At 43.3% G+C, this 528,535-nt stretch overlaps 1 protein-coding gene and 1 long non-coding RNA gene across 13 annotated transcripts; one reads left to right on the top strand and one right to left on the bottom strand.

Annotated features, from left to right (window-relative positions):
• Positions 1-260,523: 260,523 nt before the first annotated feature.
• Positions 260,524-517,490, bottom strand: LOC128350287 (E3 SUMO-protein ligase ZBED1-like). Of its 11 annotated transcripts, none has more exons than XM_053308327.1 (8): positions 516,857-517,475; positions 421,578-421,685; positions 410,753-410,821; positions 342,667-342,768; positions 318,185-318,392; positions 310,367-310,432; positions 305,348-305,555; positions 260,524-260,990 (listed from the first exon to the last, which is right to left on the bottom strand). In XM_053308327.1, exons 2-8 carry the CDS (start codon positions 421,591-421,593, stop codon positions 260,802-260,804), a joined length of 858 nt encoding a protein of 285 aa, XP_053164302.1. In that variant the 5' UTR covers positions 421,594-421,685; positions 516,857-517,475; the 3' UTR covers positions 260,524-260,801. The 11 variants fall into 11 exon arrangements, with proteins under 11 accessions (XP_053164302.1, XP_053164299.1, XP_053164297.1 ...); XM_053308324.1 differs by lacking the exon at positions 516,857-517,475 and adding an exon at positions 462,035-462,570; XM_053308322.1 differs by lacking the exon at positions 516,857-517,475 and adding an exon at positions 445,810-445,891.
• LOC128350288 (uncharacterized) lies at positions 313,891-319,367 on the top strand. Of its 2 annotated transcripts, XR_008319238.1 has the most exons (3): positions 313,894-314,040; positions 318,196-318,300; positions 318,375-319,367. It is a non-coding gene; the product is annotated as an uncharacterized LOC128350288 (long non-coding RNA). The 2 variants fall into 2 exon arrangements; XR_008319237.1 differs by having other exon boundaries at positions 313,891-314,040; positions 318,196-319,367.
• Positions 517,491-528,535: the final 11,045 nt, after the last annotated feature.

Below are 528,535 nucleotides of genomic sequence, written 5' to 3'. Positions count from 1 at the left end.
TGTAAACAGCAGGGGGAACAGTCTTGCAAAAACTAGCAACCTGAAAAAACAGCAACTTTTTAACACCGGATATGCAACGTCATAGCACCATATTGCAGAGATTAAATTTGAAACAAGGCACTGGAAATATGAACGGCACCCTGCTGTCAGTGTAGGGACTGCGGTGTCACAACACAGGAAGTGTGGAAGCACACTTCAGAGATTTGTCGTGACCCCCTTGCAGGGCGTAATCTGGAAGGTGGCCAGGAGAAACCGGGCTAAGAGAGCCTAGCCTGGTTTTTCTGTTGGAAGGAAAGGACTTTGCGCTGTCTCTTTGCCTCAGACAGTGGAGGACAGACTAGTAAGTCAGAGGGCTAGAAGGTCAAAGACATTTGGTCATCACTTCCTGCTGCTCTGATGCTATCCCTTTGAAATGTAGATTGCTAATCTTAGGGGATTCAACTTCCTTCCTCCTTCTCTCTCTTCCTACCTGGCTGTTGACCTTGCAACATGGCAAGTCTCTTGCCCTGCACCATATGTGCAGAGAAGATGGTGAATCCATCTGCATCCATTTCGATAGATAGATTAGAGATCCTAAATCCTCACTTTCCTATCTAGAATGGAGTTCCTTAATAAATACCTTTTATATTGATTTGAAACTAGCAATTGGCTCCAAGTTACTTTACTCTTAGCACACATGCATGCATAACTAAATCCGCTGTGTTTGTGCCTCTGTGCACTCTGCTATATTGAAAAAGGGATTCTCTCACCACAGAGAATTTCCAACATTTTCCTGGTCATGTGCTGCAATGGGAGCCACACAGCCCCCGAAAGCAAACCTCCCTAAGTGCCCCTCCCCTTAAATGAGGTTAGTGGAGTGCACATGCGCTCTGTTAATCCCATTTTTTCAATCGTGAGTTGCCATGGTGGTGCTCCACACCGTGGCGACGCACGGGGAGACCCCCAACCAGGAGGCTACAACAAGCCTCCATGCCAGTGTTCTCTCTAATTTTTTTCATCTGTGTGTGAAATGAATTTTGTTCTGGGCAGCAGTATCAAGGCAGTGTGTGCACATGTGCATTCAGAGTGGGGCTTTTCTGGTTCAACCTGAGCGGGATCTAAAATTAACTGAGTGGACATCAAAACACTTAGAGCAAACACTGCTCCCAGCACAGGGATCTCCCCAGCATGCCCCGTGCACACGCGTGGGGCATGCTGGGACTTCTGAGGGCTGGGCAGCCACTGATCTCGGCCACCAATACCCGCTCCATGATGGAGCTGGGTAATCATGTGGCTAGTCACCCGATTGTGGGAAGAGCGGGCCAAGCCTCTGCATATGATTATTTGTGCATTTTGTTGATGTGGATGGATATGTCTGAAGCTCAGACACTGAACATGGAGACACTCAGAGCACTGGGAGCAAAACACAGTTCCAGCAAGGGTGGATGGGGAACAGTAGGGTGTTTTTCACACAGGAGGCTTTATCACTAGTTTCCTGTGGTAAACAGTTTACTGTGAGTTTATTGTGAGGCTTTACTGCAAGTTCAAAATTGCCCCCAAACACAAACCCATTAAAAAAAAATCCTGCCTATAAATTGGGCTACATTTTAACGCACAATGAAAAACCTAGAACATGTGTGAAGTGCTCCCTGATAGCTCACAGAAACTGCGTGGTAAATCTGGCCAGGCACGGCCCGTGAATGCGCCTGGGGGGCGGCAGCAGGTAGCTTCTTGAAGTGTCCAGCTTCTTTAAGCTGGTGCTCCATGCCGCCCAGCAGCCCCCATGGGGGAGAATCGCATTCGCCACTCACTTGGCTCCCATGGAGGTGAGCCCCTGCCAGCGGCCAGGTGAGTGGTGGAGGCGATTCCCTACTATGGTGGCTGCTGGGAGGCACAGAGCACCAGCTCCATTTACACTTAAATAAGCCGCCCGCCCACCCACCCCAGAGGCGCATTCATGGGCTGCGCCTGAATTTGGCCGATAAGTGAACATACATCCTCCATTCCAGAGGATGTAAAGGTAAAGTGTGTCATCAAGTCAATTTGACTCCTGGTGCCCACAGAGCCCTATGATTTTCTTTGGAAGAATACAGGAGGGGTTTACCATTGCCTCCTCCCATACAGTATGAGATGATGCCTTTCAGCATCTTCCTATATCGCTACTGCCCGATATAGTACCAGTGGGGATTTAAACCGGCAAATTTCTGCTTGTTAGTCAAGCATTTCCCTGCTGCGCCATTTAAGGTGGTTCCAGAGGAGGAGATACAAGCTAAAAGCCCTGTGTGAAAAACGCCCAGGAAAAATCTGGCAACTTGAAGGAGGAAAGGAGAGCAGATGGGAAGGTAGTTGGGAATGGACAATCATGAACACTCTGGCAGAGGGATAACCTGGTGGCTTGGTAGATGTTGGCCCTAGTGAAGGAATTAGCAGCAATTGATCTGGGGATAGGGGCAGTGTTTAGATCAAGGGGTAAGAAGGGTGAGGAAGATAGCAGGAAGTGTTTTGGCATTCAGTTTTCTGCTGACTTGTAATACCATACGATGACTGCAGAGTCTATGCTGGGCAACTGAGGATTTACTAGAAAATGCCCCGTGGCATCAGGTTTGTGAAGAAAATATGGATTCCTCCTATCCTCTGAGATTTTCTCCACTGGCACAAAAATTCTGTGCGCTTGATGAAATGACAATTGTGAACTGCTTTGAGGTTTCCTAATGGCTCCTGGCAGGTAGGAGCAGCAGTAGCAAGAAACCATAAGTAAATCAGTCTTGCTCTGAGACACAGTTTATTTACTCCTGAGTTGACTTGTCAGTACACTGGAAATATTTTAACATCTAATGGAGCACATAAATCATGTCTTCACATGGCGTTTCTGGTGGTGTATCTTGATGATGGTTTAATTAGCAGGAAGAGATGAGCCTGTAATTTGTCTCTGTTACAATGTCTTAGGGTAGAAAATGTTGGGAGGGGAAACAGAAGTTGTTTATAATGGAATCTCTAGGGTGCATTATGAAGCCAGGTATTATGAGCGATACCAGAGTACTGCTGTCCTCTCTTTCCATTTAGGTTTCTTGTCCAGCTAGAATGAGTTAAAACCTCCAGAGCATTTGATGTATTGACTTCTCAAGTTGATATTTGTTGCGGGTAAATATTAATTGCTGACTTGTAAGTGGTAATACTGTGTGTTGCATTTAATTAGAAGGATAATAAGGAACAAGTCACAATCATGAGCATAAATTCATACTGTGTGGGAGATGGCAATGGTAAACCCCTCCTGTATTCTACCACGAAAACCACATGCCAGGAAGTTGCCAGGAGTCAACACAGGATGAAAGTCATATCTAGTTTGGTCCACAGTCTGGAACTCAGCTGAGTTCAGAATAACAGTTTGAATTAACAAGAGCTATGGTGATTTGTCTTTGTCAGAGGAGCTATTTGCATACCTTATTATTATAAAGGATTGTGCAAGTAGAGTGACTTGGAGGTCAGTTACTGAATTTTTTTTTCCTATTAAGAAGATGAAATTATATTTCTGCATATAATGAACATGATGTTAGCATTATTCATTGTTATAGAATTGTTGCATCACTTGTTAGAGCATTATGGAACAGGTATCATCATATACTATGGCCACCTAATGGTGCGGCAGGGAAGTAACCTGCCTAGAGAGCAGGAGGCTGTTGGTTCAAATCCCCACTGATGTGTTTTCCAGAATATGGAAAACTACTCCTATATTGGGCAGCAGCAATAAAGGAAGCTGTTTAAAGGCATAATTTCATACTGCGTGGGAGATGGCAATGGTAAACCCCTCCTGTATTCTACCACAAAAACCACATGTGTGCATGTAAATTACAGAAGGAAGAGAAAATTGATGAAAATTGCCCCTTCCCTTGAACAATTGGAAGTTCTCCCATTTGCAGAAGACAGAGTTTGGATTCAAGTCAATGGTATGGGGTGGGGTGGGGTGGGGGGGATGTTTTTCTTCCAATATGGCATACCAGAAAAAAAGGAGGAAGAGCAATTAACACTCCCCAGATATTAGTCTACTATGTTGTATCTCAAAGAGTTACTGTTGCCAGTTAGTTTGTAGAACAATCTAATTCACATCTGGTGCAAGCAGCACACCATGGACTTGCAACATTAGTACTATATTTTGTAAAATTGTGGATTTTTTTCATACTGAGATAATCCAATAGCAATTGTGTGCATTTGTGCAGATTAATATGAAACCTCCTGTGTTTCAATATTTCCAGGTTTGACAAAATCTGAGAAGCATGGGAAAGATCTAAATATAAAACAAATCTGGAAGGAGCTATCTGTAGCAGGGTAGTTTATTGATTTCAGAAGATCTGGTCTTAAACTAAAGGTTCAACATTTAAAAGGTAAATGGTGTTAATGGTTTAGAGAAGAAGTTTTTGAGATATTTGGATTAAAAATTGCACTGATTAAATTGCACTGATTAAATACATTGGGCAGGATCCAAACTAAGTTAATTATGACCAAGTCCCATTGGCATTAATGGGAATTAAGTTAGCCATGACTAAGTTGTCTTACTTATTTCCATGATGCTTAGTCATTACTAGCCTAGTCTGGATCCTGCCCCATATTAACTTGCTTGAGAGAAAGTCGTAATAAAACTAGCCAGAGCCCATCAAAACTGACAGGTGGACAATTTTTGGTTTTATGTGTCACCTTTCTCCCTCTCCACCTATATTTGCCTCCTTTCTCTCCCTCCTGCCCACCTCCTACTGCCCTTCCTCCATCCTTTCTTTCTCTTCCTATGTGCCCAGACAAGTCCTTTCCTCTTCCTCCTCTGGACTTGTTTTTCTTTTTTCTTTTTTCTACCCACTCTTTTCCAGCACTTCTTCCTTCTCTGCATTCCCTTTGGCTATTAATAACAGTTTTATGTGTTTTCACAGCTCCCTAGCCCAGGTAGAGCATGAGCCTGTCAGTCACATCAAGATAAACTTCATCTCTGATGGATGTGGTATCAGTTTGTGAACAGAAAACATATCCTTTATTCTGTAAATAATTTACTTTTTTTTTTTAAGAACAGGTTAGGAAACTTGATTGGTTAAGCTAAGAAGACTCTACTAAAAACCTGGTTTTGCAGCTTTAAAAAGTGGCTTCAAATATTAGATCTTTGCTAGGGAAGAGGGAACACAAATAAGTGCATTTTTGCACAAAGCTAAAAGCAATTATTGCTTCACTTGGTTTGCAGTCTGAATTAACCTACATTGGCCAGAATGCTCATTTGCATTACAGATGCCTCTCCACATTCTCTTCTGCCTTGACAAGGATCAGATGTTAATATAAGTAGCGGAAAGGAGGCTCAAATGCAATTAGATTGTAAGCTTGTGGGCAGAGACTGTTGTTATTATTTTTATTTATTCTAAAATGCTTAGAATTTATGAAGCACCATTGAAAAATTAGATGATAATGACAACACTTCACCATGGGGAGATACTACTTCACACCAGAGAGAAAGTGTGGGGGGAAAAGGTAAATTTATGCATGCTTTTTGTGTCCTGTTCTGACACAAGATAGTATTATTAACATCATGATGACCAGGAGGCTTTACACACAGGACTTCTACCCCAAATCTCCTTTGGGAGAGAATGTGTCCATTCACACACCAGCCAAACTTACCCTGAGGTCCCTTCGAGATCCTAGTACCCACTCCACACAGAAGTCGGGCTTTGTCTTGAGAATTTGAGCTTATCTCGAGGTATTTCCAGGTTTTTAAAATGCTGGGTTTAAGCTACTTTTTCTGAAAATGCTGGAGTAAATAGGGAGAGGCACTGATGTAGAATGATTAGCGTGATAATAAGGATGCTGTCTTTACAAATGCAGATGTAGCTCCTCAGAGCTCTCTCCCTCTCCACCTTAACCTGCCACCATTGGCTAGAAGGAAAACGCAAAGGAAAACATGTGATCAAAAGCAAACCTGAGAGCAGAGCGGGGAGGGGGCTGCTTCCCTCAATGCCATGAGTGGTCCTCGAAGTGGCTTCACTCAACATTTACCCCACAGCATGAAGCCATGTGTGAATAACTCCCAGGAGAAAATTTTATCATGAGCAAGATTTTATGACTGCAGTGATCTAAACTCTCTACCCATGACAGCTATATGTTCCAACAAAGTTTGCACATGGCATTTGCTATAGTCATGTATCCATGTGAATTCACCCAAAGCCAATCATTCTAGAAAACTGGGAAGCTATTCACAGGCACAGGCAAAACTGGATTAAGGAAGCCCAGCCCCATTTTGCTTGAGCATGTGTACCTCCTAGGGATGTGCACAAATCCGGTTCGCCTGGTTCGGTTTGGATCTGAACCAGGTCCGAACCGGCAGGGGGTGGTTCGGTTTTGGTTTTGTCCGAACCACACCCTGGTTCGGTTCGGATCTGAACCGGTTCGGATCTGAACCGAACCGGTTAGGACTGGTTTGGACCTCGAAAAGTACCTAGAATTAAAGCTGACCTTGTGTTCCACCTACCATCCAAACCTCAAATCGATTGGAACTTCCTCTGATTTTTTACAAATTTTTTAAATATTTTCAATTTTTGACCATAACTCCCTATGTGGAGCACTTAGGGGCAAAAAGTTGGGGTGGGTGGTAGACACCCATGGGTGTCCTCCACCCCATGAATCCCAAGGCAATTGGTTGCTCCCAGTATTATTGGTGAATTTTTGAAAAAAATATTCCCATTGGCTAGAATGGGGATTTTGGGTAGCCCCGGACCCGCCTCTGTGGGGCGGCAGCACCCCCAAAGTGGGTCTGGGGCCATGGCAAAAATGGCCTCAGTCCCTCCCAGCAATCCCCGGATAGATAGGAGTGATGGTTTTTTTAAAATTAGGATTTCCTAAGGCATTAAATCACTCACTCTCTCAGAGCTTGCTGGCTTTACCTTTCACCCACTGACACACATTCTATTCTTTCCAATTAGATAGTTATTTAATGCCTTAGGAAATCCTAATAAAAAAACCCATCACTCCTATCTATCCGGGGATTGCCGGGAGGGACTGAGGCCATTTTTGCCATGGCCCTAGACCCACTTTGAGGGTGCTGCCGCCCCACAGAGGCGGGTCTGGGGCTGCCCAAAATCCCCATTCTAGCCAATGGGATTTTTTTTTTCTTTTCAAGACATCCACGAACAATGCTAGAGGCACCCATCAATTGCCACCCCAGCTGTTTTGCCCCTCTCTCTGGGCACCCTAACACTTAACACTTTAATACCTACCTACCACCTACCCAAGCAACTAAGATGACACTCAGAGAGACAACACCAACTCTCTGACCTAACAAAAAGGCCACTGCTGCTGCTGCCTGCCAGCAGCAGCAGCAGTGGAGCAGCACAGCAGCACACACACAGAGAAGAAGCAGGAGGTGTAGCAGAGCAGCAGACCTGCTGCTCTGCATGATGGGTGATGCGATGCTCAAAGAAGCCACTGCCTCACTCAGTGCCTGCCACTGAGGCCAAACCGACAGAAGCCAGCCAACCTGCTCTGCTCTGCTGCTCCCCCCCCCGCATGGATGATGCACACACACCCTACATCTGCGTCCAGGCAGGCCAGAGGGACTGATCCAAACCAGACCAAGCGTGCAGAGTCAGCACAGGCCAGCCCAGCCAGCAACAACAACAACAACTACTACTACTACTACTACTACTACCCCCACAACCAGTGTTGCTACGCCAACATTGCCAGTCATACGCACCACAGCCTGAGCATAGCACACAGCCAACAGCTGCTGCCAGCCAGTGCCTAGCAAGCCAAGCCAACAAAAGGAGAGCTAAGTAGACGGCGCGCACACACCAACCCGTCATGACACAACTGCAAGGGGAGAGGGCACAATTACAGGCAGGAGGAGGCGAGGCAATCCTAGCACAGATTTGAAAGTTAAAATCCAGGACATCTTCTACCACCAGCTGTAGTGTCTAGTGTAGTGAGTGCAGTGAGTGCAGCTGAGCAGAGCTGCGTGTGAGGATGATAGTTAGTTTAGTTTCAGCAGACTGACTGAGCATCAAGCATGGGCAATGGCATTGGCAAGCAACACAACACAACACAACACAACACTCACCTGCTGCTGCTGGTTCTAGTAGTTGTCTCTTGTCTTCACCTCTTATTCGTGTGTGCGCAGTGAGTGCATGCCTTTTGCCTTAGTTGAAAGAAATGGTTCTCTGGTCCACCACATATTTGCTCAAGGACCACAGAGAGGCCCAAGGCAGGTGGTGGCACCAGTGTGAGTGCATGTGTGCTGGTGTTTGCCACCAGGTGTTGTGTGTGTGTGTGTGTGCTGCTAGCTGGGGGGGGGAGGGAGGGAGGGAGGGAAGGGGGGAGGGAAGGGGAGGGTGAGTTGGAGGGGGAGAGGGATGTAGCAGAGGGGATTGAAGGGAGAGGAGGGTCTGGCTCAGAGTTGGTAAGCCACATATTATGCACACACATGATCACATGTGTGCTTCGGTGGGAGAGACCAGATTCTCATCATCTTGCCAGACCGGAGTTTGGGGGCAGGTGAGGTGGGCGTGGAAGGGAGGATGGAGGGTGATGAAGAGGGAGGAGGGAGGATGGGGGGAGGGATGGAGGGAGGCATGGGGGGAGGGAGTCTTGGAGGGGGGGAAGGAAAAAAAACATGTAGACACACAGCACAGACAGACAGACAGCACACTACAGAAAGCATCCACACACAGAGACAGTGCTAGGCATCCATTCACATAGACAGACAGACACACAACAGAAAGAAACAGCCTGCACCGCACAGACACACACACACAGACCCAATTCCCTCCCCTGCATAGTTATCAATCAATATGTTGTGTTGGCAGCCAGTTCATTGCTATTCTGATGGCTTTTGTTTTTTCGCCATCAGCCAACATCAACAGTGACTACAATCAAGAAAACAAGATGATAATTCATTCGTTTCATTTTTAAAAAAAATTAAATTCTTTTTTTCATGTAAACCAAGCCCCCCACACATGATTTTTGGTAACATTTTCAATAAAATAAATTCATTCAGCATTCATTTTGTTATCCCTTTGTTACCATTTTTTTTCTTTTGCATAATTTTGAGGGTTGATTTTAACATTGGATTTTAAAGAAAAAAATATTTACATGTTTATTTACATACTAATATTTACACATTTACACTGCATTAGAATGTATACCCGCCGCTGCCGCTGAGTCTAGTACTATTAGAGCTGTGCTACTTTGGGTGTGTGTGTGCCGTGCCCACGCCAGGTTCCCAAATGCTGACAGGTGGAGATAAGGGCCTGTGCTGGTCAGCAAGCTTTGGGTTTCTTTTTAGGTGGGCGTGGGTGTTGAAAACATTTGGCCAGTCGCAGCACTACTACTACTCCTACCACTGCATCTGTGTGGGCACTGCACACGCTGCGACCGGCTGGCACGGCTCAGCATCCGTCATGTCAGCTCAGCTAGAGGTGGAAGGGGAGAGGGTAGGGATGAGCACAGAGGTTGAGCCAGGCAGGTGACCAACCATGGGGCAACCACGGTAATCACTCACCCGTCTCAAACTCCAGCTTGGGGTAGCCCAGCAGGGGGAGGTTGACCTTGAGGAAGCCCAACTGCTCCACCAGACCAGTGTCCGGGAGCGAGAGGGTGTCACCACGTCCCCAGCACGTGAAAAAACTCGCTCGCTCTGGACACTGGTTGGGGGGCAGGAGAGGAGGCGCACAGCCACCACCGCCAGGTCCGGCCACACTTGGCGGTGGGTTGCCCAGAACTGTGCGCAGTCCACACTGTCTTCCTCCACAGGCTCCTCCAAGTACTACACAATGCATTGCTCAGCACTGGAGGGGGACCTGGCAGGTCGAGCCTCCCGCATACCAGGCAAGGCGCCATAGCAGACCCACTGAAACCACTGGGCGGATTTCGCGGTGGGAGCAACTGGCTGTGCAATGGCGCTGCATGGGATGCCACACTGCTGGACTGGGAAGAGGGAGGGGAAGGGGAAGCTGACGCCGGCTGGCCGCCCACGCTGCTGCTGGGTGCGGGTTGGGCGGCGGGGGCTGTCCCCACACCACTACCAACATCCTGGTCTCTGCGAGCCCTAGCGGCCTCCTCCTCCCTGACCTTCTGTACCAGGATGTCGCTCCACCTGGGCAATTCGTCAGCGCTCACAGCATTGCCCTTGATGGCTGGGTTACAGAGACAAGCGAGGACATACTCCTCCCTGTCTCCAGGCGCACCAATGAGCCGCCTGTCAACCCCCGACACCGCCTCGGACATCTGCTTCCACTCTGCGTTCGAGAGGTTGCAGACATCCAAGGACTCGTTCCTCACCAGGGCGACAAGGGCTCTCTCCTGCTCCAACAGGCACTGGAACAGGAGGAAGGTGGAGTTCCACTGCGTATCAACATCCGTAGGGATGAGATGGCGAGGAAGCCCAAGGTCATCCTGCTTCTGGTGAAGCAGTCTCCTGGCCTTCTCGCTGCGGTGGAAGTGGGCGGCCAGCTTGTGAGCCTTCTCGACAAGCGTGGCCATGGCAGCAACAGCACCTAGGAGGCGGCGGCCCTTCTCCTGGGACGCCTTCAGCTCCTTAAGGCTGAGGGCGTCCCTGACGGTCAGATGGAGCATGTGTGCCATACACCGTATGTTCACACAGCCCATGACTGTCTCGACAGCGGTGTTAACGTTGGATCCATTGTCTGTGACAATGAATCCCCTGGAGAGGTGTGGACACCCGCCAATCCACTCCTCTATCTGGCAATCGAGTACGGCCACCACCTCCTCCCCGGTGTGCCTCGTGTCCATCGTCTCCACATGCAGAACGGCCCACCTGTGCCGTAGTGCAGCGGGAGCCGCGCTGGATCCGGAAGCATCGCCCGAGGAGGTCCCCTCACTCTCCGGTCCCCACCAGTGGGCAGTGAGGGCCAGGAAAGCAGCGTGCATCCCACTGACACTGGTCCAGAGGTCAGTCGTGAAATGCACGCTTGTCCCGGCCGGAGCCGCACGCAGCCCAGCTGACATGAGCTCCCTGCACTTGCGGTACAGAGAGGGGACCACGTTCTGGCTGAACGTGGTCCTTGAGGGGATGACGTAATCGGGAGCCAGGTACTGGAGTATCTGGCGGAAGCTGGAGTTCTCGACCACCTGAAACGGCTGGTTATCGGTGGAAATCATCTCCCCTATGAGGTGGGTGAGGTGATGATGGTCCACACGAACAGTTCGCTGGCTGCCCGACAACTGTGTCCACCGCTGGACTGGCAGTGCAGCCTGCCTGTTGGCTGGCGCAGGCACACTGCCGCTGTCCGCCCTAGTGGCAGATGCACAAGGTGCACTAGCGCTGCCAGCCTGTCCACAGAGACCTGGGTGGTGACGCTCCATGTGCTTCCACATGGGTGTCATACCAGGTGCCTGGGATCCTTGCCACGGCTGACCTTCATCCTGCAGTGGACACAGCGGGCATGGAGTGGGGCATTTTCAGGTACCTCAAAATGCGCCCATACACCACTGCTCTTGGCCTCCTGCGCAGTTCTGGGGGGCGGGGTGGCTGCAGTCCTGGGGCGGCCAGCCACTGCTGCCTGCCCACTGCTGCCACCCAATCCACCCCTTCCGCCCTCCACACGAGAGGAAGGGCCCGGCTCCATGGGCAGAGGAGAGGCAGGCCTCTCCTCCACCACCTGGGCACCACCTGACCGCTCCCCAGAGTGGCGGGCTTCACGAGGGGGGGCCCCACTGAGCGGCGAAAGAATAGGGGGAAGGGGCCCCAGAGGGAGGGAGAACTTGGCTGCACGATCCTCACCGCTCTCTACCTGCTCTTCCACATCCACAGTCTCCTCCACCACAACCACTGGCGGTACCCCAGCAGCACCTGGTGCTGCCGAGGAGGGACCCGCCACAGCCCTACTAGTGCCTCTGCCCCTGCCGCGATTGCCGGCAGCAGGCGGGGGGAAATCAAGCCTGCGGATGAAACCCGGAGCTGGGGCGAAGAATTCTCCAGTGGGGAAGACCGGGGTATCCTCAGGCTCCCCACGTAGTCTCCGACTACCTCTCCGCGCCGCAGCCACCGCAGGCACAGCCCGCACCCGGCCTCTCCCAACTATGCCTGTCAACCTTCTGCGAGGCCTGGACGGCACACAGCCCTCACGTTGCCCAGACATTGCTTAATTAAGGAGGGAGACTTTAAGAGGAAGGCTGGAAAGGGGCAAAAAAATAATGTGGTGGGGGTGGGAAGGGGCCAAAAAAAAGCCAACTGATTTGGAGGTGCCGGCGGGGGGGGGGGGATTTGGTTGGAAAAAGCCAATTGGGGGGAAAGGGAGACTTTTTGATATGGGGGGGGAAGCCAATTGAATTGAGGGGGAGGGTAACCTTTTGAAATTGGGGTGTTAAGCCAATTGGGGAGATGGGGCTGGGTTTTCTTTTTTTTAAATTGGGGAAAGGGTGGACCCCTGCGGTGGGTGGCACGGGCAGTTGGGTGGAGTAGTTGTGGGGTGGGGGGCAAGTCTTTTTATTATTATGGGGAGAATGGATGGGGGGAGGGCACAGCACCTCCCGGGGGGGGCGAGGGACGCAGTCAAAGCTTGGGAACCTGCAAATCAAAGGAAACCTTTCTTTAGTGAACTGAACACAGTGTGGCTCTGGGGGGGGGGGTTCAAGTAATGCTGTGGGGGGAGCATCAACCTTGCAATGCAGCCTATTTAGTGACTTTAAATTTCACAAAACCCAAACTGCACTTCCAGAACCCAGTCACACTTTCACAGAACCCACCCACTCTGACTCTGCCTGCCCATGGCAAGCAAGCAGCAAACACTTGATGGCACAGTTGGCAGTATGGAACATCATCATATACCTTCCAAACATAACTGAAATGAGCCCAGGAAACCCTTCTTTGGTGAACTGAACACAGTGTGTGTGGTTCTGGGGGGGTTCAAGTAATGCTGCTGCTGTGGGGTAAGCAAGCATCAACCTTCTTGCAACGCAGAGCCTATTTAGGAAATTTCAATTTCACAAAACCCAAATTGCACTTTCAGAACCCAATTGCACTTTCACTGAGAGAACCCACCCACTCTGCCCAAGGCAAGCAAGCAAGCAGCACTTGATGGCATGATGGCACATCATCATATATCTTCCAAACACAATGACCTAGGGTGTGGTGTGTTGGGGAACCTGTTGGAAAACCACCTGCATGCAATGCAACAACACACACAGCAGCAATTTCTTCATCAAGCAAGACTGGACACAAGTTACAACAGTAGTACATCTCCAAGGGCCCCTCCCTCCTCCCCACACACAAATGCATTTCAAAATAGGGGTGTCCCTATTTAAAACCAGCCGCCAACTAGCTAGGGAGGGAAAGGGGGCAACAAAAGGTGCAAAATTGCGCACAAACTAACCCCTCTTCTTCCGGTCCTTCTCCTGCCGCACACTGCTGGTCACGGATGTGCCACCGCCAGCCAGCCACCCTGGGCTGGGACACAGACAGGGCAGCCGCACGAGGCACAGGTAGCCGGGGTAGGTCAACGATGGAGGGGCAGAAGTGAGGAGACAACACTATTTGTGTTGCTCAACTCACCCCCAAGCAGAGACAAATGAAATGAAAAGCAACTTTCAGAAAAGAAAAAAAAAACCGATGGCAGGGACTTCCAGGTGAGGTCAGAGGTGGTAGGCTACTGTGTGGCTGCAGCTGTGGGAGGAAGAAGTGAAGGGATGGAGGAGAGAGAGAAGAGAGAGAGAGAGAGAGAAGAGAGGAGGAGCAGCACGGAGGGGGGGAGCTTTGAAGTAGCAGCAGGTAGGGGGGATTCAGGTGTGGGGGGAGGACAGCAGCAGCAGTGGCGGTCCCAAGAGGAGGGACCAGAGGGTGTGTTTCCAGGGGGTTAGTGTGGCAAGGGGTCTGGGGTGTGTAAAGGGAGTCAGGGGGGCAAGAAGAGGAGAGACCAGAGGGTGTGTGTTGTGGCAAGGGGTCTGGGGTATGTAAAGGGAGTCAGGGGGGCAAGAAGAGACCAGAGGGTGTGTTTCCGGGGGGTTAGTGTGGCAAGGGTTCTGGGGTATGTAAAGGGATAGGAGTCAGGGGGGCAAGAAGAGGAGAGAGCAGAGGGTGTGTTTCCGGGGGGTTAGTGTGGCAAGGGGGGAACAATCTGGGAACAATCAATGAATCAAATGAACCAATATGCAAAGTTAAACAAAGAAAACCTTAAACCAATTAAGAGAAGCAAAACTTGGTGGAAAGTCTCGAAGGCTGGGCAAGGGAACCAACAGCCAATAGGGAGGAAGGGATGCACACAACAAAACCAGAACCAAAGATGCTGATCAAACAACTAAAATCCTAAAGAAAGCGGAACTCGGGCAGGCAGCAGCGAGGATTAGGGAAACAATCTGGGTGGGAGGGGGCAGGGCAGGAGTGGTGGCAGCGGTGGGGGGTTTCTGGATGGGAGGGAGGGGGAAGCTAGGAGCAGAGCCACACAGAGGGGAACAAATTAACAATCAGAATCCAATGAATCAACAAAAGAAGAAACCCAATTTAAATCAATATAAGAACAACACAGCCAGCAACTGAGGGCAGGAAATCTTGGGGCGGGGGGGACCAACCAAAAACTATGAAAGACCACTCAGAGAAGCAAAAAGGATAATAAATCAATTGCAACAATAATATAAACTAAATCCTCAGTCTGAACAAAAAGAAACAGAACTCAGGCGGGCAGCAACAACACAGGCAATGGCACAAATTATTAATTAACAATCAAACCAACCTAAGCAGCAAATATATAAATTAACACAGAAGCAAGCAATAAATAATCAAATTGAATGAAAATCAAAAGGTGGAACGAAAACAAGCCAGGCAAGCCACAAACAGCAATAAATGAAAGCAATGCAGATGGGTGGGGGTGGGGGAGGGGAAGCCAAAAGGAGGAGGAATGAGAGAGAGAAAAAGGGTAAAGGGAGGGTGGGGAAAGGAGGAGAGAACAGAAGAAAAACAAGTACAACAGGAAAAGTTGGGGAAAGTTGAGAAGAAAATAAAGTAAGTAAAGAGAAGAGACAGACAGACACAGGGCAGATGGACAAAAGAAGGTGGCACAACAACAGAGAGAGAGAGAGAGAGAGAGAGAGAGAGAGAGAGAGAGAGAGAGATAGAGAGAGAAGGACAAAGACACACACTGTAAGGATACAGTCAGGGACTCACACAGACACCAGCAGCAAAAGCAAGGGTCTCAGATGATGATCCCACAACTGCAGCCAAAGAGAAGTTTCTAGGCAAGAGGCTTGGGTTTATATAGGTTTGAAATTCCCTCCTTTGGGAGCCCCCACCTTTGCACTCCCCCCCCCCCGGCCAACAGGGTGCCAGCTCTCAACAGTGCAACAGCCAAGCAGCCTACCAGAGGGCAAGACTCATTCTGGCCAATCAAAGGATCAATAGCACAGCCAATGCAATGCCTGAAAAATAGCCTCACAAAATGGATGCCAGGAGCAAAAGTTGCAGGAAGGAGCCACAAAATGGAGGACACACTTTAAAGTTGAAGGCAAGTCAATAGAAGCCTATGGGACATCCGAACCGGTTCGGATTTTCTGAACCGGTTGGGATCTGAACCGGCCCGAATTCGGTCCGGATCCAGACCGAAAGGGCCTGATTCGGTCTGGATTCGAACCTCCGAATCCGAACTGGTTCGGATCCTAACCAAACCGCACATCCCTAGTACCTCCGGGATCAGGCCTGATCCTGGTGGCACCTCGGTGGCAAACCTGCCTCCACAGCAACCCTGTAAAATGAGGTTAGGAGAGCAAGCGCTCTCCTAACCCCGTGTCTCTGATCATCTGCCAGCGCTGGCAGACTGGGGGTCCCAGCCAGCTCCAGGGAAAGGAGGATGGATCCCCATAATGCACCATGCACTCTCATAGTGCATTATGGGTGCTCCGGGGGATGGGGCAATGCAGGGCGACACGTTCAAGCAACCCAACTCTCTAAACTACTGGCAGCAGCCGGTAATTGTCTGGGCAGGCACTCCACCCACCAAAGATAGAGCCCTCAATCGTCTGCGGGGAGGTAAGCTTTTTAAAGCTTCCTCCCAGCTAACCCTCTTGACCTTTCTCACTGCTCATGAGAAAGGGCTCTGGATCATTCTTCAGGGATGCTATGATAAGACCTAAGCAATCCAATGCCAGCATCAATCTGCAGTGAAGTTTGTATTTTCAGTCACTTCAAAGCAATCTCCCAGCACAGGAATTGCAAATAGAAAGAACAAGATCCTCTGGAAGAGTACTGCACTGTTTTATCATTTATAATGATAAGATGATGATAATGTCTTAAAATTGATTTAGAGTGATTGAAAACAAAGGCTTCTCTACAGATTCTTGCTGGAAGTGACTTCTGTCATAAAGGACCTTCACAGTCCCTTCTAACTGGCTAGCTAGCTTTCACTGTAGGATAGTCTGAAGGCAAATGATGCTGAAAGCTAAGCAGGCCTGGCTGTGTAAGCTGCCTAGAGGCGAAAGGCATGGAGAACCATGGATAGCTGCACTGAGCTCTTCAAAGGCAGAGTGCAGTAGGAACATAATAAATAAAATACACAAATACAGCACAGGGGAAGAATATCAAAGTATGAATGGCTGTCCTTTATACTTAAATAAGGATGGCAAGTAGAAACCAATGCTCAGTGCTCTCCTATAGACATGAAAGGAAGCATAGGAAAGTGATGTGCTATTCATTTTTGGTATATTAAATGCATTTCTAGGAGAGGATGACATAAAAATGAGGATACCCAAGAATGGAAGCAAAAGACAATGTCTGACTAAACTGTGAGTAAACTGATGCAAAGTCAGGGGCGGCTCTAGAACAACTAGTGTGGGGGAGCAAAGGGGGAGCAGAGAACATTATTAGAGGAGTGAGCATTTTGCTGTGTTTATAGAGGACAGGTAATGGGAAACACCTATATCGGGGAGCAGCGATATAGGAAAGTGCTGAAAGGCATCATCTCAAGCTGTGCCGGAGATGGCAATGGTAAACCCCTCCTGTATTCTACCAAAGAAAACCACAGGGCTCTGTGGTCGCCAGGAGTCGACACCGACTCGACGGCACAACTTTACTTAAAGCAAATAAGGTAATTAATGAGTCTTCTACGTCCCTATACTGGCTTCTGCAGCTTGTTCTGGGGTAGAGGAATGAGTGAATGAGGCTTTTTAAAAGGCCTTTGGAAATAACTAATTTAAGCTCTAGGACTATAATATATAACTGTTTTGTCTCACGCTTTGCTTGTCAGCTACAGTCTGGTGGATGGGGGAAGTGAAAGTGGAGTGGGAAATATTTTGTGAGGAGCACCAACTACTCCTTGGAGTTGTCTCTGTGCAAAGTTAGAAAGAGACGCATACTTGAATCAAGGGATTATTATCTGGGGTGGGGAGAGAGAGAGAGAGTGGGTGGGGGGATGGGGGGGAAGCATGAAACTGTTCATATAGAGAAAGAGTAACATTTTAAGGCTGAGAGTGATGTGTAAATCTATTAATAGGTACAGTAGACCAACAGCTGGAGGAATACAATCCTTTAAGGGCTAAAGGACACATGACATTTATTGCATTAGCTGATTTAAGAGATTTTTTAAATGAAGGCAGCGGTGGGGCAGAATTCTGATCAGCACAGCAGTGCATGCGGAAAGGGGAGCTAGCCTTGTCCCCTGGTGCCATTTTCCTGCCCAAAATTGCCCCTAAAGCTGCTATTTGCTGCAAATGGCTGGTAGGCAGCAAAATCTGTTAGGCTAGCTTAATACTTGTCAGGAAGCTATCCTACTAGCAAATCACTGAACACCTGAGTAGATATGTTGCTGCATCTCAAATGCCAAAGTATGTCTTTGGTTTTTTCCAGACAGCAATTTACTCCAGCTTCACTATGATCAGGGTTGGAGAGGGAGTTCAGACAAGGGAGAGATTTACAGCCCTTCAGTGGGGTAACAGCTGTTGAGGAGTGTAAGCAGAAACAATAAAGTTCTCACATAGCAGAGAAAGTTCTGGTGGTAAAGAGGTTTAGCCTAAGAGATTATCTGGAGACAGTAGGTTGAATTTCTCTCTCTCTGTATGTGATTTTTTTGGTTTTTTAAGGAAACTAAAAAAATCACATACTGAGAGAAAGAAATTGAACAGCATACACAAACAGGCACTAGTCTTCAACAACTGAACAATTCTAACTTACTCTAACTGACCAAGAGGGACCTAGTAACATAACTCATCATGCCTCTAGCAGGCAAAAGAGGTTACTGCAATGCTAAGAGTTGATGCTGTTAAATTCTTACTTCTAATGCTCCCTCTTATTGCTCGAGCACCAAACAAAAACCTCATAGCATCTCTTGCAATGCTGGAAACAAACTTGTGGATTTATGATCTGTTCTCTCTTCTGCCCAATCTGCATCCACATAACCCACTAGTCTAGGATTACTACTTGCTGGCAATTACAGTTCTAGATGAGCTGTACCTGTAAGGTACCTATTCAGTCTTGTAACGTCCAATCATTTTTTGTGGGTATACTCACTTAAAATTGCATAAAATTCCCACAGCTCCAGTGATGTCTGGTCTTATTACTGTGGCAATATATAGAAGTTTCCTAACTGCTTTCCTATATTGCCCATTGTCTGGAAGAAACTTGCTGTTTGCATCTTGCTTCAATGAGTTAGTTTCCATTGGAGTGCTGACTTCCTTGGCATCTCTGAGATCCAGACGTTCTAAAAGGTCTTTTATCTTTTGTTTCTGTTTAAGAAGATAACCTCCATCTTGTTCTCTTTCTATTTGTATTCTAATAGGAAATGTTCCCCAGTTGCTTTACTTCTCATTCTTTGTTAAAATGCTTTACAATTTCATCCCTATCTTTTCTGTGGTGACAACAAACAATCAAATCATCACAATATATTAATATAAGTCAATCTATTGTTTCTAAGCCTTGAGGCAATTCTCATGATCATCAGGTGCAGGCTGGGAGGGCACAGGGGGAAGGCTGATCTTAACCTAACTTCCCCCCAGATGACCAAATTATCTGTCTTCAGCATGGCTCCTGCACACCCACATGGGAAGCCCTGCTCCATGCAGCTCTGTGAGGCATGGAGCAGGTTGGAGGGATCCAGTGCCAGAACTTGTTATTCCAGCCTCACTTGTTATTCCAGCCTCTGGGCATCCCACTATGCAATGCATGGCATGCACGTTGCATTGGGGTTTCCCCTGTCAGATGTGCCCATCTCTGTGTCTCCATGGGCTGAACTCAGCATGAGGAGACACACTATAACCGGGAACCACAATGGGCTAAACTCAGCACAAGGAGACACACTATCCCCGGAAACCGCGACACACTATCCCCGGGAACCGCGACACACTATCCCCGGGAACCGCAAACTACGGCTTTCTTTTAATCAGATACCATGGACATATATTGAAAATACCTTCTGTTAACCATGACAGTAATGAGGTCCTGTGGCATCAACCTAACAGACCTACAGCAATTACTCAGAGCCCCTTTCCCTCCAGCCTTCTTAAAATATGGGACTCCCACAAAAAATATGTCCAAGTCCCTTCCCCTTCCCCTTCCCCTTCCCCTGTAACCTTATTTCTCAGGTAGGATGGAAACTTAGAGAAGTTTCCTCACAAGAGGAAACTTCTCTAAAATGAGGAGTTTGGAAAACTGAATGGGAAAACCAGGAGAGTCACTTCGCTCCAGAATGCAAGGTTTGTTTGTTTGTTTGTTTATTCGATTTCTATACTGCCCTTGCAAAAATGGCTCAGGGCAGTTTACACAGAGAAATAATAAATAACTAAGATGGATCCCTGTCCCCAAAGGGCTCACAATCTAAAAAGAAACATCAGACAGACACCAGCAACAGTCAATGGAGGTACTGTGCTGGGGGTGGACAGGGCCAGTTACTATCCCTCTGCTAAATAAAGAGAATCACCATGTTAAAAGGTGCCTCTTTGCCAAGTAAGCAGGGGTTAAAACCACAATACTAGAATTCCAGTTAGAATGTATACCCAAAAGGAAGAAAGGTACCACCAGGAGGATGGTGGCTAACAGATAAAGTCAGGAAGCTATAAAGGGCAAGAAAACGTCCTTCAGAAATTGGAAGGCCTGCCCAAATGAAGAGAACAGAAAGGAACACAAACTCTGGCAAAATAAATGCAAGGAAACAACAAGGGAGGTGAAATGAGAGTTTGAGGAACATTTAGCTAAAAGCATCACAGGGAATAACAAAAACATCAGAAATGGGAAACCTGCCAGGGAGGTGGTTGGATTGTTAGATGATGAGGGAATGAAAGGGATTATTAAGGAGGATATGCAGAGAAGCTAAACTAATTCTTTGCATCTGTCTTCATGGCAGAGGACACTGAGCGTATGCCTGAATTGAGCTTCTTAGGGGCAGAGGCTAAATAACTAAGGAAGAAGGGGTGACAAGAGACGACATTCAAAAGTGTCTGGAAAAATAAAAAATTATCAAATCACGAGGGTCAGATAGCATCCACTCAAGAAAGAAATCAAATGTGAGATTGTCGACCTTCTTGCAAAAAATATATAACTTATCCCTACAATCAGGCTCTGTACCAGAGGACTGGAAAGTAGCCAATGTAACATCAATTTTTCAAAAAGGGATCCAGGGGGAATCTGGGAAATTACAGACTGGTTAGCTAACATCAGTTCCTGGCAAATTAACAGAAAACATTCTCAAGGATAAAATTGTTAAGCATATAGAAGAACAGGACCTGCTGAGGGAGAACCAGCATGGCTTCTACAAAGGTAAATCTTGCCTCGCTAACATTTTGGAGTTCTTTGAGAGTGTCAACAGGTGTGTGGTTAAAGGTGATCCAGTTGCCAGTATACCTGGACTTTCAAAAAGCTTTCGATAACTTCCTAATCAAAGAATCTTGAGTAAACTTAGCAGTCAAGAGACAAGGGGACAGGTTCATGTGAGGATTGGTAACTGGTTGAAGGACAGGAAACAGAGGGTAGGTGTAAATGGACAGTTCTCTAAATGGAGGGAAGTAAGAAGTGGGGTCCACCAGGGATTGGTACTGGGACCAGTTCTCTTTAACTTGTTCTTAAATGAACATAAAAATAAAAATAAAACTGCTAGAATTACAATGCAGTAATTACAATGCACAAAACTATGGTGCGGTCACATATGGAGTACTGCATGCAGTTCTGGTCACCATATCTTAAGAAGGACATTGTCAACCACATGTCAATTTAGAGTGTGAATAGCAAGGGAGATAATGGGCATCCTTGCTGTGTCCCTCTTTGGATGTTTATTATTTTGACTGTAGGCCACTGAATAACAGTTTCACCATAGGAGAGTCATAAAGTGATTTGCTAATCAAGTTGTACTTCGAAAGAGTGTTGAAAATGGTCATGTGGGATACTACAGCATTTTTATGGGGCCCGTGAGATGGAGGTGTGGCTATCTGTCTGGGAGTGACTTTGGGGAGTGGTCCTTCCTGCCCCCAAGTACCAGTTTTCCCATTGCCACCTAGCCCTGGTGCAGCTATTACAGTCTTGCCACACAATTCAAGCAAGGAAAGTGAGGGTAACTGGCATTCTCCCTTTCTCATAATATATTTCCTCCCATTCAGTACAGATGTTTACAGAAGTAGTAACCATTTTCCTCATTGTTTTAAGAAGATCCTTCAAAATATCCTTAAATCACAGCTGCATTTTTAAAAATTCCTTTAGGGACTGAAAACACCCACACACCACACACCAGTTATCAGTTGGTTGAAATTCCCCATGAAACTAGACTAGAGGAAAAGCTGGAGACAAGGCATAACAAACAAAGAAAAGTGAAAATAGGAGAATGTATTCAGAGATGAGTGATAGAACTTGAATGTTGAGAGCATGAAGAGAGGGAGGAACCTGCTATTAGGCTTCCAAAAATAGAGAGAGGGAATCAGGCTAGAATTAGAAAGCAGACGGTGTGAGACATGTCATGTACAGCTTTATTCTCATAATAAAACTCACAATTTCTTAACAAGGCTATTAATATGATACATACATTTCCAAAGTACCTGATACTGGTTCTAGATAATGACAGGCATTACACGGTGTTGCGACTATAATATTTTAAAATGACAACTTCATAATAATTGTTCTGCTTTGAAAGCCTGATAGTTTCTATAGAGACTGCATAGGTTTTTTGTTTTTTTTAAAGTAGGAAGCCCTTTAAGTGTGTTTGTTCACTGCCTCCAGTTAGTTCCCAGCTCAGCTTCTGATATATTAATCCAAACCTATTTTATTCTGGAACTATTTCCAGCTATTATTCTGGAAGCATTTATGATAGCTTCTTTTGTGTACTCAGACCAATGCATTTTTTTATTGCTTTTGGTCTTTTCTACAGCCATAACTTTCAGAAAATATCTTGGTTTCACTACCAGAGGTCATAGTGAAAAGACATAAATGCAGCTAATGCCAATGTGTGAGGTAATGCCAAGTGTGAGGTAATTCTGAAGCAGTGTGAGGGAGTCACTCTCTGCGTGACAGATAAGAGAGGATGGAGGAAGGGGAAGAAAAGGATGCTGCAATCATGGCCAGGCTTACTCAGAAGTAATCTTACACATTGCTTCTTTCCTACACTGCTAATTGCCCACCTGGCTTTACCAATTTGTCTCCTTCTTCCCTGAGAGTTCACATTTCATCTCTATCAGAAAAGGCATTGCACATGTAATAGAATCCAATGGCTGACTGGCCCTGCCAATCTCAGACTACTGGCAAAATGTGTCTGCATCATTAAAAAAACTGTCACACTCTGCCAGCACTTACTTCCTATAGGCTTTAATGGGGCAGGTGAACCACTGCTCGAAACTTCACCAGACCATTACAAGGGACTGCTTCTAAACAAGGCTGACAGTACATCAGTCATTGTCATCAAAATTTGAATGAATTAGATGATACACCTGGATAACGTTTGGACAAAAAGGGCACCAATTTGTCAATCTGCAGCACTTTTTAACTTGCTGTAGCTGCAAAAACTTTTTAACTCCTTAAAATTAGGTACATTTGTAGACCATATCAAGTAGATCACATATGACAAGTTTCAAGTTTTTAACACAACAGATGTCATATTTATTAGGCCTGTGCAAAGTTGGATTGGTAAAATTGGAGGTGTTCAGAGAGAATCCAAACCTAAACTTGCACAGCCAAGTTTGGAACAGACTTTTCTGACCCCCTTCTGAAAAAAATTGGAGCTTTCCAGAACTCCAAGCAGTGGTGAGAGTCTGTTGTTGTTGTTGTTGTTGTTTGTTTTTAGTGATCATGGTCAGTGGGGAAAAACCATCTCCTGCCCTCTATCTGCCTGCCTGCCTGTGCGAATCCCTCCCCAACTTTTAAACAGTTTTGTAAAGTTTTTTGCCCATTGGCACTCACAAGTGGCTGATTTGTGGGTTTCTCCTGCAATTCTCTGATGTCACAACACTTCCCCGATGTCACATCACTTCCCCTGTGACTCTCTGGTGTTATGTTACTTTTCTTGCCAATTTGCAGTGAATATACATGGTTACCTTAAAGAAAAAAATTCAGGTTTGTCCAATGCCAGCCCCAACTCCAACCCTGATCCTGATGTTGACCTTGCCATCTGGAAGGGTCCAATAGACCCTGAACCAAGATTTGCAGGGTCAGATCAAATTGGGTTGGACCTAATCCCAAGTCCCTGAGTTTTGCGTTCTTAACTTTATATTACATTTTGGGGATTGGCACAAATTTCTGCTAAGCTATAAATCCTCCAAACTTGCAGCATGAGAATGAGCCCTCTTTCTTGCTTCCATTGGTACTTAGAATCTTCTTTGTTAGAGAGGAGTCTTTAAGGAAGGCAAACAGGGAGCTGGTTGCACCCACTGCCTGGGTCCAGAGCTCAGTGGTAAAGCGCACAAATTGTACATAGAGGGTCTCTGGTTCAATTCCGCTGTCTCCAGTTAAAAAGGGATCTCAAGACTGGGCCTCTCCACAGAGATGCTGGAAAGCTAGTGCCATTTGGAGTACATAATACTGGGCTAAATCAAAGTATTCTAATCTCTAGCTCAGAATAAGTCAGCTCCATATTTATTTATTTATTGTTGTTGTTGTTGTTAAATTTATATACCGCCTTTCATTTAAAAAAATTATATACCACCTTTCATTAAACCCAAGGCAGTTTACACAGAATTTAAAAACAAGATTACAAAAATAACACAATTAAAATATTAAGCTAAAATATAAAACAAATCTGATTAAAAATTTAAAATACAAGCATAAAAACAGTACAAAATACAAAGAAACAGCAGCAGAGACAATCATATAAAAGCCTGAGTAAAAAGCCAAGATTTAACATGCTTTCTAAAAACTGTGATGGAGACCAAGGAGCGAATAGCCACCGGGAGAGCATTCCAGAATCTGGGAGCAGTAACAGAGAAGGCCCTGTCCCAAGTGCACGACAACCGAGCCTCCCTCATTGTTGGCACCCGGCGCAGAGCCCTCTCAGATGACCTCGTCAAGTGGGCAGCAACCCTTGGGAGCAGGTGGTCCCTCAGGTATCCTGGGCCCAAACTGTTAAGGGCTTTAAAGGTCAAAACCAGCACCTTGAATTGGACCCAGAAACAAACTGGTAGCCAGTGCAGTGCTTTCAAAATGGGTGTGATGTGCTCCCATCGGGCAGCTCCAGATAAAACCCTAGCTGCCACATTTTGCACTAGCTGCAGTTTCCAGATATTCTTCAAGGGTAGCCCCACGTAGAGCGTGTTACAGTAATCCAGGCATGACGTGACTAAGGCATGGGTAACTGTGGCCAGATCTTCCTTCTCGAGAAAGGGACACAGCTGGCGCACTAGCCGAAGTTGTGCAAAGGTACCCCTGGCCACTGCCTCCACCCGAGCTTCCAAAAGCAGAGCCGGGTCCAATAATATTTTATTTATTTATTTATTAGAAACATTTAATATACCACCCACTCCCAAGACTCTGGGCAGTGTACAAAAACATACAGAGCAAGAAAGCATTAAAATTACATTCTAAATTAAAAACTAAAGTAACTAACAACAAGAAAAAACCAAATAGGTAAACTACAGGGTTGTAAAAGCCTGGCAAAAAAGAAAAGTCTTCAATAGAGATTTAAAAATCAATAAGGAAGGAGCTAAATAATGATGATGATGATGATGATGATGATGATGATGATTCGATTTCTATACCGCCCTTCCAAAAATGGCTCAGGGCGGTTTACAAAGAGAAATAACAAACAAATAAGATGGCTCCCTGTCCCCAAGGGCTCACATTCTAAAAATAAACATAAGACACACACCAGCAACAGTCACTGGAAGTACTGTGCTGGGGGTGGATGGGGCCAGTTACTCTCCCCCTGCTAAATAAAGAGAATCACCACGGTAAAAGGTGCCTCTTTGCCCAGTTAGCAGGGGATAAATGAATTCCAAAGAAGTGGGGCAGCAACCAAAAAGGCCTGTTCATGGGTCCTAACACCTCGAACCTCTCGGAAATCAGGGAGTAATACCCCCAAGCTGCGTACTTGCTCCTTCAAGGGGAGTGCAACAGTTTACCTCCATCTTGTCTGGATTCAAGCTCAGTTTATTAGCCCACATCCAACCCATCACAGCCTCCAGCCCCTGATTCAGGACATCCACTGCCTCCCTAGGATCAGGTAACAAGGAGAGATAGAGCTGAGTGTCATCTGCATATTGCTGACAACTCAGTCTAAGTCCCTGGATGACCTCTCCCAGCAGTTTCATGTAGATGTTAAACAGCATGGGGGACAAAGCTGAACCCTGTGTGACCCCACGGGGCCGAGCAGTAGTTCCCCAGCACCACCTTCTGGACCCTCCCCCCAAGAAAGGACCGGAACCACTCCAACGCAGTACCTCCGATTCCCATACTTGAGAGGCGGTCCAGAAGGATACCATGCTTGATGGTATCGAATGCCACTGAGAGGTCCACCAGAACTAACAGGGATGCACTCCCCCTGTTTAGTTCCCAGTGTAGGTCATCCACTAGAGCGACCAAGGCAGTTTCAGTCCTCCTCCCCTCCCATTCCTCCCTGCACACAGAGCCTCACCGGGCAGCGGGCAGCCAAAAAGGGCCCCACCGCCCACCCACCGCTGTTTTTTTCTCGCTTCCGTCCACCTGCTGCCATGACTTTTCTCTCCCTCCCATCCGCCCACCTGCCACCACGGCTTTTTTCTCTCCCCCCCCCCCGCCACCGCTTTTCTTGCCTGCCTGCCGCTGCTTTTCTCTTCCCCCTCCTTTGCCCGCTGGTGGGCCTCCACCACCACTTTCTTCCCCCTCTCCGCTTCTCGCCTCACTCTGCTGCCGGGCCTCTCACCGGAACTCTCGCAGCGTGTTGCGAGAGTTCCGCTGCCAAATCCTGGACACTCATGCCAGCTAAGAGAATTAATTATATAGATAATCAGCACTTTGTATTTCACCCGGAAACATACCGGCAGCCAGTGCAGCTGTTTTAAGACAGTCATAATATACTCTCCTCAGGTTACCCCAGAGACCAATCTGGCCACCACATTTTGAACTAACTGAAGTTTCCGAACTACATACAAAGGCATATGGCATTGGTTTTGTCTTATAAAAAGGAGATAGCATAGCAATGAACCCAGGCATGTCCATGTTTGTCTGCATTATGAGTGCATATGGCTAGACTGAACAACTGCCATTTCCCTATTCTGTAAATTACTGTTATGCTTGCCTTTAGGGAGCAAGGTGATGGAGTGTGGGGTGGCTTCCTAAGTGCAAGTATTCCTTGAGAAAGCTGATTATCTAGCTCTTTATCTGTCTAGTTTCCAGCCTTGGTTTGGTATCAAAGCTGCCTTGGTCAGGAGGATCAAATCACTCCAGAAAGCAAGGAATTTATTTAAAACTGTTGGGAATTCTCTCTGGTAAGAGAATCCCTTTTTCATTATAGCAGAGTACACAGAGGCACAATACAGCGGAATTTGGTTAGGCATGCATGTATGCTGAGAGTAAGGTAACTTGGAGCCAGTTCATAGTTTCAAATCAATATATATGGCATTTATTAAAGAACTCCATTCTAGATAGGAAAGTGAGGAGTTAGGATCTCTAATCTAGCTAGCTAGCTGGATGCAGATGGATTCTGCATCTCTGCACACATTGTGCAGGGAGAGGAGCTTTCATGTTGCAAGGTAGAAGGAACAGGAAGAGAAGGGAGAGAGGAAGGAAGTGGCTGGAAGGAAGGAAGTCCCTAAGATTAGCAATCCACATATCAAAGGGATAGTGTCAGAGAAGTAGAGAAGGGGTGACCAGTGTCTTGACCCTCTAGCTAGCCCGCTGACTCACTAGTGTGCCCTCCACTGTCATTGAGACAAGAGACAGCGCATAGTCCTTCACTTCCAACTAAAACCACAGTACCAGAAGCGCAGTTGAGATGTATACTAAGAAGAAGGAAAGGAACTACCAAGTCCAGGAGGATGCCAGCGTGGTTAACAAGTAGAGTCAGAGAAGTTATAAAAGGGAAGAAGACTTTCTTCAGAAAATGGAAGTCCTGCCCAAATGAAGAGAACAGGAAGGAACATAAACTCTGGAAAAGAAATGCAAGGAGACAATAAGGGATGCAAAGAGAGAATTTGAGGAGCATATAGCTAGAATCGTCAATGGGAATAACAAAAACTTCTTTAAATATATCAGAAGTAGAAAACCTGCCAGGGAGGCAGTTCAACCCTTGGATGATGAGGGTGTGAAAGGGATTATTAAGAAAGATAAGGAGATTGCAGAGAAGCTGAATGAGTTCTTTGCATCTGTCTTCATGGCAGAGAATACTGATCATATACCCTCTCTAGAATTGAGCTTTTCAGGTTTAGTGGCTGAGAAACTGGGCCAATGTGAGGTGACAAGGGAAGATGTTCTAAACTGTCTTGAGAAACTAAAAATTAACAAATCTCCAGGGCCAGATGGCATCCACCCAAGAGTTCTGAAGGAACTCAAATGTGAAATTGCCGATCTCCTAGCAAAAATATATAACTTGCCCCTACTATCAGGCTCTGTACCAGAGGACTGGAAAGTAGCCAATGTGACACCAATTTTCAAGAAGGGATCCAGGGGGGATCCGGGAAATTACAGGCCGGTCAACTTAACTTTGGTGCTGGGTAAATTGATGGAAAGCATACTTAAGGACAAAATTGTTACACATATAGAAGAATAGGCCTTGTTCAAGTAGAACCAGGATGGCTTCTGCAAGGGAAAGTCTTGCCTCACTAACCTTTTGGAGTTCTTTGAGAGTGTCAACAGGCATGTGGATAAAGGTGATCTGGTTGACAAAGTATACTTGGACTTCCAAAAAGCTTTTGATAAAGTTTCCCACCAAAGGCCCTTGAACAAACTTAGCAATCATGGAATAAGGGCACAGGTTCATGTGTGGATTGGTAACTGGTTGAAGGAAAGGAAAGAGAGAGTAGGAATAAATTGACAGTTTTCACAATGGAGGGAGGAAGTGGGGTCCCCCAGGGATTGGTATTGGGACCAATGCTCTTTAACTTGTTCATAAACGATCTAGAAGTTGGGGTGACGAGCAAAGTGGCCAAATTTGCAGATGACACTAAACTATTTAGGGTAGTGAAATCCACAATGGATTGTGAGGAACTGCAAAAAGATCTCTCCATACTTGGTGAGTGGATGACAAAATGGCAAATGCGGTTCAAAGTAAGCAAGTGTAAAGTGATGCACATTGGGGCAAAGAACACCAACTTCACATATACGCTGATGGGATCTGAGCTGTCAGTGACTGGCCAGGAGAGAGATCTTGGGGTTGTGGTGGACAGCTCATCTAAGTGTGCAGCAGCTGTGAAAAAGGCTAATTCCATGCCAGGAATCTTTAAGAAGAGGGTTGAAAATAAAAACACTAATATTATAATGCCCTTATACAAATCTATGGTGTGGCCACATCTGGAGAACTGCGTACAGCTTTGGTCACCATGTCTTAAGAAGGATATTGTAGAACTGGAAAAGGTGCAGAAGAGGACAACCAAAATGATCAGGGGCCTGGAGCACCTTCCTTATGAGGCTAGGCTACAGCATCTGGGGCTCTTTACCTTAGAAAAGACCTGACTAAGGGGAGACATGATTGAGGTGCATACAATTATGCATGGAGTGGAGAGGGTGGACAGAGAGAAATTTTTCTCCCTCTGTCACAACACGAGAACCAGTGGTCACCCCATGAAACTGAATGTCAGGAAATTTAGGGCCAACATGAGGAAGTAATTTCACACAGCGCATAATTAATCTATGGAATTCCTTGCCATGGGATGTGGTGATGGCCACCAGCTTGGATGGCTTTAAAAGGGGCTTAGACAGATTCATGGAGGACAGCTCTATCAATGGTTTAACATAAGCCATTGGTGGTTGTGGGCCATCTCCAGCCTCAGAAGCACGATGCCTCTCGATATGAATTGTAGGGGAGCAACAGCAGGAGAGAGGGCAGGCACATACCTCTTGCCTGTGGGCCCCCCAGAGGCATCTGGTTGGTGGGCCACTGTGTGAAACAGGATGCTGGACTTGATGGGCCTTGTGCCTGATCCAGCAGGGCTGTTCTTATGTTCTTATGCTGTGACTATTTGAGTTTGAAAGTTTTATTATTTCATTTTGTTATTGCTATCTATTTAAAATTTTGTCTTTATAAGTCACCTTGAGTGTTTTCCCTTGGAAAGGAGTAGCATACATATGCTAATACATAATATACTTTTCTAACCCCTAATCCAGTAGTAGGCACAGATTTTAAGAGGTCTCACAAAAAAGAATAACTCACAACATGGATTTTTATGTTAGATTTGCAGTTGGTGCGTCTTTTGTAGTAGAAATTAACTAAACAAGTTTGGGAAATAACTTCATTTTTAAAAATTCCAGCTATCTGAGACACTTTACATATTTTAAAAGTGAATTTGAAAACAAAAGACTACTCTCTGCTGCCTTTGAAATTCATGACAAATATCCCCCTCCCGCCCCGAGACAAAAGCCCCTGGATCTGAAATATTAAGAAAACTGGGATCTCCTGTCCTCCACTGAATAAATAAATCATCATTCTTGTTATGTGGGTGGAATTATTTAATTTTTTTGAAAGAATTATAGGTCACAATATAGCAAACCAAAGCCATGATCTTCAGAATAATTATTGAATAATCCCATTGATTTATAAGGAACTACTACTGAGCAAGTGAATTGAGGATTACAGTTCTAGCAAAAGGACACTATGAAGCAGTTAGAACACTTCACTTCTGATTTTTAAAATAAGGCAGAGGCAACCAAATAGAATATTATATAAGTAGCATGAGACAGACATCAGATTAGAAGCCATTCTTGCTTTACTGGATCACAGCTTCCAAGATCCTGGGTATGCATATTATTTAGCTACAGATTAGTCCTGGTAGAGAATAACTTTGAGCCAGCAAAGTTCACAATATAAAACAAAGAGCCCTTTCTCATGATCGGTGAGAAAGGTTTGAAGAATTATTATTTTTTGCCTGCGTGTGAGAACCACCATTTTTGCCTGGAGGCTCTCACGCTCAGACAAAAACAGACTGGGCTTCCCTAGCCCGGTTTAGCCTGCACCTGAGAACAGCCTCAATGTATGACTAATAGTAATGCTAAGTTTGGCGATGTTGTGGGTTGGTGTGAAATGGTATTTCTGTCCAGATTTCATAAATAATCCTCTTGAAGTACCCTTTTTTTATTATACTTCTTAACCTGGCCTTTGTCTGCTTTCATGAAACAGTAATGGAGATTGAAAAACTGTAAATAAAAAGAACAAAGGTGTGGTGATACAAAGGCAATTTCTGCTAATATTTGGTTTACTAAGTTGTACTGTGAGCCAAGAAGGTGGAGCATGATTTATCAGGGCTGAATGTATTAGTCATTTATCAGTGCCAAGAAGTTGATTACTTCATTAATCACAGATTTTAAATTTGTGAATTTAATGTTCTCTGTAAAAGAGTGTTCAGTCCAATGAGCTATAAAGTACCTAATGCATTTTAGAAGTGATATGAAATAGTAATAATAACAAACTGCTATTTGGAATACAGTATTTATATATTGCTTTTCAACAAAAGTAGTTACAGTAACACAGCTGTGAGTCTTCACTATCTGTATGCTTAGCTGCATCCAACTACATATTCTGGCAGCACTGATGAAATATTTGGTTGGGCAGAGAAGTGGGAACTGGATACAGTTCCTTTGGCCCTCAAGCAAATAGTAAATAAGATGCTTGTCATACCTAGCATCTGTTTGTGTGAGAGGTTCTCAACTGGGATGTGTACATATATACTTCCTTCCATGATACATCTTCCCCAACAAAGACATTTGTGAGAAATCTGGTAGCCTTGCAGCTACTAGAAAAAGAAGCACAATAGATCTTGTTGGATTGTCTGTTGACTCAACCCACCATTAAGAAATCATTTACTAGCTGAACCAGGTGCAGACCATCAGTGCCTTCTAATCCCCCCTGGCTTTCTCCCCACCAAGCCCACCCGCCAGTTGCCACTTTCTCTCTCCCGCCCTCCCACTGCCACTTTCTTCACCTTCCCGCCCGCTGGCTGCTACTTTATTCCCCCTCACCCCCGCCAGCACCGCTTTCTTCCCCCTCCCCCCACTGCCCGCCTCTTTCTCCCACCCGCCCCCGTGGCTTTTTACTCCCCCCATCTGCCTGCCACCACTTTTTTCTCCCCCCCATCCACCCACTGCTGCCGCCTTTTCCTGCCCCTGCCCACTGCCGCCGCCGCTGCTTTCTTCCCTCTCTCATCCTCCCTCTTCTCTCGGCTGGGCTGGGCCAGGCCAGGCTGGACCGCCTCAATTATTAATGCCAGAACTCTTGCAGCATGTTGCGAGAGTTCCACTGCCAAATCCTGGGCATGCATGCCAGCTAGGAGAATTAAATATATAGATTAGTGCCCATGTACTGAAGTGTTTTTCCCAGTCTCGACAAGATGTGAAAGTTTAGAACCTTGCTATCTTTTCTGATTTAAGTTACAAACTAAGGCTTGGGTAGGTATACATTAAAATCAAAAACACATAATAAAACAATTAACAATGCAGCCCTGAACTCCCCAGCCCCGGGGAGTGACGGAGTGGTGGGTGGCGGAGCCGGCAGTCGTGTGGGTGGCCACTGCAGCCGCCCAGAGCAGACTACTGCTCGTCTCGGCTTAGCCCGTAAGCTTTTCTCCCCACAAACCCTGTAGCGGCTCTTCTCACTAATCATGAGAAGAGCCTCCTTGTCTGGAAGCTCCCCATGCTTTGTACCTTTTTATAGTAGGCAAAGGCCATAGGAATATAGAAAGCTGCTAGGAATATAGGAGAGATGGTCTTGTAGTAGCAAGCATGAATAGTCCCCTTTGCTAAGCAGGATCCACCATGGTTGCTTTTGAATGGGAGACTACAGGTACATGTGAGCACTGTAAGATATTCCCCTTAGGGGATGTGGCCGCTCTGGGAAGAGTAGAAGGTTTTAAGTTTCCTCACTGGCATCTCCAAGATAGGGCTGTGAGAGACTGCTGCCTGCAGCTTTGGAGAAGCCACTGCCAGTCTGTGTAGACAATACTGAGCTGGATGGACCAATGGTCTCCCTCAGTAGAAGGCAGCTTTCTATGTTCCTGTGTTTATACCAAGTCAGATGATTGCTCTATCTAGCCTACCTGGAGATGCAAGGGATTGAACCTGGGACCTTCTGCATGCAAGGAGATTTACTCTATCACTGAGCAATGGTACCACTACAGCAGTCGGTGCTCACATGTAGTGACCCATCCAAATGTAAACCAGGGAAGATCCTGCTTAGCAGAGAGGATAATTCATGCTCACTACCACAAGACCAGTTCTCCCCTCCCTGTATAGGTCCCGTACAGAGGCAGTACCTGCCAGAAGATAAAACAAGCATGTTCCTAATAGAAATCTCCATTGTTACTTTGTTTTTCTTCAAAGGAGGTAACAAAAAAACATAGAAAAGAACTATTGTATGGATAAGACAGATAGTTGAATGCACTGCCAAAGGAATATTTTTGACCCAGATCAAGAAAGCATATATATTCAGCTGGATGTCTAAACACACTTAAATATGTGTTTAAATATGTAGCCCTGAAGGTTAACATTCAGAATCAAGTTTCTTTGTCAATTGTAATCCTCCTCACTGCTTTATAACAGCTTGAGAAACAGAAAGCAGAAGATTCAGAATTGGCCAGGGTGGTAACAAAAACACCTAATCTAGTGGCAAGGTCCCACATCCCAAAGGTAACCATCTGGCGACATCTCTCAGTGGAGGCCCATGAAGGTAACTAAGTAGGACCTGAAAGAATGGAAACAAGAAATCATTTTTTAACTGGTCACAGCTGCAAAAAGTCAATTTTGATAGCTTTAACAGCTGGTCAATTATAACTTCCAGCCACATGGTAAATCCAGTATAAGCTTCACAATTACTTGGAAATCCAGGGAAAGGTTGGGGGTAATAATATATACTTTTCTACATGGTTAGAGGCAGAGGTGCTCTTACCCCTGGACTTCCAGGCCAAAGTCCAGTGCCTCCACATCCCCTGCCTCCCCCCAAACCAATTTTGTCTGTCCCGAGTGGTGTGGTTGCCACGCTGCCAGCCTGTACCTGGAAGCCAAGTATGACTATTACCTACACCGGGCACCAAGCGTCACCCTCTGCTTTAGAGACAGTGGGGAAGGAAATACGTGTGATGGAAAGTTCTTTGTTGAGATATTTCTGCTAATGCATATTTGTATAAATATACCTGTTTTATATTTTTACATTCTTGTGAGCTCATTTGCTGTTTGTGCCTCCAAGAACCCATGTATTTAAAATAGTGTGTGTGTGTGTGTGTGTGTGTGTGTAGGGGGATAATGCTTAACTTTCGGGGGGCAGGGCTCCAGAGGCCTTTAGGTCCAGTATCCAAAATTACCTAGGTGCACCTCTGGTTATTGCTAATTATTGCCTTTTCATGCAGTAGAGCCAAGTGATACTAGTGAAGTCCTATGCAACAAAGTCTTCTGGCATTCCATATATATTTTTTTAAAAAATAACCTCAGTATTTATTCACACACAGAGCTCACTGTTATGATGCCTGTCATCACTGAAGCAGCTGATAAATGTTTTAAAATATTTACAGTATAACACTCCGCCAGAAAACACAAACATCTGTTTTGTATTCATTATTTATTACCTGTTCTTTTTTTTAAAAAATCAGAAATCATAAATAATAAAAAATATCATAAAAATAAAGTACCAGTTTCTGTTTACAGTTTCTGGTAAAAAATAAAGTGCCAGGCATATTTAACAAATACTGGGAGTTCAAAAGATAGTGATAGTGAAAGGCAGACACATTCTACATTAACAGCCTAAGGCGTTTGTGCCCCCTCTGTTTTGCCCAGTTCTGTGCTTGTAGCAGGAATAGTTGCTTATGGGTTTTGTTTTGTTTTTTGTTTTGTTGGGACTGCTGAAGACTGTCGCCAACAGACCAGACCTTCAAACATTTTTTGTTATCCCACAATAATTTCTTATTCTTGGGCAGGGATGATCAATTTCTGCATTCAGTTCCAGGAAAAAACCCAAGTAGGTCTAAGTAGAATGAATGAGTCTATTTTCAGCTTCTTTTAAATGGTGACTCTTAGCTAAGATTCCCTCACATGTGCTATGAATTTGGTTTGATTCTGGCTGTCAGCACATGGGTTACAAAGGGCCGCTTATCTTCTAGGACCCTCAGAGGTTCTATTCAGAGTCCTAAAGGGAACATTTCAGTGGTGGCACCAGGAAAAAAAAATTGAGAGCAGATACAGAAGTGGCAAGATAGGTGGGCAAGATGTGTCCCACGTATTAAATTTCTGAAACAGAAATGGGGGGTAGAGGTGGGGGGGAAACTACTTGTTTTGTCCCCCCTCCCCCGAAGCTGCTCTTGGAAAAGTGTCCTACTATGTGCCTGTGGGCCCAGCTGCTTCTGGAATTCCCAGACAACTCAGGTATGTAGAAGGACAGCTAAAAGGATGGGGTGTTAGTTTTAAAATCAGACCTCAAACCACAAGCCAGCTTGTGCTTGTGGCAGCGATAGTTCTGCCCCTGGCCTTGTCCCACCCAGTTACGGGTAAAGGGGGGGAGAGGGCAGGGGAGTCAGACAGAATGTCAAAGTTGCACAATGATAGGACCCAACTCAATAGTTGGGAACAAGGGTGTAGCTATAATTGAACAAGGAGGGGACAAATGTCCTTGAGCCCCTGAGGGAGCCCCCCCCCACTGGTGGGATAACAGCTTGTTCTTTTTCCCCCCAGTGTTGATGGAAAAAATATGTGTTTCTGAGTGAATGAGCCCATGCCAGTGTGTGCGTGCGTGTGTCAGAGAGAGAGAGAGAGAGAGAGAGAGAATGAATGTGAAAGCCTATAAGCATGAAGAGCGTGTGATATTATTTGCATAGGAGTGGGGGAAATGGCATGCCAATAGCGTATATGTGGATACGCGGAGATCAGATCAGGTTCGGAACTGTGCCATGTGGATGGGCTGCTAGGGGGAGTGCTAGACCAGTAAGCCATCTACATTTAAAAGTAACCTCTAGCCACCTTGTGCAACTACCCTGTGCAACATCCTTGAGCTTAGGCGCAGTATTATATGAATCATCCTACACCATCCTATACTTTGAAGGAGTGCTTAGATTGCCACCAACCATGACATCAGCAGTGAATACCCTTCCACCCAGAAAAGCTGCAGTACAGATTCAATTACAAATCTGCATTCGGATCTGAGTTCCCTCTATGAGAACTTTTGGCCCCAGCTGCCCTTTAGAAGCCTTATTAAAGCTTGATTCGCCTTTCTTGTAAACCCTAACACTCATCAGATTCCCCCTTGCAAGCATAGCCCCTTGAACCGTCAAACTGGTTCAAACCAGCTCGAACCAGTTCAATCAAACAGAATGGAACGGCCAGTCAGTTCGACCGAACTGCTTTGCGGGCCAGCAGTTTGGTTCAAATTTGAACCAAACCAATAAAATCCATCCGTGCACACTCCTAAGTCCTATCCTACCTCAATAGGTCTGGTCTTGAGAACCTCACTGTCTACTTCTACCAAAAATTGTATACCCTAGCGGAACACTAGTCTGGAATGCAAGCTCCTAGCTTAGTGGAACAATTTTGAGCAACATCCTTGAGCTTAGGTGCAGTATTATATGAATCATCCTATACCATCCTATACTTGGAAGGAGCACTTGGATTTGCAGGAACCATGACATCACCACTGAATGCTTTTCCACCCAGAAAAGCTCCAGTCCAAATTCAGTTATGAATCTGCATTGGATGAGACAAATGAATTTAATTGACAAATCACATGAGCCCTGTGCCATGTCCCTCAGACCTTTCCTTCTTTTTACAGCCTACGTTCTAGGGCCTGAAACTCTCCAGTTTAAGCAACATATGGTTGGTTGCATATGAAATTAGACTTCCAATAAGTTTTTATGATGACTTCTTTTTGCACCCTGGTTTTTACTACTATGGTAGCAGGTAATTGAGTCTCTTGATACATATATTTGATACATATTTACGTATTATTTATTTTCCTATGTAAACTGCTTTGAGAACTTTGGTTGAAGTGCAGTATTTAAATATTCATAGTCCTAGTCATCCACATGTCAGACTCTTGTTCTCTGCTTGCAAATAAAAGGGATAAAAAGGGAATACTATGCTCTATCACATGCTGCTGTTTTACTCCTTCAGCTTGCAATTCTGCATACAGTTAAGCCCTGCTTAAATCCCACTGAGAGCTAAGCACCCTCATTTAAGAAATCCATTGATTCACTGAATCACTTTTTAATGATTAATTAAACCCATAATTTGCATATGAAGAAAACAATTGCTGTGAGGAAAAGGAGGCTACATTGTTTTTACATGTATTTGTTGCATCAGACATTATCTTAGAAGAAGAACCCCTCCTTTGTGTGAGAAAAGAATGCCTTTCCTAAGATGGCAACTTTCTATTAAAAACAGTTAACTTTTTTAAAAAAGAAAATGTATGCTGCCCAATAAGCCACCTAATGGCACAGCGGGGAAATGACTTGACTAGCAAGCCAGAGGCTGCCGGTTCAAATCCTTGCTGATGTTTCCCAGACTATGGGAAACACCTATATCGGGCAGCAGCGATATAGGAAGATGCTGAAAGGCATCATCTCATATTGTGCAGGAGTAGGCAATGGTAAACTCTTCCTGTATTCTACCAAAGACTACCACAGGGCTCTGTGGTCGCCAGGAGTTGACACTGACTCAACAGTGCACTTTACTTTACTTTAAAGTCTTTTAAAACACAGAATCTAATTGATCAATTGACTACGTACAGGCCTCGATTAGGAAGCCTAAATTGTGTGCAGGGTTCTGCCCTATACCTTTTGTTCCTAAGCAGTTATGCCAGGGGCGTAGCTAGGGGAGAGGAGGCCCGTGTTCAGCACTCTCTCTCTCTCTGGCGGCCCCCCAGTGTGAGGGTGATAATGCAGAAAATAGGGAGGGGTGGAGCTGGAGGGCCCTCAGGAGCTGGGGGCCCGTGTTCTTTGAACCCTTTCGTTCAATTATAGCTATGCCCCTGAGTTATGCTGTACTCTTTAATGCTGCTCTCTGAGCAACAACGCCTCCTACCTCAGTCAACTGATGTGCTCCCATCCATGTTCAAGAACAGCATCTCCAATATCTGCTCAGAGGCTCGGGTAACCCTATCAGATATGTTGAGTGAATTTCCCAGTGGGTTCTGTTGAAGCTTAGCTGCTAGAAGGATCTGTAGAGGTGTATTGCCTCTAGCCTTGCTAGTACCACCTTTTTGGCTGAGAATTGCCCATCATGTATGTATTACAGCTGATGTCAGCCAAAGGCAAAAGGAGGAATTAGTATATTCCAAAAAAGAGCCTAATATTCCCTGAAGCAACTGTCGCCTTGAATCTACTGAAACTTCCACTACTGAATATTTTTCCTCTGAGCTGAAAGCATCTGTTAGACTGAGTTGTTCACTGAGTGGAAAAGAATATGCCTTTCTATATGGAAAACTGTAGCAATGCTCGGAGATTTATTGCTAATGGTAATCTTGCCCAACAAGGAGAGGCTAGTCAGAGAGGTCATTCACACAATCGAAAACTGTGTTCTACCCAGGTTTGGGATCTGTGTGTACTCCCAATTCTTGATTGTGTGGAAGCAAGGTTAGAGGAAAACTTGGGTAGAAGTGATTGTGTGGAAGCAAGGTTAGAGGAAAACCTGGGTAGCTTTTTCTCCTACCTTGCTTCCACACAATCAAAAATTGGGAGTACACACAGATCCCAAACCTGGGTAGAACACAGTTTTCGATTGTGTGAATGACCTCAGAGACTACTGGTCATAATATTACAGCTTAGTGCTTTCCCCCATGAAGTCCTCTCGAAAAGGAAGGTCCTTTTCTTGCAAACAATTCATAATTCTACAGAATACAGTACTGATTTATTCTTGTATAAGCACTGTGAGCAAATTCCCAAAATTAACAATATTTGGGGAAAGGTTCTAATCTTGAGGTCAGTGGCTGATATGATAAAGTTAATCAAAGTTGTCCCACTGGCTTACATACTGTGCAGCATGCCACGGGCATTTGGGGCACTGTGGGAACTGCTGTGTGTTCCTAACACAGCGTGCATGCAGCTGCACAAGAATGTTCTTGCAGGAAATTGTGCAAATGCAGTTACATGATGGTATAGCCATTATTTCCAGTGGCCATACCATCGTGCAACTGCATTTGCACCATTTCCTGCATTTGCTTAAGAATGCTCTTGTGCAACTGTGCACATGCTGTGTTAGAAGCACACAGCAATTCCTACGGCCCCCCAAATGCTGGTAGGATGCTGCATAGAATATAAGCCACTGAAGTTGAAAAGAGAAGTTAGGCAATGCCTGACTTGCCCTTTTAATTTCAGTGGAACTACTCTGAGTAATTTTCCTCATGTCAGCCACTGTCAATTGGGGGGTGACAACTGGCTGATTGCAATTTGACACATTTGTTGTTGTTGTTTTTAATTTCTGAGTCTGTATTGCCTTCCCACTACAATAAGGATTTCAGAAGCTGAGCTTCTGGAATTTATTACCAGGATATTTGTGGTTTCCAATTACTCACCACTTATTTTTTGCTGATTGACTGACAATTACCTCAAGGAATACCTGCTAGGTTTTGCCAGCTGCCTGATTATAGGTTTCTCTCAATACAACCTAAAGGTTATCATCATCACTGTGCTGGTTTGTTGTCTGCACTGGTGCACACTTTGAATGTATTAGGCTTCTAAGAATGACAGCCCCTTGTTTTAAATCACTAAAAATAGGTTGATCATAGGCTAGTGATAAGTAGATTCCATTAAATAAAGTAAAAAGTAAATGGATAAACTGTCTACAGAGACTATATTGAATCAGAGCTGATCCATACAACCATATTTTTGTGTTAGTATCTACAACTGATTTTTTTTAGTTAAAATCTACAACATACTGAACTGGTCTTCTGAATACATCAGCACATATTGAGACTGCAACTTGGTATGTCCTGAAAGCCAAGGGGGTCAAACCAAGACACTTAAGTGAAATTCAGGCATGTGTGAAACCACTGAAAAGCCAAAATGAACAAAAAGAAATGCGAACCAGCCACCCAAATCTAATTTTGAATATGCACATATTTGAGGGTATATCATTGTGGCGTATTTACGAAAGGGATCATAGAGGTATATTAGGAAAGGGACTGAAAATTAAATGGCTATATAAATCCAATGTGCAGCCACATCAGAAATATGGTTTGCAATTCTTTTTGCCCCATCTCCAGAAAGACACTGTAAAACTGGGGATGTTTGATGTAGTTGCAGAAAATAGCAATTAAGCAAGAGGTTGGAGCACCTTCCATGGGCTAGTTAGCTTTGTGGGGAAAAACATGAAATATACGTTTACAAATTATGCATGATGTGGAGAAATTGAGTTTCCCCCTCCTTCATTAAAGTGGTATGACCCAATGAGATTGATTGTCAATAGATGCAGAATGAATAAAATAAATTATTGCTTCACACATAGAGCCTTTGGAGTCAGGTGGTATATTAAACAAACAAACAAACAAACAAACAAGAATAAACAAATAAAATACATCATGAATGGTGGTGGAGCAAATGCAGAGCAAGAGAGTCATACTACACTCTCTCCTCCAGTCATTCCTCCCACTGGGAATGGGAGATTGCTTTGGAGAGACTTCCTCTCCAAGCTGGCTGCCAACCCATTTTTTTATGCACTGCACCCCTGAAATGGCCAGTGGGTGCTTCCTGGGGGGGTTAGCTTGGCCCCCACCCCAATTTGGGGGGTACAGTCCCTTAGCTAGATGGCTGGAGCCAATTTGGAGAGACATTCTTTCCAAGGCGGCTTCCGATAAGGATTGTCAGTAAAATATTGGGTCAATGCCCACCTGAATACCAATAGCACTGAGGAAGCTGTATCAGCTGCCCCGATATTTTATTTTCTTATGGTTATCAGATCAGCATTGATCCAATATTTCTGGTGGAGCACAATATTTTCTGTAGGCTGCAGTTACACAATTCCTTCATTGTCTCCTGTAATAACCCAGTCCTTTTGTGTCGGCTTACTTGTCCATATGTTAAACTGCAAGGCATAAAAAGATGACTTTTGAAATATAGGTGCCATACATAAAAATTATGTTTGCAAGGACTGTCTGAACCCATCTGTGATAAAATTGTTTTGTTTTGGTTTGTTTGTGGATTTCATGTGGCTTCAGAAAAATTGCAGGGTAGCAGCATGCCAAAGCCTTTTCCTGGGTTGCTGGTTACTTTTATGCCTTCTTCTGCTTGTTAATGTCAACTTGTTAGAACATTTATTGGAAGACTGAATAGATTGCCTCTAGTAAAATTCACTGATTCATCACAAGAATAAATGATATGATAAAATCCCTGTAGAGTTATTCTGAAAGACAGCTAGACAAAAACAATCTAACTCAGATGACCGAGATTTGTTTAAGGCTTTGTAGCACACCAAATTAAAAATATTACTAGCTGACCCTGCACAGAGCATCTGTGCAGTTGTGCACTGAGCCTGTGGCATCCCCCTGCAGCTCTCTCACTCGCTCTTCCCCCAAGAAGCTCGGTCTCCCCCTGCAGATCGCTCGCTCACTCCCCCTCCCCCCGCAGCTTGCTCACTCGCTCTCTCCCCGCAGCTCGCTCACTCGCTTGCTCTCCCCCGGCAGCTCTCCCCATTGGGTGGGCCAGGGCCAGGCCATCCCTCCACTGCCTCATACCTCCTCCTCCCGGCTGGTAAGGCTTTGCCTGCCGTCTGCCCACCTCCTCGCCACCACCATTATTTCTCCTCGCCACCGCCTCCTCTTCCTGGCCAGCGGGGCTTCTCCACCTCTGCATCCTGACCACCACCGTTATTTCTCTCCGCTTCAATGCTGGAACTCTTACACGCTCTAGAGCATCTGCACGTTAGTACTTGATTGCTCCCCTCCCCTCAGAGATCTCTCCACCCTCACCTGAGTCACACTCCTGCTCCTCCTTGTCCATCCTGTTGCTTCCATCCCCCTCACCCTTCTTTGTCATGGCTGCAGCATTGCTGCCTCCTATTGGCCAAGCTGCAGCCCCCTATCCCCAGAGACCTCCCCACCCTCACCTGAGCCCCGCTCCTGCTCCTCCCTCCAGGAGCAGCAGCAGTGGTTGACCGGGCCTTTCCTTGCTGCTGCCACCACCATGGCCGCTCGTTCCCCTCAGGCCACTAATAGGCGCAGGCCCATCCCTTGCTTGCCTGCCTCCCTCTGACAATGACCTCAGTAGCCCCAAACAGCAGCAGTGGTTGAGTGGGTCCTTCCCTGCTGCTAGTGCTACCATGGCTGCTCATTCCCCTCAGGCTGCTGACAGGCTCAGGCCCGTCCCTTGCCCTTCCTTCTGTCTCTCTTCCCCCTCCCTTCTTTTTCTCTTTCTCTCTCCTCCACTTGCTCTTCCCCACTCTTTCTTCCCCCTCCTTTCATGTTTTTTCTCTCCCTCCCTCCCTCCCTCCCTCCCTGAGTTATTTAATTCACACAACGACATTCTCCTTCTCCTGAAGGGGCTCTTCCTCCCCCACAACCCGTTTTTTTGCACACCCCTGCCTGCTATCCTTTTATATAGAGAGATTCCTCTCCTCTACAATCAAGAACATCTTCCAACCAGTAACAGTTGCATTCCAACTGACCTTAACCATCACAGGCTCCTCCTCCTTATCTGCATATGGAATCCCCACTGCCCAATTACCATGGCGCTTCTGCTCTCACAGGCTCCTTCTCCATATCTGCATATGGAATCCCCACTGCCCAATCAGGTGCTTCGCTTGCAAACTCTGTCAGCCAATCGCCTCCTTTCTACCACGTCCCCACACATGGCCCGTCTTGGAGAATTAATAATATAGATTTTCAGATACACACCTTATCATATACATATTCTCATATTATACACCCTAAGATGTAACTGTGACAATTGGGGGTGACAACCCAAGGAAAATTAATGTCATACCAGCTCTCTGAGGTAAACCACCTGAAAACTAGTGGAGACTGAGAAACCAAAGAGACCCCTTGAAGTCCTGGCTACCACACACTGAGCAGCAGAATTTGCAGAACTAGGTGGAGAACTAGACCGGAATCACTTAAGTCTTTCACCAGCAACAGGCACAGATTGAAACAGGATTTTCCCATTTGTGAATGGTGAAAAAGCATCTCCATACTTCCTAGCTTCTGCAGGTCTGCTCTGCTACAGTGTGGAAATTCTGAATTGGAATATATGTGTTCAGTTACCCTTTTATCCAGGTGTGTGTGTGTGTACATATTTGCAAACTTAATCTGTTTTTCTACAAAATGATTAAAGCCACAATTTGAGGAATCGAGTTGGGTTGGGCTGGGCTAGACAGGACAATCTTCCTGACAAAAACTGCCCCTTTCCCCAAAGGTTCCTTGAAATCTAAGAATCCACAGATACAATATGCATGCTACTACTTCAGCTTAGCTGGGGAGGGTATGAACAGCATTCAGCAAATTATGCCTATCAGCTTTTGCACAGCACTAAATATCTGGGCCATACTTTCCCCCATAGTCCTTTCCACCACAATTACCCCAATCCCCATCTGATTGGGAGCAGTGTGAGTGTGCAGTCTGCCTGAAATTAGCTGTTCCCCCAAATGAAAAAAATGGGTCTTCATTTTTGATGGGTATTTTATGCATCCAAGAAGACTATTCCAGAAAGTTATTGCCAATGTTAAAATAAAGATAGTACCAGATCAGGCAAACCATTTAATTTGATCAATAAACAATCAGCTATATTATGTATGCAAAAGGCAGATGAATTCAGTTTTAAAAACTTTCTCCATACAGCTATGTCCTTGGATAAATGGATGCAAGCCTCTTTTTAAATATTTATTTATGATTTGATGGCAATGGCCTCTTGACAAAACTAATTCTGCTTTCTAGGTCTGGGGTCTGGCAGCTGAGTTGAGTACTAATACTAAGTTGTACAGGCAGAGATCATCAAATGATGGATTCAATTCCTTGTTGGAAGAGAATGAATTCATTCCTACTCATCAGAAATCCTAATTAGAAATGCATATTAAAGAAACTGAAATGTTTTCTAATTTCTTTTTTTCTAACCAGGCAGGTCTTATCCAGAATCCCCCTCCCCTTGGCCTCGTGCAGAGGGGAGGGAGTTTGTCCCAGACCGTCTCCGCACGAGGCCCAAGAAGTGGCCTGATTGGCCCTTTACAAATTGGGGGCGTGGTTTCGGCCGCAATCGGCCGATCCACGCCCCAGAGTTTTAGTCCGGCTTCGGCGAATGAATGTTACAAAGCACATACTGAAGACCTACATTCATTCATTCATTCATTCATTCGATTTCTATACTGCCCTTCCAAAAATGGCTCAGGGCAGTTTACACGGAGAAATAACAAACAAATAAGATGGATCCCTGTCCCCGAAGGGCTCACAATCTAAAAAGAAACATAAGATAGACACCAGCAACAGTCACTGGCGGTACTGTGCTGGGGGTGGATAGGGCCAATTACTCTCCCCCTGCTAAATAAAGAGAATCACCACATTAAAAGGTGCTTCTTTGTCAAGTTAGCAGGGGTTGCAAGAAGGGCAAGAAGGGGTTGCATATATAAAATATATACCTTTAAATGTTGGGTTTAGGATGTGTTAGAATGTCCCAAACAATGCTGTGAACAAGTGCTGCTGTGCTGCTACTGACACTGGGAATCATGGCAGTAGTAGTGCAACAGCAATTGCACCCAAACCCCCAAATAAGACAGGACACACATAAATGGAATAAACTTGCAACAGGGTTATTAACTAACCAGAGTTAGTTCATACATGGGCTAGTCCTCCCCATGTGAAATGACCTCCTAAAGAGGACTGTCCCCCACACAAGGGTGAACAGACAGGTGTTAAAGCTGTCAGGAGGCAAACTCCTGACATCTTCTTAAAGACACGTTGAGTTGGTGTCGACTCCTGGTGACCACAGAGCCATGTGGTTTTCTTTGGTAGAATACAGGAGGGGTTTTCCATTGCCATCTTAATGTAAACCACCGTTGAACCATTTTTGGAAGGCTGGTATAGAAATTAAATAAATATAGAAATTAAATAAATAAAAATCTCCCACGCAGTATGAGATGATGCTTTTCAGCATCTTCCTATATTGCTGCTACCCGATATAGGTGTTTCCCATAGTCTGGGAAACATACCAGCGGTGATTTGAACCAGCAACCTCTTTCTCCCTAAGCGAGTTACTTCCCTGCTGTGCCATTAGGTGGCCTGACATCTTCTTACTATGAGGTTTTCCCATGTAGAGGGGAGGGCTACTTGACCCACCATAACCAAGCTGCAAAACTCTGAATTGGTGAGCAAAGCAACCTCCCCAAAGGGGGCGATTCCCAGCCCTCAGGGCCGTAAATCCCTGAAGAGCTGTTCCAGGGTAACCACCCTCTCCTCAATAGCCCTCCAGCCAAACACTGATAGGTAATCCTACCTACACACACCCGCACTCTCCTGCCAGAAAAAGGGGGGCAAAGCCCCATTTAGCCCCCCCTTTTTGCACCCCACTAAATAATCTTGAGGACTCCATTGCAAGTACTGGAGGAACAAGTCATTTCCCACCTCAGAAAGATGCATGCTGTCAGCCCTATAAACGGGGCCACATGGAGGCAGTGTCAGGTTGTGAAATTACCCTGCTCCCCAAGCCAGCAATTTCCTTGCCAGTCTTATGGTTCACCTTCTTGCGTGCCGTATTAAAACAAGTCAGGCCACCTTGACCCCACCCCCCAACACACACAAGGAATCAGGTTGGACCATACCAACAGCAAACCTGGCCAACAGACCAGCAAAAAATGTAAATCAGCAATCACCTGCAAAATCAATGCATTGCCCTCCAGATGAACGACAAGGACATGCAGGGGCCCATGCGACACAGCATACTCATCCAGAAGTGGCAGGAAGCAGCACCACAGCACTAGGTGGCCAGATTTGGCTTTTTAAAAAGCCAAATTCTGGCTTACGGCCCGTTTGACCCACGAGTATACCCCTTAGGTTCTGGCAACTCTGCTTGACCCAGCATCCCTCAATGGCCAAGCCAGTCGATTTCTGTGACACCAGCATACAGTTGTGTACCCACACTGGTGTTGCACGCTCTTCAACTAGCCCCAAAGACATAACTACAGATTAGTATCTGAAGAGTTGCCGGAAACTGCAACAAATCTGAAAAAGAAAACAATATTACCCCCTGTGCATAGCACCTTACAGGACTAATGTAGTGGTGACAAGCAGACGAATGCCAGTGCCTAATAACACAAATGTGACTCTCCGGCATCCCAGCAGCCACTCCTGAAGACGCAGCCCCAATCCTGAAAGAGTGAGTGCCATGATCAGAAGATTTAGGGCCCTCCCACCCCAATGCTGCCTTCACAATGGACCCAAATTGGATGTGGGTAAGGGGGGAAGAGTCCCCATGCCTGAATAAAAGGGCCTTCCGCATCCACCTTGACCTCAGCATAAGCAAATAAAACCCACACTGGGCACAAAGCCGCTGATGGCCTCGGTGCAAGGCTAACCCTGGCACCCCTTCCCCGCTGATCTGTCTTGGCCAGCTGAATGAGCAGAATGACCCCCGCTCCCTTCACCGTAACATCCTGCCATTGCAGGGCCCTTTTCAAGGGATCAAACCTGGAAGCAACAATCAGCTCACAGATCCACAAGGCCCCAAAGAAAGATACCAGGACTGAACAGCAGAACCTCAAATTTGGAGAAACAGATGGAATTAAAAAGCACAAGCAACTTTTCTAACAATTGCAGTGGTGGTGGTGGGGGGGAGGAACCCTGGAATCAGGGTATGGGGAGTGCATCTGCACCCAGCCCTGTAGCATCCTGCAAATCCTAAACTCAGCCATGGAATCAGCATGGCTGTCAAACTCAGCCTGGAAGGCCAACAAACTCAACAAACTCAGCCTGGAAGGCCAACAAACTCAACAAACTCAGCCTGGAAGGCCAGTGGACCCAGGTGCTGAGCCTCCAATCATGTAGCTGAATGCAAAATTGTAACACGTGCTTCACTGGGAGAGGCCAGATGTCCTGAAGGCCCAATGACTTCCTAAACTGACTGAACTCACATAAAGCCATAGTGTACCGTGCCCTGGTGTTGGGGCCAAAAAGAAACGAATGGCCTTCTCTATTTCTAGCCTCCAAGATTCCACAAATCAGCAGAAAAGACCTTGAGAAACTCTCTGGCCAGGGGCAGAGCCAGCATTGAGCGGATGGGTTCAAAGAACCCAGGCTGCAACCCCACAGGGCCTGCATCTCGAGCCCCAGATATGCCCCCCCCATGTCTGATGTCAGATGCAGGGGCATGGTTTAGCTCCCAAACCGGGCCATGCAGCCCCGTTTTTGAGCTAAATCAACCAGTGCTGCATTCGCACTGTTAAATCTGCCAGTGCTGCATCCGCACTGGTCATGCTGCAAATGGCCATGCTGCAAATGTAGTGCTGGCCGATTTTGTTAGAGGTTGTTGATTTTTACCCACAATAGGTAAAACAGCAGAGCACTAAGGAATGAGCACACACTCCAGTTACAGAGTAGGTAGCAGAGGATGGTTTGGATATTGCAGCTGTTTAGAGAAAACACATGGAGATCCTTGTATGACTAAACACTAAATATTTATTGGTTAAATACACTTAGATAGGAAAGACCTATCTCTAATCTAAAGGACTACATAGTGGATAGGTAAGGAGAGAGAGATATGTTTCCATCTGCTCTCTAGGAGGAAAGGAAGGATTGTGACTCAGCACAGGAAGTGCTGCAGAGTCAGTTCAGGGGTCATAGAGTAGGGACAGATAGGGAGTCACTGTCTCTACTCCCAGTGCCCCTAGTGGTCATTAGGACAGTTAGTGCAAAAGGTCAATGCACTGGAAGTTCATCTCCAACAGATTTAACTCCCAGATGGGGCCACACAGCCCTGTTTGGAAGCTAAACCATGCCCCCATGTCCGATGTGAGATACGGGGTGTGTGGCTAAATGCTCCCTGAATCTGATGTCAGATGCAGGAGCCTGGGCTAGGGGCCATGGTGGTGGCAGAACCCAGGCTGCCGCTGACCTCCCTCCACTCCTGTCTCTGGCTATGGGGGCAAGCACCCAAAAATGCTCCTCCTGAATCAAGTCAGCACATCCACAATGCTATTATCCAATCTAGGAAGATGCCATGCAGCAAACAAAATGTTTTCCCACAAACTCTGCAGGGTAAAACTCTAAGCAAGGTATATCACATGGGGGCTCCTAGAAGACCTGGAATTGATCACCTGCCTGGTAGTCATATTATCACACCAAAACTGTACGGTGAAACTGGTAAATTCCCCGGACCAGATATGCACTGCAACCACTATTGAAAAGAATTCCAGAACTGTTAGATTGTGTGTGATGTCCCAAGATGCCCAATGCTCAGGCCATGGAGCCGCGTACCATCTCCCCCAAAAGTAAAGGCCAATGTCCCCCTGCTGCATCAGAATAAATTTGCAGCTCAGCTTCCAACAAAAACCTGGACTGCCATAATGAGACACCATTGACGTTGTTCAAAAATTCAACTTACATCCTGGTGCCCTCTGTAATATTACAAGTAACCCTGATATTGTGATGAGCTGTCTTAACTCCCTTTGTGACATCACATAACCTCCTAAGGAAGGCCCTGCCTGGCACGATCACCCTGAAGGTGAATTTCAGTTGTCCTATAATTCCTTGCAGCTCCTGCAAAGTCACCTTTCTGGCCACCAAAAGCCACATCCCCAAAGCTTGTACCTTGTCAGCAGGCAATTTGCAACAATGGGCTATGTTATCGATCTCAATACCTAAAAAAGCTTAAGTCGGATTGTGCCCTTTGGTCTTCTCAACACCAGCAGCACACCAATCTCGTGTGCCAGAATCTGAAACATGTTCATCAGAAATTCACACTGAGAAGAAGAGATAGGGCCAGCAAAGAGGTAGTTGTCTGTATTGCACTACAGAGTCCAAACCCATCCTGTCCCGGACTGCCCACCTCCAGGAAAGAGCTAAAATGCTCAAAAGCGGCACAAGAGATTAAATATCTCATAGGCAGTGCCCTATCCATATAGAAGGCCCCTTTAAAGGAGAATCCCAGGAGGTTGAAATCATCTGGATGCACAGACAAAAGGCAAAAAGTGGACTTGATATCACACTTACCCATCAGAGCCCCCTCCCCCTGTGCACAGACCATCTCCACAGCTGAATCAAAGGAAGTATAGTGAATGGAACACCAGTGGTGAGTTATAGCACCATTCTCAGATCGAAGATGATGGATAAGGTGATACTCTCCAATGGCCCTTTAGGGACCACACCCACTGGCGACATCCTAATACACAACACAGGTGGCTGAAGGAAGAGACTGAGCAACCAGCCTTTGTCCCTTAGGAGATGGTCTCTGATTGGCTGAGCATGGTGGGATGTGCTTGGCCCACTCAAGATGCTGGTCAAGTGTGCCCTGCCCATTGAGGTCGGGCACAACCTCACCCAACTATGTAGGTACGGCCCCGGAGAGTGGCATTGCACACAGCTTCATGAGCACTCAACAGTCCCCGCCTCCACTAGCAGCAGTGCCGGACTCATGGGCTCATTCAGCAGCCTCACACATGCACTCCTCTTCAAAGGGCAGTGTGCTACACAGTATGTGAGTCAATGTTCCTATCAATAAGTACTTTGGATTAATAAATTGTCATCCTCCTGTAAATAAATGTAATTGGAAGAAACCTTGAAGAACCCTTTCTGTAGCAATGTCAGTTCAGAGCTTCAGTACAGGGGAGAGTAGGTTAAGAAATTCTGATATATTTCTTAGAACATGGCAGGTATAATTCATCAAACTATGAATACATTAGAATGCTAGAAATGCAGTACTTCTTGCCCTTGCCAATGGAAACTGGCAGTATGTATGTATGGTAATTTGCATTCATCCCATATCCACTTCTTCCTTCATAGCTGCAGGGATTCTTTCTCTGTGATTATTTAGATGCCAAACATTAAAGAAGGACAAGGGAAAACTGCATCTTGGAACTGGCCATTACTTGACATTCATAAAAGTTTCATGGAGAATCACAATTAAAAATGCTACTTTTGCGAGGCATGTTTGAACTGAAAAAAGCATCAACAGTTTTTGTTAAGGTCATAGCTTAAACAGCTGTAAGGCCAAACTAACTGCCAGAAATAGTTTATGCAGTTTCTTAAGTGAAAAGATTGCCTGGAAAAAGAATACCAACTAGACAGCAGGAACTGAGTTTAACTGAGTTTAACAAGAAATGCAGGAAGCAGTTTTGTGCCACTTGATAGATGATGTCTATCAGATTACTCCTATCTTAATGTTTGCTGACACTCTGGAAGAACCCTAAAAGGTTAGTGATGCAAGACTTTCCTGTATAGAAGCCATACTGATTCTTCCTCAGCAAGCCTTGGAGGCGATTCTCACAATTAGTGGAAAGTGGGCTAAGGGAGCTTAGCCCACTTTCGACGGACTGTGGGAACCACCGGGCTCGCAGGCAAGCCCAGTTTCCCCAAAGCGGGTAACCCACTTAAAGAACCCTCCCCTTAGCCCAGGTTAGTAGAGTGAGCATTCCGCTAACCCAGGTTTTCCGATTGTGTATTGCTGCGGCACGGCTCTGCGCCACGGCAACACATGAGGAGACCCCTGTCGGGGGGCTGCTTGCAGCCTCCCAGCCTCGGGGGGTCTCTCCAGCATGCCCTGCACGCTTGCGCAAGGCATCCTGGAACTTCCAGGGGCCATGCAGCCCCCCGATCCCCGCGGCCCCTGCCAGCTCCATGACGGAGCTGGCAGTTGTGTGGCCGGCGGGCTGCAGCCTTTATCATCTGCAGAGAACCTAACCCAGGTTTTCCAATCATGTATTATTGTGGCACAGCTCCACGCAATGGCAACACACAAGGAGACCCTCATCAGGAGGCTGCAAGCAGCCTCCCGGGCTCAAGGGTCTCTCCAGCATGCTTCGTGTGCTCACGCGGGGCATCCTGGAACTTCCGGGGGCCATGTGGTCCCCTATCCCCGCAGCCCCTGCCGGCTCCATAACAGAGCTGGCAGTTGTGTGGGCAGTGGGCTGCAGTCTTGATCGCCCGCAGAGAGAGTGGGTTAAGCCTGCTCTCCTTGCAAACCCCCTTATGGCATGTCTCACCAATCATGAGACTTGCCTCTTGGTCTTCTATTTGATAAGTCTGTCTTAATGATTTCCATCAGTTTACCTGGCAAAGAAGTTAGCTCTATGGGCCTTGTAGAATCCAGAGGAAAGTGTTGTGGCATGCAAGGACAAGGCAGTGGAGTAGAATCAGGAATATTTATGGTTTAATGAGAAAGATATTATTTACAGAGAGGCAAGTACAGACTGTTTTCAATGCTCTTGCTGCTGGTTGTTTGTTAACCCCACCTCTATTTCAGGACTGAACTAAAAGTAACTAAAGCACCATCCAAAAGCTGCCAGGATCATGGAATGGATTAACCAAAAAACACCACAGGCCTGTAATTTATGTAAACATTGGTTTTAATGTTATCTATCTTCCAGTTCTCCAGTGAAGAGGCCAGTTTTTGTGACAAATTGCATATTTCTGCTAGCAGATAAATAATTTCAGATCCTTAAAGATCTTTTGGATGAGTGTTTTTTTAAAAAGTCAATTAAGTCTCATATATAATCTTTGTTCAATAATACTTACACTGGTACAAGTGTGGGTTTCTGTCCAACAATGTAAATAATTTGTTTACCTTTCCGGCAGTCTCCCTTTCTTCTTTCAGTAATCTTTTCACACCTTTGTCATCGAATGGTCCTACCATCTCTTTTGTCTTCTGCTTTTGGTGTATTTAATAAATTTTCTTTGTTTTGATGTATGTAGCAATACACTCCTCAGTTTTTTGGTTTTTTGGCTTTTCTTGCTATTAACTAACATTTCCTCCCCCCTAGAGTTTTAACTACTCCTTACTTTTCTCATGTGAACAAGACTTCCACTTCTGGAAAAAAGCTTCCTATGCTTATATACCCTCCACAATTCTGACAGACTCAGACTGGCATTCTCTTGTTTACCTTTCTTAATCTGTGATATAAAATTAACTGAACTTCTCTTGTAGTGGTTTTAAATAAACTCCAAGGTTCCTGAGGGAATCTGACCCTCCTGACCTCCCTCTCAGTTCATCCCTTCATTTTTGAGTCAGTCTCTAAATTAAATATGACTGTGCTGGAATTCTACTCACATACAGATGTATGTCGAATTTGATAGAACTGTGGACAAGATTATATCAAAGGTTGCTTGTCTTCTTGCCTGCTCCATAGAAAAATAAAATAAAATGTGGGTCTTAACGTAGAATTGTGGTGGTGTAGATATCATGCTTATCACAAACCATAGAGTTTTGTGTTGTAGATAAACCTAAAACTCCACCCTTGGGCTGGAGTGATTTAAGACGTGGGCAGGAAAAAGTAGAAATATAGGGCTGAACTGAAAAGGCCTTCTATTTTTTGCAGTCCCATTCACAGGCTGTGAAAATGAGGATCATTTCGGTGGTTGGCATTCTGGTTGAAAAAGCACCAGCTCTGTGAGAAGTGCTGGTGCTGGTGCAATTTAGAGTAAAGTAGTTCTGCTGTGTCATCACATGCAGTGTGTGTGTGTGTGTGTGTGTGTGTGTGATTTTCACTGATCTCTCCTGCAACCAGAATCGTTCTGTGTGACCCAGAAGTAGGTCCCAGAGGGCTGAGCAACCTTGCAGAGGGAAGAAAGGTTGGTGAAAATTGTCCTATTGTGACAGTTATCAAGTTAATTGTCCTGTTGTGACAGTTATGAAGGTAACCCCTGCTAACTTGGCAAAGAGGCACCTTTTAACATGGTGATTCCCTTTTATTTAGCAGGGGGAGAGTAACTGGCCCTATCCACCCCCAGCACAGTACCTCCAGTGACTGTTGCTGGTGTCTAATGTTTCTTTTTAGATTGTGACCCCTTTGGGGACAGGGACCCATCTTCTTATATTTATTTATTATTTCTCTGTGTAAACCGCCCTGAGCCATTTTTGGAAGGGCGGTATAGAAATCAAATAAATAAATAAAAATATGTTCACTTTATTATTTTGCAGCGCAGCATCAGTGCCCACACAGCACCAGCACTTTTCACAAAACTCTGATGTTCATTATGTCCGGCAGCAGCTCTACAAGATTTTGAGCCCTGGCTGGAGATGCTCATGTAGTCACCCTTCTAAATGCAAATGGAGGCAAAGCCTACCAGGGGCAGAAGCACCATTGCGCTCAGGGGGCGGGGTTCAAAGAACCCTGGCCATCACATCCATGCCTGTCCAGCCTGCCACCAGCGGCCCCCACTTCTCCAGCCACATCCCTTGCACCTGATGTCAGACACAGGGGGACATAAGCCACGTTTGCAAATGGGGCTGCACCCCACATTGACAAGTAAACTTTGGCCAGCACCACGTTTGCTGCACAGCCAGGAGTGCCTCTGGAGTTCTGTTTTTGAGAAGCGTCAACCTAGCTTGGCTGGGAATGCATCTCTCTGCCTTTGCAAGCCGGGAGAGGTGCTCCCGGCCATGCTGCAAACCTGGCACCAGCCAAAGTTTACTCGGAAACAGGACACATGGCCCAGTTTTCAAACATGCTTATACCCCCTGCATCTTATGCCAGATGCAGGGGGCGTGGCTGGGACAGTGGGGGCTTCCGCTGGCAGGCTGGACAGGGGGCGCTGGTGTTCTTCCTTGAGAACCTTTTGACTCAGCCTTAGCAGGAAAGAAGTTTTGGAGAAGCTATAGAAAGTTTGTGCTACTTAGGTCTCTTCCTCTATATTTACATCTCAGGGCCATGCTAGTAGGAATTCTTCCCCCACCCCAACTCCTCTATAATGAACCAATGGGAAGCCTGTACTGCAGTTAAAACCTTGAGACACTGGCATCCTGAGAGCTTCCATTACTGCTGGGTCTAGCAAAATGGTTGGTGGATTTCGCCATTCATTAGCGCTTAAACCGCCTGTGAACATCAATCTTAGCAAAATAAGATTATGCCTGATATAAATACCCAGTAAAAAGCGGCTAAATATAAGCAGGCCGTAGAGAGTGAATGTTTCATTTATATTTGTAGGGATGTCTAAAGTTTCCATCAGTGTGCTTAATGAGCTGTCAGTAGGTACTTATTGTGCCTGGTCAACGTTTTATGCAAGTTAAAAGGCCACATCAATTTCTATTACATTTTATCTCTGCTGTCACTGAAACTGTACAATACCTCAGAAATAATGAAACTCCCTCTCCCATGATTGGTAGCTGTAAAAGACGAGACTCCACTGCTCCAGCTAATCATACCTTTCCATGGCTGAAAGGGCCTAGATGGCAGAAGAGAGAGAACAGTAATTGCAAAATTAGGATGGCTAAATAAAGCTTGTTGAATGTGAAGACACCATCTAAGAAAATTCTTCAATGTTTCTCCTTAGAGGAACCCTGAAATTCTCTCTTGAATTTCACCGTGGGAAAATTTTGATTCCAAACTTACATAATGTAGTGCTGCTTGTTATGAAGTAGTTGAAAGTGTTTGGATATTTATGAGGGCTGGGGTCAGGGGTTGGCCAGTTCAGGAACTGACTGGGAGCCCAAGGCTATCAAAGAGCCCATAGCCACCCTTGATGGTGGAAAAAGATGGCAGCCACCAGCACAACCATCAAGAAGCACAGCAAGCTGCTGTTGCCCAGGTAGGCTTCCCCCAAACTAGGATATGCGAAACGTTTCGGGTACACAACATTTTCTACTTGAAACGGCCATTTCAGGTGTTTTGTAGACAAAACAAAATGCCCAATTTCCAAATCTGAAAGTTTTGTACACAAAACAAAATGTCCCTGTTTTGGCTACAAAATGTTTTGTTTTGGACCTGCATTTTGTGGCAGTGTCTGAGTCAGTCTCCATTTTGTGTTTGACATCTCTTTGAATTTCCCACCCTTCCAGCCTTCTGATCGGTGACCTAAAGCATGGGCTGACGTGCTGATGATTCCCTCCTTGTTCCCCATTGGCTCTTTTGCCTCTTCCCACTCTTTACTGACCCCACATTGGCCAGGGGAAGGGATGAAGAAAGGGCAAGGGTATGGGGGAGAGGTTTTCAATTCATTCAACAAGTTAGTTACTCATTCGCCATTCTGCCTTTCTGCCTCAGTGAAGAGAGAGAGAGAGAATTAGTTTGCATTGCATGGCATGCCTCAAGTTACCATGATGATGCCATGCCATTGCCTATGCCTGCCTGCCTTGTTGCCAGCCTCAGCCCAGCCTGCCAGCCTGCTATGGCTACTGCAAGCCAGCCTGGGAATGGGTTTATCTGCTGCACTGCTTTTTTGTTGCAGAAAAATATTTTCACCCCCTTGAGAGATGCCATGCCATTTCCTATGCCTGCCTTGTTGCCAGGCTGGTTGCCAGCCTGAGCCCAGCCTGCAGAATCGCTGGCAGCATATGAAATTTTCAACGACAAACTATGAATCCACTCTCATATGCTACCAGAGAATCTACACTCAAAGCATCTCAGAAACAACAGAACCCAGTAGTGATGTGCATGGTCCGGACTGGTCCGGACCGGCACCGAGGAGTGTGTGTGTCTCCCTTTAAGGGCGGGGGGGTAGAACTTACCCCTCCCGCCGCTCTTCTCCCTCCGGCGCTGTAGTGTTAAGTGAAGTTTTGGGGGCGGCAGTGTTCCTCGCTGCCGCCCCTGCCCCCGTCGTCGTTTGTAAAGCCGTCGTAAGAGCACTGTTAGAGCAACACGCATGCGCATGCGGCGGCGCGCGTGCCGCCTATGTCACACGCACGCTGCTTCACTTCACTTCACTTCAAACTTCACTTAACGCTACAGCGCTGGAGGGAGAAGAGCGGCGGGAAGGGTAAGTTCTACCCCCCCGCCCTTAAAGGGAGCCCCCCCTCGGTGCCGGACTGCCGAACGTGCGGTGGTGCGCATGCGCCTGTCGCCGCTGTGCACGCGCCGCCTACGTCACATGCATGCTGCTTCACTTCACTTCACTTCAAACTTCACTTAACACTACAGCGCCAGAGGGGGAAGAGCGGCGGGAGGGGTATGTTCTACCCCCCGCCCTTAAAGGGAGACCCCCCCTCTGTTCCGGACTGTTGGACCAGTCCGGCTCCGGACCGGTCCAGAGGCCTCTTACATGGCCTCCGGACTGGTTCATGCACACCCCTAGAATCCAGTACCCCATGGGTTAGCAACCCATGGGGGTGATTGGCACCCTATGTGCTCTACACCACCACTTGCTCTGAGACACCCCAGTGCCTCCATTATGCCCCCAGTTATGGGGCTTCTGAAACTTCCATCATTCCCTATGGGGAAGAATCTTAAAGACGCGTAAACTCCATTAAATCTTTAAAAAATCAGCCCTCTGCCCAATTCCTTTGAAATAATTCTGGCAGCTTCCTTGCCCCCACTCGGCACTACCACCCACCCTACCCTGCTCTGGGCCACCCCCTTTCCCCTGGCATGAAGCTATACATTTGCTGAAACCTCCATTATTCCCTATGGGAAAAAGCTTAAACTTCAAATATTCACCAAAAATCAGCCCTTTGCCCAATTCCTCTGAAATTTGGATGGTAGCTTCCACCCATTGGGCACCACCACCCATTAGTTTTGCCCTGGGGGAATTTTTTAAAATCCAAAATGTTTCGGATTTGGATTTTGGAATTTTGAACAAAGAACAAAATTGGGGTGTTTCGGATTTGGGCCAAAAATAAAACAGGGGAAAAACCCACACACACTACCCTACCCCAAACCTTTGTGAGGGCTTACTTTAGCAGACTGGAGCACTCTTCAGATCCCACTCTGGTGGCTGCCATCTTATTTTACCTATAATGCACCTCCCCCGCCAGCTTTGTGTCCAGTGATATAATGTAATGTAATGTCAAGGGCTGGGACATTGCATCATAGACATTGTACCTGCCCTAGTCCCTAAAGGGGAAGCACAAAGGCACTTGATTGAGGGCCTACACAAATCTAGCAATGACACTTATGTTTCCTTAGGAGCCATGCTACAATAGCTCTCTCCTGCTTCAACAAATCTTTTCTTTTTTTGTAATTGGACCTTTTTTTGCTACTAGTTCACTGAAAGCTTTTTTCCCTATTAGACTCCTGCTATGTATGACCTCATTAATACTAATTGGTTAGTAAAGGCCTGCTCCTATTGATTGAAAGGCATACATCCTTTGATTTTTTTTAAAAATAAGCTGTATTTCACAGGTTGGTGACAGGTGGGTCCCCTCCCCCATCTGAAGGGTCTGATAATAAGCAGAAATTGCATTTTGACTTTTCATTCCTCTTCTGTTTTATCTGCTAAAAGTTAGCCTCTGTTACAATGAGCACAGGTGGGTTCCAGATGGTCCTTTGAGCTAGAGTATCTTCTTTTCTTTCCCCTTCCCTTTTCAAACTTGTACTATTTTTGTAACATACAAAATGACACATGGCATTAGGCAGATATGGAATATGCAGTTTGCCCAATGAGACAAGTTGCTAAAATGAAACCATTTTCAACTCAAAACAGCCAACTGGCTCTGCATGTTGCAGCATTTTCAGGCTGGTATTCCTGAAACGCACATGGGTAACAGAAAGTATGTTTTAAGATTAATGCAGAGAAGAATAGTGGGATTGCTCTAACTTTGGGCTGGTTCAAATGATATGGCCTCAGCACACATGAAGTAGGAGAGGACATCAACAGATGTCCCGACGCACTCCCAGCATGCCCCTTAATCGTGTGTGAGGGTTGTTCATCCATAAGGTCTCTAAAAATGCAATCATAATACTTGTTTTGAGTACTGGAGTGTGTTTAGGGGCTATTCGGAAGAACAGCCTGCACACATGATCAAGGGATGCACTAGGATGGCACCACTGGCATATCCATGAAGGATGGCTTAGCATGTGCGCTCTCAGCGCATCCCTCCTTCTTCACATGTGTTGCTATTGGGTATCATTTGAACCAGTGAGGTTCAAATGATACCCAATAGGAACACATGTTATTGAGGAGAGGAGAGCTGGTCTTTTGGTAGCAAGCATGACTTGTCCCCCTAGCTAAGCAGAGTCTGCTCTGGTTGCATTTGAATGGGAGACCACATGTGAGCACAGCAAGATATTCCCCTCAGGGGATAGAGCTGCTCTGGGAAGAGCAGAAGGTTTCAAGTTCCATCTCTGGCTTCTCCAAGAGAGGGCTGAGAGAGATTCCTGCCTGCAACCTTGGAGAAGCCTCTGCCAGTCTGTGTAGACAATACTGAGCTAGATAAACCAATGGTCTGACTCAATATACGGCAGCTTCTTATGTTCCTATGTACCAGCCCACTTTCTAGAATTTGGGGGCATGAATTAAAAGGCCTATACCTAAGGAGAAGAGGCCTTTAACTAAGGAGAACTGAGAATATTGGTTCCCCCACCCCAAATTATATATCCTCCTTTTTCAGATGTTTCACTCTCAATATCTTAGGCAGTTTTAAGGAGAACTAGCTGACCTGGCACAGAACATCTGTGCCCCTAGTTCTCCCTTCCCACCCACCCACCTGCCAGCCGCCTTCAGCCAGCCTTCTGGCCGGCCTTCCACCACCTCGTCCTGCCGGCCACCTCCTCAGGCTGGCACGGCTTCGCCAGCCAGCCGCCTCCTCAGGCACAGCTTCACGGGCCAAACTTCCCCTTTCATGCGGCCAGGAGCCAAACTCCTTGCTGCTTCCTGAAGCGGCCAACCATCAACCACTCCCAGCCACCAAACCCCTTGCCACTTCCCGAAGCGGCCAAACTCCTCTTCGCCTGTTATTTGCCAGCCAGCCGCCAGCCACCTCCTGTCTCGCAAAGCCTGGAAATCTCGCTAGTGGTGCTGTCACTCTCGCGAGAGTTCCGCCACACATCCCCACACATCCAGGACTGCCACATCTTGGAGAATTAATTATATAGATTGTTCTCCTTGCATATATTAAGGAAAATTATTCTCCTTGCATAAGATAGATCCAGTAGGATTCTTGCTGATCTATCATTGTTTTGCTCACCACCACAAATACTACTCAGATACGTAGCATGCTTTCTGCACCCTTTAAAGATGCAGCTGCAATGGTACTCCCATCATCCCCAGTGAAAGTGCCATCACAGTTGCTTATCTGCAAGGCTTAGTCAGCATGCAGCTGCCCCACCCATGCAAGTGGTTGGGTTTGCTTTACAGGGTGGCTCACAAGGAGCACGGATTCACCTCTCACTTCCATTGGCAATAGGGTTGCACATTTTGTATTTTTTTTGTTTCAATTTTGTACCAAATCCAAATCAGCCCCATTTTGTATTCTGTCCAAAATTAAGCCTTCCGAATCACCCTAGTTTTGTTTGGTATCCGAATTAATTCAGATTAAAAAATGGGTCACATGGTCAAAAGAGTGGGTGGGGGTTATAGTGCCCAATGAGTGGAAGCTACCACAAAAATTTCAAAGGAATTGGGCTAACTGCTGATTTTTGGTGAATTCTTGAAGTTTGAGCATCTTTCAGATTTTCTCCATAGGGTATGATGGAGGTTTCAGGAAAATTATAGTTTCACGTGGGTGGGGGGAGGTGGCCCAGACTGGAGTGTGGTTGGTGATAGTGCCCAGTTGATATAAGGAAGCTACCACAATTTTTTCAGAGGAATTTGGCAAAGGGCCAATTTTTAAAGAATTAATGAAGTTACGCATCTTTCAGATTTTCCTCGGAGGGTATAATGGAGGTTTCTGCAGTCCCATAACTCCACTTGAGGAGCACTAGGGTGGCCCAGGGCAAGTAGCGGTGAAGTGCACATAGGGTGCCAACCACCCACATGGGTTGCCAACCCATGAAGTACAGGGTTTTGTTGTTCTAGAGGTGTTCTAAGAGTAGATTCTCTACTAGCATATGAAAGTGGATTCATGGTTTTTCATTAAAAATCTCATTTCCTACCAGAGAATCTAAACTCAACACCTAAGAAACAACAAAGCCCAGTACCCCAATGGGTTAGCAATCCAGGGGGGTGGTTGGCACCCTCTGTGCACTACGCCACCACTCGCTTCGGGTCATCCCAGTGCCCCCAAGGTGGAGTTATGGAGATGCTGAAATCTCCATTATTCCCTATGGGGGAAAATCTTAATGATGCGTAAACCTCAAAAATTCCTAAGAAATCAGCCCTTTGCCCTATTTAGAATCTGGGTGCACCACCCTTGGGGCACTGCCACCAACCCACTGTTTTGCCCCTGAAGCCCCACACAAACAAGTTGAAAGAGTGAAGAGAATGATGAAGGACAACACTTAATTTTTTGGCACAGTTGTTTGAGAATTTTGCAGCGGGCGGGAACCTGTCCCTGTGGCACTAGCACAGCAGCATAACCCATTTGTGGATTCAAGCAATCTTTCAATAAAAACTCTCCCTCCCCATGGAACAGTGACCACAGATAATTTGAGATAGCAAGATAGACCAATGAGCCAACGTGGTGTAGTGGTTAGAGTGCTGGACTAGGACCGGGGAGACCCGAGTTCAAATCCCCATTCAGCCATGATACTAGCTGGGTGACTCTGGGCCAGTCACATCTCTCAGCCTAACCTACTTCACAGGGTTGCTGTGAGGAGAAACCTAAGTATGTAGTACACCGCTCTGGGCTCCTTGGAGGAAGAGCGGGATATAAAATGTAAAAAAATAAAATAAAAATAAAATAAAAGTGCCTTGGTACTATGGAACAGCTTCAAATGTTCATTTAACTGAACTGGAGTGAGCTGTAGCCCAAACAAATCAGCCTACTGTTCAGAATTGTTGAGATTTATCATCACTGCATTTAAGAAAGTACAAAACCATCGATCATGGTTACAAGAAAGAGAGAAGCAACTAAGATTCCTGGGGATGTCAATAAATTGACAGGGATATTCCCCACCCCCCTCCTTTTGTCTCCTGTAGTCCCATGTGGATGACCTGTCCCTGCAATAGCAAAAGTTGTGAACCCCTGGCTTAGAAATCATGTCAGACCAAATTACATTGTGGCCTAAATTACATCAGACTGCTCGACTTGGGCAACAAAACTTAGACACCACTATAACTCAGAAAAATCCGAAGAAAAACAAAATCGCTCTTCAAAAGGCCCCTGAACAAGTCAAGGATTCTTTCTAAACCTTTGGAAAGAAAAACCCGTGTAATTTCAGAACTTTCCTAACCAGCTTCTCGAAAAGCTTCTCCACACAATTTATACCATGGCTTTTAGCAAGAGCTTTGGAATTGCATTGAGCTCCCAAAGATATTTGGGTATTTCTGTCTCAAAATGCTGTCTTCCAAATCCCTTTGCAAGGTCAGTTTGCATTCCAATCACACAGAATACAACACATACTTAACGAAACCATTCAAGCTCAAAAGTTATTTGCATATCTTATCTTTTGCTAATCACTCAGTGCCTCAGCTGGAGTGGAGAGAGTCAGAGAAGTCAATTTCAATTGCAATGCTTTTCCAAAGAACAAAGCATTCTGTCCGAAACACAGTCATTTCGATTTGGAAACAAAAATCTGTTTTTTAATTCTTGATTTTGTTTTGGTTACAAAACCTCCAAAATTGCCATTTTCGGGCACAAAACGTTTTGTACCCGAATCAAAATGCACAAGCCTAATTGGCAATTCCCTGCACAGTATGAGAGCCAATGTGTGAAGAACTGCACATGCATACAGATCTGTACATACGTACACTGTACACAGCTATGTACACAGGGAACATAACATATGAACCGGGTTTATGGAAGCATTGAAGTGTTGGTATTCTGGGGAAGAAGTTTTAAGCAGCACGTTATTTTCATTCTTTATCTTTGATGACACCCACAGTTCAGGCATATTCTGAAGGACCAATTTCATCTGCCTGCCCTCTTCCAATAAACGTGGGCGGCTTTGCTCAAGATTCAAAGGAAGCTCATTTATTGATACAAATGGTGACAGAGCCACTTCACAGCCTGCGTCATTTTCTTTACAACACAAAGGTATGCTGCAGAGAGGAGCAACGGAGCTCTTCTTCAAGTAATCTTCCTATCATCTCCAAGTGTTTCAGCAGTTGGTGCCAGCATGTTGCCTATGCTTTGTTCTTTGGTGCCAGAGTATATGAATACCACTGCAGGAGCCAGAGAGCTAAACAGGAAAAAACAGCAGTAGCTTATGAAACGAAGGCACAACTTTGAATATTGTCACTAGAAAAACAGAGAAAATGATGTATTGTGTGGCTCCAATGTACAAATATTACTTTATAACTATTCAGAGACTAATGTACAGTAGATGGAAGTGAAAAATACTGAGATCATTCACACAGTCAAAAACTGTGTTCTACCTGGACTTGGTTGCTGTGTGTGCTCCCAATTTTCAGTTGTGTGAAGGCAAGGTAGGAAGAAAATGGTAGAAAACTAGGTAGCTTTTCTTCCTACCATGCTTCCACACAACTGAAAATTGGGAGCGCACACAGCTCCCAATCCCAGGTAGAACACAGTTTTTGATTGGATGAGTGACCACTCTCTTGCAGGTAGACCTCACTTTCTGTGAATGCCAACATACTTATAACTGTTTTCCTTTGCATTTCATTTGGGAACTGAGGATTTGTTATTGGGGCTGAATCAGTTTTTGTACCAAGTAGGTCTCTTGGCCCTACAACAAGGAAGAACCTTTGGGAAAGAAATAGGCACATTATGCAACAATGCTATTTTTCCCCCTAGGCTGTTCATGGCCTTTTTCACTTTTGAGGTTGGCAAGCTGGCTTGTTTGTTTTGTTTTGTTTAATGAATCTGTTATGTCCTCGTATTAACCAGCCTCATGGTTAGAGATATTTTACTGCTAACACCAAGTGGAAATCTTTATTAACTCCTGTCAGCCTCTATTAAACAACCCACCAGACTGCTGTCTTGTACCCAGCTTAGATAAGGAGGTTCTTCTCACGATCAGTGAGAAGAGCCATAAGGGGGTTTGTGAGGAGAGCAGGCTTAGCCTGCTCTCTCCGCAGATGATTGGAAGGCAGCCCTGGGTGGCCAGATTGGCTGCCCACATGACTGCCGTCTCTGTCTGCCGTCTCTGTCACAGAGCCGGCAGGGGCTGTGGGGATCGGGGCTGTGTGCCCCCCAGAAGTTCCAGGATGCCCCGCGCGAGTGCACGGGGTATTTTGAGGAGGCCAGAATCAGGATCTACTGTCAGGGATCTGCTCGTGTGTCTCTGAGCACCGTGGTGACACACAAGGAAAAAGATGAGGTTAACGGAGCGCTTGCTCCATTGACCTCATTTTAGGAGAGAGGTATTTAGGAAGGTTAGCTGCCGGGAGCCGCGCAACTCCCGTTGCAGCACAGGATTACCCAAAAGTGAGCTAGGCTCCCTTAGCCTGCTTTTGGGCGATCGTGAGAATCGCCTCAAAGTGGTGTGACAAATAAGCATGGGCAGGGAAAACAACATGGAGACCACACGAGATCTGAATTAAAGATATGATTTAACTTGAAGAAAAGAAAAAGGCGTTAGGGGTGTGCAGAACAGGTTTTCTTCAAACTGTGTTTGACTTCAAACCCAAACCAGACCAGCCCCTGAAAAGAGGGGGGCATGCAGATTCAAACCGAGTCAAGCCCTGTTCAGACTGGTTCAAACCGGTTTGATGGTTCAAATTTGGCAGCTGCCATTACAGAGCTATGTTTACAATATTTCTGCCCTCTTAATTGGTTTCCGGCCACTGCCTTCTGATTGGCTAGCAATCTCCTTTGTTCTGGGAGGCTTGTTCTGGTTCAAATCAAAGTGTTGTCAGGACAACTCTGCCCCCATTGGGGGGGGGGGGTATGAAGGAATGGGGAGCAAACTAGGAGGGAGTTTGAAATGTATTTATCTTCTGCTTTACAGGGCATCTAGGGTCCAAGTTCCCTCCCTGGCAGCTCCAAGATAGGTCTGAGAGAGATTCCTGTCTGCAGCCTCGGAGAAGCCACTGCCAGTCTGTGTAGGCAATACTGAGCGAGATGGACCAATGATCTGACTCAGTATATGGCAGCTTCCTATGTTCTGCTTTTCGGGAACAGCTCTGGCTGTACTCCAGCTGCTTTTTGGAAGATTGCTTGCTTGGCTTGCTTGCTAGTCTTGGTCTGCTGCTATGGACCCCCCGCTTCTGTCCCTCCCTGATCTGCTGACCCTTGCCTGCCTCTGCCGCTGCCTTCGGATCCCACCTACCTCCTCTGCCACCTTCAGATCCCCTCCTGCTGCTGACAACTAACCCCCGCCTACCTTCACCACTGCTGACTGACCCTCACCTGCCTCTGCCGTTTGATCCTCACCTGCCTTGCTGCTGCCATCTGACCCGTGCCTTGTTTGGATTTCCTCTTTCTTTGGATTTATTAGATAACCTGCCTGTTTTTTGTTTTTTTTTTACTCCCAGGTTTCCGACCTGACCATGTGGATTGACTGACTGCCTCATTGTCATCAGGTTGGTGAGCTCCTCCCCACTTAAAATTCCTTTCTACTTCTTGGCTAGTTTTGTAGTTTGGTTCTTTTAGGTTTGGGAGGATGCTTTTGTGTTTTCCTGTGCTTAGGTTTAGTTCATTTCTGGTTTTGTAGTGCCCTTGTACTTCTGTTGTTTGATTGGTTAGGTTGTCGTGGTTTTCTTGTGGCTGATTTGGTTGGTTTGTGTGTGGGGGGGGGGTTGTGTAGTTAGGTTCAGTCTTTGGTTTTTTGTGCTTAGGTGTGTAGTTGGTTTAGGTTACTTGTTTTTCTTGTTAAATTGGGCCTGGGGGGAGGGATGTCAAGGAGGGTGCAAGGTTCTAGGAGCAAGGTTGGGGGCAGAGGGAGGGGTGGTGCTGGTTTGGGGTGAGGGTGATGGGAGGGGACTACTCCCAAGTCCCGCAAGTCCCCCTAAAGGCCATTGCACACAGGCTCACATTTCCAGTGATGCCTGCTCCCGCATGCACAGCTCCTGCAGCACTATGGTGGCTGAGGGGTAGTAGTAGGGGGGAGACCAGTCATGGAAGATGGATATCTTCTTCCCTTGGTGGGGGCGAAGGAGGTAGCTAGAGCAGGAGGATGTCATTCCTGTTGTCCAAGGACCTTTGCAGCCATGGACAACGGAGGGCGGCGGGGGTGCTGGTGGTGGCCAATAGAGATGTGCACAAAATCGGTTCACCCAGTTCGGTTCGGATCCGAACCGGCTCCGAACCAGGAGGGGGTGGTTCGGTTTTGGTTTTGTCCCTCCTCATAGCAAATGAGATTTTCAATGAGACACCATGAATCCACTCTAATATGCTATCATAGAATCCACACTCAATACCTCAGAAACAAGAGAACCCTGTACCCCATGGGTTAGAAACCCATGGGGGTGGTTGGCATCCTATGTGCACTACACCACCACTCGCTCTGGGCCACCCCAGCACCCCCCAAGTGCACTTATGGGGCTGCTGAAAGCTCCATTATAACTTATTATGAGGAAAAACCTTAAAGACGCGTAAACTTCAACAATTAACCAAAAATCACCCTTTCCCCCAATTCCTTTCAAATAATTCAGGTAGCTTCCCTGCCCCTAACCGGCACTACCACCAACCCCACACCGCTCTAGGCCACCCCTTTCCCCCCGACGTGAAGCGATACACCCTTCATTATATCTAATGGGGGAAAACCTTAAAGACACGTAAACTTCAACAATTAACCAAAAATCACCCTTTCCCCCAATTCCTTTCAAATAATTCAGGTAGCTTCCTTGCCCACCCTAGGAACTACCACCCACCACACTCCACTCTACGACACCCCTTTCCCCCCGATGTGAAGCTATACATTTGCTGCAATCCTCATTATTCTCTATGAGGAATTCAAAAATACTTTAACAATTCACCAATAATCAGAGGAGTGTCCAATTGCCTTGGGATTTTTGGGGTGGTAGGCACCCCTGTCTGTCTACCACCCACCCCGCTTTTGTGCCCCTAGGTTTGAGAGTTAGAGTCAATAATAAAAGAACAGCACACTGCTTGTGACAGGAAGGGGCAAATTACAATGATTTCTTAGTCTGGCAGGGGCTGGTTTTGGCCCTGGCAGAACTTGGCTGTCTTGCTCCTGTTTCAACTGCCTCTGTCTAGTGTGGCAAACTAATGTATCCTCCTACCTCTTGATGTCAAAATAAGCACTGGTGTGGTGAATGCACATATACCCCATCATGAGCCAACAGTCATCATAAGATAAAGGCTGGCAGGAATCATTTACCCACCACCACCACCACCTTCTTCTTCCCCTATTTTGCTAGTGGCTATTTGGGCAGGTGATCCTCTAGGACAAAGTCATGTTTTTTAAAGAATGAGATGAGACAGAGAAAATGACACTTGAAATCCTCGCATAACTCCTGACTGTTGTTCTAAGTCTTTTACAGAGATGGCTCATGTTTTCAGGTTTTGATCAACAACCATGTCTAGATGGTACAGTGTTCCTTTTAACAAGGATTTCCAAATATTGTTGACTACAAGTCCCATCATTCCTGTTTGGACAGGGGCGCAATTTCAGTGCTTGCCCTAGGCGCTATTTTCCCTAGTTACGCCTCTGGTGATGTACCTCTGGGTGCCCAGAGAGCTTGCCAATTGGACACACTTACTGCATGACTTGCTTGAGAGCAGGAGTAGGAGCAGAAACAGGAGCTCCTTGACACTCTTGACACCGCTAAACAAGGCTTCAGATGGGTGGCATGGCACCACCAGCAGGAGTGAGGAGACCTGGAAGTGCCTCCACATCGATGACATCCCAGATGCTGGGTGTTCTTTCTCCTGCTGACCTGTGTCATGCAGTGGATGCAGACAACATGTGTAGGCTCACTTTGGCAGTGCTCAGAATGGTCCCACACAGGGCTGCCAGCGGTCCTGGACTACTTGGGTGCTGGCGGCACTACTGGGCCTGCTGGTTGGCCACTAGGGATGTTCGGTTCAGATTCGAACCATTCGGATCCGAACCGGTTTTGTTTCGGCAGTTTGGATCCGAACTGAACCACCCCTGGTTCGGTACGGATCCGAACCGAACCGGGGGTGGTTCGTTCGAACCGGTTCGGACCAGTTCGGACCAGTTCAGATCTCAAAAAGTAGCTAGGATGGTAGCTGGTACCCAGGGGTACCTGTCACCCAAACCCCAAAGCAATCGGACACTCGTACAATTTTTTATGAATTTTTGAAAATTATTTTTATTTTTTTCTCATAGGATATAATGGGACTCGAACCAGGCCATTATTCCTTATTGTGGAGCACCCATGGGTGCCAACAACCATGCAAACCTTGAAGCAATCAGACACCCCTATGATTTTTTATGAATATTTGAAATATTTTTAATTATTTTTCTCATAGAGTATAATGGGACATTGAGTACTATATATTTGTGCTACTTTTAATGCCTAGAACACACTAGAAACACTAATTATTAAAATGGCCTCCTCACTGCAGATTAGCAAAGGAGACTTTCAACTATGCAGAGTGAGCCTATGTTTGTTTTCTCAGAATTCTGAACAAATTCAGTAAAGTTTGATTCCAGGAGGTTTTTCACAGGAGGCTTTTAAAGCCCTTTAACACACATCTCCTCTGGAATGGAGGTGCTGCATTCACATGTTGGCCAGATTTACTCTGAAGTCCCTGCAAGTTATTGGAGAGCAGTTCACACACAAGAAAAATAAAATAAAATAAAAGCACAACACATGCTTCACAGTTCTCACTCAGACCTTCTGAGTTGCAAAACAACTTGAACATAAGTGCATTTATGAATGAATGAATGAATGAATGAATATTTGTTCCAGAAGTTTTTGTAATTTTCTGACATGAAACAAGCCACTTATAGGCCTTTTTAGATAGTTTTTGTTTTTAAAGCCAGCACATTTTCCAGTCTGTTTTAAATTAAATATTCAGAGTCTTCTCAGTCTCGCCCCACCCCCCATATCAAAGCCCTATGGCAAGCAGATCCCTATATATGGGGGTAACCACAAAAAGGAATTCACAGCCTACCTGCAAAAGCTGTGCTGGATGGTCTAGTCTGCTGCAGGGAGGGTCTGCTGCAGGGAGCTCTGCCAGCCTCCTTCCTGGCTTGCTGGGGCCTGCTGAGTTCAGGCTTCAGGGAGGCCTACTCGGAGGCCTCTCTGGAAGCCCCGCCCACCCGCTGATCAGCTGAGAGGCGGGGAGAGAAGAGCTCTGCAGTTTGCAGGCTGCTCCAATCCTAGGCCTTGCTGCCGATCCTAGGCCGGAGCTGGAGGCAAGTGGCTGAGGGGCCCTTGGGCTGGGCAGGTGGGTAATGGGGTGGGGGTGGCAGGAACTGGCATGGCGCCCCCACTCAGTGGCACCTAGGGCACGTGCCCTGCCTGCCCTCCCCTAGTTCCGCCTATGCACGTCACATTGGAGAGATGATGGCTCTGGGCAACAACAACAAATACAGTATGTATACACTGCTTATAATGGTGACAGGGCGAAGCAAGTTTGGAGTGGGCCCAGAGACAAGATTTTAAAATGCTCCCCACTCACTGAAACTCAGCTCATGAAGTAAAGAAATCTTAAATGAGGCTGAATAGTGGTAATAAAAAGCATTATATGTTTGTGTGTGTGTGTGTGTGCGCGCGCGCGCACGCACCACAATATGTGCCCCTATGTGCCACAATAGAACATCATCCTAAATTATTTCTAAAAAGGTTTTGTAAATTGTAGACGATGCAAGTCATTTAATAGTACTAGAGAAAGACATGCTGTTCTGGTAGCTCCAGGTCTTAACACTCACATCAATTTTGGAGGATGAATACAACTGAACGAAGTCCGGGGGGGTGTGTGCAGCTAGGGGAGTCAGTCATGTGACATGCCTCGGGGGGGTCCCAAAGCAGTGGGCCCCCAGACAATTTTCTCCCCTTGCCCTATTATAGTTACGCCCCTGAATGGTGACCTGCCATTTCAGATGGTCGAGAACACCAGCTTACACCGGCTGCTCCAGCTGCTTGCCCTCAAGTACAGGATCCTCTCACTCACCACCTCCAGAGGAGGTGAGGGAGGTACCCTCCCTTTCTGGGCATGTGAGGAGATTGTGTTGGGACTGCTGGAGTCAGCAGGGCCTAACACCCGTCTGCACTTCACTACAGATGTGTGGACCACCTGTAGTGGAGTGCAGGCTGCTTTCACTGCACACTGGTGGACAGGTAAGAGAGGGGACGATGTCTGCTGCTGCTGGCATGGCCAGCACACACATCCTCCCAGGCAGCACAGCCAAGTTGTGCTCTTCAGCATGTGGAGGCACTGGACACCAGTCATGGAGCAGATGAGCTGTTGGCGGTCATCGGGCACCAGGTGGAGGATTGGCTGTCCAGGTGGCCAAACCTCCACAGGGGCTTCATGGTCACCAACAATGGTGCCAACATGCTGAGAGCAGCATGCCAGCTGACATCTGTGTCCATATGCGGTATGGCACACACTCTGCACCTGGTTGTGATGGATGCAAGGGCAAGGGAGTGCCACTGCCACGGCTGCTCTTGTGGACAAATGCCGAAAGATCACAGCCTATTTCCACCACAGCGAAAAGGGTAGGCAGATGCTCCGGGAGAGGCAGTGTGAGCTCAGCCTACCTGAACACATCATCCTTAGGAATGCTGAGATGCAGTGGAACTCCACTTTTCTCTTGCTCCAGTGCCTGCAGGAGCAAGAAGAGCCCCCCCCCCCGGGCTTTTACACACATGGCATTTAACTCCCGTCTTCTCCGGAATTGAGGCTGTGAGTCCACATAGCAGCTGGATTAACCCCAAAGTACCTGCAAGCTATCACGGACCAGTATACAACTGATCCTGCTTTCCCCCAAATTACTGTTAAAAATTACTGTGCATTCTAGCTTGACCAAGTTATGCCCAGAGTAAAAAAAATCCTCTATTTGAGGCAATTTGTTTGTTTGTTTGTTTGTTTGTTTGTTTGCTTGCTTGCTTGCTTGCTTGCTTGCTTGTTTGTTTGAAAAACCAAGCTTTCTGGAATGCTGTGGGACTTCTCCTTTGATGTGTACCAATTGGCCATTGGCAGTAATTTCACCGTATGATCTGCTCTGAGTGATTTGCAATTGCAGGTGGCGGTGTGTGTGTGTGTGTGTGTGTGTGTGTGTGTGTGTGTGTGTGGTGGCAGATTGGTGAAATTCTGTTCTTCTGTAACAGCTGTCAAGATCTCTCTCCTCCTCCTCTCTCTCTCTCTGATGGAATTGGAGTATCTGCTGATACTACTTACAGCCTCCCCCTGCCTCAGACAGTCAGCAAGTTGCCTGCCTGCATATCTGGTCTGCTGCGGAGATTGAATTCCTGTGCCCCGTGCTGAGCAAGAAGGGCAGGGATGCAGCCACAGCAGCAGCAGGGGGTGCCAAGCAGAGAAGCTTCTGGAGCTGTCCTCCCTTGCTGCTGTGGGTCCCGGGCATTCCCTCCCAGCCAGGAATCCCCCTCCCCAGCCCAGCCCAGCCTCACCTGCTTGGCCAGAGAGATGCCAGGAGCACTGCCAGCCTCTGATAGCAGGGTGGGGGACTTCAAGCTGAACTGCTCCTCCCGGTTTCTCCAAACATCACCCACCCACAGCCCAGCCCAGCTCAGCCCTCTGCCTTCTGCAAAGCAGCAGCTAAAATCACCAGCTTCCTAATCTAAGCCCTTTGAACTTCCCTGCCTCTTAAAAGGTCTTGCAGGGTGGGGGGAGGTGAGGTGCTGAAGGCAAACACTCACAAAGGCAAAGATTTGGTCAGATTCGGCAGGTGAAGGCATGGAGAAAAACTCCAGAGCAATCAGTGAAAAGGCACAAGGGAGAAAGATCTCAGGTAGAACAGGGGGGAGCCCATGGCTCTGTGTGAATCCCCATATGTCTATCTAATCCTCCAAATTAAACTGCCTTGAAGCAGCTGCAAAGTAGATTCACTCCTCAGACACCCCAAGGCATAAAGCCATGTGTGAATATCCTCCTGGTGGGGAACTGTGGCTTGGGTGTGTGACCTATTCCCTGCGGACTGCAAGCTCATTTCTGAGCTGGTCTGGGCTTTCCTCCTTGTGCTGAGCAGCTTGTATGCCAAGATGTCGGCTCTTAGCCAAATTTGCCTGCTACTCTTCTGGAGAAAATGATGGGTGAGCTCCAGGCCACTCTGACCACTGGGGAGACACATGCCCTGACAGGCCAGTTGAAGACTGGAATTGTGTAGTGGCTCAGCACCAGTTTAGATCAATCGGCAGAGTACAATTTGGTCTTCCTGTGTGACGCAACCATGAGGGGCAATGCGGTCACTCCTGTTGCACTGCCAAAGTGGAGGGCCCTCATTGTTAAAGAGGTGAGACAGGCAGAGGAGAGGAGGCTGGGTGAGAACCAGGAGGAGGGTGCTGGAGCACAAAGCAATCACACAATCGGGCTATTTTAACAACATAAGAATATAACAGCAGCCCTGCTGGATCAGGCCCAAGGCCCATCTAGTGCAACATCCTGTTTCACACAGTGGCCCACCAGATGCTGCTGGAAGCCACAGGCAGGAGTTGAGGGCGTGCCGTCTTTCCTGCTGATACTCCCTTGCAACTGGTACTCAGAGACATCCTGCCTTTGAGGCTGGAGTGCCCTATAGCCCTCCAACTAGTAGCTGTCGATAGACCTCTCCTCCATGAAGTTATCCAAACCCCTCTTAAATCCATCCAGGTTGTTGGCTGTCACCACATCTTGTGGCAGAGAATTCCACAAGTTGATTATGTGTTGTGTGAAAAAGTACTTCCCTTGGTTGGTCCTAGATTTCCTGGCAAACAATTTCATGGGATGACCCCTGGTTCTAGTGTTATGGGAGAGGGAGAAGAATTTCTCTTTCTCCACTTTCTCCACACCATGCATGATTTTATAGACCTCTATCATGTCTCCCAGCAGTCGTCTTTTTTCTAAACTAAATAGCCCCAGGTGTTGTAGCCTTGCCTCATAAGAAAGGTGGTCTAGACCCCTGATCATCTTGGTTGCTCTCTTCTTGATCATTTTGGTTGCTCTGAAAAGGTTTTCAGGTTCTACAATGTTCTTTTTTAGATGTGGTGACCAGAATTGTACACAGTTCTCCAAGTGTGGCTGTACCATAGTTTTGTCTAAGGCCATTATAATATTAGCAGTTTTATTTTCAGTCCCCTTCCTAATGATCCCTAGCATGGAATTGGCCTTTTTCACAGCTGCCGCACATTGAGTCGACACTTTCAACGAGCTGTCCACCACGACCCCAAGCTCCCTCTCCTGGTCAGTCACCGACAGCTCAGATCCCATCAGCATATACTTGAAGTTGAAGTTTTTTGCCCCAATGTGCCTCACTTTACACTTGCCAACATTCAACCTTATTTGCCATTTTGTTGCCCATTCACCTAGTTTGGAGAAATCCTTTTGGTACTCCTCACAACAATCCGTTTTGGATTTGACTACCTGAAAGAGTTTGGTATCATCTGCAAATCTGGCCACCTCGCTGCTTACCCCTACTTCTAGATCATTTATGAATAAATTTAAAAGCACTGGTCTGGGGCAACTGGGGGACCCCACTTCTTACTTCCCTCCATTGTAAAAGCTCTCCATTTACACCTACCTTCTGTTTCCTGTCCTTTAACCAGTTAGCAATCCACACATATACTTGTCCCCTTATCCTATGACTGCTAGGTTTCCTCAGGAGTTTTTGATGAAGAATTTTGTCGAAAACTTTTTGGAAGTCCAGGTATACTATGTCAACTGGATCACCTTGATCTACTCATTTGTTGACACTCTCAAATAACTCCAAAAGGTTTGTGAGGCAAGATTTACCTTTGCAGAAGCCATACTGGTTCTCTCCCAGCAGGGTCTGTTCTTCTATGTGCTTTACAATTTTATCCTTAAGGATGCTTTCCATCAATTTGCCTAGAACAGATGTTAAGCTAACCGGCCTGTAATTTCCCGGATCACCCCTGGAGCCCTTTTTGAAAATTGGTGTTACATTTGCTATTTTCCAGTCCTCGGGTACAGAACCCGATTGCAGGGATAAGTTATATATATTAGCAAGGAAGTCAGCAATTTCACATTTGAGTTATTTGAGGTCTCTTGGATGGATGCCATCCAGCCCTGGCGATTTGTTCGTTTTTAGTTTTTCTAGACACTTTAGAAAATTATCTCTTGTCACTTCTATCTGACTCAGTTCTTTAGCCTCCACCCCCAAACATTCATTTTAATATATATTTTTTAAAAATCCAGGGTCAAGGGCTGACTTACTGATGACCCTGAATTTTAAAAATAATAATAATTTAAAATAGCCCAAGTGCCCAATTGCTTTGTTGGTTGGGTGGCAAGTAGCACCCATCATGATATACCACCCAGCTTATTTTGCTGACCTTAGGCACTACCCATAGGGAATAATGAGCCTGCTTGAATTCCTATTATTCCCTGTGACAGAACCAGTTCGACCCCAGCTTGAACTCAAGCTGGACCAGTTGTTGGTTTGAGAGAACCAGTCCTTGAACTGGGGGTTCTTTTTCAAGTCAGGTTCAAACCCAAACCAAACTGCAAGATTCTGGTTTTGTGCACAACCCTAAAAAGAGTAATCCAATTTTAGGAATAGGTTTTGAAGTCTTTCTGTTACAAAAGGACAATAACCATAAGAGCAAAAGACAAGATAAGTGCATCCATCCAGCTATTCTACTCTGAACTGAACTATAACAGTTAATCTCACCAGCAGCTCCCTTAGCCATCTCTTTCTCTCCAGCATTTCTTTTCCTTCTTCCAGCATTGTCTCTGGCAATCTCCAACCATGTCTGCCTTGTAGGCCTGTGCAAAGTCAGATCAGTAAAATCAAATATGGTCTAATATTATTGTAATCTGAGCAGTTCGGAGAGAGTCCGAACCTGGACAGCACAGTTCTGGTTGGACTTCTCCAACCCCTTACACACACACACACACACACACACACACACACACACACACACACACACACAATGTAGATTCCAGAGCTCCAAGTGCTGTTGAGAACTTGTGGGGATTTTTGCAATTGCAGCTGGAGGGAAAAACCCCTATCCTCTACCCACCTGTCCGTACATAAATCCAGTTTTTGCAAGATTTTTTAAAAAGCTATTTTGTGATTTTTTAACTCACAACTTTGAGCAGCCACCAATTTCCATGTTTGTCCTGTGATTCTCTGATTTTAATCACTTCCACTTGGATTCTCCGTTGTTACATCATTTCCCATGCAAGACTCTGATGTTGTGCTACTTTCCTTTCAGGTTCACAGTGAGTACAGTGGTTGATTGCTTGATTGATTAAGTGATGTCAAGTCGGTGTTGACTGTTAGCGACCACATAGATAGATTCTCTCCAGGATGATCTTTAAAGTCTTGGATGGCCTTTAAGGTCTCTCAGTGGTGCATTCATTGCTGTCATAATTGTGTCCATCCACCTTGCTGCTAGTCGTCCTCTTCTTCTCTTTCTTTCAACGTCCCCAGCATTATGGACTTCTCAAGGGAGCTGGGTCTTCGCATAATATGTCCAAAGTATGATAGTTTGAGCCTGGTCATTTGTGCCTCGAATTAAAATTCTGGATTGATTTGTTCTATGATCCATTTGTTTGTTTTCCTGTCTGTCAATGGTATCCTCAAAAGTCTTCTCCAACACCAAAGTTCAAAAGCATCAATGCTTTTTCTATCTTCCTTCTTCAAAGTCCAGCTTTTGCATCCATAGAGTATCACAGGGAAAACTATTGTCCAAACGATTCTAATCTTTGTAGGTATAGACACGTCACGGCATCTAAATATCCTTTCCAAGGCCTTCATTGCAAGCCCACCAAGTGCTAGTCTGAGGAGTATTTCTGGCTGCTGGAACCTTAACTGTTGATGGTCAATCCTAAAAGGCAGAAGCTATCAACCAGTTCAATATCTTCATTGTCAATTCTGAGGATGGTTGCTGTTCCCATTGTCATTATTTTAGCATTGTTTACATTTAATTGTAGTCCCATTTTTTCACTGTGCTCCTTGACTTTCATTACTAGAGCTTACAGATCATCCGCATTCTCAGCTATCAGAGTGGTATAATCAGCGTAGCGCAGGTTATTGATGTTTCTTCCTCCAACTTTTAAACCACGCTCATCTTCTTCCAATCCAGCTTCTCTCAGTATATGTTAGGGATGTGCGAACCGGTTTGAATTCGAATCAGGGTGGTTCAAAGGTTCGAATTCAAACCAAACCAGCCATCAGGTTCGAGCTGCAGGTTTGAATTCGAACCGAACCAGGGGGTGGTTCGATTTGAACTGGTTCAAACATCCAAAAATTGGTAGGATGGTAGCTGACACCCAGGGGTACCTGCCACACAAACCCCAAAGCAATCAGACACTCGTACGATTTTTTATGAATTTTTGGAAATTATTTTTATTTTTTTCTCATAGAGTATAATGGGACTTGAACCAGCCCATTATACCTTATTGTGGAGCACCCATGGGTGCCAACAACCACTCAAACCCTGCAGCAATCGGACAGTCCTACGATTTTTTATGAATATTTGAATTTTTTCAATAATTTTCTCATAGAGTATAATGGGACCAGAACCAGCCCATATCCCCTATTATGGAGCACCTAGGGGCACAAAAGCAGGGTGGGTGGTAGACATACAGGGGTGTCTACCACCCACAAAACCCCAAGGCAATTGGACACTGATTATTGATTACTGGTGAATTTTTAAAGTATTTTTGAATTCCTCAAAGGGAATAATTAGCATTGCAGCAAATGTATAGCTTCACGTCGGGGGGAAAGGGGTGTTGTAGAGAGGCGTGTGGTGGGTAGTAGTTCCTAGGGTGGGCAAGGAAGCTATCAGAATTATTTGAAAGGAACTGGGCAAAGGGCTGATTTTTAAGTGATTTTTGAAGTCGATGTTTCTTTAAGGTTAGCAGATGAGAGTGGATTCAAGGTTTGTCATTGAAAATCTTATATGCTACCAAAGAATCTACATTCAGAATGCTTCAGAAACAACAAAACCCAGTACCCCATGGGTTAGCAATCCATGGGGGTGGTTGGCACCCTCTTTGCACTAGACCACCACTCACTCTGGGCCACCCCAGCACCCCACAAGTGGCTTTAAGGTTTTTCCCCATAGGGAAGAATGTAGGTTTCAGCAGCCCCATAACTGCATTTGGGGGGTGCTGGGGTAGCCCAGAGCGAGGGTGCCAACCACCTCCATGGGTTGCTCTTTGGTAGCTTATAAGATTTTCAATGACAAACCATGAATCCACTCTCATCTGCTAACCTTAAAGACACATAAACTTCAAAAATCACTTAAAAAACAGCCCTTTGCCCAATTCCTTTCAAATAATTCTGATAGCTACCTGGCCCCCCTTGGGCACTACCACCCACCACACTCCACTCTAGGACACCCTTTTCTCCCCGATGTGAAGCTATACATTTGCTGACACCTCCATGCTTCTTTATGGAGAAAAACCTTACAGTCACATAAACTTCAAAAATCATTTAAAAATCAGCCTTTTGCCCCATTCCTTTCAAATAATTCTGATAGCTTCCTTGCCCACCTTGGGAACTACCACCCACCACACTCCACTCTAGGACACCCTTTTCTCCCCGATGTGAAGCTATACATTTGCTGCAATCCTCATTATTCTCTATTAGGAATTCCAAAATAATTTAAAAATTCACCAATAATCAGAGGAGTGTCCGATTGCCTTGGAACTTTGTTGATAGTAGGCACCCCTGGTTGTCTACCACCCACCCCGCTTTTGTACCCATAGGTGCTCCATAATAGGGGATATGGGCTGTTTCTGGTCCCATTATACCCTATGAGGAAAAAAAATTAAAATATTTCAAAAATTCTTTAAAAATCATAGGGGTGTCCAATTGCTTCGGAGTGTGCATGGTTGTTGGAACCCATGGGTGCTCCACAATAAGGTATAATGGGCTGGTTCAAGTCCCATTATACCCTATGAGAAAAAAATAAAAATAATTTCCAAAAATTCATAAAAAATTGCACATGTCCGATTGCTTTGGGGTTTGGGTGGCAGGTACCCCTGGGTGTCAGCTACCATCCTACCAATTTTTGGATGTCCAAACCAGTTCAAATTTGAACCGAACCAGGGGGAGTTTCGAGCAAAACCAAAACCGAACCACCCCCTCCTGGTTCGAACCTGGTTTGAATTTGAACTGAACCGGGCAAACCGGTTTTGTGCACATCCCTAGTATATGTTCAGCATATAAATTGAATAAAAAGGGAGAAAGTATACAGCCTTGTCTTAGTACTTTGCTGATCTGGAACCAGTCTGTTTCACCATGTTCTTTCTGGACTGTGGCTTCCTGCCCTGTGTTTAGGTTTCTCATTAGAACAATGAGATGTTCTTGGATGCCCATTTTCCTAAGGATATTCCACAACTTGACATGGTTGACGCAATCAAAGGCTTTTCTGTAGTTAATAAAGCACATATGAACTTCTTTCTGGTATTCTTTGGCTTTCTCAATTATCCAGTGTGCGTCAGCAATGATGTCTCTTGTTCCTTGGCCTATTCTGAAACCAGCTTGAACATCCAGAATTTCCCTTTCCACATAGGGCTCTAATCTGCATTGGATGATCCTGAGCATTATTTTGCTAGCATGTGAAATTAAGGATATTGTGTGATGGTTTGTGTAATCTGTTAAGTTTCCTTTCTTTGGTATGGGTATGTAGACTGACCTCTTCCAATCAGTTGGCCACTGTGTTGTTCTCCAAATTTTCTGGCATAGAGCCTTGACTGATTTGTTAGAGCCTTGACTGATTCTTCTTCTGTTGCCTGCCATATTTCTGTAGCTATTCTATCCATTCCTGTAGCCTTCCGACTTGGTAATGACCACAGTGCTGATCTAATTTCACCATCCCGTTCTAGAGGTTCTTGCAAGTAGGGAAAAATCTTCTAGAGTATCTTGGATGTTGACGTCCCTGCTGTACAGATTTTCAGTATACTCTTTCCATCCTTCCTCATCCTGTTTGATCTTCTCTGAATCAGTTACTGTACTATCCGTCCTTTAGCATCCTTTAACATATCAATTTGAGGTTGGAACCGCCTTCTGTGTTCAGAGATCTTTTGGGAAACTTGCCTTTCCCCCCGTGTCTATTTCCATTCTCAAGGTCTTTACAGATGTCATTGTAGTATTGCTCCTTGTCTCTTCTAACAGCTTTCTTAAATTCCCTATTAAGTTCCTTCCTGAGCTCTTTATCTTTCTTGACTTGCCCATCTTCTGGGCAATTGTCAGCGTCTGTTCTGACATCCATTTTGCTTTCTTCCATTTCTTGGTCTTTGGCAGTCTCTCTTCACATTCATTCTTAACAACTTCTTTGATTTCAAGTACAGCGGTCACTTTAAAATATATATATCTGTAGGTTTTCCTCACTTATACCCTATCCCAACCCCTGTCGTTACTCTGACCCCAACTTTTAGGTCTGTGCACAGGGCTACTGCCTTGTTCTCTCTAAGCTCTGCTTTTTAATCTCCCATAACAATACAACAATCAACACACAAGAACTTCTTCAACACTTGAGTGTGTCACTGTACTGATCACAAAGCTCAGAGACAGGGGAACTTCATATCATGTGTCACTCTAGGATTCACCTAAGAATTGATCCTGAATCAGGATCAAACTAGATGATATATTAAACATGTAATTTTCTCTTCTGCCCGTGTGTGTGTGTGTGTGTGTGTGTGTGTGTGTGTGTAGGTTGACTTTTCCCCTTTGGGCCATTTCCCTGCCAAAAGTCATTTGCTTGTGAAGGTGCCATAGCACCTTTATGGAAAAACAAGCATTTGAAGTGGGTTTGCTAAAGTAAACCAATGTAGAAGGAAAGGTTCAAGCCTCCCTGAAAAGCCTTTCTTAAGGTTTCAGATGGGTGCAGGTACTGCAGGCAGAAGGGGTGTCACCATTAGGGATGTGCACAGAACTGGTTCAGAAGCCCTTTATGGGCCTCTGAACCGGTTCAATTGACTGGCAGTCCCACCGTTAGAACGAGGGGGGTGACTTTACGGGCGGGGGAGTGTGCACTTACCTGGCATGTATGTGCACATTGGGCACATGCACGTGCATGTGCCCAATGTGCGCATGCACAACGGCTACTTCCGTGGTGCTGACAAGGAGACGGGGTGGCAGGGAGGTATGGTGCTGCCCCACCAGACTGGTTTACAATGGAGCGCCGGCAGTGGGGAAGCAGTGAGAGGGGTAAGTGCACCCTCCCCCACCCTTAATATCATCCCCCCTGACTTCAAACTTCCTCACGTCAGTTCCATGCACATTCCTAGTCACCAGTATTTATTTATTTTACAGTCCCACCTCTCCTTGAGGCTCCCTGGATCCTATTCTGTTCTTCTGTAGCAGCCCTCAACTCCCAAGAGACACTTATCGTAAAATGCTGCATGAAGGAGAGGTCAGGGAGTTTCCTTGCAGGAATGCCCTTCTGTATTTTTCACATGCTTTGTCCCGAAGTCCATAGCACCTCTAGGAGTACTTGAACATTGATTTGCCTTTGCCCAGACTAATGACCCAGTGTTATCACTCACTTGCAATTAATTTAAGAGCTAATTTTCCCTAACTCAAGCAAAATCATAGACACAGACTGTGGTCACTGACAAACATCTGAGCAAGTATATTAACACATATACCAGAAATAGGTTAATTTAGTGTCCACACAGGTATAAATCAAGTTTATATCTTGCCCCATTTTCTGTTCACCGCAGACTTTGCCATCTGACAAATGAAAATAAGTATTACATAGATATATGGTGAACTTTGAGGCATCGAATTTTTAGACAACATCTGTCTCATAAATCAAGCTGTCATTTAAAGTCTAGGAATACTTGCTATATGTCTGTCAAGAACATTTGTCTTAAGTCAGAAGCAATGACACTGATGACTCTAAGAACACTAAACCAGAGGCCCTGGAAATGTTTTTAATGTGAGGAAATTCAAAGCAATCAGGATGTGATGCTGCTGCCTACTTTTCAGCTGCATTTATTTCTTTACATCTGCATAACTCATGGGCAAATAACAAAATGTTAAGCCAGCACATTCAATAGTGTTGAAATGAGCTTATCACAGTCATACCTACATTCAGTTTTTTAAAAAAATAAGAACTAGTGTCTGATGACAGTAAAAATTACAGAACATATGGAATTTAATTATGGATTACACTACATTTGATAAAGCTAACCTATATTATTTGTTTCAGAAGAGGAAGGGAAAGACACATAACAGTAAGTTCTTTTATAGAAAGCTAGAACCTTTTTGGTTGTTACTGAAACTTCAGATATAGTTCACAAATACAATTAGAGAGTTCACATGATTACTAGTTACCTTTTTGGAACATACGGAAAAGACAAAGCTATCTTTAGAAAAGCAGGCAGTGAGAAGGTGGAGAAGCAGACAAGGTCTTTGTTTGTTTTGTTCTCCTCTTCCCCTGCCACCATTAGAGTCAGATCCCATTTTGTTTCTGATAGTGGCATTTAAGTGTGTGTGTAGAACTCACCTTTACCCAAAACTGCCTGAGGCCAGTGCAGCCACATTTATCTAGCTGATAGCCTGTGCACAGTTACTTGGGAGTACTCCCCACTGAACACAATGGCCACATTAGCACATCACATGGAACTGTGGGTCCAATGGAACAATGTTCCACTCCCCCCATCCCCCACTCTCCCATCCACATTCAGTCAACAGGAAGAGTGACCTTTCTGCAGTCAGAAGACTGCAGAGAGGAGAGGGAACTAGGTATGCAGGCAACCTTCCTGCTTGAAGGACAGCCCACACAGCCAATCAGGGAGGGAGAGAGAGGAGCTTCTTCCCTTAATCAGTCCAGCTGAATGCAGCCTCCAGTGCTGCATTCGGACAGAATGGAGCCTTCATGAACCCTCGGTTTTGAGCAGCAACTTGAGCAACCTTGGATCACACAACAGTCATGACTGTTGCAACCGCCCCAAGCCATTTTTGGAGTGGCACTATATAAATCAAAATAAATAAATAATAACTGGAGTTGCAAACGTTCGGATATAACAGTAGGGAAACCGCAAATCCCTGCAACTCAGGTCCCCCATTACGTGTGAATGCTGCCAGAGGGACTGACTTCTGAGGAAAGATGTTTAGGACTGAGTAGATTATAAGCAAGATGTGATGGTAGACAGTCAGTGGGTCTACAATCGTAGAAAAAATAAATCCAAAAGATGTTCCACTTGTACTGAAAAGACAGTTGCTGACATGATGTGCAGTGTTACAATCCAATCATGCTGCATCCTGGGGCAGCTGCAGACTCCTAAGCAAGCCACTGCCCCAAAGCTGGTCTGAATGAGTTGTTGCACTAGCTAGTAGGACTTCCACAGTCTCCCCATTTGTGACAATGCAGAAGTACTGCTAGTGAAATCGCTCATTCTCAGCAGCACCAAGTTGCGGTGTTACAGAGCCATAATGCTGCACATCATGTGGACCACTGTCCATCAGTATTATAGAATGGTAGAAAAACTAGGTGATCACCGTTCAGGATTTGGTCTATCAGCCTCAGTGCTCTCTGTCTCTCTCCACACCTGAGCTCTTTTTAGTTCAGGTCAGCATGTCCCTTACAGCTAAGCAAGGCTCTGTTGCTGGGTCCAAAAGAACAGGCTGCACCTCTCTCTTTCCTTTATCAGTCAGCCTTGACAACAACAGCAGTCTTTTTTGCCTGATTATCTTGGGGCAGGCTCTCCACCCCACCCAGTCAACCTTAGGCAGGCCTAGCCCCCCCCCTCCAACCCCGTCTGGGGTGCATGCATTAAATTGTGATGAAGAGATGTAACGTCAATAATTAGAACCAGTAAACAACCAGATATTTAGAAGGGGTCTAATCAAAGGCATACTGCTATTTGTAAGAAACACACCAGTCATAGCATATACTTAAGATGGAACTTTAGGATAAGTTATGCATGTGGCATTAACATAGCAAGAATGATGATACCAGCTAGTTTAGCACAAGATTTACCAGTGTGTGAATGAGAGTTTATGCAACCAGATGGCAACATAACTGATCCAACTGTATAATTCTTCAACCCAGGAGATTTAACTTGTGTAGACAGTCAAGGGCACACAGCTGTACCATAAAATGTAGAAACAGCTGTAAAATTGGACAATAGGGAATGCTCATCTGATACTATCTATTTTCTCACAAGGGCAGAAATCACTTTGACTTATCACATGTGGCACTAAGAAGTAAGAATAGTTCAAGCTCTGTATCTTTGAAAGGATAAGTAAGAACTTACATTTCTTAAGAGCCACTAGACACTGTGAAACATACTTATTCCAAAAAAAGTTTTGAAACAGTGAGACAGAGGATTGGTTGTAAAACACATCAGTCTAAGTCAGGGCTGCATAGCTTTGGACCTCCTGTAGATGTTGGTCTACAACTTCCATCATTCCTCACCAGTGGCCATTGTGGCTGGGGATGGTGGGAAATAGCGGCAAGGCTGGAGAGATTGGGCAGTAGCACTAGAAGCATTACCGCACATTCCCCTATTTGCAACAATGGGTACCACTTCTAGCCCTACCACCCAATCTCTATAGCCTCTTTGCTGCTTCTATCTCTACAGCAGCAGCTCTGCAAGTCATTCTTTGTCTCTGAAAACTGCACAGCATGTCAGCCACCTTCTCCTCATTCATTGCCTATGTATTTGCCACCCTGGGATAAGCTATGGAAAAAATGGTTCTGCAAGTTTCCAACATGGATCAGTTGAAATTAGGGAAAACCACTTGTGGAGAGTGCCTACTGGCTAATCTCCATGTCATCATCAACATGTCTTCCAAATGTCAAGAGCAATTTTGCAACTGTTATGTGAAACTTTTTAGTAACAAATAGATGCTGCTTTAAAACCTTTTTTAAAAGCAGGCCAGCCTATTGAAAGCATGAAGGGCAGGGACAAGTCTGACAGATCAACCAGTATTCAAGCTGCTGGTGCGTAAGGAATGTGTATAAGGCAAAGAGTAAAGCCCAAACCCACTGTTACCACACTTTTAATGTCTGTCTTCACCGGACAATACTGAGAGGCTCTATTCAGCCTGAGGAGTGAGGTATTGGTACTAATGATGTTTAGGAGGCTGATGAAGCTACCTTCGCGAAACAGCTTATATCCAGAAGAGCCGTAGGACATGTGAAGTCTGTATTCATCTACAAGGGCATGAGGGGGCTTAGTCTGTGATTGATGATACCCACATTCTACTGAGACAACGCTCAGTTGGAAACTTGAAACTTTTACTCCTGCATGGATGGCATTGAGATCACACTACTGATACCTTCTGGCAGCCGTGTTTTTGACATCATCTTCCTTTTGTCCCTCCATACTGGCATTTATTGTTCCTTGTTATGCCATTTTTGCATTTCCTTGGTTACCCGGGTTTTTGCTTTTTTCACTGGTTTGAGCCATGTTTATGTTAGCCAGCTAGGGACAGCCAGCTGAGAGCCTTATTTTATCCAGCAGCCCCATTTTTGCCCTGTTCAAACATATCTCCTCAATATGTCTTTGATCATTATTGTGTATGTTATTATTTATGTTTCATCTCGAATTTTTATCTTTGGTTCAACTATTTATTTTCTCATTAGTGAAAGAAATTAGATACTACCCTACTATTGGCCTACTGTATAGTAACACATATATCTAACTGTTTGTTTGATACACATGGTTTTTAATATACTTTCATCTTAGTCACGGTTGGGTTTTTCTCCACCTCTGTTTTGCTTGGTTGTATTTCCGTGATTGCCCTTGCTTTTGTCTTGTCTTCACCATAAGGCAAAGAAAGATCAAATGATGAACATGCTTGGATATTACGGTAGGAGATCAAATGATGAACATGCTTGGATATTAGGAGCAAAGCAGTTGGCTCTATGCAGCCCCTCAGGAAATGAGGATCTCCTTTCTATGTAAATACCTATCAGAAACCAAACCTTTACAATTTCCATCAGTACTCATTTAGCACAAATTGAATTGTCAAAGGTGTGTAAATGAGACTCTTAAACTTCTGTCACCTTCTGGATGCTTTGAATTTATATAGCCGTGGATGAGCTGAACAGGCACATTGCTCTTAGATCAACCATTTCCAATATAACATGAGCCTGTGTTCTGTGTTTAATGTGCCAATCTTCATCCTAAGAAAGTATGAACACAACAGACCTGACCTTTGTATTTGTTCACAGGCTCATCTCTATTTTCTCTTATTTTATCAGAGCCCAACCTAGGAATTCAGCAGGAGTTAAATGACATTAGCAGAATGCTAACACGCTCGTACTTTGAGCTGACTGCAAATCATGTTCATGTGATTTACACAATAAATATTAATGCACTTTTTCAGTGTAACATTGGGACATGGCCAACAATTATTACTATGGCATGTATATAGAATAACTTTCTTGTTAATCCCTCAGCCATGCTGAGTACTAATGAGTAGTAATTCCTTTTAAGTTAGTTCATCCACTGATGAAGCTGCCCAGAAACAATCTTGCAATCTGAGACCAGGAAGCAACTTTCTGTAGGCTCATGCATTTTATTTGCAGTCACTTGCATGACTGTGGGCCAGTTCAAATAATAGTGGCCCCAGCACATGTGAAGAAAAAGGGGGCACGCTATGAGCATGTCCACTGGCATATCCTTCATGGATGTCCTGACATCCTCCTGGTGCAGCCCTTGATCATGATGGGGTGCTGTTCATACAAATGGTCCCTAAAAACACACTGCAAATATTTGTTTAATTAAGTATTTGTAGCATCTGTTTAGGGGCTATTCGAATGATCAATCCCCTTCCTCCACGATCAAGGGACATGGTGGGAGAACATCAGGATAATTGTGGAGGATGTCCTTATGGGTGCACTCTCAACATGTCCCCTCTTTCTTCACGTGTGCTGGGGCTGGTATGGTTTGAACTGACCATATAATAATTTGATGAACAAATCCAGGGCCATCATCAGGACACCAAATAGTTGAGCAGTTCCCAAGGGCACAGAGCCCTCCGGTCTGCTGCTGATCCCCAAATCCACCTCTGTTCCCAAAGCTTTCATGTGATGGTGGCAGAGTGACTCTCTCATGACACATCCAGGTAGGACGAGACTCATGGGCACTTTCCAGACTAGCTGCTCAACACCAGCAAAATGCTTCCATTCAGGCAAATCGTATTTGAAACGTAAACAGCAGGGGGAGCAGTCTCACAAAAACTAACAACCCCCAAAAACAGAAGCCTTTTAACACCAGATACACATCATAACACTATATCGCAGCGATTAAATTTGAAACAAGGCATTGGAAATGTGAATGGCACCCTGCTGTCATTGTAGGGACTGTGTTGTCACAACACAGGAAGTGTGGAAGCACACTTCAGAGATCCACCATCACCCCGTTGCAGGGTGAAATCTGGAAAGCGTCATGGTGGACTTTGCTGGAGTCAGCTCTGAACAAACATTTCTTGTGCATCAAAGTCTATATATCAGTACAATTCAGCAATCCTAGTTTAATATAGTTTAAGTTAACTATATTGCATTGTGCTTATGGTGGTGAAGCCTTTTGTATTACTTGACTGGGCAATTGTGATGGCACAGAATGTTCACAAACATTCCAAGTGCTCAAAGCTGTCAATATTTACCATCCAGTTTCAATTAAATGGAAATTTGTTGGCTAGGCTGAGTTTAGAAGTTCACATAGACCCTAGGTATAGTAACTATGTGGGGTGGTCTGGGGACTTCCTTGCCAGTCCAACTCTTACCTGACCAGAGTAATAGCCCTGCACAGCATAGCCATGCTACACAAGAGTAAGAAGGAAGTCCATCAAGGCCATCTCTACTAAATCCTTCAAGAGAAGAAACTTCTAGGCTGAGGTCACAAGGAGAGCCAAGGAGAAAAAACAATTTCTCTGATTATAAAACACATCTCATTCTAAATGTATGAATGTTGTAAACTGAGCACTGCTTCATATGGTTGTCATACAATCTGATATACGTGTATTCATATGCGGCAGCACAAACTGAAAGAATTTTCCTCAAGTCACCTGATATTTTGTTTTTATGGGAACCTGTCATGGACAATTTAAAAGAAAATAATTTGCAAACATTTGCCTAGTTTCAATATTACTTCCTATATTTCCCCCCCTGAGAATTTAGTCCTATTCAGACATTACACTGAACATGCATACAGGTGTCTATACACGTGTATATGTGTTTGTGTGAATGACTGTAGATGTGTTCATTTAAAAATGCACCTGGGCAAGGCCCCTTAAAGGTAAAGTACTGATATGAAGTGCCCTACTGTACTTCCATCGGATGCAATTGTACATGGATCTGTACGTGTGTACACTGGTCAGAATTGTACATGTGTACACTGGCTGCAGATTTCCCAATTTGGGACAATGGAGAAATATGTGCAAGTTCTGCTTGTGTGACCACCCCTCTTGTGAAGCCTTGACAGTACTTCTGAAGGGCACAGCAGCTCCGCAGCACAACGCTACAGAGAAATAACTCTGTACATTTAAGAGTGTACATTTGTTGAACATAACACACGAACAGGGCTTTTGTCAAATGATTTCCAATGGTCTGATTTTGCTGGCAGGCTCCTTTGGAGCTAGCTATGTTCATATTTTATTAATGCTTGGAATTAACTCACTTTTCAGTAGTTCTGACTTGCCTGATTACAAAACATTACACAGGAAATGAAAAATAAATTTATAGACACAATCACAGTACCACAATTTAATTTATATTACACTGCAATTCAAATGTCTAGCCAAATATTCTATTGTTCAGTGAGTTATTTTAGGACTAATTACAGGCCATAAGATAACATCATAGTCTGTATTTGTATTTTCAGCTGCAGAGCTTAGTTTAAAATGTAAAAAAATGGACACATATGACTTAATCCCTTTGCCATGTGTCAGCAGACTGTATTTGAAGTGTGTGTGTGTGTGTGTGCAATTTGTACTTCAGATGAACAAAGGGTACTATATATTTGGTACAGTTATATCAGGGTAGGCGCTTACAGGAGTTTCTTCTGGTCCCAGGTGGTTGATGATGGAGCTCAGATTCCAGTCTCCTCCTTGCAAAGAGAAGGGACAGTAGATGGACTGCATACATATATAATATAGGGCCAATTCAGATGATACTTTTAAAAGTGCAATATCTGTGAGTTTTTTTAAACCACTTGGAAAACAAATTCAGATGAACAGACCAATGTGGATAAAGTATATTCTTCCAGTCATGTGTTTAGAATCCTACTGTGCCTTCCTTTCACAGATACACACCCATCATGCCTCTCTCTGTGATTCCAAGGCTTCCTTTGTTTTTATTTCCTGCTACAAAATTTTCCTTCCAATTCTTTTGGAAGGCAGAACTAAGAGCTTTGGTTCCTTTGTCTTCTATGGAGACATGCTTACCTGACTGCTAGCTTGAAGTACTGTGCACAGATTAAATGGGCAAGTTTTGAGATCTCAGGGTGCACCCCAGGTATGTGCACCCTAAGATCCTTTCGAGAGGAGAAATGGTCTTGTGGTAGCAAGCATGACTTGCCCACTTAGCTAAGCAGGGTCTACCCTGGTTGCATATGAATGGGAGGCAAGACATGTGAGCTTTAAGATGTTCCCCTCAGGGGATGGAGCTGCTCTGGGAAGAGCAGAAGGTTCCAAGTTCCCTCCCTGACATCTCCAAGATAGGGCTGAGAGAGATTCCTGCCTGCAACCTTGGAGAAGCCGCTGCCAGTCTGCGTAGACAATACTGAGCTAGATGGACCTATGGTCTGACTCAGTATATGGCAGCTTCCTATGTTCCTATGTATATTAGTAAAGAGGCTTGCAGTTTGCAAGCATTCTTCCAAATACCAACTCCTTATCTCTCTTTGTTGCTATAGTCTTTCCTATCTCAATGAGGTTTCCTTCTCCATGCTTTTCAGTGGGATAACTTCCCTGCATTATCTGGCAAAGTAATGCATTTTTGCAGGGTTTGGGATTCTTTTGGTAGTCCGGATGAAGTCTGGAACCTCTCTGCAAAAACTAGATAGATGTTTCTATCTTTGTGTGTTGGTCTGGGAGTTTCAGGTCCATGAGTGAGTGAGGGCCAAGCAGCTTTAGAGGTAGATAAATAGTAAGCAATATAATGAGATCCAAACTAAAGAGAAATTCCTTTATAGGAAAGCATCCTCACAGTTTCCAAGCCCACAACCCCAGATTTCCACTGGAGAATGAAAAGACACAGTTCTGCAGCTATAAGTGGTGTGCTGGAAGAGAAGGCAAAGGACCAGGCATGACCCTATGCCTTAAGGGACCTACCTGGTGGTCTGGCTCCCCATACACAGACACACACAAACCTTGGGTTCTCTCTGCTTGCAACCTCTCTGTGTCAGTCCTTCAACCTCACACTGAGGCTGTTCTTACGATCAGCCACAACCGGGCTAAGGAAGCCAAGCCCAGTTTTGGCTGATCATAAGGACCACTGGGATCGTGCCCAATCCCAGTGGAGCTTCGGTGGCAAACCCACCTGCGGAGCCCACCACTTAAATAGGCCTAAGGGAATGAGTGCTCCCTTAGCCCGGTTTTTCTAATTGTCTGTCAGCACCGGCTGCTTTAAGCCAGCATGGGGAGACTGCGGAGCTCCCGGACGGTGCCAGGAGAATCCCCACAATGCATGGTGCACTCATGCGGTGCATTGTGAGATTTCCAGGAGCTGGGACAATATGTCCCGGCCCCTGGCCTCCGTGCTGCCAAGGGCAGCCAGCAATTTTCTGGATGGGTGATCCACCTGCCCAGCAAGGATTAGTTGGTCATCTTCAGGGAAGGTAAATTTCTGATGCCTTCTCCACCACCTGCCCTTAAGCCCTTCTCATGGATCGTAAGAAAGGGCTCTCTGTGTCAATCCCTCAACCTGACTGGGATCTTCCTAGGCAAAATGCTCTGTCAAATTCTAGCAGGGAAAAATGCGGGGGGAGTGACTGTCTATAAGTGGGACTCTAGAAGGTGGAGGACTGAAGACAAGGGACCAGGAGTGACCCTTAGGGCTTTCCCGTGGTGCATATGAGCGCCCATTCCCCCCCCATCAAAGTGTGTGTGTGTGTGTGTGTGTGTGTGTGTGTGTGTGTGTATTCATATTTGAAACTCGAAACAGGTGAACACACAGTTTTTCACATTAATTTTATACCAGAAAGTAGGTGAAATTTGCAAGACAGCATGTTTGTCTTGTAAGCAACACATTCCCCACTTGTGCCAATTAGTGTGGCAGAGATTAAAAGAGCTCTCTCACAACTCTCCACCTTAGGCAGGGAGAAAAAATTGTGCCAAAAGTAAGTCCTGCCTATATAACCGGATTATGCAATACTGGGCTCTGTCCTTCGAACTTTATGGTTATGGGGGAAAGCAACATATTGCAATACGGACGATCATCTAATCACATGATAGTGACTACCCACGTTCTAAATCCTACATTACATCCAGTATTTAAATTCAGGGTAGAGAATGTATGGTTTTCCATTCAGATGAACATTTGTATACAGGTAGACAAATCTAATCATGCATTGAAAGTATCATCTGGACTGGCCCATACTGTATACATAAATAAATATTTATGAACTGGGATATTTCAATACAGAGTTATTACATCTAATGTTATGGCTGCTTCAAGAAGGCCATTTTAAATTGTACTACATGCAGATTAATTTACATAAACTCCCCTCATAGACTGGGTGACTTCCCTCATAGATTGGGTAATTCTGCCATTTACCATAGACCTTTGATCATTTCTTATTATATAAAAATACAACCAATGAAGAACACTGCCTGATCCTTGTTGTAAGCTACCACACAAAAATTACTCAACATATGGTTCTAGTCACAATATTATTATTATTATTAGCACAGTCAGACAGGTGTTATTGACTGGTTTGTTTTATCCAGACATCGAGTCCTTCCCAAGGACCTGGGATGGCTGAATTTTATTATCAATGTTGTTGCTGTTATTATAGATAGTGTCGCAGAATATAGGCTGTTCCCAGTAAAGTTGCTTTTTGTAATTAGCTGGTGGTGATTTCTGTGGCTCCAATGGTGTTGAGGTGCTCTTCAAGTTGTTTTGGAATTGCACCCAGGGGCACCAATTACCACTGGGATTATTTGGGTCTTCTTCTGCCACAGCCTTTCAATTTCAGTTTGTAGATCTTTGTATTTGGTGAATTTTTCTATTTCTTTTTCTTCTATTCTGCTATCCCCTGGTATTGCTATGTCGATTATTTTAACTTGCTTTTCTTTCTTCTCAACTACAGTTATATCTGGTGTATTGTGTGGCAGATGTTTGTCTGTTTGTAGTTGGAAGTCCCATAATATTTTTGCATCTTCATTTTCTACAACTTTTTCAGTTTCATGGTCCCACCAATCTTTGGCTACAGGTAGCTTGTATTTTTTGCAGATGTTCCAGTGTATAATCCCTGCTACCTTGTCATGCCTTTGTTTGTAGTCAGTCTGTGCGATCTTTTTACAGCAGCTGATTAGGTGGTCACTGTTTCATCTGCTTCTTTACAAAGGCGGCACTTGCTGTTTGTTGTTGACTTTTCTACTTTTGCTCTTATTGCATTTGTTCTTAGTGCCTGTTCTAGTGCAGCCAGTATTAAACCCTCTGTTTCTTTCTTCAAGTTGCCATTCTTAAGCCATTGCCAGGTCTTGGTGATGTCTGATTTTCCACTTATATTGTGCAAATATTGACCATGCAGGGGCTTCTTTTTCCATTTTTCTGCTCTGTTCTTGACTTGTTCTTTCTTGTAGGCCTGCTTTGTTTCATTGGTGTTTAATAGTTTCTCATTATTGACCATTTGAAGTGCATCTTCTTCACTGTCCTTGATATACTCTTCAAGGCCTCTTTTCTCCTCCTCTACGGTTTGATGGACTTGCAGCATTCCTCTTCCACCTGAGCTGCGAGGGAGGTATAGCCTATCTACATCACTGCGGGGGTGCAGCGCATGATTGATGGTCATGATTTTCCTGGTCTTACGATATAGCGTTTCTAGCTCTGCCTGGGTCCAGTCGATTATTCCTGCAGTGTATCTGATAACAGGTATAGCCCAGGTGTTTATGGCTTGTATGGTGTTCCCGCCATTGAGTTTGGACTTGAGCATTTTTCTAACTGTCCTGATGTATTCACTTCCAAATTTTCTTTTAACTTCAGTGTGTGCATTGTTATCAGCCTGGAGAATGCCCAAATTTTTGTAATGTCCTTTCTCTTCCAGGTTCTTGATGTTGCTTCCATTGGGCAGTTCTATTCCTTCTGTTTTTCTTATTTTTCCTCTGTTCATTATTAAAGCAGCACACTTGTCTAGTCCAAACTCCATTGCTATATCGCTACTGAATATACAGAGAGTGTTTAGCAGTGATTTGATTTCTGACTGGGACTTTCCATACAACTTCAGACCGTCCATGTACAGCAGATGGTTGATTTTACTGGATGTTTTAGATGTTTGGTATCCGAGGCCTGTTTTGTTTAGTATTTGTGAAAGTGGAGTCATGGCGATTACAAACAACAGAGGGGATAGTGAGTCCCCTTGGAAAATACCTCTTCTAATGCTAACCTGTCCAAGTGCCTCACCACTGATTGTTAACTGTGTACTCCACATGCTCATTGCTTTTTAAATAAATATCTGAATGTTTTTGCTGACACCAGTTGTTTCTAAACATTTTAGTATCCATGTGTGAGGCAATGAGTCGAAGGCTTTCTTGTAGTCAGTCCATGCAACACTTAGATTTGTTTTTCTTCTCTTGCAGTTTTCTAAAATCATTTTGTCAATCAGCAGCTGGTCTTTTGTGCCTCTGGTGTTCGGGCAATTTCCTTTCTGTTCAACTGGAAGCTGTTTGTTAGTTAATAAGTGTTGCATCACTTCATCTGCTATTATTCCATTTAGTAATTTGAACATGGTTGGCAGGCAGGTTATCGGTCTATAATTACTTGGAACTGCACCTTTTGCTGGGTCTTTCATGATGAAATGAGTTTTCCCAGTTGTTAGCCATTGTTCAATATTACCTCCTTGCAAAATGTGATTCAACTGTTTTGATCGTTGTTTATGAAGGCTTGTTAGTTGTTTAAGCCAGAAGCCATGCAGTTCATCATCGCCTGGTGTAGTCCAATTTTTAATTTTATTTGCTCTTTCACTTATTAATTCTGGTGTTATTATTAGATCTTATATTTGTTGGTTACATTTTTTGACCTCTTTCACCCGGCCTGCTTTTATATTATAATCTATTGGATTGTCCCATAATTCCCCCCAGAATTGCACTGTTTCTTCTTTATTTGGTGTTTCTACATTTCTTGCAGTTTCTCCTTCTATGCTTTGGTAGAAATGTCTCTGATTCGATTGGAATTGGAGATTCTGCCTGTGTTGTTTAATTCTGGCTTCATATCTGCAAATCTTCTTTTACACTGCTGTTATTTGCTGCTTTATTATTTCCAGGACTTCTCTAATTTTCCTTGAATCTAGGTGGTATTTTTGGATCAGATACTGTTTGATGTTTTCATTCTTCAGCTTCTTGTCTTTCATATCTTTCAATTTACTAGCATCTGATCTCAGCCTGGAGATTTTATTTTCTAATCTAATCTTCCATTTAGGTGATGTACTACTTTCTTTTTTGACAGGTCCACTGATCTTATATCCGAGCTCTTGTGTTGTTATTGTTGCTGCACTGTACATTAGTTGGTTTGTTTCTTGCAAATTATTGGTTGCTATTTCTGCAAGTGCAGCATTGACATCTTTTAATGCCTGAGTGAGTTGTTTTTTGGCAACTGTTTTTAGAGCTGGAAGTCAAACCCTGGTGGTTGTTTGGTTCATGTGCTGAGTTATTTTTTGCTTTAGTTCTTGTTGCTTTTCTGTTAAACGGCATTTGGTTTTTTGACGTGAAGGCAAAGGGGGGGGGGTGTGTTACCTGGTTTTGATTGTGGAACAGTTCAGCAACAGTGGCATCCTCGATTTCCAACACCTCCTCCACCTGCGCCTGAGCAACTTCTTCAGTTGGTGGTAATTCTTCTTCCATATCTTGAGCCTGTGTTGCTCTTTGCAGTTCTTCCAGCTCAACTCCTGTGAATACTTTATTTCTTATTATGAATCTTCTCTGGTCTGCTAGCCTTTGTTCTGTTATTTCTGTATCTGGATGCTTCTCTTTCCAAATTTGGTACATTCTTTTAAAATATCCTCTTCTAGTTGGACTAGACTTGTAATAGTAGATCATTATTTCCTTGTTGGCATTTTTCGTTTTTTTTTTTTGGTTAAGCGACGTTTCTTCCAGTAACTTTGCAGTCTCCAGCCCTGGTTGCTCAACTGAAGATCCTGAGTCCTGTAGCCCACTTGCCACCAGATGTCCAGGGACTATAGCACCTGGCGCGGTGCTTGTTGACCCGGGTGACGACTGATCCGGTATAGATTTATTAAAGTTACGTCTCACCATATTGTTGATGGGAGAGGCATTCTTTGTCTGGCTCCTCTGGTGAGACCTGTCCAGTATGGTTGGACCTCTGGCATTGATCTCACCTTCCTCAGAGCACGCAAGCCCCACAACCATGCCAAGGTAGTGCCTCACTTATTTATTTATTCATTCATTCTTATGAAGTGAGTTCAAGGGGTGGCTATATTGTGTGCATTGCTACTATCCTAATCAGGACAGTTAAGACACAGAATATTATTGTTCTGTGGCTTTTTAAGGCATCTGTCTGGGAAGGGCTTGTTCTTTGCCCTCCACCCCACACCCTTCTGCATTACCCCTGATATTGGTGAGGAAGGAAAGCAATTCCACCCACCTCCCCTGTGTTAATAATGAATAGGAAAACCCTGATGGGTTGGATTAATGACTAGATCTAACTCTTTTGCCAAGGCCTATTATATTGTATAATATAAAATATATTGTATTAGTGTCTATGAATGGGTAGCATCAGAAATCTATTAATCTGAAAATAAAATCTGAAAAGAATCTGAAAAAAGATTTTTAAGTTCAAAAGCTTTTATTTACTTATAACGAACACTTTCCATTCTTAAGCTACTCATTGCTCAATTTAAGCACTCTGTATGTTCATAATAAAAGTGAGGCTTTCATAGATTATTGGTTTGTGGGAGCTGTGTTGTAGCTACATGTTTGTCCACATGAAGTCTGCACATTACATTGGAATGCTACTGAAAGCCAACAAGCATCCCCCCCTTTTGTTGGAGTTGCAGCTCCTGATGGCATAGATTCTTAGCATCAGCAACCTTACTGACCACTAGGGCCACTAAGGGTAGAGAGAGTTAGCATGTAAGAGAGTAAGTCCCCTTCTCTGACTACACTTATCTACTCTTCTTCTCTTAGACTGATAGTCTCAGGTTTCATTCTCTTACCTGGAGAGACTTCCTTCTTCTCCCTCTCCTCTTCCTGTATGTAGCTAGCAGCAAGACATGTAGGCCTTAAACTATCTCCTTGATGGATTTCCTAAATACTTTATTTAGAACTTTAACTCCATGAAGTCATTCACACAATCAAAAACTGTGTTCTACCTCAGTTTGGGAACTGTGTGTACTCCCAATTTTTGATTGTGTGGAAGCAAGGTTAGAGGAAAACCTGTGTAGAAGTGATTGTGTGGAAGCAAGGTAGAAGAAAAAGCTACCCAGGTTTTCCTCTAACCTTGCTTCCACACAATCAAAAATTGGGAGTACACACAGTTCCCAAACCCAGGTAGAACACAGTTTTCGATTGTGTGAATGACCCCCATGTCTCCATGTTTCCAGACAATAGTAATTAGCATTACTTTCTTTACCTGTGCACATCTGCTGCAACTGGGGTAGATCAACGTGCTGAACCTAACCGGGTTCGGTGGGAGAGTGGGCTTAGCTTGCTTTCCCTGCACATGAGTAGAGAGCCGTCCCTGAGCAGCCAGGTTGGCCAATCACAAGACTACTGGCTCCATCACAGAACCAGTAGGGGCGGCGGAGATCATGGATCGTCTGGCCCCCGGAAGTCCCAGGATGCCCTGCCTGAGTGTGTGGCGCATTCTGGGGAGACCCCTGAGGCTGGAAGGCTTGTAGCTTCCCGGTCGGGGGTCTACTCATGTGTTGGCACACAATCAGTAAAACAGGGTTAGCAGAGCAAGCGCTCCACTAACTTCATTTTAGGGGAGGGGTTCTTAGGCAAACTAGCCACTGTTGAACCTCCAGGCTCACCCACGAGCCCAGTGGTTCTCACGATGGAAGGAAACCAGGCTCGGCTCTCCATCATGAGAATAGCCTCAAGGAAGTACAGTAAGTAAGTGGAAAGCCTGCTTGATTGGAAAGAAGTTGCAGAGAAAAAGGCAGGGAGCCTCTTTTTGTTTTTTGGGTTTTTTGCCATGGAGACTGCAACACAGGGGCAGCAAGCAATTCTGAGATTGGATAGATTTAATTATGAAACATGGTCATTCAGGACGGAGGCCTTTCTCATGGCTCAGGGATTGAAAAGCATCTTGCAAGAGAACAGACCTGAAGCAGCTGGAGAACAAGCAGCATTGGATGCTAAAAATAGAAGTCTATGGATTCATCTGCTTGCATGTGAGTGACCCAAACATTGTGCATCTGAGAAAGACCAGGATAGGAACATAGAAACATAGGAATCTGCCATATACTGAGTCAGACCATTGGTCTCTCTAGCTCAGTATTGTCTTCACAGACTGGTAGTGGCTTCTCCAAGGTGGAGGCAGGAATCTCTCTTAGCCCTATCTGGGAGATGCCAGGGAGGGAACTTGGAACCTTCTGCTCTTCCCAGAGCAGCTCCATCCCCTAAGGGGAATATCTTGATAAGCTTACACTTCTAGTCTCCCATTCAAATGCAACCAGGGCAGACCCTGCTTAGCTAAGGGGAGAAGTTATGCTTGCTACCACAAGACCAGCTCTTTTAAAACACCTGTATGCTAGGAAGACAACTAATACTAGTGTTGATCTGATTGTCAGAATGCATAATATGAAAATTGGAGGACAGAATTTAACTGAGCATGTTAATCAAATCCTAGAAATTGCAAGGAGATGTGCAGAAGAAAATGTAAGACTTCCAGATGTAGCAATTGTTGGATTTATTTTGAATAGTCTGCCTGAGAGATTTCAAGTGATACATTTTATCTTGGAATCAAAAGAGGAGGTTGATTTGGAAGATTTCTAAACTTCAGGAATTTGATATGAGATCAGATGCAGCCTCTAGTGAAGTCTCTGTCCAAAAGAGTCAGGTTCAGCATTTCAAACCAAACAAAAGAGCAAGGTCTGCTAATTGTGAAGGAAGCAAGGTCATTTAGAAGTGAATTGTCCTCAGGCCCTGAGCACAGCGGAGCTGCTGAAAGAAATTCCAAGTAGGATGACTCAACATCCAGATTCTCTCCAGACCAGAAAAACAGGGCTAATAGGGATTCAAAGAAAAGGACAGAAAAAGGGCTTGAAGAGATTTTTAAAAATTTGAATCTGTTGAAGGAGATGTTGAAAGTAATTGCAAAAGTGACTGTGGCAATCTAGTTGTTGGTAGTGGCACAACTGCAAATATGATTAAAGACAAGGAAGTTTAGTGAGTTGGACTTTAATTACAAAACTCCAATATCTTTGGCTGATGAGAGCAATATCATTGCAGAGGACAGAGGGAAAGCAAAAATCAGATGCATACTTCAATAAGAACACTTCTCAGCATAGCAGCATCAAGAAGAATTCAAGTTGATCAGCTGGATGTGAAAACTGCATTTCTGCATGGAGAAATAAAGGAAGATGTTTACATGGAGCAGCCAGCAGGATTTTAAGAACCTGGAAAAGAGAGGCTTATATGCAAACTCCAGAAAATCATCTATGGCTTGAAGCAAGCTGCAGGGCTGCTCAACTTCGGCCCTCCTGAAGATGTTGGTCTACAACTCCCATAATCCCTGGCTATTTGCCACTGTGGCTGGGGATTATGGGAGTTGTAGTCCAAAAACAGCAGGGGGGGCTAAGTTGATCAGGCCTGTGCTAGAGCATGGAATGAGAAGTTAAACCAGATGTTACTCAAGGAGGGGTTCACACAAGGAAAGGCTGACCCCTACCTATATTCAAGATTCAAAAATGATAGATGGACTTACATTTTGACTTACGTTGATGACTTGATCATTTGCTATGAAACGAAACAAGATAGTAATGATATTGTGGAGCACCTGAACAAATAAGTAGAAGTGAAAGAACTAAGAAGCATTTCCTATTATCTTGGCATTAAAATAGAAAGAAAAGGATGGAAGTTATTGTCTCAACCAGAAACAGAAGATAAAGGCTCTTCTAGAATGCCTGAAACTGACAGAAGCCAATTAGGTCAGTACTCCAAATGAGACAAACGTCCTGAAGCAAGATCAGGACAGTGAGCTATTGCCAGACAACAGTCTATACAGAACTCCCCTCCAAGCACTCATTTTAACCATGATGTTAAAAAATTAATAAATGTCATCACAAGCTTCTTTATTGTACCAGCAAAGAAAGGCAACAGCTCCCAGTCCCCAGGAACCAATTGGACATAGGAAATTAGGCTTATGTCACAATTTATAGGCTGAATTGTTACCTTCTTGCTAACTGATAAGCTGCTCTTATTTTACCAAGATTTCCCCCATTTATTTATTTTTTAAGTCTGAGACTAACTTCCTGCTGATTTCAGAATAATGGGATTTTTCTAGCAATGATTGGCTCATAGGAAGAGAATTCTGTTCCATGCATTATAAAAAGATACAGAAGGCTATCCACATGACCAGGAGGTGGGAAGGGCAGGTGGGGGGAAGGCTGTGCATAACTTACCTTTCCCCCAGATGGTCCTGGAAGGCAGTGGGAAGTGTGGACTGCATTCCCACATGGTCCGCATTGCTAAATACAATGTGGTCACAATGTGTCCTGGCCTCCATGCACCCCACAATGCACCACATGATGAGTGCAATGTATTGGGAGATACCCCTGTTCAACAGGTGTTCTAGGCTCCTGTCTCTGTGTCCACTGCAAGCAGCCCAAGCACACACACTATCCCAGCACCGGGGTTAAGGGTAGGGATGTGCATTTCGTTTCGGGCACAGATCGTTCTGTGCCCGAAACAACGAATTTCGGGTGATTCGGTGCCGAGCCGAATGGGGCAGATCCACTTTCTGCCCCCCCATCTGCCCCAAAGACACAAAAAGTTCAGAAATTCACAAAAAATCAGCCCTCTGTCCCATCCCCCTGAAATTGGGGTGGCAGCCTATACCCATTAGGCACTACCACCCCACCCCACTCTTTTGGCTCCAGGGTCCTTTTTGCTGATCCGAATCGATTCGGATTCGGATTAAATCTGAATCCGAAATGAATCGGGGGTGATTCGGGTCAGCAAAATTTGGGCACAGAACAGAACAAGGGTGATTCGGCTTGGGTCCCGAGCTGAATCACCGAAAACCCAAAATGCGCACCCTTAACCTCAGCTACAGGCCAGGGTAAAAAGCTGGTTGAGGCAAGCAGGCAGCTCCAAGATTCATGCAGATTCCAGCACTTCACATGGACAGCCTAACGCAGACTGGGCTGCCCTAGCCTGTAATCGGCTGCATGTGTGAATACCCTTAAGATCTGAAAGAGTTGGTTTTTCCAATGAAAATAAGTGTACTGCAGATTTCTGAGGAGCAGATGAGGTTAAACATGCAGCTGAATTATAGTAAGGGCAAGAAATCAATATATTCTATGACAAGAGCTGCAGACCTGTCCGCTGATGTTGAGTTTGTGCTTTAAGGTTGATTCACCTGTAGACTGTAATCTGTCCCCAAAGCAGGGGCGTAACTATAATAGGGCAAGGGGAAATAGTTGTCTGGGAGCCCACTGCCTTGGGGGGCCCCCAGAGGCAAATCACATGACTGACTCCCCCAGCCACGCACCCACCCGGGCTTCCTTCAGTTGTATTCATCCTCCCAAATCGATGTGAGTGTTAAGACCTGGAGCTACCAGAACAGCATGTCTTTCTCTAGTACCATTAAATGACTTGCATCATCCACAATTTACAAAACCTTTAAAAAAATAATTTAGGATGATGTTCTATAGTGGCGCACGTGCATGCACGCGTGCACACACACACACACACAAATTTTACTATGCTTTTTGTTACCACTATTCAGCCTACTCTGGACCCACTCCAACTTTGCTACGCCCCTGCCCAAAAGACTTGAGGAGAACCATCCTTTCATGTCACGTAAGGCTAATTTCAGTATTACAAAGGTGGGGAGCAGAAAGCAAGAGTGACATCTGCTTCTACTATGTAGTGAGAAGAGGGATTCTTAGAATGCTCCCCTGCAATGAGAGCCGTGAGCTCCAGGGGTCATCTGAGACTTATGGATCTTAACATGGAGGACATCCATGAGTTTCACTTTGTGCATTACAGGAAAAAATGTGACTCATTCATCTCCTGCTTTGAACCGTTTATATATATATATATATATATATATATATATATATATATATATAACACATCAAGAGGGTTCTCAGACAATGTAGTCTGGCATAAACTGTGCTGGATCAATTCTGATTCAAACGGAAGAAGGCTGCTACTATGTTGGGAGATAGCTCAAATGTTATATAAAAGCTCGGAAAGCTGATACATAACATCCCTGGGAAGAAAGAGGGAGCAGAGAGTATAAGGCTCATCTCTGGTGGAAAAACCCCATGCCAGATGAAAGCCATTCAGTCAGTGTGAGCAAAGCTAAACAGTTCTATCATTTTAAGGCATAGGATGTCCTGTCTTCTTTTAATATGCCTGCATCTGTGCTCTCCTTTCCTAAATATTTCAAAGGGGATTTAAATAAATCTTTTTGTTTAAGCCACTTTAATTTATTTTTTCTCTATCATATTTATATACCACCTGATATGTACATCTCTTGGCAGTTTTACTACTCTAGGAGGTGCTACTACATTTATTGCAGCTACATTCATGTCATTCAGAAGCCTGTTGACAAAAAATCAGACTAATCTCTTTGCTAATGAAAAAAACAAACAAAACAAAACAAAAACAAAAATCATCCCTGAATGATTCAGACTGAGACAAAACATTGGGTCACCCAGAACTGTCACTAGAGCTGTGGCTGTTTGTCACCCAAAACATGAAGCAACCCAAGAGTATTAAGCTTGAGGTAGTTATCACACAACTTATGTGGCACTGCGGGGAAATGCTTGACTAACAAGCAGAAGGTTGCTGGTTCAAATCCCTGCTGGTATGTTTCCCAGACTATGGGAAAGACCTATACTGGGCAGCAGCAATATAGGAAGATGCTGAAAGGCATCATCTCATACTGCGCAGGAGGAGGCAATGATAAACCCCTCCTGTATTAGACCAAAGAAAACCACAAGGCTCTGTGGGCACCAGGAGTCGAAATCGATTTGACGGCACACTTTATCTTTACCTTAGTTATCACACATCAGCATGGTATATTTGCATATAATGCCTATTTCCCTATAGATTCCACAGATAAAATCTCATTTGAGTCAGGACATGGGTGACATTCTATGCATTCTCTTTGTCTTCATGTTAAAAGTAGCTGCCATGAAGATATATACCAGAAAATCTCATTATTTTTGAGCCGCATTTTCACAGATCCAGAACAAACAAGGAACAACACCTTGTATATTTCTTTCTCTGAAATGCCAAAATGAAACAGACTATTCACAAAAATTTGCTGCTGTTGCTGCTTCTTTGCAGAAGGTGAAAATTATTAATTTCACACAGTTCTGCTGAGGGACAGATAGGACAAATACTTCCCAGTGATGACATTTCCAATCTTATCTTGCATTGAGCAGGATCATAGAGAAGTTGTAACACTTTTTAAAATTGCTAGATCCAGAAAGAGCCATTTTCATTAAAGTTTCACTGGATGAGATGAGAAGACTCTCATTGCATTGTTGCAAATATAAGCTAATAAAATAAAGAACATTTTCAAAAATGTTTAGCTTCTGAAAGTTGAGATTTAAATTCTGTACTGGAATTCTTGCCAGGTTGGGGCACTTTATCTTCCAAGCATGGTTGCACATTGGTTACCATTATTAGTGTTGGACACGTTTTGTGGCAAGCATGTGAAACAATACTGAAAAAAACAGGACATTACCACTGATATTGGCACATTATCAGTGGGAAGATTATAAACTGTAGCCACAGTTAAGCTGTGTTAAGTCCAATTGATTTCAATGGGAATGAATTAAACAAGTGCTTAATTTTCCAGTTGACACCATGGACCTTAAAAGTGCTCTACGATGGTATCTTTAATAGTGGATTAAGATTACACTGTCTCATATTACTATATTATAGCATAAAGTTTGCTATAAAGTTTGCTTCCCTGGTGGCATTACGGTCAGAGGAATGTGTGCCTATACTGGAAGGCTCCCTTGAGTCTACAGCAGTTCACACAAGTAGGCACATCATATTCTGTGTTAAAATATGAAGCAGTATTTTTTATCGAGTGTTTTCATTAAAACATTGTCTCTGGAAATTTTCAGAATGGCTCTTGACAAGTCCAGTAATACTTGGCTTACAAAATAAAAACAAGCCAAAGCACGAAAGTAAAACCCCTAAAAACAATTTAAAATCACAATTAAATTATAAAGTTTGGGTGGAAAGTAAGTCTTTAATGACTTTTTAAAGGCTGTCAGAGATGGAGATACTCTCATCCCAGCAGGGAGTACATTCCAGAGTGTCAGGGCAGCAACAGAGAAGGCCCATCTCTGCATAGCCACCAAATGAGCTGGTGACAGCTGCAGAAGGAGGAGGTGTCCAGATGATCTCAGTGGGTGATGGGGCTCATGGAGAAGTAGACATTCTCTTAGATACCGAGGACCTAAGCTGTTTAGGGCTTTCTAGGTTATTACCAGCACATTGTACTTTGCCTGGAAAGTTATTGACAGCCAGGGTAACACTTTTAGTATAGGAGTAATAAGGTCTCTTCGAGATTAATTGATTGATTGATTGTTAAATTTATATACTGTCTTTCATTAAAATAATCACACAGCAGTTCACATAGAAAAAGTTAAAACAAGACTATAAAATTACACAATTAAAATATGCTAAAATATAAAAACAGATCTAATAAAAAAAATTTAAAATACATACATAAAAATACCATACAAAGAAGCAGCAATTGAGACAATCACATAAAAGCCTGAGTAAAAAGCTAAGTCTTCACATATTTTCTAAAAGCCATGATGGAGACCGGGGAGCGAATAGCCACCAGGAGAACATTCCAAAGTCTGGGAGCAGCAACAGAGAAGGCCCTGACCTGCGTACACGACAACCTAGCTTCCTTCATTGTCGGCACCCAGAGCAGAGCCCCCTCAGATGACCTCGCCAAGCAGGCAGCAACCCTTGGGTGCAAACAGTCCCTCAGGTATCCTGGGCCCAAACCGTTAAGGGCTTTAAAGGTCAAAACCAGCACCTTGAATTGGACCTGGAAACTAACTGGTAGCCAGTACAGCTCTTTCAAAAGGGCAGTGATATGCTCCCACCGCGCAGCTCCAGACAAAACCCTAGCTGCCACGTTTTGCACTAGCTGCAGTTTCCAGATATTCTTCAAGGGCAGCCCCACGTAGAGTGTGTTAATCCAGCCGTGACGTGACTAAGGCATGGGCAACTGTGGCCAGATCTGCCTTCTTGAGAAAGGGGCACAGATGGTGCACTAGCCGAAACCGTGCAAAGGCACCCCTGGCCACCGCCTGCACCTGAGCTTCCAAAAGCAGAGCCAGGTCCAGTAGTATCCCCCAAGCTGCGTACTTGCTCCTTCAAGGGGAGTGTAACCCCATCCAGAACCAGTAAAATCTCCTCATCCCAATTGGCTCTCCTACTGACCAACATTACCAGTGACCAGAGACCAACCCGACTGCTGCATTCTGTACCAATTGCAGTTTTCAGACTATGTACAAAGGCAACACTACATAGAGCGCACTGCAGTAATCAAATCTAGAGGTTACCAAAGTATGTACCACTGTTCTGAGGTAGTTCATCCCAAGAAATGGACACAGCTGATGTATCAGCCGAAGCTGATAAAAAGCACCTCTGGCCACTGCCTCAACCTGGGACTCCAGGGAGAGGTTTGAGTCCAGAAGCACTCCCAGACTGTACACTTGTTTCTTCTGGGGAAGTGTAACCACCTTTTCACTGAATCTGCTTGTTAAGCATTACACACACTTATTCTCTTCCATTCAAGAAAGCTTAGTACCTTTTCCATGTGCATTGAGTATCTGGAGTATCCTGTTATCGAAAAAAGGATTAAAAGATGCCCTTGCATCCCCTACCCACCCTGCCAAATAAAATAAAATGAAATAAAAGTTAAGAGATTGCTGGCTATGTCTGCAGATTAACATCACAATCACAGCTGGAATTTTTGCTATCAGCTCAAAGGTTGAGAAGAGAATCAGTCAAATTTGTTCTTCACAAGTGCTTCTGGCACCTACAGCATGACTCACTAAAATGTCCCTGCTAAAATCAGAACATTCAATATCTGAAGAGGAGAGGAAATATGTAGACGTATGATTCATGGACAAACCCTAGGGGAACAAGTTATTGCTTTTGACTATTTCATTTTGACTCACTGTTAAATCCATTAAGAAAAGACTCAGGTTCACCAATCAATTTACAATAGTGACAAAAATGTGTATGAATAGCAGTACTGCATGTACTGAACCTCATCATCAAGTTTATAACACAATACATTTGTTAAGCTTTAAGACACCATAAGCCTCTTTGCTGTGTTTGCTACAACAGGTTAATTATAGCATCATTTTGGAATGCATATTGGATGAAATAAAAGGAAGATAGCATGGTAGATAAAGGTTCTGTTTTATACTTGCTTCCCTTGTATACACAAAGCAAGCACACGTTTGTATAGCTGAGCTTAATTCAGAAATAACCCCATATTTCTCCTTCTCCTTTCTTGCCCTTTCCCCTTCTGACACCATCCCTCACTGGATCCCCACAGGGACAAACCTCCAATCAACAAAACATGAAAGGTTGCTAGGTAGAATACCAGAGTTTCCTTAGTATCACAGGCTATAACATATTCCATTATTCCCTGATAAACAGAAATGAGCATATAAGACCTTCTTTCTTCCTATATAATAGAATCAAGTAGAGCACCAAGCACTGTGGCCTTAAAGGTAAAGTGTGCCATCAAGTCGATTTCGACTCCTGGCACCCACAGAGCCCTGTGGTTTTCTTTTGGTGGAATAAAGGAGGGGGTTACCATTGCCATCTCCTGTGGAGTATGAGATGATGCCTTTCAACATCTTCCTATATTGCTGCTGCCTGATATAATACCAGCGGGGATTGAAACCGGAAACTTTCTGTTTGTTATTTCTCCGCTGCACCACTTAAGGTGACCTTACGAAGCACAAAACGGTGATCTGGTTCTACCATACAATTGCTATCTTAGCAAATGTTTAGTAAGTGTTAATGACATCAGCAATGGTGGAGGCTGCACTCATTGTGTGTGGGCCTCAGACTCCAAGAAGACTACAAGTGCTACTGTGCTTGCTCAATACCTCCCAGGTCCTTGAAACTATACCCCAAGACCATGGATCTACTTACTGTACATGCACAGTAGCATTCAAGGCCTTTGTGATGTGTGAGGACTCCATGATGTGGGAGGCCCTCTCTGCTGTCCAATAATCCACCATTAACCCACCAGGTTATCTGAAGTGGGGGGATACAGGAAGGATGGCCGAGTTTGTCATTTGAAGGTTGCAGTAGCTTCTTAGCCCTCTAGAAATGTGCTGATGATGTTCTGCAAGCAGGATCTAGAGGTCTCCAGCTAGACTTTATGTTACCCTGAGGTCCCCCCCCCACCATAGATCCATTACAGTATAGATCAGTCTGCAGTGCTCTTTATTAAGTCTAAGGATTGTAATGGATCCAAAAGGCCTGAACCCAAGAATCTTCTGCCAGAATGCAGGCTAACTAGATTTCGGCATCTCCTCTGGTGTAACTAATCACTCTATCCACTACATAATACAGCCTACACCAATTGTATGTATGTACTTATTAGATTGTTTGTTATAATTTTAACTCATAATTATTACTGATTATGATTACTATAACTTGTTATAATTATTACTGGTTATTATGTATGTAGTCTGGAAGGTGCAGAATCCTGCTGTCAGGCTGATCTCCGTGATGCTCCTAGAGACCATATTACTCTGATTCTAAAAGATCTACACTGGCTACCAATAGGTTTCCAGGCAAAATACAAAGTGCTGGTTATTACTTATAAAGCCCTTCAGGAGCGTAGTGAAGCTGGCGGTAGACTGTGTGCGGCCGCCGATGCAGCCCCCTGGCCCCGCCCCCGTGTCTGACATCATGCAGGGGCCTGGCTAGCCACGCCCCCACACCTGATGTCTGATGTGGGGGCATGGTCTCCCTCCCAAATGGGGCCGCACGACCCTCTTTGGAAGGGAGATCGGCCCGTGCTGCGTTGGGCAGCGTGGGCCTGAGCGACTCTCCCTGTCTTAAAGGGAGGGAGAAGCAGCCCATATACATAGACAAATATATATGCACCATGTATAATCTGTTCACACAGACACCATGTGAGATAATTCTGCATAAATGTTATGCCAAAAGTTTTTTACCAAAATTACAATACAATAAATCCGATAACATTTACAATTAACCAAATATATGAATGTTTTAAGATAAGTATCAGTTGAACCTCCTGTAATAAATTTGCATACAATGATGAAACACACACAATTTTAAAAGAATTGTGAGAGAGATAATTTCTAAATTCATAAGTCCCAAATGATGTTACTTGAAGGTCAAATATGTCAACAGTTCCTTTGTGCATATAGATTGCTATATAATGGAAGAGTAAATATGAAAACAATCCTTATGGTTCCCACAAAGTCCTTATAGGTCTATACTCTTGCAGATTCTTGTTCAGATTCTTACTCTACAGGTGTCCTAGGTAGCTTTTAACCTGTTTCTCCCCACTTAGGCAGGACTTAACCAGGAGAAATCTACAGTGAACCAAATCACAATAATACATATATCATTTTAGCATAAAAATACCTTCAACAAATTACTGTATTTACCCAAAGGGTTAACTTGTTTATTGCTACTCACATTTATCTCTTCATAAGTGTCTCTGCACCTACCAGTGGTTTCACCTTGGAACTCCTACTGAATACAGGGTTGTTCTAACTTCAGATGGTACTGATACTGCTTACTATACCATACGGCACCTGCCAGATGTTTTCACTCCCATTAATCACCAGGAATGTAATCCTTATCCAACCATGTGTCTAAATGGCCAATTAAACTGACAATCCCTACGTGTGTGGAGAACGCCAACACAGAACTTCAAAAGAAGTACAAGGCTTTTTCCCCTTAAAGTCTTAAATTGATATGGAATCAAAATACAAAATACAAAAGGCTGTGAAAGCTTACCAAGAATGTAAAACATTCCAATTCTCCAACGGAGGAGATAATACTTATGTCCCAAAAAGATATCTATTTATTCTCTGTCAATGTTAGACCTCACTCTGCTATACCCCAGTCCTCATCTGAATCTCTAAATAAAACAAATGAAACAAAGAGGGAGGGACAGTAATTCCAATCACATTGGGCCGATCACATTGGGCTGCGTGGCCCTGTTTGGGAGGGAGATCAATTGGCCCTGCTGCATTGGCAATGAGACCAGGAGCAGCTCTCCCTGTCTTTAAGGCAGGGAGAGTCACTCCGGCCGTGCTGCCAACATGGAGTGGGCCGGTTTTGGCTCCAAATGGGGCCACTTGGCCCCGTTTGGGATCAAAGTAACTCCCCTGCATCTGATGTCAGATGCGGGGGGGGGGTGTCTGGGGTTGCGCTCACGGCCTCTGATTGGTGGTAGCACAGGTTCTTTGAGCCCATTTGCCCAATGGTGGCTCCATCCCTGAAGCCCTTAATGGCTTGAGCCCATGGTATTTAAGAGAACTCCTTCTTCGTTATGAACCTTGTTGCCTATTAAGATCTTCAGGGGAGGTTCAACTGAGGTTGCCAGCAACTTGTCTGGTGGTGACTCAAAGGCATGCCTTCTCTGTAGTTGTCCCAGGACTGTGGGACACACTTCCTGTGTGGAATACACTTCCTGCTGAGAGTAGACTGTGGAATACATTTCCTGCTGCGAGTAGAGCTGCTCCATCCTTGTTGGATTTTAGGAAACAGCTTAAGACATATCTCTTCAGGCAAGCTTTTTAGTTGGTGTTTCTATGGATATTTTAATCTGGTTTTGATGTTTTAACTGTTAAATTCTGGGCTTGTTTCATGCTGTAAAACAGCTATAGACTTTGGTAGTGGGTGGTATACAAATTTACTAAATAAATAAATAAATAAATAAAATGCAACTCTGAACAATCAGTGCAAATTACAATAGCACTGTGCTCTTTAAATGTGACAAAATGAATTCATACCACCTAAAAATGTATCATATTGAGGAGTGCTGTAGATACCTACAACATTTTGCCGAGCAGCGGCACTGGTTTTTAATTTCCTCTTTGGTATTCAAATTTCCTGTTTAGATATTGATACATTCTAGATTTGATAGTTTTTGGAAGTCAAGCCAATTCTTGCAAAAGGAGAGCAAAGTGAGGGGCATGAAAAGGAACTTTGCCAAACAGTGGCAGGTATGCCACCTAAAGACACAGCGGGGAAGTAACTTGCCTAGGGAGCAAAAGGTTGTTGGTTCGAATCCCTGTTGGTATGTTTCATAGACTATGGGAAACACCTATATTGGGCAGCAACAGTATAGGAAGTATATTGCTATATATTTCATATATAGAAATATATGTCATACTGCACAGGAGGACGCAATGGTAAACCCCTCCTGTATTCTACCAAAGAAAACCACAGGGCTCTGTGGTCGCCAGGAGTCAACACCGACTTGACACCGACTCGACGGCACAACTTTACTTTATAGCAACCTACCTGCCTTTCAGGGGATTTTACCTGCTCAACCTGCAATACCGTCTTTTTGTTTGCACAATTGTTTTATATACTTTTTGCTTTTTATACTTCGTGCTTTTTGTTTGCATGATTGTTTTATATACCCTGGGAAACAATTTGGCTGTGTTTATTTATGAATTGGCTGTGGGGAGCCAGGATGCCCATTGCTGAAGATATTGGGAATGCTTTTGAAATACAGATATTTCAATAGATACCAGCAAGGTTGGCCAAGGAGTGTATCTTCATTCTCAGTTTGTGCTTACTGTTTTTCTGTTGAAACTTAACAACATGTGGCAAACGACAGTGGCCTTGTTTCTGTGAATGGAACTAGATATAACAGATGCAGGACTGTTGCCCAAAACTGCAGACCTGTGTCTCTATTTCCTCCCTCCCCTCTGACCTCTATGCATACTCAACAGGGGATGTGTGCTACTTGCTGGAAAATGGAAACTTGCAATGAATAACACCACATCATGTGTTCAGCATTCTGAATCATGATTGGATAGAGAGAGTGAGTCATAAGGGTTCTGTTTTCAGAAGCATTCGTGCATATGCAATCATGTCTATTTGCATTATGTTAGGCACAGGATACTGAGTTAGTTAATGCACTGTTCAGATCTACTTTGGTTCTCCAATGTTTGCAAAACAAGTCAGTGCCAATACTTTTAATATATCAACACTTTTTACCTACTTTCCAATAGGCTTATGAGACCACCCTGCATTCTCTGTGTGTGTCCATGTGTCCATCCCTGTGTTCATCCAGGAGTACTCCCAAGCTCTGTACCTGCTCCTTCCGGGGGAGTGTAAACCCATCCAGCACAGGAAGATCTAACTCATCCCTCAGATTCTGAACCCCTACAATGAGCACCTCCATCTTGCTTGGATTCAGTTTCAGTTTGTTATCCTTCATCCAGCCCATTACTGCCTGTAGGCAGGCATTTAGGGAATGAACATCATTTCCTGATGATGCAGATTAAAAGGAGAAGTAGATTTGGATTATTCCTTTTAAGCAAATTGAAGGGTAAATTTTACCCTCATTAGCTAGTGAAGCAGTGTGCATTTACCCTCATTGGCCAGTGGGGCAGTGTGCATTTCATTGTTGTTGTTTCACACTGTTGTGTGTAGATCAATTGCATTTTGGACAGGGGGGATGTGCATGACCTTTGGAAATCTGCCTGATTTTTTCCAAAGCTCTGCTGTTGTTGATGTGTGATGTTGATGTTATTTGGGGTGGATTCAGGGCAGAAAGGAGGCTTTGGGGGCAGAAGAGTGGTAGTGCCCCAATGGGTGGTAGTGCCCCAATGGGTGGTAGTGCCCCAATGGGTGCCTGCTGCCACCCAGATTCCAAAGGAATTGGGAAAAGGGCTGATTTTTAAAGAATTTCTGAAGTTGACATGTCTTTGGGGCAGATTCAGGGCAGAAAGGAGGCCTGAGGGGCAAAACAGTGGGTTGGGTGGCAGTGCCCCAAGGGGTGCCTTCCACAACCCAGATTCCAAAGGAATAGGGCAAAGGGCTGATTTCTTTGGAATGGTTGAAGTTTACGCTTCTTTAAGGTTTTCCCCCCACCTAGGGAATAATGGAGGTTTCAGCAGACCGATAACTCCACCTGGGGGGCACTGGGGTGGCCAGGAGTGAGTGGTGGTGTAGTGCACATAGGGTGCCAACCACCCCCATGGGTTGCTAACACATGGGGTGCTGGGTTCTGTTGTTTCTGAGGTGTTCTGAGTGTAGATTCTCTGGAAGCATATGAGATTTATTTATTTATTTATTTATTTATTTATTCAATTTTTAGACCGCCCTTACAAAATAGCTCAGGGTGGTTCACAAACATCATAAAACAGTTAAAATCAATCAATAACTGGGCATACATTTTTTTAAAAAATACAATAAAGGAGCTAAAAAATAAAACAATTCTATACCTTATAAAAACCCAATAGAGTAAAGACCCTTTAAACAATTTAAGAGCACTGGAAGGCCAGGCCGAACAGGTAGGTCTTTAGGGCTCTCCTAAATTCCAATAAAGAATTCAAATTACGGATGTCCACTCTCCTATGCTACCAGAGAATCTGAATCTACACTCAAAACATCTCAGAAACAACAGAACCCAGTACCCCGTGGGTTAGCAACCCATGGGGGTGGTTGGCACCCTATGTGCTCTACACCACCACTCACTCTGGGCCACCCTGGTGCCCCCCAAGTGCAGTCATGGGGCAGGAATTATGGAGGTCCATCATTCCCTATGGGGAAGAACTTTACAGATGCTCAAACTCTTTAAAAATCAGCCCTCTGTCCAATTCCTTTGAAATAATTCTGGCAGCTTCCTTGCCCCCACTGGGCACTACCACCCACCCTACTCTGCTCTGGGCCACGCCTTTCCCCCCAACATGAAGCTATACTTTTGCTGAAACCTCCATTCTTCCCTATGGGGAATATCCTATACTTCAAAAATTCACCAAAAATCAGCCCTTTGCTCAATTCCTCTGAAATTTGGGTGGTAGCTTCCACCCATTGGGCACTACCACCCTGACCCACTAGTTTTTCCCCTGGGGGCATTTTTAAAAAATTTTCTGATTCGGATTTTGCAATTTCGAACAAAGAACAAAATTTGGGTGTTTCGGACTGGCTGATTTCGAACAAAGAACAAAATGGGGGTGTTTCGGATTCAGGCCAAAACAAAACAGTAAAAAACCCCAAATGCACAACCCTACAAATGAGTCCTATACTGCATCCTGTCAAATTTGAGCCGAATTCTCCTCCATTTGTGTTCCAGTCACCTACCCAGCTGCTTCAGCCCTTGCAGCTCCTCGGTATACCAAGGGACCACTTTTGAAGCAGGTTGGAAGGGATGCTTAGGAGCAATCATGTCTACTGCCCTGGTGTGTTTCCTATTCCAGGTTCCCACCAGGGCATCAACAGAATCAACAGCTGCACCAGCTTCAAAACCCTCCAAGGCCTTTTGGAAACCTGCTGGGTCCAGCAGCCTTTTTGGGTGGACCATCCTAATAGGTCCATCAAGCTTGCAGGGGTGGGTTGTGGCAGTGAAACCAACCGTACCCAGGTAGTGGTCTGTCCATGAAACCACCAGATCCTCCACCAATGGAACACCCCCCTGATCTGAACAAAAGACCAAATTGAGTGTGTGGCCAGCAATATGAGTTGGTTCAGAAATTAATTGGGATAGGCCCATAGTTGTCATGGCCTCTATGAACTCCTGAGCCGCACCAGACATTCACATTCACAGTAATGTGAAGAAATGGTGATGATGATGCAATCATCATCATCATCAAACTTTTGCTTATTGCAGAAACAAATGCAGAAAGGTTTCTTTCATATTTCTGCTCCTCTCATCCTTCCTTTGTGGCTAGAGTAAAAGTCTTTACCAGTTTCTTAGATCAACTCTGACTAGAGAACAGGCTGAATATCCAAACATTCCATGAAGAAGAAGAGTTTCTTCTGTTCTGTGGAATCAAAGCATAAGCAGCAATGGTGTGCATACATTATGTACTACCCCTAATCATGATGGGCATGATCATTCAACCACCCTGTAGCCAGTTCACATCTCATTGGTTTTAATGTGCTTCACTTCTCCAAATGAAATCAATGGGACTTTAAAATGTTTGACTTTGGAAAGCTCCTGTACTATGTTTGATAATTATCAGAAGATCAGATTCCAAGTTGTTGTTTTTAAACAACATTTACCACAGTACTAAGGACCATTTCACACATCATATGTGCTAGGCCTTCCCTTCTTCCATATTATAAATTGGACTGATTAGTTGGTGTTTTAAGAAAATGTGTTGGTGAAAGTTTCCAAACAAGCATTAGAGGGTACTGTCCAGAACTGGTCTTGTGGTAACAAACATGAATTGTCCCCTTTGCTAGGAAGAGTCTGCCTTGGTTTGCCTTTGGATGAGAAATATGTGAGCACTTTAGGGGATGGAGCTGTAGCTCAGTGGAAGAGCATCTGTTTTGCATGCAGACAGCCCCAGGTTCACTCCCTGGCATCTCCAGGTAGGGCTGGGAAAGGTAGGTATGTAACCTTGGGAAGCTACTGCCAGTCAGTGTACACAATACTGAACTAGATGGACCAATGGTCCGATTCAATATAAGGCAGCTTCCCATGTGCCTATGTGACCTTATTTCCACTGCTAATATAAAAATTAATTAGATCAGAAGGGGTTAAGTTGGACAAACATGACAGGCACCAAATGCAAGGTGAAGGGGTGCCATGCTAGATGAGTGTGCTTAAAGCAGGAAGGCGGATGCTAAAAGAGGAAGGGGTGGAGCTAATTAATATACATTAACAGTATCTGCAAGTGACTGCTTTTTCTATTTTTTACCATTGCATCATAAGCAAAAAAAAAAAAGTGCTATGGTCACTTTACTAGTCTTGTGGCAAATGGTATGGTATTCACTCATTCAACTTGCCAAGGATTAAGAAATTACAAAACATTTAGTTCTATCTTTCAAAAAGATTCACCAAAATACTCAATCTGAAAATGAGATATCAGATAACTTACTCTTGTTTTTCCTGTCCCTTCAAGTGATATATAGTTTCAGTTCCGAAAACACTTAGAGCAGCGTAAGGACTGCAGTCAGTGGCTGATCTCTTGACTAACAAAGCACTGGTGCAACAGAAGCAGCACTGGTACTTGTGAAAACTAACCCAGCTCTGCCATTGGCTCAGCAGTGCAGGCAAATTTAGAAAACCTCCCCTTCTTTCGGATGAAGACTGTTCCACCTGAAAACAAGTCACTGAGAGTTGCTGAGAGTCGTGCACCCCTCATGAACACATTTTTGGGTGACAGGGGGCTTCTGGGGGAAGGGGAGGTCACTGAAGTCTCCCTACACACCAATTCCGACTGAAGAGTATGGAACCTGTCAGAAGCACTGGTGCAATACCACTGCTTCTCCCAGTGCATGGGTGCTTTCTTAGTTAGGATGTCAACTAATTTGTCTTATCCTGCTTTGGTTGCAATCCTGTACAGACTTACTGGGGAGTAAATCCCACTGAACTCAGTGAACCTCAAGTCTAAGTAAACATAAATGGGGTTAGGTTGCAGTTTTAAACATCTTTTAGAGACTTAAGAAAAAGACATCTTTATTAAACTTTTAAATTTAAGTTCAGAACCCCTCAAACACTGGCATTTTTGCATGTGCATTATTTTCCTTTCTCCAAACATCCCATCTAAATATGTATAGCTCAATGTTCTTAATCTTTTCCTGCTGCTAGAGATTGTTAGTGTTATTGAATTTAATGAGATTTCAGTTCATATATATTTTAATGCATTACATTATTTTCATTATGTCATCACATATGGTGTGTACCCAGTCCTTGAGGCCTGACCAGAGTGGTCTGAATTCTCTGCTATGTTCCCAGAATCAGACATGATTGATCTTTTAGTGTGAAACTAAGGGCAAGTTGCTATGTAGGTCACTAAAAAAGGGAAAAGGTGGGGGGAAGAATGGTGTATACAAGAGATATACATTCTTTACAGTTCAGATGATTAACTACCTAAGAGGGCAGGGCTCCTGATCTTTTAATAGTTGTGTGTTGAACTAGCAGTTCTGACAAGTACAAGAGGTTTTTCCCCATCCCTCCAGCCGTGTGACATTGCAAAACAGCACTTATCGCTTCTTTACACTGAAACATTACTTTCAGTGACTGTTGCTGGTGTCTATCTTATGGTTCAGTTTAAATGTGAGCCCTTTGGGGACAGGGAGCCATCTTATTTATTTATTTCTCTATGTAAACCACTTTGGAAACTTTTGTTGAAAAGCGGTATATAAATATTTGTTGTTTGTTTGTTTGTTTATTTGTGTGTTTTACACAGCTATTAAAGATACAGAAACACTGTCCTCCTTGATCATCCGAATTAGATCAGTTCACATAAGGCAGTTTTCTGAAATGCCACTATATATTTTCTTATTGTATGCTTGAAGAGTTGCTTGTAGAGGCTCACACTATGACTGATGGCACTATGGATGAGGAACATAGGGAGCTGCTTTCTGTCAAGCCAGACCATTGGTCCATCCAGCTCAGTATTGTCTACCCAGACTGGAAGCGGCTTCTCCAAGGTTGCAGGAAGGAGTCTCTCTCTTAGCCCCATCTGACATCCAACTCTATTTTTCCATGTCAGCATCATCAAGAGAAGGCACAACCTCCCTAAACACCTTCCTGGAAGCAGGAATGGGCTGGGTGAGGAATAACAAATGGATGCTGAATCCAGATAAGACAGAGATACTTCTTGAGATGATTTTGATCTGCCAGTTCTGGATGGGGTCACACTCTCCCAGAAAGAACAGGTACGCAGTCTGGGGGTGCTTCTGGATCTGAAACTCTCCCTGGTGTCCCAGGTTGAGGAGGTGGCCAGAGGTGCTCTTTTATCAGTTTCGGCTGATACACCAGCTGCATCCACTTCTTGAGATAAATGACCTCAAAACGGTGGTATATATCTGGTGAACTCTAGGCTGGATTACTGGATTAATGCGCTCTATGTGGGGCTGCCTTTGTATGCAGTATGGAAACTGCAGCCAGGTCCAGAATGTGGGAGCCAGGTTGGTCTCTGGCTCATCTAGGAGAGACCAAATACTCCTGTATTGAAAGAATTACAGTGGCTGCAAATACCTTTCCGGGAAAAATACAAGGTGCTGTTTATTACCTATAAAGCCCTAAATGACCTGGTCCCTGGGTATTTAAGAAAACATCTTCTTCACCATGAGCCCCACTGCCTGTTAAGATCATCTGGAGAGGTTCATCTGTGGTTGCTGGCAACTTGTTTGGCAGCGACTCATGAACAGGCCTTCTCTACTGCTGCCCCTGGAATTTGGAATGCCCTCCCTGTTGAAATAAGAGACTCCCCATCTCTGGTAACTTTTTAAAAGGCACTGAAGACACATTTATTCACCCAGGCTTTTAATTAGATTTATGGTTTTAATGTTGGTTTTAAGTGATTTTAATGTTAATGATTTTAATGTTTAAATGATTTTAATTGTAAACCATCCAGAGACGCATGTTTTGGGCAGTATAAAATATGTTTGAGGATGATGACGATGACGATGATAATAAATAATAACAACTTGATGTCTGGATAAAACAAACCAGTCAATAACACCTGTCTGACTGTGTAAACTGCTGCTTTTATTGATTTCAAACAACAACAACAACAACATCTCATCCAAAAAAGTAATGAAAGTAATAATAATAATAATAATAATAATAGCCCCCAGTGAGGCACTACCTTGGCGTGGTTGTGGGGCTTGTGTGCTCTAAGGAAGGTGAGAGCTATGCCAGAGGTCCAACCATACTGGACAGGTCTCACCAGAGGAGACAGACAAAGAGTGCCTCTCTCATCAACAATATGGTGAGACGTAACTTTAATAAATCTATACTGGATCGGTCGTCACCCGGGTCAACAAGGACCACGTCACGTGCTATAGTCCCTGGACATCTGGTGGCAATTGAAAGATATGAAAGACAAGAAGCTGAAGAATGAAAACACCGAACAGTATCTGATCCAAAAATACCACCTAGATTCAAGGAAAATTAGAGAAGTCCTGGAAATAATAAAGCAGCAAATAACAGCAGTGTCAAAAAAGATTAGAAGGTATGAAGCCAGAATTACAAAACACAGGCAGAATCTCCAATTCCAGTCAAATCAGAAACGTTACTACCAAAGCATAGAAGGAGAAACTGCAAGAAACTTAGAAACACCAAATAAAGAAGAAACAGTGCAATTCTGGGGGAAATTATGGGACAATCCAATAGATTATAATAAATAAGCAGGCTGGATGAAAGAGGTAAAAAAATGTAACCAACAAATGCAAGATCTAATAATAACACCAGAATTAATAAGTGAAAGAGCAAAGAAAATTAAAAATTGGACTGCGCCAGGCGACGATGAACTGCATGGCTTTTGGCTTAAACACCTAACAAGCCTTCATAAACAACATCAAAACAGTTCAAACACATTTTGCAAGGAGGTGATATTGAACAATGGCTAACAACTGGGAAAACTCATCTCATCATGAAAGACCCAGCAAAAAGTGCAGTTCCAAGTAATTATAGACTGATAGCCTGCCTGCCAACCATGTTCAAATTATTAACTGGAATAATAGCAGATGAAGTGATGCAACACTTATTAACTAACAAACAGCTTCCAGTTGAACAGAAAGGAAATTGCCCGAACACCAGAGGCACAAAAGACCAGCTGCTGATTGACAAAACGATTTTAGAAAATTGCAAGAGAAGAAAAACCAATCTAAGTGTTGCATGGATAGACTACAAGAAAGCCTTCGACTCATTGCCTCACACATGGATACTAAAATGTTTAGAAACAACTGGTGTCAGCAAAAACATTCAGATATTTATTAAAAAGCAATGAGCATGTGGAGTACACAGTTAACAATCAATGGCGAGACAATTGGACAAGTTAGCATTAGAAGAGGTATTTTCCAAGGGGACTCACTATCCCCTCTGTTGTTTGTAATCGCCATGACCCCACTTTCACAAATACTAAACAAAACAGGCCTTGGATACCAAACATCTAAAACATCAAGTCAAATCAACCATCTGCTGTACATGGACGATCTGAATTTGTATGGGAAGTCCCAGTCAGAAATCAAATCACTGCTAAACACTGTCCTTATATTCAGTAGCGATACAGCAATCGAATTTGGACTAGACAATTGTGCTGTATTAATAATGAAAAGAGGAAAAATAACAAAAACAGAAGCCTAGAACTGCCCAATGGAAGGAACATCAAGAACCTGGAAGAGAAAGAACATTACAAATACTTGGGCATTCTCCAGGCTGATAACATTGCACACACTGAAGTTAAAAGAAAATTTGGAAGTGAATACATCAGGAGAGTTAGAAAAATCCTCAAGTCCAAACTCAATGGTGGGAACACCATACAAGCCATAAACACCTGGGCTATACCTGTTATCAGATACACTGCAGGAAAAATATACTGGACCCAGGCAGAGCTAGAGACACTAGATCGTAAGACCAGGAAAATCATGACCATCAATCATGCTCTGCACCCCCGCAGTGATGTAGATAGGCTATACCTCCCTCACAGCTAAGGTGGAAGAAGAATGCTGCAAGTCCATCAAACAGTAGAGGAGGAGAAAAAAGGCCTTGCAGAATATATAGGGACAGTGAAGAAGATACACTTAAAATGGTCAATAATGAGAAACTATTAAACACCAATGAAACAAAACAGACCTACAAGAAAGAACAAGTCAAGAACCGAGCAGAAAAATGGAAAAAATAAGCCACTGCATGGTCCATATTTGCACAAATCAAACATCACCAAGACCTGGCAATGGCTTAAGAATGGCAACTTGAAGAAAGAAACAGAGGGTTTAATATTGGCTGCGCAATAACTGGCACTAAGAACAAATGCAATAGCAATTGCAATAGCAATAACACTTACATTTATATACCGCTCTATAGCTGGAAGCTCTCTAAGCGGTTTAGAATGATTTAGCATATTGCCCCCCAACATTGTGGATACTCATTTTACCGACCTTGGAAGGATGGAAGGCTGAGTCAACCTTCAGCCCCTGGTCAGGATCAAACTTGTAACCTTCTGGTTACAGGGCGGCAGTTTTACCACTGTGCCACCAGGGGCTCTGGTGCAAAGGGGCTCTGGTGCAATAAGAGCAAAGGTGGGAAAATCCACAACAAACAGCGAGTTCCGCCTTTGTAAAGAAGCAGATGAAACCGTGGACCACCTAATCAGCTGTTGTAAAAAGATCTCACAGACTGACTACAAACAAAGGCATGACAAAGTAGCAGGGATGATACACTGGAACATCTGCAAAAAATACAAGCTACCTGTAGCCAAAGATTGGTGGGACCATAAAATTGAAAACGCGATTGAAAATGAAGATGCAAAAATATTACGGGTCTTCCGACTACAAACAGACAAACATCTGCCACACAATATACCAGATATAACTGTAGTCAAGAAGAAATAAAAACAAGTTAAAATAATCAACATAACAATACCAGGGGATAGTAGAACAGAAGAAAAAGAAATAGAAAAAATCACCAAATACAAAGATCTACAAATGGAAATTGAAAGGCTGTGGCAGAAAAAGACCAAAATAATCCCAGTGGTAACTGGTGCCCTAGGTGCAATTCCAAAACAACTTGAAGAGCACCTCAACACCACAGGGGCTACAGAAATCACCACCAGCCAATTACAAAAAGCAACATTATTGGGAACAGCCTATATTCTGTGACAATCCTATATAATAAGAACCCAGGGTGTGCGCCCGTGTCTCCAGTGTCTGCGGCCGTGTCTCCTCCGGCCGTTCTGGGCATGCACTCCGCGCATGCCCAGAACGGCCGAAGGAGACACGGCTGTAGCCACCAGGCAGCCATGTTGGCCAGATGGCCGGCCCAGCCGCAGGAAGGCTGGAGGCGGAGGCTGCGGGACTGGACGGACTGCGGGGAGGGCAGAGGCAGCAGCGGCGGGACCAGCCCTGCTGCGGGGAAAGACAAGGCAGTGGCCGCGGAGAGAAACATCAGCGGCGGGTCCGGCCTGACCGCAGGAAAGGGAAAGGCGACGGCGGCGGGATCGGACAGGCCATGGGGAGGGAAGCGGCGGCCTCAGCCAGAGGAGGCGGAGGGCCCAGGCCGCGAGGGAGGGGAAAAACAGCGGCAGACACGCTGCGGCCGAGCCGGCGGCAGAGCCGCAGCCTAGTCCAGAGGCGGCGGAGGGCCCCCACCAGGAGGAGGTGGCGGGGGAGTCCAGGGAAGATGGCAGACCCGGGGGAAGCCGGAGCCCTGGGTAAGCGGGCCCTGCTGAGGGCCCCGGCCGGAGGAGGTGGCTGGAAAGGGGAGGCCGGCGGTGGCGGGGGCCCAGGCCCTGCCCGGCCGGTGAGGCGTTGGCGGCCCTGGATACTGGGGCGGAAGGTGCGGGGAAAAGGCTACCAGCGCCCATTATTTTAATGGGCTGAAAGATACTAGTATCTATAATAATAACAGCAACAACATTGATAATAAAATTCAGCCATCCCTTGCGTCCTTGCGAAGGACTCAATGTCTGGATAAAACAAACCAGTCAATAACACCTGTCTGACTGAGAAATCAACAACAACAACAACACTACTCCCAGATTGAACATGAAGCTCTGTGATGTCCATGGGCTGTAGAAAATTTTAATGTGTACTTGTGGGGTTGCCCATCTGTGTTACAGACTGATCACAAACTACTTATACACCACCTGAACCCACATAAAAGCAGTATTTTTGCACCTCTCATTCAGCGTTTCAGTTGAATGAGAGCGTTTCAGTTGGAGACTGCAATCTTATGATTTTAATGTTGACATCTCTGGAAAACTGAATACAGCTGTTTCATTGTCACATCTTCCTCTATCTGACAAAAGCTCAGGCTCATTGGTGGGATGATTTTGTTCATATGGTTATCGACACGTGTACCCTGGATTTTGAGGCACTGTCTCTTGAGGAACTTGACTTGCTTCATTCTTAGCAGGATGCTTCATTGACTGCATCTAATGTTCATATACTGTTGAAGCTGGCTCATGAAACACACCAAGGAATAGTAAGAACCAAGCAAATTCTGCATGCTAAGTTTTACTGGCCATGCATGGACTTAGACGGTGAATGATCAAGAACTGTGTACAAACTCAACCCTTGCACGAGGATCAACCCTTTAGCCCACTTCAGCTATCACCTCATCCTCGGACCAAACTGGGTATAGATTCTGTTGGACTGATCCAACAAAACCACATACTTACTGTCATTGGCTATTATTCCTCTTACCCGGAAGCAATCATATTGCCAAACATTTCTTCAGACACCGTTATCAACACACTGCAAGGAATTTTTGCTTGTTTTGGATATCTTTGAGAAATAGTTATGCTAGTCAGTTTGTGGGTTCCTTTTAATGGACAGTTTTTCAACTATTGTGATCTCAAACATATCTGTGCTTCCCCCTTACTATCCAAAAAGTGAAGGGATGAACTGGAAAACAGAATTGACAAAGATTCTAATGACATTGTTCAGTTCTGCACAGGGCTTTACAGGAGGCACTAGCCAGATTGCTTCTGTCACATGAGATCGGCACTAAACTTCCTGGCCTTGGCACTCAGAGAGTGGTGGATGATTCACATGTACCGACACCAGATGAAACTTTATGCCGATGCCACCCATTGGGTTAAGGGCCATAGATTTAAAGTTAGGGATCTGGTGTATATTGATAACAATACTGCAGGTGGCAACTTCATCCAACACACAGAAATGTACATTATTATATTCTTCAGAGCAAATAAGATTCTTCCTCTTGTTCCTGTCAACACTCAAGATGACAGTGTTTTGAATAGCAATGTCAAACATCTGAGAAAGTTTCATCTCAACCAAAATGTGATGATTTAGTAGTCTCTTGTAATGCAGATTTGCATACACTGGCAGGACACTGAGGAACACTCTGAGGACAGCAGAAGAGTTGATGAAGCTGATGCTCCTGGTGTAGAACCTTCTCCAGAGAAATAGGGGTGTGCAGAGGTGGTTCACATCAAACTGGGTTCAGCCAGGGGAGAGCAGCGAGAAGGCACCTTATCGGCTTCATTGTTGTCATTGGTGGTGGCTCCTCTAAGCCCACCCAGCACTCCCCCCCCCCAGCACCGTGGGCTGGTGGCAGCCCAGTTCCAGCCTCCCCAGATGTGAAGAGGCCATTTGTGTGGCCATGCAAAGTTGTGTGGTGTTGGTTGTAGTTTACAACTCAAAGCAAGTTGAACCCTCCCACCTACCTGTAAGCACGTTCCTCCCAGCCTACTTCTTGTACCAGAAGTGAATCAAGTTGGGGAGAAAAATGCCTGTAATGAGGGAACACAGTGAAATAAAGAGGGAGTTGATTCAGTTTCCCTTTCTTGGAGGCACCTTGAGTTGTTCACATGTGAACAGAGCAGGCATAGATAAACAACAGATCTGGCTAATCCCATCATGTTTAGTTTGGCCCTTAATATCAGGTTTTCCTTCATGTTATGAAACACATTCAACCAAGCTACCTTTAAGACTAACAGTTTTATTTTAGCACAAACTTTCATGGACCACAGCACACTTCATCAGATGCACGACATGCCATGTATTATTCCATGCATCTGATGAACTGGACTATAGTCCACAAAAGCTTGACTTAAAATGAATTTGGTAATCTTTTAAGGAACCATAAGGCTCTTTTTTTCTTTTTTCTTGTTCTTTTTTTACTGCTGCAACAGATGAACATGGCCACCCATCTGGAAGATGAAACATATTAAATATTAAATAAGTGAAGCATTTAGTAACTAAGAAAAAAGGCATCTTTGGGATGTAAGATAGGTGGTTTCACTCTGCATATAAGGCAGATAACACAGGCAAGACCACAGGGACATAAGATGCTCCCTGAGCCCTACACCAGATTGAGAAAATAGGATTAATGGTGTTTCAATATTTCCTTGTCATCTTTATTGCTTACTGTCAATCCTAAACAACTTACTGTCAATCCTAAACAACCTCATATTCTGGAAGAACATAGATCTTCACTTCATCTGTTGATCTGCTTTGCTTTCCAAAGCTCATAGAGAGGCTGTTCTCACACGCAGCCTGGATTAGGCTGTGTGTGAGGACCACCAGGATTGGTCCCAAACCCTGCAGGGCAGCACCATCTAGCCCTGGTTTCAAACCCGGCTCTTAGCCAGGGTTAAGGGCTTCAGAATTGTGTGTTCACTGGGGCTATGTTTATCATTCTCCTGAGCAGGGGCGTAGCCAGGGGAGAGGAGGCCTGTGTTCGCCCCTCTCTCCGGCAGCCCTTTGGAGCAAGGGAGATAATGAAGAAATTAGGGAGGGGTGGAGCTGAGAGGCCCTCAGGAGCTCTGGGGCCTGGGTTCTTTGAACCCATCCACTTAATTATAGCTACATTCCTGCTCCTGAGGGAATCTCCCAGTGCATTGTGTGTGATGCATTGTGGGATCTCTGGAGGCCAGGATGTGTCATCCAGCCATGCAGAGCTCCACAGGCATGCACCAAGGATCATGTGGAAGCACAGTCCGAGCAACATTGGAGCGGTCATCTGGGGGGAAGGTTAGCTTAACCTGCCTGCCCTCTCACTGCCCTGCCTGCCCGGTCATATGAACAACCTCGGAGAATTGTTTTCAGTTTGGGATGAAACATGGGGATCCACATTAAAATTTATTTCTGATAAATAAATGCACCATATGCCCTGATGTACTGACCCCATTGATGATAATACTGGTGTATTTTATTATACCTTGGAGCCTAAACACAGGATTTAAGCCATGTTGCACTTACGGTTTTGCTATATTTAATTATTGTTTCATCCAAGGAAGGATTCAGTACTGAGAACTGCAAAGTTTCTCTTGATCCTCTGGAGTTGCTGGGTGCCATTTTCATTACTAGTTTACAGACAGAGCCAGTCCTTGGCAGCATACAACGTTCTGGGTGCCAGACCATAAGAGACAGCAGATTGTTTGGGGGGGAAACTAAAGTTAAAATAGCAGTAACAAAATAAGCCATTTGGCAATGACTGATATTCATAAGTTACAAAGAGGACTAGATGATCAGCTTGAATGGGACTGTGACTCAAGGTAAATCTCATAATACATAGCTGCATGCAAATATTTATGTATGAAAAGAAACAGATAGTCCCATCAATGATTATTTATTTGGACATTTGAAAACATTCAGTTTAAAAAAATGCTGTGACAATTGTTCCAGGAGTATCTAGAGTCTATACCTACCTCCCCCTGCATATGAACGCTGTCCTCCTGATCATGATTATGTAGCAGTATAGCAGGCTGGTGGTAAATTATACCTAAACTTATACACCTAAACTTATTCTCTGGTCCACTTACATCTTACACACCAAATGTAAGTGAGATTTAATTAGGGGATAAAATACTTCTAGTATAATGAGAGGACAGATGGTAACCATCCTGGGATAAAACTAATCTACCATGGGATTTAAATAAATGTCATTAATTTGATGTATATATATATATATATATATATATATATATATATATATATATACACATTATATTCCTTTTTTACAGTTACATTTGGGGAAGCCTCAAGAGTATTTCATGAGTTTGGGAGGTTTTCATGATAGTATCTATCTAAACTGATCATCAGATCACATTGTCTTGGCTCATATAGTGCATATATGTAGATGCAGGAATAGTTCCTCCCTTATGAGGTTGAAATTAGTTCTCTACTCATTCACCTGGTATACATTATGGTTAGTGCACACAGCCTGCACTTCAGTGTAAATATAAGAGACTGACATTTCTACTGTGAGAACCTGAGGGAATTCAACTATAGGACTTAGTTTCTTCCAATGGTGGAGTTGAAGATCTAGAACCCAAAACAGTGCATTTCTAGATGCTCAAAGAGATGTTTGTTAATTTGGCAGATATAGGTGAAGAGTAGGGATGTGTGAATCAATTCGGGTACAAAATTATTTGTACCCAAATCTGCCTGTTCTGGGCGATTTGTGGACAAAACAAATCACCCCTTTGCTGGGCTGGCCAGATTCAGGTCTAAAACAAATTGCCCAGATATTGGACCTGAAAAATTTGTAGATTCAGACCTCCATTTTGTGGCAATCTCTCTTGCTGTCTCCATTTTGTGTCAGGATTTTTTTTTAAAGAATCCCGCCCTCCCAAGCTTCAGATTGGTGACTTACAGTGTGCAAGGACTGGCTGGCAATTCCCCCTTGGTTCCAGATTGGCTCATTTCCATTCAAATCTTGTGTTGCCAGGGGTGACTGACCCCACATTGGTTAGGGGAAGAGTCAAAGAAGGGACAAGGGTGATGGTGGGAGTTCAAAGGAGGGATTTTCAAATGTACTTAAGGAGGCAGCCAGCCACCATTCTGCCTTTCTGCCTCGTAGAAGAAGAGAGAGACAGAGGAGCTTTGCTTTGCCTTGCCTGCCTGCTGCCTGGAGTGGATTCTCTGCCTCCCTCCCCCACCCCCGGTTTCCTGATTGAGATTTTTTTTCACCCCCTTCCTGCTGCTGTGAGAATCCCTGCCTGAGCCTACTGTCTGTGTGAATTGATTTGGGTACAAAACTATTTGTACCCAAATTTATCTGTTTCTAGAGATTTGTGCTAGCTGGCTAGATTCAGACCCCAAACAAATCAGGGGGCGATTCAATTTGAATTTTAAAAAAATCAATCCATGCACATCCCTAGTGAACAGCACCTAGGTCTAACAAACAAACATCTCCTTTCGCATCTAGAAATGCACTGTTTTGATCTGGTCTCCATCCCCATTAAACTATTAAAGTACCATTTCCAAAATTGGTCCAGAGTTCAAGAAATATAAATCCCTCAGTGCATGTTCAGTGAATAAGAAAACTTGATCTGATTCACAGCACTGCCTCCAGGGGCAGAAGCCAGAAATCTCACCTAAAATTATACTGTTTTGATCCCTAGAAAGAGGGTGAAATGTCTTGGTTTTATAATACCCAATTATTATTAGGATCTTCAGAAAAGGAATTATAGAGCAAGAATGATTCAGCAGTCAGCACTGCTCCAGGCACCCTTCTGGTTATGCAACCTACAGCTGAAAGGATGACTAAGCACAATACAGTATTTTAACAATATTAATCTAGATACTGTACAATTCCAAGAGGCGTAGAAGTGCCATCCTTATACATGTCATTGTTTTATTGTACATTTTTATAATTCCTTTCATTAAAATAATCTCAAGGTGGTTTACCAAATATTTGAAAACAATATAAAACCATGAAAAAACTACACAATAAGAATTAAAATGGAATAAAACCATAAAAAATGACACAATAAGAATTCAAATTAAATATAAAAATACAAATCTAAAAGTTTAAAAACATGTACAATATAACTATAAGATACAAAGCAGCAGCAAACAGGATGCTGATTTTTTAAAAGTAATTTTTAGTATTATTTTATCTATAGTATAAACAAACATAAGAAAAACAGAAAAGGCAAGAAAAAAACAAAAACAAAAAAGTGATCGAACAATGCAATTACAATGATTCTCATTACAATCTGTATTCCAAATCCGAATTTATTCAACTGTTTTTATTATATTATATGGTTGATTGTATCAGTTGAGGTTAGGGAAAGGGGAAATATTACCTTTTCGTCAACTATTAATTAGATGGTGTAAGAGATACAAGTAAAAGAAACAATATAGCTGAGGGAAATACAAAACAGCTCTTATTCAGTTGCATAGAATTATATTTTCAGTTCTTGTTAATATTTGAATTATATTTTTGGTTCTTATTTAAATTGCTTGGGACTTTATTATTGGCTGTATTAGTTAATACCGCAAGGTGAAAAAAATATAAACATGTATTTGGTGTGAGAATGAATAAGGGAAGCAAGTAAGCAGGTAAAAGATAGTATAGAAGATGGAAACATAGAACAACTCTTACTCAACTGCATAACATTATTATTTTTGGTTCTTGCAAATATTTGGCTTTTGTTAGTTACCTGGGACTTCATTATTGACTGCATTAACTAATATTGTTGGATGAAAAATTATAAATGTGCTTTTTGGGGGAGAATGAGTAAGAAATCACAGATTTGAAAAGGAGCCAGAACATAGTAGAGATGGAGAGGAGGAGGACACGAGCAAAGCTGAACAAAAATATTCAGCAATGGGGGGTGGGAAATCTGACAGAGAAGATCGATTCACTCAAAACAGACATGAATAGCCGATTTTCGGATGAAAATAATACATAATTATGATCAAGAAATTAACAAACTATCAAAACAACAGAAAATGTTACTATCGGATCAAAATACGCAATATGATGAGATTGATAAATTGAGGGGGAAAGTGAAATCTTTGATTTTTAAGAGGGGGAATTTAAAATTTTGTGGAGTGGGGGAAAATAGTGGTCGAGACAACTTGAGAAAAGAAATGGCAAAACTATTGGCTGAATTTCTTGGAGGGGATGAAGGAGAGATTCCGGGAATCACAGAGATTTACAGAATTAATTCAGCATATGCCCAGGCCAAGAAAATAGCTCAAGACATATTCATTAGGTTTACTGATATGCAAATAAAAGAAGAGATCTTACAGGCTCAAAGACAGAGTCCGCTAAGGTTTGACAACAATGAAATACAGATTCTACTGGATGTTTTACCAGAGATTTTAGCCAAGTGTCAAGAAATGAAATTTTTAATGACCATTTTGCAAGAGAAGAAGATTAAATACAGATGGGCAGTACCATTCCATTTGGAAGTTTTTCTAGACAGGGGGAAGGCCTTTGTATATACAGTTGAAGACGAGGGGGCAATGGAGGAGTCTGTAAAGGTGACAAAATAAACAGCGGAGGGAGAGAAAGAAGATGAGGCCAAGATAGATGAAGCAGTGGCCTATTAATAATTAAATGGGAAGATGGAACAGCTGAAATTATTTTCAAAAAACATAAATGGGTTAACTAGTCAATTTAAAAGGAAACTGATTTTTTTTAAATTAAAAGAAAGGTGTGGATATTATATGTCTTCAAGAGACTCATATAAAAATGACAATATAAACTTGTTGGAATGCCACTGACGATTGATTGATTGATTGATTTGATTTGATTTTGATATATATACCGCCTTTCCAAAATGGCTCAGGTTGGCCAAATGTTTGCTGCATTGGGGGAAAAAAGAAATAAGGGTTTGCGATATATATTAAAAATTTGATGTAGACTTTAGAAAAACAGATTCAGGTCGTGGAAAGTAGAGTTCTCATCCTTGGATTTCAAACTCCGACCAATAAAATGACAATTGCTTCAATTTACGCCCCAAATGTTTTTCAAAGTTTTTCAGGGGAAAAAATTCAATCTTGATTCGAGTTTGCAGAAGGAGATATTCTGATTCTTGGAGATATGAATTCAGTCATGAGTACAACTTGACATAAATCTGGGAAATATAAGAGGAACTCTGGAACAGTGCCTAAAAATGTAGAAGAGTATCTATATATTTAATTCTCCTGGGTGTGCCAGGAAAAAATGCGTCCCGGAAGCCCAGCTGATTGGCTGGGCTGCGGGGCTCCTGATTGGCTGGTGCACCCAGGAGAACAGCGGCGGTGGCGGCCATGGCCGGGGAGCCAGGCGGGCCCGGCCATGGAGGCGAGGCAGCGGGCCTGGCCGGGCCCGGCCGTGGAGGCGAGGCGGCGGATCTGGCTGGGCACAGCTGCGGAGGCGAGGCGGCGGGCCCAGCAGCGGCGGGCTAGGCGGCGGTGGGCCAGCTAGAGGCACAGATGCTCTGTGCCCGGGCCCACTAGTATGTCATTATTATTGTTGGCTGATTCATGGAGATATAAATATCCATTAGAAAAAGATTATACTTTCCCCCCGACTCCCCATAAGATGTACTTGAGAAGCAATATGTGCTGGATTTCTAAGTCAGCTTTACTCTCACTTACAAATGTGGAAGTGACACCACTGACATATGCAGATCATAATCTGATAATTGTGAAGCTGAAAAAAGGAAATTCCTTACCAAGAAGATGGAGATTAAATAACAGTTTAATACTACAAGGAGAAATTAAACAGAAATGCCAATTTGAATTAGAAAACTTTTTCCAAATTAATATGATGGAAGATGTCTCATTATTTTCAGTTTGGGACACAAGTAAAGCCTTTATGAGAGGACTTTTGATCTCTCTGGCTTCAAACAGAAATAAAGCTTTGCAGAAGCAGAAAGAAGCTTTAATAAATGAATTACAGCAGCTGGAACTGAGACACAAACAAAACCCTAAAGAAGATATTTTCTAAAGTATGAGAGAACTGCAGAAACAAGTAGATTTAATGGATGCCAAAGAGACTTACATAAAAATGAATTTTACTAAACAGAAATACTTTGAGAAAGGTAATAAAGCAAACAAATTAGTGGCATATCAACTGAGAAAAGAGCAAGAGAAGAGGACTATTACTTCAATATGGAATGGCAAGGAATTTGTTTTGACAATGGATGAGATGACGGAACAATTTGTGGAGTGCTGCTCTTGAGTATACAAAACTAAATCCCCAGATAAGGACAAGATTAAGCAATATTTAGATAATTCACAAATTAAAGAGTTTACAGAGCAACAAAGAGAGATGTTAAATAAACCGATTACAGAGGAGGAAACTAGAGAGGCAATACAAAGACTAAATTTGAATAAGTCGCCAGGCCCGGGTGAGTTTTCGGCTTTGTATTATAAGTCTGTTCAAGACATACTGGTTAAACCATTAATCCAGACAATGAATAAAATACAACACTGTGACAGTATATTGGCCATGTGGCAAGAAGCTTATATTGATTTACTGATTTACACAGGACTGATTCACTGATTTACACAGGACCCAACACATCCTGAATCTTACAGACCTATTTCATTACTGAATGTGGATTACAAACTTTTTGCGGCTATTCTGGCAACAAGAATGAAGAGATTTTTACAGACATAATACATATTGACCAGACCATATTCGTCCCAAAGAGACACATGAAAGATAATTTAAGATATGCTTTGTATGCCATTGAGAATATTACTTCAAGGGGGAAGGAAACAGTGATGGTCTTTCTTGATGTTGAAAAGGCTTTTGATAATTTGGAATGGCAATTCATGTTTACGGTGCTGGAAAAGATGAACTGTGGGCCCAATTTTATTTCTTGGGTTCAAAGTATCTATCAGGAGCAGAAAGCAAAAGTAATAGTGGATGTGGCCATATCAAATAGGGATGTGTGCACCGGTTCGAATTTGAACCAGTTCAAATTCGAACCAGTGTGGTTCGAAGGTTCGAATTCAAACCGAACCAGCCATCAGGTTCGAGCTGCAGGTTCGAATTCGATTCAAACTGATTAGAACTGGTTTGAACTGGTTCAGACATCCAAAAATTGGTAGGATGGTAGCTGGCACCCAGGGGTACCTGCCACCCAAACCCCAAAGCAATCGGATACTCGTACGATTTTTTATGAATTTTTGAAGAAATTTTTTTCCTCATAGGGTATAATAGGATTCAAACCAGCCCATTATTCCCCATTGTGGAGAACCCATGGGTGCCAACAACCACGCAAACCCCAAAGCAATTGGGCACCCCTATGATTTTTTATGAATATTTGAAATATTTTTAATTATATTTCTCATAGGGTATAATGGGACCGGAACCAGCCCATATCCCTTATTGTGGAGGACCTAGGGGCACAAAAGTGGGGTGGGTGGTAGACAACCAGGGGTGCCTACTATCCACAAGGTTCCAAGGCAATCAGACACTCCTCTGATTATTGGTGAATTTTAAAATTATTTTGGAATTCTTCATAGAGAATAATGAGGATTGCAGCAAATGTATAGCTTCACGTCGAGGAGAAAGGGGTGTCCTAGAGTGGAGTGTGGTGGGTGGTAGTTCCCAAGGTGGGCAAGGAAGCTATCAGAATTATTTGAAAGGAATTGGGCAAAGGGCTGATTTTTAAGTGATTTTTGAAGTTTATGCGTCTTTAAGGTTTTTCTCCATAAAGAAACATGGAGGTGTCAGCAAATGTATAGCTTCACGTCGGGGGCAAAGGGGTGGCCTAGAGCAGAGTGTGGTGGGTGGTAGTGCCCAAGGGGGCCCAGGAAGCTATCAGAATTATTTGAAAGGAATTGGGCAAAGGGCTGATTTTTAAGTGATTTTTGAAGTTTATGTGTCTTTAAGGTTAGCAGATGAGAGTGGAATCATGGTTTGTCATTGAAAATCGTATATGCTACCAAAGAATCTACACTCAGAACACTTTAGAAACAACAAAACCCAGTACTCCATGGGTTAGCAACCCATGGTGGTGGTTGGCACCCTCTTTGCACTAGACCACCACTCACTCTGGGCCACCCCAGCACCCCACAAGTGGCTTTAAGGTTTTTTCCATCGGGAAGAATGCAGTTTTCAGCAGCCCCTTTCCCCCCGACGTGAAGCTATACATTTGCTGACACCTCCATGTTTCTTTATGGAGAAAAACCTTAAAGACGCATAAACTTCAAAAATCACTTAAAAATCAGCCCTTTGCCCAATTCCTTTCAAATAATTCTGATAGCTTCCTTGCCCACCTTGGGAACTACCACCCACCACACTCCACTCTAGGACACCCCTTTCTCCTCAACGTGAAGCTATACATTTGCTGCAATCCTCATTATTCTCTATGAGAAATTCCAAAATAATTTTAAAATTCACCAATAATCAGAGGAGTGTCTGATTGCCTTGGAACCTTGTGGATAGTAGGCGCCCCTGGTTGCCTACCACCCACCCCACTTTTGTGCCCCTAGGTGCTCCACAATAGGGGATATGGGCTGGTTCGGGTCCCATTATACCCTATGAGAAAAATAATTAAAATATTTCAAATATTCATAAAAAATCATAGAGGTGTCCAATTGCTTCGGGGTTTGCGTGGTTGTTGGCACCCATGGGTGCTCCACAATAGGGAATAATGGGCTGATTCGAGTCCCATTATACCCTATGAGAAAAAAAATTAATTTTCAAAAATTCATTTTAAAAAATCGTACGAGTATCCGATTGCTTTGGGGTTTGGGTGGCAGGTACCCCTGGGTGCCAGCTACCATCCTACCAATTTTTGGAAGTCTGCACCAGTAAAAACCAGTTCAAATTCGAACCTAACCAGGGGGAGGTTCGAGCAAAACCAAAACCGAACCACCCCCTCCTGGTTCTAACCTGGTTCGAATTTGAACCAAACCGGGCAAACCAGTTTTGTGCACATCCCTAATATCAAAGACATGTTCTGTTACAAAAGGTACAAGGCAGAGATGCCCACTTTCACTTTTGCTGTTTATTTTGGCTCTGGAACCATTGGCATGGGAGATATGGCAGGAAGAAAGAATACCAGGAATTAAAATGGCTAGGCAAGAACATAAGATAAAGCTATATGCAAATGATTTAGTATTGACAGTTACCCAACCAAGCATTTTGCTAGACTATATAATGGAGAAAATTCAACAATATAGGAAGGTTTCTGGATATAAGCTGAACAATAGTAAGACGCAGATGGTAACATGGAATATTAAAGATGAGGAATGGAAAGAATTGGAAGACCTGCTTCTATTGGCCCACACTGTTCTTTAAGGGTGATTAATCACCTGGTGTTCCAGTCTGCCATGCTGTGTGTAATAGTTAACAAAGTTGTGGCCCTTTTCCTCTATACTGAGTCTACGTTTTCTTGAGCTGGGGTCTGGGGATAATGTTTTATTTTTGTTTTAAAATGTTTTAAATTGTTAGCTGTTGTTTTATTGTTTTAATTTGTTTTAGCTTTTTACTGTTTTATAAGTTGTTTTAATTGTGAACCGCCCTGAGCCATTTTGGAAGGGCGGTATATAAATCAAATAAATAAATAAATAAATAAATAAGAATGAACAAGATTCCAGTCCAGTGTTAAACCAGTAAAATATTTGAGGATTAATGTAACAACAACAAAGACTTATTCAAAAATATTTATTTACTGGTATGGATGAACATACTGGCTGATCGGAACAGATGGAAAAAACTAAATCTATCATGGTTGGGGAAAATTTTAGCGATTAAGATGAATGTCTTGCCTAGGATTAACTTTTAATTTCAAATGTTAACAATAAGAATAGAAGAGAAGACATTAAACAAATGGCAAAGACAGGTGAACTCTTTTATTTGGGTGAATAAAAAGCCCAGAGTGAAATTTAAGATTATGCAAGATGCAAAAGAACTTGTTGGATTAGCCATTCCAAACTTGAAACTATATTATCTTTCCAGTTGTTTAACATGGATTGCAGAGTGGATTAAAGCCCCTTACGGATGGGTTACAAATATGGAAGGATCGGACATGACTAACAGTTTACATAGATATTTGTGGACAGAGGTAAAGAAAGTGGATGCAAAAATCAAAAATCATACCTTTAAGTACAGCCTATTAAAGGTACGGGACACGTATAAACAAAGGATAAGCCCAGCATTGTCACCTATAGCTTCAATATTGAATATGTATTTCCATGGAGAAGAACTTGCAAAACAATTTGATCAACGGAGAGCCTACAATTTGCAAAGTCTTATGGTAGGAAGTTCAAAAATGAAATCTATTCAATGTTTAAGTCAAGAGTGGGATGAACAGCCTTCTTGGCTATTGTTCTCACAGATCAACAGTATAATCCATCCAGGAAGAAATACAGAAGCAAGGTGGAAAATTGAGAGACTTGACAGAATTTGAAACTCTAATAACAAAGAATTCAGAGCATTTGTTGGGTCAGGATGCTGATTTTAAAAACTTGGGTAAAAAGCCAAGATTTTACTTGCTTTCTAAAAACTGTGATGGAGACTGGGGAGTGAAGGCCCACTGGGAGAATATTCCAAAGTCTGGGAGCAATGGCTGAGAAGGCCCTGTCCCGCATACACAACAGATGAGCCTCCCTCATTGTCGGCACATGGAGCAGGGCCCCCTCTGATGACCTCGTTGAGTGGGCAGAAACCCTTGGGAGCAGGCAGTCCCTCAGGTACCCAAACTGTTTAGGGCTTTAAAGGTCAAAACCAGCATTTTGAATTGGACCCAGAAACAGATTGGCAGCCGACGTAGCTCTTTCAAAATGGGGGTAATATGTTTCCAGCGGGCAGCTTCAGATAATATCATAACCGCTGCATTTTGCACTAGCTGCAGTTTCAAAATATCATTCAAGGGCAGCCCCACATAGAGTGCGTCACAATAATCCAACCATGACATGACTAAGGCATGAGTAACAGTAGCTAGATCTGCCTTCTAGAAAAAGGGACACACTGGCCAAAGCCATGCAAAGGCACCCCTGGCCACCGTCTCCACCTGAGCTTCCAAAAGCAGAGCCAGATCTAGTAGTACCCCCAAGCTGCAGGGGAGTGCAACCCCATCCAGAACCGGTAGAATCTCCTCATCTCAATTGCCTGTACAGTACCTCTGTACTTGCCTGGATTCAATCTCAGTTAGCCCACATCCAACCCATCACTGCCTCCAGCCCCCGATTCAAGATGTCCATTGCTTCCCTAGAATCAGGTGAAAAGGAGAAATAGAGCTGAGTATTATCTGCATATTGCTTTCAGCTCAGTCCAAGTTGCCAGATGACCTCTCCCAGTGGTTTCATGTAGTTGTTAAACAGCATGAGGGACAAAACCAAATCCTGTGGGATCCCACAGGCCAATGGCCATGGAGCCAAGCAGTAGTCCCCCAGCACCACCTTCTGGACCCTTCCTCTAAGAAAGGACTGAAGCCACTTCAAAGCAGTGCCTCCAGTCCCTATACTCAAGAGGCGGTCCAGAAGGATATCATGGTCAATGGCATCGAATGGTGCTGAGAGGTCCAGCAGAAACAACAGGGAAAAGCAGAAGGTTCCAAGTTTCCTCCCTGAAATCTCCAAGATAGGGTTGAGAGAGATTCCTGCCTGCAACCTTGGAGAAGCTGCTGCCAGTCTGTGTAAACAATGCTGAGCTAGATGGACCAATGGTTTGACTCAGTATAAGGCAGCTTCCTATGTGCCTATGTTCCTCTGACACACTCCCCCTGTCATGCTCCTGGTGTATGTCATCCACTAGAACAACCAAGACAGTTTTCAGTCCCATATCCAGGATATCTACCCTGGGGTATCTCCAATGCATTTCTACGACTGGAAGCAGGATGGATTTGGGTGGAGGCAAGTGTTTGGCTGGTAATATCTGAGTACTGGCTGAAGTTGATTTTTCAGCCAGTAGGACTAGCACCCTTAGTGTTGAATGATATATATATAGGTCTAGGTGGAAATACTATGTGGAGAAGGGGTTGAACTACTATGACTTCTCCAGCAATGCTTTGGTTGTCTTGGGCTATGGGAGAGCGAGATCATGTCTGTGCCAACACATTATGGATATGGAAAAACAGATGGACAGGAGCCAGATAGGGGTTGACACTTAACCTTAATAAAATATTTGTACCTAGTTTCTGGAGGGCTCTGATGCTGGCCTGGTGTAATGCCTTAGAAGCTGTCCAAGAGGGGAGATACTGTAAGATCCCCTATAAGGAGCGTGTCTGCCCTTGCGGTTCTGGGGAAGTGGAGTCAACGGCCCATGTTATCTTGAATTGTCAGTTTTATCAAACTTTGCGGGAGAGATATATAAGTCCTTTTTTAACAGCATACTCCAGTTGTTCTGAGCAGTTATATCTGGAATTACTTTTGACAGACCATTGGGATGTAGTATCTTATAACGTGGCAAAGTATTGTTTTCTGGCTAATAAGACTAGGATACGAAATGCTGAGAAGCGAGATATGGGGTTGATTATTATAATTTTTGATTATTATAATGCAAGGGGCCCTCAGTTCTATGTTATGGTTCTGTTTTATATTTATTACTTTTTATATTTATTACAGTTTATTACTTTATTTGACCAAGTTCGCTTTTATGTAAAGTTAGCTTTTATGTAAAGCTTTGGTATTTTGTGTTTTGCTGGTCGAATGACCATAACAATAAAGATTTGATAAAGATTTGACATATCCAGGATAGAAGCCAGATTGAAAAGGTTCTAGATAACCTGCATCATTCAAATCCCTCTGTAGCTGGGATGCCACCACATGCTCTATCACCTTGTCCAAGAAGGGAACATTAGAAACCAGTCTATAGTTGTCTAGGTTGGAGATATCAAGGGAGGGCTTTTTAAATAATGGTTTTACCATCACCTCCTTGAGGCATGGTGGTAGCTTGCTCTCCCTTAATGAGGCATTGATTATAGCCTCCAACCACTTGCCTGTACCGTCCCTGGCAGATTTTATTAGACACGAAGGGCAAGAGTCAAGAGCACAAGATGTTGTTCACATCCTCAGGCTGTGTTAACTGAAAAGAATTCAACACAATAGGACCAGATGGTATCCGAGGAATGTCTGCCGGAACTGTCAAAACCCTGGAGTCCAGATCAGCACAGATGCGAGTGACTTCATCTGCAAAGTGACATTCAAACCGATCACAACAGGCTGTAGATGGTTCCTCCCCCATTACCTGGGGGGATGTGTGGAGCAATGTATTTACTACTCAAAACAGCTCTGTTGGTCTGCCATGAGCAGATGCAATGGAGGCAGAGAAAAAACATTTCTTCGCCGCACCCACCGCCTTGGAGTAGTCCCTAAAATGGGTTATAGCCTGTGTTCAGTTGGATTCATCACGACTCTTTCTCCAGCATTGTTCTAGCCATCCTCCAAATTTTTTCATTGCCCTAAGCTCCAAGGAGTAGAACAGGCTCCACCAAGCCAGAGAGGGCATTTAGGAGCAACTGTGTCTATAGCCCTGGCTGTCTCTACATTCCAGAAATTCACCAGGGCCTCAACAGAATCGCCTGGTCTGGACACTGGAAACTCCCCGAGGGTGGTCTGGAAACCATGCAGATCCATAAGCCTCTGGGGGTGGACCATTTTAATTGGTCCACCACCCTGCAGAGGGTAGATGAAGCAGTCAAAATATCTATAGAAATGAAAATGAAATGTCTATGAAATAAAAATGAAAATGCATATCTATGGGAATGAAAATTTTCAGGTGAATGAAAATTTTATGTTCTGATGCTTTATACTTTTTTGAATGCTTAAATATTTCTTATGCTGACCAATCACACAGATGTTTATTCACAAATAACTGTTGAGAACATAAGAGCTGCATTACAGGATTAGAACAAGGGCACTGACTGTTTCATGGACCTTGTAAGATGCCTATAAAAAGCTGAAATGCAGGATAGGAATATGGTAGCCACCTCTTGTTTGATGTCAGCATCAGTTAACTGAAAGTATACCAGCAATGATGTTGAATTTTTTGGCTAACAGCCACTGATAGACCTATTTTCCCCAGACTAGGGCACATTTATGTGTATGATCAAGTGGGGGCTACTTTAAATCTCATCATATAGAGACCACTTCTACTTTGTCAGCCATTTCAGTGGGACAGCCTGTGTGGAAAATACCAGTGTTATGGTCCTTCACAGAATTATCTAATGCTGCAATCCAATGTATATTTTCAGTGGAACTTCATTCTGAGTAATCATGCATGAGGGTAGAGTGTAATTGTGGGTGGTATAGTAGAAATAATTTCCACCCCTCTTGCAATTTATTTCAGATAGAAGGCTCACCAAACAGAAGCAACATCCACAGGATACACTTTGAAGGAGTCACAAACAGAAGCTGTTCATATATTGCTCTCTGTGTGTGTGCGCATGCACGCGCGCATGCACATGCACACACATGCATGTACTCATATTCCCATAATACATTGTTTCCAGCTCCTGCTGTTTGAATGCTAAATATGTTCCTACTTTTCTAAGGGCAAAACAATCAAACTATATTTGCTAGTACTAGAATAGGACTACATGCCTTAATTTTTTTTTAAAAATTAATTTTCTCTTTTTGTAGAGAAAACTGCAAAACAGCATCCTCACAAGAACAGAGGGAGCACTTTGACAGACTAAAAGCGCATGCTTCTCTATCTATCACAGTGGCTTAATGTTCTTAGGAGCTAATAAAGAAAAGAGCTAGAGTGGGCCACCACAGGAGGAAGAATTGATTTTGAGCAGCAAGAAACATCAAACTAAGTAGCACTGCAAATTATTGTCCTGATAATTAATACATTTTGCCAGTGTAGAATGGAGAGAGGGGCAAAATCAAGCATATAGCTTTTTAAATTAGCATTTCTGGAACATTGGGTTGTTAATGCAGTTAGGGAAAAAGATGTCCTACACCAGCTCATAGAAAATACAAAACCTTAAGAAAAACATAACTTAAATGGAAGGAAAAAAAATTTTTTTTTCATTGCACACGTATATATTTTCTCTCAGAATTGTCATATATGTCATAAATAAAGCCCCCATTTGTATCATTATACTGTATATGATTTATATAACTGCTTTTTCTATACTGTTTTAGAATATGTCCGGTCAGATGTTCACATTTACTGTGTGGCTCACATAATGTGCCAGGCAATGTGGCAGTAGGAGCACTGCCGGTGCTGCTGCACCTGTGGAAACACTGCCAAAACAGTGTTGCACACCATAACAATCTAATACGAGGAAAGTAATTATCCCTTGGATCTCCCAGAATGTTATTAAAACCAGGAGTAAAAAGTAAGAATATGTGCGTGTGTGTAAACATAGTTAGATGCAGCATTAAGGCGTACAGAATAAGAAATGATTCTCAGGAAGAGTAAAGTGTATGGACAGGAACAAGCTGTTCAAATAACAAATACAAAAGATTATAACATTAGAGGAAACCTTTATGGTTGCAGCTCTGTAGGAATTTAAATGAGAACAAGAAGTCAGACAGAAGTCAAGCAATATTTTGTTTGTGCATGAAACATGCAGAAAGAATGACCTCCCAAGGAGCACAGTAGATGTCCAACTTGCACAGACCTACGACCCACCTTTAATCCAAATCTGCATGCTAGGGCCACTTTTTATTTCCCCTTCTACCCTTTATGCTGAATAGCTGTGTGGGCCCCACCCACCAGTCAGGGCTGGATTAAGCTAGTGTGGGGCCTGTAGCATATGTTATGAAGGGGCCCCAAATTTAAAAAATGCACATAAATATAGAAACATAAAATATTTACTTGCATAGTAAAGTAATTCAATTTTTTTCATTTGCTATACAGCCAGATAATACAACACATGTCTGACACTTCAGTAATACTATTACTTACATGTAGGTATCAATTTCAAATGTCAAAAGTAAGAAATCTACAATTTAAACATTAAATTTTCTAGATTTAGCATGAGTGAAGCAGTGGAGGGTAGACACGTTCTCTCAGAGAAGCACCCACACCACCATGGAGCAGATATTGGGCAACTTAAGTTTCTTTCCGTGTTTATAAGAATGATGAAAACGTTTGGGAGAGAGAGATGGGGAAAAGACTAATATATAAGTGGCAAGCGCTCTGCATTTCTGCCCTTGATCTTGCCTAGTGCCCCGGCCCCGCCACCAACCGCCCATGCCCCCACTCAGCCAACAAACTTTGCAAAACATGCATCCTCCCCCTTTTGTGTTCAACCTGCAGTACAGAGACAGTCATGGCAGGAGCTGGAGGGCTGAGAGCCTGAGCCCACTTCTCATTCAGCACACTCTTTCCCTGGCCCCACTCCACACACATAACTGACCCGCCTGACGCAGCCCCGGTTCTTTAGATTTGACAGTGGCGGCATGGTGGATAGTGGGTTCAGCAATAGCACATCCTGCGGGAATGGCGGTGGTGGGGTACACACACACGAGAGCATAAAGTGTGGTGCTGGTCACTGGTGGTCACAGGTGTTGCGCGTGAGAGAGCGAGAGAAGCTGAAGCACGCACAGCCACAGAGCAGCTATGAGTGTGATCACAAGTAAGTGTGCGGTGTGTGTGTCGCTGAATATAGGGGGAGGAGCAATTGTGCCAGTGCCGTGTGCAGGCAGTGTCTCAGGCATGAGGATGGAGGGAGTGCGCACGCCGGGGCTGCCTGCACCTATCAGCCCCAGGCTGCCACTAGAAGCACATGGGTGAAGAGGGAAGGCAAGGCAGGCAGCCAGCTAATAGAATCACCCGGCCATCTCGGGAGGGACTGGGACTGGACTGGAGACGAGACAGGAGATGAGAAAGGGGGCGGGGGCAGCGGTAGCACAGCAGCAACCAGGCAATGAGGAGAGTCAGCATGCCACCAGCACCAAACACAGAGGGGCAGACCGACGTTCAAGCCAGGCATGTGTGAGTGTGTGGCAGGCAAGCATGACTGAGGAGGGGAGGGAGCGCGTTCGCACGCCGGGAAAGCTGCCTGCACACAGCCCCAGCAGCCCTGAGAAGTGAGTGACGCGTGTGCAAACAAGGAGGCTCTGGCAGCCAATTAGAATTAGAGATCAGATGGTGGCGGACACTCGAAGCCAACTCAGGAGGGACTCTCCTCTCTACCTGCTGCTGTGCTGCTGCCGATTCTCATCTCCGGTCCTGACAGGAGATGAGAATGGGCGGCAGCAGCAGCAGGCAATGAGGAGAGGCAGCACGAACAGTCAAGCACTAATAAAGAACGGAAAGAAGGGGCAGGCAGACGATGAGAAGTACAAGCCAGGCGTGCGGGGCCCTTGAAAATGTGGGGCCCGTAGCAAATGCTACATTTGCTACTACGTTAATCCGGCCCTGCCACCAGTTGAAGGACCAGTTGTCTACACTCCTGATAAGAAGTGACATACATTGAGATTTAAAACGGGATATTGATTGAAAAGCAAGGGTGGCTAAGCCCAGTAATCATGACTTAAAACTGAAACAAATGTGGCTATTTATGATTGATCTCCTCCCTCACCAGAGTGGCCATGAAAGACGAACTACCCTCTGAGACTGTTCACATGTGTAGCCTAGATCAAGCTAGGGCCAGGATGGAGCCCGATCCTGGCACTGCCCCTGCGGCCAGCTCTGCTTTTTAACCTGGAGTTTAACCTGTGCTTCGCTCATTCTTGGCAGGCAATCATCTGGGCAATTGTCACTGGGTTAAGAGGCTTCCCCCAGGCCCACCAACATTTCTGGAAGTTAGCCGGGAAGAAGAGCAACTGCGCTCATAGTGGGACACCCTGGGATGAGGGAGGGGAATGTCCTGCCCCCTCAGCTCCTGCCATCACCACGGCATGGCAGAGTGGAGTGTGTCTGCTGCTCGTCTGCTGGGGAAGACAGGAGGTGAGCTCCTGCCTTTTCCGCAGAGCCCCCAGCAGCAGCAATGAGGTCATGTGAAAGACCTCTCTGTGAGGGAGCTAGGAGAGGGTGGACTCCTTCTCTCCTGAATTTGCTTAGATTTGCCCTTTCTGCAGCTTCTCTGCCCAATGTTCAGAAGAACTAAAGGGGCTGGCTCATATGATGCTGCCCAACCAGCCTTCCAGATCACATGAGGAGAAGTGTTTGCACACACATTTATGTCCCACCCAGTACTCAGTCTTGTTACCTCATCATCATGGTTATCTCAAACTCTGAACTCATCACATGATATGAATACTACTCAGTGATCATATAGTGAGAGGATGCTGCACCAGGTAGGGAGAAAATGTGTACATGCTCTAACCAGTTGAATGCATCATCCAAAATGACCCAAACTTGTGATATGCGGGTAGGATTTTTTTTTGTTTCATTTATTGTTCAGTATTTAAACTTACGTTTTAAAGACTACTTTCCACATGGAGAATATCCTTATGAGATTGTCTTGCTGTGTGTGTGTGTGTGTGTGTGTGTCCCTAAGAACTTCACAAAGACTGCACCAAATTTGGTATAAATGTTGTGCCATATAGGGACACCTGAACGGTGTGGTTTGTGCCTACATCGTGCACCCCAATCCAAAATGGTGGTCATACGGAAAGTAGGTGCATTAGTTCATAATTGATCAGCTTGTTCATTTATGTCTCCCTACACCCACTTCATCTCTCCCCACAGGTCTTTCTCCTTTATGGTTTTTCTTTTTGAATTGTACAGTTTATAATGGAATAGTTGTATGAATGGTCTGAGATAGTTGGGACTCTAATCAAAAAGTGGGGTACAAGTTAATTAATAAATGCACAAATAAAATAAAATATCTAGATTTAAGATGGTTGAGAGGTCAATAGCCCAGGAGATGGTGGTGGTGATACCCCAAATTTGGTGTCAACCTGTACAATGTGAAAGCCTATTTCTTTTCTGATATGGTAAAAGTCTGTCCTGTCTGGGTAAAGCGGGGCAGTGAAATCCTCCCCCATCTCTAGCAAGACACATATGAAGCCAATTCACACAATCATAAAAAAGAGGGTAGATGACAGTATACCCAGGGATTTATTGTCATGTGAACCCAGGGGAATCCCTCCAACCCCAATTTCTCAAATCTGGGTAATCCAGATCCTCTACTTGCTCTTAACCCAAGTAGGATGAAAAATGAGTGCTCCTGCCATGGTGTTTTGGTCATCTAGGTGTATTTGCCTTTGGTAGCTGCTCTCAGGAAGCAGCAGGCATGATTGTAAAAACCATACCACCACACTGTAGCTACAGGGGCTGTGTGAAGGTGCCATTCGGCAAAGCACACACTATGATCCTTTGCTTGCAATGCCTCTGGACCCACCTCCTGCTTCTTAATGATCAATCAGGGGACAGCTGGAGATGTAATGAGCGTTCCTGGTCTCCTGGTAGCACAATGCTCTTTTGATCCTCTTTTGAGGACCCAGCTCCTGAGTTTAAAAATGGGGACTGTGGCTGCCTGGATCCCTGTGTGTTGAGTTTGCAGAGCCAAAGAGAGCTTCTGTGAAGACCAGGGTAAGAGCTCTTTAGCCCCACCCCAAACCACTGCCCATATGATTGTATGAAAGGGCTCGTGGTATAGCAGCTGGGTGGCAGGGCAAGGTAACAAAGCCTTATGCCCCTCCTACAAAATAAGTTCTATAAATTATAGAACTAAATATGTATTAGCCATGATAGCTAAAAAAGAATTAGTATATACAGAGATAGTATATCTCCAGTTATAAAATGCTTTGTGGAAAAAACAAGGTATCTATCACCACTGTCAGCCATTCACCATTGCTGGAGCATCTGGCTGGTTGAAGACAAAGTGATGCACAGATCCACCTTTTCTTTAATTCAGTAGGGCAATTATCACAATGGTGTATGAAATGCATGCTAAAATTACCCAGAGACAATGGTAAGAATATTGTTGCTTTTCATGCCAACTTCCATTAAAATTTTGTGCTACATACTTTTGGGTAACAAAGTGGAACTTGCCTAACTTTTCAGATTGATCATTACATAAAGCACTCAAATGCACATTATGATTTTGCATTAAGAAGCAATAAATCCATTTAAGGGCTCATCAACCAGTGTAATTATGTTCTGTTTTCCAGAACTACACACTAAGAAGATATTAAAAGAGATCAATAATAAGATCTGTGCCTAATGTTCCAGGTGTTTTAATTAGAAACATCATGCTTCAAAGTGCTATTTGAATCCATACAGTCTTAAGTCTCCGTGCTTTGTTTCATAGTTCTGTTCTTAGCTTAAATGAGTAATAAAGACATTTCCATTTTTAAACTTAAAATAATCTGCACTTTTCTACTTTATCTTTTAAAAAGGGATTTTTTGGGGAGCGGGGACATGCTGAGTACTAAATCACAGCTTCAACTTGGTGCTCAATTTTGTTACAAAGGAAGGCAACAGTTGAACTTCTGTTCCAGGCAGGCAAGAGCCTTTCACTATGTTGCCAAGATTGTGAAATTATTTGAAAAAGAATCTGGCTTCTAATTGCCAGTCTCCTCCTGTAATCTGAGCATAGTCCCCTGAAATATAAGGAAAAGGCAAACTTTCTGAGGCTAAGTAACATTTTGGAATCTTAACAACCCTGTATTTGTAAATCACCAAGCGACGTGAGTTTTGAACAGTATACAAATATTTTAAATAAATAATAATACGGGGAACAATTTGATAAAACATTTCTTGCAATACATAGGGATACGTAACAAATAAATTCCAACTCAAGTAATAAATCACCAAGAACAATATCCTGAAAACAGGCCTGTACACACATTTGCAAATGAGACTGAAATTTCTATAGAAGAAGAAGACAAGGATGGAAGAATAGAACAATATCGGACCTCTGAAAAGTATAAGCATGCATATGTATTCAGTACTTGGTTTGGGCCCCTTTTGCAGCAATTACTGCCTCAATGCGGCGTGGCATGGATGCTATCAGCCTGTGGCACTGATGAGGTATTATGGAAGACCAGGATGCTTCATTAGCGGCCTTCAGCAATTCTGCATTGTTTGGTCTCATGTCTCTTATCCTTCTCTTGGCAATGCCCGATAGATTCTCTATGGGGTCAGGTCAGGCGAGTTTGCTGGCCAATCAAGCACAGTACACTGTATACTTTTCAGAGGTCCGATATTGTTCTATTCTTCAATCCTTGTCTTCTTGGTTCCATGTAATATTCTAATTTTCTGAGATTGTGGATTTGGGGTTTTCATGAGCTGTACGCCATGATCATCACAATTATAACAAATTAAGGCTTGACTTATCTCGCTTTGCATGTAATGCGTCTGTCTCATATATCAGTTTCACCTTTTAATTTGCATTACTGAAATTAATGGACTTTTGCACGATATTCTAATTTTCCGAGTTTCACCTGTATATCTAATACATTATTTCCCACTATAATATTTGGCACATCAGGCTGCCCCTTTGTAATGACCCTAACTTTAGTTTTATTCATATTAATGGTCAAACCACATTGTTCACTTGCTTGTGCTATTCTGTTTAACATTGCCTGCATATCATTCTTGTTATCAGCTTTTAATACTGTATGATCATCAGACCTAAGATTACTTATTCATTCATCCCTTTCTCTACCTCATCATTAAATATTGCTTTGGAATAGATATTAAACAAAAGAGGTGAAAGTATGCATCCTTGTTGAACACCCCACTTGATATTCATAAATTCTGTCAATTGATCCTCAACTCTAATCACTGCTTTTTGGTCCCAGTATAGGTAAAGTGTGCCATCGAGTTGATTTCAACTCCTGGCACACACAGAGCCCTGTGGTTTTCTTTTGGTAGAATACAGAAGGGGTTTACCATTGCCTCCTCCAGCTGAGTATGAGATGATGCCTTTCAGCATCTTCATATATCGCTGCTGCCCGATATAGTGGCAGCAGGGATTCGAACTGGCAACCTTCTGCTTGTTAGTCAAGCATTTCCCCGCTGTTGAGATTACCAATTATACGAATGTCTTCCTCATCTAATCCAACCCTTTTAAAGATTTCAATTAATTTAATATGCTGTACCATATCAAATGCTTTGTTATAATCAAGAAAACACAGAAACACATTTCTATTAACATCTCTACATCGTTGAATGAAAACTTGGATATTAAAAAGTGCCTCTCTCATTCCTAAGTTGTTACTAAATCCAAACTGAATTTCACTTAAAATATCTTCACACTTTTGATAAATCCTTGAATGTATTACTCTCAAAAACATTTTAAGTGTCTGGCTCATGAGATTGATAGTTCTATAGTCATTGCAGGTTTTGCATTGCTTTTCTTTGGAATTGTGACAAACGTAGAGCACCTAACTTATGAGGCAAGGCTACAACACCTGGGGCTATTTAGTTTAGAAAAAAGATGACTGTGGAGAGACATGACAGAGGTCTATAAAACCATGCATGGTGTGAAGAAAGTGGAGAAAGAGAAATTCTTCTTCCTCAAACATAACACTAGAACTAGGGGTCATCCCTGGAAATTGATTGCTGGGAAATCTAGGACCAGCAAATGGAAGTATTTTTTCACACAACACATTATCAGCTTGTGGAATTCTCTGCCACAAGATGTGGTGACAGCCAACAACCTGGAAGGCTTTAAGAGGGGTTTGGATAACTTCATGGAGGAGAGGTCTATCAATGGCTACAAGTCGGAGGGCTATAGGCCACCTCCAACCTCCAAGGCAGGATGCCTCTGAGTACCAGTTGCGGAGGAGTAACAGCAGAGAGAGGGCATGCCCTCAACTCCTGCCTGTAGGCATCCAGTGGCATCTGGTGGGCCACTGTGTAAAACAGGATGCTGATGGGCCTTGGGCCTGATCCAGCAAGGCTGTTCTTATGTAGACATTAACCAATAATCAGAGATAATTCCAAAGACATAAATTGAATTAAGTAAACCACGTAAAACATCTATATCATGTTCATGTAATAATATCAATATTTCAGCAGGTATCTTATCTGGACTAACTGCTTTACTTTTTTCCACTAAATTTATAGCCTGCTTTGTTTCATCTTTCTGAGTTTTAGGGCCAGAATCAGTTCTTCTAATATCAAGATTATCCAATCTTTCATCTTCAAATAGTTGTTAAACATATTTTTCCATGTGTTATGTTTTTGTTTTATGTCCATTATAACACACTTTTCATCATCTATTAAGATATTTGCACCCTTCTTTTCATATAAACCTAAAGTCTCCTTTATTTTCTTGTGTAGGTTGAAATCTCCAGATGCTTCCAGCTAGGAGATCTGCTATCAGCATTTCTTACTACGCCCTTCCCCTCCACTTTTTCATATTAAAATTGGTTTAAAATACAATGTTATAACATTTTATTACACTTTACATTATTTTTCTATGACCAGGAAGTGTTTAGGAAAGCACTATATACATATAATTATAGTGCTGATAATTCTTTTTATTGAATGTGCTCATCCTCAAAATCCTTTATTTACAAAATTAGTTTCATTCATGTGTTTTATGATGGAATAAAACAAACAAAATCCAGCACATGGGTGTCTGGCTATTAAATGACACGATTATGTTATGTTATTTCCCAGTTTGGCATTTTGTACACAAGCCTGTTCAGTGTTCTCTCTAATCTGTGTGCAGAATGAGTTTTATTCTGGGCAGCCGTATCAAGGCAATGTGTGTGCACGTGCACTCAGAATGAGGCCTTCCTGATTTCGCCTGAGCAGGATCTAAAATTCACTGAGCGGACACTGAAAAATGTGTGATTGCGCACACACGCGTATGCCTTAGAGGGAACATTGAGCCTGTTTATTAGAATCTTTTATCCTCTTAGGAGCAGAGGAATTGAATCTAAGTCATAAAAAGCCCACACTACCTGTTCCATTAAGTCTTCAGTAGAGTCTAACCTGATTAAAACAATGTGGTAAGTTTAATTTCAATGATGTGAGTAGAATATACACCATTAAAAATGTGTTTAATTCAAAGCGATTTTCAGTTCAAACAGTAACTTTAAGGTATCATCATATGGAAGATATTTCCTGTAGCCAGCCAGCTCTAAATAGCTTCAGTGGGAATTTACCTAACAGAGTCATCGGTGCAAGCTGAATGAGCACAACAGGAGCATGTGGCTATTAAGCTCTTACTTGAACTTTGGGTGAATCACTTATTTCCCAGAAGACTCTCCTGCATGGCCTTCACAGTGGATAGGCTTTGTAACAAGGATATCAGGTGTATGGAGTGTCCTTGTTCCCTACTTTAACAGAGATGATGCTCAAGAAGGAAGAGAAGTCCAAGTAAACTGAAGTCCAAGTCAGGCGCGTAACAATGATAGGGCAAGGGGAGACAGTTGTCTGGGGGCCCCACTGCCTGGAGGGGCCCCCCAGAGGCACCTCACGTGACTCCCCATTGCCCCCTGCCCAGCCTCATAGCCTCTCAGCCACTTGCCCTCTTCGCCGTCTCTCCTGCTTGTTCTGCTGGCCGCAATGGAAGCACCAGGCAAGCTGCAAACAGCTCCTTTTCTCCCGCCTCTCAGCTGATCGGCGGGTGGGCGGGGCTTCCACGGAGGCCTCCGTGTAGGCCGCAGTGAAGCCTGAACTCGAGCAGGGCCCAAGCAAGCCAGGAAGGAGGAGGCAGCCAGAGTGTTCTCTGCAGCAGAAGACCCCTTGCTGCCCTGCTTAACCCAGACCAGCATTTGCCAGGTAGAGTGTGAACTCCTTTTTGTGGTTACCTTTCCCGCCCCCCCCCCAATATATAGGGATCTGCTTGCCATAGGGCTTGGATAGGGGGGGGGGGAGGGACCGAGAAGTTTCTGAATATTTATTTTGAAACAGCTTGGAAAATTTGCTGACTTAAAAAAAACTATCTAAAAAGTCCTATAAGTGGCTTGTTTCATGGCAGAAAATTGCAAAAACTTCTGGAACAGTATTTTATTAATTTTATTTATTCATTCATTCATTTATAAATGCACTTATGTTCAAGTTGTTTTGCAACCCAGAAGGTCTGATTGAGAACTGTGAAGCATGTGTGGTGCTTTTATTTTATTTTTCTTGTGTGTGAACTGCTCCCCAATAACTTGCAGGGACTTCAGGGTAAATCTGGCCAACATGTGAATGCAGCACCTCCATTCCAGAGGAGATGTGTCTTAAAGGGCTTTAAAAGCCTCCTGTGAAAAACCTCCTGCAATCAAACTTGACTGAATTTGTTCAGAATTCTGGGAAAACAAACATAGGTTCACCCTGCATGGTTGATAGTCTCCTTTGCTAATCTGCAGCGAGGGGCCCATTTTAATAATTCATCTTTCTAGTGTGTTCTAGGCATTAAAAGTAATACAAATGTATAGTACTCAATGTATATCACTATATATTGTGACGTGTGTGTGTGTATTCAGTGAAATGTATTTGCAGGCAGCATACTTATTTTGAAATATCAGACTTAAATCCTTGGGGGCCTGGGGTGTGCGGAGGCCCTGGACTTTGTGGGGGGGGGGCCCATTTTAAAATCTTGTCTCTGGGCCCACTCCAACCTTGCTACGCCCCTGGTCCAAGTAAAAAGCTCTAGTGAACTCTGTGAGATCAGGAGCCTGTACAAGCTCTTGTAGTGCTAATTCAGCCCACAATAATGACTTCTGTTAGTAAATTCCCACTGACACCATTTAGAGCTAAGTGATGTACACTAGTTATCCTATAGTCTTAAGAATCCCCAGTCTTCTAGCAATGGCCAAGTGTAGAAACATAGCAGTTATGGTCTGTTTTATGTACAGATATATTGTTATGTGGTTGTATGAGTCAGATTATCACAATGTAGACAGCATGGTAGACTTAGCAAATGCAGCTGAGATAGGCTGCATGTCCTGCGGGGATGTTTCACATAACTACTAAGGGCTAAACTACATATTACATTAAGCCTGACATTAAAAGATGGGCAGACAACAGGAAGCGGAAAAAATTGCCTCCTATTTGACAAAAATGGTAGCCGCAGATCCTCTGACCTGGCTTGGGACCACATTGTGCAGAGGCTTAACATGTTCTCCCTGTGCCATTTTCCTGCCAAAAATTGTTCACCGAATTGGTTGTTTGCCCCCAGAGTGGCTAACCACTTTGGCAGTGCTTCAAGCAGTGCCACTGCTTCAAGAGGAATGTTCACTGGGAAACAGCACATGGGGAAAGTGCTGTCCTCTCATCCCCCACACACCACAGTCCTATGCCAGATCAGGTTCCCCATAGTTGCTTTTTGACCAAAAAAAAAAGGGGGGGTGCAATGTCTCTTTGAAGTTTGTCTCTTAATGATGTGTAGTTTGGCCCTGGGTAACTTTCCACTTATGCCATACAAGCTGAGAACTTTTTCTCCATTGACAAGTGTGGTACAAGAGAAGATGCTGCCTTTTCTGTCCAGGAGGGCACTTGCTATTCCTGTCCTCGACTTATTCATCCCAACCATTTATATGCCATCAATCCACATGCCTGAGGTGCACATCTCTGAATTCAAGCATCCCAAGCTGACAGGGGTTCTGAGCCCCACTAAGCATTTGAGGAGTTCTTCCCTTCATTTTACTGAAATGTCTCCCCTGCCAAAGCAACCCAAATCTTTAATCCCCAAAATATATTTTATCCCCCCGCAAAAGTGTCTCCCCCTCCAAAAAAAATTTTAAGTGAGGAGTTGCTCCTCAAGCATTCTGTCTGTCTGCACAACTGCAAGTTGATGTCTATACCATGCATATCAAAATGATTTCTCTGGGTGGTTTTATCTAAAGTTATTTTAGCTCATAAATGATAAATATCTTGCTTTCAAAATCAGTCTAGTTCAGAGTCATACAACAAACAATGCAAATTCTATCTGCAACAGACCATACCTAAGACCCAAGAATCAGACCAAGTTTGGTGTCAAGAAAACAAGACAGAAAATGATCTCCCATTTGTGGTGTCTAGCCATATTTGCTGATAATTTTGCTCTGCCTTTGAAACTTAGCTTCGGTAAATCTCTGTAGACTTGTTAACTCTCTGTTAACCTGGCAGATATTGATATGGAATAATAGCGTTTGTTCCTGGAATTCAGATGTGCATTTCTATTAAGTTTCTTATATTTCTACTGAAATCTAGGAAATAATATTTTAAATTCTAAAACTGTAATATTGTGATCCAGTTTTATTGTATGAGTATCAAATGCTTTGTTTTTATATAATAATGATTATATAATACTTTGAAATCCTTGGTCATTGTAGATATACATAGTAAAATTTATGGATCGCTCATTTATTTGGGGAATAAGCCCTGTCTTTCCATAGATCACATAAGAACATAGGAAGCTGCATTATACTGAGTCAGACCATTGATCCATCCAGCTCAGTAGTGTTTACACAGACTGCTGGCAACAGCTTCTCCAAGGTTGCAGGCAGGAATCTCTCTCAGCCCTATCTTGGAGATGCCAGGTAAGGAACTTGGAACCTTCTGCTCTTCCCAGAGTGGCTCCATCCCATAAGGGGAATATTTTACATTGCTTACACTTCTAGTCTCCCTTTCATATGCAACCAGGGCAGACCCTGCTTAGCTAAGGGGACAAGTCATGCTTGTTACCACAAGACCAGCCATAGGTGCCCCTTATGAAAAACCAATATTGTATGTTATTTTTAGTTTATGCCACCTAGTCTTAATAATGTTTTCTAGCTAAAATGACGATTTCAGTCTCTTTTTTCTCTCCTGCACTCAATACCCCACACATAAGAGCCAGTGTGGTGTGTGGGGAAACACCCTCACAGAAACACATCAGCATTTCTAGGCTGCATCTAATTTGTGTTGCGAATCCTTCCTCAGATTAAAGGTTCATGAGTACTTGATTCTGTATTTTTTTTGCATGATGGATATTTGATACAGGTCCAGGAATAGAAAAGCAACTGTAAAACAGCTTGTTAATTGTGCCATTTGAGAGTCAGCGACAACAAACATTGTGCATAAGCCTGAGCAACAGCCATACCAAGTGAGTTGTTCCTCATAATTGTTGCTCCTCCAAGCCAAAAAAATAATTTTAAATGGCATTCATGTTTTAATAGGAGCATGAGAGATGCATACAAAAGCCAGACATTCTGCATGCAATTATACCCTGCAGTTCCTTTGCAACCTGCGGCTGTGTCAATGGGAACTAACTGAAATGGCAGTTCTTTGTTTCTCTAGAAGTGGGAGTAGTTGATGTAAATATGCTGCATTTGAATCCTACAATACAGTATGAAATCAAAGCAATGAAAGCTGTTTGTGGACAAGAGCAGTCTAATGAAATTGCACTAACCAAACATTTTCCAATCCTTTTCAGCTGTCACAAATAAGAGCCAGAAGATGGAAGCAGCTGAATTCTAAAACACTGAGTGCATTAAAGACTCCATGGTCTTTTAGTCTTTAACAGGAAGAGTTGCCATTGACAAGATAGGTTTTTCCAGTGTTCAATTACATTCCTGAGCAATAGGACTAAAATAAATAAATCAGAAATTGGGAGAGGGGCAAAGAGATACAATTTATTGTCCTGCAACTTAGATGGTGCTATTAGGTAGTGGTTATATGAATGATTTTAAAACATAGGTTTATTATTGGCCAGCCCAAAGCTGATGCAAATTTAGCTGTCATGCTGGTATTTTTTAGTATGGAATATCTCTGCTTCCACATCTTTTGGTGGATAAAGGCTAACTGAAAGTAGTATGAGGGTGTTCAGGGCTGCTGTCATAATGCAGGAAACTGGACCTGATGGCTCTTTATTTAGGCCAGAGCTCCACTCCTTTGTCCTTATTCCAATGATCCCACAAATCAATATCATTTTATTAAGTATTATTTTATTCAGTTTTATTGTCTGGCCACAAAGAGGGAAGAGGGGACAGGCTAGGCAGAAGAGGCCTCCTCATGGCTATACAGTATATGTAGGAGAGAATAATTTTTTGATGGCATTACCACAGAATTTGAATATATTTAAGTTTTAACTAAACCTTGGCTGTCATATTGCATAATGTTCCATGTGCATTTTAACATGAGTGCAGTTGTGCAAGAGCGTTTGTGTGCAAATGCCAACATTGTGCAAATGCACTTGCATGATAGATAGCCATTATTCCAATGGCTGTCCATCATGCAACTCCATTTGTGCAATTTTGCACATTTGTAAAACTGCTCAACACTTCATTATAACACACATGGAACATTGTGCAGCATGTCAACCCTTGTACTTATGAGTAGTCTTCTACTTATAACTAACAGTTATGTTAGTTATAACAGTGGGTTGCATTCCCTACATGTCTGTCAAAACAAATACAAATATGAATAAGTGAGTACTGATATCACAAATACTAACCACTTCATTCCCCACCCTTGGCCTTACTCTGTCTGGCCAAAACCTCTAGTAACCTCCCTCTAACATGTTTTATTGACCAGACCACCAAAATGGAAATTATGTCACAAAAAATCTAATTACAAACAGTGATGCTTTAAAATCCTTCATGTGGAACATCCCTGTGGATGCAGCTGTATGAAGAAAATGACATCTAATTCAGCGTAAACACATCGGCAGGTGACATTTCCTGATGACAATTAACACCACAGACTCATGGGCTGCCTGCCATGCTCACATGAGAGTCTGCCAAGAAGCAGCATCTATCAACATGGTTACACTGGGTCAGATATTCTGGTGCAGCTGTATCCATGAAGATGTTCTCTCTGGAGGGTTTTAGAGCATCTCAGCTGAGCCATAGTTATCTCAAGATGTTCCATACTGGGGGTGGGGAAAGCTGATGGTACTCAAGCTATTTAATAACCTCCTAATTACAGTAAAATAATAACTAATAAGATGCAGGGATACTTGGAAACAATGAAGGATACTCCAGTATTTGTTCTCATCAGTACTATTCCTTTTTATTCATATCCTGTATTTCACACTTTGTGATTAAGAGGCTATTAATCTGTAAAAGATTTGCCTCCTTCCGACTTCTCGGCAGCCTAATTACATTTAGTAAAGTGCCTGAAAGGCTACATGAGAAAGAAATACCTCATACCTCACCAAACAAATATTTTAGAAAGGTTTTGATCCTCTCATGACTTTTCCAAGGATTTTTCAGCTGGCTTCATAAAAGGCTGTGGGGCAGCAAAATAATGAAATTATGGGGTGAGGGGAATGAGTCTGAAATTTAAAATATTTCTGTTTGGGTGGAAAAACTAACATGCTATGATCAGAAGACAAATATATATAGCACAGTGGGTCAAGTAGATAGCTTGCCATCCATTTGGCAAGCATCTCGCTGGTGCCACAAAAGCTGCCTTTCACTCAGGGAATCATAGATGCACAAACCACACACACTGTTTCCCCCTATTTGTGGCTCTAGGCTTGTCCTTATGGCCTCCCTCCAAACTGCTTAACTTCTGGTATGAGCTGAGCCCTGCTGCCAGGAATTCCATCCCTCAGGACCTCAGACATCTGTTTCGGCAGGTGCCTTCTGCACTTTTGCTGGATCTGACACAATGCACAGCTCTACTGGAATTACATTCTAGGGTGCTTCCACATTAGCCCCTTTCTCTGAGATAATCACTCTTTATTTACATTTTAAAGAGCATTCACTTGACATTGTTTCCAAATCACTGCCTTCCAGTATTTTCTGTATTCTTCTCTTGTGTTGTTTTAGACCTGGTATGTGGCAATTTTATTTTAAAGATGCAATTGCAGCTCTAGCTTTTCTAGTGTGGGCAAAGTGCCATTAAAGCTGTTTGGGGCTCCTACAGTACGTCTCTGCATTAAATGTTTTCTCCTTGCTGGTTCAGCCCATTGTATTGCTTCTGTTGCTTCTGTCTGTGGAGCTAGTGAGCAATTGCCCCTTCAATAGCTTCTCTGTGAATTGTCTCTCTGAAGTTTCTGTTCGGGGGGGGGGGCAGTGCAGTTTCTACATTCCTCCCATGACTTTAGTTGTTTAAATAGCAAAATAGTGTGGGGGGGGGATAGAAAACCTGAAAGAAAATCAGTAATTAAAGATTCCCCCATGCAAACAGGAAAAGGCACAAAGGGCAATTCACAGAATTAACTGAAGAAATAAAATTGAATCTGCAAGCAGTAAGCTTTTATTTGAAACTGTCAGGTACATGTGTAAATATTATATAAGGCTCTTGGCATGGGAAAGGGCATTACCTGTTAATGTAGTGCTATATTAAATGGAACCTCCATTTTAATTCTGTTTGCAGCTAATTGTAGAAAAGCCATGTCTCAGAAGCCTTAAGGCCTCTAGTGTGGAAGCACCCTCAACTAAAGAAAGTTGTTAGTGAGTTTTTAACAGCACTGCTAGTATTGTTCAAGGCTGTGCAGAATTTCCCTGCAAATGTTCACTTGTCTTAAAGGAACTTATTTGGTTTCCACTGAAAATTCTCTGCTGATTCTCCTCAGAAGGAACTCTGAAATTCATTTTCACTTTTCATTATTTCAGGATTGGTCCCATAAAATAAAATTATTATTGTGAATTCAAGAATGATTTTAACCACACCCCTAATCTTAATGCTTTTTGTAATCATCAGTTCCTTCAGTAATTGTAAATTACCTAGAATATTGGGAGAAAAATTTATTCATTAGCAAGAGTCAAATTTATCTTGACTTTGTACTATGGATTCTACTTCAGTCACATGCATGGTATGTAGCACATACTGTATATACCACGAAGAGAGCTCCACATTTTATTTAAGAGTTGCACAAAAAAGAGATTAAAATAATGCTTCTATACATAGAAAACTCCAAATGCTACAACAACAAATTACCCCGTGCTGATTTGAATATATAGCTAATGCAACTTTCACCATCACAGTGAGTGCCACCCAAAAAGTTACTTCCCACCTCATTGCAATGAAACACATTTATTGTGTTTTATGCTTTTTAATTTGTGATTTTTAGTATTAAAATTTGTTCACCACTTAGAGATGTATATATCAGGTGGTGTGATTTTTAGTATTAAAATTTGTATACCGCTTAGAGATGTACATATCAGGTGGTATAAACATATGTTAAATGAATTATTATTATTATTAATAATAATAATAATAATAATAAATTACTAGAGAATTCTGTTTCCCTAACAGTTCAAACACACAAGCCAGAGTCCCCCCCCTATACTTCTCTACTCTACCTTTGCCCCCTAATTGCTTTACCCTCACAATGTCATCTAGAGACACACACACAGATATAATTATTCAGAGACAAAATGGTTTAGGTCAAGCTAGCCTCAGCCTCATTCTGAGCGTGGTGATAAATTGCATCTATCCTGTTACTTATTATTTATTTTATTTATTTAACAAATTTTTATACTACCCAAAACTTACATCCCTGTGGGGTTTACAACAAACCAAAACAAACAGAAAAAGTTAAAACATTCATTACAACAAAATAAATGACAACAGAATAAATAACAAAAAAGTTAAAAGATTACCATTAAAAAAATTTTAAACAATATTTTAAAACAATGTTAAAACTATTTAAACAATATTTAATTAAAAGCCTGGGTGAACAAATGCATCTTTCAAGACTTTTAAGAAGTTGTCAGAGATGGGGAGGCTCTTATTTCAAAGCATTACAAAGCTTTGGGGCAGCAGTGGAGAAGGCCCACTGAGTAACCACTGAGAAGGTCCCCACTGAGAAGGTCCCTGAGAAGCCACCAATGTGCCGGTAGCAACCGCAGATGGACCTCTCTTGATTATTTCAACGGGTGGTGGGATTCATGATGAAGAAGACGTTCTCTTAAATACCTAGGACCCAAGCTGTTTAGGGCTTGGTTATAACCAGCACCTTGTATTTCCCCTGGAAATTTATTGGCAGCCAGTGTAGCTCTTTCAATATGGGAGTAACATGGTCTCTCCGTGATGACCCAGAGACCAACCTGGCTGCTGTATTCTGGACCAACTTCAGTTTCCAGACTACATACAAAGGCAGCCCCACATAGAGTGCATTGTAGTATCCAGTCTGGAGGTTAATAGCATATGTACTGCTGTTCTGAGGTCATTTATCTCAAGAAACTGATGCGGCTGGCATATCAGCTGAAGCTGATAGAAGACACTTCTGGACACTGCCTCAATCTGGGACACCAGGGAGAGGCTTGGATCCAGAAGCTCCGCCCCAGACTGCCTGTGTCTTCCTTCCGGGGAAGTGTGACCCCATCCAGAAGGCCATCATGACCACATCACGGGCAGATCAAACTCATCTCCCAAGTTTCAACCTTGCACAATGAGTACCTTCGTCTTATCTGGATTCAGTCTCTCATCCCTCATCCAGGCCATCACCATTTAGGGAGGTTATACCCTCTTCTGATGACATTGACATGGAAAAATAGATTTGAGTGTCATCAGCATACTGATAGCACCCTGCACCAAATCTCCTCTCTCAGCGGTTTCATGTAGATGTTAATCAACATTGGAGCCCTGAGGAATACCATACAAAAGTTCAGATTTTGAAGAACAGTCTCCAAGGGATACCATCAGGAATCAGCCCGTGAGGTAGGAGTAAAACCAGTGCAAAGCAGTGCCTCCCACCTGCAATTCCCTCAGGCATTCCAGTTGGATACCATGGTCAATAGTATCGAAAGCTGCCAAGAGGTCCAAAACACTTCCTCTGTCAATTCCCAGTTGGAGACTACATTACTGCTGCATTGAAAGAGTTACACTGGCTGCCAATAAGTTTCCGGGCAAAATACAAGGTGCTTCTATACATAGAAAACAACAAATGCTACAACAACAACAACAAATTACCCTGTGCTGTTTTGAATATATAGGTAATGCAGCTTTCACCACCACAGTGAATGCCACCTGAAATGTTACTTCCCACCTCATTACAATCCAAACATTGATTGTGTTCTATGTATCTGTACAATGCCTAGAGATGTTCATATCAGGTGGTATAAAAATATGATAAATAAATAAAATAAGAATCTTTATATATAGTTCTCCTAGGCATAGCCATCACTAATCCCATGCGTGGCAGCTCTCACAAAAGTCTGTGAGCAGCTAGTGATGGGGGCAGGCGGGAGGGAAGAAAATGATGGTGGCAGCCGGCCAGCCAGTGGGGAAACAAAATGGCAGTGAACAGTGGCAGTGAACAGCCAACCAGCTGGCCAGCGGGCGGGGGGGGGGGAGAAGAGGGAGGGCAGGAGTAAATGGCAGTGACCACAGCAAGCGAGCAGGCAGGGAAAGTAGCAGCCAGCTGGCGGGTCAAGCATGGGGGGAAGTGGCGGAGGCTGGCGGTTGGGTGAATGGGGGAGGCAGTGGCAGAGGCAGGCAGGGAAGCAGATAGTGAAGGCAGTTCGGCGGCTCCTTTGGGGAGCTTTATTGCCAGGCAAAGACCTATTTATTTTCTCAAGCTTTTTAATCTGTAGCTGAGCTCTTCAGTTTTAGCTCATTGCTAGACCGCTGTTTGGGGTTTTGACTTTTAAAAAACTTCTTCACTGCCTTAGAAGCAGCAATGCTGGAACCTCTAGAATGCCTATAAACCTCTAATAAAAAGTGTTGGAACAGACATATTTCAGCCTCAAAGTACACTTCTGGACACTGAAGAAGCACAAAGCTAGATAAGCTCCAGACTGCTCTTCCTTTTTAGTTTAAATCTGCTTGGTGGTCACAACATAGTGCCACTTAAAGTCACACACACTGATCTGTTCTCCCCTATTGTTTATAGAGCAGCACCATGCTTGGTAAATATGAGTAAGGCTAAGGAGATGTCATTTGAAACCAAATGACATTGTGAAGTCAAGCTACGAGACAGTCTTGCTGGTGAATGCTGCTCTTGCCAATTTTATTACTCAAAAGCTACCAAAGAGATCCTTTATTTGGGTGAAACAATATGAAAAATGTTATAAACATTCACGTATTGTAAGTAAACCCCAACATATTGTACACAAATGTGAAAATGGTTACAAGCTTTCTAATTTTTAGGGAGGGGGGACATTGTATCATGGCTTTGTCACGAATCAATTTCACTATGACATTAGAATGACATTAGGTGTAATTTTGCAAATGTCATTGTCTCCAATTAAGCTTGCTACCAAATACAGATACCACAACATTTCTAGGGCCCTCTGTTTCATATCCTTTACTATCAGGACATAGGGATGTGTGGAACCAGCTCAATTCTAACTGGACCAGCCTCCCAAAAAGGGATGTCTGAGTATGGACCAGACTGAACAGACCTCGGTTTGAATGGAACCTGTTCAATTCAGTTCAAGGGGCATGCCCACAAAGGGGAACCCAATGAGGACCCCACCCCAGCAAAGGGGGGAATCCTGCCCCACAAATACACCCAATGGTGACTGTGGGCAGTGACGATAGGGTTCCTTAGCAGCAGCTCCTCTCAACTCCGGATTAGGTCCACTGCTCCCATCAGCATGGCCCAGTTCTGGCCAACATTAATAGCACTCCAAAGGCAGGGCTCCTCCTTCCACAAAGGGGAATCCTCCCCCCACCACAAGCATATCTCAAGTATACATTGATGGGATCTGAGCTGTTGGGGACTGACCAGGAGAGGGAGCTTGGGGTCGTGGTGGACAGCTCGTTGAAAGTGTCCACTCAAGGTGCGGCAGCCATGAAAAAGGCCAATTCCTTGCTAGGGATCATTAGGAAGGCGGTTGAAAATGAAACTGCTAATATTATAATGCCCTTATACAAAACTATGGTGCGGCCACACCTGGAGTACTGCATACAATTCTGGTCACCACATCTAAAAAAGGACATTGTTGAACTGGAGAAGGTACAGAAGAGGGCAACCAAGATCATCAGGGGCCTAGAGCACCTTTCTTATGAGGCAAGACTACAACACCTGGGGCTTTTTAGTTTAGAAAAAAGATGACTGTGGGGAGACATGATAGAGGTCTATAAAATCATGCATGGTGTGGAGAAATTGGACAGAGAGAAATTCTTCTCCCTCTCACATAACACTAGAACCAAGGGTCATCCCTGGAAATTGTTTGCCAGGAAATCTAGGACCAAGAAACAGAGGTACTTGTTCACACAAGGCATAATCAACTTGTGGAATTCTCTGCCACAAGATGTGGTGACAGCCAACAACCTGGATGGCTTTAAGAGAGGATTAGATAACTTCATGGAGGAGAGGTCAATCAATGGTACTAGTCGGAAGGCTATAGGCCACCTCCAGCCTCCAAGGCAGGATGCCTCTGAGTTCCAGTTGCAGGGGAGTAATATCAGGAGAGAGGGCATGCCCTCAACTCCTTATTGTAGGCTTCCAGTGGCATCTGGTGGGCCACTGTGTGAAACAGGATGCTGATGGGCCTTGGGCCTGATCCAGCAAGGCTGTTCTTATGTTCTTAATACTGTCTGTGGAATACAATACTGTCACCAATTATCTCTAAGCTAAAGGCCAATCACTTCTTGTCCCAACCTTGCTACACCCCTCACCCAAGTCCTAACCCCTATTGTGTCTTCATCATGCTGGCCTTGTGTCCAGTTCTGCACCATTGTGCAACAACTTTACAAATCATTGCCAATGAATAGCACAGCAGGTTTCTGCCGGTATTTATTTAACTTTGTTTGTGGCAATGTTGCAACAACCTTTCTATCAGCCTCGGCTGATTCGACAGCTGCACTCATACCTTGAAGAGGATGACTCAAAACAGTGGTGCCCCAGCTGGTAACCTCCAGGCTTGACTACTGCAATGCGTTCTATGTGGGGCTGCCTTTGTACATAGTTCGGAAACTTCAGTTATTTCAAAATGCGGCAGCCAGACTGGTCTCAGGGGCAACCTGGAGAGACCATATTATGCCTGTTTTGAAACAGCTGCACTGGCTGCCAATATGTTTCCAGGCAAAATACAAAGTGCTGCTTATTACCTTTAAAGCCCTGAATGGCTTAGGTCCAGGTTATCTTAGAGAGCACCTTCTTCTGCATGATCCTCAATGCATGTTAAGGTCATCTAAGGAGGTCCATCTCCAGTTACCACCGGTTTGTCTGATGGCAACTCAGAGGCAGGCCTTCTCTGTAGCCACTCCTGGGCTGTGGAATGCACTCCCAGCAGAAATCCATAATTTGAGTTCTTTATTGGCCTTCACGAGAGTCCTGGCCTTCCAGGGTTTTAAAATTGTTGTAAATGGTTTTAATGTTGTAACCTGGTTTTTAAACTGTTTTGTATGTTTTAATTCTTATTGTTTTATGAGGTTTTATCATCTTTGTTTTTAACTGTTAATTGATTTTAATTGTTTTGTTTTAATGCAAACCACCCTGAGCCATTTTGGAAGGGCAATATAGAAAGTGAATGAATGAATGAATGAATAAGTAAAAATAAATAATGCCAGTCAGAGATATGCACGAACCAGTCCGAAGACCATGCAAGAGGCCTGCGAACCAGTTTGTGCTGGTGCCAGTTTGCACTTCGACGCCAGCAGGGGTTCTCGCTTTAAGGGCGGGGTATGTGTGTGTTGCACTTACCCCTCCTGCCACTTCCCCCCCGCCATTTAAAAGAAAGGTTTTGGGGGCAGCAGTTTCCCCCCTGCTGCCCCTGCCCCCATTGTTGCCTGGAAACACAGGCATGTGTGACATGTGCACACAACGTGTGATGTGTGCGGCATGCATGCAGCAGCAAGCACACACACAGCCTGTACTTCCAGGCAAAAACAGGGGCAGGGGCGGCAAGGAGGAACGTTACCGCATCAAAAACCTTTTTTTTAAAATGGAGCACCGGTGGGGGGGAAGTGGCAGAAGGGGTAAGTGCAACTGCGTGCCCTTAAAGAGAGATCCCAGCTGGCATTGAACCGTGCCTCCATGGTTACGTGCACATAACTAATACCAGTGACTCATATTTAGGAAATAATGGGTACATCAATCTACCAGGACCAGCCTGCAACTCACACTGTAATGTTCTGGCTTGGTTCTCAGCACCAACACAAAACCACTGCATTGTACCAATTGCATCATATTTGTGCCCCATACTCAACATTATTTACTGCTTCCGTGGTCTAAAGGAATATATTCTAAAACTGCTGGGACTGCACAGAAGTAAAGTTCACAAATAGAAATGAACACTGAAGTGAAATGTGGAGATTTTTTTGAGCCTTCTCATATGTGACAGATCCATTTCTGGCCAGCTCATCTTCAAGCTCTAAGAGTGCCCTTTGCCTCAAATCCGAAATATACTTTGCTGTAAGGTTCTTACTGCAGCTTGGATTAATCCGTAGAAGCTCAGGGAAAGATCAGTACTAGCATCTCTTATGGTAGTCGAATAAAATGTTTGATTCCAAAGCTACTTTCCAAAACATAGGATCCCAGACTTTGCAACCACTTGTGACATCTTTTGTTGATGATTTGAAAGATTATTATAAAAGGGCAACCCAGAAGCCTCCAATGGAGCAGAGCAAAATACAGGCAGCAGAAATCAGCTTCAAAACATGCCAAGAGAAATGTTCTTCTCACATTTTCTGTGTGGTATTAGATGCAATTGGTGCTAATGAGAGGGAAAACAATTCAGGATATAAAAGAACAAATAAAGTCTCCTCATCAAATATAATCTCTAATACACATTTCAAAAGTATTACACTGTATACATGTTCAAGGCTAAGATGGAATTTTTTTTTAAGAAGAATTAAATATTTAGTATGTATACGAATCACCTTCATGTCTGGAGGTGACAGACATGGGGACTGAGAAGATACTGAGGTCGTTCACACGACCAGGTGGGGCGGTCGGCGGTGGGGGGAGCCTTGTTTAACTCACTTTCCCCCTAGATGGGCATTTGACCTTGCTGGGAGTGTGGAACCTGCTCCCAGACAATCCATGCTGCATGGGCGTAGCTCAGAGCTCCAGAGGCTGTAACAATACATACTGGCCTCTGGAGATCCCACAATGTACTGCACGACACACACAATGCACTGGGGGATTCCCCCAAGAGACAGGCGCTCTAGGCGACCGTCTTTGTGTGCGGCCGGGCTGGAAGAAGCCCATCATCGCACACGAGTAGACAGCCCAGGTTAAAGGAGCGCTCACCCCCTTAACCTTGGCTAACAGCCGGGCTGAAAAGCTGGTCTAGGCAGCACTGCCCCACTGGAATTGGGCCGATCCAGCTTCCAGGCTTCCCTAGCCTGGGTTAGGCTGCGCGTGAGAATAGTCTCACCGTAAGGGAGTGTGAAGTATGTGTAACAAATTTGCCCATGTTCTTCTCTCCCTATACTTTGTCCTTCTGTGACTTATCATATTTATTTTTGGATTTATAAGCTACTTTGTTATTGCCCAAAAAGGGTGTATAAGATTCAAACAAAAAAATACAATAAGCTAGTTGTTTCCCCACTGCCTATTTAGATTGCAAGCTCTTTGGGAGCATGGATCTCTAGAGGCCTTCTTCATTGCCCCATTTAAATAAGAGTATCACCTAATACTCTACTAAAGCTGCACATCACAGGGGAAGATGGGAAAGTGGTGGTCAAGATGTGTTTAAGGGAAGCTTATCTGTCATTATCCAACTTCTCAGGTACTTTGGATAGGCTTTCAATGAACACCAAAGTTCCCTGGAACACAGCTAGAAATGCCAACACTGCAGCATATAACATATGCCTCTTGTCAGGTTCGGCCTGTCACCAACCTGGAAGAGAATAAGCAATATAGCTAGTAAGCCTGGTCCAATACCTAGTTTTGGCAGGGTGATGCCCACCAATGCTTTTCAGAAGTCTTCTGGGTGGATTGTTTTTCTTGTATTTTCATCCTGCTCTGGGACAGATTAAAATAGTACTCATAAAAACACACAACACATTAAATCATTGATTAATTGGTTAAGTGTCATCAAATCGGTGCATGTATGTATGTATGTATGTATGAAAAGTTCTTCATAGGGATTCATTGAGAGAACTCATATAATAACCAAGAATTACACTTGTGTTTGGACTTGCTGCTGTATGATTTCTGTCAATGAATCCCTATGAACTTTTCATACATACATATGAAGTGGGCTGCAATCTTGTGAGACTTCTCCACAAGTGCAGCCGTGGCAGCACCAGCACCTAGCATGGGACGGCCCTGTTCCCTGGACACCTTTGCCTCCTTGAGGCCAAGGGCGTCCCTGATAGCCAGGTAGAGTGCGTGTGGATGTTCACACACTCCAACACTGACTCTATTGCTGCTGTTATGTTGGAGCCATTGTCTGTCACAATGAAGCCCTGGGTGAGGTGTGGCAACCCGTCTATCCACTCCTCAATTTGGCGGCTGGGTATGGCTGCCACCTCCTCCTTGGTGTGCTTGACATCCAAGGTCTCCATGTGCAGGAAGGCCCAACTGTACTGAAATGCAGTGTGGGATGCGCTGGAGCCAGAAGCAGTAATGGAGGCCCCCTCTCTGTCCAGACCCCACCACTGAGCAGTCAGGGCCAGGAAAACAGAATGCATTTCACTCACACTGTCCCCTGTATCTCGCGTACAAAGAGGGTACCATGTTCCAGATGAACATGGTCCTTGAGGGGATGGTGTATTTGGGTGCTCTCGGCCAACTGAAACAGCTGGTCGTCTGTGGCCATCTCAGCTATGAGGCCGGTGAGGAGACATGGGTCCATGTGACTAGGACGCTTCTTGCCTGACAATTGGGCCCACCACTTGACTAGCAGCGTGTCCTGCTTCATGGAAGCCTTCGCACAGCCTGTATCAGTGCTAGTCGCAGGCACACTAGCACTGCCAGTGGAGTCAAGGAGATTTGGATGATACCATTGCATGTGTCACCACATGGAGGTCGTCCCAGATGCTTGCTTAGCATCCTTGTCCCAACTGACCTGTGCCCTGCAGTGGACACAGCGAGCAGGGGCTGGGGCATCTTGAGGGATTAGAAAATGCTGCCAAACATAGCTGCTCAGGGTGGCCTCCAACATCCTGGATTCTGTCTTGGGCCTTTTGAGTGACAGCAGACCAAGGGGGGCTGCTGGTTGCCCGCTGCCATCACCTCCCTCCCTTCCACCCAGCACGGAAGAAGAAGGGCCTGGCTTCATTGGAGGAGAGGGTGCCCCCTTCATTCTGCAGCAGTCCCTTCCCCTCAGAGCCAGACTGGGAATACCCAGAATGGGACTCCACCATGACCTGGGCACCATCAGGGGGGTCCCCACTGAGTGATGAAAGGAGCATTGGAGGGGCCACAAGAGGGAGGAAAAATCTGGCTGCACTGCCAGCCATGAAGCCCCTGCCCTCCACCCCTATCACAGAAGCAGCTTCCCTGGCAGGAGAGCCCATCATACCGCCAGGCTCCACATGGGGCAGCAGCCCCGGCAGTGCACCCAATGGTCCCGCCACTAGTCCTGGACCTGGCTCGGCAGCAGCAGGCTCCTCCAGATAGGAGAGCCTTCGTACCACCACCCCACCTGGGCCAAAGAACTCAGCTATGAGGATCTGTGGGACCCCATACTGTCTTCTCTGCCCCCACCCCAGCCTCCCGTACCAGCTTGGGGACCCATCCCACCTCTGCCTGCCACCCTGCTGAGAGGCTTGCTTGCCACACAGCACTCAGACATTCCCAAAATTACCCTGGGGCTACCAAAAACAACCTCAGGGCTCTGTGGTTGCTAGAAGTTGACTCCAACTCGACAACACACTTCACCTTTAAGGACAAAGGAGGCACCAAAAAGTGCTTACCCCCTCGTTGTCCTGAAGATCTTCTGCCCCACACACTGGTCGGGGGGGGGGGACTTTCCTGACCAGTGGCAGGCTGGCAGCAGGTGGGCACAGACAGCCGGGGCAGGAGGAGGGCAGAATTAGCAGCCTTCCAGCAGCCTGGCTTCCATGGAGCCGATTCCCCGCCTGTGGCCAGTTGAGTGGCAGAGGCGATCCCGTGCCACAGGGGGTGCTGGGTGGCACACTGCTTCTCCAAGCAGTGTTCAGGTGCAGCGAGACTGGAGGTAAGCACCAATTCTTTTACTCTTAATGGTGCCTCTTGCTACCCCTCTACCAGCGCCCTCACCGGCCGCTACTGTTCAAGGGTGGGGGAGGGAACCAGCAGCAGAAGAGCTGATACATCTGATAGCTTTGGGGTCAGTCTGCCCTCACTGGCTTCCCAATTGCCCCCAGCCTCAAATGATCTTAGAGTTCTGGTCCTTCACAGTTTCTAGCTTGGTGTAGGGAGAACCTAATAAAAGGAGGATCTTTGAGGTCAGGGATCATTCTCTATTCCCTGCTTAAGATCATGGTGGCAAATGTCTCTTCTTCAGCACACAACCACCTTCAGCACAGCCACCACACCAAACTCCCCAAACCAATGTAATCTAGTGGTTAGAGTTTGAACTAGGAGTGAGAAGATCTATGTTCAAATCCCCATTCGATCATCCAGCTCACTAGGTATCCTTAGGCCAGTTACTGTGACTCGCCCTAATGTACATCACAGGTAGTGAGGATAAATGGACAGGGGGGTAACCATGTTTAAGAACCAGAGCTCCTTGGAGGAAAGTAGAGATAAAAATGAGATTATTTTAAGAGATACCTCAGGCACCTTCTCCTATGCAAGCCAAGCTAAGCTGCACAGTGCCACAATAAAGTAGCTGCTTATGGCTGTGGCATGAAAATTTAACTGAAACCCCAAATAAATGTTGTACCAAAGTGTATGTAGCAGAGGAAGGTGGATACCTCTTTAAGTTAATTTAGAAAGTGTCTTACTACAGCGAAATGAGCTAACCCCTGAGATAATTCAGTGTAAACAGATGCCAGGAGTCAATTTTTGGCACCAGCAGCTCTGAGCAGGCTTGTTCTGTGAACTCCGTTTTCTTGCTGGGTAAATTAATTATGTGATTGTCTGCTTGAAATTAACATAGTGCTAACCGTTTCACATGAAGAGATCAAACACTCCCACATGACCAGCAAAATATGACTCTAAATGAGAGGCCTGGAAAAATAATTGGTTCACTTTGGTATTAGGGAATGGTAGCAGTATTTCAGCTCACTCATGGTAGAAGGTTGCCTTTCCAACAGCACCGAGCTTAATTAGAAGAATCACAGAGGATATATGAAGGCAATTTCTGACCCAGCTGCTTAAATGCAAATTAAAGTGCAGATTTTAGATGCCCAACATACTAAAAAGGAGAGGAGACAAACATGTGGATTAGGAAACAACCACAGTGTTGGGCACCACAACATATTCGATTCAGAGGTACCAACGCAGAATTATATGGAATTCAGGCCTGTGTCTAGTTTCATTTTATATTAAGAAATGAATTATTGCCTGAACTCAGGATGAATTGACACCCCAGATCTCAACTGGTCTGTGAGGGAAGAGGCGATCCAGCATTGTATTGTGAAATGGATACTCAAGGAAGCACAAAAGCCAGGCCAGAACAATCCAAATACTAAAATGTGACTCACTATCAGATAATGTCTGTGGAAGAGGCCAGAGGCTGATCTCCCCTTTCCTGTTGCAAGAAGTATATGTTAATCCTTGTCAATTATTGCTCTGCTATACTTAATTGCTCTCTATAGAAATTCAACATAGGTAGATGCATACAAAGAAAACACCTATAGACTTTAATTCTTACTTTACTAACACTTTAACACCTTTTTGGGAGGAGGCTAGCAAATCTGGGGCAAGAGAAGATGCCCATTTGCAGCTCAGCGAGGCAGATTTGCCTTGGGCAATGTCCCCTCCTCAAGATAGCAGCTAACAGAAGATGGGATTAAGATCTCCCTGGACTGGGCTAATATCCTGAATAATTAAAAGACATTATCCAGAAGGTAGCAGCAAGTTGTCACCTTTTGGGACCCAGGAAAGATGATGGGAGTTCAAAGGAAGATACAACTATAAAGAATAGCTTACTGGACAGAGAACTGGCAGTCTCTTGCCTACAAGCAGTCTTGTGCCTACACGCAATCTTCTGCCTACAAGCAAGACTTGCTCATGAGTCATCCCAGAGTTTGCCGCTAAGCCACGGGGCAACAAGCAGGAACTCGGTCCATGGACAGGAACTGTCTGTGACTTCCACTGCGCAGTGAGAAGTCAAGACATCCCCAGCCATGGTGCTCTGACTCTCAGCCGTGCTCTGAGCAAACTGCATGCTTGATCCAAAAGCTCCTGTCTCCAGCCAGAAGCCTCGCTCCTTCAGCTGAAAGCTCCACCGTTCTCAAGCCTCTGATCTGGGTAATATGCTGCCTCCACAAGCCTTGGATCCCTCCATCCTTTCCCCTCCTTCTCCTCCCCCCCTTTCCCTCTACTAATTCCTGATCTCCCCAAACCATGCCAGCCCTCAGCTTTCCTTACCTCCCCCCCCCCTTTTCCATCTATATCTGAATTCTTTTAGGCTCTAGGAAGATTTAATACACACACATACGTTAGTTAGGAACACTGGGTGAATATTGTTGCTGGCTAGGGTTGAAATACTGTTAGTAATACTGATAGGATTTTCTGCTCAGCTTGATTGATGTTGTTATTCTTTTATACTCAATAAAGCCCATTGAATCATTTGGGATTGGTTTGATCTCCTTTCTTCCTTGCGCCCAGATCCTACATGGTCACTATATAAAAGAACTTGGTCACTTGGTGACACTATGAGACAGGCCTAATTTTGTATGCTAGCTAATGAGCATATTTAGTATATAAATCAGGCCTGGACCACAACAACAGTCTGTTTATATCTCACATTTCCAGTGCCCACCATTGCTAATGCCTGCGGGATTGGATAGTGCTTGCATATTTACCCGCTACACTGCAAAGCAGTGACTAATTTGAGAAAAGAAGCCCTAGTTCACAAGTTGCAGGCACTCTTGTTACTGTGCCTGCACAGCTACAGATGCTTCTCTATATATCTATAACTAGCAGCTAGCAGTGGGGTGGATGATGTCATCAACCTTTGCAGGCTGCTATGGCCTTTGTAAAACTGCATTTGCACTGCTCAAGTTGAACTGGGCTTCCTGTTTCCTGTTTTGTTGCTCCGGACTGGTGAACAGAAAGCATAGCTTTCACCCTCATATTAGCTGCAGCTTACAAAAGGAGACTGAGTGTGGATCATTTTCACTGGAGAGCAGGCCCCTGAGTAATACACACAGGTGAACCCTACTGAAACAAACCAGCCGCCTAAGAGAGCCTAACATGAAAATGCTGAAATGTTCTTAATTTTAAAAGGAGGAGTTCTAAAGCGGTTACACTCATACACACCGTGAGGCTATTCTTACGAGCAGCTAAACACAGGTTTAGGAGGCTTGGCTGCCCCCGTGAGAACTGCCAGGATCTTCACGGATCCCAGGACTCCTGCCCAGCCTAACGCCGCTCCTACGCCTGGCTCTTAGCTGAGGTTAAGGGAGCAAGCACTCCCTTAACCTGAATGCCAGGCACATGTATCTTTTTCACACAGCACATAATTAATCTATGGAATTCTCTGCCACGGGATGTGGTGATGGCCACTAGCTTGGACAAATTCATGGAGGACAGGTCTATTAATGGCTACTAGTCTGAGGACTATAGGCTACCTCCAGCCTCAGAGGCAGGATGCCTCTAAAATACCAGTTCAGGGGAATAAAAGCAGGAGAGAGGAAATGCCTCATTTCTTGTTGTGAGCTTCTCAGAGGCATCTGGTGGGCCACAGTGTGAAACAGGATGCTGGACTAGATAGGCCCTGGGCCTGGTCCATCAGGGATGTTCTTATCTCATAATGGAATGTATTTTCCACACACAGGTATATTTTAACAACCTCCAAAAGGACCAGGCTTGAGAAAAGATAAACAGAATCTGAGCTGGCTGGTCATCTCAGCCACCTGGGAACCCCAGAGGCAGCCCCAAAGCCAACTACATGATTGCCTGTGGAACTGCCAACAGATCCAGATGGCTGCACTGAAAGAAGAGCTATGTGTTGACAAGCCTGAAAACAAAAGAGTCATCTTGGTCCTGTTCCTGTAGTGCCACTGCTGACAGCTATGCCTAGACAGAGTGTAAAAATGAAGAAGAACACAGCACAGCTTCTCCCTGAAGCCAGGCTCTTCATTTATGGAACTTGCGGTTATAGTGCAATTTGACTTGATTATCTAACAAGGCAAAGATGCTTCCGTTATCTGTGGCAAGTCAAGTGTACTACATAGACTTTGTAATTGATCCACTCTATTCTGCACTGGTCAGACTTCACTGAGAATACTGTGTCCTGTCCAACTCTGGGCTCTGTATTTTAAGTAGGACGTTAATAAACTGGAGCGGGTTCAGAGGAGGGCAAAAAAGATGGTAATGGGTCTGGAAACCAAATTCTGTGAGGAACAGTTGAAGGAAATGGGTGCATTTAGCTTGGAGAAGAGAAGACTAAGGGTATGATAGCTGTCATAGGAACATAGAAAGGTGACATATACTGAGTCAGACCATAGGTCCATCTAGCTCAGTATTGACTGCACAGACTGGCAGCAGCTTCTCCAAGGTTTCAGGCAGGACTCTCTCTCAGCCCTATCTTGGAGAAGTCAGGGAGGGAACTTGGAAGCTAGATGCGCTTCCCAGAGCGGCTCCATCCCTGAATGGGAATATCTTACAGTGCTCACACGTCAGGTCTCCCATTCATATGGAACCAGGGTGGACACTGCTTAGCTAAGGGGACAAATCATGCTTGCTACCACAAGACCTGTTTTCTAGCGATATAAACAAAGTGTTTCAGCACCTCTATTTTGAGACACCAAAATGCATCAAGCTTTCCCCCTGAATTGTTTTGGCAGGGGTGAGTGAGAGCTTTAAGAGGAGGAAAGCAGGTCTCACCTGCTCTTTCATGGAACACGGAAATGACATCTGCATGTGTGCGGGCACCATCTTAGGTGGTCAGCGTGGCCATTTCCATGCCAATCACACCTGTGGGCTGCTGGGAGCAGCCTGCAGGTGTTCGACTGGATATTTTAATCCTGACAGCAATACACTGGGGGGGGGGGCATGGAGGAACAGGTAAGACCTGCTATCCTCCTCTTAAAGTGCTTGCTCTCAGCCCCCACCCAGGATGTTCACCAAACACTTGGTGCACATCCCTACTGTATTCAAATATCTGTTACATAGAAGTAAAAGAAGTGGACTTGTTCTTTGTTGTTCCTGAAGGCAGGACTAGAACCAAGGGGTTGAAATGACAAAGAAGCAGATTTAGGCTAGACAGTGGAATGGAATCCTTAACTGCAAAAGCTGTTCTACAGTGGAACAGTGGTGGGCTCTCCTTCCGAGAGAAGATTTTCAAACAGCAGCTGCACAATCATTGTGCCAGGGATGCTGGAGCAGTTTCCTGCACGGATCGGGGTTTCAATATCCTTCCAACTCCAAAATGCAACAATTCTGTTACTATGGAGATCTATTACTGGGTTCAAATCCCTGCCCAGCTTTACAATCCACTGAATGGCTTTAGGCAAGTAGCTATCTCTAAGTCTAACTGACCTCGCGGAATTGTTACGAAGATAAAATGGAGCGATGCAATACGTGACACCTTTGAACTCCTTGAAGAAGGATTCCAGATAGGGTCTCTGTTGCAGAAAAAACAAAGAAGGATCCTTGAAGATTTAACGCATGTGATGTTAGTTTTCATATGCAACTTCGTCAGTTGCATTTGTGGAAGTAGTCTTTGACCCATGAAAGCTTATGCCATAATACATTTGGTAGTATTTGTTGTTTATGAAGAGATATGGGAGACAATAAATAGTAGGGGTGTGCCCGAATTGTTTCGGCACCTCATTTGAGAGGTGCCAAAATGATTCAGGCAGCTGCATCCAAAACGTTCCAGTGGGGGGTGAGTGACAGCTTTAAGAATGAGGCACGCAGGTCCTCACCTGCTCCTCTGCTGCCTCGCTGCTGTCCTGCTTGTGGAACGGCCCTTCCAAAAAGCCTGTGTGTGGCTGCCTCACAGTAGTGGCACGCACACATTGCTGCCATGCATATGTGGCAGCCATTTGCATGGTCAGCATGGTGTTGCTGACCACGGAAATGTGTGCTGCGATGCAGCCACGCACAGCCTTTTGGGAAGGACAGTGCCACAGCCAGAAGGACAGCACTGTGACTATTTATTCAATAGTATAAGGGGCAGCTGAAAGGCAGAGAATGTTTCAACTACCTAGCATAGCCTGACCTGATTTTTTGCAACGATGGGGAAACCTGAGGAAATGCTGCATCTGCACTTACTGCTTCTGAACAGCATCAAAAATTGCTTTGAAATCTGCAGCAGCCCTGGTGCAGACCGTTATGGCAACTGTATGCTGTGCATCATGTCAGCCATTGCAAATACTCACTTGGCACTGTACCTCCCTATTTCAATCTGCAGCTTAATGCTATATGCAAACAATACAGCATCACAGAGGAGTCTGTGCAGAATTTTTGTAGGAATTAGATGCACGCATCCATTGCAAAATAAAAAGAAAGAACCTAAAATATATCTGGCTTATGGAACTCATATATCATTAGTATTCATGATTTAATTATTTATCCTAGAAATACATGTATTCCAAAAAGTACTGGAGGAATATCAAAATTCTAACTTTTGCTTTGTGAAAATTCAGTGCCATAAAAACATACTGTATACTTGGCAGCATAAGATGCAAAGGTTACTTCCTTCAACAGAGCCATGTGTAAATTAGATAGAAAAGAATGATGGTGCCTTGCAAGACATTCAGATTAGTTTAGGATGCAAATTGCCATTTTCTGGGACATATGCTGAGAAAATTGAGAGTACACACCATTTTTATGAGAATAAAATGGTCACATCTGTTGTTATAATAACAAAAAGGAAAAGACTGCTTGCTAGATGAAGTTATTAGGAAGCTATTGAGTGTTAATGTAGATGCTTGGAAATTCTTCATGCTGACATTTTTATTAATATTACTGACATGGGCTTTCAATGATGCTATATATTATATGAAAAAACAGCTTTAATGCAGAAATTAATTCAACCCGTCCACAATACATGCACTGGGAAATAGGAGTGTAGAATACCACCCCCCACCCCCACCCCAGCATTTGAGGAGTCCCTTGACATTTCCCTGTGTTAAAAAAATGCTTGTATTTTCCCCAAAAACATATCCCCGCTACCAAAGTATATTTCCTCCCCCACATCCAATATGTAAGTGGGGAATTGCTCTTCAGACTTTCCCTCTAACTGCACCCCCCCTTCTCAGAAATATATTTCTACTCATTTGGATCACCTCTTGTCTGTTAACCAGCGGAATATTTGCAAAGAGCATCACCCTTTGGGAAGTTCTCCCGCTTTAAATGCAGAAAAATTTACATGCAGATAAACTTCCCAATGGATGTGCTCAAGATTCAAGGACGTTTTGCCCATTTGGTATCCAATGAATTCAAAGGAACAATTCTTATTAAGAAGACTCTCTGAAAACCCAGGCATCTGTCTCTCTCCTAAAAACTGGAAGCTTTCACAACTTGAGAAAGTATCTGGATTTGCCTTAAATGTACTTTTAATGCTTCTGTAAGCTATATTCTAATAAAAATGAAGTGCATCTAATACATCAACTATGAAGCACATATTCTAACATAATTAATTAGATCGTGTTTCAGGGTTTTATAAAGCTATTAGAGCTGAAGGTAATGATTAAATATTCATCACACATTCCTCTTCTAGATAACTCATATGAAAAAAAAATCAAGATTTTTTAAAAGAGCTATAAAATATTCAGAAATGAATAAATTATCTAAATACTTAAACACTCACAAACACATTTAAAGGTAAGTAAATATTTTTACATGTTGATTTTTTAAGCTACAGTACTTCATACTTGTTACAATGCAGTCTGTCTCTTAGAAGTGATAACAATGCAAAGCATGTACTCCTGCTAACTGGGCAAAAGAGGAACATAGGAAGCTGCCTTACACCAAGCCAGACCATTGGTCCATCTAGCTCAGTACTTCTACACAGACTGGCAGTGGCTTCTCTAAGGTTACAGGCAGGAGTCTCTCTCAGCCCTATCTTGGAAATGCCAGGGATGAAACTTGGAACCTTCTGCTCTTCCCAAAGCAGCCCCATCCCCTAAGGGGAATAACTTGCGGTACTCACACAAACATAGTCTCCCATTCAAATGCAAACCAGGATGGACCTTGCTTAGCAAAGGGGACAATTCATGCTTGCCACCACAAGACCATCTCTCATATATAGCAGAGGGAGAGCAACTGACCTGATTCAACCCAGCATAGCATCTCTCCAGTGCCTTTACTGGTGTCTCCTTTGTAGTTTGTTGTTTTAGACTGTGAGCCCTTTTGGAAGAGGGAACTATCTTCTGTTTTCTTTTGCTATGTAAATCACTTTGATAACATTTTTTTGAAAAGCAGTATATAAATACTTGTTTGTAAGAAGTCATCACTTAGCAATGAAGGATACAAGAAGAAGATTACTGTATATGAGAGAGAGAAAATGTTCTTGGAGTTGAAAGGCAGTTCACACATGCATGTTCATCATGAAGGACTGCTACATCAGATGATGACTTGCGTGTATGAAGCTGCCATCATCCAGATCAGGCCTCACACAGAGTGTTCAGACCACCTTATAAAGAAAACTTCAGTGGAAATACTAGTTCAGGGGCATAACTACTATTAGGCAAGGGGAGGTGGCTGCCTGGGGGGCCCCATGCCTCGAGGGGCCCCCCAGAAGCAAGTCACATGAGGCAAGTCACATGACTATATATTGTGAAGTGTGTGTGTGTATCAGCGAGGGGCCCATTTTAAAATTTTGTCTCTGGGCTCACTCCAGCCTTGTTACACCCCTGTACTGGTTCATAGTATTGGCCCAAGCTTGCCTGGAGCCTATAGCAAGCCAGGGTCTAAGACAACTCTCTGCAGCACACTCTCTGCGGCCAATTCTCTGCGGTCAAGTCACTGACGGACACTTCAACATGGCCGACTCACTGCAGAGACAACTCAATGTGAATCTCTGACAAACACTTCAAAGCAGCTCCCTGCTCTCTCTTTGTTCTCCAATGAACCGGATAGTGCCCTGCACTTCAAAGCAGTTCCCAGCTCTCTCTTCACAAACAAACAATCCCAATAGTGCCCCCGCACTTCAAAACAATTCCCTGCTCTCTCTATATGGGGCTTGGAAGTGGGCGAAGGAGGTGCAGAACAGCCCGCTCCTGCCAGCAACCAGCAGACACACACTTATTACTTTATTTGAATTTGAGTTGAAGAGGATGTCTTCTCCTACCTCTGGGGTACAGTACATCAGAAGGCAGCTCACAAAAAAGGTAAACAAACCCATAAACAGTGATATGAAAATATTTGGTCCAACATGCTAAAACACAAATGATAAAAATCAAGTTCAACTTAAAATAGGGGACTAAAAACAAAGAAAATTAAAAGCCTAATGAAAGGTCAACATTTGTACAGCCCGCTTGAATGAGGCCAGGGACTAGACTAGCATTCTGCTAGTAATCAGTAAGTAGCCACATTAAACAAACCACCACCACCACCACTTATAGGCCAATATAACTGCATGAATATAAGCCTTCCCCCCATTATCATAGAGTTTGCATGCAAATCATTTGCATAAAAGCAGTTATAACTTCAAGCAAACACTGTAAATTTAGACATAAGAGTTACAGACAGTTATGAAACTGTAAGTGTAAGTGTTCATAAACAGCCCCCCAAATTTGGAAAACCCACAACAATTATAAGGAGAGCAAAACACTAGCATGGAATTCCATAGTGCAATAAAATGCTATTGCTATTAGGGTTGTGTGTCCCCCCCCCCGTGTTGTTGTTTTTTTGGCCGAATCCGAAACACCCCCATTTTGTTCTTTGTTCGAAATCAGCCAATCCAAAACACCCCAATTTTGTTCTTTGTTCGAAATTGCAAAATCTAAATCCGAAATGTTTTGGATTTTAAAAATTGGCCCCGGGGAAAAACTAGTGGGTGGGGGTGGTAGTGCCCAATGGGTGGAAACTACCACCCAAATTTCAGAGGAATTGGGCAAAAGGCTGGGTTTTGGTGAACTTTTGAAATATAGGATTTTTCCCATAGGGAAGAATGGAGGTTTCAGCAAAAGTATAGCTTCATGTTGGGGGGAAAGGGGTGGCCCAGAGCAGAGTAGGGTGGGTGGTAGTGCCCAGTGGGGGCAAGGAAACAGCCAGAATTATTTCAAAGAAATTGGGCAGAAGGCTGATTTTTAAAGATATAATGGAGTTTGTGTGTCTGTAAAGTTCTTCCCCATAGGGAATGATGGACCTCCATAATTCCTGCCCCATAATTGCACTTGGGGGGCACCAAGGTGGCCCAAAGTGAGTGGTGGTGAAGAGCACATAGGGTGCCAACCACCCACATGGGTTGCTAACCCATGGGGTACTGGGTTCTGTTTCTGAGATGTGTTGAGTGTAGATTCAGATTCTCTGGTAGCATATGAGAGTGGATTCGTGGTTTGTCATTGAAAATCTCATATGCTACCAGAGAATCTACACTCAGAACACCTCAGAAACAACAGAACCAAGCACCCCATGGGTTAGCAACCCATGGGGGTGTTTGGCACCCTATGTGCACTACACCACCACTCACTCCCGGCAACCCCATTGCCCCCCAGGTGGCGTTATGGGTCTGCTGAAACCTCCATTATTCCCTGGGGGGGACGACCTTAAAGAAGCGTGAACCTCAACAATTCCTAAGAAATCAGCCCTTTGCCCTATTCCTTTTGAATTTGGGTTGTGGCAGGCACCCCTTGGGGCACTGCCACCCAACCCATTGTTTTGCCCCTCAGGCCCTCTTTCTGCCCCAAATCTGCCCCAAAGACATGTCAACTTCAGAAATTCTTTAAAAATCAGCCCTTTCCCTAATTCCTTTGGAATCTGGGTGGCAGCAGGCACCCATTGGAACACTACCACCTGAACCACTCTTCTGCCCCCAAAGTCCCCTTTCTGCCCCCAATCCACCCCAAATAACATCAATATCACATATCAACAATAGCAGAGCTTTGGGGGGAAATCAAGCAGATTTCCAAAGGTCATGCACATCCACATCCCCCCTGCCTGAAATGCAATTGATCTACACACAACAGTGTGAAACAACAACAATGAAATGCACACTGCCCCACTGGCCAATGAGGGTAAATGCACACTGCCCCAATAGCCAATGAGGGTAAAACTTACCCTTCAATTTGCTTAAAAGGAATAAGGAGGCAATTGCCAGCAGATCAGCCCATGCTTTCGCTGGCCAATCTGCAGGCTGGAAGGGCTGGAAATTCAAACAGATGTCAAAACTCAAAATGGAGACTGAAGGAGAAAGACATTTTGCAATTGCAAAATGGAGTTCCAAAACAGCCGAACAACAAAACGTTTTGTATCCGAAACAGGATACAAATGTTTTGGCTACAAAATTTTCTGTTTTGAGCATTGGGTGTTTTGTTTTGGCTACAAAACAGCCGAAATGGCCTGTTTTGTGCACAAAACGTTTTGTATCTGAAACGAAACGCACATCCCTAATTGCTATGCAAGCTCTGGAAACAACAATGTATGTATGAACAACAACGCGCCAAGCTGAACTGTCCTAGATGCATTTCTGCTTGCTAGACCCATTTCTGCTTGATGTCCAAAGCTGAACCTGGCTCATTTCTCCAAAGCCCTTTTTGTCTTAATGCAGAAATTCAAATCAAGAAGGCTTAGAGCCAAGCTCAGCTGCATGAGTACTGGCATATCCTGACAGGAGCATACTTCCCATCACTATAGAGAGAGCAGGGAACTGTTTTGAAGTGCAGGGCACTGTCGAGCTTGCTGGTTGCAACTCGAGCTGAAGCTTATGAGCTAAGATTGTATTCATTTGCTCTTACTTTGCTTCTTGTATTAAGCGAGTTACATGTGATGTGATATGGCTATTAATGGTGAGTTTGTCTTTGAATCAGTGTGAGATCCTTAGGATTAAGGCCCACTGGGAGTTTCTTGCTCTCTTTCTCTCATTTTAACTGTCTTTCTGAAATACTTGAATATATTCCAAGCAGTGACACAGTTTACTCTGCATATCTTTTAATTATTTTCAGAGTATCTGGGAAAAGTCAAATTCTCCATTTATTTTTAAAACTTATGTAATAGTGATGCTACAACGCATAGTAGAGAATTAGACAGGCACTTCTGTTTAGTTTTCCAAGTACACCTCCACATAGTATTTGGGTATTTCATGAGCCCCAGCATACTGAAATTTGTAGTTTTCCAGCATTTTTTGGTCTGGCTACATCCATTGCTAAATAGTTTTTGAAATTTTAAAAGATTAAGGAGCTTGACTTGTATTTTTCAGCTGATATTATGGTAAAGTTATCTGAAAGATGGGTGTCAGATGTTTGGACAGAGGGCACAATTTCAGTACTTGCCCTAGGTGCTATTTTCCCTAGATACGCCTCTGCACCTAGTCCCACAGGACTGGCATCTTTCACCACAAAAAGTAGGTGAATGCAGGTTGTAGTAAGCCAGATAAAGCTCCTTAATTAGTGGAGTTTTTCATTGCTTGAATACAGTCAGCAGTTGCAGACCAATTCCAAGTTATTTATTTTCTAGTCAGCAAATGAAGTGGTTCAGAAATATCTGCATAATTAGAAATAAATTTCCTCAGATAGCCAAAGTTGCCAAAAAGGCAAAAACAGGCAAAAAGGCAAAATAGACTCATCTACTATAATTTTGTGGGAGTATCCTGTTATCTGCCCAAGGCCTTTAAACAAGCAGCTAAACTGACCTAGTAGGTGAGACGAGGAATGAGCAGCTGTGTCTGCAAACTGATTCATAGTGACTCCTTTCTAGAGGATATGAAGAGCAAACTAAGGTAGAGGTCTATAAAATCATGCATGGTATGGAGAAAGCGGATAGAGAGACATTCTTCTCCCTCTCCCATAACACTAGAACCAGGGTCATCCCATGAAATTGATTGCTGGGAAATCTAGGACCAACAACGGAAGTACTTTTTCACACAACACATAATCCACTTGTCGAATTCTCTGCCACAAGATGTGGTGACAGCTAACAACCTGGATGGCTTTAAGAAGGGTTTGGATAACTTCATGGAGGAGAGGTCTATCAACGGCTACTAGTCGGAGGGCTGTGGGCCACCTCAAGCCTCAAAGGCAGGATGCCTCTGAGTACCGGTTGCAGGGGAGTAACAGCAGGAGAGAGGGCATGCCCTCAACTCCTACCTGTGGCTTCCAGTGGCATCTGGTGGGCCACTGTGCGAAACAGGATGCTGGACTAGATGGGCCTTGGGCCTGATCCAGCAGAGCTGTTCTTATGGCTGAGGAGGAACTCCACATCAGCCTCAATAACATACATAAAATCAGTTACAACACTATTCTTCCAAGCAAATTGTGCCTCAAAACAACCTAAACATGGGAATGTGTGGGATTGATCATAAACAAAAAAATTCTTTGTTGATATCAAGTTTGGTCGCATGCTTGTAAATACTGTAAAATAAAGTTTAGTGCAAATAAAGTTCCATTTACTCCCAGTAGCAATGACCATCTCCAGTTGTTTTCCATTAACTTCCATACTTTCCTTTCCTTCATCATCACTTTCAGTTGCCAAGACAGCAATAACTAATTTTCCCCTTTGCCTGTGGTTGCTTTGTGTCCTGGTTGTGGAATGCATTCTTAGCTTTTTTCCTGACAGACACGAGCAAAATGCCCAACATTTTTACAATATAGGCAAGTAGCATTCAGGGCACCACACTGTTCTCTAGTGTCGTCCAATAATCCACAGTAATAATATGGAGTGTTGTGAACCAAGCCTGATTCCTATCATGGAATGCTGCATCCTTGGAAGTTCTGACAAATCATTTGGTCTTTACTTGATGAGTGACACAGATGTGTCCGCAGAATCACTTCTTAGTGCAGACATTAAGCAGCTTTCTTAGTGAGCACTTTCATGCAGCTTGCCCATTTTAATTGTTTTATCTAATGTCAGATCATCCTGCTGCAAATATTTATCTCATAAATCCTTGTACATGCATTTTCCCCACTACTTGATCTCAAATCATATCAGCTTCTAACTCTTCATATTCACAGGATTTAGCTAATTCTAAGTGCATTAACATACGCATCTCCACATTCACCAGGTGCTTGTATTCTATGTCCAAACTTAAATTACATAATGCAGGTGAGCTGAAGCACCTTGAAGTTTTCAAGGGCTGCTGGGCCAGACGGGCAGGCCCAGCGGCCGCTCCACCCACCACCGCCACCACGGGGCGGGGTGAGGACTGTTCAGCTCACCCTCACCCCCACCGCCACACACCTTGGCAGCTAAAATTAAGGTAATTTTTGGCAGTTCAGCATAGTGAGCCAGTGGCATGGTGGGCAGGGGGTGGCAGCAGGACACACACACACACCCCCAATGCCAGTGGGGCCTCGCGGTGGGGGCACTCCAGGCACCAAAATTACCTAGGTGTGCCACTAGGTGTGGATCAATGAATGGATTAACCATAAACACCACATACTGCAGGAAACTCTGTAAGCAGCTATGCCACAGTGCTTTTATGATTTATGAAGATGTGCCAGGCCATTAATGTCAGTGAGGATAAAATCCACTTGTCTTTAAATTTAAATAAATCCCTTGCATTTGTCTGATTGCATGAGTCTGACAACCTTAACGCTGATGTACTTTTCCTAAGTACATACAATTCAAGGATGAAAAACATACAATATATAAATACAGGGCTCCCTATGAGTCCAGTGTGATTGGGGGTGGAAGTGGGGGTAGGAAGTCTCTAGTCATAGAAATAGGATTAAATAGCTATGGAGGTATAAGAGTTTAAGAGCTGTCAAACTGGGGAAATTTAGGAACAGAATTCAGAGCTAACTTAGAATGCTGCATTTATTGAGTATGTGATAGGTGCACGTTCAGGGAATGGGTGGGTTCACACTGAAAGCAGAACCTGAGGTTCACCTGATCTGCCTCAGTCCGGGGAGTGCGCTCCCCTCAGCCCCATATGCATGCCTACTACCTTTGTAGGTTAGGATATACCGAGATTGCAGACATATGAGCACAGATCCATCTCAACAGATTGCTTCTGGGAACCCAGATCTGAAACTCACTCAAACCAATCAGGCAAACCTTGGGTTCTGTGTTAACTGTGAGCCCTCCCTATGGAGAATATTATGTTGTGGAAGAGAAATGCATGCATTTCAACAGAGATTAGTAATGTTTAGTTATTAATATGGACCACCTAGCAGAGAGGACAAGGGGTCTTTGGGAAGTCATGCATAATGAGCAAATTATATGTTTGATGCAAATACACGTAATGAAGCCCTGGCTTTTTCTCTTTTTTTTAACATAAGCAAAGTTTTGCTGGATCTAGTCCACCAAATTGTTTCTGACAGCTTTTTCTAATTGCTTTTAAGAGCCACATGGGAGTTATCACCACATCTCATCACAGTGGATTTCATGAATTAAAATTGTGCAAGTAATAATACTTCAGTTTGTCCATTTCTGAACCCATTACCAAGCAAATGGAAAGGGTAACTGCTTTATTATTTAAAAGGAGTGTAAGAAGGTTGCAGTCCTGAGCAAAGGAACCATGGATGATCATTATCTACCTGCAGTCTGAAGTGGTACCGTCTCTTCTACCACCTCAGGATTCTACCACCTCATTCTGCTGCATGTGTAGATCAGGCTGTAGCTGTGTTGGTCTCCAGTGCTGACCCACTCCCCACAAAATCTGCTGCTGCACCAGGCTGTGCAATTGTTTTGTGCAAGACTGCTCTATACCTCTGGTGGTATAGAGGTATACCACCAGCAGTGGGCAGCTGTTTTTCTCAGTGTTACCACCTTCAGGGCAGCAAGCCAGGCTGGATCATGAGGCTAGTGCAAAACAGCAGCTTGGGGTCCTGTATTGACAAAGCACTGAAGTGGTTGTTGCTCATCCTACACTTAGGGTCACTTGAAACCAATTCCCTAATTCCCCTGAACAACTGTAGTTTGGGTCTGCCCTGGCTGCATCTGACTGGGAGACTACATGTGTGGGCACTGTAAGACATTCCCCTTAGGTGATGGAGCTGCTCTGGAAACTGCACCTATGTGCTTGCATGCAGAAGGTTCCAAGTTCCCTCCCTGGCATCTCCAAGATAGGACTGAGAGAGACTCCTGCTTACAACCTTGGAGAAGCCACTGCCAGTCTGTGTAGGCAATACTGAGCTAGGTGGACCAAGGGTCTGACATGGTATATGGCAGCTTCCTATGCTCCTAACTAGTATTGCACATGTAACCATCCCATGTGACAAATACATATGTGCCTATGTAGGGGTCAACCATAGGATAACTAGAGTCCTGGGCAAGGCATTCCTTTGGTGACCTCTGTCCAATTAGTGTACAAGTGATGCTACATTTTTTCCTCCCTAGGTCACTGCAGATAGTACATTCAACAGAGAGCAGCAAGCTCAGCTTGGCACTCCCTCCAGGTAGTGCCCCTAAGGCCAACCTTGTGCCTGTTTCACCATGTGCACATAGAGTCACCTATTCCTTTATGAACAAATGGATCGATTAAGCACATGTGCATTCAACACTCCTGACTGCAGACCTGAGAAACGTGCTATCAAGGGCATAGGTTTTTAAAAAAAATCCCCCCAGGTAAGGGAGAATTAGGCCAAACATGAAAAGGTTGTGGGTTTTCTAGACTATATTACTGTGTAATCTACACTCCTCCCACCTACCCACTATCCATAGTCCCATACTATATATCCTGCAGATTAAAGCTCAAGATTAAAAAATTTAGACACTCATTACATGAATTAAAACAAATTTTTTATAGTTAGGAACATAGGAAGCTGCCATATATTGAATCAGACCATTGGTCTATCTAGCTCAGTATTGCCTTCACAGACTCGCAGCATTCCCCTCTGAGGGGAATATCTTACAGTGCTCACACTTCTAGTCTCCCATTCATATGCAGTCAGATGGACCCTGCTTATGTAAGGGGACAAGTCATGCTTGCTGCCACAAGACTAGCTCTTCTTAGTTAACCAGTTAACCAGAGATAGCCTCAACAAGGAGAAATACATTTAGTGTAAATGTTGCTACAATTCTTTCACACTGAAATCCTATTTGGACATTATGCTGAACTTGCATGCAGGTGTCTGTATACGTGTACATGTCTGTATATGAATGATTGTACATGCATTCATTTTAAAAGTAAGCCTGGGTAGTGTACAGACAGAAAAACTACTGCATATGTACATATGCACATAGTGCGAATAACTATGTTTATACCCTGTATTGTACACAGTATGTACACTGTGTGTACATACGTACACACGTATGGATGTGCATTGAACATAATATGTGATTAGGGCTTCAATGTATTTCTTCTGACTTGTGTTTCTGCGGAATTCCTCAGGAGACTCAAACTGGTGAGGGTAAAGCCCAGCATCAAGGTGTTGTGGAAGCTTTCTGCACCTAGGGAGAGTGGGGCTTTCTAAAGCTTGGTCTTTTGCTGTCATGGTGATCTTTGATTAGACTGTTGGTCATTTGCTTTCTACTCTCCTTGACAGAAGCCAAAATAAGTTATGTAGGTTACTTTTTTGAAGGGCTATGTTTCAAGTATCCAAATGGCCAGATACATCAACAGCTGCAGCATGAAGGAAGCATCAAATCACTGAAGTAAGAATAAAATCTCAAATTCCATGCATAGCCATCTGAGTTTGCCCCAGTATCTCGTCTCTCCTCAGATGACACAGCCTCAAAGCATTCAATCAGCTTTCTGTCTGACTAAAGCAGTTGTTTCAATTTATGTTCTACTTGTTTCCTTTAAAGTATATAAACCAAACAAGACATTTGAGTGAAGTTCTGACAAGTGATAAGGTCAGCTACATCACCCTCAGAATTTCTACACTTACTAACTTTTCCTGACACATCTTACACCAGTAAGTTCATGTGCAACACAGTGGACATATAGTGTTCTCGGTTCCTCTTCCTTCACAAGAGCCTGCAATGCACCAAAATATCCATCTATATTTGAAACGTCACTGTAGCACAGACCACACAATGCACTGACCAGCTAGGGAGTAGTGACCATTGATTGGGGGCGGGGGGTCCGGGCTCCCACCCCCAGGGTCCCCCTTGCCCCCTCCTGCATCCAACCAGCAAGCAAAGCCCTCACCAGCTGCGAGCACAAGGCACACACCCTCCTCTCCTCTCCTCTCCTCTCCAGCCAGGGTTTCATGCATAGACTCTCCTCTCCCCTCTGGGCACTGGCCCCTCCCCTACATCTGACCTCAGATGCAAGGGGGTGGGGCCAGTGCAGAGAACAGGGCTGTCACAGCCCCAGCACAGTTTCATTTCCTGTCATCTCCTATTAGCAGTTGGTGGGATTGCTGAACTTTCCAGGGAAAGGACCTCCCTTTCAGCAATTCCATCAGCCGCTGACAAGGGAAGTGAAGCTATGCCGGGGCTGTGGCAGCCCCGTTCTCTGCACTGGTCTTGCATCCTTGCATCTGACATCAGATGCAGGGGGCGTGGCTTGGAAAAGACCCAGGGGGTGGGGGAGCTGCCAATCAGACTTTGTCCCCCACAAGCTCCCTACACCTCTGTGACCAGCCCTGTCAATCTGTCTTTCATCCCTTCCCAAAGGCTCCTCCTCCCACTCTGTTGTTTCTTCATAGGAACATAGGAACATAGGAAGCTGCCATATACTGAGTCAGACCATTGGTCTATCTAGCTCAGTATTGTCTTCACAGGCTGGCAGCGGCTTCTCCAAGGTTGCAGGCAGGAATCTCTCTCAGCCCTATCTTGGAGAAGCCAGGGAGGGAACTTGAAACCTTCTGCTCTTCCCAGAGCGGCTTTCATCCCCTGAGGGGAATATCTTCCAGTGCTCACACATCAAGTCTCCCATTCATATGCAACCAGGGCAGACCCTGCTTAGCTATGGGGACAAGTCATGCTTGCTACCACAAGACCAGCTCTCCTCTCATAGACAAGAATTGTCACATGAAGAGCTTCCTTCTCTTTTTCTCTTTAACAAAACAAAGACTGCAATGCACCTCTTAGGGACTTGCTGAGTCTCTATGAAGACCAGACAGCAACTAACTGCTAAAGTTCCCAGCTTGCTGAAGCTACCTGGTAGATGGGGGTGGGGGTGGGATGCCACCTGGGAAATCCCAGAGGGGACTAGAGTCCTGACTCCCCCTGACCCAAATTTACACCTCTGCATGCAATTTCTTAGACCAGAGTAAAGGGATATCTATTGAGGAAAACTCGCAGATTTCCATGCACTGTGGCTTATAAAGTGAGGCTGCAATTAGTTAATCGTAATGGTCCTCAGACAACAGAATGAATGCAGTATCAGCCACTTTACGTATGGCTGAAGTTGAACTTAGGGTCTCCGTTTTTCTGAACATGAATTTTTTCTTGCTCCAAGTAAAGCTGAGAACCCAGTAAAATAAAAGCATGGCTGAATACTCTCACCAATAATGTCAGAGAAAACTGGAGTACTTGTATGCTTCTATTATCTCTTCAAAGGGTGTGTGAACTTGTTTACTGGTGCAGAACTCACTGGCAGCTTCAGTGATCCACCAGCCTTAAAAAGAAGCTGCATCCATTTTGGAATGACAGAAAATAAGATTAGAGCACTGGACTCGTTTGACCACATTTTATAAAATGAATTTCACTGTGGGGTGAGCAATGATTTCTTTTTCCACAGCAATACCCCAAAAGATGACATACAAGAGGTGAGAAATCAAAACCCAAATGCATTCTTTACTGACCAGGTAGTGCTTAGTGCTAGTGGCATTTCCCTAATTGCTACATTTTCAGTAGAGTAGAAGAAAGCCAGCCCTGGGAGGATTCCAGCCGAGTAGAAAATATTCAGAGGGCAGAAGCTATTTGTGGACAACCCCTGTATGCAGAGCAATTGGATTATTCTTAGCACAAGGCAAGAATCTGCAGCTTTATGTAAACTATGATTCACTGTTCTTGAGAAATAGAAGAGCACTCCTACAAGTCAGCAAAAGATCTCCAGAGAGCAAACCCTGCATACCAAGATGCTTCTGCTCTCTAGCCAGTTTCTCTACTGCAGCCTTTCCAAAGATCAGCAAGGTCATTCACACAATCAAAAACTGTGTTCTACCTGGGTTTGGGAGCTGTGTGTGGTCCCAATTTTCAGTTGTGTGGAAGCAAGGTAGGAGGAAAAGCTACCCAGCATTTCCTGGGTAGGGCACAGTTTTTGATTGTGTGAATGACCTCACTGTGTGTGCCTCTATGAATAACTGTCTGTTGGAACTGCTGCTTTTGGTCCTTAAGAAAAGGAACAATAGGAAGTGGGGGGTGGGACTGAATCACCTTATGCCATTGTTACTAGCTCTGCTCACTAAGCCATTTTTGGTGTGCTTCATTGTACCTCTCACCTTTCAGCCATTTTCTTGCCTTAGCCTACTTGGGAGAGAAACATTGGCTTCATTCCAGGGAAAGATTGTTCTGGCATGGCATTTCCCTAGAAGTGCCTTTTAGGCCCATTTGCAAAGGACAGCAGCAGGCCAGAGGAAATGGCCCTCTGATTGCATCTGAGCATAGGCATTGAGAGAGAGAGATACAGGGTTGACCTAATTAAAGCTGAAAACAGACAAAAGGGAAACTTCCTCCCATGAAGTTTCAAGGAGAGGAGAGCTGGTCTTGTGGTAGCAAGCATGACTTGTCCCCATAGCTAAGCAGGGTCTGCCCTGGTTGCATATGAATGGGAGACTTGATGTGTGAGCACTGGAAGATATTCCCCTCAGGGGATGAAGCTGCTCTGGGAAGAGCAGAAGGTTTCAAGTTCCCTCTCTGGCTTTTCCAAGATAGGGCTGAGAGAGATTCCTGCCTGCAACCTTGGAGAAGCCGCTGCCAGTCTGTGAAGACAATACTGAGCTAGATAGACCAATGGTCTGACTCAGTATATGGCAGTTTCCTATGTTCCTAAAGCTAAACAAAATCTTCTCACCTCCCTATTGCTATCAGAAGTGATGAGGATGCCAGAATGCAGGATGTGTTACCTCTCATATCTATTCAGGTGATTGCCCAAGGCAGTCTCATTTGTGAAACTTGCTTTGTCCAAAGGAGTATACAGGGGAGCCAACCAGAGACAAACTAATCAATAACCAACATCCACACTTTATTTGGAGTGAGTCTCCTAACATCAGGAATTCCTCAAGGGGGGCCTGTAATCCCTCATTCATGTGTCAGGGTATGTTTTTGCCTATATCCCCCCCCCACACACACACACACATACCCCATACTCAAACATGGCATCTTGCTTCCTTGTGCTGTGTGCCACCACTTTTGCCACACTCTCCATCAGACACTGCACCCCATGCTGCCTGGGTGCACCTCATGAGCTCGCTTCACGCTCAAGCTCCCCAGAGAGAAAGCTTTACCCCAGCTAGATTCAGGTCGCTGTGACACACGCCTTTTCTCTTTCTTTCACCCTCAAGCCTCTTCTCCTTCCCAGTTCTGCAACTTGGTAAACGTGCTTCAAGATTAAGCACTCTTTTCCCTTTCTTGCACCCCTATTATGCCTCATTGAAACAATTCTTTTTTTCCCCTTCAAGATGATGTCTCCATTCTCTTTTGTCCTTTCCAGTGTGTCCATGCTGCTGCCACAATCCTGCAGGACTTTGAGTATTTTCTTGCTGTTGATTGGTCTGCAGCCATTTGATGCTAATTTCTCCATGGCTATGCAAAGCATAGCCATGGACTGTGCTAGCTGACATGTCCATGCAATCCTCTTAATGCCCTCACATTAATCCCTCCCCAGAGGCGTATCTAGGGAAAATAGCACCTAGGGCAAGCACTGAAATTGTGCCCCCGTCCAAATATCTGACAACCATCTTTCAGATAACTTCACCATAATATCAGCTGAAAAATACAAGTCAAGCTATTAATCTTTTAATATTTCAAAAACTATTTAGCATTGGACGTAGCCAGACCAAAAAATGCTGGAAAATTTCAGTATTCTGGGGCTCATGAAATACCCAAATACTATGTGGAGGTGTACTTGGAAAACTAAACAGAAGTGCCTGTCTAATTCTCTACTATGCATCACTATTACATAAATTTTAAAATTGGCTTTTCCCAGATACTCTGAAAATAATTAAAGGATATGCAGAGTAAACTGTGTCACTGCTTGGAATATATTCTAGTATTTCAGAAAGACAGTTAAAATGAGAGAAAGAGAGCAAGAAACTCCCAGTGGGCCTTAATACTAAGGATTTCACACTGATTCAAAGACAAACTCACCATTAATAGCCATATTATTAAAACATCACATTTAATTCACTTATCACAAGAAGCAAAATAAGAGCAAATGAATACAATCCTAGCTCATAAGCTTCAGCTCAGTATTCGCAAGCCCTCATTCTCTGTACATAGTGCCAAACTGAATATGTGTACAGTGACATATTAAATTTATCTGTAGCCCCTTTGGGGGGGCTTCCTAAAGGCTGTGGGGTTGACTGCAAAGGTTTCCCCTCCCCCGCTGGCCTCTAGGGCAGGGGTGGGGAACCTTGGCCCTCCAGCTGTTTTTGAACTACAACTCCCACCAGCCCCAGCCAATGGCTGGGGATGATATGAACTGTAGTTCAAAAACAGCTGGAGGGCCAAGGTCCCCCATCCCTGCTCTAGGGCCTCGCAGGGACCATTTGAGCATGTCTGGTGGCCATTTTTTAAAATAGTTTTTTTTTAAATGGCCGCTGAAAACAAAATGGCCACCACGCATGCTCAAATGGCCTATGAGAGGCCTGGCATGGCCTAGGGCCTCACAGAGGCCATTTGAGCATGCGTGGTGGCCATTTTGTTTTTAGCGGCCATTTTTTAAATTTAAAAAATGGCGCCCCCCTTCAAGTGGCGCCCGGGGCACGTGCCCTGTCTGCCCCACCCTATATACGCCCCTGTCCCTCCCATCAGATTTCCCCAAGCTTTAATAGTTTCCCCTACTCAAGATATTTCAGAGTCATTAACGTTTCATTCAGAGACATCCACTGGCCTCCTGGGCTGTCAGCCAGTGATTTGCCTAGGAAGAATTAATCACAAATTTATTTTCATTTAGAATATGTGCGATATAATATGACACACACACACCCCACAAAAGAAGTTCTCAAAGCAATTCTCACACACACACTTTCCCTGTCCCCAAAGGGCTCACAATATATAAACACAAAGTATGCACCAGTAACAGCTTCTGGGAAGGATGCTGTGCTGGGCTGAATATGGACAATTGTTTCTCCTTCTAAATATAAGAGTTAGCCACCACCTTAAAAGATGCCCTTTTGTCCAAGGATCCTGTTATTGTGCTCAGCTTCAGACTTCTGTTCAACTTCCAAACTAAGAGATGCAGTTAGCACTATACTTTTGTTTGTTAAATTAGAGAAGGTACATAAGGGACCCGCACACTGCATGGAATTTGGCTCCTCTATGTTTCAGGTCCCTTGATGCAGACTGTGCTCTAGGCTTGCCTATGCAGTGTCTACAGGCAGTATTTTTATGTCAGAAGCAATAGGCTTCAACCCTCCACATAATCTAAATAGATTTCCTGAGTACATTTCAATAAAACCCGACAGCTGGGTTCTCCATCATCCTTTCCTTCAAATATCCACCTGTTCTGAGCTGGCGTACAGCTGGAGATATTCAGCTATAAGTACAATTATATGTTATAATTCTAACTGATTCAAGATACAATATTAAATCACTTTGCCTTTGATAACAGTCAAAGTACCATATCTAAAACTGCAAATCATTCTGGATATAATCTAAGATGGCATGTTTGCTGCTGAAGAAAGTTAACTATGGTCATATATTTATACAAAAAATTCAAACTTTGTGGCTAGAAATATGTATTATACACATTTAGTTACATCCTCTACAGTATATTTTTATCCATAATTATTGTTTTGCACATATAATACTAGTATTTATATGATTAATGCTTTTTGTTGTTTCTCATTTCCTTATAATTGAGTGAACTTTCATAGCATAATTTGCTATGCTGGCTTCACCTTTCTCTCTCATAGTAATTCATTGCTTCCAGAAAACAGCACAATTTCATGGCAGCAAAGCAATTTCTTGAAGACTGTCTGCCATTCTACAGCAGGGAAATCTAGCCATTTCTGATCTGTAAAAACCAAGCACAACTCTCTAAGCACAGGAGGGAGATTGATATGTGGAAAAGGGTGGTGGCATGGGGAATTCCACACAAAGGTAGGGTTGCCAACTCTGATGGAAGCCATTCCTGGAATATTCCCCCCACAAAACACACACACACACACACACACACACACACACACACACACACACACAATATTAAGCCATTGAAATCTCCAGACTGCTTTCAATAGTCACTAGAGATTGATGCCAATTCATGGAGACACCAGACTAGTACTGGAGGGGTAGTTATTCTACACACATGAGTAATGGCCTGTTGGAAGGTAGAATTCAGTGGGGCACTGAATGATGCAGTAAGGGTTGAAGAGATAAATATTAATTCACTTTAAGCCTCCTTCTGTGATATGTTCCCCCACCCCCTACACTCTGGTTATTGGGAATAAGTTACCAGCAGCTTTATTTGGCTCAATGACCTTGTGCTACAGTGATTATTTTGCTGTGAGAAGATGAATGTCCTTTTAATTTCCTACTTAAAGGTCATTAATTTAATGGGATGACTCTTTTGTTCTCCTTATGGTGTCATGTGAAAATAAGCTGATTGGGTTTCTTCTGAATTCTTCATAGTTTAGAATGGTTCAATTAAAGCTCTATTAATTCATCTCCCTTCAAGGCTAAATTTAATCAGTGAATTATCACACACATGGCACTTAACCAATTTTGCATGGGAATGGCAAGATATAAAAGAGAGGGAGAGGCAGCCAAAGAGAAAAAAGGAAGCCATTTGCAAACTGGCACAGTGCCAAGACATGTGGGTGTGGAATTTTTTGGAGTGCCAGTATGGTGTGGTGCCTAGCAAGGTTGGACTTGGACTCCCTTGTGAGGAATCTGAGAAATGATAACCAACATGCTTGTTCTTAAAGAACCCAACACATTATGTTCAACACATGTAGTGAGTCATTCACAATTTTTGTTTAATCACATGATTAACATGATTAACTTCCAATCTGTACCCTGCATTTGATGGGGCCTACATCCAGATTCACATCTAAAATGAACATATATACAGTCATGCACATACAGATATGTATATGTCTACTGTCACCTGCATTTTGAAATGCTGCTCGTTGAATTAAAAAAAAAAACTCTCGCAGAATTGCGAGTATTAAAGTTTAGAGATCTGCCAAGTGTATTTGAAACAGAGACATCACGGGGCCTCTGTTCTCACCTACTGGACATCCCTGCCACTGAACTTCAAGCGTTTGAAGAAAATGGTATTTGCAATGTTTTCAGCACTCAGATTCACATACTACCAGTCAGGGGCGTAGCAAGGTTGGAGTGGGCCCAGAGACAAGATTTTAAAATGCCCCCCCACACACACACACAAAAGTCCAGGGCCTCCGCACATCCCAGGCCCCCAAGGATTTAAGTCTGATATTCCAAAATAAGTATGCTGCCTGCAAATACATTTCACTGAACACACACACACATCACAATATATAGTGATATACATTGAGTACTATACATTTGTATTACTTTTAATGCCTAGAACACACTAGAAAGATGAATTATTAAAATGGGCCCCTCGCTGCAGATTAGCAAAGGAGACTTTCAACCATGCAGGGTGAACCTATGTTTGTTTTCCCAGAATTCTGAACAAATTCAGTCAAGTTTGATTGCAGGAGGTTTTTCACAGGAGGCTTTTAAAGCCCTTTAAGACACATCTCCTCTGGAATGGAGGTGCTGCATTCACATGTTGGCCAGATTTACCCTGAAGTCCCTGCAAGTTATTGGGGAGCAGTTCACACACAAGAAAAATAAAATAAAAGCACCACACATGCTTCACAGTTCTCACTCAGACCTTCTGGGTTGCAAAACAACTTGAACATAAGTGCATTTATAAATGAATGAATGAATAAATAAAATTAATAAAATACTGTTCCAGAAGTTTTTGCAATTTTCTGCCATGAAACAAGCCACTTATAGGACTTTTTAGATAGTTTTTTTTAAGTCAGCAAATTTTCCAAGCTGTTTCAAAATAAATATCCAGAGACTTCTCGGTCCCTCCCCCCCCCCATATCCAAGCCCTATGGCAAGCAGATCCCTATATATGGGGGTGGGGGGGGGGCGGGAAAGGTAACCACAAAAAGGAGTTCACACTCTACCTGGCAAATGCTGGTCTGGGTTAAGCAGGGCAGCAAGGGGTCTTCTGCTGCAGAGAACACTCTGGCTGCCTCCTCCTTCCTGGCTTGCTTGGGCCCTACTCGAGTTCAGGCTTCACTGCGGCCTACACGGAGGCCTCCGTGGAAGCCCCGCCCACCCGCCGATCAGCTGAGAGGCGGGAGAAAAGGAGCTCTTTGCAGCTTGCCTGCTGCTTCGATTGCGGGCCAGCAGAACAAGCAGGAGAGATGGCGAAGAGGGCAAGTGGCTGAGAGGCTATGGGGCTGGGCAGGGGGCAATGGGGAGTCACATGAGGTGCCTCTGGGGTGCCCCTCCAGGCAGTGGGGCCCCCAGACAACTGTCTCCCCTTGCCCTATCATTGTTATGCGCCTGCTACCAGTATGAACAGATCTTTTCATACATGAAGACAGTCCTCTCACCTACTCAGGCCTGGTTAACAACTGATCAATCAGGAGCCAAATGTGTCTCAGACATATCCAAATATGCCTCAGACACTGAAAAACTCAGCATGGGGAAACAAAGTCAATCCCTGGCAAGATATGCATTTGGATTTGTTTTAAGCTTATTAAGCATTTTAAGAAGCAGAATACACTTTACATATATCAGTAATTTTAATTATGAACAGAGACCTTCTACATTAAGATGTATTACAGGCACGCGAAACCTTAAATCAGGGGCCAGCAACTTCTGGTATATGTGTCAAGAGTGATTCTGTGTGGCAGATGAGGTGATTCTGTGTGGCACTCCAGTGGAGCAGCCCCACTCCTAGCATTGGCATGTGGGAAGCCACTCTGCCTCCTTCCTGTGTTCTCTCAGCCAGCTTGCAGCCATTTAGCTAACCGGGAGCCTTGCTTCCTCTCTGGCTCTTTCATGAGGCAGAGCAGCCCTGCCCTGACAATGGCTTGAGGGGCATGGCCAGTGGAATCTAGGCATCGCCCAGGACTTGGCACACCAAGATGGTTGCCAAGCCTGCCTTAAGAATGACTTGGCACACCACTTCTGAAAGGCATTGTAGCTGGTGTCTGAATAGGGCTTTTGAATCATAGAATTTCAGAGTTGGAAGGGACTTTGGACACCTGCTTAGTGCAAGAATCTGCTACAGCCTCCCTGACAGAGAGCTTCCCAGCCTCTGTTTGAGAACCTTGAGTGCAGGAAAGCCCATCACTGAAGGAGGAAGACTGTAGTGCTGTCAAAACAGCTCATATCTGATTTGCGACCCATTGTCTTGTATTCAACAAATCGGTGCATTTAACAACCACCACAGACTCCCCTTTCTCAAATATGAGGCCATTTGAAGTGCATGAAAACGAGACTGCTGGATTCTCCTTAACCTGTGGCTTCCTTTGCTCTGTTCTGGAGTGATAGTTTCATTTATGAGAGAAGACCTGACCTCAAATCCCTGCTCAGCCTTGAAGGTCACCCAGGTGGCCTTGAGCAAGTTACTAGTTCTTAGTCAAACCTCACACATTCATTATGAGGGTAACATGGGACATGTCCCCCATGTATATTGCTCTGGGCTCCTTGGAAGAAATTGGAAGATTACAAATGTGAAGAACATTTATAAATAAGGAGGACAAGAAATCAAAGGGCAATAGTTTGTGTTGAGTGAAAATAAGTCAAGCTGTTTCAAGGGTAAAATAGCATTTAGGAAGAAAGCTTGTTGTGATTGATTTGGACAGAAGCCTTGTGTTTATTTTGCTGTTCATCAATTCTATCCTTTATACTTCATTTCCTTTCTTCCCTTCCCTTCCTTATAACATACTGAGACTGTCCTCACACGCACCCTAACCCAGGCTAGCAGTGGCGTAACTAGGGGAAACGGCGCCCAGGGCAAGCACTGAAATTGCGCCCCCCACCAACATACATCTGACTGACAAACATGTTTCAGAAAACTTTTATTTTAAAAATTTAAAAAATTACAAAAATTACCAATATGATAAATGTGGTCAAGCTCCTATCTACCACTTCAGATTTATTTTTTAAAACTATCCAAATTGTGGGGCTATCATTAATTTGTTTGGAAAGCTCAGGTTAAAATGCTGGAAAACGACAAATTTCAGTATGCTGGGGCTCATGAAATCCCCAAATATTATGCGGAGTTGTACTTGGAAAAACTAAAAGAAGTGCCTGTCTAATTCTCTGCTATGCATTGTAGCATCACGATTACATAAATTTTAAAAATAAATGGAGAATTTGACTTTTCCCAGATACTCTGAAAATAATTAAATGATATGCAGAGTAAACTGTGTCACTGCTTGGAATATATTCTAGTATTTCAGAAAGACAGTAAAAATGAGAGAAAGAGCAAGAAACTCCCAGTGGGCCTTAATACTAAGGATTTCACATTGATTCAAAGACAAACTGACCATTAATAGCCATATTATTAAGACACCACATTTTACTCACTTAGCACAAGAAGCAAAGTAAGAGCAAATGGATACAATCTTAGCTCATAAACTTCAGCTCAGTATTCACAAGCCCTTATTCTCTGTACATAGTGCCAATCTGAATATGTGTACAGTGACATATTATATTAACTTTTTAAAAAAATTACCTGTAGCCCCTTCGGGGGACAACTTAAAGGCTGTGGGGGGTCTGCAAAGTTTTCCCCTCCTCCCACTGGCCTCTAGGGCCTCACAGGCACCATTTGAGCATGTGCGGTGGTCATTTTTAAAAATATTTTATTTAAAAAAATAGCCGCTGAAAACAAAATGGCCACTGTGCATGCTCAAATGGCCTCTGCGAGGCGTGGCATGCCCTAGGGCCTCACAGAGGCCATTTGAGCATGCCCAGTGGCCATTTTGTTTTTGGTGGCCATTTTTTTTAATTATTTAATTTTAAGAAATTGCGCTCCCCCTTCAAGTGGCGCCCGGGGCACGTGCCCCCCCTGCCCCCTATAGATATGCCCCTGCAGGCTAGGAAAGCCCAGCCTGGGTTAGGCTGTGCTTGAGAACCATCAGGATTGGGCCTGATCCTGGCAGGGCTGAGCTGCCTAGCCCAACTTTTCAACCTGGCTTTTAGCTGGGGCTAAAAGCCTGAGCGCTCTTAACCCGTGCTCCAGGATTGTGTGTTTGCTGGGGCTGTGTTCAGCTCCAGTTGACACAGATGGGTGCCTAGAGCACTTGTCTCCTGGGGGAACCCCCCAAAGCACCATGCTTGTCATGCAGTCCATTGTGGGAGATCCATAGGCTGGGACACATTATCCTAGCCTCCAGAGCTCTGTGCTGTGCCACATAGCATGGATCGTTTGGAAGCACAGTTCGTGCTCCCAGCAACATTCCAGTTCTCACCGGGGGTGGGGCGAGTTGGACTAGCCTTCCCCCGCCAGTCATGTGAATGGCCCCATTGTGAGTTGCAACACAAGTTTAGAGTTAAACAACATCATCTGGGGATCCAAGTTTGAGAACCCCTTAGCACTAACAATGTGAAACAGCACCCATTCATGAGAGTATTTTCCCATGAACTTCCAGAGAGCTAAATTTCTGAACATTTCCAGTGGGCTTTCTCTCTCTCTCTCTTCCAAATGCATATATAGCTCACAGCCATCCACCAGGAAGACCCACGGAACAACTGGCTAGCAGGATTTGCATAGCAATAGGTATGTCAACTGCCTGGTTTCACAGCAGCCAGCTTGAATGGAGAGGCTGTTTTAAGGCAAGTCTTGAGTGAATGTCAGAGTGGAAGAGTGCAAATGTTGAATGTCATTAAGAAATTTACTAAGATTACCTGTGTAGTAAAGGGTCATTTTACCACAAGCTCTGTAACTATTCAGAGAAAATAATCAACGATGGGGAGAAGTGAGAAACTACTCTTATCCTAGCTTTTGAAAAGCACACATTCCTACTTATCAAAACCAATGTGCAATAAAAAGCAATAATCACATAACAAGAACATTAATTAGTCTTCTGCAAGATGAGTAAGGGAAATCTGGCATCCCTCTGTTTGTCTGACATGATTCATTCAAAATAATTTGCACTGTGGCAACAAAGGGGTAGAAAAGAAACCACGACAAAGTTAACGGCTCACATGGGGACATTAACAGTCCCGCCTGCTCGCTGCAGGGGTTAAAAAAAATCAACTCCTACAATCCCTTTTCTTACTAATTCCTTCACAGTCACAGGTTGTGACAGTACTTCCATTATTCCCAATCCGTTTAATTTCAAATCCTTGCAGAGGCACAAGTGAGTCTGTTACCATCCCCGTTATTACCCTGTGCAGTATGTGACTCAAAATGTTTAAGCTCATTTATTTCAATGGGCTTGATGTCAAAGTGCTCCTGGAGTTTTCTTTTCCAGGACCGTTCACTGGAGTGCATACAGATTCCATTTTTATGTCTGAATGACAGACAAGTTGCTATGAAAGTGACACTCTCATATCTTCAAGAGGGTCCATAATAACACAGTTACAAGAGATGTTCTCCCCCCCAGGGTTTTGTAATAAAATATTTGTTAAAAGCTCCTCTGTCAAAATGTTTATTTTGAGATGGCATTAGTAGAGAATGCTTTCTTACTAAACCTGAGTTGTATCCAAAGCAAAATGCAAAGAAACCCGCAACAAAAGACTTTCATTACTTTCTTCAATTAGGTGTTTGACACCAACAACATTATAGGACTGAGAAAATAAAAGGTAGCAGAGTGTATGAATTTACCAGCATAGAGCATCTGAGAGGAAAGCCGTTTGTTTTGTGTACCTTTCAAATCCACCATTTAGTTTTCTCACATTAGGTCACCTTAATTTACCTAGGTCAATTTCAAAGATGATCTAATTTTGAAACAATTCCAAACTCCTTACTTAATAAAAATAACAAGCAGTTTTATATCAGGTTCCTAAGACTTCTCTAAAGGTAAAGTGTGCCGTCAAGTCAATTTCGACTCCTGCCACCCACAGAGCCCTGTGGTTTTCTTTTAGTAGAAATCAGGGGGGGTTACCATTGCCTCCTCCCACGCAGTATGAGATGATGCCTTTCAGCATCTTCCTATATCGCTGCTGCCCGACATAGGTCTGGGAAACATACCAGCAGAGATTTGAACCGGCAACCTTCTGCTTGTTAGTCAAACATTTCTCCACTGCGCCTACAAACCATTAAAAGGGAAGAAAACCCCTTCTTTCATAGTTTTGCTGTCACCCTCTACATCAAGTTTGCCTTTCTTGTGACAGTTTTTGTGTGTAATGATAACTGTTACACTGACTGGCTGCTCCCACTTTGTGAGTGGTGGGAAGTTCCAGAGATTCACAGCATACCTTGGATTCTAGTTTCCCTCAGGAGAGCCACTGCAGACTTACAGTGAGCTGGGTTTCATGATCAGTGAGACCTGGTTTGTAAAGCTAAGTGGGGAGAGTGGGCTAAGCCCGCTCTCCCCACAGACGAGCAGGGCAGAAGCCCTGGGTGGCCGGATTGGCCACCCACACAACTGCCAGCACTGTGACAGAGCCAGAGGGGGCTGGGCAGTTCGGCGGCCGCGCAGCCCCTGGAAGCTCCAGTATGCCCTTCGCAAGCACACAGGGCATACTGGGGAGACCCCCAACCTGGGAGGCTGCTTTTCAGTCTCCCACCGGGGGTCTACTCATTAGTAGCCATGGTGCAGAACCACACCGCGGCTACTCACGATCCCAAAAACCAGGATCCCAAAAACTCACGATCCCCAAAATCGGTTTAAGGGGCGGGCTTTAGTATAGGTGTGAATAGCCTTGGTGTCTTTTAAAGATTAGGTTTATTTAAACAAATAAATTGATTGAGCATTAGATGAATCTAAAAAATAGCAGATTATTCCTACAAGTCAGCAACAGATTACATCAGGTTCCAGTGAGCTAAAGCCCTGAACACTGCGAGACCCTCCCCTCTCTTGTTAGCTCAAGCATCTTGTAGGCTCTTAAAATCCTCTCTGTCTTAAAGGGAGATGAGGTAGTCTAACACCTTCCCATGAGCCTCTGGCTATGAGGCAGGAGAAATGTGACACTGGCAAGATTCCTAATGTGGCTGCCTTTTAATGTGTTAGCAGCTATTCAGGAATATTTTAGGACAGACTAGGGCGTAACTTCAGGAGCTCCTTGAGCCCTGGCATGTCTCATCTATCTTAAAATTTTACCAAGAAGAGGCAGATTCCTCATTTTCTCCCCCCCCCCTTTTCTCCTGAAGAATGGTGCTAATTCTTGCTCTTTTCTCTGTTTCTCCTCTGGAATGGAGGTGCTGCATTCACATGTTGTCAAGATTTACCCTGAAGTCCCTGCGAGTTATTGGGGAGCAGTTCGCACACAATTCAGGTTTTTTCATTGCTCGTTAGAGTGTAGCCTGATTTATATCTGGATTATTTAAAAAATCCACTATTTTGCTTTGGTTGTTTGGGACAACTTCAATTTTGCAGTAAAGTCTCCCAGTAAACTTGCAGTAAATCCTGCTGTGTGTAAAAGTCCCAGGTAAGTGTGTGGCACTGGCCACTCTGCCTCCTTCCTTCCTTCCTTCCTTCCTTCCTTCCTTCCTTCCTTCCTTCCTTCCTTCCTTGATTGCTTGCTGCCTGGAGAGCTTCAGGCTTCAGCAAGACCTATGCATAGTCCTCTCTGGAAGCCCCGCCCACCCGCCAATCAGCTGAGAGGTGGAGAGAGAAGGAGCTCTAGCAGCTTGCAGACTGCTTAGAGTGCAGGAGAGAGGGCGAACGGGGGGGGGACTGGCTGAGGGGCCTTGGGGCTGGGTGGGCAGGCAATGGAGAGTCATGTGACATGCCTCTGGGGGGACCCTGGAGGCAACGGGCCCTGAGACAACTGTCTCCCCTTGCCCAATTATAGTTACGCCCCTGTCTCCAGATGACCTCAATGGGCGGTGGGGCTCATAATGAAAAATATGTTCTCTTAAATACCAAGAGCCTAAGTCATTTAGGGCTTTAAAGGTTATAACCAGCACTTTGTATTTTGTCCAGAAACCTGTTGGCAGCCAGTGTAGTTCTATCAACAATGAGGTGATGTAGTCTCTCCGAGATGACCCAGACCCAGACTGGAAACTGGACTTTCCAGACTACATACAAAAGCAGCCCCACATAGAGCACATTGAAGAAGTAAACTCTGGAGGTTACCAACATATGTACCACTGTTTTGAGGTCATTCATCTCAAGAAACGGGAGCCCCTCTGGCCGCTGCCTAAACCTGATATACCAGGGAAAGGTGCGCATCCAAAAGCACACCTAGACTGCATACCTGTTCCTTTTGGGGAAGTGTGACCCCATCTAGAACAGGTAGATTAAAATCATCTCTGGAGTTCTGACCCCACACAATAAGTATCTCCATCTTATCTGGATTCAATCTCAGTTTATTGCTCCTCATCCAGCCTATTACTGCTTCCAGGCAGGCTTTTAGGGAGGTTATGCCATTTCCTGGTGATGTGGACATGGAGAAGTAGATCTGGGTGTCATCAGCATACTGATAACATCCCGCACCAAATCCCCTGATGATCTTCTCCCAGCAGTTTCATGTAGATGTTAAAGAGCTTTGGAGATAGTACGAAGCCCTGAGGGACGCCACACATAAGCTCAGATTTTGAAAAGCAACAATCTCCAATCATCACCATCTGGAATCTGTCTGAGAGGTAGGAGCGGAACCACTGTAAGACAGTGCCTTACCACTGTAAGACAGTGCCTCCCACCCCAAACACTCTCAGACATTCTAGAAGGATACTATGGTCAATCACCAAGAGATCCAGCCTCTGTCAATTCCCAATTGGAGATCATCCATCAGGCAGACCAAGGCATCTCCACCCCATAGCCCGCCCGAAAACCAGTTTGAAATGGGTCTAGATAATCAGTTTCCTCCAAGACCATCTGGAGCTGAGAGGCCACCACCCTCTCAATTACCTTCCCAGCCATGGGAGGTTGGAAACAGGCCTATAGTTGCTCAGCTCTGAGGGATCTAATGCAGGCTTCTTTAGTATAGGTTTAATAGAGTTCTTAACTTACATCAGCAGCCTCTGTACACACTTTCCACAGCTTGAGATTGCTGATGGTAGCTTGGAACATGGACTCCTCCTCTGGGTTCTCTCTGAGATTCTCCAAAACCTTCAAAGAGATCCCAAGTGCCTCAAAAAGCAGCCCCCAGCAATTAGGCACCCCAGCGCTCCTCTTCTGTGACCTGGACTTGCTGTCTTAAGGTCAAAAATAAAGCCGTGGGAGGAAAGCAGCAAAAAGCCGCTTACTTGCAAGGCTCCATTTGCTTTTTTTGCCATTTGCGGGTAACTGATGGCTCCAAATTCAGATTCAAGGAAGTGGGGGCACGTACTAGCCTCCTCACAACCCTGAACAACTCCGCTGGATGTGAGCTTGCAGATGCAATATGGGCAGAAAAGAACTGCTTCTTTGCCACATGTATTGCCTGAGCATAGATCTTTAGATGTGCTCTATGTTGTAATCTTTGGATTCGAGTCCCTTCTTTCTCCACTTGCGCTCCAGTGGCCTACCTTACCGCTTCTGCCCCCGTAGATCTTCCATATACCAAGGGCCCAATTTTGAAGTGGGTTGGAGGTGATGCTTACGAGCAATCGTGTCTACTGCCCTGGTGAACGTGGATGAGTTCAGGCATACATTTGCTCATCCTCTTGGCATACATTTTCCTTTTTCATGTGTGCTACTGCTGGTATTACAAGAACATAAGAACAACCCTACTGGATCAGGCCCAAGGCCCATCTAGTCCAGCATCCACTGGAAGCCACAGGCAGGAGTTGAGGGCATGCCCTCTCTCCTGCCATTACTACCCTGCAACTGGTATTCAGAGGCATCCTGCCTTTGAGGCTGGACGTGGCCTATAGCCCTCCAACTTGAACTAGCCCTCAAACAATATCAAGACAAGGCTTTTACTTCTAGTTGAAACTTTGGTTGTTAAGACTCATGGGACTCATGAGTTTAGGGATTAATTTTAGAAACTGGTTTCCATAAAGGCCGAAAGCTAGAAGAAGAGGCCTCTTAGAGCCAAACCTATTCATGCTTCTAGTTAATTTTACCACACAATGCCTAAGGAGAAAATCATGAAAGAACCACAGCATGGGATTGTCTTGATATTATTGCATGATCATAGTAATATAGCAAAGCCTTCTAGCAATGGGGTGTAATCTGTGCATTGTGTGTGAGCGATTTGTTGTCAGCTATATATTGAGCCTCCAGGGATTAGGTAATTGAAGAGATTCATACTATTCATAGGATCATCCCACTTTGTATTCCATCCTTTTATGCTGTTTTCCTCCATTAATGGCTGGCATTTGTAACTATTAAAGTTTGGCCAGTGACCCGGGTTCTAATTCTTGTTATTGGCTTTTTCATTTCCCCTATTCTAATATTTAAAAAACCATCCAAAGCTATTAGTTAACAGTTTTTCCTATTGCAAGCGTACAGATGTGTAAAACCTGGTCATTTTCAACCATGGTTTTCTCACCAGTATATTACCCCTGTGGGCAAATTGGAAAGGTGAGTGGGTCCTGGAAAGGGCATGGAGGCATTGACAGGTTTAATAACATTTTTCTACATTATACTGTACTGTGTTGTGCTTGTCCCCAAATACCCTTTTCCTCCCAGGAGTGTCTATTAGCTTGTTAACTCCACAATTGACATTGCCTTAGTTCAAATCAAGGCCAGGCCTTTCTTACAGCTTTTCTTCTGTTTATCAAGCAGAAGATATAGGCATGGCATCTACTAATTACTTCCTTCAATGAGACACTCCATAGTTTTTGATGACCCAAATGAACATTACAAGCAGCAGATTGAATAATGAATGATTTTTTAAAAAGTCAAGCCCAAATATTCTAGCAGTCTGACTTTGAAGGACTTAAATTATTCATGTATAAGTGCACAATCTAATATAGTTGTTCAGAAGCCAATAAGCAGGCCCTAAAGGTAAAAGGTCGGTGGCCTCTCATCTTATTCTTATGAATAAGATGAGAGGCCTAAAATTGTTTCTCTAAGGCAGAGGCTTAGCTAAGGGAGAGGGGGCTCCATGTTTGCCCCTCAGAGTGAGGAAGAAAAAGAAAATAGGGAGGGGTGCATCTGGGGCCCCCAGGTTCTTTGAACCCATCTGCTCAAGTATGGCTACATTCCTGCTCTAAGGATGTATGAGGAACACAGGAAGCTGCCATTTACCAAGTCAGACCATGCGTCCATCTTGCTCAGTATTGTCTACACGGGCTGGCAGTGGCTTCTCCAAGGTTGCAGGCAAGAATCTCACTCAGCCCTATCTTGGAGATGCCAGGGAGGGAACTCGGAACCTTCTCTTCCCAGAGTGGCCCCATCCTATATGGCAGTGCTTACACGTAGTCTCCCATTCATATGCAACCAGGGTAGACCCTGCTTAGCTAAGGGGACAAGTCATGCTTGCTACCACAAGACCAGCTCTCCTATTATCTCCTTGGTCTATTATACCAAGTGTATGGCACTCTTGCAATTAGTAGAACCTTGAGCTAGGAAGAGGAGGAGGAGGAGCATGGCCCCTCCTGAGGACTCAGAGCAAAATAGATTGAGTTTAACCATTAGAAAAAGTTCATAACTTATACTCAAATTCAATAAAGATTCTATCTCAACTTCATCAGATTGGGGCACATTATAGTTACCTGGGGCTTCTTCTTTTGGAAATCCAAAGAATACATTGAACATGATCCCAGTCAGGCTTTTAATAGGCTGAATCACAATTTTAGGATAGGCTTGTGCCATCTGAATAGGCTGGTGCCACCCAAACATACAATGGGGTACATCTCCCCAGGATCCAGCACACTGTCTCTCCACTGCATAACCACCTGCATGGCAGGACAGAATGTCTGAACCTCTCCTCCTTACACCATTTCAGACATACCACACACACACACCCATGTGATCATCAAGCAGTGGGACGGCATGACAGGTGATGGGTGTGTGTGTGTGTGTGATCAGATACTGTCACAAATCCAAGATAATCAGTTATTCAAATTCACTTATGATATCAATTCTTCTTCTGTTTGCAGTTGCATCATTAAGCAATTGCACCTTGTAGGCATATCTGTAGCTGACAGCTTTGTCGAATCTTCTGTCTGAGAGCAGTTCTAATTGGTTTAAAGTTCATTTCTAAGCATAAACTTCCCAGCTTGACATTTGTCTTTCACTTACTGTGTGGCTTTAAAAAAAAAGTCATATCTGTCATATTTTAATTCTAAATTTTGTTTTTTATTATGACATCATGATGTTTTAGGCAGAAAGGCATCATAAGCTTTCTTGCAATAAACATGAGATATTATATCTTAAATAACACATTTTGATAACTTTGCTTCCCTTTTGAGCAAAGCCGAGAGTTACAATAGCCAAACACTGCTATCTTTTAATATAATAATTTGGTGAAAACATCTGCCACAGGCAATGTGTCACTGTCAGCTGTATTCAGAATCAAAGAGGGATAGCAATTGCCTACTTTTCTGAGACTTTTCTATTCCAAAGTCAGATGTTTGTTTCCAAATTTGCCTTCCTACGACCTAAATCTAGCAATATAAATCCGCCCAGGGCTTCTGCACATACATCTGTCCAGTGGTAGCTGGCGACTCCTGGGACTGAGTGAGCACCAGGCAGAGCAGGTAATGGGTGGAGCATTGCTAGAACCCTTCCTCCCTAAAAAACCAAAGCAATAGAAACACTGCAGAGCTAGCCCTGCCGCCCTATGTACTGGGTGAACTTGTATGTATATTGTGCACTCTTTTGTTGCTAAGATGATAAGCATTGCAGCAGGCCTTTTGATTTCACAAACAATTCAACCAATCAAACCAACACAACAACTATATCCCCCATAACAAAGTTTCTCCACAATAATTGATACAGTCTTGTGCTTAATACTTGCCTTAGAACTAGCAGTCAAAACCACCCTAATATTGAGTGACTGCAATATGAATGTTAGAGCCTCAAGGATCTAACTAAACTATGCCAGGAAGTTTGGAGAACAACACAGTGGCCAACAGACTGTAAGAGGTCAGTCTACATACCCATACCAAAGAAAAGAGATTTAACAGATTGCGCAAACCATCACACAATATCCTTAATTTCAGATGCTAGCAAAATAATACTCAGGATTTTACAACACAGATTAGAGTCCTATGTGAAAAGTGAAGTGCTGGATGTTCAAGCTGGTTTCAGAAAAGGCAGAGGAACAAAAGCCATTATTGCTGATTCATGCTGGTTAATTGAGAAAGCCAAAGAATATCAAAAAGAGGTCAATATGTGCTTTATTGACTACAGAAAAGCCTTCGACTGCATTGACCATGTCAAGTTGTGGAATATCCTTAGGCAAATGGGAGTCCCAGAACACCTCATTGTTCTAATGAGAAACCTATACACAGCACAGGAAGCCACAGTCCAGAAAGAACATGGTGAAACAGACTGGTTCCAGATCGGCAAAGGAATAAGACAAGGCTGTATACTTAATCCTTCTTTATTCATCTTATATGCTGAACATATACTGAGAGAAGCTGGATTGGAAGAAGGTGAGTGTGGTTTTAAAGTTGGAGGAAGAAACATCAATAACTTGCGCTACGCTGATGACACCACTCTGACAGCTGAGAATCGGGATGATCTGTAAGCTCTAGTAACGAAAGTCAAGGTGCACTTGAAATGGGACTATGACTAAATGTAAAGAAGACTAAACTAATGACAACGGGCACTGCAACCAGCCTCAGACTTGATAATAAAGACATTGAAGTGGTAGATTGTTTCTGCCTTTTAGGATCGACCACCATTAGTAAGGGATCTAGCTGTCAAGAAATACGCCACAGACTAGCACTTGGTAGGGTTGCAATGAAGGCCTTGGAAAGGATATTCAGATGCTGTGACATGTCTATACCTACAAAGATTAGACTCGTTTGGACAATGGTTTTTCCCATGACACTCTATGGATGTGAAAGCTGGACTTTGAAGAAGCAAGACAGAAAAAGTATTGATGCTTTTGAACTTTGGTGCTGGAGAAGACTTTTGAAGATACCATGGACAGCCACAAAAACAAATGGATCATAGAAAAAATCAATCCAAAATTTTCACTCGAGGCACAAATGACCATGCTCAAACTATCATACTTTAGGGGTGTGCAAGCAGGTTCGACATTGAACATGTTTGACGTTGAACCGGTTCAGTTTGACCATTTGGGGTCGAACTGAACCACCCCGTTAAGTCCGACCCCTGACTGAACACCCCTGAAAGTTGGGGGGGGGATGCGAGCTTAAAAATTAAACATTTTTGTACCTTTTGCTCCCCTCGGGGGAGTTCCTGGAGGCGGGGGGTGCCCACGGAGGTTCCTCCTCTCCCCGCCGGCCTTCGAAATCACCCCCTCGACCAGTTTTCGGCCTTCACCTGGCAGCTATTATGGAGGCTGTGCACCTGCGCACATTAGGGGTGTGCATGGAACCAGCTGGCCTGGTTTGGTTTGGACTCAAACCAAAACTGGACTCAAACCTGACCAGACCAGTTTTGTCCGGCACCCCTTAGAACCCTCCTGGTTCAGTTTGGTCCGGGGGGGGGGGGTCATGAAGTGGTTTTTTAAAAAATCCTTTAATCCATTCGGGGGGCTTCCTCTAGGTCATGGTGGGGGGAGTCCTCAAAGGTTTTCCCTCCCCCCGCCAGCCCGTATAACCCTCTTTTTCTGCCTGTTGAGGACTCTGTAAGTTGGTGCTGTGGCCATGTTCTCTGCCTCTGCGCATGCGCAAATGTCCTCTGGAAGGCCTGGCATGGTCTAGCACCTCACAGAGGCCATTTGCACATGCACAGTGGCCTTTAAAATAAATAAATAAATAAATAAATATATATATATAACACAAGGCTGGCGGGGTGATAAATGAGGCCGGTGGGGGGAGCGGGAACATCCACAGACCCACCACCACCCCAACTAACTCCCCTGAAGGGAAGAAGGTAATGAAAAAAATTAAAAATTGCAAACCCCCTGAACTGTCAGTGGGGAGTTCCAGTACGAGGTCAGACCCTGGGGGGTGGGCAGGGTTCGGTTTGACCATGAACAGGTTCAGGGTTGAATCTGTTTGCACATCCCTAGTGCATATGGCCTCTTCGTGGCCTGGGCCATGCAGAGGCCATGTGTGCAGGGGCACAGCCTCCATAATGGCCACCAGGCCACCGGGTGAAGGCCAAAAACTGGACGAAGAGAGGGGGTGATTTTGAAGGCCACCAGGGGGAGGGGGAGCCTCCATGAACCACCACCCCCACCGCCTCCTGAAACTCCCGAGTGGAGTAAAAGGTACAAAAATGTTTTACATTTTTTAACAAAACTATGCTCCTGAACCATCCCCCTGGACCAAACCGAACCGGGGTGGGGGGGATTGAGGGGATGCCAGACTGAACCAGGCAGCCAGTTCCGTGCACATCCCTGTCATACTTTGGACACATTATGCAAAGACCCAGCTCCCTTGAGAAGTCCATAATGGTGGGAAAAGTTGAAGGAAAGAGAAGAAGAGGACAACCAGCAGCAAGATGGATGGACTTGATTACGACAGCAATGAATGCACCACTGAGAGACTTTAAAGGCCAAGTTGAAGACCGATCAACCTGGAGAGAATCTATCTATGTGGCTGCTAAGAGTCAACACCAACTTGATGGCACTTAATCAATATGAAGTCTCCTTTCTTTGGAATTGGTATGTAGACTGACCTATTTCAATGTGTTGGCCACTATGTTGTTCTCCATATTTGCTGGCATAGTTTGGTTAGAGCCTTGACTGATTCCTATTCTGTTGCCTGTCATATTTCTATAGCTCTTCCATCAATTCCTGTAGCCTTCCAACTTGGTAATGATCGGAGTGCTGATCTAACTTCATCTTCCTGTACTAGAGGTTCTTGCAAGTATGGAATATCTTCTAGGGCATCATGGATGTGGATGTCCCTGCTGTACAGATTTTCAGTATACTCCTTCCATCCTTCCTCCTCCTGTTTGATCTTCTCTGAATCAGTTACTATCCGTACTTTGGCATCCTTTAACATGCCAGTTCGAGGTTGGAACCTCCTGAGTTTAGAGATCTTTTGGAAAACATTCCTTGTTTTTCTTCTATTTCCATCCTTAAGGTATTAACAGATGTCATTGTAGTACTGCTCTTTGTCTCTGAAATGCTCTATTGTTCCTTCATGAGGTCTTTATCTTGACTTTGGCTTCTTTCTTCTTCTTGGCAATTTCCACCGTCTGTTCTGACATCCAATATATGAACTGCTTGTATTGAAAGAGGATTTAGTGAAAACATGCCCCTATCTCATTCTCAAAGGTAAGGAGATTTATGAACTACAAACACTCAACTAGTAATAAATATAAATACAGAACAAAATAAGAGTACCTTCTCTAAAACTGTATTACAGCAAACCAAGCCAACAGCTAGCTTTAGTATTTACTCTTATGTAACCTCTTCAAACACTTCTAGCAAATTCTCTTGAACAAGAGGGTACAAAGCTTACTCATAGGCCAACCTTCTCAAACTCAGCTTATATACCCACTGACAATCAGTTGTAATTGCAAGATTGAAGGTGTGCTACAAATGATAGGTGCTAATCATCCCGAAAGAAGTTACAACTATTGTTGAAAACATTGGTTTTACAAGGCTGGACATATCCCAGAACCCAGGTAATTTTCACCATGGTAATGGGCAATTTTTTGGAAGGGTCCATGTAGGACTAGAATGCATACATTTTTTAAAAAAATCAGATTACAAAACATGTATGCCAATTGCCAGCTGGAATACACTACCATGGTGCACTTGGGATGTATTACCCAATGCTAAATGATGTATCAAGGACATATATGTAAAAATAGAATGAGGCTATCCTCACATGCAGTGGAAACCAAGCGAAGGGAGCCCAGCCTGATTTCCACTGCACATAGCAATAGCACTTACATTTATATACCGCTCTATAGCTGGAAGCTCTCTAAGCGGTTTACAATGATTTAGCATATTGCCCCCAACATTCTGGGTACTCATTTTACCAACCTCGGAAGGATGGAAGGCTGAGTCAACCTTGAGCCCTTGGTCAGGATCGAACTTGCAACCTTCTGGTTACAGGGCAGCAGTTTTACCACTGTGCCACCAGGGGCTCCTGAGAACTGTTGGGAGCCGCATGTCTCCTGGTGATGGCACAGCAGCAAACCCTCTTGGGTAGCCCACCACTTAACCCAGATTTGGGTGCAGGAGTACTCAAAAAGTGGGTTAACTGCTCGTGTGTTGCCATGGCACGGCTTCATGCCATGCCGACTCACTAGTAGCCTCTCGACCAGGAGACTATAACAAGCCTCCTGGCATTGTAGGGCTCCCCAAAAGGCATTGCACACTTGCGTGTGCCTTCTGGAACTTCCAGGCACTGGGAGGCCCCCGAACCCTGCCACCCCAATCGTGATGGAGCCGGTAAGCATCTGGGCAGCCAATCTAGCCACCCAGACAGGGCTAGGCAATCATCTGTGGGGAGAGAAGGTCAAGCCCACTCTCCCTGCAAACCCCCTTTCGGCTCTATACAGTACATGGATTGTGTGTAGAGCCTTGTTATGTTCTTACAAAAAAGATGAAAAATCCAGTATCTCATTGAGTCCATGTGGAACTACAGTATTCAAATAAAAAATCCAAAAGGTTTTGCGTTGAAGAATTTGATTGTTGGATCCATACCTTTGTTGCTTGATCTAAGAAAAAAATTTCAATAGCAAAAAACTTTAGCTCATCCACACCGTGATTGAACTCCAAAAAAATGTGCAGTCAATGGGGCCTCAAGACTGCCTGTCTTGATTTTACTTTTATGCTCAATTATACAGGTTTTTAATGGTCTACTGGTTTGATGCACATAAATGAGTGAACAAGGGCAAATAATAATGTATACCACTTGAGTTGTACAGCAGTTCATAAAAGATCTTCATGTACCCAAATTGCCATTGTTGTAATTAACAAATTGCTTGATCTGCACAGATTGAAAGGAACAATGGCCACACCTATAATGTCCTATTGGTCTGATGTTGGAGTGCTGCATTCTAATATGATTGATGCCAGAATGAACTAAATGATCCTTCAATCAATCATCTTTATTACAGTCACAGACCAGTACAAAATGTGGGGAGGAGAAGTACATAGTACAAATTAAAATGCATACAACGTTAAAAGGCCCAAAGAAACATTAAAAAGTGTTTAAATGCATAAAAGGGCATAAAAGAACATTAAAAAGACATAAAAGATGTAAAGGTATAAAAGGCTTAAAATGGGATAAAAGGCACAAAAAGGCATAATTGCCTAAAAGCCTAAGTGATAAATACAGAGAGACTACATAACTATATATAAAGAGCGCAAAGCTATAATGCAAAAAAGTGGGAGGAGCATAAGTCTTTCAGATGGTGCATTGTGTTGGATGAATGCATTATAGCACACAAGAGCCAGCAGGAGTTCATACTAGGGCTGCTTGAACCCACCGCTTGCCAGTGTCCGACGGAACCTGGCAACACTGTAGGTAATACCGGGCTTAGAGTCAGAAAGAGGCATAGAGACATAGATATGGCTCAAACATCCTGGGTACCTGCAAAGCAATGGGTGGATAAAGGAAGAGTGAATGTCTCTGTAATGCATACAGTGAGCCGCAGGGTCATTGTCACTCTGCGAGTGACAACTTGTGGAATTCTCTGCCACAAGATGTGGTGACAGCCAACAACCTGGATGCCTTTAAGAAGGGTTTGGATAGCTTCATGGAGGAGAGGTCTATCAACGGCTACTAGTTAGAGGGCTAAAGGCCACCTCCAGCCTCAAAGGCAGGATGCCTCTGAGTACCAGTTGCAGGAAAGTAACATCAGGAGAGAGGGCATGCCCTCAACTCCTGCCTGTGGCTTCCAGCGGCATCTGGTGGGCCACTGTGTGAAACAGGATGCTGGACCAGATGGGCCTTGGGCCTGATCCAGCAAGGCTGTTCTTATGTTCTTATGAGTGGGATCTTTCTGAAACAGCTGCCTAGCACAGCTGAAGGGAGGTCATGGCAACGTGCCAAGGTGAATGCCTTCCTATGTTTTGGGACTTCCAGTTGAGTAAGTTATGATGCCGGGGGGCGAGGGGGCAGGATGGTAAATATGTAAGACTTTAATTGATGAAAAAAATTGTGACCCTGCTTAAATTGGTTTGGCATTTAAATGATCCTTCAAATTAGATGTTCTACAATAGCCCATTCCTGGTGGTTTATTGCTATCTGGAAAATCTTGGACTTTATGCGAATGTCTCTTAATGATCTGTTTAATCGAACTAGCTAAGGGGCTAAACTTCATAAACCAAAACAATTTAGACTGAGTTACAGAAGGTTTGTTTTCAAACAATGTATGTCTAGCTATCCCTTCTTGCATCTTGCAGCAAAGTCTATGATATGTTGGAGGGTTTTTTTAACCCCTGGGAGTATGATTTGAGGTCATGCTCTTAGGACGTTGTACACAAGTAAATTATCCTTGCTTTAAAAAACAAACATCTGAAGAGGACTTTGGAGAGTCTGGAGTGGGCATATGGCAGGAGGAGGATGCAACTTAGGAAGCAGGGTTTGCTCTCTGGGGAATTCATGTAACCTGTTGCTACTTGCAGGCTATTTCTGCTATTTCAATTCCATCCTATGCTCAGCTTGAATATTTTTTAAAAAAACAAATATGACAAAGACATCATTAGCTTCCAGTGATTTTTGCTTCAAGGGAAGCCAGAACCCGAGCCACGAGGCATCCCTGAAACTTCTCACTGCTTGATGAAATTGAGAGCTGGCACATAATAATATTCTCCTGGTTATTACCAGCTCCTTTAGGGTTTAAAAGCTATCCTTTACTTTCTCCCATTTGGTTTCTGTGTCGTTGTTTTCACTTTTTGTTGTATCCAAACAAGATCTGTGCTACAATAAACTTTTGCCACTAGCAGGAATCTAGCAGTCACAAGCAATTAGTTCATTCTCTGAGTGGGCCATGGTTAATTTTAGCCTCCTAAACCATCTGCTGCCAGATCTGATAAGTTTCCTCCTTCACTTCAACTCCAGCTGCCTGGCCCCTGATGGGATTTGGCTACAAGGATGACATTATCAGCCCATTAACCATCACTAGCAGTAGAGCCATGTTGATCACTTGTTCCATAGAGTTATCGGACAATATGGAGTGTATCTGAAGGTTGGTTGTTTCTGAGGGAGTTGTTGTTATTAATAGGTTAAGGACACTTTACCCTACAGCTCTGCCTATGGAGACCCTTAGAAATAATATACTTGCTTTGTCAGCAACAGGTATCTGGCTGCACAATTTCAGGGACAGGAAAGAGCTGTCTCGTGCAAAGTTCAAAATCTCAGTAAGTCAGCCTCTACGTTTGCTCCGTGACTATGGCAAATGTGTGCTCTCTGAGTGAAAGTGACAGTTCCAACTGGGCAAAGAGGCACCTTTTTAATGTGGTGATTCTCTTTACCTAGCAGGGGGAGAGTAACTGGCCCTATCCATGCCCAGCACAGTATCAATCAATGATCTTTATTATGGTCCAAGACCAGCATATGATAGCGTCAGGCAGTAATTATGGGGAGAACATACATTAGGACCGAACAGATTATAAAGCAATAAAATCATATTACATTAACATTACTATAAACTATAATTACTATAAAATTACTAATAATTACTAGAAGGTATAAACTATAATTACTATAGTAAAATGTATTAAAATAGGGAGAGAACAGAGGCAAAAGTATGAGTACAAGATCACTACATTTATATTCAAGGTTGCATGCATCTGTCTGTGTGAGGATAAAACATAAAATATTTAAACTATAGAAAGGGGTGACAAAAATATGTAAGACAGGATAACTAGCTGAGAGTGAAGCAGGCAAATTAAACAGACAGTGGATAAAATCAGTACAAGACTAATACATGGTTATGGACTGGCAGTCGGGGCCCGGTGGCTCTTGTATGCTGCCACACAGAACTTAGCAGCAGTGGTGGCTGGTGACTCCTGGGACTGGGTAGGCACCAGGCAGGGCAGGTGGTGAGCAGAGTCAAAGTGGGTGGTGTAAGGGTGGAGCAAAAAACCCAACAACAACAAACTCCCATTTGCATACAGAAAGTAAAGATAAAGTTATGCCGTCGAGTTGGTGTCGACTCCGTGCAACCACAGAGCCATGTGGTTTTCTTTGGTAGAATACAGGAGGGGATTACCATTGCCTCCTCCCACACAGTATGAGATGGTGCCTTTCAGCATCTTCCTATATTGCTGCTGTCTGATATAGGAGCTTCCCATAGTCTGGGAAACATACCAGTGGGGAACCAGCAACCTCTTGCTCCCTGGGCAAGTTACTTCCCCACTGTGCCATTAGGCAGCTTGGGCATACAGAAGTGGATGCCAAAAAAACTCCCTCACCTCTCTTCCCAGCAGCTCCTGGAAAGGTTGCTTGGGGGGGTTGTAGGAGCCTTGGGAACAAGTTGGGATGGGACACCGGAAGATGAAGGGGACACTCCTTAAAAAGAATGCAGGAATATTACACAAATGACCTAATTTGGTATGTATTTCCAACATACTGTATATTAGCAACATGCCCTTCACAATAACAACCAGCTCCTGCAATAAAATAAAAGTCTACGGACAAAACACACAAATACATTATTTGCACACATTGGAGGAGGAGCGCTGTTCCAAAAAGAAGAGGAATGCCAGTTCCTTTAATCCTTTCTCTGTGCAGTGAGGGCGATGTGATCACAGTTTTTCTTGTGCTAGAGGCATGATTGACCACCTCCATGTATGTGAAGGAAGTGACCTGCTCAACTCTGTGGCCATCAATATTCTAGTGGCCACAATATCTTGGGTCTTCTGGCGAAGGCCATGACCTTAGTTTTTTGGTAATTAATTTCAAGTTGTTCACTCTTGCAGAACTGTGTTAGTGTCGCCAACGCCCTTCTGAGGCCTATAGGGGTCTTTGAGAGGATTGCTGCATTGTCAGCATATAGTAGGGTGGAAATGCTTCTTTCAGCCATCTTGGGTGTGTGTGTGGAAATTTGGATTGCTAAGATGGCTCACCATGACATTTATAGACAAGTTGAAAAGAAGTGGCGCCAGGATACATCCTTGTTTGACTCCCTTTGTGGTCGGGATATGGTTTATAAGGTGTGCTTGGGGGCTACACCTCACCCTGAGTGTCGTATCAGTGTGAAGGGTGTGAATTAGGTTGAGCAGACATCGCTCAATTGAGGAAGATTCCAGCTTCTCCCATAGTTTAAATAGGGATATGGAGTCAAAAGTGGCCTTGAGATCTATGAAGGCAGTGTAAAGGGAGAAAGAATTGTTGGAGGAATACTTTACAGTGAGCTGTTGTAGCACCAGGCATTGATCAATTATGGATCTGCCTTCCCTCAAACTTGCTGGCTCATCTGCCAGCAGATTTTCTTGTTCTAACTAGTCCTTGTGTTTCCAATGTAGGTGTCTGGCATATATCTTGCTGATGGTGTTGAGCAAACTGATGGGTCTGTAGCTGGCCCAGCACAGAACTTCCAGTGACTGTTGCTGGTATCTATTTTATGTTTCTTTTTAGATTGTGAGCCCTTTGGGGACAGGGATATTATTTCTCTATGTAAACCACTTTGGAAACTTTTGTTGAAAAGCAGTATACAAATATTTGTTGTTATTGTTGTAATCTTGCCTCATTAGGAAGGTGCTCCAAGCCTCTGATCATCTTGGTCGACCTCTTCTGCACCCTTTCCAGTTCTACAATATCCTTCTTAAGATATGGTGACCAGAACGGTATGCAGTACTCCAAATGAGGCCTCACCATAGATGTCTATAATAGTGATGTGCAAACAGGTTTGACATTGAATGTGTTTGATGTAGAACTGGTTCAGTTCGCCTGTTCGGGGTCAAACTGAACCACCCCATGTTCGGTCCAACCCCAGACCAGAAACACACACACGCACACCCCGGCCATTCTGGGGGTTCACGGATATTTTTTTAATTTAATTTTTTTTTAGAATTACTCCCTCTGGGGGACTTGCTCTAGGTGGTGGTGGGAGTCCATAGGGATCCCCCCTACCCCAACCCAACTCCTTGCCTCCCAAATTGGCCTGTTCGGCCAGCTATTCTGCCTGGGCCACACAGAGACTGATTGCACAGGAGAGGCAGCCTCCAAAATGGCCACCGCGCTGGAAAAGGAAGGCCCGAATGGGCTGAAGAGCCTGTTGAATGGGCCAGTTTTGGAGGCAAGGAGGCTGGTGAGGGAGGGGGACCCCCATGGACACCCCACCCCCATGCCACCTAGAGCAAGTTCTTTTCTTTAAAAATTGTGAACCCCCCTGGACCAAACCAAATGGGGGGGGGAGATCGAGGGGGTGCCAGATTGAGCCCACTCTGGTTTGGGTCCAGTTTGGACTCAAACCAAACTGGGCCAGCCGGTTCCATGCACACCCTAGTCTATAATAGGCCCAGTTTGGTCCAACCCCCATCGAAACCCCCCCCACAGTCAGGTCCGGGGGGGTTGCAAAAAAATTTTAAGTTTAAAACTAAATAAAAATTACCTCCAGCCCCTTCAGGGGGCTTCCTGTAGGCAAACAAAATGTAGGCAAATGTAGGCTTCTTGTAGGTAAAAACCAAAATGGCCACTGCACATGCACAAATGACCTCTGCAAGTCTGTGTGCCATGCCAGGCCTCGCAGAGGCCATTTATACATGTGCGGCGGTGGCCACATTTTGGCCACCGCACACACTTATGGAGGCCTGAACAGGCCCAAAAGAGTCATTTTATGTGGCTGCAGGGGTGATTTAAGAGGCCGGCAAGGGGAGAAGGAACCTTCATGGGGCTCTCCCGCAGCCTACAGGAATCCCCGCAAAGTCCATCAACACCTGGGAGCCCAAGGTTAAGAAACCCTGTAATAGAACTTTTTGTTAATGTGCTTGCAAAAGGGAAGTAAAAGAACAACTTGGCATTTGTAGAATTTCAACTTCAAATATTATTTATTTAATTAGATAATTACCATATATGGTAAATTTGAATCATAGTAAATTTTGATCTGAACAAGGTCATCTGCTTTTCTTGGGCATGATGTTTTTGAATTACTGATCTTATAATTGAGTGCTAAAAATCTGTTGAGAAAATTAACAGTTAAAAACTGCTGATTATATTCATAATTTTATATATTCATACACACACACCTTTCCCACAACATATTCCTGTGTAAAATTAATGCATTCAGCTAATTTCAGTAGCAGGATTGTGTATGCAAAATTTGGCATATGTAGGTGATCAGGAAGTATTACATTATTCTGCACAAACAAAAAAAGTCTTCAAAATATATCGGTAGATAGATATAGATATAGTACATAGAAGTGATACACAGAGAAAGCTCTGATCAGTCATTACATACAGGAAAATATAACAAAAATTTAAAAACAATCCCAAGATAGTAGTATACCGTAAACCACATGTATTGCCATGCAGTGAAGGGTTAATTCATGTATGTACATTTTGAACACAGTGAAGCAAACGTTAGTTGCAATTAAATCCCATCAAAATTAATGGGACTGAAGTAGGTCATTTATCACAACTAAGGCTAAAACAATTAAATGTTTTGCACATTTACCTGAAAATACTTCCCAGTGAATTGAGGTGGGTTGAGTGAACGTGATCCTATGATCAGGCTGCAAATGCATTGCTGTTAAAGAGATATACATAGGCTGTTCACACAACCGAAAACTGGGCAGGGCAAGTGTCCTACCCAGGTTTGGGAGCTGTGGGCATTCCCAGTTTTTGACTGTGTGGGAGCAAACAGCTAGGTAGGAGGAGGGGAAAGTGATTGTGTGGGAAACGGGAGCTGGGCAGGACAGCACTATCCAGCTTTCATACCCAACTTCTCCTCAGAGTGTGATGACTACCTCTTCCTGGATAGTCTCTCCCAGCCTCTTATGACCAATAAAGTATAGGATCTTCTAATTTGGTGTGCATATTTGTAATTTTTGTAAAGCTTAGCTGATGTGAAGTGTTCGGCTTAGGCTGGAAGTTAATTTTTGTTAATGTATGGAAATGAAAACCCTCTGTTTGACAACCATGATTTCCCTGTATTGGCCAACCTAGTCTGTTTTAAAATGTACCCTCCCTTGCCTTTCCCACAGCTGCCTTTATTCATTCCATGATTGTGAAAAATGACAGTCAGCCAGGCATGCCTGTTTCCCCTCATTTGAAGATGGAGTTCTGAATTATTATCATTTTGCATAATTGCATAGTTACCTGTGTAATTTCTCTGTGCATTTTTGCATAATTAATTGCATGGTTCTCATTCAGATATATATATATATATATAAGCAACATACGGCAATGGTTAGAAAATAACATCCTACCAGTGGGAGACAGGGAGAAATCCACACTGACAAAAATGTAGAGACGATCTTTCTGGCATGTAGCCTTGGAAACATGGTTCCATTCCTGATTTTGCACCAATTTCACAGACGGTGAAATGCAAATATGATCCCAACCAGGGCTGTAACAAGGTCAAATTAGGTCCTGGGACAAGAAGTAAATATAGGCCGCTGTTTCAACCCAGGCCCCCTGCCTTCATCTCCTCAGCAACCCCCACCCTTTCTTTGCTGCAGAAGAATTGTACGGACATAGTGATAGACTAAGGGCATGCAGAGCATGTTTCGTTTCTTTCCTAAGCAAATACTATCACACACTTTCCTCTCTCTCTCTCTCTCTCTCTCTCTCTCTCACACACACACACACACACACCACTGACACAGAAACATTTTTAGACATATATACCTACTATAATCACCTTGTATATTCATACAACATCAACACTAGCATTAGCCAACCAGTCAGGAGAAGAATAGGAGGGAGGATGCTGCCTGACATTCCTCCTCCCCTCCTGGACCGGACGTGTCTTGCTTAAAGCCGAGTCCCCTGATCAAGAGCCAATCACAGCATGTCAGTGAGTCAGGGAAGGGGGTGGAGAGTGAAGAGCAAGTTTTCCTCCAGGTGGTGAGTCCTACTCCTTCAGTGGCCCAAGAATATTTGTCCCCCTTTCTCAAATTCTAGCTATGCCCCTGGTGCCAATCCTGTGATCCAGGATTGTTCGTGTCAGTTTAGATATAATCAAATAATCCAAGTCACATTTACCACAGATCTGCTGCTTACTATATGGTGCAGTGCAGGCATGCTTGCACAGACAGTTTCTTGCACATACTCTGGGCTGCAAGACTTTGCTTGGACTTAAAACGGATGCCTTCCATCAGGTTCTGTCTTTGCCCCAGTTTGATTTAAGCTGAACAGCTGACCATCTTGTAACAACTGTCCATCTCCACATGGTGTTGTTGTTGTTGTTGTTGTTTTTTTAAAAAATGCCTCCACTAACCCATTACAAGAGACACGTTTGATATATTTTTAAAAATATATATATTAATTTCCTTTTAATGACAGCCATTTATTGCATCCAATGGTGGATGCAATCCAGCTCTATTAAAACCAATGAGAGTTTTTGTTAGCAGTGGAAAAAACTATTATCACCCTACTGCAGAAATGATTTGTACTCAAAATTAAATTCTAGAATTAGAAAATGTAGATACAGTACTGCTCTTGCATTCATCATTTCCAGTTGTGCATCCCGACTTCTGGAGAATATGCACATTTTACATACTAGCTTACATACAGTGCAGCACTCCGCCAATCCAAGAGTGGGACATGTGCATTTGCTCTGCAGAGGTCAGAGAGGCTTCATCACTAGCTACTAACTAATGCGTCATCACTGTAGCAACAAGCTTCTCATTACTATTTTCTCACTAATGGAAATAATGGGAGGCTCATCTCTAGGGCAATGATGCAATTGTTAGTAGGAATGGAACCCCTCTGAGCTTTGTAGAAGCGAGAACATGGTTTGGATTCACATGGAGAAAGGGTGCATGCCCTGCCTTTCCATGGGCTGTGCACTATGCTGTCTGTGAGTCACTGTCTGTTTGGAGATAGAATTATTCCAGGGGGGAAATTAAAAATATTGAAGAAATTTGGGATTGGAGATCGATCTGGGTATCAAACTATCCTTATTTCCTAGAGAAGCTACTAAAATGGTGATGACACCCAGATCTATTTCTCCATATTAACCTCATCAGGAAATGGCATAACTTCCCTTTATGCTTGCCTGGAGGTGATAATGGGCTGGATGAGGGATAACAAACTGAAGTTGAATTCAAATAAGACAGAGGTACTCATGCGGGGGGGGGGTACTGACCGGGCCGGGAGGGGGGGTCGGAACCCAAGATATGGTTTGGATCTGCCTGTTCTGGATGGGGTTTACACACACACACACACACACACACACACACACACACACCCCGAAGATTAAGTACGTAGCTTGGGAGTGCTCCTGGACCCAAAGCTCTCTTTGGTTTCTCAGGTTGAGGCAGTGGCCAGGAACGCTTTTTATCAGCGTTGGTTGATATGTCAGCTATGCCGATTTCTGGAGGTAAATGAAAACAGTGGTGCATATGCTGGTAACCTCCAGGCCTGACTACTGTAATGGGGCTGCCTTTGTACATAGTCTGGAAACTACAACTGGTACAGAATGTGGTGGCCAGACTGGTATATGGGACAACCCAAAGGGACTATATAACTGATTTTGAAAGAATTGCTTATATTTTTCTGAGAAAAACACGAAGTGCTGGTTATTACCTACAATGCCTTCAGTGGCACTTAAGAGAAAGCCTTCTTTGTCATGCACACTGCTAGCTATTAAGATAATCTGGGGAGGTTTGGTTATGGCTGCCATTAGCTTGTTTGGTGGCAACTTGGGATCAAGCCTTCTCTCTGGCTGCCCCAGGGCTTTGGAATATGCTCACTGTCAAAATAAGAGCATCTCCATCTCTGGTTGCTTTTATTTGTTTGTTTATTTATTTATTTATTTATTTATTTATTTATTAGATTTATATACCGCCCTTCCAAAATGGCTCAGGGCAGTTCACAACATGATTAAAAACAATTAAAACAAATTAACAATTAAAATCAAACTATTAAAACACAATAAAACCAATAAAACAGCTCAAAGCCCTGAAAATCAGGGCAACAATTTAAAACAATTTAAAACAGTTAATCATTTCAAACCCTGGAAGGCCAGGCCAAATAGGCAGGTTTTAAGGGCTCTCTTGAAGGATGGCAATGATCTCAATTTACGAATTTCTTCCAGGAGTGCATTCCACAGCCAAGGAGCAGCTATAGAGAAGGCCCGCCTTTGCGTCGCCACCAAACGAACCGGTGACAACCGGAGATGGACCTCCTCAGATGATCTTAAGGTGCGGTGGGGATCATGTAAAAGAAGGCAGTCTCTTAGGTAACTTGGACCTAAGCCATTCAGGGCTTTAAAGGTAATAACCAGCACTTTGTATTTTGCCCGGAAACGTATTGGCAGCTAGTGTAGCTGTTTCAAAACAGGCATAATATGGTCTCTCCGGGTTGCCCCAGAGACCAACCTGGCTGCCGCATTCTGAACTAACTGAAGTTTCTGGACTACGTACAAAGGCAGCCCCACGTAGAGCACATTGCAGTAGTCGAGCCGGGAGGCTACCAGCTGATGCACCACTGTTTTTAGGTCATCCTCTCCAAGGAATGGGCGCAGCTATCGAATCAGCCGAAGCTGGTAGAAAGCACTCCTGGCCATGGCCTCCACCTGAGATACCAGGGTGAGGCCTGAGTCCAGGAATATTCCGAAGCTGCGCACCTGCTCCTTTTGGGGGAGTGTAACCCCATCCAGCGCAGGGAGATCTAACTCAGATTCTGAGCACCTCCGTCTTGCTTGGATTCAGCTTCAATTTGTTCTCCCTCATCCAGCCCATTACTGCCTGTAGGCAGGCATTTAGAGAATGAGTGCCATTTCCTGAAGATCAAAAGGAGAAGTAGATTTGGGTGCCATCAGAATACTGATAACACCCAGCACCAAATCTCCTGATGACCTCACCCAGCGGTTTCATGTAGATATTAAAAAGCATTGGTGACAGAATGGGGCCCTGTGGAACTCCATATAGCAGCTCCCGTTTTGAGGAGCAACTGTCACCAAGCTCCACCATCTGGAATCTACCTGAGAGATAGGAGCTGAACCACTGAAAAGCAGTGCCCCCTATCCCCAACTCCCCCAGGCAATCTAGAAGGATACCACGTTCGATGGTATCAAACGCAGCTGAGAGATCCAGAAGAACCAGCATAGTCACACTCCCTCTGTTGATTCCCCAGTAAAGGTCATCCATCACGCCGACCAAGGCTGTCTCAACCCCATAGCCAGCCCTAAAGCCAGTTTGAAATGGATCTAGATAATCAGTTTCCTCCAAGACTGCCTGGAGCTGATCGGCCACCACCCTCTCAATCACTTTGCCCAACCAAGGGAGATTGGAGATTGGCCTGTAACTGTCCATCACTAAGGGATCCAAAGAAGGCTTCTTTAGGGTGGTCTAATCAATGCCTCCTTCAAACAAGGAGGCACCCTACCCTCCCTCAGTGATGCGTTTATGATATTAACTAGGCCATCTCCAACAATTTCCGTGCTAGATAGAAGCAGCCAAGTTGGGCAAGGATCCAGAGAGCAGGTGGTAGGCCTCACCGCCCCAAGCAGCTTGTCTACATCCTCAGGAGTTACAGATTGAAACTGATCCAATCTAATACTGCAAGAGGGATTGCTGGACACCTCCATAGATCCTGCAAAAACAGTGGAGTCCAAGTTGGCCCGAATACAGGAGATCTTGTTTGCAAAAAACCCATTAAAGGCATCACCGCAGAACGACCCCGGGGATTGATTTGAGGTAGAAGGAGCAGAAATCAAACTCCTCACAACCCAGGATAGCTCCGCTGAGCGCGAACCTGCAGCCGCAATGCGCGCAGACCAAAAGCTCTTTTTTGCCGCACAAACCGCGACCACATAGGTCTTCAAATGGGTCACATGCTGTATCCTGTCAAATGCGAACCAAGTTCTCCTCCACTTGCGCTCTAGTCGCCTACCCAACCGCTTCAGCCCCTGCAATTCCTCAGTATACCAAGGGGGCATTTTTGAAGCAGATCGGAAGGGACGCTTAGGAGCAATCATGTCTACGGCCCTGAAGAGTTCCCTATTCCAGGTTCCCACCAGGGCATCAACAGAATCACCGGCAGCACCAACATCAAAATCCTCCAAAGCCTTTTGAAATCCCACTGGGTCCAGCAGCCTTTTCGGACGGACCATCCTAATAGGTCCACCACCTATTAGGAAGACCCTCAAGACACACCTGTTTTATCAGGCTTTTAACTGAAATTAATTAGAGATACACATATCAGGCAGTACGATAGATAGATAGATAGATAGATAGATAGATAGATAGATAGATAGATAGATAGATAGATGTAACAATAAAAAGTGTTTTGATTGGTCATCAAAAGCTTGTTTTCAAAATAAAAAATGGTTTTGATTGGTCATCAAAAGCTTGTTTTCAAGCATCTGCTCTATGAAGAGCTTTACATTTTCTTTTAGAAATACTTTCCATATGTTCCTAGAACTGAGCTTGGTGAACGATGACCACAAACACGCTGACATTTCCTCCTCCTAATCCTGTTTTACCTCCCATATATTAATAGTTTTTCAAACATATATAGAAAACCACTGGAAACAGTAACATGCTTAGGGTAACACATTCAGGGTAACACACAGATACACATATGTTTATGCTCCTATGTATTTTGTCAGTTTCAAGTATTTTAAAATGTTCTGATTAAGGGCTGGTTCAGATGAACAGTAGCCACTACACACAATAACATTGGGGCTGCAATGAGAACGTGCCCTCCCCAACGTCACTAAAGGATGTGCTGATGTGATCATGGCATGTCCATTAATTGCACAATGAATATTTATATATCGCTTCTCAACAAAAAGTTCCATAAGTCAACAAAACTTCTCAACAAAAGTTCCAAAAGTGGCTTACATAGAAATGAATGAATAAATAAAATGGCTCCCTGTCCCCAAAGGGCTCACAATCTAAAAATGAAACATAAAATAGGCTCTAGCAACAGCCACTGGAGGGATGCTGTCCTCGGGTTGGGTAGGGCCAGTTGCTCTCCCCTGTTAAATAAAGACAATCACAATTTTTAAAAGGAGCCTCTGCCCAATCAGCAGGGGCTATGAGGGGTGTTCTTCTGAATTGCCCCTTTACACACACAACAAAACCCCTGTTTAAACAGGATTTTGTAGCAAATGGAGAAGGACTGTTGTCTGAACACCTCTCTTGTGCAATTAAAGGATGTCTGATAGCATGTCAGGATGTCCTTCAATTACATCAGAATGGGCACACTCGCGGCATGACCTTGTCCTTCTCATGCAAGCCACTGGACACTCATCTGAACTGGCTATATGTAGAAATAAAGGTCTGGGTCCTCAGAAGTGCCGAAGGAAAAAATAAACTCTCCTCCCTATTCCACCCCACATCAGCCTCTGGGCCCCACAATTCTCCTGAATGTTCGGGACTGAGCACTTGGAAGAGGGGAATTCCAGAAATTGGACTGAAGCTCATCCATTGCATTAAGCATCCTAAAAGTGGAAAATCAGCTAAAACTAGGGGACAAGTTTAACATTAATTCAAGAGCAACTGAATAACCTGTCTGGTGACCTAATCCTGTAAGCATTGAGGTCATTGATTCACACAATCAAAAACTGTTCTACCCAGTTTTGGGAGCAGGGGCATAGCTAGGGAAGAGGGGGCCTGTGTTCGCCCCTCTCCTCGGCAGCCCCACAGAGTGAGGGAGATAATGAAGAAAATAGACAGGGGTGGAGCTGTTGGGCCCAGGTTCTTTGAACCCGTCTGCTCAATTATAGCTACACCCATGTTTGGGAGCTGCTTCCAGTTTTTGGTTGTGTGGAAGCAAGGTAGGAGGAAAACCTAGGCAGCTTTTCCTCCTATCTTGTTTTCACACAATTGAAAATTGGGAGCACTCACAGCTCCCAAACCCGGGCAGTACACAATTTTTGACTGTATGGATCACCTCAGTATCTGTTTCCTTGGAAAGATGTGTGTTGGGCTGAACTCTGAGAGCCACTCCAGATAATACCTTACTATTCTGTGTAATATATACTGTATAGAAATATTATGTACACAATTGTAGGCATCACTGTTTGAACCTGTGCCTTAATAAGTAATTGCAGAAGTAACACAGAGTATTTTGGCACAGGCAAAAAAAAAACAAAAAAAAAACTGTAGAAGACTTGCTTGAAAAACTGCTGTTTTATTAACACTCATAATCCTATCCTGCTATCAAATGTGGAGGATGAAAGATCATGTTATATCTGATCTGAGCATATGAGTTTACTTAAATTCGCCTGGCGATAATTTCAAATTTGTGATGCAACTGAAGCAATCCATCAGAATGCAACAGAGCACCCTTCTTCCTCCCAGCCATAAAACCATCCATGCCATGTCTGTAATTGGTCGGCTTTTTCACTGCATTTTCACTTCCACAGAAAACTCTCATCCTTTTCCCAAGCAGTACAGTTTTGATTGGATTTTTTTAAAAAAATCAAAAAAAACCCAACCTCTGCACTTTGCAAGAAGTGTGGATAACAGTTATGACATTTCTGTGAAGTCCTGATTAGGGCAACATAAAGTCTGTGTTATTCAATATGCCAGCTAGAGATGTTTGTCTGGTCAAATCTGAAGGCCAGATGGAAATGAAAGGAAATGGAATGTCAGGAAGGTGAAGTGTGGAGGCTATGAGTTCCTGCTGAAATGCCAGCAACGGTGGTCCATGGGCTTGCAGCATCCTAGTTGCCATTAATTGTTCTGAAGGAAAGCATGCACCTATTTTTATGATGTCTCAACTTCATGCATGGAGGTTGAAATTCTCATGCACACTGCAACCTCACAGCTTTGGAGAAGTTAAAGCTAAGCTGTATTTGAGCAGAAGGTGTCTTAATTTGTGTAAATAGAGTACCTGCCTCTAGTAAAAACCATTTAGTTGGTCTTTTAATATATAAATTACATGGCACATATCATAAGCAGCAAATGTCATTTCCCTGTCTGTCTCTCTTCTTTAAAATAAATTGATAAACCTTCCACTGGTTTATGTAAATCAATCACTTTTCGTTGATTTATGAAATAAATCAATTTCTACTGATTTATGATATTTGAATGCCCACAGCATCTAGGCAGCATTTATGCAGTTTAATTTAACAAAAGTTAATTGACCTTGAAATTCAAATAAAGATCTCCTAAGTGCTCCTTAACATTCTGATGGTGTGTCCAAGGGATCCCTCTGTGACATCAAAGCAGTTCACCTCTGACACTTATGCTTTTAAAAGGCCCGTTGTGACATTAGAGCAGCCAATATCATCAAGAGCAGTGGTGTGTAGACTAAGAGGCCATATGGTAAGGTGGAGACTGTAAGAGCAGAGGGGTCACAAGATTCAGGAGCATGTGCAGAGCCAGCAGGAGAGGGGCACTTCTCTTCAAAGGGGAGTTGATGCTCCTACTGTATGCCCTCCTCACTCTAACTCCCCTTTATCGCTGCAGTATTTGTTAAAGGAGCTGCTGCTATGTTTATAGTTTAAACTGTCAAAGAAGGAAACACAGGATCTGTTAATGGAACTGCCCTGGGGTGATTGGTGAATGCCCCAAAATTGTGTTTGGGCTTTGTATGGGGAAATTAGATCAGAGTGGAGCAGTTCTGCATCAGAATAATTTTTGTGCAAAGATTTGGTGGCAGGAGAATGGACAGAAAGAGAGAGATTGCTGAGGTTCAAAAACAAAGAAGGACTTATTTGAGGGTAAGGGGAACAATGGAGTAAGATAGTCAATTAAAGCAATATTACTACTAAAATATGTTACAAGATTAACCATACAACTGCTAAGAGGAAATTAAGCTTAGTGTCCGAATTAAAATAACTTTCAGGCTATCTAGAGAAAGGAGGCTGAGAGAAACAGGCTCTTGGATTTAAAAATAATTTGTTAAAGTAGCTGCTGATATGTTTATTGTTTAAACTGTCAAAGAAGGAAATACCAGAGCTGTTAATGGAACTGCCCTGGGGTGATTGGTGAATGCCCCAAAATTGTGTTTGGGCTTTGTATGGGGAAATTAGTTCAGAGTGGAGCAGTTCCGCATCAGAATAATTTTTGTGCAAAGAAGGTCCTCTTTCCCCGGGGATGGACTGGGAGGCAGCAAGCAGCAGCGAGGAATCAAGGGGGTTAGATGGCAGGGATAGATCCAAAAGGTGTCTGTTCTCATGAAGCCAGCTCCAGGTAGTAGTGACAAGGGCTGTGCAGATTGGACCCAGCATGAGAACCATTCTGGGGACTAGAAGCAAGAGTGTCCCAAGGAGCAAAGCACGGCAAGGTGGTATGGCAGGTGTCAGCTGTAGTGTCCAAGTAATGGGTGACTCCAAAGTATGGAAACCCAGTGAGGCACACTGGAGACTAAGTGGAGCACACTGACTCAAGGAGCCTGGGGCAATTAAAGCCCAAAATGTATCCTGGGGCAAAATTCCAATTGCTCTTCTTTCTTGAATAGGGTAGTTCTGGGGAATCTCAAAAGGTCCCATTGTGTTGGCTGTGCTATGTTACAACACAATAGAGCTCTTCTCATGATCAGTGAGAAGATCTCCTTTGAGGTCTGTGGAGAGAGTGGGTTTGCCCTCCCCTCCCTGCAAACAATCACTTACTCTTTACTGGGTGGGTGGATCGCCTGCCCAGACAAGTGGCGATTCACCTGTGGCTCTCCCACACCTTGGCCAGCCGCTCCGGGGGTTGGGTGCAGGGAAGCACCACCACATGGTGCCCCCTGAAACACCAATAATGTACCACGTGGGTGCACACTGCATTACTGGGATCCCCCTTCCCCCTGAGTGTGCCTGCTGACACATGTTCCAAAAAATGAGTTCAAGGGAGTGTTTGCTCCCTTAACTTCATTTCAGAAGGAGGCTTCACAGGCAGGCTTGCCGCTATGTAGCCACTGGGATTGGGTGCAATCCTGGTGGTTCACATGAGCGTGCAAAACCGGGCTGGGCTTCCTTGGTCCAGTTTTGCACACTGGTGTGCATAGGAATGCGCAGAGGCCCGAAATGGGCCGAAAACTCCCCAATTTGTCATTTGGGAGTCAGGTGGGCTCTGAGAAGGAGCTCTTGCCACTGCCTCCCTCCCCCGAGTGCATGCACACCGGCTGGCAGCCCCCATCCCCACTGCACAGAGGTGCTTTTTAAAAAGTTTAAAAGAAAGATTTGACTTGCCTGGTGGGCGTGGGGCAGTGTTGGGGCTCTGGCGAGGCCACCCAGAATATTTGGAGGCCCCCCAGAAGTCAGGAGGCCATGGACCAAATCCCCATGGTCCATGGCTAAGTGTGCCTCTGTCTCCTTAGGTCAGAGGGACCTAGTAAATTAATCAGTATTTTAATGAGTACATCTCTGAGTTCCTATCTCCACTTTAGCTTTCTTCTGATAGGGAGGGAGTTTGCCTTATCTGACTCCCCTGCTGAGGTAATTGGTTTTTAGCTCATTTGAGGCATCTATGGAGGAAAGTTAGAACAAAGGGGGGGGGGTCAATTTCCATGCAGAGAGAGAGAGACCTTGAATGGAGAGTTAACTTTTGCAAGTTGACTCTAGAGTCTACTTAGGTATTCCAGCATAGGGAAGACATGAGGCTAGTTCCCTTTCAACTTGACTTTGGCAGCTGCTAAATCTAGGGATAACTGTCCCACTGCCTACTAAGTGACTGATCCCCATGTACCAACAAATGGTGGGCTCACGATCCTGTGAGGCTCTTGAGTATGTTAAAAGTGAGACCCATATACCTACAGTCTCAAACATAAGCAGAGAGGCTTCTGGGAACCTGCAGAAGAGCAATGCTAGCAACATACCATAGTCCTAGACAACTGGAAAGTCACGGGCAGAGTATATAGAACAGTTTTGGATTTTTAAAATTACTTGATAGTACAAGCCCCAGAATCATACCCACTAGAGTTACGGAACATAAAGCAGTACACAGGAGCCCGCTTTGCAATGCACCAAAGCCTTACTACAATTGGCTTTAATGCCTGTGATACTGTAAAGCAATGAATTCAAAAACAACCTTGGTGTTGCAGGTGACTACAAGGAGTCTGTCAGCTTCCATTTCCTCCCTGCCTATCCACAAAGGTTTTGTTCTCTGGATTGATTTGCATATATGCACCAATTACAGTCTGTGTCTGGCAGTTCTGAACTCTGAGTTTTTACTGCTTTGACACGGTGGAGCTGTGTAACGCTTTCGAACACAAGAGTGTAGCAAGTCTTTACTCATACTGAGGAATGGTGACTCTGAGAGGTTTGCCCTGAATTGGTGAATGATGGAGCAGCCTCTTTAATAAGTAGCCACATTGATAAGTTATGCATTGTAAAGGTTTCTCCCCCCGCCCCATCTTTCCAAAGGACACTCCAGTCCAATCGCTCCCATTTGGAATGAGTGGTCCAATCGAAGGACTGCTGTCTTAGACACAGGGTGGGTTTACAGGGTGGGTTCAGCCCCAGGGGCTTGCGCTGCCTGCTCCCATTGCTGTGTGCTTGCTTTCCTTTGTAGGTTACAATATGCCAAGATGGGTCATGTTGTCCAAAACCCACCAATCTCGGCATATCCTAACCTAACCCCCATTTGCAAGCAAACCATGCCCCCTGTGTCTGAAATCAGATGCTGAGTGACATGACTTACGGGGCGTGGCTAGGGGGGCCGTGGCAACGAGCAGTACCCAGGCCTCTGCTGGCCTCCCTCCGCACCTGATTGCAAAGCACTGTGCATGATAAGATACTGCAGAAACAATGAAATGATCATAAACCCTCTTTAATTCTATTCCCAGATTTCAATATAGTTTACAGATTGCCAGATTAGTTTATATTTCTTTACAATGTCTACACTTTGGAAATCGGGTGCTTAGTGTACAGCTTGCTCCCACCCACTATGCCCCCCGCAGGTTGCTTTGTAGAAGGTATTCGTACCACAATATGTACGTTCTAGATTTCCTATGCCCAGAATTCTTTTCTGATAGTAGATGATACAGCTGTTAGTAGCAGATCTTTAAGGAGTTTTTGTATGTGACACATTTGGTTTCCAAAATATAGAAATATTTTTGTTTCCAAAAATAAACAAACATTTGAACCTCTCTTGTACATCTGGTATCATGTTTGAATGCTATTAGTACAGGAAAGCATTAGTACAGCAAAGCATTAGTACAGGAAAGCATTTGGAAGAAAACTCAAACTCATTGGGAAGAAAACTCAAGTGTACGACCAAGCACATCAGCAGCCAACTCAAAACTCAAAACTCAAAACTTACTTAAAAACTCAACTTACTTAAAACTCAAATGTACAACCAAGCACATCAGCAGCCAACTTACTTACATTCTTCATTAGAGAGCAACTTGAAACTTAGTCTCATAAATGACAATGACTTACATTTTGGAGGGTACAGCAAGAGGATCAACATCACTGGCACAGTACACATGGAGGAAGATTGTATAAAACTCCTCCAACATGATGCCCTTCTCTTGTAGCTATTGCGCCCTGCATTTCAAGTTTAGTACTTGGGTCTGCCTGGGACCCTTCCATGTGGATGTCTCTCTAGGGTTGTATCCATTGTTCTGTCCTCCTATTGTGGGCTCATACTGTTTTTGCCACATTTATGATCTTGTCCAATGCCTTTGGAATAAATAGCATAATCTTCCATCATACCCAATAGCCAGTGGGTGAAGCCTCTTTTTTCTGCCATGAGAATTCTGAGAAAATTCTTTCTCCTAAGAATAAAATAAATGTGTCTTTCAACTGAATCCCCATGCAGAGGGAAACAGAGAGATTGCAAGGATTCTGTGGGGGGAATTTTTCACCATTCAATCCCACTAAGAGTGTAGATGCAGCCATTTTCAATATTTGATTTGGGTAAAAGGTATGGCAACCTCACAGCCACTGAGGTAGCCATGTCCAATGGCAGAATATTAAAAGCTGACGTCCAGTAAGGTTTCTCCTTAAAGTGCAAGGGTTGAACAGCGCTTGAAGAAATCTAGTGCTGCATGTCACACATATAGACAATCTGTCAGTTGTTGCTGAGATCTCTTGCTGTGCCCTCTGGTATCCATGTATTACAGGTCTGCCATGGTGAGAAAACAAGTTGCTACCCGTTAGCTAAGTAATTTCCATTTTAAATTATAATAGTGGGACTGTCAACAGCTTTTTCTACACCTTGCATATTGTTTTCCAGTCCAAGTTCTTTGCAAAGGTCACTCTTCCCTGTTTCTTGGATGCCATCTTTATATTCTGCTCATGAAGAGGAATTAATAATTGATTGAGGCATCCTATTTGCAACTTGTCTCTTCATCAGAGCAAATATAATGTTGAGTTTAGAAGCCATGCATTTATAACAGAGAATGTAAAAAGAATGGAGAGGAGAGCTCCGCTGTTCTTCTGGTAGGGTCTGCCATGGTTTTTCATTTGGATTGGTGACTACATGTGAGTGTTCTCTGCTGTAAGATATTCCTCTTAGGGGATGGGCTCTAGCTCAATGGTAGAGCATCTGCTTTGCATGCAGAAGGTACCAGTTTCAGTCCTTAGCATCTCAACATAGATCTGGGAGAGAATCCTTGGAGAGCCTCTGCCAGTCAGTGTAGCCATTACTGAGCTGGTTGGACCAATGGTCTGACTTGGTAGAAGGGAGCTTCCTATGTTGCTAAATAATGAGTCTATCTTATATCCACTCATGCCCTTTGTTGGATCCATTATTATGATATTTTCTAGCATTGGCTCCACAATGTTACCATGTTACTCCTTTCCTGATGGAGCTATACTGGCTGCTGATAGGTTTCTGGATAAAATACAAAGTGCTAGTTATATCTTGTGGTAAAGCCCTATACAGCTTAGGCCCTGGGTATCTAAGAGAGCATCTTCTTCACCACAAGCCCCACCGCCCATTGAGGTCATCTGAGGAGCTCTGTCTCCGGTTACTGCCAACTTGTTTGATGGCTACACAGAGACGAGCCTTCTCAGTCGCTCCCCCGAGATTGTGGAATGCACTCCCTGCTGAGATACATCTTCCCCATCTCTGGCAATTTAAAACACACACACACACACACCTGAAAACCCATCTTTTCGCCTGAGCTTTCTCAGCATCCTAAATTTGGGGGGTTTTAATCTCTGGTTTATTTTTAAATTGTTAAATTGTTTTTAAGTTTTTTGTATGTTTTTAACTGGTTTTATGCTATTGTTAACCACCCAGAGAAGAAAGTTTGGGGCAGTGTACAAATTTGATAAATAAATAAAAATAAATAAATAGCTGCTGGGTGCCGAGATTGGCTTCAAGCTGGTATATTAATCATGATTCACATATTAGGTGTGACGTTTCCAGATGATATCACCTACTCAACATTTAGGGCACGTTGCTGTTCTCAGAATGACTCTCAACACATAACAGAGGGTCCATGCAATGGCGTGAATGGAAAGTCAATATGCTGTTACAGAAATGAACATCAGCCCTCTAAGGGACACAAATGCAGAACAAGATAAATGAGCAACTGCAAACAAAAAATAGAAGAGCTATGCCTGAAGCAGTGAGGAATATCACAGAAGAACAAAGCCACAGGTACTCTCAAAGAGTTTATCCCAACTATATATGTATGTGTGTATGTATGTGTGTATACACACACACACACACGCACACACGGATGTAGCTATAATTGAAGGGGAGGGAGAATGTACCTGGGCCACTGAGGGAGAGGGGGCCCACCAGCTGAGCATCAACTTGCTGTTTTATCTCCCTCTCCTGCCACTCCAAAGAAGTAGAAGAGGCAGTGGGGGGGGGGGCTCATGGGCCCATCTTCACTTTTTGTCCCAGGATCCACACCAACCTTGCTACACTCGTGGTCCTACACGTCTCGAGTGCAGCTCTCCACAGTGTGTGTGTGTGGCGGGGGGGAGTCAATACTCCTTTAAGTTTTCTAACTTCCTAGTAGCTATAAAAGTGAAGAATTAGATTGGTTTGCCTCTGATGAAGAGCATGTTAGAAGTTGTTGATTTTTACCCACGTTAGGTAAAACAGCAGAACACTAAGGAATGAGCACACACTCCAGTTACAGAGTAGGTAGCAGAGGATGGTTTGGATATTGCAGCTATTTAGAGAAAACACATGGAGATCCTTGTATGATTGAACACTAAATATTTATTGGTTAGATACACTTAGATAGGAAAGACCTATATCTAATCTAAAGGACTACATAATGGATAGGTAAGGAGAGAGCGAGAGCAAGAGAGAGAGAGAGAGAGAGAGAGATGTTTCCATCTGCTCTCTAGGAGGAAAGGAAGGATTGTGACAGCATAAGAAGTGCTGCAGAGTCAGTTCAGGGGTCATAAAGTAGGGACTGATAGGGAGACCCTTACTCACTGTCTCTACTCCCAATGCCCTTAGTGGTCATTAGGACAGTTGGTGCAAAAGGTCGACGCACTGGAAGTTCATCTCCAACACCCCTTCTCATTGCCTGTTGCACCTGGTCACGACTCCCATCTTCTCACGAAGCATCTGGAATCTGTCTTTGGATAATGGCTTGGTTAATCCATCTGCCAGCATCTCTTCTGTGGGGCAGTACCTCAGTTGGACCACCCCTTTTTCTTGTAAGTCCCGAACATAGGGGTACTTTATGGGAATATGCTTAGTTCGAGATTTCATCTTCTCCATTTGGGAAATCTGGATACAACTTTGGTTGTCCTCAAACATCACTGTGGGCTTTGGTTCCTCGATGCCAAAGCCCGATAGTAGTTGGTGTATCCATACTGCTTCCCTGCATGCTTCACTTGCTGAAACATACTCCGCTTCTGTGGATGATTGCGCAACAAGTGACTGCTTGTGTCTACTCCAAGTTATGGCTCCACCTCCATACAGGAACAGGTGTCCACTTGTGGACTTGCGGTCTGTTCTGTCCTCACCCCAGTCTACATCCACATATCCCACGAGTTTGGGATTGCTGTTTGCTGGAATCTCCAATACATAATGTGCAGTACCTTTCAGGTACCTTCCCAGTCTTTTGACCACTATCCAGTCCTTGTTTCTTGGCACACTCACTTTTCTGCTCAGGATTCCCACTGCTGAGGCAATGTCTGGCCTTGTCACTGGCTATGTACAAAAGTTTTCCAATTGCCTTTCTGTATTGATAGTTGGCTGGTAAAGGCTGGCTGTCCTCATCTTGCTTCCAGAAATCAGCATCCATTGGTGTGCTGACTTCATTGGCATCTGTCAGTCCCAGGCATTCTAGAAGATCTTATATCTTCTGTTTTTGGTTGAGAAGGAATGTTCCATTATCTTATATTTCTATTTGGATGCCAAGGGTATATGAGATGCTTCCGAGTTCTTTCACCTCTATTTCCTTGTTCAGGTGTTGTACAATTTCATGACTGTCTTGCCTTTCCTCATGTGCAAGAATCAAATCATCAACGTAAGTCAGAATGTAAGTCCATCTATTGTCTCTGAGTCTAGAATATAGGCAGGGGTCAGCTTTTCCTTGCGTGAACCCCTCCTTAAGTAGTAATTGATTCAGTTTTTCATTCCATGCTCTGCCTGCTGGTTTAAGCCATAGATGCTCTTTTGCAGTTTGAACACTAGCCTCTTCTTTCCAGGTTCCTCAAAGCCTGGTGGTTGTTGCATGTAGATGTCTTCCTCGATTTCCCCATGTAGGAAGGCAGTCTTTATATCCAAGTGTTCAACTTGCATCCCTTTGGCTGCTGCCACGCTGAGCAATTGACGTGTGTTTCACGACTGGTGCAAAAGTCTCATCATAGTCCTGACCATAGATTTGGGAGTATCATTTGGCTACTAGTCTGGCTTTGTAGCACTGTACATCCCCTTCTGCATCCTGCTTGACTTTGAAGACCCATTTGCATCCCACAGTTTTTCTTCCAGCGGGTAGTTCAAGTCTCCAAGTCTCATTTTTGTGCAAGGAATCAATTTCTTCCATTGCTGCTTTTCTCCACTTCTCAGCTTCATCAGAGAAACTCAACTATGTAGTACACTGCTCTGGGCTCCTTGGAGGAAGAGCGAGATATAAATGTAATAACAATAACAACAACAATAATAACAATAATAATAATCAGCTGGCAACCTTTCTATATCTTGCTAGGTAGTGGGTTCTTGCATCTCTCCTCCTTTAGCCATGAGTGAGAGTCTGTTAAGTGGAACCCCTTTGTTATGCCTCTGTGAGCGCCTCAGTTCGGGTTCGGGTTGTGCAGCCCCTTCTGAATCTGGCACTGATTCCTAGGGATCGCTGCTTGAATACAGATCCATTTGAGTCCAATCACATGGCTCTCCATTCATCTGGATTTCTGGGGAAATCTTTGATGCTTCACCTTTATTTGGTCTTTGTCTTTCATCTGTTCTTTCTCTCAGCTACCCCATTGAGCGGTCCAGTAAATGGAGGGGTAGTCTGGTGAAAGATACCATTTGATCTCATAAATTCTTTCATCTGGTTTGACATATATTCCCCTCCATTGTCTGACCTCAAACACTGGGGCTTCCTTCCAAATTTGTTGTTCACCAGTGCAATATATTCTTTAAATTTCTCAAACACCTGGCTTTTCTCTCTTAGAACATACACATAGCAAAATTGGGAGTAATCATCAATGAAAGTCAGGACATACCTATCTCCACCTGAACTCATCCGTAACGGCCCACAAATATTTGAGTGAACCAGTTCCAAAACGCTTCCGGACTGTACATTTCCCTTTGCCGGAAAAGTTGGCTTGACTCCCTTGTTAAGAATGCAACACTGACATCTGCTGGCCATTTCTGGACATGCCCTTATATTAAATCCCTTGGTTAGTTCCCTCATTTGGGAGTCAGTTTTAAAGTTTAGGCTTCAGTGGCCCAATTTTCTGTGCCATAAGAAATCACAATTTTTGTGTTGGCAACTACTTGCCACATTTGCTTGTGCAGTAGCACAGTCTACTTCGAAAAGTCCATCATCCCGCATGTGGGCAGTCATGATTAACTCATCACCTTTAGAGATGTAGCATGCTTCATTTTCAAAAATTGCTTTGCACCCATTCTTGAGTCCATGCCCAATTGAAATCAAGTTGACTTGCATCTCTGGCACAAAAAGTGCATCATTTATCTTAACCTCATAAGCTTCAGTAGCAGAGCCAGAAAGTATTTTTGCTGTCCCCTTGCCAGCCACGCTTCTCTTCCTTGAATCTGCTAGAGTCACATCTGATTTGTAGCTTTTGTTGAGTTCAATAAATAAATCAGGATCACAGATTATATTCTGGGATGCACCTGAGTCCCGGATGAAAGTGTGACCCTTTGTTGGCTCTTTTAAGGCAATGTTGTAGCTTTTGGCATTACTTGCCCTTTCCGATAAGCCACCGTGTCCATGCTTCTCCTCCCCTCTTTGTTTGTCGCCATGACTCATCCCTGTGTTTACTTTATTGCCATGGTGACCAGGTCTGTGCCCTCTGAGTTTCCCGCTCTTTGAATATGCTGATGAGTCACTGAGGCTACTTTGCTTGCTAATGCTGAAATTACTTTGTCTGCTGAAATGTGCCAGAGTGCCATCGCTTTCAAATTTCTCCTGCTGAAACTTTATGTTAAAATTTCTCAGACTCGACACAACATGATCAACCTTCAGTTCACAGTGAGACAGTTCAAGAGCAACAATAGGGGTTCAGAACTTTTAGGCAGGGATTGTAGGATTGCCCCAATTAGAATAACATCATTCAATTCACATTTGCTATTCTTCAAAAGCCTGCTAATTTCCAAGATATTCGCTATGTGGGCTTCAAAGTCTCCTCCTTCCTGCAGTTTGCTTTCACATAGCCTATTATACAAGAGAAGAGCTGCGTTTGCAGAGACTTGGCCACATTGCTTTTTCAGTCTATCCCATGCTTCTGAGGCTAAATCTGTATCCCTCACATAGATCAATAACTCATCACTTATACTCAAAATTAAAAGGCCATACCCATGTTGGTTTTTCTTGTCCCACAAAGCTTGAGCAGCTTCATCTTGGGCTGGCTGTCTCTCCGTGAGCACTTCAAAGATTCCTTTTGTCATGAAGATCACTTTCATCTTGAGGGCCCAGGTTTCGTAGTTATTGCCATCCAGTTTGGGAAAAGAAGGAGCCATTCCTGAGTAGGCTGTAGTCTCAGGATCCATCCTGCAGTTTCTAACTAACTCAGCTGCACTTTCAAAAATGAAAAATAAAATAAAACAAACTCTGCTTGTGCCTAGAAGCCTGTTGCTCCTGCTGGGCCCATAAACCTGTTAGAGGTTGTTGATTTTTACCCACAATAGGTAAAACTGCAGAGCACTAAGGAATGAGCACACACTCCCGTTAAAGAGTAGGTAGCAGAGGATGGTTTGGATATTGCAGCTATTTAGAGAAAACACATGGAGATCCTTGTATGACTAAACACTAAATATTTATTGGTTAAATACACTTAGATAGGAAAGACCTATCTCTAATCTAAAGGACTACATAATGGATAGGTAAGGAGAGAGAGAGAGATATGTTTCCATCTGCTCTCTAGGAGGAAAGGAAGGATTGTGACTCAGCACAGGAAGTGCTGCAGATTCAGTTCAGGGGTCATAGAGTAGAGACAGATAGGGAGACTCTTACTCACTGTCTCTACTCCCAGTGCCCTTAGTGGTCATTAGGACAGTTGGTGCAAAAGGTCAATGCACTGGAAGTTCATCTCCAACAGAGCAGAGCTCAGTCTGCACAAGATAAATCAACTCTCTTTGTATTGTCTTTGTTATGAATGCTATATTTGTAAAATCAAGAACATGCTGACTGCAATCAAGCACACGATGATTAAGTCCATTAATGCTCCCTTTGAGCATTAAGCTTAATGCTCAAGTGGAGTTAACACTGCGTCAGGTTGTGGCCATTTTATATAATAATGGCAATATAATAAAATGCATAGTTTTATAATAGTTCTTTTTCCAATGATATTTGAAAGTTGCCTAACAGCATGATCCGATGCATGTCCACTCAGATGTCAAGTTCTATTGAGTTCAGTGAAACCTACTCCCAGATAAGTGCGTATAGGATTGCAGCCTTAGCTTGGTAGATTCATGGACATTTTTTCTCAGTAAAATTTCAGCCAATTAAATTATGTATACAAGCTGAATTGTAGAATGAGATAGGAGAAAACAAAAGAGGGAGAAAGCTAGCCTGTATGGCTATTATTCAGTTACCAGAAATATCTCACTATTATTATTGTTGTGCTCTGACCTATTCCCCAAAGGTGTAATGTTGCCCAACAGTCAAATTAATCAGGGAAGAGTATGAAACTAAAGGTGTTTCAAACAGGATGATTTTCCTAAGCAAGTATTATGTGCAGGAAAAAGCATGTATGCCTCACGTATAGCATCACATCTGACAAATGCCCACATACTTCTCTTGCCCCATACAGAAGATGTGGTAAGGGCCCTTCATCTCTGTTATGATACATTAACAGGCAGAGTCCTGTACTGATTAATGGTAATGAACTTGACAGTCAGAAAGGCACAGACATTGCTAGTAGCATTAAGCGATAACCTTGCAGTGCCTTCCAAAATATCTGTCTTTAGGATGCACTTGAAGTCTAACATGATTTATTTTTTAAGGGCACAAATGCAAATATTTTGTTTTATTTTTCTAAAGACTAATTGATGTGCATTCTCATGGAAGGCTTAATGTGTGTTTCTGCCTATACATTTGCTTGCATACTATGAAAGCCCTGTCAAAACAGCCAGATTAATGCATACCATTCGAAATAGCAAATCACACAAGTGAGTTTCTTCCATTTCTTCAGTATAGTTCCAATGAACTGAGATGGATAGCGGTTTGAGGGTTGGACCCTTGCAACTCCTATTCATATCACAGAGCCTATGTTGAATTATACCCACTGAAAACTTTGAGCCAGCATGGTGTAGTGGTTAGAGTACTGGACTAGGACCGGGGAGACCTGAGTTCAAATCCCCATTCAGCCATAATACTAGCTGGGTGACTCTGGGCCAGTCACTTCCCTCTCAGCCTAACCTACTTCATAGGGTTGTTGTGAAAGAGAAACTCAAGAATGTAGTACACCGCCCTGGGCTCCTTGGAGGAAGAGCGGGATATAAATGTAAAAATCATCATCATCAACACAGTAAACATATATGGGCACAATTCACTTGGCATTTGTTCTGCATCACCTCATTGAACTGAGGAAGCAATGCTGATAGCTATTACCAGATTGCTACAGTCACTGCTTCCCTGACTGCGGTGGTGGTTGCTTCCTTGTCAGACCCCATTCCACTCCAGTAATGGTTATAAATATAGGCCACATAAAGTCAGATCAGGGAAGTGATGTGGTTCCATCCCACACCAGCATTGTCAGTCCCCAGTAGAAAATGATGGTGTCATTCATGAGATCTGAAAAGAAGACAATCACCGTAAATGGTCCTAATCCCTGTATCCCTCAGCCTAGTTCTAATCCCTCAGCCTTTTGCTCCATCCACTTTTCCTTACCTTGACCCTCTGCTTGCTTTACTCCTCCCACTTTGCCTCCCCCTGCACCTGAAGCTCCTGCATTTGCCAGTATTTGCTATTAAAGTCACAGCTATTAAACTCAGCCTGTCTTCTGGCCCCCTTCCCATTCAGTTGTTGCACACACACACCCCACTCCTGTGTCATCTTTGACATCACAACAGATCAGCCAATGGTTGTGTCGGCCTGTCTTCGGTTCCAAAGCACTGCTCCATTAATGGTGACATATGACTTTTCTGTGCATTATTTGCAGAGATAATGCAAATTTCCCCAAGCAGTTTCCTGTACTATGATGATGGGCAAAGCAACTCAGGCAATAAAGAGAACTTGACTGGAATACAAACACTCTGGCATTTGTTATTTGACATCAATGGAGCATTAGATATTTGGCTTCTTTGCTTGCAAAAGAACACAGTGTGCTTTCTGGACTCACAGGACACGCTTGCAAAAAAAAAAAAAAAAAGTGGCGGGGGGAGGAGAAAAAGAAAGCCCCAAATACCAGCAGGCTCAAGAACACACTTGTGAAAGGATGAAACAGCTTCACAAAAGAGCCCCACCATTTCTCAAAAGGCACAGCTCTCCATTCTTCTGAGCTTGGACCTTTTAAGATGGCTCGTCTCTTTCACAAGTCTATTGTTGCTAGGCAAGAATGGGACACCGTGGGATGCATTTTATCCTGCAGCAATTCTGCCTGCTATGCGGTGGCTTCATTTATGAGATACAGTACAGGAATGAGCTTTTTTAAAAAAAGCACTATGGAATACAAGGGCAGCACGGTTACATTGTGCCTCTGACAGAATAAAAAGTGCCAAGGGATTTTCTGATCGCCAGGCCTGGTGGGCAGTTCTCTTTCAAGAGCTGGCAGAATAAAAGGACAGAAGTGGCATCCCAAATGGCAGGCATTCTGTCAGTATCATCATCTAAAATTAGAAAGGAGATATCAAAACAACATGGCTTCCTTTGCATCATCAACTGCTCAGTTCTAGGGACTACAAGACCTGCAGCATTGGCCCTGGTTTGAGTGGGAGCATTGGTCCATCTGGTTCAGTACTGTCTGCTCCAACTGGGAGTGGCTTTCCATAATCACAGGCAGGGGTCTTTCTTTTAATCTGCTACCTGAACCTTTAACTGAAGATTCCAGGGGATGAAGATGGAATGCAAAGTGAGTGCTCAGCTCTACCACTGAGCTAAGGCATCTCCACAAGGACCCTGGGAACAGGGGTTTGTATCCTCATATCAAATGTGGCATGGCAAATGAGTCCAGAACTGTCTAGCTATGACCATGTAGTTGCTATGCGAAAATTCATTCTGCTTCTTCTATAGCATGACCCACTATGGCCAAACTGATGATCTCATGCCTATTGGGACTCCATGGAAAGGACCATTGGCCAGCCCAAGTTTCTTCAGTACTCTTCAGTCATCCTCCCCACCCCCTTGAACAGCATCGCTGTAGGGTAAAATTTAATTTTTGGAATAAGGGAACAGGTTTCCTCCTTGCTCTGGGACCCATTTCTCTGAGCCACTGGTCCAGTACAGTAGGATTGCCCCACTATAGTGTCATTTTGTGTGAAAATGTATGTTTGGAATTGTATCTTATGATAATGAATAAGCTGCGTACAATCTGACAATCTGCCGGCCATGCTTGAAAGTAACATTGTAAAATCTCATTGGAATGGCACTTGATTAACAACTTCTGAGGCCAAGGGGTGAGGAGTGGGAATTTACATATCTATATCTATATCTCTCTATATATAATTCTCTAAGGCTAATCCCGTGTGTGGCAGCTCTCATGAGAGTTCGTGAACAGAAGCACCTGATTGGGTAATGGGGATTCCATATGCAGATAGGGAGGAGGAGCCTGTGCGAGAAGAAGCACCATGGTGATTGGGCAGTGGAGATTCCATATGCAGATAGGGAGGAGGAGCCTGTTGCACTGTGGTGATTGGGCAGTGGGGATTCCCCATGCAAATAAGGAGGAGGAGCCTGTGATGGTTAAGGTCAGTTGGAATGCTACTATTACTGGTCGGAAGATGTTCTTGATTGTAGAGGAATAGATAGATAGATAGATAGATAGATAGATAGATAGATAGACAGATCAATAGATAGATAGGATAGTGGCAGGGGTTTGCAAAGAGAGGGGTCATAAGGGAGGAAAGAGCCCCTTCAGGAGAAGGAGGCTGCTATTGTGTGAATTAGATTAAGAAACAAGATGAACAAGATCTGTTAACTCAGGAAGGGGGGGAGGGGAAGAAAGAGAAGGGAAGAGTGAGTGGAGGAGAGAGAAAGAAGGGAGGGGAAGAGAGAAAGAAGGAAGGGCAAGGGACGGGCCCAAGCCTGTCAGCCTGAGGGGAATGAGTGGCCATGGAGGTGCTTATTGGCAGCCAAGGGAGGGCTCAGTCTGCTGCTGTTTGGGGCTACTGAGGCCATTGGCGGAGGGAGGGAGGCAGGCAAGGGACGGGACTGGGCCTGTCAGTGGCCTGAGGGGAATGAGCAGCCGCAGCGGCAGTGAGGGAGGGCTTGGTCAACTGCTGCTCCTGTGAGAAGGAGCAGGAGTGGGACTCGGGTGAGGATGGGGAAGTCTCTGGGGATAGCAATAGCAATAGCACTTACATTTATATACCGCTCTATAGCTGAAAGCTCTCTAAGCGGTTTACAATGATTTAGCATATTGCCCCCCAACATTCTGGGTACTCATTTTACCGACCTCGGAAGAATGGAAGGCTGAGTCAGCCTTGAGCCCCTGGTCAGGATCGAACTTGTAACCTTCTGGTTACAGGGCGGCAGTTTTACCACTGCGCCACCAGGGGCTCTTCAGCGGGCTGCAGCTTGGCCAATAGTCACCAGCAACACAGCAGCCATGACCAAGAGGGTTGAGTGAAAGGGACAGAGGAGTGACCAAGAGGGGTGAGGGGGATGGAAGCAATGGGATGGAGGAGGAGCAGGAGTGTGGCTCAGATGTGGATGGAGAGATCTCTGATGTGAGGGGGGCCGTGGCAGAGGGAGAGGGGAGCAATCAAGTACTAGCATGCAGACGCTCTGTGCGGGTTAAGCTAGTTCCATCATAATTCCTCCAAAGCCTTTTATCAGCCACTATTTCTTCATATATATAAAAATAAATTGAGCTTTGAAAGCTTTTATTTCTCCCTCTAAGGTGGACTATTTATTTCATTTCCTGGGCTGCATTAATATACTTTTTTCTAATATGCATTCTATAGACCTCAGTGATAAATATATCATTCAAAAGTAGCATTTCCAGCTTTTCTATTTTGAAAGACATCATCAATCAGTCTCAATCTCCATCATCATTCCTTTAATCAAAGATTCTCTCTGAAGATATTTGGAGTTTACAGGGAAAAGAGTCCTTTAGCTCATGTGATTTATTATTCCTTTATGTTTTCTTATTTTCTGATTTTTATGTGGCTGAAGGAGGGCATTCTGTCTTGCTAGCTAGCTTATGGGTTTTAGAACTGTGTGCATGTGTTGGGGGAGAGGAGGATTGCAGAAGAACGGTATTATGTGGGTGCTTGCAGTCATCAAGCTAGTTTGTTTATTCATTTCCCCAGGAAGATACAGTGAAGCTGGAAAATCAGCAGAAATACAGGTACCTCTGAGAAAACAGCATTTTGGCAAACATGGGGAAGGAAGCCAGAGACATCCTTCAAGGACAAAGTAGGATTTGAGTGAACAACAGAGAAAGACCATGAATTAAGAGCTGACAAGACATCGTTTTAATATCTTAGTCACATGTGGCATATGGTGGCAGTGCCATTAATTTATTCTGGAAGAGAACAAAAAAGAAGTTATGATGTGAATGGATATGAATCACTCTATAATGATTCAGCAGTGGACCTCTTGGGATATCATCAGGAAGATAGAAAAGTTGCGTTAATATTTAGACAGCAACAAAACTACTATGACTTGAAAATCTCTACTAGCATTACAAAATCGCAGAAGGTCTGGACAAGTTATGGAAGATTATAGACGTGAAAATGTGAATGTTATGTTCAGCAGTGAGGAACTTGCTACAGATCTGTGTGCTAAAAAGCAAAGTATTGGGACAAGTACAGTGTATAGCTACTTAGTCTTAACATTCTTAAAATCATGGTTAATATTTTATTTAATGTCCCCAGACCCTCCAGGGCTTTTCTTTTATGTTGATGACGACGACGACAATGAATATTATATGCTGCTTTTCAACATAAGTTCCCGGAGTGGTTTACATACAGAAATTTTTAAAAATGGATCCCTGTCCCCAAAGCAGGGGTGTAGCTATAATTGAGTGGATGAGTTCAAAGAACCTGGGCTCCTGAGCTCCTGAGGGCACCCTAGCTCCACCTCTCCTATCTTCTTCATTATCTCCTTCACTCCAAGGGGCCACAAGAGAGAGGGGTGAACACAGGCTCCCTCTCCCCTAGCTACGCCCCTGCCCCAAAGGGCTCACAATGTAAAAAGAAACATAAGATAGACACCAGCAACAGCCACTGTGTGCTTGGGCTGGATAGGGCCAGTCAGAGGTGCACCAAGGTAATTTTGGAGCGTGGACCTAAAGGCCTTTGGAGGCCCCCCTCCCCTGCAAATTAAGCCTCATCATGCTCCGCTGGGCAACTGCACCACCTGGGGCAGACTAAGGAGGATTTGGGGGTCTGGCCAGTTGCTCTCCCCCTGCTCAGTAAAGAGAATCAGCACTTTTAAAAGGTGCCTCTTTGCTCAGTTAGCAGGGGAAAGAAATGTTCATGTTGAAAGAATGCTCACTTAAGAAACAATTTCAATAAGAAACTTCTGTTCCTCTCTTCTCAGAGCAAGTTTGAGTTACACATTCTGACTGGCCCTGCTCCTACCTTCCATCATGTGAGGATGCCCCTGCCTAACCACTGGGGTGGGGTGCAATGGGATCATCCAAATACTATTACTAAGCAGCACTTACAACAAATGTGAAAGGGCAGTTTGGATGAACCACCTGCCCCACAAGAGTAGACAGTAACACCCTGGCACAATCGGAGGTTGCAGAATGTATACACTCACAGCCCACTCATGTCCCTAATGACCTGAGAGCAGAGCCAGTTGGAAAGGATCATCCAAATCATTGGTATATTAATTAGTTTTACTGCCCTCATAACACACTGAAAGATCTTTGTTTGAGGCCCAGTGCTTTGCCATAGTGATGGTATTTATTTATTATTATTAATTGTAATATGGATTACACATATCACCTCATGACTATTTTATTATCACTATAGAAAACATCATAAATTTGATAACAATACATATAAATCACATTCTACATTAGATAACAATATTATTTGTTTGTCTGTCCAGATGGTCTTTGGTGGAGGAAGAAGAGGAAGAAAATAATAATGATGATGATGATGATGATGTTGTTGTTAAGCAAATTATGAGAGCTCTAAAGCCTCATCTGTTTTTCACATCCTGTCTCCATACAGGTACTTGTAAAGGCATAATGAAAGAGGAGAGAAGAGGAGACACATCCAGATTGGGGCAGGGAGAGTGTCTCCTCCCAAAAGTTGAGATCTTCATCCATTTCTTATGCTTGACAGCTATTAATGACTCACATCTTCAATGCTGATACATATTAATGGCTTTTAAACCCAGACAACTCAAGAGCCCAGCTGATGGGCCTTACTATATACAATGTGACAACTAATGTTGGACGACAATGTCTGATCTAATTGGATGAGAGCCATCTTTTCCTGAAGAGAGGTAGGCTGCCCATTTCCATGCCTGATAGTAGGAGTGAAGGTCACATATTCAAGTGTACATGACATTCCCCCACCACCCCAAAGAGACATATGATGGTGTGCACACTTTTTCACAAGTGGCAATAATTGCTGTATAGGGAAAATGTCAGTGCTGAAGCAGTTCCCAGTTGAAGGAAGCTCCTTCACATATAGTGGGGGAGCATCAACAGCCCAGAACCACTTTACTCAAGGTTGCTTGTGCAGCTGTTACTTCTCACGTCCAATAGCATTTCTCCTCTACCTGAAGAGTTCCTCTTGTGCTCATCGTGTTTTCTTCTACTGTATTCATGTATTAGTTTTAGCACACTTTATGGATTTGTGCTTTCTCATATAAGCTCCCTAAATGTAAACTAAAGATGCTAAGGTTTCTACGCCCTCACCAATCCTGTCTGCAAAAAGAACTAAACCTCAGGTGTGTGTTTGTTTGTTACACTATTGATTCAACATACTCCTAAACATGCTCATAAATCAACTCTAATTGTCTGGTCTCTAGATCCTTCTCACATATATCCAGTGTTGTAATCAGACTGCTTATTGCACATTTGATTTCCTATTGAATAAACTCATAATAAGTATGAAAACATTTCTAAGAGTGACATGAGTGGTCACATGTTCATGCCTACTGCTCTTTTTTAGACGAAATTGGAACAAAGAGAAGGTGTTGTCCCAAAACATTTTTAAGGCAGTGATTACATACAACAGGTGAATAGCTAAGCAGAAGAAATATAACAGGAGTTTGATTATTTGTTGCCAGACTTGTGAACACATGAAGCTGACTTGTACCGAGTCAAAAGCCAAAGGCCCATCCAGCTCAGCACTGCTTGCAGGGATTGGTAGTGACTCTCTAGGATTTCAGACTACACTATCCCCCAGCCTTATCTGCAGGTGACAGGGACTGAATATGGAACTTTCTGCATGCAAAACAGATGCTCTACCACTGAGCTACGATTCCTCCACAAGGTGTGTCATCTAGCAAATCCTTTTAACACATTCCTTGGTCTGATGGACAAGCCAACAAAACTGGATAATTCACCACACAGAGACATGCGGTAAAATACTGAGAATTCAACTTCAATCCAGACCCCATGCTAGGTAATTGTTTTAGCGAAGCAGAATCTGGAGCAGTTCCAATCCAGAACTCACTCATGGCTCAGTTCTATAGCTTGGAATTGGTGACGGAGTTTCGCAGGCTTAATTCGACACTAGACTTCTTTTAATAAAATAGCCTCCAATGGGAGGCATGAGACCATGTTCACGGTGCTCCACCCCCCAATAAAAGCTCTTCTCTGCTTAGGAAGGGGTCCTCAGTGCTCATATGCCAAGTGCCCTCACAAACCTGTAGCCAACACTGCCTGGGTCCTGAGCCCATATAGATTAGTAAGCAAGAGGCACCAGGCCTTGTGCTTAACCATATCAAAGGAGCTGGGCGAAAGAAAATGACTTCCCGGATTGGTTCCTTCTCAATGGCTCATGTTGCTGAAGAGGCCCTGAATTAGACTCGCTGACATTTACTAGACTACAAATAGATCCACTGAAAGTAGCCCACACCTTCTGCATGCTCCTGTCTCTCCTTCACTGCTGCACCAAACAATACATGGTACTATAAGAAAAAAAAGCAGGTAAAATGGCCCAGCCTTTTCCACAATGTATGCCTTTTCCCCTCCCAGATTCTTTCTCCCATTGGCATGATGGCAAGTAGGCTACAGTTTGTGTCTCTCTAGTGCTGTTCATAAGTTTTGTTCTCGGGTACAGGACTAATGCACCAGCACCAACACATTTTGTATCCTCCTCGCCCCTCCCTCTCCCCAAGTACAGTGCTGTCTATGAGGGCAAAGGCCATACCTGGGGAGACTTTCTCCAACAGCACTCCTGATCATGGGGAGAAAAATCTCCCCAAGTACAGCATTTGCCTCTGCAGACAAATGTTGAACTAAGGGAAAGTGGGGTGTGTGAATATAGAATGCACCGGGCTGGGGACTGAGCTGTTAGCCCTACGCTATACCCTAGTACAGTACATAGCTTCAAAACAGGGCTTCTCAATGAGATCAAAATGGCAGTCACAGGAAGACATGCAACTCAACTGCTACTTAACCCAAGGCTAGAGCCAACATGGAAGAGCATCTCCAAGTTTCTCAGTCTATCCCTCTCAATGACTGTGGATTCTCAGTCCAAGTAAAGACTAAGTCAAAGTTACTAAGAAAGAAGGTATGGCAGAAAAATAGATGCCTGTAGCAAACACAGTTTGTCACTTTCTGCTGAGGAAGAAGACAACTGGAGGCTGCTGAAAGGGGCAGAGGGCTCCATCTGGTAGCCTATCAACTTTTCTACATGCCTGCATGCTCTTCTGAGCTCTAGAGAATAGTCAACAAGCCAAGAGTGGCACCAGAGAGTAATTCAAGAAGCAGCCTTTGTTTGATATGCTTGCCTCTCTGCATTTCAAGAGTTTATGAAGTAGCTTCCATCTGGAAAGCTCTACTGTTGCCATCGGGGCTTGGGTGGAAGCATAAGCCTCCACAAATGAGTGGAGGTTGTGCAGTGGCCATGCTTGGTGGATGATATCATCTGATACATTTCACTGGAAATCTAGCAGTGTTGTAGTGACTTTTAATAGCAAGCAACAGCTAAAGGCCAAGCTTACAGAATGCAAATCAGTATTGCCACACTCTTCTGTGCACCCCTGTTACCTTTTCAATTACCCTTAGCAGCAACGAAAATAAATATTTCCTTATTTCCCATTGGTTGGAGTGGTCTGGTTTCAGGGGGAAAATTGATTCTGTTAAAAATGAGGGTGTTACGTAAAGAAGTTGTGCATATCAATAAGGCCGGGCATCTGGTGGCATAACTAACATTTATTTTAATCAGAACTGGAAGTAGAAATGTATTCATTTTTCTGTAGTTAACACACCCGCCACATTCCTAACATATGGCATCCAAACAGCCTTCAAGAAAAGTTTTCTATTAACATAAAGCAATCACACTCTAATTTTCTTCTAGCACTGCCAGACCCTTTCATTTTCTTGTAACATTGTGTATAATCAAGCGTATGCAAATAACAAACAGTCTCCTCAATCTATCGAGTCCTGTGTTTCCCTTTGCCAGGCGTTCTAATCACGCCTGTGATCTCTCTCCCCCTGGTAACCTTTTGTGGCAGCAATGTTACCTCCGCCTCTTGACTCTGTTAGCATGCCGGCACTGTTTTCATTTGCAAACATTATCCATAGAGCAATGGCTGCTCCAAAGCAACAGAAAAATAAATAGCTTGGGGTGAAGCAGGCTGGGGGTGGTGGAGAGAGAGAAAAACATCTAGAAGCAAATATTTCAGTGACTGCGCTGGCATCTTTTAAGCTCACAACGAGCTTGTTTCTGTCTGGGTGATAAATGGTGTATCTGATTCTTTTATTTTTGTGGATTGCTACATCATTTATCCCAAATATTCTGACAGTATTAAAAAAACAACTGGGTGATCACAAGTGTTTTTTTTTTTTTTTTTAAAGGTAGCGTCTTTTCCCATAAACTTCCATGGTCCCACAGGTAGAGCACAATAAATAGAGATAATGACCATCATTTTGGATGCCTAAAAGTTTATCTTTGTGTGTAGGTGTACAATGTATCTGTACATTTATCCCTTCACACAGCACCATCTACACACCTGGTGCTTTGTAGGGATGTGCGAAATGTTTCGGATACAAAACATTTTGTGCCCAAAACAGCCTGTTTTGGGTGTTTTGTAGACAAAACAAAACACCCATTTTCCAGATCCAAAAGTTTTGTATACAAAACAAAACGTCCCTGTTTCGGCTACAAAACATTTTGTTGTTTCGGACCTCCATTTTGTCGTGATCTCTGAGTCAGTCTCCATTTTGTGTTTGACATCTCTTTGAATTTCCCACCCTTCCAGCCTTCTGATCAGTGACCTAAATCATGGGCTGACCTGCTGACAATTCCCTCCTTGTTCCCCATTGGCTCTTTTGCATCTTCCCACTCTTTACTGACCCCACATTGGCCAGGGGAAGGGTTGCTAACCTATGGGGTGCTGGGTTCTGCTGTTTCTGTGGTGTTCTGAGTGTAGATTCTCTGGTAGCATATGAGAGTGGATTCTTGTTTTTCACTGAAAATCTCATATGCTACCAGAGAATCTACAATGAACACCTCAGAAACAACAAAACCCAGTACCCCACAGGCTTGTGGGTGTGGGGGTGGTTGGCACCCTATGTGCACTACACAACCCCTCGCTCTGGGCAACCCCAGTGCCCCCCAAGTGGAATTATGGGGCTGCTGAAACCTCCATTATTCCCTATGGGAGAAATCTTAAAGACACGTAAACTTCAACAAATCACAAAAGATCAGCCCTTTGCCCAATTCCTTTGAAATAATTCTGGAAGTTTCCTTGCCCCCATTGGGCACTACCACCTACCACACTCTGCTCTGGGTCATCCCTTTCCCCTTGATTTGAAGCGACACATTTGCTGGAATCCCCATTATTCCCTATGGGAAAATTCTTAAAGATGTGTAAACTTAAAAAAAATTCACACACACAAAAATCAGTCCTTTACCTATTTCCTTTGAAATTTGGGTGGTAGCTTCCACCCATTGGACACTACCACCCCCCCCACACACACACACACTGTTTTTGCCCTGGGACCCTTTTTAAAAATCCAAATCGATTCGGATTCGGAAAATTTGGCTACAAAACAAAACAGGGCTGATTTGGATTCAGAAAATTTGGGTACAAAACAAAACGGGGATGTTTCGATTCGGATACAAATCGAAACAAGAAAATTCCAAAATGCACACCCCTAGTGCTTTGCAGCTTCTTGAGATAGATAGATAGATAGATAGATAGATAGATAGATAGATAGATAGATAGATAGATCTGTCCTCCACTAGTTTACATTCTAAAGTTAAACTGTGGAGAGGGGAGGGGAGGGGAGGGGTATTCAAAGGAAGTAAGTGATGTGTATGTGATCAAATGAAGTCACAAATATTTTCATCATTGCATTGCCATTGTGGATGAGAAATAAAGAAATAGGACAGAGACTTCATGGTAAAGGTGTGGGGTGAGGAGACACCTCAAGGGGGAAAAGAGGAGTGTCACAAGGGTCTTCAGGAAGACAAAAGGGGACCTTCAAGAATGGACAGATTTGTTTGAGAGAGGAGAATTAAGGATGGCTGAGATTGGCAAAGGTGAAGGCGTGGTCATAGCAAGGGGCATTGTGGGAGACAAGAACTGACACATAAGGAAAAGCAGGTCAGTGGACTGCTTTGAAGGTAGGGACAAGGAATTTGTGCAAGCTGCAGAAACATTTGAGTATCTTTTGTCTCATCATATAAGAGTGATGAAGGCTGATACTCATAATAAAGTGTGGTGAAAGTGTTCTGAATACACACTTGCTGCACCCAAGGCATAGAATGTATGTTCAAACAATCCACCACACTTAGAAAGTATATCTTCTCTTCAACTATATCTCAAAAAGTATTCTAGATTCTTATACTAACTTGTTATAACTGATACCATGCATTTAATTTTCAAAGTACTTTTAAATCTTGAATGTGTTTTTTCTCACAACCATTCACAAAAGTAGTTACTAGGGGCATGAACCACTGGAAAGTTCTCCTGGGCAAGCCCTACTGGAAAGGAATGGGAGCAATCAAGGCCACTATTGATTACAAAGTGATGATGACTGGCCCCATTTTAGAGATCCACTAGCAAGGTTAGCTATGCTCATGTGCTGTGAAAATGGGTTTCTGACAGGGTCCAGAGTAAGAGGAAAAGCCTGAGGAGCAACTCATCACATAATATTTGGAGGTGGGTGTGAAGAAGAAAGACACTTTTGGGGAGAGATATGGCTTATTAGGTTTGGTAGGGGGAGTTCAGTAAAATGAGAGGGATTCCTCAGATGCTTTTGCGGGTTGGGATCTGCCCACCTGATGTACACTGCCCTTGAGTGTGTACATCTGTGTGCAACTCCCACAGATGGGAGTTGCCCAACACTAACCATATCCTCCAGTGCCAGTGCTTTTGATTACCAGATTTCCACCGGGTATTTCATATTCAGAGACAAACACTGTACCCACAGAGGCTCTTTCTCCATACATGGGAACCCTTGGTCATGCTAAGGATGTGGACTAGTCAATAAGACTATTCGCAAGACCAGGAGGTGGAGGCCCGCCAGACGATCCTGCAGCATTGATGGGAGCACGCTCCCACACAATCTGCACTGCTGCATGCAGTGCAGATCTCCAGAAGCTGGTACAATGTGTCCCGGCATCCAGATATACCACAATGCACCATGCAACAAGTGTGGTGCACTGGGGGATGTGCCCATTTCTGTGTGTGCTCGGGCTACAAGCAGCTCAAACACACACACGATCATAGCGCGGGGTTAAGGGTGCACTCGGCTAATGGCCAGGCTACAAAGTGGGGTTAGGTGGTTGGACAGCCCTGGGATCCGTGTGGATCCTGTCGCTGCACACGAGCAGCCTGACCCAGGCTGGGCTGCCCTAGCCTGGGCTAGGCTGATGATGAGAACAGCTCTATTGTGTTCCGGGTCACTCTGAACTAGGGATGTTGCTAGATACTTAAAAGATCAGTGGCCTTGGCTGACAGTCCCTGGTCCATCTACAGTCCCCTCCCAATTTTACAATTAAATGCAATTATCCATATAGTAATAAATAATAATTTATTATATGCATGATTGCAAAAATATTATATTATATGCAAAAATAATAAATGTTGATTACACATTTTGAAATTATCAAGTAATAAAATTAATCAATAATATTTAATAATTTTATTTTTATTTATGTTTACACCCATTTTTCCTCCAAGGACACAATACTCATTATATTATAATATAATAGTTATTATTGAACAATAATATTATTACACAATAATGCACTTGATGCTTCACATTTCTCTGCATCTGACAGATCACCCTGAGCAATCCACTATCCATTTCCATTTTCTTTCTGTGATGCCCTTTGGTAACAAATTGCCTGATATCCATTACTTTGGAGAATAAAAAATATTTGTATTATACTTTCTGGGCAAATTTCTGGGCAAAAGAAGCCATCAAACGTACACAGCCAGGCAGTTCAAAATACTAAATATTTAGCGGCTAAAAGGGTGTATTAGAAAATTGACTTAGTAGTAGTAGAGTTACAATGGAGTTTTGACGAGTTACAAAGGAGTGTTCTGTAGAATTAATTATTTTTATGATTTCCCCTGTGCAAATCAAATAGAATTGCACAGGGGAAATCATAATAAGCAATTCTACAGAAAGCTCCATTGTAACTAGTTACAACTCCATTGTAAATACGATTACTAAGTCTATTACATTGTAACTACTATTACTATTACTAAATTCTCTAATACACCCTTTTAGCAGCTCCATTTCATTGCAAAAAATGAGTATTTTGCCTTCCTGGGCTGTACTTTATATGGCTTTTTTGCCCAAAGATTAGACTCTTCAAATATACTGTGAAGAAAGTGTTATCCTTCGAGAAGCATAGTTTAGCTAATTTGGGTCAAAAACGTATTTTGCCATTTTAGTTTTTAAATACTTGGGATTGTTACTACATACTGTGCAGTTACAAGGTGAGTATAATAAAACTCTGCAAGACAACTTCATTTCTCAGTTGTTGGGATCACATATACCCAAAGCAAGACATAAACAGAAGAGCCAGGCACATCGGCAACGGGGGTTTGACATAAAATTTCCAATAAAGGGTTCAAAATGTGCACATCACTAAACTATAAAACATGAGACAAATAAAGATAGGGTAAAAGCCAAGACAGCAGATAAACAACAGAGGAGGAGGGAAGAGGCACTTTCACAAAATCTGCTTGAACAAATGGAGATGTGAACATCTGAAGCTACCTTATAATGGAGTCCAATCATCAGTCCAGCAAGCACAGGACTCAGGCTGGCAATAACCCTCAGGCCCCAAGAGGCCTTTTCCACCCTTGCTCCCTGAGATGCTTTTAACTGGACTCCCTGGAGTCAACAGAAATGCCAAATTCATGTCAACATACATCATTGTTCAGTTAAAGAATGAAAGAACCTTGCTTAAAGGACACCAAAAACAACTTGCTACCACTAGAAATCTTATAGAAATTATGTTGTAATGTATCTCAAGCAAACTACATAAACGAAAACTTTACCTCCTGATATTAGATCTCAAATTATACCTAGCAAAATATTCTATATATTATCTATGCTCTGTGATCTATGTGGCAACATACTTCTTGAGACAAACCCCCCAACAACCTTGTAAAATACCTCTGGGCAAAAAAGCCAGAACATTCATTGGACAATGCTGCCTAATGAAAATAGGCAGTGTGGTATAGTGCTGGACTAGGACCGGGGAGACCCAAGTTCAAATCCCCATTCAGCCATGATACTTGCTGGGTGACTCTGGGCCAGTCACTTTTCTCTCAGCCTAACATACTTCACAGGGTTGTTGTGAGGAGAAACCTAAGTATGTAGTACACCGCTCTGGGCACCTTGGAGGAAGAGCGGGAAATAAAATGTAAATAATAAATAAAAATAAGTAAATTAAAAAATATGAGACACAATTTTACTTTCTGAAGGAAGTCACGAGACACAGCTATTTAATATAGATATAACAACCACCCTTTAATTGTATCAAAACTCTCAAGGTTCACAGCCTAGGTGTGAAATGTCTGAACAAAAATCTGTTGGTTTCAGCAATGAGACACACAGAAGCCCATGAATGCAATGCAGCTGAAGCCTAAAGGCACATGGATCTATAATGCTGAAGGGACTTGTATTTTATTTCTTTTTTACATTTATATTCCAATCTTCCTTCTAATTTATTTGTTTGTTTGTTCATTTGTTTGAAGATATTTATACCTTGCCCTTCCAGTACACTACTGCTCGGGGCGGCTCACAACTTAATAAAAAGATACAATGTAAAATAAGACTAATCAAGTTAACCAAATTTAAGTTAAAGAAGTTAAAATCACATTTAAAATTATTCTTAAAACAGTTTCAGGTTAAAAGCTATTTTAAAAGCTAAAAACTGAGAACTACAACTTCCTTCAAGGAGCCCAGAGCGCCATGTACATGGTTATGTTTCTCCTCACAACCACCCTGTAGGTTAGGCTGAGAGAGAAACATGACTGACCCAGAGTCACCCAGTAGATTTCATGGCTGAATGATGATTTGAACTCAGTCTGCCCATGCCTGGTCTGGTCCAATGCTCTAGAAATTCTCATACAGGAGGAAGATACGAGCAGGCAGAGCAGAGCATGAGGTGATTCTCACGAGACCAGGCTAGGGCAGCTAAGCCTGAGCTTCGCTGCCCGAGGGAACTGCCAGGAGCCACCTTGGCATCAAATCCAGCTAAGAAGCTGGTGGGCTCTTAAACAAGGTTAAAGAGAGTGAGCGCTCCCTCAACCCCATTCAATGGACCATGTGTCAGTGCTGGCTGCTTTCAGCCAGCACTGAAATACTGATGGGCACCTGCCCATTATGGGGTGGGGGTCCTCACAATACATCTTGTGCGATGCATTGTGGGATTTCCGGGGTGCCCAGGCTCCCACAATGCTGTCTAATAGTAGTGGCAGCTATGATGAAGGCCTTTGCCCCTCACTTGGCTATCACTCCACACAGAAATAAGGCTGTTAGTGTTAAGCCTCAAATGCTTAGTAAACAGTCAACTGCTCCATAACTCAGGGTTCATTATGCTGTATCTTCTGAATGAGTGAGAATACAGATGCCTGCACAGCTTGAGGAAAGAAAAATCTATGACAGTCTCAGCGCATGATTCATGTGCGCTAACCCCTGCTAAGTTGGTAAAGAGGCACCTGTTAACATGGCGATTCTCTTTCTTGAGCAGGGGGAGAGTAACTGGCCCTATCCACCCCCAGCACAGTACCAGCAATGACTGTTGCTGGTGTCTATCTGAAGTTTCTTTTTAGATTGTGAGCCCTTTGGGGACAGAGATCCATCTTATTTGTTTGTTATTTCTCTGTGTAAACCGCCCGGAGCCATTTCTGGAAGGGCAGTATAGAAATCAATCAATCAAACAAACAAACAAACAAACAAACACACAAACAAACGTGTCCAGCAACTCCACATTGCTTGTCTGCGGGGAAGGTGAGCTTCTGCTGCCTTGCTCTTTCCCACCACCCGCCCTCAAGCCATCTCACTCAGTCATGATAAAGGGCTCCATATTGAAATGGTGAAATAAATGGCGGGTGGGAAGCATGATACAGTTCCTCATTTACTTTCAGTTTCTGCTGCTTGCTGCCTTGGCTGTGTGCGTGGTCCTCTAGGACAAGGTTTCTCAACGTGTGGGTCCCCAGATGTTATTGGACTTCAACTCCCATAATCCCCAGCCCCAGTGGCCTTTGGTTGGGAATGATGGGAGTTGAAGTCCAATTACATCTGGGGACCCAAACGTTGAGAATCCCTGCTCTAGGAGACTCAAGCTGTGTCTGTCTCCCAAACTGCCCCCACCTCAAAGGACAGGGCAGGGCTAACTGCCTGTATTCATACATTACATTAGTTCATTTGGTGAAGTAAATATCATGCCACCTCTGACTACTAGAATAGAATGGGTAAACCTATGCTTTACCTGATAGTTTCCTGGGGTCATCACCAGGTGATGCTAAGACAAGCTTCCTACTATTAACATTTGACAGTGGAAACAATGAATTAGCATGCTCTCTTATGTAAATCATGAATGAAGTGGAAGGGAAAGTGACAATAAACCTTTACTGACTTTTCAAAGAGAATTGCAGCAGTGATAGACTGAGATAAGCTTTGTTGACTCAAGCATTTGGTTCATTGTTTGAGCAACAGTGAACAGATACTAGCTACTCGATGTTCTGAACCCAAATACAGTACACCCCAAGGCGTAGTTAGGGGAGAGGGGGCCATGTTCTCCCCTTTCCCTGGATAATGAAAAAAATAGGGAAGGGTAGAGGTGGGGGGCCCTCAGGAGCTGGGGCCCCGGGTTCTTTGAACCCATGTGCTCAATTAAAGCTACACCCCTGGTGCACCCATTTTCATAATGCATGGACAGGGCTGGTGGCAGTGCCACATAAGGCCATTTGAAGCCAAACAGATCAAGTCTAGCTTCCTTTGCTGCTATACCACCACACTGCTGCAGGATTTCATTTAGCTTGCAAAATCTCCATCTTATTTAGGACTGCTTGGCTTTTGGAGCTTGTTTTCTTCATGTGGCTCTCCCAACCGTGCAAACATATGTTAAGGGATCATAAAGCACATATGTTAATTGATCTACCACTACGTCTGTTCCTGCCAATATGCTTCCACTCTTCCATGGCAGCAAAAAAACAGTCCCATGGCTGTTCCTAACTGGTGCTGCATTATTAAGAGAGAAGACATCCTGCTCTTGTGCTCTTCTGCATGCTTGGAAGCAACACAGAGAGCAAAGGAGCCAAAACACACACATGCAAATCCACCCACAGAGTTGCTCAGTAACATGCTTAAGATAAAATATACAGACAGATATTTTGGAGTATTAGTATATCAGGCAGAGGTTGCAATTTCTTTGGAAAGTGCAATTTAGCTTTATGTTTTTGTTGGATAGAAAGAAGTACATACTTGACTCTGTGGTATCGCTGAGGACTCAACTGATGCTCCCAAGTCAAGCAAGTCCATATGCTAGGGGAGCACCTCTCTGCCCTCTCCCCACCCCTCTGGGCATCCATACCTCTTCTTTCAGAGAGAGAGGTGTGAGTGGTGGTTCTTTAAGGTGCTGGTATATTCAGTGTTGCTCTGAGCAGGGACAGATCCCACTACAAAGGACTGATAATATTCCAGTGGTTGCCCTTTCCTCTAATTCAAAGGAGGGAAGAGATTTCAAGAGTGAATACATGGAGATTTGTCACTTACCACTGTTGCTGCTGTTTTCCAAAGAAATTTCACAGGTCCACTGAAATCAGATCACTTTGGGCTGACTTTGGGGTTTCACCCTTTTCCTGTGGGCAAGCCGTCTTAAAGGGTTTAAGCAAAAGGTTGACTTACAGAGCCTATTTATTTGCTTGGCAAAGTGAAATGACAGCCTTTAAGCATTTTCAGTTTTTCAGTTGAAAATATTAGAGAAGCAAGATTGTTTATTCCGCAGAAGTGGTTTCCAGAAGTCCACATAACATGTAACAAAACTAACAGAATATATTATTTCCATAGTGCTTAAAAACACGTCACAAAATTTGAACATGTTACAGTAAATTTAGTGTGCATACTGCATGCACTCATTGTATATCCCATAACATACAAGGTGGATTTATGTGTTTGTTTCACATTCACAACCATGTACATGCTATGGGAATCGCGTACGTTATAGCATTCACTTGCTCTCTTTCTCACACACACAAACACATAAGAACATCCATGATGGATCAGGCCCAAGGCTCATCTAGTCCAGCATCCTGTTTCACACAGTGGCCCACCAGATGCCACTGGAAGCCTACAGGCAGGAGTTGAGGGCGTGCCCTCTCTCCTGCTGCTACTCCTCCACAACTGGTACTCAGAGGCATCCTGCCTTGGAGGCTGGAGGTGGCCTATAGCCCTCCAACTAGTATCTGTTGATAGAACCCTTCTCCATAAAGTTATCGAAACCCCTCTTAAAGCCATCCAGGTTGTTGGCTGTCACCACATCTTGTGGCAGAGAATTCCACAAGTTGATTATGTGTTGTGTGATAAAGTACCTCCATTTGCTGGTCCTAAATTTCCTGGCAATCAATTTAATGGGATGACCCCTGGTTCTAGTGTTTTGTGAGAGGGAGAAGAATTTCTATCCACTTTCTCCATACCATGCATGATTTTATAGACCTCTATCATGTCTCCCCGCAGTCGTCTTTTTTCTAAACTAAATAGCCCCACATGTTCTAGCTTTGCCTCATAAGAAAGGTGCTCTAGGCCCCTGATCATCTTGGTTGCCCTCTTTTGCACCTTTCCCACAATGTCCTTTTTTAGATGTGGTGACCAGAATTGTATGCAGTACTCCAGGTGTGGCTGCACCATAATTTTGTATAAGGGCATGATAATGATCCTAATGATTCCTACCATGGAATTGGCCTTTTTCACAACTGCCGCACATCGAGTCGACACTTTCAACGAGCTGTCCACCACGACTCCAAGATCCTCTCCTGGTCAGGCACTTACAGCTCATATGCAATCAGTGTATACTTGAAGCTGGGTTTTTTCATCCCAGTGTGCATCACTTTACACTTGCCAACATTAGCAACACTTGCAACTCCACTGTGTGTGGTTGTGTGTGATAGTGAGGACTTCTATCTCCTTGCACATAATGGTGCAAAGGTATAGTATCCTGTACCCACAGAATACCTGATAATCCAGTAATTATGAAATGACCTGCAAATGTGATCAAAATGATGTCCCATGAATTAAGAAAGTAATTAGTTTCCAAACCCAGGAATCTGATCTGTTAAACTACATTGAAAAATGCAGCACAGTTTTTTAAAAAAATCTCTGTAGCAATTTTTTTTTTTAAAAAAATGGTATCATAAGGTTAGAAACAAAGTGTTAACACAAAGGGGAAAATTGCAACCAGGTATTTGAGACACACAGTCATGCAAGTATGACCATCTTTGTCAAAGAGCTATAACTTGTGCCACACTGAACACTGGGGACTATACGAAGCAAGGATGTGATGTTTTTGCTCTGATTAAGTTTTGGGTCATTGATTTTTCTTCCCTCTAGCTTTACAGGACTTTGTATTCTCACTCTTTGAAAAGATGCAGCATAATGAATCCTAGACAGAGTTATGGACCAGTCGGCTGTTTACTAAGCATCTGAGGCTTAACACGAACAGCCTTCAAGAGAGCCCTCAGGAGCCAATTTTTTTAGTCTGACCTTTAATGGACTTTAGATTTCAAAGTGTTTGTTTTAGGTTGTTTCAACTTTTAATTGTTTCAATTATTTTGATTATGAATTTGTTTTGTTTGATCAGCTGTAAACTGTCTAGGGCTATTAATTTAGATTGGGCATTATAAAAATTAAACACACAAATGAATGTCAAGAGGATGTATTTATGAAGGATGTTCTGTGATAAGGACAGAACTAAAAATAATCCATTAGTAGAGCGTATGTAGGGTTCAACCAGTGCAAAAACACAACACATTGTGGAATAGATCTTACTGTATTTCTGTGTGGAGTTATGGCAAGTGAGTGGCAAAGGCCTTCATCACAGCTGCCGTGTCATCTTTGAACTACTATTTGGCAGAATTGTTCTGATAAGGAACTAGTTTGGTGAATACAGGCACTTTCTGTTCAAAACTGGAGATGCATTCTGCTCACTACGAATGTGTTGCAGAAACCACTGATTACCTGCAATGATACTAGGAGGTCATCTCTGTTAAGTATGCATGGATAATTCCAAGTTATTGATAAGAGGCCTAAAATTGCGAGGCACTGTAGAAAAATTAGCAGAGGAAAATAAAAAGGTAAATATATCAGGGAAAGCCAGAGTGGTCTCTTTGTCGCTCAGTCTCATGCACAGTACTGGTGCTGGAGTCCAAGAGAAAATGGGCCGGGTGACAACTGAGCCAGAGAGTCTGGTGAAGCCCCCTCCCCTTCTGCTATGCTGCAGCATTGATGTTCATTGATGGAGTCCAAGAGGGGAGGGGTCAAGTGGCAGTTGGGCCTGGCAGGCTGATAGAAAGGGTTTTGCCTGATCCTCTGCTCATTTCGCCCCAGCTTTCAATGTGGAATGTGTACTTGAGAATATGCAGGCAACCAGGTGCAACAAGACAACCATCTTCATCTTGGCTTGCCAAGGAAGCACTGGATGCCTGCCAATGCACTCTAATTTCCAATAACTTTCATAGTTGTCCAAGTACATCTTGGCTCCGAACAGCAAACAATTAACAGCTGCAAACATTCTAGCCTGTTTCTGAATTACTTAGATTTGTTTTTGTTTGCTGGAGGTTCTGTAGGTGAGTGGCTGAAGAATCAGCTACATCTAGTTGAGAAGTAACACTATCTAGCCTGGAAGCCATGCTTTCAGAATACAGGAGAGAGATTACGTGTTTGAAAGGCTCCTAATGGCAAAAAAGAAGAAGAAGAAGAAGAAGAAGTCTACATGTGGAAATCTAGCATGTCAGGAAATAGGAATTGAGCCCGACCTTCTCCTTTACCTACTTGTTTTCTGTAGACAGAGACTTTTTGTGTGGCTGACATTTCAGATATATTATCCGCCTGCTACAGTCTAAAGTGGTCCAGACAAGGAAGGGTTCAACATGTAGTACAATGCTGAGTTACAATACATTTACTGGACAAAGTGATGGAGCATTGGAGAACCACTAGCCAATTCACTGCTGGAAGCAGGGACAGAACTAAAAATAGAAAACACAAATTGCGAGGTTGTGTGTGTGAAACAGAGACAGTCACTGGGGAGTAGCTGCTTGAAGAGGAAGAAGGAAAGTACTAGAGGATGAACCAACTGACACAGTATGCTAGGGTATTAGTTGCTGTGTAGTGTGACAAAGGATAAGAAAAGGCAAAGCAAAATAGGAAGTTCATGGCTTATTTTTTGTTTTTAAGTGTTTCCTGGAATCTTCACATTACAATGTTGCTAAAATGCACCTGCTGATGCATTGGAGATCCCCATGAGATACTAGGCAAGAGCTAGAAAGGAATATGTGTTTATTGCATTTGTCTGTGTCAAGGTCTTGTGTTCTGTATCCTGGAGGTTACTGCCCACACATGGTGACATTTTCTACTATTGCCACTGCCTACATACCAGCATTTGTGAACCAGTTTATGAAACACAGCAAATCTGAAAAATTTGTTTTTTAACACAGATCTAGATTACCTAGGCAGCAGTCAATACTTGAGCATCCTAAACAGAGCTCACAGATTAGGACACGATCAAGAATCAGCACTTAGGAATCAAGAGGATGTCAGTATCATCAGTGGATCACAGGCAAGATCGGGGGGGGGGCACTAGCGCTCTCTCTCTCTCTCTCTCTCTCTCATCTTGTTTATGATCCATTGATGATACTGACATCCTCTCGGTTCAAAAGAGGCAGTGCCAGCTCCAGTTGCTAAAAGAGTCAAAATGCCCTTTCAGGGTTTTCCTTCTTCTTGTGGGCCTTGAATCTGCACCTCTGCCCGCTGAGGTGGTGCCTTTGGTGAACTTCAGGGACCATTAAAAACCAAGTACTCAAGCCAAGGGAGAAGTCAAGAGATCGGTGGCTTTATTAGAAAAGTCTGGGATTGCAATTGCTGTGACAGGAAACAGCTGTAAGATGCCCTCAAAGACCACACACCTCACTCAGGCACTATGCTGAAGGCTGCTGCTCTGCTCTCCCCCTCTTTTGTATCCAACTACTGTTCACAAAAAGCAATTCTGCAGTTTTTGGTGTTCATCTTCTTCACTGACATCACAGATCCAGCTGGGAAAATTAATAGCTAAAGCTGATCTATCACAACCGCATACAATTAACTGTGCAGGCTTTTCCAGTGAATTCTCTCAGCAGATCTTATTTTCCCACCTATTTAAACTCATTGCTGCAACACACACACACACACACACACACACACACACACACACACACACACCTCACTGCTCCTAACACAACCAAGTGAGCAAAGAGCTACATGGAAAACTGCTTGTGTGAATGCCTTCCCTATGTGGTTTGAGCGAACTTTTAACCACACACAAAGTTAATTCCTCATTTGGAAGGGAGGCAATTGCAAGAGCTTGATTAACATTTATCCACCCATGTGAATTGCTTGCACAAACATACCTTACCTTTCCAGCTCAGTCCATGTGGGCAGCTGCCAACCTGAGCTGGGCTATAGAAACAGATTAGACCAGTGGTCCCCAAACTGGGAGCTTCCAGATGTTGCTGAACTACAGCTCCCATCATCCCCAGTTACAATAAATTGTAACTGGGGCTGATGGGAGTTGTAGTTCAGCAACATCTGGAGCGGGGCGGAACCACCATTGGGCAAACAGGTTCAAAGAACCCGGGCCGCCACCCCACAGGGGCCATGCCTTGCGGCCCCACAAACCCTGCGTGTGACGTCAGACATGGAGGCATAGTTTTGCTCCAAAACGGGGCTGTGCGGCCCCATTTGGGAGTTAGATCGGCCAGGCAGTGTGGCTGGAGTGGCTCTCCCTCCCTTTAAAAGGCAGGGAGAGTTGCTCCGGCCATGCGGCAAATGCAGCACTGGCCAACTGAGCTCCTAAACAGGGCCACACGGTCCAAATCTTTCTTTATGGATTGGAAAGTTGGACGCTCACCAAAGATATGTTTAAGGCTTTTGAATCATGCATGTATAGAAGAATGTTGAAAATTTCCTGGGTAGATAGAGTCATCAGTTTAGAAGTTCTGCGAAGAATGGATTAAAACATGGGAATTTAAAGAACACTAAAAGAAAGTAAACTGGAATATTTGGGGCATGTGATGAGACATCAGAGATACCATCTTCTGCCATTAATATTGCAAGGAAAGATCGAGGACAGGAGCAGGGCAGGAAGAAGGAAAATATCATGGTTGAAAAACCTTAGAGACTGGTATGGTAGAAGCACTGTGTCACTATTCAGAGATGCAGTGTCAAAAGATCAAGTAGCCTTAATGATAGCTGCCCTCCAATAGGAGAAGCAACTGGGGCAGAGCTGCCATTTCACGAACAGGTTCAAAGAACCTGGGCCGCGTCCCTCAGAGGCCGCGCCTCATGCCCCAGCCACGCCCCCTGCATCACACGCCAGACGCAGGGACTTACGTTTTGTTCGCAAACATCCAAGCAAATTCCCAGCCAGCACCGTGTTCGCAACACAGCCGGGAATGGCTCTCCCTGCTTAAAAAGGCAGGGAGATGCATTCCCGGCCACGTTGGGAAGCCAGCGCTGGACTAAGCTGCTCAAAAATGCAGACGCCTGTTTTGACCGGCACTTTAAGCCCGTCAACATTCCAGACCAGAGGGCATGGCCAGGATCCACTTCCCCTTGAAAAGGGCTTACTCTGCTACAGAACTTTGCTTCAGCAACGTTGTTGCAGCTGCTCCCAGCCTGACCCTTGCTATATACCCTGCTCCTGCCTAGACCCGACTTCCCAGCTTGACCTTGGCATGTGACTTGACCTGATTTATCTTTCTCTTGTGTAGACCAGACTAGCGGTGTGCTGATCCGGTTCAGTTTGAGTCTGGACTGGACCCAAACTGAACCGGGCCAGTTCGGTCGGCACCCCCTCGAACCCCCCCCCCTTGGTTTGTTTCAGTTCAGGGTGGTTCATTAGCTTTTTTTTTTTTTACTTACCCCCTCCTGGGGAGCTGTTGGAGGTGACGGGGGGGTCAGCGGAGGTCCCCCCCGCCAGCCTCCCATGATGCCCATACCAGCTGGCCGGTTCCAGGCCACACAGAGGCCAATTGTGCAGGTGTGGCAGCCTCCAAAATGCCAGTTGGCATGGGAATCATGGGAGGCCAGCTGGGGGAGGGGGAACTTCTGTGGACCCCCCCCCACCTCCTCCAACAACTCCCCCGGAGTTTAAAAAATAAAAAATAAAAACAATTGTGGAACCCCCCCCCACACACATGATCAGGGGTCGTACCGAACAAATGGTCAGGGGTTTGGTCCGGGGTCGTACCGAACAGGGGATGGTTCGGTTCGACCCGAACAGTCAAACTGAACCAGTTCGATGTCGAACACATTCTGTGTCAAACCTGTTTGCACCCCCACCCCCACCCCCACCCCCACCCCCACCCTAGACTAGACTTTCTGGTCTAGACCTTAGCCTGTGACTCAACCAGGTCTACAATCTCTCCCTAAAACAACTGACTTCCTGGCTTTTCACTTCAGCTTTGTGACCTTGACTTCTACTTGGCTTCCTCAGTGAGTCCTCTCTGGGAGACTGTACAGCTAGCCCCACAAGACACAATAGTAGGGATGCGCAGAACAGGTTTGTGATCAAACTGGTCTGGTGTGAACCGCGCTGGTTCAAGCATTTCAATAGGGAACCACTTCGAGCTTGTTTGTCCATTTGACCGGCCAAGGAGTGGCAGTTCGATCCAAATTAGGAATGAATCACCACAAATGGTCTGTGCACACCACTACACAATAACCTGTTGCAAAAACACATCAGTATAAAAGCCTGTTTCCAGTTCCTGATCCATAATAAATGTTTGCATTGGCACAATGAATCAAAGAGGAAAGGAAGAGAAATGAAACAATATTTCCATCCGCCCCTGCACCAATCTCCTCTAAAAGGTAAACACACACAGACCTAGCATGCACAATCCCACAGAAAAAGCATGGAAAAATAACGTTAAAAGCTTGAGCAGTGCATTTCCCCGCCTAGAGTTTCATGCAAGATTGAAAAATGCACAATATAAGTGATACTACAATGCTTTCCTTAAAGAGGAGCAGAGGTCTTGGAGAATATAGTTTAATGAACATGCCTTTAAAAAAAAAAGTGTTTCACCGGTGGGTGAGAATCATACTATACTCTACCTAAGAACATAACTGACTTTTTTTGATTACTGCTGAAACAAATCTTCCACCCACTACACCATCTTGAGGTTTCTTCTGTCTCACAGATGCTGGATTTTCTTGAGTATTTTAGTTGAATTATGCTGGAACCTGAAGCAGTTTTTCCCCTTACATACTGCTTGCAGAGTACAAATGAAATGGCCTTATTCCAAGTCAGAGTATTGGTCCATCTAGCCTATTATGGTTTACTCTCGCAGGCAATGGCCCTCCAGAGTCTCAGGTAAAGGTATATTCCATTATCTGTGACTTGATCCTGCTTTTGACTGGAGATGCTAGGGATTGAACCTGGGACATACTGCACACAAAGCATGTACCTTTCCACTGAGCTATGGCCCTTTCTATTAAGTACAATGATGGCCTGAATGCAAAAGAACTGCAGAAGTAGTTCTGCATGTTCAAGGAAAGTGTTTGAGAAGAACCTCCTCATGCTGCATAGCAAACCTCATTTGAAACTGAAGAGGTTTTCATAGTTTTGCGATAGGGTATAGCCATGGTTGTTTAAAGTTTTTTTTTAAAAAAAATCTAGTGGGCACAAAAGAGATCCTGAGTATTTCTAAAGTTGCTCTTTGGATCCTGGCCTATATTCACAAGAAATGAAGCCCAATCTGGCCATTCATAGAAATCTTTTGGAAGGATTAAGCATGCTTAAAAGGAAAAAGACTTTAACTTCAGACCTAAGCTGAATATGTTTTAGCCTCAAGGGGCAGCCCTTTTTGTTCATATTAAAGAAAACCCTTAATTCTATGTAAGGTTAAAGTTTTTTTTAATCACAGACTGAAACATCATGATTACAAAACAGATGGTTAGATTCAAAACCACCATACACACACTTCTGGTTGGGAACATCTTGCCCACCATCACCACTGCCACCATCACTAGTGGACTGGCAGCTCAAAGAGTTCATATTTGCCCAAGTGACCGAACAGTGAATTCCGGAAGTATGAGTGATGCTGCACAGCAGAGGCCAGTGAGACATGTTGCATTCACGCAGCAAGCCGTGGCTGTGTTTTGTGGCCTCTATGGGGCTGTATTAGGAATCCCAACAAGTTTGCAGCTTTCTGTCCAGAGTCTTTTCTGCAGCTGCTCATCATAGGAAACATCAACAGATTTTGTCCTTTGCTCATTGTAAAGATAGCAGCCGCCAACTCCTTCTAGCTCTGGTGAAACCGCTGCATAGATCGACGTGGATGCACCCTCTTCTGCTGTCTGTGGATCAGAAAAACCAAGGAATAATAAAGCAAGTAGAACAGAAAAATAGCCAACAAGCTTCTTCAAGATGCGTGCAAGGCCTTATTTCATGTGCTATGACTTTGATAGGGAAAGGGAAAACAAGGTTTATTCCACAGTGAGCTTACATAAGGCTGTCAATAGGTGCAAGAATTTTTTCATAAGAAGTAGAAAAAGGTACAAGAAAGTTTGTTTCAAGCAAGGGGAGAGAATGCCACTGAAATTAGATAGTACCATATTTTTATCATTATCATCATCATCAAATCTATCCTGTTCTAGCTGGCAAAAGTTTCTTAGAGAGGCTAACACAATATAATATAAAACACAATAATAATACATTAAAATATTGCACAAAAAAGAAAAGCAGTAGAAAGATGGCAAAAGTCAGGTTAAAGGGAGCAGCTGGAATCTAAAAGGGTAAACAAAAAGACCTTTGCTTGGTACGGGAAAAACATCAGCCATGGCACCAGGTGAGCCTTCTGGAGGAGAGAATGTCAAAGCTGAAGTGCCACAACTGAAAAGGCCCTCTCACCTAACTTCTGAAAGTGTGGGGGCCAGCGTTCCCTCTAAGAGGGATTCCCAGATGTTGACTACAACTCCCAACATCCCCAACTGCAATAGCCTTTGCTTGAGGATTATGGGAATTGTAGTCAACAATATCTGGGAATCCCTCTTATGAGGGAACTCTGGTGGGGGCCCAAAAAGGCTTCTGAGAAAGGTCTTAACCATTGAGCAGTTCACATGGGAGATGGTGGTCACTGAGGTAATCTGGTTCCAAATCATTTAGGGCTTTAAGGGTGAAAACCAGCACCTTGAATTGAGCCCTGAAAAAGACCAGGAACCAGTGGCTTTGTTCCTACACTGGCAAGATATGTTCCACACACTTGGCCCCAGTTAATAACCCAGATCCCATATTTTGTACTAACTGTAGTGTTTGAACTGCCTTCAAGGGCAGCCCCATTGTAGCAATCTAAAGCGGGATATTACCACAGCATAAACAACTGGAGAGGAGAGCTGGTCTTGTAGTAGCAAGCATGACTTGTCCCCTTAGCTAAGCAGGACACATCCTGGTTGTATATGAATGGGAGACTTGATGTGTGAGCACTGTTAAGATATTCCCCTTAGAGGAGCAGAAGGTTCCAAGTTCCCTCCCTGGCACTGTGAGAGAGATTGCTGCCTGCAACCTTGGAGAAGCCGCTGCCAGTCTGTGAAGACAATACTGAGCTAGACGGACCAATGATTTGACTCAGTATATGGCACCTTCCTATGTTCCTAACTGTGGCTAAGCTATCCCTGTCCAGGAGAGGTCCAAGCTGGTGAAAGGCGCTTTCTGTTACTTGTGCCTTCACAGATCAGGTTGGATTGAGCAGCATCCCAGACTACAGACCTTGTCCTTCAGGGAGTAGTGCAACCACCATCTAACACAAGGGAAGCTCTATCAATACGGCAGGTTTTCCCCTATGGAGACTTGCCACACATAGCCTATGAGGTTGCTCTTCTATGAAAGAGACTACTGTATTGTCAAAGTACTTAAATCTAGTAATATTTGACCAATCCAATATCATTTAAACTGCATAATCCCAGAAGGCAGCTCTGCTTGCAAGTACTGAGTCTCCTAAAATGTGGAGATGACATATGCATGAAACCTAATCTCTGATTTCTGTCTATCCTGTCACTTCCCTTTGTGGTTCCACAAGAGGTGAGAGTTTTGTGTTGCCTAGAAACCATTTAGCTCAGTCAGTTTTGGTACCCTTGTGGCCCAATACAGTCTCGGCAACTCCCTAGACTAGTTCTAGAACTGCACTCCGACATAGGCTGCCTAACTACTATGCCTCACTTCTCTCCACTCTGAGGAATTGTAATTCTCTGAGGAGTCTTGATATCCCAAGAATGATCATCAGCACCAAAAACTACAATTCCCAAGGCACGTTGAAAGATAGCAATGAAAATTAAGCTAATTAAGTGCAGAAAATTGCTTTCATTTGTTGACAATTTAGTCCATGAGTCAGGCCCACAAATTTTGGCCATCAGTACCATCTAAGGGGATGAATGCTCATAGTGATTTTTGGCAATGTCTCTCCCCTCCCCACTGCCCCCGAGTTGAAAAATAGGTGATAGCATTGTTGCACTTCCAGCTTTCTCTGTGTTATCACCCTTTTTTATTGCTACTCCAAAGGGTAAAACGACAGTCATTTTTGCACAGAGGAAAGGGTTAGAGCAGGGTGTCTTAACCTTGGGTCCCCAGATGTTGTTGGACCCATCATCCCCCGCCACAAAGGCCATGCCTGGGCATGATGGGAGTTGGAGTCCAACAACATCTGGCGACCCAAGGTTAAGAAACCTTGGGTCAGAGTCAGGATTAGGATAACAATGAACCAATTGTTGTGCTCTCTCTGGAGTAATCTTTGGAGAGCATTCCTGCCAACTTTCATTTCTATTTCTCTGACAACCTCAATAAAAAGTTGTCATAGTTTTTGTGTTTTTAACATTTTAAAAAGCTTTTAAAACACCATTGCAAATCTGCTGCAGGCCTGATGGTCAGGACAATAAAAGCAAGATAACACAGTGAAAGTGGAAAGTATTGCAATGCTATCACCTATTTTCCATCTCTAGGGGGGTAGACTTTATAAAAAACCACCATGATCATTTGTCCCCCAGCTGGCTCATGTACTAATTGAAGGACCATTTTAAAAAGAAAATGAGCAATTCTGACAGGGTTATTAATAATGGCTCTCTCTAGATTTAAGGGTACTCCACCTGTGATGCCTTTATATCCACTGTGCACTTATTCACTCAGTGGTCAACTCATGTATGTCTATAGAATGCAATGTCAATATTACCACTGCTTTAAAAAGAAGATAGTGGTTTGGAAGATCTTCAGTCATTTCCAAATACCAGGTTCCTGCAGGTGACCCAACGCTGGTTGAATCAACATAGAGGTTTTCAAAATCACTAAACTCTTTGCAAATGTCAGCCTTTGGCATCTGACTTGCATGTTTGCAGCGGTAGAAGCTGAGGTCTCTGCATGTCTATGTGAATAGTGGAAAAGAAGGCAGAAGGCTAAACTAGATATGCTGTTGTATGGCCTTGCATGCATATGGTTTGAATATAAATATGCAGCCACAATACCAGATGTGGGGTGCGGGGAGGGGGATTTGCCCTGCCATGGTCCCAATCTGGATGCCCCTCCTCTGGCTGCTGTTTGCCTTGGGAGGGAAGCTCCCTTTGGTGTCAATGGAAGATTTTCTCCCAGAACAAGTACCAGCTGCAGTGTTGGGGTCCCCAAGATCCAGTTTGAGGCTGTGGCATAGGCAAAAGATCAAAGTTTCCATCTCTAGTTTGGCCCTAATTCACCACCATGGATTTCATTCAAGATTTGTTCTTCTGTGCACAGTAATGTCCCCACATTAGCCAGTTATTTTGTTTCTCAGAAGCAGAATGAGTACATTTCTGAAAGTAAGCAGGACTACTGAAATCTCCAGCGTAATTATGCTCTAACAAGATGAAAAGCTCTTGAATCTGCCACAAATAGATGAAGGTGTAGGTTGTGTGCAGAATGCATTCCGTTCATAATATGAGCTAGAGAGCATGACAACCAGAGTGACAGCAACTGAAAATGGTGGGGCTTAATCCAGCAAAGCAAGGTAAACTAGAGGATTTCATTTGGCATAAAGGATTATCATCAAAGTGCTGTGCTGTCAAAAAGAAAAACTAGAACACGTCAAACACAAAACCAAACCACAGTAACAGTTTATAGGCATGCAACACCATTTGCCTCAAATCTAACAGAAAAAAAGCCTTCCAACCCCATGTGACCGAGCGGCGGCTGCTTTTCTCCTGGCACACTGCAAGGGAAGGCTTGTGCAGTGGCTGTGTGGCACTATCACCTCTGCTGCCACAGCTGTCCCACTGCTGCCAAGACTGCTAGGGGAAGGGTGTGGGCCTGGCAGGAGGGGCTCGAGTACTTCTCTTAACTGGCTCAGATTGGCTCAGCAAACAATTGGAGTTCTTCCAGATTTCTTTCTTTCTTTTGCAGGACACACACTCACGCAGATACCTTCCAGGTTAGTCCAAGAAGACCACTCCTATGTGCTTACTTAATGAAATACAGGGCACACTGACGACACCCTACACCAGGGCTGCACAACTTCATCCCTACAGCTGCTGGACTACAACTCTCATAATCCCTGACTATTTACTACTGTGGCTGGGGATGATGGGCACTGTAGTCAACAACAGCCAGAATGCAGAAGTTGTGCAGCCCTGCTCTACTCCAAAACTATAGGCAATCTGCTTTCCGCCAGCAGTCTCATGCAAAATAAAATTGAGCTTTGTAGAACATTATATAACAGCTTCTAAAAAAAATTGTCCAGGACTATTTATTTTATATATTTATTGTTAAATTTATAAACAGCCTTTCATTAAAACAATCTCAAGGCAGTTCTCTGTGCACATGGTCTGATTAAAATGAGCCTAGTCAATCCAGGTGGGTAGATTCACTTACTGCCAGTGGATGTTCTAAGCACCATAAGCAACAAGATTCCATGATCTTCAATGTCAAAAATAACTGAGAACAGTCTTAGCAAGGATTCTTCCCTGTTGGTCTCTAGATGCAGATAATCCACAATGCTCTGCCAAATTAAAACAAACTGAGGAAGGACATTTGATTCAGATATAACTGCTGTTGCTCTAGCACAAGCTTTCTAAGAAAAGAAATATTAGATATTGGCCTATTATTGGCAGGTCATCTCCACAGAATAGTTTTGTCCCCAGAACAAACCGCCTACGACCTCATTTAAAGAGGCTGGCACACTGCCCTCTTGCAAACACTCAATGCCAAAGTTTCCTGCAAAGACCCTTGCCAAAAGCTGACCCAGCCTGGTTCAAGCATGGCAAGAAGAAGCAAGCATTACAAGAAGGTGCTTCTCACACCTCTGACTTGGATTCTGTTGTAACTGTGGAATTGGAGTCAGACTCTAAGCAAAAGCAAGTGAAGAACCTTCATGTTGTCATGGACTGTTTCAACAGCTCTGTCGAGAAGTTCCATGGGTAATAATTTAGGCAGATGGAACCAGGTATGTTTGGCAGTTCTCAGCAAGTATTTGATATTCGAAGGGTGATGGGATTAGAAGTACTGTAATCGAAATCAGGCCAAAGCCTGTTAAGAGCAGGGGAAGGATCTTGTTTTGGAATATCCATTTTGATTTTAAAACCTCTAAAGCAACTGTAGTAGCTACCTAAAGGCACAGCGGGGAAATGACGACTAGCAAGCCAGAGGTTGCCAGTTTGAATATCTGCTTGTATGTTTCCCAGACTATGGGAAACACCTATATCGGGCAGCAGTGATATAGGATGATGCTGAAAAGCATCATCTCATACTGCGCGGGAGGAGGCAATGGTAAACCCCTCCTGTATTCTACCAAAAACAACCACAGGGGTCTGTGGTTGCCAAGAGTCGACAGTGACTTGATGGCACACTTTAAAGCAACTGTAAGATCATGTAGATTACTCTTGAATTTAAGACACTTTATGTGCAAGTTTTAACCCTTGCACATTGTGTATATCCAGAGAAAAAAATAGACTGTATGTGAAGGGTGGAAACCAAGATGGTGCACCTGTTTCCAAAGCACATTTTGGACCCAGTTTTGTTTTATGGGACAATAGTCACCACCACATTCTGAGACATGGCAGATATCTACATGGTTCCAAGCCTCACTCCTGTGAAATGGTGACTATAGCAACTGGGGTAATCTGGAGAAAAAGCAATGTCATGGAAAGCTCAAATAACTTTTAGTTAGGCGCTTTAAAGACTGGGTACTACAGGGATAATATTGGGCATGTATAAGATGTAATTAGAAATAAATAAAACATTATTATATTTTCCTAATGTCTCTCCCCCACCCCACATTGGGAAAAAATAGGGAAACAATGTTTACAAAATTGTGTTACATGCTGATCTGTTCAAGAAATGCCACCCTGCCCCCATACAATTGTGGACAAAAACTAAACCCCTTTGGTACACAGAAGACACAAGAGGTTAGTTAAGGAAGCCACTTTGCATTTTGTGCAGATGTCATCATGGTTAAATAAAGACAAGTACACAAAGTCAATAGAAAATGACAGGCAATATGGTACAGTAATCTGTAGGCTACCCTTCTCTGAAACACAGCAGAGAAATGTTTTCTTAGGCAAAAATATATACTCATCCCTGCCATTCGTATATTGATTTATTTTGAACCCTAGCCTGTTTCCTCTCTCTCTCTCTCTCTCTCTCTGAGTTTCCCATTTCCTGTCACCTTAGTTGTTATGCTTTAAAATCCTCCTTGGTCACCTTTCTGTCTGGGGCACATAACAAGAAGACCCAAGAGAAAATGGATAAACGATTGTGTCCTCCATAAAAAGGTTCATCCTGCCCTCAGATTAGACTCAAGGTTATCTGCACTGCACATGTACAGAAGATTCATTCAAATGCTGAACCTTTAAAAGAGAAGTTGTTATGAAAGACCGGAGCTGGCTGAACTACCTTTCTGTGACTTTCTGTGTCCTTTGCAGACATCCGGAATTGTATGCCTCCATGGAAAGATAGGTTTGTTGCTTATTTTACAATGTCTATCTGGCCCAAACAAGTACGAAACAGTGTAAAATTAAATAATTCATACTTAATATTTTTTTAAAAAAGAAATCAAAGAGAACATGTCTGTATCAACACTGATAGAAGATCTTGAAAGCATCTTAAATTCTAGTATAACTGCATATTATGTCAAGCGGTATTATGGAAAACTAAAAGAGGGTAAATCAGGACAAAGTATACTTACTGATACCAGACATGGATTGCCATCAATATCTACTGCATAAGCTTCATCAAAATGAACAAGGGCATGCATGCAGTCCTGTGCAGCTCCTATATATTTCACTAGAGCTTAGCAGTAAAATATAAAACATTCTCACTGACATCTTTCATTATTGACTCAATCAACAGATTGGCTAGCAATTAGTTTTTTTTTCTTTTTAAACACATTTTCAGTAGCTTCATTGCTTGGGTCTCATCTCATTCCATCTTCTACTATGGCCCGATTCAAAAGTAAGTACGAGATGACTTACAAAGTAAACTTGCTTTTAAAAAGTGCACAGGTTACCACAACATGATTTAAGCGCTGGTTAATCTTTGTAATTCTTCATTGCATTAGTAGCCCATGTAGCCCAGAATTTAAGAACTGTGCCATAAGTTCCATAAACCCAAGGAGGTTTTACATTTGCCTTCTGTCAAACAGCTCCCATGCCCCATAGCAAACTTAGGTGAGTTTCAGGAGGTTTACATGAGGGAGTGAGTTTCTGCTGAAAAACAACAACAAAAACCCAGCAACCTAGCCCTTGGATGTCTTAATCTCTAAAAGGGTATCATTATATGTTACATGAAAAGAGATACTCTGAAACATATTTTTAAGTAGGGGAGCAAAATTGATGTGAATTTATGCATTTAGGAGAGAAACAGTAGAGAAACCTTTTGATTTATTTTTGCATTTTATATCCTGCTCTTCCTCCAAGAAGCCCAGAGCGGTGTACTACACACCTAGGTTGCTCCTCACAACCCTGTGAAGTAGGTTAGGCTGAGAGAGAAGGGGCTGGCCCAGAGTCATCTAGCAAGTATCATGGCTGAATGGGGATTTGAATTTGGGTCTCCCTGGTCCCAGTCCAGCACTCTAACCACTACACCACGCTGGCTACACCTTTCCTTATCTAACATAGTTCTGTTCTAAATTGAGCTGTTTGTTCATTCTAGATCATCCCGCAAGTGAGTCTCCTTCCATATAGCACTTAAAACATGTGTTTGCAAGGGAAATATTTAAGACACTATGTGGGCAAAAGCCACTGGAGCAGTGTGTAATTTGGAGGAAGCAGGGAAATGGTAGTTGGGGAGAAAGGTCAAACTCCACCTTCCATTGTTTCTCTACTCTAAATCCCCCCTGCCCCAAACACCAAAGTGATTTTGGTGTGTGCGTGTTTCAAAGGGTGTTGGGGTGGCACTGTTACGTAGTTACATATGTTTAGTGTGCCCCTGAGATTAAGAGACTAGTATTCTCATTTATTCCAACACCAATCCTGGGGGCAGTATTGTAGCTCTTGCCATAGGTCCAAACTTCCATATAGGCCCATGGTTCATACAAACAAAACAAACATTTGGTAAAAGTGATTTTCCCTCAATAAGCTATGCAGCCTCTAAACATTTTGGCTCTTGTGTAATTTCTGAAGCCTAAGGAGTGGGCTATTTTATTTTTTTTAAGAGTTGTATTAACAACGAAGCAGAATATGCTTTAGGTGTAAAGTGCTGCATTTCAAAAGTACTTCACTCATTTCAAACAAATATGAATTGCATTTTGCAGTGTACAGCAACTTGAAACTAAAATGTATATGCCATTCAATTGGACTTTTATGTTTCATTTCTCTCCCAATTTAGCCAGAACAGTAGGGGTGTGCACAAAACCGGCAAAGACAGTTTGGCTCAAATCTGAACCAGATGCGAGCTGAACCAGCCCAGCCTGGTTCCATGCACTGTCAAACCGGACTTGGACCCGGTTAGAGTTCGAACCAAGCCGGTTGGAAAGGGCTCAGAATTCTACTGGTAAAGGGGAATCTGGCGAGAATTCCCCTTTGCCAGTAAAGGGCAAGAGTGTGGGACGGGGGGCTTCCCTAAAAGTAGAGGGGGTGGGAGAAGAGTAAAAAAGTACCGTTGGTGGCAGCTGTGTTGGATGGAGGTAGCAGTGGCTCCCTCCACCCCCAGTGGCCTCTGCCTGAGTCCCCTGGGCCAGTTCGGACCTCTGAACAGGCATGGTCATCACAAAATGATCTCCATGCACATGCAGAGGTCATTTGCATGACCATGCTGCCATTTTAGTGACCTCCATGCCTGCTCAGAGGCCCAAACCAACCCGGGCTACTCAGAGGGAAGTCAGCAGGGGTGAGTGGGAGCCCCTCCCCCCTCCATGGCTGGCAGCAGCACTTTTAAAGGTATTTTTTACTCCCCTCTCATTCGCTCTACTTTTAGGGAGCCTCCCCCCCAATCTCCCTTACTGGTACAGGGGAATCCTCACCAGATTCCCGTTTACCAGAAGAGTTCCAAGTCGATTTGGTTTGAATCAGGCCTGGCTGGGTTCTAATTTGGAGTGGCCAAGGCTGATCCAACCCCAAACCTTTCGAGCTGAGCTGGCTCGATGTCAAGCCTGGCTTGAATCAACAGCTCACACACCCCTACAGAAGAGCCACCATGGAAAAATGACAATTTTATAGCAGCAGCTGGTTAGATTAAAATTAATTTAGATTAAAATTAACTGGCTCTTTTACAATTTTCAGCTGTATTCTGTTTTTATTGAATTGTTTTGTTCTTAACCACCTTGGAGTTTTAGAACGAAGGACAGTATATAAACATAAATATACTCAAATAATAATAAATCAATTAGATTAACATTTACATTTTAATCTGGCCCTTCTTCTAAGGAGCTCAGGATTGTGTTTATCTTTTGCATTACACATACTGACATTAGTTAAAGCATAAGCATCATATACAGCAGGATGTATATAATGCAAACTTCCATAATCTTGCTATTTTTCAACTTGTGAAGCCAAATATGAAAATTATTAATTTTCATATTTGACTAGGTATGTACAAATTCTCATCTGAACCTAAAGTAAAAGCAAACAACAACAAATATCCTTTGAAATGCATATGAAGATTTCCCCCTCAATAATCCTTGCTTTGGAAAGCCTCAGTTTTGGTATGCAGCTACTGATCCCTGCTTCTTTCTCCTCTTTCCATTTCCTCAGTGGGTATACACCTCCCACAACAGCTATTTAAGTTGAAAACAAAATTATTTCAAGTGAGAATAAGGACTGTTTTTAAAAACCATGCTATGTATTTTGTTTATCAAAACCTTGGCAAGAGAAAAAAAGTTTTAAAAATCACATTTTGTTCAAGTGAAACAGTTATAGTATTCATTTTATGTGAATGCACTTTGCAATTGTATTTACAAACACAATTGCACTTTAAGCTAAGAGTTCTGTATTATTCTGTACGCAACGTAATCTGGTTCAAAGTGTTAGGACCAGTTACTAAAACACTTTTAAAGTTACTGGCTGACATGCAGAACACCCTAATGAAGGAAGAGCAAGAGTGCCATCCTTGCAGGGAGCCAGTAAACTAGGTGTGTGTGTGTGGCTTGGCACCTGTGGAGAGACATATTCGCTCAGACACACATTCCTGGCAGAGAAAAGGGCTTCTGGAGGGAGGGGAGAAATATGAAAACAGTTTCCCCATCCCCCTCTGCCTGTGTTGAACTACAAGCCAATCCTTGTGCACAGCTAGCCCTCATCAGGCTGCAGTGCATGTCAGCCACTGTATGAATTAGAACTAACTTGGCGAGTAAAAAACCACTGATGAACCTGAATTGGTTCAAGTTTATCCGTGATTTTTAAGGAACAGACGCATCATTATGTCTCCAATGCTTTTTAATATCTACATGAAACTGCTGGGGGAGATAATCAGGGGATTTAATGACACCCAAATCTATTTGTCCATGTCAATGTTATCCGGAAATGGCTGCCTGCAGGCAGTAAATGCCTATCTGCGGGCAGTAATGGGCTGGAAATGGGATAACCAACTGAGGCTGAATCAAAAGAAGACATGTTCATTGTAGGGAGTTGTTATTCAGGAGATGGGATAGAACTGCCTGTTCTAGATGAGGTTACACTCCCGCAGAAGGAACGGGTACGCAGTTTAGGAGTACTTCTGGATCCAACCCTCTCTCTGATAGCTCAGGTGGAGGCAATGGCCATGAGTGCTTTTTATCCATAAAGCCTTTTTAAAAAAACGTTTTTTATTGTAAGAAAATACACAGTTTGAAAGTGTGAGTAATGCAATATTTGTGATTTGGCTATGAAGGACAGGAAGAGGGGATCATGGCAATGGGAAACAAAAGGTGGGGGAATGAGAGGAGGAAGTCTCAAGGGGATGCGCTTAAGAGAGTGTGAGACTCCAAAGACTGATTTAGAAAAGGTAGGGGAGGGGATATGCCAACTGCGTCCTTCCCTGGAAGAGAAGGACCTTAAAACAGTGGTGTGCAGGGGCTTAACTATAATTAGGCATGGGGAGGCCGTTGTCTTGGGGCCCCCTCTGCCTTGAGACCTCAGAAGGTCTCCCACTTCCTAGCCGCCCACATGGTCCCCGCTTTCCTCCCCCCTCCCCACCCGCCCACATGGCCTGCTTCTCCCTGGCTATGGTTTTTGGCTGGGCCGGCTTTCCTTCTCCTGGCCCGCGCTTTCCCTGCCCGCCCGCATGGTCCCCGCTTTGCTCCCTGCCCGCCCACATGGTCCCTGCTTTTCTCCCCGCTCCTGGCCCATGCTTTCCCCACCCACCCAGATGGTTCCCGCATAGTCCCTGCTTTGCTCCCTGCCCGCATGGTCCCCGCTTTGCTCCCCGTTCGGCCGCTTCTCCCCGGCGAGCCACGGTTTCTGGCCAGGCCATCTTTTTTCCTTCTGGCCCATGCTTTCCCTGCCAGCCCGCATGGTCCCAACTCCCCGCTTTCTCCCCCCCCCCCCCGCCCGCCTGCATGGCCGCTTCTCCCCGGCCAGCCACGGTTTCTGGCTGGCCCGGCTTTCCTCCTTCTGGCCCACACTTTCCCCGCATGTCCTTGGAGCAGCAGCTGCTGAAGCACTCGCCATACTTGTGGTTGTGCACGGCTCAGGCCATTTCACTGTGTTTGGCCTGAGCAACAAATCTGAAGCAGAATTTCCTTCAACCAAAATAGCTATAAGTGAGAAGGTTTTTTTTAAACTCCAAGGTATGCATCTGTAACTGGTGACAATTGGCAATTGCAACTAGTTGGGATAGTTAGCAGAGACATTGGGCCAGGGGAAGAAGAGGTATGCAGTGACAGTGGGGGCGGGGGGGAGGAGCATTTAAAAATCTTGCCTCTGGGCCCACTCCAACCTTGTTACGCCCCTGGTGGTGTGCATGTTGGTAACCTCCAGGCTTGACTACGGCAATGCACTCTGTGTAAGGCTGTCTTTGTATGTAGTCCGGAAATCACAATTGGTGCAGAATCAGGGGTGGAGCCACCATTGGGCGAATGGGTTCAAAGAACCTGGGCTGTGCCCAATCAGGGGCCACGAGTGCAGCCCCAGACATGCTCCCCGCATATGACGTCAGACACAGAGGTGTTATTTTGGTCCCAAACGGGTCTGTGTGGCCTCGTTTGGAGCCCAAATTGGCCTGTGCTGCGTTGGCAGTGCAGCCGGAGTATTCTCCCTGCCTTAAAGGCAGGGAGAGCCACTCCTGGTCTCATTGCCAACACAGTGGGGCCAATCGATCTCCTTCCCAAACGGGGCCATGCGGCACCCTTTAGGAGATCAGCCTGCGCTACAGCACGGGCCGATCTCCTTTCCAAATGGGGCAGTGTGGCCCTGTTTGGAAGGGAGACCACGCCCCTGTGTCTGATGTCAGATGTGGAGGCATGGCTAGCCGGGTGCATCTGACATCAGACGCGGGGCCAGGGGGCTGCGGCGGCGGCCGCACACAGGCCGCTGCCAGCCTGGCTCCACTCCTGTGCAGAATGCTGCCGCCAGTGCACATACCCTCTCATTTAGTGTCCAGCTTGTGTGGCATTGGGAAGTTCACCTCTCTCCTTGTTTGAGCGAGGAGAGAAGTGAACTTCCCAGCACAGTGGGAAGCACTGGGAAGCTAATATATCATTTAGTATCCAACTCCCACAGCACTGAGAAGTTCAGTCACCTCTCATCACTCAAATGAGGAAGGAGGCGATGGAACTCCTTAGTGCTGTGTGTGTTGGATACTGAGCACCACTGGGTGGTGAGGAACAGTGGTTGACGGGGAATGTGGGGGTGGTTGGGCCTTGCAGAGCGCGGGGCTCGGAGTGATCACTCCATCCGCCCCACCCAAAGGACAGGCCTGGTTTCCAGGTTGGTCTCTTGGATGTCTGAAAGAGACTATATTATTTCTGTTCTGAAAGAACTACACTGGCTGCCAATAGGTTTCTGGGCAACTGCCCAGAGATGAAACTTTGGGGTGGTGTACGAATTTGATAAATACACAAATAAATAAAATATAAAATGCTGGTTATTACCTATAAATCCTTAAATGCCTTAGTGGCTTGGGCCCAGGGCATTTAAGAAAATGTCTTCTTTTTTATGAACACCACCACCTATTAAGATTGTCAAAAGAGGTTTATCTGAGGGTGCCACCAGTTCAACTGGGCCTTTCCCAGACAGCAGGCTTTACTATGGGGTGACTTTAAGAAGGGTAGCATACTGCAAGCTACGGGCATATATGATATTTTGAATTTGCCCAAAAACCCAACACAAAAAGTGGAATTTTTTACCCTGGACATAAATAGGGTTAAACTCCAATACGCAATAAAAATCTGAATCATGTATGCAGTGCTCCCTCAATAGCTCACAGGAACTTCGACATAAATAGACAATATGTGAATGTACACCTGCCCATCCAAAGAAAAATCGCTGTCTGGCAGGGCTCCCAGTAGTGACACAAATGTGAGCATTCTCTATAGTTGCTCTGCGGCTGTGGAATGCACTTCCAGTTGCAATTAGAGCTGTTCTATCCCTGATGGCTTTTCCATTAAGGGCACTTATGTTGTCAGGCTTTTGGTTGAATTTTACAGTTCAACTAAATTGTAGTTTCGAATGGTTTTAAATTGTATTCTGTTTTTGTTTTCATTTTCATTTTAAATTTTTGACTGTTTCATTCGTTAACGACCTTCAGACTTTTATAGTAGGCAGTATACAAATGTATTAACTAAAAATAAACAATCCATATTTTTAAAGGTTCACCTCTCTAATTATAAGGAATTTGAATTTTTTTTTGCGCTAAAGAACTTTTGAGAAGTATTTCAAGCATATTTGACACTTACTAGATCTTATCACACTGTGGAATTAGGTGGCTATCCTGCTGAGGAAAAATGGTCTGATATTAATAATGTCTCCCATACATACCCGACACGATAAGAATTAAAAGGATGAACAGTATTATTTATGTCTTTATGGTATTAGAAGGCAACCACAAATGGGAAACATATCTGTCCACAGTCATAAGTGAGACCAACTCTGTACAACATATTGTTGGTCCTATGTACTGTCACTTATCAGAAAGAAATAAGCAGTATTATGCAAAAGAAGTTGCATTTTGCTCTTATGGGGAGTATACCACCAGTCTAACAAGTCCAAAAAGGAAAGTAGATTTAGCTCCACTGCAAAACAGAAGTGTTATACTGCTCTGGAGAATGAAGTACTTCAAAACTGGATCCTTCCCTGCAAAAAAACTTTTGGCCTCCTTTTCCTAATTTCCCCCTCATTTCACATGTCAACTTCCAGGTCTAGCTACAAGTTCTTAACAGGATTTTGCTGCTGGACCCTGTGTGATTCCATTCACATTCATACCTGGTGCTATGGAATAATCAGGATTATCATCGGGCATGGATGCAGGAATTTACCTTTTCATTTTATTATGAGCTCAGGATGATCTTTTGGTTTGACAGAGATCACAGGTGAGTTTTTCTTTTTGTTTTGTTTTTCTTTTTGTTAGATTTCTTTTCCCTAAAAGAAACGCAAATGCCTGAAACGTTCCATCAAAACTGCAGGTTGCTTACCTGTAACTGTAGTTCTTCTGGTGGTCATCTGTCCAGTCACACAAATGGGCTTCATGCCTGCGGGAAGAACAATCCGGAACACCTATCAAGTTGATCTTTTTTTTTTTATAGCCTCAGCTAGGCAGCTGGGCATCTCCCCACACACCCTGGTCACATGACCCTGTTCCCTTCTCCTCAGTTCTGGAGTACGCTGAGAAGCAAGGCTCTGCAGAGGGGCAGGCTGGGAGGGTGTGTGACTGGACAGATGACCACCAGAAGAACTACAGTTACAGGTAAGCAACCTGCAGTTCTTCTAAGTGGTCTCTGTCCATCACACAAATGGGTACATAGCAAGCTCCAGAACCAAGGAGGCGGGGCAGAGCCCTGGACAAGGTAGCATACTCCTACAGTAGGAAGCAAACACATCAGAAATAGCTGCGGCCATATAAAAAACAGAAACCTAGGTTGGAAAGCAACTCAACCTTTATTTGTTTTGAAATACTATAACAGACAAGAAACCCATTTCTTTTCTTTTAAAACTTCAAGCAGGGTAAGATACAGATATGGAGCAGTGTAATCAGGCAAATAATGACTGCAGGACAGCCCTGCCAAAATAGGCATCCTGCCGAGCCCTAACATCCAAAGCATAGTGCTTAACAAAGGTAGAGGGGGAAGACCACGTTGCAGCCTGACAGATTGCGGACAGTGGGACACCCCTATCAAAGGGGTGAGGCAGCTGTAGACCTGGTGGAATGAGCTTTTAGGGGGGCCGGCAGGGACCACCCGGCGATTTCATACGCCAATTTGATCGTGCGCACAATCCATGAAGAGATTGACTGGGCAGAGGCCCTGTCGGCCCTAGAGGGCAGACCATATGTCACAAACAGGGCCTTTGTTTTCCTGAATGCGGCAGTGTGGTCAATGTAAAACACCAGGGCATGCCCAACGTCGAGGGCATGCCAGGTGCGCTCCAGAGTTGAACATGGATTAGGGAAAAACACAGGTAGGGAAATAGGCTGTGACCTGTGGAAGGTAGAGACAACCTTAGGAAGAAAAGCTATGTCAACTTGCAAAACAACCTTATCTTTATGAAAATGGAGGAAAGGGGGGTTACACCTTAAGGCCCTGAGCTCACCCACCCTTCTGGCCGAAGTAATGGCCACCAGAAAAACCGTCTTAAGAGTCAACAGTCTCCAGACACAGGTAGCCATAGGCTCAAAAGGCTTATGCATCAGGGCAGTGAGAACACATTGTAAGTCCCAAGTGGGGACTGTCAGTGGCGGGTCTGGGCAGAGGGGGGACAAGACTTTAACAAACTGTTTAACTTTTTTTAGAGCGAACAGGGATATTTCTGGGGCTGTCTCATTCCTAAAGGCTGTGACTGCTGCCAGATGGACCCGAATAGAGGACTGCAAAAGCCCCGATTGCTTCAGGTCAAGAAGGTAAGACAAAATCAGCTGTAAAGGAGCCAGATCAGGGCGTGATTCACCCCGCGCCTCTGCAAACAAGGAAAAATGTCTCCATTTAGCAGAGTACGACTTAATGGTGGAGGGTTTTCGAGAAGCATATAAGACCTCCCTCAAGTCCTGAGACCAGAGGGTTGAATCCTCCAAGCCGTCAGGTGCAGGGTACGAATGTCGGGATGCAGTATCCAACCGTCCTGCATTGAGAGCAGCGACGGTGATGGGGGGAAATGTATGAAGCAACTCTCGGAGAGGCGCAAGAGGCGTGGGAACCATGACCTCCGTGGCCACCAGGGTGCTATCAGGATGCAATTCCCGGAGTCTACCTCTAGCTTTTGGAGTACTCTCGGAAGTAGCAGTACTGGAGGAAAGATGTAAGAGAACTCTTCTGTCCAGAGAATCGCTAAGGCGTCTCCCAGTGATTCCTTTCCCACTGCTGCCCTGGAGCAATACCGTGGGCATTGACGGTTGGTTTCGCTCACAAAAAGGTCTATGGTTGGAGACCCCCAGAGATGGAACAGGCGGCAGAGGACGTGGGTGTCCAGGTGCCATTCATGGGGGGTGTGAGACATGCAGCTGAGCATATCGGCTAATGAGTTGGTCAGGCCCTGGATGTGGACTGCCGATAGATCCATGTTGTGGGAAAGGGCCCAGTGCCAGAGGCGTAGGGCTAGAGAGAGGAGAGCACGAGAGCCAGTCCCCCCCTGCCTGTTGATATAAGCCTTGGCTGTAGTGTTGTCGGTCATAATTTGGACGTGTTTCCCGCTCACCATTGGGAAAAAGGCTTGCAGCACTTTGAGAACAGCCAGGAGCTCCAGATAGTTTATGTGGCGGGACGATTCCTCCCTGGACCAGTGACCGTTCACCTGGAGGTCGTGCAGGTGAGCTCCCCAACCTTCCTCTGAAGCATCCGTGGTAACTTGAAGGTGGGGAAGGGGTCGTCGAAACGGGCATGGACGCCACAGATTCTGAAGTGACATCTACCATCGAAGAGAATTGAGAACGCTCGCTGGGATGCAGAAGTGTTTTGAATTGTGGTCCCGATGTGGGCGGAATACGTCCAGAAACCAGCGTTGCAAGGGACGCATATGGAGTCTTGCGGTCGGCAGGACAGAGATCGTAGAGGCCATGTGTCCCAGCATGTGCTGGACCTGCCTTGCAGGTGGGTAGGAGACCCGTAAAGTGTTGTGGCAAGGCGGTGTATTGCGGTGACTCGATCTTCGGGGAGCGTCACGACTGCTGACACAGAGTCGAACATGACACCCAAGAACTTTATGTACTGGGTGGGTGTCAAATGTGACTTTTTGTAGTTGATTTTTAGCCCCAGATCGCCCAGCAACAGGATGGTAAGCTGCAGATGCGAGCGGAGTATTCTTGGAGACTCGGCTGCCAAGAGCCAATCGTCGAGATACGGAAAGAGTTGGACCCCTCGTTCCTGTAAATGGCCTACAACGATGACCATACATTTCGTAAATACTCTCGGGGCAGATGACAGTCCGAATGGCATTGCACAAAACTGGAACGTGTCGTCTCCCAGTTGAAAATGCAGGTACTTTCTGTGTTGCGGGTGGATGATAATATGATAGTAAGCGTCTTCTAAATCTAGGGAGACAAACCACATCCCCCTCGATATCAGTGCTAGGATGTCTGAAATTGTAATCATCCTGAAGCGATCGCAGTGGACATAGACGTTTAGTGGGCGAAGGTCCAAGATGGGCTGAAGACCTCCGTCCCTTTTCGGCATGGTGAAATATCGGGAGAACAGACCATCCTCCACATGAGGAGGTACGCGTTCTATAGCACCCTTGCTGAGCAGAGATTGAATTTCGTCCCGAAGGGCAGGTGTCAAGGGGGTGGACTGCTTGCCAGAATCTGGAGGACGTTGTGTAAATTCGATGGTGTAACCTATCCGGATGATGGTGAGAACCCAAGGGTCTGTCGTTATGGATTCCCACACAGCCAGATAGGGACACAGTCTCGAGCTCACCCATGGATAGTCAGGTTCGCTTCGGGAAGGAGTCCTGCTTACGCTTCTGCTGAGTGACCTTCTTGTGCTGGTAGTGTCACTTTCTGTATTGCTGAGGAGGCTGTGAGTATCGAAAGGGATGAAAGGAGTGGTCATATCCGTGCTGGGCTGGCACACGGCCATGGTATGACCTCTGCGGATGAAAAGGCCAGTTCATTCTTCCGGAGGAGGAGCCCGTGGTGAAACTCATAGACTTGGCAGTCTTATGCATCTTTTGGACGCGTTCCATGGTGTCATCTGTTTGGGCACCAAACAATGTGGAACCATCGAAAGGTAGGTCCTCAATCCTAGTTCTGGCTTCCGTGTTCAGGCCAGAGGAACGAAGCCAGGCATGGCGGCGGAGGGCTATGGATGTGGCAAGAGATCTGCCCATAGCATCTGTGGGGTGCTTAGAAGTATGCAACAGCTGTTTGCTAAGTTCATAACCATCTGCCTGAAATGCTGTAAGGGTAAGGCGAAGAGATGGTTGCATGCCCTCAAAGTGCTCTGCCAGCCTCTCCCAGAGGAGGTGATTATACCTGGCCATGCAGGCTTGGTAGGTAGCGATCTTGACCCCCATGGAGGCACAGGTGTAAAGGCGCTTACCCATAGCATCTAGGCGATGGCCCTCCCTGTCCATGGGGGTAGAGAGCATTGTGTTTTTAGATCTGGTTTGAGCCGCCTCTACAACTATAAAGTTCAGAGAAGGGTGCTTATGTAAAAAGTGGGGAGGCCTCCTGGTGGACTCTATACAGATTTTCAATCTTCCTGGAAACAGGAGCCGCAGATGAAGGTTTCTCCCAGAAACTCTTAATGATGTCTGTGAGAGCTGGGTTCATAGGAAGCGCCACAGGCTGCAAAGAATCATCTTCTAGTATGTCAAAGAGTGGGTTCGCCGAGGGCTTAGGCAGCTCCTCAGATTGAATGCCCAAGGCATGGGCCATGGTGGCCATATACCTGAGAAGATTTTAAGGTGAGAGCGAGGAGGCGAGGATTCCCCATCCTTGTCCTGCTTCCGACGACGTTTAGGTACAGGAGTAGCTGGGTGGGTCGAAGATGTAGAAGTGTCAGAATCAGAGGCAGAGTCAGTGGCAGAAGACTCCAAAATCTTCTTAGGAGGAACAGGACCCAACGGAGCCAGGAGCGGTGGGTTAGCAGGTGGAGTCTGGGCTGAAACCCTAGGCTGGTCAGTTGTTCTCTCCTTTGGAAGGGGAGCAATGGCACGAGCCTCCTCATGGGGCATCACGATAGGTAAGTGGGAGTCCCTAGAAACAAAGCTAGAGCACGCAGTTCCGAGGTGCATGCGATCTGACAGGCTGCAGGAGAGGCGGTGCTCATGGCTAAAGCGATGAGCCCGCGAGGGGGACAGCCGCCTGCTCCTGTAGGAAACCTCTCTCCGATCAAAGTAAGGGGAGCGCGATCTAGAATGTCTGCGAGAGGGATAGGGCAGTTCATAAGCAAGGTGTCTCCTGTGCCCATAGCCTGAGCGATAGTGTGGAACAGCGTAAAACCTCCCAGCAGAGGAGCATTGGCAATAGGGCTCCTCAGCACTGTCTCCAGATACTAAGTCATAAAGAGAGTAGTAGGTTGCGGAGTCATAGGGAGAATAGGAGCGGTCGTCACGGTGTGCTCGTTTGTAAGGAGAGGCATCTGAGAGGGAGAGAGCAGGGTCCGACTCATTGGATGATTCTCCCGCTTGTACTGGTAAGGTGGGGCGCGACAATAGGCTGAGCGGCAGCATGTAGACGCTGCCTGGCTGGTCTCCCTGGGGAATTGGGGGGGCGTTCCCCATGACCAGTAGAGACTGAGGGATGCGCTTGGGATCGGTGCCGGTCCCCGGTACCGTGAGATTTCTTCATCTTCTTCTTAGCTTCGGTGCCAGGGAGCGCTGCAAGCTGAGCATGCGCAGTTTACATATTTCCTTGATCGTGTTTGCTGTCTTCTGGGGACGATTTTGGCTTCGGTGCTGATGGCTCCTTAGACTTGCTTTTCTTTTTCTTGTGCTTCCTAGGTCCGGCCGTAGGTAGGAGGGGCACGGAGGAAGCAGCTTGTTGAATGGGGGCTGGAGCTTCGGAGGAGGCCGAGGCCGTCTGTTCCTGTGTGGTAAGCCGGCGCACCACAGGGGCGGGAGGGAAGGAGGAGGCAGAGGGAGTCCCCGCGGGCATCCCAGGCCCTCCTGACGGTTGTGCCAAGGCCGGCAATGATCCGCTCACATCATTAGAAGGTGGTGCTGGAACGCTGCTCATACACTCCATTGCCTTACACGATAAGGCGCTCTCCCATAGAAATAAGCGTAGGCAGGATTCCCTGTCACACTTGGCCCTCTTTGAAAGCTTTTGACAATGCTGGCAGGAATCAGGGCGGTGAGCCTCACCCAAACAGAAGAGGCATTTAACGTGACCGTCAGCTGAAGGGAATTGTGAGCGGCAGTCAGGGCAGCGCTTAAGGGTAGATTTACCAGCCATAAACTGAATGGGAAGAGTACCACCTCAGGTGAGGGGATGGCTCCTCTTCTTCTCTCACGCACTTCTCCCTTTAAAAAATATATATATTCACGAATATGTAAGAAATTATAACGCAAAACGAGAAAGAAGTGAAAAACCAAGGGGAGATGTAGAAGAATAAAATGAAAAGAAAAATATTAAATTTGAAGAACTAGACAGGTGGCCAGAAATGTAGCTTCTCCGGTGGACGAAAAAGAACTGAGGAGAAGGGAACGGGGTCATGTGACCAGGGTGTGTGGGGGGATGCCCAGCTGCCTAGCTGAGGCTATCAAAAAAAGAAAAAGAGGGAAAAAAGACCAACTGGATAGGTGTTCTGGATTGTTCTTCCCGCAGGCGTGAAGCCCATTTGAGTGATGGACAGAGACCACTTAGAAGAACAACTGGTCCTACGACCCAATCCACAAAAGAAATGGACAGGTGGGGTGATTTTTAACACACTTTAACCTCTTCCCCAAGTCCCCATAGGATGCTTAGTAGGTAGCACCAATCATGCCCAACCACAAAACCTACTTTAGTGTCCCTAGGAGCTACCCATGGGGAAACAATGGGGTGTTTCGAGTTTCCCCATTGTTCCCTATGGCCGGAACAAGGTGCACTCTGCCTTGAAACCCTGCCTTGAAAAGCACTGCAGAAGCACACAGTAAAAGGAAATCTGCTCCTCCCAACTCATAACACACATTTCAAACACAGTCCAATTGGCTGAATAAGAATCACTGACCCAGAATCCAATGCCAGCCACAGTGCCTGCACCACAGTAATATTATTGGCAGAAGTTACACTCTTACACACAATTATAACTCCTTATGTTGCTAGCATTGCAACAGCTGCCATATAAGAACATAAGAGTAGCCCTGCTGGATCAGGCCCAAGGCCCACCTAGTCCAGCATCCTGTTTCACACAGTGGCCCATCAGATGCCACTGGAAGCCACAGGCAGGAGTTGAGGGCATGCCCTCTCTCCTGAGTACCATCCTGAGTACCAACCACAGCACCACCCTTAGCAGCAAGCATATCCATAAGCTCCACTAGAGCAACTTCAGCCACATTTTGACTGAGTACACCTTGCAATGCAGATTGCAAATCAGACCAGAGCAGTGAGTAAAGCACAAGTTCATCTCAAGGCCGGACATGGAGTTCATCATAGCAGTCACCAAGAAATAACATACAGAGAGCTGCCACTATCCATTTCTCACCAAACACTATCTCACAAACAAACCAAACCACAAACTACTACTATAACTAACCAAGCACAACTCAAGGAAGCACAACTCAAGGAAGGGAGGCACCCAAGTTCTGCCTTTGTCAATGCTTGTCAATAACAATTGTTATTGTTTTATGGGATTTTATAGTCTCTTTTTAACTGTTTATTGATTTTAATTGTTTTGTTTTAATGTAAACCAGGGCGGTATAGAAATTGAAATAAAACAAACAAACAAACCTGAGATCCAGCAAAACCAGATAGCTTATAGCAGCAATAAATAAAATGAAAATAAACAATCCATATTTTTAAAGGTTCACATCTCTAATTATAAGGATTTTGTGTGTGTGTGCTAAAGAACTTTTGAGAAGTATTTCAAGCATATTTGACACTTCTAGATCTTATCACACTGTGGAATTAGGTGGCTATCCTGCTGAGGAAAAATGGTCTGATATTAATAATGTCTCCCATACATACCCGACACAATCAGAATTAAGAGGATGAATAGTATTATTTATGTTATATTATATTCAGCATATTATATTCAGTGCTGAGAAAAGAAAACCACAAATCAAACCTTCCTTGATTCCTCCCTCCTCTCCTGATGTATCCTCTTCAAGAAACTATAAGGGCTCCTAGTCCCTTTGAATACATTTTGAAATCCCTTCTAAAAGTGTTTCCCCTCCCTGCTCCCTCTCCCTCTCCCCCTCCCCAGTCAATGGGGGCACAGCTGCCCAAGACAACACTTGATTTGTATGATAACAAGCCAGCCAAGAAGCAAGGAGATCACAACCCAGTCAGAAGCCAGTGCCACAAAACCAATCAGCAAGGGAAAACAGACCTCCAAAATAGTTCTTGGAACTTTGAAACATTTCAGTCGAAATGGGCTTTGTTCTGCTCTGACCTTGAAACAGTCCCTTTATTTAAAGAGTGTTGTGTTTTGAGCTCGAAACGACCCATTATGAGTAGGAACGTTTTTGCCATTGGAATGTTCTGTGCATCCCTATTGTCAAGTGAGGCACTAGTCTGGTGTTAAGGGGGGGGGGGAATGAAAGTTTCTGCAAGGCTGTCAACAATTCACTATTTTCTATTGTGCTGCAGCTGTTACAGACTATTCTAAACATCCTGCATGCTTTGCAGGGTTGTATGATATCCCTTTAAAGCCACCAGAGGGGTATTAAGAAAGCTAAGGCATTGGGAGAATTAGTGTGGTCAATCTCATCAGCACCTTTGAAAATAAAACATAAAATAACTGCTTTTCATTAATCATATAATATTCTTAATGAAAGATGGCTGACCTTTTAGTTCTTAAATGTGTATTCACTAAGAGGATTACAATTGTGTGTGAACTTTGCAAAGCCTTAGGCCTGGAACACAGATGGAGGGAAAGAGAATTAAGTTAATTTTTATTCAGACCAAACAGGCTGCGTCACTCTGTGAGAGAAATTGCTTTAATTATTTTCCCTATGCGAAACTCGAGTCCCCATCCTTTCAAGCAAGTAATGTATTGACTGTTTAAAACATTAACACAACGGAGAGTGACAAAAAGATCTTAAGAACACAGAGTACCAGTGAGAACACTGGGGGGGGGGGATTAAAAACCATATTGAAAGTGATGGATTTCCATGGTACTTTTATAATATAGTGCACTGAAGGCAAGTGAAACAAAGTTTTGGATTCTCAAGGTACTAGGAAGATGCTGAAAGGCATCAGCTTATACTGCACAGGAGGAGGCAATGGTAAACCCCTCCTGTATTCTACCAAAGAAAACCGCAGGGCTCTGTGGGTGCCAGGAGTCGAAAACGAGTTGATGGCACACTTTAACTTTACCTTTAAATATAGAAAGACATATGGTAATAGATAATCCTTTATTTAAATTTCAGAATATTTAACACATTTTCTAGTTCACTGGATTGGCTGATATGATGGCTGATAATCAGGAAAGGGTTATATCATTAAGTTATAATTTTGATACTAAGAATTATTTCTGCTATTAGGGATAGTTCCTAGTTCAGGACATGTATAACACCATAGATCTCTGTTTCAGATATCAGCACTTCAGCACACCCCTTACTCTGAGATCTCCAAACTCTAATCTATATACATTCAGTGGTACAGACTTTTAAACCTGCTGAAGTGATAGGAGGAAGTGTACCCTAGGCTTTGCTCAATCTTCCCTGGAGTACCTGGACTGCATAGTCCAAGGCATTTCTACAACCACACACAGTACCTATGCACAAATTAAACTTTGTTCCTTGTGTTGCTACTTTTACTCCACACCTTCAATCTCCCCCACCTTTCTCTCCCCAATCTAAAACATTAATTGTTCAAAATCCAAAGGAGGCTAATATATTTATGAGGATCAACTAAAATATCATAGAATAGTCAGCAAGCTTTTGAGTTTTCCAGAACTCTCCTTCAGACTGGATATTTAATGAAATGAAAAGGAGATAGACAAAGAGAATTATGGAAAAACTTCCAAGTAGCACTCAAAGCCTTTGGATTGGGCGGTCTAGAAATGTAATAAACAAACAAACAAACAAACAAACAATAAATAAGCAGTCTTGAGATGGAGTGCAAGAGGTTTTATATGCAGACTTAATTAGATGCTAGGTGTCTACTAGGTGCAAGACAGAGCTCACGTAACTCAAGACACAGTTAAGACAGAGCTCTCTATGTAAGACAGATTGCAAGACAGAGCTCATTCCCAGAGGGCCACTGGGACACACAAAAATGACTGTGCCTCATTTGTCTCATCTAAAAACATCTAACAATTGCACAAATCTGTCTCCAGCACTAAGCAGAACACAGAGGTTCTTGCAAAGCAGAGAAAGAGGAAGTGAAACATGGAATTCTGTTTATTAGCAAAGGTGGAGATTAATTTTAAGTGGTTCACTAAATGTAACCAGTATTACTACCAGTATTATTGTTAGTTTATGGTGCAGATTAACAATAGAGGCTCCCTGAATTTGGCAACTAAAGGGTGTAGTGATCTCCGCTCCGCTTTCTTAAGTGGTAGTGGCCCATGCTCAGAAGGTTCTCAGAATCTTTTGAAGGTTCCAGCCCAGCAAGAAGCAGAGAGCTCCTGAACTGAGGGAGAAAAGGAGATTTGAAAACCCGGTTTTATGAACTTGCTTCTTTATTGCACGTAGGGGTGTGCATAAAACTGGTATGCCAGGTTTGGTTCAGAGTAAAAAATGGACTCAAACAGGACCGGACATATTCAGTTTTACCCCCTGAACAGACCCCCCAATATGGGGGTTCTAACAAAATTTTGTTTTGTTAAAGAATTCACTGCCTCTGGAAGGAGCTGCCACAGCTGAGTATCTGGCAGTTCCCCCTACCCTGGTCTCAGATCAGCCTGGTTCAGGTGGTTTTCGGCCCATTATGGGCCTCTTTGCATTGGTGGTGGCAATTTTGGAGGCCACTGTGCATACACACTGGCCATCTGCATGACCTCGATCCTGCAGCTTGCCGGTGTGCATGCACGGCAGCCTTCAAAATGGCCACCACAAAGGTGAAGAGGCCCAGAATGGGCTGAAAATGGATTTGGACATTATAAAATGGAAATGGACATTATAATTTTTCTTCCTTGCAATCACTGGTGGAAATACACTGTCTCAGAAAAATATAGTTTTGAACCCAACCCCCCCCCCTTTCTTGAGTAAAAAGAGGGGTCGCATAGGCAAAGAGCGAATAGAAGTCAATCCATTACCAAGTGGCTAGAGTCAGTGTTCCAATTTTTTTCATCAGTGAGTGTAATGAGTTTTGTTCTGAGTGGCAATATCAAGGCAGTGTGCATACATGTGCATTATTATGTGCCAGATACAAACATACACACACATACCCCATAAATATGGAAGGAAAGAAGTGTACTTTGCAACTCTATTTATCTGTCTTCTATTTTAATAGCAATTGTATTTGCCATTGGTGGTTAAAAGCGCCCTATAAAATAAAAAAAAAAACTTTGATACGTTTTTAAATTATTATTTTATAGGCCACATTTAACCACTTTTTTGAAATTTGAGTTCATCCTTGCTTTCTTGCTCTTAGCTATAAAATGTTGATTGCCTGAGTGTTAGTTGCCCCTACAACTGGATAGTTAGTCACAGTAGGCTTCCCATTTCCTTCCAAATATCCTGGAGATTGGTGCAAACACATGCCTTAGATTAACCAAATTAGCTTCTTGCCAAAGCCAGAATATTAAATAAGGGCCTTAACTGTAGATTTATTAATATGTACATTTTTGTTCCAACTTTTGGAGCTGATTTGAACCTTCAAGGCAGGTAATAATATCAGAAATTTAAAGATAGATAAACATAGGAAACTGCCATATACTGAGTCAGATCATTGGTCTATCTAGCTCAGTCTTGTCCAAACAGACTGGCAGCAGCTTCTCCAAGGTTGTAGACAGGAATCTCTCTCAGCCCTATTTTGGAGCTACCAAGGAGGGAACTTAGAAACTTCAGTGTGCAAGCATGCAGGATTGAATCCCACAGGGCCTGGTTGAGCAACATAGCCTCCCCACATTTTCATAATTAAACCCTTTTGTGCTCTCTAAAAGGTATCCGACACTCTCCTCCCCACAAGTTTGCTTCACAGGGCAGCAGAATGTCATATATGTCAACCCCAGCTAACTTGGCAAAGAGGTACCTTTTAATGTGATGATTCTCTTTATTTAGCAGGGGGAGAGTAAATGGCCCTATCCACCCCCAGCACAGTACCTCCAGTGACTGTTGCTGGTGCCTATCTTGTGTTTCTTTTTAGATTGTGAGCCCTTTGGGAACAGGGATCCATCTTATTTATTTATTATTTCTCTGTGTAAACTGCCCTGAGCCATTTTTGGAAGGGTGGTATAAAAATTGAATTAATAACAACAACAATAAATAATAATAATAATATATATGGAGTTACCCCAATTTTTTAGGAGTTAAAAACAAGCAAGCATTTCAAGGGCTTTTAAAATGAGCGTTCTGTGGTGAAGCAAGTGTATAAAAATAGACTTTTGGTGGGGGAGGGGGAAATGCTTAATGCTCATTTTATTAATTTGTGAAGCCACTTTCAAGAAGTTGGGGGTATTTCAGTTCATTACAAGCTTATTAAAAAGACAATATGCAAGTTATTTATATATGAACTTCTGTTACAAGCACAAAGCAAAATAAGATATTTATTATAAGGAGAAACATATTGCAAAAGATCAATATTCTCGTATATTTTGCTATTTAAGCCATTTTGAGAACTTTGTTGCTAAAAAAAGCAGCATAAAACATTTTTAATAATAAATATAAGGCAAAGACGCAAGGGGGGGGGATAGCCCCACAGACCACCACATTAGAGCTATATGGAGTTCATGTCTTCCAACTTTACTAAGCAACCAGCACATGGTAAAACACTCCACACACACACACACACACACACACAGACACACACTCTCTCTCTCTCACACACACACACACTTGTTCCAAACTAGGGAGGGTTTGGAACTCAAACCCATAAGGGTGGGGGGAAAGATAAACACAGTGGCTTAAGCAAGGGGAACAAATCAAATAAAACAAATATAAGTATCGCAGGGTTTCTGATTTACTTCCCTTGAGAGAGTCAAGTTTAGCCAGTCCAGCTTTGTCCACTGCCCATTCAGTTCCTCCCCACACTTTACATGCAAATGCTGCAGAAGAATGCAGCTGAACCAGTTAGCTGAGAGAACAGGTCTAAGACAGTCAGGGTAGTTAACCCTTTTATTTTTTTACCATACCACTGCTGATCTCACTATTCTGCTACCACTGCCGTGCCAATCTCCTTCCAAATTCATAGGGACTGCACGGGGACTAGAATTAGCTGAGTGGGGGTGGGGGTGGGTAGGGGTGGGTAGGGGTAGAAAGTCCTGTGTGAGCACGCAGCCATGAGGGAACAAGGGTTGGAGTGCATGAAACACTTTCCGTCTTCAGATGGCAGAAGATAATTTTCCTCGTTTTAAGATCCCTTTCCTGGACAAAAAAACTAAATATTGTATGGTATTCACCAAAATGCACATACATTTTGTGTTTGTCACCAGGACTAAAACCCATCTCCCCAAGTACCACTTCTCTGATCCAACTTTAAGCCCCTCACAGTTACTCGTAAAAGTAAAAATAAACATTTAAACGCACAGATCTCCTTTATAATGTGTAGCTTGACTCTTAAGACTAAAATCTAAATGCAGTTTACTATTTTGCTATACAAACATGTTCTGCATTCCCTTTCTCCTATCCAACTGTGCTTTAGTAAACTATGAGCCCTTTCTCATGATCAGTGAGAATCCTCTGCAGACGATTGGGGCTCTGTTGCTAGGCACACAAATAATGTGCCCATTGCTGGCTCTGGTGGTGCGTAGCTGAGATACATCATCCCAGGCCCCGGAAATCCCAGAATGCACTGTGCAGCTGCACAGTGCATTGTGGGGATTCCCCCAGCGACAGGCGGGCAACCATCTCTGTTATAGTGCCAACTACAAGCAGCCAGCACTGCACACAAGCAGAAAAACAGGGCTAAGGAAGTGCTCGCTCCCTTAACCTCATTTAAGGAGCTGGGTCCGCAGGTGGGTTTGATGCCAAAGCACCACAGGGATTGGGCATAATCCTGGTAGCTTTCATGCACAGCCAAGCCTGGTCTTGGCAGCGTGTGAGAAAAGCCTCTATAATTTTAATTAACTGCTTTGATATAGCATAACTGTTCTGTTGTGTAGCTATTGGTGGGATACTGAATTAATTGGCCAACTCTAGGATAGGCAATAATTCTTCAGGTTCTTCTTCTTACATACATCAAAAGACTCTGGGTTTGGGATAGACACCACCACAGTTCTGGTAAGTGTGGAGATTGCTCACAACTTGGAGTAGCTGGGATCAGAGTTCTGATGATGATGCCCAACTGAAAGCAAGTGGGAATGCATTCATGCTGGTTTTGAAAAGGAATGTATCTGATAAGTTCTGGGATACCAGAGCAGCGTCCAACCCCTTGGTTTGTATAAAACTGCATCTAAAACCAGGGCTACTCAACTTTGGCCCCTCTTGCTCAACTTGGCTCGTTTCCGATATTGGAGCTAGGGTGGGAGAGAAGTCTCTTAAGCAGAACTGCTCAATTTTGGCCCTCCTGCAGATGTTGGCTTACAACTCCCTGGCTATTGGCCACTGTGGCTGGGGATTATGGGAGTTGTAGTCCAAAAACAGCTGTGGGGCCTGCGATGAGCAGGCCTCCTCTAAACAGTAGCTAAAGCAACTTTACTGTGCCCAACAAGGAATAGAAAAAGGGGTAAAGAGACAATCACTAATGTAGGGCCTGATAGCAGCTACCCAGTGACTGATCTTAACGTAGTTAGCAGTGAGTGGAGAGTGTGAATAATAATTACAACAACAACAATAATCAATAATCCTCTTAGGTGAACAAGGTAAAATATCCTTAAGCAGTTGTGTGCTGGAGGGGTGGGATATAAATATTTCAAATAAATTTTTAAAAATGCAAAAATGATGTGTGCCTAGACTACATTATCTGACTGCACTTCTAAGACACATTTTTGGAGGACATTTGATACAGATCCCATAGTTGTCCAGGAAAACCAAATCTTGTAAGAGGGGCAGGACACTGGCCAAAATCCAATATGTACTTCTTCCAGTGCTTTACATCCACACTTCTCCTTGACAGGTGGCTGGGGAGCCTGTGTAAGCAATGTGCTCACAATCAGCTGCTACACTGTTTTCAGGTGAAGTGCTAAGCAACACCATCTATTTGAAGTGTTGAGCACCACAGGAGGGCCACACTTTGAATACCACATGACTACTTAATTAAAAGGAAAATCATTAAAGCCTCTTCGAGTGGCTGAAGTCCCTGCCAGCTTTCCTGTTTTAATTGTTGCTGTTGCAATTGATTCACACACCCATGTAATATGTATTTTTCTTTCTTTCTTATCTGGGCTGCTAGTGCATGGCACTGTCTTTAAAACTAATCAATGATTATAATTACATTGGTGAGAAACAGCTCTGTTCTGAGTTTTAAAAAAATCTTTTAATACAGAAATAATTATGAAAGCTTTGAAGCAGGCTTCCTTGCATTAATGAAATTAATGCTATTTCAAGAGACAACATTATTTTATGCTTAAATTTATGGAACTCATAAGAACTGCCTGCTGAATCAGGCCAAAGGCCTATCTATTCCAGCAACCTATTTCACACAGTGGCCCACCAGATGCCTCTGGGAAGCCCACAGGCAAGAGCTGAGGGCATGCCCTCTCTCCTGCTGCTGTTGTTTGCCTGCAACTGGTATTTAGAGGCATCTTGCCTCTTGGGCTGGAGGTGGCCTATAGCCCTCAGACTAATAACCACAGATAGTCCTGTCCTCCATGGATTTATCTAAATATTTGTTAAGGCCATCCAAGCTGGTGGCTGTCGCCACATCGTGTGGCCGAGAATTCCATAGGTTAATTAAGCGTTGTGTGAAAAATTACTTCCTTTTGTCGGTCCTAAATTTCTTGACAGTTTCATGGGATGGCCCCTGGTTCTAGTGTTGTGAGAGAGGGAGAAAAATTTATCTCTATCCACACCATGCATAATTTTATAGACCTCTATCATGTTGCCCCTCAGTCGTCTTTTTTCTAAGTTAAAAAGTCCCAGGTGTTGTAGCCTTACTGTGTAAAGAAGCTGCTCTATTATTATTATTATCTTGTTTACACAGTCAGACAGGTGTTATTGACTGGTTTGTTTTATCCAGACATCGAGTCCTTCCCAAGGACCTGGGATGCCAGAATTTTATTGTCAATTGTTATAGATATCGTCGCAGAATATAGGCTGTTCCCAGTAAAGCTGCTTTTTGTAATTGGCTGATGGTGATTTCTGTGACCCCTAAGGTGTTGAGGTGCTCTTCAAGGTCTTTTGGAACTGCACCCAGGGCGCCAATTACCACTGGGATTATTTTGGTCTTTTTCTGCCACAGCCTTTCAATTTCAATTTGTAGATCTTTGTATTTGGTGATTTTTTCTATTTCTTTTTCTTCTATTCTGCTATCCCCTGGCATTACTATGTCGATTATTTTGACTTGTTTTTCTTTCTTCTCAACTACAGTTATATCTGGTGTATTGTGTGGCAGATGTTTGTCTGTTTGTAGTCGGAAGTCCCATAATTTTTTAACACCTTCATTTTCTTCAACTTTTTCAATGTGATGGTCCCACCAATGTTTGGCTACAGGTAGCTTGTATTTTTTGCAGATGTTCCAGTGTATCATCCCTGCTACCTTGTCATGCCTTTGTTTGTAGTCAGTCTGTGCAATCTTTTTGCAACAGCTGATTAGGTGGTCCACTGTTTCATCTGCTTCTTTACAAAGGCGGCACTTGCTGTTTGTTGTGGATTTTTCAACTTTTGCTCTTATTGCATTTGTTCTTAGTGCCTGTTCTTGCGCAGCCAGTATTAAACCCTCTGTTTCTTTATTCAAGTAACCATTCTTAAGCCATTGCCAGGTCTTGGGATGTCTGGTTTTCCAGTTACATTGTGCCAATATTGACCATGCAGGGGCTTATTTTTCCACTTTTCTGCTCGGATCTTGACTTGTTCTTTCTTGTAAGCCTGCTTTGTTTCATTTCAACAACAACAACAACAACAACAACAACTATTATTAATTCAATTTCTATACCGCCCTTCCAAAAATGGCTCAGGGTGGGCCCCTGATCATCTTGGTTGCCCTCTTCTGCACCTTTTCAGTTCTATAATGAGGTATGGTGACCAGAACTGTCCTTTTTGAGGTATGGTGACCAGAACTTTTGAAGTATGGCGACCAGTACTCCAAATGTGGCTGCACCATAGATTTGTAAAATGGCATTATGATATTAGCTGTTTTATTTTCAACCCCCTTCCTAATGATTCCAAGAATGCAATTGGCCTTTTTCACAGTTGCCACACACTGTTGACACTTTCAACCGTCTACCACGACACCAAGTTCCTTGTCAATCACCGAGAGCTCAGACCCCATCAGCATATATATGAAGTTGGGTTGTTGTTGCCCTAATATGCATCAGTTTGCATTTGCTAACACTGAAATGCATCTGCCATTTTGTTGCCCATTCCTCCAGTTTGGAGATCTTTTTGGAGCTCCTCACAATCTGTTTTGGATTTCAGTACACAAAATAGTTTGGAGTCATCTGCAAATCTGGCCATTTCACTGGTCACCCCAACTTCTAGATCGTTTATGAACAAGTTAAAGAGCACTGGTCCCAGTACTGATCCCCGGGGGACCCCACTTCCTACCTACCTCCATTGTGAAAACTCCATTGTGAAAATTCTGGTTCCTGTCCTTCAACCAGTTAGCAACCTCTCTCCTGCAAGCCCCCAGAAGCTTGCAGGAGAGAGAAGAGAGACAACATCTGCTCCCAGGTAGACCCCAGGGTGTGAGACTGGATGCCTGCCTGTTTGCTTGCCCTGCTTCCTCCCTCTCTGTTACCTGCCCGCCAGGACTGGTTGCTGTGCTGAGGTGAGGCCTTGCAGGATTGGGGCTGAGGAGGAGAGTGACTTGGCAGTTTCTTGCATTCCAGCTGTCTAGAGCTGCCTGCTCAGGGCTATATAGACTTCTGCCAGTGGCGGCGGGGTCGCCACCAAAGGGGCGACACCAAAGGGGGTCACCCCTTTGGGGGGAGCCACTTCGGGGGACAGTGAGGCGAGGGCCAGGTCTCTTGGCCTAGGTATCTGTATGGGGGGGGAATTAATAGTGGAGCTTCTGTTTTAATTTGTCCTGGGTGAGACAATCTTAGAATGTGTCTGGGCTTAACTAGAGATAGGGAGACAGGGGGCGTGTCCACTGACTGTGAGGCGGCCATTCCAGTCGTGGTGGGGAACAGAAGAAGTAACGTCTGCCAGCTCTTTGACATTGGGGAGCAGTGCCGATCATCCTTGGAACCTCACCTTGCTCCTCTGTAATGCCAGGTCGGTCCAGAACAAATCAGAAACCATCCATGATTTGATTCTGGATGAAGGTGCCAACCTGGTGTGTATTACAGAGACCTGGCTGGGGGAGGCTGGGGGCCCAGTGTGGTCCTGGCTTCTTTCTCCAGGCTACTCTGCTGAGGAGTGGGTGAGGGGCCGTGGGTGGGGAGGTGGAGTAGCTGTGGTCTATAAGAATAACCTTTCCCTTACCAGGATCCCTGTTTAGAGTGTCGGACCATATCGAATGTGTGTATTTAAGTCTGGAGACCAGGGATAGACTGGGACTTCTGTTGGTGTACCGATCGCCCCGCTGCTCAACAGGGTCCCTAACTGAGCTGACGGACTTGGTCTCAGGTTTGTTGTTCGAGTCCCCCAGGCTTGTGGTGCTGGGGTACTTCAATGTTCACTTTGGGACCAATTTGTCTGGGGCAGCTCAGGAGTTCATAGTGGCCATGATGACTATGGGCCTATCTCAAGTGGTCTCGGGACCGACGCACATTGCAGGTCACACGCTTGATTTGGTCTTTCACTCTGATCAGGGTGGTGTTCCGTGGGTGGGGACTCCTGTGATTTCCCCATTGTCATGGATGGACCACCATCTGGTTAAGGTTGGACTCACAGTCACACCCCACCTTTGCAGGGGCGAGGGACCTATTAGGATGGTCTGCCCGAGAAGGTTATTGGATCCAATAGGATTTCAAGAAGCCTTGGAGGGATTTAATGTTGGCTCTGCTGGCGATCCTTGGTGGAGAACTGGAACAGCAAACTCACTGGGGCAGTAGACATGATCGCTCCTAAGCATCCTCTCCGACCCGCTTCAAAATTGGCCCCTTGGTATACAGAAGAACTACGGGGGCTGAAGCGGCGAGGTAGACGACTGGAGCACAAGTGGAGAAAGACTCGGCTTGAATCCGACAGATTGCAACATAGAGCTCATTTGAAGACCTATGCTCAGGCGATATGTGCAGGAAAGAAGTGATTCTTTTCTGCTCATATTGCATCCACAAGTTCACGTCCGGCGGAGTAGTTCAGGGTTGTGAGAGGACTAGTGAGTGCCCTTCCTCCCTTGAATCAGAATCTGGAACCATCGATTACTCGCTGTGATGTGTTTAATGAATTCTTTGTGGAAAAAATCTCTCGTATTCGGGCCAACTTAGACTCCGTCACCACAATTAACTCAGTGTCTGATGTGGAGGTGTCCAGTGACTCCTCTTGTGTGATTAGTTTGGATCGGTTCCAGTTTGTGACTCCTGAGGATGTGGACAAGCTGATTGGAATGGTGCGGCCTACCACCTATTCTCTTGACCCTTGTCCGACATGGCTTATATTATCTGGCAAGGGGGTTGTTGTAGAAGGCCTGGTAGAGATTATAAATGCATCTCTGAGGGAAGGTAGGATGCCTCCTTGTCTTAAGGAGGCAATTATTAGACTGCTTCTGAAGAAGCCTACCCTGGATCCCTTTGACTTGAACAACTACAGGCCTGTCTCCAACCTTCCATGGCTGGGCAGGGTAATTAAGAGGGTGGTGGCCTCCCAGCTCCAGACAGTCTTGGATGAAACTGATTATCTTGACCCATTTCAAACTGGCTTTCGGGCTGGCTATGGGGTGGAGACTGCTTTGGTTGGCCTGATGGATGATCTCCAATTGGCAATTGACAGAGGAAGTGTGACTCTGTTGGTCCTTCTGGACCTCTCAGCGGCTTTCGATACTATCAACCATAGTATCTTTCTGGAGTGTCTGAGGGGATTGGGAGTTGGAGGCACTACTTTGCAGTGGTTCTGCTCCTACCTCTTGGGCAGGTTCCAGATGGTGTCCCTTGGAGACTGTTGTTCTTCAAAATCTCCACTTTTGTATGGTGTTCCCCAGGGCTCCATACTGTCTCCAATGTTGTTTAATATCTACATGAAACAACTGGGAGAGATCATCAGGAGATTTGGTGCAGGGTGCTACCAGTAAGCTGATGACACCCAAATCTATTTCTCCATGTCAGCATCATCGGGAGAGGGCATAACCTCCCTAAATGCCTGCCTAGAGTTGGTGATGGGCTGGATGAGGGATAACAAACTGAGACTGAATCCGGCTAAGATGGAGATACTCATTGTGCAGGGTCGGAACTCAAGAGAGGATTTTGATCTGCCTGTTCTGGATGGGGTCACACTTCCCCAGAAGGAACAGGTACACAGTCTAGGGGTGCTTCTGGATCCGAGCCTCTCCCTGGTGTCCCAGGTTGAGGCGGTGGCCAGAAGTGCCTTCTATCAGCTTCGGCTGATATGCCAGCTGCATCCGTTTCTTGAGATGAATGACCTCAAAACAGTGGTACATCTGCTGGTAACCTCCAGACTGGATTATTATAATGCACTCTATGTGGGGCTGCCCTTCTGTGTAGTCCGGAAACTACAGCTGGTCCAGAATGCGGCAGCCAGGCTGGTCTCTGGGTCATCCCAGAGAGACCATATAACTCCTGTATTGAAGGAGCTACACTGGCTGCTGCTATGTTTCTGGACAAAATACAAGGTGCTGGTTATAACCTATAAAGCCCTAAACAGTTTGGGCCCTGGGTATTTAAGGGAATGCCTTCTTCTGCATGAACCCCACCGCCCACTGAGATCTGCTGGAGAGGTCCGTCTGCAGCTGCCACCGGCTCATCTGGTGGCCACTCAGGGACGGGCCTTCTCTGCTGCTGTCCCGAGGTTTTGGAATGCGCTCCCTAGTGAAATAAGAGCCTTCCCATCTCTGACAGCTTTTTAAAAAGTCTTTAAAAACACATTTCTTCACCCAGGCTTTTAATTAATGTTGTTTTAATGGTTTTAAAATATTATTTTAAAATTTTTAAATTGTTGTAATGTGTGTGTTCCTCCCCCCCCATTTTTGTCTTAACGAATGTTTTACTTTGTTTTTATTCTATTGTAAACCACCCAGAGACGTAAGTTTTGGGCGGTATAGAAATGTTTTAATTAATAAATAATAAATAAATAAATAATGATCCATACATGAACCTGTCCCCTTATCCCATGACTGCTAGGTTTTCTCAAGAGTCTTTAATGAGGAACTTTGTCAAAAGCTTTTTGAAAGTCCAGGTATACCATGTCAGTTGGATCACCTTTATTCGTATGCCTGTTAACACTCTCAAAGACCTCAAAAAGGTTGGTGAGGCAAGATTGACCTTTGTAGAAACCATGCTGGTTCTCCTTCAGCAGGGCCTGTTCTTCTATATGCTTAAATTTATTATCTTTATGTCAGAGATGGTTACCGTTGCTTGATACAGAAATACAGCTTAGAGAGGATGGTATTGAGACCAGGTGCTATAGGAAACCAGCAAAGAAAGAGTTAATACTGAACAGCAATTCAGCACACTTGAGAGCAAGTGCTATAGGAAACCAGCAAAGGAAGAGTTAATACTGAACAGCAATTCAGCACACCTGCAGGTGTTAAAATAACAATTGCTGATGAATGTAATACATATTGCTACAGAGTTAGGGAAGTGCATGAACCACAGTTCAAACTGTGTAGGTGCCATATACATGGTCAGCAACACCATGCTAACTTCTCCAATGCTTTTTAACATCTACATGAAACTGCTGGGAGATCATCAGGGGATTTGGTTCCTTATATGACTGATAGATTTATGTGGCAAACACAAAAGATCCTAAGAATACATGGTTTGAAAGCTAATTTGATTTGTACAGCATCTACGACTTTAAAACAGCATCTGGTTAATTCCACAAGTGTGAAATGGATTGTGTGATTTGTGAGAAGGATGAGGGCTGGTGCAAGGTGAAGAGAATAGTGCACAAGATTGTATGAATGGAATGTGAATAATTTTATATTGGGGAACAGGGAGAGACATGTTAAAGTTAGACAGAACATTTAGCAGACATGAAATACAATAAAGATTGACTGAAACTCTTGACAAAATATATGAAAGAAAAACATGAAGGTAGAGTTGCACCAACAAAGGTTCTGGCTATTGAAGGAAATCTTGTGAAACATAAGATTTAAAAGACTATGTATATTGAACAATTACATCCATACATTATTAAGTAGTAGAGATGCGCTTGAACCAGTTCGGCACCTCCTTAGGGAAGCGCCTAACTGGCTTGGTAACCCGCATCAAAACAAGTGTGGAGGGGTGGGGATTGGTTCCTTTAAAAACCAGGTAAGCAGGTCCTTACCTGCTCCTCCACCACTTTTCCAGGCATGGTGCTTAATTTTGGACGGTCTGTTTATTTTATTCTATTTTACTCATTATAGATGTCTAAAAAACCTATTTGAGAATGCTTTCCATCAGGCACAGATGTTAAGCTAACTGGCCTGTAATTTCCTGGATCCCTTTTGGTGTTACATTGGTGTTATTGGTGTTACATTGGCTACTTTCCAGTCTTCTGGTAAGAGCCTGATTGTAGGGATAAGTTACATATTTTTGCAAGAAGGACGCAATTTCACATTTGAGTTCTTTAAGGACTCTCGGGTGGATGCCAACCGGCCCTAGCGATTTAATTTTTTCAGACAGTTTAGAATGTCATCTCTCATCACCTCTATCTGGCTCAGTTCTTTAGCCTCTGTCCCTGAAAAGCTTGGTTCAGGCACAGGTATACACTCAGTATCCTCTGCCATGAAAACAGATGCAAATAACTCTGCAGCTGCCACCGGCTCATCTGGTGGCCACTCAGGGACGGGCCTTCTCTGCTGCTGTCCCGAGGTTTTGGAATGCGCTCCCTAGTGAAATAAGAGCCTCCCCATCTCTGACATTATTAAGGAGATTGCTTCTCTGCAATCTCCTTAATAATCCCTTCCAATCCCTCACCATCTAATGGACCAACTGTCTCCCAGTTGAAACTATGTAAGGGGATTACTATACATTTGGATCATTCACATTGTCTAGAGCTTGTCCTATCCTAAACTGAGATTTTTTGGAAAAGTCACATATCTAGCCTACAACTGTAGGGACTTGTTAAATCCCATTGAATTCAATAGGCCTTACTCACATGTAAACATGAAGCTTTAATGACTCTGTAAGGACTTCTTCAATTAAGTCAAAGAACTCAAGACAGAACCTACGTTTACCATGCTCATCACCAGAATAATCTCCACCCTCCTTTAAACAAACAAACAAACAAACAAACAAACAAACAAACAAACAAACAAATAAAATAAAATCCAGCCTTAGGAAGGGTTCTATATAACTTGAAAGCTTGCACGGCATATTGTGAACTATGTTTGGTCCATTATTTTATATTCCTGTGGAATTTTAGAATATGACACAATATAAGGTAGGAAGATTATACACACACACACACACACATTTCACCATCTACTTTTAAACTTCGGCCTTAAAGAAAAGACTACTGCTGTCTTTCATTTTCTGTGACGATAGTTTCTATCATGATAATTGCTTGTCAGGATTGCCATGGCTCCCGCCCGCTCTTTTGATTTGGAAGTGTATTAACTGGAGGATAATTGCAAGGTTTCATGTCCACAGCTTGCACTGTACTGACAGTGACAAATATGAGGTAGTTGTGAGAGAATTTTGTAACCTGTCAAAATTCTCAAAGCTCTGCCATTCTTCAAGTGCAGTAACTGCATGCACAGTATTTTTTCTTTTTATGGTGACAAACTTTAAAATAGTCTTGGCAAGGAACATCAGGATAAGGGCTCACAGTCTTGTGCAGTGCTGTACAAAAATTTCAAGTGGCTACATGCATTGCTCAGGGGCGGAACCACCATTGGGCAAACGGGTTCAAAGAATCCAGGCTGTGCTGAATCAGGGGCTGCGAGTGTGGCCCAGGCACGTCCACCATGTCTGACGTCAGATGTGGGGGCGTTATTTTGGTCCCAAACGGGGCCCCGGGGCCCTGTTTGGAGCCAAAATCAGCCTGTGCTGCATTGGCCGCGCTGCCGGAGCAACTCTCCCTGCATTAAAGGCAGGGAGAGCCACTCCTGGTCCCACTGCCAACACAGTGGAGTTGATCGATCTACCTCCCAAACGGGGCTGCACCAGACGTCAGACGCGGGGGCATGGCTAGCTGGGTGCATCTGACATCAGATGCAGGGGGTGGGGCCAGGGGGCTGCGACGGCAGCCTCATATGGACCACCACCAGCCTGGCTCCACTCCTGGCATTGCTGCTGCTACAAAATGCTCTGGACCATCCTTTAAGGTTGGGCCAGTTAAAATGCAATACTCAAGGGTGCCAAGATCCTCACTTGCTTCCAAACTGGTGCGAAAGGGATTGGCAGATGTTTAAGACACTTCCAAGGAATAGGAAAGGGAAGAATAAATACCCTCAGCTTAAGGGGGGAAATGGGATGTGCTGGTTTCGGAGACATGACCAACAGATGGAGAAAAGGACAGCAAGCTGCTGGAAGGGCAGCTGAAATGTGAAGGAATAGGATGTTCACTTATTGAAATGAAATATTCGGCCAAATCATTCATCAGAGTAGCCTTGGTAAATAATGGAACATGCTAATATCTCAACACAAGGGGGGAAATGTATTACTCCTTTTGAGTTTGTGAACAACAGAAATCTACATGTCTTCAGATGACATCAACTCCAAAGTTCAACAAAAAATGAGCACACATTCAGTCTTCTGCATGTTTGTTTTCTATTTCCCTTTATATTAGAAGTTTACATGTACAAGCCAAAACTGCTGGTACAAATGGGTCTGCAGTGCAGTGGTTATTCAACAGAGAAATGCTGCTTGCTTACCTAACTCCTTGGAGATTCAGTAAGGCATGAATCTCAGAACATTATTCATAGACAGACATTTCCATCGCAAGTATGAGGGAAAAACCCCTTCAGGCTGCTGACAGTAACCGAGAGGGAATGAAAGATTACTGAACTGCATCCAAATTCAGGGCAGTTCAGAGACCCATGTTTCAGCCCAGTGCACCGTTTATTTCTTGACAGATTAAAGATGCACTATGATTCAACAGCCTCATCGTTTTTACATTTCAAAATGGATTTACATCAGAGGCCAAATGTACAGATCAGTAATTCTGTGAAGTGTTAATGGATCACAGCTGCTACAGGAGATCAGTACCCACTGATTTACCACGGGGCTGTAACAAGGATTTCCAAGACCAGCTCAGGACATGGAACTCTCTTACTGTTCTTACAAGGCAGAATATTTAATGAGCATGTAGAAGCCAACTATAAAGATCAGAATAACAGAAATGTACTTGGAAGTAGCACAGGGATTATTGAAGTCAGCCTGATGGGGAATTTATACCACTACCTCATTTATTCTGTAAGGTAAAAAACTGGCAGGGCTATTTGAAGGGGAAAAAAAAACATATTTGACACACACACACACACACACACACACAGCATTCAAGGCTTAGGTATGATCTGCCACTTTATGTACTTGGGAGAGCCTGTGAAATGCACACATTATCTATCTCCTTTTGCTCTTCTTCTAGCCTTGCTTCCAATTCTTCTTTCTCTGCTAGGGACTTTACAAAATAAGATACTACAACAGGAAGCAACACAACTCTATTATGTTTGGTTTGGTGTGTCAGTCACTCTAGAATCTAGGTGCACGCGACGCCAGTCCCACAGCAGCGCACCGCCTCGTTAACGCTCCTGCTGCCCTTTACCCTGGCCCGCTCGCCAGGGCAAGTTCCTGGGCCCAGCAGAGGGGCTTGGAATCAAAACGTGAGAGGTGGCTGGTGGCGTGCGGCAACAGCACCCATGCTCTGGTCCCAAAGCAGTGCTCCTTGGCCACCTTTCCCCTCTACTTGCTCACCAGGCCCAGCTCCTGGCCCTGACACAGAGCCCAGTACTTTGCAGCCCTGGTGGGGGAGACCAGCAACCTGTGGGGCAAGGGGGTGGGAACATAGGAACACAGGAAGCTGCCATATACTGAGTCAGACCATTGGTCTATCTAGCTCAGTATTGTCTTCACAGACTGGCAGCAGCTTCTCCAAGGTTGCAGGCAGAAATCTCTCTCAGCCCTATCTTGGAGAAGCCAGGGAGGGAACTTGAAACCTTCTGCTCTTCCCAGAGCAGCTTCATCCCCTGAGGGGAATATCTTGCAGTGCTCACACATCAAGTCTCCCATTCATATGCAACCAGGGCAGACCCTGCTTAGCTATGGGGACAAGTCATGCTTGCTACCACAGACCAGCTCTCCTCTCCAAGTGGGGACTTCTGGGGAGGAGGGGCAATCACAGGCCCACCCACCCATAGTGTAAATTCATTCAAATAATGAATTATTTAATTTTTTTTAATTGACCTTGGCCCCCACATACCAAGTCATGGTTGGTTTCAGCCCACCAGGGCATTTGAGTTGTGCACCCCCTGCCCTAGGTCATAAGAAGCTCTGTCGTAAGTCAGATAAACGGTAACAGCTCTGTGAGGTCTTAATCAACTTTGTTGCATAAGCTCCTTTCAGCTGGAGACTGAACCTTTTCCTTTATGCAAGGAAAATATGTGCTCCATCAGTTGTTTCAGTCTTTTGCTTTTCACACTCCTTTTTCTTCATTCATCAATTTTCTTTCCCCCTCTCCAATGTGATTTGGTTAGTACTCATTATTTCACCTGAAAATTAATATTTTCTTTTTCAGAAAAAGAGCAAGTATGTATCAGTTTTTGTTTCTGAAGCAGGGTTATTATCTCGTTTCAGCCCTCATCACCAATTCAATCAAAAATTAATATATTTGATTGTTAATATATTCATTAAGTTATATTGGACCAATTTAATGCACTGGTACAAAGTCTTGGTATTTTGTTGTACACCACAACAGCAGTGTTTTGCCTTGCAAAGATGGGCAAGGAATCTGGCCATGACATAACTTTAGGAACCTGTTTGTGATTATACTTTTAACTTGGTTTTTCATTATAACCCATAGGCTGTAGATGGTGAAATACTTCATTCTGATCACCCATGTGCTGGTTCAAGAAGTATGTATTAGGAACAAAGTTAATATGAGCAGGTCATTTACAAAGTTGGACCAATGCCCATTCCTGGCTAGTAAAAGCCAGCTGACAGAAGCTGACTCCTTTTTACTGGCTGCAATCAACTCTTCCTGCTTAGGACAACAGGCAGCAAAAGGATCTAAAATCTTTTGCTGCTTAGCCTGCATTCGGCCATTACTATTCCATTTCCATTCGGGGAAAGGCTGCAAAATATCTGCAAAATGTGAGAAGACAAAACTGAAAAGGACTATTAAATGGGTGATTACTCTTGCAACCTCAAGTACACTTTATACTGTCAGCTTCCAAAATGTTTTGGTTGGCTTGTGACCTAGATCTGGCAATCACACTGCACCTGTATCTACTGTATTGATTTTCATCTACACAATCTATATATTTAATTCTCCTAGGCATACCTGTCGCTAATCCTACTTGTGGCAGCTCTTGCGAAAGTTCAGGATGGGATGGCTGGGCCGAGCAGGAGGGGAAAAAATGGTGGCAGTGGCAGCAGCCGGCCACTTGGCTGGCGGGGAAACAAAATGCCAGTGAGCTGTGGAGCAGCCAGTGGGTGGCGGGAAGAGGGTGGGCAGGTGAGGCCAGCCAGCCAGTCAGAAAATGGCAGCAATGGCAGCAGGTGAAGAAGGGGGGGAAATGGCGGCGGAGGCTGGCCTGGTGGGGAAATGGCAGTGGAGGTGGGTATAGAAAGGTGGCGGCAAACTAGGTGGTGGTGAATAGTTAGTGGTTGAAACTGAGGATTTTTGGAAGTGGCAGGGAGGAGAAGCGGCAGCGGGTGGGGAGAAGCCTAGCTGCTGAGGGAGAACGAACTGGGGGTGGGTGGAAACGGACTGGGGTGTGAGGGGAGAATGAAATGGGGCTGGGGGGGAGAATCAGGGAGAACTAGGGGCGCAGAACTTAAAAATTTAAAAAGCTGAAAAAGCTTGGGTGAAGACGTGGGTTTTCAAGTGCTTTTTAAAAATTGTCAGATTTTAACCAGATCTGAGGGATAGACAAGTATAGATTACCTACAGTCCCCATTTTCTCACCAGAACTCCAGTTACCATGCTAAAACTTCTTCCTTTAATGGGCTCTTTTCAGTTTATAATTCACAGATTCTCTCCTGTGAACCACTTCTACATAGGGTTGCAGGATGCTTGGCTAATCAGCAACTATTCTGTAAAGTTCAATTTATTCACCTGAGAACTGTACAGGGGAAGGTAAAGGTAAAGGGTAAAGTGTGCCGTCAAGTCGATTTCAACTTCTGTCCAGCCAACTATTCATACAAATAACTTAAGTGGAAAAAAGCAGTGGATTACAGAAGTGTTAGGGTTGCTATGTCCAGGTAAAGTGGATTTCATTCAGAAGCTGGTCTGTAGGAATTTCTGCACTGTCAAGACAACAGCCTTTTAAACTACTTCATGGAAGAAAGAGGAAATATCATGGGCTACCACAATGATAGCTTTTAGTAGCTGGTTTGCTTTTTAGATGAAGCCAATTGTCTATTCTGACATACAAGTAAAGCAGAATGCAGTTGAATAATTACATATTCAGTCTCCTGTTGCAACAGTTTGGAGGGAAGTGTCAGGTTCTACAGGGATATTCCAAAAGAAAATTAGTGTGCAAAAAGAGTTTAACTCTTTAGCAAAAAGAGTTTAAAAAATGTCGCTGAATGCAAATCACACAAAAGAAAAACCAACATACTGTAAGTAATAAACATGGATTCTTTTTAACTTAGGAAATTGTGGTTTCTTTTGTGACAAATTACCATTCATTTTTTAAAAAGCAAAGTGGAGGACAAAAGGAGTGTTTTATTTTTAAAAAAAACTATCAGGCCCTATACATGTATTGTTGCATTGCATTCATAATTGAAGGAAGAAAAACCGTTATGAACTGTTAGGAAAAGGCAGTGATGTGTATGGCCCGTACCAACTCTGATTTACACTTATACGTGCTTTATATATGTTCTAACTCACAACACTTCCTCCTGCAGTAAAGCCCCCAATCTGGAAAACATTTTTAAGATATGTTGGACCATGTGGGGGAGGAAACAGAAGCGGTTTGCTGGAGTGTCATGGAAAGGGACTTGCCCACTAAGCAGGGCCAGACTGGAATGGCAGAATGACCCTCTGCTGGAGAAGAAAAAGCTGTACACCCTGCCTATTGATCCAGAAGGGAGGGATCATTCCAGGCACGGCTCATGAACTCTCCTCTGGGGGGCGGGGCGGCGGGCGGCTTCTTTAAGGTAAACGGAGCCGGTGCTCCATGCCGCCCAGCAGCCCCCGCGGTGGGGAATCGCCTCCACCACTCACCTGGCTCCCGTGGAAGCGAACCCCTGTCAGCAGCCAGGTGAGTGGCGGAGGTGATTCCCCGCCGCGGGGGCTGCTGGGCGGCACGGAGCACCAGCTCAGTTTACCTTAAAGAAGCCGCCCCCCCGGAGGAGAGTTCACGAGCCGCGCCTGGGTCATTCTGAAGGTTCTATAAGGAGCAGCTATGGCCTGTGGGCTGCCACTGGGCTATCAGGGTTAACTCCCTGAAACAGATATATTTATTTTTCATGTAAGGTGATCAGTGTGTAAACTACTAGCAATACCAAAAAAGTACCAAATGCATTTTCAGCAATACACAAAAGACATCACAAAGACATGAAATCATTCCAATATTCTCCATGTACCTTTAAAAGAAGCCATCCTGTCATCCACTTGACCACTTTTGCTGCCCAACAGACATTCTGGTAGAGATCAGTATTCACTACTCCAGGGTCTACAACATTAACAGTCACGTGGCTCCCTTCTGCAGTTAGGAGATGTTGTAGTCGATAGGTGAACAATACAAGAGCAAGTTTGCTTTGGGCGTAGGCTCGGTGGGGTGAATACAAGCAACTACAGGGGAGCAAAAAGAGAGACAGATAGAAGATAAATACATAATCAGAAGATAGCCAAGCACAATTATCAGATACAAGAAGTGTAGTTTCAAGATTGAATACACTATACAGAGGAAGGGGGAAAGTAGAACTGCAATAAGAGAGTCACCCAGATGTTCTCCAGGAGTACTTTGTTTATCCTTTCACTTGCATGTAATATACGGTGTTTTAGTACTCTGTACTTAGTCATGGTTAATCATCCTTGAGGTAGGACTCTAAGCAAGGATGCTCAGTGCATGTTGATCAGAATATCAGAGAAGTTGCTTACCCATTAGTTATTTGACACCAACAATAAAAAATACTTTGAGTTTTCAGAAGTGATAGGAAAGGATACAACATACAACAAACATACAATCAACCAACCAACCACAGCTGATGAAGAGAATCAGAAAAGCATCGACTCTCCATTGGATTCAAGGTCTTTTTATTCAAGATGTAACCTACACAATCCCTTGTACTCTATTTCCCTCCATCTGTTTCTGTGGGTTTTACTTTCTTTCTCTGGATTGATAACATGTGCATCTTAGGCTGCAATGATGCTTCCTGCACTACTGGTTGCATGATTTCGTGCCAAAGTAGGAGGTGGTATTGCAGAAAGTTGCATAGTATCTTGTGCAACAATGCTGCAATCTGCTGGCTGGGTCGCTAACCCCTCCCTGCATCATCAGTCTCGTTTGGACTAACCCCACCAGTCTCCACATGGCTTTGGCATGGAAGTCAGGGGAGCAGAATTGGCATATTTGATACCTGAGAAATTCTGCATGTGGTTGAGGTGCCTTTAAGAAGACGAAGATGAATATTTATATACTGCTCTTCAACCAAAGTTCACAAAGTGGTTTACAAAGAAAAATACAATTTTAAAAAATGGTCCCCTGACCCAAAGGGCTCACAATCTAAAAGCAACATAAGGCAGATACCAGCAGCAACAGCCACTGCAGGGATGCTGTGCTGGGGCTGGATAAGGCCAGTTATTCTCCCCCTGCTAAATATAGGAGAATCACCACTTTTAAAAGGTGCCTCTTTGCTCAGTTACCTTTAGAAAGGTTAAGTGAAGTATTTTGAGTTTCAGGAATCATTAATTCTATTCCCATCAAAAAAATAACAACGCTTAACTACTAAGCTACCATTCAGCTGCTCAGCTGCCATTCTTTGGAATTCTATTTTGTTGGTTTTCATAATCAATGTTTGTGGAATTAAACCTTTTCTTTCTTTTCACTGACAGTCTGCTCAAGGCATCAAATATAAGTGTCCAAATATAAAACAAAATTTAGAAATAAAGTTTGAAAAAATGCAGTCTATTTTACAACAGCTTTGTATGTTACTGGGCGGTCCAGTCAGATGAAAAAGTGACTTCCACATCCAACTGGTACCTCTTTGAAACCTACAAAGCCAACCTACTTATTATTTCATTTACACTCATTCTTGCTCTTCAAGAATGCGTGTAAAAAACACAGGGTTATATTTTCCTCAACGCAACTTATTATTTAACCAATTTCTATCCAGCCTTTCCAGTGCTATTTAGATTCTCAAAGAAGGCTACACACATATTTGGGGGGTAAATATGTATCAGTCACAATGGGAGTAAATTTCCACATGTAGATCTTCTACCCCAGAACAAACTATCTTACACCTTTATCTACTCTGGAGGGCTCAAACCCTCTAGTGTTGTGCTCCAGTGATGCCTCAGTGATAGTAGCAGGGCAAAAAGGAAGTCCTCTTTGAAGTAAGCCAATCTGGAAGCACAACAGAGAACATTGGGGTTAGGGAATCAAGGTTGCTCCTGGCACACAGTTCTTTCCACAGACAGCAGGGAGGTCGGGTTGGCAGAATGACAGTGACTGATTCAAAGTTTTGTGGTTGAATGGATTTCAATTTGGGTTCTCTCACTCCACATACAACACTCTAGCAACTACATCAGCTCATGTAACACGAGAATAAAGCCCTACTTATGCCCAGGCTACCAGACAGCAGAACCAGAGACAAGGGCCCAAAAGCCATCATGTCTAGCCACCTTTCCAAGGCAAGACTTGCCACCCAGCAATTCCAACGCATTCAGGCTGGGCCTTTTTGCTTCCACAAGCAAAATGCCACTGAACTACAGAAAGTGCTTACAATACCACATGCAGAAAGAAGCAAATCCTTGCCTTCACTAAAGAATGTTTTCAGCTTTGTTTCTCTATTGCCTCCAGAAGAGGTTTGGCATTCCAAACCTGGAAAGAAAACTGTCAAGAATGCCTTCAGCATCAATTTCTGAGGCATAAAGGACTTTGTCAAGAAATCAATAATGATACCTAGAACTGATATAGCACTTTGGGGTGTTCAAAGCATTCACACATAGCTCTATAAGGCAAGTCAGTATTATTGTCACCATATCACACGGTTGGAGGCTGGCGAAGCAGAGAGAGTAAATTCATATCAGAAGTGAAATTGAAACTGGAGATTAACTGATTCATAGTTCAATTATATGTGCTACGCTACACTTCATTTATAGGCCAACTATAGATATTAGAATTTGTGCCTATCAAGGATACTTTGGACCTGTGTTTACCAAGGATCAGCCTAGAAATCAGTTTGCAATATTAGAGTTGAAACCTGGGGAGTGATTGTATATATCTATATACACCAATCCAAATCCAACACTAACCCCAAAACTCACACTAACCCATACTTTACCAATAGCGGAGTTTTCCTGCCTTTTCTGGGAACTTGATGATTTTTTCCCCAGAGTGTCCCATTCTTTTGGTAGTCTATACCTGCAAAAATGGCATGTTTCCATCTTTTGTGGTTTGGTCTGATTGTTTCATGTGAGTGAGTCCCAAGTAGCTTTATATTATAAAATGTGTGTGTGTGTGCATGTGTGCGCAAGTGAATACACACAGAGTAATAATAACAAATGTCCCACTGAGATGCTCAGAGTGCCCTTCCCTCACCACTGAGTCTTTCCCCACACTGTTAGGATTAAGGTGAAGATCTTGAAGAACATATGGGCATAGTTTCAGCTGTCTAGCAATTGAGCATGAGTCCTGCAGCTATGTGGTGAGTCCTGGACTTACTATGTGGTGAGTCCAGGACTCCTGCAGCATGAGTCCTGGAAGCAAGTGTCCATCAAAGAGTCATATACACTTTCTGGATTTCTGGCTGCCTCATATCTCCCACAGTCTTCTAGAAGATTCACAGAATACAATGGGTTTCTTGATTTCAGCTGCTATAGTATCTTGTGGCATGATAAACTCATGTTCAGTTGAGCAAAGGACACTATGTATTATCACTATGTGAGAAGGCTACATGAACGTACCAAGGCCACTTCACTTACCACTCCTTTTGCTCTGAGTTATTCTATTCATTTTTCTGTTGCAGATAAATGTGCACACCTGAAGGGGAGAATGACGCATATTGATTGACATGCGGTCAGAATAATACATCAAGTGGCTACTTGATGTCACTTCAAAGCTCCTGGAGACCTTTTCCCCTTCCTGCCTGCTTGTTAGAGCTCATACTTCAGAGACACATAATTGTGCTGAGTTCATGAGTGACAGCTATATAATTAACCTTACCCTTGCCAGCAGTCAGAGTTTCATGGCTGGCATAAGCCACTTGTACATTTCACGTGTCAAAACCCTGGCACTTCCTTCCCCAATCGAGCTTTTTCCTCTAATTTCCAAGGTGCTAATCTCTCTTGGGGGCATGGTAACACATTAAGGATAAACTTGAGTGTAGGCAGATGGGTGTGTATTGCAGCAAAGGCACTAAATTCTGTATACTGTAATGTGCCTTTTAATCAAAGGCCACATACAAATCCTGACAAACAAGTGTTGCAAACAAGCTGTAAGGAAAATGTAGTCATACAAGTACTCAGAAATGTGTCAATGATGTATGTCTTATGTTTGGAATGTTTCACTGTTTCCTAGGCTAAGCGGGGGTTGCGGGAGAGAAACTCTATAAGAACTATTAAATCCCTCAGCCTAGAAACTCCAGGTTTTTAATTGCATCAATTGTGCAGATGCTAAGTATAATCTCTAGTATAAAACTCAGATATGTCATATTTTGTTGCTTCCTTTCTAAAAGCACCATTATACTAGGAGAACCTACAACGTTCTTCCTTATGTGGATATATTAAGGGCACGAGTATTTTCTCCTGGACGGAACTTGACATGGTTGTCAGATGAGTGACCAATTGACTACAGATAGGACTCCCATTAAAAATGCATTTTCCCTACTGTTTTCCTGTTACCAACAGAATTATCTTATCAACAAATTTGCAATTACTGTTCACCTGGCATAAACAGGGATAATAACTAGGCAATGACGAGTTGGCTGCTTTATGCACATATTTGTGTGCATAATTGAGACATTGCTGTTTAAAAAATTAAATTAACATACAGAGCTTCGAAAAATCAGTATTTCAAATAGTGAAGTTTGGTCATTTGTCTGCCAAGTTAGCTTATGCAAGAGCAATCTGAGGCACATGAAGTGTTTGGAGGATATTGGATCTGGCTCCTCAGCTGAAAAGGCTGAGGAAGATCTTGCAAAGGGATGAGGCACCTCATGTTCAAAAGAGATCACGGTATCTGAGTAATTGGCCTGCAACTTTGTATGTTATTGTAGATGTGTATGCTCCACTGATTAAGATAAGATCTTCATCACATGTAGCTGCTTCCAGTGTCATTAATAACGATTCTGCCTTAGTAGATTTGTGGAAAAAACATTCAGAAATCTTCTTCACATATATGGATCCAAAGGCTATTGTCCGAAGCCATTTGATGCAGCTACCTTGCTGAAGATAAGCAGGTCTGGATGGGAGGCCAGCCAGGAACCCTAAATATGTTGCCTTGAATTCTGTCATGGGAGAAAGATGGGATATAAATATATATATGGTTGGCTTTTCTACATTCTACTCCTTTTTCTCCCTTAATTATACTTTCCTAAAATCTATTTTTCTTCAAGTTATTTATAACTCACTTTCAACATACTATCAAAGCAGTTTACTGATAAAAATAGAACTATACTAATAGTAAAACAAGGATTAACATATTCAAAAATATATTAGCATTGAAGCCAATACATAACAAATTTATAAACAGAAGAAAAAAGATTGAAAATGCCTTCTAAAATAAAAATGTTTTCAACATCCATCTAAAGATGAAAAGGGAGCAAGCTGGTTGGATCTTCCTTTAGCTATTTTGCTTATTTCTTTGAAAGACGGTGGGTGTTCCAAATCTCAGCATATCCGGGTATAAATTTGTTTATATCTATAAAAAATGAAAAATATTCAAGACAATAGGGAGAAAGAGAAGATGACAACATATGCTTCTGGCAATTAGTCTGGAGATATACTTATTGTCTGTACATGATGCCAAGAATTAACAGCTGATGAGCAGCCAGTACCGTATTGTTTATTAAGACTGTCTAGACACTTACTTCTAACCATCAGTGGACTAGAAGTAAATTCAAATCAGATCTTCATTCCTTCTGTGGAATGAACCATTTTAAGTTTTAAGGTTTGCTTTCATACAATGCTTAGTAACCTTAATGGGTCTCTCGATGCTACCTTGTTATATATGTTGCCTCCAGCACCAATACATTTTGTAGACATACACTCTTCTCATATTTGGGACTTATCGCAGAGGCAAGCTCTGAAGTACTGATCAACTCCATATGATCTCTTTCCTTTTTCTGCCATTTTTGTCGATAACCTATGGTATATATTTTCAGCATACACTCAACTACTCTTATTCTTTTCCATCTTGATGTATATAACTGATATGTCCTCTTCCACTTTCCTTCCATCCCATCCCAAATTTTGCTAACTTTTCTAGAAACTTGATATTACAATTTCCTTCTCACCTTTATCCTTTCTTCTCTCTTTCCCCTTCTTAAAGGTAAAATGTGCTGTCAAGTCGATTTAGACTCCTGGTGCCCACAGAGCCCTGTGGTTTTCTTTTGGTAGAATACAGGAGAGGTTTACCATTGCCTTCTCCCGCACAGTATGAGATGATGCCTTTCAGCATCTTCCTATATCACGATATAGTACCAGCGGAGATTCAAACTGGCAATCTTCTGCTTGTTAGTCAAGCTCACTGTGCCATTAGGAACAAAGAAGCACCTTTTAAAAGTGGTGATTCTCTTTATTGAGCAGGGAGAGAGCAACTGGCCCTATCAATTCCCAGCACAGCATCCCTCCAGTGGCTGTTTCTAGTGTCTGTCTTATGTTTCTTTTTTAAATTGTGAGCCCTTTGGGGACAGGGAGCCATTTTATTTATTTATTTATATCTAAACCACTTTGGGAACTTTTGTTGAAAAGCGGTATATAAATACCGTTTTCTACTTTTTGTTTTCTACTTTTAATACTTTCTCTAACCCTCTTTATATTGCTAATGTATCTTCTACTATGTAAGTTACTTACATGCTCTGGCATTTATTTTCTCCACCATTTATACCTTCTTCACCCTTACAGAAGGGTGCTCTATTCATCATTTTCAAATGATGAATTTTCAAACTCTCTCTCACCCTCTCTATCCATTCTGCTCCTTTTTCATCCATACTCCCTTTTTCTTCAAGTACAAACAACTGGAGCTTGCCAGTTACTCTATAAACTTTCCTTCTTGATTAATTAGGAATCATCTTCCCAACCATACAGAAGACTTAACAGAATATATTTTATACAACAACACAAATCAGCTTTGTTCAGATTCTGGGAACAATATTTTTCAAGTTTCACCTTGTTTAATGCTGGTTATTTACCAAAAGTGGCAACATGATCACAATTAGAACTAAGGATTGCCTAGTTAGCTCATCTGAGTTCTGTTAAAAAAAATGGACTAGACTGTAAACAACAGAAAGAGATTTTATGTTCCCTTCAGGAAAGGTACTGCAGATGTTTCCAGACATAGGGCTTTTTGTGTGAACTTCCATGGGGCTTGTGCAAAGTACTGCATGGGGAGTCATAGCAGGGCGTCTATACCTAGGAGCACAAGTGACTCAAATAAAGCCCAAGGCAATTTGCCTCCTCACTTTGTCTTGGTGGCCCTGTCCTGCCACAACTTCACTCCCCGGGCCAGGGAATGCTGACACTACTTTCTTCCTTGTCACCTCCCCCTTCCATCTGTCAGCTGGTCTGCCACTTACTGCTACTATAGCAGCAGCATGTATCTGGCTTCACACACACACACACACACACACACACACACACACACACACACACACACTGCCCCACTGAAGACTCTCACTGCCACCATGCTGCTTCAGCAGTATACAGTGCCTCACTCGCCCATCCCTCCATGGTTGTTGCTGTCTCTTGCACTCTCTTTTGATTATTAAGGGGAGTGATATAGTGCAAATACTATATTTGTATGCATATTTACTAGGCAGTGCATCAAACTGGTCCAGTAATTGGTTCCGATGTGATGCAAGCCATATTGGGCCATTTTTTCATCAGAAAGTCAGGAAAGAACTTTTGCCATTTAAATCCTTGCATTATCACAGCAAGATGGGAACAATGAATGGTTTATTAATGCCCCTTTGAATGGTTTAGGATTTCTTCTGATTGTAGCACTGAATCAACAACAAGAATCATTTTGAAAAAGAGAGACGGAAGAGGCTGAGGAGCAGAGGGGAAGAAGGCTTCTTTCCCTAAAGGTTAAAGTGCACAATTGTGGAAAAACTTCAATAAAAATTTAAAAATAATAAAAATAATAAAAGATGTCTAAAGTATAATATGGATCAAGTGGCAGAAAGAAAGAAAGAAAGAAAGAAAGAAAGAAAGAAAGAAAGAAAGAAAGAAAGAAAGAAAATGATTTCCCCCCTTCTGTGATAAAGGTAGAATAAATATAGTAAAGAAAAGACACTGGTGCTTCACCTACTGACAGGCAGACAATGCAAAAAAGTTACAGAATGTGCAAAATGTCACCTGCACTATCTGCAAAATCACTCATTTTCAAGCTTCAAATCAATCAGCAGCCATGTTGGATTAAACCACCATCTGGAAAGACTCTGAGAGGACAGACAGTATTTTACAATTCCCCCTTACTTCAGTTGCTTACTGAGACACATGAAATGAGGTATACTATGAGGCTCTTCACATGAGCACCCCAACCCTGGCTAGGGAAGCCCAGGCTGTGAGAGCTGTCAGGGTTGGGCAAAATTCTGGTGGGGCACCGCTGCCTAGCCCAGTATTTTTACCCAGCTTTTAGCTGGGGTTAAAGGCTTGAGCGAGCCCTTAATCTGGGCTCCATGATCGTGTGTTCACTGCGTTCAGCCCCAAAGGACACAGAGACAGGCACCTAGAGCCTATGCATTGTGCATGTTTTGCAGTGCATTGTGGGATATCCGCAGGCCGGGACCTGTTGTCCTGGCCTCTGGAGCTTTGTGCTGAGCCACACAGTGCAGATCGTATGGGAGCACAGTCCACACTCCCAAAAACATTTCAGCGACTGTCTGGGAGGAAGGTGAGTTGGACCAGCCTCCCCGCACCCTGCTGCCCTGCTGTGTGAATAGTCCCTGTGTCTCTACAAAACAAGTCTTGCCTTGAATTAATAAGAAACATGCAACTTTCATTTCCTGGATTGAGGGGGGGTGGATTAGATGACTATCAGGGCATGTGTATATTAAAGTTGCTATCAGCTTGAACTGTCGGATGAAATAAGGACAACAGATTTGTTTTCCAACAGCAACCTATACTTACAATAACTAGTCACCGGCTGCCATCATTCTATGCAATCCTGCCAAATATCACCACCTTTGTGTAGCTGTTTATCTAGCCCAGGCCTGCTCAACTTAGGCCCCCCAGCTGTTTTTGGACTACAACTCCCATAATTCTCAGACACAGCAGCCAATAGCCAGGGATTATGGGAATTGTAGGCCAACATCTGCAGGAGGGCCGAAGTTGAGCAGGCCTGATCTAGCCAGACTGTATAAGGTTGATCATGTGGGTGCCATCAGGTTAAATATAAATGAAATAATTTGTCAGAGGCTATAGGATTCTGCTTTAGAAAAAGAATGCAGTCCTATTCCTGAGCCCCAACTGACTGGCAAAGAGAACAACAGGCAACATTAAATAGGCTACCCTGCAGTTGTAAGGATGATGCTTGCCAATTGTTCTGGACTGATAAGTATTTTTTATTTGTTTAAGATGCTCAGCTTTAATAAAGACACCCCACCCCCCACCCCGCCATACACACACACACACACACACACACACACACACACACACACTCTTCAAGTCCTAGGTTTTCAAAAGCTTGGCATCATTGCAGTATGCATTTCCACCCCCTAACCCCACAATTTGCACTATCTGAGACAGCATACAAAATCCAGTATCAAAATCCAATTCATTTTAGTGAATCAGCATGGTATTTCTGCTTCTTTCACTTGATAATCTGAAGTAGAGCAGTTGTTCTGGGAAGGTGAGTCGATACCACATGATCAATTAGAGCAAGCATGCTCAACTTCGGCCCTCCTGCAGATGCTGGCCTACAACTCCCATGATCCCTGGCTACTGGCCAATGTGGCTGGGATTATGGGAATTGTAGTCCAAAAATAGCTGGGGTGGGTGGGATTTGAGCAGGCCTGAATGAGAGAGACCTTTAAAAAACCTTTTTAGTTATTAAGACACTGAGGTTGCTATAACTGCAAAACAAACAATGTTTAAATGGATGTGGGAAGAAAATTTAATTCTGCAGGACAAGCAGAGTTACAATAGATATCATTTGAATTTTCCAGCATCTAAAACTACTCAAACAAGGTTTCAAAGAAACAAAGAAAGCCTCTGCAGCTTTAAAAAGAACTGCAGGGACTTCTTCAGCACAAGCATGTCTACTTAAGAATCTTTTTGATAGAAAACCTCTTCAGGCCCCTCTTCGGGTCTATCATGTTGTTGTAGTGATAGTACCATAATAAATATTCACGGAAAAGGTGAGCTCAAGGTGAAATTACTGCTTAGACTTTGAATCCCTTGAATATGTGGGTTGAAATCATTATAGCCAATTGTCTAAATGCAATTTAATCTGTAACAAAGGGATTCAGTGAGCAATATGTAAAAGGGAAAATAGATGGACATTAGAGCAATATATAGTACAGTAATAGTGATGTTTAGATTGCCTTATGTTTACTGAAGCTATTAAGGGCTACTATTAGCAAATGCAGATGAAAATTTTTTTAACTGTCACTGTATAAGCAAATCAGCAAGCAGCTGCTCATTCAACTCACTGCTCACAAGTTCACTGATTAAAAAATGGGGCCTCCTACTTGGTCCAGTTGTTTACAATCAGGATTTTAAGAAGGTGCTATTCTTTGTTTTTCTCCAATAGAGACATATTTCAAATATACGAAGGCCTTGAGAACAAATTACAATGCCCCTCTTCATAATAGCCATTCAAGAGAAATTCTAACTGGATTGAACTTGCATGATTAGAAGTACATTATGCTCTCTCTTATGTGCATACAATATCAGTGAAGTACAGAGAGAGACAGAGTCTCTCAAAACGCTACACATTAAATGAATCTTTTATTATAATGCCATTAAGATATTTGCTAAGCCGAAGCTCTTAAAAATGAAATCAGTGTGCTCTTTCAGGTTCCAGTTAGCAGGGTGAGAGATGTGTGCATTTTTTCCAGGGAGGGTGGAAGATTCATAGCAAGATTTTTAAAGGACTGCTACTGAATATATATTTAATATGACATTGCTAAACAGTTGTGCAATCTTAATAATATTTGTTGTGTTTGGGGTTTTTTTATAGTTCATAAGAACCAGATATATGGGAATCCCTAAAATATGTGATCAGAAAAGCTGGTGGGGGGAGAGCATGGGGGATGAGAGCAGAGCTGCCCTTCTACAATCCATGAATGAAACCTGTGCATACCTTATTGATAAAATATTAATCGCTGTAGGTAACCTATGCATAGTGCCTGGGATTCTTTTTAAAAACTGCAAGAGTTCCACTCATATAAGTGGGGTTTGGGCTGATGTTTTTTCAACTATAGCACCCAATCCCACATAGCAAACTGTTTTTAAAATTGCAGCAACTTTCAAAAGCAGCTTGTGATAACAGGGAGGAAGGGGGCAGTCTGCCATTCAAAAGTGGGGGGAAAGCCCTTCCAAATTGTCTCCAATGTTTTAGTTACTACCTGAATTCTGCAGCTGGTAGCGATGTTTATACTTTCACTGTGAGCCTGTAGCACACACACACACAGCCCTAGCTGTGAGGAGAAAAGGCTTAGCAAAGATGAAGCTTCAGTTGCAGACAGGTGGAGGAAGAGAGAGGTGGAAGTGTCTGAATGGTAGAAATATCATCCAGCACATGCTGGAATGATTGCCAGCTGGCAAGGGTACTGGGGAGAATCTTGCCAACTGAGAACAGAGCTGATGACAAGAATTGCCAGTCAGTGAAGAGACATGCTAGACTGTGTGTAGGCTGGAAACCCAAACATACAGGAGGGCTGCTTTGACAGAGTACAATGATTCTTCGTGCTCCTGCAATTCTTTTAATATACCCTTATTAGTTACAGTGGCAACCACAAGGAAGGGACTACAACTGGGTCTAAACAAAAACTGTGATAATCTGAATCAAAACTTAACTGTGGAAAGCATTTCCTAAATGTGAAAGCAACACAAATCTTCTACTTTACAAATATAACCCACCTCATGTTTTTAAGCCATGCCCACCCACCCACATTGTCGCAAGTAGCGTTGGGCAACCTCCCTCAGCTCGATTCAAAAGTGGACTTGACAAACTGTGCTAGCTTCCAGAACAAACAACATTTTCTGCTGAACTCACTGACATCAACATTTTCTCCTAAACTCACTGACATCAAAAGGAGCACAACTGGTTCTGAATACTTTCCCCCAAAACCATACCGAGAAGCCCCTGACCTCTGTCCCTGCAAGTCATCTTCCCTTCCTACTTACTTTGCCTGAAGGAAGTGGTGGAGGCCTGCTTCCCTTTTCTGTTGCCTGGAGCAGCTGAGTCCAAGGAGTCCCTAGGGCATGCCAGGGAGCATGGGGTTGCAGTTTTTACCCTCTGCCTCCTGGACAGAATTGTGATTCAGAAGACACTATAAAAACCATGCACCCCAGTCATCATTTTCATGGGCAGAATGACACTGTAGCTTCCTCTGCCTTCCAAAATAAATCAGGAGGCATAGTATGCTATAATCCCTGGCAGGAAAGAACAGTTCTAAGCATTCCAGTTAAGGACGAGATCTGCAAACAAGCCTCTCCTGTCTATAGCAAGCCCTCCACACCACAGATTGCTCCCTCTGCCTTCTCAAGAGTTTTTGTTTTGTTGTTCTGCATGGGAAGGGGGAGCTGACAGTGAAAGCAATGGAGTTAACCCTATTAGAATAGGATTCAAGTTTGGATCTAGATTCTAATGGGTTAATGCTTTTCAAATTTCTCCAGCTGGGGATATGCCCAGAACTTTTGGATGGGGAGTATAAGTTGTAAATATGAAATAAATAATAACAATAACAGAGTATGTTGATGGTCAGTACACAATATATTTCTTTGCTATACAAGAGGTGACAAATTTTAGGCTGCTAATGTCAATTTTTTGTAGCCATAACCAGTAAAAATGGTAAATGTTCTTTTTGTACCTGCTTTGCAGATCATCAAGATGTAATTCACCTACAAAATGGGTGGCTGATGAGACGGTGACAATTCGAGCATTGTGGCTGTGGGTTCCCGATTGCTTCAATGTTTCCAAAAGAAGGTTAGTCAACAAGAAGTGTCCCATGTAGTTAACAGCAAAATGCTCTTCAAACCCATCCTCTGTTTTCCTTTCAGGCACCAGCATCACTGCAGCTGGGAAAAAAGAAAATGAAAATATACATATACATAGAGAGAGTCCAATTCAAGCGGAATCCAGGTGGAATTGTGGTGAATGGACCATTCTCTGATTCATTCACAATCAGAAGCTGAACAGTTTCATGCTACTGCAAACTAGCCACCTCAGTACAGATGCAGCAGTGGTGTGTTAAATAGAGAATGACTGACTCAGATGATCTGGTCCTTGGGCAGGATATGGATATGAGCAAAGTTTTTTAAATGTTGCAAAAATAGAGAGATAAACAGACAAATAGAATGATGCTCTTCTCATCTTTTTAAAAGAAAACCTATAGTATTTTTACAGAGGGGTAGACTAACATCCCAAACCTCTAAACCACAGCACTAGCACAGTAACTCAATACATTTGTGGAATATGGTTTCAGCCCTAGTGTGAAGACACAGCAACATTATCTGTGACTCAGCTGCCATGTATGAGTGCCACACAAGCATTTATTGCTTTTTTACTGTTAATTTTTTACATACCTTTCAAAACAAATGACAGAGCTGGGAGTAGGGCAAGCTTAGTCACAGTTCCTCATGTAAGATTCAAATAACAACTGGAGTACTAAAAGAGCTGGCTTGCTACAGCACATGCGTTTCCCCCCTGAAGTTTTACAACTCAAGACAAATCGGGGAAAGAGATGGACAAGTCAGCTCAACTTGTCAAGGTTAGGATAGCACTGCAGTAGTACTACCGTTGACAGTAAAGCAGCTTTACATGGTTGGCTTGCCAGGAGCTGCAGGGAAAGGCTCATTAAGTCAAAATAAAACACTTCAAACATCAAACAAATGGTTGATGTTTAAACATTAAAAGAACATATCCTTGCTTTCAAAACCATTTTGTTCACTTCAGACACTTTGCAGCTAGTCTATTTGTAACCATTGGTTTAATCCACATTTTATTCTGTTTAGCTTTTCTTTTAATTTTTTAAAAAAGCTTTTCCAATAAAAGTTTGTGTGTTTGTGTGTTTGTTCCAAAGGAAAAATGCTTTAAAAGAGTGGTAGAATTTCATCATTTCAACAAGTTACTGTTCAGATCAATTTCTATACAATTAGCATTTATTATATTCAGAAGCCTGTTGAATCCTGAACCATACTTTTCTCTCCTTAGACACAGCTTGATATAAAAATGCAGTTCTCCCTTCCCCTCTATATTCTGACTTTTTCACATTTAAAGATCTTTTAATAGCCTATCTTTTAGAGTCACAACTGATGATGGCATTTCAACTTGTCACTCTAAATAACACTTTCTGCACATTTCCAACGCTGCCTTGTTCGAAGGTCCCAAGTCCCCCTTTTATATCAAAGTGCTCGAGCAGGGATATTTCCAGAATAGGATAGAGATTAGTCCCTAGCATATTTCTCTGAAATACATAATTGTTCAATGAACACATCAAAAGGCGGTGGGTGGGTGAGGAAAACAAAAGTTGCAAAATTTTCAGCATATTCCAGAAAAGATATTAGGAACCATACAATTTTAATTATACAGCTATACCATACAGTTGCGCAAAGAACTGAGATGAAAGTAATGGAAGGAGAAACAAATGTAAAGGGGGAGAAATGTAAGAGGGCTGCTAAGCAGCAAGGTCACAACGAATAGTCAGTTGCACACCTAAGGCAAAACTGGTCCCCAGACTGCCCCGGCGTGAGGCATCCCCCCCCGCTGTGAGCCCCCCCTACATTTTGGGGGGAGCCTCCTGCTGCCAACCTGCGCCCACTGCTGCCCCACTGTGAACCGCCAAAATTTACCTTACTTTAGCCGCCAATGTGTGCAACCGGAGTGCAGGGGGTGAGCTGAGCAGGCCTCCCCCTGCCCCGTGGCGGCGGTGGGCGGAACAGCCACTGGGCCTGCCTGTCTGGCCCAGTGGTCCTTGCAAACTGTGAGGTGCTCCTTTCTGCAGAGGTGCACTAGAGCACCTTGCAGTTTGCAAGGACTGCTGGGCCAGATAGGCAGGCCCAGTGGCTGCTCTGCGTGCCCCCATAGGGCAGGGGGAGGCCTGATCAGCTCCCCCCCCCGGCTGCACCCACTGGTAGCTAAAGTAAGGTAACCATGGCAGTTTGGCATGGCAGGACAACAATGGGGCAGGCATGGGGTGGCGGCAGGAGGCCCCTCGAAGGCCACCCTGGTCCAATGGAAGCCCCCCAGACCGTGGAGGCCACGGGCCAGACCTCCAAGGTCCAAGGGTTAGAGCACCTCTGGGAACAGCAGGATAAAAAAGACAGAGGAGGAGGAGATATGAAACAGAACTAACACAACATGGTGCAGTGTGGCAAATGTAGGCTGTGGCATAAATTCTGTGTTCAAAGATGAGCTGGTGATATTAAAAATAATAAGATATTGGCTGACAATTTCCCACATACACTCTGACAATCCACCAAGTCAAATATCCTTGCAGCAATTATGTAATATAGGTTTTAGTTTTAGAAGTGCATGCTGTCTATTTCTAGGTGTTCAACACCAATTAAGAGGCATTACTGTGTGGCGGAAGAAGAGGAGATGCTCTGTCTAATTTTCTGCAAATAGGAAACTAGTCTTGGTGTTTAGACTGGATACAGGCATTATGTACAGTATGTAACAATTCTACTAGAGCGTTTCTATGGCTCCATAGCAAACAAGCACAGCAGACACTTCCGCTCTAGGGATATGAAGAACTGGTTCAATCACAAACTAGTCTGCTGCAAACCAGACCACTCTTCAGGTTAGGTGGCTGGCCTGAGATTGACCCAAATCAGACCCTGTTCAAAGTAAACCACTTCGATGGTTCAAGCTGCTAAGGTGGGTGGCCCTGGGCGTCATATTGGAGGGCTGTTGTTGACTTCTTGCTTTCTTCTTGTTGATTGGTTTTCTGCCACTGCTTTCCAATTGACTAGCAATCTCCTCTCTTCTTGGTTGGCTTGTTATCATTCAAAATCAAGTGTTGTCAGGGCAACTCTGCCCCCATTGGCTGAGGGAGGAAGGCACGAGGGAGGAGGGAACAAAAAGGAGGGAGTTTCAAACCTCCCTCATTTTCCTCATATTTCTTTATTAATTTCATTCATCTTTCAAATGCTCATAGTAACATAAATCTGCTTTGAAATATTTAATTTCACAACAGCCATGTAAGATAAATTATTAACATTCCCATTATCTTCATGCAGGTCCTACTGATTTCTATGCAACTTGTACATGGGTGATTGCATACAGGGGACTGCAGCCTAAAATTTTAGAAACTGTCCACATCTGCCTTTCAACAAGAGTTTTGGAAGAATGCTCCTCCCTGGGCCAGAGCTTAGGTTTTAAAAGATTTAAGCACAGGCAACCTTTTCTAACCACCTCCAAGAATTCAAATTATAAACTACTGTTTGAGGTTTTTTTATTTTTTATTTAATGGATGTTTCCTATGGGTGAACCACTTCAAACTGGTTGAGGTTGATTCACCTTAGCCAGCTCATGAACTTATGGTCTTGTGCAAATTCAAACCGAACCGTAGAAAAGGCACATGCACACCCATATTCTGCTCTACGTGGATCTGGCACATCCTAGCACCTGCAGTGAAAGGAGCTCCTTCACAAAGAACAATGGAAATTAAGCCAGCTCAGTTTCCTAAATTAGAGGAAAGGGGAACATGCCTGTGCTAAAAATGTTTTGTCTTTTTTTACACTGGAATACAAAGGCCAGGCACACAGACCTTTTTACAGATGCCATACTGTCCCCTTCAGGGTCAATTCATATTACCAAAATACAACCCCAGATAAACTAAATGCATGATGGCTGAGTGAGTGACAAAGTGGTTGTTTGATTGCTCTGTCACTAACCAATCTTTTTTTCATCACGCAATGGAACATCATTTTTGTTATGGGAATTGGCTGATATGTCTGGATAAAGACTTGCAGAAAGAAGAAAACCAAATTACATCTAAAATGCAGGTTCTGTACATCTATTTCATCCATTAGTCCTTGTATAATGATTTTGGCTACAATGCCTAACTTCTTTCATTTGTAAAAAGACTGGCTGAATAATAATTCAAAAACGTAAATGACTATATTAATAGGTTTTTTTGCCACCTCCAACAGGCTTTGGTCTCTGAAGAGATACAAGCTTCTTCGGTTTGTAATCTGAAGAAAAAAACATACATTTTCCCCACAATATATTTGCTTGTTTATAGTGCTACTTTACTCTTTCAGTGTCTTATAAAGGAAAGAAAATACCTCCACCCCATTTTCAGATAAAAGAAAAAGCCTTAAAAGAAGAAGTTATTCTTTTTATATTATTAATTACAAAACATTCAGTAGGCACTAAAAGTTGTACCCTATTGATTTTCTACCATCCAGACATCATGGGTCCTAAAGGGGTGAACTTTAATAACAGCTGTTCTGTTTTTCTGTTGCAATAACTGTGAACCTATTGGCTGCCAAGAACATGCTATATTTCCATCTTTTGTCCACTCTGAAATCTTTTGGAAATCTTTTGTTAGGAAAGCCCTTATAAACAATCTACTTTGCAAAAAGATTTTGTTATCAATTGCTTTGGGATTCCTAATTTTCCCTAGTGTCTGAAAGCCCATGACAGTGAGTTTTGAACTAGGATTGGCACATACAGAATGCTAGCGCCACTTAAAAATCCCCTCTCTTGTTTTGATAGGACTGTCATGTATATGCAATTTACTAATTTAGCTTAGCAAGCTTCATTTCAAAAGCCTTTGATTAAACAGACATCAACAGAAAGAGTAAGGCAGTAGCAAGAGCATTTATGAATAATCTGTATAGCATGTGTCAATGCAGATTTTGTTTAGCAGATTCTCTGTCTGCTATTAGTGTACATGCAAGCAGATCTGCAAGATATCAGGATCCCGAGGCAACCCATATAATTACACATCAATTCTGACAGTCTGCAAGTCTGAATTATGCAGCTGAATTATGTTTCTTGGAGTGAGTGGCGGGGGAGGCAGGGCAGGAGAGGAGCAGCCATACTAAACATGGGGTAACATAACTGCAAATGATCTAAGACTTCACTGTGAGAAGCACTCACAGCTTAAGAATCATACTCAAGCATACCTGTGGCATAATTCATATATAACATAGGTTGGAAAGGGATGGCAAAATAAATTAGAACAGTGGTATTAGAGAGCAAGCTGAACACTGTTAGGTCAATGTGATGAGGGCACCCTCCTGTGCACCATCAAGCTGATTTGCTTGACAGGAATTGGATCAGAACCCATCTGATCCCAATAATTATGGTAATGTGCATAGCACTATTGGAACAGTTCCTGCAATATTCAGTAGTCTAAAAGTCACATTGTTTAAGTCAGGAGGAGTGTTGGCTGACTAACCTCTTAGCATGAAATGTTCATACTGATGCTCAAACTTTTAAACAAGAAGGTTAATGACACCTGCTAACTGGGCAAGAGGCACCTTTTAAAGTAAAAGGTAAAGTTGTGCCGTCAAGACGGTGTCGACTCCTAGCGACCACAGAGCCCTGTGGATGTCTTTTGATAGAATACAAGAGGAGTTTACCACTGCCATCTCCCGTGCAGTATGAGGTGATGCCTTTCAGTCTAGGAAACATACCAGTGGGGATTTAGTAGTACCTCTCTTATATTTAAGAAGGGGAGCACAACTGTCCATATTCATCCCAGTTCTCTAGTGGTGTCTTTGTGATATTTGGGGGGGCGGGGGAGAGATTATGAGCACTTTGTTGGGATTTTGCCATGGACACTGTCTCAGTTCTTCATATGGGGCATGCTAGTATATATTTTAATGTGTCTATATACTGGCTTGGGGGTGGAATCACTATGTTTATTTGTCTCCTTCTCACTTGCTGCCTTCAATTCAAAATGAGGGGTGTGCATGAACCATTCTGACCGTGAACAGGGCTGGTTTGAGAGGCTTGAACACAAATTGCTTTGAACTGGTTCAAATTGGTTTGTCAACCAAACTGGTCCAGCCAGTGGGTTCAACCAAACTGTGGGTGTAGTTCAAATTTGAACAGAATTTGGACCAACCCACCACAAATGGTCCCTCAACACCCCTAATTCAAGCTGAAAGGTTCTCCATCTCTGCATAAGAGTCTGTTAGCCTGTTTATTGTTTTCTTAGCCTATGTTTTTAGTTAGTAATAAATATCAAACTCTTGTTTCTCAGTTAACGTTAGATTCCTGTTCAATTACTTATAGCAGATAAGTAATTTCTCTGCAACACTGGGTTATGGGCCCAGTTGTGAAGCAATAGGTTGTGAAATAACAGTTTTTGTACACAAGAAAACTAGACAGGATGACTACTTTTGCATCTGTGGGGAGGCATCCAACGGATGAATTGTCCAATGAAACAAATTACAGAAAATGGTACTTCAGGGTGAAGATGTTACTGAATACACTTGGACTATTTTATGTTCTGGAGAAACAAAGATGAACAGAGACTGAAGAGAATGAACAGCAAGAATGGGATTCTGCAAACAAGCAAGCCATGGGACACATATCTCTGACTGTAAGTGATCAGTTAATTTATCATACAGAAGATAAAAATACAGCAAAAGAGATGTGGGGAAGTTTAAAGGAGGTCTTCCAACAAAGAACCATGAATACTCAAGTTTATCTTATGCTGCAGTTGTGTAACAAAAGATTCAAAGAGGGAGAGAGTCTGCAGGAGCACATGTGCTTATTTTGGGAACATACAGTTGGAACTGCAAGAGATAAATATGCTTGGACCAGCAAAAATTGGACTTTTGCTTAATACCTTGCCTAAAAAAATCTGAGAATATTGTCAATTTTCTGGAAATTAAAGAAAATGTGACTTTGAGTTTTGTGAAGGAATGTTTGTGAGAGAAAGGGAGGAATCTGTTGAAAAAGCAAACAGAAAGAGAGGAGTCAGTTAAAAATCAAGCCTACTAAGCTGCTGATGGCAGGCAATGTGGAAGCACCTTGCATTTGAGGAATGCCTGTCCTAATAAAGAGAAAGGGAATTATTCTCAACAGAGAAATGGGAATAAGAATGAATTCCAGAAAAATGGACTCTCTAACAAACGTACTAGCTTATGCAAAAGTGAAAGCAATGAAAATAATGCTGAGAAAGATGAAAAATGTGCACTGTAAAAGAAATCATCTGTAGGAACGATGCAAGTCAAGGTAGAAATAAAATATATTTGGATAGTGGAGCTACTTCACATTTCTTCAATAATTTGCAAGATTTCTCTGAGATAAGCATGGAACATAAATGTCCTATATTCCTTGCTAATTGGCAGCAAATTTTTGCAGAAGGAAAAGGGACAGTTTATCTGAAGTGTAATCTTGGTACAAACAGAGTGAATGCAGTGTGTATTCGAGGGGCATCCTATGTTCCATGTTTGCAAAACAGTTTAATGAGTGTAAAAATAGCTACAAGGCAAGGATGTAGAGTTCTTTTCAGAAGGGACTATTGTTTCATTTTCAAAGGAGGGAAGCTTCTAATGAAAAGCATGTTGAAAAATGATGAAATATGTGAGATAGGCTACAAAATAGAGCAAGCTAATGTTGCAAATGAGTGTACATATAAAGATTGCATGCGCCTTTAGCAAAGATAGACTTAAGCATCCAAGCAATGAATGCATTTCAGAATTAGTAAAAGAACAATGTGGGCTCTATGTGAGGTTGCCTTTGTATGTAATCCGGAAACTACAGCTGGTCCAGAATGAGGCAGCACGATTGGTCTCTGGGTCATCTCGGAGAGACCATATTACTCCTGTATTGAAAGAGCTACACTGGCTGCCGATAAGTTTCTGGGCAAAATACAAGGTGCTGGTTATTACTATAAAGCCCTCAACAGCTTGGGCCCTGGGTATTTAAGAGAATGTCCACTGAAGAGCTGCCCACTGAAATCATCAGGAGAGGTCCATCTGCAGTTGCCACTGACTTGTCTGGTGGCTACTCGGAGACTGGTCTTCTCCACTGCTGCCCTGAAGTTTTAGAACGTGCTCCCTGCTGAAATAAAAGCCTCCCCATCTCTGACAATTGTTTTAAAAAAACTTTAAAGACACATCTGTACACCCAGGCTTTTAATTAAATACTGTTTTAATATCTTCACATTGTTTTAAAACATTGCTTTAAAATTTAAAATTGTTGTAATGTTTTAACTTTTTCTGCTGTCATTTATATTAACTAATGTTTTAATTTTTTCTGTTGTAATTTATTTTGGTTTGCTGTAAGAGACATAAGTTTTGGGTGGAATAAAAACATGTTAAACAAACAAACGATTGGTAACAAACCTACAAATTAAACCATGCAAATCTGAAGTAAAATGCATTAAGTGGGTTAAAGCAAAAACAACAAGAGGCACATATTCATCAACCACAGAAAGGCAATCCAATAAGGTTTTGGATTTGATCCACAGTGATATTTGTGGGCCCTTCCCAGGAACGACACCAGAAAAGAATCTCTATTTCCTGACTTTCATTGATGATTTTTCTCAATATATGTACACTTACCTACTCAGAGAAAAGTGAAGTGTTGCTAAAACATAAAGAATATGTGGCTAGAGTAAGCAACAAGTTTGGAAGAAAACCTAAGACTTTGCACACTGATAATGGTGGGGAACACATTTGAAAGGATATTTATTTATTTATTTAACATATTTTTATACCATCCAAAACTTACGTCTCTGGGCAGTTTACAACAAGATAAAACATTAAAACAATAATTAAAAACAAAAACAAGAAATTTAAAACACAACAATTTAAATTTTTTTAAACAATATTCTAAAACAACATTCAAAACAATCAAAACAGTATCAGTTAAAAGCCTGGGTGAACAGATGTGTCTTTAAAGACTTTTTAAAAATTGTCTTTAAAGAATTTATTGAACCATACTTAAAAGAATAAGGAATTAAACATAAGAGAACAATACCTTATACTCTAGAGGCAAAATGGAGTGGCAGGGAGAAAGAACAGAACTTTGACTGAAATGTCTAGAAGTATGCTTCTTGAGTCAGGTCTGGAAAACAAATACTGGGCAGAAGCTGTAATGACTGCAACTTATTTGCAGAATAGACTTCCAACTAAAACTAAACGAGTTACCCTTTGAACTGGGACAAAACCTAACTTAAAGCATATTAGAGTATTTGGATGCAAAGCATATGCATATATTTCTAAAGAACCAAGAAGAAAATTAGATTACAGAAGTGAAGAAGGAATATTCATAGGTTATGCACTGAATAGTAAAAGCTACAGAATACTTTATCCTATCACAGAGACAGTTAAACTGTGCACTGTTGCATATTTTGATGAGAGACAGAAGTCAAATCACAGTGAGATGTCTGACTGTGACCTGGATTTTCCAGTAAGTGAAGAGGCTGAACAGTAACCACAGCAAAAAAAAAAAAAGAACAAATAATAATATACTATGACATAATAGGGAGACAATCGAGAAGGAGAGATTGAGACAGAACCAAAGAGTTTCAATCGAGAAGGGGAGATTGAAATGGAACAAGACGTGAGATACTCAAGCAGAATCAGTAAAGGGATTCCACTTTAAAAAACTCCTCTCCCAGAGAGGAGAAACTGACAGAACCTACAATTTGGCACAAAATTGAAGTAATGCCAGAATAAGAGACAGATAAAGAGACAGATAAGCCCCTGGTGGCGCAGTGGTAAAACTGCCGCCCTGTAACCAGAAGGTTACAAGTTCGATCCTGACCAGGGGCTCAAGGTTGACTCAGCCTTCCATCCTTCCGAGGTCGGTAAAATGAGTACCCAGAATGTTGGGGGCAATATGCTAAATCATTGTAAACCGCTTAGAGAGCTTCGGCTATAGAGCGGTATATAAATGTACGTGCTATTGCTATTGCTATTGCTATAAATTGCTGTAATCAGGAAAAGAAAAGATTGCATTATAGAGATGTGCATGAATCAAGGTTTGTGCACAGGTTTGGCACTGTGGGGAGGGGACTGGGATCTTTAAAAAAAAAAAAGGAGAGCAGGTCCTTACCTTACTCTCTGCCACTGTATGCAGCTTCTTGCTGCGGCGGCACTTGGCCCAAGAACTCTTGCGCAGTGGCAGCATGCACATGGCATATGCACATGCATGGACACCATTTACGTGGTCAGCATGATGTTGCTGACCATGCAAATGGTGCCCACCATGTGCGTGCTGATACAACGTGGGGGTTCTTGGGCCAAGCGCCGCCACAGCAGGAAGCTGTATGCAGTGGCGGAGATCAGGTAAGGACCTGCTCTCCTTTTAAAAAAAGATCACGTTCCCTGCTCCCCTCCCTGCGGCATCAAAGCGGTTTGGACCTCATCCAAACTGGTTTGGTGCCAAACCTGTGCATGAACCAAGGTTCATGCACATCAATATTGCATCACAGCATAAAAAAAACCCCCATAGGACTCAGAACTTAAGGACGAGACTATGAGAAGGGGAATGTTGGGATTTTTCCATGGACATTGCCTCAGTTCTTTATATGGAGCATGTTGTATATATTTAAATGTGTCTGTGAACTGGTTTGGGAGTGTCAGTAATAAGTATCAAAATCTTTTTTCTCAGTCAAAGTTGGCTTTCTTTTCAATTACTTACAGTAGATAAGTAATTTCTCTGATAAACTCTTTGGGGACAGAAAGCCAGGACATGAGCCGCATTGCAGCAGTGTTCCGCAGGCCAGTGCATGGGAAGAAGAATCAGGAAGTGATTTTTGCTTCTCCCCACTTCCCTCCCTGCAAGAGCCCTATTCGCTGCCAAGAACATGTCCCTGAGTGGGGCAAACAGCACTTTTGAAGGGAGGGGAGAGAAGCAAAAATCACTTCCTGGTCCCTCTCCCCACACACTGACCTTCAGAGCACACTGCTGCAATGCAGCTGACGTCCTGGCTTCCTCCACCCTTTTAAAGCTGCAGAGAATGTGAACTACTATATTTCAGCAACAAGAATTCCCAGAGCAGTTTACACAGCAAAATAGAAGATGATTCTCCGTTCCCAACTTGTCTTGGCTCCCTATGAGAGCTCCACCCTCATAAAAGTGTGGAGAATTTGAGATTAGTACATAAATATGTTAACAACTTGCCCCTTCTCTCAAAATAAGTATTAACCCACTTGAAATTTTCCACACATGGAGCTTCCTCATACTTGCTCTTTTTCAGAAACTATAGCTTCCACAGGACACCAAAGAATAGAAAACGAATAACAGGTATTTTACCTATTGGGTGGTGGGAGAGAAAATTAGTGTCTAATATTCAAAATCCGAACACCACATGAAATTAAATAAAATAGAAATTTGTACATTTTCTATGAAGCTTTTTTTTTTGGTCTGTTCAGATGTAATTGAAACTATTTTCATTTTGTCATGATGTAGCGTGGTGTAGTGGTTAGAGTGCTGGACTAGAACTGGGGAGACCCGAGATCAAATCCCCATTCAGCCATGATACTTGCTGGGTGACTCTGGGCCAGTCACTTAACTCTCAGCCTAACCTACTTCACAGGGTTGTTGTGAGGAGAAATTTAAGTATGTAGTACACCGCTCTGGGCTCCTTGGAGGAAGAGCAGGATATAAAATGTAAATAATAATAATAATAATAATAATAATAATAATAATAATGATTGTTTATCTTATGTTATGATTGTTATCATGGTTGTTTATCCTATGTTTTAAAAAGTCCGGGCACTTGGAAAGGCAGATTAAAACATTTCTAAGTACATAAAATAAACATTGCCTTTAACATTAGCTTTGGTTATTACATTATTGATTTCAGAGTCAGCATGCAAGGACATGTTTCTTCTCTGAGCTAATGCTACCTAAAACCTCTTAATCTGTGAACATGCTGCGTTTGCTAATGTATCTCCACCTCCTGGATTTTAGACTAGATACGATAAACCCTCTGTTAAAAGTTCTTTAAACCCACAAAAGATTTAGCCAACTCATATATAAACCTTATCTACCTTAAATTTTCTGGTGAACTATAAAACTTTGGCAGGATCCAGCCAAAGCTGAGTCCAACTGATTTCTTGTGAAAGTTTCACAATCAATGTTACACATTCTTAAATCTCACTGAAGAGAATCAACAAAACTTCAAAATGCTCAGTTTGACCTGGATCATGCTTTTATTCCTAAAGCTCTGTAACTTAGTACAGCAGCTAAGAACACAGTGAACACAAAGGCTACTTATGGCGTTTCATGAAACCAAACATTTGCCAAAAATAGTACCTTTGGAACATAGTAGCTAAACTGAAGATGAAATTATTCAAATTAATGTAGACTGAGGCTAGTCCCAACCCCCCACCCCACGGTTGATTTTATTCAGTCACTTAAACAATACCACCTGTTTCTGAAACAAAAACAAATGCAATTACAAGATCAGAATTTATTTTATGCTATGTATTTCATTAACATAAAGCAAAGTAGACCTGTTTCCAGAGATATACTGTATATATTATTTTAGAAGAGGATTTCTGACTGTCATCATATATCACTATCACCACAGTAAGTAAACAGATTTTTTTCAAATGCAGATTTGCCATTCAACTGAAAATGGAATGAAGATGTAAGCTAAACCTTGAAATTTCAAACAATTGCAGACAGCCAGACAAAATTACTCATGAGTATTTATGTTGAAATTAATGGGATAATTAGTCATGACCTTGTGTAGGCTACTGATCTGGGGAGTTTGCTGAATGGAAGTCCAAAGCCATTACTCATTCAAAGAAGCAATGTATAGCCTCCTCTGAAGATGGATGGGTAACCTACTGCATGTCTGCATTGGGGATGCTTGAATGATCCAATCCAACCCAATGCAGACATTTGCAGAAATTATCCACGCTCGGCAGAGTGACTAGGATGAGGCAAGGGCAGATCAGTGATTCAAGTAGCAAGTAGCTTTCTTTGTGGAATCACAGGAGTCAATAATGATGATGATGATGATGATGATGATGATGATGAAATTTCTTACGGCACACTACCATTTCTCTCACAGCACAGTAGCTTTCCCTAGCACACACTTTAAAGATTACTGTTTTATCCTAAGTACACTATAGAGTAGATTCAGTATAATGTTGTGAGCCACCCAGAGAACAATTTGTTATGGGGCAGCTAACAAATAAAGTTTATTATTATTAATGGTCTGCACGGGCTTCTTTGTGACGCGTGACCCATCCTATTACCCTGTCAGTCTGCTTTGCAATGCTCAAAAGTTCAGGAACATGTAAGAACTAGCTGACCCCGCACAGAGCATCTGTGCAGTTGTGCACTGAGCCTGTGGCATCCCCCTGCAGAGCTCTCGCTCGCTCGCTCTCCCCACCGCCGCTCACTCGCTCCCCCTCAGCTCTCCCCACCCCCGCAGCTCTCCCCATTGGGCGGGCCAGGGCCAGGCCATCCCGCTGCCACCTCTCACCTCCTCTTTCTGGCTGGCGGGGCTTCACCCGCAGTCTACCCACCCCTTCTGGCTGGAGGGGCTTCGCCTGCCAGCCCTCCACCTCTGCCTCCTGGCAGCCACCATTATTTCTCTCCGTTTCAATGCTGGAACTCTTGCACAAGCTAGAGCATCTGTGCGTTAGTACTTGATTGCTCCCCTCACCTCAGAGATCTCCCCACCCTCACCTGAGCTACACTCCTGCTCCTCCTCCATCCCATTGCTTCCATCCCTCTCACCCTTCTTAGTCATGGCTGCAGCATTGCTGCCACCTATTGGCCAAGCTGCAGCCCCCTATCCCCAGAGACCTCCTCACCCGAACCCTGCTCCTGCTCCTCCCCCCAGGAGCAGCAGCAGTGGTTGACCAGGCCGTTCCTCTCTGCTACCACTACCATGGCCGCTCGTTCCCCTCAGGCCGCTGACAGGCCTGGGCCCATCCCCTGCCTGCCTGCCTCCCTCTGACAATGGCCTCGGTAGCCTCAAACAGCAACAATGGTTGACTGGGCCCTTCCTTGCTGCTAGTGCTGCCATGGCCGCTCATTCCCCTCAGGCTGCTGACAGGCTTGGGCCGTACCTTGCCCTCCCTCCTGTCTCTCTTCCCCCTCCCTTCTTTGTCTCCAGAGCAGCGGCAGCCTCCTTCCCCCTCTACAATCAAGAACATCTTCCGACCAGTAACAGTTGCATTCCAACTGACCTTAACCATCACAGGCTCCTCCTCCTTATCTGCCTAGGGAATCCCCTCTGCCCAATCACCACAGTGCAACAGGCTCCTCCTCCCTATCTGCATATGGAATCCCCACTGCCCAATCACCATGGTGCTTCTGCTCTCACAGGCTTCTTCTCCCTATCTGCATATGGAATCCCCACTGCCCAGTCAGGTGCTTCTGCTTGCAAACTCTGTCAGCCAATCGCCTCCTTTCTACCACGTTCCCACGCATGGCCCGTCTTGGAGAAATAATAATATAGATGGAACAATTACCTTGACTCCTGTTTAGGTTAGCACAACACAAGGAATCCTGAGCTATCCTGGGGTTCAGGATGACCAAAGGTGAAGGGAAAAAATATTTTTGTGACAATGTTTTTGTGACAATGTGCTTTGTCTGAATGCCATCCCAGGAGATACTGCATATCTGGGTCACAGACGTGTGGGGCTCCAGAATATGATGCACTATAGATCACTGTTACTGAGGCAGACAAAGGTATTTTGGCATATAAGATATAGCAACAGCAGCTTTATTAGCAAGCTATGAACCTAAGCTTTTGAAATGGTGAGCATGTGACATATCTGAAGTAAGAGACTGACTATCTCTCTCTCTCTCTATGTCAAACAGATAAGACTATTTAATACGCTATTCAAAAACTAAGGCCTGCTATCTAGCAAGTTTTTCTTTTTCTATGTATGACTATAATTGAAACACACACACATATATATATTGCATAATGAGAGTAAAGAGGAATAAAAATGGAGAGTAAAGTCAGTTCCTCTGAACACGTGGCACGAGTGCAGAGAACCCTGAAGAACACATTAACATATCTTGGCAGGGCAATGTTTATTTATATCAGAATTTCTATTCCACTTTTCATTCTGAAGCAGGCTTTTATCACAGGCTTTTTATCATTGCAATAAAATCCAGTAAAACAACAACAACAACATATAAAGATATGATGCCAGAGGGAGAAAAGAAAGTCAGGTCAGAGGCCTGCCTAAATAAAATAGTATTCAGCAGTCAATAGAAAACTGACTATTGAATATTGAATTGAATATTGAATAATCAATAGATAGGAGAAAACAAATCTCTCAGGGCAGAGAATTCCATATTCTGGTCACATAAACAAAGAAAAACCCCTTTCCCTCATTTCCATCAACTGTACTTCAGAAACAGTGGACACACAAAATGTCTTCTCCCACTGACCACAGCAGATGGGCAGGAGATGGCCATCTTTGAGGTATCCCGGTTCTGAGCTGTTTTGATATGCAAGCCCACTCTGTTGGAAGGGCTTACTAATCCTATACAGTTCTTGGCAAGAACATCCCAAGAATTAAAAGCAATATTTTTCAAAATACTACCTTTCTACATGTATTCTACCAAAGACAACCCACAGGGGTATGTGGTCGCCAGGAGTTGACACCAACTCGATGGCACACTTTACCTTTCTACTTTAAAAAAAAAAATCAGATTGACTTGTATACAGCACCTGTGTACCTAAGATATAGAAAGGTGATTTTTGAAAATAAACAAATAAAAGTTCTCACAGTACACATGTATGTCTCGTACCTTCCTTAGCAATTTTTCTCTTGGAACTACTTCAGTATCTTAACAGTAGCAACGACAGCTATAAAGTAGCCATAGTAGGTTATGCGAGGAGCCACACATACCTGCCTATTGCCTGTTCCTTACAGTAAGGGCAAAGAAAATTCACTTGCTCCTGAATCCATAGTAAAGTAAAATCCAAGTTAGTTTTCAAAACACAAATTAAACAAGTTGTTATGCATACTATTAGTTTTGTTATTTACTTCCTCTGAAAACTGACCAGTTTGCATGAACCTCGTGCATTGCAAAAAGTGTGCCTTGATGCAAAATAGAAGCTCAGAAATACAAGACCAGACCTTTCTTTGCAAAATCCAATTGCGCACTTTGCCAGCTACATTTTCTTGTAAGAACAATTTTTTTTCCTAGAAGTGTGCTCAACAGATATCCAGCTCTTTAGCACAACCAAGCATAACAAACAGGGAGATATATATGCTTGTACTCTTGACCTTAGATCACCTATCATGCTTAACAATTTTCATCCGTTTTGTGTGACATTTACAAGAAAGTCAGAGCAATTTGAGTACATCACTGCCTCTGAGCTTATTCAAATGATCCGGCTTTCCTCACTGGAGCCAAGTATATGAATCATGACCCCAGTGTCATGAGACAAAATTACAGCTGTCAGTACAGCCATCAGGTTGTTATTGGATGGATGCAACTTCATGCAATGTTTGTTAGCCTCTTCATCTAATGAGAAGGCTATGCAGAGTACCTGAGAATTTTGATATTAGCAGCCATGTGAATATGATTGATAGTCACATTGTAACAGTTAGGATGGTATAGTGCTCTCATGTGGGAGTCTTATGGGATACTCTGAACCAGAGGTTGTTTTGAAATAATTTTGAACCAAAATAATCTTCTAAATGTAAGTCTATATAAGGAAAACTACAGATAACTACAGATAAAGGAAACTACAGATAAAGCAAGTTTCACTGCAGATTCTTTGCTTTCTTTCCTCAACAGAAGTTCCACACTGGCACTATATAAAATATAATTACTTACTGAAAAGGCCCAAAGGAATATTGAAGAGTTTTGGAAAAACACTACTCTAATGCAACTGTCAAACTACTTCCTCCATAGTACATCTTTGAAGGACTTTTTAAAATTCACTTATAGGAGAGACAATGAATATGCCAGCACATATAGTTTAAAAATGAGGATTCATGTGGATGGTTTCCCTTCACCAAATATTTAGTATTTTCACTAAAGAAAATACTGAGAGCCCTTGGCAGTTTCTTCATTCCATTTCAGTCCCAACAGTATGATGGCAAAAAAAACATGAAATTGACAGGATACTTTCCATTGCCAGAAAGGATTATCAAGTTAGTCATTCTGGGTACTGAAATTATTCTGGCTTTTCATCAACATTCAATCAAAGTAACGAACAGGTCCCCTGCTGCCCTCTAAAATAGAAAGAAACCAGTGAAAATTATGACCATGTAGTCATTAGAAATGAATCACAAGAGGAACAATCATCCTAAATGGTAACTTGATGATGTAACGTGATTATCAGGAGCTAACCTGATTATGAAAAAAGGGAGCAGCAGAAAATATTCTTGTGATTCTGTTCCAGGCTTAGTGAAATGCACAAAGTTAAACCATACATTTCATTAAAGCTCTTGAAAAGATATTTTTGAAAAACGACTTTACTTTGGCAATTGGAAGTATCCTGCAACTGATCATAAGTCAATTGAAATGTTTCTCTTGTAGGTCATGGGAAAGATATAACAGTTTAGAGCACATTCACTTCTAGTTTCTTCAGAGCTAGAAGGTAATTTACAAGTCCCTAGTTATGAAATCTAAAATATTATCAAAGAGGGAAAAGCATAAGAGACTGACTTAGACTCTATTAACAAAGGAATAAAAAGAAAACAGAACCTGATTCCAAGATTACACATTAATTTGGACCTAGTTTTTCATATCATTTATGTTCTCTCCATAACTGCGCAAAACTCTTGGAGCCCATCCACTGATTATTAAATGGGTGTTGAGGATCCTTATTGGTTATAAAAATTCCTGTTTGTCTTTTAATTAACTGCTTCTTCCCTTTTTCCAGTCTGGCTCAGTAGTTGGTAAGGATGAAAGTGAACCAAATCAGGAGATCACAAGAAAATTAAGAAGTTTACAAGTATAATTTTCAAAAACATTTTTTTCTTGATATTAAAATATATATATGACTATTTTAAATTAGATGACTTATTGCTATTCTCTTCTTAATTAGTTATGGGTAGTAGTGGGTATTACTTCAGACTTAGATACCTCCCTTCTTCAACTTTAAACACCAGCATTTTCCTTCTGAAGTTCCTTCTACACTTTCAGCTGTAGGCCTATCTGTTAAGACTTCTCATAAATTCTTGGTAGAGTATGCAAAGATGCCCCATGCTGTCCTACTCCTGTTTGCCTTATGAAGCATCTGAGCCTTAAAGGTAAAGTGTACCATTGAGTCAGTGTCGACTCCTGGAGACCACAGAGCCCTGTGGTTGTCTTTGGTAGAATAAAGGAGGGATTTACCATTGCCATCTCCTGTGCAGTATTAGATCATGCCTTTCAGCATCTTCCTATATCGCTGCTGCTTGACATAGGTGTTTCCCATAGTCTGGGGAACATACCAGCGGGGATTTGAACTGGCAACCTCTGGCTTGCTAGTCAAGTCATTTCCCCACTGTGCCATTAGGTGGCTTATCTGAGCCTTACTGAAGGGGTTTTCAAACTTGAGTTGCCAGTAGTCTAACTCCCATCATCCCCTAGCCATTGTGGCCTTACTGTACTGCTGCAGGAAAACCCATTATATTACACCCCCAGATCCAGTGTAAGAAATTTGAACTCTCACATCATTCAGCAGGGGAGCTCCTAGGGCCAGGCACTTTTATTAGCTCTTGGAGTGTAAGGACAAACCTCCCTGCCTAGGGTACCATGTGATCCCTTTCACCTACCAGAGCAGATTCTTCTCATCCTCCCCGCATTGGTGCTCCATGAACTGGCTGAGGCTTTAAAAAATGAACTGGAAGGGAACACAAACTATAGAAGACATTAGTGACTCTAGCGTCTTTTATAGCCTAGGGGACATAGACTATAGCCAATGCTACAGTTTTTAGCATCTTTTTATAGCCCCCAACAGAAGAGAGGAAAGCCAATGATAGGTTATCAGATGATCCTCTTTCTCCCTGGCAGGTAGCTTTGAAGGCAGTGAAACATGCCTCTTTGGATCTCAAAATGAAGGTAATACAGCAGAAACTTTTATTTTGCACTTACTGGACACCTCAGAGAATGCTTAATAAGGGTTGGCTGCAGACTTCTAGATGCTGAAGGTGTAACTGGTATGATGGTACTCTTATGCACATGGTTTGGTTCTGTCAGGTTATTGTTCCATTTTGGCTTGAAATTCATAAGAGTGTTAACATGATTTTGTAGCGATCACTGCTTGTCAAGCAAATTCGTGTCCATTCATCCCCAGCATATGGAATCTAGCATTACATCAAGAATTGTGGATTCTTCTTGAATAGGGGGTTGCCAAATGGATCATAATACAGCACTGGAAGGAAAAATTTACTTCTGAATTGCAACTTTGGACAACCAAATCGATCTCTGTTCTTTATCAACATTTGAGGGAAAGGTTTATTTTCCAGCAGAAAGGCAAAGAAGAGTAATTTTGAGCAATTTGGTTGAATTTTAAAGAAATTTGACCAAAAATCTGGAAAATATAAATATCCTTAGCAGAAGGTGCAAATCCATATGCAGGTATTGGCAAGAGAGACCAGATTTCTAAATGCTAAATTACTGTGCCTTAAAACAGCTTGTCACGGAATCAAACAGAGAGAAGGCAACTTTGGATAATCCTGAGTGGTGCCCAGGACCTGGTGCAAGATATGGTGTATGTTGGACCTGATGTAGAACCATTGGGGAACAGTGACCATAAGGTGATCCAATTCAGTTTATATGCTAGTGGAGCATTGCCAAGGAAGTCCAACACAGATGTGTTAAACTTCAGAAGAGGAACTCTGACATCATTCTCAAAAATGAGGGGACTGGTAAAAAGGAAGCTGAAAGGGAAACAGAGGAGAGTCAAACCATTCCAGAAGAATTGAACTTAATTAAAACTTTGAAAGGTACCACCAAGTTCAGGGACGTCAGCATGGCTAACAAGTAGAGTCAGGGAAGCTATAAAAGGAAAGAAGACTTCCTTCAGAATATCGAAGTCCTGCCCAAATGAAGAGAACAGTAAGGCACAAATTCTGGCAAAAGAGATGCAAGGAGACAATAAGGGATGCAAAAAGAGAGTCTGAAGAGCATATAGCTAGAAGTTTCAAGGGAAACTGTTATAGGTATTTCAAGGGAAATACTTCTTTAATTATATCAGAAGCAGAAAACTTGCCAGGGAGGTGGTTGGAACCTTAGATGATGAGGGCATGAAATGGATTATTAAAGAAGATAAAGAGATTGCAGAGAAGCTGAATGAGTTCTATGCATTTGTCTTCATGGTGGAAGATACTTATCATATACCCACTTCGGAACTGAGATACTCAGGCTTAGGGGCTGAAGAACTGGCCCAATTTGAGATGACCAGAGAAGATGTTCTAAACTTTCTTGAAAAACTAAAAGAAACAAATCACCAAGGCCAGATTACATCCACCCACCCAAGAGTCCTTAAAGAACTCAAATGTGAAAATGCTGATCTCCTAGCAAAAATATATAACTTGTCCCTATAATCAGGTTCTGTACCAGAGGACTGGAAAGTACCTAATGTAACTCCAATTGTCAAAATGGGATCAAGGGGGATCTGGGAAACTACAGGCCAGTTAGCTTAACTTCTGTGCCAGCCAAATTGATGGAAAGAATACTTAAAGGCAAAATTGTTAGGCACATAGATGAAAAGGCCTTGCTGAAGGAGAACCAGCATGGCTTCCACAAGGGCAAGTCTTAACTCACTAACCTTTTGTAATTGATTGAGAGTCAAGTCAATGTTTCTTTCAATCAAATATCAAATACAGGGATTAAAACAAACAATAAATACATAAAAATATTACAACTGACTGGATCATGACTGTACCAATTGTTGTCATATTTTCTCTGCTGCTACACAAAATTTAGCTACTGTGCAGGTTATGGTTTGATTTGTATCAGAGAGCAATATCTTGGTATAGAACCCCTCCAATCTGTCTGGGTACCTCTGCAATGGAGGGGAAATATATCTTATGTGGGAGTCCTTGTAAAAGGGGCATTATAACAGGACATGTTGGATTGTTTCTATCTCCTCTGCTCCACATGGGCAGGTTCTATCGGCCAATGGCACTTTTGAGTATCTACCCTGCAGGAATGTGGAGGGGAGAACATTATGTCTTGGGACCGTAATAAAGAGTGATTGATTGATTGCCCTGAAGAATTCCTTTCGCAGCCTGGGAAAGGAAAGTGTTGTTAAATAACTTGTGGGTTCCCACACAAAATTTACTGCCCAGTCCCTCATGTACCGGGGCAATCCATTAACATCATTTTGATATTCTGTATAATCTACCCATTGAGAAAATATCTGTTTGTCTTGCTCATAGCCTGAAAAGATAAGGAGTTCTACTGAAAGACCCAGTGACAGTAACTTCTTTGTAATTTCCAATTTCCAACTGGACAGATGGTCATCTAAAAAGACCAAGGGAGTTAATCCAATTGGGAAGAACTGCACTTTAAGCCAATAGTTGATCATACACTTTCAGACCCTCACCTCAATTTTGGGCATCCCAATCTCCAATCTAAGCACTGCATTGGACACACAACCGGGAGCAGCTAGAATAGACTACAAGAATTTTGTTTGGATTAGCTCTATTGAAACTCGGTTGAGGAAAACACCAACTTGTGCCCCATATAGGATTTGGGCTAGAGTTTTGGCCTCAAAAAGCTTCAAGGTTGCTAGAATTTGTTTTCCTCCTTTAATATAGAAAAACCTCTTGATAACCATTGATGACTTTGATGCTGTTTGCACAATATACTCAGTGCGGGACTTCCAAATCCCCATGGGGTGGAAAACTACTCCAAGGTATTTAAAATTAGACACCTGCTCAATTCTGTTTCCATCAACAATCCATTTTTGCAATCTCCAACATTTTGCAAGCCTCATAATTTTGGTTTATGGAAATTAATAACCAGCCTGTTCTCATTGCAGCACTGGATTATGGCTCTCACCACTCTTTTAAGCCAACTGGCATATGCAAGATGATTGCTGTGTCATCTGCATATAAAAGAATTGGAATATCAGTACCTGCCATTTTATGAGGGTGGAAATCTGGGTTATCCAAACAAGAGGCAATCAAATGGATATAACAATTAAATAGAGTGGTTGCCAAAGTACATCCCTGTTTCGCCCCTTTATAGGTGGGAATCATTTTCGAGAGAAGCCCCTGTGGGTTGCACCTCACTCTTAAAGCAGTGTTTGTATAAAGCTTCTGAATGACGAAAAGCAGACATTTATCAATAGATGACTTTTAAAATTTTTCTCAAAATTGAGTCAAAGGCAAATTTAAAATCCAGGAAGGCCACATATAAAGCAGAGTTGGACCTGCTGATATACTTGTCTATTGTTCTTTGAGAGTGTAAACAGGCATGTGGATAGAGGTGATCTAGTTGACATAGTATACTTGGACTTCCAAAAAACGTATGACAAAATACCTCATCAAAGGCTCTTAAGTCAACTAAGCAGTCATGGGATAAAGGGACAGGTTCGTGTGTAGACTGGTAAGGTTGAAGGACAGGAAACAAAGGGTAGGAATAAATGGACAGTTTTCACTATGGAGAGAAATAGGAAGTGGGTTCCCTAGGGATCTGTACTGGGACCAGTGCTCTTTAATTTGTTAATAAATTATCTAGAGGTTGGGGTAAGCAGCAAAGTGGCCAAATTTTGCAGATGACACTAAACTGTTTAGAGCATATTATGCCTATTTTGAAAGAGCTACACTAGCTGCCAATTTGTTTCCGTGAGCAATTGAAGACGCCTTATAAAGCCCTTCCTGGATACCTGAAAGACTGCCTGCTCCCAAGGGTTTCTGTTCACCCAACAAAAAGTGGCCTTTGCTTTGTTTGTGAGAGAGGCTAAACTGTTGTGCATGAGGCTAAACAGGGCCTTCTCTGTTGTTGCCACCAGGCTCTGGCATTCTCTCCCAGTGAATGTCTGCTCCTTGACATCTGTGGCATCTAAAGATCTTTTTATTTGTTCAGTCAGGCTTTTATCCCTTAGGGGCTGCCTGATCCCTCAGCTCTCCTGCTTCTGTTTGACTTCTTTGTGGTGTTTGCTTTTTGGTGTGTTATGGTTTTTGCTGTTTAACTGATTTTAAGGTTTTAAAGAGTTCATTGCAGTAGTCCAACCTGGAGGCTGCCAGCTGGTGTACCACTACTTTCAGGTCATTCTCCTCAAGAAATGGGCAGAGTTGTCGAATCAGTCACAGCAGGTAAAATGCACTCCTAGTACAGCCTCAACCGGAGACACCAAGGTTTGACCTGGGTCCAAGAGCACTCCTAAACTATGAACCTGTTCTTTTGGGGGGAGTGTAACCTCATCCAGAACAGGAAATTCTATCCCATCTTGCAGATCATGACCCCCAACAATGAGCACCTCTGTCTTGCTTGGATTCAGCTTCAATTTATTATTCCTCATCCAGCCCATTACTGCCTGTAAGCAGGCATTTAAGGGGCTAATGCCATTGCCTGATATTGATGACAAGGAGAAATAGATTTGAGTGTCATCAGCATATTGATAATACCCATCACCTAATGCTCTGATGACCTCACCCAGCAGTTTCATGTAGATGTAGGTTGGAGACTATTATGATTCATAATTTGATAATACTGTGTCATGAACCCATATTTAGTCTTCTTTTTTCTAAATTAAATATGTCCCAAATTCTTTAGCCATTTCACGTAGAAAAGGTGCTCCACTTCTTGAACATTGTTTTCATTGTTCTTTCCTGTATCTTTTCTACTGCTAAGTTATTTTTTTGAGCTGGGCAGTCAGAACTATACACAGTGGCTGACATGATGTGAGTCTCAACAGGCAGGAGGATATTGCTGCGCTACTGCTGTGGCCACGGAAGCAGCAGTGCCACTGGGGAAGATGCCGTTCACATTACCCATGTTACCATAGTTTCTCCCAATGGCAAAGGAGAAATGACAATAATACTGGTAGCACAACTGGCATCCTTTCCAGTGGGACTGCTGCTTTTGTGTCACAGTAATGGTGCCACAACACCCTCTCGCCCCCCTTGAGACTGTACATTATGTCAGCCAAAATTCCAAGTGTGGTCACATTGTAGAGTTATAGAAAAACATTTTTAAACTCACTACTTTACTTTCAATCTCTTTCCTAATAATTCCCAACACTGAATTTGTATTTTTCACTACAAGTTGATGCATGCATGATTCCCTTAGGAAAAATTATGAATGGACAACATTTTAAGATTCAAATTACAACTGCTAAAAGAATTCCGCCATGAATCAGTAATGCAAGTTAATAAAGAACACAGACATATATTCTTTGCTTCAATAACAGAATACAATATAGAGCACTGTCACAGAGTACAATATATGAAAATTCATATAAAAACTTTTTTTCAATGCACTCACCGTTATTGATCAGGATATGGAGTGGGCAATTCTTTGCTTTAAACGCTTCAACAAATTGATGTATGGACTTCATGGAAGCCAAATCACAGTATAAAAACTCCACTGAAAAAAGAGAAAAAATAAACAGTGTCAAATTAACAGAAACCATTTGTGCTCTACTTTGTTTGTGCTCTATTTGGATAGAAGTCTTGCATGGTTCTTCTTTAGTGGTGCCTTTCTTTCTTTTTTCCTTTCTTTCTTTCTGGTCAGTTTTGGCCACTTAAACCATATACCTCAGTAGTCTTAATTAATTTAAGCAGAAACCAAATCTGGGGACTTCATAGTCCTACAGCTAGAGTACTTCACTTATCAAGCCCGCTCCTCACACCTTAGAAATGAGCACAAGTGTACACAAATTCAGCATTTATTAAGGGGGAAAACACCATGCTGAGCTTGTTATTCCAGGAAGAGAAACAGCATATTTATGGGAGATACACAAAGTAAATTCCAGAAGGAAGAAGTGAAATGAAATACATCAAGAATACTGGTCTGGTTATATGATTAAAGTGGTCTAGAAGGAATTGACTTTTTTTTTTAAAAAAAGGCTAATATAGTAGGAGTGTTTGGAAATGTTTTCTAACTCTCAGCTAGATGGAGGCAATCACTTAAATATGAAAACAGAAAATATTTGCAAGAAAAAACATTTATATATAGCATATGCTTACAAATTTATTTTGGAGAGCCTGGCAACATATGCTACTCGTTCAGCTGCAGATCAACATGCAACAGCATTGTTGCTTAACTGAGGGCCAGTTCAGATGATAGTTTTAAATGTGGGATGAGTATATCTGCAGTTATTTATACCCACTTGGAAAACAAATTCAGATGGTCAAACCAATGTGGGTAGAGCGTATTGTTCCAATTATGTGTTTAGAATCTCACTGTACCTTTCTTTCACAGATGTAGGCCTATCACTACTTTATCTCTATGGTTCCCAGGCTTCCTTTGTTGTATTTCCTGTTTCAAACATAGCACCTTCCCATAAACAGAAGTACAAAAAATGATAGAGTCGTGCACAGTGATCAGCTGTTGAGATGCAATTGTTTTCCAAGGCAGAACTGAGAGCTTTGGCTCCTTTGTCTTCTATGGAGACATGCTTACCTACCTGCCTGCTTGATGTACACAAATTAAATTGATATGTTTGGTGAACTTAGAGTGCACCCTGTAGAATCCAGAGCAAAGGGTTATGGCATGCAAGGACAAGGCAATGGAGTAGAATCAGGAATATCATTAATGGCCCACCCAGAGGCATCTGGTAGGCCACTGTGTGAAACAGGATTCTGGATAGGCCTTGGGCCTGATCCAGCAGGGCTGCTCTTATGTTCTTTAATGGTTTAATAAAATTGACATTATTTACAGAGAGGCAAGTGCAGACTGCTTTCGATGCACTTGCTGCTAGTTGTTTGCTAGCCCAGCCTCTACCCAGGACCAGACTAAAGGTAATTAAAGCACCATTCAAAAGCTGGCCTGGATCAAGGAATGAGTTAACCGAAAACACCACATCCCTCCTTTCCCCCCAATAAAAGACCTGTCCCAACAAAATACTAACAAAATTTGGAACACTAAATTACACACATAAAACAAGAACACAGATCAAAAGTTGGTCCACAGATTCATGACTAGCTACTACTATGTAGTATAGTCCTGCAAACAGCTTGGAGCTCAACAATTGATCTTTTGTGGGTAATGGGAATGGCAATGCTTGGGATCACATGGGGCTGCAGACACTTGAAGATCAGGAGAGCTGGATGGGATGACATTGTCACTGCTAAAAAAAAGTATGCTGTGCCAGTGAATAAAAGAAGCACTCAAAATGGTTGCCACTCCACTCTTTCAGGCAGAGCTAAGGGACTATAAGTAGATAAGATGGCTGCTGCACTCAAAAGCAGGTTCTTACAAAAAGCTTGTGTTACACAGTCTGTTATCTCTTTGAAAAAAAATTCTGAATTATAAGTGAGGGGGAGACGGAAATGCCTGATTAGAAAAATGGTGTGTCTTTGTTTTTGTCCCTTGCCTTCCTTTTTCTTGCTGTGTGTCTTGCAGGCCTTTTCCTCTCTCTTTTGCTTTTTGTTATTGAGAAGGGAGTTTTGTTTGTTGGTTGGTTTATAGAAGGGTTCTTAGCCGCTCTCATCACCAGTGTAGAATCCAGAGGAAAGAGTTGTGGTACACAAGGACAAGGCAGTGAAGTAGAATCAGGAATATTAATGAACATGATGTCAATGAACATTCAGCATTTTCCTTTTGACGTAAGACTCTAATCTGTGTTGGATGATCCTGAGCATTATTTTGCTAGCATGTGAAATTAAGGATATTGTGCGATGGTTTGCACAATCTGTTAAGTCTCATTTCTTTGGTATGGGTATGTAGATTGACCTCTTCCAATCTGTTGGCCACTGTGTTGTTCTCCAAATTTGCTGGCATAGTTTGGTCAGAGCCTTGACTAAGTCTTATTCTGTTGCTTGCCATATTTCTGTAGCTATTCCATCAATTTCTGTAGCCTTCCCACTTGGTAATGACTGGAGTGCTGATCTAACTTCATCTTCCTGTACTAGAGGTTCTTTCAAGTAGGGAATATCTTCTAGAGAATCCTGGATGTTGACATCCCTTCTAAACAGATTTTCAGTATACTCCTTCCATCTCTGTTTGCTCTTCTCTGAATCAGTTACTATCTGTCCTTTGGCATCCCTTAACATACCAGTTCAAAGTTGGAACCACCTTCTGAGTTCAGAGATCTTTTGGAAAACTTTCCTTGTTCTTCTGTGTATTTCCACCCTCAAGGTCTTTACAGATGTCGTTGTAGTACTGCTCCTTGTCTCTTCTAACAGCTTTCCGAAATTTCCTATTAAGTTCCTTCCTGAGGTCTTTATCTTTCTTGACTTTGGCTTCTCTCCTCTTCTTGGCCATTTACACCATCAGTTCTGACATCCATTTTGCTTTCCCCCCTGTTTCTTGGTCTTTGGCAGTCTCTTTTCACATTCATCCCTAACAACTTCTTTTTCATTCCAGAGTTCCTCTGGTTCCCTCTCAATGAGATTCAGAACTCCTTGAAAATGGTGGGTACATTCTCAAGACTATATTGTGGAAGCTGGATAGCTTTATTTTTCCACTTTAGCTTGACTTGGAACTTGCACATGAGCAGTTTGTAATCTGTTCCAAAATCGGCCCCTGGCCACGTCTTTGCTGATAACGATAAAGACCTCAGGAAGGAACTTAATAGGAAATTTCAGAGAGCTGTTAGAAGAGACAAGGAGCAGTATTACAACATCATCTCTAAAGATCTTGAGGGTGGAAATACGCGGGGGGGGGAGTTTTCCAGAAGATCTCTGAACTCAGAAAGAGGTTCCAACCTCAAATTGGTATGTTAAGGGATGCCAAAGGACAGATAGTAACTGATTCAGAGAAGAACTGAGAACTTTGCTGTTAGAACTTTCCACCTCCTTGCACCAATAATGTAATCAATTTGATTTCTGTGTACTCTATCTGATGATGTCCATGTGTATAGGCGCCACTTTGGTAGTTTGAAGAATGTGTTAGCAATGAAGTGATCACTGGCTTGGCAGAAACTAATAAGTCATTTTCCTGCTTAATATCTGTTTCCTAGGTCATACAGTCCGTCTGTGTTTTCCTCCTTATCATTTCTAGCTTTGGCATTCCAGTCTCCAACCACTAGCAGCACATCTTACTTGCATGTTCTGTCAATTTTAGACTGGACTTGATCATAAAATTCATCAACTTCCTCTTCCTTCTGCATCAGTCACTGGGGCATAGACTTGAAGAACTGTCATGTGAAAGGGTTGTCCATGAAATCTAATTGATATTAGTCGGTCACTGACTGCATTGTACCCAAGTACTGTCATTGCTATATCCTACCTGACTATGAAAGCAATACCGTTCCTTCTTTGGTTTTCGTGTCCTGAGTAGTAAACGGTATGATTTTCTGACTGAAAGTGACCCATTCCAGTCCATTTTAATTCACTTATGCCCAAGATGTCAATCTGTAGTTGATTCATGTCATCTTTCACTGTGTCGAGCTTACCCATATTCATGCTTCTTACATTCCACATTCCCATTATAATCCTGTCTTTGCAGCTTCGGAGTTTCTTTTCCCACATGGCAACATCAGCCCCTAGACGTCCAAAGGCTTTAGCCTAACTGCTTCATAAACACCATCAGTACTCTGAGAGATCCTCAGCTCTTCCTCAGTAGCATGTTGGATACCATCTGACCTGAGGGGCCCATCATCCAGCACTACATCAACAATCATTCTACTTTGTCAATCCATGTGCTTTTCTTGGTAAAATACAGAAGTGGTTTACCATTGCCTTCTCCCACGCAGTATGAAATGATGCCTTTGTCACTGTCACTGAAGTGATCATCTGCCTCCAGCACCTTCCTATATCGCTGCTGCCCAATTTAGATGCCTGCTTTCTTTAGCTGGGCAGCTGGGATGACCTTCGTGCTTTGGATGACCCTACTGAGAGTATATCTCCCGGCATACTTTGCTCATCCCTCCAGGAACACCCCCGACCTGCCACAATAAGGCAGCATAAGAGGACTTGGGTGGGGGGCAAGAGAAATAGCATGAGCTAATCTTCTCCACAGTAACTCAAGATAAGTGCAACAACTCCCCACCCCACTGTCAACAGCTACTCAGCTGGCAAACGGACAGAAGGATTTGTTAAAACTCATGAACTTTATTTTGCACCTGAAAGAACCATCTCCTGTCCAGATAAAGCATTAAGCTCAGACATTCAACCTTCACACAAGCATTTTCCAGCCTTTTGTTCAGTGGATTTAGAGCCAGGTTGATCAGTTTATGCAACCATGAGTCTCTTTGTTCAGTCTAAGGTTCAGCCCCTCCAGCCACCCTGTGTGACTTATGCATGGCCCCAGGGCATGAATTTGCCTAATTGTACCTCAGATCCAAACACATGCACTCAGAACCTGTATTGGAATCTGTCCTGGAACCTGCTTCGGGACCTGCAGAGTGGTCTGCCTGGATTTACACCATACTGTTTCTCAAGCTTGTAAGTGCTAGCTCTGCCCTTTTTCTTTCCTGCCTTTCTTCTGCCTTTCCCCTGCAAGGAGACCTGCTCAGCTAGGTAAGCATAGTTAGAGTGGCTAGCCAGCACTCTGGAGCAGTTCTATTAACACTGTTGAACTTGGATTTAATACCATCAAATCCTGGGGCATTACCAGTTTTCATTTCACCTATTAATTTTTCCACCTCCAGTACCGTAACTGGTGACCATCCCGGAACAGAGCTAAAGTCCAACTTCCCAGAAGCTGAAGGGAACTCCCCGAGATTATAAAGATCACTAAAATGAGTCACCCAGTCATTCATAGGTACTGCACAGCTGGCATTGAGAGAGTGGGTGCGCCACTGTGCATTCACTAAGCACCAAAATTTAGAGTCATTGGCACCTTTAGCTGCCTCAAAGAGGTCCACAGAGATCTCAGGACCAGTGCTTTCTTTTCCTTTAGAAGGCCTTTATACTTCCTCTTCTCAGCCAGCAGGTTGGCCTTTGATGTCATCCTAAGATCCTGCTGAGCAGCTCTAAAAGCTACAACCAGGTCCTTTCTAGCCACTTGGCAATCATGGTCGAACCACTCTCTGGACCTGGGTTTAAGAGAGGAGCTCCCTAAGCTGCCCTGATGAAAATGCTCCTGGATACGTTGTATCAGATGGTGATAATTATCTAAAACTCCAGAGCCTCCAGCTTCATCTAAAAGCTTTCCCCGGCTACACCTCATCTCCTTTGAATTTAATAGGATATGAGTCAAAGCAGCCCATCTAGAGTTCCAGTTCACCTGAATCCTGCCCAGAGTTGGAGTACAATTGGTGCGGGAACACTCCCAAGATTGAATGCTCCTAGAAGGGATCTTAATCCTTAACAAAACAGGAAAATGATCACTGTCGGGGTATGGAAGTACTGATAACTGCTCCACATATGGTACCAAATCACGGGAAGAAAGCCAATAGTCAATGGTGGAGAGACCCCGGCCTGCCCAAAAAGTAAATTCTGCAGCTTTTCCTTGATTAATTTTAAAATTTTATTGATCATTTGTTTGTGGATATTCATCTATATATTTAAATATTTCATTTCCTTATTGTATTTTTCTATGCTATGAGATGTTTTGTTTATGTTATGTTATGCTGACCTTGGGTCGCAAATAAATTTTTTTTAAAAAAAGAACTTGGACAAGTCACCAGTTCAATCAGTGATTTTATAAGTGTCAACATCTTTCAACCTGGCCTGCTTCAGATGGTGGTGAGAGAGAAAATGAAGAGGAAGAAGTAAAAAGAAAAACCATAATGAATATTACCCTGAGTTCTTTGGAGGAAGGGCAGACACAAACATGATAAACAAATCAAAATGTCAAAAAATACCCAAAACAGTTTAAGGTGAGTGCTTACAATTTTCACTCATGTTCTATAAAGTGTGGAAATTGCAAATTTTGGTGGTCACCTTATCTTCTGCACCATGTAAAGACCTTGCATAATTCTGTTTATTCTACTGGCTTTACAATTAGGTTCTCCATGCATCCACACTTTGCCTCTTGCAGCTCAACATTTGCATCCTCTTATAATGAGGATGCAAAGACTAATAATTCAAGAAATAATGTTGTTCCCCGCCCCCACCAAAACCCCCACAAAAATATGTATTTTCTGAACTTGAATTTTTGGATACATTGACAAGGGCAAGAAAACAGAAGAAAGGTATATTACCCTTGGACAAATATATGTCACTTATATGTGAAGAAAGAGCTTCTTAGAGGACTGTTTTCCAACTGATGTATCCTGATCATTTCTCAACAGAATTGCACCAAGATTGAATAGCTCCTGGCACTTGTCACCTAGGTGCTCTGTGCCAAGTTTCAGGCAGACTGAACAGATGGTTTGGATTTTGTGGCCAATTGAATGTTCAAGGCTTATAATAGTGGAATGCAGGTTTTTTGGGACCTCATCTTAATTATACAGGAGAACTACAATCCTAAGCATATTTACAAAAATATAAATTGTTAGGTGTAATCCAACCACATCAAAGGACTTATGTTGCACTGAATTCAATAGGACAGTTCAGAATGTGCTTAAACCCCACCAAGCTGAAACAAACAAGACCTAAACATGCTTCACTGTGCCTGAATCATGCCAGTGACCTCCATGAGACATACTTCTGACTGAGTAAACATGCTTAAGATCTGGCTGTTAGACAGTGATCAAGTCTAATTTAGCCATCATAGAAAGAACCAAATAGACAGAATGTCTTATACTTTCCCCCTACAAATATGGTAAGAAAGGATGATACAAGACTTTTGTATATATAATCGTTCTGGGCAAAGAAAGCAAGAGAAACAACAGAATACAAACAAATTCAATACCTCTCCAATTTAGACCTAATTGCAGTATAAGCATTTAGTCAAATTTATGCCTAACAGTTTCAATTTATCCACCCATTAGTCTTCAAAATTGCTACTAATGGCAATTTCACTTATGCCCCAACTTGGTTAGCATAATGGACTTTCAAATAAAATTTATCTTTTGCTTTGTTATGCAACTATTTTTCCCCCAAAGAAAAACTAAACAGAAAACATTTGAAGCTAAAAATGAAAACCCTAGCAATACATGCTGGCAGATCATCCTGTGCTCTAAATTAAATTCCATTCAGAGTGTCAGTCTTTCACACAGACATGAATACATGCAGTAACAGATGTACCTACTGTATATATATTTTTTCTTCTGTGCTGATATGCTTTTGTCATTCTTACTGAAGACATGCTCCATGAAAGTAATGCAACTGCATCTTTGTCAAATATTGGGAAGCACACAAGAAGTCTGTTACCATGAGCAGCCTAATCCAGGCTAGGGCAGCCCAGCCTGGGTTAGGCTGCTCATCTGCAGTGCCAATCCTGGTGACAGATAGTCTCTGTTTGAAAACCTCCAGCAAAGGAAATCCCATCTCTGTACAAGGCAGACCATTCCATTTTTGAACAGCTCTTACAGTTAGGAAATTCTTCCTAATGCCTAGCCTGAATCTGCTTCCTTGTAATTTCAACCCATTGGTTTTAGTCCTGCCCTTGTGATTACTACTTGTGATCTGGATGCTTAAGTCTCTGTAAATACGTCACCCACAGCCCCTGCACAGGGCAACCTTCTTGTCAGTGACAACAGTGGAATTGACAAAATTGAGAGGAGAAAGGTACCAGTAAGTACCTTAAGATACATTAAGTACCAGTAAGATGTTTAATATGCTGGTGTTTGTGCAGTGGTTTAGAAGGGAGGATGCAAATCTCTCCTGGAGATTGTGCCTCTAAATGATCCAAGGCACCCAAACACATTGCAGCTAATACATCTGTTTTTCTATCTACGTCCACTCACCCACCCACCTGTTGTGACTAGCAGAATTTTAATTTTGTCAGTATATTGGACCAACCCCATTGTTTTCCATTCCATTGCTGGCAATGACAGACAACTGCTCTATGTGCAAGCTATGTGAGCCCTATTTGGCAGTGATCTTGAGCACAACATACAATGTGTGAAAATGTCCACATATTTTATTATATACAGTGCTGAACAAGAGGAATAAGGCTATGTCTTTATTACGTACATTATTTTCCATAGATTAGACAGGCATCTTCATTGTAAAATCCATTCTGTGCTGCATATTTGCTCTACATCTATTTGAAGAAAATTCAGGATTGGGTAGCATGCTGATATTGCAAGTAAGAACCATGGGGTTCCTAGTTATGGACTGCAGGCCTGGAGAGCAAAGAAATTACTGCATCCAGAACCAGTCTACAGATCAGGAAAGGCCATTTTCTGAGGTATCCTTACAGGTTGTTGGAGCTTCAGAGTACAGAGATAGCTGCCATTTTAAAAAATATATCCCCTGCCACATGAAGACAATGCAGCATCACTTCCTGCTACATGGAGCTATTTCCACCCTTTCCCCTGGAACAGAAGGGCAGAAACAGCTTCAGGAAGTACAAGTGGCACCTGTCTTTCTGAAGCAAAGGAAAAAATTAAGAGGAAAAATCAGCACATAAGGCTTACTATTCCAACTCACATTATATAAAAGGAGTGCTGAGGTGAGTGTCTGGCTTATTTTTGCTTAACAGCCCATGAAGCCACAAAGCAACCAGGTCAACATAAGTATATTGCCTCCTACTTCATGACTGGAGTAGGGGGCATGATTGAAGTAGTGGACTTCCCTCTTTAAAAGGGAATCCCTTTTAAACACAGCCATAACTTTCTGTCATGCAAACATAAATAATTGCCCTTATACAGAGTCAGACCATTAGTCCATCTAAGTCACTATTGTTCACAATGACTGACAACTGTATTTCAGACAGCGGTCTTTCACAGCCCTACCTAGAGATGTAAGAGATAGAACTTGGGCCCTTATGCATGCAAAGCAGGTACTCTACCAATGTGCTATGGCCTTTTCAAATCAGTTTCTCACCCTCTTCATTTCAGAGTTTTATGGCAATGACAAATTTTTAAGGAGACTGCTTGCTGAGTAGTTAAAAAACAAAGTTTTCCAGGACTATTTGAATGCTTTCTGTTTCAAAGGAAAAGGAATGAAATTGGGGTTGTCAGCAGTGTTCCACCTAACAGAGATTCCCAAATATTGTTGACTACAGTTCCCGGAATCCCCAACAGCAATGGCTTTTGCTTGGGGGTTCAGGGAGTTGTAGTCAACAACATCTGGGAATCTCTGTTAGAGGGGACACTGGTGACCAGCTATTCCAGCAAAAACACCATCTTCCACTTACACCTACTAATCCATTTCAAATCCATGAACAGTTTAAACACTGACTAAGACTGAGGTGAGTTATCGGTGGGAGAAACCCACATTAAAGTGGAGGAGAGAAGTCAGTTCAAGTTAAACATACACCGACATTCCACCTCACATATAGTTTAAATTACTTGGTAAAATGTTTCACTACAAAAGCTGTGAAATAAAGACAGAATCCACTAACCTTCAACCTTTTCCACTGTAAATCTTTGCCCACATATAATAAGAGAGTAGTGTCTTCAAACTGCATTACTTGTAGCTTATCCAACTCACCACTAAAGCAGCACATCATTATAACAAAATCCTTAGACAGATTCCTGGCTTAGTGATATTTCCAGAGTACTCATTCTATAAAGGCTGAACCAAAGAGCAAGTATTCCACACCCAGAGCTGTTCAACCATTGCTCTAGTTTACCACATTCCTACCAGTTTGTAAGGTTTTAAATAAGCTGTGCTCTGAAAAAATGCTGCACAGGACAATCAAGTTTCGCCTCAGGTAGAATAAATGCATGCATAAAGAGTATGGACACACACACACACACCAGTCCAAGAGACCTGCTGCTTATGGAAGACATGAGAAATAATTTACTCTATTCTTCAGTTCCAGAAGTCCAGAAAGAGTCCTGTATGATACCTCAGTGCAACAACAACAAAAGTGGCTCAGAGTTATAAGGAGGAATCTTCTTGTATGGTGGAGACTCAAGAATCCTACCCTTCCTTGCATGTTGTGGGAACTCCCTTCATTTAAACCATATAAGTTTGTTTTGCTAAATGTGTTTCTTGCCTGGGAGGTTGAGGGATAGGGCAAAGATGCAACAATGGAGGGAAAAATATGATACCGCACACACGTTTTATTTTCCAGCACACAGAACAACTTTACTTAGACAAGCAGGAACCTTTCTTTGCTTTCCACTGACTTCCAATCATTTCTATTCCGCCTTCTATTTGGCATAGGGAAGGGTTTACATACATACAAATTCACCGCTCATTGACTGTGACATCCTGATGACTTGCCATCATGGATTTACTCAGACAGAATTTTTTTCATCCAATGTCAACTCAAATGCTTTTCATGGAGCCAATTCACACATTCAGCTGTGAGTCATCAAGTGCTGAATAATTAAACTAAAAGAAAAAACTGATGTAAATGCATGCATGAACAGGTCCTTAACTCTTGCGTCTTCTACTTCATTCTTCCTTTCTGCTGCCCCCATGTTATGGTTTAAGAGTGTGCACAACAAGAACAACAAGAAATATTTATATACCATTTTAACAAAAGTGCCCAAAGCGTTTTACCCCTCCTAGGACCTCAAAATGGAGGAGAGGGGAGATCTCCTGTTAGTCCCCTGCTAACTGAGCAGAGGCACTTTTTAAAAATGGTGATTCTCTTTATTTAGCAGGGGAGAGCAACCGGCCCTATCCATCCCCAGCACAGCATCCCTCCAGTGGCTGTTGCTAATGTGTATCTTACATTTCTTTTTTAGATTGTGAGCCCTTTGGGGACAAGGAGCCATTTTTATTTATTTAATATCTATGTAAACTGCTTTGAAAACGTGTTTTTTTTTAAAAAGTGATATCTATCTATCTATATATTTAATTCTCCTGGGTGCGCCTTAGAATGTGCGTCCCGGCGCCCAGCTGATTGGCTGGGCGGTGGAGGCGCCTGATAGGCTGAGGCGCACCCAGGAGGATGCTGACCAGCAGTGGCCAAGCCATCCCGGGGAAGGGGGAGGAGGCAGTGGCAGGAAAGCCCGGCCTGGTCGCCGGAAGCAGGAAAGGGGATGAATGGGAAACGAGTGGCAGGGTGCAGCCGACTCGGTACCCATTGGAGGCCGGGGCAGGAGGGAAACGGGCGGAGGGACTTCCCTTTTTTGGCCACCCGCCACCCGGTAAGGAGGGCCTGTGGCAGCAGTGAGGTCCGGCTGACAATGGCCACCCACCGCCAGATAAGGTAAAATGCTCAGTGAGGGGAGGAAGGGTGGGCAGGAAGGAAGGAGGGAGTGGAAGGGAGGACAAGAGAGTGGGGCAGGAGGGAGGGGGAGGAGGGGCAGGAGGGAGGGGGAGGAGGGGCAGGAGGTAGGGAGAGAGAGTGGGGCAGGAGGAAGGGGGAGGAGAGACAGGAAGAAGGGGCAGGAGGGAGGGGCAGGAGGAAGAGGGAGGGGTAGGTGAAAGTGGGGCAGGAGGGAGAAGGGCAAGAGTGGGACAGGAGAGGGGAAGGAGGATGAGAGAGTGGGGTGGGAGGGGGAGGGAGAGAGGGCAAGAGGAGTGGGGCGGGAGAGAGAGGGAGGGAGGGTGAGAGAGAATGGGGTGGGAAGAAGGGGAGGAAGGGTGAGAGTGGGGCAGGAGAGAGGGTGAAAGAGAGTGGGGCAGGAGGGCGGGCAGGAGAGAGTGGGGCAGGAGGGGGAAGGAGAGTGAGAGAGTGGGGTGGGAGAGGAAGGGAGGGCAAGAGAGAGTTGGGTGGGAGGGGGAGGGAGGGAGGGCAAGAGAGTGGGGCAGGATGGAGTGGGGGAACAGCCAACCCCAAAGAGCACACAGATGCTCTGTGTGGGTCGGCTAGTATATAATTATTGTGTATTGTATCTAATGCCACCCAGATCCTCCACCTCCCAAGATCTTGGTCCCTTAGCCCCAGTCCTCACTGGGAGCAAAGGCTGTCTCTTTGCCCATGTCCTGCTCTTCCCCACTTCTATCTAACTCTGCACTAAATATACTTGTGTAGTCTCATAAGAAATTCAGCATCTCTCACAAAGTGTCTTAGTGTTGCAAGGCCTTGTGCAGCCTGACACAACCCTGCATTCCTACAGCTGAAACATGGGCCTGAACACCAGCAATGACACTGTCAGTCACTCTAGCTGTCACACCTTCTCCTTTGTTGCCTATTCATAGTTATAGGCCGGGAGGATTGTCGGTTATGGGTACTGCCCTGAGCCCTTGAACAGCCCTGTCTTCAGGTCCTGGTGGCTCAGGGCACAGACATTTCTCAATAATAAGTCCTTGCTTACATGAAAAAAGTATGATCCAATATAGGCACTGAAATATGTACTGTAGCTATAATGTTGCATGTGATGGACTTTGGTAAGAAGGGTGTCTGCTCTAGAGTGACAAATTGTGGCAATATGGCAAGTTTCTAAAAGTATAGCATACTTTATGGAGAGAGTCCTTCTTGAAGATTTGGTATGGTGCACCTTGGCCACTCCTGCTCTCTGTACTGGCATCCCCTTAAATTTCACAATCGTATGCTGCAGATTTTTGTTTTTATTGACCAGTTACTTAGGAATGTTTGAGTATTTTTGATGTATTAAAGTTCATTTCCAAGTGCTTTATATTGACATGTAACACTGAAACATTTACAAATGCTTGAAACATTTGCAAATTGCAAACATTTGCAAATTGAAACATTTGCAAATGTACCTGAGAATCTCCATAGTTCTATAACTGCAAATGCATTTAAAACAAATATAGCAGTTATTACATAATGAAACATAAATAAGGTGAAGATGTTTAAGTCATTTTTGCCCCCAGGAAGCCTTGGACATTATTTCAAGTACCTGCAACAATGTGCTGAATAGGGATGTGCACGAATTTATTTTTTTCTATTTGATTTGTATCCAAATCTTATCACCAATTTGTTTGGGGTCCGAATCTCCCCCCTGAATCACCCCAGATTTGATTTGTACCCAAATTTTCTGAATCTGGATCGATTCAGGGCAAAAAAAGGGGGTTCTGGGGGCAAAGGAGTGGGTTGGGTTGTGCCCAATAGGTGGAAGCTACCACCCAAATTTCAAAAAAATTGGGCAAAGCGGTGATTTTCAAAAGACTTTTGAAGTTCACACGTCTTTAAGCTTTTCCCCATAGGGAACAGTGAGGATTTCATCAGCCTTAGTTATAACTCCCCAGGGGATTGGGCACCAGGGTGGCCCAGAGTGGGTTGTGGTGGGTGGTAGTGCCCAATGGGTGCAAGGAAGCTACCATCCATATTTCAAAGAAATTGGGCAAAGGGGTGTTATTTATTTATTTATTTATTTATGAAGTTGGCATGTCTGGACCTATCCACCCCCAGCACAGTACCTCCAGTGCCTGTTGCTGTTGTCTATCTTATGTTTCTCTTTAGATTGTGAGCCCTTCGGGGAAAGGGATCCATCTTATTTATTTATTATTTCTCTGTGTAAACTGCCCTGAGCTATTTTTTGAAGGGCGGTATAGAAATCGAGTTATTGATGATGATGATGATGATGATGATGTCTTTGGAACAGATTCGGGGCAGAAAAGGGGTTTGGGGGCAGAAGAACGGGTCAAGTGGTAGTGCCCCAATGGGTGCCTGCTACCACCCAGATTTCAAATAAATTGGTGAAAGGGGTAATTTTTTTGCTGGTTTGCATGTCTTTAAGCTTTCCCCCATAGGGAATAATGGGGAATTTCAGCAGCCCCATAACTCTACTTTGGGGACACCAGGGTGGCTCAGAGCAGGTTGTGGTGTTGTGCACATAGGGTGCCAACCACCTCCAAAACAACAAATCTATGGGGCACTGGGCTTCGTTGTTTTCAATGTCTGAGGTGTTCATCTGAGGGTAGATTCTCTGGTAGGAAATGAGAGAATGGTCCGAATCTCTGAATTTTTCAGGTCTGAATCTGGGGTGATTTATTTTGTCCCTGAATCTGGGCAACTGAGCAGAGGGGTGATTTGTTCTGTCTACAGATCACCTGAATCAAACAGATTCGGTACAAATTGTTTTGTACCCGAATTGATTCACATATCTCTAGTGCTGAACACTACATGCAAGCATGGGAAAACTAAGGATGTATTTACCTTCTTTTGAAGGGAAGTGATAAGCTAGTGTCCAGCAACATTATCCATTATTAATGTTGCTGAAGGCAGAAACACAGAAAAATGTAAGGCAGGAACATACAAAAATGATAACCCACTTCAAAACTACTTTGCATGATCTGAAGAGAATCCTGTTAATCCAGATAGATTTGCAAGTTACTGTCATAGGCTACTGTCTGATTTTATAAAGGAAATGTAGATAAGCAAATTCCATAACATGAAGATCTGAGATATGTTTAATTCTTTAACACTGACTCTCCCATAATACAAGAACATTGCTTAAAAAAACAAAACAAAAAAACAACCATACAAGACACATATATAACTTGTACTGAAAGTTGCCTAGTTTGCAGTTACAGACAGAATCTAGTATAATTTTAGACAAAGAAAAAGGGACAACATATGTGAGCACTATAAGATATTCCCTGTAGGGGATGAGGCAGCTCTTGGAAGAGAAGGTTCCAAGTTCCCTCCCAGGCATGTCCAGATAGGGCTGAAAGTGTTGGGGATGGAGTTCCAGTGCATCAACCTTTTGCACCAACTATCCTAATGACCACCAGGGGCACTGGGAGTAGATGTAGTTAGTGAGGGTCTCCTTACCTGTCCCTGCTCTATGACCCCTGCCTTGACTCTACAGGTATTTCCTGTGGGAGTCAGTCCACTTCCTTTCCTCTTGGAGCGTAGATGAAAACATATCTCTCTCTTCCCCCCACATATCCATTATGTAGCCTTTCGACAGGGCTAGGTCTTTACTATCCAGAATGTACTTCACCAATAAACCTATTTAGTTTAGATTGTACTACAATCTCCATGCGTGTTCTTTAGATGACTGCAGCAACAGAACTCTGCACTCTACTCTGTAAGTGGAGTGGGTGGATTCCTTTGTTGGCACTTTGAAAGACAAATTCCAGTAGAGAGAGACTCCTGCCTGCAACTTTGGAGAAGCCACTGCCAGTCGATGTAGACAATACTGAGCCAGATGAACCAATGGTCTGACTCAGTGTAAGGTGGTTTCCTATGTCTTGATGCGGGGGGGGGGGGCTTTTAGGATGGGGTCACACACTGTTCCGCTGATGTATGTTACCAGCTGAGGTTATTCTGCCTGCTCCCAGAAGGCTCCCTGGTTGCAACTGCATTTCCAGGCTTGGGGATTGCACTTTTGCTATGCTCAGGAGCAGTCTATGTTATACATGGAGACAAGTTGCTTAGTTGGCAGTGGACTGGTCACCCCTAGATTTGGCTACAGGCCCCACAAATTAGAAGGGGGATTAGATACACACTCCCTCTCTGTGAGGAGGCCCTGGCAGACTCCAGAACTGGCTACTGGAAGTGTCTGGCATTCGGGATAATTTCAGCCTTGGAATAAAATCTAAACTCCCCTCTTCCTCTCGCAAAGAGAGATAAGACCTGTTGTTAATGAAGCAATCAGGCCAGGAAGGGAAGGCAGAAAAGACAAATAAGACAAGTGCAACATAAGAACATAAGAACAGCCCTGCTGGATCAGGCCCATGGCCCATCTAGTCCAGCATCCTGTTTTACACAGTGGCCCACCAGATGTCACTGGATGCCTAAAGGCAGGAGTTGAGGGAATGCTCTCCCTCCTGCTGTTACTCCCCTGCAACTGGTACTTAGAGGCATCCTGCCTTGAGGCTAGAGGTGGCCTATAGCCCTCTAACTACAGTAGTAGCCGATGATAGACCTCTCCTCCATGAAGTTATCCAAACCCCACTTAAAGCCATCCAGGTTGTTGGCTGTCACCACATCTTGGGGCAGAAAACTCCACAAATTGATTATGTGTTGTGTGAAAAAGTACTTCCGTTTGTCGGTCCTAAATTTCCTGGCAATCAATTTCATGGGATGACCCTTGGTTCTAGCGTTATGTGAGAGGGAGAAGAATTTCTCTCTATCCGCTTTCTCCACACCATGCATGATTTTATAGACCGCTATCATGCTTCCCTGCAGTCATCTTTTTTCTAAACTAAATAGCCCCAGGTGTTGTGGCCTTGCCTCATAAGAAAGGTGCTCTAGGCCCCTGATCATCTTGGTTGCCCTCTTCTGCACCTTTTCCAGTTCTACAATATCCTTTTTTAGATGTGGTGACCAGAATTGTACGCAGTACTCCAGCTGTGGCCGCACCATAGTTTTATATAAGAGCCTTATAATATTAGCAATTTTATTTTCAATCCCCTTCCTAATGATCCCTAGCATGGAATTGGCCTTTTTCACAGCTGGCACACATTGAGTGGAGACTTTCAGCAAGCTGTTCACCATGACCCCAAGATCCCTCTCCTGGTCAGTCACCAACAGCTCAGATCCCATCAGTGTATACTTCTAGTTGGGGTTTTTTATCCCAATGTGCATCACTTTACACTTGCCAACGTTGAACCTCATTTGCCATTGTGGTGCCCACTCCCGCAGTTTGGAGAGATCCTTTTGGAACTCCTCACAATCCATTTTGGATTTCACTACCCAAAAGAGTTTGGTATCATCTGCAAATTTGGCCACCTCGCTGCTTACCCCTACTTCTAGATCATTTATGAATAACTTTAAAAGCATCGGTCTGAGTACAGCTCCCTGGGGGACCCCACTTCTTACTTCCCTCCATTGTGAAAACTCTCCATTTATATCTACTCTCTGTTTCCTGTCTTTCAACCAGTTAGCAATCTGCACATGTACTTGTCCCCTTATCCCCTTACAGTTAAATTTTCTGAAGAGTCTTTGATGAGGAACTTTGTCGACAGCTTTTTGGAAGTTCAGGTATACTATGTCAACTGGATCACTTTGATCCACACACTTGTTGACACTCTCAAAGAACTCCAAAAGGTTTGTGAGGCAAGATTTACCTTTGCAGAAGCTATGCTGGTTCTCTCCCAGCAGGGCCTGTTCTTCTATGTGCTTTACAACTTTATCCTTGAGGATGCTTTTCATCAATTTGCCTGGAACGGACGTTAAGCTAACCAGCCTGTAATTTCCCAGATCGCCCCTGGATCCCTTCTTGAAAATCGGTGTCACACTTGCTACTTTCCAGTACATCAGTACTTTCCAGTACAATCCGGTACAGAGCCTGATTGCAGGGATAAGTTATATATTTTAGCAAGGAGGTCGGCAATTTCACATTTGAGTTCTTTGTGGACTCGTGGATGGATGCCATTTGGCCCTGGCGATTTGCTAGTTTTCAGTTTTTCCAGACAGTTTAGAACATCTTCTCTTGTCACTTCTATATGACTCAGTTCTTTAGCCTTCATCCCTGAAAAGCCTGGCTCAGGAACAGGTATATGCTCAGTATCCTCTGCCATGAAGACAGGTGCAAAGAAATAATTTAGCTTCTCTGCAACCTCCATATCCTCCTTAATAATCCATTTCACTCCCTCATTGTCTAATGGTTCAACTGCCTCCCTGGCAAGTTTCCTGCACCTGATGTATTTAAAGAAGTTTTTGTTATTCCCCTTGATGCTTTTAGCTTAATGTTCCTCAAACTCTCTTTTTGCCTGCCTTATTGTCACCTTAGCAATAGCAATAGCACTTACATTTATATACCGCTCTATAGCTGGAAGCTCTCTAAGCGGTTTACAATGATTTAGCATATTGCCCCCCAACATTCTGGGTACTCATTTTACCGACCTCGGAAGGATGGAAGGCTGAGTCAACCTTGAGCCCCTGGTCAGGAACGAACTTGTAACCTTCTGGTTACAGGGCGGCAGTTTTACCACTGCGCCACCAGGGGCTCTATCTCTAAATGCAGGACCTTGCATTTCTTTTGCCAGAGTTTGTGTTCCTTTCTGTTCTGGAAGTGCAACTGCAGCCTCCATTACAATAGGGATGAGTTGGTGATGTAACTTTGAAGAGCTGCCCATTTAAACGCTGGGTAGAATTATTGGGAAGCCCTTCCCAGCAAGGGTATTCTTTAAAAGCATCTGCACATTCCAGTTGTCCTCACAATCATCCTTGAATGCCATAGGCGATTCACAAACATTCCTATCCAGGAAGGACTAAGACAAAATGCATTCCACAAAAGGCTGTCTGTGCTCCCCTATTCAGCAGAGCAGGACAAAAGAAATGTGCCCTCAAGGCACGTTTTGGGATACAAGTATCCCTAAGTCTATGACCCAGTGTGCTTGCTTGTGGGACTTGTGTGCTTCCACCTGGGACTCCCACTGCATAACACCTCAGTGTTCCCTTATGCCTCTCACTCTGAACCCTGTAAGACTGCAACAAGTGACTCCAGAAGACCACTTTTGTGTTCCTATCCAGGACAGGTGATATACCCTCTTGCCCAGCTTCTTCAGGTCTGAACCTTTCCCTTTCTCTTATTTCTGAAATCCTGCCCCTCTATCTTAAAGTATCTCTCTAGCTGCCTGAGAATTTATACATAATTTGCAACTTTAAGCTAAATGTGCCTTACAATAGCCAATCACCCTCGAGGCAGTTTCATTAACATGTACTTGTAGCTTAATCCATGGAGTCAAAGTTTAAGTGGGGCCCTGCCAGTGTTCTCTCTAGTTTGTTTTCATCTGTGTGTGGAATGAGTTTTGTTCTGGGCGGCAGTATCAAGGCAATGTGTGCACATGTGCAGTCAAAGTGGGGCCTTCCAGATTCAACCTGAGCGCGATCTAAAATTAACTGAGCGAACATCAAAAAACTTGTGAGCACATGCGCACCCCAGAGGAAACACTGGGCCCTGCCAACGTGGTTAGGAGCTTCAGACAAATCCTTACCATTTGGATTACTTGCCACTCACAAAATCAGATATCACAGCAGCAGTCACACTACCATACAAATCAGCCTTTAATTAGGACTAGCTGCAGCTCACTCTCAAGTGTGCATTCAGGGCATGGTGGAGATACAATGCATGCAAAGGCCCAAAAGACTGCTGTTGACGATGTGTGCACAGGATTACTTTAATTTAAAAAGCAAAATCTGGAGTGCTACTTCAAATACTTATCTTACAATTCTGGTTTAATCTTATTTAGACGTTTAAAACAAATGTTTCATGCACAAAGGTATTCAGAGGATAACTTGTGAAATGTCCTTTGCTTAACTGACCTGATAAGCACATCATGACAAAATCTAAGAATCTGGATCCTGATCACCATCATCATCAGAATTTTATTGCATATGGCTAAAAGCCTTTACAAAACAAGTCTAAAACAGGAGAAGAATAATTTCTTAGAATAAAATATAAAGATAGAAACATTCAGTTTAACAAGTCGCCTTTACAATTTACAGAAATATCCTCCAAGAATGCAGCACGAATGGATTTGGCAACTTTTGCAAATATGGCAGTTTGATATGTGACATATGGATCATCATCAGTCAGTAATCAACAGATTTTTCTTATCATAAACTGAGTACAATATATGACCTAGAAATCTCTGTCAAATCCTGATAAATGGGGCATAACAGCAGATAGTGTTCTGTATCTTCAACTTCATTGGCACCACAAAGACAAAATCGTAATTTCAAAAAAAATCTGCTATTGCCTTCCATCTAAAAAAGCAGTAGATATAGTCTGGAACTGAAGTTCTGTGAATGCAGTTCTTAGAGGAACAAGAGAGAGACCTTGGAGATAATAATCACTGGCATGATTATCCTTAAACAAAGAGTACCATTAGAAAAGTTTGTAGATGCAATTAATTCTATATCCTGACTACAATCTAGCCCATAGAGCCAGTCCCTTAGCATTCTTTTATATCCCAGAATATTAAAAGAATCTTGAGATAGACGTTTAAAATGTAACAACACCAGACAGGATTTCGCCCATCCATCTCTCTTATTTGCTCAGTAAAACACAGCTTGGGGAGACAGTACTCTGGCATCTCCAAGAGTTTCTTAAAGTACAAAAAAGCTGGCTTCAAGGATCCAGCTTCCACTGCGGGTTAGCTGGTTTCTGTTCTAAAAAAGGCAGCTGGTGTCCCAAGGGGTACAGGCAAGATGCTCCACAAAAACTAATTTTGGCAGACCTCAAGTTCCTGCAAGACTTTTGCCCCCCAATTTCAATGCCATATAACATGTGAGCAACAACCTTCCCAACAGTAAGAATATATGCCTTAGAAAGGCAGGTTGTCTCTTGTGAGATAGGTAGGTCTCACCATGCATGCAGTCTTGCAGGCAAGAGACATGTGTCCAGCTCTCACTGCGGATACTATGGAACTATGCAGCACTTCCTAGGATGCCCTCTCTGCAGGCTGTGCAACAATGTTACTACTACAACAAATACAACCTGCATTGTGTTAAGTCTAATGGCTTCCATCCAGTGTCTACCTTCTCCACTTTTTGTTAGTATTTATTATTTCATAGGTCACTGCAAAAGCTTGTACATCACAGAAATGGTGAAGGACAGTACAGTAAAGTCATATTTAAATCTCAACCCAGAAGGGGAGAGAGGATTTCAGAGGATTGTTTATTATTATTTCTTGTTTACACAGTCAGACAGGTGTTATTGACTGGTTTGTTTTATCCAGACATCGAGTCCTTCCCAAGGACCTGGGATGGCTGAATTTTATTATCAATGTTGTTGCTGTTATTATAGATATCGTCGCAGAATATAGGCTGTTCCCAGTAAAGCTGCTTTTTGTAATTGGCTGATGGTGATTTCTGTGGCCCCTATGGTGTTGAGGTGCTCTTCAAGGTCTTTTGCACCAATTACCACTTGGATTATTTTTAGTGGTAATTGGCACCCTAGGTGCAATTCCAAAACAACTTGAAGAGCACCTCAACATCATCATCACCATCATCATCATTATTCCACCGGGTTTTTTTTTTAATGCATTCCCCTTTTAATTTGCTACTTTGGCCAGAAACTCATATAAGTGCAGCTGAGCAGATTTCTGAATCCAATCCTTTCTCGTGCACTTTTTACTGAAGAGGAAGCCCATTGAACTAAATAATTTACTTCAGTGCAATCCCACTTGCTTAAGAGTCTCCCCATCTCTTTTAAAAAGACAGTCAAGACACATTTGTTCACCCAGGCTTTTAATTAGATACTGTTTTAATTGTTTGATGATTTTTAATAGTTTTAACGTTGTTTTAAATTGTTGCAATGTTTTAATCTTTTTTTTTTTGTTCTAAACTGCCCAGAGACTTGCGGTTTGGGCAGTATACAAATATGTTAAATAAATAAATACTACAAGGGAAAGGGCAGGGAGAGAGAACAGTCACTTACTTAAAAGGAAGCCCATTAAAATGAATCATGATTCATTTACTTCTGTGCAACCCCACAGCCCTCACTGGAGGAGCACTTGCCTACCCTCCACCACTTCCCTCCTATCTATCTATCTATCTATCTATCTATCTATCTATCTATCTATCTATCTATCTATCTGGAGGTGCGCCGCTGCCATCCTTCCTCCTCAGGAGAAGGCCCAGCAGGAGGGAAGCAGCAAGGGCGATGGTGGAGAGGAGAAAGCTGCAAGGCTCCCCGGCCCTAGCAAGGCTCTGCCTGGGGCAGACCCTTCCTTAAGGAGGGGCAACTGTTGTGATCACCCAGGGCCCCATGTTTGGAGGGACCCCACAGTGGTAGGGCTGCGGCAGCCTGAGAGGTGAGCAACCTGCCTCACTGCTTGCTCGGCTCCAGACTCCCACTGGCCGCACCATCTGGGGGCGGGGAGCAGTGAGTGGCGGCCGAGGCAGCAAGCGGTGAGCAGTCTGCTCTGCTCACCCGTCTCAAATCCCAGTGGTACAGCAGCCGGCATGGCCACCACCGAGGAAAAGGGCCTGCTCCGCACAGCAAAGCTGCCTGCATACCCGTCTCAGCAAGCAGCCTGCTCTGCTCGGCGAGACTGCCCGTGCACCTGCCTCAGCTCAGGAGTGGTTTGAGTAGCAGTGGCCACCAGCCTGCTCCCTGCTCCAAGGTTCCTGTGGGTGCCTTGGCTCCCAGCAGCACAGCAGTTGGCATGGCCACCACCATGTGTGCTGGGGGGAGCAGAGCGGCGGTGGCAAGTGAGAGGCAAAAGGGCCTGCTCCATGCCGTAAAGCTGCCCACATGCCCTCCTTGGTTCTGGGGGGGCAGTAGCGGCAGCTAGCAAGTGGCGAGCTGCCTGCTCCGCTCAGCGAGGCTGCCCGCATGTCCGCCTTGACTCGGGGGGCGGGGGAGTGGTGGTGGCAGCCAACGATCAGCAAGCAGCCTGCTCCGTTCGGTGAGGCTGCCCACATGCACGCCTCGACTCTGGAGAGAGTGGTAGCAGGGGCCCACAAGTGGCTAACAGCCTGCTCCACTCGGCGAGGCTGCTTGCATGCCTGCCTCGGCTTCCCACAGGGGAGCTGAGGGGCTGCCGGCTGCCGTCACCATGGAAGAGAGCACCCACCCAGGCGTGCCAGTTCCTCTCTTTCTCCTTCCAGGCTCGCCACAGTGTTTACTTTCGCTCCCCCATTTATTTATTTATTTATTTTACATTTTATATCCTGCTGTTCCTCCAAGGAGCCCAAAGTGGATATACATACATATATATATATATATACATACATATATATATATATATAGTCACACACACTCCACAACTCCATTGGCCCAAATGGAGCAGGAGGAGGGGCAGATAAATTTCAAGGGGAATATGGACACTCCTGCCTGGAAAATACGTTTCTGGGGATGGAAAATATGAATAGGCACCAGCTTACAACGAAGCATTAAACAACCCTTTATTCTCATTTTGAAACCGTTACACTATTCTGTCACAGTCTGCAAAACATTAACTGTTGCAAATCTCACAGTCTGGAATACACCCTGATCAACAAATATCCAAACTCGCCAAATACAGATGGAACTCATGCAGGAATTGTAATATGTACATTTATATTTAATTGATGAGCCATAAAATACCACAATAATATTTTTAAAACATATGAAATTCCCAACATCCTTGCCTTGTAGAGCCCCTGGTGGCGCAGTGGTAAAACTGCCGCCCTGTAACCAGAAGGTTACAAGTTCGATCCTGACCAAGGGCTCAAGGTTGACTCAGCCTTCCATCCTTCCGAGGTCGGTAAAATGAGTACCCAGAATGTTGGGGGGGCAATATGCTAAATCATTGTAAACCGCTTAGAGAGCTTCCAGCTATAGAGCAGTATATAAATGTAAGTGCTATTGCTAAGTGCTATTGCTATTGTACTTTATTGATAGGCTTCCGGTTTCTCATAGTATTGATCTGGTAACTCTCATAAACAACAAACATTTCATAAGCTCAAGAAGAGTGAGTGGAGGGTGAAAAGTTGCCAGGAGAAGTGTCATTTCCACATTCTTTCCTACCAAACAAAACTTAGTTTGTTCAGCTGCTCTTCAGGTGAGATTATGTATTTTTCCCCCTTTTAAACTCTGTACTTGTATACTATTCTTTAAGGGGGGGGTGTTAAATGAGAACTATTGACCACACATGTAGCACATCATCATATGAAACCTCATATGCTATCCAGAGCTCTGAAAATAATAATCTGATCACAATCAGAATCAGCTCAGTAGTTCAGCTTCCTGAAGGCGGAAAAACACAAAACCATGGAACAGAACAACTAGAGGCAGCAAAGAGCAACATGTAAAATTTCAGTGTTCAGACTTGGATTCTATTGCATAGAACTGCAACTGCAACTGACACACAGAGGATACTGCTAGGAGAAATAATAAACGCATTTGTACTTGAGTCAATATACTTTTTATTTATTCTTTAGTTAAAACAAGATACAGATAATCCGCTTAGTTGTAAGAATCCTAACTACCATGACAATTAAGATTCTCAGATATCTAGGATAAACCCGAAGGCTTCCAGGGATACTCAAATAATAACTGGAAGACACAATGGAAAGGGGAGGATTTATATAGGTTTCCAGTGGCATGGGGGCAACACTGGAAACCATTAATAAATCTAAGTAGGAGTGACAGCAGTTCCTAACATTGTACTGCAATAAATATTAGTTTGCAATTAAGTTCACACTCAACAGGGAGTAGCAGCCAAATCCTAGCATCCTGAGTGTACTTGTATGGTACACATTTTGCAAATATACATATTGTCAATTCACTTTTTACCTTGTTACATGCACAATTAAAGCCTCATAAGTGTAAGTTGTCCTAAGGTAATACGTTTAAGCAGCAAATGCTCTCCATACAGTATTAGCTGTCTTTCTGGAACACAGGCATGTACAATAGAATCATGCAGCAAATATACATCCCAGATTGCCTGACCTTTCCTTTGTCCTTTCCAATCCCAGGGAATATTGCCATGAATCCATGAATTAAAGGGCAAAGGTCAAATCCAACACTATTTGAAAACTAATAAGCAAACCATCCATTCCTACACCATGGAAGTCACCAAAATTGAGTATTCTGATCTATGTGGTATTTTGCTTGACTGCTTTAAACAAATGGGTCTAATTTTAAAAGCTTCATATGGTTTCCAGTGTAAGATGGCAGGCCACAATTCGAGTTAGGAGTGAATGATTTAAATGCCTGACGAACAGCATATAGTTTTAAAAGCTGCAGCACCTTGACTGAAAGAGAGACGTACTCCCCACCTGCCACCACAATTCTTTTTAAACAGTATTGTGCTTCATAAAATACCTCCATCTTATTTTAAGGTTGACTTTTAAGAGCATCCAAGAATTTGCTTCTATTTCAAAGCAACCTTTCCAGGGTGAGATGAACCAGAATGACTGCAAACCTCCTGACAGCCATACCCTGTTAAGCTGGTCTGTGAATCGTGAAGGAAATGGTAAGTGATCACAAGCATTTTCTTTCCCAGTTTTGGAAACATCTGCAGTCTCCTTCCTCTAGCAAACAACTCAGGCCTCTGCTTTTGCCCTTTGCAACAAACAGCTATTTAAAGCCCAAACCACACAGAAAATGTTTATAACAGATTTGGAGAGTATGTAGGATATTACCATGCTGTCATGCCACAGCAGTTTGCTAGGCAAATTTAATAGTGCTACTAACAACCAACTGTTATTTATTTTTTTAAAGTTTTTATTCCACATTTCAGCATCTGCTTCCAAAGCAACTACTAATAAAAGCAAAACCTTATTAATTAACAGTAAAACAATAAAAACAAATATAGAGCAACAGTAAAAACAAAAGCAGAACAGCATAGGAGTAAACTGGGATCTAGCAATGTCTACTGAAGGACTCCATCCACAGCCCTCTTGAAAGTTGTTTACACAGCTAGCAATGAAGCAGAGAAGTGAAACTTCCTTAGCACCTTCCCCACCTGCTCTCAGCTCCCAAGCTACCACTGCCAACTGCTTCAAAGACACTCAGATATACTGTGGTCAGTTGAGGAACTGAACTATTCCATAACAGCCACCAGCACACTGTAGGACAAACTGCTATTAAAATTAGGAGACCTTAGAATGAATACATATTGATGGGTGTGGACCACACCGTCAGGAAAAAAAAATGCAGTTACATGCATGCACATGCAAGCCCTGCCTAAGGGGTACTTGAATACAAATGGCTTTTTAAACTCAGACCTCTAACTTGGGGACCCTACATGTAGATGTTATGGCATCAAGGAAGGGGATCTTCAAAAGGAAAAGCAGCTTCAGAGTAATGGAGCACAGAGGCTCAAATGGGACACATGTGAGTGCGTTGAGGATGAGGCTGGAAGAACTGTGTTGAGAAAGAGAGGGGGGAAAGGCAATGGTAGATTCTTGTTGAGAGGCCTTGAGGAAAACCTCTTGGGTGAAGGTAGAGGAGTGTGTGTCTTGTGTGGATGGCGTAGAAGGAGAAGCAGCATTAATGGTTATTTTTGCCTTTGCTAAGAAGATCTTTGGGGTGAGTGATGAGATTGGGTAGCTTGCCTGAGTGTCCTTAATGAGACAACTCACCCTCATCCCTATTGTTGTCCAAGATTTCTGGACAGGACTCTAGGTCAGAGATCAAGACTGTTGAGGTCTGGGTCACAGCAGACAGGAGGAGGGAGAGCTTTTGGAGCCCAGAGAGCCTGCATCAAAGCCTGAAGAGGAATGGTGCTGCCATCTCAGTTTTTGTGGAAGGGTCCTAGGCTTAAACCACTCTTGCTCTGATGGAGGAATAGCTTTTCAGGTTGGGCTTCTGTTGGGAGAGCAGTAGACTCTCAAGGGCTGCTCACCAGCACCTGACAATTGTGCAGAATCCCTGCGCTGGTCAATGGTTGGTCTGTGAGAGGAGTACCCTGAAACCAGTGCAGATCGCACTGGGATGGACCTTGGGGCTAGGTTCTGGGCAGGTGCTGGTAAAAGTGCTCTCAGTTCCCTAGCCACCAGGTCCCTGATCCAATTCAAGAGGTCCAGGAAGATCTCCTGTGCTAGTGGGGAAAGGAACTGTCCAGGAAAAGCAGTTTCAAAAAAGTGTGAGTTACTTACAGTGAGGGGGATCTGAGGCCTCACAGGAAGGCCTGAGGCCTCACAGGGTCTTCCAATAATCCAACTTTGGTGCAGCTCTAGCCAGCTGAAAAAAGGCTGCTGGACTCCCCATGGCAGAGCTGGCATTGTTGGTACACTGCCAGATCCCAAGGACTGAGCTTCCACAGGAGGACTGGATCTGGGTGACTCTGGCTCAGTGGCCATATCTGTGGGGACCCTGGTGAGCAGAGAAGTTGTGATCCCCAGCCACCTGTGCCTCTGCATTGGGTACCGTGTTGCTGGAGAGCAGAGTGGTCGGTGGTCTGGTAGGCAATGCGGTCGGTGAGCCAAGAAAACACATGGATTCCCCTGCGGGCTCCAGAGAGATGTCAGGTGGGGCAGCGTGCTGTATAAGCTTGATGGGCCCTGGAATGGCTTCAGAAGGAGTTGGTTCAGCAGAAGGCTGTTGCAGCCTCGGCAGGGATTGTCGCAGTGAGAGAAGCCAAGCTTGATTCTGAAGTAAAATCGTGGTAGGGGCTGCAGTTGTTCCCTGGGCCTTTGTCTGTTGCCACAGAAGTGTGCTGCTGCACACTGCCTGCAGACGAAGGTGTTTGCTCTGCCCGGAGGCAGGGAGCAGAGGCCTTGCCTTCACTTTCGGTTTTGCCTATGGCAGCTGCCGTCTTTGATTTCTCGTGCCCCAGCTTGCTGGGACCAAGCAAGGCCAAGCGATGCTGGCGCTTCTTTGATGCTTTTGTTCTGGGGGGAAGCCGGGCCTTTATGGCAGAAGCAGGATCCTCCAAGAGGGAACTAGCAAGGAAGGATCCATAGATGTAATATAACATGGTAAGAAGTCAAGGTGGGGAAAATCAGAGTATTGGGGTTCATTTTTTGTTTGGTAGGAAAGCAGAAAAGAAGGAAGAGGACAGGATTAAGCTCACCAGATGAAGAGGAAGGTAAGAAGTAGGAAGTCAGAGATACAGGAGCAGGAGTTCCTGTGTAGATGTCCTTATAAGAGCAAGACAGCAAAGGAATTGGGAGGGTTCTGTTCCTGCTGCCTGCTGTGTAAGGGAGCCACACTACCTGCTGGTCACCTGACTTTTCTACCTGACAAAACCAGCCGTCTAAATGGAGCACATTGGGGAGCACAACCCATTGTTACTAATGACCTCCTACACTGTGAGAAGGCCATAGTTCTAAACACATTTATTTGGGCAGGGGTTAGGTTTAGGATTGAATTGTGTATTTTTATCCGTTGATGTTCAGTTACCAGTTCCACATACTGGTAATGGTAGTGGACATATACTGGGAAAGCATGTGTCCACACACATAAATGCACATAAACACTGCCCACCGCACACAACTTTTAGCTGAGATGTTTGAAGAGACATTATTGCTCAGCCTGATAAAATATATGGCAGGGCAATAAAAAATAAAATTAAAAATAATTTATATCCAAAATCGAATTGTGTAACCTTCACTGTTCTGAAAAGACAAAGAAAAAGCAGACTATGATCAGTAAAAAATGAAGGACCATTACATGCTCTTAAAGGTCTACAAGGTACATAGAATTCGGAAATGGTTACATAAATTCCATGGATGCCACATGTTAAAACAGTAACAAAATGATTAAATAAAACATTACCCATTTGCAAAGCTTGACACAGGTGTTTTGCTAAAAAGAGCACTGGGCTGAGCAATCTGTCCCTAGTACAACATATGTGAGCACCTCACCTATTCAGACAACTGCATGGTTTTAATATTTTGTGAGACTTTGTAAGCATGCTGGAAACCAAAAGATTTGATGTTAAAAGACCCAATCCATTTCAGGATTAACAATCAGTTGCACCATATTAGAAAAGCGGTAATTTTTCTGACTTCATCCTGTTAAATACCACCTGGCTTCTTGATTTCATTAAATGAAATATGAAAGGATTTGTCTGAAACGCCATGCAAATAATTACGCTTCGGTAGAGTCTTACAGCATCAATACAGGGAACAGAAATATTTATTGTGACAGCCTTGTGAAAGTTCCATTTCTAAGGACCCTGAGCCTGATGCATGAAGCAGCAAGTGAAGTCACAACCATAATTCACGGAGACAGTTAGAGAGGCTCTGCCTTCTGCCTCTTCCTGGGCCTTTTATGGGAAGATAGGAATATGATAGCAGAAGCTTTTCAGACAAATATCAACACCTCCTCACCAAACACACACATACACCAGTGTAGCACTGTATTGATAGGATGCAGGGATCTTAGTCTTCTTTTTCATTTCAAAAATTAATCAAAGTGCAAATAAAAAAGAACATCACAGCGAATGTAAACAACTGAAGAGGAGTTAGATAATGAGTATCAAGACAAATGGTAGCAAATAATGTGCACACACAAGTTTTGTTGGGCTTTCCTGAGGAAAATAATGTACTTCTCTCAAGAAAACAACAGATTTAAAGACACTGAAGAACTGAAGGTACTCTTCCCCCCACCCCCCACATCAATATGTGAAACTTGGAACCACCACCACCTTTGTGTCCTGTCTCCATCCTGTCCTAATATTACACACATCCTCCTATTCCTGCATACAATTGTGCCTAATATATATGTGCATGATTGTCAGTAAGGAAAGTCTGGCAATTGTTTTAAATATATTCAAATGACTATGTTTTGCGAAAACAAAATGAGATGCTTTAAAGTGATTACATATTTGACAACATGGTTACAAAGATCAGGGAAAGTAAGCAATTACAGACCCACACTTCTTCCATAAATCTGAGTAACAATACACTTGTCTTAGGCCTCTCTTTATGGACTTTATGAAGAGTTTTCTTAAGAATGATGGATGTCTATAAATAAATTCTGATGGAAATCTTCTTTCCTGCTCCTCTTTCATATGCAGCAAGGTAAAAGGTGTGGTTAACAGGCTGAAATATTTAACAACTTGTAATCTTACCCTATGCAAACTATCTGGCTGGCAACATCCCACCAATTGTGACAGATCCTTACCAATTATGAACGTATGAAGCTTACTTATACCAAGTCAGACAACTGGTCCATATAGGTCAACAGATGTGTGGATAAAGGTGATCCAGTTGAAATTGTATACTTGGACTTTCAAAAAGCTTTTGACAAAGTTCCTCATCAAAGACACTAGAGAAAACATAGTAGTCATGGGATAAGGGGACAGGTTCATGTGTGGATTGGTAACTGGTTGAAGAACAGGAAACAGAGGGTAGAAATAAATGGTCAGTTCTCTAAATGGAAGGAAAAAATGGGGTCCCATGGGGCTCTGGAGAAGGGCCCTCTCCACAAGGAACTGGAGAAGGTACAGAAGAGGGCAACCAAGATGATCAGGGACCTATAACACCTCTAAGGCTACAACACCTAGAAAAAAAGACGACTGAAGGGAGACATGATAGAGGTCTGTAAAATCATGCATGGTATGGAAATGATTGATAGAGAGAAATCTTTCTCCCTCTCGCATAACACTAGAACCAGGGGTCATCCCATGAAACTGATTACCAAGAAATTTAGGACCAACAAACTGAAGTATTTTTTCACACAGTGCATTATTAATCTATGGAATTCTCTGCCAAGGGATGTGGTGACAGCCAACAGCCTGGATGGTTTTAAGAAAAGTTTAGATAAATTCATGGAGGGCAGGTCTATCAAAGGCTACTAGTCGGAGGGCTATAGGCCACCTCCAGCCTCAGACGCAAGATGCCTTTATTTATTTATTTATTTATTTAGCACATTTTTTATACCGCCCTAACCCAAGGTCTCTTTAAATACCAGTTGCAGGGAACAGCAGTAGGAAAGAGGGCATGCCCTCAGCTCTTGCCTGTGGGCTTCCCAGAGGCATCTGGTGAGCCACTGGTGGGCCAGGATGCTGGACTAGATAGGCCTTCGGCCTGATCCAGGAGGGCTGTTATGTTCTCCAGGGCTGCAAGCAGGAGTCTCTCTCAGTCCTCTCTTGGAAATGTGGAACCTTTGGTATGTAAGCATGAAGGTGCTCTTCCCAGAGCAGCCCCATCACCTAAGTCCCATCGCCTTACAATGCTCACACATGTACTCTTCCATTCAAATACAAACCAGGGCAGACCTCTGCTTAGCAAAAGGGACAATTCGCGCTTGCTACCAGAAGACCTGGGGAGCCAACTTTAGTGAGACACAAAATATATGCAAACTCACAAATATGTCTTATAATGACTGCATTGATTTATTTGCTGTAAGTGTGTACGCCACCCTTCCCTTAATCAAATTCTATCATGTTTGAAAGCATGGTAATGAAATGCACAGATGAAATAAGCATTAGTTATCTGAAAATTACAGCTAATTATACACAAGCTGCAAGAGTTATATTTAATGGATCAACAGCACCTCTCTAGACATTTACTTCTATCACACGCAACTGACAACCCAGAGAACAACACTTTACTAACTGTTCAAAAGTGGAGACTAATAAAGATATGTTCCTGCACAACCTAACCAAATCTGTGTGCAACTGAATCACATTACATTAGTCCTTCCATAACATCTCACTTTTTCTTTTTAATTTTTTACATGTGTAAGTCTTTTCTGAATACTGGACCCATAACTGGACCCAAGTGTATCAAAGGGACATGGCATAGTTCTACTGATGAACCATAAATATGTCTGGGACCACATGCAAAGCTGCTCTGAGCTCTTTGGAAGAAGAGAACTCTGTATTCATAGAAGTCTAGAGGAGTTTAATCATATTCATCAGGTTTATTCTCTATGCTTAAACACTCACTTATTTAAATATACTCTACAAATGGAATTCAGTTAAAAGTCACATAATATACAGTATATCTTTTTTTACCTCCTGGTATTGTATATCTGGAGGGGATGACGATTTCTGCACATCCAATCCTACCACCATCCTTTCAAGCTCTAAATGTGTGCACTAGATAACGCCATCATAGGTCTCAAAGTCTTCCTTAGACTCACAAAGATGACATGACACAGGACAGGCATTTAGTGTCAGAATGGCCATATCAGCAGAAGTGGAAAACAAAATTTTTGAGTAAAGTTAATCTAGTCTGCATTTTGATGGCTCAGTGTACACAACCTTACACCAGCAAATCTCATTAGCTATATGATGACTTCACTGTTCGTGAGAAGAGGAACCAGATCTGGGGATAAAATGGCCCCAAGGCAGCAGCTGATCAGGGCTGGGAGCAGTTGGATGTGAAAAAGCCAAGCACTGAGGGGAGGTTCAGAGGATGTCTGACCCCTCCTCAAGGCTCTCTTTCATGACAAAAAGGTTCACTATCAAATTTCAGGTCAGCCTTAATTGCATATGCTTCCAGTAGGGATATCAAAGAAATTGCCTGAATGCACCAGGAGAGAACTTTTCTGCCTTTTACTGTTTAAACACAAGGAAGATTCTCAGTCAAAATTTCTCCTCCCTTAGAAGAAACACTGAATAGTCATAGTGAAACAGGAAATAAATTTCTAGTTTCCTAATTTCTGGCCATCATCAGACTATAAAAAGTTAAAGAGTAACAGGATCAGTGTACACAAAATTGCAGCTAGCTGTGTTGGTCCATTAGGGAAAACACACCCATAAGCCAAAAGATCAACAAGCCAATACTTTAATCGGGACCAACTAAAATATCACAAAGTAGAAGAAGCAAAATTGAAAGTTCACTAGGCTAGATGTTCAGCAAGAGAATTGGGGGGGGTGGTGGGTGGACAGAAAAGGCATGTTGGATGTGTGTAGTTTGCCCCTACAGATCTGCAGATTGTAGAATCTAAGGATCAAGTGTAGGGGCTTCATGCTGATTTGGATCAGCCTCTGGTAGAATAGCCACTGCTGCACTTGGTTAGAGAAAACACAACTTTAAAAACTGAGCATTTCAGTAGATACACACCCATCATTCATTGCTGAACTGAATTCAAGATTCTTGCCAGAAAATGATAATAAGTTAACCTGAGAACCAAAATCAAGAGCAATCCCATTTATAACTAGAATTTGCCCATTGAACATAGGAACATAAGAACAACCCTGGTGGATCAGGCCCAAGGCCCATGTAGTCCAGCAGACTGTTTCACACAGTGGCCCACCAGATACCACTGGAAGCCTACAGGCAGGAGTTGAGGGAATGCCCTCTCTCCTGCTGTTACTCCCCTGCAATTGCTATTCAGAGGCATCCTGTCTCTGAGGCTGGAGGTGGCCTATAGCTAGTAGCCATTGAAAGACCTCTCTTCCATGAAGTTATCCAAACCAGTCTCAAAGCCATCCAGGTTGTTGGCTGTCACCACATCTTGGGGCAGACAATTCCACAAGTTGATTATGCATTGTGTGAAAAAGTACTTCCGTTTGTTGGTCCTAAATTTCCTGGCAATCAGTTTCATGAGATGACCCCTGGTTCTAGAGTTATGTGAGAGGGAGAAGAATTTCTCTCTATCAACTTTCTCCACTCTATGCATGATTTTATAGACCTCTATTATGTCTCCCCACAGTCATCTTTTTTCTAAACTAAAAAGCCCCAGGTGTTCTAGCTTTGCCTCATAAGAAAGGTGCTCTAGGCCCCTGATCATCTTGGTTGCCCTCTTCTGCACCTTTTCCAGTTCTACAATGTCTTTCTTTAGATGTGGTGACCAGAATTGTATGCAGTATTTCAAGTGTGGCTGCACCATAGTTTTGTGTAAGGGCATTATAACATTAGCAGTTTTATTTTCAGTCTCCTTCCTAATGATCCCTAGCATAGAATTGGCCTTTTTCACAGCTGCTGCACATTGAGTTGACACTTTCACTTTCAACGAGCTGTCCACAGTGACCCCAAGATCCCTCTCCAGGTCAGTAACTGATGGCTCAGATCCCATCAGTGTAAACGTGAAGTTGGGGTTTTTCGTCCCAATGTGCATCACTTTACACTTGCCAACATTGAACCGCATTTGTCATTTGTCACCCACTCACCCAGTTTGGAGAGATCCTTTTGGAGCTTATCACAATCTGTTTTTGGATTTCACTACCCTAAAAAGTTTGGTGTCATATGCAAATTTGGCCACCTCGCTGCTTACCCCAACTTCTAGTTCATTTATGAATAAATTAAAAAGCACCGGTCTGAGTACAGATCCCTGGGGCACCCCCACTTCTTACATCTCTCCATTCCCTGTCTTTCAACCAGTTTCCAATCCATACATGTACCTGCATGCTGGCCTTGGGCCGAAATAAACAAATACATACATACATACATGTACTTGTCCCCTTATTTCATGACTGCTAAGTTTTTTCAAGAGTCTTTGATGAGGAACTTTGTTAAAAGCTTTTTGGAAGTCAAGGTATTCTATGTCAATTGGATATGAAGTTAAGTAATAAGAGCAGCCAGTAGCTGGGGAAAGAGCCAAGCAATAAACCTGAATGATTGCCTAAGTACTCAAAAATCACATATCCTGTTTTCAAAACATTTTATCAAAAGTGGAAAATTATCTCTTCAAGGTTACTGAACAACCTTGTTAGACAGGAAGGAAGAGTGCTTTATAAGACAAGATTTAAAGCCTGTCAGATGCTACTTTACAATCAGCAGCATGTTCAAATTAACATTCACAGAGGTGTATCTAGGAAAAATAGTGCCTAGGGCAAACACTGAAATTGCGCCCCCTGTCAAAACATCTGACACCTATCTTTCAGATAACTTTACCATAATATCAGCTGAAAAATACAAGTCAAGCTCGTTAATCTTTTAATATTTCAAAAACTATTTAGCAGTGGATGTAGCCAGACCAAGAAGGGCTGGAAAACTACAAATTTCAGTATGCTGGTGCTCATTAAATACCTAAATACTATGTGGAGGTGTACTTGGAAAACTAAACAGAACTGCCTGTCTAATTCTCTACTATGCATTGTAGCATCACTATTACATAAGTTTTAAAAATAAATTGAGAATTGGACTTTGCCCAGATACTCTGGAAAATAATTAAAGGATATGCAGAGTAAACTGTGTCACTGCTTGGAATATATTCTAGTCTTTCAGAAAGACAGTTAAAATGAGAGAAAGAGAGCAAGAAACTTCCAGTGGGCCTTAATACTAAGGATTTCACACTGATTCAAAGACAAACTCACCATTAATAGCCATATTATTAAGACATCACATTTAACTCACTTATCACAAGAAGCAAAGTAAGAGCAAATGAAAACAATCCTAGCTCATAAGCTTCAGCTCAGTATTCACAAGCCCTGATTCCCTGTACATAGTGCCAATCTGAATATGTGTACAGGGTCTTATTATATATAAAAAATTTTTACCTGTAGCCCCTTCAGGGGGCTTCCTAAAGGCTGTGGGGGGTGTATGCAAAGGTTCCCCCTCCCCCCGCTGGCCTCTAGGGCCTCACAGGGACCATGTGAGCATGTGCGGTGGCCATTTTAAAAAATAATCTTTTTTTAAAAAAATAGCCGCTGAAAACAAAATGGCCACCGTGCATGCTCAGATGGCCTCTGCAAGGCCTGGCATGGCCAAAGGCCTCACAGAGGCCATTTGTCCATGCACGGTGGCCATTTTGTTTTCAGCAGCCATTTTTTTTAAAAAAAATTATTTTTACAAAATGCCGCCCCCCTTCAAGTGGCGCCCAGGGCACATGCCCTGCCTGCCCTGCCCTAGATACGCCCCTGAACATTCGTCAACATAAATCTGCCTAATGTTTAAGTTAGACACCAGAAATTATGCAAAAAGAGTATGCAATCCCTTATTCTTGGATTGCATACATGGCATGCAACCATGTTACGTTGTGCAAATTGTGTGTTATAATTGTCTGCATATCACACCATGACAGTCATGGCTGTACATCAATTCAGAATTATGCACTTTAAATGTGTATAGTCCCATGAGTCATAGTTATATACAGTGGTCCCTCTACTTACGAAATTAATCCGTTCCGAATGCACATTTGTAAGTCGAAAAATTCGTAAGTCGAAAAGCGGTTTCCCATAGGAATGCATTGGGAACGGATTAATGCGTTCCGGAGCCTAGAAAAAAGACCCAGACCCCCAGTAAGGCTTGCAAACTGCACAGGAACATTTCTTTTCAAGAATAAACAGGCAGTAAACAGGCAGGCAAGTCAAGGAAACCGCATGTAAAATTTGTAAGTCGAGGAAACCCCATCTAAAAATTTGTAAGTCGAGGAAACCCCATCTAAAAATTTGTAAGTTGAAAAAACCGCATCTAAAACCGGATCTAAAACTGCCGTTTGTAACTCGAAAAATACTTATGTCGAGTAGTTTGTAAGTCGAGGGACCACTGTAGTTATATATTACACACAACTCTTTGTGTCAGTATCTTTCCTGTCTTGAGAATTCATGCCTATTAGCAAATGTGAAGGAATTGAATTCCAATCCAGTTTGGTTAAGGCTTTGTTGCCATTGATTGTTAATATAATACTGTCACTTTAAAAAGGAAAACCTAGTGGAACTCTGGAAAACAGAGTGGGGGGAGAACCCTGAATAGTTTTAGAGTTGGCCTAGATCAGGCCTGCTCAACTTAGCCCCCCCCCCACAGCTGTTTTTGGACTACAACTCCCATAATCCCCAGCCACAATGGCTGATAGCCAGGGACTGTGGGAGTTGTAGGCCAGCATCTACAGGAGGGCCGGTTGAGCAGCCCTGGCCTAGATAGAGAGCAACTAGTTCTAAAAGTATCTGCTGAGTTGTGAAACAACAGAGCATTGATTTTTTCATAACCTCCTTGGATTGTGGTGTATCAAACATCAGTGAGAAATATATTTCTTTATCCAAGTGGTTTCTACCTAGTCTTTCCAAAAGTACAAAGCCAGGGAAGGCAGCTAACAAACAAAATATTAGCACGCATATTATAAGCAAACCTTGTAAAATAAGAGTGTCTTGAAACAACATTTAAAAGAGAGGAAGAGGGACGTGTCAGACCTCCTTGGGCAAATAATTCCAGAAATGGAGCTCTACCACTGAAGAGATCCTATCTCTTTTACCTGCTAAAAAACCCAAGAAGTTCTGGTTAACACTGATCTACCTACTTTTCTTTCACTATGATCTTAATTTATAATTACCAGCTTCCACCTCAAACATGCATGAGTCCACCACCTAGATGATATTGTCACAAATTGCGCTGTTGAGATGTCCCTACATGTCCCTACGACTGTACTAAATTTATGTCCCTACAATTGTACTAAATTTGGTTCATATCGGTTTCCAATTATACCTCAAATGTTCATGCATCTGCCATCTTGAATCGGGGTGGATGACATCATCACAAACTATGCCATTAAGGTGTCCCTATGTGTCCTTAGCTGTAGCAAATTTGGTTCATATTGCTTAGGTGGTCCACAAGTTATCCCACTTGCACCCCAAACTTTTACACATCCACTGTCTTGAATTGGGGAGGATAACATCATCACAAACTACGCTATTGAGTCACCCTGTGTCACTCACTACAACTGGGGTGAATGACATCATCACAGGCTGTGCTGTTGAGGTGTCACTATGTGTCCTACAACAGAACCAAGTTGGGTTCAAATTGATCCAGGCATTGTGAAGCTGGTGGGTGCACGTGCACACACCCCACCCCACCCCACCCCCGGGTGATCTCATAAGCTTACTTTCCTTAAGGAAAGTTTTTTTTTTTTAAACCCCTCTGCTAATGGCAGGTTGTGCAGCAAGGCTTCAGATGTTGGTCTTAGGGCTCAGGCAGGTTCTTAGTTGTTCCCTGTGATAACCTGGTCCCAAGTTGCTTAGGGCTTTTAAGGACAAAGTCAGCGCTATAAATCAGGTCTGGAAGCAAAGAGGCAGCTAGTGCTGCTGACACAGAATGGGTTAAATATAGGCTGAATGCCTGGCACTCACCAACATTCTGGCTACTGCATTCTGTGCCAACTGAAGCTGATGAATCACCTTCTAAGGCAGCCCCACATCAAGTGCATTGCAATTATCTAGCCTGAACATGAGAGCATGTGTTAATCAAATCCACTTTCTCCAGATAGGCCAAAGTTGACACACTAGCCAAAGCTGAGAAGCCGCACTCCTGGCCATGGCCACAATCTCTTTATCCATGGTCAGCTGCAGATCCAGGAACATGCCAAAACTGCTTACTTGAACTTTTAGTGCAAGTGTAACCTCCAGAACTGGTCATATATCTTCTACCAGACTAGTGGAAAGCCTGGCCAACAAAACCTTGGTCTTTTCCAGATTAAATTTCAGCTTTTTTTACTTCATGCACCCTAGAGCTGGAGGGAGAGAGGGAGATTCAGGGTTTCCACTCCCTTCCTAGAATTAGAAGTTGAAAACAAAAGGTAAAGCTGTATATCAGCAGTATACTGAGAACACCTCTGCTCAAGCCTTTGAAAGACCTTCCCCAGCAGTTTAATGCAGAAATTAAAAAGCATCCGGGAACAACACTGAAGCTGCAGGACTCCATAGGCCAAACAACTGAGCAGCAGTCCCACAGCACAACCTTCTGGAATGGCACCTCTCTAAAAAGAACCAGACCTATCTTAATAGGATGGCCTCCAACCTCAACGCAGCAAGCTGTCTCAGAAGGATACCAAGCTCAACAGGACTGAAAGGTCCGAGAAGTACAAGAGGATCAACAGGTCCACACTCCCCAATCTATCTCTGGGCATAGGTTATTCAGTAGGGTGACCAAGGCAATCCCAAATCCAAGCCAGAAACTAGACTGGGAAGGATAGAAACAATCTGTTTCTTCCAATGATTTCTGCTACAGACATCCTTTCTTTAGGTGCTGCTGCCTTGCACTGCTTTTTTACTTGGAATTTTGGCATAGGAAGATCTGTGTTTCTGTGCTTAGTGAATAAGTCACCTTAATCTTTACCTTAATGGTTTACCTTAATCTTAGAATGCAAAAAAACCCTCATATTGTAGAAAGTATAAAATATAGGCCAACTCAATAAGGCAATTATTATGTGTGGTAATGATTAAACACATCACTTCCACTTCAATTTGAGATCAACAGTGATCAAAACCCAAGATTCTATTGTGCCAAAATGGTTGTGTGGATTGGTTGGGAGCCTGGGAACACAAAGACTTAAACTTTTGCTCTGTACGAGTAGCCAAGCAGCATTACACAAGTCCTTGGTCACTGCATGTACTATGAAGCACAGGCCCAAATCAGACATCAAGACCTGTATCAAGAAATATACAACATACAAAGTAATGAACTGTTTGGAGAGAGTGAATTCTGTCATGCACACAAGAGCTGGTATTATCCAATTAAATTGCTAGTGGGTTCAGAAATGTCAAAAGGGTATTTGACTTGAGACAATATCTGACTTCTTCTGTATAATCCCCATCGCACGCTTAGGTTATGTGGAGAGGTCCGTCTCCAGTCACCTCCGGTACATATGGTGGCAACTCGAAACCGGGCCTTCTCTGTAGCTGCTCCTGGCTTATGGAATACACTCCTGGCAGATATGCTCAGTTTAGGCTCACTGTTGGCCTTTAAGAGAGCCCTGAAAATTTATTTGTTTGGCCTGGCCTTCCAATGTTTTGAAATTGTTTTGGAGTATTTTAATTGGTTTAAAAGGTTTTGAATTCTTTTAAAATTGTTTTTATATTGTTTTATGTAGTGCTTTAGATGGTGTTTGTTTTATGTCTTTTAAACTTGTGCACCGCCCAGAGTCTTTGGATGGGGCAGTCTATAAATTAATAAACAAACAAATTCCACAAGGTGTTGACCACTGGCTAAAATGAAATCACACATATTCTAAGACAATAGCTCTGTTAGATATGAGATCTAAACAGAACATCCACGTTCAGAGACCATATACCTCCGATTCCCAAATACTGGGGACAAAGAATAGCTATCTTTCAAGCTAAAGTAAGTTTTACTATGTCTTGATGATGGAATAGGCATCTTCTGGATTAACTTGAATTGAATTCCTGCTAGGACTGCCAGGATGCAACCCAGAGGAGGCATCTAGAGCTTAGCAGCTGGCTCCTTGGGCACTACTGAAGTGCACGTCACACTTCTTCGCCATATAGCAGATATGAGCAGCAGTCAAAGGCAACGGTTCCACCACTAGACCACCCTGCTGAAGCCCGTCTTACTCTCTATACAAACTTTGAAAATAATATCCTAGGAAAGAAATACAGTTTAACGAATAAAGTCCTTATCAAACATTGGTTAAAGTTCCTTCCATCCAGGTATAGTTTTAATGAACAGGGAAGGCGCTGCCTCCATGTCAGCCCCTGCCCCACCACTTTTCTTCCGCTGGCGCCCTCCAAAAAAGCGAGCGTGCTGGGCTGCAGTGTTCCTGCTTGCAGCCCAAATCAGCACCAGTGTGCTCATGGCTGACACATGTGCGTGCCGTGTGTGTTGGCCATGAGCGTAGCAACACTGATTGGGGCTGCAAGTAGAAACGCTACAGACCAGCACACCTACTTTTTTGTAGAGCATTGGTGGGGGCTGACAAGGAAGCAGCACATACACATCCCTACCATGCACATGTTCCATGGCAGGGATGTTCCATGCACATCCCTACCATGGAGGACAGGTCTATCAGTGGCTACTGGTTTGGTGGCTATAGGGCACCTCCCACCTCAGAGGCAAGATGCTTCTGAATATCAGTTGCAGGGGGACAACAGCAGGAAAGAGGGTGTGACTTCAGCTCTTGGCTGTGGGCTTCTCAGAGGCATCTGGTGGGCCACTGTGTGAAAAAGGAGGCTGGACTAGATAGGCCTTGGGCCTGATCCAGTGGGGCTGTTCTTATGTTCATATTAAATAGAAACACTTATTTTTCTTTTAGGGCAATCCAGTTTCTACAGCTGGTTGCTATTGTGCTCCTAAAAGGTATTCATATTTCCTCTGAAAATGCTGCAACTCAGATAGGCAAAGAAGATTCAGAAGGGATGGCATCAGCAGTGTGTGTGGGTGTGTGACATTATGGGACATATCAACCTAGCATTTTGTCACCTAAGATATTGTCAAGAACACAGCTCACTGTTAACTAGCTTAAGGCCTTCCTACGCTTTATTATAGTTTTTAGCTGTATGATATAGGTCTATTGTATCATCTTTTACTTTTAATTGATAAATGATATTATCTTGATTATTTGATCTCTATAGCTGTTTTGTGTTTTGGATCCCCTAGTGAAAGAATTAATCAGTGTATAAGAACTCTGACTCTTATGAAGCAAATCAAAGAGCCGTGAAAATCAATGACTATCACTTGAAAATCTATTTCCTTTCCTAATAGCAAAGCAGTTTTCCCATTCTTCAGTTTGCTTTTTTCCTCCATACTCATCTCCCTCTGGGTATTCTTTTCCAATTGACAAACTGTGTTGGTTTTTTTGTTTTTGCTCCCATGCCCATGTAACTTTGGATTATATCCTATTTGGAGAGGGATTTCAAATGCCAGGTAGCTACACACAACTGACTTCTGCTCCTCACCAAACACCAGAGCCAGCGTGGTATAGTGGTTAGAGTGCTGGACTAGGACTGGGGAGACCCGACTTCAAATCCCCATTCACTAGCTGGGTGACCCGAGTTCAAATCCCCATTCACTAGCTGGAAACTAGCTGGGTGACTCTGGGCCAGTCACTTCTCTATCAGCCTAACCTACTTCACAGGGTTGTTGTGAAAGAGAAACTCAAGTATGTATTACACTGCTCTGGGCTCCTTGGAGGAAGAGCGGGATATAAATGTAAATAATAATAATTTTCATGGTGTAAAAGTTAAAAAAGGAGGTGTGTACCAATTGCACGTTACAAGGAGGAAGTACACAATAGATCTATTAACTTGTATCAGCTTCTAGTGTGACTTGCCTAGAGGAGGGGCCATTGCTCAGAGGAGCCTAGAGCAAATGCTATGCATGTAGAAGGTCCCAGGTTAAATTCCTGGCATCTCCAAGTAGGGCTAGAAAAGATCCCATTAGAGAGCTGCTGCCAGTCAGTGTAGTATATTGTATATGATGTGTAACATCTTTAGGGTCATCTAAATGTATTCTGTTGGTGTATTAGTCCTGTTTAGACATATTTATTAGCAAGCTTTTGAAGTGTAATGATCTCTAATAGGTTGTGGATTTAGAGTTCAGGATCTGATATTTTTAAGTAATTGGATGTATGGACACATACATAAAATTGGGATTGAGTCTTCAAGCATCCCTTTTCTAGATTATTAAGTCACGTTGTGTTTTTCATTTATTTTGTCCAATCAATGTAGACCAGGGCTGCTCAGCTTTGGCCCTCCTGCAGATGTTGGCCTACAACTCCCATAATACCTTACTGGCCACTGTGGCTGGGGATTATGGGATTGTAGTCCAAAATAGAAGGCAGCTTCTTATTTCTTGGCAATGGGACTGTAGGTCAGTGGTAGAGCATATTATTTGCATGCATGAGGTCCCAGGTTCAATCCTGGGCATCTTCAAATAGGGCTGGAAGAGACTCCTGCCTGAAACCTTGGAGAGCTGCTGCCAGACAGAGTAGATAATACTGAGCTAATACCATGGACCAATGGTCTAACTCGGCATAAGGCAGCTCCTTATGTTCCTGTATAATTGTTAGAAAGAACACAGAAATGCACCAAGAACAAAAAAAGGGATCTATAGACTGAATTAAGACAGAAAATGCAGGATCTCAAAAATATGTTCCTACCTTGCCTGCAAGTGCAATGAGCAGGAACAGCAAGAGTTACAACCAATAATACACCAAGGCAATCAAATCAAGCAGTAGTGTGCACAGAACTACAACTAAGGCTTTCACCGTAAGGCCTTGAGGCCAACAGCTTTTGCAATATTTCCTACTCCCTAGTCCCTACCCCTTCCACTAAATATGAATATCCTCTATTACTAGGAGTAGGGCTGCTGGAAAACAAATCAATTCTTTGCTATGCCATATTTGTTCTCTGCCTCTGATTTATTGCCAGAATTATCTAATTTTCCTACCTCAAAACAGTCTGTTGCAAACCTGGCTGCTGAAAACAGTTTGCCAGCACAATTTGCCAGAAGTGGTGAGACACAAAGTGTCTGGAAATTTACCAGTGGAAATGATAACAGAAAACTGGCAGGAGCTTTAATGGCAGTGGAGAGGAGTTAAACAGCAGCATGAAAACAAACCTGTGAGAAGTGAGAAAACAGTCCCCTTGAAGCTTAACAGGAGGCATCGTTCCTACTCAACACAAAGGGCTTCAGTGATCTATACACAACAGGGAAGACACCACGCTTGAGAGAAGCCATTTTGGAGCAAGATGTATCAGAAAACATTCTGAATACAGCTGTTAAAACAAGGAAGATGCCAGCTCAGACAGTGGTTGGCCAAACAGCTTGAGAGCATATTCATAGCATGACAAAATTTATCAGATATTTAATGCACATATGGGCAAAAGATGAATATAATTATTGTTGATATGTTGTTTATGAACAAAAAAAGTTCTTAAAGTGGGAAGAAGAAGAAGAAGAAGAAGAAGAAGAAGAAGAAGAAGAAGAAGAAGAAGAAGAAGAAGAAGAAGAAGAAGAAGAAGAAGAAGAACCACCACCAAATGGTCCACTGACCCCAAATGGTACACAGCCACTGGAGAGATGCTGTACTGGGACTGAATAGGGCCAGTTGCTCACACTCTGCTAAATATAAAGAGAATCGCCACTTTGAAAGGTGCCTCTTTGCCCAGTTAGCACATGGCATTATGTATCCTTTAAATGCATATAACACACTTTAAGTTCCGTATCTTGTTTAATTAATCCATTAAATAGGTTGTTATTGATTGAATCTTCCAAATGAAAAAATAGGCAAGAGATGATTATGAGTTTCCTAAGACTGAGCAGGAGGCTAAAATAAAATGTGAAGTTCAGGCCCATATTGTTTGTAAACCACCCAGAGAACTTGCGTTTTGGGCAGTATAGAAATGTATTAAATAAATAAATAAATAAATAATTCTATCCACTGGCTGACAGATACACATATTGTGCAGGAATTAACCATGCAAGTTTGGAATTAACAATGCAAGTTTGATTCCATAAGAATTTTTGCCCTAGACGATATAGCAGTGATGTGGCTTCTAGGCATTTTTCAAAACCTAGTCTGATTATCAGCATAATATTAGAGTGCATCTTAAGCTCTCTCTTTCTCTCTCAGCCTAAGCAGAGTCAGAGGGTTATTTTGAACATTAAAGTAGATGAGGGAGCCAAATGTGCCATCCTGGGCACCTGGGATGAAAAGCAGGATAAAATGTAATAGATTAAGTATATAGATATAAGAGATATCGGCCCACATGCTCCTCTGTGCTAGGAGGGTGGAAGGGCCAGCATGCTTGCAGAGTGGCTGAAGAATAGCTGTCTTGAAGGCTTCTTCCACAGCCCAGAGCAGGCGGAGAAGGAAGTGTTTTTCGCTTCTGTCTCCTCCCTCCAAAAGCCCTTTTCACTTCCAGGATTATGTCCCTGAAGGTCACACAGTGCTCAGAGTTTCCCTTCTTTCTCCACCTGTCCTGAGCTGCAGAAGCAGCCTTCAACACAGCTATTCCCCAGCCACTTTGCAAGCATGCTGCCCTTCTTCCACCCTCATAGCACTGCAAAACACATGGGCCATTAATTTTGCCCACTTATGACTTTCCAAAACTGCTTTTTCCAAAGCAACAACTGCAGTTCTATGCAAGGAGCTATAGGTCTCTAAGAGGGAATTATGTTAATACAGTTAGTGGGATTCTTTGGAGAAAACCCTGATGTTATAAAACCAGTTTAAGTTCTAAGTGTGGATTTCCCAGACAATTCACCAGGGACATTTTGCTTTCATTAGTTACCAATGATCAGTGCCTAAAGGGCTGCACTTAACTGATATAACGCTTACATAGGAAGCTGCCATATACTGAGTCAGACCATTGGTCCATCTAACTCAGTATTGTCTACACAGACTGGCAGCAGCTTCTCCGTTGCAGGCAGGAGTCTCTCTCTCAGCCCTCTCTTGGAGATGCCAGGGAGGGAACTTGGAACCTTCTGCTCTTCCCAGAGCGGTTCCATCTCCTGAGGGGAATATCTTACAGTGCTCACACACCAAGTCTCCCTTTGATATGCAACCAGGGCAGACCCTGCTTAGCTAAGGGGACAAGTCATGCTTGCTACCGCAAGACCAGATCTCCTCTCCTACTATGTTTTTAATATGATCAACAGTGGGTTAAACTACTTTATTTACAAACAAACTAAACAAACCTTTCTATAGTGACTAGTTCTGTACAGCTCTGAGCCTGACTTTGGTTAAGAATGAGTATCAGATGGTCATAAAAACTTTGGTCTTCATTTACCTTGTGGAAGGGCACTGTCGCCCTTAATTATGCTGAACGAATGCTATTTCTGTTCTATATACACTACTTCATACGAGATAAACCTGTCAAAAGACATGAAAATCAGAACTGAATTTCTTCTTTCACCTTTCTGCACAACTCCATCAAAATGGAACTATTACATGGGGGATAAGAAATGTCTGTGGTGTTGGAGGAAGCAACTTAAAAGTAAAAGCCACCAAGGACAAAGTGTTAAGGAAATTCCAGTCCTACGCCTTTTTTTCTTTTTCATAAAGCTCAGAGTGGCTTACATAGGTTCTCAGTGTTCTCCCATACAGGTCCACACCCGCTTAGCTTCAACAAGGCTAGAGTATTAGGTACTCCCAGAAAGGTCACTGAATACTGACAGAATTTTGAGTACTAGACTGAAGCCACTTACCCTGGAACAGTGTCACCAACATTAATCAATCTGCGCTGGTTAAATAGGTTGCAGATGAGAACTTAAGTCTTGTGAACAATTTTCAGTGAAGTCACTTCACTTGTAAGTATGTATGCACTAAGCATTGTAACCTACAGTTTTGAATTGTACTTTAACGAAGCTACTACACACTTGAGTTTAAGCAAAGTTACACAGTCAAAACACTATCACATTTTAGATCTTGTGTATACGTAACAGGCACAATTCTGCAGAACAGTCTCCACAAAAAGTGTCATTCTATTTTCTTCAACAGAACATAAAACCACTTTACACTTAACTATAGTGGCACAATTGCCACCACAACTGCAGTTACTCTTATGCCAGTCCAGATATGTGTAAGGACTTTCAGCCATGTTGTTTATCTGATGACATATTTACTGTACATAACATGCTCATAACATACATGTTATGATCACCCCCCTACAGGAAAATACCACCTTTTGCTGGACTGCAACCAGTAGGTAGAATTCAGAGAAAATTAAGCACGTTTAAATCTCATCTGCAACCTATTTAAAGTGTCACTGAAACTAGTCCCACAGTTTAGTGCTTTAGTCCCACTGACTTTAATTGCACCATTTGTTCTACTTGGATAGAACTACAAAGTTGTGATATCAACATCACTTAAATCAGATTTACTACACTGAGATGATGACAACTTACACATATATATTTTAAAAAATGCTGTACACAGTTATTTAGGAACATAGGCAGCTGCCATATATCGAGTCAGGCCATTGGTCCATCTAGTATTGTCTACACAGACTGGCAGCGGCACCACCAAGGTTACAGGAGGAATCTCTCTGTGCCATATCTTGGACAAGCCAAGGAGGGAACTTGGAACCTTCTGCATGCAAGTGCTCTTCCCAGAGCAGCCCCATCCCCTAAGGGAAATATCTAATGGTGCTCACATGTAGTCTCCCATTCAAATGCAACCAGGAAGGACCCTGCTTAGCAAAGGGGACAATTCATACTTGCTACCACAAGACCAGATCATAAACAACAACAACAAAATCTTTCCTCCTCTAGTGATCTGGAAACATTTCCCCTGAGTTTTAAACACAACATTAGACTGGAAATCACAGGTGAATTTATTAACTATGATACAAATTATATCACAGAAAAGGTATAAAGTTAAATGAATGCATTTGACCTACAAAGAATTAAAAACAAACTACATGGCAAAGTTGGATATATTCATAAGAAAGGAAAAGGAAAGAGAAACACGAAGGGGGAAAGAGAAACAGGGACTTTTGGAGGGTAGGACAGCTGAGACAAGTAATGTACTATTCATCTATGTAATCGGCCCCCCAGTATAACCTGGAGAACTTCACTCCGCTGCAGCCTCAGGGATCTCTATGGAGCCAGCTGCTACTGTGACTTGGCATCTGGGTCCCATGACAAACATGTCAGAAAAAGAAAGAGAAGCACAGAGCGATATGATGGCCCGAATACAACCTCAGTTTGTTCTAAAACGCACACGTCTTTTTGACTGCACATTCAGATTTTAAAAACTGATCAACAAAACCATAGCAGATTTCTGTTTTGATACTTATGATTGAGATATTAGATACACAAGAACCACAGCAGACAGGACAGTCGCAATTCCCTGCAAGCTCCTCCTTTACTCTGCTCAGACCCTATTCCCCACCAACATATCTCAATTTGGGCAGTCACAAAAGCAGAGAGGAGCAAATACAGAGGAAAAATAATTAAATAGTGCATAAATTTGTAATGGCCAGTGCAATGTAGTGATAGTATACCTCCAGTGGTTGAACAGTATGGTAATTCCCAATATCCCAACAATAATGAACTTGAATTTCAAGAAGCACTTAAAACAGACACCAGATGCCTTTAAATGTACAAGATGCCTAACATCTATTGAAAGTGGCTGTCACTGTTTGCTAATCTTAACACGTCTTCCTCTCAAGATCTATTTTTGATCATTTTGTTTATTTCTAGTGGTATAGAATCACTAGTTTCACAATCAGTGCAGCCCTATCTATTCAGTCTTTTGTTTCTGGGGCAATGCCTAGATAGCGGGCAAACAGCCAGGAAATTATTTATGTTGAAAGACAATTTGGTTGAGAGTCAGATTTATCCATTGCATAATCTCCTTCCAGAATGATAACAGTTGTCAATCAAACTGTGTGAAAGGTTATCTGAGGCTCTGGTGCACTTCCAGTGATCAGTACAGTTTAGAACACCTAAATCTTACACGTTTTCTTACATGGATTTTCTGCCATGTAACTTAAGGTCCAAAGTGACTAATTTGTTTGATATTACAATTACCATATTGCAAGTTTCAGCATCATGTACAGAGTTTGAATTATTTCAAGAAAAGACCAAGATCAAAAGTTTGTTTCTACAGCATAGGAGTTGGATATATTGCCATTGTTTAGCAGAGAAAAGGTTATAAATAACCTGGAATTGGTTTAAGACTAGGAATATATCCTATTTTCAATTACCCCTGTTAACTGTGCAAAAAGGCACCTTTTAAAGGTGGTGATACTCTTTATTTAGCAGGGAAAGAGTAACTGGTCCTATCCACTAGGTATGAGCACAAACTGGTTCGCAGGCCATGTTGGAGGCCTGTGAACTGGTTCGCTGGTCCGGTGGACCGTCGCCGGGGTGTGTGTGTATTGCTTTAAGGGCGGCGGGGGGGGGTGTTGTACTTACCCTTCCCGCCGCTTTCCCCCTCTGGCACTCCAGTTTTAAGCAAATTCTTTGGGGCGGCAGCAGTCCTCCCTGCTGCCCCTGCTCCCTTGTTGTTTGCCAAATGCGGAAGTAACTCCCGCGCATGCGCCTGCCACCACATGCGTCACACACATCACTGTGATGTGTGTGGCGGCAGCAGGCGCATGCACGGCAGTTACTTCTGCATTTGGCAAACAACAAGGGGGCAGTGGCAGCAGGGAGGACTGCTGCCACCCCAAAGATTTTGCTTAAAACTGGAGTGCCGGAGGGGGGAAGCGGTGGGAGGGGTAAGTACACCCCCCTAGCCCTTAAAGCAACACCCACCCACCCCAGCATCGGACCGCGCCTCCGTGGTCCATGCACATCCCTACTGTCCACCCCCAACACAGTACTTCCAGTGACTGTTGCTGGTGTCTATCTTATATTTCTTTTTAGATTGTGGGCCCTTCGGGGACAGGGATCCATCTTATTTATTTATTTATTTCTCTATGTAAACCGCTTTGGAAACTTTTGTTGAAAAGTGGTATATAAATATTGGTGGTGGTTGTTTCAAAAGAGTAATATGGAATAAATGTTCACTTCAGTCCAGTCTCGGAGATAACATTCTAGGTGGTATCAACAAATTAAAAATTAACAAATTGGAAGTTCAGACAGCTCCCACAACACTAAGAGGCACTCAAGCAAAAGTTAGTTATAAAAACAACTGCCTTTTTATTGCCTTTTTATTGTATGTTTTAACTTTTGTAAACCACCTTGGGGTTGTCTTTTAACGAAAGGCAGTATATAAATGCAACAATAAATAAATAAATAAAAACAAGACTTGGGTTTCTTATGATTAAGCTTCATTCCATTGCTTTTAGTGAGATTTTGTTATGCCAGACTTTGCTGTAACATACCAAAGACAAACAAGTTGTTTAATTTTGCGAATCAAAGTCTTAAAATCTCTAAAAAAAAATTGTATAACAGATTGTCAAATTAGCAGAATCAGGACCTAGCAGCTAGATAAAAGATATACTTGGCAAAACTTCTGATTTTCAAAATTAATATTTCCCCCCCAACAAAAATATGTTCAGCAATATGTTCAATTATTCCAATCCGGATAGGGTATGTGTACCACATTTGCCTTATTTCAATAGCCAGAATGATTGCTTGCCAAAATTCTGATTGTGTATCTGAAGTTCAAGGTAATTGTGTGCACATATTTCATTCTACTATTACCATATGTTCCCCATAGAAAATTCAGACTGCTTTCCAAGTGGATCTTTCCAAAACAATATGTTACATTCAGTACTTGGAAGTGCATCTAATTATAAAGTTTGCAAAGCAGATGGAAATATGTGAAAGGGAGGTCTTTCTGTATTTGGCACTCAAATCCTAAACTTACTTACTTTTTGGATGTAGGTGGAAGCCCTGCTGAGTTCAGAACAGGACTACAAAACATTAGGGCAATGGTAGGCAACCTATGGCACCCAAGCTGTTGTTGTGGAACAATTTGTGCCACAATTTATTGTGGCTGGGGATAATAGAAGTTGTAGTTCAACAACAGCTAGAGGATCAAAGGTTGCCTACCTCTGCAGTAACGACATTAGACAGAGGCTTTGTGGGCCTATGCCACTAATTTTCTGAGCATCTTGAACCCTATAAAAGGAACTCAGCTCTGGAAGTCTACCTAGGGTCACATTTTTGACAAGTAAAAATTGTCCATACAAAAGAAAGCATGATGGTTATCTAATGTAGCTAAGCAATCTAATTTGTACTAAGCATGTGTACTTGGAGGAAAGTAGAGAACCTAAGAACTACCTTGTAGACTAAGGTGGATCAGACTAAGATCCATCTAGCCCAGCATTCTGCTTTCTAGAGTGGCAAGTCAGATGCCCATTCCTCAACAGGCCTTCCTTTCTCATAGAAACATTCACCCACATAACTGATGGCTACTATCTTGTCTATAGCTTTTTGGATTTAAATTTCTAAGGACTGACCCAGGAATCACTATGTAGGTCCATCTGGAACCAATTTACATAATGTCAAAGTGTACTCAAATGTGGTCTCCAAAAAAATCAGCCATTGTGGCCCATTCAAACAGCATTCTGTCAGTTGAATGAATCAGTACATCTATTTTTCCTAAATTGATTTAAAACTGAAAGTGTGATAAATCTAAGAAACTAGACTTGGAAAGATTTCGAAAAAGATAGAGAAGTTGATCGAGTGCTAAAGAAACAACACATCATTCATCTAGGGAATGCATTTTCTAAGGAGGAGGAGATGTCATTCCTACACCTACCCATAAGGAAGCTTAATATACATTTCTTTCTGGTTCATTTATTTAGTAAAATGAAGTTCTTAGAAACTGTCAAGAAGCTTACTGTAACAACAGATAGTAGGATTAAAGAAAAGTAAGATTGTCTAAACTTTACAAAATGTAACCATGAAATGGAAGTCCAAGAACAGCATCCTGAGGCCTAAAAACACCAGAGGCATAGGGGAAATCCATACCTTACATACAATAGAAAATATTTCCATCTTATTTCTTCTGCCTTAAAACAATTTGGGACTCCACGATAGGATCACACCTCTCCCTTCCCTCCCCCTAGGTACATATATTTTGTGAACCACCTAGAGCTTTTAGAGTCAGGAGGTATATAAATTAAATTAATAAATGTCATCTGAACATCAACCACCAGAGCTTTGGAATTTCTTCCCATGGGAAGCTGTATAGCTCTTACCCTGTTTTTCCAGTCAATGGTCACTGAGTTATTAACTACAAATGCTGCACTGAATTCACTTGCAATGTAGATGATCCTAGAGCAGAGGAAAGGAAAGGTCTTGAGCTAAAATGTTTAGAACAGAAGACAAAAATTATTCCTCACCACAGATTTCCAAGCAACCCAGTTATGAGAACCGATTGAACCACTAAGAATTTTTCTGACTTCTGAAACCTGTGCCAAGAAGAACAGGGCTGATTCAGACAATATTTTTTCAGACCACATGATTAAAAGGGGTACATGCCAAGAGAGCACCTGTTGCAACATCTTTCATGGACGTCCTGGCATCCTCCTGGCACTTTCAGTGTTTGTGTGTGTGTGTGGGTGGATGGGTGTGGGGTAGGGAACTGTTCATCTTAAATATCATGCAATAAAGGAACACATTGGCTAGGCAGTGGATGCCTGCAAAATACATCGTGATGGGTGTGCTGTTGCTGATCCCCATTATAATTGTGTGGGCTGAAAAAGTATCATCTGAACTGGCCCATGCCGGAGAAACCACTGGGACAAGAACAAAGAGCCACGGTATAATGACAGCTGAAATTCTGAAGTAACATAAGTTAGAGGGCAACATGTAGGGCAGTTGGTCATTATTAAGCACACTGAAGTCAATGAGACAAGTTAGTCATGACTAATATAACTCCCATTAATTTCAATGGGACTTAATCATAACTCACTTCATCTGAATATTGTATCCAATGGGCAGATGGAAATATTAGGCCTTTTAAGCATCTAATGTTGAACTCCTGTTCCTAAACTGGCTTTCCTAACACCAGAAAGTTTGGAGACTGCAAATGTCATTCATTTGAAGAGTCGATATACTGTTTTTCAATAGATATCCACACTATTTACAATTTTTTTAAAATAATCACAGAAATTTTTAAACCATCAGGTCCAGGATCTTTTAAGGTACTACCAGAAAGTAGACTGGAAGCAACAAAATAAAATAAGGCTAAAGGAGTTAATGGTGCAAGAGTGAAGGAGATGCTTTAACTCTATAGAATTTTGAGACACCCAGACAAAGTGTACTGATTTGAAGAATTGCTTCTTTTAGAATTCCTTGTTTAAACAATCAGCAGGCATGCAAATAATACAATTTTAAATTTTCACTTCCTGCAGGCACTTTCCCAGGATAGTAGCCTAGAAATGATTTATCTCAGACTAACACATCCCACAAGCCATGCATGGTGAACCAGAAGAGACTTGATAATTATAATTTGTGGGCTGTCTAAATCCACAAACTGTAATTTGCTCTTACCCTCCAAACCAGTGTTGAAAACCTATTTCAAACTAGGGCTGGAACATTTAGCTCATTAACTGGTTAGATTAAACTAAAAAATAAAATAAAAAATCAAAGCAACCTCCAAAAAAGGTGAGCTAATTAAATGAATCTATTAAAGAAATATTTTTAGAACAAGTACTTATAAATACTGGAAATAGTAGCACCATTTTAAAAAGATGTATTCTCTCCAAATGCAGAGGAGGAGGAATTGAAGGATACTACAGTATTATGAGACTAGCTAGGGGGGCACTTTATACTAGTATACTGGCTAGGCCTCAACATCAATTTAGTCAAGTAGACCTTAAGCACTTTATAGGTCTAAGTTCTATGGTAAGATTTGCAATAAGCAGGAAAAAACACAATGTATGTAGGAATGGCTAAATTGGCAGATTGGAAGAACTGACCACAGGTTGAGAAAGAGATTTAGAGGAGTGCAAGGCTGGAAAGGAGAAAAGAGAAAATTAAGGTTTCTGGATAATTAGTTTTGAAGTTCTATATTTACACTCCCAAAGACTCTTGTCTGGGAAGAAAGAGGTAGAAAGAAAAAGAAAAGGACAGTAAACGGGTGGAAAATTCTAAAACCTTAGACATAAACAAACTGGGTATAAAAGCAAAAGACAGGGAGTGTTCTGGGTCCTTTCTACTATTCACTGACCACGCACCTGGTTCAGTTATAATCAGACCAGAGTCTGTGAGCAGGTAATCAAACTGGCCATCTCAAAATCCGTGAAATTGAAAAAACTGGGAACTGGTGAGACTCCATTCTAATTGCTAAATTGTAGTCTTTTGCTTATTTGGCTCCTGTGTGGTACAAATGTAAAACAATTTCCAAGACCCATTTCAAACTGGCTTTAGGGTGAGCCTTGATCAGCCTGATAAATGAACTTCATCAGGGAACTGACAGAGTGTGACTCTGTTGGTTCTTCTGGATCCCTTGGCGGCCTTCAATACCATTGGTCATGGTATCCTGAATAGCCTGAGGGATTTGGGGATAGGAGCTTTGTCATGGTTCTGCTCTACTCTCTCTCTCAGATTTCAGATGGTGGTGCTTGGTGATAGTTGCTCTTCAAAATGGGAGCTGCTATATGGAGTCTCACCAGTTCTGCAGTGAAGCATCAGCCCAATGACATACAGTAATGGTATTTAGACCTTGTAGATTGCAACTTCAATTACATTTATTTGGGTTTCACAGAAACTGATGCTTTAGGACTCCTAACAATATCAAGAAAAGTCAAAGAGCTGAAAACTGCTAAAAAGAGGAAGTTACTATTACAGAGAAGACATAACAAAGAACTAAATAATAAGAAATATTAAGTCAACATAAAGCAGCAAATAATCCCAACTCTAATACTCATAGCCTTGTAAAGGTAGAGATTATAAATGCTTCTCTGAGGGAGGGCAGGATGCTTCCTTGTCTTAAGAAGACAAACATAAGACTGCTTCTGAATAAGCCTGCCTTGGATCCCTCAGAGTTAAGCAACTGCAGGCATGTCTCCAACCTTCCGTGGCTGGGCAAGGTGACTGAGAAGCTGGTGGCCTCCCAGCTCCAGGTGGTCTTGGAGGAAAATTATCTAGACCCATTTCAAACTGGCTTTCGGGTAAGCTATGGGGTGGAGACTGCCTTGGTCGGCCTGGTGGATGATCTCCAATTGGGAATTGACAGAGGGAGTGTGACTCTGCTGATCCTTTTGGATCTCTCAATGGCTTTTCATACTATTGAGGTGGGAGGCACTGCTTTACAGTGGTTTTGCTCCCAGATGGTGTCTCTTGGAGACTTTTGTTGTTCTTCAAAATCTGAACTTTCCTATGGTGTCCCTCAGGGCTACAATTACAAATTGTTTCTGATGTTGCTTAGAATCTACATGAAACCACTGAGAGAGATCATCAGGAGATTTGGTGCAGGGTGTTATCAATATGCTGATGACACCCAAATCTATTTTTCCATGTCAACATCATCAGGAGAAGGCAAAACCTCCCTAAATGCCTGCCTGGAGGCAGTAATGAGCTGGATGAGGACAACAAACTGAGCCTGAATTCAGATAAGATGGAGGTACTTATTGTGAGGGGTCAAAACTCAGGAGATGATTTTGAACTGTCTGTTCTGGATGGGGTCACGCTCCCCTGAAAGGAACAGATATGCAGTCTGGGGGTGCTTCTGGATCCAAACCTCTCCCTGATGTCCCAGGTTGAGGTGGTGGCCAGAGGTGCTTCTTATCAGCTTCGGCTGATATGCCAGCTGCATCCGTTTCTTGAGATGAACGACCTCAAAACGGTGGTACATATGCTGGTAACCTCTAGGCTGGATTACTACAATGCGCTTTATGTGGGGCTGCCTTTGTATATAGTCCAGAAACTGCAGTTGGTCTAGAATGTAGTGCCCAGGTTGGTCTCTGGGTCATCTAGGAGAGACCATATTACTCCTGTGTTGAAAGAACTCCACTGGCTGCCAATATAATCCAGGCAACATTTCCAGGTGCTGGTTATTACCTATAAAGCCCTAAACAGTGTAGGCCCTGGGTATTTAAGAGAAGGTCTTCTTCACCATGAACCCCACCACCTGTTAAGATCATCTGGAGAGGTTCGTCTGAGGTTGCCATCAACTCGTTTGGTGGCTACTAGGGAACAGGCCTTTTCTGTTGCTGCCTCTGGACTTTGGAATGTGCTCCCTGTTGAAATAAGAGCCTCCCCATCTCTGGCAGTTTTTTAAAAGGCACTGAAGACACATTTATTCACTTAGGCTTTTAATTAGACTTATGGTTTTAATTTTTAATGTTGGTTTTAAATGATTTTAATGTTAATGATTTTAATGTTTACATGATTTTAATTGTTTTAATGTTTTAAATGATTTTAATTGTAAACCACCACGAGACGCAAGTTTTTGGTGGTATAAAAATGTTAAATAAAATAAATAAATAAACAAATAAATAAATACAGTGGCCTATTTATTTTGTTTAGGAATGTTGTGGGGGGGGGAGAGTTGCATTAAACATTCATGTCAGAAGTTTTAGCAATGGGAAGGCTTTGAGGGAGGACTAGGCCTCATTTAGAGTAATGGGGGGGGGGGAGGCTTTCCTATACAGGAAAATAGCCCAGGAAGTTCAAATCAAAGGGCCCAATCCAGAGGACTGGGCGGGGATTTCTGGCTCAGCCACCTGCAGAAGCTTTGGTTTGTTAGTTGGTCTGTCCCAGGAGGGCCCTGAGAAAGCAGCAGGCTGAGAGCTGCTAGGGAGATGGGAAGGCCACAGCCTGTAAGCAATAAGTTAGGACCAAGTCAGTTAAAGAGATTTTTCTTTACTGGTTGCTTGGAATCTGCATTGCCAGGTTAATGAAAACTCTCTCTTACAATCTGTTTTATGAAAAGACAGTTGTTCTTACTGAATACCTTTTTCTTTTGATCTTATAATAAATCCTTGTTGCTGAGTGTGCTACTCTTCGTTCTAGATCTGCCTTTGGACTAGGACTGCTCAGCGCTTTGTGGGAGGATTTGCCACTTTACCTCCACCCCACCCCCAGGAACCTTATTTGGAAAGTGGGTTTTCCCACATCACAAGGAAGTGGATAGTGGCAGCCTACTGTGAATCCCTTAGAGACAAGGATTCAATCCCAGTGAACAACTTCCTCCTCCTCTGGCTCTGGTAGGAGTCATGACACAAGTAAATGGCATATTTGTGCACACCTAACCAACCAACAAGGGTCATAAGAATTTTAAGTTTCATAGAACTAATCAATAAGCAGTTGTAATCATTAGGCCTTCCATGCCATGTGCAGCTAAATTGCCATTGTGGTAGCTTGAGGTTTTCTTTTCTGGGCATCTGAGTAGTACCACTGATGATAATGACAAGATCAAACAGAAACCCCATTCATTTCATTGTGAACAATTCAGATACTTGAGTTTAAAATGATTAACAGCTACTTGTATACAACAGGCTCTTGGCTTTCAATTCAAATATTTTTTGCAATATATATTACAGTTTACTATAACCCTTCATATAAATCCAATGCTCAATATCTATTTTTCAGCATTTACTGGTACCGTCAGCTAAGGACTACAAAATACTTTTGACTTTTACTATTTCTGATGGGGATAGACAGAGTTGCATTCTGTTTGAACGAAAATAAACTATGTAAGAGAACGCTGGTGATAGCAAATGCTTCTGCCTTGCTTGTGCCCTCATTGTGGAGACTCTCACATTCTTTCTGTCCCACATACATTTAAAGCAACACTCACACATATTAAGGCAGTTAAAGAGTAAAGTGTGCCGTCAATTCCTGGCTACCACAGAGCCCTGTGGTTGTCTTTGGTAGAATACAGGAGGGGTTTATCATTGCCATCACCCGCGCAATATGAGATGATATCTTTCAGCATCTTCCTATATCACTGCTGCCCGATATAGGTGTTTTCCCATACTCTGGGAAACATACCAGTGGGGATTCAAACCGGCAACCTCTGGCTCGTTAATCAAGTCATTTTCCCACTGTGCCATTAGGTGGCATCTTATTAGGAGTGTTAATGTTGAGAAAGGAGGCTGGCATGTATATAAATGAAATGTGTGTTTCCATCTCAGCCAGCCTGAAAACTGCATTGAGTACAGCAGATTTCAGGAAATAGGACTGAAGTTAGATGATGTTCAGTCCAGATGCAATAAAGCAAAAAGAGTCCACTACTAGAATCAGAAAGAGAACTTTTTTACAAATTGCTGTGGATACCATGCTTGAAAGTACATTCAACATGATACAATAATTTGTATGTTAATTTGAATTCCTTGTCCTATTCCCAATGGATTTTAAATAGTCATGTAGCTGTGCTTTCCATCTGTTACAGAATGGAATGCTCCCTCATGAATTCATTCCCTGCCAACTTCAAGGCTGGTTCAATAAGAGGGAAGAGTTTCATCAGGTCCAATACAAATATTTATTACATAAACAATGAGTGTGAACCCACAGAATAAGTCATACAAATTGCTTTGTCACACATATATTTGTATGTGCTGCTATAAACAAGCAACTAGGAAACTGAATGAAGTAGTCCAACTAGGAGGAAAAAAACATACTTGCTGCCATCAACATTAACTGAGCACAGAATTACATCTTGTATTTAAGCAGCACAAACATATCCACACTCTTGTGCTTAGTATTCCTTGTATTTCCCCCCTCCCAACCTTATATATCAGTAATTAAAAACTCTTGTTTATAAGCACTCCAGTTAAAGTACTGAAGAGCTAGATACCTGAAAAGCAAAATATCTAGAGCAAGGATGGCTTGCAATAATATTAGCACAACAAAAGTAGATTTTCCTGTGCTGTTTTATGTGGAAAGCAGTTTCCTTGTTACTGTTATGTAGAAGTTGCACAGAGATTAAAAGTTCATTTGTAGCATAATTTGGGTCTCCACATGCATGTTAGATGGGCAACCACGTGAGGTTTCAAGACCTCTGAGCTGTTTCCCAAAAAACCTTACACTTCCTGATGAGGTGGACATTTTTCTAGACCTTGACAAATTCCAATGCATTTGGGGTAGAAAAACATCTCAAAAACCCATTAATGCCCCTGGTTCCCAAAGGAAAAGTGTTTTACAATACACAAACACCCAGAGTCAAAACATATTTGCACATGGCAGTGGAATGTGTTTGTTTTGGGTAGACCCTTGAACCCCTTTAGGCTTGCAACAGAAACCAGTATAAACTGTTAATTAAAGCATATATTACTATTAAGTACCAAAGTTTCCTGATAGGGGGGACATTCTTCTACCCTAAGCACAAACCAATATTAACAGTGAAGTAGACATTCCACTTTGATGAGAATTCTAGTCCAACAGCATCTGGATGGCCAAAGTTGTCCAAGCTCTGCTTTAGAGAGCTCTTGGGAAGAAAAAACATCATGAGGTTGTTTTTTTTTACCACAATACGTTACATTGGCTGAGAAAACACTACCCATATGGCAAAATTAATGCATTTCTTGGAGTAATTTTTGTCCTGGCTGTTTATTGATAACTGAATGTAAATGATAAGTGGATGTACTTTGGAGACATTCTTTGCCAAGTTTCAGGTGACGATGTTCTAAAATGCCTAAGCCGCAAAACCACTTCTGTGTGAATTCTGCAGAGAACAGTGCATCTGGAGTAGGGATTTACGACAGAGGTGTCAGTGAGGGTTCTCATCCAAATGGGAGGCCACAGATTAGCAAGACTAGAGAGGGCAGCAAAGTCCAGTATATTATTATTATTATTATTATTACATTTATATCCCGCTCTTCCTCCAAGGAGCCCAGAGCGGTGTACTACATACTTGAGTTTCTCCTCACAACAACTATGTGAAGTAGGTTAGGCTGAGAGAGAAGTGACTCGCCCGAGTCACCCAGCTAGTATCATGGCTGAATGGGGATTTGAACTCAGGTCTCCCCGGTCCTAGTCCAGCACTCTAACCACTACACCACGTTGGTAACAGTCGCAGAATCACATTTATTACAGTCAATGACCAGACAAAAGATATAGTACAACAGTACAGAATATATCATCGTATACAATAACACCAACCTATTAACATTAAGGGGAGTGGGTGGGGAGGGAACTACAGTGTAATCAAGCTTTTATTAGCTGCTTCCTAACACAACTGCAATGTTGCAAAACCTTGCCACCCTGTAAGTGGTATCAGTATTAGTCTGATAGGAGAGAAGTGTAAAAATCTAATGACCTGCCTGGTTAATTTACTAAAATAGGTGTTATAAGCAATAAACAAACATCTCTGTAAAATGGGCAGTGGAGAAACACATGATCAATTGACTCAACCAGCCCTAACTGACAAGGGCATAAACACAGATGATATAGAGTAAGTGAATAGTGGCCATCCATGACACCCGAGGGCAGAACATTAAAGCAAGCCGATGTAAACATTCTCCTTTTTGGGGGGATGGTGAGTTTATATGGGTATTTAGCCAGTTTAAATGAGGCCTCAGCGCTCACCATTTCAGCCCCTGAGGAATTACAAAATAAACTACCTTGAAGGGTTGTATAGTGCATAATTCTACCCCTATCCTCCTGTAGCACAATATCCCAAATGCATTGCTTTAAGGATTCCTTAGCTTTCATGATACTCAAGAAGATCAATATTGAGAGATATAAGCCTAGACTCCGAATCTTATTCATCATCTCCTCTTTTCACCCAGAAACAGCATGATCTCTCAGGACCAAGGATACAAGTCCCATCTGGTTTGACTCTTATTTGAGCCAGTAGCTAGTCTTGATAAACCAGATATGAGCCCCTGGTGGCGCAGTGGTAAAACTGCCGCCCTGTAACCAGAAGGTTACAAGTTTGATCCTGACCAGGGGCTCAAGGTTGACTCAGCCTTCCATCCTTCCGAGGTCGGTAAAATGAGTACCCAGAATGTTGGGGGCAATATGCTAAATCATTGTAAACCGCTTAGAGAGCTTCGGCAATAGAGCGGTATATAAATGTAAGTGCTATATGAGCCTCAGTAGGGACCAGCCCAACCCCAGCGAGATATAAAATGTAATACATACATACATACATACCAAGAATTGTCTTGAGGAATGTAGACTGAACTGCTTCCAAGGAATGATCGTCCTTGTAACTACACAACTGAGCCCCATAAAGCAATTCAGCTATCACCTTACCCCTAAATACCTGAATTGTTGCATGGATATACCCTCCCCTCTTCTCAAAGACAAATCTAAGCAATGCCAAGGTACTTTTCTGCGCCTTTTTAACAATGTTGGCCACATGGGACCTGCAAAATATTTTTAAAATGTTTAAAGTAAAATATATGAGTGGGGAATGGATAAAGTGCATAGGAACTATACAAACTGGCCCCACTGTTCCCTCTAAGGCGTGCGCATGTGTGCACACTCATAAGTTTTTGGATGTCTGCTCAGTTCATTTTAGATCCCACTCAGATTGAATCAGGAAGGCCCCATTCTGAATGCAGGTGCGCACACACTGCTTGATACTGCCTCCTAGAACAAAACTCATTCCGCACAGAGATGGAAAAAATTAGAGGGACCACTGACTGGCCCACTTGCATCGGGCCCAATCCCAGCAGTTCTAATGCACAGCTTAAACTGGGTTGGGCATCCCTTGCCTGGCTTAGGCTGCATGTGATAACAGCCTCATTATATCTCTGCATGGATGGCACTGTATTGAAGAATGGGCCCAATCCGCTATGAATTGTCTAATCGATTTGAAACCATTTCGCCTTCTGTCATGCTGTCCCTAGGTTTTCAATAGACTCCACCCCAATGTCTGTTGATTTTCTTCCTTTTCTCATTTTCCTGAACCCGCATCACCATAGCTTCATTTTACCTAGCTCCCATCAGCACTTTTCACTGTCACTCCCTTAAACAACTTTATTAGCCACCCCAACTGTTGACAGTATTGTCTATTGACAGTAGAACAAGAGAATAAAATGTATTTTAACAAAAACAAAAAAAAGGTTTTCAATAAAATACAATACACAAACATGTAAAACCCTTTTTAAAGGTCTGAGTGAACAAAAAGGTCTTCATCTGGTGTCTAAAAGTGACAACACCAGGTGAGTCTCACTGGGAAAACTATTCCACAAACTGGGTGCCACTTGCCTTGCTTCACCTCATTTGGTGGAGGCACTTGGAGGCCTTCCCCTTTGTAGCTGACTGATATAAAATGTAAAGTCTAAGAGCAAGCACCTGCCATTTCTGTTTTCTGTACAGCACCTAACACATCTCAAGCAGGACATAAATTCAGCTTGAGCGGCAGCATATCTTTCATGTTTTCCACTCCTCAGACAGCTTTGCTTTCCCTCCCTCCTTCAACCCCAAGGGCTTCCTGCCTTGCTATTTCTGGGCTTCCAAGGTTTTGGTGCAGAAGGCAGGAAGATTTGGGGTGGGGAGGCAACAGGGACAGATTTATGAAATAAGCATTATGTAATTGTGTCTTTCTGGTCATGAGAGATGAAATATTCTTGAGGAAAATACCAAGCACCACTACAATGTGAAATGCCATTTTCACAGGCACTGGCCTGCAGCTTGAATCAGTGAGATATTTATTGCACGCTACTCTTGATTAGACCTATTATTCTAGGAGAACTTTGGAAATAGTTATCCCGCTGGTATGCAAGTACCAATGATATTTTCTTTCATGCTGAAAAAAACTAGGACAGGATAAAAATGTTAGTCTGTGTGTAAATCCTGCCTCCACACCGTATAACACCATAGCAATGAAGGCATTTTAATATCAACCTTTCCCCTAATAGAGAAAACATATGCAAAGCCTCAGATTCAGACAAGAATGTTAGTTTAGTATTTCATTACAAGTCTCACAAATGTAATTATTCCTAAAAAAATTATGTAAGTCTCAGCAAATATGGTTGGAGGCAAAAACAAATGAAGCATTTTGTGCAGAATACTACCTAGGGTGTATTCCTTTTGCACCTGCCTGGGTGCAAAAGTCATGGACCAATCTTTGTCTACATTCCAAGATTCTGGAAGAGTTTAATGGAACCCTGAATGGCGACATCTGAGAATGTGCTGTCATCAGCTTCATTCCTTATAGCTATTAGCTGGTGCCAGCTTACACACGTCCGCCCAGGTGCTTCAACCACCCTTATTCATTGGCAGCTTTTGTTGGAAACTCTTCAGCTCACTGTAAGACCAAGCTGTCACATATACACAACCCTTTAAAGAATTGTCCAATAAGGGAAGAAGAGACAGGACATCTGGAAAGACACCACTCTGCTGCCTGGACAAAATGGTTTGTTCATTCGATGTTTGCACAGCATGTCCAGAAAAGGAGAATGTGGCAGTTATGGGGAGAGAGATCATGGCAGCACAGTCACAGCCTGCATGGGAGCGTTCTTTCATCCACACTGGTGATTGGCATATAAGAAAACCCAAATTGACTCAAGCCCTTTGACACTATCTTAAATTAAAAGACCACCTTTAAGACATTTTTAACCCTTTGGCAGCCTCCTACACACAAATTTAGAAAGCACAAATGTGTCTAGACAAGTTAATTTTTAAAAAGATTAACAAGAACTTTACCAGGGTTTGCTTACTGTCACACAGATGTTCTGTTCTTTTTTGGCTTGTCATAACCACTGACTTAACAGCACAAATATTTTGTGTTTATTGCATTACATGTGGAATATTTTCTTATGTCATAGTTTTAAAGCATCTTCCCAAGTCAAGGAAGGTAAATAACATCTCTGCCTTGCTTACATATACAAAGTTCCGGGCTGAACAGGCGGGAGTCCTCTTGGTTCTTAAAACAGCAATACCTCAGCAATCTGCCTTGTCCAACAACCAAACTAAAATCCAATCATTAGCATATACTGTTTTTACACAATAAAAAAACCAATGTATCACCTGTGCTATTCCCACAACTGTTCTCATTTACAGTCTTTAGGCTCATACTAAAAAGCAGGTTTGAAGAATGTGTCCTCTTACAGTAGAAAGCAATCATCCATGCATACAGCCTAGATGAGCTATGTAATTCATCACTCACCTAACTGCCCCTCTCGATGCCTCAGGAGACACTTCCCTTCCCTGGACTTCATTTCTGTGATTAGCTATACCAATAGGTATGTGAAAAGTGTCGCCGCTGTTGCACTCTGCTGCATTCTCCAGTTAGAAACAGCTGCAGTGGTAGCAGTAATAAAGAGGAAAGAAGTGGGTGCAGAAACCAAAAAAGGGGGGGCAACAGGCTGGTTGCTCACCCCACCTCCTCTTCTTGGACTACTTAAGGCAGCTGCAGCCAAAGGGGGCTGGGCCTTGGGTGGTAGGACTGAGGGCTGGGGCAGTATTGTGGTTTTGAAAGACTTGTGTCTGGTCTTGGGACTGCCACTCTGCAGTCTGGCTGAGGGATACGTCTTAGCTTATTAGATGGAGAGGTGGGGTGTGTGGCTTCTCAGCCGTGGGTGGCTATTTCAGTGGTGGTGAGACACAGAAAGAAAAAGAGCGTTTGCATGTCAGCAGGCCATTACAGAGGTAGGGAAAACTTTAGCTGTTTCCCCTTCCAGCTGCCCTGTCAGCTCTTTGACCCTGCGGAGCAGTGCCAACTACCCACAGAACCTCACCTTGCTCCTTTGCAATGCCAGGTCAGTCCAAAATAAACCAGAAATTATCCATGATCTGGATGTGGATTAGGTAGCCGATCTGGCATGCATTACAGAGACCTGGTTGGGGGAGGCTAGTGGCACAGTTTGGTCCCAGCTTCTCCCTACAGGATATTCTGTTGTGGAGCCAGCGAGATAATGTGGGTGGGGATGTGGAGTGGCTGTGGTTCATTATTACAGTATATTCCTTACCAGGATCTCTGTCAAAGCACCTGCCTATATTGGGTGTGTGTTCTTGAGTCTTCAAACCAGGGAAAGCTTGGGACTTCTGTTGGTGTACGTGCTGCCCAACAGAATCCCTAACTGAGCAGTCATGCCCAAGTTGATGGCAGTGGGTGACTTCAATGTTCACTTTGGTACTGAACTGTCAGGAGCAGCTCAGGAGTTCATTGCAGCCATGAAAACTATGGGCCTTTCCCAAGTGGTCTCAGGGCTGACGCATCACACACTTGATTTGGTATTTTGCTCTGATCAGGGAGGCGTTCCGTGATTGGGGATGCCGATGATTTTCCCATTGTTGTGGACAGACCACCACATGGTGACGGTTCAATTTTCAACCACTAGTCACCTCTGCAGGGGTGAAGGGCCTATTAGGATGGTAGGCCCGAGGAGGCTATTGGATCCAATAGGATTCCAACAAACCTTGGAGAGCTTTAATGTTGGCTTTGCCAGTGATCTTGTTGACACCCTGGTGGAAAATTGGAATAATGACCTCACTAGGGTGATAGGCTCGATTGTTCCTAAGCGTCCTCTCCTACCTGCTTCTAAATTAGCTCCATGGTATATGGAAGAACTATGGGAGCTGAAGCAGCTAGGTAGACAACTAGAGCACAAGTGGAGAAGGACTCGGCTCAAATCTGACAGATTACAGCACAGGGCACAATTGTAGACCAATGCTCTGGCAATAGGTGAGGCAAAGAATCGATTCTTTGCTACTCAAATTGCATCCGCAAGTTCGCATCCAGCAGAAATGTCAAGAGTGGTGAGGGAACATATACAGGCCTCTTCAGTTAAGGCTTTGGAACCATCAGTTAGCAGCTGTGAAGCTTTTCATGATTTTTTTGTAGACAAAATCTCTTGAATTCAAGACGACCTGGATTCCATTGTTGCTGCAGAGTCTTTAGCAGGGGTATCCAGTAACTCCTTTTGTGTGGTTATATTGTATCAGTTTCAGTTTGTGACGCCTGAGGACGTGAATGAACAAGCTGTTTGGAACTGTGCATCCTACCACCAGTTATCTTAACCCTTGTCCAACATGGCTTATATTATCAAGCAGGGAGATTGTTGGAGAAGGCCTGATTGAGATAATAAATACTTCTCTGAGGGAAGGTAGGATGGAGGCAATTATTAGACCTCTTTTAAAAGAAGCCTACACTGGATCCCCCAGAGTTGGGCAATTATAGGCCAATCTCCTGTGGATGGCCAAAGTGATTGAGAAGGTGATGACCTCTCAACTTCAGGCAGTCTTGGATGAAACAGATTATCTAGACCAGGCCTGCTCAATTTCAGCCCCCCTGTTTTTGGACTACAACTCCTATAATCCTCAGCCACAGTGGCCAATAGCCAGGGATTATGGGAGGGCCAAAGTTGAACAGCCTTGATCTAAACCCATTTCAAACTGGCTTTCGGGCAGGTTATGGAGTGGAGACTGCTTTGGTCGGCCTGATGGATGATCTCCAAAGGGGAATTGACAGAGGGAGTGTGACTCTGTTGGTCCTTTTGGATCTCTTAGTGGCTTTCAATACCATCAACCATGGTGTCTTTCTGGATTGCCTGTGGGGACTGGGTATAGGGGGCACTGCTTTGCAGTGGTTCTGTTTATACCTCTCAGGCAGATTTCAGAAGGTGTTACTTGGAGGCTGCTACTCTATGAAGTGAAAGCTTTTGTCTGATGTCTCTCAAGGCTCCATTTTGTCCCCAACAATTTTTAACAGCTACATGAAACTGCTGGGAGAGACCATCAGGGGATTTGGTGCAGGGTGTTATCAGTATGCTGATAACACTCAAATCTACTTCTCCATGTCAGATTCATCAGACAATGGCATAACCTTCCTAAATACCTGCCTTGAAGCAGTAATGTGCTGGATGAGGGATAACAAACTGAGACTGAATCCAAACAAGATGGAAGTACTCACTGTAGGAAGCCACAATTTAGGAAATGGGATAGATCTGCCTGTTCTGGATGGGGTTACACTCCCCCAGAAGGAACAGGTTTGCAGTTAGGGAATATTTCTGGACTCAACCCTCTCTCTGATGCCTCAGGTGGAGATGGTGGCCAGGAGTGCTTTCTATCAGCTTTGGCTGGTTTACCCTTTCCTGGAAGTGAGTGTTTTTAATACAGTGGTGGTGTACATGCTGGTAACCTCCAGGCTTGACTACTGCAATGCACTCCAAGTGGGGCTGCCTTTGTACGTAGTCCGGAAGCTGCAATTGGTGCAAAACGTTGCTGCCAGAGTAGTCTTCGGGACGTTCTATAGAGACCATATTACTTGGATTCTAAAAGATCTACACTGGCTACCAATCAGTTTTTGGGCAAAATACAAAGTGCTGGTTATCCTTACCCATAAAAGCCTTGGGCGTGCATCCGTGCCGCCCGTGTCTTTTTCGCCCGTTCTGGGCATGCGCGGAGATGGGCGGCCACGTTGGACCCGGCCGCCGGTGGGCGACTGGCCCCGATGGCGGCCGCCGCCGCCACGGGAGACCAGAAGGAGCAGAAGCGGCGGGCGGAGAGTGCGGCCGAGGCGGCGGCGGAGCCGCGGCCTCGGCCAAAGGAGTGTGGGCCAAGGAGGCGGTGGCCGTGGCGGGGCGAATGGCTCCGATGGCGGCGGCCGCCGCCACAAGAAACAGCGGGCGGAGAGAGCGCCCGAGGCGGCGGCGGAGGTGTCGGCCCAAGGAGTGCACCCGAGGCGGGTGAGGAGGCAGCGGGAACCGCCCCCCCACTAGAGCCCGTTATTACAACGGGCTTACACATACTAGTTACCTATAAAGCCCTTAACAGCTTGGGCCCACCGTATTTAAGAAAACACCTTCTTCTTTATGAACCCTGCCACCTATTAAGAACTTCTGGGGAGGTTCCCCTGAGGGGAAAGGTGCACCTTTTCTGTTGTTTTTTTCAAAAGGTTTTGGAATGCACTTCCTGCTGAGATAAGAGCTACTCCATCCCTGTTGACTTTTAGGAAACAACTGAAGACACATCTCTTATTATATTTATTATTGTTGTTATTTAACATTTATATCCCGCTTTTCCTCCGAGGAGCTCAGAGTGGTGTACATGGTTATGTTTATCCTCACAACAACCCTGTGAAGTAGGTTAGGCTGAGAGATACATGACTGGCCCAGAGTCACACAGTGAGTTTCATGGGTGAATGGGGATTCGAACTTGGGGCTTCCCGGTCCTAGTCCAACACTCTAACCACTATGCTATGCTGCCTCTCAAAGTAAAGTAAAGTTGTGCCCTCGCGTCAGTGTCAACTCCTGGCGATCACAGAGCCATGTGGTTTTCTTTGGTAGAATGCAGGAAGGGTTTACCATTGCCTCCTCCTGTGTAGTGTGAGATGATGCCTTTCAGCACCTTCCTATATCGCTGCTGCTCAAAATAGATGTTTCAGCTGGGATTTGAACCAGCAACTTCTTGCTCACTAGACAAGTCATTTCCCCACTTTGCCATTAGGTAGCTCTTCATTAGCATTAGCTCTTCAGCCAAGCCTTTTAGTTAGTTGGTCTTTTTATGGATATTTTAATCTGGTTTTATGATTTATCTGTTAAATTCTTGGTTTGATTTATTCTTGGTTTGTTTTATGCTGTAAAATTCCTAGAGACTTTGGTAGTGGGTGGAATACAAATTTATTAAATAAATAAAGACAGACAAACATTTGAGGAAGATGCTAGACATATTGTATGAACCAGTCACATGATATTTAGTAGTGTAGCTGGCTAGCTAAAAGGTTGGGCTTTCTCCCCTAAGTGCTGGTAATTACTTTAAAAGCCTAAATTGGCTTAGGACCAGGTTACCTGGGACAGCACATTCTTCTGCATGATCCCCACCACGCTTTAAGTTTATTGAGGTTAGGCTTTCTCTGTAGTCACTCCTGGGCTAAAGAATGCACTCCATCTAGATGTTCGTGATTTAGCATCTTTACCAGCCTTTAAAGAGCCCTTAATTTTTTTTAGCCAGGCTTTTAGTAATCTTTGAATGTTTTAAATTGGTTTAACATTATGTCTTATTTGTTTTTGTTATGCTTATTTTTGTGAACTGCCTAGAGCCTTTGGAGTCAGGTGGTATATAAATTAAATTAATAACAACAACAATAATGTGGGGCCTAATCTAGATTGAGGATGGAGCTTGAACTCTAGCTAAAAGATTCGTCTGGCCCTCAGACCATTGATCCATCTCATCTAGCATCATCTGCTCTTAGTGGTAATAGCTCTCCAAGTTTTTCAACAGAAGCAACGTCAAAAGTGCAAGCATAAAATGGCCCCAAATATTACTAGGTTAGATTGAAACAGTAACCACATTTGTAAAGAGTATACACGGTAAGCATATTTTACTGAAAAGTGTTCATAGGGGTGGGGGGAGTAATATTGTTAACAAATGCATATGAAAGTACCTTTTGCATTCAAAGTTTCTTCTTTTATTTTCATCACAGTTTCTTGGCCTTCACTCTCCTTGTTTCCAGCTGTTATGAATCAAAACAGAGAATACAACCTGTTAACAGCAGGCAGTATTTCAAAGCGTGAATGCAAAAATCTATTATTTATTTATTTCTCCTTCCTGCAAAAATCTATCATCAGAATCTGACATTAAACCAGTTCATAGCAAGCAGAACTGACAGTGTAAGAGTAACCAAAAAAAGGGATGTTGTCCTAAGAATAAAGATCAGACCAGTTTATATAATAAAATAAATTTATTAGTGGCCAAGCAATTTAACATGTCTTTGATTTAACATGTACACCCCTATTCGGCACCTGGTTTTTGTTTTGTTTGCTACAATCTAGAGAGAAAAAGAAGGGAGATACCAGCAACAGCCACTGGACTGATGCTGTGTTGGAGCAATAGGGACAGTTTTTATACTGTTACTAAATATAAGGGAGTTACTACTTTCAAAAGGTACTGTACCTCTTTGAACTGTTAACAGGGGATATCATAATGCTGATCCAAAAGTTTCCCCTCTATATTTGAAGATGCTGAAAAGAAGGGGAGGGGCTTTTCATTTATTTATTTATTTATTTATTTAACATATTTGTATGCTGTGTACTACCCAAGTCTCTAGGCAGTTTACAAGCCTCCAGGGTGGGAGAAATTTCCTGGTGTTTTGTTTTGTTTTGTTTAGGAGGAAGGTTGCTTACATAAGAACAGCCCTGCTGGATCAGGCCCAAGGCCCATCTAGTCCAGCATCCTGTTTCACACAGTGGCCCACCAGATGCCACCTGTAGCCTACAGGCAGGAGTTGAGGGCATGCCCTTTTAACCAACAGCATAGGTTTCTTTTCTTCTACTTATTTTTTAATTACATAATGCTGTTAATCCTGTACCAGCAGCTATGTGCATTCTAGGTAAAAACTGTGGCCCCATGGGCCACAGTACTCCTGCTGCTGCCATCGGTGCAATCAGCAGCATTTAATCATTTAAAGGAGAGAAAAGGGGGGTGGGGAGGACACTGTGCTACTGATGCCAATAAGCAACTCCCCAGAAGCTTTCAGAAATCCATCCCCATCTCACCAAAAAGTCCTACGTTACATTACAGTCATCCCTCACCAACCGTGAGGGTTCTGTTCCAGGAAAACCTCACGGTTGGCAAATTCGGGGTTGGAGAGCCATTGAAATCAATGGCAAACAGAGGGTTAGGGGAATCATGGACATGAAAGGACTGCAAAATACAGTGAAAAACAGGGGGGAATCCCTCCAAGTCCCCCCCAAATCACCAGTAGTCAGTAGAAGGAGTGCAGGGGACTCCTGCAAAAAATGTACCCCCAACAATGACTCCACAAAATGACCCCCCTGACACCCAAAAATTGTGGACCCCCAATTGAAAAAAATCTCGCCAAACCGCAGATACTCAGGTCACGGTTGGCGAGGCCAGTCACAATTTCCCAGTTGCAGATACTCAAATCTGATTGGGAAACCCGCGGTTGGCAAGGGAAGACTACTCTAATTTTCATTGAAAATACAAAGATAAGACTATTCAGATCAAGTTTGTGAAACCATGATCCAAATGACAAAACACTTGCCACTGATAAAATACTCGAGGCCATGAAGACTCATTTACCTGCAATTTTGAAAAAGATCGAGTAAGTTATCTGTTGGTATCAATTAAATGTTTTGCCATATTTCACTCAGTGCATAGGGCATGGATTTTTCCCTACTTTCTTCTCAGAATAAGACGGTAAAAATGTTAGAAATAAATACAACAAACCAATTAAATAAAAAGATGAGACTGGAAAGAGAAATTTGTTAAGAGCTTCAGTCAAGTTTGTACACTGCAGCTGGCTAGCTGTGCCCACATTCAGAATGTAGCATGACTCACTAGTAATTCTTGCCACATCATCAGAGCACAGCACAAGATATATCCATATAACTACCCACTGCCAGCTAACGCAAGGTCCCCTGGCACTGCAAGATGAGACTACAAAGGGATATAGCCAAGGCATTGCAGTATGACCTTGCCTGAGCTTGGTGCCCTCTCCACTTCACCAGCCTTCCACAACCACCATGCCTCACTTGCCACAAGGTTTAAATGCATCTCTTTGATCCTGACCACCATGAATGGCAAGTATATAAACAGACAAAAAGGAGGCTTCATTTTTCTATATGCTTCTTGTGAAGAAGAAAACGTAGAACTAGTTTTAATAGTTTGCAACAGCTTTCTTTTCCATGTGCTACTTAATTCCCGCCCCCCAGCCCCAAGTAAAATCTTACGTAACCATTTTGAAGTCTTATGGCATTTAAAATTACGAGCACAAAAAGCATTTTTTGCCTGTGAACTTCTAACATGAACATGAGCCTGTAACTGGCTGTGCATGCATTACATCAGCTTTTCGATTACATCTACACGGACTGGCTAATCTCCCTTTGCTTTGACTATTTAAAAAAGGAGAGAGAAAGTGCTAGCAAAAAGGGGACAGAGATAGTAAAAAAAAAAATAAAGCCCTCAAACAGTATTTGTTTTTCCCATAGAAATCATCTGGGGTTACAGAACACAAACATCCAGTTTGATCCTAATCTCTAGAAATAGATGCAGTGTCAACGAACAAACCCTCCAGTAAAACTGCCATATCCGTGGAGTTCTTTTTAAAAGAAGCTGTGGGCATGAGATCAAATCTCCTCACTTTTTCAGGCCAAGTGATTTTCTACAGCAGAGAATTAAAATCCAATGTGCCATACTACTGGATATAGTGAGTTTAGAAAGAAGCAGTGGGGGGTGGGGACGACCTTCTGTGGCAATCCCTGCAAGGTTTTCATCCAATCCTCCTCCAATTCCCACAGTGGCTACGCAGTAAGCATTCTTATTACAACCTCCAGCTTATTTAGCTCCTCATATATTAACTTTCATTCATATAACATATTGTATATTAGCAACTATCATAATTTTCTAGAAAATCTCATACACTTCCTGATGGATAAAGCTTTAAATGACTAATGTGTCTTCTATAGTCCATCAGATGCAGGAGACTGAGGTCTACAAAAGTTTCTATTGCACTTAATGGCAGCATCCGCATGTAACATGAAACGGGAGTTAATCCAATCTGTGGATTGTCTAAAGTGAAACGGGAGTTAAACAAGGCAGAGGTTGGTACTCCTGTTACGTCTGAATGTGTGGAACCATGGTCTTGCAACAAAATCAACCTGAGGTTTGCCTCACCAAACTCCAATTTCAACCGGCAGCTTTTAGTGAGTTTCGCCACTGTAACCTGAGGTTTTTCGGCGGCAGCATTACATACAAACATGGATGGTGCCATAACCATGGCAACATACAGCAGTTCACTTTCTGGAACTGTAGTTGTAGAGATAGTGGCACAGACTTGCCTGGGATCACGCCCACTCCATGCCTGCAGCACTTCTCACTGGCTGGCTTTCCAAGCACTTGCCCCCACCCCTCTCTGATCCAGCAAAGCAGTAGCTCGGCAACAGGGATGTCTCCACGTCCCCATCCCAAGCTTGTCAGCCTGTCAAACAGGGGCATGCCCTCTTCCCACTGTGTCCCTTGCTCGCCCCTCCTGGCAGTCAGGAGAGAAAGGGGATGGGATGGAAAGACGGGCACTATGTGCCTTGCTCCCCAAAAATGAAGCGACAAAGATGTATGGTTACAAGCACAAGCACTTGAGGTGGCAACATAAGTAGGGCAACCCCATTAAAGCACTGGAATGGCAACATATAGCAGGGCAGCAATACCTGGGGTTGGGTTATAAAGGCAGCCCCAATCAAGAATTATTCAATTGCTAAGGTCTACTTTTTGTACAGTGATGTTGGGGAATGGGGGGGGGGCAGCCTCTTCCCCTTGGAGGAATGTTTGTGGTCTCTAGGCTTACTCATGAGAAGAGCTGGGCAGCAGGATCAGCACTGCCAACACTGACAAGAGAGATTCCTCCTCTGTGATGGTGATGGATGTTATTCCTGAGTGGACCGCTCACTCGTGACAGTGTAAGGCATGGAGATACTCCTTCATAGCTCATGTGAAAAAACATCTGTGGGGCCAGGGATATCAAGCCGAATCACTAATAATGTGCAACAGCATCCCCTTCTCCCATGGAACAGCTCTCTCAAGAGAGTGTCAGGCCATGGGGGCTGGACCCAGCCAGGTTGATCTATACAAGCAAGCCGCAGGGATGCGTACTCCGGCAACAGCTCTCCCAGTCTTGGCAACTGCCACAAAAAAGCTGTCAACATATGCCCTCTGCCAGCTCATCCACCCATTTGAACATGTTCATCTAGGTTTTTGCCCACAGCAGCGACCCCACTCTCCTAGAGTTGTTGGAAATCTCTCCTCTCCTGAAATTGCTCGTGATGGCAGATATGCATCCGGTGCAACACCAGTCCAAATCATAAAGATCTTTTCCCACTCTACCCACCCGGCTACACCTGGAGACATGCAGCGTCAAAATCTCCTTTGAGTGCATGAAAGGCTTCACTGTGGAGGAGGGGGTCACTGTGCTAAAGTTCTATCATTAACCAGAGAGAGCAGGGGCCTCATGCAAGTACGGGCCCTTTGGGGGGGTTAGCTCAACTCATGACCATGCAATCCAATGGAAGACCGAAGGTTTTTGCAAGCCTAAGGTCCTCCTCAGTAGACTGACCCTCTCATGAGAGTGCTAGTCCCCTGGATCCTTTGCCCTCCATCATATACATACCCCCTCCTAGGAAGTCATCATGTTCCCTTCCCTTCCTGAGTAACAGGAAAATAGTGCGGGCCCCATCCCCTCCCTTGCCAGAAGTTGTGTTTGTGTGAGACTGTTTTGTTTTGGGGCTTTAATGAGAGCGGCGGTGCAATCACTGTCAGAAGAAGGGCTTGCATGGCATGGCATTTAAAGGCCATTAAATGCCCTTTTCTTGCAGAGGGCAGGCAGACCATTAAAAAAAAGCACAATCGTGCTCAGCATGCCCACTTGAAGATTGCGGCCAATGGCTGTTGCCGTGCTGACGCCTTGCCCACAGTCTGGTGACACATGCACTACAGAGCTTGCTGGGATATGTCCTCAGAAGACCAAAAAGAGGAAGGGGCTTCCCTGCCCTGAAAATGAAGATTGGTCCAACTGCAGTTGGACCAACATCTGCAATGCAATTCACGGTTTGGAAAATCAACTGTAAGTTCAGCAATCTCTAGTTTCACGTTACATGCGAATGTGGCCAATCTGCTGGAGCAGGATCCAGACCAGGGTTTCAATAGCCAACCATTATTTCTGGTTTGCCACCAATCTCTTCCTTCAGATCCTGTTCTGCCACACAGGCAGAGATCTTAGGAGAGAAATGGGTCTTCTGTCATTTGCAGTGGGATATGGAGATGCTAAGAAACACTAGGAGCCCTCTCCTAGTGCTCAGAAAAGAAATAGTAGGAATCCTATATTCTCAAAAAATGACAGTGGAAATGAGACCACTGATAAGGAGATCTGTGTGGGGTAGGGTGTCCTGCTTGCCAGAGAGCTGGGAGTACTTGCCACTGATGAGCTGGCAAATGAATTTGTAGATGCCTCATCAGACCAAGGTAGCCATGACTAAGTCCCATTGAAATTAATGGAGCTTATGTTAGTCATGCTTAATTTATTTAATTGGTGCTTAGTCATAGATAACTTTATCTTGATCCTGCTTTTAGTTTTTAAAGTGCCTCAAGATTCTGTTGTTCTTGCTGCTACAACCAAAGTGTATCTAAACAGTTTTTCTACAATGTGCTTTTAAAAAATTAACTTAGCAGGGTCTTTCTGTACCACAAGCAAAGTTACAGTACATCTCAGAAAGGTTAATCCAGATCAAATAGCCAGCAAGCTACACAATTCAGAAGAGGGAAAGCGGTGAGGGGAGGGGGGAGTCAAGTGATTGCTTACCTAACATTTTGGCTTAGAAGGGAAGGGTTTTGTGTTTTTTTTATTTACTTTGCAGTTGCAAAATGTATGGAACTCGACTACTTTGGCAATCTGGGGCAGAAGTAACATTACTATCAGGCGCGTAACTATGATCGGGCAAGGGGAGGCAGTTGTCTCGGGGGCCCCCAGCTTAGGGGGCCCCCGAGAGACATGTCACGTGCCTCCCCCACCCAGCGCTGGCCCCAGCTTCCTTGAATGAGTGTATTAAACTTTTTTTTTAAAAAAAAAAAATTCTGCCTTTGTTCTTTTTCCGGCTCTGGGGAGCGCCGTATTTCCTGCCATGGGGTTAGCGCTCTGGAAGCCGTTCGGGTTGCTTGTGGGTTTCTTGCACCCATCGGGGAGGGGAGATTTGCCTCCCTTCTTTTTTTTTGCACTATGCCTCCGCCGTGACGTTTCGAGCGAAAGCCGGACGGCTTCCAAATCCAAAGCGCCGAGCTTGCCTCTTTCACACGCTGCAGGACGGAAGTTCCCGATGACAAGCTTTGGGAAAGCTCCTCATTAGCGCTAATTAACGCTCTTTGTTGTTAATTGCAACTTGATGAGTCTGATAATGATGAGTCTGCTCAAGTCGCCCCCATAGCCAGCTTCATTAACCCTTTCTCCTCCAGAGAATCTTTGCGGCACTCTTTGCTCTGCCTGGCATTGTGGCGTGCGCAACAGTAGCAACTCTGCAAAACCAAGCAGCCAGCAACGAGTGCCTGGCAGGCACCTTCTCGTGCTCACTAGCGTGGGGGTCGCAGAAGATCAACAGCAACGAGTCAGGCCAGCATGCACTGGGAAGGAGGGAGGAGGGGTCAATGGGGGGGAGGAGCAACTGCCGCCTCTTCATCCCCAGATGCCAGCATTCGCACTCAGTGTCAGGGATTTGCGCCCGCCCACCTGGACTGCAGCAGGGATGGCGAGTCAGGTGGTTCATGTCCCCATCTGCCTGTCCACCTGTTGCCGGATGGGAGCTGCAGCAGCTGCAGATGACTCAACACAGAGGCCCAAGTGGCGGCTGCACAGTGACTTGCAGGCAGCGCCAAGCTGGGGTCTCAGCCAGCAAGCTCCTCCGCTGCTGGTGGTCCAGGAGAGCACAGCTTTGCTAATGGGACGCAGTGCACTCAGAGCAGTCAGCTAGAACCAGAGAGACCCGCCCGCTCAGCCCACTTTCCCAGTCCTGCCCGGGCCGGCCCCTTCTCCACTGGCCAAAGGCGGGAGAGAGAGAGCGCGGGCACCACAGCAGCCACGTGGCTGCCGGATCTTTAGCCTGCTGCAGACCCCAGCCATAGAGGCAGCAGAGCAAGGGAAAGGCGGGCACTGGTTCACTTCACTTCTAAGCGAACCGAAGAGGTGCAGGCAGGGAGCTCGACTCGTGCAGCTTCTCTCTTCAGCGCAGGTGGGTCAACGAGCACTCTTCTGCTGCACGCACTCAAAGGTGGACTTCTCCCCACACACTTTATTTTGTCAGCCACACTTTCCATTCCCTGGTCTCGCTCAACCCAAGCCCTGAAAAGCCCGCCCGTCAAGAGGGTGGGAAGGAAGGCCTGTGCAAAGAGCAGTTTCATTTGAGATTACTTGTGGTGCTTGGGAAGTGGCGGAAGCAAACTACACACAGAATGGATTTAAACAGAGTCAAGTCTGGGGGTCTCCTTGAAAAAGCAACACAACAGGCAAGGGGAGGTGGCTGCCTGGGGGCCCCCACGCCTCGAGGGGGCCCCCAAAGGCAAGTCAAATGTGAAGTGAGTGTGTGTATCAGCGAGGGGCCCATTTTAAAATTTTGTCTCTGGGCCCACTCCAGCCTCGTTACGCCCCTGATTACTATGTTATCCTTAACCCCTGTGAAGAGATCTGGAATGGACAAGGGGCTAAGCTGCTTCCTTCTCTCCCTACTATTCTTAATCATGTTTGAAATGGTGCAAACTATGATTCAGTAACCAAAATTCCCCTCTTTAGAGTTGAAATAGGTTTGCAAAACTAGGCCTAACTACTCCATAAGCACAAATTGTTCTCTTCTAATTCAGCTGCAATCAGAAAACTATAGGAAATGAGATTAAAAGGCTCTGCAGGTGCTGTGAAATGTCATGCCACTGCCATATAGATAGATAAGAACTCAGAAAAACAGGATGAATAATCAAACAGATGTCCTCAAAGCATTCAGCAAGCAAAAACCACATTTTGCAGCAGAGAATCTTAAATTTTAATTCTCAAATTATCACAAAAGCGGATTGGATGGTAACGCATGCGCACGCACACACAATTTGACAGTACAGACTAATATACTATGGTATACTGTATTTGCATGGTGTTGCTTGCCGGGCAACCAGTTATATGTGGACAGCTGAACAGGGATGTAACTCAGCTATCCTTGCCTCTCAGTAAGCATGTGGCCAGGGAATGGACAGACCAGAGCTTAGTTCCTTCAAGTCCATGTCAAACTGTTGAGAAAGGCACAGCCATCTGACTCCTCCCTTTGGCAGCACCAGCAGCAAACTGCCTGAGGCCCCTAATACAGCCAGAATAGTGGGACTTCTGGCTTCCTACTACCACTTAAACTAAGCAACTTGTTTTTCTTTACTTAAATTGCTGGGACTCACTGGCTCTTGGGTACAGCAAGTGTAAAGTCCTCCTGACCAAAGAAAAGGCGAGGCCTCGCCCCACATAAAAGTTCATCTCCATTCTCTAGCAATATCCATGCCTTGAGTGCAGCACACCCCCTGTGATGCAAGCAACAACTTCCATTATGGTAACCTCAGTTATATATCACTGCATTTGAACCACATAGCCTTATGTTAGTGAAACCCTTCAGAAGGGGTTCTCTCTCTTTCTCAATGTTCTGGATACCTCCAGATCATTTGACTACATATTTGTTATTAAAATCCCATAACACGATAATAAAATTGCATGAGTTCTGTTTCATTAACTAATAAAAAATTATAATCCAGCAAAGAACTATGAATAATGGTGGGGGGAAACCCGAATAATAATCTGGTCTATTTTTTATGTAAAGGAGAGGGGCAGAGAGAATGCCTTGCCAAAAGATATTTGGGCATATTTATATAGGATCACCTACTGCAGGTGAAATGCCAACATTCCTTCTATTCTTTCTGTGGTGTATTACCAGTGGGGTGGGGATCTCCTGAAGTGCAGGAACAGCAAGAACTGTTATATCAGAACACTGAGAAGACATATAAATCCTAGCATTATCTATCAGATGTTACAGCCTGCCAAGCTTAATAATATCTAGAAAGGAAAAAGAGAGGAATGTTGTTTACTCAATTCAGTAAAACAAGAGTATTTTCTGACTTCTGACAAAGTACTCCAGACAGGCCAATCATTTCTTATGAAACACAAAGAGGCATACCTTAAAGAGAGAAAACAAGGCAAATCAGAGTAGGATGGAAATGGATGATATCTCACGCATTTAAATTTTTATTATCTAGATAGGACTCAGTTTTAATTTGAAGCCACAGTAGTGATAGATTTTTATTTTTATTTTTATTTATTTATTTAACGTATTTCTATAACGCCCAAAACTTACGTCGCTAGATATTGAATCTATCAACATTTTTATGCATTAAAAAAAGCTTTCAAGATAATCAGTGCCAGAGACACACTGCCCTACTCTGTCCTTAGTTCAACACCTGCTCCTGTGGGCTCCCAAGGAGGTGTGGTACTGATACTGATGTACATAGGATGAACCATGTACTACCATGATGAGCCCTACCATGTTGCATAAGTAGTGTTTTGATTACCATTAATAAAGGTAACATATTAACTCTGCGTGCACCACTTGGAGTTTCTGTTTGGCACAATAAGGAAAGCTACAAGGAACATTATGAGAGGCTGCTCCACACTAATGGGAAACCAACAAAGAATATACTCCAGACTAGAGAAGAGAGGACACAGAAACTTGTCAGAAAAAGAAGTTCTGTTACAGTGCAAAGAGGAGTTAGATGATTTTGACAGAGTTGGGCAAACCTTGAAGGGATGGACAAGGGAACAAATTTGAAGTGTACTTACTGAAAGCATGTGAATCATTAATGAAATAAATCTAAAGTAGGAGAAAACCATTTCAGTTCCACACAAACCAATGATCTAATAATTTTCTAGAACACTGCCTGGAAAATACATTAAACACATCCCAATATTGTCTCAGCTGATCTCATACTTCCTCATGTTTAACCTATTTCAACAATGGCAATTTTACATTAGTTCCAAAGTGCTAAAGGAACAGAAGCCATAGTTTCTTATAATATGGACCAAAAGTCAATTAAGCTATCTACACCTTCAGCAATGCGATGGCCAAAAAAGGTTCTGCCTTCTGAGCAAGTACTTTTCCTTGCTCAAGCAACTTTTGTAAGACACCCCACTCAAAAAACTAAGCTGTTTTCTCCAATATTCATTTTTAAAGGTGGGGCTAGTGGGTAGAGTTGCATAATAATTTAGGGTCCTGGTTTTATTTCCTCTCACTCGATTTTCTACAGTGAAACAGAACCCAGATCCCATTTTTCTTCTCTTACAGTCCAAGGTAGCTGGAGGGAAATGTGAAGTTACATTTGAGGGCACCACTGGGATATTGTTTCAACCAGTGGCTCTTATTTGTTTGCACATCTCTGCATCAAAGCAGCATGTTTTCCTTCCCGTTGCACTTCTCTTTAATCTTTATCCAGGGCCAGAACTTCAATGTATCACTGATGGTGCTGGATTTTACTTGTACAGAGTGGTCTTCTGCTAGTTACTACCTCTCAACCTAACCTAACTTCAAAAAGTGTTTGTGATACTAGTCTCCCTGAGTTCCTTGTATGAAGGGTGAAATACAAACTAACTAATAACAACATTAAATAAATCAAGATCTTTATCAATATAATAAGGACCGTACCTATTATAACGTGCATGCCAAGTCTTGCCAAATGCTTCACAGTATGGTAACCAATTCCTTTAGCACCTCCAGTCACTATGGCAACATTCCCATTCTGAAGAGGAAAAACTGTATGAAAACAAAAAAGTGATTCACATTAAGATCTGTTTTGCTGCCTGCAACTCTAGAGACTCATTGTGGTAAAAATTTGCCAGACAATTAAAAGAAAACTTACTTTTACTCATAACGAAAGGGTCAGTGAGAGCCATTTCACACTTTATGTGGCAGTCTGCACTTTCAGTGGGGGCGTACCAGGTACTCAGGGCAAATGCAACTGCCACGTAAAACATAAACTGTCCCAGTGTAATGGCTAGCAAGGTGGGTTTGAATGTGCAGACCCAAGACTCAAATCCTTACTATAACATGAAGTGTATATTGCGTGCTTAACCTTCCTCATAAGATTGTTGTGAGAATAAAACAACTCTAAGAATAGATAGAGAGAAGCACAATAAATATATGACAAAGTAATAAAACAGTTTTTCACAGGTCCCAGGTTTCTGAAGATTGATGTCAATATACAAATGGGCATCCCATTTACATTTCAGTTGTCACAACTTTATTGAATTTGGCATGCACATTATGAGAGGTGTGGTCTACACATACATAAATACATACAGTAATTTTGCTTGCCTCCTTTTGGTTAACTCCCTCCCCCACAAAACAAGATGAAGATTAAAAACAGAAGGGATAAATGGATCATAACTCCTGGTACATAAATAATGCCATTATTCTAGAGAGAACTATTGTTACTCTGAAATGACTGAACTACAACCAGTTCAGTTAAGTTTCTTTAACTTAAATTTTATAATCCCATCTAGCTCTTAGTAGCAGTGTGGTGTAGTGGTTAGTGTCAGACTAGGATTCAGGAGACTTGGGTTCAAATCCCCACTCAGGCATGTACGCTCACTGGGTGATTTGGAGTAGATGCCTCTTTCTCAACCTAAACTTGACTCACAGGATTGTTGCGATAAAATGGGGCGGGGGGCAGTTAACAGGAAGAACCATGTGACACACTCTGAGCTCCTTGTAGGAAGGGTGGTATATAAATGTAACTAATAAGTCCCACTAAAACCAATGTAGCAATTGAATTGCAACGAACTCAAGTCTTCTTACTTTCAATGGGACCAGGACTAGAAGAATAATGTGAAATTACAAATGTATAAGTAATTATTTTTTAAAGTAATTAGTTGTTTGGGATGTGTGAGCGGGAGATTGCTCTCTAAAGTTAAGCCTTCCGCTGTGGTATCAACTGATTTATTAGGGAATAATTACATATTAACATTATTGGAATATTATCTGCTACAGTAATGTATGCTTATATTTAATGAAGTATTATCAAAAGCCCCTTCAGTAGATCAGGAAAGTAGCCCAAGACCATAATGATGTATATATTCAGAAACAAGACAAAGGCTCAGTTCAGACACCACAGGGATCAATTTGGCACTGTGATGTCTGAATTGGGCCACCGATTGGGTAGCGGAACAGGTTATGTTACCTCTAGATTGCTGTATGGAACAATCTTAACCACTTGTTCATTAGGGATGTGCATGGAACCATGGCGGGGGGGCTCAAAGGCAGCAGGGGTGCCGCTTTAAGAGCAGTGGAGGGTGCACTTACCACTTCCGCCACTTTTCCCCTGCCAGTGTCCGTTTCTTTAACAGCTAATCGGGGTGGCAGCGTACTTCCCCGCCGCCCCATTGTCCAGAAACGGCCGGAAGTTCCAGACGCGCCTGCGGAACTTCTGGCCATATCTGGCCAATGGGGACAATGGGGCAGCAGGGATGTACGCTGCCACCCTGATTAGCTGTTAGAGAAATGGACGCCGGCAGGGGGGAAGCAGCGAGAGGGGTCAGTGCACCCTTCTCCACTCTTAAAGCGGCACCCCCACTGCCGTCGAACCGGTGGAACCGCCGATTCTTCGAACCAGTTCGGAGACCCATAAAGGGCCTCCAAGCCGGTTCCATGCACATCCCTATTGTTCACTGCTCACTCACATACTTGCCCAGTGTTTACTAAATTCAGGAACAAGAATTCAGTCAACCCTGAGCTAGTTTCAGAATATAAGACTGATATCAAATCATCTACAGCATAAAACTAAAACTAATCAAGACAATCAATCATCTACAATATAAAAATAATCAAGGCAAGAAGTGATGTCCATCACATTTTAGTTATAGTTCAGATCTTATAAAGAAATTTAGTATTTCATAGAAAAAGGTTGTATTTATTTATCTATAATACTTATACCTCAACCCCTCTAGTACACTACTGCTTGGCAGGCTCACAACAATAAAATAGATACAATGTAAAATAAAAGTAATAAAATTAACCACATTAGGTAAACAAGTTAAGTCAGGCTAAAACCACAGTTAAGTTTCAAATTAAATGTAATTTTTAAAGCTAAAAATTGAGAATTATAAAAACTAAACACTAAAGAACCTACGAGATATAACCAAAGATGGAACATTAAAAAATCTCCTTTTAAAATGTGTTTTAAGTTGTTTTTTAAAAACGCTGAGGAAGGAAGCATGGCAAAGCTCTTCAGGAAGGGTGTTACAAAGCCACACTCTAAAAGGCCCTGTCCCTAGTCACCACCAACTGGATCTCTGTTAGCGGCAGGGCCATGAGCAGGGCCTGATATGATGAACGCAGGGCCCTGGTAGGTTCATATGGGTGAATGCGGTCCGACAGGTACCCCAAATCATGTAGACCTCTAAAGGTCAAGACCAGCACCTTAATATAGCCTGAAGCAGACTGGTAACCAATGAAGCTGTCGCAGGATGGGTATGACACTTGTGAAGCGACTTGCACCCATGAGCATCCTTGCAGCATTATTCTGGACCTGCTGAAGCTTCCAAACCATCTTCAAGGGCAGCCCTATGTAGAGTGCATTGTAGTAGTCCAATTTGGATGTTACCAAAGCATAAGTGACTGAGGTCAGGTATGACTTCTCCAAGTAGAGTCACAGCTGGAGTACAAACCATAGCTTGTAAAAGATGCTTCTGCACACTGCCGCCACCTGCACCTCCAAGGACAGCGTCGGGTCCAGAAGCACCCCCAAGCTACGGACTTTGTCTTTCAGAGGGAGTGTGACCCCATCCAAGACCAGATCTACCTCATTACTCGGATGATCAGTTCTTCCAACCCAGAGCACTTCCATCTTATCAGGATTGTTTCAGCTTGTTTGCCCCCATCCAGTCCAGAACAGCCTCCAAGCCCTGGTTCAGAGCATCCACTGTCTCCCTGATGTCTGCTGACTTAAAATTTTTATATGTGCCACACATATACACCATTTTAAAAGAGCCCAAGTTTTTTTAAAAAAGCCATTGTTTATCTTTAAAAACAACAAAGGTTCCAACCTACACTTATTGTATTGGCAAAGCTACTTGCTCTAAAACTGTAGATTGTACTGAACTCTGAAAGGAAGATCTGATCTCAGTGAATGAGCAGGTGCATATAGCATAAAACAATATAGTCTTTGAAGGCTAGGATGAAACAACAGAGGAAAAACAGCTGGGAGATATCTTTCTAATGTCACATAAGAGCAACCCTGTCGCCTGCTGCCCTGAAACAATAGATAAAAGGGTTGCATTGGACAACATCACAAAGGATCAGAGGAACAAGGTGGCAACAGGGGCTGCTGGCAGGTTTAACATAGGGTGGAATGAACAAGAAGAGAATGAACATCAAAGAGATCCTCCTTAGGATCATTTTCCTGCATAGTCTTAGTTTCCTGCATACAGGAGCCTGTATCACACTGCTCCACTTTCACATTGACAGACCCTTTCCTACAGAACCTCTTGATCTAGAAGAGATCAAGAGGTTCTCAGCGCTACTCTCCTCCCACAGGGTAGGCTCATAAGCCACCCACTCCAAGATTGAACAATACTATCTAGAGACCAATGCATGGCACAAGCATAGAAAAGAGACACCATTGTATCGTACTACCCCAAGACTTTCAAAATATTCCCAGAACAAATATTATATTAAGTAATTGCCAAGACACACTATGAAAGGAAATCAGAGCATTTTTGTGGAATGGTGCTATATGAGCACTTAAACACATCTCCAGTGTTCCCTCTAACAGGAATTCTCAGATGCTGTTGACTACAACTCCCAGCATCCCCAGCTGCAATAGCCTTGCTTGGGGATTATGGGAGTTGTAGTAAACAACACCTGTTAGAGGGAACACTGCTCATCTTTGTATTAACCGAAACATGCAATATTTGTTTACTATTCCTAAACTAGCCAAAGTGTCCATCAGAAACAGCTATTTCTGACAGGCAAGAAGTACTTTTCAGTCACTGTCTTCTCTATGGGTCTAGAGAAGATTTGACCACTTTCCTACAAGGCCCCTTACTCCAAAGGGGGCCTAGAAGAAAAATGGTCAAACATTGTTCCTAATCTGGCTGTGCCCCACTTCTCTTCCCTGCTGCACCCTCGTTATGCAGCCCTTTCTGAATTCATGGTGGGAACAATTAATATGAGGGGAATGTGCTGATTAAATAACCATGGAAAGTAATTTCAGAGGTGTTTGAATTTTGCCAGATTTATTTGTATTGAATTTGGAATTATCCCTTCACAACAGGGATTATGTAGTGCATTGGTAATACTAGATCCAATGCTGATGACAGTTGTTGATTTTAACTGTGTTGGCTTATGGTAGGTTTCCACCCCCCATATTGTGGGCAGCAATATTTTTAACTGTGGTAAGAAGCATTAGTTATGCTGTTTCAGGCAGCAGATGTCTCTGGTCAACATGAGCACTGTAAAAAGGAAAGGAGGTGGGAATCTGAAACACAAAACAGAACTTGGTATTATCTAAAGTTTAATTAATAGGTAATTAATTAAGGTGGCTGCTTTCTGTAGCAGGGTGGAGTATACCGATAGCTCTAAATTTTTTAAACCCTCAAATGTCCCAGGTGGTGAGAAGCATGGATTTTGGAGCATGAGAAATCAAGCCACAATACATGTTCAGGAATTATATATATTAGATTAGATAGTTTTATTGCAGCTGTGTCTGATTTAGACAAGGCACCTCAGTCCCTTAGAACCATCATCTAAGAACTGCAGTTCTCCGTTCACATTAGTAAGGTTCCTGTCTGGAAGCATTATATTTTGTAATTCAATTTGTACCCATCATACTCAACCCAGATTTTATTTTTGTATTTATTTATTGTTAAATTGATATACCGTCTTTCATTAAAACAATCCCTATTATTTTAGCTACTTGTACCATCAACAATCAACATCTAGGCAGCTATCATTGAACCATCCAGAAAATATTGCCTCAGCAAATACTTTAGCTATTGGGGGAGGGTGGAGAAACTGCTTCAAGCACTCATTGTAAGCTCCTTGTGGGCAGAAAACTGTATTTTTTGCTTGTGAAACTTTGTAAAGTACTATGATCATTGATGCTGCTGAACAATGTAATATGAATGCATTTTTTCATTTTCACAATTTAAGTTGAATAATAAGATCACTGTTCAGATTATTTGAATCTGCTGGTTCAAAAACAGGCAATGTAAGGTCTTGTTAAGAGTCCAGACAGTAGCGGGCACTGCCAATGAAGAGATGAGCAAAACTATTTACTACCTCCCACACCCCTTTCCTATTTACTTATCCCCCCATCCTTGTTCCACCCGTCTTATGGCTTTCACTGCTATCACCAAATAGAAGTATTTTCTCTCCCCTACTCTAACTGCCTCTCCCAACAGTTCTTTATAACTTCAAGCTCTGAAAACATTTTTATGACTCTGTCAATGTACTTCTACTGAGTAGACTGAAATGGTAATCAGGCATGGAGTAGCAAACAGTTTCAGAGACCGGGGTAATTACGTTTTATGAAACCATCAAAAAAGAAGACAAATTTGAAAGCATCTTGAACAGTAATCCATAAGAGCAGTATGGAGAAATGCATCCAACTAAACCTATCTATACTGAAGCACTACTTTCAGCCAGATGTGTAAATCAGATAATTTATTCTAGTTCATAGCTTGGCTTCTTGCCTTTATTCAACAGCTTCTTCAGTATTTTCTGCCCTGGCTCTTCTTCCCAGGCTGATTTTGAACTCAGCTTTTGAGCTTCCTGGAAGATGGAAACTTCTGAAGCTCTTACAAAAAGTGTCCTTTTCCTCACTTTCCTAGTAAATGTCAAGAGTGCCGTCGAGTCGGTGTCAACTCCTGGTGCCCACAGAGCCGTGGTTTTTCTTTGGTAGAATAAAGGAGAGGTTTACCGTTGCCATTTCCCATGCAGTATGAGATGATGCCTTTCAGCATAGGAACATAGGAATCTGCCATATACTGTCAGACCATTGGTCTATCTAGCTCAGTATTGTCTTCACAGACTGGCAGTGGCTTCTCCAAGGTTGCCAGCAGGAATCTCTCTCAGCCCTATCTTGGAGAAGCCAGGGAGGGAACTTGAAACCTTCTGCTCTTCCCAGAGCGGCTTCATCCCCTGAGGGGAATATCTTGCAGTGCTCACACAACAAGTCTCCCATTCAGATACAACCAGGGCAGACCCTGCTTAGCTATGGGGACAAGTCACGCTTGCTACCACAAGACCAGCTCTCCTCTCCTCTTCCTGTATTGCTGCTGCCTGATATAGGTGTTTCCCATAGTCAGGGAAACATACCAGGGGGGATTTGAACTGGCAACCTCTGGCCACAAATGACCCTTTTAGGGCTAAAACTGACCAACATCTAGGCAAAAAAAAAACCAGATTCCCCATCCTCCCCACAGAGAAGGTGACAATTTCAATTCACTTTACCACACTGAATATAATATAAACACAATTAAATGATAGAAACACTTCATTCCTTCACAGGACCTACTTTAGCCCATACAAATGTTTTCTGTCACCTTCAGAGCCATGCACTAGTGTGACAACTGTGAAGTGGTCACTCCAGACAAAAAGCTTTTCTAGTGCTGTGCAGGCAGCAGAAAAATCTTGGTGGGCCACACATACTTCCATTGCTTATTCAGCTGTTTCTCACAAAAAGACAATCCATTCTCTTGTTCACTCTAGAAAGGCTGTGAAACATGACTGATGTTCCGTAATCTTTCTACAGTTTTATTTTTCTTAAATACCGTGCACTTCATGGTCAGTAAATTGGTTGCCCACACACATAATTCTCCCATCGGAAAGCCTCCTGAATTGACATGCAAGGAATCAATTACTTTAAGAGAAATAGAATCATGATGATGACTTTGTGACCATCCTGGGACTGAAACGGGACAGCTGTGTTTTATGTTAATAAAGTAAAGTTCTCAGTTAATACATATGTTTTGCTGTTATTTTATTACAATTGTATCCCACTCTTTCTTCAAGAAGTTCAGAGTGTCGTGCTCAACAACCCTGTGAAATGGACTAAGGTAAGAAACACGAGAGGAGGGGGCACACCTCTTGGCTAGCTGCACGAGGAGTTGAATCTGGGTCTCCCTAGCCCTATTTTGACCCTCTACACCACACTGACAATATAGTGGATGCAGGGATATCCAAGGAACAGCACATGGTGTGAGGAGTGAAACTGTGGAACTGACATACAAAATTGTAGATGCATTATGATGACTAATCTAAGCTCCGTCAGCATTTTTAGTAGTACAGAATGTTGCAAGATACTGTAAAATGTTGAACCAAGAAATATATTTGATAGCAAGGCTGCCAATTCATAAGCCCAGCCTGCCGAAGATGGCAATTTTTATGACTGTTGCTGCAGATGAGGACTAAACAAACATGTTTGTAATGCTTCATTAAACTGCCAATGGCTGCTTCCAAGGTAAATAATTCAAGACTGTGGATTCAAATCTTCCTAAGGATGGCACTGTAGAAGAGAAACAATTAAGATTTTTCTCAGCTGTCATTGTGTGGTTTAATCCAGGGACTTCAGAGCTCCCGTTGTGCTAAGCTCCAATGAACTAAGAGCTCTCACTAGTATGTAGTCCAATCAAAATGATTACTCTTTATCTGTTCTCTAATCTTCATCAACTTATTTCTTATTCATGGATCCATCACAACAATTATCACCTCTAACTCAGATAGCAACTTAAGATAGACACTCATATTTTTGAAGCTTTAGAAATGCTGTAGGAGGACTGAAGGCTTCTGACAGAAAGTTCTCAGGCACGTAGTTATCATTGAACAAGGAGTCCCTGTGCCCCTGAGGGGAGGTACCTCCTGGCTGGGTGACAACTTGCTCTTTGCTATCTCCTCTCTCTCTCCCACCTCCCTGGCACACTGTTGGTGCCTGATCAGAAAATTCATCTTGACTTCAAAAAAGACAACCCCGCTCCAGGAGGCTTATATGTTAAATATATATATTTCTGAGCCAGGAGAATGCACATGCCACATGTGCAAGAGTGTGTGTGTGTGTGTGTGTGTGTGTGTGTGTGTGTGTGTGTGTGTGTAAGCATCTGCATGCATGGGGAGTATGCACAGGAGTGAGAGAAAGGGAATGCCACAAATGTTGCATTTTACTTACTTATTTATTTATTTATTTAACTTTTCCTATATATCGCTTCCTCCAAAGTCCATGTCCATGTCCTTACACTTCTTCTGCAGCAAAGGCTTGGGGAAAACAGGAGAAGCAAGTGGAGGGGTTCACAAGGACCCATCTTCACCTTTGTCCCAGAGCTCACTTCAATTCCACTACACCCCTGAAGGTTCAAAACTCAAAAGCTTAGTCTCATCCACACCTCTGCACTGTAACCCCAACATGAATGCCCTATTTAGTCCACTTCTGGTGGAAATTTACCTATTGATCACTGAAGAACACAGGAATTCTGTTTGACTTATCTGTGCGCGGTCTGTTTGGGGGGGGGGGGAAGAGTCCAAAGTCTTATTCATGTTACATTCAGGATCAACAAACTAGGGCTCTGTGGATTGTCTAAAGTGGCTGTATGCGTTTTCAGTTGGCTGGAAAAATCTCCTTTCAGTCTCAGTCTCCTCACAACTGTCTGAAAAAAGCAGATGGATAGCAGTAAGCAATGGGCTGGATTATCCATATATTTCTTGCAGTTTCTCTTCTCCCCAGCCTGACAAAGGCATCATGTCAATCTAAGGGCCTGATCAGCTCAACTCAGGCTGACAGCTGCAGGTGGAGTGGATGCACACCCACTTCCTTGGGACAAAAATGGAAGCAGATGTTACCAAGCTGACAACCACTTATTAGAATTGCCTTACTGCATCAGACCACATTCCGCCTCCAACATTACCTACTTATATGCTCAAGTGGGGGACATGCTGGAAATAGCCCTTTGCTGTTTATCCAAACATCTGGTAATCAAAGGTATACTGCCTCTGAAAAAAGTTTCCATTCTTAGCAATTTTGGCTAATAGCCACTGAAAGACCTATATTTTGTGAATAGTCATAGCTCAAGCCAAAATGTCTCTCATATAAATTACTACTGAGGCATATTGCCTGTGTATGACCAGTTACCACTCTAAGTCAATATAACACTGATGGAATAAAATGAATCTATGTAAATAAAATGATTGTTTCACTCAGACAAAATACATTTAAATGGACATTTAAACATCTAAAAGATTCTATGCTGAATGTGGCAAAATCATCTGGACTGCTCATATTACACACAACCAGAATCTGTTTCTGCTGCTCTAAAAGAAATGGTAAGTATAGTGTTGGCAAATGTTTCCCTAGTTGGTTAAAAATTTACTTTTAATAAATCTGAACTTCAGTTGATTCCCATCCCCCCAATTACAAATACTGTCATTGAATATTTTTTCAGTTCTACAATCCACACATCAAATTTGCACTGGAAAATGTTCTAACAGATTGCATGGGAGAAAGGGACCACGTCACCTCCAGGAGACCTCAGACCTAGACAGTCTGCAATAATCAAGAGAAACACATGTAGAATTTGCCTTGCCCTCACCACCCACATGCCTTGAACTAACCCACAGCACGTCCAAGGACTAAAGCTGAGGCACTTCTCTTTTTAAAAAAAATCAAAATGCACCACACCATTCAGGATAGCTGCAGATAAGGTGATTGGAAACTGCTGGAGTACTTGACCCTTGAAGATTAGGCAATGATTTCACTTCTGAACTGGAAAATCACTTAAGAGCTTCTCTAATTATACCCCGTAAGAGTAGAAGTAAAAAATGATTCAAGATTAAGTTCAGTGGAAGCAGGTCTTCGTTAAAAAGCAAAAGGGGGAGGAGTAGTAGCAGGAGGAAAAGGAGAAGTTGTTTGATACAGAGTACAGCAAAAGATGTGCAGGAAAAGGGATGAAATCATTTACAAAAACCCTTTTAAAACGGATTAAATCTTGATATCTCAACAACGGTTCATATACTTTACCATATCATGCTGCCTTATGTATTTCCTATAGTTTAAAAAAAAATCCTTCAGGTATCTTTTCCTATTTTGAAATAGTAAGACGTTAGAAAAACTAGTATGCTAAAATAGTGTTTCTCAATGTTTTTTGAGTCATGGGCCGGTATATTATTCACGCACAGTTTCCTGGACCAGCAGTTAGTAAAGGGGTCGCCCCCTCACCCCCAACATCCCCAGGTACACCCCCCCCAAAAAAAACCTCCTACAATTTCGGGCAGCTCTCCGGAGCTCATTTCCAGGCAGCCCTCGCTGCTGGATAATGTTCATTTCGAGGAAGCGACATGAATGTTATCCAGCAGTGAGGGCTGCCTGGAAGTGAGCTCCGGAGAGCTCCTGGTGGCCCCCGCCGGCTCAAAATTGGTGGTTTTTTTACGGGGGTGATCTTTATTAGTGATGCCTCACAGACATCACTTCTGTCCCCAACACTTCGCGGACTGGCATTGGTCCACAGAACGGTAGTTGAGAAACATTGTGCTAAAAGGAAGTTTAAAAATGTCAGTATTATAGGGCTACTATTCAAATCAAAATTAACAGTGCAAAAAATTAGATTCCGCTCCCTTGTATGCCACAATTTCTTCTTCTAACTGAAATAAGACTTAATATGCAAGATCAAATAATCACAAAATGTGTTTTCTATGAAAGGTTATTTTAATATTCATTATTAGAACATGGCCAAACATATTGTCAATATCCATATCAAAAGCAGCAGTTGGCCAGTGTTTAAACACCAACAATGTTCACATTATCTTACTTACATATTTTTTGTTCTCAGCAGAAACCTATAGTTTGAATTCCCAGAATTGCAAAAATCAGTCTTATATCAAATATTCAAGAAGTTGTTAAACAAGTATTTTCTTATCATTGGATGTTCCTTTTTAGCAGGACCAGATGCATTTGATAGAATTCGTCCAGGAACCACTAGGCCCACAAACGCTGGCCATCGGTACCATCTAAGATGATGAACGCTCATAGCGATTTTTGACGATTTCTACCCCACCAGAGATGGAAAATGGTGATAGCAGTGTTGCACTTAAAGCTTTCTCTGTGTTATCACCCCTTCTTTATCCCTACCCAAAAACAATTAGGGTAAAAATGACAGTTAATTTACAAAGGATTAGGATAGGGTTACAATGAACAAATTGTTGCACCCTTTCCAAGGAGTAATCTTTGGAGAACATCCCTGCCATTTCTCATTTCCATTCCTCTGATAACAATGATACAAATTTATTAGGGTTTATGTTTTTAAAACCTTTTAAAGCTTTAACACCCCACTGTAAATTTGGTCACAACAGGCCCAATGGTCAGAACAATAAAAACATGCTAATACACTGAAAACCTAAGTGTATTACAATACTATTACCTATTTTCCATCACAGGGGTATAGTCCTTTTAAAAAATCTCGATGGGCATTCCCTCGCCCCCGGAATGGTATCAACCACCCCAGCGGGCTCATTTACTAAGTCCATAATTAAGGCCTTTTAAAGTCAAGTCTCGATGCAACATTTTTTCCTTACATAATCAAGTTTCCAAGGTTATCCACCCCAAGCCCAGGTTGCTGCCCCAACATACACACTCTACACGAACAGAGCAGAAGGCACCATGCCTTTAAAAGATTCATAACTGGCAGAAGTCAACAAGAGCTTTAGCTATCACATCATTGCTGGGCAAAGCTGCACCTGTTGACATATGTTATGTATCTATTAAAGAAACAGCATCTCTATCCATTAAAAAGGTGCCAAACCTGCTTTTCTTTTCTGTTTGGGAAGACCACCCAGTGGAAAGATCAGTCTGCTTACTTATATGTATCAAGATAAAAAAGACAACAATAGTCTTTAACCTTAGTAGTAATCATATTTTTAGGTCATTTGGACCTTTGAGACATCCCTTAAACAGACATACAAATCACAGATTCAAGTGGATTCAGGAGTTATCTCAGGATAAACACAAACGTGCTAGTGTCCTTTCTTTCAAGACCATTTATTTTCAAACTGTTTTGGAACAATTCAATTGAAGGATAAAGCTTGCAACTGTTTCCCCCTTAAATACAATGGCTTCAGATTTCTTAAGCTCTTTACAAGTATTTCCCTACAGCATCTTATCCAGTTGTTCAAGGGCATGCCACTTCTTGATTCTGAACAATTAACACCTCCTGAATTGAACACTGACCATATTCAGCTAAGAAGAAAACAAGCTGAATAAAGACAGTTGATTACATTAAAAGCAGATTCTGTGGTTTGCTCTTTACTTCTTTCAGTCCTCTGAAGTGTTTCCCCTCAGCATGGAACCACTGGCTGCTTAGTTTTATATATTCTCACACTTTAGATAAGAGTGTAGCCTGACCAAGTTGCTCCTCATTACCACCTAATTTCTACCAAGGTTGATTTCATCCCATATTGAGGACTAAATCAAATCAGGGAAAGAAAGAAAAAAAGTGCTCCTGATTATTAATAGCCTCCTAACTAGTCACTAGGTACAGATCAAGAAATAAAGCCCTGCAGCAGACACCAGTCCAACGCCCAGACAGCTTATTTGCAACACAGATGATACTGTAGGGCAGGATTTGGGGATGTGTTATACCTGTATCATCCATGTGAAAGGTCAGGATCCAAAGAGTTTCTAAAGTTCGTAAGAAAGCCTTTAGAAAACCACACACATAACACAGCTGACCATCACACTACCCACCATGCCCTGAACAGGTGGCAGGAAAGGAAGCACCTAGCCAGGGAGCTGTTGACCTCAGCTCCTGAAAAGACCATCAAGAGCCAGTGTGGTGTAGTGGTTAGAGTGCTGGACTAGGACTGGGGAGACCTGAGTTCAAATCCCCATTCAGCCATGATACTAACTGAGTGACTCTGGGCCAGTCATTTCTCTCTTAGCCTAAGCTACTTCACAGGGTTGTTGTGAGGAGAAACTCAAGTATGTAGCACACCACTCTGGGCTCCTTAGATGAAGAGCAGGATATAAATGTAAAAATAAAATAATAACAACAACATATACATATACATATTACTGGAAGATGTGTGCCTTCAGAATGCATCAGCAACAGAAGTCCTTTGACAAGAGTACAAGTAACCGCAAAAACATTTGTTAGCTGAACTCCATTCAGCCTACAAGCAACATACAACTGGAGAGCATAACTAGCAACCCTTGCAAAATTCTCCAGGTTCAGTTTCAGAAAATATTTTTGGATGTTCAAGAGACCATCTCAAAACTGAGAAGGCTTCTTCAGCACCCAAAATCCTTCACCACTTGAAAAGGTTTGCCAGCATCCTCTTCCCCTTATTTATGATCCCAGGGGAGCAAGCAGGGAACAGCACTGGTTTCTCTGCAACCAGCTGTGTTTCAAAACAATGGTGCAGCAGATTCAACCCCACAGCTTAGCTTCCTCCCACAGAGGTTCTTAGGACTTTTAACACTGCAGGAGACTTTGGAAAGACTACACATCCCAAGTGTCCCTGCTAACTGGGCAAAGAGGCACCTTTTACCGTGGTGATTCTCTTTATTTAGCAGGGGGAGAGTAACTGGCCGTATCCACCTCCAGCACTATACCTCCAGTGACTGTTGCTGGTGTCTATCCTGTGTTGTTGTTTTTTAGAATGTGAGCCCTTTAGGGACAGGGAGTCTTCTTATTTATTTATTATCTCTCTGTGTAAACCGCCCTGAGCCATTTTTGGAAGAGTGGTATAGAAATTGAATTAATAATTTATAATAATAATAAGTACCCCCATAAGAGCAAATTAAGTTGGGGAGGGGACCTCTGTTGCAGTGGTGTTTGAAACAGCTACAAGAAGATATTGCTGTTTCAAAAGAAGTCAGTGCTTTCCCTTCACTGTCCTGATATGGTAAGTAAAGGGGAGGAGTAGGTTCTTGCAGGACGGGGGATGTTTTCAAGGGGAGCAGTGCAATTTTCTGAGTCTTGCGTTTGCTTGGGAAATCATCCAATTTTCCCCAATCTGGAAGAATCAGAAATCAGATTATTTTGAGTAAACTGAGGTTAGAATGGGAGTGTTTGCACACTAGGGATGAGCCTGGACCGGTCCAGAGACCATTCTGAAGGCCTCCGGACCGATCCGGACATGAGGGAGGTTTGGCGGTCCGGCATAGGTGTGGGGGGGCTCTTTAAGGGCGGGGGAGGGTGTACTCCCCCCCCCGCCGTGTTTCCCCCGCCGGCGCGTTCGTTTGGAAAAGCTTTTGGAGCGGCAGGATACCTCCCCAGTCGTTGGCAAAAGCCTTCAAAAAGCCTTTTGCGCGTGTGCACGTCACGTCTCTGTGTCACTGCGCGCGCACGCACAAAAGGCTTTTTGAAGCCTTTTGCTGACGACTGGGGAAAGGGGCGGCAGGGAGGTATCCTGCCGCCCCAAAAGCTTTTCCAAACGAACACACCGGCAGGGAAAACGCGGGGGGGGATACACCTTCCCCGCCCTTACAGAGCCCCACACACCTGTGCCAGACGGCAGCTCCGCGGTTCCGTGCACATCCCTATTGCACACATTATTATATAGGAACAGTTAAGTCTGTGGTCACAAGGTGAGAGACATATTTCCAGCATATTCCCTTTTCCATGGAAAGAGAATATCTTATTCATAATGGAAGAAAACTTGAACCAGAATCTTGTCATCACCATGCAGGAGAACAGCTCTGTATTTAGCATGCAAGAAGTTGGCATACAAGACCAAGGATATTATTGGTGCATTTAGCAGTGAAAAGAGGAAACAGGAGTTTATAAATAGCAACAACTTACACTTTAGGTCCACTTGGGAAAATATATCATGCATCAGGGCTGCACGACTCTGGCCTGCCAGTTGTTGTTGGACTACAACTCCCATCATCCCTGATGACTGGACACTGTGGATGATGGGAGTTGTAGTTCAACAGCTGGAGGACCTAAGTTGTGCAGCCCTGTCATACCGAATTTGCATGCATATACTGAAGAAGGCAATCTCCTTAGCACTACAGAAGAATGTATAGTCTAGTGTCAGAGTCAGAGGGAAATGTTTGAAGGATTTGTTGATTTAAAAAAAAAAAAAGACGGAAGTTATAGATTCAGCTTTTGCTGCTTTATTAAACAGTACAAATTTAATACATGAAATAATGTTGCACACAACAAACAGAACTAATAATTTTTAAATCAGCAAGACATGTCATTTCAACCATCTATGATTTTATTTTGGATACCAAAAATTAAAAAGGCCAGAAATGCATGGCAATGACTCTGTGGAACTTATCCAGCAGCAAATATGAGTTTTTACAATAGGAAATGTTCAGGGGAAATAAGATGACACATTTTTTGTTTTTTTAAGTCTCAATCAGAGACTGCTGATCTTCGTCTATGATTGAGGAATGCCCAATGGGAGAAGAGATCCAAACTTATATCTTGCAATCCACAGACCACAGTTTCTAGGCATCTTTCTTTCAAGTAAAACTGAAATACTTTCTTTCATGTTAATTCGATCTTTTTATGTTTTAATCGTTAAAATTTCTTGGTTTGTTTTTATTGCTGTAAACTGCCTAGAGACTTTAGTAGTAGGTGGTATACAAATATGCTAGCTAGCTAAATACATAAATAAATAGCTAGCTAGCTTGCTAATAATAAATAATAAATAAATAAATAGCTAGCTAGCTTGCTCACTCTCATGGAATTTGACTGAAATAAAGGTTGCATAATTACAATGGTTGATCAATCAGCTGCATATTATGACTCACGCAGTAGCTTTGTGCCCCTCTTGAAGGATCAACTTTCTCTTTTATCTATTATATATTTCGAAGAATTTGTTTGTGCAAAACAAAGTCAAACTTCCAGATGACTTACAGTTACCAAATTTTGAATACACCATCTTTTCACTTAAATTAGCTGAATGCACTACTTTTTACACCAGAATATGCTTAGGGTGAGTTTACTTTTTTTTTTTTTTTGGTAGTTTTTAAAAGAAATTCTGAATACACTCAGCAAATTTTAACTGTTATTGTGCTCAACACATTTTTAACACTCAATAATAATCAGATCAGTAATTCAAAAACATCATTCCCAAGAGAAGCAGAACTTTCTCAGATTCAATTTACTGTATCAATAATGTTTAAAGTTGAAATCCTACAAATTTCAAACTGTTCTCTGACTTCCCTTTTGCAAGTACATTAATAATATGTTATTATTTTTTTAAATTATGTGACAACACAGGTAGCCCTAAAACAGTTGTTTTGCCCATTTATCGGCCACCTCCCTCTATACAAATTAGTTATGGTGTTGGGTAGTTTTGGTTATTCAGTTTTCTAACACACACACACACACACACCCAACTATTTTGGTATAGTTTAAATAGCCACTCTCCCTCTGAACTGGTGCATGGGGAGGTGTAAAGAACTGGCGCAAGAGGTGCAAGCTGCTGCATCCACGCTCGTCTTCCTTAAACCTCTCCACATGTCAGCTGAGAAGCAGGGATAGTGCCAATTTAAACTGTATACTCACCCAAAGAGGCAACTGATGCCTGAAGAGGTTCTCTCATCTGATGCCCAAAGAGGTTTAAAGTTTAAATAGCCACTCCCCACTTCTCATCTGATGAGCAGGGAAGTTTAAATAGCCACTCTCCCTGGGTAGGATGCTCCAGCTACTCTTGCCACAAGATTGGATTGTTTAGCTAAGAAACCTAACCCCATGTTGGGGGTTAGGTCACATACTCCAACGTCACAATTTCTGCTAATATTACCCTCATGATAATAGAGGGTCTCCTGGATTTCATTTCTTGAACTTTCCTAGCAGTGGCTTTGCCCAGTCAACAACAGGCCTCACCGACTAGTTTATAGATACTTTAGTGTGATCCAATGTACTTTCAAATTCCTTGTGTGTACATGTATGCTTGTAAAATGAGCTCCTGTACCTAAAGGATATAAAGGCAAGAGGGGCTTACCATTTGTATTATCTACCTACTATAATCCACTTATATCTTTCAAAATATCATGTGTGTCTACATTTACACCCTTTTATCCATCCTTTCACCTCTATTGAGAAACCTAGGAATTAACACAGATCCAAATGAGGTAAAATGCTAGTACAGCAACCTAGTCTGGGCAATGAAGTGGAACAAGAGAGCAGGTTTAAAGAAAATGGAAAATGAACTTTGGAGAGTAATGGTGGATGGGTGCGGGGGAGGAGTCAGGGGGCGGGGGGGGGGGGGGTAAGGCAAGCACAAGACAGAACCAGCTCTGGAAGTAAAGGAAAGTCAACAGACAGTCATGCAACTTTGGAAATGCAACTTCTAAAGAGCCAGCAGCCCAGCAGGAGAGCACATGCTTACATGCAGAAAGTCTCAGCTTCAATCCCTACCCTCTCCTGTTAAATGATTTCAGATAGCAGGACTAGGCATTACTTGCCCAAGGCCTTGCAAGTCATAGGAACATAGGAAACTGCCATATACTGAGTCAGACCATTGGTCTATCTAGCTCAGTATTCTCTTCACAGACTGGCAGTGGCTTCTCCAAGGTTGCAGGCAGGAATCTCTCTCAGCCCTATCTTGGAGAAGCCAGGGAGGGAACTTGAAACCTTCTGCTATTCCCAGAGCAGCTTCATCCCCTGAGGGGAATATCTTGCAGTGCTCACACATCAAGTCTCCCATTCAGATGCAACCAGGGCAGACCCTGCTTAGCTATAGGGCCAAGTCATGCTTGCTACCACAAGACCAGCTCTCCTCATGACAGTCAAGACAGGACAGGCTATATAGACCCAGTAGATAGTGCAAGACAACTTGCCATTGCAGCTGGGGATTCTGGGAGTTGTAGTCAATATCTGGGAATCCCTGTTAGAGGGAACACTACTGCCATATAATTCTAATGATCAGAGCTGTTTGTTTGACTGATTGATCAATATACCAACCTTCCTAAAGTGGCTCAGGACGGCTTATACTAAAATAAAAAATACATAACAATTAAAATAAAAAACCAATTAAAAGCAGATTAAAGTTACAATTAAAACTAGGTAACATTAAACCTAGATATCATTACAAGCCAGGCTAAAAAGATGGGCCTTTAAAGCTCTCCTGAGGGCCTCCAAGGAATACAATCTTCTTATATCCAAGAGGAATACATTCCACAATGTAGAGATGACAGCTGAGACAGCCCAATCCCAGGATGCCACCAGATGAACTGGTGGCACCCCAAGACGGACCCCTCCTGATGATCTCAATAAGCCGTGGGGATCCTGTAGAGAAAGATACTCCCTCAGGTAACCCGGACCCAAGCCATTCAGGGCTTTAAAGGTAATACCACCACTTTGTACTTTGTCCAGAAAGGTATCGGCAGCCAGTGCAACTGTTCAAGAACAGCATAATGTGGTTTCTCTGGGATACCTCAGAGAGCAATCTGGCTGCCGCATTTTGAACTGACTGAAGTTTCCGAACTACATACAATGGCAGCCCAACCTCCAGACCTCCAATCTGAAGGTCACCAGCTGGTTACTACTGTTTCCAGGTCACTCTCCTTAAGAAATGGGCAGAGTTGTGGAATCAGTCACAGCTGGTAAGAAGCGCTCCTAGCCACAGCCTCAACCTGAGGCACCAGAGTGAGACCCAGATCCAAGAGCACACCCAAGCTATGAACCTATTTTTTCTGGGGGAGTGTAACCTCGTCCAGAACAGGAAGTTCTATCCCATCTTGCAGATTAGAATCCCCAACAATGAGCATCTCTGTCTTGCTTGTATTCAGCTTCAGTTTATTATCCAGCCAGCCCATTACAGCCTTTAGGCAGGCATTTAAGGGTTAACACATTTCCTGATATTGATGACAAGGAGAAAAAGATTTGGGTGTCATCAACATACTGATAACACTCAGCACTGAATTTCCTGATGACCTCACCCAGTGTGTTTTCATGCAGATGTTAAAAAGCATTGGTTACAGAATGGAGCCCTGGGCCCCATATAGTAGCTCCTGTTTTGAAGAGCAACTGTCACCATCTGAAATCTACCCGTCATAGGAGTGCAACCACTGTAAAACAAGTGCCTCTGGTCGTATATTGTTGTTAAACAAGAAAGGTTACACTGTGTTTTTGTCCACATGAGCTAACACAAGAGCAGTAGGTGCTTTTATAAGGGTGTTTTAGGAGCAAATACCTTACTTCTCAGTTGATCATACTTACTTCATGTACAAGATTACATCAGAAACATAGGAAGCTGCCATATGCCAACTCAGACCATTGGTCCATCTAGCTCAATAATGTCTACCTAGATTGGTAGCAGCTTCTCCAAGGTTACAGATGGGAGTCTCTCTCAGCCCTATCTTGGAGATGCCAGGGAGGCAGCTTGGAACCTTCTGCATGCAAGCATGCAGATGCTCTTCCCAGAGTAACTCCATCCCCTAAGAGGAATATTTTCCAGTGCTCATACATGGAGTCTCCCATTCAAATCCCTCCCATTCAGAACGTGAAAGTTTGTGTTCCTGAGAGGTGAGCCGTGTATCATGTAGAGCTCCTGTTTTCTAAGGTAAAATTGCCCTTCTCCTCTCTATGGCAAACAGACACACTGCAAATGAGTGCAGAACATCTTGCATGGATAATGAATTGTTCACAGAACTTGCTTCTCTTCTCACTGAGACCAGAACTGGTGATCAAGTAGGTTAAGAATTTGTTTAATAAAAGCTACTGTTCATCACAAGAACATGGTCTGAATGCCTAGAAAAGAAACACTGTATGCTTTATAAGGTGTACATTATAAAACATGTATGATATCATCACAAAGTTCTCAGGTGGTTTCCTAATAGAATCATAGAGCTGGAGGGAGTCTTATAGGTAATGAATGTATCTACAAAGGCTGAAGTGCCAGTTCTATACATCTGCCTCCTGTGCTGGAGTTGCAGCAACTCTGTGATGTTGCACTAGTTCACCAACCTAGTTTCCAACATGTAACCTGAAATATCCCATAAGTTCTGTGTCCCACTTAGTAAACATGACCTTTCAGACCATTTCTAACTTGATTAAGTAAAAAGGAGAACAAATGCATAAAATGAGGATCATGGAGCACTCATCTGTGTAGACATGCAAGCTTCCTCCAAATGAATCACAGCTTTTCAACAGAGTTTTCTAAGTGATACAAAGTAACTTTTGAATCAAGAATTAATACTATGATTTAAAAAAAAAAAAACAAGCAGTGAATAGGACATTGAGGCAATCACTGCTAAAGTTGAATGAAAGCTTTAACAGTACTGTCTCCTTCCAGTATTTCAGACTAAAGCATTAGGGAAGAGGGCATTTGAAAGTACAGGCATGGTAGGAACAATTTCAGAACTTTTAGGGTTGTGGGGGAGAGGTTAACCCCCTCACCCAGATTCAAATTTGAACAGAATTAAAACTTACTTTACTCTTCATCCCCAGAATGTCCTTTGGTAAAAATAAACTTATAATTTCATAAAGTATAGGGTTTAGGCTCCATTGCAACTTTGAAACCTCTTCCATGTGCCTTTTAAGGGGGTAATACATTGCACAAAGGATAAAACTGAGCACACTAAGCAGCATGTTCAACCCTGTAATGAGTTGTGTCCATGTTTGTTTTGCTAACAGGGCACACGAGTTCACTGGCTGACAAACAGAGCAAGGATGCATCAGTGCAGCGAGAGAACAGCCTAGCAGAACTTCCCAATTAACTGCACCAGTGCAGCGTGGAAGCAGCAATGTGACGCCCTCTCCTTTCCCAGAAAGCCCTCTGTGCATCCCAAACATGTCTCTAGAAGGTTGTGCAGCCTCAGAGACATATTTTCAGGTGGCACAGAGGACTTACTGGGGAAGGGGAGGGCATCAAAAATTGCCATTTCCCCACTGCAATTTTTTTGCGAAGCCTTGTTAAGTTGTTCTCTCGTTGCACTGGTGCATCCTTGCTCGGCATGCCAGGCATGTGGTTATTAAAATAAATATATAAATAAAAGTGTGGAGAAGAATCAGATCTTCATCCCATCCTAAATATTTGCATGGCATATCTACTAATAATGGCAAAGTATTATCTCCGTAACCTTTGGGGAAACAATCATGATTTGCAATGATACGTTATGGCAACTAGCAATACACCTCAATTTAAGGATATATTCCCTGGTATAGCAGATCTTAGAGCTGTTTCACATGTAATTTTAAAGCGGGGGGGGGCGCTCAGGTACATTTTTCAGGACTCAGCCATATCACCGAGGAGAGGGGAGAAGAAATACAAGGAATGGGGGGAAATCACTCATGCTGCCACTAACACATGAAGAGAAGATATGTTTTCCAATATAGAAATTAATCTTCTTGGGAAAGCAACACATGAAGCAATCCATTAAAATCAAGTCTTTTATAATAAGAATCCCTGATGATCTGACCTTTAAAAAGCTTTAAATATTTAACACATTATTTGAACAAGAAAACTTTTAAATCAAAGCTTTTAAACTTCAAAAATCCTAGATCGGAGAGGCTTTGTAAGTCAGTTAGAACATCTATAAAGCTTGCTCATTCAGGGTGAATTTAGGCAAGAAGAGCTGCTCAAATGCTTCAAGTTACCTTTGTGCTGGTTTTGCTTTTTGTCCTACAGAAACCAATGGAGACTATGCACATGTTCAAGCATTTGCCTACATCTGGGTAAAGTCCATGAATATAAACTCATATACCCATTTCAGTGTTTTAAAGGGACAGGTCACAGTAATTATCTACTACAGTAATCATACATATACATGTATTACACACATACATACATCTATATAAACAAGGATATGTTACAACAGGTCTGTATTTACAGTACTATCACTACAAGAAGTCGGGGGAGATTTAAGACAAGACACCCGTTCTGTGACTTTCAGTATACTGCAAGTGTTCCTTCTATATGAAGCCACTATCTCACATATTAAAGAAATTACTGTTTATATTTGCTGCATCACTTAAATTAATAATGTGCTCCTGTTCCAAGCCCCATTCCCCTTCATCCTCTTCTTCAGGCTCTGCTTCTGACCCACTGCGAGTGTTCTCATACAAAAAGATCTGTTCATCTACATGAGCAGGAGCTAACCGGTTTCTCTTAGCACTAACAACATTGGAAGAGGAACCAAAAAGACGTTCAGGGAACACCCTTGTGGCCACAATGCACCAGTATTTCTGAAGTACCTTTGGTAAAACAGGAAATAAAGCTAATCTGTCAGACCACCACTTGAGTGGATCTTCATTAAGTCCAAGAACTTTTTGTGATTTGAAATTGCTCAGTTCCTCAATGATCTGAGCATGCCACTCTTCCTGGTCTTCAACACCCGCTGTCTGGCAGAAAATTTCTGCAAGCATATTATTGATGGCACTGGTAGGGGGAGGTGGGGAGGCAATTATGACTTTTTTCACTGGTGGCTCTTCAGATGCTGCAAAAAACTGCTCCTCAGGCCTGAATTTGTTCTCTTTTACTTTCTCTAGGAGACTTTTTGCTTCTTCCACCACTCTGTTTTCAACTTGCTGCCTCTCAAATCCCGAAAGAAAGGGCAGCTTCTTGTATCTTGGGTCCAAGAAAGTCGCAACATTGAGAAACATATCTATCTCAGGTGTATGCTGATATGTTGTAGATAATTCCTTGGCTATTACTTCCTTTGCCATGCTGATCTCTTTCAAGTCATTTTCTTTTATATTTAATGTAGTATTCAGCAGCATATGTAGAAGGGGTTTAACCATACTTATAGTTGGGTATTTAGAAGCTGACATCATCTCTGCAACTTGCTTGAATGGCTGGAGCAAGTCCACCAGCCCTTCAATTGTATTCCATTCACTGGTTTCCAACATCAGGTGGTGGTTATTGCTATCCTCCACAAGAACTGCAGCAATTACAAACTGCTGCTCTTTAAGACGTTGCAACATGGCAAGTGTGCTTCCCCACCAAGAAACACGATCACTCACAAGCATACAGTGCAAACTATTTTGTTGCTTCTGCTTTTCACTCAACATGTACATGGCTACTGCAGACTGCTGAAAATATTCCACCAATTTCCGACACCTGGACAGGAGCCCAGACAGTTTAGGAAGCTGAAAAGCTTGTTGTATGCCCACGTTAAATGTCTGCCCCAGGCATGGCATCTGCACTGGAATATCCAGAAGAGAGCAAGCTTTCACTATGTCTTTCCCATAATCTGTTGTAGCGCCAAAAACTTTTGCATTGATTCCCCATTCAATGAATATCTCATAGAGGACTCGCGTAATTGTTTCTGCAGTATTTTCCTCTGGCACTTCAAATGTCTTTAGACATCGGGAATTAACAGCCAGGCAGCTGGAAGAGCCATTACTGAGAAAATGAACTGACAAGGTTACATATGATCTATTCTGGTTTTCACTTCTCCACATATCAGTAGATATGCCACACCACAGAATGTCAGTGAGTTCTTTTAACACAATATCCCTAACACCACTGTATTTTTCAGGAATTGCTTTTGTACAAAAATATTTCCTGCAAGGCAGTTCGTATCTGGGATCAGCTGTCCTCAGGAGATTCTTGAAGGTGGGCTCATCTACAATAGAAGGCGGATATAAACCCTCACATATTAAGCCAATCACTGCAGCTGTCAGCTCCTGATGCTTTTTGTTCTCAAAGCTGTGGCTCGCCTTCATAATTAAAGTGTCCTGAACAACCTGTTGGGAAGACTCTGGCTTCAGTTTTGAAAATGCAGTTGCAAAGGCCTCCCTCATTTGCTCAGTATTGCTTTTCACAAATTCACAAAATTCATCTGGGTGATTCTTTTCAAGGTGGTAAGAGAGATTAGATGTATTTCCTGAATAGGCAATCTGTGCCATGCAAATACGGCAGTAGATTTTCTTCCACTGTAATATACATCCTTCTGCATTGGTATCAAAGCCAAAGTACTTCCACACCTTACTTTTTGCTCTTGGGTGGGCCACTAACTTTAGGTCTGACGGGGAAGTTTCCAGACTTTTATTCTCCATTTCTTCTTGGCCACTGTCCCAACCTTTTGGTTCTTCACTCATTAATGAGCACCTGATAAAGGCAGCAGATAAACAAAATGAGAAAGCACAGGTCTGATCAAATATGTGAATCAGTGCTTTTGTGAATAAACACAATCTACCTTATTTATAATATGTGAATATGCTGGAGAGTAGAGGGTAGCCCCATACCCCCTTTGGAAGTAGGACACACAAAAACAGCACTAAACATGAATGTATGAATTCAGACTGTAGGCAAATGAGAAGATCTACCAAACTAAAATATCAACATTATATGAAATGTATAATGTAAAGCAAATACATAAAGCATTTATAAGTAAATCAGTTTTAACATGGGCAGGGCTCCCTGCCATAAGAAGCTTATGCCATTTCATTGCTGAGCACATAAGCAAAATATTTAGGGGTTTAGGGTTTATACATTTTAGCTGGATAGTAGCCAGCCAAAAAGTATGGTTGCCACAACTAGGGGAAAGAGCAGGAACTCAGAGTGCCTCCAAGTACAGCATGGAATGATGGATAAATTCCCAACCTTGCTACCCAGCTTTAATCTCAGGAGAGAGTGGAGGTTCATCTGTGCAGTACTACGCTTCAGAGGTACTCAGAACTCTCCCAAAGACAATACTCCACCCTCCTGCTCAGCACCACACATGGAAGATCAGGGACTTATCAAGCTCACCAGTGGGAAGAAGGGGGAGGGGGAATCAAAGTAATGCTTTGATGCATTTTCATCAGGGATGTAAGTTAGGTCTCTTTTCTCCCAATTTACATGAAAATAAATGTTATGCTATGTGTACTTTGATGTTACATGCTGAGTATACACTAGGGTAGAAAGCCTACAAAACTGTGCATGAGCATGGGGCAAAACCATGTATGCAGCAAGAAGGGTCTGAAGCTTCTGCTGTAGCTCTCCAAGCAAACTGATTCGTAAGAACAGCCCTGCTGGACCAGGCTGAAGGCCTATCTAGTCTATCTAGTTTCACAGTGTGGCCCACCAGATGCCTCTGAGAAGCCCACAGGCAAGAGATGAGGGCATGCCCTCTCTCCTCCTGTTGCTCCCTTGCAACTGGCATTCAGAGGTATCTTGCCTGTGAGATTGGAAGTGGCCTATAATCACCTTCCCTCCAAGTAAATAAACCACCTTCCTTATTTACTTGCCTGCTGATTTTTAACAAAGCTACATTGAACAGCTACAGCAATAGTTGGTCACAGAACTCTCTCTCATACATGGCATAGCTTTGAAAGACTGCAGCTTAAATCGAAGAATACCTCCCTGCCAACCCATCCCCTCGTCAGACCAGAAGTGACAGGAAGGACCCCACGCACATGTTGGGCACGCGCATGATGTGTGCACGCTCATGCCTAGGTCTGCACGTGCGCATGGTATGTCCTGTCACTTCCAGTCCGACACGGGGATGGGACAGCAGGGAGGTATGCTTCTGCCTCGCTGGACCATTTGAAAGTGCAGCTCCGGCGAGGGAAACACAGCAGGAGGGGAAAGAGCACCCCCCCACACTCTTAAAGGTATACCCCTGCCTTTGAACCGGCCCCCACCAGTTCTGTTCACATCCCTAGTACCTGCTGCCATTTCAAAAGCCACCACGATGGTTGAGGCAGACTTCCAGGGTGGAGAACATCAGCATTTCCCACCAACTATCTGACTACCAACTTATGGGCATTATGGTTGCTAAATTCTGTACAGTACAGGTCTCTATACTGCTAATAAAACCTAAAACAGACTCTCAGCAGGTACTGCTTCATCCATTTCTGCAGCACAGGAGTCAGAGAAGTAACACCAGGCAACACTGTCCATATTGTGCAACTGTGAAAGCAAGTCTGTATAACCTGTATGGGACTGCAATTAATTGCAGATAATTCACTTGGTTTAGTCTCACATAATTTCCAGTAACAAAGGTTCTTCCAAATTATGAACAGGAGATACTGTCAGATGAAGCAAAGGTCATAGGCAAGGTTATATTATATAAAACCAGTTGCAGCTCAATGCAATTTGATCAGGAAGTGGGGAGCTTTCTGATATATGCTTATAAGCACACCCTACCCAGATATCTTCAGCTTGTTTCTTTTCCTGCCCCCTAATTCATGATAATAATTTTTCAGTGATACCACTCAAATTAAACATTAAAAAAAATATTAACATTTGATGTTGAATCCTTGCATATCATATGCTCAAAATGCAAGCTGTCACCAGCTTGAGTTCATTTCCTCATCACTGATTTAAAAAGGATTATTTAAAATGCCTGATATGACAAAAAAAGAAGAGAATAAGGAAGACACATGGGAGCAGGCAGGGAGCCACAGAAAGTGAGAGTTATCGTAATGTTTTTGTTACACAGCCATTCTGTCTATGAGTGAGAGAGTTTGGACAGCTCTTTATTTCACTAGTATAGTGAGCTTCATCTTTCATTATAACAGCAAATGAACGTTTACATTTGTCACAGGCAAAGGAACATTCAAGGCTGCCTGAATTCCACCTGCTCACTTTAACAAAATATACACTACTGTAGAGAAAGAAGAGGCCAAGACGTTTGGCCCAGCTCCCAAATTGTTTTGCCTCAATTTCTTAATATGCATCCTAAACTTTGTCTATTTGTAGATGCAATAGTTATGTAAAATGGAATATGACCTTTTCTTCAAAACAAGGCCTAAGAAAAGAATCTAGTTACTGCTTACATCTCAGATAGTCAGCCAATAAACAAATAAATCAAGAGCGTATTCACATGTTCACCCTGCCCTGAGCTAAGCATTTAACCAATCAACAAATATGCAAGAATAGAAAGTTATTAAGATGATGGGATAATAAACAAAAGGCGGGGGGGAATTTATGTTTGTCTTTATGTTTTGGATCATTTCATTGGAAGATCAATTCAGAAGCACTCAGGCATCTACGAATTCGCTTGCCAACAGCAAGTGCCCCCATCTCTCTGGTAAGGACACCCAGCACCATGCAGGTCTCCTCCCCAGAATTTCCACTGCCATTTTTGAGAAGATAAGAAACAGCAGGAATCCTTTCTGTGCAGTAGGAGAGGGCTCCCACAGTTTCTTACTTTATCCCAGTGCAAATGACAGAGACCTCCTAAGTGAGACATGTGCCAGGAAATGATCTGAAGGAAGAGAGATGATTGGTGGCAACCACAAATAATGGCTGGTTAGCAGTGGGCAAATGCTTAAATAACAAGCAGAAGGTTGCAGGTTCGAATCCCCGCTGCTACTATATCAGGCAGCAGTGATATAGGAAGATGCTGAAAGATGCGCTGGAGGAGGCAAAGGTAAACCCCTCCTGTATTCTACCAAAGAAAACCACATGGCTTTGTGGGCACTAGAAGTCGAAATCGACTTGACGGCACACTTTACCTTGCTTTAGTGAACTAAGCCTAAATGTGTGGATCACTGGAGGAGCCTGTATATATTTGGAGGAACCTGTATATAGGGTATATATACCCTATATATTTTGTTCTTCGGAAGGCTACAAAGCTGCTTGGTGAAATATTGCTTCTCATGGCCCTCTTTCAACATGTTTCAGACTTGCAACAGGAGCCATGAGAATCAGGATCTAGGTCCCTTACTTAATGAACTAGCAGGACAGCTGGTTGGGAAGGAAACCAAGAACCGAAGGCCCTTGGAGTTGGCAAGCAAAGTCCCTCTGGGCACAACCCTTCTAGCTAAGAAGTCAGGTGATCAAAAAGGAAGGAGACACATCCTGCTTCCTCTTATCTAAATCCTAGTGCCTGCCATTGCTCTTCTCCCCACAGCATGTCTGCATAGCCTGCGTGCTGCCTTACCCACTCTATTCTTCTGTGCCACTCAAATCTGTGTCAATCCAAGCTCTTGGAGGCCATTCTAAACCATTTAAAATATGCAAGTTTAGTTTAACTTATTCTCATTTTTGTGATGCTGAAGGCTAGTGATACTTAAAGAAGCCTACTAATAAATTAAAATGTTTATAAAGGATTATGAAGACTGGATTCAACCAATCTTCCTCAAGAGAGTTACAATCATACTTCCTGCCAAACAGAAGCGAACAAATCTTGCTTAAACCTCACAGGTTAAAAACTGGCATGTTCTTTACTCTGATTAATATCCGTGCTTTGAAACTGTCAGCACAGATTATTGACCCAATACTGTTCTGCTATATCACTCTCAAAGGGGAATCGGTTTAATAGATCCATGCTATGTTTCCTCACAACTCCTAAGCAAAGCTGACAAGAGAAAATATTATGCATTATCTAATACATACTGATTTGAACACTTCCATATTATGCACTGACATCAAACCTCATATCAGCATCTACTTTGGGTTTCAAGTGCCTCCATTTCAGTCCATGACAAAGGGTTTCAGGAAAGACTAGAAGGCTTGTGATTCAGAGCACTTAGAGAATTTATCTTGCAATACAGTGAACCCTAGGAATAAGACAAAGGAGACCAATAAAACAACTGGCAGGACTTGGCATTTAATTTTTTAAAATTAAGGGCAGAATCCACAGTAACATAGCAAGCCTACTGCCAGCAACCATTTAGGTGTGCCCTAAATTCATTTTACCTTCTAGCATGTGGATTTAAGCACAGATCTTGGCTGACATCTAAACGAGGAGTTGTGTACAGGGAACAATTCTGCATGCATGCACACATACACACTTGTGTATGCGCATGTGCGTACAGGAGAGAAAAATGGTTGTCAGTACCATCTTCTCCCTGCAGCTGCCTGTGCCTTCCAAAAATAGGAACTTGAGGTTGCAGAACCCTTGAGTGGGGTGGGGAGGAACATACAACTACAGAGGAAAGTGCGGGGATCACCAAAAATAACCCCTCCCTTCCACACACATGGATGAATTCCCTGTAGTTTAGATATAGACCCTTATCTATAAGTTCACATTCAACTGGACTTGTAGCTGTGAAGCCTTGCCACAAACAGCCATAGTTACTCTCATATTTTAGGAAAGAATGGGACATATATACATTGTCTCCATACAGTTCTTTGATTTGTTGACTAAGCACAGGAGAGAGGAGAAACGTGTGTATGGAGACATTTTTAACTCTCTTGTTGAGATTATCTTTTTATTTAAAACTAAGCTTCCAATTTTGCTTTCCTTTCCAGTCCACAGATCTTTAAAAAAAACCCATTACTCCTGGCTTTGCATTATTTCCTTCCATCTGCCTAACCACAGAGGGTCAACAAAAGAGACCAGATGTTCTACCTAACCGCTCATGACCTTCTTCAAAAGTCTGCCTGTGGTTTAGCAACCACTGCCACTCACCAACAATATGTGCTCCTAAATCCTAGAAGAAGAAGAAGAAGAAGAAGAAGAAGAAGAAGAGGAAGAAGACGACAACACAGGCACCACAGGAACAAAGATAATAGGTACTTGAACTCTCTGGAGGTTGCATTCAAGCCAGACTCTTTATGTTGTGCAGGCCTATCTCATCTTCACTCAACAAGAGGCTGCATATAGAGTACATTCTAGTACTAGGATGTGGATTCAATTCCTATATTTGGCCTTCAAATCTGGTGGTGGATTTCCAGGCTGTAAATAACCATACTACCTAGCAACCCTATTGGTTTTATTCAGCCCAAACACAGAATTCCTCCCGTGGCTGTTGCTGGTATCTACTTTTTGTTTGTTGTCAGAATGTGAGCCCTTTTGGGAAAGGGAATATATTTTTTCCTTTATCTATATGAAACAACAAAAACGTTTTTGTTGAAAAGTTACATATAAATATTTGTAAAAAGTGTCTGTTGTTGCCAGTGAGAAGTGTCCAGTGTCTGTTGCAGCCAAACAGCACAAAAGCAACCAGCAGAACCTTAAGCTACAAGTGTCTTCTCTACAATAGGTGCACTTATTGTACATCTTCCATAACATCTATATCCCATTAACACATTTAGGTCTTGCAAAAATCAATGAGGCAAGGAGCACTTAGAGAAGTTCTTTAAAACAGAACTATATAGAAGAGGGCTCAACTTTGGCCCTCCTGCAGTTGTTGGCCTACAACTCCCATCATCCCTGACTATTGGCCACTGTGGCTGGGAATGCTGGGAAGTGTAATCCAAAAACACCTGGAGGGCAGAAGTTAAGCAGCCATGATACAGAATAAGCTTTGAGATTAAAAGTGAAAATGAAAGCATATTACACTTTCATAGATTTAGTACATAGATGCCATGTAAATATGCTTTCAAGAAACAGTGCTGTGTGTTTTTTGTTTTTTTTTCAACCAACAGCAACACTACAGTTGCAATGTTCTATATACATGGTCAGCAATAAATAGCAATGGAAATAAATTAATTTCTCCCAAACCAAGTAATTGGTGGACATAGCATTCTATATCATAAAAACTACAAATACTAATTATGTAAACTAAAGATGAATAACTTAAAAATCCAACCCTATTAGTCCTGTTGTATAGAAGATACATACATACATACATACATACATACCACCACAATATCTGAAACTAGTCTTTTTAGGCTTGGGGAAAGCAGTTGACTTCAAGTATAATATGCATAAAGAGATCTAAGCATGACATGAAACAAGTCAAACTATACCACAACAGAAATGAAACATTAATGCAGAATAACAGCAGCTTACCTACCCTGAGATACCTTTACTGGTATGGTTTAAATTTTAACTTATTTGTTGTATTTGACCCACAAAGTTTAAATACAAAACTCCATAAAGAAAGCACTGCTGTCATTCCAAAGTACAAGGAACTTAAATTCCTCAGGGAAGTCAAAATTCTCTTCTAATTTTACTTTACAGTCTTTCATACTAAAGTCTTCTAGTGAAAGCAGAAAAGCAGAATGTGAAGAACTATCAGGAATAAAGCAATACAGAACAAACTTTCCCAGTGATGTCACATGTGATTAAATTTGGAATGTTCAGCCTATACAGTGATTCTGCAATTCTCTATTCCTACTCTAGTATTTTAGGGATAATGCATCTACAACTTCTAGGTTTTGAAACCTCAGCTCTCTTTGCAATGAAATTTGTGGACATTGTGAAACTATTACCATCCACATTGCGCAGACTTAGCACTGGAGTCAAGAGTGAGGGCCCTATGAGACATGACAGAGCCATCATTCAGATGTCTACTCTGTATAAAATGAGGAGTAAAAGAAAGGCATACAGGTTCCTGTGGGTGGAGGGGGGGCAAATTTTTTAAAAAGTCAGTCATATTTGCCACTATGACATCCAGTTTAGACCTTGAGCATGAAACCCCTTTTAATAGGGAAGAACTTTTAGAAAAAGACCAACTGAAAAGGGCAATAAAAAGTGAAGGCCCCAAACCTAAATTATAGATCTCTCGCTCACAAATTCTGAACAGAGAAATAAGTTTGAGCCATGCTAGTATTTAAATAATATATTATTTTCTAGAATGGAACACAACCCTGTGTTCAGGATAGCTAATTCTGTCTATAATTACTACGCCACTTGCTATGTATGGACTTAAGCTTTATAACATCATTTAATGTAACTGAATATCCAAATTTATTCCTACACATTTATTTATTTAATTTTTATACCACCTAATATAGAACTCTCTAGGTGGTGTACAGATTAAAACATAAAATAAAATATAAAACATTTAAAATTCATAAAACAGATACAAATCACAATACATAAAAACACATTAAAATTTTAAATTTCTGTTAAAAACCTGGGAAAAGAGGTATGACTTCAGGATTCCCCTAAAAACAAACAAAGAAGGAGATGCTCTTATTTCAGCAGGGAGTGTGTTCGAAAGCCCTGGGGCAGCAACAGAGAAGGCCCGGTCCTGAGCTGCCACCAAACGAGTTGGCAGCAACCATAACTAGCTGGGCCTCTCCAGATGATCTTAATAGGCAACAGGGTTCACAACAGAGAAGGTGCTCTCTTAAGTACCCGGGATCTAAGCTGTTAAGGGCTTTACAGGTAATAACTAACACTTTGTATTTTGTTCAGAAACATATCGGCCTCCAGCGCAGTTCTTTTAGAATCGGTGTTGTATGGTCCCTACATGATAGGGATGATAATTTTCTGAGCATTTTCTCTAAAAAACATTCTTTTTTCTGCAGATGAGATATACAGGCTGTTTCTAAGCCCACCTTCTTTACTACAGGCTGATGGCTTCTACTCAACTTTTATTTTATTCCTACTTTCCCAATTGGCAAACACAAAGATATACATACTTCACAACAACAACAACAAATATTTATATACCACTTTTCAACAAAGGGTTCCAAAGTGGATTACATAGAGAAATAATAAATAAATAAATAAATAAATAAGTAAATAAGATGGATCCCTGTCCCCAAAGGGCTCACAATCTAAAAAGAAACACAAGATAGACACCATCAACTGGAGGTACTGTGCCAGGGGTGGATGGGGCCAGTTTCCCCCTGCTAAATAAAGAGAATCACCACGTTAAAAGATGCCTCTTTGCCCAGTTAGGAGGGATAAACCGCATCCTAAAAATGTTTACTTAGAAATAAGTTCTAATTAAATAAGATTTACTCCCAAGAAAAGTGTGCATAAGATTACCTCTGCTAACTTACCCATTCTAACTTGGCAAAGAGGCATCTTTTAACATGGTGATTCTCTTTATTTAGAAGGGGGGGGGGAGTAACTGGCCCTATCCCCCCCTCAGCACAGTACCTCCAGTGACTGTTGCTGGTGTCTGTCTTATGTTTCTTTTTAGATTGTGAGCCCTTTGGGGACAGGGATCCATCTTATTTATTTATTATTTCTCTGTGTAAACTGCCCTGAGCCATTTTTGGAAGGGTGGTATAGAAATCGAATGAATGAATGAATGATGAAGATTGTAGCTGTAAGTATTTTAAAGTGCAGCTTTAAGTATTATACCTAATACTTATTATACATAATACGTATTATACCACTATTATACCCAACACTGGGTATATTTGTAATTAAATAAAATTAAAGCATTTATACTTTTAAATTATGGGGAAAAAATACAATTATACTATTTGTATTGTACCAAGTTCGACACAATACCGTTTATGTTCTTAGGTAAGCACGGCATACATTTCCATTTTCCCCAATATCTCTGAGATATTTTTTCTTTTCTCCTTCTAGTATTTTGTAATGTATTGCCCCCCACCTCAGCTCAAGATTTCCAGAAATGTTACATGGAATAGTGCACAACGCCTGTGCTGACTGACATCCTTACCTGGACCCCATTATTAAGCCAAGAGACAAGTTCATAAACACTAGCCGCCTTCGCACATACCGGCAAACCATGGGTCCAAAAGACCCACAGTTTGCCTTCACCCCACGTTCTCAGATGATCTGATATGCAGTCTGGGAGACTGCACAGGGGGGGCACACTGGCTGCGTGTGTGGCATGACAGCTGTAGCAGCCAATCCATTAGGAGGAGCTTCCAGTCCTCAACTCCAGTTAGAATATGGTGGCAGAATGCAGATGACACAATGCTGCCTTCAAACCTGAAGTCTCAGTGGCAAAACTCACCACAGACCTAAGGTGACAATTCAGGTTTGGGTGCTAAAACTGACCTGCAGCTCTGTGACAAAACCGCAGTTTTCTGCATTCCTTTCATCCAAGATTTTTAACCTCTGGCACGTTTGCCTCTGCTTTGCTGTTATGTGCAAAGGTGGCCTGTATGACAACAGGCAAAGATGTTTCCAACAGTTTTCTCTCAAAAGAAAATAGCCTTAAGTGGGTCATACATTCAATTTTAAGAGCTGATGTGATCGCATTGCTCAGATTTATCTTTAAACCATGCTGTTTTTAAAATAAAACATTATAGCTGCATTTTAAAAATCCATTTAAGAAACCTAGATGGGGGGGGGGTATTTAAATATCAATTTTTATCCACTCTACTTGGAAGTTAACACCTAGAAGTTAACCCCTACAGCTTTCAATGGCTATAATTTCCAAGTGATTTTTTAATATGAAATTCAACCCCTCATTAGTGATAAGAAATAGAAATGTGTTTACTCAGCCCTAGACCCACCTGCAATAGGAAAGAACACTCCACTCACTCAAACGGACAGGTGAATCCATAAAGGAACATATTTAGGATTCCACTGATCTCAGGATGTGCATATAAGCATTGGAAATTTCTACTAAGGGCCAAGCCACATGTGTTATTCACGCATTTGCCATGTTAAACGTTAATGTATAAAGTGGGATGAGGGCTAATTCTAAGAGGAAGCAGGGTGCAGAAGTAAGGAATTCAAATTTCCCCCACACTTTGAGCACTTCTTGCTCAACTTGGCTTGCTTCCGGTATTGAAGCTAGGTTGGTAGAGAAGTGTCTTAAGCAGTGCTGCACAGCGTCAGCCTTCCTGCAGATGGTGGTCTACAATTCCCATAATCCCTGGCTATTGGCCACTGTGGATGAGGATTATGGGAATTATAGTTCAAAAACAGAAGTTGAGCAGTTGGTCTAGTATGAGGAGATAAGGAAATGGAAGGCACTGAACTTCCCTTACCCATGCACCGTGCTTCATCTTAAAATAAGATACACATCCAGCCTTCTTGTTTATACATGAAAGGAGCAGACACGTAAATCTGCATAGCTGTGTATCTTCTTTGGACATAAATCTGTGCAATTTCAGCATACAAATGGTTATGCCAAAGGAGAAAGAGAGTGAATTTGCTCACGAGGATGGAAGAACAAAGGAAGTTTAAAAAAAGAGTGTTAACTATCATCTCAAAACCAGATGTATTTAAATCACTGTTAGTAGTATAATTATTGTTGCCACCTTGAATAGGAGGAGTCTTGACCAGGGATCAAACAAGGAAAAACAACCACATTAAATCACCATAAGTCTCTTTATGCAAAACACAAAATGTGCAGGTCTGCATGTGAAGAAGTCCTATGGAAACAAGAGAACCAGGAGAGGGAGGATGCAGAAATTAAGATTAGCATTATTTATTACTACTATGGTTATTAGTAGTATTAACTACTCTAAATCAATCTTAGTGAACAAAGATGCAATTTGAGCTCATAATATTAACTGCTTTCATGCCCAGGGAAGTGGAAATTAACACCAACTCAGAATTTTTTCCTATCTTTGACCATAATGCAACCAGACCATTTAAGCACAAGGACATATGCCTCCTCCACCCCACTGGCTGGCACACCATTTCACTGCAGTCTATTTGTACATGGACTTTTATACACATGGCTTTTAGCTCGCATCTCCTCCGGAATGGAGGGTACGAGTTCACATATCAGCAGGAACTACCCCGAAGTCGCAGCAGGCTATCAGGGACCAGTTCACACACTATTCTGGCTTTTCCCGAATTAGGGCTGTGCATTCTAGCTTAGCCCAAATTATGTCCAGGGTAAAAAAATCCTCTATTTGCAGCAGCTTTTTCTGAAGGGAGGGAAGGTTTCTGGTATGCCCTGACACTTCTCTGCGATGTGTGGAGGGGCCGTTGCCAATAAATAGGCTTTTTCCAAAACTCACACTTTCATATTTTGTTTTTTTTAAAAAAACATTTGCTGGGTGGATTTGTGGAGTGCCAAGAGTCAGCAGAGGGGGCCGCTTGGCAACTTGTCTCATCAGTCTTCCGCAAGGAAGGGGAATTTGACACTTGTGTTCCTTATTGTCTGCTTTCCCGACTGTGGCTAGCTTTGCTTGGGAAGAATCGAAGCTGTTAATGAAATGGGCTAAACGGAGAGCTGGTGTCCTTTCGGAATCTGTAATAAGAGAAATAAAGCAAAGGGCTTTGGACAATGGAAGTACTGCTTGCAGTGTACTTCAAGGCTGCCTTCCTTCCCCATACCCTGCCTTTTTCCAGTAAGTCGGCTGGAAACCGAAGGCTGGAGGGGAGAGAAACTACCTGTGATCAATCATGCAGTTTTGGCAGTGTTTACCTAGGACAGAGCGTGAGCAAAAAAGAACCGGCCACACATGCTCTTGCTGGCGATGGAAAGGCAGTGTTGTGGTGCAGGGAGTACAACTTTCACAGGTAGGCTTTAGGCAGGGGGAGATCGTGTTTGCTTCTGGCTGTGTTAAAAAAAGTTGGGTGAACCTAGAAAATCCATTCCAGGCTGGGCTCAGAGAACAGTGTTGGCAGGTGGTGGTGGTGGTGACCCTTATAAAGAAAAGATTGGTGTAAGGTTCATTTGTGAGAGGTACCAGGACTCAAGTCCAGGATTTGGTTGTGACCGCAACGGCACTCTGCACATGCTCAAAGGGGCTTTTTTTCTTGCTTCACACAGTTTGGAATGGTTCTAGTGGGCTGTAGTACTAATTAAGCCCTGCCAAAATGTGAATTGTCAAGAAGTCAGCCCAGGATAGCATCTCTCCAACTTCTCATTCATTTTTGCAAGTCGAGAAAGGAAACTTTTGGGATAATTCATGTGTGTGGTGAGGAAGGAATCGCTGAAAAATAGAGCCCGTTAATTTTTTTCACATAAATAAAATATCCTAGAGGATCCTTCAGTTGGTATGCATGCCGTAAGGATAAAAATTACACAGACACACACACACACACCAATTGGGAGTGGTTTCTACAAACATCCACGCAGATACATTCGCTGAGATAATGTTTCAGGTTAAGCATTCTGTTGTTTTGACTAGTTGATCTTGCACAACGCCGACTGTCAAACTAACAACAACAACAAAGGTCTCTTGCCTCCTCCTCTAGGATGTGATTAGTTGGAGAAAAAACCCAGAGCAAGCTGTGGGAATGCACACAGGAAAAAGAGCTCTAGGGAATGCAGAGAGGAGCCGACCCTATTTGAGGTCCATTTAATACCCCAAATTAAACAGCTGCAAATCTGCTGCGAAGCAGATTCACTCTCCAGATACCCCGTGGCATGTCTGGATAACTTCCAGGAGCAGTTATCTGAACCACCTCTAAATGTGTGGATTAAATATAACATAATTCTTGCATTTAAGACCAGCATGGATGAACGACCACTGCACAATTAGATGGCAACGGGCAGGGCTGTCTTTAGGGCAGGGCTGCCCTGGTGAGAAGCAGGGCCTGGGCAAATCAGCCAGTGCACAGCTTCCTTCCAGTTAATTTTAATGGGGGTTAAAATAGCAACCCTGCCCTAAGGACAGCGCTGGCAACGGAACAACACACTGGAGACAGAGAGAGGTGTACAGGATGGGCTGGAGTATCCTAACCAATCCCTTATTTCTCGCTGATGTCCAAGTGTTTACTCAGGCATTACAAGACAGTAAGAGCAGGCCTTCCGCCCAGGGTGGATTTGATTTAAATCACGATTTAAATCACGATTTAAATCACTAGCAGGGTGGATAAAAATCAATGATTTTTTTAAAAAAATAAAAAAAATCAGATTTTTTTGATTTTTTTAAAAAAATCATTGATTTTTATCCACCCTGCTAGTGATTTAAATCATGATTTAAATCGTGATTTAAATCAGTTTGATTTAAATCAAATCCACCCTGCTTCCGCCCATTCCTAGCCTTATCTCTACCTGCACTTACAAACATGTTTACATAGATGAAGACCACACGTGTCATTAACAAGAAATACAGAGTATTCCTCCATCCTCCCACTATGTCATAAAGGATAAAATGCATATAGATATACATACACTAGTACAACTGTATGTACATTTACCTAGAAGTAAGACCCATTTAAACTCATTGAGGCTTACTTTCAAGTAGACATGAATAGACTGAGGCCGTAAAAGAAGGGTATGTTAACTGCAACTGCCTCCGTCTTTTGCATACATGAGGCAAGCCCTAAGCAACAGATCTCAGCTCCTTACAAAAGCTGGAGGCTAAACAGAAGTTCAATGCTTAAGCCTATTCCAGTACGAAATACCAGAAGATTACAGCCAGCAAGCTCATCCTTTGGGTGGGGCAACTGGGGCAGTCACCCCCAGCCCTGCACTTCCCCAAGCCCCACATGCACTCTCCTGTCCACCCGAACCACCCCAAACCTCGGCCAAGCAGCGGCAGTACATTTGCTGCTTAGGGTAGGCTCACAGACAGCAGGCTCTACGTGGACTGCACACGCACTCTCTCTTCATGCGGCTGCACGCGCTTTCTCCCTTTATGCTGTCCCCCAAGGTGGCATGTGTGGGCCAGGCCCAGAAACACTCCCTGCAACCCAGAGCCCAGTGGCGGCTGTGCGGCTGCTACCTGGAGGAGGATGAAAGTTCATCCGAGTCCTGGCCTGGCCCGCACACCTCCTCCGAGCAGCAACCGCACTGCCACTGCTGAGCTGCGGAGGATGGTTGGGGCTGGTGGGAGAGTGCGTGCATGGGAACTGGGGGACCCCCGCCGGACCCTGTCCCCTGAGCTGCTACCACTCGGAAGGGGTGTGTGGGCCAGGCCAGGACTCGGGAGAACTCTTGGCAGCAGACCAAGAGGCTGCCTGTAGAGGCAGCAGTGGCAAGGAGGGCAGGTGAGCACTCCCCTGCACCCGCCCAGCACACACCCTCCTGCCCACTGTCTGGGCAGAGAGTGGGGTAAGGGGGCACTCAGGCAGGGACCGCCCAGGCAGCCAACAAGGGTGGGCAGGGGATGCCCAGGTGGGCTTCACTAGGGCTGCCCCTGACACTTGGGCCAGCCCCGGGGAGGAGACTCCTCCCTGCAACCAACTGTGGCTGCAAGCGCAGTCTCCCCCACAACCACCTCCCCATGAGGCCCTGCACATGCTGATTCATCCCTCACCCCCAGCCCCCATTGGGGCAGTCTTAAAGGGTGGAATCCAGCTGCTGTATTTGAAGACATTTCCAGTTTTTGAGGGCCAGCCTGCCCATTAAAGCAAGCTAAGCACCTGCTTAGGGCGCAAAGCTTGCAAGGGTGATGACAGCCTGGGTCACATGGGACCCAGGGTCGCCACTCTTCGCCTGCAGCCCCCCTGCTCCCTCCCTGTGGCACCTTGCTTACCCACCCACCCTCCTGGGCGCAGCAGGCAGGGGGTAGGAGGGTGGGTACCAGGGAGTGTGTTCCTGCCCTCCTCACCGCAGCTTCCACCCACCGTTTTGCAGCAGTAGTTGCAGTGAAGCAGGCAGGCAAGCACCCACCTACTTGCCCACCCTCCTCACCGCTGCCTCCACCTGCAGAGGCCACAGTGAGTGGAGGGGGAGGCGGTGAAGAGGGTGGGCGAGTATTTCCCTCACCGCCGGCTAGAGGCAAGTGGAGACTGTGGCGAGGAGGGCAGGTGTGCACTCCCTGTTGCCCGCCCAGTGGGCTTTGCCCAGGGTGCCCCTAACCCTTGGGCCAGCCCTGGGGAGGAGTCTCCTCTCCCCAACCATCTACAGCTGCGCACACATTCTCCCTATCCCCCAAGCAGCTGTCCCACCACCATCTGCAGCTGCATGCTTTCTCCCTGCAGCTGGGAGAAGACATGCAGGTAGGAGGAGATAAACCTGACACCCGGTTGCATGTGCACTCTCCTCCCACAACCACCTCCCCATGAGGCCCCTCACATGCTGATTCACCCCAAGCCCAGCACCCCCTCAGAGACAGACATGACAGCAAGCAGGTGCATACAAAGCTATAATGTAAGTGTGCTGAACATTTCTCCTGCAGAAAGCCTTGGTGATGCATGCAAGACTCTGCCCACGTGCTTATGACAACTACTAAACTCAGAAGTGTAATAATTACTAGACTCGGGTAGCAGGTAAAGTAAAGTAAAGATAAGAGCCCAGTGATCTTTAGCCCATTGATCAGCCGCCAGTTGCAACAACAGGCACTTGGACCTGCTCCAGCCTCGAAGCCACACGCTTGCGGTTGGAAAGGGGGGGGGGGGGTGCGCCTTTGATAAAGTCCTGCCTGCCGGTTAGAGTCTGCAGGGAGGCGTTTGGAGCCATTAGCAGCGTGGCCTAGCCTTAACTCTGCGGGAGAAGGCCAAGGGAAAGCCCTTCTGGACAACAGTCCAAGGAAACGGAAGCTCGCGGGCGCCTTTGGCTACCGCTTACGCCGCTCTTTTCCACGAGAGCAGCAGAAACAAGTTGGCTCTACAGTTTTAAGAGCGTCACTGGCGGGCTGGCGCATAATTTCAGGCCACCCCTTCAACATTCACCACCACTACCCATGCTAGAAGCCGGGAGAGGGAGAAGAGTCTCATTGCCCGCACACGGGGTCGAAATTTGCCCAGCCTCTCCCAGGAATCCAAAGCAACCCTCCGAGATCTACGCAAAGAGGAGAACGCAAAGCCTACGAACCTGCCTTGGAAGGGCAGCCCCAGCGGCGGAGGCGGCGGAGCAGCTGGTGCAGCACGACGCGGAGGCCGATGAAATAAACCTGCAGCGCTGGCAGCGCCAGAGACAATAGCGACATGGCTGCCTTCTCGCACGGCGGCGGCTCGTCCTTGTCCTTTTCCTTAGCTCAGTGGAGAAAGGAGCCCAGCGACCGCCCCCAGCAGGAGAAGAAAGCGGGCGGGCGGAAAGTCTCTCCAGGGCCGCAGGGAGCGCGCCTCGGAGCAGAAGGCAGCCACACCCAGCGGAAGAGAAAAGAGAAAGCGCCCGCCTCCGTTCGTTGAGCAGTCTGCGAACAGCATCCCTCTCCTCTGAGGTTCCCCGGGCGTGTTCGCTAACGATTTCTTTCAAGTCAGAGGAGCTTCGTTGTTTGTTGCCCCCTAGGATAGTTCTGCGCACAGGAGAGGCGAGTAAAAGCCAAAGCAACGGGCTTGCGTGTAACTGGAATTCTAGAAGAGAATTCCAGCAATAAAGGACATGCTGCATCAGGACGCTTCTAGCTCTCCCTTGCTGTCTGTAGATTATGTTTTTGTCTTGTCTGTTTATTCCAGGTTGGGTCATTTGGAGTCAACACGATTTCTGTACTCCCAAGCACAGATGCAGTGTTTGTGTCTGGGAGAGTACAGTGCCCAGTATTGAAAGAGGGATAATGTGCCCTTCTGTTACTTACTCTGATTGTGATAACTATATCCACAATATTACTATTATTTATATACTGTTTTTCAACAACAGTAAAAGTTCTTCAAGTAGTTTACTCTGAAAAAGAATAAGGAGAAAATGGTTCCCTGTCCCCAAAGGGCCCAAAATATATTTTAAAAGCATTAGGTAGACACTACCAAGAGACACTGGAGGAATGCTCTCCTGGCCTGAAATAGGCCTATGTTGTGTTCTGTCCAGTAATGTTTTGTATTTTGTTGTTTGGAAGTTTGTTCTAGTGGGGATGGGGGGGGGTGAGTCAGAAAGAAAAGGAAGGAGAAGGAAAAAAATGGAGGCATTTCTGGAATAAAGTCTTACTTAAATCTACATAAGACTGTTTTATGAAAGCAGTTATAAAACATTTGGTGATCAGGATGGGATTTGAGCCATGCTACAGTAGGCATCCAATGAACAACAGAATCCAAGAATCGGCAAGAAAGCCTTCAGGAGTTGCACAGGTAAAGAAGCTGGACACACAATCAGCTGTAGCAATTGTAGAATGTAGCAGTTCAGAAATGTAGGCCCAGTAATGCAATGAGATGAACATGCAGGAACATTTGCAGGCTTACACGCATAGCTGGCTGAAAAAATAGTCTTCCCCTCCTTAGTATAAAGTTAATCACCAATTTGAAAGTTGTCTCTTTGCCCTGCTGAAACTACCTTGGCACACTACATTCTGCCCCGTATAAACTAACACGGAGTATCTGTATGTCTCGTAACAATAAAAGTACTCAGACTGAAACTTTGGGAAACGCCCAATGGAGAGAAGTTCCACTGTTGTGGAGCAACTGCCAATACTGTCTATGTGCCCTTGCTCCTCAAATTTAGCACACATAGGGAATTGTCAAGATGTTCTTGACTGAGTCTAAAACTAGTGGTGGATCATGCAGTTAAAAGTATTCTCTAAGAGCTAAAGCAACTCCTTGAATTTTGCTCCAGATGCAGTATTCTCTCTATCTTATTTTTTTTTCATCTGGGTGCGGAATGAATTTTGTTCTGGGCTGTAGTATCAAGGCAGTGAGTGCGCACATGCATTCAGGATGAGACCTTCCTGATTAAGCCTGAGAGGTATCTAAAATTAACTGAATGGACATAAACCATGTGATCACATGCTCGCCTTAGAGAGAACACTGAATGGAAGCCAGTGCAGATGCTCTCTAAATTAATGTGTCCTTAATAGCCCACCCCTATGAAGAGGTAGACTGCCATGTTCTGTGGAAAAGCTACCACATTGTTCTCAATATGAAATGTATCCTGGAAAAATGAAAACCCAAATTTCAGAAAGACATGAAACCCTTTAGCATGTAACTGGGAGGGGGGAAAGCATAATGTGACATTATCTCATTAGTGGTTCCCTACCCCTGCTCCACTTGCACGAGTGGGAAAACTTATGATGCTTTGCAGGATCAGGGCCAGGACTGAGTCAGCAGTTCTTGTTACCAGCTGACCAGAGGGGCTATCTCTGGCCCTATATAGGAACGCTGCTTTCTGCCCAGCCTGCCAGAAGCCCTGCAGCATTGGGAGAAACCGCCTGCTTCCTAGACAGCCCCCAGGGTGAGAGACTGGTGTGGGCTGCCTGCTGCTGTGTTGAACATCTGCCTGCAAGGGGGGGGGAGAAGGCGAGTCCACCTGCCAGCCCCCTGCCTGACCTGCAGAACTGTGGCCTTTGGCAGTGGCTGCTTTGCAGGATCAGGGCCAGGAGTGAGTAAGCAGTTCTTGTTACCAGCTGACCAGAGGGGCTATCTCTAGCCCTATATAGGAACGCTGCCTGTGGTAGCGGATGTGTCACGGGCAGGGTCGCCACTAAAGGGGCAACTCCAAAGGGGGTTGCCCCTTTGGGGGACAGTGAGGGCGAGGGCCAGGCCTCTTGACTCAGGTATTTTTAATGTGGTGGGCATTTAATAATGGGGCTTCTGTTTTAATTAATCCTGGGTGATGATCTTTTAGAATATGTCTGGGCTTGCCTGGTGATGGGGAGACACGGGGTGTGTCCACTGCCTGTGGGACAGCCGTCCCAGTGGTGGTGGTAAACCGAAGTAACGTTGCAGGTCAGTGGGTCATTACAGGGGAAGGGAACATAGAAATCTAATAGCTATTTCTGCTTCCAGCTGTCCTGCCAGCTCTTTGACCTTGGGGAGCAGTGCCGACCACCCTTGGAACCTCACCTTGCTCCTCTGTAATGCCAGGTCGGTCTGGAACAAATCAGAAACCATCCATGATTTGATTCTGGATGAAGGTGCTGACCTGATATGTATTACGGAGACCTGGTTGGGGGAGGCTGGGGGACCAGTGTGGTCCCAGCTTCTCCCTCAAGGAGTCTCTGTTGAGGAGCAGGTGAGGGACCGCGGGCGGGGAGATGGAGTGGCTATGTCCCTTACCAGGATCCCTGTTAGAGTGTCGGATAGATATGTGTTGACACACATATCAAATGTGTGTACTTAATTTTGGGGACCAGGGAGAGACTGGGACTTCTATTGGTGTACCAATTGCCCTGCTGCTCAACAGAGTCCCTAACTGAGCTGACAGACTTGGTCTCAGGTTTGGTGTTGGAGTCCCCTAGGCTTGTGGTGCTGGGGGACTTCAATGTTCATTTCGGGATCAATTTGTACGGGGCAGCTCAGAAGCTCATAGCGGCCATGATGACTATGGGCCTACTTCAAGTGGTCTCGGGACCGATGCACATTGCAGGTCACACATTTGATTTGGTCTTTCGTTCTGACCAGGGTGGTGTTCCGTGGGTAGGGAATCCTGTGATTTCCCCATTGTTATGGACGGACCACCATCTGGTTAAGGTTGGACTCACAGTCGCACCCCACCTTCGCAGGGGCGAGGGACCTATTAGGATGGTCCACCTGAGAAGGTTATTGGATCCTTTAGGATTTCAAGAAGCCTTGGAGGGATTTAGTGTTGGCTCTGCCAACGATTCTATTGATGCCTTGGTGGAGAACTGGAACAGCAAACTCACCAGGGCAGTAGACATGATCGCTCCTAAGCATCCTCTCCAACCCACTTCAGAACTGGCCCCTTGATATATGGAAGAACTACGGGGGCTGAAGCAGCGAGGTAGACAACTGGAGCGCAGGTGAAGAAAGACTTGGCTTGAATCCGACAGATTGCAGCATAGAACTCATTTGAAGACCTATGCTCAGGCCATACATGCGGCAAAGAAGCGATTCTTTTCTGCCTGTATTGCATCCGCAAGTTTATGTCCGGTGGAGTTATCCAGGGTTGTGAGAGGGCTAGTATGTGCCCCTCTTCCCTTGAATCAGAATCTGGAACCATCTACCACCCACTGTGATGTGTTTAATGAATTCTTTGTGGACAAAATATCTCGTATTCGGGCCAACTTAGACTCCATCTCCACAGTTACTTCAGTGTCTGATGTGGAGGTATCCAGTGACTTCTCTTATGTGGTTAGGTTGGATCAGTTCTAGTTTATGACTCCTGAGGATGTGGACAAGCTGATTGGAATGGTGCGGCCCACCACTTGTTCTCTTGACCCTTGCCTGACATGGCTTATATTGTCTGGCAGGGGCGTTGTTGTAGAAGGCCTGGTAGAGATTATAAATGCGTCTCTGAGGGAAGGTAGGATGCCTCCTAGTCTTAAGGAGGCAGTTATTAGACCGCTTCTGAAGAAGCCTACTTTGGATCCCTCGGACTTACTACAGGCCTGTATCCAACCTTCCGTGGCTGGGCAAAGTAATTGAGAGGGTGGTGGCCTCCCAGCTCCAGACAGTCTTGGAGGAAACTGATTATCTAGACCCATTTCAAACTGGCTTCCGGACTGGCTATGGGCTGGAGACTGGCTTGGTTGGCCTGATGGATGATCTCCAACTGGGAATTGACAGAGGAAGTGTGACTCTGTTGGTCCTTTTGGACCTCTCGGCGGCTTTCAATACTATCGATCATAGTATCCTTCTGGAGTGTCTGAGGGGGTTGGGGGTAGGAAGCACTGCTCTGCAGTGGTTCCGTTCCTACTTCTCGGGCAGGTTCCAGATGGTGTCCCTTGGAGACTGTTGTTCTTCAAAATCTCCACTTTTGTATGGCGTCCCTCAGGGCTCCGTATTGTCTCCGATGTTGTTTAACATCTACATGAAACCGCTGGGAGAGATCATTAGGAGATTTGGTGCGGGGTGCTATCAGTATGCTGATGGCACCCAAATCTATTTCTCCATGTCAGCATCATCGGGAGAGGGCATAACCTCCCTAAATGCCTGTCTGGAGGCGGTAATCAGCTGGATGACGGATAACAAACTGAGACTGAATCCAGATAAGACAGAGGTACTCATTGTGCGGGGTCGAAACTCGAGACACTATCTTGATCTGCCCGTTCTGGATGGGGTCACACTTCCCCAGAAGGAACAGGTACGCAGTCTGGGGATGCTTCTGGATCCAAGCCTCTCCCTGGTATCCCAGGTTGAGGCAGTGGCCAGAAGTGCCTTCTATCAGCTTCGGCTGATACGCCAGCCGCATCAGTTTCTTGAGATAGACGACCTCAAAACAGTGGTACATCTGCTGGCAACCTCCCGACTGGATTACTGCAATGCGTTCTATGTAGGGCTACCCTTGTACGTAGTCCGGAAGTTACAGTTGGTCCAGAATGCAGCAGCTAGGCTGGTCTCTGGGTCATCTAGGAGAGACCATATTACTCCCATATTGAAGGCGTTACACTGGTTGCCAATATGTTTCCAGGCAAAACACAAGGTGCTGGTCATAACCTATAAAGCCCTAAACAGCTTGGGCCCTGGGTATTTAAGAGAACATCTTCTTCGTCATGAACCCCACCGCCCATTGAGATCATCAGGAGAGGTCCGTCTGCATTTGCCACCAGCTCGTCTGGCAGCTACTCAGGGACGGGCCTTCTCCGTTGCTGCCCCGAGGCTTTGGAATGTGCTCCCTAGTGAAATAAGAGCCTCCTCATCTCTGACCAATTTTTAAAAGTCTTTAAAGACACGTCTGTTCACTCAGGCTTTTAACTGATACTGTTTTAATTGTTTTACTGTTGTTTTTTGAATATTGTTTTTAAAAAATTTAAATTGTGTTTTAAATGTCTTGTTTGTGTGTTTAACTAATGTTTTACCTTTGTTTTTATTTTCTTGTAAACCGCCCAGAGACATAAGTTTTGAGCGGTATAAAAATATGTTAAATAAATAAATAAATACATAAATAATGCAATTTTTTCATCAACTGCATTACTAAGGAGATGCAGGTCAGCACCAGAGGAACTGTGTCTGGAAACAAAGCATCCATGCCAGCAAAGTGTCCAGACTGGCAGTGCAATCCTAAGCATGTATACACAGAATAAGTCCCATTGTGTTCACTGAGGCTTTCTCACTTGTAAGTGTGTTTCACTTGCTGCTATCCTTTTCTAATTCTGTTCCTGTGCTAATTTCGTAATTTGTATAATTTGAAATACGCATCATGAAGCCCAATCCTAGCCATGTCTACTCAGTAAGTCCCACTATATTCCATGGGACTTTCCCCACAAAAGTGTGCATAGGATTGCAGCCTCAACCACCTAGATGAGGTCATACTCAAGAATGTATATCAGGCTGTGACACCTTAAAATCTGGAGCGCACACTTCTAATTCAAATGAAGTAATAGTTGTAGATACTTTAAACTGAAATGCACTAGATAAACATTTATGGATTTTAAAAGAAAACAATTGGTTTTTAAAAGTTTTAAAATACTCCAACAATTAGGAAATTAGTTTTGCCATAGCTCTGACACATGGGAGACAGGCAGATACAGCAATGAGTAACCACCCACTTATTGTTTTCTATGACTAGTAGTTCTGATGCAATTCCCCCACATAAAAATGTGTCAGACATCTTGTTGAAATTTGTTTCAGAGATTACTTCACAGACCCATCAACCACATTTTTAATTGCTGAACAGTATGAAATTCACTGGCAATACTGCTATAGCTACCTTGGATAAGGGGACACTAGAAAATAGAATGCTTAGTTTAGTAAATCTCATCCATCAGAAAATGAACAGTTATTCCACTTAAAATGATGTTTTTGCCTGCTCTCTTACTACTTCCATTCAGTTGATCAAGCACTCCTATCTTCCCACAAAGCACATGTAATCATACTAATCGCTCAATAGTTTGTAGAGTTAATGGCTTAATTACAAATAGAAGCAAGAAGAAAATGCTTAGATTCTTAGAAACTAAGGTTTAAGGTGCATTTTAATTTACTTGGTTATACTCTGTATATTTCCATTTAATATTAAGGGTATGATTCTGTATTTCTTCTTCTTTCGTATGAGGATGGAAAGGATCCAAGGATCTTCTATCACTCTCGTTGAGAGTGACCTGGAGTTGGAGAAACATCAAAGAGAGATAGCTGTAATCTCCTTTATTTCAATTACCCTTACATAGACTGGGCAAATTCATGTGCAAGTAGTGACAGAGAGGCCAGATTTCTACACGTGCTAAACAACGGTGCCTTAGAACAGTTGGTCGCTGAACCAAACAGAGAGAAGGACTTAATCCCTGAGTGGTGTTCAATACTTGGTGTGAGATATCAGTGTTGTAGTACCATTGGGGAACAGTGACCATAATGTGATCCTATGCAGCTTATATGCAAGTGGAGCATTGCCAAGGAAGTCCAACACAGATGCATTGAACTTCAGAAGAAGAAACTTCTCAAAAACAAGGGGACTAGTAAAAAGGAAGCTGAATGGGAAAGTCAGGAGGGTCTAGGGATGGGTCCGGACCGGTCCGGAGGCCATTGTAAAGGCCTCCGGACCATCTGGACCAGTTCGGACCTGGCCGGTTCGGTCCGGGTGGAGGGGGTTCCTTTAAGGGCGGAGAGGGTTTACTTACCCCTCCCACCGCTTTGCCCCCTCCAGCACTTGTATTTACTGTAGAAATTGGGGCGGCAGGATACCTCCCTGCCGCCCCTTGCCCCTCCGCAATGCAAAAGGCTCCGGCAAGCCTTTTGCGCACACGCACATTGCGCGCGACCTTCACGTCTCCCCGACGCCGGAGGCCTGGTCTACCTGGCCTCGGCCCCTGCCGGCCGGGGGGAGCTTCTGATTGTGCTCTGCTGCTCTGCCTGAGTCATGCTATGCCCCCAAATTGGCCAAAAATCAGCGGGGTTTTCCTCCTCCCACCACCTTTTTTTTTTTTACAGCCAGGAGCCATTTTGTGGTTCCATTGAAGAAATGGCCAGAAATGACTTCTGCAGTCATTTCCAGCCATCTCCGACATGTGGATATGCGAGGTTGGTATATTTTGGTGTCCACCGTCCCCCCGCCAAGGTCGGGTATCTTTCCCCCGACATCCACAGATATCAAATCCGCAGATAAAAAGGTCCATCTGTACTATATTAAGTATTTACTTCCTTATGCTGGCACCATAAGATGATGTTTGTCAGTGAATATCTCTCCTTGGTTACGTAGCCTTGCGAGTGCAGGATAGGGGTAAATGTTTAATGCATAAAAAGAAACAAAGCTTAAAGTATAAAAACAAATAATTTTATTATTTGCATAAGATGGAAACAGAATCTCTGCTAGGCAGGGCACATAGACTTCATTACAATGTTGCTGTTTCAGTCAGCTGTTAAATACACACTGAGATTTATCTTTTTTATTTGTAGGTCTTAGGTATGCCAAGCAATTTAGGACAGGTATATTTTACTTCGTCTGTGGAACCTGGTGTAACAACCCAGACTTCACATCTGTTTAACATGGAGTTTTGCCACTATACATCTTTCTCTCATATGAATCCCGCTCAGGCTTTAAACTCCACACACAGAGTACTGCTCCCGTTCACTATGGGCCTCTTACAGACTCTGAACAATAAACTACCAAGATTTCTCACAAAACCGCCCGGAACCAACTCCCTTGTTCGGTTTCACACAGGAGCTCTTGCTCTCAGCTCCTTCTTCTGTCCCAACCAGTCCCTATCTAACTACTAACTGCCTCAACTGTCACCACCTGTCATTATTTCAATCATTGTCCTGAACATTCCATACATGGTTTCCATGATGACCTCTGCTCTCTCACTCTCCAAAGCACACTGCTTCTGTACATCTCCTTACAGCCAGCATGGCTAACAAGTAGAGTCAGGGAAGCTATGAAAGGGAAGAAGACTTCCTTCAGAAAATGGAAGTCCTGCCCAAATGAAGAGAGCTGAAAGGGACAAAAACTCTGGCAAAAGAGATGCAAAGAGACAATAAGAGATGCAAAAAGAAAGTATGAGGAACATATAGGTAGAAGTGTCCAGGGGAATAACAAAAACGTCTTTAAATTTATCCTGCCCAGGAGGTGGTTGAACCCTTAGATGATGATGTGAAAGGGATTATTAAGGAGGATAAGGAGATTGCAGAGAAACTGAATGAGTTCTTTGCATCTGACTTCATGGCAGAGGATACCTACCATATACCCTCTTCAGAACTGAGCTTCTCAGGCTTGGAGGCTGAAGAACTGGGCCAATTTGAAGTGACAAGAAAGGATGTTTTAAACTGTCTTGAAAAACTGAAAACTAATATATCACCAGGGCCTGATGACATCCACCCACAAGTTCCAAAGAAACTCAAATGTGAAATTGCTGTTCTCCTAGCAAAAACATGTAACTTGTCCCTACAATCAGCCACTTTACCAGAGGTCTGAAAAGTAGCTAATGTAACTCCAATTTTCCAAAAAGGGATCCAGGGGGAATCTTGGAAACTACAGGGAGAAGTACTGGTCTTGTGGTAGTAAGCATGAATTGTCCCCTTTGCTAAGCAGGGACCACCCTGATTGTATTTGATTGAGAGACTACATGTGATCACTGTAAACTATTCCCATTAAGGGGGTGGGGCTGCTCTGGGAAGAGCATCTGCATGCTTGCATACAGAAGGTCCAATGTTCCCTCCATTGTTCCCTCTAAGGCGTGTGCGCGCTCACAAGTTTTTGGATGTCTGCTCAGTTCATTTTAGATCCTGCTCAGGTTGAATCAGGAAAGCCCCATTATGAATGCAGGTGCACACACACAGGGGTGTAACTACTATTAGGCAAGGGGAGGTGGCTGCCTGGGGGCCCCCACGCCTCGAGGGGCCCCCCAGAGGCAAGTCACATGTGAAGTGTGTGTGTGTGTGTGTGTGTGTGTGTGTGCGTGTGTGTGCGAGGGGCCCATTTTAAAATTTTGTCTCTGGGCCCACTCCAGCCTTGTTACGCCCCTGAACACACACTGCCTTGATACTGCCACCCAGAATAAAACTCATTCCGCACAGAGATTAAAAAAATTAGAGGGAACACTGGTTAATTAGAAAGACCCTGGCATCTCCAAAATAGGGCTGAGAGATTCCAGCCTGCATCCTTGAAGAAAGGTCTGCCAGTCTGTGTAGACAGTACTGAGCTAGATGGACCAATTGTCTCACTTGGTAGAAGGAAGCTTCCTATGTTCCTAACAGACCTTGCTGAAGGAGAACCAGCATGGCTTCTGCAAGAGCAAGTCTTGCCTCACTAAACCTTTGGAGTTCTTTGAGAATGTCAACAGGCATGTGGATAAAGGAGATCCAGTTGACACCGTATACTTAAACTTCTATAAAGCTTTTGACAAAGTTCCCCACCAGAGGCTCTTGAGTAAACTTAGCAGTCATGAGATAAGGGACAGGTTTATGTGTGGGTTTGTATCTGGTTGAAGGACAGGAAACAGAGTAGGAATAAATGGACAGTTTTCACAATGGAGGAAAGTTAGAAGTGGGGTCCCCACTTCTGTACTGGAATCAGTGCTCTTTAACGTTTTCATAAATGATCTAGAAGTTGGGGTAAGCAGCAAAGTGGCCAAATTTTCAGATGACACTAAACTATTTAGGGCAGTGAAATCCATAACATATTGTGAGGAGCTCCAAAAGGATCTCTCCAAACTGAGTGAGTGGTCAACAAAATGGCAAATGTGGTTCAATGTAAGCGAGTGCAAAATGATGCATACTGGGGCAAAACAATCCAGCTTCACATATATACTGAGGGGGTCTGAGCTATCTGACCAGGAGAAGATCTTGGGGCCATAGTGGACAACTCATTGAAAGTGTTGACTCAGTGTGTGCCTGCCATGATAAAGGCAAATTCTATGCTAGGGATCATTAGGAAGGGAATTGAAAATAAAAATGCTAATAATATAATGCTGTTATGCAAATCTGTGGTGTGGCCACATTTAGAGTACTGTGTGTAGTTCTGGTCAGTGTACCTTAAGAAGGACATTGTAGAACTAGAAAGGTTGTAGAAGAGGGCAACCAAGATTATTAGGAGCCTGTAGCACTTTCCTTCTGAGGCATCCAGGGCTTTTTAGTCTGGAAAAGAGGCAACTGTGGAGAGACATGATAGAAGTGTATAAAATTATGTATGGAGTAGAGAGAGTGGACAGGCAAAATTTTCTCCCTCTCACAACGCTCGAACCAGAGGTCATCCCATTAAACTGATGGCTAGAACATTTAGGACCAAGAAGAGGAAGGACTTTTTCATACAGTGCATAATTAATCTATGGAATTCTTACCATGTGATGTAGTGATAGCCACTAGCTTGGATGGCTTTAAAAGGAGCTTAAGTAAATTCATGGAGGACAGGTCTATCAAAGGCAACTAGTCTGGTGGCTTTAGGCCACCTCCAGCCTAAGAGGCAAGATGCCTCTAAATACCAGTTGCAGGGGAGCAACAGTTGGAGAGAGGACATTTCTTCACCTCTTCCTTGTGAGCTTCTCAGGGGCATCTGGTGGGCCACTATGTGAAACAGGATGCTGGACCTTGGGCCTGAGGCAGCAGGACTGTTCTTATGGATAAGTTCCTGCATGACCACCACAATGTTGCCTCTAAGGCATGCACGTGTGTGCACGCTCACATGTTTTTTTATATCTGCTCGTTAATTTTAGATCCCACTCAGGTTGAATCAAGAAGGCTCCATTCTGAATGCATGTGCGCACAAGCTGCCTTCATATTATTGCTCAGAACAAAACTCATTCTGCAAATCTCATTTTCAGATGAGAAAAATTAGAGAGAACACTGGACCACAATCTACAGTAGCTAGCCATACCATTGACCAAGCAAGCAGTATCCTATGTTGTGCCTAACAGAATACTTAAATGTAGTATGTACCCTACCATTTGAATAAACAGAAACAGTGAGAACGTGGCAGTAGGCTGGATAACAACGGCCTGAGGACTCTGGATAAGTGGGTAGAGCACAGTGGAAGGTAATCAAAAGCATCCTTCAGGTCCAGTACTTGCTACATTATTCTGATGGTCAGCAGTTTCCCAGTGTCTCAGGAAGGGGTTTAACAGCCCTGCCAAGTGGGACTACAGATGCCAAGGATTTAGCATATGACCCTTGGAATGCAAAGCTTAAACTCTGCCACTGAAATATAGTCTTTACCTATGACACTTCCAAAACTGGACAACATGGCCACACATAATTATTCTAGCACTAAAAAAAAAAAAAGGGGGGGGAGCAGAAGCTAGGAAAACTTACATACTAAAGGATGGGTCTATGGCTATGAATGAATGGGCTGCCTGCTGTTGTAGATCACTGGCTGACATCCTGTCTAACAAAACACCTGTGTTTTGAGCCCCTGCTGGTATGCAATACTAGCCCCTGCTCTTCTCCCTGGGTTCTCTAGCATGTGGAAGAGGGCTTAAAATCCAGAACGGCTCTGTAAGATTGGAAACCAGTTGCTGATGGGCACCAACATGTTCCAGTTTTATAGAGTAGTTCAGAAGTACAGGGAGTTCTCCAAACTCTTAAGCCCACAACTGCAACAGGTGAGTACCTGGAGGGAAGAGTGGCTAGCACTGTGAGTCATCAGGGGTTCAAAGCACACACACACTTGTTAGGATGTCAGCCAGTATTGTTAATGACGTATTTAGTAGATTATCTGGTTTCTAATACCACTACTTTATTGGCTTCTCCTAATGTCTCCACAGTTCATTGCTGTAAATAATTATTTAAAGAATGGCAATTAGTTGTGAATGTATGAAGTAATCAATTGTGGATTGCTGAATAAATTGTCTGGAGCAGAGACAATTAAATGACTGATGCCATCTATCATGAGCCATATTTGAACTCTGATCTTGCTCTTCATATTGTAGTGCTCCAGTACACATACCTACAGCTCTTATTTTGAAATCTCGCTAAATACTGCTTTCCCCCCTTTCTCTCTGGATCAATGGAGATAATGGGTTAAGCGTTGTCAGCAATTATTCATAGACACTCTGCTTGGCTTCTTCCATGTGCAGATGCTAGGAGAGTTCTCTGGATCAGACATTGTTACTGATGGAGAAATTGAGGTCATTTACACAATCCAAAACTGTGTTCTACCCAGGTTTGGGAGCTGTCTGCTCCCAATATTTAGTTGTATGGTCACCAGGAAAGAGCTCATATTCCCCCTATTAGAGCATCTCCCAGGAAGAGCTGACCCCTTTTATCTGAATTTCTGTCTCGAGGATCAAGATGATAAGATTACTAAGGTGGTGGCTAAATTCTTCTATGTTGCTATTAGATTAAGATCCTGCTTAAGATCCAAATTTTAGGAGCCACTGTTTACTACTATGTACTATACTATTGTTGGTATGTTTTGTTTTTAATCTTTCTTATTTTGTATGTTTTCTGTATGGCCTATGGCCACAATAAATTGAATTGATAGTTCTATGGAAGCAAAGTAGGAAGAAAAGCTACCTAGGTTTTCCTCCTACCTTGCTTCCACACAACCGAAAATTGGGAGCACAGACAGCTCCCAAACAGTTTTTTATTGTGTGAATGACCTCATTGTATAGTTGCTCTGGGGTTTAACAGCTATGTCATAATTCCAGCACTTGCTGTTCTTAATTATCTAAAGTTTATTTATTTTTCTTACAATAATAACCCAATTCCCCACTCCTCCCACTCTGTATGTTCCCCACCCCTTTTCTACTTGACAAGAATAGAAAAGTTATGGACAAAACAAACAATATGAAGCAGAGCCTTCTCTCTTGCCCTGCCCCAGCTCTGGAATGCCCTGCCCTGTGAAATCTGGTTGCCTCCTTCTCCACTGTTGACAATTTGATCAAAGATGATGACTTCTTAATTTTTTAAAACAGAAGGCGTTTGACCTGCTGGATGTTTAGATTGCTATCTCTGGATCCCTTAAATTTTTGTACCTTCTGGTTCTTGGTGGTGTGTTTTATTTTTATTGTTGTGTATTTCTGCTGGTATGTGGTGTATGCTGGGTTTTTATTGTAATGTTTTAATATATTTTTGGTTTTCATGTCTTTCATTGTTACATTGAGACAATTGTAATCTATTGTGAGCTGCCTTGAGTTCCCTCAGATTAGAGCAGAAAGGCTAGATAGAAGTCCTTGTAATAAATAAATAATGACAACCCAACACGGCCAACACATACACGCAACAAACACTAGGGATGTGCATGGAACCGGTTTGGAGCTCCTTTTCTGGAGCACCAAACCAGTTCGAAATGCTGGTGTTCAAGCCAGTTCAGAGGCAGGTGGTGGTAGCTTTAAGGTGCAGGGAGGGTGTCTTTACCTCCCCCACTGGCGCTGCTGCCAAAACCACTGACGTGGGGTGGCACTTTCTTGCCACCACGGTCAGCATAATACCGCACATGCTCACTGGCCACTTCAGGCATTACACTGATTGGGGCAGCAAGAAGGTACTCAGCCACCCCGCATCAAACGCGGCAGGGGAGGTAAGGACACCCCGTGCCTTGAAGCAACCAACCCCCACCTCCCAGGATTGCATGGAACCAATTCTGTGCACATCCCAAACAAACACAAGGAATAGAAGAAGCAAGGTGGAACGGAGTGAAGGTACAGCTGGCTGATCACATGATACTGACAAGCTTACACCAAAGCAAGAAGGATCTCCTGCGGAAATTATCTTTATCTGGCCTCAAGAACTGCATGAGGATACCCTCATTTTTATTCAGGTAAGTTATATAAGAGTGGCACTGTAGTTCAGCAACCTACAAATGCATCTCAAATAAATGAAATGAACACTGGTAGTTTTAAAAACATCTTTTGAATTGATTTTAAGAGAAAATTCCTTGTAAAGAGGCTTATCTCTGACATAATTAAAAGCCCCTTTTGGTAAAACAATGAAGAAGTCATTTTAAAGCTGCTTTTTTGCAGGTCCGCAGACCAGAAAGATCCAGTTTTTAAATACTAAAACTTCAATAAGTGTTGAATGTTTGGATCAATGTGTGCCAAATTATTGCTCTGTTTGAGAAGGACTATCTCAAGAGTGTTTAAACAGCAGATATGTCTGTTTAGTGAGTGTTAGCAGACAGCCTGCTCTCCCCACTCCTGCCCACACACTCCTTCTCTTCTCTTTTGTCTGTTTCAGTGCAGCTTACTACAGGAGCACAACCAGCAATAGAATTTGTGTCTCAGACCTTAGAGCAGGCCTGCACAACATAAGGCCCGGGGGCCAGATCTGGCCTGCAGGGACCCTTTTACAGGCCCTCAGGTATCTTGCATCATCATAGGAGATGGAAACTGCCCTACAGCACCATCCTGTGCATGCTTAATTGGAAATACAGTGTACCCAGTGAGCATGCCTATGATTGCAGCCTGAAAGTGACAGCAATTTAGGCAGGGGAGGGAAGGGGAAAGAGCATTTATTTTGATCCGCTGTGAACTCCAGGTGCCCCACTGACTTGATAGGAATAAGGCCTATTTTCTGGCCATTATCTTTGGTTAAAAATTATGGGTCCCTTAGTCGGGGGAGGGATTTACCAGTAACTAAAACTGCTTTTATTGATATTCTTAATGGTTATTTTTATGTAATGATTAATGTGCTGAAAATTGATCTTGGGCCCCCACACTCCCAAGTTATGGTTGGTTGCAGCCCACTGGGACATTTAAGTTGTGCACCTCTGCCTTAAAGGGAGAGGAAAAGCCTGGCCTTGAATAGGGTCAGATAGCTGTGTATAGCAGGAGCTGGATCAATGAAAACACCACCTAGTCATGGGAGGCTCCTTCACTGCCGAGTGAGCTTACATCCTAGAGAAAGCCCAGTTCCAGTGAACAAAAAATATTAATGCCCTGAAAGCATTCAAGACCATGAGGAGCTTCAGTCTATTCAAAGCTCTTCAAGAAGTAATCAACTAGAGGAACATTCTTTGAGGCTATTCCCATGACCAGGAGAAACCAGGCTAATGGAGCCTAGCCTAGTTTCCCCTGGTTGTGTGCTACAACAGACCTCCCTAAATACCCCTCCCCTTAAACAAGGTTAGCGGAGCGAGTGTTCCACTAACCCCATTTACCAGACTGTGTGCCTCCATGCTGTGGCAACTCACAAGGAGACCCCTGACCAGGAGACTCTAACAAGCCTCCTGGCGTTTGGGGGGGAGGGGCTCCCCAGCATGTCCCACATACTTGAGCAGGGCATGCTGGGACTTCCAGAGGCCAGGATGCCCCCGATCACCACCTCCTCTACCGGCTCCGTGACGGAGCCTGTAATCATGTAAACCCAGGGTGACCTAGCAGAGTATCTGCAGGGAGAGCTGGTCAAGAGAACAGACTGGACCAGCTCTCCCTGCAGAACCCTCTTAGTCTCTCCACACTGCTCATGTGGAGTCTCTCTTTAAGTATGCAAGTTGGGAACAATAGTGCCTTTTAATCCTGACCATCACCTGAACAGGCACTGGGGTCCACAGCTTTCCCAATCTCCTGTCACCGGAACAGGGGATTGAACCTAGGATTTTCCCCACTTTCAGGCTTTACAGCAATCCCAAACCCTATTTTTAAAAATCCAGTCTCCCTTCTGTCAACACACAGCTCATCCCGTGGTAGCAAATATAAATTGTCCCCTTTGTTAAGCAGGGTCCATCCTGGTTTGAATTTGAATGGGAGACTATATGTGAGCAATGTAAAGTATTCCCCTCAGGGGATGGGGCCACTCCGGGAAGAGCATCTGCATGCTTGCATGCAGAAGGTTCCAAGCTTCCTCCCTGGCATCTCCAAGATAGGGCTGAGAGAGACTCCTGCTTGTAACTTTGGAGAAGTTACTGCCACCCTGTAGACCAGGCCTGTTCAACTGACCAGGCCTGACCAATAGCCAGTGATTATGAGAGTTGTAGGCCAACATCTGTAGGAGGGCCAAAGTTGAGCAGCCCTGGTGTAGACACTACTGAGCTAGATGGGCCAATCATCTGACTAGGTATATGTCAGCTTCCTATGTCCCTATGATGGTTCCTGTTAAGCTGCTTTGGGAACATGGTTCTCTAAGCTAACTGCCCTGTGGGATTCCAGAAACCCAAATAGCCCATGCTGCTGGCTATTGCACCAGAGCCTTTCCCAGCCAAGAGGCCGCTTTGCTGTGAAATTCCTCCCTTGAACTGAAATCACTAGGTTGTTGAGCCTCCTGTTGGAACTCTGGATTTCAGGAGTCTGAATTATCAGCAAACTTGCTAGCTCTGAACACCTTGAGTGGGCCACCCAATGCACTGCCTGGCTGTTCTCAGCAACCAGGACCTTGGGAAAACTCTCTGTGCTGGGTTTCCATGATATTAATCTTGTGTTTTGAGTGTCTGAAAGCCATGACTAACATTCCCCATTAATTTCAGTGGGACTACTTGTGAGTAATTTACTCTGAATGTCAGCCACTATTTATGTCCTCCTAAGATTTGTTTTGCCTTCTGTCTGGAGCACCTGAAAAGTGCTAGTGAAATAGGAGTGTTGAGATCTGGCCCTGGAATTTGTAGACAGTATTCAGTGATGCCAAATCACTGTGCATAGTGGAAATGGAACGCAATGTTTATCTAAGCCATAAAAGCACTTGCTGCAGAGTACAGTTCACAAAGTGATAAAGCAAACAAGGTGAAACAACAGACAGTCATTTTTCTTCACTGCAACACTGGAAGCGTTTTGTTCAGCTTGGATGACATAATGATTAGGGTAGGCAATTTTTCCAGTTTGCTGGACATTTGCTAAATTTCAAATCAAACAATTTTATCAAAACCAGCGAGCAACATTCAAAATAGTTATGACTAAGTAGCACTGAAATCAATGAGACAACTTAGAGTATGTTGCATTAATTTAGACTTAGTACTTAGACTAGGTGTTGCCAAGTGTGAGCGTTTGCTCTTGAGGAAATGGCAATATAATTGAAAAGTCTGAATGACCAGTGCAATTGCATCTGCGTGTGGCTTGTTTGGACTACAACAGTGGTGGCCAATGAGGGAAGTTCAGAGTGGGGGCTGGTGAGAGGCACCTTTAAAAATCAGCAATGGTGCTCCTCCTGGCATGACAGTGGCAGGGCCCTGGCCGCTGCACATGTGCAGGGGTGGGTGCATGCACGTGTAGAGGCCAGGACCACACCACACCGCTGCTGCTCATGGGATTCCAGCCAGAGCACCACTGATTGAGGCAGCTTGCAGGTGCTGCCCTAATGCTGGTAAGCACCTGCTGACTTGTTTTTAAAGGTGTCTCTTGTGCCACCACCCCAGTGCTGCCCTCAATGGCCACTACTGGACTACAACACATACTTAATTTTGTTCATAATTTTGGAGATAACATAATTCATTACTGTACATCACTTGATATGGTGTAGTGACTGATCAAATATATTGACTGTTCCTCTCCTACACATTTGCTAAATCAAAAAGAAATACAGAATAAAGATACTCTACAAGCTTAGTTATTTTTTGATCACATTTTCCTATCAGATCTGGTATCATTTCTACTTTTTTCCTCGCCATATAGAAAGCCAAGCTGCCAAGGAATATGCATAATAGCACAGATGTAGGTAAATTAGTATTTTATTTAATATTGCACAATTATTTGGAGAACATCTGCGATGTAGTAGAAGAGGGGACAGGTCTCTGAACCCAGCTATGAATATATGCACCATGGGACAACATGTCCTTTTCACCCATTGCCTTCATCAACATATTTTCCATGTATATTTTCCAACATGTTCTAGTTTTACCACTTATTTGATTTTTATTTTTTTTTTACACTTAAGGGAGAAAAAGGCCTTGCAATTAATTTTTGATGCCTTCACCCTTTAATTATCTATTGCTACCCAGGATTTTCAGAGCCTTGAGAGCTCTGTAATAACTTGTTTTGATTTATGGGCATAAAGATTTACTCCTGCTGGGAGGGCAAAATCTTGCATATCATCACTGCCTTGTTTCTGCAGAATCATCTCACCAGCTTATCAAATGCATATCAATGAAGTTTCTTAAAGATTATTATTTTGTACAAACATGTTTTCTGCAGTTCATAGAAGCTATTGCATTTACAGAACATAATCCTTCTGTGTAGCATTGCTATGCAGAATATTCCACATAGACATGATTAACAGAAACGTAGAACGGGTCTCAGCAGTACACACAGAGCTCCACATATATACTAAGGCTGTAATTTTTCTTATATACTGGGAAATGCCTTGTGTGTACATGTGAACCATTCTCTCCTATGGAGAATGGAACAGAAGCTTCAGTGTTCATAAAGCCTTGTATACATTTATACATAAGCAACCAAACTAGGATGAGGTTACTGCAAGCAAAATGGAGCTGAGGATTATCTGCCCTACCTGCTACCAGAAACGCGATGGCCACTTTTGGACATCATGGGAAACCCAAGGCAAACTCACCTCAGGTTCACCCCCTGTGATGTCCGAACAATCAGAGCCGCAGTTCCAGTACCCAGCCACCTCCAGCCTCCGATTGAGTCCTCAGTTGTAAGTAAGATTCATTTACCTAACTGAGGGTCCAGAGGCTGCAGCATGTTGTCAGGTTTGGACAAATTGCCCAAACCCGAGTTAAGGCAGGAAGCTCCTTCTGCTGCTCAGATTTCATTGGCTGGTGCAGCTTTCCTTCCTGGCTCTTAGAAAGCCCACACAGCTAGTGTATGCCCCCTTGAAGGATCGGAGACTGCAGCTCTGGCTCATCTGGGAGTGCATCAGGGGGAGGGCAAGAGAACCACAGGTTCACTGAACCCATGGTTCTTAACAATGTTTGAAGACAGCCAGTATGTTGGTACCTTGTGTTCCCAGACTATATTTGACTTGTTATTGCTTATATAAAGTTTAAAAAGCACAATTATTGATCATGACTAGTTATTAAAATATCCACATGATATGATCAGGGACTTTGCACACTCCCACAGTCTCACAGATCATCCTTTGGCTCTTACAAGCAGAGATGGCTCCAAGGGGTAGCAGATGCTCTCCCCAAAATATTTCCTGCTACCCCATCCACCAGATTGGCACTTTACAGCAAGAGTCAGACAATGCAGTCATAGTATATTATGGTCCCATCACTTAATTCAATTATTTTTAAAGAAGCCTTATTCACTCATGTCTCTATCCTAGAACAAGCAGCAGAAACCAGTACAGCTAGGTACGTAGGAGACTCTTTAATTACCTTGGTTACATTAATTAGCTTACCTCTATAATATACAGCAAAATCCTTGTCCCCTAATAACTTTCTTTGCTACCCCTTTGCTCTCCCAAACTAGTTATTGTACAAGGCACGAAACCACACATGACTTTTGAGGCCTACAATATTCCTACCAGCTGTGGCTAATGTCTGATAGATTATACTAATATTACACAACTGTTGTAAATTAACAGGAGTCTTTGAGCTTACTATAGGATTTGGTGCTGGCCTTAGGTGCAAATGAAATTAACCCATCTCTGGAGTATTTGGAGGAGAGGAGAGGGGAAAGTGTCCTCTAATGCTCCTGCTTACATTGTATCACTGATCTATTTTGTATGCAGTCTCTTCCTCTGTAGCCTATTATCTTGTTTGCCTTTTTTTAAGTGCTCCTGTGGAATGGCTTGGTGGTATCGATGATTTTCCCTTAATAACTTCCAAATACTTTTCCTGATCAGTGCACTGGATAATGATATCACTTAGCGCCTATCCTCTTGCTCCCTGAGTAGCTCTTTCATGTTTCTATGCCATGATGAATCTACATAGCTGCCACAAATATCTCTTTCTCTCCTACTGAGTTGCCCCAGCCTCCAATAGAGCTTTTCATGGCACAAGAGCTCTTCATACTGTGTGTGTGTGTAAATAATTATTTTATATCTGACAACTTAAGCCTCAGTTATTTTGAGTGGTCCACAAATGCACTCGGGTTGCCAGTGATGACCATATCTTTTGATTGGGCAAGCTCTGTATGGGCGACAAATCTCTAGTCACACTATGCAAGTCATGCTAAGAAAAGAGTACATTGAATATTTTGACACACTTGTTTGCTTAGAAATATGTTCCATTGACAAATTAATACTTGCCTACTAGATAAATATTTAGCATCAGTGTCTAAGTCTCCTGTTAGATATCATTGAGGAAGATGATTGACAGATTTTGCCTGGTACAAGCAATATCCTTAGGAAGGATGTACAGTATGACTGCCAAAAAAATAATAACTGCAGGAATTGTATCTCTCCACAGCAAGATTTAGGTATGGTTTGTAATGTGTTTGTCCCCTGTAGGCCTTTGTTTGCTTAGGTGTTTCAAAATGATATTGTCAAACCCCTGTATTATATTTTCTTTACCTGAAAGGGATTGAAGAAATTTCCTGCTGCTGACTGTCTACATCTTGCTGTGCATTTTCAGCTACTATTCCAGACTTCCTATTGAATAATGTCATCAGATTGTGTTTCTAGTCCCAGTTATCAGTAACACAGAACCCAGGGATCATGTTAATTTTCACTAGTCATTATTGAAATTTTTGAAGCATTTTCAGTTTAAAAGTATTAGTATTTCCATATCCTAATCAGTATATTTTGTGAAACCATAATAAATCTAGTCATCCAAATCACAAACTATATCTGACATATTTTTACTGACTCAGACCTAATCTCAACTTTACTACGAAGTAAGCTATATAATAAAATATGATTATGATAGCTGTATTCTTATGACGCCAATTTTCAACACATAAAATATTACCCCAGGTATGTAAATGCAGCAACAAAAACAACTGTGAAAACTAGAGTCCTGAAGTCAGTGGTTTGGATAAATTCCACAACGTAGCCCCTTCCACAGGTTTGAAATTGGTGGGCTGAGAAGAAATCTCTTTTTGGCCTAGTTAACCATGTTAACTGACTTAGTATGACCAGCCAAAACATAGTTCGTGGGGTTTCTTTCCTTGTCTTGCTTGGGAATCCCTGGATGCTATCCCAAACCATTCAGCAGTGTCCAATTCCCAGCAGTACATTGCCACATCAGTTACACTATTACCACTGGCAAGAAGGCAAGTCCGCAAATGAGGCATGATGAGGCAGTTGTCTCAAGTGGCAGATCAGCTGTGTCCACCCACCCCCAGACAATTTTTTTTAAATTGTGGTGTGCCAAGTGCTGCTGCTGTCCTCTCCATCTCCCCTTTTGTTGCATCCAGTCCATGTGGAAAGGAAGAAAGGAACAGACTTACCTGCCCACCCCACTCCAGCTGCCTCTTGTGTGCTTATGTAGTCTATATAGCATCAGGAAGCCCCACCGCTCCCTGGATCTAGTGGAGTCCTCCTCTTCCAGGGAGAAAGAGGTTTTTGAGGCCTCCAACACAGATAGGGGACTCAGTGACTACAATCCCTGAGGAACAGTCAAAACCTGTCCCTTCTGTGAACTTCCTTTCGGGGAGCCTTGAAGGAGGTTTCAAGAAACCTAGTGCCAAAGTCCAGACCTGGTGGCAAAATGTACACGCCTGGCTCCTCAGAATCTCCCTTCCTATGGAGTAGAGGAAGCATATCAGATGAATGCACCACTTAAGTAGACCCGTAGGAAGGGAGATTCTGAGGAGCCAGATCTGGACTTTGGCCCTGATTCTTCCTTGCTGCTATTTCTGGGGCCCCAGGGAAGATAACTTGAGGGGTTTCACAACTTGGGCAGGGGATCCAGATGGGCAGGGGGGCACTAGGTTTCTTGAAACCTCCTTCAAGGCTCCTTGAAAAGAAGTTCATAGGAGGGAAAAGTTATGATTGTTCCTCAGGGGCTGTAGTCACTGTGAGTTCCCTGTCCACATTGGAGGCCTCATAGGCAATTTGTTCCCTTGCAAGGCATCACCTTTGTGCCACTGTCAGTTATGGCCTGTACTTGGGACTGAGAATTGGAAAGCTTGCATACAGCTGTAAGTTTTACTCTTTTTCTGCATGTTCTATGGTGCCAGTGTGGTGGTATGCTGTTTTTTTTAAAAGAACCCTATTTTTTTCAGCTAGGTAAAGGTAAAGTGTGCCCTCGAGTCAGTGTTGACTCCTGGTGACTACAGAGCCCTGTGGTTTTTCTTTGGTAGAAGCAGCTTGATATTTTTAAAGAAAAGATAGTAAGTGTCTTTCAGCATAAATAAACCCAGAAAAAGGCCTAGGAAAACATTTAATGGTAGCCTTTGAACTGTCAGATATTAGGATTATGTGATGTATCGTCTTTAAATTCCTTACAAGTAAGAAAGCTCTCAGCAAAATAAAACCCCTTCTTCCACTAACTTTGCATACATAGCTAAGATATTTGTCGACTGCATCATTAATGCTTACCAAGCTGACTAGCTGCTTCATATCCATAGAGGCTTAGGGTGGTTAAGAGCATTTAAAAAAATATTATCAACTGGATAAAATGTGAGACACAACCACATATGTTGTTTCCTTGTAGCAAACAATTCAATGGGCACCACATCTGAGTGGTTTGGGTAGAGATTGATTAGTATATTGAATAAGCTGAGATTGATTAGTATATTGAATAAGCTGACTAAGCCATCATAAGAGTGTACATGTTTAGTCTAGCAATTATATTCATTATATTTTCAAGTTTACCCAAGACCTTCACAACCATTTCCAGTGACTGATTCAATATCAGAAGGGAAAGACATTCCTAGATGTTCCATGTTAAAAATATAATTATTTTCCCTTATTGAATTTTCAACCTTGCTATCCCCAAATAGCTCAGGTTGGAATGAGCTGAACATATGCTCTCCACAATCTTCAGAAGTAGGATGTGCTGTGAGATCATGATTTGCTACCTTGTGAGTTTCATGGCTGAACAGGCATTTAAATCTAAGACTCCTCATTCTATCAAACATATCATTGATAAATATAGTCTAGCCACTGGACTGACCTTGAACATTCACTCCACTAGCCAACTGAGACTGCAGCCTATGTGCACTTACATGGGTGTGAGCCACATTAACACAGTCAGATCTACTTCCAAGTAAACATGCAAAGGACTAAACTTCATGCAGTTGGTTACTCTTTATTTGTCAAGTGAAAACTGCATTTATATATGATCGCAAAATCCATGCGGTCTTTATTAAAATATATGCGACATGTCAATCCAGCTTACACAAAGCAGGCAAAGGGCCTGATATGGTTTACTCATCATCTGAAAAGCCAGAATATATCTTTTTAAGGCTATGTTGTAGAATAATGTATTCAGAGTCCGTATTGGTACTTGAAAGGATGTTAAAAGATACAGAAAACATGATATTTGCTGTGTACAGATTATTCTAATTCTACAGTGTGTTACAAAGTGTCAGTTTTATTTGTATTTTAAGGTGTTGGGAAGTAACATTGTTTCTAATCAGAACTGACACCAACCTCTCCTGGAGAAAATTAGCATTTTGTTTTCTCTGGCTGTAAATCTTTCTAACCCATTTCTGATTTCTGCACAGCAGTGTAAGATTGCTAGGCAACCCACACACACATACAGGTCAGCTGCTGCTTCCTGATGATGGCAGAGTCAATTCAGTTCACATGCTGAACTTTTAGCTTCTTTTGTCATTGAAGATTAAGATATATTTATAATCGTACATTTAATGTAGTTACCAGTATGCTAGCTACTGGTTAGGCAAAAGCATGCATGTCTTCTTCGGTCATTATTTGGTATTCACAAAGCAGCAGTAAGAAATTGCATTTTTGCTTTAGCAGCTATAATGAAATGGTGTCAGATGCATCCGCACGTATAGCTCCATGAGACTGTAGTATACTGAGGTAGTATAACTGCAGCACTTTAGACTATAACGCATGAGCAATACCACTTTTGAATGCTCTTCTGCATAAAAAAACTTCTACTTCCTACAAATTTAAAAAAAACCTAGCACATCAGAAGGAAAGGTTTCTATCATCATGGACTGTTTCACCAAAGGATATGGGAGCGTTAAGAATGTTGCCTCTCTCCGCGCCCCATATATATATATATATATATATATATATATATATATATATATATATAAACACATCATCCTGAATTATTTTTTAAAAGGTTTTGTAAATTGTGGATGAAGCAAGTCATTTAATGGTACTAGAGAAAGACATTCTGTTCTGGTAGCTCCAGGTCTTAACACTCACATCAGTTTCAGAGGATGAATACGACTGAAGGAAGTCCGGGCAGGTGCGTGGCTGGGGAAGTCAGTCATGTGACTTGCCTCTGAGGGGGGCAAGGCAGTGGGCCCCCAGACAACTGTCTCACCTTGCCCTATTATAGTTACGCCCCTGCCAGTATTATTTATTTTTATTTATGTATTTATACACACACACACACACACCAGACAAGGGACTGGAACCTTACTCTCTGATATGCTAAATATGTACTTTTAGGAATACCCCGCGGTTAAACAATGGGGTATTAAAAATGGCATTTCCCGACCTGTAAGGTGAAGTGGTATGGTCTATGCATATATAGATTTGTGTCATTCCACTCTACCAACTCTTTTTTTCTGGTTGTAACAGTGATGATGGAGTGGATACCAACAACCATTTTATCCATTATTTCTGCAACTGATGTGAGGTAACATTCTACTCACTGCTAGGCAGGATGATAAAGATAACTGGCTTGCCATGTGGCTATATGCATAGTATATTAAATTAAGACCATTTGCTAAAATGGCCATCCGTACCTACACAGTTTGCTTTATTTCCTTCTTTATTTTATTTTATACTGGAAGCACAATGACCTCCTATGCTAAACTAATAAATGCATCACTCTAACAAGATAATTTTCTCAACTAAAGCTGAATTTTAATGGTGCAAATGACAGTTTTCATATTTTAACAAGCTTAGCTGGATGAAGTTAAAAGAGGCACAGAGATCATGGTTAAAACAATGAGCCTCTTCTCACAACTGGTGAGAAGGGCTCCAGAGTGGGCTGCAGGTAAGGTAAGCTAGACTTACCTTCCCCATAGACAACTGCTTCTCCTACGTTGGGTGTGTTCCCCACACACCCAGATGATTCCCTGCACAAGTGTGCGGTGCATCATGGGAATCCCCTCCCTGCAGTCTGACAGCCTGACATACGACCACAAAAACAGAGTTAAGGGAGTGCTCACTTCCTTGACCTTTTAAATGGTGGCTTCAGAGGCAGGTTTGCTGCCATGGTGGTACCGGGATTGGGCCCATCCTGGTTGTTCACACATATGTGCAAAACTGGGCTGGGCTGGGCTAGACTCAGAGGCTATTCCCACGATCAGGCAAAATTGGGCTGGGGACCCTAGCCCAATTTCGCCTGACCGTAAGAACCACCAGGCTCGCAGGTGAGCCCGGTGCCCTCCAAGCAGTTAACCCGCTAAAGTGACCCTCCCCTAAGCCCAGGTTAGTGGAGTGAGCACTCCGCTAACCTGGGCTCTACGATCGTGAGTCGCTGCGGCACAGCTCCATGCCACAGCAACTTACAAGTAGACCCCTGACCGGGAGGCTTAAAAGCAGCCTCCCAGCTCAGGGGTCTCTCTAGCATGCCCTGCATGCTCATGCAGGGCATGCTGGAGCTTCCGGGGGCCACGCGGCTCCTGATCCCCCCAGCCCCCCACCAGCTCCATAATGAAGCTGGCAGTCGTGTGGGCGGGCAGTTCGGCCACCCAGAGCAGACTGACTGCTCGTCTGCAGGGAGCAAACCCCATCCCTGCAAAACCCATCCAGGCTCTTCTCACCAATCGTGAGAAGAGCCTCTCAGTGTGAATGATAGCTACTGATGAAATTGTCTTCTATTTTAATGAAAAGTCATATATCAAGGAGAATATTAATTCCTTCTAAATCTAGGAAAGTAACAGATTAGAGAATTTCATAAACATCTTTCTAGGACTAAACAAAATATATAGTATAGCTAAACAACACTGTAGCCTGCCTGTCCATTTTAACTCCCTTTTGCCAGGGCGTGGATGGCTACATCTTGCTCCTGCAGGCACTGGAATAAGAGAAAGGTGGAGTTCCAACCTGAGTTCCAGCAGGTTGGAATATCCTGAGGAATCAAGTGTAGAGGTAGGTGGAGCTCAAGCTGCCTCTCCTTGAGCTCTGGTGGAAGAAAGCCGCTATCTTGAAGCACCTCTCTACAAAAGCAGCGATGGCAGCAGCAGGATGGCACCCAGCACCTGCAATGGGGATGTCTCACCTGGCTACAGCCTCAGAAGGGCCAAACCAAGCACATCCTGTACATCCGGATTCAGAGTGTGCACCTGTAGCAATCTGGCCCTTCCTTACCCTAAAGAGTTAGCTGGAAGTGAGCCATGACCTTTCTGTCCGGCAGTGGTCTCTAGGGATTAGCCACTCAGCACACAGTGACTGGGACCAAGAAGGGCCTTGAGGCAGGAAGTGCAGAGGATTTTTGTTCTCGTGCAGTTGGAGCAAGGCAGGGGAAGCAATAGGTTGGCTGGCCAAGCCATGGCAGCAACCAGGAACTCTGCAGGGGCCTGAAGTCCCTACCATGGTTTTGGTGAGTTCAGGGAAGAAACCAGGGCTTGGCTTCGGGGAAAGGTTTAGCCAGGGAACTGTGTGTTAGGTAGCTGGCATCAGATTTCTTTATTTTAGTGCTTTGCAGATCCTTACAAATGGTCTATTGTGTTTTATCTGTAATGTAAGAATGCTGAACCTGTGCCCTTTTTATCCATCCAGGGTTCTGCAAAAGTCTCTGTAACCTTTAAAGGTGCTTTTAAAGGTTCCTTACAATTGAGGGTGTTTTCTTTTCTATTTTCTTGCATTTATGTTCTATGCAACTGAGTAACCAAGATCTTTAAAGTGTGCCACTCCAAATACCAGCAGAGTAGTCTTTGGAAGTAATCTTGTAAAGTACTGACTGTTTGCTATAACCTGTAACTAAAGCTGAGAAGGAGCGTCAGACTGAAGCAGTCTGTAGTATTTTGAATAAAGGTTATTTTTGTTTTTGGTCATTTACATTTTAACCAGCCTCTTTGAGTGGATTTTCAATTCGGGGGGGGGGGCTGCAAATGGGTTTCACTCTGGTGCAAACATGCCTCAAGGTTGATTGCTCAGCAGCATGCTTCCAAGTTTTTCTCTTCACGAATAGGCTACACGGGAGTTCCCCCCCACCCCGCATTTGGTAAAGAGGAAGAATGTCTCCCTGGACACTCCTCCAAATCCAGGGAGGAGGGAAACCCTGTAAATTAGGATGTGGTGGCAGTGTATTTTCTACCAGGTTAAGTTTAAAGGAACAGCCTTTGTTGAACAAACGTGGCAGGAATGAATCAGCATTTTTCTTTCCCCCGCATGGACTTGCTCTGAGACAAAGGCTAGGCTTAAATCCACAATTTGTTATTCACTACAGCACCACACAACGGATGGACAAAAACTGAGCCTGCTTGGCTGCCCTAGTTATTTTGGTGACATTGTTGGTGACCATGAACCCTCAGTGAAGATTTGGCTGCCCTGACAGCCATTCTCCACCTGGCAATCCATGGTTGCCGACAGTTCACCTGCAGTATGGTCAGTGTCCAGCACATCCACATGCAGCATAGCCCACCTGTACTTCGTTGTATGGGAGGGGATGCCCTTGGTACCAGCAGCAGATGTCCCCTTGCTCTACTGCCCCCATCAGTGTGTCGTGAGTGACAAGAAAGCAGCATGCCTCCCACTGGAACTGGTCCACAGATCTGCAGTGAAGTGCATGCTGGTGTCAAGCACTGCTGCTGGCAGTAGCCCATACATGGCCTCCCTGCATGCCCGGTACAGGGGGGGTGCACACACACACACACACACACACAATGCTCCTCAGCTGCTTATCCTCTGCTCTTCCCTGATGCTTGATGTTTTGTTAGTTCACTTTTGCTACGTGCTTCCAATTAAGACTGTGTGAAGCTTCAGATTGATATTCAGTTCAGTTGATATTTGGTCTAACATAAGAACAGCCCTGCTGGATCAGGCTCAAGGCCTATCTAGTCCAGCATCCTGTTTCCTGTTTGTCGCACAACATTCCATAGGTTAATTATGTGTTGTGTGAAAAAGTACTTTTTTGTTGTTTTGCTTAGACCATTTGCTAGGTTTTCTCAAGTCTTTGATGAGCAACTTTGTCAAAATATTTTTTCTGAAGTCCAAGTACACTATGTCAACTGAATCACCTTTAACACATGCCTGTTGACACTCTGCAACAACTCAAAAAGAGTTGTAAGGCAAGAGTTGTTGAGTTGTCTCAAACAACTCAAAAAGAGCTGTGAGGCAAGATTTACCTTTGTAGAAGCCATGCTGGTTCTCCTTCAGCAGGGCCTGTTTTTCTGTCTGCTTAACAATTTTATCCTTGAGAATGCTTTCCATCAATTTTCCTGGCACAGATGTTAAGCTAAACAGCCTGTAATTTCCTGGATCCCCCCTAGATCCCTTTTTGAAAACTGGTATTACAATTGCACTATTTTCCAGTCCTCTTGTTCAGAGTCTGATTGTAGGGATAAGTTACATATTTTTGCAAGGAGGTTGGCAATTTCACATTTGAGTTCTTTAAGGACTCTCAGGTGGATGCCAATCTGGCCCTGGCGATTTGTTAATTTTTAATTTTTACAGAAAGTTTAGAACATCATCTCTCATCACTTCTATCTGACTCAGTTCTTTAGCCTTTCTCCCTGAGAAGCTTGGTTCTGGCACAAGTATATGCCCAGTATCCTCTGCTGTGCCATGAAGACTTATGCAAAGAACTTGTTTAGTTCTGCAATCCCCATATCCTCCTTAATAGTCCCTTGCACTCCCTCATCAGCTAACCAACTGCTTCCCTGGCAGGTTTCCTGCTTCTGATGTATTTAAAGAAGTTTTTGTTGTCCCACTTGATACTTTTAGCTAAATGATCCTCAAACTCTCTGTTTACTTCCCTTGTTGTCGCCTTGCATTTATTTTGCAAAGTTTCTGTTCCTTTCTTTTCTCTTCATTTGGGCAGGCCTTCCAATTTCTGAAGGTTCTTGCCTTCCTTGACTTATTTGTTAGTCATGCTGGCATCCTCCCGGACTTGGTGATACCTTTACTTCTTTTTGGTATACATTCTATGTTTTGTTTTTAAATGCTTTTATTAGTATTATAAGTAGAAACAGAAAGGTTACAACTCTGAGAGTCCAACAAAACCATATAAGTTTACATACAAGATTTTGTCCATCAAAAAAAGAATACAATAATATTAATTGTATCTAAAAGATCTAAGACTAGGCATCAATAGCCATCAATAAAGAAACTTGAACCTCTCAAGGAAAAATCACCCCCCCAACCTAATTGATCATCATACTGTCAAGCAGTCTAAAGAGGAGAGAACCAACCCGGCCATGACATACAAAATATAAGTAATGTAAATAATTCAAGCATGGAACCAGACAACCTTAGTGCTCTTCTGTATGGGCTCCCCACCCCACCCCCGCACACACACACCAAACCCACAAGCTCAACAGTGTTGTTAAATATTAATGATTAGTTTCTATATTCTATAAGAAAGAGTATGAGTTCCCTTGCTCCAATTTTGTCCTTCATCTGATTTAAAACCTGTATAAATAAAAATTAGAAAACTAAAATTTATTCAAAACCTTCCATTTGGTGAATTAATTGAATCTTATACATTATAAGATTCAATTAATTCACCAAATGAAAGGTTTTGAATAAATTTTAGTTTTCTAATTTAGTTTGGTAAAATATGTTTTATAATGTATTATTTTCCAATACTAAATAAAAAAGAGAGTTCTAAAAAGTAATAGATCTTCTAATCTTTTCTGTCCCAGCTTAATTAAATGATAAATTAAAAAATTCCATACAAAATAATAAACGGTATATGCTATCATTGAATAATCTTATATATTTTTACATCCTATATTATGAATGTAATATATAATCTTATATATTAAGCTGAAGGACAGATAGAACTTAAAACAGAACTTAAAAAGAGCCAGTGTGGTGTAGTGGTTAGAGTGCTGGACTAGGACCGGGGAGACCCGGGTTCATATCCCCATTCAGCCATGAAACTAGCTGGGTGACTCTGGGCCAGTCACTTCTCTCTCAGCCTAACCTACTTCACAGGGTTGTTATGAAAGAGAAACTCAAGTATTTAGTACACCGCTCTGGGCTCCTTGGAGGAAGAGCAGGATATAAATGTAATAATAATAATAAAGCATCCATGAATCTAGCAAAAACCAAAAGTGAGTTCAGTGAATTTTAAAATCTTTGTTCTGTCAAAGCAAGGGTGTTAGAGGCTTAAGACAAAAACCTCTACAGCAGACTTGACCAGCAAAATGCTATAAAATTCAGTTACATCTATCTTCCCACTTGAATTTCAATACTATAAATAACAGATGAAGGAATCTAAACGAAATTCCTGAATTCAATCCTGCTAATAAGAACTCTAAAATAGATATGTAATTTTAAATGTATCTCAAATATATGTCTCAAATATGTCTTAAATATGTCTTAAATAAACTTTAAATATGCCTCTATGCACTTTATAACACCAATAAAATAAAGGGGGACGATCCCTCAGGCAGAACATAGGCTGGTTATGCATGATTCTGTGCCCAAACCACACCGTAGATCACACCAGTTACTTCACACTGGCTCTCTTCTCCAAACATAGTTCAGCACAGTTACCTCCTAAAAGGTCCATGAGAAGTTCAGAAGACAGCAATACAGAAAATCATATTAGTATCTATACACTCAACTATAAATCTAATCGTCAGAGAAGAAATCGAATTTAAACCTCTCATAGAACACTCCCCCTGAGTTTAATTAGTTATTAGGCAACTAAATATTCAAACAATTCCAAACAAGATTGATCAATGGAGAAGAAAATAAAAACAAAAACAACACTAGTTCTGCCATAACAGAATTAGTATATGTACTGTAAATACAAAACCACATATCCACCAATATATAATCAAAATTCCCATCTCATCCCAAACAGGTGTACAAAACGCCATAATAAAGTAATTGAGAAAAATCAGTTAAACCTTTAATAGTCCTCCTCATATAATAAAAAACAAGCAAACTGGAGAGATAAATTGAAAAATATTCTTTCATGAAGAGGAAGACTAAATTCAGCCAAAACTGATCTTTATAACCTGCAGCTGAGAGCATAGGCTATCAGTTCTTCCCCCCATACATATATCTAATCCTTCAGAATTTCCTTCTAATTGTTTGCCTCACAAACTGTTCATTCAACAGTTAAACTTCTCAAAGTATTATTATAAAGTATTCATAACAAACAATAAAAGCCCATAGGGGAAGAAGCGGGGGGGGGGGGAATAAAGAAAAATAATGAAACAGTGGAAATAATAAAGATATATATTTCTGAAAAATTGAAGCTACATTTTTTGTTAATGAATAAAGGAGCTGAAGCTCTTTCTTTTTGGTATACATTCTAACTGGGCTTCTAGTATTGTGGTTTTAAATAAACCCCATGCATTCTGGAGCAAAATGACTCTCCTGATTTTCCCTTTCAGTTTTCTTTTCACCAAACTACTCATTTTAGAGAAGTTTCCTCTTCTGAAGTTCAAATTTCTGTGTTAAATCAATATCCAAATGTCCCACCAAATATCAAAATTCAAATAAAATAGACTTCATGTATGTCTGAATAGAATAAAAAGTATATTCAGAGATATTCAAAGCATTTGGAAATTGTTAACTTTTTTCTGTTTTTCAATGGAAAATGCTGTAACTTCTTAAAACTGACAAGAAGGAGGAAATGGGGCGATTGTGGAAAACAGTGAAATATCCTACTCCCTGCAATGGCATGGTCTCTCGTGAGACAAAGACTAGTGTTGCTCCAAACCCTGGACAGCTCCTAGGTCAACAGGTCAACATCATGGTCAGACTTGATCAGGTGAATTCAGAAGCTGGGTATTGAAACAAGGAAATGCTGCTCTAGCAGTGTCTCTTAATGATTTGCTGGATTTTGTAGTCTGCTGCTGAGGCAGGATGACTTTGCCGTGCCCCTTCCATAAACAAGCTTTGGTTTTTTAAAGACCCTTATCAGATTTTGCAGGTCCTCCACCTTGGCTAGAAGTCCCTGGAAAATTCCCCTAAGTCAGAAGAAGATGGCAGTGCGATGTCCTTGGGGTTTGGCTTTGCGTACAAGTTGAAGTTCTTCAGATTCATCTAGTGTGAAGGATTCCACTGGCATGGCATCACCAGGTGCCTGAGTCAGTAGTGCCTCCCAATCAGTCTCTTCTACCAGACTCTGTGCCCTACTCAAGGGGCTTTAGGGTCTGGGCTCATGATATGAGGGGAGGTAAAGAATCCTTTAAAACTGACACCTCACTGGCTAATTACTTTACTATTTGCTTTGAGAATTTTCCCGTATAAAAAATTAACCCTCAAAACTCAACATTTACTTTTACAGAAGACCCCTCAATGTATTTACTTGAAATATAGTGGGCATAATGGCCTCAGGAGGGGTTACCATCTCTGCTTTCATCATTCCCTCAGTGAATAATAAAAATGAATTATATGGGTTGCTTCTTTGAAATGTTAAAGTTTATTTTTTCAGGAATCCCTTGCACCTATTTACTTGAAATTTTTCAGGCTTCATGCCCAGTTAAGGGATTGCCTGTTGTTGTCTCATTAGAAATTAAGAAATATAGACATTTTAGCGATTCTCCACGATAATATATGATTGAATATTCGGACAAATCAAATATTGGGATTTGAATACAGAAGGCCACCTGAAGCACCGAATCAGATAGCATGAAACTTGGTTTTTGAGGCTAAGTACTGACTAAAATCAATCCTTGGTCTAGCTGACCACTGCTATCACTGTAAACTGTGTCTTTAATTAAGAAGTATTTCTGACCTTTGGCATGCTTGTATATGTGAAGATTTCACTACTACTTCTACCATTGTAACCATGCTCACTCATGCAATTTTAAGCATCCAGAACTACCATCTGTTGTTTCGCTGTAGAAGGCTAAAAATGCAAGGTCACAGATCCTAGCAAATGGTTCTGGTTTTCAAATTTTAATAATATGTTCTACATGTGAGCTTCTATAGAAAATTCAAATTCACTGTTTTTGTCCACAGTCAGCAAAAAGGGTACACAAGTTGCTGTATAATAATTATGTACACAAGCTGGTACATTTTTTAAAAAGTTACTTAACAATTTTATATGCTTAGCTCTTGTGTCCTCACAACAAACCTGTGAAGTAGCAGTTACTGAGTTGCTCCAGACATCATTCAGGAAGCTCTATGGCTGAACGTGGATTTGAATTTGGATTGTCTGCCTCCAAACCCAACACTATTCACTGTGACCTATTTCCCCAGCTCATTAGAACTAAGTAACAATCTTATTAGACATGGAGATAGAAATGTAATCCTGCCAAAAACATAATTTGATTCCAAACAAAATATTATCTGTGTTAGGTAATCTCTCAGGGCCAAGTGGGACATGATGGTAGCATGACCCACACTGAATGGTATCAAATCCCTATAAAGCATAGGATGGAAGCAGTTTATAGCATACTGTGGGCAGGTAGAAAGGGATATATTCCTTCTGGAGAGTATTATCTTTCCCATGGTGAAAGAAAGTAGAATCACCATCTGGGAACAGCCCACAACTCTGAAGAAGATAGGACAATTAATTTGGTGGTGGGGGGGGGGCTGGGGTGAGGTGGGGTGGATTTTATAGTGCTACTGCATTTTCTCCCATGGAGAGAGTTGGCTGAGCTAGAGCCTTGTTTGTTTGTTTGTTTGTTTGTTTGTTTGTTTGTTTGTTTAACATATTTTTATACAGCCCAAAACACAAGTTTTCTGGGCGGTTTACAAGAGAATAAAATCAACCAATAAAAAGATTAAAACATTTCAACAATTAAAATTTAAAAGTTAAAACTATTAAAACACAATTAAAACAGTATCTAATTAAAAGCCTGGGTTAACAAATGCATCTTGACTGCCCTTTTAAAAGTTGTAAGAGATGGGGAGGCTCTTATTTCAGCAGGAAGTGTGTTCCAACGCCTCGGGGCAGCAATGGAGAAGGCCAGTCACTGAGTAGCCACCAGACGAGCCAGTGGCAACTGCAGACGAACCTCTCCAGATGATCTCAATGGGCAGTGTGGTTCATAGCAAAGAAGACGTTCTCTTAAATACCCAGGGCCCAGGCTGTTTAGGGCTTTATAACAAAACCTTGTACTTTGCCCAGAAACGTATCGGCAGCCAGTGTAGATCTTTTAAGATAGGAGTGATATGGTCTCTCAGAGATGACCCAGAGTCCAAGCTGGCTGCTGCATTCTGGACTAACTGCAGTTTCCAGATTACATACAAAGGCGGCCCCACATAGAGCACATTGGAGAGTCAAGTCTGGAGCTGACCAGCAGATGTACTACTGTTCTGAGGTCATTTATCTCAAGAAATGGATACAGCTGGCATATCAGCCAAAGCTGATAAAAGGCACCTCTGGCCACTGCCTCAGCCTGGGACACCAGGGAGAATTTTGTATCCAGAACCACCCCCAGACTGCATACCTGTTCCTTCTGTGGAAGTGTGACCCCATCTAGAACATGTATATCAAACAAACAGTTGGAAATATGTATTACTATACAGTAGGCCAATAGTAGAGTAGTATCTAATTTCTTACACTAATAAGAAAATTAATAATTGAACCAAAGATAACAATTCGAAATGAAACATGAATAATAACATATACAATAATGATCAAAGACATATAGAGGCATATATTATTGAACAGGGCAAAAATGGGGCTTCTGGATAAAGTAGGGCTCTCAGCTGGCTGTCCCTAGCTGGCTAACATAAACATGGCTCAAACCAGTGAAAAAAGCAAAAACCTGGGTAACCAAGGAAATGCAAAAATGGCATAACAAGGAATAATAAATGCCAGTATGGAGGAACAAAACGAAGATGGTTGTATTTCTGTGATTGCCCTTGCTTTTGTTTTGTTCTCCCATCTAGAACAGGCAGAATGGTTTACACAGAAAAATAAATAAATTATAAAAATCATCCCTGTCCCCAAAAAGCTCACAATCTAAAAAGAAACATAAGGTGGACACCAGCAACAACCACTGGACGGATGCTGTGGTGGAGTTGGACATTTATGGACCTGATTTCTGTTCTAAGCAGGTTTTTAAGATTGTTTATATTTATATATTGGACATTATGCAATATGAGTTATAATTTCATAACAAAAAAACCATAAACTAATGGGACTTCAAAATACTGAGCATTGGCTAGGTCACGCCTTTAGTTTGTAGCGTAGATTCTCTGAACTTTGATTGCCGGATCTAATATCAAGTCCAGTTTGTAGGACCAAATTATATAATGTATATATGGTCTAAATCTCTTTTTCAGCATAGTTCACTTAAATAAAATCTTACTGCTTCAAAATGTGGCAAGTTCCAATAACTTCTTGAATAAAACCTACAAGGCTGTAAAACCTACAAGGCTGTTTAACCTGTATAATACAAAAATGTACTCATGTGTGGTGGAAACATAGTGTTTCCAAGTTTAGCAAAAAAAAATTACATTTGCCAGACAGTCAATATCAACTTTTAGGCTTCCTAACTAACAATAAAAAATTAAATGACTCAAAGAAACTCTGAAGAAAATGAAAAATTAGACAGGTTTTTTTCTAGGCATCAAAACATCATTTTTCTTGCTTTAATGTAATTGTGATTCCAGGAAACTGAGTAAGTAAATATTGGTATTACATGTTTTAGACTTGCTTTCCATGAATCTAGTGGGTAGATAGCAGCAAATCTAAGCACACCAAGCTCATATGTTTGATTATTTTTTCACAAAAGATTTATTGAGTTGTGGTGCTAAAATAATGTGTTTGGCTGTCATTTACTAGTTGGATCTAGTACCTTCTTGTTGATTCAGAACCTTCAAGGGGACATGTTATTTGCAGAAATAATCCATGCGGCTATAGGATTCAAAGTCAGTTGCCTGACAAAAGGCTTATCCAGACAGACTGTCTAGATAGGCACAACTGTGGTCTAAAACCAGGCACAGATCTACTCCATGTACTCAGCCAGTCTCAATAGTGTAATGCATATTCAAGAAAGTTATTGTTGTTCCAAATTCCCAAACCAAAGATGTTCCATTATGTATTCCATGTGCTTACTATTTTTCCCTTGGATCACCAGACTATTCAGGATACAGTGTCACTGAACACTGATTAAGTCCACTGAGTAAAATTTGTTTCTGCTGCAAGTCTAAAAGGAATATAATTGTTCTCCTGAAAAGGTAAAATGCCTAAAAATACTGAAGATTTTAATAGTTTGGAAGTTATGCACATTGGAAGCTGGAACCAGAGGAATGGCAAAAGCAGCCTGACATGCCCTGAGTTTGTCAGATTCTGAGCCGGAACTGATTTTCCTTTGCAAGTGGCATTCTCAGTACTAACTACAGCTTCCCATCCTACAAAGCATAAATAAGTAGGTCTTAAAAGCCACTATATGATTCCTCCACTGTCCCAAGGGAGATAAATCTGAAACTTCACATACAACTTTCCTTTCCTCACCCTTCCAGAAAAGCAGAGCAAAAAAGAACTGTAAGAACCAGCAGCTATACTCCAGATATCTTGTGGCAGCATTCTCCTCCATTACATAAGCTAGCTTATTGCACAGCTGATGAAGTATATCTTCATTATTTCAGACAAAGAGGGAGGTACATGGAGCTGATTACTTTGAATGTGCAGAGCTGGTTACAAAACCATGTGAATATATTTGTACAACTTTCAAGAGCTGCCTCTTTCTTCTCAGACAGCTCATGAAACTATCACAACCAAAATGCTTTTACTTGGCCAGTTGGTCAATGGTGAAAGGTAATGAGGATTGTTTGCCATCTCTGGTGCCTATATATTTTTTCCTTTAAATAGCATAGGCTGCACTGTAACTGAATGGGGAAGTACATATAAATAAATCGAAGTATTGCACATGATACAAATGTTGGCATTTGCAGCTAAACACATCTCCATGCTTTCTCTAATCTATTAATCTTCATAGCCTTGAATACCTGGCAATAGAAAGACTCAATTGATTGCATAAGAGATCCATCCTTCTTCTTAGCATAACCCGCAGCTGTTAGCTGGGTAAGGTAGAGTTGTTATTTGCTGTGGCAATGAGTAGCTAAATTCACATTCCACAACTCTTACTTCAGTTGCTGCAAAAGTTAAACTAATGAGTAGCTTTCTGTATTCTCTCAGCATCATATTTTATCTTCACTGATACCATGTTTCCATTAACCTCCCACTTAGCTGAAATCCCCACTAGGCCTAATAGAATGATTTTACTGTATGAAATAAAAACAAGTCATTAAAATAGAAACTGATTGTCAACTTAATTTTAATCCTTGTTCTATATACATATCTCATAAGGGTGGCAGTGATAACCCGTTATCTTCTTAAGTACATTAATTTAAAAGAGGTTTTTAAAGAAATCTGTTCTACAAGTTAGCTAATTGTGTCAATTTATTTTCCCTGAAGACCATGATGAATGAAGGTCTTAATTACTATTATAGGTATAGTCAATCTATTTCACAAATACATTTTTCAAGCGTTTATTAATTAGGGCTCGCTGAACTTATGATTAGCAATAGCAATGGAGAATAACTTGCATGTTCTTCTTTATGTATGTGCTGTGCCTATATAAGGCTTGCATAAATCTAAGGACCACATTGCACATTACAAGCAACAGCCTTGAAATTGCTATTCAGACCAAACATCTGTTCAGTTTCTATTAAAAATAATTCATAAAAATCCAATGTCTGTCTTTTAATAGCTCAAATGACTGATAGATTTTTTGTTACCATTCCCCTCTCTTTCTCATAATAACCTTATGATGATTATTCCCAAGCATTTTTGAATGGCATTTGCTTTTGTTCTAGATAACTATTTTGTGCCTGCTCTTTCAGTCTTTGAGCTCATCTGCACTAGAGTTTCTCATACTCCCATGGTAATGTATTATTGCTGAATAAGAAGTGCTATAGAAAATTATAAAGTGGGTATGATATCTGGAGAATTTTACGACAGTACATATAATACAGACATTGCTGCTGGAATCAATCTAGGTTATCTATGCTTGCTGTGCAGGAAGCTTGAGATATCCACATGGGCTGATCCTAGGGTATCATGTAGCTTTTGAGGACTGGAAATAGTGTGATGAGAAAGCACACCCAATTGCCTCCATTTAAACACACTCACAAACTTTCATAGGTTAATTATGTGGTGTGTTTAAAAGTACTTCCTTTTGTCAGTCCTCAATTTCTTAGCAATCAATTTCATGGGATGACCCCTGGTTCTAGTGTTATGCAAGAGGGAGAACAATTTATTTCTGTCCAGTCTCTCTGCTCCATGTATAATTTTATACACCTCTATCATGTCTCCCTGTCGTTGCCTCTTTTCCAAACTAAAAAGCCCCAGGTGCTGTAGCCTTGCCTCATAAGGAAGGAGCTCTAGGCCCTTGATCATCTTGGTTGCATTCTTCTGCACCTTTTCCTGTTCTACAATGTCCTTCTTAAGATATGGTGACCAGAACTGTATGCAGTAGTTGCAGCCACCAGGGGCAGAGCCACCACTGAGCAAATGGGTTCAAAGAACCTGGGCTGCCACCAATCAGGGGCTGTGCCTCGCAGCCCCAGACATGCCTCCCACATCTGACATTGCATCTGACTCTGCAAATGCAGCACTGGCCGATTTAGTTCCCAAATGGGGCCACGCAGCCCTGTTCAGGAGTTATATTGGCCAGCACTGCATTCACAGCGCAGCCAGAGTGGCTCTCTCTGCCTTTAAAAGGCAAGCTGTGACTGCAGCGCTGGCCGATTTCACTCCCAAATGAGGCTGCACAGTCCCATTTGGGAGCGAAGCCACACCCTCTGCATCTGATGTATGATGCATGGGGTGTGGCTAAACATGACCTGTGTCATATGTCAGGCACAGGGGGCAGGGCTGGAGGGGCCGCGGTGGCAGCAGAACACTGCTTGGTTCCCTCCGCACTTGGCAGCTGCACATAAAATTCGCTGGGTCCCAATGTCTCAACCTAAAAAAACCTCAAAAACAAGTTGTGACGATAGCATATTGTAACTATGAGCTCTTCAAATAAGACCAGGAAAATAAACAATAAAATGAAGCCCCACTTTCGAAAGTGATCTCCTTTCTCCCCTCTTTTCCCATTCTCCCTACCTAACACTCCTGTGATTTCCATGTATGTACAGTGGCACAGTCATCATTTCCTCTCAGTAGGTCACGTAAAGTCTCATATGTATAAAGGAAATATGCTCTCCGTTAGAATGAGTTTTGATTTTAGTGTAATAGAAATGGTATTTTCCTGGATGATGATCTCTTCATCCACATCAAATGGTTCATTTCAGGACAACCTGATGCAATGCTGAAGAGGATGCACATCTGCATTTGCATTAGTTACACACCCAGAGGGCTGCTTACATATGTGGATCTCCCCTGCTGGATCAAGGCACTCATATGTAAATATGTGCACAACAGAATAAATAGAAATAAACATGAATGCCAAGCATAAGGAAACAAAACCAACCATGCAAGTAATTTTAGTTATGTAAGTTTCAATCCTACAGGTATATCTAAAACCCAAGGTTGGAAATTTGTGTTTTCTTTTGTAAATGGAAGGAACTATGTATGTTCCCTCTGATCAGCATTTGGCTTCTCTCTAAAGCGTATATTCCTCAAATTTTACTTTCATATTTTATTATTGTTCTATGTGTTGTTTTTATCTCCTCTACATATCAACAGAAACATCTTAAAAGTTGCAATAAACAAGACTTAAGCAAGATTAAAAATATAAATTTTATATTTAAAAATCATCATGTTACAACATATGCAGTCCATTATATCCTTTGAAGCCATTAATCATTTGGTTCTCTGTAAGTTAATGGCAACATGCTGTAATACCGTGGAAGGTTTCAAAAATGCCACAAGTAGCATAATTGGAGTCCGTTCAGAGATTTCTTACAATAGTATAATATGTAGCCTTCATCTTTATAAGAGCTGATATTGAATAAATGTCTTCAAAATGACGGTTCCCAACATATCAGAAATTTCAGATACAGGATTTGTAAAAGTGCTCCCAAAGACAGAAAACTTTGGCAAACCATTTCCAGAAGATTGTATTTCAGCCATTTTTTGATGTTCCTAGTATATCTTATTATGTTGAACAGAAAAAAGAAAAAGGGAAAGACAGACTTCAGGAAATACCATTAATATTTGGTTTTATCCACTGAAAACTTGGCCTTAAAATATTGTATTTTAAAATTGTAAAAGTTCGAAAAACATATGATAAGGAAGTAATGTCCTATATACTGCTTTCTCTACCATTTCAGTTGTGGCCTTCCAAATATATCTTCCCCTTTCTAACAACCCTACCCTTCATTATTCACTCAAAAAGGATGATAGCTAAAGGGAAGTACATTAACTATGTGCTCTATTAAAATCAGTTGCTATTTTGCCATTGAATTTAATTGGAACAGAACTGCATTCTGAAATAGTAAAACACTTAAATATTTTAGACAGAACTGGTTGAGACATACCGTATTTTATGGACTATAAGACTCACTTTTTTCCTCGAAAAATATCCGCCAAAATTCAGGAGCGTCTTATATGTTTTAACAGTTTAATATGTTAAAACTCTGAAAAACTGGATTAAAATTAAGGTGTGTCTTATAGTCCGTAGCGTCTTATAGTCCGTAAAATACGGTACTTATTCCACCAAGTTTTGTGGCTTTTAAAACTGCTTTTAACTTTTAATTCATGTTTTAATTAGTGTTACATTAGTTGTAAACCACCCAGAGATGTGAGTTTGGGGTGGTATATAGATATAATAAATAAATAAATAAATAAACAAACAAACAAACAAACAAACAAACAAACAAACAAACTAGAGTTTTTTATATATCAGTCTCAGTACCACAATATACCCAAGAGCACAATATGCTTAGCATTTTGAAGATTTCACTATAAAGTATAAAAGCTTTAATCATTCCTACAACACAGTTTCAGAGCAGATATAAAATAACCCATTGCTGGAGCTGCATCCTTATCAAAGTAGGAAAAAATGTTGCTTTTAAAATTCAGTTTTGCATTCTCCATCCTAGTGTTGCTTTGTTTTTGACTAGTTTCTCTTCATCATTTCAATTTATACAGCAGAAAAGTGAAATTGCCAACGAAAGATGTGCACAAATAATATTGTGTGATTCGATTCGAACTTGAATCAAATTGCAAAATACTCAAATCACTTTGTCAAAACAGCAGCTATTGCCAGCTGTTTTGATGAAACAATTCAAATCGATTTGAGTGATTTGATTGATTCGTCCATAGGGAGCAATGGGGAACTCGAATCACCCCATTGTTCCCCATGAGTAAGTCCTAGGGACACCAAAGTGGTACGGTATGATGGGTGCTACCTACCAATCAAACCACAAAAGAAATGGCAAGCGGGTTATTTTTAATTTTTTTTAACCTGTTCCAAATAACAGGATCCTATGGGGGTTTGGGGTAAAGGTTATTTTTCCCTGAAAAATCACCGAATTGCACACAGTCCCTGCCAAAAAAAGAACACCGCAGTCTCAAAATGGCCAAAAAGGAGTCACTGGCCCAGAATCCACTGCCAGCCACAGTGCCTGCACTGTAGTAACATCATTGTCAAATTGCTCTCTCACACACAATTATAACTCCTTAGTTCAGCATTGCAACAGCTCTAGAAGAGCTCCCTTAGCAGCCAGCAAGCATAGCCATAACCATAAGCTCAACTAGAACAATGTCTTCAGCTACATTTTGACTGAGTACACTTTGCAATGCTGATTACAGAACAGACCAGAGAAGTGAGTGAAGCACAAGTTACTCTCAAGGCCAGACATGGAGCTCATCACAGCAATCACCAAAAAATATTACATCGAGACTGTCGTGACCAGCCCTCCCCTCCCCTAAAGAGTGAACCAGAAGTGAACCCTGACCTGTCTGTCAGGCAGTGACCTCTAGGGATCAACCACTCAGCACACGGTGATCGGGATCTAGAGGGTCTAGCGGCAGGAAGTGAAGGGGGTCTTTGTTCTCAGAAGGAGCCAGGAGGGCGATGAGAGAAGATGGGGAGCAGGATTTGTGAGTACCAGCGATGGTCTTGCTGCCTCATGGCCAATAACCAGCCTGGAGACTTCTCTCATGGAAGGATATCTGCAGATCCTTGAGAGACAGGATTGCAGGAAGCTTGAAATCTCTCCTGGAGATAACTGAGTGAGTTCAAGGGGAAAGGAAGCCAAGGGCTTTGGCCGTGGAGAAAGGTTTAGCCAGGAAACCATGTGTTAGGTAGCCTGCGTTAGATTTCTTTTGATTTTGTCCTTGCAACTGGTTTATTGAGTTTTATCTGTAATGTAACAAAGAGGAACTAAACCTGAGTTGGATAAACCTTTTTATCTAACCAGGGCTCTACAGAAGTCTCTGTACCCTGTGAAGGTGCTTTTAAAGGTTCCTTGAAACTGGGGGTGCTTTTTAAATTATCTTTGCAACTGGGTAACCATGAGCTTTAAAGTGTGCCACTCCAAATACCAGCTGGAGTGCTCTTTGAAAGTATTCTTGCAACTAATGAGTGTTTCTGTTACCTGTAACTAAAAGCTGAGAAAGACTCAGACTGAAGCAGTCTGTAGTATTTTGAATAAAGTTTTTTTCCCCTCCCCCCCTCTTTGGATTTCACCTGCCTCTAAGCGGATTTTTAACTCAGAAAAAAGGGGTTTACTCTGGTGCAAACATGTCTCAATGTTAATTGTTCAGCAACCTAACAAGTTCTCTCACCACATGAAAGCTGCACGTGGAGGTGTTTTTGTATTTTTCCATTGGTAAATGAGGAGGAGCGTTCCCTGGACATTCGCCCAAATCTAGGGAGGGCAAACTTTGTAATAATTTGGGTGTGGTGGCAGTGATTACCAAAGGAACAGTTTTAAGTTTTAAAGGAACAGCCTTTGTTGAGCAAACATGGAGGGAATGAATCAGAATTTTTCTTTCCCCCACGTGGGCTTGCCTTGAGACAAAGGTTGGGCTTAAACCCACTATTCACTACACAGACACACAGAGCTAAGCTGCCACTGTCTGCTTCTCACCACAAATCATCTCTCAAACAGATCAAACCACAACCCAAGGATGGCAGGCAGGCACCCAAGTTCTGCCTTTGTCAATCTGAGATCCAGCAAAACTAGATAGTTAACAGCAAGCATATTGAAAAGCACAAAATCAAACCTTCCTTCCTTCCATTCTGACTTCCAGAGAGAGACAGGAGGACAGAGCAGCAGTCATGGCCTAATAGACCAATGGTCTGATAAGAAAAATAGTTTCTAGACTCTTGGCATTATAAGAACTCTTCTTTCTTCTCTTCTTCTCCCGCGTAAGCATGCCTGCCTGCCAGCCTGCGATTGGATAACACCATGGTCTCAGATTGGTGGTGGGCTCTGGCTGACAGTCTGAAACATGGGTCAGGGTACCAGTCCATATGTCATCACCGGCCATGGCGGTGGTGTGTGTGTGTTTCTCTGCATGTGCCAAGGTGGAACAGGCAGACTGTGACACATCTAGTTTTGGGGTTGGCTCTGGTGGGGTGAACTGCCAGTGGTGTTGCAGTTAGTGGGGGTGACCATGAGTCAGTTACCCTTTATGGCCAACTCGGGATAGCCCAGCAGGAAGAGGTTGGTCTTCAGGAAGTCCAGCCAGTCCACAATGTCAGCATCCAAACATGAGTAATGGGGTGTCACTAAGCCCCCAGCCATGGAGAAGACCTTCTCGCTCTGTACACTTGTTGGCAGGCACAAGAGGAACTGTCCAGCAACCACTGCCAATCTGGCCAGACTTGGCAATGTGTTGCGCAAAATTGTATCGGCCCCGTCTTCTGGCCTGCCACTGGCTCCTCCAAGTATTGCAGAACACACTGCTCAGCACTACTGCAGGGCTCAGTGGGCTCCTCCCACACCCCTGGCAAGACACCAAGGAACCCATTCATGAACCACTGGGTGGAACACAGAGACAGAACTGCCAGCCCACTTGGCACTGCCAAGGACACCATGCTGCTGCTGGGGTGGACTGTGCGCTAGCAGTAGGTGCTCCAGCATCCTCCTCCTAGTTGTGCACCGACCTCTTCTCTTTTGCTTGCCTAACCTCTTCAGCCAACAGGTCCCACCTGGGCAGCTGGTCAGGGATGATCACTTTGCCCTTCATCCTTGGGTCACATAGGCAAGACAAAACAAGCACTGCCAATGCACCCAAGGGGTTGCTGAGCTGCCAAATTCCTCAGCTGAACTGCCAAAGTGATCGCTTCCCCAGTGGTCAGCATGGTCTGCAGCTCACCCACCATCCTCTCGAGAAGAAGGTCAAAGCCTCGCTCAGCATTGCTGTCCCGACACACAAGCTGATCATGGCAACAAGAATGGCTCAGATGCCAAGACAACCTCAGATTGCCGGTCCTGGTTGGACAGTTCACACACTTCCAAGCCATGGATCCTCACCAGGGCCACCTCTTGCTCCTGTGGGTGCTGGAGCAAAAGAAAGGGGGAACATCAGGATGTCCCAGGTCAGAACATCCTGAGGGATCAAGTGTTCAGGTAGGTGGAGCTCAAGCTGCCTGTCCTTGAGCATCCACCTACCCTTTTCACTCCAGTGGAAGAAAGCTGCTATCTTGTGGCCCCTCTCCACAAAAGCAGCCATGGCAGTAGCAGGATGGCACCCAGCACCTGCAGTGGGAATGTCTTGCATGACCACATCCCCAGAAGGGCCAAGCGCAACCTGCACATACAGGTTCAGAGTGTGCGCCACACAACGGATGGACAGAAATTTACCCTGCTTGGCTGCCTTCGTTAAGTTGGTGGCATCATTGGTGAACATGAGCGCCCAGCGAAGGTTTGGCTGCCTGGACAGCCATCCCCCCACCTAGTGCTCCATTGCCACCGACAGCTCATCTACTATGTGGTCAGTGTCCAGTACCTCCACATGCAGCACAGCCCACCTGTGCTTCATTGCATGGGAGGAGCCCACGCCGCCACCAGCAGATGTCCCCTCACTCTCCTACTCCCCCCAGTGCACTGAGAGGAACCAGAAAGCAGCATACCTCCCACTGTGGCATACCGCCCACAGATCAGCAGTGAAGTGTACACTGGTGTCAGGGGCTGCTGCACACAGCAGCCCTGGCGTAGCCTTCCTGCACTATCAGTACAGCCTTCCTGCACTACCAGTACCACCTGCCTGCTAAAGGTGATGTGTGAGGATATAGTAACCAGGGGCAAGCAGTCAGAGCAGCCAGTGTAAGCCAGCAGTCTCCACTGCCTGGGCTGGTCATCTAAAGTGATCATTTCAACTGCACCCACTGCTAAGGCTATTTCCCCTGCTCGGGAGCAGGAACAGGTGCCTTGCTGCAAACTGAGGGCACTCTTGGCCTATTGCTGCCAGCAGGAGCAGGGACTCCCATGTGACGTCGTTGCAGGTGCTGCAGCATCCCCAATGTCCTAAGGTGCTTAGCGTCCTTCCCTCCTCTGACCTGTGTCCTGCAGTGGATGCAGGCAGCGTGGTGCGGGTCACCATGGCAGTTCAAAATGGTCCCACACCAGGACCATTTTGGTGGTGGTGGTACTGGGGCTGCTGGTGCGTTCTGGAGGCCACCACCACCACTGCCCTCCATCTGGGCCTGAGAAGGTCCAAGAAGCAGAGGTACTTCTGCTCCTCCTTAGTCTCAGGTGGGAGTGTGTGGGAGATGGCTGCATTGCCAATGGTGATTGGGGAGGATGGAAGAGAGCGATAGGTTGGGCTAGTAGCCTGTGACACCTCCTCCTCTGCTGCCACAGAAAGAAGAGCTTCTTCCTTGACAGTGGAGGACGACCCTCCTACTTCTACTTTAGCTGATACAGGCAGTTGCACTGTGGGACCAGGCTCCTCCAGAAAGGAGACCCTGTGCACAACCCCATCAAAGGGGACAGGGATGACTCGAGGAGTAGGCCCCTCTTGCCGTTGCCCACGACGTCACCTCCCTCTGCCTGCCACTCTGCTCCTGGTTCTGCTTTGCACCTTCCCAGACATCTTGGGCTATTTTAGAAGTGCCTTTAAGGGGACCTGGGCCTAGGAACGGTCTATTAATGCTCTGTATGCCACACACAGCACTATTTATAGCACAGTGGTGCACACACAGAAGCTAGAAAAATTAACACACACACACCCCAAATAAAGAAACAGCCTTTATTTGGCAGGTGGGGGGGGGACAGGTTGAGGGGACCGATCAAAGGGGCTACTACTCTATCTAACCCCAGCCCTTCCCTCCTGTCCTACAGTCCTACTAATATCTAACACCTCCCTTCCCCAAACCTGGAGACCACCAGGTGTTGCTCTTGGAGGCACACTGGGCTGAGCAGACACCAGGACTTGACAGCTGGGCAGAGGGGAGGTGGGCACTGGTCAGCAACCACCCACCCAAACAATTTAAAGGGTGGGGCAGAGAGAGCCTGGCAGGCTGGGCACTGGACAGAACACACTAGCCTATAAAAACAAAAAATTAATCCACCAGGCACATAGACAGCAGCAGCAAAGGTAGAGTTTGGAACTACAAAAGAAAAAAAAAAAGCACAGCACCCCACTTATCAAAGCCACCGGGGGCTACAGCTCAAAGCAACCCCCAGTTAAAGCCACTGGGGGCTGATGGTACAATTTTTTAAGAAATGGGGGAGGGGGGATAAGCACAGCACCCCAGTTATTAAAGCCACTGAGGTCTGGCTAAAAACAATAATAAGAAATTCATTTTTTAAAAAATCCAAGCAGCACCCAGTTAAAGCTACTGGGGGCTTCTGGTACAAATAAAAAAATATATATAAAAAGAAAATAAAAGCAACTGCAAAAAAGCAAAAATAAAATAAAATTAGACAGATAAGCCAGCAGGCACTCTCTCTCCACTCACTGGGCCAAGCAGGCAGGCCAGCAGGCCAGCAGGCCCAGATCATCACCATCAACAACAACACCAACAACAACCACCACCAGTCTCTGCTCTCAGTGCTGCTGCTGCTGCAGTCTCTGTCTGATAATCCTTCTCTCCCTCCCCCTCCCTGCTCCCTTCTACCAGCCAATGGGGTCCCAGTTGCCTCTGACAATACTTGATTTGAATGATAATGAACCAATCAAGAAGCAAGGAGATCTCAAGCCAACTGGAAACCTGTGCAAGTAAACCAATCAGCAAGGGAAAAACAGTCCTCCAAAATGGCGCTTGCCAGTCAAATCAATTCCAGTGATTCGAGCTCAAATTGGGGCTGATTCTATCTTGAATCAGGCCCTTTGTTTTAGGGGTGATTTGATTTGAGTTTGAATCACTTGAATCACCTCAGTTTGAGCTCAAATCTATTCAACTCAAATCGATTTGCATATCTCTATTGCCAATTGCTTTACTTCTAAGTAAAAAAAACCTACATGACAAGGTTAATTTCAGCTGATAATTTTTTTTCCTGTTTTTACTGTGTCATGGTGGGAAAACAAACACCCATTTAGGCATTTCTTCTTTGTGTGGCTGTGAAGGGCATAAGAGACTATCAGGAAAGACAGAGGTTTGGGGCTCTGTGTGTGTGTGTATATATATATAAATAAAAATAGGTATTACTAGGATATAGGAACATGAAGGAGCATAATTACTGATTACTATTATGAATTACTTTTGTGTTCTACTCTTTATCCAAGGCAATCAGGATAGTAGGGGTGTGCAATTCGGATTTTCGGTGTTTCGATTCAGATCTGAATCAAAACACCCCCAATGCATAAAAAATCTGACCCATCTGAACCACCCCAGATTCAATTCGGATTTGAATTAATCCTAATCTGAATCTGAATCAATTTGGATCAAGAAAATGGGTCCCAGGGCCAAAAGAGTGGGGTGGGGTGGTAGTGCCTAATGGTTGGAGGCTACCACCCAAATTGCAGAGGGATTGGGCAAAGGGCTGATTTTTGGTGAATTGTTGAAGTTTTAGTGTTTGCTACCAAATAATCTACACTCAGAACACCTCAGAAACAACAGAACCCTGTACCCCATGGGTTAGAAACCCATGGGGGTGGTTGGCACCCTATGTGCACTACACCACCACTTGCTCTAGGCCACCCCAGCAACCCCAAGTGCAGTTATGGGGCTGCTGATACCTCCATTATACCTTACGGGGGGAAACCTTAAAGACGCGTAAACTTCAACAATTCACCAAAAAAGCAGCCCTTTGCCCAATCCCTCTGCAATTTGCGTGGTAGCCTCCACCCATTAGGCACTACCACACCACACCACTCTTCTGCCCCAGATCCCACTTTATGCCCCAAATATGCCCCAAAGACACTAAAACTTTAACAATTCACCAAAAATCAGCCCTTTGCCCAATCCTCTGCAATTTGGGTGGTAGCCTCCATCCATTAGGTGCTACCACCCCACCCCACTCTTTTGGCCCTGGGACCTGAAAATCAAATAGACATCAGATCGGACCTTTTTGCATTGAAGTCAATGGGAGGCAAAAAGGCAGGAAATTCAAATAGACATAGGAACTCAAAATGGAGGAGGAAGAAGAAGGACTTAATTGGCCACAAAATGGAGGGGCAAAACTACAAATAATTCAGAGCCGAAACGGGGATGATTCGTTTTGGCTCCAAAACATTTCGGGAGGGCAAGAGGGTGATTCATTTCGGCAACAAATCACCCGAAATGGGCAGTTTCAGGTACAGATCGTTCTGTACCCAAAACATTTCGCACATCCCTACAGGATAGCGTATGTGGAGTTACCCTATTTTACCCTGTGAGACAGGGACTGGTGAAGTCTCTCATTGAGTTGCATGGCTGAGCCTCTGGTCTCCCTGGTCCAAGTACAACACTTTCTTCACCACTTCAAGCTGTGAAAAATCAGGAACTAGAAGTTTCAACAGAACACCTATGCTGAGTCAGTGGCAGCTTACTTAATCATTACCATCTTGCCCTAAAAGTCAAGAGTTGGTCAGGTAGGATTTAATTTCACATACTGCAGAAGTCATGTGAGCAGATCACATATCATATGCTGCTGATAACCCCTTTCTTTTTAAAAGCACATGAGAAAACAGAATGTAAGTGCCATATGTGATATATTTATCTCAAACAACATTCCCACAAACATTAACATAGCGTTTGGTTAAACGATGCATAAAAATGTACTATGCAGGATTCCAGCTGACTCTCCAAAGACCTCTCAATAGAGGCATAGGGACTGAAATGCAAAAGTTGTTTGTTTCTACGGACATGAGTGTTTCATAGTAGTGTGAGGGTGACAGAAATAACTGTGTACTCATACTTAGCAGTGAAATAAAAATTCTAATAATATTTTTGCACCACAGAGATAAAGGAGAAAACCAAATTTAATCTGAAATACTTCTACTGCACAATTACATTAGTTGATGTTGTGTATTAAGAATACAGGATAGAATGATGTACAGAGTCTATAAGGAGATGTTTGCAGATCAAAGTTGGAAAGAGAAGTTATTTTGCAATAATGCTAACAGTCTGATCATGTTTATGCAGAAATCAGCCCCACTGGCTGACATGCACTGGTGCTATGGAAGTGCTATGGCAATTTTCTCCCCTTCTTTCTGAAGCCAACTGTGTGTACCAAAGATATGTCACTGAGGCTTGAACAACCCTTGGGAGCATATTTTTGGGATCAACACTGGGCTTCAGAGGGGAGGAAAAATGGCAAATATTGTCTCTACCACATACCAGCAGTGCACCATTAGTCTGGATGTCAGCCATTGAATTCAGTGGGACTGAATTCCAAATAAATATGCATGAAATAAAACTGCAAAATTCCAATGTTATGATCTGGAAGGTATTCACTGGACAGTAAGTCCCATTAATTTTCATCAGCACCTTCTTCCAAGTAAATATTTAGGAGCTATGTATTAGGGGTTGCCAGGGCTGTCGCTAGAGTGATGCTGGGCACAGGATGAATGGAGGCGTATGGGGGCCCTGGTGGGATGAAGCAGCGGCAGTGCAGAGATTCCTGTTGGGAATCTCCCTCCTGTTTCCAACATTGCTGGCCCCAGAACATGGCTTCTGCCACAGCAGCTGCACTCCAAACCAGCCCAGCCCCCACAGCACATTCTGCTTGGCTTCATAGAATGGTGACTCCGGCTGGCCTGTGATAATATAAAAGATCAGGAATAACTATAATATAGTACTAGATTAATAATGTATATACAAATAATATAAATATAAATGGATGTTTTAATACTAACAGTCAACAATACCTAATAAAAGCAGTTAAAAGTTAACAAGAACTTTGTTAAAAGATTGTAGTATATAAGAAGTCTTCAGACATATGCTGGTTAATTCATTTTTAAAAGTCCTCAGACATATTCTGGCTGACTCATATAATCTTGTAGATCCTGGTGAGTTCAAGTCCTTGTAATTGCAGTCAGGCACATTTCAGCCTTCAGTCTTCCTCAGTGGCTTTTGTGTGTGTAAAGTATTCTCATGAGGGCAATATGCCTCCAACCTCCTTCTAGTCCAAAGAAGTTTTCACCATTTTTCCAGGATCATTTTTCTTCTATAGGATATTAAGCCCTTATTGTAAAATTTAAAAAGTTATAGAGCTTCTAGTCCATATATAATAAACTTATCCTTCAGAAGTTTAAAACTCAAGCTTCTTGCAAAAGACTTTATTTTGCAATAAGGACTTAATATCCTATAGAAGAAAGTTGATCCTGAAAAAATGGTGAATACCTCCTTGGACTAGAAGGATGTTGGAGGCGCATTCATTGTCCTCGTGAGAATATTTCACACACAAAAAAGCCACTGAGGAAGATCCAAGGTCAAAACACGTCTGACTGAAATTGCAGGAATGAACTCACTAAGAACTACAAGATGTCTGAGAGGACTTCTCAGCCAGCAAATATTTGAAATGACTTCTTATATACTACAATCTTTTAACAAAGTCCTTTTTAACTTTTACCTTAAGTAGGTATTAAGTATTATTGACTTTTAATATTAAAATAACCGTTCATATTTATATTTTTGTATATACATTATTAATCTAGTACTATATTATAGTTATTCCTGATGGATAGGAATAACTATAATATAGTACTTTTGGATCAGGCTCATTACCTGTTTTTCTTTAAGGTCTGGCTGGCCTGTGCCTCTCTCTGAATATACCAACCAGAGTTGTTGTACTGGGCACAACTGAGCAGAGCACACCTCAGGGGCCTGGGTGAGTCAGGAGCGCAGCTCCTGAGGCAGGAGATGCACTTCAGGGTTGGCAGCAGTGAGGGCAGGGAGTTTCCATCTTTGCACTGCCTCTGCTGGCACGGGGCCAGGAATAGTGTGGGGATTGGGGTGATGGCCCCAGTTCACCCTCCAAAGGATAGCGCTGGGTGTTGCACAGACGTTTTAATTTGTAAGAGCTGGACTTTCATTATACATTGTGTCACTCACAGTATGCATTTGCAAAGCTGAAATACAATTAATGTGAGTTACGTATGATCCCCCCCCCCACACACACATGTTTTGTTGCGGTAAGGATTTAAAAGAATTTCCCCTAGTATCAAAGTTAATACAGATGTGCATACTCTGTAGAGGAACTCCATTCACAGCCTTCTCAAATGTGATGTTGATAGTGTCTATGAATTCATCTACCCACCAATCCACCCATTAAAAATAAATCAAATTGTTAGCTATTAATCAAATCTCTAGTTTGTAAACATAAATTTATATATTAAAACTATTTTCCTGTACTCATTAGCTCTGCTCTCCTCTCTGCAGTGGGCTCATGTCAGATGGCAAGGGCACAGCCCACCAAAAGCTGTCCGGCACAACTCCAGTTGCAATGAAGGGGAGATGTTCCAAAGTATGCACACCATACAGTTGTGTAACTCCCATTCATATCAAAGTGGGCTTGCACAGGAGAACATCCCTGTGGACTCAGTTTGTTACAAAATAATAAGCATAACATTTGAGAGGCCTTATAGACTAAGTCTTGTTTGTTGAGGATTGTTGCTACCTGGAGGGAGTCATGTTATTCTAGATAACATTCAGGGACAAGGAGTCTATGACTGTAGGAAATAGTTTTCAGTAAAGATGAGCTAGTTGTTTTAGGCATCTACTTGTGACGTTTTAGTTGCTTACAGTCTTGAGCAGCAGGCATTTGCTGAGGAACAGAAAAGGATAAATGACTATATCCAGCAATATAGTTGCCAGGCATATAAACACTGATTGTACTGCTGCTCTAATCATATCAGTTGGTAGGATGCATTAACAGTATTGTCAAGACTGATCAACCAGCCAGACCAGGAGACCTTTGAGGTGCAACCATCAGGAGCGAAACTGAAGTCTCTTCATAAGAGCATCCCAGCCCCCTTGCTTTTCAAACCTTATAAGAAAGGCTCCAGGGGGAAGAAGTCACCTTGAGACACTGCAATGAAAAGTCATCTCAAATCACAGAGTTACATTTGACTACATAGACACCCTTGGGGGTTAAAAACAAAATCAATTTTTCTCTTGCTTCCTCACCCCCCCCCCCATACACACTTACTAATTGGTGCAATTGCTGTGTGAGGCAGATATAGTGTCTATCTCACGCAGCATGTATACCAAATAAGGGAAATACATCCTGTGGCCCATGCTCTCATTCCTAAGTCCTCTTCTGTCAATCATAGAAACAGTGTTGTCTGGAGGTCTATTGCCTTTTTTCTCTTCATTTCAGAAAGACATCTCCTTTTGATTATCTCCCTCCAGGCACTTTGTGCCTTACATTCTTCCATCTACTATTCCTTATTTTACAGAAGGCAAGCATAAGGGAGGTCATAATGATAGTGTCACCCCCATCATAATCTCTTGGGTTGATGCCTATTTTCTTTCTTAACTGTCTAGGCAATATAAACAGAGAAGGATGTGTCCTCTGTATCCTGTTCCCAATATTAATTATATAGCAATGCACACATTCATTGACTCTGCTATTCAACATATTGGGTGCAATCTACCTCCCACTGAATTTATTGGCAAAAATCTCACTGATTTTTTTAATAGACCAAGATTGCATCTACTATCAGAATAGCTTGAGGGTTGGTTGGTTTCAGTTCTGGATCTTAACTATCACTCAAGGGATGCATGCAGTATATTTTTCTCTTCACCAAGCCCCAACATTAATTAAAATGCTTCTCCCCCAAAAAAACTTCAACCAGCATTTTAAAAATGCAAATCCATGCAGGATGGTGCGTACAAGGGGCAAAATTATTTCAAAGTGTTTACATCATGAAACCTTTCTTTGTGCTCTTGGAATCTTGCACATGCTGTGGGTCTAATTACTTTAGTTACTTTCTTGATTTTCCACCTTTTGAATTCACAATGCGTTTGTTCCTTCCATCATACAGGTTTACCTTTATGGTCTGTTTAGCAGTGCAGTTACCTTCTGCATACCAATCTGAGGGCTGCAACGACAATCTAACAGTCCTTGATAGCAGCTTCGCGCCCTTTCAAACACTTCTAGATCTTGGGCATTCAAAGACTTCAAAGAAGAACACCCCACCCCCATCAATTATAGCTCTCTTTCATGTTTATTATCTACTTCTATGTTGCTTTAAACTCACAGTGTCCCCATTTTTTTTAATGAAACAGAACCAGAGTAGGATCGATCCAGAGGTGTAAGTGGCAGACAGCGGCTACCTTGCATTTTCTCCAGATTTAAAGCCTCAGAGGAAACAGACTGGACCACACACGTAGAAGAGAGCTAACAAGAGGTCTGTGCCCCCAACCTCACACACTCACACAGAACGATTATTGCAGCCACGTATGGACAGCTGTACGAGCCAGTCAAAACAGCCTGACACTGCAGTACTTTTGGGGAAACAAATATATTAGCATTCTGATCGGTGGAGGGGGTGGGGGTTTGTTGCTGCTGCAAATAACTGTTTAACCAAACAAAGGAAGTTTTGTCTCCCCACCACCCCTATTTGTAAACAATACGTGGAGGAGGGACTCACCGGGTCACCCTGATCGCTGAAGGTCAGTCTCGGGCTAGCTTTGATGGTAGTTTTCCTCCAGGGGCTCGAGAAGATTTTGTTTGGTTTCTTGCCGTTCTTTCTCCCGTCCTCCTCCTCCTCCTCCTCTTCCTCTTTCTTGAGTCCCCCCTGCGCCCTTTCCTTCCTATCCGTCCTTACAGTTCTGGATGGCAATAAGAATTCGTTCCTCAAGCCTTTGCCCAGCATCCCAAATCAGATCCCATGATCGCAATCCACATCTCGGCAGATGTACCACAGAATCACGTAGAGGATGAGGAGGATGGCGAAGATGAACAAAGCCACCAGAATCGCCTTGGTCACAGGAGAAATGAGGGACTGCATGACACCCAGGGAGAGCCGCAGCCGAAGGAGATTAGTTGGCAATGAAGACAACGCTTCGGAAGTGCCACGGCTGGAGAAGAAGCCGGTGATGGATCACGAAGGCTCTCTCGCAGGGGCAGCAGCAGCAGCAGCACCGCTACCGCCACCTTCCAGAGCAACCCAACTCCCCGGCTGTCTGAAATAGCCCGGCTAAAACCTGGGCTGCCTCCGCATTGGTTCGTGCCAAGTTGACAACAAGAGGGCGCGAAGCGGAGTCGCCGGGCTCCCCCCTTGTCAGGGCACCTAGAAGAGAGAGACTGACCCGCGGGGCGTTCACAAGCCGGCGCTTCGCCGGCCCCGCTGCTGCCGCTCTCCGGCTGCAAAGAGACCGAGGAGCGCTCCGGCGGGAAGCACAGCGGGCAGGCAAGGAGAAGTTGACCTGCCAGATAGCGCTGCCATGGACGCTGGGGCTCCGCCGGTCTGGTCCCCGCGCTTGCCTCCTCTTCAGAGCTGCGCGGAGGAGACGCGCCGGGCAGCAGCGGAGCCGGCGCCTTCAAAGTTGGGCGACAGCAAGGCAGCAGCCCGCAGGTGGTGGTGACAGGTGGGGAAAGCCAGGCGGCTCCTGGGAAGCTCCGTGCGGAAAGCCATGAAAGGGCAGCTGCGGGAGAGACACGCGGGCAAGCGGCGGGAGCCCACAGGCGCGCAGCTGGCGGGAAGGCGAAGGACGGCGCGCGCCTGGAACTTCCTTCTGCCCACACCCACAGCGAGGTGCTTTCCCTCGGCTGAGCGTGAGGTGGTGGGAGAGACTGTCAAAGTGCGTCTGTGCGCGCTTCTGCAGCGGAGGCAGCAGCCGGCGGCTTGCTGCTGCAGACGGGGAACCTGCCTGATTAGTATTCCACCCAGCAGAGCTCCTTCTTTCCTTTTCCCGCCTCCTTCCCACTCGCCCGCCCGCCCCTCGCGCCTCGTCTCTCTGGTCCCTCTTCCCCCAAACCGACAGTGCAGCCGGGGAAACCTCGGCTGTCATTGTGTGTGTGCGTGTGCTGTGATGATAATAATTATAGGGGAGTATGAAACGTGTATGTGCGAGTGTGTGTGTGTGTGTGTGTGTGTGTACGTGCGGGAGTGGTAATAGCTGAGGGTCTCTCTCTCACACACACGCACACTCACACCATTTCTCTGCACTCAACTGACGTGTCCATTAGTTTCAATTTTCATGACAAACGCGACGTCGTCGTGATTGCAAGTGAAGAGAATGGTAGCGGATTGCACCGGTTTCTCTTAATAAATAAATAAATAAATAAACAAATAAACTAAAAGAAATTAATACTTCGAGGAATGTGGCAGGAGCCTGTTACAGATATACAAACCGTACACAGACAAGGTCACATGCCTCTTTTACTCCAGATTCATAATCCAGAATACCTACCATTGGATCCTTTTTATGCATCCTTTTATTGATGCATCCTCTGGTATTTCTGTATATAGAGAGGATTCAAGGTGAGGTCATAGGTGCATGTGGCGATTACATGTTGACTGCAGTGGCAAGGGGCATCATACATGTGTGAAGAGTGGCCATCAAAGGTGAAAAGCCACAAGCAGGGAGCTTTGTCTGCTCTGGAAGAATGTTGCAGGGAAGCTCAGCATGCAGAGTTCAGTCCAGAAATGGGGCCACTGGACTCCAACTTGGAAGCAGGAGGAAGGCACTGGAGCACACACAGGAAGGTGCCTTATACGGAGTCAGACCATTTCTCCATCTAACTCAGTATTGTCTACAATATTATAACTCTCCATACTTTCAAGCAGGAATTTTCCCCTGCCCTACCTGGAGATGCCAGGGACTGAAACATGGGGCCTTCTGCATGTAAAAGAAATACTATACCACTGACCTAGCCTTATCCTCACAAAGCAGAAACTGAAAGCAGGAACAGAAAGCTAAGAACTACAGCCTGTTTGGTGCCTATTTTAAGTGGCAGTTATTGTGTGGTATGCTGAGGAAACTTCTTGCCAAGTGTTTGAGACAATTCTCCCCATCCACATCAGCAGAAAAGGCTTAGCCTGCAGTTCAAAGATTTGTGTTGCATAGGGAAACATGCTCAAAATATACTTTATAGTAAAATGCTGCATAAAGTTTACCATGTTATAACTACTCTATGGAGTTATTTAAAGTAGCCCATTTATGTATCAGGTAATGGCTAATGACAACTGGTAAAGCAACAAGCCTCAGAATTGACAATGAAGACACTGAAGTGGTGGATAGCTTCTGCCTTTTAGGATTGACCATCAACAGTAAAGGATCCAGCAGTCAAGAAATACTCTGTAGACCAGCACTTCGTAGGGTTACAATCAGGGGCGTAACAAGGCTCGAGTGGGCCCAGAGACAAAATTTTTAAATAGGCCCCTCGCTCACACACACACACACACACACACACACACTTCAGAATATATAGTCATGTGACTTGCCTCTGGGGGGCCCCTCGAGGCGTGGGGGCCCCCAGGCAGCTGCCTCCCCTTGCCTAATTGTAGTTACGCCCCTGGTTGCAAGGAATGCCTTGGAAAGGCTATTTAGATGCCGTGATGTGTCTACACCTTCCCCGTGACACTCTATGGATGTGAAAGCTGGACTTTGAAGAAGCAAGATAGAAAAAGCATTGATGCTTTTGAACTTGTGCTGGAGAAGACTTTCGAGGATACCATGGACAGCCAGGAAAACAAACAAAAGGATCATAGAACTAATCAATCCAGAATTTTCACTCAAGGCACAAATGTCCAGGCTCAAACTATCATACTTTGGACACATTATGTGAAGACCCAGCTCCCTTGAGAAGTCTGTAATGCTGGGGAAAGTTGAAGGAAAGAGAAGAAGAGGACAACTAGCAGCAAGGTGGATGGACTCGATTAAAACAGCAATGAATGTACCACTGAGATACCTTAAAGGCCAAGTTGAAGACAGATCATCCTGGAGAGAATCTATCTATGTGGTTGCTAAGAGTCGACACCAACTTGATGGCACTTAATCAATCAATCAATGGCTGTATCATGTTAGTCTCCCTCACATTTACTTGGAAGCAAGTTGGTCCACTACTTTTAATGAACTTTCTTCCAAGTAAGAGTGCAGAGGATTGCAGTGTTGATTGTATGGATGTTCTGTAAGAAACCCTCTGACAAAAACATTCTGTTTTGAGTTCTATGAGTGAATCTCTCATGGATGGTGGACAAGGATACAGTCTCTGTATCATATATCTTATTTATAACATATATTTTGATTAATAATTAAGTTGTTGACTAATTAAGGTAGAGAGCAGAGAGTCAAATTGTTGATTGTTTCTGGTGTATCATTATGGGTGTCCTGTGTTTGAAAAGAAAAGGCAATTGAAGGTCAAAATCAAATTTGCAGAGAACCAGGAATAATTATTCTAAAGTGTGTGTGTGTGTGTGTGTGTGTGTGTGTATGCGTGTACGCATGTGTGCACATGTGCGTGCATGTGTGTAAAGAATAAAGGATAGATAAAGGGCATGTTGATGCTAAACTCATCCAATGAGTTGATGTGAACAAATGTTGTCTAGTATAATACAAGCTGGATGTTATATAAGGAGCAATTCTTCCCACTGAAGATAAAACATACTATCCAGTCTGAGAAGCTGAATGCAGTATGCTTGCATACTAACATAAACTGTATATTAAAGGTGAAAAAACTGAAGAGTGCATTCAAGTGTAGAATATTCAAGTGTGAAGAGTGTATTTCAAGTACATTTTTAAATGGGAAATATTTTGACAGGTTTTACAGGGGAATCATGAGGAAGAAATCTGAGCAGAAGGAAAATTCCAGGCTGAGCGGGGAGAATGTAACAGTTTAGAAAGGATGGATGCTCCAAGTCTAATTTTGAATATTTTATCCTAGAAATATGGTCTTAGTTAATTAATTCATACTCCTGCTATACAGCTGGGAAAGCAGATAAAATAATTTGAATCTTTTCCATCTGTGAATCTATGAGACAGAACTGGTACTGAAGATAAAAGAGATATATAATCCTCCACTATCACTAACAATATTTTCAAAGCCTTGTACAACCTAATCTTATGCATGTCTACTGTACCACTGTGTTCAATGAAGTTTACTACTAAGTGTACAGAGGTTTCCAAGAACAGTTCAGAAATACCTGGTTTTTTGGGTGGGGGAAAACCTGTATGATGATGAATTATTCTAGATTTTTGGTTCTCCCTAGTTCTGTTTTCAGATCACTTTTTAAAAACCTATCTTTTCTATTTAACTTTTTCATAGGTTTCCCCCCCCCTCCTATGTAGCCCTTCTGGACTTGGATGCATCTATAAATACAAATATACTGTGTAATATCTCATCATCATCAATCACCATCATGGTAATCCCTAGCCACACCACAGAATATATACCAAGTTGGCCCATAGGCTTATTTAAGAGTGTAGTTTCTTTGAGCATGAGAATCACGCAGGAATATTATATCTTCATTGAGGTGGAAAATTGTTTTAGCTTATGTAAAGTAAATACAGGTGGTTAATGCACCATTTTTACAGGTGTTCCAAGCAGAACACCTGTAAAAATGGACCAGAACTATTATTTCATCTAGAGGCTTTTTGCTATATATTTGCATGAAGGGGAAAAGAAGAAAACAGTAACCTCTCCTTTCTCACTAGTTTTCTCAAATGAACACTTGGTAACCTTCTGCAATGTGTTTTGTGTGAGCATTAAGGGAATACATCCTGGACTCTTGACTCAGCATGATTCAATGTTTTATTCCAGATAAGACTGGTACTGATAGAAATGAAATATACTTCAGAATTTTGGACACAGTCGGTTGCCAGGGCTACAGCAATTATTTCAAAGCATGACATTCTTACTACTTTGCTTGGACTTGTGAGAATTCATTCATGGAAAATGAGAAATAAGACTTCAGTACCATGGCTGTGTTTACATTCTGCCAATCAGAACTTCCCCCACCCGTGCCATTATGCCACTTTCTCTACAGTACTGTATGGCCACATGCTAGAAATGACATCATCCCTATCCCGTATATATGTCTAGTCCTTAAGTATGTTTCCCCCCATGTATAGATGTGCATAGAATAATATATGCCACCAACAACATTTAATCTCTTTTTAGTCACAAAACATTTCCATACATTCTCAAGGGAGCTTTGTACAAGAGGTAAGGCATGTTTGCTGGTAGGTTTATCTCCATCAATATATGTGGTTTGGATGTACATTAATGGGGCCCTCAGGTTGAGAACCAGCCTATACATTTTAGAGTAAATAAATACAATACAATAATAAATAACATTCTTTAAAGGACATTGTAATGGCTGGTTCACATTAGCATAAGCTAGTAGTACACTAAGAATAAATAGTCTGGATCCAAGATAACTTAAGGACCCCTTTCTCCCACATGAATCTACTCATAATCTAAGCTCTCTATTGGAAGCCTTGCTCTGGGCCCCCCTAACATTTGAAATATGGTGGGAGATGATTTGGGATAAGGGCCTTTTCAAGTACAGCATCAAGGCTCTGGACCTCCTTCCCAGAGACAGAGCATTCATTCTGCCCCCTCTCAACTGGCTGTTCTTTTTCAGAAAGTGTTTGAGGCTTTTTAAATTTGAAGTGATCTGTGGCTGCTGCTGCTGTTCCTCCTCCTCCTTCTGGATTCTTGTTTATTGCTGATCAAGGTAATCTAATTAATTATTGGTTGGTTATTTTGAATATTTAAATTGTCATTTTATTGTAGATTGCTGACGTTGATATCATTGGCTGTCTTGTAGATCCTCTTGGTTGGCAGAGCACTCATGTTAAAATGTCAATTTGTGACAAGCACTTTTGTTGTTTTCTATCTTGCTTTAAAGTTTAGAAGTGAAATAACTAATTCAGAACTGTGTACAGGTTTGTTTAGTTATTTACAGTAGTATTTCTACCCTGCCTTTCAAACCCCAAAAGGGCCTCCAAGGCAGCTTACAGATAAATTAAAAGCAATAATACAAAACCAAGCCATGAAAAATTACAACAGCAATAACTGAGGAGGATTTACAAAGCTAAGCACTGAAAAATGGCACTGGGATGAAAAGACATCACAGCAGAATCAACTTATATGAAGCTGCATCAGACCATTGGTCCGTCTAGGTAGCCACTAGCAATGGCTCTCCCAAGATTCAGGGAGGGATCATTCCCCCTTCTACCTGGAGACATATAGGAGATAGGTTTATTCTACCCGAACTTCTGCATGCAGGCCATGTGTACTACCACTGAGCTACAGCTGCTCCTCTAACTGTCTCCAGTGCTTTTTAACTTCTATGTGAAACCACTGGGAGAGATAATCAGGGGATTTGGTGCAGGGTGTTATCAATATGCTGATGACACCCAGATCTATTTCTTCATACCAAATTCATCAGGATATGGCATAACTTCCCTAAATGCCTACCTGGAGGTGGTAATGGGCTGGATGAAGAATAACAAACTGAAGTTGATTCCAAATAAGTCGGAGGTATTGACTGGGGGGGGGGGTCGGAATCCGTGAGATGGTTTAGATCTGCCTGTTTTGGATGGGGTTGCACTCCCCCTGAAATATCAGGTACATAGCTTGGGAGTGCTCCTGGACCCCAAACTCTCTCTGGTTTCTCAGGTTGAGGTGGTGACCAGGAGCACTTTTTATCAGCTTTGGTTGATAACATCAGCTATAACCATTTCTGGAGGTAAATGACCTTAAAACAGTGGTGCATATCCTGGTAACCTCTAGGCTTGACATCTGTAATGCACTCTACATGGGACTGCCTTTGTACATAGTCTGGAAACTACAATTGGTACATAAAGTGGCAGCCAGATTGGTCTTGGGGACAACTCAAAAGGACCATTACTCCAATTTTGAAAGAATTGCACTGGCTGCTGTGCAAAATACAAAGTGTTGGTCATTACCTACAAAGCCCTTAACAGCTTGGGTCCAGAGTATTTAAGAGAGCGTTTTATTTGTCATGAACCCTATCACTTACTAAAATAATCTTGAGAGGTCTGGTTATGGTTACTGCTGGCTTGTTTGGTGGCAACCCGGGGGACCGTGCCTTCCCTGTGGCTGCCCCAAGGCTTTGGAATATGCTCTCTGTAGAAATAAGAACATCCCCATCTCTGTTTGTTTTCAGGAAAACTCTCAAGATGTACCTACCTGTTTTCTGCGGCTTTTGACTGAAGATTTTTTTAATGTAATGTGCTTTTATCTGTGATTTTGTTTTATTAGTTTTGTGAATTTTGTTTTAATATTTGTTGTGTTTTTAATTTGTACACCACCTAGAGATGTTTATATCAAGCGGTATAGAAATATGATAAATGAATGAATACACACACACGAAACAAAACTGTTTTGACAAGACTGAAAACCCACCAATGAGGATGTAGTGTTAGGCAGGCTTGAGGGAGGACTAGGCCTCAATTAGAGTAACTGCTTAGAGGGTGGGCCTCTTCAAATAAGGAAGAAATCCCAGGAGAATCAAATCCCTGTGGTCCAGTCCAGAGTGAGGGGCAGGGTTTACTGGACAGCAGCCTAAAGAGGAGTAGGGGAGGGGTGTGCTAGATCTCAGTTCTTCCCTGGACGCCTCTGAAGAAGGTCAGATCAGCAACTACTGTAGGACAAAGGGGGTCTAGCAACTTTGGGCTGGGAATCAACTGGGAATTCCTTAACTAGAAGTAAGTAGGAAGGATAGGGACCAATTTAGCTAGACATGTCAGAGAATTAATTCTTGTGTAAGTGTTTGGCTCTGACTTCATGGTTCTTGTAATTCCTGGGGAAGGGTATTTCTTGAATGGAAGCAGCAATTGTTGATGTTCAACTATAAGAAAACTATAGTTTTCCTTATCATCCAATCTATATATATGATACACTAAGGTTGTATGTGGCAAGCCCCATCCACACAGTACTTTATCATTCGGAGGTAACAGAACAGAAGCACTGTGGTGATTGGGCAGTGGGGATTCCATATACATATAGGGAAGAGGAGTGGGGAGGGGGTGAGCGGATAGAGAGCGGGGAGGGGGCGAGCGGGCGAGCAAGCAGAGAGTAAGCAAGCGAGCAGCAGGGAGGGTACAAGTGAGCAAGTGAGTGGTGTTGAGGGGGTGAGTGAGCAAGTGGTGGGGAGGGGCAAGTGAGCGAGTGAGCAGCATGGGGGATGAGTAATAAAGTAACACTGAGCAATAAAGCAGGGGCTGTGGCGGTGGGGGCAAGGAGAGCAACAAAATCCTAGCACACAGATACTCTGTGCAGGTACATCTAGTTATTAATAATTCCAAGTTGTTGTTGATTCTCCCTCCTTATTGGGTCTTGCCCTAGTCACACACTCCTGAAGGACCAGGTTATCTTCACAGGAAAGGGAATCCCATTTATTTATTTTATTTACTGTTCAGTTTTTATACCTCCTTTCATAAGGCATCCCAAGGCAGTTTACACAAGTTAAAATATAATAAAACTCCATAAAAATCACATTTAAAACCTTAAAATCATTTAAACAGTAAAAATCATAAAACAGCAAAACAAAACAAAAAAACAAAAAAACATCCCAATCATAAAAAGGACAAACATAAGTAGGAGAGCTGAGAGACCTGAGCATCACTGCTGAGAAGGCAGAGAGAGAGAGAGAGAGAGAGAGAGAAGCAGATAAATTAGTTTTTAAAATGGGATTTTATTTATTTCTCATTGGAATACATTTTTAATGACAGTGGAAGACATTCTGATTCAATTTACTTAAGGAAGTCCCATTGAAATTAAAAGAATAAGTTAGGCATGCCTAACTTGTCCTTTTAATTTCAATAGGACTTCCTCAAGTAAATTGAATCAGGATGCCAGCCAATGTCCTTATACATATGCTCTGCTTTTCTTTTTGTAATGAACTTTTATAACAAGAATAAGAAAAAGAAATGCCTTATATTGAGCTAGCTAGTTCTAGATGGAAGGGAAAAGAAGTAGCTGAAGAAACAATGGCAACAGAATACTACCCAGTGTGTTCCTCCAGAACCGTTCTACTTGGATACTAGATATTCAGAGTCACCCAATCAGTGGTGCCATTGGACTATCGAGTGCAAGTCCAGAGCCCCCCATAGCCTTTTGCCCCATCCTTTATGTGTGAAGGAGCACCCAGCTTGTCTCTGGAGAAGCATGGAGAGCACCTGAAATAGTCCTCATCCTGAGCCACAGAGCCGGTTTCTTTCTCCCTCACCCCTTCTTGCTGGAGAATCTGTTCAGGCTGAACGGCAGCAGCCAATGGTTCACCAGGTAAGCCACAGATCAGAGGCCATGCCAAGTTCTCGCCCTGCAGCCCATCTGAACTAGGCTCCCTTTTTGTGCTTCAGAGTGCTAGGCTCCCAAAAGAACTTTCTTATATCTGTGGCTGCAACCTGCAAGATACAGGTTAGGGCATGCGTTCAGGGCAGGGTGGTTGTTGCTGAACATGATGGAAGATTCATTCTGAGCCACTACCTTGAAATTAGCTGGCATTGAATTTAGCTGTTCACTCTCATCTTATTTGTCTATTTTTCTATGTAAATAGCTTATCAAATTTATTGATAAGTGAGAGACATAACAAGGGAGGGGCTCCCATTAAGTCATTAGGTCCAGAGTCCGAAATGACCTAGCTACACCTCTGTACCCAGTTAATTTGATCTACAGTAGGTTCAGGTCAAAAAAGGAAATAATTTATTCATATAATGCATAACTAATTAGTAGAAATCACTACCATATAAACTGTGATGGTCACTAGCTTAGATGACTTTTTAAAAGCTCAGAGAAATTTATGGAAGATACATCTTTTAGCATTAATTAAATCTTAATGTTCTGAGGCAGTATACCTCTGAATACCAGATACAGGACAAAAGTATTGTTATCTTCATGCCAGAAACAGAATGCTAGATAAGATGGACCTGGACTGGTGTAAGGCACCATTTGTCAGCGTTTCTTCTAAAATGGCTAGAGCTGATACTATTCATCTTCTGCCCAAGGCCAGAAGTCAACAAGGGCCTACCTAACTCTATGTAGCAGTTGCTCCAGGCCCACATTCCTCAGTGTGAACAACTGGACTGGAGAACAATACAGACTGCATTGCCTGTCCTGTCTAATCTAATATCTGATCTGGTTCCACCACTGCCTACCCCCTGCATTATGCCCTTGCCTTTGGCTCTTCCAGTTCTTGTCTGTAGGGTCTGGTAATCAACCCTAGTGTATCTAGACCATGCAGGGGCTTAGCAAAGTTTGAGTGGCACCAGAGACAAGATTTTAAAAAGCGCCCCCCCCCCGTCACTGAAGCTCAGCTCATGAAGTAAAGAAATCTTAAATGAGGCTGAATAGTGGTAACAAAAAGCATAGCTAGGAGATACATACATACATACATACATACATACATACATACATACACACACACACACACCTCTATGTGCCACAATAGAACGTCATCCTAAATTGTTTTTAAAAGGTTTTGTAAATTGTGGATGATGCAAATCATTCAATGGTGCTAGAGAAAGACATGCTGTTCTGATAGCTCCAGGTCTTAACACTCACATCAATTTTGGAGGATGAATACAACTGAAGGAAGCCCGGGCATGTGCGGGGCAAGGCAGTGGGCCCCAGACAACTGTCTCTCCTTGCCCTATTCTAGTTACGCCCCTGAGATAATGCCCTTTGCCACTGGCCATTTTGGTCCTTATTGTCGTAAATCTGTTAGCTCGGCTAACACAACAGGATTTACAACCCCCTCAGGTCCGGTTCTTACCAGTAAGCAGATGATGTGCCACATCGGGGCGCAGTCTGCAGGAGGACGTCGAGCCGATGATAACTCCTTTTAAAAAATTAAAATCCAGCTGCCACACAGCCGAGGAGATGGCTGTGGTGGTGCGTGTGTGTCCTACCCCCTACTGTCATGCCCTCAATATCAGATAGCGAGGAGGAAGGGGAAGCTGTCAGCCTTTCAGCCAATGCAGGGGTGCCTGAGGGGCAGAGCCTGGCTGTCAGTTCCCAAGAGATGGCTGAGGAAGGTCCGGCTGATGTTTCAGAGCAGGCACAGCAGTCTGAGGCAGCAGAGACAGCGATGGACAGACTAGAAGATGAGCTGTGCAGGCAACCCCCACTGACTCCACAGCAAAGGCATGTCACAAGGCGAAGAGCACAGCTGGAAGCTATCAGTAGGAGTAAACACCTCTTGCAGAGGGCTGATAAGCCTTGAATCCCTGCCAGCTGAGAGTTATCAGCTTGGACTATAAAGCTTTCTGTTAGCCACTGGAAGACAACATTTGTCAACCCTCGTGTCGACAGCTTTCAACCCAAGCCTGATATAGAGAACTATTCCAAGCCA

Source organism: Hemicordylus capensis, chromosome 3, assembly GCF_027244095.1.
Source record: "Hemicordylus capensis ecotype Gifberg chromosome 3, rHemCap1.1.pri, whole genome shotgun sequence".
NCBI classification, from domain to species: domain Eukaryota; kingdom Metazoa; phylum Chordata; class Lepidosauria; order Squamata; family Cordylidae; genus Hemicordylus; species Hemicordylus capensis.
This window is presented reverse-complemented; position numbering and strand designations above follow the sequence as displayed.